The sequence below is a fragment of the Leiobunum rupestre genome, chromosome 4, assembly GCF_980474605.1.
Source record: "Leiobunum rupestre chromosome 4, qqLeiRupe1.1.hap1, whole genome shotgun sequence".
Lineage (NCBI taxonomy): Eukaryota > Metazoa > Arthropoda > Arachnida > Opiliones > Sclerosomatidae > Leiobunum > Leiobunum rupestre.
Genome location: NC_143387.1, coordinates 71,448,162 through 72,017,466, shown reverse-complemented (window position 1 = coordinate 72,017,466; position 569,305 = coordinate 71,448,162). Strand labels below are relative to the sequence as shown.

Below are 569,305 nucleotides of genomic sequence, written 5' to 3'. Positions count from 1 at the left end.
TATTGCTTTACATGGTATTGAAAAATGTGTACGCATATACTAAAATTTCTCCGGAATAATATTTTTCTCTGAAAAGTAAACTGAAATTTAATTTTTTCGAAACTTTTTGGTGCCCCTTGTATGCTTGGTGCCCCTTGTAGGCTTGGTGTCCCTTGTAGGCTTGGTGCCCCTTGTCGGCTTGATGCCCTAGGCCCAGGCCTAGTCGGCCTATTGGTTAATCCGGCCCTGTTGGTTCCCAACATCTGACCATTGAGTTGGGAATATTAATCTAGAGACGCAATCAAATCTGCTCCCCGCGAAACAAGTTTTTGAAAATTACGAATGTGCCGTCTCCTCTAAAATGACGAGAAAACTTTATCATATAACTCGTGGCGCCATCCATTATTTTTGAAAAAAAAAATTTTGGCGGAAAACGCGTCTTATTTGAACGAACCATTGAGAGATAGACGGCGCCACGGGTAGAATATTAAAGTTTTCTCGTCATTTGGGAGCAGACGGCAGTATTCTTATTTTTTAAAAACTTGTTCCGCGAAATACTGAAATCCGACGTTTTGATTGGACCTCTAGATTAATATTCCCAACTCAATGCATCTGACGTCTTCCGATGCTATTGAAGCACGAGCCAGTGACGTTTTTTTCGGGGGGAATAATCGATTGTGATGATATCAACAAAGACCACGCACCCACAATAAGCTTATATGCGCTCTGAAAATGGTTAGTTACAATTTTATAAAAGATAGATAAAAGTGAATATACAATGTAAAATGAGCTTATTAAAAATTGAATATAAATAATAATAACAATAAACTAAGAATTTTGAGAATGAAAGTCAAAGGGAACTAACACTCCTTAGCTTTGTTGGGTAGAATTTTGTTCAATAGGAAAAAGCATGGGTGACGTCGCGTGATGTAGAACTGTTATCTCCCTATTCTCCCGTAGTAGAAATAATTAAATTGGTGGTTTTTTCCCAGGTCCTAACATTAACAGTTTAGGGAGATGGATACTTATCTCTTAAAAAATATCTTATATACTTCTGATAATACTAAATAAATATATACGAAAGTGGAAGAAAATATATTTGGCCTACTGAGCCCCTGTAAAAGTATTTATCAGGTATTGCACCGACGTTCTATATGAAGTTTATTAACAGAGTATGGTCCACTAATGACATCTATGGGGAAAATGTTCTGTAAGTAATCCTAAAAACGGGTGGGTTTTTATTCAAGTTAATTAATTATTATTATAATTAATTATTATATATTGGCATAACTTGTCCCGGCGACCAGTTTATTTATTCGAAAACCTACGGAGGTCTGGGACCAGTTCATTTAAAAAACCTGGGATAACTATAAAAGAAACTAGAGTCTCTGATGCTGGTGATCAGTTTTTTTCTGAAAAAAATGAGATCACCGTTGTCTATGATACGTTTTTTCTGGAAAAAAAATGAGGTCACCGATGTTTATGATAAGTTTTTTCTGAAAAAAATGGGGTTACCGATGTCTATGAGCAGTTAATTTATTCAAAAACTGAGGTCACCGATGCCTGTGATCAGTGTATTTATTCGAAAACCTGTAAAGGTCACTGATGTCTGTGAAAAGTTTGTTTATAAAAAAACGGGTCACTGATGTTTGGGAACAGTTTTTGGATTCTTGATTTTTGGGACCAGTTAACGTTTTTAAAAACCTTGGTTCAGTATTCCTGGGACCGTTTCATTTATTCAAAAACCGAGGTCATCAATGTCTGTGATCTTTATTTATTCAAAAACCGTGGTCACCGATGTCTGTGATCTTTATTTATTCAAAAACCGTGGTCACCGATGTGTGTGATCTTTATTTATTCAAAAACCGTGGTCACCGATGTCTGTGATCTTTATTTATTCAAAAACCGTGGTCACCGATGTCTGTGATCTTTATTTATTCAAAAACCGTGGTCACCGATGTCTGTGATCTTTATTTATTCAAAAACCGAGGTCACCGATGTCTGTGATCTTTATTTATTCAAAAACCGTGGTCACCGATGTATGTGATCTTTATTTATTCAAAAACCGAGGTCACCGATGTCTGTGATCTTTATTTATTCAAAAACCGAGGTCACCGATGTCTATGATCTTTATTTATTCAAAAACCGAGGTCACCGATGTGTGTGATCTTTATTTATTCAAAAACCGAGGTCACCGATGTCTGTGATCTTTATTTATTCAAAAACCGAGGTCACCGATGTGTGTGATCTTTATTTATTCAAAAACCGAGGTCACCGATGTCTGTGATCTTTGTTTATTCAAAAACCGTGGTCACCGATGTGTGTGATCTTTATTTATTCAAAAACCGTGGTCACCGATGTATGTGATCTTTATTTATTCAAAAACCGAGGTCACCGATGTGTGTGATCTTTATTTATTCAAAAACCATGGTCACCGATGTGTGTGATCTTTATTTATTCAAAAACCGTGGTCACCGATGTCTGTGATCTTTATTTATTCAAAAACCGAGGTCACCGATGTGTGTGATCTTTATTTATTCAAAAACCATGGTCACCGATGTATGTGATCTTTATTTATTCAAAAACCGTGGTCACCGATGTATGTGATCTTTATTTATTCAAAAACCGAGGTCACCGATGTCTGTGATCTTTATTTATTCAAAAACCGAGGTCACCGATGTGTGTGATCTTTATTTATTCAAAAACCGTGGTCACCGATGTCTGTGATCTTTATTTATTCAAAAACCGTGGTCACCGATGTCTGTGATCTTTATTTATTCAAAAACCGTGGTCACCGATGTCTGTGATCTTTATTTATTCAAAAACCGAGGTCACCGATGTCTGTGATCTTTATTTATTCAAAAACCGTGGTCACCGATGTATGTGATCTTTATTTATTCAAAAACCGAGGTCACCGATGTCTGTGATCTTTATTTATTCAAAAACCGAGGTCACCGATGTCTATGATCTTTATTTATTCAAAAACCGAGGTCACCGATGTGTGTGATCTTTATTTATTCAAAAACCGAGGTCACCGATGTCTGTGATCTTTATTTATTCAAAAACCGAGGTCACCGATGTGTGTGATCTTTATTTATTCAAAAACCGAGGTCACCGATGTCTGTGATCTTTGTTTATTCAAAAACCGTGGTCACCGATGTGTGTGATCTTTATTTATTCAAAAACCGTGGTCACCGATGTATGTGATCTTTATTTATTCAAAAACCGAGGTCACCGATGTCTGTGATCTTTATTTATTCAAAAACCATGGTCACCGATGTCTGTGATCTTTATTTATTCAAAAAAATTATTTCCATTCCACCTTAGTGAATCATTGTTTTAGTTTTAGTAATTGTACAAGTCAGAGGACACTGGGACCAGTTGATAAAGAAAAGGCTCACTTCCGAGACTGTTCCTGCAAAAGTGTTACATACGCGATACACGCTTCGAAGAAACCTGCAACGCTGGATCCAAATTTTGTAATTAAAGTGCGAGTATATACGGCTTACACGCGGCACACTCTAGAGATTTAAAAAATTCACCCTCACATTTTTTCATACGATTTCGCCCTGCAGGGTTAAATGATAATGACGGCTACAAAAAAAGCGGGGCTTGGCTGGGACGGGGCGGGATCACTTTTGGCGCCATCTACTTTTTGTAATGAGTTTTTGGTGCGGAAAATTTCTCATCAGTCGCGTAAGGGGAGAAAAACCTTAGGCTCAGATCCCTGACGATTTTTTTCTCAAGAGTAATTTTTTTTTAGCTCGGCGCTTCATAGATGGCGCCGAATTATACTCCGATAAATTTCGTTTTCGTTGATACCATTGCCCCTGAATATTCGCAAATTTGCTCCCACGATATTGACAGCTTTTCGCTTCGCTTAGTCGCTGTCTGTGGGGCTGGAATAAAAATTAAAATATAATTAAATTAATATTAAATTTAAAAATAAATTATAAAATATATAACAAAATTAAAATATAATTAAATTAATATTAAATTTATAAATAAATTAAAAAATATATAACAAAATTAAAATATAATTAAATTAATATTAAATTTATAAATAAATTAAAAAATATATAACAAAATTAAAATAAAGAATTCAATTAATTTAAAATAAAATAAAATAATTAAATTAAATTAATATAATATAATATAATATAATATTAAAATAAAGAATTAAATTAATTTAAAATAAAATAAAATAATTAAATTAAATTAATATAATATAATATAATATAATATAATATTAAAATAAAGAATTAAATTAGTTTAAAATAAAATAAAATAAAATAATTAAATTAAATTAATATAATATAATATAATATAATATAATATAATATTAAAATAAAGAATTAAATTAATTTAAAATTAAAATGAAGAATTAAATTTATTTAAAATAAAAATGAAGAATTAAATTAATATAAAATTAAAATAATTTAAATTAATATAAAATTAAAACGAATTACATTAATATAAAATTGAATTGAAATAAATTAATAGAACATTAAATTGAATTAAATTAATATTAAGTCGATGCAATTAAATTAAAATTAAATCGATGCAATTAAATTAATATTAAATCAATACAAGTAAATTAATATTAAATCAATGCAATTAAATTAATATTAAATTAATGTTAAATTAATATTAAATCAATGCAATTAAATTAATATTAAATCAATGCAATTAAATTAATATTAAATCAATGCAATTAAATTAATATTAAATCAATGCAATTAAATTAATATTAAAACAATTCAATTCAATTAATATTAAATCAATGCAATTAAATCAATGCAATTAAATTAATATTAAATCAATGCAATTAAATCAATGCAATTAAATTAATATTAAATCAATGCAATTAAATTAATATTAAATCAATGCAATTAAATCAATGCAATTAAATCAATGCAATTAAATTAATATTAAATCAATGCAATTAAATCAATGCAATTAAATTAATATTAAATCAATGCAATTAAATTAATATTAAATCAATGCAATTAAATTAATATTAAATCAATGCAATTAAATTAATATTAAATCAATGCAATTAAATTAATATTAAATCAGTGCAATTAAATTAATATTAAATCAATGCGATTAAGTTAATATTAAATCAATACAATTAAATTAATATTAAATCAATGAATTAAATTAATCTAAAATTGAAATTTAGAATTATATTAATTTTATATGCAATGAAATTTTTTATAAAATATAATTACTCTGCTTTTCGCGACAGTAGTTCGGTTTCACGAATGTAGACGATGCCCTAAGCGCCGGACTCTATTTTGCCTTTTGACAAACTTGTTTTATATCAATAGTTTAACTGTAATATACAATAATATAGTATTGATATTTTTTACCCTAGAGGGAGTTTAATTACGTAATACGTTTGAGGGTCAAAGTTCGTTACGGGGGTTCTTAGTAATGACGCTTGACTTTTTAATAGTTATATTTTTTCAAAGCTTTTTTTAACCAGTTTCTCACCCGCAGCGTACATTCTCTTTTAATCAATTGCCTGTAAAATTATTTTAATTGCGTTTGATGCCAGATATAATTTGTCAACGCAGATTTATTTTACAGTTTCGTAGATTCTTTATTTTGAAGCTGTTCAACGAGAAATATGAAAAGGGGAATTTTGACTAAAAAATAAAAGGACGACTAGCACTCCAACTGACAAATGGAAGGTCACCTTGAAACTTCAACTGAAGGGTTGAGTGAAAGGCTGAGTTTGAAAAAAATAATGTCTTTAAGGCATGTTTAGTAATACAAAGTTTACAATTAAAATTAAATTAAATATGATATTAACATTTAGGCTGACTTGTAGATCAAATTTGTGTGTGGTATGTGAATACTTAGCGCTCAAGCTGATAGGTGAATCGTTGACATGGAGCTCGAACTGATAGGTGAGTAACTGCATGAAGTGGGGCTCAAACTGCTATTGAATAGTGGACTTGGGCTCGAACTGCTATAGGTGATTAGTTGAATTGGGGCTTGAGCTACTAGTGAATAGTTCACTTGGGGCTCAAACTGCTAGTGAATAGTTGACTTGGGGCTTGAACTACTAGTGAATAATTGACTTGGGGCTTGAACTACTAGTGAATAATTGACTTGGGGCTTGAACTACTAGTGAATAATTGACTTGGGGCTTGAACTACTAGTGAATAGTTGACTTGGGGCTTGAACTACTAGTGAATAATTGACTTCGGGCTTGAACTACTAGTGAATAATTTACTTGGGGCTCGAACTGATAAGAAAGTATAGCGGACGTGGGGCTCGAACCATAGAATAAGGAAGGTATCACAAGGACATCCCGCGCAATTTTTCCGTTCATGATAAGTCTCATCGCTAGATGGTGCCAGTGATTCAAAATAGTGGGGCGAACCAAAGACTAGTGAATAGCGAAGCATGCACCATATACACTTTAGGGACTTAAATCTAGTAGCACGTGCTTTTCATTTGTCCTTGTGAAACCTTCCTTAGTCTATACTCGAACTGATAGGTGAACAGTTGACCTGGATATCGAAAAACTAGGTGAATAAGAATTGCTTACTTGGGAGTCGTACTGATACAATTATAGCCTACTTGAGGTTCCACTGATAGGTGAGTAGCTGATTTGGGTGTCAAACTCCTCAGTGAATAGTTGATGCGGGGATCAAATTGAGGTTCGCTCATCTTTTTATTTTGATAGTTTAATATAAAATTAACAAAAGTGACGGCAAATGAAACTGACAAGGAGACTATACCGAGGTGGTTATCACAAATTTTGTTGAAACTCGGGGGTTAGGTAGACCATAAGGTATGAAAATTTCCAAAGGGAAAAGTTGCAATGGGCTTTAGTTTTCCCATGGCAACCGAAAATGATTTTGATCTCTCAAAACAAAAAAAACTCAATTTAAAAAAGCATGGAATTTTCTCGGTTTTACCTAGAACAACTCTAGGAGTAGTAAACACAACTACTACTACTCCTAGGTTTTCCAGACTACTTAACTTGAAAAAATTATATTTTCAAAACTTACCCAAAAAGATAAATTTTACCTATTTTGGGTAAAATTGATCAAGGATTTTGGGTAAAATTTATTAATTTTACTTAAATTTTTATAAAAATTGTGTAACCGAGAAAATCCCATGCTTTTTTAAATGGAGAGGTCAAAAATATTTTCGGAAAACTAAAGCCCATAAGGTCTGCCTAAAATTCGAGTTTCAACCAAATTGGTGATAACTACCTCGGGTAGTCTCCTTGTAAGTTGACGAGCCCATTGTCTATATTTGGGAGCCAACTAAATGGTTTCAAGCGTCACAGGTGGGGGGACAAATGTTCTTCTTATGAACAATGGTGGCAAAGTAGGAGTTCGATTTTTTTTGGTCCGTGTCTTAACTGAGCGAGAGAAGTCGCTGGTGGCGGGAAAGTTTGGAGACGAAGCGTGAAATCGCGCCATTTCTAACTCAGCGAGCTGCTGGAGCCCGATTCTTCCGAACCAACGAAGGCGCTCGAACACATCCGCTCGTAGCGCCCTCTCTCGCCAGAGTGCGGAAGGAGAGAAAAAATATCTTTTTGGCTGGCTACTTGACTCTCGCGAACTGTTGAAGAGGAAACATTGCTCTTCCGCCTGTTAGTTACCTCAAAACAACAGTGGACATCCCGCTCTCACATACTAGCCCAGTGTCCACTAAAACGAGCGTTATTTCAAATTTTAATTGAGGATAACGTGAAAAAGCAGTAATGTATTGCGACCCAGTTTTACACCCGCTGCTACTTTGTAACAAAATGCATTTGTTTCTACTTCGGGTGAATGACTATATGGTGAGACGATTTTTAACGCACTAACTGTAAGCTCGTTCCTACTAAGCCAATGATTACTTTTTTCTGCGAGTATCCCCGGAGTATTGCTCGTTTATTTAAACCCGGGACCATGCCCGGGCCACGGGAATTCGTACAGCCTTCCACCCTTCTGGTCAGGCCTGTATAGAGTCTGTATCGCGAAGGTAAGGAGGCGGAGTGTTTAGCACTTTCGTCTCGCAGTTGGAGGAGCCGGGTTCGATCCTAGCTTGTGGCACTGGGTGAAAGCTCCGAGATACTCCTTACACGTTGAGTTCTATGCCCACTTTATAAAGAGGTTTCCCTCGAGTTTTTAGGTTTTCATAAAAACTTGTTGAGGTGAACGGTAATATAGAATGTAGGGGGCTGTGGGCTCACGTGGCATGAAGTATTTGCCACCACCTTCCTAAGCACACCTAAATTACCGGCATTAAAAGTCGCTAGATGACTTGGGCCTAGGGTAGTGCCTTGCCTATTTGTGTCATACTTATAGTACGATATTATCGACTTACCCTTCCACGTAAAATATACAGTTTTAACGAGTATCCACCTCTTGGACTAATGAATATAGGGACGTTTCGATGCCACTGAATTTCTTTAGCAAGCGGGCAAACTCTACTGCCCATTCCTTTATCAGAAAAAATAGGCGTGACAGCGGCTGCCCAAGCGCGAAGGTATCACAAGCAACAGCCATGTTTAAATACAGTAAATGATCATTTCAATTTTTAAACGGGTTTCTAATAAGTCCTTAGAAGTTCGATAGCGAATTTGGTTGAACGGGTTTCGCTTAGGGTATTCGATTGAACGGGTTTCACTTCTGTAGGATATTCGGTTGAACGGGTTTCACTTCTATAGGGTGTTCGACCGATTGGGCTTTTGTTCAATAGAGTATTCGCTCGAATGGGATTCACTTCGATAGGGTATTCGGTGAGACGGGTTTTGCTTCTATAGGGTATTCGGCCGAATGGTTTTAATTCGATAGGGTATTCGGTGGGACGGGTTTTGCTTCTATAGGGTATTCGGCCGACTGGTTTTAATTCGATAGGGTATTCGGTGGGACGGGTTTTGCTTCTATAGGGTATTCGGCCGACTGGTTTTAATTCGATAGGGTATTCGGTGGGACGGGTTTTGCTTCTATAGGGTATTCGGCCGAATGGTTTTAATTCGATAGGGTATTCGGTGGGACGGGTTTTGCTTCTATAGGGTATTCGGCCGAATGGTTTTAATTCGATAGGGTATTCGGTGGGACGGGTTTTGCTTCTATAGGGTATTCGGCCGAATGGTTTTAATTCGATAGGGTATTCGGTGGGACGGGTTTTGCTTCTATAGGGTATTCGGCCGAATGGTTTTAATTCGATAGGGTATTCGGTGGGACGGGTTTTGCTTCTATAGGGTATTCGGCCGACTGGTTTTAATTCGATAGGGTATTCGGTGGGACGGGTTTTCCTTCTATAGGGTATTCGGCCGAATGGTTTTAATTCGATAGGGTATTCGGTGGGACGGGTTTTGCTTCTATAGGGTATTCGGCCGAATGGTTTTAATTCGATAGGGTATTCGGTGGGACGGGTTTTGCTTCTATAGGGTATTCGGCCGAATGGTTTTAATTCGATAGGGTATTCGGTGGGACGGGTTTTGCTTCTATAGGGTATTCGGCCGAATGGTTTTAATTCGATAGGGTATTCGGTGGGACGGGTTTTGCTTCTATAGGGTATTCGGCCGAATGGTTTTAATTCGATAGGGTATTCGGTGGGACGGGTTTTGCTTCTATAGGGTATTCGGCCGACTGGTTTTAATTCGATAGGGTATTCGGTGGGACGGGTTTTGCTTCTATAGGGTATTCGGCCGAATGGTTTTAATTCGATAGGGTATTCGGTGGGACGGGTTTTGCTTCTATAGGGTATTCGGCCGAATGGTTTTAATTCGATAGGGTATTCGGTGGGACGGGTTTTGCTTCTATAGGGTATTCGGCCGACTGGTTTTAATTCGATAGGGTATTCGGTGGGACGGGTTTTGCTTCTATAGGGTATTCGGCCGAATGGTTTTAATTCGATAGGGTATTCGGTGGGACGGGTTTTGCTTCTATAGGGTATTCGGCCGAATGGTTTTAATTCGATAGGGTATTCGGTGGGACGGGTTTTGCTTCTATAGGGTATTCGGCCGAATGCTTTTAATTCGATAGGGTATTCGGTGGGACGGGTTTTGCTTCTATAGGGTATTCGGCCGAATGGTTTTAATTCGATAGGGTATTCGGTGGGACGGGTTTTGCTTCTATAGGGTATTCGGCCGAATGGTTTTAATTCGATAGGGTATTCGGTGGGACGGGTTTTGCTTCTATAGGGTATTCGGCCGAATGGTTTTAATTCGATAGGGTATTCGGTGGGACGGGTTTTGCTTCTATAGGGTATTCGGCCGAATGGTTTTAATTCGATAGGGTATTCGGTGGGACGGGTTTTGCTTCTATAGGGTATTCGGCCGAATGGTTTTAATTCGATAGGGTATTCGGTGGGACGGGTTTTGCTTCTATAGGGTATTCGGCCGAATGGTTTTAATTCGATAGGGTATTCGGTGGGACGGGTTTTGCTTCTACAGGGTATTCGGCCGAATGGTTTTAATTCGATAGGGTATTCGGTGGGACGGGTTTTGCTTCTACAGGGTATTCGGCCGAATGGTTTTAATTCGATAGGGTATTCGGTGGGACGGGTTTTGCTTCTACAGGGTATTCGGCCGAATGGTTTTAATTCGATAGGGTATTCGGTGGGACGGGTTTTGCTTCTACAGGGTATTCGGCCGAATGGTTTTAATTCGATAGGGTATTCGGTGGGACGGGTTTTGCTTCTATAGGGTATTCGGCCGAATGGTTTTAATTCGATAGGGTATTCGGTGGGACGGGTTTTGCTTCTATAGGGTATTCGGCCGAATGGTTTTAATTCGATAGGGTATTCGGTGGGACGGGTTTTGCTTCTATAGGGTATTCGGCCGAATGGTTTTAATTCGATAGGGTATTCGGTGGGACGGGTTTTGCTTCTACAGGGTATTCGGCCGAATGGTTTTAATTCGATAGGGTATTCGGTGGGACGGGTTTTGCTTCTACAGGGTATTCGGCCGAATGGTTTTAATTCGATAGGGTATTCGGTGGGACGGGTTTTGCTTCTACAGGGTATTCGGCCGAATGGTTTTAATTCGATAGGGTATTCGGTGGGACGGGTTTTGCTTCTACAGGGTATTCGGCCGAATGGTTTTAATTCGATAGGGTATTCGGTGGGACGGGTTTTGCTTCTATAGGGTATTCGGCCGAATGGTTTTAATTCGATAGGGTATTCGGTGGGACGGGTTTTGCTTCTATAGGGTATTCGGCCGAATGGTTTTAATTCGATAGGGTATTCGGTGGGACGGGTTTTGCTTCTATAGGGTATTCGGCCGAATGCTTTTAATTCGATAGGGTATTCGGTGGGACGGGTTTTGCTTCTATAGGGTATTCGGCCGAATGGTTTTAATTCGATAGGGTATTCGGTGGGACGGGTTTTGCTTCTATAGGGTATTCGGCCGAATGGTTTTAATTCGATAGGGTATTCGGTGGGACGGGTTTTGCTTCTATAGGGTATTCGGCCGAATGGTTTTAATTCGATAGGGTATTCGGTGGGACGGGTTTTGCTTCTATAGGGTATTCGGCCGAATGGTTTTAATTCGATAGGGTATTCGGTGGGACGGGTTTTGCTTCTATAGGGTATTCGGCCGAATGGTTTTAATTCGATAGGGTATTCGGTGGGACGGGTTTTGCTTCTATAGGGTATTCGGCCGAATGGTTTTAATTCGATAGGGTATTCGGTGGGACGGGTTTTGCTTCTATAGGGTATTCGGCCGAATGGTTTTAATTCGATAGGGTATTCGGTGGGACGGGTTTTGCTTCTATAGGGTATTCGGCCGAATGGTTTTAATTCGATAGGGTATTCGGTGGGACGGGTTTTGCTTCTATAGGGTATTCGGCCGAATGGTTTTAATTCGATAGGGTATTCGGTGGGACGGGTTTTGCTTCTATAGGGTATTCGGCCGAATGGTTTTAATTCGATAGGGTATTCGGTGGGACGGGTTTTGCTTCTATAGGGTATTCGGCCGAATGGTTTTAATTCGATAGGGTATTCGGTGGGACGGGTTTTGCTTCTATAGGGTATTCGGCCGAATGGTTTTAATTCGATAGGGTATTCGGTGGGACGGGTTTTGCTTCTATAGGGTATTCGGCCGAATGGTTTTAATTCGATAGGGTATTCGGTGGGACGGGTTTTGCTTCTATAGGGTATTCGGCCGAATGGTTTTAATTCGATAGGGTATTCGGTGGGACGGGTTTTGCTTCTATAGGGTATTCGGCCGAATGGTTTTAATTCGATAGGGTATTCGGTGGGACGGGTTTTGCTTCTACAGGGTATTCGGCCGAATGGTTTTAATTCGATAGGGTATTCGGTGGGACGGGTTTTGCTTCTATAGGGTATTCGGCCGAATGGTTTTAATTCGATAGGGTATTCGGTGGGACGGGTTTTGCGCTTATAGGGTATTCGGCCGAATGGTTTTAATTCGATAGGGTATTCGGTGGGACGGGTTTTGCTTCTATAGGGTATTCGGCCGAATGGTTTTAATTCGATAGGGTATTCGGTGGGACGGGTTTTGCTTCTATAGGGTATTCGGCCGAATGGTTTTAATTCGATAGGGTATTCGGTGGGACGGGTTTTGCTTCTATAGGGTATTCGGCCGAATGGTTTTAATTCGATAGGGTATTCGGTGGGACGGGTTTTGCTTCTATAGGGTATTCGGCCGAATGGTTTTAATTCGATAGGGTATTCGGTGGGACGGGTTTTGCTTCTATAGGGTATTCGGCCGAATGGTTTTAATTCGATAGGGTATTCGGTGGGACGGGTTTTGCTTCTATAGGGTATTCGGCCGAATGGTTTTAATTCGATAGGGTATTCGGTGGGACGGGTTTTGCTTCTACAGGGTATTCGGCCGAATGGTTTTAATTCGATAGGGTATTCGGTGGGACGGGTTTTGCTTCTATAGGGTATTCGGCCGAATGGTTTTAATTCGATAGGGTATTCGGTGGGACGGGTTTTGCTTCTATAGGGTATTCGGCCGAATGGTTTTAATTCGATAGGGTATTCGGTGGGACGGGTTTTGCTTCTATAGGGTATTCGGCCGAATGGTTTTAATTCGATAGGGTATTCGGTGGGACGGGTTTTGCTTCTATAGGGTATTCGGCCGAATGGTTTTAATTCGATAGGGTATTCGGTGGGACGGGTTTTGCTTCTATAGGGTATTCGGCCGAATGGTTTTAATTCGATAGGGTATTCGGTGGGACGGGTTTTGCTTCTATAGGGTATTCGGCCGAATGGTTTTAATTCGATAGGGTATTCGGTGGGACGGGTTTTGCTTCTATAGGGTATTCGGCCGAATGGTTTTAATTCGATAGGGTATTCGGTGGGACGGGTTTTGCTTCTATAGGGTATTCGGCCGAATGGTTTTAATTCGATAGGGTATTCGGTGGGACGGGTTTTGCTTCTATAGGGTATTCGGCCGAATGGTTTTAATTCGATAGGGTATTCGGTGGGACGGGTTTTGCTTCTACAGGGTATTCGGCCGAATGGTTTTAATTCGATAGGGTATTCGGTGGGACGGGTTTTGCTTCTATAGGGTATTCGGCCGAATGTTTTTAATTCGATAGGGTATTCGGTGGGACGGGTTTTGCTTCTATAGGGTATTCGGCCGAATGGTTTTAATTCGATAGGGTATTCGGTGGGACGGGTTTTGCTTCTATAGGGTATTCGGCCGAATGGTTTTAATTCGATAGGGTATTCGGTGGGACGGGTTTTGCTTCTATAGGGTATTCGGCCGAATGGTTTTAATTCGATAGGGTATTCGGTGGGACGGGTTTTGCTTCTATAGGGTATTCGGCCGAATGGTTTTAATTCGATAGGGTATTCGGTGGGATGGGTTTAATTCGATAGGGTATTCGGTGGGATGGGTTTAATTTGATAGGGTATTCAGTTGAACGGGTTTCGCTTCGAAAGGGTATTCAGTTGAACGGGTTTCGCTTCGAAACGGTATTCAGTTGAACGGGTTTCGCTTCGAAAGGGTATTCAGTTGAACGGGTTTCGCTTCGAAAGGGTATTCAGTTGAACGGGTTTCGGTTCGAAAGGGTATTCGACTCGGTATTCGACCGATAGGGTTTTTGATCAATAGACTATTCGGTCGAGTGGAATTTGCTTATTCAGGCTATTCGGTCGAAAAGGAATTCGATCTAATCGGTCTGATTCTTACGCACTTGTATCACGCGTATTTTCGGAACTAGTTTTAATAAGCCGGCAAACCTGCCCAACTATTCCCCTGAATATTTGTTTTACCCGCTGTACAAATAATCTCAAAGGCCTATTATAAACGAAGTCCACTAATAAAGTGCCCCGTATCAAACAAAAGGAAGTGAAAAACTAATAATGACAATCAAGACAAAGACCGTATCACAAAGAAAAACTTAATAAACTCTTTCCTCGATAAAAATATAAAAGACAGGCTTTCATTTAATAAAGGCTGTCTCGTCAGTTTTCTGGCGACGCGGGAAGACGCTTTTTTCGGCACCAAAATTCTTAATACGCTTCCTTCGCGCCCAAAAAAGGAAAGAAAAGTTACGGAGAAATATATCGTCTACCTGAGTTTCAAAACGTCGTAACTTGAAAAACGATGTTTTGAGGTAAATCTACACTGAAGACCTTTCATACATCAGGAATAACCAAAGAAAAAGTAACGCAAATGTTTAAATTTATTTCCAAGAATTAATTAACATTTTCCCATTAATTTAAAATTAAATTTATAATATGGTCACTTTGAAACGTTTAATTATCGTAATTTGAAATTAATTTAAAAATAAATGTTTATTCTTCACAAATAATATCGTAGCTTCTAGTTTTTCCATATAACTAATATCGTAGTTTCAAATTACTATAAAATTAATTTACCTTTTCCAAATAACTCATATCGCAGTTTCAAATTACTATAAAATTAATCCAACTTTTCCAAATAACTCATATCGCAGTTTCAAATTACTATAAAATTAATCCAACTTTTCCAAATAACTCGTATCGCAGTTTCAAAATACTATAAAATTAATCTAACTTTTTCGAAACATAATTTCAAATTAATAAAAAATTAATCTAATTTAATTTAATTTTCCAAACAAATAATATCATAACTTTCGAGATTTTCAAACCAAAATATTTCTTAAAAACAAGTTCTAGGTCGTATTCACGATCAATTTAGACCAGCTAAGGACGATTGACGCTAGTTCCGTGAAAAACAAATCGTATTCCGTATTAGCATAAGTTAATGATACCTCATTAACTTATGGTATTAGCAATACGATAGAAAATATTGAAAACGAAGTTACGACGTATTTCCGCGAGAATATTTCGAGGTGAACAGCTCCGCTTTTACTTTTCTAATAGGCCGAGCCAAGAAGGGGGTAGTGGTAGTAGTGGCAGTAGAGACGTCACAGCCGGCACGCGCTCCCTTCCGCTTCTGGTACGAGTCTAGCGCCGCTCATCGTTGCGTGAAGGCGCCGATAACTCGGGCCTTGGCTAGATGATAAGACTCTTCAATTTTGGCGGTACATTTCGCGCCATCAGACGCACGTGCGACGCCATTACTCACGCTCAACGCTCGCTTTTGATTGGCCCAGAAGGTGCACCCAGAAGACGGGCGACAAGCTTAACGCGAGGGGGGAAGGAAGCGGACAGGGGGCTGGCAGGCGGCGGAGGGGAGTTAAAATTGACTTTTCCGCCAAAACTCAGGTGCGCCTTTACGCGCCGTTACCTGCGAGAGTTTGGGGCGGCCCTTAATTTGCCTAACTCACTCAGCCAACGGCTCCCCCCCACGGTAGTATCTAATAACTTTCTACCGCCTACCCTTCCTCCCACCCCCGCCTAACCGCCTCTAATAACCGCGCGTACCTCCTACAATTAGCTGCTATTTCATCGGAAGTCAGGTGGATGGGGTACGGTTTGTATTGTTCAATAGTGAGACGAAAACGCGTCGACCCGCCTCCTTGATAAACTAGCGTCTTGAGACCCGCCCAAAGTCACTCATTAAAGGCTGTAAAAGCGGGGGGGGGGAGGTAAGGCTCGTGCCTGAGTCTAAAGGAGAGGGGGAAGAGAATGCGCGGGGGGGTTGCCTGTTCGCAGCGCGCCCGGGCGGCTCAAGATGGATTGTAGTCTTGATTAATTGCCTGCGCGTCTTGCGCCTCGAAAGTTTATTATGACTGGGCGACGCGTTTTACAGGCGGGGGGGGGGGGGGATTTCTCATTATCTGGTCCCGTCTTTATCATACGTAGGTAATGGCGGATCGCGGGAGACGAAGACGCGCCGTTCCTATTCCACGGATAAGGTGTTTTCGGGAATCCCTTTGATTAACGAGCGTTTCTGAGCTGGGACGAATAAACTACGGGATCCGAATCTAGATTGCGGGCGTGGTTCTGTTATATATTTTTCGCGCAAATATTTTAACCACCGAAAATAAATCCATGGTTAAAACTTAAAACCTTTTTTTTATTAAAAAAACATTGAGAAATGAATTAGAAATTTTCAAAAAAACTAATACTTAACCTTCACTTTTTGTCATAAGTAATGGGAGCTAGATATAAGCAATTAGGGGATCTTAAAATTCATTTTGCGCGTGAAACTACGCCGCCATGTTAGGGTATAAAAGCGGGTAAATAAGTCTGCTATACCTCACCGCAAAAACGTAATTTTGAAATCGGACAATTTGAGCATTTTCGAAGTAATGAGGGCTAGATATAAGCAATTTGAGCATTTTTTTTATTATTGGATTTATCCGGCTTAAGCCACCGGTTACATCCGATTTTAACCATACTGGATTTTTAAAAAAGCCGGTTTTTTGCCAACCCTGGCGTCAAAATTTTAAGAATTCTTTCCTTGATAGTGATAATTCTCACTTCTCAAAATATTGAGGGTCCTTCTCACCAAAGACTATATAACGCTTCGCTTACTAGACAGGCGTGTTCCTAGGAAAAACCTGTTAACACCTCTGTAGCACTGTAAAAGCTGGGGTAATATTTGGACCCGCGGCTAGAGGCGCCACTAGTAACACAGCTCAAGCTAGGGGAAATTTTGGGCCAGCGTCGAGATGGAGCCACAATCGGTATGCAAGTTGAGCCATAGAACACGCCTGTCTAGTAAGCGGAGCGTTATATAGTCTTTGCTTCTCACAGGAGGTGACGTCATCTCTTCTCACGAATTATGTTCAGAAAAGTTAGAAAGCTCACTTGGTCAAAAAGGGTTGGTAATTATTAATAAAAATAGCAGCTAATATTCTATTTTATTCTTACTTGATGCTGAAGAAAATAAACATAATGATATTTTTGTGGACGAAATTGAATTTCATATATTGACGTCAGGAATCCATATCTTTACTTGGAATGCTTATCGCGGCAGATTTTCGTCTCGATGTGGCTGATGGTTTTTTTGCCGTCACTATGTGAACTTAACGTCAGAGTGATCTTACCATACGCGATACGGCACGAAAAGCATTCCATGTAGAAGTATGGATTCCTGTCGTCGTGAAATCGTGTAAAAGTAATATTTATTGTCAAAGGCTTAGTGGCATTCTCGTGAGCCGCCATCTTTAGGAGAATCTTTTTACATTTTACGCTTTTTAGCGAGCTCTCAAGGGGGGAGACAAATTCTCACGAAGAACTCTTCTTAAGAGAAGAATTCCTTCTTAGAAATTTGACGCGCCTTAGGCCTCGTAAACTAATGTTTTTACAGGCACGTGCTTTTAATATGAGTGGAAATGTTTCACGATTCTCTCGTTAGAAGCGCTAGTGAGCCATGCCATTTGAGGAATGGGTTTTTTTGCTTATGATTCGAATCCTTTAGTTTATATGTCCAAGGTGAAAAGAGAAAGTTTGAGGTTGCATACGAAGTGAAGCTAGCCTTAGATAAAGTTTAAAAACAATGGTTTAAATTAAATATTGGATTGAAAAAATAGAAGGCTTATTTTAAAAATAAATGACCATTGGAACTAAAATGAGTATTTCCAGTTTACAGAGAGACACGTAGCGGCGAACAGTATAAGCCCATATATTGCAGGATTTTCAGAAAAAAAATCAGGAATTTTTTTATTACGTTGATATTTAAATGGTAATTATTATGGATATCGAGGATATGTAAGGCATACTTATGGAGGCGGCTTGTATGGCATACGCCCAGAGACATGTATAGCATATACGTATGGCATAACTATATAGATATGAATGATATTAATCACACAAGTATTTGAGATACGCATGTACATATGTATGGCATACGCATACACATATGTATGGTATACCCATGTAGATATGTATGGTATAACCATGTAGATATGTATGGTATAACCATGTAGATATGTATGGTATACCCATGTAGATATGTATGGTATATGTATATGAATGATATGTATGGCATACTCATGTAGAAATGTATGGTATACGCATGTAGATATGTATGGTGTATGCATATGAATGATATGTATGGCATACGCATGTAGATATGTATGGCATACGCATGTAGATATGTATGGTGTATGTATATGAATGATATGTATGGTATATGCATATGAATGATATGTATGGTGTATGCATATGAATGATAGGTTTGGTGTATGCATATGAATGATATGTATGGTGTATGCATATGAATGATAGGTTTGGTGTATGCATATGAATGATATGTATGGTGTATGCATATGAATGATAGGTTTGGTGTATGCATATGAATGATATGTATGGAAATATGTACGGCATACGGAAGCTGGTATGACTGATATTTGTGGGAATATATGTGGCATTTACAATATGGCAATATTAAATATCATTTCATTGGGCCTAACGATTTTGTTTCGTGAACTCTTAGTTCGTTGGAGTATTCGGAGATTGTCGAATCATTCATCAACGTAAAATGTGTCGAACCAAATGAATGGGTGGCGACGTCATAGCGTGTTTGCGTCATTGTCCCGTGACGCGTCGCGTCCCCTAATGAATCCTGGGGTCAAGGGGATGCTGCTACCCAAATTAAGCTCGCTTCACTTAATAAGTTTAAAAAAGAATCCCCCCCCCCCACCACCCGGACGCGATAGCCCCCGCTCCCCCTGCTGACGGAAATATGAATTGGCGCGATATTCCCAACAATGGCGGACTGATCATGCGCACACCAATCGCTGACAACGAAATATTTGGAACAAGAAGTCGCGTGTACTTCTCGACGTTACAGAATCCTCCTTGTAATCGATTTTAATATTAATTGTGTTTCATTAATTTATTTATTATTATTGTTATAATTATTATTTATTTATTCAGTAAAATTTTTCTCTGTGTTTTCTGATTTCCCAGACCTGCAAAGGCTTAAAATGTATTATTTTATACAGTACTAAAAATTAATAAAGACGAAGAAGTAAGATTTAAGCCAAATAATCTGGTTATTTATAATAGATTTTAAATTAAAACATTATTTGAAACACAATTTTTTTACAATATTTTGTATAAAAAAACGGTATTTAAATAAAAACTATAATATATTTTTTTCGATGCTTTTTTATTTACTTTCATTCTATGTAGAAGACGGGTAGCGCCATAATGCGATAGTTCGTGTAATTAAAAATTAATTTTTCGAGACTTTACTTCTGAGATAGTTACTTGACGCACCCAGAATAATCATTAGACACATACGGACAGACATAAACAACGAACGTAAAACGTCAGAAACTAGCGCGCAAAATCAAACGTGTCAAAGTATGGAGCACAAAAAAAACTCGTCATTTTTTACAATTTGGTCCGCTAGGGGGAGTCAACGTAGTGGAATAAAGGCATCATTAGAGCCCGTTAAGTGAGACGCGTTTTGTCCCGCAGCGCCAAATGTTAGGACCCTTAATTCGTTACCCCCTTTTATGGGGTTGTACGCCCCACCTCCTCCTACAGAGAGCCCACTGCTAGCTCCCTCTACGGACAAAAAACGGAACAACAAACGGGACGCGCATGAGCATTAAGCACGCACGTGTAACTTCGAGAGAACCTTTTTTCGAATGATTTTTACGCCGCGCTTCTCGTTTTGTGTCTAATTTTTGGGGGGACCTTTTTCTTGGCAACTGGTTATCGGCAGATGCGCCCGTCCCGGAGACGGGGTTAGATAAGCCTCTTCACATCCAAATACCGTTCAGACTCATACACGCCAAAAGAAACACTCCAAAGAGTTCTTGTTAAAAAATGAATAGGTCAACTTGTCTGATACGATCTGTTTTACTACCAAAATAATTAAAATTTTGTTTATATAGTTTCGTTTATTTTTCATAAAACCTTTGAACTCTTCTCCTAGCTGTACTCTGTCTTTCACTGGAAGTAGGCTGACTGCATGGCACAAATGTATTGCAGTAAGCCTACTTCCAGTGAAAGACAGAGTAAACCGAAGATTTATGTAGTCGGCCTTTTACAGAGCGTCTAGACAAATATAAGAACTGCTGAAATTTGATTTTTATTCTGATATTTAAATGTAATTCCTTAAATTTGACCGTTTTTTCAAAAATTTAAAGACAGTACTTTCAAATTGGATTCTCTTAAATGTTTTTAATTTTATATTACTATCGGGTATATCGCGCAAGACACTGGGTCCAATACACTTTGAATTTCCTGATGTACAATAAACTCCTTTTATGATATGAATGAATTTTTTTTTGCAATTTGGGAGTTAATTAAAAGTTCACAGAATAGTTGGTAGCTCCGATGGCAGTTGCTTTATCAGAACGGAGAAAGCAATTGTGCAAAGGTATCAAATTATCTGAAGTTTACGTTCAGATCAATCATCAATACGGTTGATACTGGACAAAAAGCAAACTGAATAGTTTAAATCCGAAACTAATCTGAATTCATTGTAAGCCGAACGACCAGAAGGTGCACTCAGATCTTCGATTTTACACCGTATAAAAGTATAAGTCAGATAACTGAATCCGGTGAGACGAATTATAGAATAATGAATATCAGATAATGAATCAGACCGAATTTCAAATCAGATTACTGGGTGAGAAGAATATAGAAGATTAACGTGATTATTTTTTTTCAATTTTTCAATTTGATTTATTTCCATACCCTTTTTTACAATGGTGTTCGAGGGCCAAGTCATCATGCGACTTATAGCCCTCGTAATTTAGTATATACAAAGAATGGCAAACATTATAAAGTTCCAAAATTAATTTAAAAAAATATATTGGTAAGAACAATTTTCTTAATAAAAATTAACAAATATAAAAAAATTAAAAATAAATAAACATTAATAGCTAATAATCAATAATGTTCTACAACCCAATTTTTAATTACTTTTTAATGGTTTGGATGGAGGTGATATTTTTTAAATTTTTATAAATTTTATTATATAGCGTAACTCCGAAGTAAAAGATTGAGTTTATTTTTTTTGAAGTTTTACTTTGAGGAAGTTTCAATTGGTTTTGGGACCTGGAAACAGATTCTCTAACATCAAAAGTAAATAAATTATCTGAGTTTGTATTGATATTTTTATGTATAAATATGAGGCAAGCGTATTTGTAAATTTGATAGATATTCAATATTTTACTTTTCTTATACAGTGGTTCGGTGGCGGCCTTCCAGTCTACACAGAATATATTTCTTATCGTTCGTTTTTGTATAATTTTGATTCTATTCATGTTAATGTTTGTGGTGTTACCCCAAAGTGTGAAACATGGAATAATAAAGTTCCAACAGTACTCTGATGGGTAAGTACTCTTTACATTTGCGAATCATGTAAGCGGAGCTGGATAATTTGTGACAGATATAATTGATATGTTCATTCCATGTTAGATGAGTATCGAACCACACTCCAAGGTACTTAAATTTAGATACTCTCTTAATTTCAGAACCATTTAAATTTAATTTACATAAGTCGTCGTCTAAAATTTTGCCACGGTTTCTAAAAACTATGTATTCAGTTTTTGACTTATTATTAGAATATTTAAGTCGTGGGAAGCCGCCGAAATGAAAAACCTGCGAAAATGGAAAACCGCACCATTGAGAAACAGCGCAAATGAAAAACCTGCGAAAATGGAAAACCGCACCATTGAGAAACCGCGCAAATGAAAAACCCGCGAAAATGGAAAACCGCACCATTGAGAAACCGCGCAAATGAAAAACCTGCGAAAATGGAAAACCGCACCATTGAGAAACCGCACAAATGAAAAACCTGCGAAAATGGAAAACCGCACCATTGAGAAACCGCGCAAATGAAAAACCTGCGAAAATGGAAAACCGCACCATTGAGAAACCGCGCAAATGAAAAACCTGCGAAAATGGAAAACCGCACCATTGAGAAACCGCACAAATGAAAAACCTGCGAAAATGGAAAACCGCACCATTGAGAAACCGCGCAAATGAAAAACCTGCGAAAATGGAAAACCGCACCATTGAGAAACCGCGCAAATGAAAAACCTGCGAAAATGGAAAACCGCACCATTGAGAAACCGCGCAAATGAAAAACCTGTGAAAATGGAAAACCGCACCATTGAGAAACCGCGCAAATGAAAAACCTGCGCAAATAGAAAATCGCACCATTGAGAAACCGCGCAAATGAAAAACCTGCGAAAATGATAAACCGCGCAAATGATAAATATCTGCGCAAGTGGAAAACCGCACCATTGAGAAACCGCGCAAATGAAAAACCTGCGAAAATGGAAAACCGCACCATTAAGAAACCGCGCAAATGATAAATATCTGCGCAAGTGGAAAACCGCACCATTGAGAAACCGCGCAAATGAAAAACCTGCGAAAATGGAAAACCGCACCATTGAGAAACCGCGCAAATGAAAAACCTGCGAAAATGGAAAACCGCACCATTGAGAAACCGCGAAAATGAAAAACCTGCGCAAATGGAAAACCGCACCATTGAGAAAACGCGCAAATGAAAAACCTGCGAAAATGGAAAACCGCTCCATTGAGAAACCGCGCAAATGAAAAACCTGCGAAAATGGAAAACCGCACCATTGAGAAACCGCGCAAATGAAAAACCCGCGAAAATGGAAAACCGCACCATTGAGAAACCGCGCAAATGAAAAACCTGCGAAAATGGAAAACCGCACCATTGAGAAACCGCGCAAATGAAAAACCCGCGAAAATGGAAAACCGCACCATTGAGAAACCGCGCAAATGAAAAACCTGCGAAAATGGAAAACCGCACCATTGAGAAACCGCACAAATGAAAAACCTGCGAAAATGGAAAACCGCACCATTGAGAAACCGCGCAAATGAAAAACCTGCGCAAATAGAAAATCGCACCATTGAGAAACCGCGCAAATGAAAAACCTGCGAAAATGGAAAACCGCACCATTGAGAAACCGCGCAAATGAAAAACCTGCGAAAATGTAAAACCGCACCATTGAGAAACCGCGCAAATGAAAAACCTGCGCAAATGGAAAACCGCACCATTGAGAAACCGCGCAAATGATAAACCTGCGAAAATGATAAACCGCGCAAATGATAAATATCTGCGCAAGTGGAAAACTGCGCGGATGAAAAATGCGCGAATGAAAAACGCGTTAATGGGAAACTACGGTAATGGGAAATGCGCAAATGGGAACTACGCAGTTGGCCTATTACCTATATTTTGACGTATATTTCTCCATTCCCTTTCCCAGAAGTAAATTAGTTTTCAGAAGTTTTGTTTTCGAAACATTTTTCAGCATAAAACAAGGAAACATTCTTGTCAACTTGACGCGCGTAAAACAGAAAAAGTAGCAGTTTATTCTTTACCGGTAAGCTCCTTAAAAACGGCAATTTGGACACCCCCCAATTCGTCCGGAAACGTTTTCAAGGAAGGGACGGCGGAACAGGCCGAGACTCAATTATTGTTGACAGGTCGCGCGCCGGGTCGCGTGTCCCCAGAAACGAGAGCCCGCCAATTTCGACACCAGCAGATATAATAAGCGTCTAAATGTCTTTATTAAATGGCTTTGACAAAAAATGGAATGATTATCGCCACAGAGCGCACTCCGCGCATTCGACGGCCGGCCATTTTTTGATCGGCACAAAGGCTTAATCCGGGGGAGGGTTTCTATTGGCGTGGTGACGTTTTTTAAGAGGTCACGTGCCAACTGGCGCTCCCCCGTTCGAGCAAACGACGCTGCACCCATCTTTATCCGGGTATTTTTTTAATCCCTGTATTTAGGGATTAAGATACGCGATCGCCATGAGTAACTTCGCAGCTGAAAACTCTATTATTAACTCTTGAAATGTCACGAGCGGGTTTAATACTTTGGGGTGTATTTGTTTGGAGTTTTACGAAAAAAGAAGTTCATTTTTTGTTGGATTGAACAAGAATTTAACTATTTCTATTTAGAGAGATTGTTTACTTTTAGATTTGTTCCCAATGACTGCGGTTACATGGGGGGTTTGAAAAACGTTTTTAGTAGAAGCGTCGTTCACGAACAACGGCGTTGAAAAAGCGAAGGGGTTACATTACCGGTTTTGGGGAGAGACCGAAGTATTTTTCCACCTAAATTCCATCCTACAATTCATCCTAACTGACCCACACACCCGCGCAATGACCGGCCGGATTATTTAGATCTAGATTTCGCGAAGAAAAGGTTAAAAAAATGGAATTCAATTCAATTCAATTCTTTATTTATTTACTATTATATTTACAACAGTAAGGTCTTCTAATTGGTTATCTTAAACTGACGTCTTCGGAAGCGATTGAAGCCAGTGACGGCTTTTACGCACAGGCAGTCTCGACAAATGCCCAGGGCCTCGCAGGGCCGATCAACATGTCAAGTTGAAATTAACATTTATAGATATCTTAGTTTCCAGTATGGTTTATCAAAATTAGATCCAGATATGATCAAAATTGATCAGATTAAATGGGGATAAAATACCAATAGTTGATTTTATAAAATAAAAATAGGTCTTGCCCAACTTGTTAAAATGTTACTCTTACGTCTGAAGACCCAGCTTAATTAGTACATTCTTCGCACGAGCGATTGGCACGCGCGCTAGAAAAACCTATATTCCTCGTGACTGTAGCTCGCGCTCGTAGGCTTGTCAAAGTAAGAGACTGTGACGTAAGAGCAACATTTAAACAATAAGGCCACGTTTCTTTAAAAAAAATTACTATTAAATTAATTCTTACAATAAAATTGTGTTAAATCTTGCATAAAGTTTCATCAAATGTTATTGGACTACAATATTTTGGATAACAATTTTAACAAATCGCACTGGATCAAAATATTTTGATTCCAAAATTGCTAAATCTTTCTGGATTTTAGCTATTTAGGATCAAAGTTTGATCGACGAATGTTTGATCCTTTCCAGATTTGGTAGGATCCAATATTAATTCTACATCCAAAATTTATGAAGTCATTGTAGTGAAGGACTATATTATGAACTGTTTTTAGAACTTTCCACATTTGCCTAGGGCCTCGCAACCCTTGCCTAGGGCCTCGCAACCCTTGCCTAGGGCCTCGCAACCCTTGCTTAGGGCCTCGCAACCCATAACTAGGGCCTCGCAACCCTTGCCTAGGGCCTCGCAACCCTTGCCTAGGGCCTCGCAACCCTTGCCTAGGGCCTTGCAACCCTTGCTTAGGGCCTCGCAACCCATAACTAGGGCCTCGCAACCCTTGCCTAGGGCCTCGCAACCCATAACTAGGGCCTCGCAACCCTTGCCTAGGGCCTCGCAACCCATAACTAGGGCCTCGCAACCCATAACTAGGGCCTCGCAACCCTTGCCTAGGGCCTCGCAACCCTTGCCTAGGGCCTCGCAACCCATAACTAGGGCCTCGCAACCCATAAAGCCGCTACGAAACCCCTCTCGTCACGTGGGCAAGATCGTCTCAACAAACAGAATGATTTTGTAATTTTGACAGCTAAATTCTACGTTTTTAAAAATCACTGCGTAAAGTAGATCAACACTTTGGCTTACGGGATTTTGAAGCTCAAAGTTATTTTAGCACTCAAACTGATTTTGAGATTTCGGAGTACAATTTTCGTATTGAATTCTAGTTTTTTAGACTGATTTTGAGATTTTGGAACTGATTTTCGCCAGATTTTTGGATTTTCAAGTTGATTTTCAAAATTTATAAAATTATTTTTATTTGGAGTGTACGGGATTTCAACGTATGTCAGACCCATCGATAGTTTCATTTTGCACGAAACAAGGTAAAGGCTATAGATGGCATATTTTAATTTGCATGTAGCTAAAGTCTATTGATGGCATATTTTAATTTGCATGTAGCTAAAGTCTATTGATGGCATATTTTAATTTGCATGTAACTAAAGTCTATTGATGGCATATTTTAATTTGCATGTAGCTAAAATCTATTGATGGTATATTTTAATTTGCATGTAGCTAAAGTCTATAGATGGCATATTTTAATTTGCATGTAGCTAAAGTCTATTGATGGCATATTTTAATTTGCATGTAGCTAAAATCTATTGGTGGTATATTTTAATTTGCATGTAGCTAAAGTCTATTGATGGCATATTTTAATTTTCATGTAGCTAAAGTCTATTGATGGCATATTTTAATTTGCATGTAACTAAAGTCTATTGATGGCATATTTTAATTTGCATGTAGCTAAAGTCTATTGATGGCATATTTTAATTTGCATGTAACTAAAGTCTATTGATGGCATATTTTAATTTGCATGTAGCTAAAGTCTATAGATGACATATTTTAATTTGCATGTAGCTTAAGTCTATAGATGGCATATTTTAATTTGCATGTAGCTAAAGTCTATAGATGGCATATTTTAATTTGCATGTAGCTAAAGTCTATAGATGACATATTTTAATTTGCATGTAGCTTAAGTCTATAGATGGCATATTTTAATTTGCATGTAGCTAAAGTCTATAGATGGCATATTTTAATTTGCATGTAGTTAAAGTCTATTGATGGTATATTTTAATTTGCATGTAGCTAAAGTCTATAGATGACATATTTTAATTTGCATGTAGCTAAAGTCTATAGATGGCATATTTTAATTTGCATGTAGCTAAAGTCTATAGATGGCATATTTTAATTTGCATGTAGCTAAAGTCTATAGATGGCATATTTTAATTTGCATGTAGCTAAAGTCTATAGATGACATATTTTAATTTGCATGTAGCTTAAGTCTATAGATGGCATATTTTAATTTGCATGTAGCTAAAGTCTATAGATGACATATTTTAATTTGCATGTAGCTAAAGTCTATAGATGGCATATTTTAATTTGCATGTAGCTAAAGTCTATAGATGACATATTTTAATTTGCATGTAGCTTAAGTCTATAGATGGCATATTTTAATTTGCATGTAGCTAAAGTCTATAGATGGCATATTTTAATTTGCATGTAGCTAAAGTCTATAGATGGCATATTTTAATTTGCATGTAGCTAAAGTCTATAGATGGCATATTTTAATTTGCATGTAGTTAAAGTCTATTGATGGTATATTTTAATTTGCATGTAGCTAAAGTCTATAGATGGCATATTTTAATTTGCATGTAGCTAAAGTCTATAGATGGCATATTTTAATTTGCATGTAGCTAAAGTCTATAGATGACATATTTTAATTTGCATGTAGCTTAAGTCTATAGATGGCATATTTTAATTTGCATGTAGCTAAAGTCTATAGATGACATATTTTAATTTGCATGTAGCTAAAGTCTATAGATGGCATATTTTAATTTGCATGTAGCTAAAGTCTATAGATGACATATTTTAATTTGCATGTAGCTTAAGTCTATAGATGGCATATTTTAATTTGCATGTAGCTAAAGTCTATAGATGGCATATTTTAATTTGCATGTAGTTAAAGTCTATTGATGGTATATTTTAATTTGCATGTAGCTAAAGTCTATAGATGACATATTTTAATTTGCATGTAGCTAAAGTCTATAGATGGCATATTTTAATTTGCATGTAGCTAAAGTCTATAGATGGCATATTTTAATTTGCATGTAGCTAAAGTCTATAGATGACATATTTTAATTTGCATGTAGCTTAAGTCTATAGATGGCATATTTTAATTTGCATGCAGCTTAAGTCTATAGATGGCATATTTTAATTTGCATGTAGCTAAAGTCTATAGATGGCATATTTTAATTTGCATGTAGCTAAAGTCTATAGATGGCATATTTTAATTTGCATGTAGCTAAAGTCTATAGATGGCATATTTTAATTTGCATGTAGCTAAAGTCTATAGATGGCATATTTTAATTTGCATGTAGTTAAAGTCTATTGATGGTATATTTTAATTTGCATGTAGCTAAAGTCTATAGATGGCATATTTTAATTTGCATGTAGCTAAAGTCTATAGATGGCATATTTTAATTTGCATGTAGCTAAAGTCTATAGATGACATATTTTAATTTGCATGTAGCTTAAGTCTATAGATGGCATATTTTAATTTGCATGTAGCTAAAGTCTATAGATGACATATTTTAATTTGCATGTAGCTAAAGTCTATAGATGGCATATTTTAATTTGCATGTAGCTAAAGTCTATAGATGACATATTTTAATTTGCATGTAGCTTAAGTCTATAGATGGCATATTTTAATTTGCATGTAGCTAAAGTCTATAGATGGCATATTTTAATTTGCATGTAGTTAAAGTCTATTGATGGTATATTTTAATTTGCATGTAGCTAAAGTCTATAGATGACATATTTTAATTTGCATGTAGCTAAAGTCTATAGATGGCATATTTTAATTTGCATGTAGCTAAAGTCTATAGATGGCATATTTTAATTTGCATGTAGCTAAAGTCTATAGATGACATATTTTAATTTGCATGTAGCTTAAGTCTATAGATGGCATATTTTAATTTGCATGTAGCTTAAGTCTATAGATGGCATATTTTAATTTGCATGTAGCTAAAGTCTATAGATGGCATATTTTAATTTGCATGTAGCTAAAGTCTATAGATGGCATATTTTAATTTGCATGTAGCTAAAGTCTATAGATGGCATATTTTAATTTGCATGTAGCTAAAGTCTATAGATGGCATATTTTAATTTGCATGTAGTTAAAGTCTATTGATGGTATATTTTAATTTGCATGTAGCTAAAGTCTATAGATGGCATATTTTAATTTGCATGTAGCTAAAGTCTATAGATGGCATATTTTAATTTGCATGTAGCTAAAGTCTATAGATGACATATTTTAATTTGCATGTAGCTTAAGTCTATAGATGGCATATTTTAATTTGCATGTAGCTAAAGTCTATAGATGACATATTTTAATTTGCATGTAGCTAAAGTCTATAGATGACATATTTTAATTTGCATGTAGTTAAAGTCTATTGATGGTATATTTTAATTTGCATGTAGCTAAAGTCTATAGATGACATATTTTAATTTGCATGTAGCTAAAGTCTATAGATGGCATATTTTAATTTGCATGTAGCTAAAGTCTATAGATGGCATATTTTAATTTGCATGTAGCTAAAGTCTATAGATGACATATTTTAATTTGCATGTAGCTTAAGTCTATAGATGGCATATTTTAATTTGCATGTAGCTTAAGTCTATAGATGGCATATTTTAATTTGCATGTAGCTAAAGTCTATAGATGGCATATTTTAATTTGCATGTAGCTAAAGTCTATAGATGGCATATTTTAATTTGCATGTAGCTAAAGTCTATAGATGGCATATTTTAATTTGCATGTAGCTAAAGTCTATAGATGACATATTTTAATTTGCATGTAGCTTAAGTCTATAGATGGCATATTTTAATTTGCATGTAGCTAAAGTCTATAGATGACATATTTTAATTTGCATGTAGCTAAAGTCTATAGATGACATATTTTAATTTGCATGTAGCTTAAGTCTATAGATGGCATATTTTAATTTGCATGTAGCTAAAGTCTATAGATGACATATTTTAATTTGCATGTAGCTTAAGTCTATAGATGGCATATTTTAATTTGCATGTAGCTAAAGTCTATAGATGACATATTTTAATTTGCATGTAGCTAAAGTCTATAGATGGCATATTTTAATTTGCATGTAGCTAAAGTCTATAGATGACATATTTTAATTTGCATGTAGCTTAAGTCTATAGATGGCATATTTTAATTTGCATGTAGCTAAAGTCTATAGATGGCATATTTTAATTTGCATGTAGTTAAAGTCTATTGATGGTATATTTTAATTTGCATGTAGCTAAAGTCTATAGATGACATATTTTAATTTGCATGTAGCTAAAGTCTATAGATGGCATATTTTAATTTGCATGTAGCTAAAGTCTATAGATGGCATATTTTAATTTGCATGTAGCTAAAGTCTATAGATGACATATTTTAATTTGCATGTAGCTTAAGTCTATAGATGGCATATTTTAATTTGCATGTAGCTAAAGTCTATAGATGGCATATTTTAATTTGCATGTAGTTAAAGTCTATTGATGGTATATTTTAATTTGCATGTAGCTAAAGTCTATAGATGACATATTTTAATTTGCATGTAGCTAAAGTCTATAGATGGCATATTTTAATTTGCATGTAGCTAAAGTCTATAGATGGCATATTTTAATTTGCATGTAGCTAAAGTCTATAGATGACATATTTTAATTTGCATGTAGCTTAAGTCTATAGATGGCATATTTTAATTTGCATGTAGCTTAAGTCTATAGATGGCATATTTTAATTTGCATGTAGCTAAAGTCTATAGATGGCATATTTTAATTTGCATGTAGCTAAAGTCTATAGATGGCATATTTTAATTTGCATGTAGCTAAAGTCTATAGATGGCATATTTTAATTTGCATGTAGCTAAAGTCTATAGATGGCATATTTTAATTTGCATGTAGTTAAAGTCTATTGATGGTATATTTTAATTTGCATGTAGCTAAAGTCTATAGATGGCATATTTTAATTTGCATGTAGCTAAAGTCTATAGATGGCATATTTTAATTTGCATGTAGCTAAAGTCTATAGATGACATATTTTAATTTGCATGTAGCTTAAGTCTATAGATGGCATATTTTAATTTGCATGTAGCTAAAGTCTATAGATGACATATTTTAATTTGCATGTAGCTAAAGTCTATAGATGGCATATTTTAATTTGCATGTAGCTAAAGTCTATAGATGACATATTTTAATTTGCATGTAGCTTAAGTCTATAGATGGCATATTTTAATTTGCATGTAGCTAAAGTCTATAGATGGCATATTTTAATTTGCATGTAGTTAAAGTCTATTGATGGTATATTTTAATTTGCATGTAGCTAAAGTCTATAGATGACATATTTTAATTTGCATGTAGCTAAAGTCTATAGATGGCATATTTTAATTTGCATGTAGCTAAAGTCTATTTTTTTTTTAAATAGAGCTAATACCCAAGGCACCACCTTCGACCACATAAGCAATGTTGCTTGTGCGTGATCAAGTAACAGGTGGCCGGGCTACAATGCGTAGGAGGGTGGTGGCAAGCCCTTCATGCCACGCGAGCCAACAGCTCCCTACACTAACTATTACCGTTAACCTCAGCAAGTTTTTATGGGAAGGGGAAACCGAAGATCTCGGGGTAAAACCCCTTTAACCAGTGGGGAGAGAACTTACAAACTCTACGCAGAAGGAGTGGTTCCGGATTTTCACCCAGTGCCACTAGCTGGGATCGAACCCGGCTCCTCTTGCTGCGACGCTAAAGTGCTAGCCACTCAGCCACCCCATATTTTAATTTGCGTGTAGCTAAAGTCTATTGATGGCATATTTTCATCTTGCACCCATCAAGCTATAAGCTATCGATTGCATATTTTAATTTTGCGTGAAACAAGCTAAAGTCTATTAATTGATGGCATATTTTCATTTGCTCTAAACTAACTTTGTAGCATTTTCATTTTGCACGAAGCGAGCTATCGATGGTGAAAAGGGTGCTGAACAAAATCAAAAACCGCGCGAAAACTCTCTCGTGGCGAAGATTTAATTTTCCGGCCATGTGAACATGAATTGGCGCCCTCCTCCCCTGAATCCACGAGCGATGAGAAATGTTACAGCTTCGGGTAAAAGGAAGACGTGGGACGAGGACGCGGCATTCACCGGCGTCTTCTGATGAGCTCCAGGGACCATGGACGGGGACGCGAATCCGATGGGACATCCGAGCTCCGGAAAGCGCCGGAGATCTCAATCTGGTGGCGCAGCGGTGCGGTCGCGCTCAATTCTCAATCCTGCAGTGGAGAGAAAAAATCCCGCCCACACCGCGAAACACGGTCTATCCCCAAGAGAATGCATTGCCACCAGAGTATAACCCCATGCCAAAACGTCCTAACTCCGAGAAAAGTATCTATTTCGGATGCAAAAATGACACTACATAGCCTTTTGAAAAAGTTTCAAGTTAATATTTTAACAAATATGGATACTTCTATCGTGAGAAATTGTTGAGGTTAGCGGTAATAGTTGGTGTAGGGAGCTGTTGGCTCGCGTGGCATGAACAGTGGCGGCGCCAGGATTTTTCGCGAGGGTAGGCAAACCAAATAAATGAGCCCCCTTTTCTCAACGAAATGCTTCAATAAAATAAAGTAGTGATGTACATGACGAACAAAAAAGTTCTAACAACAGTAAAACGAGTTCAAATATAACAGAACTGGTTTTATTTACTAGGAGATACCTCAAAAATTTCTAAATACATTATCGACAATTGTTTCATTGTTATTTATAAATAATTTTATCTCTTGGGACAATTTTGAGATCCATTCTAGATCAATTTGTGGCCCCTTATAGGGTGATTTTGGGGCCCCTCAAAATTTTAAGGTAGGCAGTGGCCTACCTGGCCTACCCCCTAGCGCCGCCACTGGGCATGAAGGGCTGGCTTGCCACCCTCCTACGCATTGTAACCCGGCCACCTGAATAGTTGATTTTATAAAATGTCTTTACGCTTGCCCAACTTGTTGAAATGTTGCCCTGGAATAGTTCAGCCAATGCCTAAGAATGAGTTCATAAACTCTTTAGTGGGAGAGAAAACGGATTCACAGCTGAAGCGGGGAGGCAACATTTCAACAATATGGCCAAGGTTATTTTATAAAAAGAACTATTAATGGCTTTAAAAGTCGCATGATGAGTTAGACCGAGGGGTAAGACAGTCTCAGATAATCTGCACACCGAGTTCGTGCATTTAGCACTGTTAAAGGTACAGATTTTCAAGAGTTCGCGAGTTCCATTTAGCACTGTCAAAGGTACGGCAGTGTACACCGAGTTCGTAGAGTGTCTTACCCCTCGACTTAGACCTAAGGTGGTGTCAAGGATATTAGCCTATCTGATTAATAGATATATTTCTAATAAAAAAATTATTCTTCAAAGTTACTCATTTTTTATTAAAAAAATATATATAAAAGGACTGCTACTTCATGGATTTTAAAAGCATTTTAATATTAAAATTAAAATTTAAAAATGTTTTGGGAGTTTTATGACCGTGGTCCTTCGTCAGCCAGAAAATTCTGTTAAAATCCATGAAGTAGCAGTCATTTTATATATATTTTTAAATAAATTGTAAAATTATCATGGATCTAAAGATTAACATTTATAATTACTCATTTTTTAATGTAATTTTTAAAATATAAAAGAAATTACAAATTATATTTTTATAACTGACTTTTGTATTATTTTGTGTTGAGTGATGTGGAAATAGTGCTGGGTGTAAAACAGTTGTGTAGAAAGAAATTTGTCCAGGGGGTTCAGCCTATGTTCATTTCAGGGTAGTAAGGGGCTAAAATATCGTTATGACAAAGCTACGCCCAAGGAAAATATTCAATATCCTTATGTGAATCCAATTGAATTTAATTCAGTCTTTTTTATCAAATTAAACATAAGTTAAATATCATGCATTCTAATTCAATCGAATTTAACACATTATGGATTTTAATTATATTATTTTGATCCAAGTCTAATTTGGATCTTCCCAATTTTGGAGATAATATCAGATTCAAATTTGATCCACCATTTTCGTAAGGTTTATGAATTTGGGCAGTCTTTATCAATAAAATATAGTGAAAGAGTGAAATTAAATAAATTACTTTAGTTTAATTACCCTCTTCAGAAAAATCGGATCAATAGAGTTCACGGTAGAACTATCAAATAATACTAATTAATTAAATTTCAATATATACGAAATAATTTTCGAGTTACAATGTTTTTGCAATGAAGAAGATGCGCCAAACATCATCATATTCCAGCTGGCACCTCGATACGGCTGAGGACTCCTTAAACTTTACCAAATCCAGCAGCCTCGGTGGCGATACCCGTTAAAAGGCTTCGACCACTTCGCGTGGACGCGATATTTTCCGCTGGGCGGCGCTGAGAATCTCCTTTTCCAATCTATATGGAAATTCCCGATTAATTAACAGATGTACGCAATCAGCGGAAGGGATTTCTCCTTTACTCGCTGGGGGCGCTGCTTTCGTTACACTCGCGATAAACAGCGACGGCTTTCCCATAAGGATTAGTCGAGTCTATATGCCCTCGTCTGACGCGACGAGAGCCGCGATACGCGATTTGCTTCGGAGATATAGCCGCGTATTGCGGAGCCCAGTTATCTTTAATTCCCCCGATAGCAACCAGGGGGCGTTGCAGTTTTATCGGGGTCTCATCTTAATCCAGACACCCACTCTTTGCCACGTCCCCTGGCGATTATACGCGCCAAAGAGCTGGAGTGTTATTCGTTGAATTATTATTGTTCTTATTTATACGCAGCCATTTCGTCTTTTGTGTTATTCGTGAATTTCACAATTGACGTTAGAATACGGTCTTCCTGCGTATTAATGAGTTTAACACCAACTATTAACGTAAAAATCCCGTCTTTTGTGTTATTTATGAATTTAACGCCAATTATTGGCATTCAATTCCCGTCTTTTGTGTTATTTATGAATTTAACAAAAATGATTGGCATTCAAATCCCGTCTTTTTTGTTAATTATTAATTTAACGCCAATTATTGACATACAAATCCCGTCATTTTTGTCATATATGAATTTAACACCAATTATTGACATTCAAATCCCGTCATTTTTGTTATTTGTGAATTTAACACCTATTATTATCATTAAAATTCCGTCTTTTGTGTTATTTATGAATTTAACACCAATTATTGACATTCAAATCCCGTCATTTTTGTTATTTATGAATTTAACACCAATTATTGGTGTAAAAATCCCATCTTTAGTGTTATTTATTAATTTCACACCAATTTTTTGTGTAAAAATCCCGTCTTTGGTGTTATTTATTAATTTCACACCAATTATTGGTGTAATAATCCCGTCTTTGGTGTTATTTATTAATTTCACACCAATTTTTGGTGTAAAAATCCCGTCTTTGGTGTTATTTATGAATTTTACACCAATTTTTGGTGTAAAAATCCCGTCTTTGGTGTTATTTATGAATTTAACACCAATAGTACCCGATAACTACTTTATAAGATAATTGTCAATTGTTTTAAATAATTATCCTGTATTACTTAGCAATATTTTTTACATTTCATCATTAAATCGAAGGTACATGCAGCGCCAAGTTCGTTTGTGGCGTAAGTGTGAACTTGATAATATTTTTAAGTTTCATCGAAGTTTGTAGAATCTTGGTTCGTAAAACCCTCAAAAGTTCAAGAATCCAACTGTACACTAATAACTATATCACTATAATTATTGTAAAATTTAAATACAAATCCGAAATTTCGAACAACTCTCCGCGCCTTCAAAGACATTTTCAGGGGTCGAATGGCATTCATAGGGAGCAAAATCTATCTCCGGAAGAAGAGAGGACATGCCTATTGTTGTCGGGATCGGATGGGAAGTCCACAATGCACTCGCGAATCCTGTAACAGATTTCCGTCGCTCGAGGAGATAGCGTCCATGGTACAATGGGCCTTCCACGCGGACACGAAAAGTCGAAGAGGGCACCAGCGGAGGGGTTAGCGTCCCCGCAGTTCTCGGGGGTACCCTTCTGAGAGTCAGCGCTGTCCGTCTTGCATAATAGACACTCGTTCCAGCGAGTACAATTGCCAGAATAGCGCGTGTTTGGTTAGCAGCGCGCGAGTACTTTAGACAAGTACCTTCTCTGGTCGCTTTAAGTATCTCACTGGATTTCAAACGGTTTCCACGATTTCGAGTGTTTTGATAATCCTCCAAATCGGGCCGTTAGAGTCGTCCGCTACCGGCTTATTTAAAAAGATTCGAAACACACGGATTTGCATTTGTTTGAAGTTCGATGTCGCGTGGTAACGAAAGAAGCGATTTGGTCACCCGGCTACCTGAATTAATGACGTTAAAAGTATATAGCTCGGTGACTCGCTGGTTCCTTGGGTGTTAAGCCTATAGTTTATTATTATTATGATTAGTTTCTCTCGAGCGATCTCAACTAGCAGAGCTACTTAACTGTTATACAATTAAAATTGTGCACCAAATTTCTGATTGCCATAGATTTCCTTCTATTTCTGAAGAGTTTATTCAATTCCCAAGGATTTAATGATTTCAAAAATAGTCTTGGATTTTTCAGATATTCATTACAGATTTTCCCATATTTTAGTTGAAGCCATGGTTTCATGGATTATTTGCTGATTAAAAATATTTTATCGATTTTCATTGCTTTAATGATTTGAAAAATAAAGATTTCCCGTGTTTTTTCTTGAAACCATGAGTTTTGTTACTGATTGCCAAAGATTTCCTCGATTTCTAAAATTTATTTCGATTTACAGTGCTTTTATGATTTCAAAAATCTTGATAAGATTATTATTTTTTAATAGGATACCGATGTTTTTGTATGAGATATGATTTCTAGAATTTGTGTCGATTTCCTGAAATAATTAAGATTTTTTGATTTTTAAGATTAATTTCGATTGTTTTTTAATTTTACGGTTTTCTGAAGATTTAGATATATTTTCCGAAATTTCATTGATTTTATCAATTGATTATTTCTGACCATTTTTCGGTGAAACGAAAAAAACTGTACAGTAAACTCAATATATCAATTGATCCTATTTGGTTAAAATTTTAAAGTTCTAACGTACGTTATCACGCCTCCAAAATCATTTACACACAGACAACCGGACACCGACGCTGCCCATAAAATTAGTAATTAACGGGAGTTAAAAATTTTTTATCTATAAATTAAATTTATTTACTAATAACGTTAAACATATGAGTATTATTTGAATTGTGTTTTTAAATTGAAGATTAGCACTAAATTTAAATACAAAAGAGAGTTTTTATCATCACACGAGAATTTTCGACAGTTTCTTAAAATTATAATTTTGGTTAGATATTACCAACAAAATAAATTTGTAATATTATCAGAAGTATATAACACATATTTTATTAATCTCCCTAATTCAGTGCTTATGTTATTCGCTTGAAATATGTACCTTAGCAGGCTTCCAATGTGCAGGGTGATATACATCACATATTGAATTTCTAAAATTATTACATTGGAAAACAAAGTTTATAAATAAGTAACTAACCCTAGGCATAGGTAGTGTAATCCTGATCTTTCCCTGGCCATTCCTTGAATTTTAGACCCATACTCAAATTCCCAGATTTTCCTTAACTGTCAGACCCATATTGAAATTTCCTGATATTCCTTAACTTTTAGACCCATATTCGGATTCCCTGATTTTCCTTAAATTTTAGACCCATATCAAATTCCCTGATTTTTCCTTAACTTTTAGACCCATATTCAAATTCACTGATTTTCCGTAACTTTTAGACCCACATTCAAATTCACTGATTTTCATTAACTTTTAGACCCTTTTCCCTTATTCAAATTCACTGATTTTTATTATCTTTTAGACCCATATTAAAATTTCATGATTTTCCTTAACTTTTAGACCCATCTCCAAATTCCCTGATTTTTATTATCTTTTAGACCCATATTAAAATTCACTGATTTTCCTTAACTTTTAGACCCATATTCAAATTCCCTGATTTTCCTTAGCTGTTATAGACTCATATTAAAATCCCCTGATTTTCCTTAACTCTTAGACCCATATTCAAATTCGCTGACAATTGAAGGAATTTCCGGTTACTGAGGCGATCCTCCCGAATGTGACAAAGATCTAACCTAAAGTGATAACCCGTAATAATGAACCATTTCCATAGAAACGCGAACTCCCTCAGAAGTCCGTTACAGACCATCACGGCAAAGCGAACATACGCTTTTTCGCACAAGGCTGACACACGATAAATACTATCTTTCGGCCCATCCCGGGTGGAGTAGAAAAAATAACCCAGTCTTCAGTCTTCAGCGGCGGTAATGTAGTTTCGGAGGGGTGCCGCGAATAGGCTACTAAACCAAAAGAGACCCCGCCATTCCACTAATGGGGAGCTTAAGAGTCAGGGAGGACTGCTCTCCAAATTCCATCAAGATTTTTTTCTGTACCATTGGCCATACGAGAGTGCCTAGACCAGGCGGGTTACCCGGAGGACACCCGGCTAGTCCCGGTTTAAACTTAATCGGAGCAGCTCGGACCCGTTTCGTACGCGTCGGTGGAAGTGCCAGATGACGTGAGGTTCGAGCTTAACCGAAATCCCATTCCGGTATAGTATACGGTAGGCATTCGATTTGGGGTGGCATTTTTTCCTGGCAGTCGGTCTTCACTCCCAGAGAACCGCCAGTTTTTAAAGCCCGATGATGTCATCAAGAATAGCGCGAGCGCGCGTTTTTTTTTATATTTAATTGGTATTTTCCCCCTAATTAGAAGTTAATGGCTATGAGGTTGACGACGAATACCTTTCGAGCACTTTTTAGCTCGGGCTGCTAATGACTTTGTGTCTACAAGTTGTACGCTCCATTTAATCCAGTTTCATCGGACACCTTTACGGCCATTAGAGATCTCTGAAATCGCTACCGCGATATTTACGGATTCAAATGAGTTCAGCCAACTGCCTACGTTGGTTAAGAATATATTTGAGATTCCAGGTTTTGTAAAGTACTTACAAGGAGACATCCCGAAGTGTAACCCACCGATTTTGTTCAAACTCGGGGGATTGGTAGACCTTCGTGTATCATGAAAAATCCTAAAGGGAATTTATTCAATGGGCAACCGTTTTGCCATGGCAACGAAAAATGTTTTTGACAACACAAAATATTAAATTTTACTATTGAAAATAACATGGGATTTTGACCTCAAATTGATCAAAAGTTGATCAATTTTGATGTTTTTTTAAGCATGTGCGAGTACCCGATTTTAATTGAGTACCCGCGAGTTTACGGCGGGATATTCGAAAAAAAAAACCGTTTCGTTTTATGGATTTTTTCCCAAAAAAAAACATCTTTTTGGCTTGGCCTTAAGCCCTCTAATTGGTCGAAGAGTCAGAATAAATTCTTCGGTTCTTCCTGATTGGATATTGTTTTAAAAGCAAGTAAAGGTACAAAATGAAACTGAAATTAAAAGCCTAACCATAACTTAAAGTTCCCTCACCTCCCATTACTTTTTCGTAGCTTGTTAATCACTAGTCACGAACCTTTTGTAGGTGGTTTAATTTTAGTTTGGAAAGTTAGGCTCAGTTGTGTAGTATATTTAAAAGCTTTAAATATGACTCAGTGTTAATTCACCAGTTTTGAAAGTTAACTTTATTTTTCCTAATAAAATTTAGAACTGAATACTCGAACCATAATTTTTAGCTAAGCATAATTATTCGAGTACTCGAAGTTACTCAAGTACCCGAGGTTACTCGAGTACTTGAAACCCCTTTTTTAATCTAAGCCTAAATACTCGAAAACCCGATAAAATTTAGATACTCGACTCGATACTCGAAAAGCAAAATTTTTAATACCCGATACTCGACCCGAAAACCCAAAATAAATATTCGCACATCCTTATGTTTTTTTATTAATTTTTTTCTACTTATAAAATTTTTGGCATTTTCGAAATTTTAAATTTGTTAAAATTTTTCACAGGGGGGGGGGGGGGGTCCTAGGAATCGGTCAGAATCCCATGTTATTTTCAATATGAAAATTTCCATTTGTTGTTGTCAAAAACATTTTTCATTGCCATGGCAAAACGGTTGCCCATTGAATAAATTCCCTTTAGGATTTTTCAAGTTACACGAAAGTCTACCAATCCCCCGAGTTTGAACAAAATCGGTGGGTTACACTTCGGGATGTCTCCTTGCTAGTGCTTCCAGCAGTCGCGTTATCTGACCTGAGATAATAATTACCATTAATCGTATTATCCGTATTTATGTGCAGATATTATCAGAACTGTTAAAGAAAAACAGAGTTTATAAACCCAAAACTAATCGGAATTCATTGTAAATCGACAGATAGAATGTGAACAGAATTATCACTATTATCGCTTTTACAAACTCGATTAAATTGTTTTCGAAATTTTAATTTCTGTTTATTTCAAACGGTTATCTATAAATTAAACGTATATTTCTGATAACTGAATTTACTTAAAACAGGGCCGCATGAAGGCATGTGCCAAGTGTGCCATGGCCCTGCGGCCCACGAGGTTAGGGGTCCCCGTCTTCGAAATAAATGTTTTTCAATTTCTTTAATATTATTATTTAAAGTCAAAATGTAAGGTCTGAAATTTTTTAGGGGCCCCAAATTCCACTTTGCACAGGACCCCAATAGTGTTAGTCCGGCCCTGAGTTAAAAGAATTATACTTGGGATAATGAATCAGTTACAATTTGAAATCAGATTGATGGTTGAGGGGAATATAAAAGATTAACCTATTCAAGCTCACTCAATATTTTCAGATATCTGAAAATGACGACCAGAATAACCTGATCAGGTGTCCGCTGGAAGCATTAAAATTGCTGCCATCGTAAATTTCCATTGCTGGTATCTATTAACACCAAGACCTTTTCAGCATTATATCAGATAAACATATTTTTTAAACGATCTGCGGATAACAGTTATGCTGGCTCACCGTAATCTGAATAAACAGATAAAAATTCATGTTTTCTTTAACCGAATTTATGATGCGTTTCTTCTCGGAGAAATCAGACCAAAAAGTCAACGAGTTAAAAAGCTTTACGTGAGGTAATATACTTTCTACAAAAGTCGATTTAGCCTAAAAAACCTTTATCTAAATGTTTTCATTATTTATTAATAAAATTATCAATAGCAGATAGCAGGTTGATTATCGAATTTTTTACCTCAAAAAGCGAATCAGTTGAGAAATTCAGATAAGACGAACAGATCAGATAAAATAAAGGGGTTTTGAACGTTTTTTGTCTGGTATGTTATTAACCCGGCCACCTGTTAAAGGCATTATAAGTCGCTAGATGACTTGGGCCTAAGGTGGTGCCTTGGGTATTAGCCTAGCTGATTATTATTATTATTATTATTATCTGTATAAAACAAGGGTTTGAGTCTATTTGATCGATTCCCAAATGATCGAACGGGTCCCATTTGATCGAATTTACATTTGATCGAATTGCATTTGATCGAATGGCATTTGATCGAACGAAATTTGATCGAAAGCTACTGTAGGGTAAAACTACTAGTTTTTGGGAATAAATCGAAAAGGCAACGGTGCATACGCGCCTACGGCGCGCGTACATCAACCTAACCTAACCTGACCCTATTTATATATATCAAAAACAACGGGCCGTTATCGTTGATGTCATAAAAAATTCCATCATATAGTGTATAAAGTAAAAATCTCTTCATCTTTGTGGCTTAATACAGTTAAAGCAATGAATTATTCCATCATTATTCCTTCTGCATTTAAGCAATGAATTATTCCATCATTATTCCTTCTGCACTTCATATTGACATTCGGTAAAATAAAAACATACCAACTGGTACTATAAATACTTTTGAATTCGATCAAATAGTATTCGATCATTTGAAGGTTCGATCTTATGAAACAAATGACAAACGGGATTCGATCAAATGGAATTTCGATCAATTGCAACGTATAATGATCGACTGTCGATCACATATTTTTCGATCAAATGGACCAACACCAAAACAAGAGTATCATAAGCAAATAAACAGATATTGCTTAACAGATAGAGTTTTGAACTACTAGTCATATGCACGACATTTTGTAGATACCATAATCTGCAGACTTTGTTCCGAGCCGTCCGAGTGATTGAAGGTGGCGATTTCGGCAAACTTGACCCACGTTCCTACAATCTTTTTAAAAAAAAATTGAAACAGAATAGGATAAAGTTTGCCCAAAGTGATGATGTGAAAGGATACTACACTTTGATCATAGTCACACGACGAAGAAACTTAAATTTCTTAGAAAACTATTTTCTACGAAATCCGCTATTTAGTATCTACACATAAATACAAGTCATTAATGACTTAGTCCAAAACCTATTGATGTAAAACAAGCAAATGTCTAATAAATTTAATTAAAATTGAAATATTATTTTTCCGAAATTATACCAAAACTATACAAATGAAGAAGAGTTTTACCACGAGTATGCGGCAGATGGTGCTGCACAACTCTAGGGAGCTTTCCCGCTTCTAAAAAATAACGGCGCCCGACGCACGCTCTATGTCACGTGTTCATTGGAGCGTGCTTCGCGCCCCCAGTGTTGTGTAGCTCCATCTTCAGAAATTCTGTTTCCTAACAGTATTTTTCTAATTTTTTAAAAGAAATTCTGTTTCCTAACAGTATTTTTCTGATTTTTTAAAAGAAATTCTGTTTCCTAACAGTATTTTTCTGATTTTTTAAAAGAAATTCTGTTTCCTAACAGTAGTTTTCTGATTTTTTAAAAGAAATTCTGTTTCCTAACAGTATTTTTTTGTTTTCTAACAATATTTTTTTGTTATCTAGCAATATTTTTCTGTAAATTAAATCAGCAACTTTCTGCAAATTTAACATTGTGCCTGAAATTACAAAAGATTTTTGTTTAAAAAAGTTTTGTAACACTTAAAAAGTAACACTTAAAATAGTTATAGTCTACAATAGTCAATTCATCCATTTTGAAATTTAATTAAATTAAATTTTGATTTACACTACTTCTTATGGTAACGTAAGTGGTACTTATTATTGTTTGTGGCACTGATGGGTGAAAACTCGGAACTACTCCTTCCGCGTTGAGTTTGAAAGTTCTCTCCTCACTGGTTATAGGGTTTTCCCCCGAGTTCTTCGGTTTCCCCTTCCCATAAAAACTTGTTGAGGTTAACGGTAATAGTGAGCGTAGGGAGCTGTTGGCTCGCGTGGCATGAAGGGCTTGCCACCACCCTCCTACGCGTTGTAACCGGCCACCTGTTTATAGGCATTATAAGTCGCTAGATGACTTATAGGCCTAAGGTGGTGCCTTGGGTATTAGCCTAGCTGATTATTATTATATATCATTGTAGGGTAGGCATTTCTACAATTAGTGTACAATTCACATTTATAACTGAATTTACTACTAAACTCCACGTATCGCAAATTGCCGTTTACTAGGCTATGCCACAATGCAGCCGAATTATTGAGATTAAGTTCGTGCTCAATTTTTACCCAAAAAAAATAAAAAATAGCGAATTCGAAATAAATTTCCAACCTAAAAAATCATCATAAAGCAACCTTCCATTTCCTTTCGTAAATTGGCTGAGTGATAAACCCTCTTTTTAATAGGGCAAATGGGATGCTTTCCTTTCAGCTCGCCGCTGGGGGGAGCGCATTGAAATCACACGTAAAAAATGAAAGATGGGGAATGGGCCGTTCTTATAATTGGCTTTCCCCCAGTTCTTCTTTTTATTCTACGCGGCTCCCATCTTATTTCGACGCGCCCTCTGATGCCAAGAAAAGGAACTGAAAAGACGATTTTTTTGGATGTGTATAAATGTATTTTTCTTATATTTGTCCGTTACAAAGTCGGGTTTTTAACGTACAATCCTTCAGAGGGAAGTGAATCTATTACATTTGCGTGCAGTGTAGATATCGCCGCCGCCGTACACGAGACGCTATTGAAGTTTTTCGGAACATCTATCGGAATTTTTAAAATCTCAAAATCGTCTGAAGAATCTCAAAATGCTCTATAGAATCTCAAAATCGTCTGAAGAATCTCAAAATGCTCTATAGAATCTCAAAATTATCTATAGAATCTCAAAATTATCTATAGAATCTCAAAATTATCTATAGAATCTCAAAATTATCTATAGAATCTCAAAATTATCTATAGAATCTCAAAATTATCTATAGAATCTCAACATTATCTTTCGAATCTTAAAAAACCTCTATTGAATCTCAAAAACCTTTGTTGAATCTCAAAATACTCTATAGAATCTCTATAGCCTCTGTTGAATCTCAAAATCATCTGTAAAATAACAAAGTCTTCTGTAGGATAACAAAGTCATCTGTAGGATAACAAAGTCCTCTGTAGGATAACAAAGTCCTCTGTAGGATAACAAAGTCCTCTGTAGGATAACAAAATCCTCTGTAGGATAAAAAAGTCATCTGTTGGATAACAAAGTCCTCTGTAAGATAACAAAGTCCTCTGTAAGATAACAAAGTCATCTATAGAATCTCAAAATCTTCGGTAGAATCTCAAAATCTTTTATAGAATCTCGAAATTATTTCCATCGATTTTTAGTTTAAATTAAAATGCTTAGTCAGCTAAAAATATTATTTACAATCGCCTACTTTCTAAAAAAAAACGTTATTCAAATGGCCCTAAAAATATATGACTAGGGTGAGTGAGGGTAAGAATGGACACTTTTTGTAAAATTCCATTTAAAAACACAAATTTAGAGTAGACCATTTTAAAACGATTTGAAATACAAATAATGAATATTCATTTTTAATTTAATTTACTGTGGTTTTTTGGCATTTAAATTTGTGAATTTTTAAAACAATCATTATTTTAAGATATGAAGTGAGTAAGTCAAACATTGGACAAAATAGTTTTGAATTGGACTGGGGGGGTGCTAACTAAAGACAATAAGGCTTAAAATTAGACACCAATTCGCTAACTTTGGACACTATTAGGAAAACTATGGACAAGAAGGTATATTTTTGGACAATTTCGTTTATCATTGGACATTTTAAAAAACATATAACTTACAGTTAGTGGAAAATTTTGAAAAAAGATTTTATTAAGATAAAGCCTAATTATACGGTAAATTTGTTTTAAGAAGTAATTTAAGGCAAATAAATAATATGGAAACAAGTATTTTAATAGGGTAGATATTGTAATATTACAATATTAATATATAAAGATATTAATATATTACATATTATACTTCTGGTGAGCAGTTATCACAGAAATAGTTTACAGTATCTTTGGAAATTTCTCCTTCGGGGTTTTTTGTAAATTTGTAAATTTTTAAGATTTCTTAAATTTCCCGTAGAAATTTATTAATTTTCTCAAGATTTGCTAAAATTTCAATTCAAATTTACAAATTTTTGCAAGATTTCACAAAAAATTTGCGGAAAACCATCAAATTTCATAAAATTTATTAAATTTGAGAAATTTGCCAACACATTTGAGAAAGATTTTCTAAAATTTAATAAGTAATTTGAAATTTGGAAAATTTCAAATTACTGGCGTGTACGAAATTTGAAAGAGTGTCGGACCTCTCGACTCTCCTTCACTAACAATGTAAGCGAGGCAGCCTCATAGAGGGAACTAGCTACGTGTTTCGTTGAGCTCCAACCTCACAGCCGTACGCTTTCCCGGAAAATTTGAATATGAAAACTTGTTTTTAAAGTTTCCTTTCAAGCAAAGACCTTAAACTAAATCCTACCTCGTTTAAAATTGAATACAATCGACATGTGATTGATCACAAGGTAGGCTGTCCAATCTTAAACTTTGCACTAGTTAATTTAAATGCTTATAAAAAAGGCAAAACCTTCATTAAATTATAAATTTCGTGTACTAGAAAAACGCGAAATTGCTTAAAATAATACTTAAACAATTTATTTCTATCTCACCATTTCATGTTTGCATGTTATATCTTATTTCCTAAGCCACAAATCGAAATTTCCAATGAAATTTCAAGACATTTTTTTCGATAATTTTAGTTGTTTTATTTCAAGACTTGCTATATAATTTGTCGCGGTGTAAATATTTAGTAATAAATTGCATGTTTTAGGGTATGTTTAAGGCTTCAAAATGAGACCAATTTTGCGCTTTGGCATCAAAGAATATATTTTCAAATAAATATTTTTCAAAAGTGTCCAAACTTCGCCATGTCCATTCTTACCCTCACTCACCATATCTAGTTAATGATATTTTTCAATAGTATTTAATTTAAATTAATTTAAAAATAATATAACTTTTCACTCTCTCGATCAGTGGTCTTATTCCCCTGGACCCAAGTGACATACTTTAGAAACTCACAAAGATACAGTGGTCAAGCGGTCAAGCGGACGTTATTTGATATTTAAAAACGATTTACCAATTTATGGAGTGTGTAAATAAGTTCGTAAATAAATGATTTAATTTACGTAGGAAAATAACCTGTTTTTTCGTGCCAATGATATGTATTTGAAAATTGGTCTTAAGTAAGATATAACTATAGAAAACAGAATGGTCATACATTTTTTACGAACAAAAAGTAAATAGACCATTTTATAAAATATGAGCTAAAACAGCCAAACATGTACTTAGCAAAGACTTCAAAGCTATTGCTGTAGGACTGGCAACTCTCATTATTCTTTGGATTTAAGAATTTGGCTTATGTTCCGTCCTTATTTGGGGCTAGACATATTACATTAATTTAGTTATACTTTATATCGAACAGCCAACCAGTGCCGTATTGCATGTTTTCCAGATAAAATATAACCCGGCCACCTGAATTAATGGATTTAAAAGTCGCTTGATGACTTAGCCCTATCGTGGTGCTTTGGGTATTAGCCTAGTTGATTATTATTATTATTATTATTAATGAGCTGCCCTGGTTCGTGAAAAATCGGGCCAAGCCTTCAGCCTATACACAAAAGTAGATAACCACATCAGTAGTATTTTATTCATGAAAAATGCACAGAATTTGTTGCGATTAAAAAGAAAAAATTGTTTGAGAAAATTATATTTTTGGTAACCTTAATGCTTTAAACACGAATTGGGCGAACTCTCATGTCTTGGACAACTTGTTTGATACGTATTGAGGAACTTTTTCATTTTTATATATTCCCTCTGATTTAACAAGCTCATATTTTTGGGATGTTATCGGAGATAATTGGATTTAGATTTTTTTCTCAGACATGACGGTAACTTTCCGTTATATTTCTCAAATAGTGGAATATATTTTTCCATCGCGATCGACAAAAAATAACAAAGAAAATCGTTTATTGATAAGAAGAGTTCATGAAACTAGGAGTTCCAACGGATACCTTATCGGGTCATTCGGGTCCTACGTCTCAGATATCTCAAAATATTCAGTTAGCCAGTTCAAGTTAATATTTTATCTGATCCAGACCTGAATTACTTGGGTTAATGAATCTGACATAATTTGGGTCTGGCTCCGATGGCCCGAAGACCAACCGATCGAATGGGGGTCCAACGGACCGAAGTCTATCCAATCGAAGGAAAGCACTAACCGACCGAAAATTAAAAAATTCCCTTTTTATGAGTTAATTGCAGAAGGTTTCAACGGACCGAAATATATATTTTTAAAAAGCTGGGGAAAAAAACGTTACTATAATTGAAACCAGGTGGATTATGTTGGCATTATCTGTTAAAAATAAATATCAAAACAAGAACATGCAAAGCAGACCACCTTGAAAGGGCAAAAAATATGCACCCCACAAGAAATTGAACGCGCGCGCGTTTTTGTTTTCACTCGAAGGCCTTTCCTTTCGAATAGTAATTAAGAATAGTTATTTAATGCAATAATTTTGCTTTGGGCCCATTCGACCGAAATCCAATTCGTTGGAAAACGATTTAACATTGAGTTCCAATCGATCGAAAATACCCCAATTGTGCGGTTTACAGCCCAATTTTGCACCTTTATATTTTTTTTAGTACATCGAATTAAGGTTTTTTTTAGAGATATATATAAGTCACGGACGTATCCAACGGTGCCTACGCGCCTTCGGCGCGCGTATATATCCTAACCTAACCTAACCTAATCCGAACTAATCTAATCTAAAACGTTTTTCGCGTACCCTGCTATATCTCGGGGCAGAAGTAAAAAACAAAACAGTAAACTTGAACATTAAAAAAGTTATTTTAATTTTTATTTAACGATATACAACTTTTCGGTCCGTTGAAACCTTTTCCCTTTTGTTGCTATAAAAAACGTATGTTAAATTTCGGTCGGTTGGTCCTTTTTTTCGGGCCGTGAGTTTTCGATCCGTTGAACCCCTTCGATCGGTTAGTCTTCGGCCTATCGGACCTACCCCGTAATTCATCTGAACTCATTTGCTAAAGTTCATCAGATTCAGATATCTGAATTCAGTTAAATTTCGGGCTTACACTATCCGGTTTTGATTTTAACCCGTATCAACTGATCTGATAATATCCGAATGTAAGTACAGAAAATTTGATATCTGTTATATTTGATCAGCAGCTCAAGCAAGGTAACGCAACTGTTATTTAAGAATCAGTTGGTAGCGCTGAGAATGCAACTGCCTGATCGTTCTAGAAGTACCCATTACCATGCGTTACGTCACGTAAGTTGTAGCGTCTGAAGCGCCATCTAGCTGTTGAAATTTACTGTAAAATCCACCTTTTACCATGTAGCTACCTATATCGTGCAAAGACGAAACGTATGGCAGCCAATATTTTAATTAAAAAATTATAATAACAAAAAAAGTCGACCTCAAAAGTTAGTTGGTAAAAATTCCTTTCCCCATATCTTGTGACGACTCATTTCCCCTGCGTCATAACGTCGTCTGTTACAATATTGTCCACTATATCTCCTACCGCATTTGACAATTAGACTTCGCATATAGTGGTTTGTTAAATCGAAAGTGTTAGTCTTTTTGTTAAAAAAATGCGTTGGAGATTATATTAACCCTTTAAATTGATACTTCCTTCATAAGGTGAAACTTAGTTCATCCATATCCATTGTGAAAAGGTCTTTAGAATATTTATTGAATATTTCATGTATGATCTTTAGAATATTTATTGAATATTTCATGGATAATCTTTAGAATATTTATTGAATATTTCATGGATAATCTTTAGAATATTTATTGAATATTTCATGGATAATCTTTAGAATATTTATTGAATATTTCATAGATAATCTTTAGAATATTTATTGAATATTTCATGGATAATCTTTAGAATATTTAGTGAATATTTCATGGATAATCTTTAGAATATTTAGTGAATATTTCATGGATGATCTTTAGAATATTTATTGAATATTTCATGGATAATCTTTAGAATATTTATTGAATATTTCATGGATAATCTTTAGAATATTTATTGAATATTTCATGGATAATCTTTAGAATATTTATTGAATATTTCATAGATAATCTTTAGAATATTTATTGAATATTTCATGGATAATCTTTAGAATATTTAGTGAATATTTCATGGATAATCTTTAGAATATTTAGTGAATATTTCATGGATAATCTTTAGAATATTTAGTGAATACTTCATGGATAATCTTTAGAATATTTAGTGAATATTTCATGGATAATCTTTAGAATATTTAGTGAATATTTCATAGATAATCTTTAGAATATTTAGTGAATATTTCATGGATAATCTTTAGAATATTTAGTGAATATTTCATAGATAATCTTTAGAATATTTAGTGAATATTTCATGGATAATCTTTAGAATATTTATTGAATATTTCATAGATAATCTTTAGAATATTTATTGAATATTTCATGGATAATCTTTAGAATATTTAGTGAATATTTCATGGATAATCTTTAGAATATTTAGTGAATATTTCATGGATAATCTTTAGAATATTTAGTGAATACTTCATGGATAATCTTTAGAATATTTAGTGAATATTTCATGGATAATCTTTAGAATATTTAGTGAATATTTCATAGATAATCTTTAGAATATTTAGTGAATATTTCATGGATAATCTTTAGAATATTTAGTGAATATTTCATAGATAATCTTTAGAATATTTAGTGAATATTTCATGGATAATCTTTAGAATATTTAGTGAATATTTCATAGATAATCTTTAGAATATTTATGGAATATTTCATGGATAATCTTTAGAATATTTAGTGAATATTTCATGGATAATCTTTAGAATATTTAGTGAATATTTCATGGATAATCTTTAGAATATTTAGTGAATATTTCATGGATAATCTTTAGAATATTTAGTGAATATTTCATAGATAATCTTTAGAATATTTATTGAATATTTCATGGATAATCTTTAGAATATTTAGTGAATATTTCATAGATAATCTTTAGAATATTTATGAATATTTCATGGATAATCTTTAGAATATTTAGTGAATATTTCCTAGATAATCTTTAGAATATTTAGTGAATATTTCATAGATAATCTTTAGAAAATGGGTAATTTTTCTAAAATATGTGTTTAGAATATCTTTAGAAAATGGGTAATTTTTCTAAAATATGTGTTTAGAATATCTTTAGAAAATGGGTCATTTTTCTAAAATATGTGTTTAGAATATCTTTAGAAAATGGGTCATTTTTCTAAAATATGTGTTTAGAATATCTTTAGAAAATGGGTCATTTTTCTAAAATATGTGTTTAGAATATCTTTAGAAAATGGGTCATTTTTCTAAAATATGTGTTTAGAATATCTTTAGAAAATGGGTCATTTTTCTAAAATATGTGTTTAGAATATCTTTAGAAAATGGGTCATTTTTCTAAAATATGTGTTTAGAATATCTTTAGAAACGTCTAGGATGTTTCTATAGATTACATAGCATAGCTTCTATAAAAACCTTGAAAGTTTTCTTTAGATCGTAAAGAACAGTATCTATAAACATTTAGGGAATTAGGGTACATTCTTTTTCTTAATTTGTTAATTATTTTATTTCAACTTTAAACTAATGCTTAATAGAGTTGTAGGGGGTGAGTTGAGAAGTATGCCTGTTTTTTTCCCATTTTCCTTCGATGAGTTAAAAGAGCGCCAGAGAGCTTCAAAGTGTGGCTAACTAGCCCCTGGAAGTAGGCGGCAACAAGCGCAAATCCAAGCAGCAGGGACTGTTTAAGTTTACTTTTTTACGCTGGTTACCTCGATTTGTTTACAAAGTCCTTTTTTACCTATCACAAGAAACCCAAACCTTTTTGTTCGCATTTCCCCGCTGCTTGGTTAGGCGCTTGTTGCAGCTTACTTCCAGGGGCTAGTAGGCCACACCATGGGCCAAATAATGATAAATCCAGGACATGACTCTATGCGAAAAACCCGTCCAACAGCGCTAACACCCGATCACTATTGCCCCCTATTGGGAAAAACGCGCGATCGCGGACCTACGTCATTTTGGGGGCAAATGTTTTAGGGACAGTTTTCAAAAATAATACACGTGGTCGTCGTAGTAAATATCCTGGAATATTTATTCACAGTTATCATATATAGTGTGGTTATTAAAGTAAGTACTTATTTTTATACGTACTAAGTTCATAATTAGTATAATATATATAATTATACAATATTAAACATATACTTTCCTAGAATCGTTAAAATTTATCAAAAAATGAGGGGCGAAATATGGCAAGATTTTCGAATTACAACCGCCACTTATTTCCGAATTCCGACTCAGTCATCACTAGATGGCGTTCGGGAAACCGGAAACTTGCTTGATTTTGCCCCCAATTTTTTATTATTTTTCCTCCTTTTCCCCCCTACTAAAATAGCCGCCTGTGTCTTTTAGTAGACGGCCGATTTAGTACGCGTGAAGGTACCAGAGTCATGTCCTGGATTTATCATTATTTGGCCCATGGCCACACTTTGAGGCTCTCTGTAGCTCTTTTAACTCATGGTAGGAAAATGGGATAAAAACAGGCATACTACTCAACTCACCCCCAACAACCCCTTAAAATGTTTGCAAACCCTTTTGAAACACCCGGAATATTTTGGTTGACGATCGCATCCCAACGTCGTTCAAAAAGATAAGAACTTCATGGATTTTTAAAAAAGAAAGTTTATTTAAACATCTTTTAACTGTAGATTTCGGTCGGTGTACCTTCTTCAGCCAAGTAATACAATCACAAAGTAAACGTTCATAACTTAACCATGGAAAATAGTTTCTCAATCTACGATTAGAATAGAGATTGTATAGTCTTTAGACGGTAGTCGAGATGCTGGTGCTCGCATCGGTCAAGTTCGGGCGAGTCTTTGGAGCGCCGCGGCGTAGAGAGAAGGAGGGGGGGGGGTTTAGGATACGGGGGGAGGGGGAGGCGGAGTCAGTGACGCGAGCCAAGACAAACGAGAAGGAGTGATGCGAAGCGAGTCTGCGAGAAAACAGAGAGGGCTTTTAGAGGGAAAACATTTTTAGCAAATCGAGAAAAGGCCAACTGCGTCCTACGTGTCCCCTCCTTCGCGGCGAGCTAGCAGCGTCGGCGGCGCTCCCCCGAAACCAGCCAGATAGCCAGGGTGCCCGTTCTCCTTTATACTGACTGGAGCGAAACGTCGGAACATAGATGGCGCTGATGGCGGAGTACGCGCCCACCCTTCGGACATTAGCGCGAGCGTTCAATGGTTCGCTCAATCCGCCATGTCTGAAGATGGAAAGGATGACGGAATCCGAAAGGCACTGACGGGTCCTTGAGACCCGCGCTGCCACCTCGCGCTGCCGCTGAAGCGAGAATGGGTTGGTGTCGCTACGGGATGTACGATTTCAAGTGACGTTGAGGAAACGCGTCTTTTTTGGTTACGTGGCTGCTATAGTGGGCAGATTAAGCTTTTAGGCCAAAAATAAAACCCGTATGGTTATCCGCTTCCTGATAGGCGGGGAGGGACCCGAACCTCGTAAAGGGGGGTAGTCCTTACCCCCTCCCCGCGTGGCGCGAGATTGATCCCTGCCATGAACTGCTATTCCGTAACGCTGGGATTAAGTTTTTAATTAGAGAGGTTAAGCCGGACGCTCTAGAAGTTTGAACGACAACGTTGGGAGTATCTGGACGTTGAAATTAATTTATTTAAAATCTGTTAAGCGTGCTTACACTTTGACTGCTAAAGAAAACATTTCACAATATAATTTTGACACAAATATTTGCTAAACCCGGGTACACGACGAAAATAAAAAAGTGTTTAACCAATACTAAAACGCGTCTATAGCTGTAAGCATTGTCTAAAGACAAATATTGGTTTTCGTGTGCCCTGCTTTACTTTAAACGTGTCTCCGATTTCACCTAAAATATACGAGGCTTTAAATTTAAACCATTATTTACGAGTGCTAAATTGCACGTTGCTAGTAAAAGAAAATTGTAATATTCAGTATTTTAATTTAAGCGCTACAGAAATATGGCATCTACTTCAAGTTATACAAGGTTCCGACTTTGAAGTATAAACGTGAAAATAAAACCGTGGAGAATGATTAGGTGACTCTTGACGTTGGCGTTCGAGCTTCTAGAGCGCTCTGCTTAACCTCTCTATTGATATCAGAGTTGATTATTGAAGCCAACGCCAAAAACATTGCATCTCTAATTAATTTGCAAAAAAAATTATAAACTTTTTAAGGTTGTCTATATCCTATAGAGGTTTCTATAACCATTTCTATAGAGAAACGGTTAAATTTCTTGGGTTTTTTCAATGGCTATAGAAAATTTACCAAAACTCTATAGATTATATATAGAAATTGAAGGTTTTATCATAGGATTCCTATTAGAATTCTGTAGAATTATTATCTCAGATAGAAGTCTATAGAAGGTTTTCTAAATTCTACAAAGTTCTCTATAAATATATTTGCAGAAAAATCTATTTTTCTGTGTTTTTTCCAGAGGCTATAGAAAAATTAACAGAATTTCTATAGAATATATAGAAATTATAGTCTTTTTTAATTTTAAATTTCTTGGTTTTATAAATGGCTTTAGTAAATTTACAAAGGTTTGATAGATTATACAGACATTTTAGTTTTTTATATGATTCCAATTAAATTTCTTTAGAATTTCCATATTTTTTTAGGATTCCGAATACTATTCTATAGAATTCCCGTTTCTTATAAGAGTTTATAGAAAGTCTAAGGTTATCTATTTTCTATAGAGTGCTGTTTAAAAATGTCTATAGAAAAAATCTTTCGAGGTTTCTTCAATGCCTTTAGAAAATTTACCAAAATTGTTATAAATTCCACAGACATTTGGGTAATTTTTTGTAGGTTTCCAATTACAATTCTATACAAAATTTAAGTAAAACCTTTGAAAATATATAAGTAGGTAGATTTAACGTGATATCAAAATAGAGGAAGACTAAATGACAACTTGAACAAATTTGTCGCCTGTAGAAGTGTTCGACTCGCAACTCCCCGGTGTGCGCGGTGAAGACGACTACCAGGATTGAAAGTTGTAAACATCGAACTTTTTATTTTACATTTTACTATAAACAACATGTGAGGCCGAAAAATACTGAAATAAACGACATCGCTAACTACCATTAATGGCCAAGGCTTAAACAAATTTGAAAACGCTTACTTTAGGAAAGTCTGGCGTCTCTGCCATTTATCGAAATATCATTATATCAGCCGACATTATAGAGACAAGAAACGTACAAAACGAATCCTACTAATAATTTGTTGATGGCGAAGAAAGTGTCATACTGATTACTTATTACGTTACTAATGATTTTATTACCCTCACGAAAATGGTGGATCAAATTTTATCCAAATTGAGCATTTCCAAATTCGACTTCAAACCAATTTTTGATATAGAAATCGGTTATATTTGATCCAATTACAATCCACAAAATTCAACTCTAATAGAATTTCGTCCAAATTATTTGATCGAAGCAAAATTCGATGTTTCTTGATTCCATTTAGATTCAAATTTGGACGTTCCTTTAAGTAATTTTCATACGGGTAACCAAAATTATATTAAATATCAAAATCTTAAAATCTTAAAAATTACAAAATCTTAAAATATTTTTATATTGAAATATAAAATATAGGAATATAGGAATATAGAAATATAAATATAAAAAGTATAATAACCTTAAAATTTTTAAATCTTAAAATTTAAATAAAAGCTATTTAAATATAATTATTTGTGGCTACTTGTGCATAAAAAACGATTTTTTTAAATCAACGGTATTTATTGTGCACAGTAATAGTCGGGTTTTAAATTTTATTTACTGTGCAAAATAAATACCGTTGATTTAAAAAAGAATATTTAGTATTTAAAGATAATGAAATTTCTTCAGCGAACTATTACATCACAATTTCTTTTACTTTTATTGAGTCCTTATGTAGTATATTTGGTTTGAATGCCATAATATTACTCTAAACGTACACGTTAAATATGGTGGAATAAACGTAAGATTAAAATTTTCAAAACAAGAAGAGCGTTCAATATTTCAGGACCTTTTACAGGGAACTCAAAACCGCCGATGCAAAGCAAATAATATTTTCCCTGCGGAAGAAGAAAATGGAGTTCGCGCTAGAGATTTCGGAGAACCAACGTTAAAAGCCAAAGAGGGGGGGGGGGGTAATTATTCGTCTATATTAAAAGGACCTCCAACGAAAAGGGAAAAGGTGGGGTGAGGGAAACGGGGGTTGGCGCAAAATTTGGGGGAAATACTTCAAATTTGGGGCGAACGCTTTCTTAAAGTCAAGTTCTTTTTCTGGCAACAAGTTTTAAGGCCTATTCACACGAGTCAACATTTTGGAACATTTCTAAAGGTCTATTCACGGAAGATTTTGGAACATTTCTTAAAGGCCGACTACATAAATCTTCGGTTTACTCTGTCTTTCACTGGAAGTAGGCTGACTGCATGACACACGTGTATTGCAGTAAGCCTACTTCCAGTGAAAGACAGAGTAAACCGAAGATTTATGTAGTCGGCCTTTAAGGTCTGTTCGCGCGAGATTTCGGAACAATTCTTAAGGCCTATAATCACGGGAGATTTTGGAAAATTCTTAAGGCCTATTCTCGTGAGATTTTGGAACAATTCTTAAGGCCTATAATCACGGGAGATTTTGGAACAATTCTTAAGGCCTAATCACGGGAGATTTTGGAACAATTCTTAAGGCCTATTCACGTGAGATTTAGGAAAATTCTTAAGGGTATTCACGTGAGATTTCTAAACAATTCTTAAGGCCTATTCACGTGAGATTTAGGAAAATTCTTAAGGGTATTCACGTGAGATTTCTGAACAATTCTTAAGGCCTATTCACGCGAGATTTCAGAACAATTCTAAAGGCCTATTCACGGGATATTTTGGAACAATTCTTAAGGCCTAATCACGGGAGATTTTGGAACAAATCTTAAGGCCTATTCACGGGAGATTTTGGAACAATTCTTAAGGCCTATAATCACGGGATATTTTGGAGCAATTCTTAAGGTCTAATCACGGGAGATTTTGGAACAATTCTTAAGGCCTATTCACGGGATATTTTGGAACAATTCTTAAGGCCTAATCACGGGAGATTTTGGAACATTTCTTAAGGCCTATTCACGCGATATTTCGGAACATTTCTTAAGGCCTATTCACGCGAGATTTTAGAACAATACTTAAGGCCTATTCACGCGAATCAACTTTTTGCCCAATTAATAAGGCCTATTCACGCGAATCAACTTTTTGCCCAATTAATAAAGCCTATTCACACGAGCCAACATCCTGGAACAATTCTTAAGGCCTATTTACGCGAGCTAATATTTTGGAATGATTCTTAAGGCATATATACTGAGTTTTCAAGTCTAGTTCGTAAATCACATCGCGGGATTTCTAACTTTAACTGGTTTTAAGTAATACGTGACTCATTAGGTTACCGTGTATCTTTCGCATTTGCCATCTGGTGACCAAATGCAACATATGGCAATTATTGCAATATTTCGTTTAAATTTTATTTTTATTACCACAAAAATATTACATTGAAAAAGGTGGGAAAGAAAAATATCTATTATCATCATTAAAATCATTTCATATTTAATATTATTTTAATAATTATTAAAATTATTGTAGTATTTGAATATGAAAAATCTGCGGAAAACCCCGTATTTAATCCATTCACATGGTTTGCGACAAGTGTTGATCAACAATGTTTTGATCAAAATGTTGACTCACGTGAATAGGCCTTAATAAAGGCCGACTACATAAATCTTCGGTTTACTCTGTCTTTCACTTGAAGTAGGCTGACTGCATGGCACATGTGTATGGGCTTACTGCAATACACATGTGTCATGCAGTCAGCCTACTTCCAGTGAAAGACAGAGTAAACCGAAGATTTATGTAGTCGGCCTTTAAGTATTGTTCCAAATGTTGACTCGCGTGAATAGACCTTAAAAATTGTTCCAAAATGTTCACTCGTATGAATAGGCCTTAAAAATTGTTCCAAAATGTTCACTCGTATGAATAGGCCTTAAAAATTGTTCCAAATGTTGACTCACGCGAATAGGCCTTAAAAATTGTTCCAAAATGTTGATTCGCGTGAATAGGCCTTAATAATTGTGCCTTTAATGCGTCATAAAGTAGTCGGCTGCAGCCTTTGGCCATGACGCCTCAGATACCGCTTCTCTGCTCGGCAGAAAAGCTCCTTTCATTAACTAAAAATTCGCTGTTCCCCGGAGCGTGCGGACCTAACTTCTTAATTGGGGAGGCCCCCGACCACCCCGGCGGGGGAATTGACGTCACATCCGCTTACATCTTCCCTTTCTTTATATAGCCCCCACCCGCTGTTTCTCCAAACTTTTGGGGATTTATTAAGTCGCGGGGATGAAAAATGGAGCTCGCAGCTGGTGCCCCCGTAAAGGCTCGTCTCCGCGTAAATGCGAACGGGCTTCTTTTACAGCGCCACGCAGCGGCAACCGACAGATTTATTGGCGCTCGCCAGTTACAGTCTCGTGACGTCATCATCGCTGTATTGGAAGGCTAGTGTCATCCCCCTTTCCCCCATAACTATCTACCTTAGAGCAATGGCCGCCATCTTCTCGTGAATACCACCTATAATCGAATCTTCGCTTTTGGAGCAGATACGCCGTGTTCGCGCTACAAATAAAAAGATGGGTGGTGAATGGAAACTTTGCATTGAATAATAAAAATAATAATCAGCCAGGATAATACCCAAGGCACCACCACATATTTAAAGGCCGACTACATATTATTATTATTATTATTATTATTATAAATATTCGATTCACTCTTTCTTTCACTGGAAGTCGGCTGACTGCAATACACGTGTGCTACGCAGTCAGCCGACTTCCAGTGAAAGACAGAGTAAACCGAAGATTTATGTAGTCGGCCTTTAAGTCATTTAAAGCCATGATAGCATACTGGGAGTAAAAGTCGAGATACGTGACTTTTAAAAGAAATTCTAAATAAGAATCATCGAGTATTTTTATATTATTCTTCGTTATTTAATTTTAAATTTGCTTCAACTTTCCTTTAGTTTATTGAATATTATTATTCAATTATTGTAATTATTATATAGGTATAAAACGTTTTTCTCCTAATGCGGTTTTTCCGGAAAAGAGTAGAGCGAAAATTTTCCCGCTCAAAAGAGAGTGAAAAGAGAGCTAGAAGAGAGTAGCGAAAATTTTCCCGCTCAAAAGAGAGTCAAAAGACAGCGAAGAGAGAGGAGCGAAAATTTTCCCGCTCAAAAGAGAGTGAAAAGAGAGCTAGAAGAGAGGAGCGAAAATTTTCCCCGCTCAAAAGAGAGTGAAAAGAGAGCTAGAAGAGAGTAGCGAAAATTTTCCCGCTCAAAAGAGAGTGAAAAGAGAGCGAAGAGAGAGTAGCGAAAATTTTCCCGCTCAAAAGAGAGTGAAAAGAGAGCTAGAAGAGAGTAGCGAAAATTTTCCCGCTCAAAAGAGAGTGAAAAGAGAGCGAAGAGAGAGTAGCAAAAATTTTCCCGCTCAAAAGAGAGTGAAAAGAGAGCTAGAAGAGAGTAGCGAAAATTTACCCGCTCAAAAGAGAGTGAAAAGAGAGCTAGAAGAGAGGAGCGAAAATTTTCCCCGCTCAAAAGAGAGTGAAAAGAGAGCGAAGAGAGAGTAGCGAAAATTTTCCCGCTCAAAAGAGAGTGAAAAGAGAGCTAGAAGAGAGTAGCGAAAATTTTCCCGCTCAAAAGAGAGTGAAAAGAGAGCTAGAAGAGAGGAGCGAAAATTTTCCCACTCAAAAGAGTGAAAAGAGAGCTAGAAGAGAGGAGCGAAAATTTTCTAGCTCAAAAGAGAGTGAAAAGAGAGGAGCGAAAATTTTCCCGCGCAAAAGAGAGTGAAAAGAGAGCGAAGAGAGGGGAGCGAAAATTTTTCTTCTCAAAAAAGATCTAAAATTTCGCCGCTCAAAAAAGAGCGAAAAGAGAGGAGCGAAAATTTCGAAGCTAAAAAAGAGCGAAAATTTCGACGCTCAAAAGAGAGCGAAGAGAGAGTAGCGAAAATTTTCCCGCTCAAAAGAGAGTGAAAAGAGAGCTAGAAGAGAGTAGCGAAAATTTTCCCGCTCAAAAGAGAGTGAAAAGAGAGCGAAGAGAGAGTAGCGAAAATTTTCCCGCTCAAAAGAGAGTGAAAAGAGAGCGAAGAGAGAGTAGCGAAAATTTTCCCGCTCAAAAGAGAGTGAAAAGAGAGCTAGAAGAGAGTAGCGAAAATTTTCCCGCTCAAAAGAGAGTGAAAAGAGAGCGAAGAGAGAGTAGCGAAAATTTTCCCGCTCAAAAGAGAGTGAAAAGAGAGCTAGAAGAGAGTAGCGAAAATTTTCCCGCTCAAAAGAGAGTTAAAAGTGAGCGAAGAGAGAGTAGCGAAAATTTTCCCGCTCAAAAGAGAGTGAAAAGAGAGCTAGAAGAGAGGAGCGAAAATTTACCCGCTCAAAAGAGAGTGAAAAGAGAGCTAGAAGAGAGGAGCGAAAATTTTCCCCGCTCAAAAGAGAGTGAAAAGAGAGCTAGAAGAGAGTAGCGAAAATTTTCCCGCTCAAAAGAGAGTGAAAAGAGAGCGAAGAGAGAGTAGCGAAAATTTACCCGCTCAAAAGAGAGTGAAAAGAGAGCTAGAAGAGAGGAGCGAAAATTTTCCCGCTCAAAAGAGAGTGAAAAGAGAGCTAGAAGAGAGGAGCGAAAATTTTCCCACTCAAAAGAGAGTGAAAAGAGAGCTAGAAGAGAGGAGCGAAAATTTTCCCGCTCAAAAGAGAGTGAAAAGAGAGGAGCGAAAATTTTCCCGCGCAAAAGAGAGTGAAAAGAGAGCGAAGAGAGGGGAGCGAAAATTTTTCTTCTCAAAAAAGATCTAAAATTTCGCCGCTCAAAAAAGAGCGAAAAGAGAGGAGCGAAAATTTTACCGCTAAACAGAGAGCGAAAACAGAGGAGAAAAATTTCGAAGCTAAAAAAGAGCGAAAATTTCGACGCTCAAAAGAGAGTGAAAAGAGAGTAGCGAAAATTTTACTGCTCAAAAAAGAGGGAAAACGGAGGAGCGAAAATTTCGACGATAAAATAGAGTGAAAAGAGAGGAGCGAAAACTTTACTGCTCAAAAGAGAGTGAAAAGATAGTAGCGAAAATGTAACTGCTCAAAAAAGAGCGAAAACGGAGGAGCGAAATTTTCGCGAGCATGAGCGGATATCACACGAGCTGAGCGGTTCTTTAAAAAAAGTGCCCATCACTGATTTTACGTTGAGATTCAATAATGAACCATTATTTTGCCGAAGTAAGTGTTAGTTTTCATAATGAAAGCGTTTTAATTTGGTCGCCAGTAAAAATTAGCCAGTGAAGGAGATTCCTACGGCGTCGTTACCTAGCGCTAAGTTCTCTAGCGGCGCACGTATGAACTACGTAAGCAGGCCATAATATTAGTTTATACCTAAAATGCGCAGTGATTCTTCAAATCGCTCTCAGTAAAATATTTCAAGCGCAAAATAAAGTTAACTGACACACTGATAGTGATAGACTTACGTCCATCGCGGACAATTTCTAGAGAAAGCAAACAAGTTCGAAAGAGAGATTAACCCATTTCGGCATTTTGATCATAAATAATTGGTCGTTCCAACGAGGCAATATGTCGGGGCGAAACGAGCGATTTAGCGAGACAAGGCGACAATCTTTTTGGGCGAAACCGGAGGGCAACGCCGAGAAAGCGAGTTTAAAGGGGAAGCAAAATAGAGAGCGAGGCGCGGTGACCCTTTGAAAAGGGGCCGCCGTGAGGATATAGACGAGCACACTCCGACGCTTCCTCGAACCCCTTTAGACGAGAGCCCAGAGATCCGGAGAACCGAGACCAACAACAACCACCGCCCATCCGCAAACCAGTCCATCTTAGCGATATCAATAAGCCTAAATCCTCCAGAATGCTCCGTTTCCGACGCATTGTCACCTTAACTCGTCTAACGGTTTCGCGTCCTCAGTTGATAGCGCGGGCCGAGGCCTAACGCGGATGAATTGTACAAATCCACCTTACCCGGTACCGCGTGCCAACTCGGAAGGTACGATCGCGCGGACGAGGAAGAGGTGTCGGGTAAGGTCGGCGGCGGAGTGCGCGGTGAGGCGATGGGAAGCCGGGCGATCGCGGCCCCCTCTGCTGGAAAACCTAAGAACTAACCGAGGGAACCGGAACGTATGAAAAGGCACGAAGGTGGAAGAACGAGACGAACCAATCAGCGTCGAGCGAGACGGGCGAGGTTAGCGCGCGGGAAGCCACCGTGGCCCCGCCCACCTCCGACCCCTGCCGAACGCTCCATTGGTCAGGGCAATCGGGCGGTCAATGGTCGTCATGGCAACCAGGGTTTCCCCCTCTTTCGGGTTCCGGCGTTGGTTGGGCCCGCCGCTATAGACCGGCGTTATTCGAGTGAACTGAACCGACGGAGAGTGAACCGTAGTTTCGCCGTAGGCCTAAAATATTCCACGATTTAAGTGATTCCTTGACTACCAGCCTGGAAATAAGCCGTCGGCCCGTGAGCTTCCGAGCGCCGCGGCTTCGTCCTAACCCGACACAGCCCCAAAGAACTAAAAACTCGCCTCCATCTTTTCTTTTTTTTTTTACTTTTTATAGCGCGCCTTTAACTGGCGGGAAAAAACGCGTCAAAGTCACGGATTTTTCGCTAAAAATAAACTCGCTGTTTTTTGATGTTTTTTTGAACGAAAAAAAAAGGCGAAAGTCGGCAGTCGAGTTTTCCGGTTATTAATCATTTTTATCGTCCGTTTTCCGTATACTTTCGCTTTTAACGCCGCGCCCGCCGCTAGATAGCAGCATCGTCGTTCGAAAGGTAAGTTTTATTATCACTGTACGTCTCTCGCTCTCTTATTTAGCAGCCCGCGTCTCTAACGAACTTCGAGAGAGGCGGGTTTCTCGAGATAAGGTCGCTTCTACGCTTCGTTTCATTTTATATCGTCAGACGATATAAACTCGATTATTATATCGATAGAAGGAAGGACACGCGTTTTACATACGATTAAATTATTAGAGACATTTCTGGGACGTTTTGATGGATGGGGATTACGGCTTACGATATTAATATGGAAATGAGGGAAATTCAAATTTCTTTTAAAAATAAACACTGTGGGTTTGGAAAATATTAATTTATTTTGATTATGATTGGGCATAAACAACAGCTAAATTTTTATATTAAAATTATTGACGTGTATTTTAATAATCCACAATTATATGAAATTAAAATTTTACTTTTTCGAAGCCAAGTTAGTTAAGAAATTGTCTGAGCGAAGCGAGATGCGCTACTAGACCAGATATCTTTTTGTCCGTGTGTCTGTCTGTTTTTAAGTAATGCATTATGGAGGCGTAATAACTAACGCTAGATTAGTCCCAATCTTGATATTTTTACGGTAGATCATATGATGTGTAGAGCGCTTTCCTGTATAGCTTCTGATGTAACTTCAAAATGTAGTATGTATATATATTTGTAGCGTAAATCTTTTTGGAAACAGAAATCCGAATGGATCGAAATCTTCACAGCAGGCTTTAAGTGACCGATTGCAAAGTGATGTTTTGGCGCGACATTATATGAGTTCTAGTTGGTTTATTTACCTGCATTTATACCATATAAAGGCGTCGTATTTTCATTTTGATATCATTCTGACAAATTGACATTTCACCGAGAAATATAACTTGAATCTATAATGAAATATTTACGTTTAAAAACATCGGTCACATTTTAAGCTACAGTTTTTAAACTTTTTTAAACGAATTTAATTCGAGGTTAAGAATTTATATGTTATTGCAGCGCCGCGAGCGTTAACGAGAGGCGATTCTTTATTAGTTACCACCGTAGGAATAGTAAACGTAAACAAATTTGCATGAAACTTTGCTCAAAACTCGGCCTATCCAGTACCCGTGCCCTGGCGAAGTCCAAATTTTAAAATTATATCTGTAGGCCGAGATATTTGGGCTCAAATATATACATACTTTTCGCGATATTTTATGTAAACACTAAATAAATTCAAACTTTAAATATCCACTTGCTAAAATAAGCATCTTAAAGGCCTAGGATTTCTTCTGCCTGTTTTCCTTTAAGTTTACTTCTAGCCGCGCAAATATCCTGGTGGTAGGCCAATGTGTTCCGCGGTTGGCCTACCACCAGGATATTTGCGCGGCGGGAAGTAAACTTAAAGGAAAACAGGCAGAAGAAATCCTAGGCCTTTAAATGATAAATCCTGTGTTTGACAATTTTTATTTGCAATGCCACGACGTTAAGTAATTTCTAGACGCACCGTTGAAGCTCAGAGCTGTAATTCAAAGTAACCCTGAGCTTAGGCCTAAGGTGGTGCCTTGGGTATTAGCCTAGCTGATTATTATTATTATTATTATTATTACTTAGCTTCAGTATCAGTTAGCCAGATCATGTTAATCTTTTAAACTTCTCTCACCCAGCAATCTGTATCTGATTCTTTATCCCAAGTAACCGATCATCATTGATTCGGCTCAGCAGATTCAGTTAAAAGTCTGAGCGTAAATGCTTATAGCCTTATCTATATCGTAATTATTAACTCGCTTCGCATAACGCGACTGTTATCTGAGAATCGGTTAGAAGCCCTGAGCTAAAGACCACTTAAAGTATGGATTTTTGGTCTTTCGCTTCAGAAATTCAATAAATCCTAGAATAGGCAATATTTCTTTATCGAGTGTTATCATAAACGAGCTTTTTAATTTGTTCGTAAAAGACCAAGGTATACAAATTAATTGGCTCTTTAAAAGGCGTCGAAAAGGGCACCCCTTCAAAAGTCCGAACCTCTTCAGCGCGCCAGAACCAGAGAGAGAGAGAGAGAGAGAGAGAGAGAGAATCAGGAAAGCGTTAAACAAGATCAGATTAAGCGTAAAATGTCTTCCGCCCAACCGATCTGAGATAATACAAAAATGGCCGCGTTTGCAACTGACAACAATTTCTCTCTCTCGCGTTGAAGGAGTTTTTTTTGGGACAAAATGATCACTCGGTCCATCGACGACGAATTCGGACACGAACCACCCGCTGGACTCAAATTTCGGACACGCTGGCTACGTTTTTTAAAATCCCCAATCTCACCCTACATTGTCGTCGAAGGTAATTGATAGGGTAAAGTGTACTCTCCTGATCGAGGCCGAGGCGGTGTCCGGTGAGCGGTGAACGCGAGGGGGGAAACTCGGTAGCACTCGAAACAATGGGGAGATCAGGTGTGAAAGCGGCCCGTTTTTGCCACAAACACACGCGGATTTTCACTTGGGTATCGGGTGACCCCTCGCAGCCTCAGAGCTATCAAACCCGGACTGTTTCTGTCAGGAATATGCCGCTGCGGTTCGATAGTGTTTTCATGAGGATATCGGATATCGATAGAAGGGAAAATGCGGATATCAACCTAGAAATATATCATTAACAGTAACTATTAGCTACTATAGAATAACGCCTTCTTCATATTCTCATAAGTCACGTAATACTTTGTTTGATAATAAGTACGACAAGGTTGAGAATAAGTACGATAATTTTCAGAATAAGTATACGACACATTTGAGAATGAGTACGATAGTGTTGACAATAAGAACGACACTTTTGAGAATAAGTACGACACTTTTGAGAATAAGTACGGCACTTTTGATAATAAGTACGACATTTTTGAGAATAAGTACGGCACTTTTGATAATAAGTACGGCACTTTTGAGAATGAGTACGATAGTGTTGAGAATAAGAACGACATTTTTGAGAATAAGTACGGCACTTTTGATAATAAGTACGGCACTTTTGAGAATGAGTACGATAGTGTTGAGAATAAGAACGACATTTTTGAGAATAAGTACGGCACTTTTGATAATAAGTACGACATTTTTGAGAATGAGTACGATAGTGTTGAGAATAAGAACGACACTTTTGAGAATAAGTACGACACTTTTGAGAATAAGTACGACACTTTTGAGAATAAGTACGGCACTTTTGATAATAAGTACGACATTTTTTAGAATAAGTACGGCACTTTTGATAATAAGTACGACATTTTTGAGAATAAGTACGACACTTTTGAGAATAAGTACGACACTTTTGAGAATAAGCACGACACTTTTGAGAATAAGTATGACCGTGTTGAGAATAAGTACGACACTTTTGATAATCAGTATGATCGTTTTGAGATTAAGAAGTACGCCATTTTTGAGAATAAGCACGATAGTTTTGAGAATGAGAACGGCACTTTTTAGAACGAGAATGACAGTATTGAGAATAAAGTACGACAGTTTTGAGAAATACTACGACACTTTTGAGAATACGTACGGCAGTGTTGAGAATAAGATCGGTACTTTTGGGAATGAGTATGACAGTGTTAAGTACGACTCGTTTTTTTAAATAATTAGAAATTCTCAAATTTTTAATAATATTCGAAATATTGGAAATATTTTAGAAATATTGGAAATATTTTAGAAATATTGGAAATATTTTAGAAATATTGGAAATATTTTAGAAATATTGGAAATATTTTAGAAATATTGGAAATATTTTAGAAATATTGGAAATATTTTAGAAATATTGGAAATATTTTAGAAATATTGGAAATATTTTAGAAATATTGGAAATATTTTAGAAATATTGGAAATATTTTAGAAATATTGGAAATATTTTAGAAATATTGGAAATATTTTAGAAATATTGGAAATATTTTAGAAATATTGGAAATATTTTAGAAATATTGGAAATATTGGAAATGTTTTAGAAATATGGGAAATATTGGAAATATTTTAGAAATATTGGAAATATTTTGGAAATATTTTAGAAATATTGGAATTATTTTAGAAATATTGGAAATATTTTAGAAATATGGGAATTATTTTAGAAATATTGGAATTATTTTAGAAATATCGGAATTATTTTAGAGATATCGGAATTATTTTAGAAATATGAGAATTATTTTAGAAATATGAGAATTATTTTAGAAATATGAGAATTATTTTAGAAATATGAGAATTATTTTAGAAACATGGGAATTATTTTAGAAATATCGGAATTATTTTAGAAATATTGGAAGTGTTTTAGAAATATTGAAATTATTTTAGAAATATCGGAAATATTCGGAAACATTTTAGAAATTTAAATAACTATCGGGAATACCAGAAATACAATGAAAATATTACCATAAGTAACATAATACATATAAGTATGGCATTGTCCCAACGATTAATGATAGTATTTTTCGCCAATGACCAAATAAATCATTACTCGGCCAAGGACTTACAACGCAGCTCCGCGATCTGCTACTAGTCTATATAAGGGCCGGGTAACGGTGCCCGATAAATCGACAACCTATTTCAAAGATCAACAAAGCCTTTTTTTTAAATTGAAACGCTTTCAATAGTTAAAAGGTGTTATTTAAAAACATATTTATGTTCATTATATTATTTATGACATTACACGAACAAAATAATGTATTATAATATTTAATTTTTATTCTTATTGTTATTTATAATCAAGTTATTAGTTAATTAAATATATCTAGTGGCCAAGGAGAAGTCCACCAATGAAACGATTCGTCATAAAGAACAAATTAAAAAAAATCATAGATAGATTCAAAAACACTACGCTAGAAAAAGTTTTACTATTTTGAAGATCGCAATAAAAACCGAATTAAAGCCCCTGCAAATCCCCCCCCCCCCCCTTTGCCAAAAAAATTGCAGACGTAATGTTCTTCAGGAAACGATTTTGACAAAAGCTATTACTAGATGGAGACGTTGTCTAAAGACGCTAATGATAGATTAACCCGGCCCCTGTAACAGTCGCCTCTCAGCGTGGCCCGGAGTCGTGCTGGGAAACACGAGCACCCCCTGCGAAAAAGTCAAGCTGTTAACTGAGGATAACGACTAGCAACGGGGGTCCGCGAATGCAAAAAAGGCAGCTTCTTAATTTCAAGAGGCGATAAAAAATGTAGGAACCGTTTTTGCCCGTAATCAAATGTGATTTTGAGACTCGTCCTGATCCCAGGGATTAGAAAAAAGGGTCTCTCTCCATGTGGAAGTTATCGAGGAAAAACATTAGCCTGATTTTCCCTAACGGTACGAGCGCCATCTATACGGGCTTATTAGAAGAGCCCTAATATTTTAGAGATTACTAATGGCTTAGTCTCTTTTTTCACGTATTAGTAGCGAAAGTTTTACTTTACAAGTACCTCGATGGCTCGACAGATGTCGCTGTCGGCAGTGAGTACGAGATAGCGTCTTAGACGTGATTGGTTGAGCAGGCTTTTAAGGTTCCTATTTTATAAATTTGGAAATTAGGTGATCTACTAACTCATTCGGCACCTTAAAGGCCTACGTTTTCTTCCGCCTGTCACCCTTTAAATTTACTTTCCTTCCAAACAAATACCCTGGTAGAAGGCCAACAGCGGGGGCCCTCCAGTGCCCTAGGGCCCCAAGATTCTGGAGGGCCCCCGCTGTTGGCCTACCTCCAGGGTATTTGTTTGGAAGGAAAGTAAATTTAAAGGGTGACAGGTGGAAGAAAACCTATGAATTAAGGCCGATGCTGAAAATATAATAAACAAAACAAACAAAAAAATATGTTCAAAAATTAAATTTGGTTTATCAACGTATACTATTTTAAAAATAATTATCAATAATATTCTTCGCGGGTTCAACTGACAGTAACTACCGAAACTCTGACGTCACGTGAAACTCCCCAGCTATACCGAAATACCCCTAAAAACGGTCTCCAGGGGAAAAACATTCTATTGACTATGGAATTAAATGTCTACCTAGGCACGCGGGGTCTTCCCCCCATTACATTGTTGAGCGTGGCGGTGTCTTTTATGTCTCCCCTGTATGGCGGGGAACGCCACTGTCATCATGGGCGCCATCTAGGATAAAAAAAAACCCGCTCGTTCACGTGACTACAGAGAAAAAATGCGTGTTTGGAAACCGATAGGTGGCGGCGCCGACGTAAAGCGAGTCGGCGACGGCGGCCATGTTAGGCTTAACGAAATTCCCATTCACTATAAAGGCGAACCAACAAAAAAAAGAGAGTAGGGGGATTTTTTTGGCCTATTATAACGGGCAAAAAAAGAGAGTAGGGAATAGAAAGAGCCAGAGAGGGCGCTATGAAGTGGGAAAAACATTTTATATCAGAATGGTCTAATAACACGACTATATAGAGCGGTGACTGAGAGAAAAATATTCTTAAGATATTTTTTGTTCCATTTGGAAAAATACTCGGCCAGGGATTACGATTTAATGCCTCGGCCCCTCCCGCCAGCGCCCTCTAGCTGGACTATGTAGAAAGATTACACACTACTTCCGCGCGTAAAGAGGGCCATACTGCAAATGTTATTGTGCGCCGAAGGATTTCATTTATTCTCCGCCTTTATGATGGCGCTCCCGAAACGAAGAGGCGATATGATCCTCTTTTCACTCCTTTGTAGGCCGGCCACTTTGAAGCTACCCACTCTGCCGACGATGTTGCCACAATTTACTGAACAGCCTAACTATCGCTTATAACTAAGCATAGAAGACTAACTAATGTTTAGAACTAGGTAGGGAATCCTAACTATTGCTTATAACTAAGCATAGAAGACTAACTAATGTTTAGAACTAGGTAGGGAATCCTAACTATTGCTTATAACTAAGCATAGAAGACTAACTAATGTTTAGAACTAGGTAGGGAATCCTAACTATCGCTTATAACTAAGCATAGAAGACTAACTAATGTTTATAACTAAGTAGGGAATCCTAACTATCGCTTATAACTAAGCATAGAAGACTAACTAATGTTTATAACTAAGTAGGGAATCCTAACTATCGCTTATAACTAAGCATAGAAGACTAACTAATGTTTATAACTAAGTAGGGAAGCCTAACTATCGCTTATAACTAAGCATAGAAGACTAACTAATGTTTAGAACTAGGTAGGGAAGCCTAACTATCGCTTATAACTAAGCATAGAAGACTAACTAATGTTTAGAACTAGGTAGGGAAGCCTAACTATCGATTATCACTAAGCATAGAAGACTAACTAATGTTTAGAACTAGGTAGGGAATCCTAACTATCGCTTATAACTAAGCATAGAAGACTAACTAATGTTTAGAACTAGGTAGGGAATCCTAACTATCGCTTATAACTAAGCATAGAAGACTAACTAATGTTTAGAACTAGGTAGGGAAGCCTAACTATCGCTTATAACTAAGCATAGAAGACTAACTAATGTTTAGAACTAGGTAGGGAAGCCTAACTATCGCTTATAACTAAGCATAGAAGACTAACTAATGTTTAGAACTAGGTAGGGAAGCCTAACTATCGCTTATAACTAAGCATAGAAGACTAACTAATGTTTAGAACTAGGTAGGGAAGCCTAACTATCGCTTATAACTAAGCATAGAAGACTAACTAATGTTTAGAACTAGGTAGGGAAGCCTAACTATCGCTTATAACTAAGCATAGAAGACTAACTAATGTTTAGAACTAGGTAGGGAAGCCTAACTATCGCTTATAACTAAGCATAGAAGACTAACTAATGTTTAGAACTAGGTAGGGAAGCCTAACTATCGCTTATAACTAAGCATAGAAGACTAACTAATGTTTATAACTAGGTAGGGAAGCCTAACTATCGCTTATAACTAAGCATAGAAGACTAACTAATGTTTAGAACTAGGTAGGGAAGCCTAACTATCGCTTATAACTAAGCATAGAAGACTAACTAATGTTTAGAACTAGGTAGGGAAGCCTAACTATCGCTTATAACTAAGCATAGAAGACTAACTAATGTTTAGAACTAGGTAGGGAATCCTAACTATCGCTTATAACTAAGCATAGAAGACTAACTAATGTTTAGAACTAGGTAGGGAATCCTAACTATCGCTTATAACTAAGCATAGAAGACTAACTAATGTTTAGAACTAGGTAGGGAATCCTAACTATCGCTTATAACTAAGCATAGAAGACTAACTAATGTTTAGAACTAAGTAGGGAATCCTAACTATCGCTTATAACTAAGCATAGAAGACTAACTAATGTTTAGAACTAAGTAGGGAATCCTAACTATCGCTTATAACTAAGCATAGAAGACTAACTAATGTTTAGAACTAGGTAGGGAATCCTAACTATCGCTTATAACTAAGCATAGAAGACTAACTAATGTTTAGAACTAGGTAGGGAATCCTAATTATCGCTTATAACTAAGCATAGAAGACTAACTAATGTTTAGAACTAGGTAGGGAATCCTAACTATCGCTTATAACTAAGCATAGAAGACTAACTAATGTTTAGAACTAGGTAGGGAATCCTAACTATCGCTTATAACTAAGCATAGAAGACTAACTAATGTTTATAACTAGGTAGGGAAGCCTAACTATTGTTTATAACTAGGTAGGGAAGCCTAACTATTGTTTATAACTAGGTAGGGAAGCCTAACTATTGCTTATAACTAAGCATAGAAGACTAACTAATGTTTAGAACTAGGTAGGGAATCCTAACTATTGCTTATAACTAAGCATAGAAGACTAACTAATGTTTATAACTAAGTAGGGAAGCCTAACTATTGCTTATAACTAAGCATAGAAGACTAACTAATGTTTAGAACTAGGTAGGGAATCCTAACTATCGCTTATAACTAAGCATAGAAGACTAACTAATGTTTATAACTAGGTAGGGAAGCCTAACTATTGCTTATAACTAAGCATAGAAGACTAACTATTGTTTATAACTAGGTAGGGAAGCCTAACTATTGCTTATAACTAAGCATAGAAGACTAACTAATGTTTAGAACTAGGTAGGGAATCCTAACTATTGCTTATAACTAAGCATAGAAGACTAACTAATGTTTATAACTAAGTAGGGAAGCCTAACTATTGCTTATAACTAAGCATAGAAGGCTAACTAATGTTTAGAACTAGGTAGGGAATCCTAACTATCGCTTATAACTAAGCATAGAAGACTAACTAATGTTTATAACTAGGTAGGGAAGCCTAACTATTGCTTATAACTAAGCATAGAAGACTAACTAATGTTTAGAACTAGGTAGGGAATCCTAACTATCGCTTATAACTAAGCATAGAAGACTAACTAATGTTTATAACTAAGTAGGGAAGCCTAACTATTGCTTATAACTAAGCATAGAAGACTAACTAATGTTTAGAACTAGATAGGGAATCCTAACTATTGCTTATAACTAATAGAGAAGACAAACTAATATTTATAATAAATAAGGAACCCTAACTAATATTTATAATAAGTAAGGAACCCTAACTATTGCTTATAACTAAGTAGGGAACCCTTACTATTGCTGGCTTATAACTAAGTAGGGAACCCTAACAATTGCTTATAACTAACAAGGAGAGTACCCGAGGTGTTTATTGCCGATTTAGTTCAAAATCGGCCGTAATGTAGACCTATATGAGATGTGAAATTTCCCAAAAGGAGACGTTGCACTACCCATTTGATTTGCCATGGCAACCGAAAATGTTTTTGACCACTTACAACCAAAATAAGATTTTTTCCTTATTTTACCCAAAATTTGTTACAAATTTACCCTAAAAATGTTTCAATTTACCCAAACTTGATGAAATTTACCTAAATGTGGTCCAAATTACACATTTCGTGATTTTCAAAATTTTTCAAAATTTTCGTAGCTAGGACCCTGTGAAACCGAGAAAATCCCATGCTTTTTTAAATGTAGATTTTATTGTTTTAAATGATCAAAAACATTTTTGTTTGCCATGGCAAATCGAATGGGTAGTGCAACGTCTCCTTTTGGGAAATTTCATATTTCATATAGGTCTACATTACGCCCGACTTTGAACAAAATCGGCAATAAACACCTCGGGTACTCTCCTTGTAAGTAGGGAACCCTAACTATTGCTTATAACTAAGTATGAAACCCTAACTATTGCTTATAACTAAGTATGAAACCCTAACTATTGCTTATAACTAAGTATGAAACCCTAACTATTGCTTATAACTAAGTATGAAACCCTAACTATTGCTTATAACTAAGTATGAAACCCTAACTATTGCTTATAACTAAGTATGAAACCCTAACTATTGCTTATAACTAAGTATGAAACCCTAACTATTGCTTATAACTATAATAGAAAAGACTAACTATTGCTTATAACTAATAGAGAAGACTAACTATTGTTTATAACTAATAGAGAAGACTAACTATTGCTTATAACTAATAGAGAAGACTAACTAATATTTAAAACTAATAGTGAAGACTAAATAATGTTTATAACTATTAGTGAAGACTAAATAATGTTTATAACTAATAGAGAAGACTAACTATATATTGCTTATAACCAAAAGTAAATATTTACTTTTGTTATAACTAAGTAGGGAAGCTTAACTATTGGTTGTAACTAAGTATAGAACACTAACTTATGTTTATAACTAAGTAAAGAACACTAACTAATGTTTATAACTAAGTAAAGAACACTAACTAATGTTTATAACTAAGCATAGAACACTAACTAATGTTTATAACTAAGTAGGGAAGCTTAACTATTGGTTGTAACTAAGTAGGGAAGCTTAACTATTGGTTGTAACTAAGTATAGAACACTAACTAATGTTTATAACTAAGTAGAGAAGCCTAACTATCGCCTTTAACTATTTTAGGGCGGCGAAGCTTTCTGTTGGGAGAGACGCGAAGTAGAAATACATTCCGGATTTTAAACATATTTATTTTATTTACCTTTCTTAATTATAAAAGAACTCACAACAAAACCTGAATTGAAACTACTCATAAATTGCAAATTATATTCATATGACCACTGTACCTTTGCAAAAACCAAAATAATCGGTAAAATTCCACAAAAACAACTTAAAACGGAATAATAAAAAAAATAAACAAAAACAGGTTAAAAAAAAGAAGCCCAATTTTGGTGATAAAAATCTGCGAAACTGTCACCACGTTCGGTGTATCTCTTGACGGCGACGGTCGGCGTTTTCTCTTTCAAGCGGAGCCGAATATCTTGGTCGGCAACGGGCCTTTGCGCGTGAGAACTGAGGCTTACCTATCTAGCGGCGGCATCTAGCCACCGCCGAGGGGACCCGAGGGGGGTTCCCCAAAATATTACCATTCTCGCCACCCCGGGGGTACACTTTGTAGCGCTCGCTTCCCCCCGTCACCCCTTTAGGCGCGATAATGTAACCGCCCCCCCCGCGTACTACACCCACCGCAGGAGCCCCTCGAAAGCGGCGAATATCAAAGGAATCAGGTAGACTCCAGTATAGACCCCTTTTAAAGAAAAACTACAAAATTTGAAATATTTAGCCATTGAGGTCGCCCGCGATACGATGCGTACCGACTTACTTATTACCTGTGAACAGGGTTGCCATATAATTTTTGATTCAATTTCGGGATTTTTTTTTAAATTCCCGGCTTTTCCCAGATTGTTAGGCCTTTTTTTTAATTCCCGGCTTTTCCCAGATTGTTAGGCCTTTTTTTTTAATTCCCGGCTTTTCCCAGATTGTTAGGCCTTTTTTTTAATTCCCGGCTTTTCCCAGATTGTTAGGCCTTTTTTTTTAATTCCCGGCTTTTCCCAGATTGTTAGGCCTTTTTTTTAATTCCCGGCTTTTCCCAGATTGTTAGGCCTTTTTTTTAATTCCCGGCTTTTCCCAGATTGTTAGGCCTTTTTTTTAATTCCCGGCTTTTCCCAGATTGTTAGGCATTTTTTTTAATTCCCGGCTTTTACCAGATTGTTAGGCATTTTTTTTAATTCCCGGCTTTTCCCAGATTTTTAGGCCTTTTTTTTAATTCCCGGCTTTTCCCAGATTGTTAGGCCTTTTTTTTAATTCCCGGCTTTTCCCAGATTGTTAGGCATTTTTTTTAATTCCCGGCTTTTACCAGATTGTTAGGCATTTTTTTTAATTCCCGGCTTTTCCCAGATTGTTAGGCATTTTTTTTAATTCCCGGCTTTTACCAGATTGTTAGGCATTTTTTTTAATTCCCGGCTTTTCCCAGATTGTTAGGCATTTTTTTAATTCCCGGCTTTTCCCAGATTTTTAGGCCTTTTTTTTTTAATTCCCGGCTTTTCCCAGATTGTTAGGCATTTTTTTTAATTCCCGGCTTTTCCCAGATTTTTAGGCCTTTTTTTTTAATTCTGACTTTTCCCAGATTCTTTGGCCTTTTTTAAAAAAAATTCCGACTTTTCCCAGATTATTTGGCCTTTTTTCAAATTCCCCGCATTTCCCTAATTTTTAGGTATATTTTTGAACTCGCCAACTTTTACTACATTTATTTAGGCCTTTTTTCAAATATTTTTCAACTTTTAAATGATTTGTTTAAGCCTATTTTTATTTTGAAATTCTCTAACATGAACTGTTCTTAAAAGGAGTATTATCGAATTAACGAATATAATGTTTTTTTCCGCTAGGCGCGTTGTAGACCCACTATTCCTACTACTGAATGCACATTCAAATTCCCTCTCTTTGACTTAGTCGCTATAGTTAGCAGCGCGTGCAGGGAGCCACGTTCGTTATTGACGTCAATTCTACGTCACTCCACACAGCTGTAACTATTTCGGCCAAGTGACACACTTATGGAGTTTCGACGGACTTGGGGTAAATTCATTTTAATTTGGGTAGATGCGTGTAGATTTGGGAAAAAAATTAGCAAATTGTTTAAATACAGGTAATTTTGTGTTATATTATTTAAAATGGGTAAAAATGGGTACATTTCGCTAAATATTTGTATAAAATCTGTGATTTCTCCATGTTAATTTCCATAGGGAAAAGTAGATTTTAAGTAATCAAAACATTTTTCGTTGCCATGAAAAACTAAAGCCCGTCGAAACTTTTCAAGTAAGATAAAGGTCTACTTATTATTATTATTATTATTATTATTTAAACAAAATCGGTGAAAATCAGTATCACCTCGAAAAGTGTTAATATACTTATGATATGACGCACGAAGCGATTATAATCTCGGCTGATAACCATCCAACGATATCAACTGGATCAATTTCGCGTCCTACCTGGTACGGTGTCGCCATCAGGCGGTGGAAAAAAAGAGTAACGGCGACTGCAAGTAGCCTAAGCTTCGAGTATCATAGCCCGCACCCGTCACAAGGTTGCGTATGACACTTCACCCGGCGGTGGAGGGAAGAAACTTTATTCCGAGAGAAAAAATAGCAAATTGAACGCTTGGCGAAGGATTAACTGGAGGAGGCCTTGACCGATTTCCGAGCGAGACCACCGGCCACGAAATGACACCGGAGACGGACACCATCCAGTTGACATCCTGAATTTATTTATCAATGACTATCCGCTGCCATCAGGGTCTATTTTACCTCCGCCATGAGAATGGGGGAAGGCAATGTTAATAACGGATTCGAAATCAGAATTACCAAAGAACTAAGTTTAATACTCAAAAGAATAAATTGCCATACACTTCGTTTAGTAACTCGCGAGCAACTTCGTAGAGTTTTTCTCGAAAACAAAACAATAAAAACAAAGAAAAGGGGGGCCAAAGTTCCCGTGCAGGACTCACGATTTCGACACAGCTTATGGTACTTTCGTGTGCGTCTGTCCAACAGACAATACGTCACGGGCGGCCGCTTTTCAATCGCGTTAGAAGACGTCAGTTTTAGGCAACCAATGAGATAGCGGGATGACTTGATTTTTGATTAGGGGGAGGAGCTTACTGATGGAGCGTGGGGGGGGGATTATTTAAACATCGTCTCAAAAATAAATAACTTCTTGGTTGAGAGAAAGTTTGTCGTAGACTGGCCCTACCGGAAGTATCCGAAACCTAACCAGGGCGCGGCGCCGTGGGCAAACTGCTTTTTTTATTAGCTATATTATTCTTCTTGGAAATCGGCGTTTACACGGGTTTATGGTTACAACTTTTCCACATTTTTTATCACTTTTAGTTTTTTTCGGGGGAGGGTTTTTGGAAAAGTGGTTGGAGAAAGTGGTTTTGTAACTTCAATAATTACTTTTACGTAGACATTCCGGTTTTAAGGAGGTTCTGATATATCCGTAAAAAAAGTAGAATTTTGAACTATATTTAAATTGACAATGGTTAAATGTTTTTTTTGTTTTTTCTATTTTAAGGCCAAGAAATTATAAGTTAATAGTTACATATTCAGTGTAAAAGGGTTTTAAATTTTATGAACTCAAACGAAACCCTATGCTTGAGCTACTGAGGACAAGCTAGCAGCGTTGTTCAAAATGCATTTTTAAAATGCAAAATACAATTTTTTTTGGATTTATCATTTTGCATTTTGAATTTCTATAGGAAATTATTTTGCATTTTGTGGGTTTGATATGTGGAAAAAAATTTGAAAATGCTTTTTCAAAATGTTTTTACTTGGGTACCATCACCGCAGCTCTTGAAGAGAAAGTTCGTCTGCTATTTACTCGCAAGTAATCATAGATGGCGATACTCAGCTACTCATTTACTCAGAAGCAGACGAACATTCGTACAGTGCCACCGCTTTATTTCCCATGCTGGCTGCGAGGATGGTTTACATAATTATTATTACTTATTAATAATTAAAATATAAATAATTAAAATAAACAGAGTGCATTTGTAAAAACGTTTTGCATTTTGAAAAACCATATTCCAAATGGTTTTTGTATTTTTATTTTGAGCTGCAAAAACCATTTTACATTTTGCATTTAGAAAAACCAATTTTCAAAATACATTTTGCAGTTAGCATTTTGAGTTATGGAGAAAGTATTTTGCATTTTGCATTTTACATTTTGAGTTATGAAGAAAGTATTTTGCATTTTGCATTTTGAAAAAAAAAAAAGCATTTTGAACAACCCTGCAAGCCAGTAGTTGCACGCAGCGCCAAGTTCGCCAGCGGCGTAAATGCGAACTTCATAATCTTGTCGATCGCATTTTATAAGTCAAATTAGGTTTATTAAATTTAAATTAAGAAAAACTTATTAACTTTATTTACTACCAAGATCTATAGTTGAATATCGTAGCCACTGCTGTTCAAACTAAGCAACATATTATAGCGCAATTTGAGCGAGTATATCGCACCCTGGTGGTAACTTTATAAATCGTATATTTCCCGTCCCGATAAACTGACGGAAAATCAGAGTAATTTAATTGTATATCAGTTGGCGGTGTCTAAGACCTTCCCGAAATAAAGAAACCCGGGCGTTTTTGCCTTGGTAAGGATCAGGCGGGAACTGGGTGGGGGTTAGGAGGGGACGGGGTGGCGGCCGGAGGCGGTGTTCCGGGTGCCAAACACGTCCCGAGAGTCGATATTACGGGATGCGTGGAGGCACCCTCTCAGCGGGGAGCAGTCGCGCCAATCACACCAATGCGCCCGAGTGAGCGGAACCATTCTACGCTCGAGCTTCGATTTTTGGCGGTTCCGAGGGCCCACAATGACTGGGAGGGGTTTTAGGACACCCCATTCGACTTGTTTTTTTGATACTTTGATACATCAGAGTTAAATTTAAACGGTCGTTTTGCTAGAGAAACTCCGACCTGCCATATCTTTCACGGTTTTACGAAATCTGTTCGGAAATTTTTGACAAAATTAGGTTTTAATCTTTAAGGTGCTTTGTACACTGGGTAAGCGTTGCGCTCGGGCGGTGGAGATTCGAACTAAGTGCTTGCAACGGCAAACTGATCAGGTCAATATTTTGTATTCCCCTCACGCGGCAATCTGTTTTCAAATTGTATCTGATTAATTATCATCAGTATAAGCGATTTGAACTGATGTACAATATTTCTTCTGACCAGATTCAGAAATATGATTTATACCTTTAGTACGCAATCTGGTGTGAAACTGTAATTATAAAAAGGGAAATTTGTCAAATCGATAACTATGGGGCATCAAAGATTATTTTTGGATCTAAATTATCTGGTTTGGATTTTTACTGTTAACCATCTACATATAACAGTTTTCGGGTTGACGCTAATCTGACACGAAAGTAAAATTGCATTAATTATTAATTATTATTATTAATAATCGAAATTATAATTAACTATTGATTTTAAAGTAATATAAACTGGAGAAAATTTTTATCTTTACCTGATAGAAAATAATCAGATATAATTAGTTTTATAATATAATATCTTTAATTGTATAGAAGATTAGAATATGTAAACTTCGAGGGGTCTGCAATTTGCCAATATTGCGTACGGGAATTTGAATGTCAAAGTGATTTCAGAAATCCGAAACTGATTTTGTTATTTCTGAGCGGAATTTTCGCGTTAATTTCTGTTTTTTAGGCTGATTTCGAGATTTTTGAACTGATTTTCGCCCAGATTTTCCAGTTGATTTTCACATTTCTAAAATGATTTTTTCAATAGAGTGTACGGGATTTATACGAATTTTGAACCCCCCGATAAACGTTAAATTTAATCCAAATTTGATTTCAAACCAAACATACGGGTCCAACCACTTTATCTTCCAAATTAGGTCAAAAATGAGCCGACGGAGAAAAAGTGACCCATCCCCATCAACGGCGGGCCAAGTAAGCCCCTCAAAAATACGAACGTCCGTCCCAAGCGGCATCAGCTAGGATATCCCCCAATCTATAATAGTGACGTCGTCGATGACGTCACAGCCGGATCTAAAGGACCGGAAGTAACGAAAGGAGGGGGGATTTGGCGGCGAGTATGGAGTCGTCTTTCCCGCAGTACACCTTGGAGCGGGCACCTTCTAGCACAGCGAGCACGGCCAAATTCGACAAAACAATGCGTTAAACCCTCTCGCCGCGTGCCCCACTGCGCAACGCCTCGCGTCTAGCAAATATTTCACGCGTTCACCGAGAAAATAAATTCCTTGTTTGATCGGATGATCGGATTAACAACACTGGCACGCGTGTGAATTTCTTCCGAACTGCGTGATTACGATGTGATTTAGCCCACTAAACTAGTAATCTACTTAAATTAAATCGATATAAATAGGATCACTAATTGTGATATCTTGGAATATCTGTTTGTGGCGACGGAATGATATTATGAATTACACGTTTTGACGTAAGTTCATTTTTAATTCCATAAATTTATGACGATTTGGTGATTTTAGTTAAAATGATTTTATAAAGTTGAAGTTTAATTAATTATTTCGAAACAAGTTTGCGGAAGAATCTTTAGTGAATTAGTTAACTTTCTTAATTGAAAAATAAAATATTTAAAACAACAATTTTAAAAACGAAAGTTTTAGGCAGTTTATAAAATCTGCTTTTATTGTTGGATAATTATTATTATTATTTTAATTCAAATTCTTTAATTAATCATTTCTAAACAAGTTTCTGGAAGAATTTTTAGTGAATTATTTTACTTTCTTAATTGAAAAATTTAATGTTTAAAACAACTAGGCCTATTTTAAAAACGTTTTTATAAGTTAATTTTAATTCAAATTCAATTTTTACGTAAAGTAGGAAGGTTTTGAAAATCTTTGAAATTAGCTAATTTATCGTGTACTTAGTTTGATTTAAAACTCGTATTTTTAATAGAAAAAGGGGATAGTTTTTACAAAACCAAAATTACCAAATATAATTTAGAACGAGGAAAATATTTGGATATCTTGTAAAATTTAACCGTGTTTAAATAACGTTGATTACCTTGATAACATTAGGCCTAAATTGCCGTTTTTTCACGGACACACGTGTTATTATCCGCAGTAGCAAACTTAAGCTATAGCGAATACTGAAAACAACGTTCGTTGACAAAATGAAAACGTTCGATTATAAATTTGAATACGGTTTGAAAGCGCCGCTAAACGGGGAAAGAATTTCGCGCGTAAATCTCCGGTACCCTTATAAGTTCGAGACCTATGCTAGCGTTTGTTTAACTTTATTTGTGGTGGTATAATGAGTTAATTGTTTCTGGTTGAATTATTTTCTCTTTAGGCCGGGTTTTGAAGATCGTGGTTCCCGTGTGCTGAGTCCGTCGGCGGCCGCAGATCCCAGGCGCGTCGGCCGGGCTTCGGCGCAGAAGCGTCCAGCTGGCGTTCCAGGCCTTTGCCTCGCTGCAGTGCTCCCCGGCGGTCGCGGCAGCCGGCCTCCACCATTTCCCGTCCAGTTGCGCCAGCAACGTCAACAACGCCAGCGTCCTACAGGCTATGCCACACAAAGGCAAGGTCCCTCCTCTATAAACTACCGCGAAGACTCTGCTATTTTATTGGTGACGCTAATTAGTTGTTCATACTCCAGTCACCAATTAATTTTGTCACCCTACGCTCTTTACACTTTTCCACAAAACAATGTAGTGTTGTTAATTTTCCGGAAAATAAAACGCGGAAAAATTTCCACAATTCGGAAAAATAGAAAATAAAAATATAAATTTTTAAGGGTTTTTAATGTTACCGTTTTATCGATATAAAATATCTAATATCAGTAAACATACTACAAAACATTAATAGTGTTATATTGTTTATTAGTTTAAACTATACACAGTTAGAAAAAAGGGTTTCCATGGGTTTTATTAGGGTTTGCTTTGGGTTTAAAAAAGGTTTAGGAAAAAATTATAAACCCTTAAGATTTGCTTTGGCAACTTGCATGGTTTGAAAAGGATTCCCATTTAAGAACCTATAGAAAAAAATAATAATTTATCACTTTTTAAAACCATTTTCAAACCCTGCACGTTTTAAACTATCTCACGCCATCTACGCCGAAATGTGATATCAAGCCGTATAATAATTTCATAAAACGTAAAGGAAGACGGACTTTCCCCAAAATGGTTTCTCTAAACATCGTTGCAGCCATCCATCTTTCGGTGGTTCTGTGGTAAAACACCTGCCTGTCGTGCTAGAGGGCTTGGGTTCGAAACGCGCCCGTTACAAGCGCCGAAATTTGTTATAAAGTCGTAAATTAAATTAATTAATTATAATTTAATCTATAAATACAAACCCTAGGAAGTGTTTAAAGGGTTTGAAAAGAGTTTAAATATAAACCGTGTTGTGTCGATTGTCTGTATTTACGGGGTTTTGTTGCAAACCCTAGGAAGTTTTTAAAGGGTTTTCAAATGGTTCAATTTATAATCATAAAAGTGCTCATTTTTAAGCCTTGTGGGTTTTGGAAGGTTTGAATTTGTGGAATTTTTTTTAAGAACCTTGGGGGTTTATAATCAAACCCTTTTTTCTAACTGTGTAGTCTAGAGGTTTAGTTTTACTTTCAGATTCGAAAAAATGAAAATTACGCTTTATTTAAATTTGCAAACAATGTATTAGACTAATCATGGAATGAATTCTTTTTATTTTTTCGGAAAAATACGGAACATTTTCCAGAAAAAGGCCTCGGTCATTTTCCGACTTACAACACTAAAACAATGCGTTTATGCAGGGTGTTTCAATCAAAAGGTTATGCAAAAATTTGAAGGAGTTGTAGGGGGTGAGTTGGGAAGTATGCCTGTTTTCCTCCTTTTCCTACGATGAGTTAAAAGAGCGCCAGAGAGCTTCAAAGTGTGGCTAACTAGCCCCTGGAAGTAGGCGGCAACAAGCGCAAAACCAAGCTGCAGGGACTTTAAATACTGCTTAAGTTTACTTTTTTACGCTGGTTACCTCGATTTGTATACAAAGTCCTTTTTTACCTGTCACATGAACCCAAACCTTAATGTTCGCGTTTCCCTGCTGCTTGGTTAGGCGCTTGTCGCAGCCTACTTCCAGGGGCTAGTAGGCCACACTTTGAAGCTCTCTGGCTCTCTTTTAACTCATCGTAGGAAAATGCGAAAAAACAGGCAACTCACCCCTACAACTCCTTCAAATTTTTGCATAACCTTTTGAAACACCCTGTATTCAATTTTTGTGGGTCGCGATAGCTCGACAATTGTTCATACTGGGGTCGAACGATTTGGTTCAAAGTTCCCGCGTCAGTGACGTCACGGAATAGCTTAATTTCATTGATTGAATTTCCAAATAGTTATATCTCAAACAAATTGTACACCCAAAAATCAGTCACCTATCCGTAAAAAGTTGAGTGTTGTTTAACAAAAAGTGTTCCAACGTTAATTCCATTCACACTGTTTAATTGGTTTGAGTCTATTTGATCGATTCCAAAATGATCGAACGGGTATCATTTGATCGAATTGCATTTGATCGAATGGCATTTGATCGAAAGCTACTGTAGGGTAAAACTACTAGTTTTTGGGAGTAAATCGAAAAGGCAACGGTGCATACGCGCCTACGGCGCGCGTACATCAACCTAACCTAACCTAACCTAACCTAACCTAACCTAACCTGACCTGACCCTATTTATATATATCAAAAACAACGGGCCGTTATCGTCGATGTCATAAAAAATTCCATCATAAAAATCTCTTCATCTTTGTGGCTTAATACAGTTAAAGCAATGAATTATTCCATAATTATTCCTTCTGCACTTCATATTGACATTCGGTAAAATAAAAACATACCAACTGGTACTATAAATACTTTTGAATTCGTTCAAATAGTATTCGATCATTTGAAGGTTCGATCTTATGAAACAAATGACATATGGGATTCGATCAAATGGAATTTCGATCAATCGCAACGTATAATGATCGACTGTCGATCACATATTTTTCGATCAAATGGACCAACACCGTTTAATTAACTGCCAATTAATTGGTCAGTGATGCCAGATCGAGAAAATAAATTTCCCTTTCAGACCGTTAAAACTTTTTTGTACATATTTTTTATTTTAATATGTTCCTTAGTAACCCACGATTAATATTTATTTAAAAATATTTTAATTTATTACTATTAAATTATAGCAAGAATGTATTTATTTATATTTAGGAAGAATGATTATGTTGCGACAATCGCCGGGCACGTTGAACGCCTTTCCCCGTCTCGCGCGTGGGGAAAGACAAAACGTCACTGGCGTTTGATTACCATCGCGTTAGGTGACGTAAATTTTAAGCAGCCAATGAAATACCGGGACTATTCGTTTTATTTTAAGCGGAGGAGCGTACTGGGGGGACCAACGGGTGGATTGAGAGAAAGGCTAAAAACCGTCTCGACATTGACATTCTCCCTAGGTATAAATAAATACATTCTTGATTATAGTGTAAATTAAGGAAAGGGATGTCTATGAAATTTGAATATATTTCCTATAGCAAAATATTACAATTTCGAGGTAGACAATAAAAACAAAAAGTTGAGAAGGTTTAACATCTGACGCCACAAAAATACTACACTTTGATCTTAGTCAAACAACGATGTAGCTTATTATTAAACTTAAAATATTTTACAGATTCCTATCCAAACATTAACATTTAATTTTAGTTTTTTCAAAAAGTATGTTACAGAATTAACTCAAAAACTATAATAATTTTGAAGAAATATTATCGTTATTTATCGCGTAACACTAACACAATTGTACTATACTCGAAATGAATGTTACCTGAGTATCTTCCCATTGCGCCGAATCCCATTCGACCGAATTCCCATTAGACCGAATTCCGCCAATGTTTTTGATGAAATTAGCCCAAAGGCGGGTTTTGTATTTTTCTAATCGACCGACGCAATATTCACAATTGAGTGACCGCAAAAAAATAGTTTTTCTTTCTACTCCTTTTGATTTTTTATGGAAGCGTTTTAATATATTATTAGGTGAGGTTAGGTTAGGTAACACTGCATGCTGTTCTGACAGATGCTGAAACGGATAAAACCGAACCCTAAACCCGGAAAAGTGCGGGTTTTTCGGTCGAATGGGACAATCCCATTAGACCGAATCCTAAATTCGCCAAAGTGCGGCTTTTTCGGTCGAATGGGATTTTGTTCGGTCGAATGGGATTCCGCGCAATGGAACAGATTCAACTGAAGTGGTCGCTATTTAATATTATTAAACATCATAGTAATTAAATATCTGCTTAATAGATGGCCTTAGTCCTCTTCCGTTTTTCAAAACCGCAATTTTCAAATAAGAGCAAACATTATCTCACAACTTACGGACTTGGCACTCAAGCTCGCGTGAAAAAACCATCGTGTTAATTTACGTTGAAAAATTAGCAGTTTTCAGTCCAATCTTTAAAAATCTTTTAAAACAGGCTGTCATGATATTTTTAACGTATACAAGCGGATGTTATTATTTACTTTAAATTCAATTTTTAAGTGGGAATATATTTTTTTACAAGTCCTTTCAAGCCGTTACTTCGTATTAGTGTCAGACCATGAATTTCACCTAGCTCGGTAGCTTTGGGCTATGGCCGCCATTTTGAGGGCAGTTTTTTATCTATAGGAAAAAATATGGGTGACGTCGACATACGTCACGCCGATATTACTCTATAATATTAATCTCAGCTCACTTTATTTAGCGGACTATATTAGTGGAGTCCGAACAATCCCCGCCTTTGGTAGTGCTCGAAGGTAACGGTTATTTCGAGTATAGTATAGTTTACCGAACTTACACACTACATATTTTACACAAAAATGATAACGTGGGAAAAAATCCCGAAAAAAACGTGAAAATGTGAAATGAGCAAAATACGGTATATTATCCCCGTTTACCGGCGAAAAGGAATTGGGCGCTTCGTAACTCTTTCCGGTCAACACACGAACACAATATTTTCTTTCCCCTTTAAACCCGCCTCGCGTTGAGCCGAAAACGAGCGTCAAACACCCCCAAATTATTTTGGCAAAAGGGCCCCGTAAGCGGAGCCGGAAGAGACCCAGTTACGGGATTTGTAGTCTAGGATCCCCCACATACATAAATATATAAAAAATAATCTCGTCACGCGCATTAAATTAATCCTAAACGCCAGTATTTACTCCCAACGCGTCAGCGGCAGTTGATCAAATTTGGATTTAACCTTGCCGCGGATTTACATATGTTTTTCTTAAATATTCATTCGCCATACTGCGGGTGGAGGATTAAAAACGCGGTACATATATTTAATATTTCGCTAATCCCGGGAACATATGGACAAAGATGCGTCCCGTAATACCATACGTAATATAATCACCATAAGTGTACCTCTGTATAGAACCAAAATTTTACCAACCTTGTTTCACACCGAACATACCGGGGTAGGTACATTTGTTCGAATTTCAATCGTACGAACGGTGGAACAAATGTTCGAATTTCATTCGTCCGAACCGCCGAAATAAAAAAATGTTTCAATTGTTCAAATTGGACAACTTGTTTGTTTCATTCGTCCGAATCGGTAGCATCACTTGTGCGAATTCTGTCGCTAAATTAGTATTTCTAATTGCTGTTTTAGGTTAGGTTACGTTCACGTTAATGTTACTATTTTCTTATGTTAACGGAAAAACGATTCGAACAAATGAAATTCGCCAGTAAAGTTAACATAAATTGAACGACTAAATCACCAACAAAAGTTGTGATAAATTTTTCGGGAAAATGAAATACGTTTTCGGACATACGATCCTGTTTTCCGGCATTCGGACAAATGATCATTCGGACATTTGCACCACCGTTCGGACGAATGAAATTCGAACAAATGTACCCAAATCAACATACCCCATTAGTGGAACGTAAATTTTCAATTCTTATATTCCTGGCACTGTAGAAGCTTCAATAAAATATCAGTCAAAGTCCAATATATAGTTTATGTTATTGCGACTGGACATACAACCTGATTTGTCTATGGAGAGATTTGGTCTTCAAAGTTCTGGTAGCATGCTATACCGAAGGGATAAATTTCATATAGGTTTGTCACAGCCATTTTGTTGATATTCCGGGATATGGTTTTATTGAGGGAAAATCCGTTATGGCATACTTACGCGCGATTATGTTACGTATGGTAATACTAAGATTATATTTATTCGAAAGCCGGGAACTGTTATAATGCCGTTTAGCAATCACAAGATTGTTTCCAAATTTCAATTTAATTTCGAAAATTTTATTCCGTATTGTAAAAAATCTTTAAAAGTAAATTTAATATTGAAACAAATTTATGTATTTTATATTGCTAATATTTACATGGTTTAAAATATTTTTATTTTATTTTATATCAAACTTCATAATAATAATAATAATAATAATAATAAAATGCTTTTTATTGGAACACCTTTTAAGTTTTACACTTGTTTACAAAAGGTTTTATTTATATCCCATTTCTAATATTTACTTAATTAAATTTTTTTTATATTATATGGTAATTTTATTTGTTTAAATTTTTTTTATATTATATGGTAATTTTATTTGTTTAAATTTTTTTTTTTAAATTTAAGCGATATTGAAAAAGCCTTTAATAATAAATTTGATATTGAATGTAATTTATTTTATTTTTCTGATATTTAACATTGTTAAAAAATATTTCTTCTATTATAGTAATTTTATTTATTTCATTTGAAATTTAATTAAATTGAATGAAATTTATTTTCTATTTGTGATATTTTACATGATAATTTTTTCCTTTTATTATGGTAATTTTATTTATATCACAACGTGTAGAGATAATTGGATTTCCAATAGTGATTTAATTATAATTTTTGTTAATATTTGTTTTGTGTTTTCAGAACTTTTTTCGAGAATAAAATTTGTAATTTGGTATCTTTTTTCTGATTGTATTTTTAGAATCATCCTTATGCAGTGGCCTGACTTCTTTACAAAAACATTCACTGAGCGAGCCAGGTTAGCACATTTTCTGTACATTTTAACATTGCCAAATATTCCTTGTATACCAAAGAAGAACCCATCTACGTCACAGAGAACGTACGACGCGAGCTATTTGAGCTCAGCCGCGGCTGGAGTGATTAGACTCGGCTGGAGCAGTCCTACCTATGCTCCACCCACATCGCCTCATTCCAGCTCTGTTCAGCTCAATAGGTACCATTTCCTATACATATTCTGTTTATTCACTCTGTCATTCACGCCTCCAAATTGACCTCGGAGCCACCACGCGCCCATAACTAGAAACTCTGCCGAGGTAAACTGAAAATATGGCTTTCTAAAATGTTCATTTACTGTATTTAAAAATGGATTTATTTCTACTGTCAGGAGAATGACTATTTTGAGATTATTTTTAAGGTTGCTCACGTTCTAACGGTAAGCTCCGCCCCCTAAAACAAAACTAAATCAGCCGATATCTCATTGGTTCCCTAAAACGCACGCGACGTTTTCCTTCCCCCTTTCATGAGAGGAGGGCGGATTCGACCCGAATTAGAGGTATTAAAAGTTGCTAGATGACTTTGGTATTAGCCTAGCCAGGAATCCATACCTCTACTTGGAACGCTTATCGCGGCAGATTTTCGTCTCGATGTGGCTGACGGTTTTTGTTGACGTCACTATGTTAACATAACAAACAACAACGTGAGAGGGTAGCGCGCGCAAAGGGGATTTTTTCCTCTCGTAGACGGGGCCAAGCCGTCAGAGTGATCTTACCATACGCGATACGGCAGGATAAGCATTCCTAGTAGAGATATGGATTCCTGGCCTAGCTGATTATTATTATTATAGTCATTCTTTCTAAGTAGAATTAAATGCGTTCTTGCTGTTTTGTTAATTTTAATTTTTACTAGTCAATTAGCCTTTCCAGTTTACATTAAAGGGGAAGACTACAGTGGTCATTGTCTACTTTCGCGCTATTTCAAGCTGAACTCTTTTAATTTTGTATTTTAACTTATAAAATTAATATTTAAGTGTAGAACAGCCTCTTGTTTAGTGCCTAAAATAATTTTGACAAATTTAAATTTAAAAGTAATTAAGTTATTACGTTTTAATTCGGATCCCCGGAGCTAAACAAGTTGGGCAAGCGCCCAAACTACCCTTTAGTTAGGACCTTATATCTATTAATTAACTATTAATATTAGGATTATAAAAATTATTTTAAGCACTAGAGGAAGCCATGGTTCAGCCTAATAAGAAAAATATAATTCAATTATGTAATTGTTAAAACAGAAACGTTCAGCTTGAACGAAAAAGAGGCTTTTACTGTATTCTTCCCCCTTAACGCGAAAACTTCATAAACTAATGGATATTCGTCTGCTAAAGAAACTTTGCGTATTATAATAGAAAATCATCTGCTAAACAGACGAAAATCCAGTAGCTTATGAACTTTTCGTGTTGGCCACCACTTTGTACACTTAAAAGGTTAATTAATAGGTTCTACTGTTTCTATAATTTGGCGTTAAGTCAATACTGCTAATTTTAAATTTACGCGGGATAAAAATTTAAGCTTATTTGTTCTTTGTGACGTAGATGTGTTCTTACTAAGTGTCTATCTAATAAACGAGTTCAATATGGGCAACGCCATCCCTCGGTATTAAAGAGAACTATTTCGAAAGGAATTATGGGCTTGATGTTACGTTTGCAGGGAAATTCGGCTTTAATATTTTAAATGCCGGGTGGCCACAGCTCCTATATTTCCAATGTTTACGTCTTTCCTTTTACCTCCTATAATTTCATTAAATTTCCTATAATGCCCTATATTTTAACTCAAAAGTCTGAAGAAATTAAAATAGTTGATATTTTACCCTAAGAAGTCTTTAACACGTCCTAGTTTTTAAAGATGCTCATTTCCAACACTGTTCGCCGATAGTTTCGACTATTTCTATCGGTTATACACTTTATTTTGAAGTTTATACCCCCTTCAAACAAATTTTCTTTTTTCTCCTAATTTTCTATCTACATATTACTTTTTTCCCCCTGATTTTCTTCATATATTTTCCTATAATTCACTGATAAAATTTCCTATAATCCCTTTGAAGGATTTTAAAATATTCTGTGGTCACCCTGTAATTGGTGGGAAATAAAATATTCCAAGCCACGTAAAATCTTTCAGTTTAAAATATTTCAAACTATTAACGCCATCTATATTAACATTACCCCTCTACCTCCAATGGAGGTGGAATTAAAACGTCACCGTCGAATGACGTCAGTTTTAAGGAACCAATGAGATTTCATTTTCCCAAAAGTGGAAATTAATACCTTCCTCGATTTAGCTGTAAAAAATAAAAATTTAGGGGATAAAAAAACAGTAGTCATTTTAAAATTTCTGTAGCAAACTTTGTACACACAGTTTATATATAAATGAGAAGGGAACATTCACAATTTATGGTAGATAGGCTGATAATATTGACGGAATGGGAAAAGCAAAATCAACAAGCTTCAAATGAAAGTCAAACAAGATTCGGTCAATTTCATCGCGGCCATTGAAATCCTCCGCCGCAGTGCTGTGTCTTTCGGAAATGCCACGAACGATTTCTAAGAGGATCTGTCCCCCGTGAATAGATCGTCTATCTATGTCGTGCCGTTTGTGGATATACGTTAAATTGACAAGAAAAATAAGTGCTAAAAAATATCTGTATAGTAGAATATTAATTTGGTATTTGTACCAATATTTCCCCCGACTTTGACGGTGATACGTTTCTCTACAAATTACTCATAATTCTTACAAACATACCTGAACTAACTACAAAATATATCATAAGTTTTCGCTTGTTCCGGGATTTCGGAGTAGGGTAAGAAGTGTAAGGCTATGAGTAGGGTAAGAAGAGTAAGGCTATGAGTAGGGTAAGAAGAGTACGGCTATGAGTAGGGTAAGAGTAAGAAGAGTACGGCTATGAGTATTGTAAGAAGAGTACGGCTATGAGTAGGGTAAGAAGAGTAAGGCTTTGACGTAAGTTTACTCCAATTCTGTGGTGGCGAATAGTTTGAGTCGGAGTAAAAACGTTTTTCCAAAATGGCTGCCTGTGGCCTTTTTAGCAGATAAATTCTGGCTAGCAGACGACCAAATCCAATTTACTCCTTTTTACACTTCCTTTTCAGAAGGAGTAAAAAGAGTAGCCATTATACTCCGGAACAAGCGAATAGTTTATGGGCCGGAGTAATTATCATCCCCGGAACAGGCGAGTGAAACATTTTAGGGTAAAAAGAGTACACTGTTAGTCCGAGAACAGGCGAGTAAAACGTTTTACGGTAAAAAAAGTACACTTTTAGTCCGAGAACAGGCGAATAAAACGTTTTAGGGTAAAAAGAGTACACTTTTAGTCGGAGAACAGGCGAATAAAACGTTTTAGAGTAAAAAGAGTACACTTTTAGTCGGAGAACAGGCGAATAAAACGTTTTAGAGTAAAAAGAGTACACTTTTAGTCCGAGAACATTCGAAAAGAAACCATGCATCTATAATAAAAACCGCCTATGGACTACAATGCAGTTAAATTACGCGAAAAGGTAGAAAAGTCGGTGTTGGTCCATTTGATCGAAAAATATGTGATCGACAGTCGATCATTATACGTTGCAATTGATCTAAATTCCATTTGATCGAATCCCATATGTCATTTCTTTCATAAGATCGAACCTTCAAATGATCGAATACTATTTGATCGAATTCAAAAGTATTTATAGTACCAGTTGGTATGTTTTTATTTTACCGAATGTCAATATGAAGTGCAGAAGGAATAATGATGGAATAATTCATTGCTTTAACTGTATTAAGCCACAAAGATGAAGATATTTTTATGATGGAATTTTTTATGACATCGACGATAACGGCCCGTTGTTTTTGATATATATAAATAGGGTCAGGTTAGGTTAGGTTAGGTTGATGTAGGCGCGCCGTAGGCGCGTATGCACCGTTGCCTTTTCGATTTACTCCCAAAAACTAGTAGTTTTACCCTACAGTAGCTTTCGATCAAATTTCGTTCGATCAAATGCCATTCGATCAAATGCAATTCGATCAAATGGAAATTCGATCAAATGGAAATTCGATCAAATGGGACCCGTTCGATCATTTGAGAATCGATCAAATAGACTCAAACCGAAAAGTCCATAATAAAAAGGTGTCAAAAAAGGCTAATTTTTAAAAGCGTTTTAATTTTATTCTCGAATTGGTTCCAGTATTTCGTAAGTTTTATCATTACTTTAAATTTTTTAGGGTTTAGCTTTTTGGCCCACTTTTCCTTATGGAATTTTCAACCTTTTCGCGTCATTTAAGAAAATATTAAGGGTGTGCGAGTCCTGTTTTTTGAAATTCGAGTCGAGTCTCGAGTCTTAGAAACTTGGACTCGCGAGTCCTCGAGTCCAAATATTAAGGACTTGATCGAGTCCTCGAGTCCTAAAGAATTAGGTTTAAAGCTTTCGAGTCCAATACGAGTCCGGAATGTTTTTAACGAGTCCAATTCGAGTCCTAATTTTTATCGAGTTCAATTCGAGTCCTAAGTTATCGTGGCCAATTCGTCTGAAATTTATTTGCCGCTGTTTAAATAATCTTGCCCAATAATAATGGACTCGCCGAGTAATAATGGACTCGCCGAGTAATATTAGACTCGCCGGGTAATTTTCAAATTATCTATTTACTCGAGTCCGCTTCGAGTAATTATGTACCCTTTTCGTGGGAATCGAGTACCCGTGCGAGTAATCAAATTACGTATTCCGAGTCCGAGTCCGAGTACTCGGACTCGGACTCGATAACGAGTACTCGCAATTTTCGAGTACTCGCACACCACTAGAAAATATATCAACTTACTTAAATAGAGGTTTTCAATATTATTAGACGAGTTAAGCAACCCCTCGAAAACGTGAACGGGGAACTTGTAGGAGTGATAGATTGTACGGGAAAAAGCTATGCCTACACTCAGCTTAACCTCATTATTAATATTAGCATTTAGTTTTGAGGTTTGAAAAATAAAATAAAAATATGTTAATTTACATAAAGGTATTTAATATTAATATTACCATTTGGTTTTATTCAATCAAAAGAATGTGTACGAAAATTATTAGATTTCAATCAGTGGTGGCGTCATGGAGTTACGCTATGGACGTAATTAAAATTTTAAATTGGCCCCATTAAAAGTGTTTTGGGGCCCATTATAAGTGTTTTGGGGCCCATTATAAGGATTTTTGGGGCCAATTAAAAGTGTTTTGGGGCCAATTAAAAAGTGTTTTGGGGCCGATTAAAAAGTGTTTTGGGGCCGATTAAAAGGATTTTTGGGCCAAAAATCCTTTTAATCGGCCCCAAAACACTTTTAATTGGCCCCAAAAATCCTTATAATGGGCCCCAAAACACTTTTAATGGTAGCCACAAATCCTTATAATGAGCCCCAAAACACTTTTAATAGGCCCAAAAGTACACATTGCGTCCCCAAAATCCTTTTAATTGGCCCCAAAAACCCTTATAATGGGCCCCAAAACACTTTTAATGAGCCCCAAAACACTTTTAATGGGCCCAAAAATACACATTGGGGGCCCCAAAATCCTTTTAATGGGCCCTAATATAGAAATAGGGAACCCTTACTTATACTTAGCCCATAACCAAAAACGTCTTCCTCCGCCACTTATTTCAAAATTTGGAGCTATGACTCTATCATTAAAAACGGGCTTTTCTTCCAAACTTGTGTTTGTCTGCATTTACCCGGAGGAATGTTCAACTACATTTCTTTGCATAAACTTTATTACGTTTCAAAAGTGTTAGTGATTTGAAATAGTTACTGATAGCTATAATAGTGACGTAGAAAGAAACAAAACTTTAAGAAATGACTCTTATTGTAAAATTTTAATACACTTAAAGACCGACTACATAGTTATTCGGTTTACTCTGCCGACTACCGGTGAGAAACAGAATAAACCGAATAAATATGTAGTAGGCCTTAAGGGGAAAGAATACAGTAAAAGCTTCTTTTTCGTTGAAGCTGAACGTTTCTGTTTTAACAATTACATAATTGAATTATATTTTTCTTATTAGGCTGAACCTTCCTCTAGTGCTTAAAATAATTTTGATAATTCTAATATTAATAGTTAACGAGATATAAGGTTCTAACTAAAGGGTAGTTTGGGCGCTTGCCCAACTTGTTTAGCTCCGGGGGTTCGAATTAAAACGTAATAACTTAATTACTTTTAAATTTAAATTTGTCAAAATTAGTTTAGGCACTAAACAAGAGGCTGTTCTACACTTAAATATTCATTTTATAAGTTAAAATACAAAATTAAAAGAGTTCAGCTTGAAATAGCGCGAAAGTAGACAATGGCCACCGTATTCTTCCCCCTTAAAGAATAGAAAATTAAAGAAATAACAACAATAGATATATTATTTAATATATTAATTATTATTTATAATAGAGGAATATTTAAATATTAAAATTTTAATAGCTGCGTTCACATTATCGTTTAAAGCTATAGCTTCCCTCAATTTAATTTTGGTCAAAATGAATATCCAAAACGACTTAAATTGGGCTTTAAGCTTTAGATAGAGTAATGGTATCATAAATAAAAGGATATTGTAGATCAATATTGTCCTAATCGTCCAGTCATTAAAGGTAATTGCGAGGCTAACCTCAAATTGACCCCTCGCCGCGTAGATGCACCCCCAACCAATATAACCCAGGGATAGATTACAGAAACAGGGGCTTCACCGACCGACCAAAACGACCAAACGCTCGCGATGATATCGATGATAACTATATACGGCCGGGGGAGGTTTGAAAAGGGCCAGACCCCGGGTCCAAAGGGGGTCCAAAGGGGGGTCCTGCTGGGGGTCATTCTATTCAATATCATAATCTTTCATATTTCCGAACGCCCGGCCGATTTGGACGAGGCGCACAATGAGACCTTATTTCAATAGATATATTTATTTTTCGACCGGATTTGCTTTTGTGAATTTAAATCTGATGATATCAGGGGAAGGGAGATGTTAGCGGCTACGCTACTGTATGTGTTTGATAGCGGCATTCTCTGAAAATGCAATTGTGTGAATCATTCATTGAAATTATACACGATGAGTCTGTAGGTCAAATCAGTGACTCGCGCCCAAAAGTATGAGACCATCGACCATCAACCATGAGACGTTGAAATGGTTCGGTCCAGAATAATAAGTCGCTTGATGACTTAGTCCTAAGGTGGTGCCTTGGGTATTAGCCTAGCTGATTAAAAAAATAATATCATAAGTAACATAATAAGAATAAGTATTGTTCCGAACCTTTTTTCCACACTGACACTCTCTGTATTTAGCCTCTGTGTTGATAAATACACCATTATTGTAAAATAATTCTGGTAATCATTTCCGTGATATTTTTTTATCATTTTCATACTTGTGATTTTTATGATAATATTTATAATTTACAAATTTTACCAATAGGCGCTTAAATAAACCCCTCTCTGACTGTCTTGCCCCCTGTTGAAAAATGCTGTCAGATCTATGATAGAAAATTCTCAGCGTTGGCAGTATAAAGACAAACCATAGACAAACCAATTAAAGGTCCAGTCGCAGCAGCACAAACTCTATAATCGGCTAAGAATTATCTTTTATTTAAAGGACTATTCCGAAAGAAAGTTAAAAAAAGATTATTTTTTCACTGCTAGGTAAAAAGTATTAATACGTAACTAATAATAACGTAAGTCTATAATTATTTCCATAAAGTGTGACAGTTAGTCGAAATAATTATTAATAGCTATGCGTGACGTAGAATCGACGTCGTACCCAAAAAGAGAAGTGCTTATGACGAGAATAATATGTAACTTCAAAAACAAATTAATTAAAACCACCAAAAATTAACAGGCTGCAGATAAGGAACGAACACTTTAGTGAAATTTAACAGACTGTGGATATGTGAAACATAATTTCAATTGACATAAGATTAATATTTCTCGTACCGTAATGGCAATTCACTCAAAATAAAATGCGTGAGACTATTTTTATTGAGTAGAATATAGTGAAATAATAATATGTAGACGATTTATTTTGAACCGTGATGTGATATAGAATTGATCTCATATGCCGCGTTCACACTAGGCACGTTGGAAACGTTTTGAAACGCTTTCGAAAGATCAAATTGAACATTTTCTGTACAGTTGACACAGAAAATGTTCAATTTGATCTTTCGAAAGCGTTTCAAAACGTTTCCAACGTGTCTAGTGTGAACCCGTCTCTATTGAAACCTGTGTCTAACCCCGCTTAGGTACATATTTAACTCGTACACCTACGGGCCATATGGCTACTTCTTTCGTATAGATATATTTTATATACTTATGTTGTTATTTATACTTTATAGCGTACATTTCCCGCGTAAAGTAACCAAAGTTGACTATAGTCGGAAATAAGCCTTCTTTGGTTATAAGCTTAGTTACAAGTAGGCTTAGCAGCCAGTAATAGACGGTCTAACAGGAAGGGCGCGGAATTGCCGTTCCAAAAGGGGAAAATGTCCCCGGCGGCTATAACACGTGTAATGTCCGAGCGGTCAAGCGAGGCACCGTTCCCGTGTGACTATCGAATAATCGACCCCTTTCAACGGACGCCGCTGTTTATGACGGTCAGCACCCCATCGCTACCACGGGTCACCCCCGTTCACCCCGAATAAATAGAAAAGGGTGACTGGACGACGTCAATGGGTCAAAAGATACAATCGACCCCTCGTCGACCCCTCGCGCGCGCTGGACCGTGGATTCGAGAGAATTACAAATATTACGGCCGGATTAAGCTACGGACACTGGAGCTGTGTAGAGCTGCTAAAATTCACTATGGACGAAGGATTTGCTCGTGATAATTGAGTTGAACTAACACTAATCATGACCTAATAAAACAGAGTTTTTGAACCAAGCACCAGGTTGATGGACAAGTTTATCCGACAACCTTTTGCTTGATCATTTAATAAAGATATGTTCGGGTTAAATGTAATGGTGTAGGCCGTGGCGTAGCTAGGAAAATTCGGCCCCAATGCAAGATAAGAAAATGGGCCCCTGTGACAATTTTTGCGCGTTCCAATAAAGCCCCAGGAATGGAAGGTTTGATATTATTGGCCGCGTGTTTTGGTTGCGTTAGAAACTTCCGGCAGAGCAGATCAGAGTAACCGGAAACGGTTAACGCAACCCGATCTATCTTTAAAAACGAGAGGCGCAAAAGCTCCACTAGACGGAGTTACACCTTCCATTCCTGGGGCTTTATATTCTTTGGTTAGGCTATTTACGTCACTGGCTTCCAATATCGTGATAATAACATCACGGTAATACTCTCTATGAAAATATACATGTATACGGCGTCATTTCGACAGTCGACTAAGTAAAAGAGTATGGGCCCCATTACTGGGTACGTATTTACGCCACTTTGTGTAGGGCAGCGGTTCCCAAAAGGTGTTTTTTGGAAGGGTCACAGGGGTTCCGAGAATTCGCAGCGCGGCCATCTTTGTTTGTGTCAAGAGTCTTTTAAGATAAGTAAAAAAATTGAGTTGGGGTTCCACCAGAATTAGCTGGATGATTTAGGGTTCCGTAGCAAAAAAAATGGGAACCACTGGCGTAGGGAGCTGTTGGCTCGCGTGACACGAAGGGCTTGCAAACCAGCATCCCGCGCAGCGTAACCCGATCACCTAAAAATAAACGCGTTCAAAGTCGCTAGCTGATTAGACCCAATGGTGGTGCCAAGGGTATTAGCCTCGCTAATTCTTTTAATTATTATGTTTATTATTTTAGTGAGATCCTTACTAATTTCCCGATGACATTTTTAAGCGAACCATTGTGTACAGTGTAATAACGATACCTTATAACTACTGTAAATAAGCAATTTAAAATATCGCTATATTTTGGAATACCCTATCGTCATATTGCCTACCTTAACTATATACGAAAAATCGACCTAATGGCTGAACGTAAGCCGAAGTTTTCTCATTTTTAAAATCAAAAATTAGTCACAATTGCAATATAGAGTTAGTGTTACCAGGACGTAATAACAAATAATAAAAATAATAATCAGCTAGGCTAATACCCAGGGCACCACCTTAGGCCTAAGTCATCGAGCGACTTTTGGTGGCCAGGTTACAACGCGTACAACAGGTTAATCTTCGTACTGTCGAAACTATTGTCGAAGATCTGGCAGCCGTGTTCGGACGGGGGGATTAATGGATTAATTATTTCCTTACTAACATGTTAGCTTTGAATATCGACAATCTAAAGGTGTAAAGAAATTTAAAATCTTTCTTATCCATTAACAAAATACACTTTTATAAATCTTTTGAGTAGTGTATAGCGACTTATAAAGAACGACTAGAAGAAGTCAATTTGAAGCGGCACACGTCAATTGAATTTGGAAAAAGAGTAAAAAGGACCTGGTCACTATTTACCAAAGCCGGCTGGCTCGCGGGCCGCGTCGAATGAAGGCAGTTAGATCGTCGCGCCGAAATTGAAAAGAAAGGCAGAGTGACGGACGGACGGGAAAGGATTCCCAAACGGTTAATATAAAATCGTTTAAAAGTCGATTTTTCAGAAAAACACACCCGTCCTCCCGTGACGCCATTCTGTTCCGCAGCCAATCATTCCTGGTCATTGACTCGCGTCGTTGCCTTCCCCCCTTTCCCACCCCCTCCCCTCTCGCCGTTAACGGGCTCGGGCATGCCCAAACAAAAGTGTTTACTCAAGAAATTCGACAGATCCCAACTAGGCGAGGAAAAGATGGGGTGAAACGCATTTTCTCTATTTGAATTGGAATCTATGTACGAGCGAGCCGAGGCCCGCCTGTTAAGTCTCGGCCATGTCCTCGGGCGCTCCAACACGCGTACACAGATGAAACGGATCCCATGACGATCCCGAGTATTTTATCCCCTGTTTATTATGGGATATATACTATATACTATACTCTCTTCGGAGTAAGAGGCGTTTTGCGATGAGCGACACCTCGCGGGAATATGCGGAGTAATTTCCTCCAGCTATCTTTATACCGAAGAGAATATATAGAAATTCTACTACGGCAGCTATTCGCTCGTGGTTCTCTTTTTAGTACGGCGCGACATAGATGGCGCTGGAGTTATACTTTGATAAAGGGATGAATTTGGTTTTGGCGGACTCCGCTGTAAAAACTAGAGCGGTCCTTCGATGCGCGCAATTTAAATCCTAGATCGTGTAGAGCGCTGTCTGTTCTAGTAATATAGAGAACTCTATCTAGTAGGGCTGGTGGTTAAACTTCAAAACGTAATTAGAGAATGAAATTAAGACTTAGGGTGTAGAGTTTTCCAAAGTCCAATAGGCGAGTTATAAGTATGAAAATTAAAACAACTTTGTTAAATTTGCACATTTATTTTTATAAAATCAAAAATAGATGTGCAAATTTAACCAAGTTGTTTTAATTTTCATACTTAGAATTAAATTAGTATTAAATCAAAAACAAAATTATTATTAAACGAAGAATGAAATTATTATTAAATAAAGCATGACATTATTATTAAATAAATAATTAAATTAGTATTAAATCGAAAATAAAATTATTATTAAATGAAGAATGAAATTATTATTAAATGAAGAATGAAATTATTATTAAATAAAGAATGAAATTATTATTAAATGAAGAATTAAATTAGTATTAAATTATAAAATAAATTAGTATTAAATTATAAAATAAATTAGTATTAAATTATAAAATAAATTAGTATTAAATTATAAAATAAATTAGTATTAAATTATAAAATAAATTAGTATTAAATTATAAAATAAATTAGTATTAAATTATAAAATAAATTAGTATTAAATTATAAAATAAATTAGTATTAAATTATAAAATAAATTAGTATTAAATTATAAAATAAATTAGTATTAAATTATAAAATAAATTAGTATTAAATTATAAAATAAATTAGTATTAAATTATAAAATAAATTAGTATTAAATTATAAAATAAATTAGTATTAAATTATAAAATAAATTAGTATTAAATTATAAAATAACTTAGTATTAAATTATAAAATACATTAGTATTAAATTACAAAATAAATTAGTATTAAATTATAAAATAAATTAGTATTAAATTATAAAATAAATTAGTATTAAATTATAAAATAAATTAGTATTAAATTATAAAATAAATTAGTATTAAATTATAAAATAAATTAGTATTAAATTATAAAATAAATTAGTATTAAATTATAAAATAACTTAGTATTAAATTATAAAATAAATTAGTATTAAATTATAAAATAAATTATTATTAAATTAAAAATGAAATTATTATTAAATAAAGAATGAAATTATTATTAAATTAAGAATGAAATTATTATTAAATAAAGAATTAACTTAGTATTAAATTAAAAAAATATATTATTGTGCTTTCTCACCAAATGTTCGATTTGTGTAGAAAGCGACTTAAACGCCGGACTATATTTCGGCTTTTGGTGAACTTTTTTTTTCAATCTTTCTTATCTTGGGTTGACAGAAGAAATGCGGGTGTCCTTTCGCGTTATTAGCACGTGTCGAAACTGTTTTAATAATTTAAAATCTGCCATTCGAAAGAGGGTATCAGTCCATTTTAAAACTAGGAGCAAAAATCAAGCAAGTCTAAAAACATCTATTTGAAAAAACCAGGTTTGTTTTAAATCCGCAATTACGCCCACAGCAAACTTAAAATTAAATGTGCACTAAAATAAGATTAAAAATAATTATAAAATGAAGTATTGGGGTAGTGTCATGTAAAAATAGCCGATTATTTTGTTTTCGGATTTCTTTTAAAAGTCTAGTATCTCAACTTGCTTGACATTTGCTCTCAAACCAGTATTTTAAATACTTCATCTTATTACCTAATACAAGAAAAATATTCATCCTGAAAATTAAATGCTAAATTTAATATTAAATTCTTTATTTATGTAAATTGACATATTTTGTAGTTCAGGTATTTATTTTGTAAAAATTACTAGTAATTTTCGTCACGGGTTAGCTGATGCTACACTTTGAACATAGACCAACGTTGAAGCGGCTTATTATGAAATTTCGAAAAAGAGTGTTGTATACGCAGAAATGTTTTACTCAAGTTTTTCAATGAGTATACTTTACAGAATTACACCAAAAACTATACGGCAAAGATGCTTTATCCATTGATGTATTGCAAAAAAAAATTATCTTTTGGATAAATTTAGCGTTAGTTAGGTTAGGTAAGCCAATTTTACAAATGAGCCAATGAAGATTTTCAGTGTACATAGAGCCGCGTAGCGGCCAACACCAGAAGTTCATAAACTACTTGAAGAAGGGACTAGAAAGACTGGATTTATTTACTCTTCGGGAAAATGATTCTGTTGAGCAGATTTTGAAGCGTTGATCTCAATCTCTCTCACGCTCGAGCAGTAAGCTCCTTCCCCCTAAATTTCAATCAAATCAGCCCGGTATCTCATTGGTTCCCTACAACTGACGTCTCCTGACGCGATTGAAGCGCACGCCGATGACGTATTTCTCCCCCCCCCCGTCTCATGGCAAGAAGGAAACAGGACAATGATGTCCAATGAAGCGATGATCTTACGAACATAGTTATTATCCCTAACAGGAGTGCCAGATTATCAACCGAAAACCCGTCAACATAAAATTGAAAAAAAAAGCCCAAAAAACGGCCAATCCTTATTTTGGAAAGCAGACAAGCCAAACAATAAATATAGTTTGTCCCTTAAAATTAGTGAAACCACCATGAAATCAGTTAAATTACTATGAAATCAGTTAAATCACTATGAAATCACTAAAATCACTATGAAATAAGTTAAATCACTATGAAATCACTAAAATCACTATGAAATAAGTTAAATCACTATGAAATCACTAAAATCACTATGAAATCAGTTAAATCACTAAAATCACTATGAAATCAGTGAAATAACTAAAATCACAATGAAATCAGTGAAATAACTAAAATCACAATGAAATCAGTGAAATAACTAAAATCACAATGAAATCACTATGAAATCAGTTAAATCACTAAAATCACAATGAAATCACTATGAAATCAGTGAAATCACTAAAATCACAATGAAATCACTATGAAATCAGTTAAATCACTAAAATCACAATGAAATCACTATGAAATCAGTTAAATCACTAAAATCACAATGAAATCACTATGAAATCAGTTAACTCACTAAAATCACAATGAAATCACTATGAAATCAGTTAACTCACTAAAATCACAATGAAATCACTATGAAATCAGTTAAATCACTAAAATCACAATGAAATCACTATGAAATCAGTTAACTCACTAAAATCACAATGAAATCACTATGAAATCAGTTAAATCACTAAAATCACAATGAAATCACTATGAAATCAGTTAAATCACTAAAATCACAATGAAATCACTATGAAATCAGTTAAATCACTAAAATCACAATGAAATCACTATGAAATCAGTTAAATCACTAAAATCACAATGAAATCACTATGAAATCAGTTAAATAGCTAAAATCACAATGAAATCACTATGAAATCAGTTAAATAACTAAAATCACAATGAAATCACTATGAAATCAGTTAAATAACTAAAATCACAATGAAATCACTATGAAATCAGTTAAATAACTAAAATCACAATGAAATCACTATGAAATCAGTTAAATAACTAAAATCACAATGAAATCACTATGAAATCAGTTAAATCACTAAAATCACAATGAAATCACTATGAAATCAGTTAAATCACTAAAATCACAATGAAATCACTATGAAATCAGTTAAATAACTAAAATCACAATGAAATCACTATGAAATCAGTTAAATAGCTAAAATCACAATGAAATCACTATGAAATCAGTTAAATAACTAAAATCACAATGAAATCACTATGAAATCAGTTAACTCACTAAAATCACAATGAAATCACTATGAAATCAGTTAAATCACTAAAATCACAATGAAATCACTATGAAATCAGTTAACTCACTAAAATCACAATGAAATCACTATGAAATCAGTTAAATCACTAAAATCACAATGAAATCACTATGAAATCAGTTAAATCACTAAAATCACAATGAAATCACTATGAAATCAGTTAAATCACTAAAATCACAATGAAATCACTATGAAATCAGTTAAATAACTAAAATCACAATGAAATCACTATGAAATCAGTTAAATAACTAAAATCACAATGAAATCACTATGAAATCAGTTAAATAACTAAAATCACAATGAAATCACTATGAAATCAGTTAACTCACTAAAATCACAATGAAATCACTATGAAATCAGTTAAATCACTAAAATCACAATGAAATCACTATGAAATCAGTTAAATAACTAAAATCACAATGAAATCACTATGAAATCAGTTAAATAACTAAAATCACAATGAAATCACTATGAAATCAGTTAAATAACTAAAATCACAATGAAATCACTATGAAATCAGTTAAATAACTAAAATCACAATGAAATCACTATGAAATCAGTTAAATCACTAAAATCACAATGAAATCACTATGAAATCAGTTAAATCACTAAAATCACAATGAAATCACTATGAAATCAGTTAACTCACTAAAATCACAATGAAATCACTATGAAATCAGTTAAATCACTAAAATCACAATGAAATCACTATGAAATCAGTTAAATCACTAAAATCACAATGAAATCACTATGAAATCAGTTAAATCACTAAAATCACAATGAAATCACTATGAAATCAGTTAAATAACTAAAATCACAATGAAATCACTATGAAATCAGTTAAATAGCTAAAATCACAATGAAATCACTATGAAATCAGTTAAATAACTAAAATCACAATGAAATCACTATGAAATCAGTTAAATAACTAAAATCACAATGAAATCACTATGAAATCAGTTAAATAACTAAAATCACAATGAAATCACTATGAAATCAGTTAAATAACTAAAATCACAATGAAATCACTATGAAATCAGTTAAATCACTAAAATCACAATGAAATCACTATGAAATCAGTTAAATCACTAAAATCACAATGAAATCACTATGAAATCAGTTAAATCACTAAAATCACAATGAAATCACTATGAAATCAGTTAAATAACTAAAATCACAATGAAATCACTATGAAATCAGTTAAATCACTAAAATCACAATGAAATCACTATGAAATCAGTTAAATAACTAAAATCACAATGAAATCACTATGAAATCAGTTAAATCACTAAAATCACAATGAAATCACTATGAAATCAGTTAAATCACTAAAATCACAATGAAATCACTATGAAATCAGTTAAATAACTAAAATCACAATGAAATCACTATGAAATCAGTTAAATAGCTAAAATCACAATGAAATCACTATGAAATCAGTTAAATCACTAAAATCACAATGAAATCACTATGAAATCAGTTAAATCACTAAAATCACAATGAAATCACTATGAAATCAGTTAAATCACTAAAATCACAATGAAATCACTATGAAATCAGTTAAATAACTAAAATCACAATGAAATCACTATGAAATCAGTTAACTCACTAAAATCACAATGAAATCACTATGAAATCAGTTAAATCACTAAAATCACAATGAAATCACTATGAAATCAGTTAACTCACTAAAATCACAATGAAATCACTATGAAATCAGTTAAATCACTAAAATCACAATGAAATCACTATGAAATCAGTTAAATCACTAAAATCACAATGAAATCACTATGAAATCAGTTAAATCACTAAAATCACAATGAAATCACTATGAAATCAGTTAAATAACTAAAATCACAATGAAATCACTATGAAATCAGTTAAATAACTAAAATCACAATGAAATCACTATGAAATCAGTTAAATAACTAAAATCACAATGAAATCACTATGAAATCAGTTAACTCACTAAAATCACAATGAAATCACTATGAAATCAGTTAAATCACTAAAATCACAATGAAATCACTATGAAATCAGTTAAATAACTAAAATCACAATGAAATCACTATGAAATCAGTTAAATAACTAAAATCACAATGAAATCACTATGAAATCAGTTAAATAACTAAAATCACAATGAAATCACTATGAAATCAGTTAAATAACTAAAATCACAATGAAATCACTATGAAATCAGTTAAATCACTAAAATCACAATGAAATCACTATGAAATCAGTTAAATAACTAAAATCACAATGAAATCACTATGAAATCAGTTAAATCACTAAAATCACAATGAAATCACTATGAAATCAGTTAAATCACTAAAATCACAATGAAATCACTATGAAATCAGTTAAATAACTAAAATCACAATGAAATCACTATGAAATCAGTTAAATAACTAAAATCACAATGAAATCACTATGAAATCAGTTAAATCACTAAAATCACAATGAAATCACTATGAAATCAGTTAAATAACTAAAATCACAATGAAATCACTATGAAATCAGTTAAATAACTAAAATCACAATGAAATCACTATGAAATCAGTTAACTCACTAAAATCACAATGAAATCACTATGAAATCAGTTAAATAACTAAAATCACAATGAAATCACTATGAAATCAGTTAAATAACTAAAATCACAATGAAATCACTATGAAATCAGTTAAATAGCTAAAATCACAATGAAATCACTATGAAATCAGTTAAATAACTAAAATCACAATGAAATCACTATGAAATCAGTTAAATAACTAAAATCACAATGAAATCACTATGAAATCAGTTAAATAACTAAAATCACAATGAAATCACTATGAAATCAGTTAAATAACTAAAATCACAATGAAATCACTATGAAATCAGTTAAATCACTAAAATCACAATGAAATCACTATGAAATCAGTTAAATCACTAAAATCACAATGAAATCACTATGAAATCAGTTAAATCACTAAAATCACAATGAAATCACTATGAAATCAGTTAAATAACTAAAATCACAATGAAATCACTATGAAATCAGTTAAATAACTAAAATCACAATGAAATCACTATGAAATCAGTTAAATCACTAAAATCACAATGAAATCACTATGAAATCAGTTAAATCACTAAAATCACAATGAAATCACTATGAAATCAGTTAAATAACTAAAATCACAATGAAATCACTATGAAATCAGTTAAATAGCTAAAATCACAATGAAATCACTATGAAATCAGTTAAATAACTAAAATCACAATGAAATCACTATGAAATCAGTTAAATAACTAAAATCACAATGAAATCACTATGAAATCAGTTAAATCACTAAAATCACAATGAAATCACTATGAAATCAGTTAAATCACTAAAATCACAATGAAATCACTATGAAATCAGTTAAATAACTAAAATCACAATGAAATCACTATGAAATCAGTTAAATAGCTAAAATCACAATGAAATCACTATGAAATCAGTTAAATAACTAAAATCACAATGAAATCACTATGAAATCAGTTAAATAACTAAAATCACAATGAAATCACTATGAAATCAGTTAACTCACTAAAATCACAATGAAATCACTATGAAATCAGTTAAATCACTAAAATCACAATGAAATCACTATGAAATCAGTTAACTCACTAAAATCACAATGAAATCACTATGAAATCAGTTAAATCACTAAAATCACAATGAAATCACTATGAAATCAGTTAAATCACTAAAATCACAATGAAATCACTATGAAATCAGTTAAATCACTAAAATCACAATGAAATCACTATGAAATCAGTTAAATAACTAAAATCACAATGAAATCACTATGAAATCAGTTAAATAACTAAAATCACAATGAAATCACTATGAAATCAGTTAAATAACTAAAATCACAATGAAATCACTATGAAATCAGTTAAATCACTAAAATCACAATGAAATCACTATGAAATCAGTTAAATCACTAAAATCACAATGAAATCACTATGAAATCAGTTAAATAACTAAAATCACAATGAAATCACTATGAAATCAGTTAAATAGCTAAAATCACAATGAAATCACTATGAAATCAGTTAAATAACTAAAATCACAATGAAATCACTATGAAATCAGTTAACTCACTAAAATCACAATGAAATCACTATGAAATCAGTTAAATCACTAAAATCACAATGAAATCACTATGAAATCAGTTAACTCACTAAAATCACAATGAAATCACTATGAAATCAGTTAAATCACTAAAATCACAATGAAATCACTATGAAATCAGTTAAATCACTAAAATCACAATGAAATCACTATGAAATCAGTTAAATCACTAAAATCACAATGAAATCACAATGAAATCACTATGAAATCAGTTAAATAACTAAAATCACAATGAAATCACTATGAAATCAGTTAAATAACTAAAATCACAATGAAATCACTATGAAATCAGTTAAATCACTAAAATCACAATGAAATCACTATGAAATCAGTTAAATCACTAAAATCACAATGAAATCACTATGAAATCAGTTAAATAACTAAAATCACAATGAAATCACTATGAAATCAGTTAAATAGCTAAAATCACAATGAAATCACTATGAAATCAGTTAAATAACTAAAATCACAATGAAATCACTATGAAATCAGTTAAATAACTAAAATCACAATGAAATCACTATGAAATCAGTTAAATCACTAAAATCACAATGAAATCACTATGAAATCAGTTAAATCACTAAAATCACAATGAAATCACTATGAAATCAGTTAAATCACTAAAATCACAATGAAATCACTATGAAATCAGTTAAATAACTAAAATCACAATGAAATCACTATGAAATCAGTTAAATAACTAAAATCACAATGAAATCACTATGAAATCAGTTAAATCACTAAAATCACAATGAAATCACTATGAAATCAGTTAAATAACTAAAATCACAATGAAATCACTATGAAATCAGTTAAATAACTAAAATCACAATGAAATCACTATGAAATCAGTTAAATAGCTAAAATCACAATGAAATCACTATGAAATCAGTTAAATAACTAAAATCACAATGAAATCACTATGAAATCAGTTAAATAACTAAAATCACAATGAAATCACTATGAAATCAGTTAAATCACTAAAATCACAATGAAATCACTATGAAATCAGTTAAATCACTAAAATCACAATGAAATCACTATGAAATCAGTTAAATAACTAAAATCACAATGAAATCACTATGAAATCAGTTAAATAACTAAAATCACAATGAAATCACTATGAAATCAGTTAAATCACTAAAATCACAATGAAATCACTATGAAATCAGTTAAATAACTAAAATCACAATGAAATCACTATGAAATCAGTTAAATAACTAAAATCACAATGAAATCACTATGAAATCAGTTAAATAACTAAAATCACAATGAAATCACTATGAAATCAGTTAAATAACTAAAATCACAATGAAATCACTATGAAATCAGTTAAATCACTAAAATCACAATGAAATCACTATGAAATCAGTTAAATAACTAAAATCACAATGAAATCACTATGAAATCAGTTAAATAACTAAAATCACAATGAAATCACTATGAAATCAGTTAAATAACTAAAATCACAATGAAATCACTATGAAATCAGTTAAATCACTAAAATCACAATGAAATCACTATGAAATCAGTTAAATCACTAAAATCACAATGAAATCACTATGAAATCAGTTAAATAACTAAAATCACAATGAAATCACTATGAAATCAGTTAAATAACTAAAATCACAATGAAATCACTATGAAATCAGTTAAATCACTAAAATCACAATGAAATCACTATGAAATCAGTTAAATAACTAAAATCACAATGAAATCACTATGAAATCAGTTAAATAACTAAAATCACAATGAAATCACTATGAAATCAGTTAAATAGCTAAAATCACAATGAAATCACTATGAAATCAGTTAAATAACTAAAATCACAATGAAATCACTATGAAATCAGTTAAATAACTAAAATCACAATGAAATCACTATGAAATCAGTTAAATCACTAAAATCACAATGAAATCACTATGAAATCAGTTAAATCACTAAAATCACAATGAAATCACTATGAAATCAGTTAAATAACTAAAATCACAATGAAATCACTATGAAATCAGTTAAATAGCTAAAATCACAATGAAATCACTATGAAATCAGTTAAATAACTAAAATCACAATGAAATCACTATGAAATCAGTTAAATAACTAAAATCACAATGAAATCACTATGAAATCAGTTAAATAACTAAAATCACAATGAAATCACTATGAAATCACAAAAATCACAATGAAATCACTATGAAATCACAAAAATCACAATGAAATCACTGAAATAGCTATGAAATCAGTGAAATCGCCGAGAATCACTATGAAATCCCCAGGAATCCCTATGAATTCACTATTTAATCACTAATAATCTCGACGAAATAACTATAAAATCAATGAAATCCCTTGAAATCTGAAATCAGGTGTACAAATGTTTCCACAGTGGTTAGCCCCTCGGGCCAGATAGACTCGTACGTTCTCAGTAACTTAAATAGGTTCTCGACGACATCAACGAAATATCGGGAACAAGATGACGTCTTACCCCTTTCACACTATCACCGTCGTAAACAAATAAATAACAACAAACAAAACGAGTGGGAAGGAGCCACCCTCCGATAGCGTGCTATAATTGGCTAAATTTCCCCCCTGCCGCCCAAATCTTCGATCAAGCTAATCCGGCGAAATAACCCCCCCCCCCCTTCACTTTTATTTGTATTAAAGGACAGCGCATACATCGGGGGGGGGGTGGAAATCCCCCTTTTCCCTCCCCCTCTCAGTCTCTTCGCCGAGTCCTTATCTCTTCTCTAATGGCTTCCCGGCAAAACATTTCGACGTCTAATTATCCTCCTTCTCAAACCCTCGACGCCACCGACGTCTCAGTCACCGGACAACGACGTCCTCGCAAACCGTACCCGTTCCCCGCCTCGTCCACGAACGGCGAGGTGACCCGCGGCAAATCTAGGCCGTGGAATTCTTTCCCGGTAGGGCTTGGAACGTGCCTGGCATAACCGAAAGATACCGTCAAATGACATTTCGACTTTTTCGGTGGCGTCCCCCTCCCCCCAACCACCCTCTCGGTACAAACGCGCCATTCTACAAGTACCGAACTCGACCAAAAATTTCATCTTTTCTCGTTACAGTCATCACGTTTTATATTTTTATATTTTTTTGTATTTTTTGCGCGGCCGCTATCAGGACACAGCGGAATTAACCAACTGGGCGGGGTGTATGTCAATGGTCGGCCCCTGCCCGACTCGACAAGACAGAAGATTGTCGAGTTGGCACACAGCGGAGCCAGACCATGCGACATTTCCAGAATCCTTCAGGTAATTATCTCAACGGCCGGAGAGAACGGAGATTGTATTTGCCGCTAATGTCCGTCCCATTCGCAGGTGTCTAACGGGTGCGTCTCGAAGATCTTGGGACGCTACTACGAGACGGGTTCCATCCGGCCGAGGGCCATCGGAGGCAGCAAGCCCAGAGTGGCGACTCCCGATGTGGTCACCAAGATTGCCCAGTACAAGCGCGAGTGCCCATCCATCTTCGCCTGGGAGATCCGGGACAGGCTACTGTCGGACAACGTTTGCAACAACGATAACGTTCCCAGCGTAAGTTCACCTTTCCACTTTTCAACACTCGCTAAGATATTCTCCTTTTTGTTCAAACATACGGCTCAGATAAAACCGATGAAGCCACAAGATGGTGTAATTCGGTACTTAGGAACTTCAGAATTATGTAGTGGGTTATCATTACCTTCCTTATAAGAGTAGCAGTTCTTTATAGTTCTTAATAGTGAGTGTAGGGAGCTGTTGGCTCGCGTGGCATGAAGGGCTTGCCACCACCCTCCTACGCGTTGTAACCCGGCCACCTGAATTTATGGCTTTAAAAGTCACTCGATGACTTAGGCCTAAGGTGCCAAGGTGGTGCCAAGGGTATTAGCCTAGCTGATTATTATTAATATTATTATTATCGTAAATTGTTACCAAAAGCGCCAATCCATTTAGCAAATAACTTAAATTACAAACTTGTTGAGGTTAATGGTAATAGTGAGTGTATGGAGCTGTTGGTTCGCGTGGCACGAAGGGCTTTCCACCACCCTCCTACGTATTGTAACCCAGTCACCTGATTTATAGGCTTTAAAAGTAGCTCGATGACTTGGGCCTAAAGTGGTGCCTTGAGTATTAACTTAGCTGATAATTATTTATTATTATTATTATTATAAACACGTGCTTAGGGCATCAAAGAAATTTGTGATTAGAAAATTTAGGATCTGATAATGACCACAAATTTTCGGTAAACTTCAGATTGAAGTCGTTAGGCCTAATACGTTATAATTTGAAAAACAAAATTCCATAATTGATCAATGGGTTCCTAGTCATTTTCGATAATAATTCGAGTTAGAATCATTGTAAATATATTTTCAACAAGGCATGAGGATATTTAATGCTTCCAACGTATTCCAGTCGTAATTCTCAGATATTTGAAAATAATCAGTTAGCCTAAAGCAATCTCAAATTGTATCTGATTCATTATACCGATCTGAACTGATCTGTTTGACACTTTGACCCGTATCAACGGATGTGATAAAATCCTAACGTAAATGCTGATAATATGATATTTGATTGATCATAATTATGTGGACGGATCCGTATACGCAACTGTTATTTGGGAATCGGTCGGGCATCTTTTAGGAGGCATCAAGTCCATAACCATATCACGATCAACCGGTATAAAAAGGTGTCTAAATTCGGATTGGGGTGTGCGAAGATCATAATGGAGACCTACATTCTCGAGAGAATTGTATACAGCGTGTGTGTCTGTGAAAGTTGAACAAGCTTGTAAGCCGGCCGGCTTAAACTCGAGTTGCCTCGAACAGAGCCATTTTGAACTTTTTCTCCGCATTTACGGTTGTCCTTCGGCGGCGCTAGATTGAATGAAAGCGGGCGCGTAGACGCTTTTAACGTCTCCTTTATGGGCCCTTACCATTGACTCGATAGCCTGATTCCCTTCTCGCCGCCGTACAATGCCCCGCGGAGGGACATACAGCCACCGAAATATGTCCGCTTCGCGCGCCTCGCTGCCATCGGTGATTTGTTAGAGGAAATGGTCACCTATTTAGAACTTTATTTCATCCACGCACCCCCGGCCCCCGTCTCCCGGCTTTCGGACCATTTTCAAAGAGCGTTCTCTCTTTTTTATTCCCCTTTGCACCTTTCATCGGGGTCGAATCTGGCCCGGGACAACAAAAAACCGTTTTGGGGAAATCAAGTGATAAAAAGCTGGCTTCTTTCTCGAATGATGTTTTGCAACCTATCTTGACTTTTTGGAAGGGACTCGCTGAAGGGATCGGTGTGGGTCGTAATCGTGTTGTTGCTGCCGCCGCTGTTGGCAATGGCTAGGCGACTTGTTCAGCTCAGTTCCTCAATTTAATACGCAACTTCCTAAAAATCTTCGTTTCTAGTATTAACGCGACAAGTTCAATGTCTAAATAGGTGGTTTTTTTTCGCTTGTCCGGGGACAAAAAGTGTAAACTTTTTACCCTAAGATGTTTTATTCGCCTGTTATCGGGGTAAGATTTACCCTGTCCCGAATTTTGTTCGATTGTTCCAGAGCTCGAAGGTTACACTTTTTACTCCTCCTCGAAAGGAGGTGTAGAGGTAGTAATCTAGCTTTGTCGTCTGCTTAAATTTCGTTTCACGAAAACATGACGGGAAACTTTTTATAAATAACTTTTAACCTTTAACTACTCCCTTCTTACTCCAACTCGTTTCTTTCGTCAAGACAGAATTGAAGTAAAATGAAGTCATATGGCTACACTTTTTAACCTGCTCAAAAAAACCACCTACTATTAGCCTTTTCAGTGAACATAGAGCAGGGTTGGACATAAGGATATTTTTTAGTGGTCAGCCTGACTAGTGAGCCTCCTATTTTAATTTATTTTCGTAGTCACTGCCTAGTGGGGGTAAAAAGGGGGTATAAAAACAAGAAGGACAGCCAATATTTTGCTTTACCCGTCAGAATGAAAATTGGAGTTAATTATCACTCGAGTTAAATGGGATCGATGAATGCTGAATTTATATTATTCGCCATTATTTATGAATATTTACGTAAATTTTTCACTAGTCAAACTGACTGGTGAGCCCCAGATTTCGATTAGTTTTAGTAGTCAGAGCATTTATTATAATAATCAAATGCCGTGACTAGTGCCTTTTGTCCAACCCTGCTTGACGGCCAACGCGTCAAACCCAGAAATTGGGGGATTTTCATTGGCAAAGCAGACTCTTTCTGATTTCTTAGCCACGTAGCTCTATGTAAAGTGGAAAGGCTAACATTTGGAAACAGGTACACCCGCTATGACAACTAGTTTCAAGCGATAGTGAGAACCAGTGGCGATGTCCCCTCGCCCCTTGCTACGCCTCTAGTGTGAACGCGGCTTAAGTTGGCCGAGAGCGGTCCCAAGCCCCGGGAAACTATTTATTTCGGGCCCCAAGAGAACCGCAAGCACCAAAGTTAGCCTTGTTCCAACACGAGCCCCTTATAGCGCGGGTCAGAGTAATTTGTACCTTTCTCTCTTGCCGGGCTTGTAGGTAGATAAATCGAAACTAGAGCGTAATCTATAATGGTTCCCTTAAAACAAATAGCAATAGCCGCTTCAATAAATGCCACTCTCATTTTCTTTCCTTTCACTACGCGCATGCGCGAGTCACTGAATAAAATAGTCACGTGTTTGTGTTAGTTTTATTTGTTGATAGCGCGCGCTCATTTTTTATTTCAGGAGGCGCGTGGGAATTTGAACGAGCCCTTCTGTATTGAAAACTAAGCAGCGCGCTTTAAAATATCACGCTTTTACATGCCTGTCCTGGCTCTCTGTATTACTACTTCTAGGCAAATCGCTGAACAGGTTTTATTTAAGCGCCTATTCTAAAGAATTTTTATGTAAACCAGTTACGATCTATTCATAGAATATATTTTTAAATCATTCGAACAAATATAATTTAATCAGTGATAAGTTAATTAGAATACGTAGTACAATAATTTAAATTATTATTAGAATCTACCTTACAACCATTGTATCAAGGAAATATCGTACAGATCGATCTAATTTTAATTATGAACGTAGTGAAATATGTTTAACAGAGCTCTATTCTGTAGAAATCTAGCGTTTGCTAAAATATTCAACTTTTTTTAGAGAAATCTAGCGTTGGCTAAATTATTCAACCTTTTTAGATAAATCTAGCGTTTGCTTAAATTTTCAACCCTTTGGAGAAATCTAGCGTTTTCTAAAATCTCCAACCATTTTAGATAAATCTAGCGTTTGCTAAAATTTCCAACCGTTTAAGACAAATTTATGGTAAGTTATCGCGTCAGGACAAAACCCACAAACAAACAAAAAAATATTTGCAAGTCCATTAGTAGTCCTTGGTGAGTCAATAACCCATAAATCATCCACCTTTATTCGTACGCGTGTAATCTAAAGGCATTTCCAGGATAAACATCCAGCCACACGTGGAAGCTTCGGTGCTTACGAGAGCCGCTATTACCGACTCTCCACCCGCGTCCGTTCTCTCGCTCCGGGTCTCCTGGAGCCCGCCGGATCCCGGATCCACTCCGGGGCTCCAGCCAATTTGCCAGGGCATCAGGCCGAAGCGAGCGCCGGCCTTGCAATTTGGCCACGCCGCAAACGGACCTTCGCGAGGCTCACGATGGAAGGCTCCATTTTTATCATTGGCTCCATTGATTGAAGAAATCAAAAAACGTGAGGGGGAATTGCGCGGGGGGGAGGTAAAGGACAGATTCGATCTGTACCCCCCCCCCCCCCGTCCGTCCGTCCGTCGTCCTGGCATGGCGTCTTTTTCGACTCTCGGGAAAACAGGACGCTCCCCCCATTATTAAGAGCTTTTAACGCGACCGAAATCGACTGGCGCCGTTCTGTAACGAACTTATAACGCTCGTTCGCTCCCCGACTTGGCCTACAATCTAATTATAAAATGGAAATTAACTTTCCCCCTCGTATTCCCGCCCCCCGGGCGTCCTCAGTCGACGCTCGAAACAGCGGTGACGAAAGCCTGGGACTCTTAATTTGCTACAAGAGGGGGGCGCGTTTGTCAACAAACTGCCCTTTGATTCGACCCCTTTTGCGAGGTCTTTGATTTATGGACAATAACTCTTTCGTCGGTTTTGGGAACTATACCTAGCGCCATCTTTATTTTAACAAATAAACTATAAGTTTTTGTTTGAAGCTGCGATAAAAATAATGTTTGATGACGTTGATTTTAAAGGAAAATAACTGTTAAGTCGATTATAAGAACTATCAAAAATTCGTAACTTAGTGCCATCTGTACAAATAAACTATAGATTTTTAGTTCTATGATCGTGGTAATCAGTTCAATTTGGATGAAATCTTAAATTGTGATCTTGGTAATCAGTTCAATTTGGTTGAAAGCTTAAATTATGATCGTAGTAATCAGTTCAATTTGGTTGAAGGCTTAAATTATGATCTTCGTAATCAGTTCAATTTGATTGAAAGCTTAAATTATGATCGTGGTAATCAGTTCAATTTGGAAAGCTTAATTTATGATCGTGGTAATCAGTTCAATTTGGTTGAAAGCTTAAATTATGATCGTGGTATTCAGTTCAATTTGATGGAAAGCTTAAATTATGATCTTGGTAATCAGTTCAATTTGATTGAAAGCTTAAATTATGATCGTGGTAATCAGTTCAATTTGGAAAGCTTAATTTATGATCGTGGTAATCAGTTCAATTTGGTTGAAAGCTTAAATTATGATCGTGGTATTCAGTTCAATTTGATGGAAAGCTTAAATTATGATCTTGGTAATCAGTTCAATTTGGTTGAAAGCTTAAATTATGATCGTAGTAATCAGTTCAATTTGGTTGAAGGCTTAAATTATGATCTTGGTAATCAGTTCAATTTGATTGAAGGCTTAAATTATGATCTTCGTAATCAGTTCAATTTGATTGAAAGCTTAAATTATGATCGTGGTAATCAGTTCAATTTGGTTGAAAGCTTAAATTATGATTGTGGTATTCAGTTCAATTTGATGGAAAGCTTAAATTATGATCATGGTAATTAGTTTTCAATTTGGTTGAAAGCTTTACTTTTGATCGTAGTAATCAGTTTTTGGTAGAAAGCTCTATTTTTGATCGTGGTAATCAGTTCAATTTGTTTGAAAGTTCTACCTTTGATCGTTGGTAATCAGTTCAAATAGCTTCGGGCTGGTGTATTCTCGCGTGATTCTCAGGTCCGAACGAGACCGTTCCGTTACAAGCCACGTCTGCTCGGGTCCGCGTCGTTGTATCGAACAAATTGAGATGTGATGATGGAGAAACGCTTTTCTTACCTTTTCGGTGTCGTCGACTTTTGACCTTTGTTATTTGTGCGCGCCGCTGTCAATGAATCCGTTCCAGTCTCCCCGAGCAGCGCCGTCCGTTCAGAAGCTTTGTGTCCACCCGACAATGACACTTTCACAGCAGATTTCGCCAAAAGCGACAACGTCCTCCTACGATAGGGGGAAAACGTTCCACAAAAGTGTCAATTATATCGCGACGCCACAGCGACGCGAACCCTTACACGATAACTTCCAACCGATGAACGACCAAAAGCATAGGACCCTTTTTCCTCAATCAAACGCTTTCGAAATCTGTTCCCCTAAAAATCGGAAAGACATACTAAATCATAATAATAATAAATTATTATTAATATATAATATAATATAATATAATATAATATAATATAATATAATATAATATAATATAATATAATATAATATATATTTTAAATATTACAAATAATAGTAAGATATTTAATGAAAATTCACTTTAAAGTATTACAAATAATAATAAGATATTTCATGAAAATTCACTTTAAAGTATTATAAATAATGAAATGAAATGAAAATTCACTTTAAAGTATTATAAATAATGAAATGAAATGAAAAAGTGGTTTAATGTGCATTAAAACAATACAGGGTTGTATCAGCAAGTTACCACACAGTTTGTACTTAGTACACGATATTACAAAAAGTTTAACGATTTCCAAAAATATATAGTTTAAAAAATTGTACATGTCATTTGTGGAAGAAAAAAAACACACAGTAACAATGGAAAATTTCAAAACAATTTAAACAATTTTGAGTGTATTATGAGTATATAAATGAGAGGTTTAATATTCTATTTGTTTTAAATGGGCAATTCTGCAATTATAAATATCAATTTTGTTACTAAATTTATTTACAGTGTTTAGTACTCTATTAATTGGATTTAATTGGCTTTTTTCGGTTTTATACAAATTAAAATTTCTTGTTTTATAATTAGGCACACATAGATTGATATAGGGTAAAAGATTTGAGCATAGTGTAATGTTATTTGTTAGTTTAAACATAAATATTAGCTCGGTTTGCTCACGAACGGTGGAAAGGGTATTTAATCCAATGTCTTTAAGTATATTTTTGTAATTATATCTGCAGTGTTTTCGAAGAAAGAAATAATATAGTTGATCTACAAATTTACGTTGAATTTTTTCTATGTTTAGTAGAAAAAATTCAACCCAAATAATAATAGGATATTTAATGAAAATTCACTTTAAAGTATTATAAATAATAATAAAATATTTACTGAAAATTCCCTTTAAAGCATGCGGTATTACACCCTAAAATTCGATTAAAAATATTACATGATAATTGTTAAATGAAAACTAAAATTTTATAAAATTTATAAAAGTAAAATGTATAAAATAACGATATTGATACCATCTTCGTCTTAAGGGTTTCAAACGATAGAAAAAAATGAAATGGAATTGATTTGAAGCAAAAGCTAAAGCAGATTTGAAAAATGGGCCATGAGATATTTCTTCGCGAGGCTCCCAGTGAATTCTTCAAAAGGCCACAATTGAAAATACATCTCGGAAGGAGAAGGAAGTAGGAGCTATTGAAATAGCGGGACCCCGCTCAATGTCCGTCGCACTATATGGAGCGTGAAGTTCCACGCCTTCTTCATTAGACGAACCGTGGATGGTCTACATCACCACCGCCGCCGTAACAAGGGTGACATTATTTATTTCTCAGCTCGGTTTTGTAAACGCGCGGCTGGGGTGGCACCCATTCTGGTCGCAGCGCCTCCCCATTAGGAAGGGCACCCCGCCAGTTGAGGTGTCAGTGAGGACGTGATTAATGAGGACGCTTTTGGACGGGTACAATACGTTCACCATCATCGCCGATCTACCTTTGAATCGAAGGACCCCGAAAAGTCCTTTCTGGTCCGCCGAGGGGACCACATTTTTCGGCTAAAGACTGGCAACAAACCATTTTTTGGTTCTCATTCGATTATGGTTTTTCAATACAAACATCCCCGCAAAATCCGATTTTACAATAATGACCGTACAATATTATTTCGACTCTCTCTCTCTACGCGGCGGTGCCCATGTGCCCCTTATTTTTCACGGGACGTTTTCGAATAATATATTATCACCAGAAGTATATAATATTCTGTTTTCGAGAAAAGTATTCGTCTAATCTAAACTGATAATGTTATTATTATTATTTTTTAAATATATTATATTATATATTTGTTTGGGGTTTAGCTTTAGTATCCCTTTTCATAATGGACTAATCTACTTATTCGCTAATTTTATCACTCTTCCCAATGCAGTCCATAGCCGTGGTTCCTTTTAACTTGATAACGTTATTAGCTTGAAACATATGTATCGATTTTTTATAATACGATTCGGAAGTAAAATTAACATATTCCAATAAAACTCTATTTTTATTGGATGATAAAATACGCGAAAAAGTAGATTAGTCCATAATTAAAAGGGATAATATATCTAAATCCTAAACAAATTTGAAGAAATTAAAAAAAAAACTTACTAAAAACTCGTACCGATAGGTCTTCGAGCGAATCTCGGATCAAATAGATCTTCGAGTAATAAACTACAAAAAAACTAAATAAAATAGCCAGAAATTCCAACGGTAGACCGGTTTCGTTTTATTTGGAACTCATCAGTACCGTGCGGGAAATCTGGCTGGCGACTGTTATATCGAAAAGAGAAACTAAGCCTAAACATTAAAAATTTCAAAACGCGTTGCATAGCAACGGAAAGCCGAAAAGGGGGGAGTTTCTTCAAATTTGTTTAGGATTTAGATATATTATCCCTTTTAATTATGGACTAATCTACTTTTTCGCGTATTTTATCATCCTTCTCACTGTCCATAGGTGGTCTCTTCTAACTCTATTTTTATTGGGACATTTTAAAAGTATTACAAAGATATTGTATCGAAATTTCCATTTGAAATGGCATTCACATAATTTACGGTCATTGATGGTCATTTGCAATTGCAGTAAAACATTTTACGATCATCGATGACCCTTTGCATATGCAATAAAATAGTTTACTCTCATCGATCGCTTTTTGCATTTGCAATAAAACATTTTACGGTCATCGATAACCCTTTGCATTTGCATTCATATAATTTCCGGTTATCGATGGCCATTTGCATTCATATTAAATACGTAAAAAATCGAATAAATTCTAAATAATAAATAAATTAAAAAAATTCAAGATCAAGATATGCTGATTGATTGGGACCCTAATGGTACCTACACTAAATTTGTACGTATGCCAGCCAAACTCAAGCACGCGATAAAATGAAAGTCGAAAGTGAAGGGAAGACAATAGAGCCTGGGAAGTGGAGACAAAAACTGTGTCATCCGCGACATCTTCCGGGGGAAACGTCACTTTTTCCTCCTCGAGATGATGTATTCCGAGGGAAACCCTGACAGCGGCCAACTTCGGGTTACTTCACTTTCGGCGCCGCCGTGCGCCACCATTATGGTCCTCGGCGAGCCCTGAAAAGCCTTCTCCCGGGCGGAATCGGGGTGCAGCCGACGGAATGCGTTTTAGCGAGATGACGCGTGGCCCCTCCCTCTTCACGTCAATCTCGCGGAGGGACACGCGCACTGGCTCCGTGAGATTCGCACTTTTTGCTTCTTCGACGACGGAATCTCTCTAAAACCGGAACCACGTAACTGACTGAAGGCTCGCTGTTTCCAAAAATTTTGCTTTTTATTCTATAATTTAAATTATGGTAAATAACGACTATTATCGTAAATAATGGTTATTAATTGTATTTTGGTAAATAATGGCAAATAGCGGCGTGCAAATAGTTGCGTTTTGGGAAATAATGGCAAATAACTGGGTTTCGATAAATAATGGTAAATTTTGGGAAATTATGGCAAATAACTGGGTTTTAATAAATAATGGTAAATTTTGGGAAATTATGGCAAATAACTGGGTTTTAATAAATAATGGTAAATTTTGGGAAATTATGGCAAATAACTGGGTTTCGATAAATAATGGTAAATTTTGGGAAATTATGGCAAATAACTGGGTTTTAATAAATAATGGTAAATTTTGGGAAATTATGGCAAATAACTGGGTTTCGATAAATAATGGTAAATTTTGGGAAATAATGGCAAATAACTGGGTTTTGATAAATAATGGTACATTTTGGGAAATTATGGCAAATAACTGGGTTTTGGGAAATAATGGCAAATAGCTGCGTTTTGGGAAATAATGGCAAATAACTGGATTTTGCTAAATAATGGTAAATTTTGGGAAATTATGGCAAATAACTGGGTTTTGGGAAATAATGGCAAATAGCTGCGTTTTGGGAAATAATGGCAAATAACTGGATGTTGCTAAATAATGGTAAATTTTGGGAAATTATGGCAAATAACTGGGTTTTGGGAAATAATGGCAAATAGCTGCGTTTTGGGAAATAATGGCAAATAACTGGATTTTGCTAAATAATGGTAAATTTTGGGAAATTATGGCAAATAACTGGGTTTTGATAAATAATGGTAAATTTTGGTGAATAATGGCCAATAGCTGCGTTTTGGTAAATAATGGTAATTAATGGCATTTTGCTAAATATTGGTAAATTACTGTAAATATTAGTTAATAATGTTAATTAATGGCATTTTGCTAAATATTGGTAAATTACTTTAAATATTAGTTAATAATGGTAATTAATGGCATTTTGCTAAATATTGGTAAATTACTGTAAATAATGGTAAATTTCTATAAATATTAATAAATGATAAATAACGGTTTTTTGGTAAATAATTATAAAACATTGTAACGGGAGTTTGGCAAATAATGGTGAATAAGGCTACTTAGGTAAATAACGGTATATTCTTAATTAAGACTACTTTGGTACATTATGGTAAAAACAGTAATTGTAGGTAAATAGTGAACAATAGTAAATATTGGTAAATGAAAATAAATAATGGTACGTAATGGTTAATAATGTTAAATAACGATAAATAACGTATTGGTAACTAATTTTAAATCACCACTTGGGTAAATAGTTATTAATATTATGTTTGAAAATATTAAGAAATCAAAAACTAACAATTTAAAATTTGTATGTCACATACCAGTTTTTGGCCTTAACTCTAATTCAAACATACTTAATCTGGGTTTTATATCGGAAAAGACTGTAATACGTATAAAATATACTTCTGACAAAATCGGTAAAAAAATCCGATATAAATCGAATAAATCTGAAAATCTGAAACTTTTCGAAAAATACGGTAAATAGCAATTGAGAAATTTAATTATCGAGACTCGTGGATTCCCAAAACAATTAACTTCCGAGGAAGGGGTCCGGGTTGCCAGAACAGTATCGAAAATTGGAATTTCCCCAGCACGAGGAAAACTATTTCCCGAAAAACCAATAAAATTGTAAGGAAGAATTCGATTCGAAAGTCTGGGGCGCAACTAGGATTTGAAGCGCCATTCAAAAACAAAAGCGAAAAGCTTTCAATAATACGAAAGCGCGAAATCCCTGCTGGTCGCGAAAAAGGAGATAGGTTTCGCGCGCCTCCTATAATACGTATTGCGCCGCCATCTAGATTTATTCAAAATAGTCTTATATACGGTTGGCGGCGGTGGCGGCGGTCGGATCATCGAGGTATTTTGCAAACCAAATATATCGGCTGGGGAGATGGTTCGCGCGCCGAACGCCAGGGGTCTCAAAATCCAATTCGCTCCCGAAATTTGCATGACAAGCGGGGCTATTAAACGCCGAGGCGACCTTTCGTTTTATATCGCGTCCGGGAACGTGGACTTTTCAACCGCGCCGCCTACCGGGAAAAAAAAGACTGGTCGAAAATTAGATTAAGGGTTTTTGATACATTTTCTACTCCGACACCCGTTTAATTAGAACTAATTTTAATTGGAAGTGATTGACGAATGACGAATTTTTATGAATAATAAATAAAGTTTTTAAAATTAATACAAGTAATATAATACAAAATAAGAAGTTGGACACCAATTCAAGATTAACGTTACAACTTACCAGTGCCATACTTTCAGAGTACCCATTCGTAGTTCCAATAAAATGTTTCATAAAATTTAAGGTATCAACAATGATAATAAATTTGAGTACAAAGTTACAACCATTGAGTTGGGAATATTAATCTAGAGGTCCAATCGAAACGTCGGATTTCAGTATTTTGCGAAACAAGTTTTTAAAAATAAGAATACTGTCGTCTGCTCCCATCGGCGTCCCAAATGACGAGAAAACGTTATCATTCTACCCGTGGCGCCGTCTATCTCTCAATGATTCGTTCAAATAAGACGCGTTTTCAAGCAAAAAGATTTTTTTTCTTCAAAATAATGGATGGCGCCACGGGTCATATGATAACGTTTGCTCGTCATTTTAGAGCAGACGGCACATTCGTATTTTTCAAAAACTTGTTTCGCGGGGAGCAGATTTGATTGGATCTCTAGATTAATATTCCCAACTCAATGGTTACAACATTGCAAAATAAAACTAGACGCGTTCTTTCCGTTAAATCTAAGCAGACGGTGAAAATGAATGAAAGAAGGGTTAGAAATATGTAAATTGTTTACGATGGTGCGCTGATCCTCTTTAGTCCCATCAAAACGCGAGTCACAGCTGTATAAAATGGGATAGTTATGTTATATATAATTATTATATTATATTATTATTATATTATTGTATTACATTTTTACTGAGAGCCATGATTTCATGAGAGACTAAACATTTTTATTATTATTACTATTACTATTAAGTTATTTAGCCTAATACGCGCTCTTTGTCTCTTAGTCAGTGTGTTTGAAATTAATATAAAATGTTTAATACAAATTATGGTATTTACAAAGATAATACATTTGAGTACATAGTTACAGCACCGTAAAATAAAACTATATAGATGCAATCTTTCCGCTAAAGTTAAGCAGACGACGCAAATGAGAGAAATAACTGCTAGAAATATGGGAATTGTTTACGATGGTGCATTGATCCTCTTTAGTCCCATCAAAACGCGAGCCATTTCATTAGAAATCATACAGTTTTGTTGGTATTATTAGGTTATTAAGCCTAATACGCGCTCTTTGTCTCGTCGTCAGAGCTAGCACGTGCAGGAACCTTGCCGAGGCGTAGGACCGCGGGCAGTTAATTTGGATTTATAAGTTGCGCACTTTATCGCTAGAGGCACTTATTTTTTAGGGTATGGCGTCAATTCTACACCACCTACACATAGCTATAAGCAGGGCCATAAGAAACTATACTGAAACGCTTATAAAACCCAATTAATAGAGAAGTTAAGCCAGCAACAGAAAATGTCCAGAAAACGTGAAGATGAAACTTGTAGAAGGTGCACACAAATGTACGTCTACAATCCTACAAGTTCCCCCTACACGTTTTCTGGCGGTGGCTTAACCTGTCTACTATCAGTAGAATCCACAATTAATCCGCTAAATTTAAAACTCGGTTATGAAACTGTAGGAAAACGAACAGAGACAATGTGAGTAAAACGTGCAGTCTGAACTGCGTAAGAAATCGGTTAGACGTCGTAACAGATGATGGCCACCGAATGCAACATCACTTTTCATTTACCCCACGACAGTAACGCAGTCGCGTAACGAAGGGTTTGAGGGAGGAGACGGGCCTCGGGGTTGATTCTGGCGGTGCTAGTAACCGCGAGCACCCCCCGCGAAAGAATGTTGGTAACTAATTCCCCATTGTTTAGAGTCCCGCGCAGTCTTTTTGAAGGGCAACGCAATTTGGCTAAGTGAAGTGTGCCGCGACCTCGGCAGCCGCAAAATATGAATCTGTCTCGGCGTCGGAAGTTTTTCCGACTTAAGCCTCGGTCTCGGAGTCTGCCTCTGGGAGACAAACGATTCGTCCTTAGATGATGAATCACCGCCGAGATTTCGGGGTCTGGGTAGGGCGGTTGAGGCCTAGGGACTCAGCCATACAGGAGGGATCAAGAATGTTAAAAGAATGATAGTCAAAGGCCTATCCGCCTATATAAGCGAAGGCTCTTTGCGAGAATGAGTAGTGGCGTCTTCTCTCCGAGGAAAGAGAGCCCCGCATTTTTCATTCTCTCACTCTCGCTCTCTCCGGCTGCAGTCGGCGTAGCGCGCGCGGGAACACTCTTCCCGCCAAAACCCTCCCCACCACCGGCGACTCGCGCTCCCGAACTCGCCAGGGGGCGGTGCCGTCACACTCCCATCAAAACAAAAAAGCCTTTTGCCGATACATATTTTCCCTACGCGAATTTTCCCAACTACGAAATTGATGTTTTGTTTCTCTAGTGTACGATATTTTTTGTTTGGTTTGAGTTTCGACAGTAGTCAATCGAAGAATACGTATTTAAAATAATGGAGAGAAGAACCCGATACGAAACGACGGGAAAGTATCGCCATCTATCTTTGGAAGCGTCAATTATCGATCGCGTTCGTCGGTTGACCGAACGCGTGCGACCGACAAATCGATTTCGGGGAAAAACGTTTTTAAAAATGGCAAACCGATACAAACTCTTTAGAGGATCGAATAGTCGGTACGAAGCGCCCTTATTAATCTTTATAATAACCCTATCGATTACGTCAGTGTTTCAAGGGGGATGCGTAATAGCGTAAGTCTATAAAACTATGTTCGTAAGTATTTACTCATAAAAGAAAAGCGACTTCTAGCGCAAAATGACGAAGCTATAGAGTTAGCGCCAATAAACATTTATTAATTTAGGAAGTGGCATTCAAAATGCTATGGACTAAATAGGCGTAACAACCACGGCGCAAGTGCGAAGGTATCACAAGCAGCGGCCATGCTTAAAATGTGGAATCTTGAACGTAAGCTACGCCACCTCATAGCTATTAAAGATATTAGTTGAGAGAGACGCAAAAAAATTATCGTATAATAATTCCAACAGAGGACACTACCTAACAGGATCGCTCAGTGTGATACTTTCGCGCTTGCCTAGAGTGAGTCAGTGAGTAACGCATTTTTTTGCCAGTAGAGGGATGACCCTAAGTGTGGTTTACGTATTAGGGAAGCCTGTGTTAATTAGTACAACTTCTGCCAACTGATTTAAAAAGTCGCTAGATGACTTGGGCATAAGGTGGTGCCGTGGTTGATTATTAATACGATTACTAAAGCAGACGAAATCTACTACCGCATTTATTTATTATATAATAGAGGGTCTAATAAGGTTGTTAACTTGTTCATTTGTTTATTATAATTATCAAATTCACGCATTCAAATTTCCAACACCGAAAGAATAGTTAGGTTAACCTTATCAGAGATATATACAAGGGTGTAGGAAGTTAGGAACTCAATGCCCCCCCCCCCCCCCAAAATGTGTTGGATGGGAAACTAATGTAAGTAACCCCCCCCCCACACTGTACGCTCGGTTGAAAATTAAAATTAGTGAAGTAAAGGTAGAAGCGGCAAATATTAAACTACGGTCCTAAATTTCCTTAAGAAATATCAGTTTTGTATCAAAATAAACTTGAAACTTACTAAAAATCTCTTCTATTTTCCTGTTAATTATCAATTTAAATTCAGCTATAAAATTCCCAAATGCAAAAAATACTAAATCTGGTCCAATTTTTGGGTTTCATTTTTGTTATCGCCAGGGGACTCCCCCCAGACCGCCAGGCTTCAAATTTAATGTTATTAGCTTGAAATATTTACCTTCGCAGTCTTTCGCTGATTTTTCCAATATCGTTTGAAAACAAAAAATAGTGCGGAAAAAAGTACACCTAGATGAAAAATATTATTTGTAAATATAAGTAAATAGATTTAGGCAGTTTATTTTAAAACCATTTCGTCATTCCGCAAATCGGAAAAATAAGAAATTGTAACATAAATTACTTTTAAAACCATTTCGTCATTCCGCAAATCGGAAAAATAAGAAATTGTAACATAAATTACTTTTTAAATGTTTTTATCTTTTTATAATAACAGTAAACATACTACAAAACATTAATAGTATTACATTGTTAACCAGTATAAACTAGTCTAGAGGTTTAGTTTTACTTTTAGATTCGAAAAAATGATGCGAAAATGCCGCTTTATTCAAATTTGCAAACAATATATTAGACAAACCATGGAATGAAAACTTTTTTATTTTTTTCGGTGAAATACGGAAAATTTACCGGAAAACATTCCAACTGACAACACTATATAAGTGTATTAAAATGTCTATGGTCCAAAACCAGTAGAAAATCCAACTAAAATCGGGTTTTGGAACCAGAAAGTCACGCTGTACATTTAGAATTACAGTTCTATCTAGCGAAGTCCCAAAAATTCTGATCCCAAATAAATCAAAAGAGAAAGTGCAGAGGAAAACTTAAAATGATAGAGGGGTTGTGATGAACGATTGACCGAATCTGGGTCAAAGCTATTTTCACGGACTGCCAAAGAGAAAGGTCAAAATTACAGTGTCCACGCAACACCCGACCAAAGGAACCCGCTCGTTTCCCGCTATTAATTTCGTTTTTATGACGGAAGATTTTTTATATACTCGTGTCAATTTTTCTCTTTGTGTCCGCTAGGTGTCGTCCATCAACCGCGTCCTGCGCAACATAGCGGCCCAGAAAGAACAGGCTCAGGTCCAGGCGCAAGACGCAGCCGTGTACGACAAACTACGCCTCCTCAACGGACACCATCCTCACGCTCACCAAGGATGGGCTAGGCCCAACCCCTGGTATCCCGGAGCACCCACTTTCGGAGGTCTAGCGCCCACATGCGTACCCACAGTGCCCACGCCCACCATGCCCACGGAAAACGGACAATTACATAAAAAAGGTAAAAAACAGCGTTGCGCTTTAAAAAAAACCTAATCGGCATTTAGCTATGAAGTATTAATATAAAAAGCAAGGTACTCTTTATTTGGTCCTTGCCGTTTGGGCTTAAAGCGGTGCCAGAAAAAAGGGGAAAAAACAAAGCGAGAACGAAAGCTGACGCAAAAAATCGGGTTAGGCCTAACGGATATCTTTTGCGTCGACGTTCGACTTCGCTGCATTTTCGCCCTTTGGACTATTTAGGTAAGCAATAGCGTCCATAGTGCGTAAGAATAAGCCTACTTTGCTCAGTAATATTTCTCAGTTTGATGAGAAACGAAATGTACCGATCTTTCAAATTCATACTCATTTGGTATAGTAGAGTCTATATTTATATTTCGTTAGTCGCGAGTCCTACTTGAACTCAAAATTACTTTTATAAAATAACTAGCCAGAATCGTTTATTTTTGCGTCCGCTTCAGTTGTAATTGTAAAAATTGACTTTCTGGCCCGTTTTAGACTCTAAATTTTTAACAGTCGACCGCCATCTACGTTTACGTTTAATAATTAAAAACCAGACGAATTTTAGCAACAATGTTCGCGAGGGTGGTTACAAGAGGCAAATGATATTAGACAGGTTAAGTCTAAATCGAAAAATTGTCTGCTAATATACTAACTTAACTAGCGCCAGCTACCGGAAGCTTCTGATACATCTAGTGGTAGAAATGATAAAATAGGTGATCCACTATAAATAACCACAACTTTATACCGTGATAGCGAAAATGTAGCATTTTTAAACCCAGATTGAACCTATTTCCTACATTATTAAAGAAACGTTTCTAGCTCAAAAAATGATGTTGGCTTTTTCCTATACGACCGTCGTAAAAAGCGCCATCTATCAGGGAGTATTTCTCCCACTTTTTCTTTTTTGTGAATGCCGAAACACCTTATCAGTTGCGATTCGGTCAAGCAAAAATTTTGCATCGTCGGCTAGTGGATAAAAAGTCTCCCCTACATCGTAGCCCGGCGGGGAGGGGGAACGAAAAAATATCCCCCCAAAACTGGAACTTATTTTAAATATACGTGACCCCCTCATTTCCATACCCCCTCCCAGACCCCTGAAAAATATCGTATATACGGTGGGTGTTATTTCTCTTATCAGGGAACTATTTTGCTGGTCAAGCGATCTTTACATTTTCGCACTTTCGCGGGGGGGATGAGCAGAAAGTTGCCGAAGGCGCCACCTGCCGATGGAAAATCCAAACCATTTCGCTTCATTGCCCAATTTTCTATATTTCTTTCGCGTTAACTTCGGGACGGGAAAAAATTCTAATAGAGTAACATCAGTAGCGTTTGAATATTGCCGCCATTTTGAGCGGCCATTTTTTTCGGTCTATAGGAAACGTTGTGTCCAGTGTGACTGAAATTACTCTATAGGAGAACGATCTAAATGATGCGGGTTTTTGCGGAACGTTTTCCGAAGTTGTTTCATCCCTATTTATTTATGGTCTAAGTGGATACTTATCTTGTAAGAGCTATTTACGTATGATGATGTTAATTAGATTTTTAGCGTGTGTTACCCTTAATGACAGCCAATAAAGTCAATCCAATTGAAAATTTCAATCTAGGCGTAAGGATAGGCAACTCTAGGTTAAAGTTAGAAGAAGTGACTTCAGTATTTATTGTGGCGCCATCTACGGTGGTTTTTCCAAAGCATATACTGATTAAGTTTTGTAGAAAATTATGTAAAATAATCGGACTGTATTTTTCGCCGCGACGCTAGCGCCACCTGCTTCATGCATTCTGGTCTGGTACATTTATTTTTAAATTAGATAAGTTTTGGATTATAACTTTTAAACATACTATAATGATCAAAAGTGTCTATTTTAAGTTCGAACTATTTTACAAATTATGTTACAATACAATATGTAACGTTAATTAATTAATATATTTTTAGCCTTTGTAATATAACCATTTGTAACATGAAGGAATTCAAATTTCATTTTCGAATTTAATTTGTAGTAGCTCGCTTACGGGGGGCTGGTGGCGCTATTGTCGCAGCCGGAAATTACAGTCAGCCTATTTTTTTTTATAGCCTGACTACATATAGCTATTCGGTTTATTCTGTCTTTTACTGGAAGCTGGCTCGCTGCAAGACACATGTGCTATGAAAGCAGCCAGCTTCCAGTGGAATAAATATTAAAAATAAGTAAATATTTTAGGTTGTGAATATTAAAAGATTTAATTTCATAGATTATAAAAATTAAATTAAATTAAAAAAAACCATTTCCATTTTTGTCATTTATACATAGTAATTGTATCAAATATTACGCATTTTGGATTGTAATGTTCAATAAACTGATAGATTAGCAGACTAAAATCCAACAGTTTAGGAGCTTCTCGCGTTGGCCGTTACGTGGCTCTAGCGCTTCCAATGGCCAATTGTTCAGGTTATTCAGATATCTGAAGGTAAAAAAGCCAATTATTCGGGTTTTTCAAATCGTAATTTTCAGATAAGGTTTATATAATATAATATAACCTCAGGTATTTGGTGTGGAACACCCATTGAGTTGGGAATATTAATCTAGAGATCCAATCAAATCTGCTCCCCGCGAAACAAGTTTTTGAAAAATACGAATGTGCCGTCTGCTCTAAAATGACGAGCAAACGTTATCATATGACCCGTGGCGCCATCCATTATTTTGAAGAAAAAAATATTTTTGCTTGAAAACGCGTCTTATTTGAACGAATCATTGAGAGATAGACGGCGCCACGGGTAGAATGATAACGTTTTCTCGTCATTTGGGACGCCGATGGGAGCAGACGACAGTATTCTTATTTTTAAAAACTTGTTTCGCGAAATACTGAAATCCGACGTTTTGATTGGACCTCTAGATTAATATTCCAAACTCAATGGGAACACCAACGTTTGCAGCTCTAGCCACTCTTGCCTTTGACTTTAGAAATGTTTGGCGCCACTGTACAGGGAAATTTGAAAAATTGAAGGGGTCTTCCATAAAGATTGCTTTGCAGGTTATATTCCCTTTAATATTCCCCCTACCCTGCAATCTGATCTCAAATCTTATCTGATTCATTATCTCAATCAACAAATCTGAACTGATCTGAAATCTGGGGGCTTAGGATGAATTCAGATCAGTTTCGGGTTTAAACTATTTGGTTTGCATTTTGACCCGTATCAACTGTTCCGGATCTGAACGTAAACGTGGATAATCTGATATCTGATTTATCACAATTATTTCCTCGATTCAGATAACCGAATTTGTGTCTGAGAAACGGTTGGAAGTTGCTCTGTGTAAAAAAAATTTATGTATTTTTGCCATCAAATTTGATCCGCCGTAAGAAAATGGAATAAGAAGTTTGAACTTTAGGAAAGACCCCCGCGCGCGAAGTAGTGGAACATTAGGCGGGCGAAAAGCGCTTATATCGTCGGGAAGGTTATTAGAGCCGACCCAGGATCCATCAATAACTAATCAGAGAAAATCTCACTAAGTAATTTTCGTCAAAAAGGGGTTGACGCCACCGGAATCGATCAGAGCGCCGCGAGCGGGGAACGGAGGAACCAAATTATCCCCGTCTCTTTCGCTTTTTTTAGGGAGATATTTTTTTGCCGGAATCCGCGGCGCGATTTCGATCGATGAAAACGCTAACAGATGTCGCCACTATGCAGCGGCATTGACGTCTTCACTCTAAATTCGCGGAGAATGGGGAGCGCCAAAGAGTTTCTGAAAAAATCGTTAAAGAGACCCATTTATAACGATCCGGCAAATGGCTTTTTTTATTCCATCTCCCCGAATCGATCCGAATTCAATTCGCTTCATTTTCCGAATTCCAATTTTATTATTAGGTATTAATTAAATGCAACCAGAAGTTTATAACGTCCCCTTTGAGAAGTATGTAAAAACGAAACGCGTATCTTCGCAGGTTCGAAGCGGATTTCAACTGGCGGTAATTTACCTAGTGTATTATTTCCATCATAAGTAACATAATTACTCATAAGTAAGCCTCTTTATAACATTTCTGTAGAAATTTTTTCAATGAAACCTTGTTTCACACGGAACACGCAATAAGTGCACCCAAAAATGGAAAATTCTTATAATCCTTGCGCTATTGAAAAGGTTACCATGCAAACCAAGTCCCGTGATCGCGAGGCACGAGCTAAACTACAGATTGTCAAAGCCAGAAACGCGCGAAGAATTCACTAACTTTCGTTATAAAGTTGGTGACGCGTTTTTCGTCACGGAGTTGGCAGTGACGTAATCCCGTGAATAAGGTAAATAAAATGCTTTTTTGGGCATTCTTATAAGTGATTATGTTACTTATGCATTACACATTACATTGCATTGTATTGCATTATATTACATTACACATTATATTACTGCATTTTATTAAATTATATTACACATTACATTACATTACTGCATTTTATTATATTATATTACACATTACATTACATTACTGCATTTTATTATATTATATTACACATTACATTACATTACTGCATTTTATTATATTATATTACACATTACATTACATTACTGCATTTTATTATATTATATTACACATTACATTACATTACTGCATTTTATTATATTATATTACACATTACATTACATTACTGCATTTTATTATATTATATTACACATTACATTACATTACTGCATTTTATTATATTATATTACACATTACATTACATTACTGCATTTTATTATATTATATTACACATTACATTACATTACTGCATTTTATTATATTATATTACACATTACATTACATTACTGCATTTTATTATATTATATTACACATTACATTACATTACTGCATTTTATTATATTATATTACACATTACATTACATTACTGCATTTTATTATATTATATTACACATTACATTACATTACTGCATTTTATTATATTATATTACACATTACATTACATTAAATTATATTAAATTGCATAGCATTACATTGAATTGCATTATATTACATTACACATAACATTACATTACATTACACATCACATTACATTACATTACATTACACATCACATTACATTACATTACATTACACATCACATTACATTACATTAGACATTACATTACCTTACACATTACATTACATTACATTACACATTACATTACCTTACACATTACATTACATTACATTACATTATATTACATTATATTAGCCATATATATGTATGTATGTATGTATACATGACGGAGAAGACAATGGTGTAGTTCCCCCTTCTTTCGGCAATTGAGGTAAATAGGGAGGGAAAATATATTTCATAGCTGGTTCTTTCGAGCCCCCCGGGCGCCCAGCGCGTAATAGAAGAAGGGGCCTTTATCAAGCCCTATCACGGCCGAGTGCCCAAATCTATAATATGTCCTTACAAAATATATATTGAAGAGCGCCCTTTCTTATATACAGAACGGAGCCATTCTCAGATAAAACTATGGCCCTCCAACGCCAGCGCCTCACTCGCCACTGGCAGAGTACGGGCGTTACTCTCCCTTCGGGCTTCCACTTCGCCGTCAGCTAAGGGTATCTCTAAGTTGCTAGCTGAGGGAAAAAATAGTGCCTTGGAACGGAGATAAGGTTTTCGGGAGACGCGCCTGGAATTCGCGGAGCGTGAACATGTCCGCTTTTCACCTCCCCCCTTACCACCCCCCCTCTGCGCTGCTATATCTATTATATTGAATGTTTTTATATCAGAAAAACCTTCCGGCTAAATATAGAATAAGCTTCCCATCATACCCTGCAGTCGTACTTTCATACTTTTATTGTTTCGTATATTACGTTTATAATATATATTGCTATATTTATTATATCGGAAGTAACTTAATAACGATAAGTATGACCAGAATTTTTTAATATTTGGTCTATTATTTTCTCCCGGTATTTGGACTTGAAGGTGTTTGATGTAAACATAAGTAACATAATAACGATAAGCAGGAATCCATACCTCTACTTGGATTCTTGGAATGCTGATCGCGGCAGATTTTCGTCTCGATGTGGCTGACGGTTTTTTTGACGTCACAATGTTAACTTAACAAACAACAACGTGAGAGGGGAGCGCCCGCAAAGGCGATTTTTTTATCTCGTAGGCGGGGTTAAAGTCGTCAGAGTGATCTTACCATACGCGATACGGCAGGAAAAGAATTCCAAGTAGAGGTATGGATTCCTGCGATAAGTAAGAACAGAAAGTTATAATACTTGGTGTAAACATAAGTAACATTGTAACGAAAGTATGACCAGAAAGTTTTTTATCCAGGATTTTAGACTTGAAGGTATTTGATGTAAACATAAGTAACATAATAGCGATAAGTATGACCAGAAGGTTATAATATTTGGTCTATTATTTTATCCCGGAATTTGGTTTAATTGGTGTGATTTTGATCCGCCTGATCCTGCGAAGGTATACGTTTCTAGCGAATACCATTAAGGCAGTATACTTATCTCCTAAGAGTCGTATTATATACTTCTGGTACTACCTACAGCACCGAAAATTAATAAAGAACCAAAACTATCAACCGAAATAAAATGTTTTGTTTTGAGTAACATTTTTAGAATTTCAAAATATTCATAATTTTTCTTTGTATAAAATGGAAAAAATTTAAAGAATTAGGGACATTGAAAATATTTAAAAAAGTGCAATTAGTATGTTTTTACATATTTAGCAATTCCACCAATTAATTATAAATGAATAAATGACATATTTAACATATTTAAAAACCCATTAATTAAAAATAAATCAATATAAAATAAAAGTGACATTCGTAGTATTTAAAAAAAATGCAATTTGTATATTTTTACATATTTAACGTACCTACAAATTAATTGAAAATTAAAAATAATATATTTAACATATCTATGAAATTAATAAAAAAAATTAAAAATTACATAATTAAAATGAAATTTGTTTGTTTTGACATGTTTAACATACCTACAAATTAATTAAAAATTAAAAAATAAATATTTCCCACATCTAACAAATTAATAAAAAATTACCTATTTAATATTCAATTTGTTTATTTTTAAATATTTAAAATACCTACAAATTAATTAAAAATTAAAAAAATAAATATTTGACACATCTAACAAATTAACTATTCAACATTCAATTTGTTTATTTTTAAATATTTAACATTCAATTTGTTTATTTTTAAATATTTAACATTCAATTTGTTTATTTTTAAATATTTAACATTCAATTTGTTTATTTTTAAATATTTAACATTAAATTTGTTTATTTTTAAATATTTAACATTTAATTTGGTTATTTTCACATATTTACGTTCAATTTGTCCATTTTTACATATTTAACATTTAATTTGTTTATTTTTACATATTTAACTTGTAATTTGTTCATTTTTACATATTTACATTCCATTGGTTTATTTTTACATATTTAACATACAATTGTTCATTTTTACATATTTAACACGCAATATGTTGATTTTTACATATTTAACATTTAATTTGTTTATTTTTACATATTTAACACGCAATATGTTGATTTTTACTATTTAACATTCAATTTGTTTATTTTTACATATTTAACATACAATTGTTCATTTTTACATATTTAACACGCAATATGTTGATTTTTACTATTTAACATTCAATTTGTTTATTTTTACATATTTAACACGCAATTTGCTCATTTTTACATATTTAACACGCAATTTGATCATTTTTACATATTTAACATACCTACAAAAATTAATAAATATGTAAAATAACATATTTAACATTTTAAAGTCATTAAATAAAAACAAATCAATAAAAAATAAGGTTTATCTTTGTGTCAAATTTGAACGTGAAATGAATGAATGACTGTCCTTGCGCAGGTAGCGGAGGAGGCGGCAGCGTGGGCGGCGGAGCGGACAGCGAGACGGAGGGCGGCTCCAGCCGGAGCGAGCACTCGGTGAGCGGCGACGACGACGCGGCGGCCGCCCGCCTGAGGCTCAAGAGGAAGCTGCAGAGGAACCGCACGTCCTTCACGCCGGAGCAGATCGAATCCCTCGAAAAAGGTAATCCCACCCAACCCAATAGACCGAATTCTTCCACGGGGGATTGACACTTTTACCCTTGACGAGCTTTTAAATCGGGGATGCCCAAATTTCTCATTTCAAAGTTCTCTATTTCTAGATCTTCAGATCGCCATACCTATGCTAGTTATTTTTCATTATAGAATTTTAATTTTTAATTCGTTATTTTTAGTTATAGGATTTTAATTCGTTAATTTTAATTTTAGGACTTTAATTTGTTTTTTTTTATTATAGGATTTTAATTCGTTATTTTTAATTATAGGATTTTAATTCGTTATTTTTAATTATAGGATTTTAATTCGTTAATTTTAATTTTAGGACTTCAATTTGTTTTTTTTTACTATAGGATTCTAATTCGTTAATTTTAATTATAGGATTTTAATTCGTTATTTTTAATTATAGGATTTTATTTCGTTAATTTTAATTTTAGGACTTTAATTCGTTAATTTTAATTTTAGGACTTTAATTTGTTTTTTAATTATAGGATTCTAATTCGTTATTTTTAATTATAGGATTTTAATTCGTTATTTTTAATTATAGGATTTTAATTCGTTATTTTTATTTATAGGATTTATATAATTATGTTACTTATGATATTAAGTATTTTACGTAATAAGATTTTAGTATATTTTCGAAATCACCATTTATTAAAAATATCCCACTTGGACATCCTTGCTTTAAATGTATCACGAGATTCTAAAACTAGGGTCTTAAATCGCCCAAGTTGCTCTTGTATATTTTCTATGGGGAAAGATTTTTAAAATACCGATGGCGCCAGTAGTCAGAAATGTAGACTTCAACAGCGCGAAAAATATAAATTTTTACACTTAATCAGTTTTAAAAATAGTGTTAAAGGAGAATTTCCAACCAAAATTGTCTACAACAGTGCAGTTTTACAACAACTGAAATCAAAGCAGACGACACGAAATTTTCACTGGGAAATACTCACATTATTTTAACTCTAGGGGGATACTTTTCGCTTGTTTTCGTACAAAAGGAGTACACTTTTTACCCTAAATTAAACTATTCGATTGTTCTGGTGGAGAGACTTACTCTAAACCGTGAACAATTTGTTGATAAGGCGAGACTGTCGCCATCTACCGTAAATAGAAATCTTTAAAATCGAACCTGTAATGGCCTGGCTTTACGTATTTGCTGGCTAAATGCATTTTGCGAATGAACCTATTTCGTAGACAGCTATTTGCGGTAACTAATTGGAATTTGTTTTCAGAGTTCGAGAGGACCCACTACCCGGATGTGTTCGCCAGGGAGAGACTAGCGGCCAAGATTGACCTACCCGAGGCACGAATTCAGGTTTGCATATTAGACAGAGAAATGCCACCCAGAGAAACCCAATTTCAAAAGATACATTTCAAGATTAAATGATACAGTCAAACATTTTTACTCATAGAGGAAATATTTAAGACATTTATAAATAGCGTAACGACGCGATAACGGTTTTAGGTTATAAGTGAATATTTTAAGTGGCGCCAGATATAAATTCTGGAAAAGGATATTTCTTAGACTCAAATGAACCGATTTTTTGTACTTAAATAACTTATGTATAGGAGTTTTATAAGACTTAAATAACCGTTTTATAGGCTATTTATAGAACTGAAGTTACCGATACTGTAGAATATTTTTTGTACACAAATTTCCGATTAATAGGATATTTTTAGGACTTAAATAACCGATTTATTGGATATTTATAAGTTATAAAATAACCGGTTTGTAGGAGACTAATAGGAAAACAATCACCGTTTTATAGGATGTTTATAAGACAGAAATTGCCGGTTTATAGGATATTTTTAGGTGATAAAATACCCGGTTTTGAAGAATATTTATATGTTATAAAATTTCTGGTTTTGAAAATTATTTATAGAACTGAAATTACCGATTTATAGGTTATAAAATAACAGGTATTGTAGGATATTTATAGGACTGAAATTACCGGTATTGTGGTAGAGTTAGAGGTATAAAATTACCAATACATATAGGAGATTCACAGTAGTTTTATATGGACGCATTTTTTTACTCTTAACAGAAATACACTCTAGAGATAAATTTCACTATTTAAAAATATCCAAAAAAAAAGTTAAAAAATGAAATAAATATAATTATAGAAGTTTTTAGAACCATTTAAAAGGATGATATTGGAATTTACATAATTTAACCCTGTAACAATTTAATTTATAAACTTATAACGAGTGTAATTTCGATATATAACTAATAAGTGATTCCAAATAGGTGTGGTTTTCGAATCGTCGCGCGAAATGGCGGAGAGAAGAGAAGCTGCGTAACCAGCGGCGGGCGGCGGAACAGGCCAACTTGCACCCGGGCGGCGCGGGCGGCGCGGCGGGCGGCGGCTCGTCGGTCGGCTCGAGCAACAACATGAGCCCGACCAGCTCGTCGTCGGTCGGCGGAGGGATGCACGCCTCGCACGCCGCCGCCTCCGCCGCCGCCGCTGCCGCCGCCCGCCTCTCCTTCAACTCGGCCATCCCGAACCATCTCTATCCCGGCATCGGACAGCCCATGGCCACCATGTCCGACTCGTACAGGTAGGCGCGCTTTCGCTATTTACACTATTATTCCATTATTTCCATTTTGAAATCCCGGGGTTACCATATTACAGTTAATAGTGGGAAAGGAATTAGTTCGCTTTCAAATTGATTTAGCTTGGGAATTATCATATTTTAGGTTTGAAATTATCACTTTTTAGCTTTGAGATTAATCAGATTATAGTTTAAGCTTTTGAAAAGATTATCACTTTTTAGCTTTGAAATTATCACTTTTTAGCTTTGAAATTATCACTTTTTAGCTTTGAAATTATCACTTTTTAGTTTTGTAATTATCACTTTTTAGCTTTGTAATTATCATTTTTATGCTTTGAAATTATCATTTTAAGATTTTGAAATTATCATTTTAAGATTTTGAAATTATTATTTTAAGATTTTGAAATTATCATTTTAAGATTTTGAAATTATAATTCAAGCTTTTGAAGTTATAATTTAAGCTTTTGAAGCTAGCATTCAAACCGATTTAAACTGTGCTTGAGCTCTATTGGATTCGCTTGAAGCCTATTTCCATGGTGACAAATCTTGCAATCAAACTGATTTAAAATGTGTTTAAGGTCTCTTGTAACTGTGCCTTTAAACTTCTAATCCAATATACGTAGATCCTATAGGATTGAAAAGGTTGGATCAAACTTGGTTAAAAATAACATCGAAAATTTGGGCAAATACAAATTGGAATTTGATCGAAAATTTTATCAAAAAAATATGTTATATTCGATCCAATTACAATTCGTAAAAACCAAAACTTTAGCCCGATTTGATCAATAATTATTTGAAGCAAACGTTATCGTATCTTCATTCCAGTTACGTCCAAATTAGGGAATTTAATCAAATTAATTTTCGTTAGGGTAGCGCTAGTTACGTTATAATAAATAGGGTATATTAGCGGACGATATTTCGAGTCAGAATAGACTCCCTTTAAACCATATCATATTCGCGTAGAGGAAAGTAATTGAGCGTGAAGCTATACGGGCACAACAGACCTTGACACGATACCACCAACCGAGCCAAAAAGGGGAACAGGCCCAAATCGGCGATTAGTACGTGGGAGGTCCGAGTAAACTAGCAGGGGGGGGGGGGGTATAGAGATAGGTCAAAAAGGAGTCCTAATTCAATGGCTATCAAGCGAATGGCCGCGATGGGCTTCAATTAATAACGTCGATTTCTTTCCTCTACCCCTGCCCTCTTCCCCCCCTGTGATTCCTGCCCCCTTTTGCCTCTGTCCCGTCCATTATTACGACCATCCGCGTGGCCCCCGCCCGACGCAGCGCAATGGCGTCGATGCCCAGCTACTCGATGTCTCCCAGCATGTCGCCCAGCTCGTGCCTGCAGCAGCAAGCGTCGACGTACTCCTGTATGCTGCCGCCGCCCCCCTCGGCCGCCTCCCGCACCTCGTACGACCACTCGCTGGCCCTGCACGCGGCCGCCGCCGCCAACTACGGCCGCCCGGGGCCCGGGCCCGTCAGCCACCCGTCCGTGGTCGCCGCGGCCGCCGCCGCCGCCCACCACCACTCGCAAGTCATGCAGGGACACCACCCCGCCGCCTCCAACTCCGCCGTCAACGGGCAGTTCTCCGGCGTCGCTAACGGGGGATCGGCTTCCACTGGTAAGTACCGCTCCTTTTTCCCTTCCGTCCCGAGCCCCGTTCGCATTGCCGCTACCCCTGATCGACTCATTCGCCTCGAAATTCACGGAAAATATTGAGTAAGCCAGATCAGCTTAATCTTTAATATTCCCTTCATCCAGCAATCACATCCGAGGGAGTATAGTCACTCGTAAATATTTTGCGCACCTGATTTTTGATTTTCGTAAAATATTCGGTGATTTCCGGTGATTACCTATGATTTGTACCCCTGATTACTTAAGTGACTCGATCTGATCTCAAATTGTACCTGATTCCCCGCTATAATTATTGTCATCAGGCTCAGTTATCCGAATAGTTATTTGATTTATACGAGGATTTATACGTTTAGTATATATATATTATCTTCGGGAAAGCAAATCAGAATAAACATAAATTAAAATTTAAAACTTGGGTGTTTAATTAATCTGGGGTTATGTAAAATCGGTAACTATAGAGCGTGAGTGTATAATGGTCGCTTGATGACTTAGGCCTAAGGTGGTGCCTTGGGTATTAGCCTAGCTGATTATTATTATTATTATCATTATTAATATGGTTATATAAGTGTGACACTTCCTATTCTTCACATGCAAAAGTTTTACTGAGAGCTATTAACAGACTGCAATACGGGCTTCGTCCCCGTTTTGCGTCCGCTCGCTAACGCGTCACACGTAGCCTTTGACAGCGCCTCGCTAGGGGGAGATTTTCTTCTGGCGATGACCTCACTCCGTTACTAGCCCTCAATAAAATATTGCTCTCAGTAAAATATTCCCCAAAGTGACAAACTTATGGAACAATATTATAGACTTATGCTACGAGGCCTTCCGAAATCTGCCCACCTTTCTGTCTGTTGGTTTACGATGAATTCAGATTAATTTCGTAATTATTAGATCTAGTCAGATAACGCGACGGTTATCTGAGAATTGGTTGGAATTACTAGTGGCTCCACCTCGAAACTAAAATATATTTCCATTATAATTGTTACTTTATTAGTTATTTAGGAAAAAAATATTAAATATAGTTTTGACAACTCTTAAAGGCCTAGGATATCTTCTGCCAGTTTTCCTTTAAGTTTTCTTCTCACCGTGCAAATATCCTGGTGGTAGGCCAACGTGTTCTGCGGTTGGCCTACCACCAGGATATTTGCGCGGCCGGAAGAAAACTTAAAGGAAAACTGGCAGAAGATATCCTAGGCCTTTAAGAGATTACCTATAACTGATAACAGATTTAGCTATACTAGTTTCGATATAATGATTATTAAAAAGTGGTTAGTCCCTCATATATATCTTACAGTTAATTATATCAGAACTTGATAATATCTCTTTATGAGATATGTATCCACGTAAGCCATGAAACATGTATCTTCGCCGGTTCGAGGCAAAGGCACCGACAAATCGCGTATGTAGGTAAAATGTAGAAATTTCACCAGATGATGTATTTCGCCTGCACTATACTTTCGTAAAAGCAATATTATTTACTTCTGATACTACTTATCGATTTTACCGGATAATTTATAAAAAATTTGTTTTTCTTAATTTGAGCCAACTCAACTTGAAACCACTAGTTGGGTAACGTAATAAACATTACTATGACATATCCTATATGGTCCCAACTCCTTTACTTCTGATAGTCTGTTACTCTGGCCAAAAGTTTAAAATTGACATAGGCCTCGTTTCTGTATGTAGTTATTTACAAATTCAACCCTTATACGAATTTATACTCGTAGAGTTCGCAAGTTCCCTCCTCACTGGTTAGAAGGAGTTTCCCCCTAGTTCTTCGGTTTCCCCTACGCGACAAATCCTCATTAACCGATATTATTTTATGTCATACTTATGACTATTATATTACTTCGGTCGACCAATTGTGAATTTTCCTTTTCCAAAAAACTACGCGACAAATCGTCATAACCGATATTATTTCGTGTCATACTTATGAATTTTACGTTACTTCTGTCGACAAAATGTTAATTAACTGAATGTCAAATCCGGAGAAAAAAATTTCCATCGTAGTGTGAACGGGCTATTTGGTGGCGGCCCGAACAAATCGCTTTATAAATCGTGTTAAGAGGGACCCGGGCCAATCAATTTTTAGACCTATCTAACCTAAAATTCTAAATAAACTCCGAGCCACGCCGACTTTACCCGCGTCCCGCGGCTCCAGCCTCGCGTCCTTATTAACGCGACGGCGGGACTATATTGAATCGGCCGGTTCGGTTTTATTTTTATTTAATTTCGTGATTTAGGATCCGATTTCGGTTCCTCTCGGGAGTCATTTTTATTTGTAAGGCACGCTTTTGGGAGTCGTTTATCCGTGTTTGATTTCCTCTCTCCCTTTAGTCAATGGCCCATTTCGGGTACGGCCTTTTTTTGGAAACGACTCAATAGGAAATATTGGAAACTAAATTAAAGGTTATGTTTTCTATTAGATTATAAAAGAGGTCCTTCCCGAAACGCCGCGGGATATTTTGAAGACGACGGTTTTCGTCGACACGAAATGACTCAGTTTTATATAACGATTAAAAATGACGACTAGGACGTAATTCAATTGAGTTTTCTATCGATTTTTATCGTGGGGAAAAATAGTAGACGAAAAATAGACTTTGCGCCTGTAGAAGTGTTCCGCACGCGATACTTTTGTGTACAGGGAGAAGTTATTTTACAGGCGTTTTAAGATTTTCAAAAGCGCAGAATAAATTACTTAAAGGCCTAGGTTTTCTTCTGCCTGTCACCCTTGAAATTTACTTTCCTTCCAAACCAATACCCTGGTGGTAGGCCAACGTGTTCCGCTGTTGGCCTACCACCAGGGTAGGATTTGGAAGGATTTATGTTTGGAAGGAAAGTTAATTTAAAGGGTGACAGGCAGAAGAAAAACTAGGCCTTTACATTTTATTTAATAATTTTTTGCATACGTAAGAGAGGTTAAGTAAAGTACTTTAGAAGTATGAACGGCATCCTCTGCGTTATCTAGAAGAAATAAAACTATTTAAAGTCGGGAAAGGGTTTAGTTAAATCGAATACAGTTGCAATATGTAATTTTAATACATTTAAGTCATTTTCGCTAAAGCAGGGTACACGACGGCAAAAATGAACGTTTGAGCAATACTAAATTAAAAGTACCTCATATATTTCACAATGTATACATGTATTTAAATAAATTTAACAAATGAATACGCCACATTTAATTAGTGATTAGCAACGCGAAGAAAGGAAAGACGATCAAACCATACCAAGAACTTATTTAGGTTATTGAGAACGTACAGCTCTAAAATTCCACGCTGGTTTGCAATAAATACTATTTCAACTTTCCTCTCGAACAGAAACTAAATTTTCCCAGTTGTAAATCGCCATCTAATATCGGTCGTAAGAACTTTTTTCGATTTTTTCTTTGTAGAAACATTTTATAATTTTTAACGGAAAAGTTCGATTTAACTTAACTTATAATGTACTTCGTAGAACTTAAATAAAACTTCATTTAATAATTTAGTTAATTTAATTCATCATAAATAACAAAATAGCTGGTATATTCCCAATTAGTGCACGAAGAAAATTATTTTTAAACAAGTTACCGTCAGATGCCGTTACTATTTCAATTTAAATTTGTGATTTTCAATCTGACTTTCGTTGCACTTCTTGCTTCTGTATTTTCTCTGTAACCTAAGTACGTTCTTGCACAATATTAAAAATAAAAAGTAAGATGAAAATTTAATATTTAAAATTTACCAAAATTGAAATAGACAATTTCTGGGAACGAAAATTTCCATAAATTAATTCGCCTTTTCCATCCCAGAAACCCCCCAACCCAAAAAATGAAGTTCAAAGTGTACCCAGTCCAGCGCAGTCCGCCGCATTCCTGATCAAACGAGAATAGACCGACAGGATTTTTTTATTGGGTAAAATAAAATATGCAAGTGGGGGAAAACGCCCGCAACCCAGATTGAATTTCGTTTTTTTGGGGGCTTCGTACGAAAATCGATATTTTTTTAGGCTTAGCGTTGCCCCCGTAAAAATGCTTTCACGGCAACGGTGCCACGCGGCCAAGCGGAACCTCCCACGCGTTTCATGCAAAACGACCCGGATTTGTTTAAAAACGGTCGGCTTTGTTGACATTGCCGAAGATAGAGAGAAGCGGGATTCGTCCGCGTGCGCCACGGTATTGCGGGGAAGGCGGGACTACGGGCGTACGCTGGATGCGTATACACCGACATTTTTAGAATACCTCCGCTGTTAGCCCCCTCCCCCCCCCCGACACTTCAGCCAAGGTAAACGTTGTAGCAAAAGTAAATAGAATAATCCTTAAAAGGGAAGTATCCATTCTCGTAAACTGCTTATAAACGACTCAAATGTAGGGCTGTGCGAGTAGTGGTTTTAAGCAATCGGGTATCGAGTACTAATTTTTTTCATCGAGTATTCGAGTCGAGTAATATTGAAGTCAAGTAATTCAGAAAAACCTCGAGTAAAATTTTTAACGAGTCGTGTTATCGAGTACTTGATTAGGAGCTGGTTTTATTCAAGTACTTAAAATAAGTATAAACTAACTTTCAATGCTGAAAAATATTATTTTAATTTACTAGTAGGATATAAAAGACTACTATACTAGGCTACTAGCCAAATTATAGTAATTAATAATAAAATAACCATACAATATACATTTTTAAATTATGAATGTACCATCTGTGCGTATATTGGTTAGGAAGTTAAAGGCCAACTACATAAATATTCGGTTTACTCTGTCTTTCACTGGAAGTCGGCTGACTGCAATTCACGTGTGTCATGCAGTCAGCCGACTTCCAGTGAAAAACAGAGTAAACCGAAGATTTATGTAGTCGGCCTTTAAGACACCTGAGTCCTAACGCCAGCCGACCAAAGAATATAAAGCCCCAGGAATGGAAGGTGTAGCTCCGTCTAGTGGAACTTTTGCGCCTCTCGTTTTTAAAGAGAGACCGGGTTGCGTTAACCGTTTCCGGTTACTCTAATTCGCTTTGCCGGAAGTTTCTAGAGCAACCAAAACACGTGGCCAATAATATCAATCCTTCCATTCCTGGGGCTTTATATTCTTTGGGCCGACATCCGAGCTCGTGAAGAGACTTCAAAGTGACACCAAAACCAAAACTAAATAATATTATTAGAGAAAAACCGCGCAGGCGCACTACGTATTAAAAACCGCGATCCATCCCCAAGGTAATTCGAAGCATTTGTTGTTTGTACGACTTGTAGGTACCGTTTATAATTGCCACCCCAAAAAGTTGTAAAAACCCCTCTTTGAACTTAGAGCAGCTTATTCGAGTATTTGGACACCCGACAATACAATTTTTTGGTACTCGGTAATCGACGAGTATTCTCCAATTATTAATTCGAGTACCCCCGACCTCGAAAAATGCCGAGTAATCGATAATGTTCGAGAAATGTTTATTTCTAAAATATATTAAAATAGTAAAAATTATTGATATAACAACTATTAAATTAATAAACAAGGTGGTTTCGACCTTGAAAATTTTATTTCTAAAATAAATAGAAATTTTATGATAAAAGTTATTGATATAAAGAGCGCTATTTCGACCTTCAAAATGGTCACCTTGGAAATTGTAAATTTGAACACTCCTGTCTTAGAGACATATTATTTACTTCTGTTAGTAGTAGACTATATTACGTCATTCAAATTGAGTCTACGCCCCTTTGTTTAGTTTTGATCCGCTTCCCGACTTTCGGCATAACCTCCATTATTACTACAAGCTTTTAATGCGCTTTTTCAAGAATGTAATTTGACGATAATTTTTGATTATTTATTGCAGGTTTGATATCACCCGGCGTGTCGGTTCCCGTGCAGGTGCCGGGTCAAGGTAACGACCTCAACATGGCTGCCAATTACTGGCCCAGAATCCAATGAAACGGACATTTGTGGCTATGAAAGATGTGCTAATTCGTTTCAAACCACAAAAAATAAAACAATTTTTTAAATAAGAGAAGAAAAATATATAAATATATATATAAACTCGTCCGTGGCTCCGCCCTCTGGTTTACGAATTTTTAACTACATTTTATTAATATGTTTTTTAATTAATTAAGTAATTAATTAATTGATTAATTAACTATCCAACCTCGCCAGTTTATGTATAAGCAAAATTAAAACGTGATGTAATCGAATTCAAACTTGATTATTTAAAAAACAAACAAACTGGCTTTAAGATACACTCCGCTAGGTGGCGGCCTTCAAAAGGGAGGACTCGCCGTTTTTAAAAGTTGGACAACTCCACCCGATTGGGTCATTTTAATCGTTGATTTGATCTGATTAGTTGACGGGTTGCAGAAAGCCAAATAATAATGTCGCAATCCATCGATTTTTCTCATTGGATGGCGCTGTTATCAGTAAGCTTTTCTCGAGCTAACGCTTAGATAATGTTTTTTAAAAGTAAGACTGTTCGTAGTGTGTTCGAAAATAACATACGAAGCGGCAGCTTATTAAACTTAAATAATAATAATTTTTAATTTTAATTAAATTCTTTCGCTATCCCAAAATAAATTTATATGAACTCAAATGTAAATAATGTCAATAAAACGTTTAAATGTGAATTTTTCTTTAGAAAAAAGAACAACTAAAAAATTTAAAAAAACCCAAACTTTTGATTGACTAAAAATAATGAATAAAAGGGGTTAATAAAATTTTTGGACCCATATAGTAACGCGTTATATTCGCTATTTTGCGATATCTGACCCAATTTTTGCTATATTTAAAAAAAATCGGGCGAAAATTGAAAAAAAAAACCTAAATAAATAAAATATTTCCATATTAAACCCGCCAAATTCCGAAAGCCAATAAATAAAAAATAAAAGCAAAACAGGGTATGTCGGACTTCATGTAATACTTAAAATATCAGAAGATTTTTTTGTTTGTAATGACGCCTGACCACGATTCGTTCCGCCGTCAAACGAAACAGCCAGCCAGCCAGCCAGCCACGAGAAACCAAACGATATCGTTTTGTTCAAAAAGTAAAAATTTAAATACGAATTATTGAGAGCGGATTTTTGAGGCGCAGGAAGAGGTTTGCGTGATGAAAATACAAGTAATAAAAATCAGCCAGCTATTTTTCTGTATTGCCTGTGCAATAAAAATAACGAGCCAAATTATGCAAACTTGCCAAAAAATTAACAGAAAATATTAAATAAACAATTTAAAGAAAATTGAAAATGAATAAATAAAAATCTTCGATTTGTCGTAGTGAATTTGTCAACACATAATTTGTAATAAAGTTTGTATAATAAAAATATATTATCTATAGAGGTGTTGCATTCGATTTACAATGGACGCGGCCATATTGTTATAATTCTTGGTAAAGCCATAGATGCGATATCAGTGGTTCATTAGTGACGCATTTTCCAAAGTTGGTCGTGACGAATTTCGACGCTTTATTTCCATGACGCACATTGAACTCTTTATTTCCATGACGCACATTGAACTCTTTATTTCCATGACGCACATTGATCCCTTTATTTCCATGACGCACATTGAACACTTTATTTCCATGACGTACATTGGATGCTTTATTTCCATGACACACTTTGAACACTTTATTTCCATGACACACTTCGAACACTTTATTTCCATGACGCGCATTGGATGCTTCATTTCCATGACGCACATTGAACCCTTTATTTCCATGACACACATTGAACTCTTTATTTCCATGACGCACATTGAACCCTTTATTTCCATGACACATATTGTACGCTTTATTTACATAACACACATTGTATGCTTTATTTCCATGACGCACATTGATCCCTTTATTTCCATGATGCACATTGAACCCTTTATTTCCATGATGCACATTGAACCCTTTATTTCCACGACGCACATTGATCCCTTTATTTCCACGACGCACATTGATCCCTTTATTTCCACGACGCACATTGATCCCTTTATTTCCATGACGCACATTGAACTCTTTGTTTCCATGACGCACATTGATCCCTTTATTTCCATGATGCACATTGAACCCTTTATTTCCATGACGCACATTGAACCCTTTATTTCCACGACGCACATTGATCCCTTTATTTCCACGACGCACATTGAACCCTTTATTTCCATGACGCACATTGAACCCTTTATTTCCATGACGCACATTGAACCCTTTATTTCCATGACGCACATTGAACCCTTTATTTCCATGACGCATATTGTACGCTTTATTTACATAACACACATTGTATGCTTTATTTTCATGACACACATTGGACGCTTTATTTTCATAACACACAATGCACGCTTTATTTCCATGACGCACACTGAACTCTTTGTTTCCATGACGCACATTGAACACTTTATTTCCATGACGCACATTGAACTCTTTGTTTCCACGACGCACATTGATCCCTTTATTTCCATGATGCATATTGAACCCTTTATTTCCATGACGCACATTGAACCCTTTATTTCCACGACGCACATTGATCCCTTTATTTCCACGACGCACATTGATCCCTTTATTTCCATGACGCACATTGAACCCTTTATTTCCGACGCACATTGATCCCTTTATTTCCACGACGCACATTGATGCCTTTATTTCCACGACGCACATTGATCCCTTTATTTCCACGACGCACATTGATCCCTTTATTTCCATGTCGCACATTGATCCCTTTATTTCCATATCGCACATTGATCCCTTTATTTCCATGACGCACATTGATCCCTTTATTTCCATGTCGCACATTGATCCCTTTATTTCCACGACGCACATTGAACCCTTTATTTCCACGACGCACATTGATCCCTTTATTTCCACGACGCACATTGATCCCTTTATTTCCACGGCGCACATTGATCCCTTTATTTCCACGACGCACATTGATCACTTTATTTCCACGACGCACATTCATCCCTTTATTTCCACGACGCACATTGAACCCTTTATTTCCATGTCGCACATTGATCCCTTTATTTCCACGACGCACATTGATCCCTTTATTTCCACGGCGCACATTGATCCCTTTATTTCCACGACGCACATTGATCCCTTTATTTCCACGACGCACATTCATCCCTTTATTTCCACGACGCACATTGAACCCTTTATTTCCACGACGCACATTCATCCCTTTATTTCCACGACGCACATTGATCCCTTTATTTCCATGACGCACATTGATCCATTTATTTCCATGTCGCACATTGATCCGTTTATTTCCACGACGCACATTGATCCCTTTATTTCCACGACGCACATTGATCCCTTTATTTCCATGTCGCACATTGATCCCTTTATTTCCATGACGCACATTGATCCCTTTATTTCCATGTCGCACATTGATCCCTTTATTTCCATGTCGCACATTGATCCCTTTATTTCCACGACGCACATTGAACCCTTTATTTCCATGACGCACATTGAACCCTTTATTTCCATGACGCACATTGAACCCTTTATTTCCATGACGCACATTGAACCCTTTATTTCCATGACGCATATTGTACGCTTTATTTACATAACACACATTGTATGCTTTATTTTCATGACACACATTGGACGCTTTATTTTCATAACACACAATGCACGCTTTATTTCCATGACGCACACTGAACTCTTTGTTTCCATGACGCACATTGAACACTTTATTTCCATGACGCACATTGAACTCTTTGTTTCCACGACGCACATTGATCCCTTTATTTCCATGATGCATATTGAACCCTTTATTTCCATGACGCACATTGAACCCTTTATTTCCACGACGCACATTGATCCCTTTATTTCCACGACGCACATTGATCCCTTTATTTCCATGACGCACATTGAACCCTTTATTTCCGACGCACATTGATCCCTTTATTTCCACGACGCACATTGATGCCTTTATTTCCACGACGCACATTGATCCCTTTATTTCCACGACGCACATTGATCCCTTTATTTCCATGTCGCACATTGATCCCTTTATTTCCATATCGCACATTGATCCCTTTATTTCCATGACGCACATTGATCCCTTTATTTCCATGTCGCACATTGATCCCTTTATTTCCACGACGCACATTGAACCCTTTATTTCCACGACGCACATTGATCCCTTTATTTCCACGACGCACATTGATCCCTTTATTTCCACGGCGCACATTGATCCCTTTATTTCCACGACGCACATTGATCACTTTATTTCCACGACGCACATTCATCCCTTTATTTCCACGACGCACATTGAACCCTTTATTTCCATGTCGCACATTGATCCCTTTATTTCCACGACGCACATTGATCCCTTTATTTCCACGGCGCACATTGATCCCTTTATTTCCACGACGCACATTGATCCCTTTATTTCCACGACGCACATTCATCCCTTTATTTCCACGACGCACATTGAACCCTTTATTTCCACGACGCACATTCATCCCTTTATTTCCACGACGCACATTGATCCCTTTATTTCCATGACGCACATTGATCCCTTTATTTCCATGTCGCACATTGATCCCTTTATTTCCACGACGCACATTGATCCCTTTATTTCCACGACGCACATTGATCCCTTTATTTCCATGTCGCACATTGATCCCTTTATTTCCATGACGCACATTGATCCCTTTATTTCCATGTCGCACATTGATCCCTTTATTTCCACGACGCACATTGATCCCTTTATTTCCACGACGCACATTGATCCCTTTATTTCCACGACGCACATTGATCCCTTTATTTCCACGACGCACATTGATCCCTTTATTTCCACGACGCACATTGATCCCTTTATTTCCACGACGCACATTGATCCCTTTATTTCCATGACGCACATTGATCCCTTTATTTCCATGACGCACATTGATCCCTTTATTTCCATTACGCATTTTTGATTTTTTTAATCACAAATCATTTTTGTTGCATTTATTATTTTCATGACACATTTCAATTTTGTCAATAACTCAGTGTGACGCACAAATTACGTTTTTATACGTGATTTTTTAACTTAAACCTTTAGTCTTCGATTGTCAAAACAATTTTATTATATTGTGTTTTAACTATTAAATGTATAGCAATGTAAATTCTAAACATTTAACAGTAAATATAATACCAAGAGAGTATTTATTTCTGCTTCAGCATAGTTTCTTTGTTTGAGACCATTTTTAGTGTTTATTCCAATCCCGTCATGCCCTAACAGTAAGCTCCTCCCTCTTAAACAAAATGAAATCAGTCCGGTATCTCAGTGGTTCCCTAAAACTTTCGTCTACCTAGTACCGACGCGATTGAAGCGATTGTAGACCATTGGACCGAAATCCCATTCGTCCGAATGTACCATTCAACCGAATTCCAATCGACCGAAAACCGCGTTTTGCGCGATTTTCATTCAATATACCGTTAGTGATACATATTTATATATCGTAGGTTACGTGACGATAGTATATCTAATTTGGACTAAACTATGTCTTAAATATTTATTATTTCGTACCGACGTGTATTTTTAGACCTTTTTCCCTTGAAATTTGATATTTTCCGGGTTTAATTTTGGAAAATAACCTTGATAAGACCCGACGTGAAATAGTTGCCTACCATATCTAACCTAACCCAACCTAACCTAACCTAACCTAACCTAACCTAACCCAACCCAACCCAACCCAACGTGAACTAACCTAACCTAACCTAACCCAACCTTAACTAACCTAACCCAACCCAACCTGAACTAACCTACCCGAAGTTAAAACGAACCAGATTTAAATTTCAAATTCAACTGAATCTCGCCATGTTGGGCTATAAACGAAAATACTTTTCGGTTCAATGGGATTCGGTCAAACGGGATTCGGTCCAATAGTATACAACCGATTGAAGCTGGTGCTGTTTTTCCTTCCCCTCTCGTGCCAAAGGGAAAACTAGACCATGATGACCGTGGATCGTTTAAATAATTATATTTGCCTGACAGATTTGAAAGTAAGTCATTACATTAAATAGGCAGGTTAATCACGCACCAGAAAACGTAAAGGAGGTGCAGGCTGTACACGCAAAGGGACACTCCTACCGGTTATTCCTAAAGGTGGCGCTGCGTATGGAATATCGCACATGGCCTTTGGAAAACGTACAAGAACATGATAGACAATATTACCGTTCCAGGTTCTTAGGTACCTAAATACGTTCTTGATATGGTTTTAGCAATAGGGGGCTTAACGGTTAAAAAAGTAACGTTATTTCTTCATCCGACCTCCAGGGAACGCTCAATACGTATGCAAATCACGGGAGAGGACGATGATACAGCGAGAAGAAAGAGTTTCTGAATAACCCCCAAAAATCGACTCTTTTGATTATTTTTTCTTGGGGGAACCTTCCGAATTTTGAAAGGGGGCATAACGCGAATTCCCTATCATCAGGGGGCAAATAAGAAGCGGGTAAAGCTTTCCTCTTGACTGAACATCCGAAAAACATCTATAGGCCTTCTCCGTGAGTAAAATTGCTTCCGCGGAAAAAGGGGTAATCCGAAAGGAGGCTTGGGTGTCTATTATTTCTGCCGGATCTACATGAATGGAGCCACCGTGCACGGGCGTCGGAAACGAACATTTTTGGGAGGACAAATTTGACATAATGACACACGGAGAAAAAGAAAATGCAGAAAGGATGGTTTTTTCGGGGAAAATCAGATCATAAATTGGGGATATGGCGACAAGAACCTATTTAGATTATTGAGAACGGTGGAGTTTATCAAAAGGGTTTTTTCGTAAAAAATCATATGTAAAAGTGGAATTGCTGGTTGAAGAACGTATTTAGATTATTGAGAACGTAGGAGTTTTTCAAAAGGGTTTTTCGTAAAAAATCATATGACAAGTGGGAATGCTGGGAGAAGAAGGTATTTAGTTTATTGAGAAAGGGTTTTTGTAAAAAGTAATATGTTAAATTGAGAATACTGCGACAAGAGCGTATTTAGGTTTCTGAGAACGTAGGGGTAGATTGCTTTCCAGGATTCCATTTTCCTAATTGTATAGCGCCATCTGGTATCTTTTGTAAGAACGTTGTCAGGTTAGTGAAAAGTTCGATTATTAATTTTATATTATTTATAAGCGATTTCTCTGTTTTCCTTTCAATAGTTCTACTGTCTCTTTTTTAAAAGGGAAACCCAGCATTTTCTCATTAGTATCTTAGTTATAAAAAGTACAATAATTTAGCTTCGTGTAACTTTAATTAATATAATGTGAATGGAACGATTTAATTCATAAATTTATCAAAATAGTTGGTAGATTCTTAATTCAGGCCTAGGTTCGACTCGAATGTGCTCAGTTACCTACGTACGTTCTTGGTCGGATTAATGGCTATGCCTTTGATCATAAGTATATTTTATAGATATTTTTTACGATAATTTACAATTGATGTTTCATTTAAGCTGAAATATAACTACGAAAATTATTTTAACGTCGTAATTTTTTTCTGAAATTCATTGGTACCAAATGAACATTCTTATTCTTCAGTATATGAAGTGATTTAAGTGAACGTTTTTCTACAGTATAAGAAAACAAAATGAAAAGGAATGAATTGCAGTTTACTGCAATAACCAATCGATAGTAGTACTTAGATGGGAATAAATATTACAATTATTAAAAGTGATATAATTCATAAAAGTTACTTTTGTCATTACAGTGAGTTTCACCAAAGGTCTATAATCATACTTAACATAAGCGTGTCGGTTATCTGTCTTCCACGTGTTAAATTTATTCGACCTTGAAAATGGTCAACTCGACCTTCAAAATGTTTATGTCGAAAAAATACTAAAATCTTAGAATAAAAATAACTACTATTAACAACATGATTTCCACCTCCAAAATGGTCATCTCGACGTTCAAAATGGCGATTTCGACCTTCAAAATGGCGATCTGGACCGTCAAAATGTTTAGCACGAAAGTATACTAAAATCTAATAATAAAAAATAACTACTATTAACAAGGTGATTTCTACATTCGGAAAGGTCATATCGACGTTCAAAATGGCAATTTCGACCTTCCAAATGGTCATCTCGACCTTCAAAATGGCGATTTGGACCGTCAAAATATTTAGCACTAAAATATAACAAAATCATCTAATAAAAAATAATTATTATAACCACAGCGATTTCGACCTTGAAAATGTTTAATCTCGACCTTCAAGAGACATATTACGTACTTCAGATCTCATATACTTCCGAAACAACTCATCCTAATCTATTGAATAACGCAAATATTGACGTACAAAGACTAAACTTATACGAATTATAAGCTAGAACGTCAATAAAAGTGGAAAAAAGAAATCGATTTCTCGGATGTCGCGGTGTCATCCCTGGCTACATCCCTCGCGTTGAAAGGGACGAGGGCTGACTACGGATTAGGGACGCTCTCGACTCCCCCCTATTTGGGGACTAAGGGAAGAAGCCCCTTAATCCGGACATGCGACCAGTGTCATCTGGCGGGGACCCTGCCTCCTCATCGCGGGTCAAGTGCCCCTTCGCGTCCCTAAATTAGAATCGTCACTCGCCACTTCACGGTATTATCCCCGCGCCACATCCCCGGATTAACTAGACGATGCCTTCAAAGCCGACTTGCGAGGGTAAAGTTTACGTCGCTTTAACCCGAATCGTTAGATCTGGTTAAAGCGACGGATATTGCTTTTTTTTATCGACTCGTTTTCAATGGTATATTTTGAGGTTAGATTCGTTCCAGTTTTTTTATAAGTCTCCGTAAAACCCAAAAACGCACCTGTTTAGTTTCCAGCATTAGCTTAAATTACGCTTCATTATTTTCCTATTTGCTTTATTGTCATCGAGGCGAAAAAAATATTTACCGCAACCGAGAACGTATTGAGGTTACTGAGAACGGACGACTCCGCCATAACCGCTTCCATTTTCACATTCGCATTTTTTTATCTTTCGAGAGTTAAGTTTCCGGAAAAATAAAATGCGGAAAATTTTCGGCAAATCGGAAAAATAAAAAATTGAAACGTAAATTACTTTTTAAGGGTTTTTAATTTTTTAAATTTTTTGTCGATATAACATGTCTAATAACAGTAAACATACTACAAAACATTAATGGTGTTACATTGTTAACCAGTTTAAACTAGTCTAGAGGTTTAGTTTTACTTTTAGATTCGAAAAAATGAAGCGAAAATGCAGCTTTATTTAAATTTGCAAATAATATATTAGACTAATCATGGAATGAAAACTTTTTTTAATTTCTTCGGAAAATATGGAAAATAATCCGGAAAAAAGGCCGCGGTCATTTTCCGGAAAATTTTCCAACTAACAAAACTAGAGAAAACCTTTTCGCTAAACCAGGGTACACGACGACCAAAATAAAAGTTCGGACAATACTAAATTGAACGCATTCTTTAGTATATTTCACCGAAAATTAACCATTTAAACAACTTTAAAAATGTGGCACATCACATTTTATTAGTTATTCACCAACGTGAAGAAAGCAAAATGGATCAGGCAATACGAAGAACATATTTAGGTTATGGAGAACATTCGTGTTTAACCCTCAAACGGAAATCCTCATCAAGATAATACGTTTTAAGATGATTATCTTTGAAGAAAATAGTTCGATTTCATTCTTAATTTAGATCGTGCTTCTGTAATTAATCTGAGTTTAACGATTTAATTAATTAATTAATTAATGCGTCGGACGGTGGTGGCAACCCCTTCATGCCATGATAGTCTACAGCTCCCTACACTAACTAGTAAACCGAAGAACTCGCGGGAAATCTCCTGTGACCAGTGCCGCAAGCTATAGGATCGAACCCGGCTCCTCTCGCTGCGAGGTGAGAGAGCTAACCACTCCGCCACCCCACTTAAAATTAGTTTAGGAAAAGTTCTATTCAACTTTCAATTTATTTCGTGTAATTTTAATTTAAACTGAATTTAACGATTTAATTCAGTTTAAATTAAAGTTACACGATTTAATTAATTTAACCCATCATAAATAGCAAAATAGTTGGTAGATGCTTGCTTCGGTAAACGGGTCTCGGTAACCTAAATACGTTCTTGTACAAAACTAAAGATAACACGTAAAATGCAAACTTAATATTTCAAATTTACCAAAATTTAAGTTGACAATTTCGTAGACCAAATTCAATTATTTCGCGTTGTCGCTAAGATAGAAGGCGACACTTTACAGGGTCTTAATGGAGCGATACAGGAAAGCTTCCCAGGGAATTTCTTTGGGGCCACCACCACTTTCAAACGATGCAAAATTAATTTAAATTAAAAAGATCGTTGAAGAGATGTTAACAAAGCATTGATTAGTAGAGGGTAGTTATTACTTAAAGTTAAATAAAAATTAGGGAAATACCAGAAATGTATAATACATATCTTACCTATATTATTAATGATATTCGCTTGAAACATGAACCTACGTGGGATCCCGTTGGTTTTTCAAAAAACCATTTGGGAAGAAATACTATTTTCTCGAGAAAATATGCTTTAAAAATATGTAAATATCCCTGCGCAGAAAATATAAAAGATTAAATATTTAATAATATATTATTTAAAAAAGTGTGCTTTCTAATACCTCATCCGTCGATGAGTTCATTGATAACAAAATGTATAATACTATTTCATCGAGAAAATATGCTTTAAAAATATGTAAATATTCTAGCGCAGAAAATGTAAAAGATTAAATATTTAATATATTATGTAAAAAAGTGTGCTTTCTAATACCTCATCCGTCGATGAGTTCATTGATAACAAAATGTATAATACTATTTTCTCGAGAAAATATGCTTTAAAATATGTAAATATCCCTGCGCAGAAAATGTAAAAGATTAAATATTTAATAATATATTATTTAAAAAAGTGTGCTTTCTAATACCTCATCCGTCGATGAGTTCATTGATAACAAAATGTATAATACTATTTCATCGGGAAAAATATGCTTTAAAAATATGTAAATATCCCTGCGCAGAAAATATAAAAGATTAAATATTTAATAATATATTATTTAAAAAAGTGTGCTTTCTAATACCTCATCCGTCGATGAGTTCATTGATAACAAAATTTATTATACTATTTCATCGATAAAATATGCTTTAAAAATATTTAAATATCCCTGCGCAGAAAATGTAAAAGATTAAATACTATATTAATTAAAAAAGTGAATTCATTGACAATAAAATTTCCGAAAAATCTTTGCTAACATGGATCGAAGATAGATATTAAGCCTTTCTGGGCCACACGCATTACGGAGGTATTTTAGGCTGTCTAGATAATGTTACCCGCATCTTCAATAATAAAATAATTCTGTAAAAAGACTGAATTCGAACAGAAGCTATAGCAACAGCTACATGTTCTCTGGTTACTTGTATACGTTCTTGGCTATACGCAGCCCTAAAATATGCAACAAAAATCACGTAAATATTATAAACACTCTAAAACTTGAAGAGATAATTGAATTTATCTCATTAAAATTTGACTGAAAGTATCCCTTTTTTCCAAGTAAAAACTAACAACCAAAAATTGATTAAAATAAATATTCTTGGGGAAAAAACTTCTTTAGAAATTAAATTAACAAAAAAAGGGGGTTTCCTTTTCCGTTCTTAGAGAAGACGGAAAAAATCTATAAATTATATCGAAAATGAAACGCGCAAAAAAAGAGATTAAAAAAATATAGGAGAAAAAAAAACTTTACCAAAGAATTTTCAGTCGATAAAATCTGATTGGATACTTGGGCGCGCTGGAAAAAATTCTTTCCAGGATTGGGCGCAAAACCCCAGCGTCCCCCGGCCCCTAAGCACCCCCCTTTGCCCCATAAGGGGTATCGCGGAGACGGGGTTTCTTATCCTTTCCTGACCGGCGAAGTGGAAGCTTTCTCGAAGCTGCGCTGTAACTCTTTTTTTTCCATACTTTTTAGTTTTCTTATTCGCCGACAGGCGGCGTTTCCTTTGTAGATGATAGGGCACGATGCCTATATACATTCACTATATATACATTGTATTCTTCTATTTTTTTTTTACTGGCCAAGAAAATAGCTAGTGAAAAAAACCTGAAAGAAAGTGGTTTTATCTCCAAAAATCGGTTTTCTGTCGAAATTTCTTTATTTTAAAAAGAATTCCTTTTTTATTCTTTGGCTGCTGTTATTTGCCTTTAAACTACACCGTTTTTTATTTTAGACATTTAAGTTTCTCCATTTGATCGTCCACTATTAAACTAAAATGTTTCGGTGTGTGTTTTGCGCCGATGCGAGAGCTAACGGTTGACATTTTATCCACTTTCTTCGCTGTTTTGCTTTCATATACTTTTCTAAAAACTTGAATACAACATTTATTCGTTGTAGGAAATATTTTGTTTTCTTATACGTATAAAAATTTATATTTTGAAATTTAAAAGGAGTAGAAACTAAATCGAAACCTAATCTGTTAACACTAGCTATAACTTATTTATTACGTAACTAGCGCCAATTCTGTTGAACCTGGTGGTAGAAATGATAAATTCCTTGATTCACTATAAATATGGAAGTTCATGGTTTCTTTAATAATAAGGTTCTTTGTCATACGGATATGATCAAAGTGTAGTATACTTTCGTATCAACAAAATAGATGAGTTTTTTTTTAAATTAATAGTAAGATTTTTGGTCGTTTGGCTAAGATCAAAGTGTAGTATCTCTTCGTATCGATGAAAAAGATAATTTCGTTCTGAATATTTTTATTGAAATTCAATAATCTTCTTCGTCTTTTGACTAAGATCAAAGTGTAGTATATTTTCGCATTAACAAAACGGATGACTTGGTATAAAATATTGTTTTTGTCATTTAAAAGTAAGATTCTCCGTCATTTGGCTAAGATCAAAGTGTAGTATATTTTCGAATCCGCTCCTAAAATTGTATCAGTTCAATAGTTGGATCATAGACTCAACTATAAATCCTAGTTTTAGGTTTATTATTTGAGTTGAGCAGGATAAAACCACAAGTAACATATGTTCATAAATGGTAGTATGTCAAAATTACAGCCAGGCCTTTGTGATGGCGATAAATACGAAACCAAAACGCGTTTAGATCTGAAATTCGAAATGAAATACCTTCTGCAACATACAGAATACTTATAATAATCAATTTTACGTTTGGATTTAATAATGTATCATTATGAACTTGGATTTTACCATTGAAAGCATTTCAATTTTCAATAGGACTTGGCTGCTCTGTAAAACAGTTGCGTAATAGACTAATAAATAATTCGAGTAGATCTAGATCACCGTTCTTAGCCTCGTAATCATTTATATGGTCATTGATAACAGAAAGTAAAATACTTTTATAATTATATTAGGTATATAAAATAAAATTAATATAACCATAACCTTGTAAGTCAATTTCACGATCCGATTCATTAAAACATCATTATATATGTACTGTTAAAAGCGTTTCAATTTCAATAAGACTTGGCTGCTCTGTAAAACAAGACTCTAGGGCACTGATCTAAAGTTCTAAGTCCCTAGTCACATATTCAGCCATTTAAAGAAATTAGCATCGAAAGAATAGTTAGTGTCATTCTTCTACTTATTATATTACTTAATATAATAAGTATTGTGGCACTGGATTAAAACTCTTAACTAATCCTTCCGCGTTGAGTTTGCAAGTTATCTACCATTGGTTAGATGGGTTTTTCCCCCGATTTCTTAAGGTTTTTTTCCACAAAAACTTGTAGAGGTGAACGGTTATAGTGAATGTATAGGGAGCTATAAATTCTCATGGCATGAATCTTAAGCATTGTAACCCGGCCATTTGAATTAATGGCATTAAAAGTCGTTATATGACTTGGGCCTAAGGTGTTGCCTTGGGTATTAGCCTTGATTGAAATTTTCCGACTTACAACTCTAAAAAAATAATAGCGATAAAAAAATATAGTCATAAACTTAATAGCGAGGAAAAAAATACGTAAATAACAAAATAGACTGTTTATAAGAATTGTATTTGGCGTTTCTTGGGTGCGGGTAAAAAATAGTAAATAAATTTACCGCGCGTCGCTACAGTAGCGCTAAAATACACATACACAGATGCCGGAATTGTCGTAAGCAGGGGGTTTGTTCGGCGCCTAAAATAGAACCATCAGAGCGTAACTTCGTGAAACGCGTATCCGAGTTCGATACTATTACTTTGTAAGCTACCTGCGGAAAAACAGCGTGAAAAACCCACATCGAGAAATAGAAGTGATTACTGGAGCGTGGCCTAAGTGGCGAGGCGGCCCCGCTCATCCGAGGGTCCCTAATATGGCCCCCAAAAGCCCCAGACATCGGACAACCCCGCGGACCCCGCCAAAATGCAGATCGCCCGAAGAAAGGTAAATTTGAAAAGAAGCCGATCTTCTCACCGCGGTCTGCGGTTTAAAGGCGCAAAATCTAAAATCTATAGAGGCTACGAGAACCACCCAACTGTTAAGGTTAAAGGGGTCGTTGGGGGTAAAGTTAACGTGGTGATATAGTCGAAGAAACGAAGAGGTTACTGGTGGTGGCCGTCTATAAAGGAGATATATTCTCTAAGTAACAAACTCGGGTCGATTCTTCGCGTACATTTTCTGTTTCGCACGCTCTAATGAATTCTTGTTTCCTTTTGTTCCGGGGGTGGCTGGGAATGCACCAAAAAGACGTCCCGAATCCCCCAAAATACCCCCACCCCTTTTCTTTACGGTTTAATGTATCTTTGGATACGACCTTTGATGCCAGTCTTCAAAAGGAAAAACCGACGATTTTACAAAACGATTAAATTTATTTCGGTTATTTAGGAAGCAAAACACGTGACGGTATATTAATATTATATTATTATTATATTATTATATTATTTTTATATTATTATTATATTATTATTATTATATTATTATATTATTATTATTATTATTATATTATTATATTATAAACATATTCTAGTAAGGGTTGATTTTATAGCCTGTAATAATGTGGAATTTTGAAGTTGCACCTTTGAAACAAACTCAGTCGATTCACTTTAATTTTTATTACAACATTTTGAAATAAACTTTTGACGTCGTAGACGTAAATTAAGCGTAATTTACGAACATAGGTGGATTTTTTAGATGGGCTATGGTCTTTTAAAGAAATTTGGAGTACAAGTGGACATAAATCAAAATAATTGTTTCTGTAAACCTGATAAAGTCCACAAGAAGTATAGGAAATCTGGAAAATCCGGATAAATATTAGAAATTTTTAAAAATTCGAAGAAATATCTGAAATGTTGAGGAATATCTGAAATGTTGAGAAATATATGAAATGTTGAGAAATATCTGAAATATTGAGAAATATATAAAATATTGAGAAATATATGAAATATTGAGAAATATATGCAATATTGAGAAATATCTGAAATATAGAGAAATATATGAAATGTTGAGAAATATCTGAAATATAGAGAAATATCTGAAACGTTGAGGAATATATGAAATATTGAGAAATATCTGAAATATAGAGAAATATATGAAATATTGAGAAATATATGAAATGTTGAGAAATATCTGAAATATAGAGAAATATCTGAAATGTTGAGAAATATCTGAAATATAGAGAAATATCTGAAATGTTGAGAAATATCTGAAATATTGAGAAATATCTGAAATATAGAGAAATATATGAAATGTTGAGAAATATCTGAAATATAGAGAAATATTTGAAATGTTGAGAAATATCTGAAATATAGAGAAATATCTGAAATGTTGAGAAATATCTGAAATATAGAGAAATATCTGAAATGTTGAGAAATATCTGAAATATTGAGAAATATCTGAAATATAGAGAAATATATGAAATGTTGAGAAATATCTGAAATGTTGAGAAATATCTGAAATATTGAGAAATATCTGAAACGTTGAGGAATGTATGAAATATTGAGAAATATCTGAAATATAGAGAAATATATGAAATATTGAGAAATATATGAAATATTGAGAAATATCTGAAATATAGAGAAATATATGAAATGTTGAGAAATATCTGAAATATAGAGAAATATCTGAAATGTTGAGAAATATCTGAAATATAGAGAAATATCTGAAATGTTGAGAAATATCTGAAATATAGAGAAATATATGAAATGTTGAGAAATATCTGAAATATAGAGAAATATATGAAATGTTGAGAAATATCTGAAATATAGAGAAATATCTGAAATGTTGAGAAATATCTGAAATATAGAGAAATATCTGAAATGTTGAGAAATATCTGAAATATAGAGAAATATCTGAAATGTTGAGAAATATCTGAAATATAGAGAAATATATGAAATGTTGAGAAATATCTGAAATATAGAGAAATATCTGAAATGTTGAGAAATATCTGAAATATAGAGAAATATCTGAAATATTGAGAAATATTTGAAATGTTGAGAAATATCTGAAATGTTGAGAAATATCTGAAATGTTGAGAAATATCTGAAATGTTGAGAAATATCTGAAATGTTGAGAAATATCTGAAATGTTGAGAAATATCTGAAATATAGAGCAATATCCGAAATATTGAGAAATATCTGAAACGTTGAGATATATCTGAAACGTTGAGATATATCTGAAATGTTGAGAAATATCTGAAATATTGAGAAATATCTGAAATGTTGAGAAATATCTGAAATGTTGAGAAATATCTGAAATGTTGAGAAATATCTGAAATGTTGAGAAATATCTGAAATATTGAGAAATATTTGAAATGTTGAGAAATATCTGAAATGTTGAGAAATATCTGAAATGTTGAGAAATATCTGAAATGTTGAGAAATATCTGAAATGTTGAGAAATATCTGAAATGTTGAGAAATATCTGAAATGTTGAGAAATATCTGAAATGTTGAGAAATATCTGAAATGTTGAGAAATATCTGAAATGTTGAGAAATATCTGAAATATTGAGAAATATTTGAAATGTTGAGAAATATCTGAAATGTTGAGAAATATCTGAAATGTTGAGAAATATCTGAAATGTTGAGAAATATCTGAAATGTTGAGAAATATCTGAAATGTTGAGAAATATCTGAAATGTTGAGAAATATCTGAAATGTTGAGAAATATCTGAAATGTTGAGAAATATCTGAAATGTTGAGAAATATCTGAAATGTTGAGAAATATCTGAAATATTGAGAAATATTTGAAATGTTGAGAAATATCTGAAATGTTGAGAAATATCTGAAATGTTGAGAAATATCTGAAATGTTGAGAAATATCTGAAATGTTGAGAAATATCTGAAATGTTGAGAAATATCTGAAATGTTGAGAAATATCTGAAATGTTGAGAAATATCTGAAATGTTGAGAAATATCTGAAATGTTGAGAAATATCTGAAATGTTGAGAAATATTCGAAAAGTGGCAACTTTTTAGAAGCGTACCCCAGATTAATAAGGTGAAAAATAGGTAGTGACTATGATTAGATTTTTCAACCACATTTGGCGGAAAAATTAATCGTTTTTCAAGTGAAATACGGCTAGACTTGGAGACATTTGGAGCCGTACAACCCAGCGAACCCAAATCGGTCGAACCCATAAGACTCCTCTATAACCTTTACTCTCGAAATATTAAAAGGTGAGCTAACACACGTGAAAACGTTTAAACGGCCCTCTGAAAATGGGATGGAGAAAAAGCGAAACATCTATTTCGTCCCGCGAAAGAGTGTCGAATACGGTCCAACGCTCCGCGCACCCATAGCGCAGCTGTTTTGGATACAAGTATCTGTTTGGCCCTATCCGCCGAAAGAAGGGGCAGCCCAGGGTGCACAAAGCGCCTCCCCGAAACTGGGAACGATATTTTTTAAAGCCCAAAACGAAAAATTTTGTAACATTGGCCGGACGACAAAGAACTCAACCGACTGAGAGAACATTCCAGTCCCAGACGATTAGGTTCAGTCGAGGCCACCGACATTATGATTCTCATTTGAATTAGCCACTTTCAAAATGGCGCAACAAGTTCGCGAGACCGACAAATATTCGCTCGATTGGAAGGACGTAAAAGTAGACTTAAAATTCGGGGAAAAGATTGGTCTTTTAAAAAGGTTCATTTGATCGAACTGGATGATCCTACTAATAATAATTCTTCACTCGAAGCATCCATTATAATTTGCTCTATTAGATTTGACGGGGGAATTGGGCCGGTTTGCAACGGGGTATAACTTTTACGAGCCCATTTTCAATACCGCGTTTACAATGGCGCCCATTTCACGGCCGTATGACCTCCCAATGGTTTCTCACTGTATCATACGAAATACACGCTTTTGGTTCGAGTGCGAAATATTTTGCGCTCGCTTGTAAAATGTACAAAATTGTTTCGATTCGAGATTCATTTCGCTACTTTTAAGCCTGCTTGGATCAAATTTATTTCAATTTCTTTCTTAACCGTTTAGAATTTTTATGATGTCGTACGTTGCTTGGTTCGAGACCTTGGATACGACCTTTAAGTAATTGTACGTTGTATTTGCTTTACTGTTGCTAGTGCTTCCTAAGGCCACCTACCGGTTATTCGTGGCATGCAGGGCTTGCCACCACCCTCCTACGCAGTGTAACCCGGCCACCTGAATTAAGGGCTTCAAAAGTCGCATGATGACTTAGGCCTAAGGTGGTGCCTTGGGTATTAGCCTAGCTGATTATTATTATTATTATCGTATTTATTAGATATCTGTTAAATAATACGTTAACCAGATAAGGTTAAGAAATCTGATCTCAAATTGTATCTGATTCGTTATCCAAATTAACCCATATGAACTGAGTTGCTATAATGCTTCTGATCAGATTCAGTTATCTGATTAATAGTTTATTTCAGGGTTCGAAAAAACCCGGTTTTTTTTCAAAAATCCCAACCCAGTGGGTTTTTAGTGGGTTTTTTTATTCGGGGGGTTTTTTTATTTGAGTATACTATTTCCATATTTGTATTACATGATTTGTCAATAAAACCCCCAAATCAAGAGAAATTAGAAATGTCTTATGTCGAGCCCTGCTAAAAAGATTGTAGGGACCAGATATCGTCTGCTAGGTAGACTGCTTCACTTTTTTTTTGTCAGAAAAAGCTGAAAAGCTTGTAAAAGTGTACAGATACTGCAAAGGCAGCAAAGCTGAACCAAAGGACTGGTTGAAATCTGAAGTCATAAGTCTCAAGTCTCAAATATTAAGTTAACAAGACGGTTAACTTTGTAAATTACTAAATATATATATATATTAAAGTGGTCATTGCACCTTGAAAAAATGCCTTTTCATTAAAATATGACATTTCAAAGTGGGTTTTTCTCAGGTGGGTTTTTAAAGTGGGTTTTTTGGGTCGGGTTTTTTGTTTTCGAACCCTGGTTTATTTGTATAATCTTGCGGAAAGCTAATCAAAATAAACAGTAATTTAAATTTCGAAAGTAATTTAATCGGAGGGTAAGTCCAATCGGTAACTATTAGGCATCTGAAATTGGTATGTCGGCTTAATTTCAGATTATTACCCCTATCAACTGATCTGATAATATCTTAACGTAAATACCGATAATCTGATATCTGATTTATCATAGTTATTTGATCAGGTCAGTTACTGGAAACGTGATCTGATAATCGGCGAATCACCTTTTACCCTAAATTGAGTCATTTTCCCGTGGTTAGACTTACTATAATACCGTAAACTATTTGCCAAGTGTAGCTAAAAATTTAAGGGTTCTAAGTTATTGAATTTGATCATCCGCAAAGTCATAGTCATCTGCTTAAAAGCCGAATTTTTAACTGCTCTATTGGTGTGGCAAAAAAGGCGACAATAGCTGGTATCCGGCATCCGCTTAATATCTTATGGAAATCTTTGTTACCCTGGTTACGTTACACCAACCACCACTATTCGCCAGGACAGGGTTGGAGTAAAATGACATTGAAATTGCGGAACATGCGAAACGGATTTTGCAACACATTACATTCAGTAGATTGCAATGAATTTTGTTGGAAGTGGAAAGTTATCCTGAGCATGAACCAATTATGGAGGTAACTTTGGTACCTTTTAAGAGATTTTTTGCTTTAAAAAAATTATAAAATAACGAAAAATACGGGATTCACACTTACCAAAACTACCACTAACTAACTAATACTGAAAAAGAAAAATGATATCTTAAAATTAAAAATCGTAATTTTATTAATTAATTTTTAATAAAATGTGGCGCAGTAATTTACAAAATAGATAATACCTTTAATTTTTAATATTAATAATAAACTTATACGTCGTTTGTCTAAGATCAAAGTGTAGTATCTTGCTCTGCAAAAGATATATCACCACGTTCACCACTAAAATTGGATTGATCAACTAAATTCCTATATGTTTTCAATAGGTGCTTCTATAAAATACGGGAGGTCATGTGACAATGTTTTGTCTACGTCACTTAGCCGTAGCTCTTGAAGGTAGAGAGCACGCGCTGCCGTCGCGAGACCCTTCGGAATCTGAAACCCGCGTGCGAAACTCGCGTGCAAGTAAAGCACTTAAATAACTGGCGCTCGTGACGCCGATAAAAACATTTTATACTCATAATTTTTATTGTTTTATTTTACAGAAATTTGGCCACTAGGTTCTCTCGTATATTATCCCCGTTGTTAGGCAACGAAAAGGTCTCAACGTCCTTAAACGTTTTATTCGCCTGTTCCGGGGATGAGAATTACTCCGGCCCAGAAACTATTCGCTTGTTCCGGAGTATTCGGGCTACTCTTTTTACTCCTTCTGAAAAGGAGGTGTAAAGGAGTAAATCGGATTTGGTCGTCTGCTAGCCAGAATTTATCTGCTAAAAAGGCCACAGGCCACCATTTTGGATTTTTTTTACTCTGACTCAAACTATATTCTCCACCACAGAATCGGAGTAAACTTACCTCAAAGCCTTACTCTTCTTACCTTACTCCTAAATCCCGGAACAAGCGAAAATAAACCACATTGTATAAAGTTAGGGTGTAAATTATATTTTTTAGCTTCTTTAAAAATTTTAAGAAAAACAGTGTGGACACACATTTCATTAATTTAAATGGTTTTAAAATAAATTGTTAATTTGTCTCAATGGAAAAGGTTAAATCCAGAATAATGAAGTCTAAATAATAACGTAGAAAACGAGTATCCATACAATTACGTCTCTGGCACTATCGAAAAAACGCTAAAACCTGACGTTAACATCAAAAGAAATCAACGCGAAAACGGATTAAAATAAAAGCATTTTAGCCAGGATGGGGATTGGGGAGGCAGGGGTAATGTTCATCCAATTACAATTCCGAGGGGTTAATGAAAGAAACTTCATTAAGGAGTCTTAATTGTTAATAAGTTCCGGGAGGATAGCGCGCCAAGGCTTAAAAACCGGGAGAAGGACACTTTGATCATCGCAGAAAAATCCCCAGTAATTGCTTTTTTGTCGGCGGACGAGTGAAGATGAAACGTATTCTGGTTCTTCTTTGGACCCCCAACGAAATCTACCAAGAGAGATAGAGGGGAGGGGAATAAATTTGCTCCCCTTGATCTCACTGTTATACGGGCTGCGGATGAGATGAGATCCCGGAGACGATTTGAAGAGCGTTCGCTCAAAGGACAGTGTAGCATCTTTTACTTTCTTTCCAAAGAATAGGGTCCCTCTCTTCATCTCCAACGATTTCTTCTCCTTTCTATCGTCCGCGTCTCCCGCCTTTGATCGCGCTATATTTGGATCGCTTTCTCGCTTGGCAGGGAAACTGTAACAATTAAATAGATGGCCCATGATATTGGCCAAAATATTATTACATTTTGATCTGTTTTGACAGACGATTGGGTGGTCGAATTATGACTACCCTAATCCGCGATTCTGTTCGAGAAATTGTTGTAAAATTATAGAACTCGGATTTTACTTGAATTTGCTATACAGCTGTTACCGACATTTTTCAAGATGGCGTCGGATTATATTCTAAATATAATAGATATAGTTTAATGGATGTGGTTATAGCCTACCCTGCCTAAGGTGGTGCCTTGGGTATTAGCCTAGCCTAGCTGATTACACTTTCAACCAAACCAGCTAGCAATTTAGGGAATTATATACTATATATTCCGCCATTTTCCAAGATGGCGTCGGATCTCAACTAAAAATAATAGGTATTGTTTACCGGTTGTGAATGATCAATCAACGCTGCAGAAAATTCCGGATGAATCAGCTGAGAATAACGAGAACTATATACTAGGAAATCCGCCATTTTCCAAGATGGCGTCGGATCTCAACTAAAAATAATAGGTATTGTTTACCGGTTGCGAAAGATCAATCAACGCTGCAGAAAATTCCGGATGAATCAGCTGACAATAACGAGATCTATAAACTAGGAAATCCAGCATTTTCCAAGATGGCGTCGCATTAAAATTAATGGCCCGATGCAAATATATTGGCTAAAATACGTGTTTGGCAGTTAGTCGAAATAATCAACGATAGCTATGGAGTGATGTAGAATTGACGTCATACCAAAGACAATAACCATCTCTAACTTTAAAACAAATTAATTCTGAACATTGAACACAGGGCAAATAGGAACCGACACACTTACGTGAAAACAGTCCAAATATACTTATGATATAAGGGTAAAATGTTGCCAAAAAAATCTTTAACATCTATTTTGTTTATAAATAATATTTTCTTAAAGAGAGTATGAACCACCATTGGTAACAGTAGCTAGTAATTAGTAACGTTAAAAAAAAGTAGAAGCCCGTTATCAACAGATGATTTTTCACCTTTAAGTACTAGAATTTTATCTATTTTAAACTGGCGCCGTTCAGATTCAGTCTCAGCTTTCGTGCGCGGCGGTCCTTTGATCTCAATCTTCATTCAAGATGGAGAAGTATTTTCTTTTTCCTTTGGCAAGGGCATTTTCTCTAAACCCCTTTTGGAGATACTGAGAGTAAAGAACAGATAAAGATCTACAAAGTAGCTGGTCAAACGGTCACTTTCTTCGCCGCCAATGCCCCCCCCCCCCTCGGGATATATTTTGGTCCTTTTTCAAAGGACGGATCAAGAACGGGCGACTTTGATTTCCGGCTCAGACACTCTGGCGACGAACGGCGCAATTACCAGAACCCTCTGCCACCGAAGACGCCTGGACAGTTCCACAAAAGGACGGACTTCTCATTCAGCAAACATATGTTTCCTATACAGCTACTGACCACATCCTCAATACACACACAAAAAAAAAATTTTATTTTTAAGTAATTTCATGTACAATTACTTGAAAAAGACCAAAACGTATTTAGGTTCTTGAGAACGTATTAGTAAGCTCCTCTCTCAAACAGAAACTGTCCATTTTCCAAATCTTTTAACTCCATCTATTAAGAAGTGTTGTAAGTCGGAAAATGACCGAGGCCTTTTCATTCCATGAATAGTCTAATATATTGTTTGCAAATTTAAATAAAGCGTCATTTTCGCCTCAATTTTTCGAATCTATAAGTAAAACAAAACCTCTAGACTAGTTTAAACTGATTAACAATGTAACACTATTAATGTTTTGTTGTATGTTTACTGTTATTAGACATAAAAAGTTTAAAACATTAAAAATCCTTAAAAAGTAGTTTATATTTCAATTTTTTATTTTTCCGATTTGCCGCGCGCACTTCGGAAAATTTTCCGCATTTTTTTTCCCGGAAAATTAACAACACTAATTAAGAATGTGTTTTTCTATCTTTAAAGAAAATGTTTTAGAAATAGTTGAGGAAAATTTAAATTTCATTCTCAACTTAGTTAATTGAGCACAGACCATCTCGCCGGACTCGCATCAACCTCGAAAAAAGGTGTCTCAAACCAAAGAGTGTGCTCAAACATTATGCGAATTTTTTGCAGCAAACAGAAAATAGCGCGTGAAAATTCTTTATTTTACGATACATTTTTGATTGTCGCGCGTTATTGTCTTTGCGCCTTTAAAATTGCCACTATTTGCCGTGAGATGGCGCGCGCTTAAAAAAGCCGCATCACATTCGAGACATAAAAAAATTAAATTACTACCAGCGATAGTAGGTCTGTGGTTTGACCTAGGAGCAACAAACACAACACCCCACACAAGGAGAACGCAACCGGTCAAAAGTCGTGGATTTTCGTGTGTACGTTTTTCATTGGCTAGACGCTTTAGCGCCTGCTGCCGTCGGAAGGGGAAAATTCGGAAATTGTCTTCCCCCCGCCCGTAAAACGTTCATCGTAAAGGCTCGTGACGCTCGTCCAATGAAATTCGTACACAACCCTTCGTTAGCGTGTTTAAAGGCTAGCTGCGTTCTTCTTGTGTTTGTTGCGCCTAGGTTTGACCAACTTTAATTAAACCAAAATTAACTATTTCTTTTTTTTTCATTCACGTATATTTCCGAAAGTGTGTATGTCTTGTCTGTCTGTCTGTCGGTCTGTTTCGTAAAAACCCTTTGCCTTAGAGCACTATTTGTTCTCAACATGTAAAGTGAATAAGTACTATATACAGGATGTAAACAAAATAACGATCCAGTGGTAATTAGTCAAAATTTAATTTGAGTAAGGATTTTAAATTTTTAGGTCACGGTTTAGAGAAAGGGTTCCAATTTAAAAAGGGTGTAAATTAAAAGTTTACGTCTAAATGTCTTTAACCCGATGCAAACTACCACGATGAAAACTTTCCAAATTGGAACCATTTCTCTAAATCCATGACCTTGAACCATGAGTTAATAGAAATAAATAACACACCAGTGAAATAGTCTTTTTATGGAGGAAAAAATACCTCGTCGAAATAAAGAAATAATTTCTGTAAGTACTTATTTTAGAATCTGGAACTTTAAGCCGCTTAACTTATACGCAGTCATTCTGACAACAAAGAAAGTAATTAGAAATTTTTTCAAGCGCTAATTTCCGGAAACAGGGCTAAATAAATGGCAGCGCTAATTGGCAATTCAGGTAGATTAAATTTTAAATGAATCTGCAACTCTTTTATCCTATAGGGTGTTCAAATAACCGATCTTTTACATTGTAAATTTTTGGCACTCCAGCTTTAGCCGATATCAATTTGTGTCGTATCAAAAAGGCATTTATTTCCACTTCGGGATGATCTCTTTTTAGCTTTTTTGCTCCTCAACATAAGAATCAATCCAATCGGCTAGACCAACTAAATACATTCTTACTCGTACCATAAGTAACATAATAACATAAAGTATGTTATTATGTTTCGACACTGACACACTAGCACTTTCCCAGCTCCAACTGGGACTCGCAACCGAATAGATTATCGGCCTTGGTACTAGCATATTTCGTCTTGGCCATATTTAGTCACCAGGGGGCTCTGGGATATTGTTCTTGATTGCGCAATTTTTGCTAATTGTCATACTTATTATTATAAGGTTACTTATGATAATACTTATATTGCTACCGTCCAAAGTCCAACGTCCGGAGTTACTTTTGAAAGGTAACCGGTGACACGAAAAGTGACTACTGGTCGAATTTACGCACAGTTGTGTCATCCTTTTTGTTATTACGTTACTTATGGTCATACAGGGTGTTTCAAACGGTTCTGCAGAAATGTTAAGGATTTGTAGGGGGTGAGTTGAGAAGTATGCCAGTTTTTTCCCAATTTTCCTACGATGAGTTAAAAGAGCTCCAGAGAGCTTCAAAGTACGGTCTACTAGCCCCTGGAAGTAGGCTGCAACAAGCGCCAAACCAAGCTGAAGGAACTTTAAATACGGTTTAAGTTTACTTTTTTACGCTGGTTACCTCGATTTGTTTACAAAGTCCTTTTACACCTATCACACGAACCCAAACCCTAATGTTCGCATTTCCCCGCTGCTTGGTTTTGCGCCCGATGATGCCTACTTCCAGGGGCTAGTAGGCCACACTTTGAAGCTCTCTGGCGCTCTTTTCACTCATCGTAGGAAAATGGGAAAAAACAGGCATACTTCGCAACTCAGCCCCTACAACTCCTTACAATTTTTGCATAACCTTTTAAAACGCCCTGTAGATTAATGTACCCCTATATTCTTATCATTTCATTTAAAATTATGCTCCAAATATTTCGTAGATTATTTATGAAAATCTGTCATTGATACGTAACGTATGGTTCTCTATTACGAATAGAGATGGCAGCACCGTGATTCAATTCATTACTGGACAAAGATGACAATCCCGGATTTTCCCCTCGCTCATCATATTAAGATCCGGTTCCGGTGCCGCCGTTTCGCAGTTTCCGGTTCTTCTTTCCTACACCCTCCTCGGTACCCCCCCCCCCCCCCCCGGGTTTCCGGATCAAAAATGTCACCCTCGTTCAGAGTGACGACACGGAAGATAAAAGGGAACGCGAGGCCCGTTTACGCGCCGAAAATCAACTCGTTTTTGTCAATTTCGCGAAGCCACGTGCCACGACGAAAATTAGTCTCGCTTTTCCATCAGTAACGGGGGTGGACCCTTCCCGTGTCCCGTAATTAACACGTCAAAATGGAGACAGATCCAATATATTGATATATTTTTATTATATATTCTCTTGTTCTAAATGAAAAACTCCCTATTTCAAAACGAAACGTCGAAAATTTAAAATCTTCCAAACGAAATTTGCGGAAAACCTCGATTATTCGGCTTTTCGTGGAGACGGTGGCGCCATCTGGATACCGAAATTGGAACTAATAAAGTTCGTTTCTCGTTTAAAGTATAAAAAGTTGGTTGTTGTTGTTGTCAGTGACGTAGTCGGGGGGGGGGCATAGGGGCACAGGCCCCCGAAAAATATGGTCCTACGTACAAATATTCTTCTTTTTTAACTTTTTCATAATGGTGTGCCCCCCCCACTCCCGAAACAAAATCCTGGGTACGCCACTGGTTGTTGTAGTTTCAGTAGCGTCTAAGTTAAAAACCGATTTAGGCTTAAGTTTAGCTTTAAAATTTAAATAGAAAACTCTCTTGGGCGCTCACGGTAGGGTAAGTTTGATATTATCCAATTTGTTTTTAAACTCCGGCAATTAATTTTGCATTTTCGGTTACCATAGCGACACCTAGTGACTAATCGCGATTTTATTAATTAATACATGGCTTACAATACTGGATTTAGACTCCAATCTCTAATACCGTATCATACGTGGCTTATAAAACTGGATTTAGACTCGAATTTCTAATACTCATTTCACACGTGGTTTATAAAATTGGATTTAGACTTCAATCTCAAAAAACTCTAATACACTTTTCATACGTGACTTATAAAACTGGATTTAGACTCCAACCCCTAATAGCCCTTTCATGCGTGGCTTATAAACCTGGACTTCGACTTCAATCTCTAATACGCTTTTCATACGTGGCTTATAAAACCGGGCTTTAACTCCAATTAATAAAACGAACTTGACTTTTTTTATACTAATCCGAGGTTCTATTTGTCTACACCACAAATATAAAACCTAAAGGCTAATTGTAGGGTTTTCTTCAACGCAGTGACATAATTAGGAGGGTTCCTCTTTTGATTAGATTCCGGAGAATCATTATATTCACAACGCGCAAAAAGACGCGTTTTTTCCCGCGTTCACGTTTGTGCGCGTTTCAATGCGAGAAAATGTGACTCCCGAATTGCGGCGCGTGGCGAGGCTTAAAAACTCCCTTCGCGTGGACCCTAGAAATCACGTGACCCTCGGAAAACAGAGCGATAGCGCCCCCTGCCACCCTGATGCGTCACCAATTTCGGTTACAGCGAGCGCGCGCCTGCGAAATTGGCGCGTGAAAAAAAAAATGTATCCAGTTCCACGCGACACGCGCTCTCGCACGTGATACAAAATAAAAGAAAAAGGGGGAGGGAGAGGGGGGTGGTGTCTCGCGGAAGGGAAAGGGGGGAGGGGGGTTGATAGGCCGCAACGCGTGGCGCGCGCTAAAAAATCTCGCGCTTTATTTCCTCTCCGTCGCGATTAATACGATCCTCCAGTGCGCGTGCGTGATTTTCTCTTCCCCCTCCCTAACTTCCCGCCCCCACTTTATCTTTTTTTTATACTTTATTCTATAGTTCAAACAGAGGCTTAGCGAACAACGTGGCTCGGGGTAGAGACATTGGAAACGTTATTCCCCGGTTGCCTCAGCGCTTTGTCGCGAAACGTAACGGCGACTATAAAATAAGTTTTGAGGACAGTCCCAATTCTTTTGATAAAAGGCAGTTCCAACTAATGAGCGCGCTTTACCGGGAGGGAAGCGGGAGGGATTTGTGGGAGGCCTTTTCATATAGTTTCATTTCTTACGCTGCACTTGGCCCAGTCCGGAAAATTGGATTTTTTTTTGCGTGATAGAGCCCCCCCAAAATATCACGAAGGCCCGTGCCTAAGTGTTGGACGCCAAATGTTACAGCTTTGTGCAGCCGTTGTATGAGAACCTTCGTGGGCAGACTCCTGCATGGGAACCGAAAATCGAAAGAGGCTGGACATTCGTTAAAAAACCCTTATCCTTTATAGAAGAAATCTCGAAAATCGCTTGGAAAATACCGCGAAATATCCTAGAAAATGAGTTCTAAAATATCTGAAATCTACGATAAACTAAGTTCTAAAATATCTTAAATCTATGAGAAAATAAGTTCAAGAATCTCTAAAATCTATGAGAAAATCAGTTCAAGAATTTCTAAAATCTACTAGAAAATAAGTTAAAATATCTCTGAAATCTACGTTAAAATAAGTTTAAGTATCTCTAAAATCTACGATAAAATAAGTTATAAAATCTATAAAATCTATGATAAAATAAGTTCTAAAATCTATGAAATCTATGATAAAATACTTTCTAAAAATCTACAAAATCTATGATAAAATGAATTATAAAAAGCTTCAAACTCTACGTGAATATAAGTACTAAAAATCTCCAAAATCTACGATAAAATAAGTTTTAAAAATCTACGCGAAAATAAGTTATAAAATCTATGAAATCTATGACAAAATAAGTTCTAAAAATCTCCAAAATCTACGAGAAAATAAGTTTTAAAAATCTACGCGAAAATAAGTTCTAAAAATCTCCAAAATCTACGATAAAATAATTTGCATAATCCCTAAAATCAACATAGAAACCACTGGAAACAATCACACTTTAAAATCTCAAAATCAGAATCAGATTTCCGGTATCACCTTCGAATTCAAAATTCGACCCTTAATTTGTAAAAAATCAATCTTAGAAAATATACGAATGGTTAATTTGTACACCTGATTACTTATTTTAGAAACAAAATTACCATCACTTATTTGAATTTGTTTATAAAACCGCGAGTAAGCTAGTATCATAAGTATATACTACATCTCTTACAAGAAAAGTAAGTTAGTGTCCAAATCCGTTTGATTTTCTCGAGGGGCTAACCACTCTTAGAAAGTCTGTACACCGGATTACGCTTAGATTAGCACTGCCAAAGGTAGGGACTTCAAAGATTACGTGTAATCCCATTAGTACAGTCAAAGGTACACCGATTACGCGGAGTGATCAGCCCCTCGGATTTTCTAGTACTATTTTCATCGATAAAATATGGTTTATTGATTGGTAAATTCTGAACACATCCGCAGTTTGGGTGGAAAATTCGCGTCTAACGGAATTCACGTCGAGCTCGCAAAGATACATGTTACATTTTTATACAGCCTAATTGGATATTTCACTCATAATATACTTCTGATATTCCTTACAAATATAATAAAATTTTGGCCACTAATATAGTCGAAACACATATTTCGTTCCAATAGAAAACTTTCCCCAACCAGTTAAGATATATTTTAACCTCCGAAATGGATACTTATATATATTATACTTCTGGGATTTCGGAGTAGGTTAAGAAGAGTAAGGCTGTGACGTCATTTTACTCCGATTCTGTGGTGGCGAATAGTTTGAGTCGGAGTAAAAACGTTTTTCCAAAATGGCTGCCTGTGGCCTTTTAGGGTAAAAACGTAAACTTTTAGTTCAAGACGTTGCGAATAAAACGTTTTAGGGAAAAAGAGTACACTTTTAGTCCGAGAACAGGCGAATAAAACGTTTTAGAGTAAAAAGAGTACACTTTTAGTCCGAGAACAATTGAATAAAACGTTTTAGAGTAAAAAGAGTACACCTTTAGTCGGAGAACAGGCGAAAATAAACCACCTATTATCAATTATCTTTAAAATAAAACATGAAAATGAAACTAGAAATGTTTTTTTGAAGGATCTTTCGCTAATGAATTCGGAGGCAAACACGTCCCAAAAGATCGGTAAAAACGCGTATTTTTATATTGGCTGTTTTAAATCATCGAGACAGAGAGAGTCGCCATATGCCTGTGACATTCACACGGGGTAAAAACGTTGTCACCCTCTGATAGCGCCCACCCCAGAAGGGAGAAGGGAGGGGGGGGCAGGATAGGACCCCCCTCTTCGGGTTCCTATAATAGAAGGGTGTGTGGGGGGGGGGGATGAAGTCTTCCGCTCCGTCGGCCCGCCCCCCTCTCTTCCGCTCCGCGGAGCATCTCGGCGGAGGAGGATGCTCGGGATGAGAAGCCGGGGATCAGCTGCAGCCTCGAAACGGGGCTCTGGCAAGGGAAGCCCGCTCATTGGTTGATTTCTGCTCCATACAAAACCATCCAGACGGAAAGACGTCCTATTACACACAACTCTACTCTCTCTCTTCGCTCTGCACCCTTAATTCCGTGGCGCCCCCTACCACGTATATATATTTTTTTTTTTAACTTTCTCTATTTCTATAAAAAATAAAGACTTTTTCTCGTCGCTCCTGCTTCGTCTCCCCTCAGGTTTTCTGTTCTTCAGGTTTCGATTTTAGGGGATTTTCTATATCACGGTATAATTTTTAAAGGTTTTTTGTGTGCTGATTTTTATTCCTTTTCCTTTGTCGTATCCGACTTCTTCTCGAGATATTTTGGATGCTTGTTTTCCTCATTTTGGCCCAAATTGGATGCGCTAGCCGTAAACACTTAATTGGGATTTCTAATTTTAACTTTATTTGGAAATTAGAAAAAAATATTAACATTTTAAACTCCCCCCCCCCCCCCAATTCATAACATTAATTATTATCTTGGTTTTCAGGATTATGTTTTATGTTTTAAATTCCTGCATTTTCCCCTTTGTTTTTAGTTAATTCTAACTATTTCCCGACTTTTCCCTAATTGTTTAGGGTCATACTAACTATTTACTGACTTATCTCTAGCCTTTTAGGTTAATACTAACTATTTTACGACTTTTCTCTAATCTTTTAGGTTAATACTAACTATTGACTTTTCTTGTAATTTCTTCTCGAATTTTACCTTTTCCACTGCCCTTGAAGATAAATCGTACTTAAAATTTCCCACTTTCGCCTGCCCTTGAAGATAAATCGTTCTCAAAATTTCCCACTTTCACCTGCCCTTGAAGATAAATCGTTCTCAAAATTTCCCACTTTCGCCTGCCCTTGAAGATAAATCGTTCTCAAAATTTCCCACTTTCGCCTGCCCTTGAAGATAAATCGTTCTCAAAATTTCCCACTTTCGCCTGCCCTTGAAGATAAATCGTTCTCAAAATTTCCCACTTTCGCCTGCCCTTGAAGATAAATCGTTCTCAAAATTTCCCACTTTCGCCTGCCCTTGAAGATAAACCCTTCTCAAAATTTCCCATTTCCACCTGGTCTTGTAGATAATTCTTTTGACCTTTTCGGTAATCCCTTCTCAAATTTTCCCTATTCCCCCCTGACCTTTTAGGTAATTCCTTCGCCAAAAACATCGGTAATTTCTGCCCACAAATTCCCCTATTTCGCCCCAAGACCCTGTAACTTAATTTTAAAAATGACCTGACTTTGTCCTTGTCCTTATAACTAGAGAGATATCAAAAGCGAAACCGGGTTGATCGTTCGGCCAAAACTCAAGGTGCGATAACCTCCGAGGCCAAGTACATTAACAAGTTGGATATCGGACAGTAATTGACCGTGTAATCATATAGTTAAGTCCGCGAGAAACAATGGTCATTAACGGTGGAGAGAAAAGATTGGAAAAAGGCCGGGGGGGGGGGGCGTATATATGGGGGGTGGTCGAGTGAAAGGACCTCTTGATGAGCAAATCGCTCGCTAGATGGCACACTTTTAAAGACGCATTCTGGCCGCTTAAAAAGGCGTGAACAATCCCCTTCGATTCCGCATTGCTCTCTCACGCACCGAAAAACACGCTAATCAGCTTCGAAGACCGACCGACCGCCTCTCTCGGTTTCGCCTCAGAGACGCTGGCGCCATCTCACGGAAAAACCCCCCCTCTGACCTCCTTTCCTCTTTGTTGAGTTTTACTTCATTAAACTGGCATTCTTTTATTTTTAATTGGTCCTTAATTATTAAACCGTTATTACCAATCGGAAATTTCTTAATTTTTCCCGCCCATTTCACGTCACCGAACCGGTTAGGCCTAGTGGATCGTCGGATAAATTACTCCCCGCGGTTTTTCAGGGTTGGGCTTTTCCGCGGTACGCCGGAGTGCCGCGGTTCAAACACTTCTACAGGCGCTTGTAGGTCAAAAATAGGTCTGATTTCTACTATGGTTTGTTTTATTTTTTAAATTGGTGGTGCGAAAGATAATCGAAAATTTATTTTAATAAAATTTATTATGGGTTTCAATTAATTATATTTAATAAATAAATCAAGTTAAAACAAAGATTTTTACTTTATAACTTTATCGAAATATCTCAATATTTAGTTTATTTTTATATATAGTTCCATGTTCGATATTTAAATGATACGTCGACAACTTTACGTGAATTTTCTTTGTTCCATGGAAAATAAATTCAACGTGAGATTTTAAAAGTAAAGAAAACTTTAATTACAATTAACTTCAGAACAATAACCAAGCCCGTCGCAACTTCGCAACAAACCGTAATAAATTATTAAAAAATATTCAACTTCAAAAACCACAGCTCCCCTGCCGTTAAATAAATTAGAAAAAACCCCAATTTATCAGATAAGAAAAACGTTAAAAATACGCGTGCACATATATCCGAAATAGCCTATTAAGGGTTATCTAAGCATTGCCACGAGAAGGTAGGCTAGCGTAGACCCCGACAGATAGCGACCACGGAAATATTCCAAATACGGCCGCTAGAGGGCACGATTAAACCTCTCTTTCTGTTTCGTCCGTTCCCGTCGTGGCGCGTTGTCAAGAATTGCGCGGGGTCGGCGGGGGCTGCCATTGTTTAGCGGCCATGAAAGGCTAAAAGGTTGTCTTTTCTCTCTCCGCTAGATGGCTCCAGTATCGTTGACAAGCAGGCGCAAGTTCGGAAATTAACTTTTAGGAGAAATATACCCCGTTTTCATAATAGAAGAGGATAGAGAATGATGCGAGACGAACAAAGGGGGCTGCGAAGGCGGGGGGGGGGGCAATAGCGGGGAGGCGGCAGCGCGTAGCGCGCTCTAGCGGCCAACATCCGCGTGACTGATACGCGGGAAACTGGCACGCGGCTATAGCGGCGCCGAGAAGCGTGAATAATTTGCGCGAGCGCGGCCGTTCTCAGCGCCCCCTTGTTACGGAGATAGAAGCAACACTGCACGCAAACAATGGCCTCCTTTAATAATAGTTTCAAAGAGCGCTAGTTCGAGGGAGGAGAAGTCGACGATGGAATGTCCGTCTCCGCGAGAAAACCAACCCCCGCCAGAGGGCTTTCCATAAAGATACTCACCCAAAGTCTTGGTTATTTTCACCTTTTTCTCATAAAACATTAATTGGTTTAAAAATTATTTCGTGTTGGTATTAAAGGTCCTATAAACCAATATGACACCTTCTAAATATTATCGAGCTGACTATGAAGTTATAAAAAATTATTATTTATGCCTAAGAATTAAAATTAAAATTTTAAAAACAATGGTATTTATTGCGTAATGTTTTGGAAAATCATAGTCGATGATTATAATTGTTTTCAATATATTTAAATAACTAAATCATTATTTAAATAACTAAATAATTATTTTAATTTAATTGTACTGTAAATACCGTGGTTTTTAAAATTTCAATTTGGTTTATTAAGTTCGCATATAAGCCGCAATGGGATTTGGCGCTGTGTGTAGCTGCAGGTAACGGAAGCGAGGAAACTCCTTCGAAAAGTAATTTGTTATTGAGACCAAGGCTTATTGAAAATCTGATACTTACTTCAGCGAAATAATGATAAATTATTGAATATAAATATATAATTGACTATTATATAAACTCTCTTCATTTTTTTAAGGTACTTATTTTTAAATTTAAGTGAACTGGTATTTAACGCCATCTGGAAAATAAGGAGAAATAAACTACTATTTTGTCCTCAATAGTTAAACTAGAATGTATCATCTATATGCACGAGGTTTATACAGGGTGTTTAAAAGGTTATGCAAAAATTTGAAGGAGTTGTAGGGGGTGAGTTGGGAAGTATGCCTGTTTTTGTCCCATTTTCCTACGATGAGTTAAAAGAGCGCCAGAGAGCTTCAAAGTTAATAATAATAAAAAATAATAGAGCTTCAAAGTTCGGCCTACTAGCCCCTGGAAGTAGGCTGCAACAAGCGAAAAACCAAGCAGCGGGGACTTTAAATACGGTTTAAGTTTACTTTTCTACGCTGGTTACCTCGATTTGTTTTCAAAGTCCTTTTTTTCCTATCACACGAACCCAAACCTTAATGTTCGCGTTTCCCTGCTGCTTGGTTTTGCGCTTGTTGCCTACATTTATCATAGTTAGGTACTTTAAAAAACACATGGATTGTGATATTAATACTTAAGAAACTTGGCTAACTTATACATTAAATAAATATGAATTTATTTCTTTTACGGTATTTAGATTTCAAAATTAATTTGAAGTGTGAAAATATTCCGACATTTTAGGGTATAAAAGTCGGTAAATAAACCTGATAAACCTCAAAATAATAATAATAATCAGCTAGGTTAATACCCTTGGCACCACCTTAGGCCTAAGTCATCAAGCGACTTTTAAAGCCATAATTCAGGTGGCCGGGTTACGATGCGTATAGTGGTAGTGTCGATCACGAAAATGCAATTTTGAAATTGGTAAATTTTCCTATCAGAAACCTAGGGCGTATCCAGGATTTCATTTCGGGTGAGGTTTCAACCGTGCACCCCTTTTCAGGGCCGTTTTGTCCAATGGGCGCAATGGGCACTATGCCCAAGGCCTACGAAAGTCAATGAGTATGAAAAAATTCAATTTAGTAAATTTCATCTTAGAAATAGGTCCTACAAAGCTCTTAAAACAGCCCTGCCCCTTTTGACCTAAAAGAAACGTTTTGAACTCCCCTTTTGATCAAATTCCGGGGGGGGGGGGGGGTTTGAGCCCCCAAAACCCACCTTAAATACGCCCTTGTTAGAAAATATTATCTATTATTATATTATTATCCATTAATTGAGAAACTAGTCTGAAATGAACGCGCTTAGAAAACATTGGTTTCAAGCGCCATCTTTTGCAATATTTTGAAACTAAATAGGGGAATAGCGGAATATTTGGATTATCAAGTTTCGGGTTGATATAATACACTGGGGAACTTAACAGACGACTTTTCGGTTATTTTAATGAGAATCTCGACCACTACGTGGCCACCGTGACGCGGCGACACTGTTGATTGGCCACGAAGTATTTCTACCGAGAATTTCAACATTCGTACAAATCCCGTACACTCTAAAGAAAAATGATTTTAGAAATATGGAAATCAACTACAAGATCATGAAGTCTGGGTGAAAATCAGTTGGAACATTTCAAAATCAGCCTAAGAAATCAGAAATCAACACGAAAATCAGCCTAAGAAATCAGAAATCAACACGAAAATCAGCATAAGAAATCAGAAATCAACACGAAAATCAGCCTAAGAAATCAGAAATCAACACGAAAATCAGCCTAAGAATTCAGAAATCAACACGAAAATCGCAACCTGAAAATTAAAAATCAATTTATGATTTCTGAAATCACTTTGAAATTCCAAATTTCCAAATGTCAGACGCGCAAGGTCTATTAATACCAAAATACTCCCTAAAAAGGCTTTAAAAAAGGCAAGATTAAAGAAACATCAATTATAAAAGAAATTGAAACAATAACCGAACTCAATAAACAAATCAAAGACTGCCCAGCCCCCGAAAGTAATATAATTTACAATGAAATTGACTGAATAGGCTTATCTCCTGAGAATATAAGCTCTTTGAAATTAGCCTTATATGCTCAAAGGACACGCTTAGAAGATTGGAATCTGTGGGGACTCTTCCCTTCAATGCACGCTCCCCTTTCAAAGCTGGAAGGTATAAGTCACTGATTCCTTGGTATTCACGCCCCCCCCCCCCCATCCCACCTCTGCTTGATGAGAAAATCCAGTCTAGACCAATCAAATTCTTCAAACCTCTCCCCCCGCCCAGGTTAAACAGCTTCTACAAAAGGCTTAATGTTGGGACCTCGAAACAACGGATAGTTTGTGTCCGATATTCATCAATTCCGCTCTATAGTTGGAGACACGTACGTCTATAAACCTGGTTGACACCTATCACAAAAATATTATTGACCTGATTACGTAGTTCTCACGTTAGCCGCAATGCGAATTTGGCGCTGCGCGTTACATTCAGGTAAAGATGACCTAGGAATTTACTTCGCCGGTAATTTTCGCTATAGACCAAAACCTAATTATCAATTAAAACGCTTTCATAATTAAAATTGACGATTGCTTCATCGAAATAAAGACAATTTATTGAATACAGTGGCGCCCCCAGTGGGGATATCACCCCCCCCCCCCCAAAATAAACAAAATTTTAAATAAAGTTTAAAATGCTTGATTCTAGTTACAATTTACAACGTTTACAATTTACAGCGTTTTTAGAGATATTTTCCAACTCTCTAAGGCAGCGGCTATATTTCACTGTAATGCGGCGAAGTAGTAAATCTTCAATAAGGACTCCAAAGCGACACTACCGACATCTATAGTCATCACCGAATTTATTAAATTCAGGGGCGTAGGAATTTTTCTGTTATTGCCCCCTCCAACTTTTTGGTCAGTTGAAATCTTCAAAAGTCTCAAATTGTCGTTTTAAAAGCTTATAGAACATCAACTAACTTGTAAGTTTAAATTTCAGTCTTTTACCCGACAATTTACATAGTAGTTAAAAGGACACACGCATTCGGAGAAGCTACACTCCATTAATAATTCCAAACCATTCTCCAGACCACTTTTCGTTTCACTTTTAGTATTTAACTTTAGTAGTTTTTTCACCCCTTACTGATTGAATAAGAATATAAAATTGACCATAATAAACACTCTGTCAACAAAAAAGGTTGTTTTCGGTAGCTGAAATATTGTATTTCGTCTATGTAGACCAGGTTTATAAGATTCATTGGAAAATGGGGGAGCAAAAAAAACACGAAATTTGGACGGCGGGTTGTCTAATGGGTTTGTGGAGAAATCCGGAGATATTTGATGGTGTTTCGGGAAAAGTCAAGAGTAGAAAGATAGATTTTTCTATTGGGAATGTTTTTTGACATCGCGGGAAGATTATAGACTATTACGGGAGATGCTATAAAAAATGATTCAAAAAAATATTTCTCTACCATTTTTCTCGCCCCTCTCCAATCTTTGCGGATCAATATTTTTCAGCTTCTTTTAAACAAGACGTCCGTTTAAGAACGTAAAATTGACCCTCGTATCTTGGACTTGAGTTTTTATAGGACCTCAGAAATATTAAAAATAAATTGGGCCCAATCCGTACCACTTGATAACAAATATGACCAATCAAATTTTGGTATTTTTCAAAGCTCGATTCAAAAGGTTCTGTGGTCTTTTAAAGGTGAAAGTATTCGTTTCTATCATCATAAGTAACTTAGTAAAATCAAGTATGACAAGTTTCGTATTGTTTTACCGCTAATTTTCTGACCGAACCTTATTCGACAATAACATTCTCGCCAAGTTAAAAAAAAGTCAGCTAGGCTAGGCTAATACCCAAGGCACCACCTTAGGCCTAAGTCGTCAAGCGACTTTTGAAGTCATTAATTCAGGTGGCTGGGTTAGTTTTGACTTGGACTCGCAGCTGAGCAGGGGCGTAGGAACCGGGAGGGGCAGGGGGGGCAATGCCCCTCCCTACAATTTTGCTAGGAGGGGCAACTAAATGTTATTGCCCCCTCCAACTTTTTGGTCAGTTGAAATCTTCAAAAGACTCAAATTCTCATTCTAAAAGCTTATAGAACCTCAATTGTGTTTAACTTTCAGTCTTTTCCCGAAAATTTACATAGTGGTAAAAAGTACACATGCATTCGGAGAAGCAACACTCCATAAAAATTCAAAACCATTCTCCAGACCCGTTTCCGTTTCTCTTTGCCCCCTCCAACTTCTAGAACGTTCCTATACGCCCCTGCAACTGAGCCGTGTATTATCATCCTTGAGCATATTATTTAGACACCAGGGGTCTCTGTGCTTAATTAAACCTTGATTGAGCTATATCAGTTCAATGATAATCATTCAAATTGTTATTAAGTTACTTATTATCTCGTTATCATCTGGGTCAACGATTGTTGTGGACATTCTGCGTTTTAAGCAATTCAGCCTTTCCCTTAGGAATATAAAATTTGGATCCAACTGCAATTAAGACACATCCGGTTGGAATCCAATATTGTTTGGATAAAATAATTTTTATAAAATCGGCATAAAGTTGAAATTCATTAATTGCAATTGGATTAAACGATTAGATATATATTGGTATCTAATTTGAGCCAAGGTCTTCGTAAAGGTTGTCCAAAGAAAATATTGAAAAATCACTTAGCAACATATAAGCCAAAAATCTTAGTATTCATGTAGTAGTAGCGAGCTTTAACCTAAACCTAACCTGACCCAAATTAATAAAAAACGCACGAAAAACTATGCCTAGTCGTCCATTCGTGATTTTTCTTGGCGTTTGAAAGCGGGATAAACTTTGAGTTACTTACGTTGAAATAGACGAGACTTTCGCCATAACTTTACCGGAAGTAAGTAGTTTGCCGATGAAATGTTTCCTGAATTTCGTATTTAAATTGGAATAAGACATTATTTCGAAAAATACCCGAGATAAAATCGGTACAAAATCTTTTAATAATGAGTAAATAAAAGTATTTAATTTATATTTTTACTTGTTTTTCATCAGACTCAAATATTTTACGAAATAAAATTGGTCAAAAAGAAAAGTTTCAAAACGTTGCCAATCAAAAGCCATTCTTATCCGTGGAGCGTGTTACGGCACTAAAACTAAGCCCCTCCCATCTCTGTGATTGACGGGAGACTGTCTAACGCAGTGCGATCGATATTCATGAAATCACGGCAGAAATTAATACATTCATGCCATAAGCCAAGACGAGCTAAATTGCTAAACATAGTTTCCCCGCCTGTAATTAGTTTAACTATATCGGCTATAGGCGGAAATCATTCGCTTAAGAGAGGCATTGAGCGCAAACTGAGCTGGGAGATTTTCGAAACGATGTTTAGGGTATCTTCCGATCCACCATCTGTTCTGGTCTGCCAAAATGCTCCTCCCTTTAACTGTCAATCGAAGAAAACTGGTATCTCATTTGTTGTCTAAATATTTCAACATTGTCCGTCTCATCACAGACCACCTACCCCAAAAAGGGGCATGTATCGCTGTTAGTATTTTCAAGTTTTGTTTGTCTCGAATGTGATACGGTTTTTTTAAAAGCGCGCCAACGGCAAGTAGAGTAAGTTTTGAAGGTATAAAAAATCGAAATATAAATTAAAAATTTGTAAATCACAATATTACCCCAATTAGTTACTTCCTGACATCCTTTATCTAAATTTAAATTATCTAGTTTACGAATATACAATCCTTCGTAGAATTTTCTTTTGTACCAATTGGTTTCACGTTTTAAATTTTTGTAATCATCCCATTTAATAGAGTGATTTAACGTAGACCAAATATGTTTTGAAATTCCGTTATTCATATCGCCCTTAGCCACACAGGATTTATGTTCACGAATCCTGTCCAAAATGGAAAGTTTTGTTTCACCAATATACGTTTTATCTTTTAATACCATGCCGTTTTCTCTGAATTAAACATAATTTCTACTAATAAAGAAATAAATTGTATACCTTTTTATTTAATTCGTGGTATAAAAATGAATTTTCACGTGCTATTTTCTGTTTGCTGTAAAAAAAGCCGCGTCACTTTTGAGACACCTTTTTTCGAGGTTGATGCGAGTCCTGCGAGATGGTCTGTATTACAAAAAAGAAAGAAATAAAATTATTACTTATGTTACGAATACTCAAATGGTTAATATTTGAATTTTAATATTATACTGTTTCGTTAATTTATGATTCTTTACTTTTAATCTTGTAGAGACGTATAATTTAATAATTGCATTTATTCTCGAGCTATCGCAGCCTACCAAAAATGATATTACACTCCAGAAATAAATACCCCCGTTAGAAAGATAGAATAATAGATGGAGCCACAGTGGACGAAAGCATACGCTACAGTTTTCATTTTTCAAGAGGGGGAAGAGATAATCGGCGTCGTTAAAAAAAATAATGGTAGCTTAGAGAGAGCGAAAGAGAGAGAGAGAGAGAGAGAGAGAGAGAGAGAGAGAGAGAGAGAGAGAGAGAGAGAGAGAGAGAGAGAGAGAGAGAGAGAGAGAGAGAGAGAGAGAGTGGAGGTGGAAGTAAGCCCGCTTTTAAACCCGCCTTCGGTGTAGGAGGGGGGCCTGCAAAAATCAATTCCCCTCCTCGAACACACCCCTAATCATTCAATTTCCCCTTAAGGACCTTTACAAGTTAATTTGCTACGAAATCGAATGGAGAGACATTATCGATTTTACGCCCCAATCAAACCCAAAAAATACATCAATAAATATCTCAAGTTCACGACGAAGTAGCTCAGTTCGAAAGCTTACGAATGTTAAGGCCTTTTCACACGAGCCAACTTTTCAAATCAAAATGCTGAGTCTGCAAAAATGGATCAGTGATCCATTTTTTTCTCGCGTACTTTTTTGGTGGATCAACTCATCGAACTTTTCGAACTTTTATTCACACGAACCAACTAGTTGACTCAACTCAAGCTGACTCATCTAGTTGGGTCAAAAAGTTGGCTCGTGTGAAAGGGCCTTTAGTCTAGGCATGGACAGTTGCTTTATTTGATCTGAGAAAATAACTATGATAAATCAGATATCAGATTATCTGTTTTTACGGCAGATCTGTTGATACGGATCAAAATGCAAACCAGATAGTTTAAATCCTAAACTAATCTGAATTCCTTGTAAACCGACCGACAGAAGGGAACAGATTTCAGATGCCTCGCAGTTACTCAATTTTTTAATTAGATTCATTTCGAAATTTTAATTACTGTTAATTTTGATTTTCTTTCCACCAGAGTATATATCTACTAAACGTAAAAGTCAGATACTATTCAGATTTTTGAATCTGGTCAGAAAATTATAACAGATCACTTCAGACCGGTTACTTAATTGGGATAATGAATCATATACAATTTAAGATCAGATTGCTTGGTGAGGGAAGTATAAAAAATTAATCTGATCTGGTTAATGGAATAGCTTCAGAGATTTGATAATACCTAGTATCAAAATCAGATTAATCCAATTTATTTATTATTTTTTAACAAATAACTAGTTTACAGGAATCTGAAACACAAAAATAAAAATTTACGGGTTTTGTTTAACAGAATATACAATCTGTTATTTATCTGAGATATCATATCAGATTGTAAACGTTCAATTTCTTCGAGTGAGAAAATGCTTTTCAAAAAAGTCGCTTTAGCCTAAAATATAAATTTAACCTTTCTCTAAATGTTTTTATTATTTACTAATAAGACAACGTTATATTGTTCTAAAATCTGTATCAGATAGCTGTTTCATTAATCTAAAAATCAAATGAGTTAACATATTCAGATAAGTCTAACAGGATTGATCTGCTTTAATATGATCTCAAGGTGTTAGATAATTCTGCATAAGACATCGGTGTCTTGACTCTGGTTTAATGGCGTCGAATTGTTTTTATCACTAAAATAAAGATTTAAATAACAATTAAAAAACTCGACAAAAATCTTCGCTACGAACAGATATTCGCGCCAGATTACCAAGCGTAAAACAATCAGTATTCGTCAGCCACAGCTATGTAGTTATGTGGTTGCTGAATTAAGGGCTTCAAAAGTCGCATGATGACTTAGGCCTAAGGTGGTGCCTTGGGTATTAGCCTAGCTGATTATTATTTTATTATTAAGTGGTGATCTTGACCTTCAAACTGTTTATCTCGAAAATTGTTAGTCTCGTAATAAAATATAATTAACATTGAAAATGATGAGCTCGAAAAATATTAAAATCTCATAATAAAATGTAATTAACCTTGAAAATGGTGATCTCGAAAATATATTAAAATCTTATAATAAAATATAATTAACCCTGAAAATGGTGAACTCGAAAATATATTAAAATCTTATAATAAAATATAATTAACCCTAAAAATTGTGATCTCGAAAATATATTAAAATCTTATAATAAAATATAATTAACTTTGAAAATGGTGATCTCGAAAATATATTAAAATCTAACAATAAGAAATATGTGATATAAACAGGGCGATCTTGACCTTCAAAATGAGAATCTCGAAAATTTTCTACAATCTTATAATAAAAAATTACTCGTATAAACAACACGATCTCGAAAAAATAATCAATATAAACATGATGATCTGGACCTTTAAAATGGCGATCTCGAAAATGTACTACAATCTTATAATAAAATATCACCAATAAAAATAATAAATATGAACATGGCAATGTCGACCTTGAAAATGATTAACCGAAAATATAATATAATCTAATTGTACAAAATAACTAATATAGAAAAGTTCGATCTTTCGTTTAAAATCGTAAATTTGCCCAACCCCAGGACTAACATTTGTCAGCTTTCATACTTCCCTTTGGAAGAAGTTTACTATATACTTCTGAGCATATATATTTTGGTACCGAAACACGAGTATAAAATAGACAGCTTTAGTTTTTGGCAAAGTTAGTCTCTTTAATCTGGAGAGAGGGAGACAGTGAGAGTGAGGCTGGGGAGGATGGGATCTGGCTCGCGAAGGATCCGTCCATGCGGAAGTTGCGACGCAAGGATGCGAGAGTTCATCTCGAGCTTCCCTTCTCCGTCGGCGCGGCAGAGGGATGAGACGTCCAGCGTATAGCGGGGAAGCGAATTCGCTACCGCGGGGGGTTTCCGGCGGATCGAAAATTCTCGAATAAGCAGCTGGTCTTTTCTCACCAAATATTATACGGCGAGGTGTGGTTCAAGTCGCGGGACTGGCTACTTCGTTATGACGCACCTGATGAGTTTACTAACACTCTATCGATGGTAATCAGCTCATTTACGAGTAGCTTCGAGACGGGCTGTTAATTTAAGTCTGAAATATTTAATTGCAATTGAGTGATTGCCAAATATGTTATTTCTTTCATCGCGTTTTAAAGAAAGATATCTTTGAATAGTTGTTTTTACTAAATGATATGAATATAAAGTAAAATATGTAATACGTTACTCTTACGTCACGAGGTACATTTTTATTAGTTTACTCTTTGCACGCCTGCTAGAAAAAGCTATATGTCCCCGACGACTGTCGCGTGCGCTCGTAGACTTGTAAAAGGAAGAGACTGTGACGTAAGAGCCAATATCGTTAAGTTGACGTAAAAATATATTTATTCGAATATCGTTAAGTTGACGTAAAAATATATTTATTCGAATATCGTTAAGTTGACGTAAAAATATATTTATTCGAATATCGTGGACGTAAAAATATATTTATTCAAATATCGTGGACGTAAAAATATATTTATTCAAATATCGTGGACGTAAAAATATATTTATTCAAATATCGTGGACGTAAAAATATATTTATTTGAATATCGTTAACGTAAAAATATATTTATTCAAATATCGTGGACGTAAAAATATATTTATTTAAATATCGTTGACGTAAAAATATATTTATTTAAATATCGTGGACGTAAAAATATATTTATTTAAATATCGTGGACGTAAAAATATATTTATTCGAATATCGTTGACGTAAAAATATATTTATTTGAATATCGTTAACGTAAAAATATATTTATTCGAATATCGTTGACGTAAAAATATATTTATTCAAATATCGTGGACGTAAAAATATATTTATTCAAATATCGTGGACGTAAAAATATATTTATTTAAATATCGTTAACGTAAAAATATATTTATTTAAATATCGTTAACGTAAAAATATATTTATTCAAATATCGTGGACGTAAAAATATATTTATTTGAATATCGTTAACGTAAAAATATATTTATTCAAATATCGTGGACGTAAAAATATATTTATTTAAATATCGTTGATGTAAAAATATATTTATTCGAATATCGTGGACGTAAAAATATATTTATTCAACTATCGTTGAATCATCGTCGAATTTACGTCCTGGCCATGAGAGGGGGATGGGAAAACGTCACTGGAGTACACTTGAATCGCGTAGGACGTCTTAAGTTTTAGGGAACCCAGGCTGATTTCATAAGCTTCCTGTTCGAGCGTGAGGGGAATCGGGAGCGTCGCTGAAAATCGCCATTCTGCCGGAATTATTCGTCAGAACAGAATTGGAGCAAAATGACGTCGAAGACCTACACTATCTACACTCAAAACACTGGAATGATGGGAAAGAATCCACCTACAATAGCGTACACTGTTGGTTTTAAGGCTTACGTCTCCCTTCTGATTTTGAAAGTCGAGATTTAAGCGACCTCTAGCGTCGCTATACGTAAGCCTATTCGTCAACAGTGACTACAGAAAGAGACTGGCATCATCCCTGGAAATATTTACATAGGGATTAAACCAATCTACCCCTGTCCACAAGTAGCTCCCAATTACGCACCACTGAAGACCGTTTTTGTCCGCTGTTTGAAGAGTGCTATTTGGTCTTTTATATTTGAATAAACGCGCCGCTAAAAGGGGTATTCAAAGTATCCTCCATTTCATCTCGGAGCTAATGCTTTGCAATATTTCGGAGAATATAATTTGCTCTAAACCAAATCAACACGTATTCTAATTTTAGATCTGCTAATTCTTTAGATCAGGAGTAATGAACGATCTTTATAATAATAATTCGGATAATAGTAATAATAAGCACCAATTAAGGCTGCAATCAGCTAGGGGTTTTTAAAGTAATTAATTCAGGTGGCCATGTTACAACGCGTAGGAGGGTGGTGGCAAGCCCTTCATGTCACTCACTATTACCGTTAACCTTCGCAAGAAACGGAGAAATTGAGGAGAAAACCCCTCTAACCAGTGTGGAGATAGCTCGCAAACTCAACGCGGAAGGAATGGTTTCGAGTTTTCACCCAGTGCCACAAGCTGGCTTCAAACCCGACTCCTCTTGCTACTGACAACTCAGCCACCCCACAAATTAAATGGTTATTTCAACCTTGACAAAGGCAATCTTGACCCCAGTGACAAATTAACAACAACCCTAACCTCGTCCCGGGGCCCCAACCTTTAGGAAAATGTTCCGGGCCCTTATGCTTAAGCCTACTCAGCTAATTGGTTAATTCGCTACTGCTTGACCTTCAAAATGGTGATCGACTTTTAAATTTTTTTTATCAAAAACGCACTAAAATTTAAAAAACAAATTTGGTTATCAGCAAAATAGTGATCTTGACCTTTCAAATTACCATAACGTTTAGCTAAACCATGAACTAACGCGATATATTTCCTAAATAGGTTACAACTAATAGATATTTATTTACTTACTGTATAATTATTTAACATCGGAAATAAACAATTTATGTGTAGATAGGCACCTTTAAAATATATATTCTGTTTTGAACAAAATGACATAGTACATAATTATTTTTCAAAATTTTATAATGAGGTTCTTCATTGTTTGACTAAGATCAAAATGTAGTATCCTTATAGTCACGTCATTTGACTAAGATCAAAGTGAAGTGTATTTTTCCATAGTCACGTCGTTGGGTTAACATCAAAGTGTAGTATTTTTCTCATGGTCACGTCATTTCACTAAGATCAAAGTGTATTATCTTTTCCCATGGTCACGTCGTTGGGGTAAGATCAAAGTGTAGTATCTTTTCGCGTCAACCAAATAGACGATTACGCAAATTTTATTTTTTTATTTTTTTTATAAACTTTCTCGTAGTTGGACTAAGATCAAAGTGTAGTATATTTTCTGATAGTCACGTCGTTTGACTAATTTCAAAGTGTTTTACCTTTTCCCATGGTCACGTCGTTATACTAAGATCAAAGTGTAGCATCTTTTCACGTCAAATTAGGGATAATTGACAATGTGGGACGATTTTTAGCGTTACTTCCAAATCCCTCTAACGGTCGAAGTGTAAGCACCACCCCTCCAAAAAATGACGTATTCCGACACGAATGAAGCGCACGCCAGTGATGTTTTTCCTTCCCCCCTTTTTCGTGCCGGGGGGGGGGATTCGTCCATGATGGCCGCCGATTGCCTTAACACAGTCATTCTCCCTAAGCATAGATAAATAAATTCTCGGTAAAATTGAAGGTTGAAATGGTCTTTGGAAAAACGTCCCAAAAAAGCGCATACGCGTAAGTCGAATTACTTGGTATCGGATCCAGCTTATAAGTCACATATGGTGAACGTTTCTTAGAAACTGACCGTAAGATGAACATAACGGAATAAAGAAACGTGAGGCAGAAAAAATATTTGAAATTGAAATTCTGTCAAATTGAAGGGCTATTTGAAAGGAAACGTCGTAGAGGTACGTATACGTACGAGCGACGGTACTTGGCTCCCCCTGGCGCCGTATCGGAATAGAATCGGATTTAGAAAACGACCAAACAAGTTGACAAATGGCCAAATATAGTTCGGCCCTTAAGTCGCCATCTACATTAATCAAATATTACTTTAATTTTAATACTAATTTTATTAATTATATACTAATTTTATTAATTTTATACTAATTTTATTAATTTTATACCAATTTTATTAATTTTATACCAATTTTATTAATTTTATACTAATTTTATTAATTTTATACTAATTTTATTAATTTTATACTAATTTTATTAATTTTATACTAATTTTATTAATTTTATACTAATTTTATTAATTTTATACTAATTTTATTAATTTTATACTAATTTTATTAATTTTATACTAATTTTATTAATTTTATACTAATTTTATTAATTTTATACTAATTTTATTAATTTTATACTAATTTTATTAATTTTATACTAATTTTATTAATTTTATACTAATTTTATTAATTTTATACAAATTTTATTAATTTTATACTAATTTTATAAGTTTTATACTAATTTTATTAATTTTATACTAATTTTATTAATTTTATACTAATTTTATTAATTTTATACTAATTTTATTAATTTTATACTAATTTTATTAATTTTATACTAATTTTATTAATTTTATTCTAATTTTATTAATTTTATACTAATTTTATTAATTTTATACTAATTTTATTAATTTTATACTAATTTTATTAATTTTATACTAATTTTATTAATTTTATACTAATTTTATTAATTTTATACTAATTTTATACTCATTTTATTAATTTAATTAATTGTATACTAATTTTATTAATTTTATACTAATTTTATTAATTTTATACTAATTTTATTAATTTTATACTAATTTTATTAATTTTATTAATTGTATACTAATTTTATTAATTTTATACTAATTTTATTAATTTTATTAATTGTATACTAATTTTATTAATTTTATACTAATTTTATTAATTTTATTAATTGTATACTAATTTTATTAATTTTATACTAATTTTATTAATTTTATACTAATTTTAATAATATTATATTAATTTTTTAATATTATATTACATTATATTAATTTTATTTTTAATTTATCAATTTTATATAAATTTTATTAATTTTATAATTTTTTATTAATGTTATTAATTATATCAATCTACATAAATTTTATTAATTTTCTATTAATTTGATATTAATTTTCTATTAATTTGATATTAATTTTCTATTAATTTGATATTAATTTTCTATTAATTTGATATTAATTTTATATTAATTTTATTTTAATTTTATATTAATTTTATTTTAATTTTATATTAATTTTATATTAATTATACATTAATATTAATTTAATACTTAATTTGAATCTAATATTAATTTAATACTTAATTTGAATCTAATATTAATTTAATACTTAATTTGAATCTAATATCAATTTAATACTTAATTTTAATATCAATTTAATACTTAAATTTAATATCAATGTAATACTTAATTTTAATATCAATTTAATACTTAAATTTAATATCAATGTAATACTTAATTTTAATATCAATTTAATATCAATTTAATACTTAAATTTAATATCAATGTAATACTTAATTTTAATATCAATTTAATATCAATGTAATACTTAATTTTAATATCAATTTAATATCAATGTAATATTTAATTTTAATATTAAGTTAATGTGAAGTTTAAGTCTAAAATCGCGCTTTTAGGGTTAACTTCCAGCCCCATTAGATAGAAGTGTGCATATTCCTAGAACAGACAGCGACGAAACCCTCTAAATACTCTCTCTGTATCCTTCAAGCCATTTTGGGGATATCCACCCTACCTTTGACGACGTCACGACGGTGTCAACCAAAACGAAATTGATGTAATTGGTCCCTTTATCGGAGTATAGTTCCGGCAGCAGTAACGGCGCTCCGGCGTAAAAAATAAAATTCAGCTGGGGATACTTTGAATGGGCGATTGTGAGGGGCTTTTATCGAAGAGTCAAGAAATGAGAATGCGAGCCACTTTATTCAGTCGCTCTCCATATGCGACTGAAAATCTATTGAAGAATCGACTTGTATCTCTTCGGTCGCTCTTGCCGTCCAAGAATGACATTTTCAGATCCTCGCCGAAATGTCATTTTTATCGACACTTTAATATATACAGCGGGTCCTCTCGGACCCCCCAAACGCGAAGAAATATATTATTATTCTCCAACGGTGTTAGCGCTGTGTAGTGGGTTACCAAGTACCAAGTTACATCAGTCAATTTCTTTTACCAGAAGTAAATGAGTGACAGATATCAGAACGATATATTTCCCATAATGCAAAACAACACTAACAAGGGGAATACCCGAAGTGTTTATGGCCAATTTTGTTCAAAGTCGGGAGTAATGGAGTCCTATTTGAGATATGAAATTTCCCAAAAGAATACGTTGAACTACCCATTTGATTTGCCATGGCAACCGAAAATGTTTTTCACCACTTACAACAAAAATAAAATTATTTCCTTATTTTACCCAAACATTGTTACAATTTTACCCCAAAAATGTTCCAATTCACCCAAACTTGATGTAATTTACCTAAATGGGGTCCAAATTACCCATTTCGTGATTTTCAAATTTAAAAAAAAATATTTCGTAGAAAATTCCATGCTTTTTTAAAAGGAGATTTTTTGTTTTAAGTGGTGAAAAACATTTTTGGTTTCCATGGCAAATCGAATGGGTAGTGCAACGTCTCCTTTTGGGAAATTTCATATCTCATATAGGTCTACATTACGCCCGACTTTGAACCAAATCGGGTACACTCCTTTTTAAGTTTTCGTATCATTAAATAAGCTTGGGTGCCCAAATGGGCAATCTCTAGTAATTGGCGACTTTGAAAAATGGCGATTTCGATCTACAAAATGGTGATCTCGACCTTTAAAATGTTAACCTCGAAAATTAATTCAGATCTTTTAATAAAAAAATAATAAAAAAACAGGGTGATATCACACTGAAAGTGGTGATCTTCAGAATTGGAAATTTGGACACCCCTGCATTAAACATTTATTTACCTTAACAGTGACATTCTAGTGGTTTTAAAAACATTTTTAAAGCATTTTATAATTGTCACTCTCGAGTTCATTTTAAATGATAATTTCTCACTATTATAATCTGTATTTGTCATAAGCAGTTGATTAAAACTGCTCATGTAGCTCACTTAGCTTCAGTGTCACGAAAACCTAGTGGTTCTGGTACATTCTATGGTCTTAGAACGCTCTCAGGTCAGTCTTCGAGCACTTAAGCTAAGTGAAATTTCATAGGTGATTTCCTTTCACCTGTTCTCGGACTAAAAGTGTACTCTTTTTACCCCAAAACGTTTTATTCGCCTGCTCCGGGGATGAGAGTTACTCCGGCCCATAAACTATTCGCTTGTTCCGGAGTATTAGGGCTACTCTTTTTACCTCTTCTGAAAAGGAGGTGTAAAGGAGTAAATCGGATTTGGTCGTCTGCTAGCCAGAATTTATTCGCTGAAAAGGGCCAGAGTCAGCCATTTTGGAAAAACGTTTTTACTCCGACTCAAACTATTCGCCACCACAGAAAATGACAGAATCTGAGTAAAATGACGTCATAGCCTTTCTCTTCTTACCCTACTCCAAAATCCCGGAACAAGCGAAAAGAAACCATTTATTATTAACCTTGTGTATTTGACTTTTTTAAATATAAATATACAAATATTTCCACCAACCTCCGAAATTACACATGGCCACAAAATAATGTACCAAACACCAATGAATGATACATATTAGAATGAATGATACCGGTCAGGTTTAGACGATAATGAAGGAACAATAGTTAGGCAAAATCTATTTCATATTTTACAACATTGCCAATCAAAATCACAAAAAATATTAACATGTTAATTTATGAAAAATTATAGATCTTTTAAAGACAAAAAATAATTGACTTATGAATAAAGTTTCGCAATAATTGATTAGCAACATTTATTTATCGGTAAATCATTGTGTTCTACGTCACACGACGTCACTCATGCTTTTTCCTATTGAAACAAATTCTACCCAACATGGCTGCCACAACTAATATAATACCAACAAAAAGGTCGTATCGTAAAAATTTATGATTTAAACTGTATTATGTAAATAAAATTGTGTTAGTTTTAAATTTTAATATAAGTTTATACAAAAGTCGCTTTACAAATATTTACACCAACAAAACCATACGGTTATATTTTGAAATTCACTCTATCCACGTAAGCTACTTAAAGAGTATAGTTTGCACCTAATTATAGTGAGAATAGTAACTTCCTTTTGTCACTTTCGATATTTACAGCCATAAAGTATTTTTCGCATATAACTAAGATGCCCTACATTAACAGAATATTTTTCAAAATATAGAAATATTATAAATGGAATTGTAACACAAAATTAAAATATCGTTATTTAGATGTTTACAAAAGTTTCGTTCGCAAAATTGAACCGATAAATGAGTAGGATTTCACACTCATATTTAGTTAAAGATAAACCTTCGAGTACTAAACAAGATGTCACGGACATTTAAGTACACACAATCCCCCGATGTATTTAAAATTTTATATTTGAAACTTTTTTCAATCATCTTGAACATTAACTTAATAAAGCCAAGAGGATTTTATCGAAAATGAATTTTTCGAGTTAGGCCAAGCGCTCACTGCTATTCGTAACCTCTACGTACTACCTTCCACAAGCCTTTGCTTCGTAACGGAGTCAATGCCTTGTGGAAGGCAGGACGAATACGAAACGGAGAGCCAGTGGGCGCCTAGCCTTACGCGAACACGTTAATTTAAATAATTTTTCGAAAAAAAACCCGAATATTTCGAGTTACCTGGTTTTGGAAATAAAGTAGCGAAACGCAAATGCTTTTGGAGTTAGATGGTCGCTGTGTTAATTGGAACGAAATTCGAATATCATAATTGTGCGTACGCGGAATAAGGGGTCCCGCGAATTGGCCAAAAATCTCACTTAAAATTAAAATTTCTTAAAGCAACCGAAAACTTATTTCAGAAATGATCAGTACTACCTAAAAATATAATTTTCAGCCAAGTTGGTCTTAATTTAAAAAGAATGTAGATTTAAAGTCGAATATCTACTAAAAATATTAAATGGGCAAATGAGCATATTGCGGGCCCCCGATCTCCAAAATTCATAACGGGCTACCGAGGGCTTGATATTTCCTTTCAATTGATATATCCCTGGCCCTTCTAAACCTAATTCTTGGAGAGTTATTGGGAAAACGGCGGCATCGGCTACACTGTACGTGGGCTCAGCACACTAAAACATGTATTAGGACTGTAGGAGCATCAAAGGACTATTTCAAAATCAGCAGCTACACACTCAGCAGGTGAGCGGCACCTTGGACTAATTGATACCGGGACAAACATATTTTCTGATACCTCTCCCCACAAAAGAGTGCATTTCTAAAAAACCAAAGTTTGGTATTTTTGCTTCCACAGATTTTAAACATGTCTGCTTCTCGTGATACCTTCTCGCACTTGCGCATTCGCTTTACGACAATTTTTCCCGATAGAGGGATATGAAAAAGAGTTTTCTCGCTTTTAGAAATTCAATAGCACCTTGTATTCGTCGCGAGTCTAGTTCTTGAATTCTCATTTGGTACAAGAAACGCCATCTTTCGGGGAGGAAAGACCGTGAAACAAAAAACCGGAATCGTCAGCTGGGAATTATGGGAAAATGGGGGTTGGTGGGTGGGCCTTTAAACTATATATCGATGGCCATTGTCGTCGGCCGGGGAGATTACAAGATAAGCCCCTTGTTGTCGGCTCCCCCTCTCGCTGTTCATCAACAAAGCTGAAGCTAGAGCTGATAAATTCTCATTTCGCTGCAAAGTCTTTTGGAAATGTATTTGTCAGTCGGCGGGTGAGGGCGCCACTGCGGATGACAGACCCTCGCTCGGACGGGGGATTAACCCTGTCCAGGGGCGCATTTTGAGGACCCTTTTCGATCAGGGCGGACTCCCCCTTCTTACAATGTAATGTTACATTTATAAGCGACGTTATTGTAATGAAAACTCTGATTTATCCGCGCGCGAACTGGAGGGGTTGCGTTAACGCCCCATTCTCCGGAACTCAGATTTATCGGATAGATATTTAAAAACCATACTGTCTATTGTTACTTTGTCAGAAGAACATGACAGGAAATATCTTTATTACCATAATGTTCAGTTACGTTATAGCAAAAGCAACATTTAAAGTTTATCAAAAACAATAACAATACTTACACAGCAAGTTGATACACTCACAAAGGAGACGACCCGAGGTGTTACACACCGATTTTGTTCAAACTCGGGGCATTGGTAGACCTTCATGTAACTTGAAAAATCCTAAAGTAATTTTATTCAATGGGCAACGGTTTTGCCATGGCAACGAAAAATGTTTTTGACAACTTAAAATGGAAATTTTCCCATTGAAAATAACATGGGATTTTGACCGATTTTTCAAAATTGAAAACAAATTAAAATACCAAAATTATAAAAAAAAATTGATAAAAATTGACGAAAAAAATCAAAATTGTTCACATTTTTATCATTTTTTAAATTTTTTTCACAGGGAAATCGGTCAAAATCCCATGTTGTTTTATGTTGTCAAAAACATTTTTCGTTGCCATGACAAAACCGTTGTCCATTGAATAAAATCCCTTTAGGATTTTTCAAGTTACATGAAGGTCTACCAATGCCCCGAGTTTGAACAAAATCGGTGTGTAACACCTCGGGTCGTCTCCTTTGTCAGTACACAAATATATCTTTACAATTTCACAAATTTAATAACAAAAACAATAAATTCATGATATACTAATAGTTAGTGTATATTATAGCTAGGAGCAACAAACACAAGGAGAACGCAGCTAGCCTTTAAACACGATAACGCAGTGTTGCGTACAAATTTCATTGGACGAGCCTTTACGCTGATCTTTTTAGGGAAAGGGGGAAGACAATTTCCGAATTTTCCCCTTCCGACGGTAGCCGGTGCTAGAGCGTCGAACCAATGAAAACTGTATGCAAGAAAATGCACGACTTTCAACGGGTGGCGTTCTACTTGTGTGGGGTGCTGTGTTTGTTGCTCTTAGGTGTACATAGCTGTTGGCTCTTGTAGATTAGTCCATAATTAAAAGGGATAAAATAGCTAAACCCTAAACAAATTGGAAGAAATTAAAAAACATGAAAAATTTTCAAAACGCGTTGCATAGCAACGGAAAGCCGAAAAGGGGGAGCGTTTTGAAAATTTTTAATGTTTAGGCTTAGTCTCTCTTTTCGATTTAACAGTCGCCAGTCTGATTTCCCGCACGGTACTGATGAGTTCCAAATAGAACGAAACCGGTCTACCGTTGGAATTTCTGGCTATTTTATTTAGTTTTTATGTAGTTTATTACTCGAAGATCTATTTGATCCGAGATTCGCTCGAAGACCTATCGGTACGAGTTATTAGTAAGTTTTTTAATTTCTTCAAATTTGTTTAGGATTTAGATATATTATCCCTTTTAATTATGGACTAATCTACTTTTTCGCGTATTTTATCATCCTTCTCACAGTCCATAGGTGGTCTCTTCTAACTTAACTTATCGTATATACTATTATCCACCACACTCCCCCCTTTTCGGCTTTCCGTTGCTATGCAACGCGTTTTGAAATTTTTAATGTTTAGGCTTAGTTTCTCTTTTCGATATAACAGTCGCCAGCCAGATTTCCCGCACGGTACTGATGAGTTCCAAATAGAACGAAACCGGTCTACCGTTGGAATTTCTGGCTATTTTATTTTATTTCGTTTATATGTAGTTTTTACTCAAAGATCTATTTGATCCGAGATTCACGTCTTTTTGTATTGGTACGAGTTATTTGTAAGTTTTTTAATTTCTTCAAATTTGTTTAGGGTTTAGCTATTTTATCCCTTTTAATTATGGACTAATCTACTTATTCGCGTATTTTATCATCCTTCGCACAGTCCATAGGGGGTTTCTTCTAACTTAACATTTATTTTAAAGAAAGATTTAATTATCGTTTTGAAATTAACCCAGTCAGCGCATTCTCATAACTAGCGTTAAGCAGCGTTCAGACTAGGTGAAAATATTACGATCGTGTCGGTTCTTTCGATTTCTTACACCGTTCAGATTTCTCAACAGAGACTTTAAATTTTCGCGCGTGTCGTTTACATTTTTGCATTTCGTTGCGCTCAAAAAGTTCGTAGCAGACAATTAGCCTTATGCCTCATCAGCGCTGACTCTAGCCTCTAGGTAGTGGTGACCTTTAGAACCATCGAAATACTATAACCAATCAGAGGTGGATAAAAATTATTTAAATATTTCCGCTGTTATTACTGAGCTCTGATTGGATGAACAATCAATTTTTATGTTAATCTCCGTGCAAGGTTGGTTCCTTTCTGAACAGTGAAACGAACGAACCGACGCGACCAACATAACCGAAACGACACGACCGATGCTAACGTAATATTTTCACATAGTCTGAACGCTGCTTTAAAGCAAAATTAGGAGCATTCTTTTGAAAAATACAAAAAGAAATTATAATTGTCACTGAATCCACTGACAAGGAGACGACCCGAGGTGTAACGCACCGATTTTGTTCAAACTCACCTTCATGTATCTTGAAAAACCCTAAAGGGAAATGTCTCCATAGACAACCGTTTTGCCATGGCAACCAAAAATGTTTTTGACAACACAAAACTGAAATTTTCCCATTGAAAGTAACATGGGAATCTGACCAATTTTAAGGGACGATTTCGCGTTTTTACGCGTCGCAGATTTATCTCCTTTGAGTAAATAGTACGGTTATTCTTTGACAAACAACAATCAATGAAGTCATATTAGCAGTAAATATGGAGAAGAAAAGTATTAAAACATTGACCTCAGCCGAGCATTCTCAAAGATATTTAAAAATTATCTGCGAAACAAAATGTCCAAAGAACGGCTTTCGTAACTGGCTTTACTTAGCATTCAAGCAGAAAGATATGAATATATCAAATTTAATAGACGACTTTGCTTCAAAAAAAGCTAGAATAAACTCATGTTAATTAACGTTAACGTAGTTTTTTTTTTCTAAACGATCGAACAAAATGGAGTCTACTTTTGCTGGTGGGCCCAAAATCTGAAGCTACGACACTGCATAATCTTAAGTATGATTCTTCGATATACATTTTATTACAACTTTTATTTCTCAGCGATAATAAATTAAATTGAAATAGCGCCACCAAGTAGCGACTTCGGGAAGTATAATACCGGGAATGTAACCGCCTTAACATTTGAGGCCAAGGCTTAGATAAAATTAAAATGCTTTCATAACGGAAAGTTACGATTAATTCAAAAAATAAAGACGATTTATTGAATCAGAACGTAAAAATGATTATTACAAACCAATTTGAGACAAAGATTACGGATTTTCCAATTTTCATTTCCCAGAAAAGGAGCTTATGATAATAGTTGAAATGGTGCTGAGGCCGATATCAAATACGTGCGATCGTACAAAAACATCATTTATGACGTAGCAATAGTAATCAGTATCATATAAGACAGTAAAAATCTTTTATTTATTTAAATTCATATCTTGAAATCAGCATATGAATTGTGAATTTAAGAGTTAAGCTAGACACTCTTTTACGAAGTCGGCCATTTCATGACAGGCCTAATTTCAAATAGTACAGGCAAGGGCGCCTGCACGTGCTCATCAGCTCGAGACGTCGCGTGCAGTTGACCGCGTGAAGCGGCCTTGCATGCGCTATTTTAAATCAGACCTGTAATAAAATGGCAGCTCTCACAAATAAGGATATAAAAGAGTGTATAGAAAGCTTTACTGTATAAACCATTTAATTTTAAGTGGCGAAAATTGTTTGCGCAGTTAATACTAGTGTAAACATATTTTAGATATCGCAATCAATTTGGTCGTTAATAAATAAAATTTTTATCTGGAATTTTACGAAATAAATTTTCCATGCCATATTCAAGGGCTCGAACACGACTATAAATGACGGCACGTTAATTAGTATATTCCGATAGTGACTTTTGTACGTCGTTCTCTCTCGCGTTTTCTATGTTTCGAGGCGCTACCTTTCGGAATATTTTCACAATCTTTTATTCAAATAAATATTATAATTTTTCGTTTCAAAATGTTTCTGTTTTTGTATAATATTTGGTTTACAAATCGGGAATTTTTAAATGCATACAATAGGAAAGTCTAAGGGAACAAAACGGCGTATTTTTATTGTTGTTTTTATTTTATTTCGATGTTTCAAAAAGTAATATTATAAATTTTCCGTTTCACAATGAAATAATATTTTGTTTTCCAATAATTTCGTACGATAAATTATTTATTTTTACACCTTTTTTACTTTTTTCCAAAATGACAGACTGCAGTGATTTGTAAATAATTAGATATTGTATTTTTTAGTTTCAGAATGTTTATGATATTGCATAGTATTTTATTTTATAATAACGTCGTAGAGGAATTTATATATGAGTACACTTGGAATGTCTAAGGCTACATTGATAGTTAAGATACGCACTTGGAGCTCCAACTTAAATGTAAGACGCAGGGGCGTAGGAACGTTCTAGAAGTTGGAGGGGGCAAAGATAAACGAAAATGGGTCTGGAGAATGGTTTTTAATTTTTAATGGAGTGTAGCTTCTCCGAATGCATGTGTACTTGTTACCACTATGTAAATGGGCGGGAAAAGACTGAAATTTAAACATAGTTGAGGTTCTATAAACTGTATATGCTTTTAAAATGATAATTTTAGACTTTTGAAGATTTCAACTGACTTAAAGGTTGGAGGGGGCAATAACATTAGTTTCCCCTCCCAGCAAAATTCTAGGGAGGGGCATTGTCCCCCCTGCCCCTCCCGGTTCCTACGCCCCTGGTAAGACGTAACACGTATTTTGAAATTCATTGGTTAGCCGCTGCCGCCGAGGTAAAATTGGATGACGTTCACTTGCAAAATAAACCTCCACTTCAACTGTTATATAAAACTATGATTTTTATTTTAGAATTTAATCAATTAAATTTTTTTTATTAAAATCTTTAGTTAATTAAAAAAAATAAACTCGACTAACTAACTCAAAACCATACATTTTGATAATTATTAAAGAATTTTTTATGAGAATGCCGTTATATATTTTGTTCAAAGTTAATAATTTAAAATCTGTTCAGAGCTAATTTCCAATTTAAACCCTTAATTATTTTGTACAAATTATTTTAATTGTTCGTTTTAAGTCACACTTTAGCTTTTGTTATGGATAATAATAGAGCGTATATTTTTTTATATTATTTATTACAGTTCCAAAACGGACAAATGGTTATTTTTAATTTGCTTATATTAATTAAATGAATGCTGCTGTTTCTAAGCGTGTTTGCTCTTACTCGACACAATTTGAGCTTTACTCTAACGATACAAAGCGATGCTGTGGGAGTTCTTACTCCATCTGGTGGCTGAAAACTAAACATTCACGGCAAATATCCGATAAAAATTTAAATTCTTTAAATTAAAATAAATATTTTCGCTAATATAATTCTTAATGGTTGACTTTGTAAAATTACTTTGTTTTATATTTGAAGTCAATATTTACCGCAATGACACCCCCCGTGATTGCGCAGATACCCCTTATCAAATTTCACGCTCCAATATTTTTAGAAAATAAAGCAAACGTTCCTGCGTTTATTGGAACCTTTGAACATTCACGATAAAATAGAAATCAACTGATAACATCGTAGGCCATCGATTGGTCTATTCTAGAAATAAAAAGAGTTTAAAATGAGCAATTTTTTGCAAACTAGCGAATGCCCGATTAAAGAAGTCAAAATAATGGGGAAATTTCATTCACTATAAAACCAGCGGCCATGAGGAAATCAGTCACATTCGTAGATCGTACAAGCTGCTATACGTCTTCATTCTCAGGGTTAGATTCGGGTCCTCCAGACCTTCAGCGGGCCGCCGCTTACAGTCGAGTTTGGTTTTTAATTGGAGTGAAATACTTGTTAATTAAGTTATACCTCGCTAGCGTTTCGTTGCTCTCTTATATATCGCAAATATTCGTTAGTATAAAATTAATGATGGAACTTTTGAAAGATCTCCCCAAAATTGCCCGAACCGTCGTTGTCAACTTGGAATTTTTGGCTCTGGTGAGTTATTTTTCTTCTCATTTTTGTATGTACTTAACTTGCTAAATGTCTCTTAATGCGTCTTTAATATTACATTCTTATTCGCCGTAATTATTCTCGTGATTTTTGTATGTACTTAGCCTGTTAAATGTCTCATAATGCGTCGTAAATATTACATTCTTATTCGCCATAATTATTCTCGTGATTTTTGTAAGTACTTAGCCTGTTAAATGTCTCATAATGCGTCGTAAATATTACATTCTTATTCGCCATAATTATTCTCGTGATTTTTGTATGTACTTAGCCTGTTAAATGTCTCATAATGCGTCGTAAATATTACATTCTTATTCGCCATAATTATTCTCGTGATTTTTGTAAGTACTTAGCCTGTTAAATGTCTCATAATGCGTCGTAAATATTACATTCTTATTCGCCGTAATTATTCTCGTGATTTTTGTATGTACTTAGCCTGTTAAATGTCTCATAATGCGTCGTAAATATTACATTCTTATTCGCCATAATTATTCTCGTGATTTTTGTAAGTACTTAGCCTGTTAAATGTCTCTTAATGCGTCGTAAATATTACATTCTTATTCGCCATAATTATTCTCGTGATTTTTGTAAGTACTTAGCCTGTTAAATGTCTCTTAATGCGTCGTAAATATTACATTCTTATTCGCAAAAACTAATTGTTATTCGAGACAATTGTCCTCAAATAGACGCGCAAGCTACTCTTTTATATGGTCGTTGTAAAACAGCAAATACTTCGGCGATGGTAAGCGTAGACGGGGTGGAATGGTATTAGCCCTAACGGATAAGTTTTGGCTTGGCGGTAATTTTTGCGTCGAATTAGTTTAGTAAAATAACAAGCCACATTGACTTTATGTCAATTAGAAAAAAATATCTCTGAAAATCGTTTCGGTGATATTGCGCAATTTGTTCTAGTTCAGAGCCCCCTAGTGTCTAAATATGCTCAAATAAATTACTACAAAGGACGATAACACGCTACTCAATTCCGAGTTGGAAAATTCAGTATCGGAAATAAGCATTAAATCAATAGAAAGTGTCATACTTACTTCAATTATGTTACTTATGGTAAATACAAATTTGAGGAAAAATTTCGTTTTTGTGAATGTCAGCCCTAGTTAACTTACTTTGCCATCCTAATATTTACCAAAGATTTTAAAATTTAATTTTAACTGTGATCCATTTCAGGGCGTTTTGCAAGCGACACCTGGTCCGACGCTACTGGACCTCCAAGCTCGGGTTCAAAGCAGTTCCCAAGAAATCGCTCTCATCCTGGTGGCCTGTCTGGCTGGAGGACTCGTTGGATCCATGTTTGGTAAATGTCTTAAAAATGATACCAATTTATGGCCTAAAGGAGGGTTTATCATTTAAATGTTATTCCAACGCAGATATGTTCCTGAACAAGAAAATCCACCGTGAGATTCTCATGATCATCTACACTTTGTTAATATCTGTCGCTCACTTTGTCTGTCCCTGGTGGAAACACTTGACCCCTTTAATCATCTCCATGACCTTCAGCGGTCTCTTCAATGGCGCGTTGAACGGAGGTAAGGACTCTAATTAGAATTAGTACATTTCCGGTAATGAAGCTGGTACTAATAGTCGATTAAATAACTTAGGTAGCAATATTTACCTTCTGAATCTGTGGGGAAAACGCAGTCGTCCATTCCTGCAAGGTCTGCACTCGTCCTTCGCCTTGGGTACTTTCATCGCCCCCTTGATGACCGAACCATTCCTGGTCGAAGAAGAGAAGTTTGCCGAAATAATTAGCAACTCCACCGTGCTTGATGAGGACGTGGCAGAAATCCCCTATTTAATCTACTACCCATTCGCGATTGGCAGCGTCATCATGTTGGTGTCTTGCGTCGGCTTCGTGGCCTTGTACGGCTACCGGCCAGCGGAGTTCGTCAAGGTGTCCAAGTCCATAAATGGAGGAGCCATCGTCCGGCTGGCTTTCGTCTTCAAATGCGTCGTGGTGGCCATCGGCATGATCCAATCCGCCTTGGCGTCCGCCTTGGACTTGACCACCGGAACCTACATCACGACCTTCTCGGTCAAGTGCGGTTTGCGGCTCAGTAAGTCGACGGGGTCCTTGATCACCTCCGCTTACTGGGGTTCCTTCACCGTGGGCCGCTTGGTCTCGATCCCGTTGGCTTCCAAATTGTCCCCCTTAAGCATGCTACTCCTCAACGTCGTCCTGTGCAACGTTTCCGGCGTCATTTTGGGCGGATGGGGTGACGTCAGCGAAAGCGCCTTGTGGGCCGGATCGGCCATCATGGGCCTCGGAGTGTCGTCCATGTCTCCCAACGTCCTGCTGTGGATGGAAAGTCTGGGATGCGGTTCCGGAATCGGCACCTCTCTGTTCGTGGTGTCCGCCTTCACGGGAGCTCTGATCTTGCCCTTAATTATCGGCTTCTTCATCGACGAGATCCCGATGATCTTCATGTACGCCCTGTTGTCTTGCACCATCATCTCTGCCGTGGCTCTGGTCGGCTGTTACATCATGTCGTGGTTGCACGGAAAGCGAGAGAAAATCGCTCCGGTGACCATTTTGCCGGGGAAAATTCAATACGACATAAACGAAGTCTTGGAACCTCTGGAATTGGAGCAAAACGTCAAAAGGAATGAAGTAGCGGTCGATAGCAGAGGCTGCAACTAAATCTTTTAATACTTAATATTAAAAGTAAATAGTAGTTACCATTTTAAAGTATTCACCTACAATGTTTTTAAAAATGTAAAAAGTTAAAATTTTTACGTGCCGAAATAAAATGTTAGAAATTTTATGTGAGTCTCTTTTTGATTTTCTTATGGAATAACAATATTTTAACAGTTCTATAATTATTTTGATTTATCGAAATTGCTACTGAAATAGTTATTGGCAGCAGTGTATTGTGACTTAAAAGTCATATTGAGAATTTATTTCTGTTCCGACAGAATGAGTATGTTGAAATGTAACCATGATGTTGAAGTCCTTAGGGTTTCAGCTATCCCTCTTCTAGGCGTTTACGCGAACGTCTGCATTGGGAGGCATTCGCGTAAACGCCTAAAAATAGGTTTGCTGAAACTCTCTATTATCCCAACTGTACAATGAATTATAAATAGTGGAATATATAAATCAATGGTTGTAAATTTGGATTTAAAGGTTTTCAATTAAGCTAAATCTTGGTTTCAAAATATTCAATTGCTGAATCGTTTAGTCAATTTCTGTTTCGATAATCGGAAATTCTATAATTTTTATTATGTGGTTCTTGCATGGTTTATATCTGTATCAATTCCACAACATTTAATAAAGACTTAATATTATATTTTTAGTAAAGATTAGTAATCATTTTAAATATTTATAGTAACGTGAATTTTTCAAAAAAGTTACTTATCCTCCAAGAACCGGTTATATACTTCTGTGCTCGTGTATTTTTCAATGAGAGCTACTTCTCTTCTAAGCATGTATTATTTTCTTCTGGTCTCGTGTATTTTTCAACTAAAGCTACTTATCTCCTAAGAATATTTTGTATACTTATGGTTACGGGTATTTTTCAACGTAGGCTACATATCTCCTAAGAATATTTTATATACCTCTGGTAGAGTATATTTTTCAACAAAGACTACTTATCTCCTAAGAATATTTTCTATACCTCTGGTATAGTGTATTTTTCAACAAAGACTACTTATCTCCTAAGAATATTTTATATACCTCTGGTATAGTGTATTTTTCAACAAAGACTACTTATCTCCTAAGAATATTTTATATACCTCTGGTAGAGTATATTTTTCAACAAAGACTACTTATCTCCTAAGAATATTTTATATACCTCTGGTAGAGTATATTTTTCAACAAAGACTACTTATCTCCTAAGAATATTTTATATACCTCTGGTAGAGTATATTTTTCAACAAAGACTACTTATCTCCTAAGAATATTTTATATACCTCTGGTAGAGTATATTTTTCAACAAAGACTACTTATCTCCTAAGAATATTTTATATACCTCTGGTATAGTGTATTTTTCAACAAAGACTACTTATCTCCTAAGAATATTTTATATACCTCTGGTAGAGTATATTTTTCAACAAAGACTACTTATCTCCTAAGAATATTTTATATACCTCTGGTATAGTGTATTTTTCAACGAAGGCTACATATCTCCTAAGAATATTTTATATACCACTAGTAGAGTCTATTTTTCAAGGAAGGGCCTACTTATCTCCTAAGAATATCTTAAATACCTCTAGTAGAGTGTATTTTTCAACGAAGGCTACTTATCTCCTAACAATATATTATATAACTCTGGTAGAGTGTAATTTTCAATGGTGTATTTTCCTAGAATATATTGAATGCGTGTATTTTTCACGTAAAACATAAAAGTCTCTATCTATTTCCCCACACAGATATGAACACATTAGGCAATAGGCCCTATTAATATATCACGAGAATTGGGAACCGATGAAACTGTCATACATTTAAAACATCCCAAGATAAATCATTCACAGTGCGATTTCTGTTGCAGTTGGGGCTTAGCGGCGCGTCGTGCTGAAATGGTAAATATTTATTATTTCGAGTTTCGTCGGGGACAGATGTCTTTGTCAAGAGCCAAATTACCTTTCCATATTATGTATAAATTGAGAGAGGGTGCCAACAAGCGCGCCGTTTCGCGGTGGGGGCGGGGCGGACCGAGGTTATAAATTGAAAAGGAAATTTTCGCTTTCGCGTCATCAAAACTACCATTCATCACGAGTCTTATCCTAACCCCACCCCGGTCTACCTCAACACCCTCGGTAGCATACGCGCTGGGTTACTTAGATATTTTTGGGTTAAATGATTGTACCTCTACCGATTTCGGCGACACCGTTTCCGTGAATTATGACCCTGACGATTCGTTATGATTTAGTAATTGAATTATTATCATACCAGGCGTTTGGGGGAAATTCGACCAAAAATTTGGCAATATTTTAGTTTGTTATGTCGCCCATTCAATTTATATTTAAAAAGAATTGTAGGTCTAAAGTACAACTGAAATTTAAAAATGTCTAAAATGATCATAATTGTAAATGAAATAAAAAGATAAACGGGCGATCTTTAGTAAATGGCGATCTCAACCTTGAAAATGGGCAACTTGAACTTAAAAATGGCCATCTCGACCTTGAAAATGGCCATCTCGACCTTGAAAATGGTCATCTCGACCTTCAAAATGTCCAACCCTACCTTGAAAACGGCGAAATCGACCTTCAAAATGTCCCACTTAACCTGGAAAACGGCGAACTCGACCTTCAAAATGGCCATCTCGACCTTCAAAATGTCCAACTCGACCTTGAAAACGGCGAACTATATCTTCAAAATGATCATCTTTAACCTTGAAAATGATCATCTTTAACCTTGAAAAAGGCCATCTTGACCTTGAAAATTGTCAACTCGACCTTGAAAAAAGGCCATCTCAACTTTTAAAAAGACCATCTCCACCTTCAAAAAGACCATCTTCACCTTCAAAATGGCCATCTCAACCTTCAAAAAGGCCAACTCGACCCTCAAAATGGTCATCTTTATCTTGCAAATGGCCAACTCGACCTTCAAAAAGGCGATCTTTAGAATCGAAAATTTGGTCACCTGATTTCTACTCAAGGAGCCAGAAATTCGTCCAGGGGGGGAGGGGAGTCGAACTATGTGAATGTTAAGAGGGTGTTAAGAGGGGGTCGAGAAGGGGGTGGAAATTTAGTACAGTCAACGGTAGACCCGGAAACCCTCCCCCTTGTCTACGCCACTGACTACATTTAGTCATCATGGGCAAAATTTCACACCAGCACGATAGCATACGCTAAAAGCAGAAATAATTAAATGTTAGATGAAAAATGCTAACTGCAGCGTGAAATAACAGCTCCGTAATAATAATAAAAATAATTTGGAACATGTGGATTATGCTAATCCTTGCACCAATTTGTCAGTAAGAGAAAAAATGTGGTCCAATTGTCATACTTAATTACGCTAATTATGTCACGTATGACGTTACTATACTCCTCAGTAAACATTGACAGAAATAATATTTTTCATAATTTTTATATCAAATTTTCAAAGGTTTCAGTATCCCTCTCTACAATAGTGTATTTTCGCGGCTAGTAAGTAGTAGTTCGTGCTTAAATCCGCAAGAGGGAGTCCCTGATACGGCTATGAGAGGTACGTAACAAAATGAGGGAACCCCGCAGCGCGGAGGAGCGGGAGCAAAGGGGAGCGCATCCCCGAAAGAGGCTCCAAATTGAATTAGTTCCATTTCCCCTCGTTAGGGAGCGCTACAGTCTAGTCTATGATCGTTAAAAACGCGCTCTCCCGCAGTTCCACGTAATCACTGTAACCGTATTACCCTTACACCCCGCGTACTCGTAGGCCATTATTGGCACAATCGAGACGCCACCCCCCCCTCGGAGAACTTTTATCACGCGATAAAGGACTTTGAATCCCAAATATTAAAATATTTGAAATCATTAAATTTTAGTCTATTTTATGATTTGATTTGTTCAAATAAATCAATTTTATTTAAACACTAGTAAAATACGACCATGATGACCCTAGGGCTAGCAATTCGGGTCAAAATTCCCAGAAAATAATCAGTTGACTAGATCAGTGGGGTGGCGGAGTGGTTAGCACTTTCGGAACCACTCCTTCCGCGTTGAGTTTGCAAGTTCTCTCCCCACTGGTTTCAGGGGTTTTCCGCCGAGTTCTACGGTTTCCCCTTCCCATAAAAACTTTTTTGTTAATAATAATCAGCTAGCTAATACCCAAGGCACCACCTTAGGCCCAAGTCATCTAGCGACTTATTATGCCTTTAAACAGGTGGTCAGGTTACGATGCTTGTAGTGGTTAAAGGTAATAGTAAGTGTAGGGAGCTGTTGGCTCGCGTGGCACGAAGGGCTTGTCACCACCCTCCTACGCGTTGTAACCCGGCCACCCGAATTAATGTCTTCAAAAGTCGCTTGATGACTTAGGCCAAGGGTATTAGCCTAGCTTATTATTATTAATCTTAGGTTTATTTTTCCCTCACTAAGCAATCTGATCTGAGATTGTATCTGATTCATTCTCCCAAGTAACCGATCTGAACTGTTATAATTCTTTGGACCACATTCAGTTAGCTGAACCGTTATATAATCTTGTTTTAAAGCAAATCAAAATAAACGTAAATTAAATTGAGATCTGTGAGGCACCTGAAATCTAATCACCTTCTGTCTGCCGGCTTACATTAAATTCAGATTAGTTTCGGGTTTAGTCTATCTACTTTCCATTTTTATCCGTATCAACTGATCTGATAAAGGTTATCTATTATCTGATTTATCATAATATTTTGATCAGGTCAGAATCGGTTGGAAGAGCTAATCTGAATTAAATCAATTTGATTTTAATACAAATGAATTTATTTGTACTTGAATGACGATGTTTAGACAATTTTTAGCATTATCCGACTAAATATAAATACATAGTCTTGATTCTTAACTATAAAAGAGACTACAGAAGTAACAGAAAGTTATTAAGATATTAGAGACGTTAATCTTAGATTACTGAAAGCTTTATTAACGCGAAGGGTTTTCAATAAATTCAAGCTAATCCTATTTAGTCTTTTCCAGAGACGATGACATATATACCAGCCTGATACGGAAGAGAGTCAAAGTTTATATCAGGCATTTTGTAAAAGTCTCGGGGCAAAGGGTGGCCAGTGAATAGTTTGGTGGGGTGGGTGGCGGAGAATGTCCCAACCCGCTGTTTCATGGACAGTCTGCTACTTCCGGGCCATTAACTTCGCCGGCAATGCCCAAAACTTACGCGAGCTTGAAAACGACAGGCATTTAGGAGGCTGCTTGCTGCGAAAGAGCCACCCTCGCCGGAAAGGAAATTTCGGACTCGATCGCATCCGAAATACGCCGACAGTCGAACATTCGCCAAAATACAGTGTACTCGACGAGGAAGACTCTCAGAATCTTAAACTCGAATCGAAAAATCTCGAAATCTAGACGTGAATCAGTTACCAAATCTCGAAATCTAGGCGTCAATCAGTTCCATAATCTTGAAATCAACAGCAAGAAATGCGATATCAAATGGAAAATCTTATTTCTAAAATCTAGAAATTAGCAGGAAAATTGGAAATATCATTCTAAAATCTAGAAATTAGCAGGAAAAATTGGAAATCTTATTCTAAAATCTAGAAATTAGCAGGACAATGAGAAAGCTTATTCTAAAACCTATAAATTAGCAGGAGAAGGAGAAATCTTATTCTAAAGTCTAGAAATTAGCAGGACAATGAGAAATCTTATTCTAAAACCTAGAAATTAGCAGGACAATGAGAAATCTTATTATGAAGTCTAGAAATTTGCAGGAAAATGGGAAATCTCATTCTAAAATCTAGAAATTAGCAGGAAAATGGTAAATCTTATCCTAAAATATAGAAATTAGCAGGAAAAATGGTAAATCTTATTCTAAAATTTAGAAATTCATAGGAAAATGGGAAATCGTATTCTATAATTGCGAAACCAACATAAAAAATTGGAAATCAACTCAATAATCGTTTTATATAATCTCTAAATCAGCAGATAAAATATTATGAAATAAACTGGAAAATCTTACACTAAAATCTCGAAATCAGTTTCAGATTTCTCAAATTACTTTGAGATTCAAGATTCCCTACACAAACTCATGTAACTGAAATTAGTACAAAATATATGGAAAACCGATTTCTCACATATATCGGTTTTAATTATCTGATTTATTCTAAGTTATACTAACAATTGTAAGTATTTCAAGTGTCCCTGACTTATTTGGTTACAATCAAATCACTTTGCTTTTTTATGATTTTTCCCTTGGTTCCTTAACTGGGACATTTTCGCTAACTCACCTTTGTAGTAAGTGGCACCATCTAAGCGGCGGTTGCTCTTAAAACTTTCCCCCATTAAATTATTAATTTATACCCATCACTAAAATTTATTACTTTTAATGTTTCGCAAACTTAAATTTTCGGCGGCAATATTTATACTAATTAGTGTATATAAATTATGGACTTGATAATCCTTTTGCTAATTTGTCAGTGGTAAATGAAGGGGGTAGTAGTAAAAAAAATACAAGCGTCATACTTATGGCTATTACGTTATTTATGCTGATACGTTATAGCATAAGTTTATAATTCTCTTTCACAATAAGTGTGCCTGTTCTCTATCTTCCGCGTGTTAAGTTTTTACTGAGAACTATTTTTAGAATGACGACCTGTTTTTGATGCGTCGTTGTCATGGTGATCGCGTGCAAGGAGTCATGTTCCAAGGATAATTTATTCATTTTACTTTAAAAATTGCTCCAAATTCAACAGAGTTCCACAGAGATTTGAGACGTAGGACTAACGAGAGATAATTCGTGTATCAATACGTCACACCAGACATACCCATCACCATAAGTAACATAATAACTTAAGTATGACACTGAACGATTTCGGTTAATGCTAGTCTGTCGTAAAGTGATTGCGTAATCGGAAGTTGCGTAACCGGAAACTTCTGTCTTTGCTGGTGAAATTATTCCAGATTAGTCAATTTGCAAGTTAAAAATAACTAACTAATATAATCGTAAATTCAAGAGTCAATTGCTTTGTCAGTCCTTATCCATATAATGATTTATAAGGTCATTGGCGAAATAGACTAGTTATAATTAAAGGGAATATAACCTCAGGTAATTGCAGCTCTGGCCGCTCTTGCATTTGGTTTTATAAATGTTTGGCGCCACTGTACAGGGAAATTTAAAAAATTTAAGGGGTCTTCCATAATGATTGCTTTGCGGGTTATATTTCCTTTAAAGAACTTAGCGTTGTGATAATAGTAAATTGTTACTTATGCCATCTCTAATTATATCAACTTTTATTTTGAGAACGACCAGACAACATATGGAATTATATTAGTGTTGTAAAATGACAGAGGCCTTTTTTTCCAAATATTCCGAAATTTTTCGAAAAAAACAAAAAGTTTTCACTCCATGATTAGTCTAATATATTGTTTGCAAATTAAAATAAAGCGGCATTTTTCCTAATTTTTTCGAATCTGAAAGTGAAATTAAACCTCTAGACTAGTTTAATCTGATTAAAAACTATTAATGTTTTGTAGTATGTTTACTGATATTGGACATTTTATATCGATTAAAAGTTAAAAACATTAAAAACCTTTAAAAAGTAATTTATGTTTAAATTTTAAATTTTTCCGATTTGCGGAAAATTTTCCGCAATTTATTTATCCGGAAAATTAACAACATTAAATTATATCAACTAACTGGCATTGGAAAACATAACTATAGACTAACGATAATGGGAACTCGACCCTTATAGTTTCCGTAACAACCAGCGGGTATAAAGCCAGCAGCGTACAACGTACAAGGGGGGGGGTGGTATGACACGCGTATAACATATATGACGGCCCCCCGCCGCGTAACCCGGTCGCCTTTCCACGGGCTCCGCACCTGACCTTTGACAACGCTACATGCATGAATGGCAAATTCTCGGATGCTCGCTGGCCGACTGATAAAAGCGAAACAAAGGCTTAGCCTCAAAGGCCTAACGTCGGACGCTCCGCGGAGAGTGAGAATCCGGCGAATTCGTGGCTTGGTTTCGCGTTCCTCCGCGTCTATTTATCATCAGCGGCCATCATTAGCGGGCCGGGTTTGGGACGCAACCCTTTCACGGGGACACAATGGCCCCCTCCCAAATTCTTATGACGCTGCTGCCCCAAATGACCCGAACGGAGGGAGGGTCGAAAGTCAAATATTTCGGACGCTAACCGAGTTCCGCTAAACGATATTATTGCGTATAAACGAGGGCTGATTATTTAATGGTTTATAAATCCATTTCTATTGTTTCAGTTAATGGAAAATTAATATTCGCGAAACTTAAAGGTTCGCCTTGAAATGACAGTTCGTTCGAGTTTACCTTCAAAAGTCTATTTTCAGGAAATACATTCATATTTTTCAATTGTGTAAATATTAATTTTACCATATATATATATATATATATATATATATATATATATATATATATATATATATATATATATATATATATATATATATATATATATATATATATATATATATTAATATATTAATATATTAATTTAATACTTAGTTAATTTAACTTAACGCCAATATCAATAAAGAACTTATGCTAATATATTAGCATAAGTTCTTTATTGATATTGGCGTTAAGTTAAATTAACTAAGTATTAAATTAATATTGTCATTAAGTATTAAATTAATATTGTCATTAAGTATTAAATTAATTTTGTCATTAATTATTAAATTAATATGGTCATTAAGTATTAAATTAATATTGCCATTCAGTTTTAATTAATATTGCCATTAAGTTTTAATTACTATTGTCATTAATCATTAAATTAATACTGCCATTAATCATTAAATTAATATTGCCATTAATCATTAAATTAATGTTACCATTAAGAATGAAATTATTATTGCCATGAAATAATTAATATGGCCATTATATAATTAACAAATGGTAATAAATATTGCCATTAAATAATTATCAAATGGTAATAAATTAATATGGCCAGTAAGTAGTTAATTCATATCAAAATCAAGTCGTAAATAAATTAATATTGCCCTTAAATAATAAATAGTAATAAATTAATATTGCCATTAAATAATAAATAATAATAAATTAATATTGCCCTTAAATAATAAATAGTAATAAATTAATATTGCCATTAAATAATAAATAATAATAAATTAATATTGCCCTTAAATAATAAATAGTAATAAATTAATATTGCCATTAAATAATAAATAATAATAAATTAATATTGCCATTAAATAATAAATAGTAATAAATTAATATTCTCCTTAAATAATAAATAGTAATAAATTAATATTCTCCTTAAATAATAAATAGTAATAAATTAATATTCTCCTTAAATAATAAATAGTAATAAATTAATATTCTCCTTAAATAATAAATAGTAATAAATTAATATTCTCCTTAAATAATAAATAGTAATAAATTAATATTCTCCTTAAATAATAAATAGTAATAAATTAATATTCTCCTTAAATAATAAATAGTAATAAATTAATATTCTCCTTAAATAATAAATAGTAATAAATTAATATTCTCCTTAAATAATAAATAGTAATAAATTAATATTCTCCTTAAATAATAAATAGTAATAAATTAATATTCTCCTTAAATAATAAATAGTAATAAATTAATATTGCCATTAAATAATAAATAATAATAAATTAATATTGCCATTAAATAATAAATTTTAATAAATTAATATTGCCATTAAATAATAAATTTTAATAAATTAATATTGCCATTAACTAATAAATTTAAATATATTAATATTGCCATTAAATAATAAATAGTAATAAATTAATATGGCCATTAAATAATTAATAATTAATAAATATAAATAAATTAATATTGCCATTAAATAATTAATAATTAATAAATATAAATAAATTAATATTGCCATTAAATAATTAATAATTGATAAATATAAATTTATTAATATTACCATCAAGTAGTTAATCAATATTACCATCAAGTCTTAAATTAATATTGCCATTAAGTCAGGAATTAATATTGCCATTAAGTACTAAATTAATATTGTCATTAAATATTATTTTAATATTACCATAATTACATTATATATTATACATAATTATACTATAATTATTTGTAATAATTGGCCCATACAAAATATAGCAGTAATATTTTTAATTAAAAATAGCAAACAATTTTATTTTCATGTTTCAGGCTGACATTTCAGTATAGATTAGTTGTCATTCAGAAGTCCGAAGGTATCATATTGGAAGTAAAAGGTAGTGACTGAATTTGGTAGCGTATTAAAACTTTTATTGGGAGGAATTTAGACTACTATGTTTAGAGAAATACTTTGTATACAATAATTAAACCTAATCAAGCATAAACCGCATCACGGCTGAAAATTACTCCGCGTGGGAAAAATTACTTATGTATAAATCATATTTTCCCCATGTAACAATTTCCGAAAGTGAAGTACTTCGCCCTGCACTATTTTTATTCCGAAACGTATTTAAAAGTTCAAGTTTATTGTTCTTTCTTATTAAATATACAAGATGAGGTAAAAGGGCCAAGTCATGAGTGACTTATAGCCGGGAGCCTACTAAGGTACATGTTTCAATCGAATAATATTAGCAGAATACCTCTCCTTTAAAGGATATATTATTTACTTCTGATTATATATGTTATCGACAGATTCCAGATGAAATAGCAATCGTTGTAGGCAAAAAATTTACCAAAACGCCTGTAGAAGTGTTCAACCCGCCACACACGGGTGTCCTGGGAGAAGCCGGCATCCGAATATAGAAGCGATATAAAATAATAATTGAAGCGAAGTGAGCGAAGCTTTCTTATGCGGCTTTATAAAATCGCGCCGTCTCACGGCAAGTAGAGGCAGTTTTGAAGGTACACAGACGAGCACGTGACACCTTTTTAGTTTTATTTTGTAAAAAAATTATAATTTGCAAACGTTATTTTCTTTTTGTTGTTACGAAAATCCGCATCACTTTTGAGACAACTTTCGAGGTTAGTGCAAGTCCTTCTCAGGGTAGGTGGTTTGTGGTCGTAGGCACCAAGGGCGTATTTAAGGGGGGGGGTTGGGGGTTCAAACCCCCCCCCCCCCACTTAATGCTGATGACTGGGGGGGGGGTGCCTAATAAAAATCAGTGAAACTTCCGTCAGCACCCCCCCCTTGAAATTTTCCCTCAAAACCTCCCCTGAAATAAAACCCTGGATACGCCCTTGGTAGGCACAGCAAAAGTTAACCGATTTGGATAAAATTTTCAACGTAACTAGTATAATGGAGGAATTGTGTCGTAACACGGTTCATATTTTTAACTCAAACGTGTGGTCTAAGATATTTAAGATTAAAGTTATAGTGAAGAAATTAAGTAATAGGTATGAAATTCTAAATAAGTAACAAATCTCATGAGTACTCCATAAATTATTAATCTTTTTAAATTATGTTACTTATGTTGACATCAAATACAATCAAGTCCAAAATCCGTGGGAAAATAATAGACCAAATATTATAAACTTCTGGTCATACTGATTTTTATTATATTACTTATGTTTGCACCAAATACCGGAGGAAAATAATAGACCAAATATGATAAACATCTGGTCATACTTATTAATATTATGTTGCTTATGTTGACACCAAATACCTTCAAATCCAAAATCCGCGGGAACGTAACAGACTAATTATTACAAAATACTGTTCACACTTATTAATATTATGTTACTTATGTTTACACCAAACACCGGAGGAAAATAATAGACCAAATATTATAAACATCTGGTCATACTTATTAATATTATGTTGCTTATGTTGACACCAAATACCTTCAAATCCAAAATCCGCGGGAACGTAACAGACTAATTATTACCAAATACTGTTCACACTTATTAATATTATGTTACTTATGTTTACACCAAACACCGGAGGAAAATAATAGACCAAATATTATAAACATCTGGTCATACTTATTAATATTATGTTGCTTATGTTGACACCAAATACCTTCAAATCCAAAATCCGCGGGAACGTAATAGACCAAATATTACCAAATACTGTTCACACTTATAAATATTATGTTACTTATGTTTACACTAAATACCGTCAAGTCCAAAATGAGGGGAAAATAATAGAGCAAATCCATGGTAGCAGGGATAAGAGAGATAGAGATTGAACGAGTATTTCCGAACCCTTGGGGGCCAATCACGGCAAATTCGTCGGTAACAAGATTGGAGGGTTTCCGGCGCGCGGTAAAACCCTGGCTGCGGCCGGCCCTAATAAGATTAAAGGCCGTCCCTGAGCCGAGGACGTCGCGTTGCACGGCCGCCGTCGCCGCTAACAGTTTCAGCCGCGCGGGGAAATCTCGGAGCCCCGATAAAGCCAAATCGTAACTAGGGACCTTTCGTGCGTTAAAGAAAGTGTACACATTACAGTTCACCATCCATAAGACTGTGCCCAAATCCAATAGATCAAATCTGTTCAAATCAAATAAAGACTTTTTGCTCTATACAATTCCCCGCGATAATCGTCAGTCCCCGCCGAATATAACGTATCCTTCATTCGATCTCTGTAATTTAAATAATAATTGTATCGAATTTAAGATAAATGTAAAAAGATTATTTTAATTTTATTTCGGTTGTTCAGTGTACATAAACTTTTTAGCTAACAGAGTCGAAAGTGTAGAACGTCACTATAAAGTTCCAGTCTCCATCACTTACATTTCGTTTTAACACTGAAACTAGTATATTATATATAACTTACGTTACTAGCGCCTTCTTGTTGCGTGAATTTTTAAAAAAATCTGGTTTTGACGCGCGTAACGGTGCGTCACACAACCGGCGCTAAAAATATTGTATAATGCTTGTTTTCCACTGGCGCGCGCAACGACGAGTTTCTCAGCTTTGAAACGTTCAAACGTTTTTACGCGCGTAAAGAAAATATCATTATGACACGCGCTAGTGGAAAACAAGCTTAAGCCTTGGTTTCCACTATCGCGCGTAACGGTGCGTCACGCAACTTTGTTACCTACAATAATTTTCACGCGTATAAAGAAAAACATTATTACGCGCGCTAGTCGAAACCGAGGCTTAGGCCTAACGTGATTTTGTTAAATTGACGGCTTTTAAAATTCATTTTGCGCGTGAAAATACCTCTACATGTTATGGTCAAAAAAGCACGCAAAGAAGGCTGTGTGCCCAAGACATGTACCTGTAGTGTCGCGCGCTAAAACGTCATTTCAAAATCAGTCAATTGTTTTGAGTCGACGGTCACCGGCGTGACGTTTTTTTCCCTAGCTCCAGTTTTAAAATTGGTAAAAAAAAGCACGCTAAAAATGTCACACAACATGGCGACATAAATGTTTATGAACTATATAACTAATGATTGTCTATGTAAACCAAAAAACGATAATTTCAATTGTGACACCAAGATAATTGGACCGGTTAAACTACCTTTCAAAACCTTGTCGGGGAAACGTTTATCAAGAGGGTGGCTTAACCTGTTCAATAAATTGCAATAATTTAAATAATTTTTTAAATTTTATACGACCAAAAACGTTTTTTCGTAGATCTCTTAACATTATTTTATACAAACACACCAGAAATACTACTTACAAATTACTTAAAGAAAAAATTAATATGATAAAAATAGTGAGCGAATAACGTTTTAACTATAGACCGAAAAGAATGTCCTAAAATTTAGGCGAGATGAGAAAATAATGCGAAAATACGGAGCCGACCGCGTCCGACGGAGATGGTGTCGCCATCTGGAGCGCGAAACGAGAACTGAGCGGAATCAAATCCAAGTTACAAAATGAGCGATTACGGTTTAGGAAACAACACTTTCCAAAATCCATTTGTTTAGGAACGAAAAGGCGCGAAGAAGATTCACAGAGAACAGATTCGAAGGTTTGGTAGAAGGCGGGAACACTTAGAAATTTATCGAATTAGAGAAGATTGAAGAGAAGACAGATAAATAATAGAGACGAACACTGTATACAGATATATCTCTCGTAACCAGAAATGACGTCACTAGTGACTTCCGGGGAATAGACAGAGGAAAGGGTCAAAGGTCGCGAATTAACACTGATAATAGATAGAGACGTATTAATTTTATAATAATAAATTTAACGCGAAAGAGAGAGAGAGAGAGAGAGAGAGAGGTATAGCCGAACGAAAAGAATTGTCCGAATGACTAAAACCGGACAGCGGTCGCCGGTGAAAAATAAGGTCGTCGTCGGCGGCGGCGGGCGGGGGAGGGCGAAATAGCGCGTCCTGCCTTGATGAGTCAAAAAGTCCTCAATGAATCTGGTAGCGATCCAATAGTGGTATTTATAAAGGTTGGCAGCCAGTCGAAAGGGGGAGGGCAGGGCTTGGGTGGGTGGGCGTGCGCTCCAGCCAGGGAAGAAGCCTAGCAGCTCCCGAAAAGTCTTAAAGGTTAGGGACGCGAAAAAGGGGGTCACTTTCTAGGCCAGGAGAGAGTAACTACGGAACCGTAAAACGGAAAGAACCGGTGATGCAAAAGTTGCGGCCTTTTCCTCATCGGCGATTTAGCCGCTCGCTCCTCTCCGCTTTTCAAACCACTCCGCAGAAATGATGACTTCGCCCGTCCATTCCTTATTTATGAGCTCGGAGAGGATCGCATCCGACCAGCTCAGCCCTCATTTCTATTATTGATAAGGGGGTAACTCGCGAAAGGGGTTCGGTCGGTCAGAGTCTTTTTATACGCGAGGTTTAAGCACTCACGGTTTATTGGGCCACTCGGTCGTCAGCCGGGAAGAAATTGTAACATTGCGTTTTGTGCCATCTATCGGCTTCGTGTGTAGTTTAAATTTTATTCAGAAGTATCGCCGCCGAATGACCGAGTTTTAAATCGAATGTATAAATGCTTTCTACTAATACAAAATCATCTAGTTACAACCTTTAAACTTTTATATCCAAAAGTGGTCTGCTATTTCTACACATATTTCGTTTACAGGTATTAAGACAGATGTAATAGCTCAGACGAATCAAAAAAATAAAATAAAATGCTAAGCCTTCTAATTCACCCATCATAGCCCTCTAATACACGTAAATACTTACTGGCTGCCAACCAAAAGAGGTCGTGACCGTAGTTTTCATTCGCGAATAATAAAATCAAACTGGTGTTAAAAATTCCAACATGCCTCCACACAAAGCCCGTTTAGGTAAAAACATTTACCTTTAGCGAACGTTTCTATTCCACTACCAAAACGACTTTAGGTGGCGCTGCGGCGCCGACGTTTTCTCGACACTCTTGCTTGGAGTATTGTCTGCTATAGCAGAAACATATTTTTTTCTAAATAAGAATTATTGGTGTATGTGGCCACAAAGCCTTCACACCTAGTTACATGCAATGTCACAGAGAAAATGTTAAAAACAGTTTAATTATGTGAAAACATAAAAATGTTAATCGGAACACATGTCAGATAAAATAAATATAAAAAACTAAAAGAGAAAAAACCATGCACACACAAAAAAATTAGAAAATAGCTGCTCTGAAATTATCACACACACCCGAAATGGTTGCCAGGTCGCCTTTATGAATAGTCCTTTAAATAAAAGATCATTCATAGCCGATTATAGAGTTTGTGCTGCTGCGACTGGACCTTTAACTGGTTCGTATATGGTGTCTCTTTATACTGCTGAGAATTTACTATGCATAGATCTGGCAGCATTTTTCAACAGGGGGGAAAGACAGTCAGAAAGGGGTTTATTTAACCGCCTATTGCCGTCTGGAATGGTTTCTGACGAAACCGCCCATACGTAAAGCACAGAATAGCTTCGGTCTTCTGATATGACTAGACGCACATGCTAACTAGAATAATTTAGGATAAGCAGAACCCGTGCCGCCTGGGGCCGTATCTAAGCAAATGTATATCTTAAAGGCCCAATAAACCTCGTTGACACTTAAAAATACATGCACCTGCTTAAGAAGTTCACAAATATACGGCAAACGAACGTGGCGCTTTGTTACTTCCAAGTAGCAACAGCGAGGAATCTACTAGCTTCAACGGCAAATTTTTGCGGCAGACCTATTGAAATAAAAATGCTTACTCAGCTTTCATAATAAAAACTGACATGTGAAATGTTATGAAACCACATAAATTATATTTAATTTAAATAAAAGGAAATATGTCAAAACATTAGTTTATGATATTTTAACTATATAAATTAACGTTTCTTTCAAGCTCGAGTAACGCACCGAAGATCAACAATCTATCAAAAAATACTAAATACGCGACGGTCTTTCAATTGGATAAATACTAAACCTGCCAATCAAAAGTGTTTTGACGTATTTTGGGGCTACGGCAGGATACACCCAAAAGAGAAAAGTGATTGGATGATACTATAACAATGGTAAAACGTCCATAGGACTGTAGTTCATGCTTACTATTTCGGTGGTGTATTCTACTATATTAAAAAACTAATAGTAGATCGTCTTCAAGGTTACTAGCATTGAGTTGGGAATATTAATCTAGAGGTCCAATCAAAACGTCGGATTTCAGTATTTCGAGAAACAAGTTTTTAAAAATAAGAATACTGTCGTCTGCTCCCATCGGCGTCCCAAATGACGAGAAAACGTTATCATTCTACCCGTGGCGCCGTCTATCTCTCAATGGTTCGTTCAAATAAGACGCGTTTTCAAGCAAAAAGATTTTTTTCTTCAAAATAATGGATGGCGCCACGGGTCATATGATAACGTTTGCTCGTCATTTTAGAGCAGACGGCACATTCGTATTTTTCAAAAACTTGTTTCGCGGAGAGCAGATTTGATTGGATCTCTAGATTAATATTCCCAACTCAATGGTTACTAGTTGTTTCAAAGGCTAGTGTGATCTACTTTAAATAAACTAGCATTGCAACCGTTTTCAATTTAATATTCTGTATTTATAATTTCAAAAATAATAAAATAAAGCAAATTCTGGTATATTTACTTATTTTATTAAAGCAAGTTAAAAAATGATGATTTTTAGTATCAAGGCATTGGTGGTCCCTAAAATAATTTGAGCGCCCTACAGGCCTGAATGTAAAATCGGCTATTATAAACACTCGCTTCTGAAGTGAAGTGTTTCATTTATAATAGGGTCTTTTAAGTAATATTGGCCTGGAATACGTATCGATTTACCGAGGCCCAGCTACCCTCTCGTTAACCGTGTGTAGATCATTACGTGGCTTAGAATGGCTACTCTCACCGTGATTTATTACTAGTCTTTGGAACTGATCAGGTTACGATGCCAGAGTAATCTGGGTCGCCGGCCTTTTATAATGAGCTTATTGAAAATTGAAACGCTAAATCAAAAATTAACTGGAGAAGTAGATTCCTCACCGTCGTTACCTGGAAGTCACACACAACGCGTAGAGTTGATACTTTTTGACCGGCCGCAAAATCATTCAAATTTCACTAGTTTCCCGCGCTTGTTTCCGGAAATAAGGCAGGAAGAATGCCAAATTTTGATTGGTCGAATCTGCTATTATGAGGTATGGATTGGAAGAAGCTACCTGATTTCGAACCAATAACCAAACTTATTATTAAATCATGAGATCTACTACGCGAAAGAGTGAAATTAGTAAAGGTCACTGGTTTCACTCTTATTCTAGGCGGAAAACTTCAAATTTGAGGCGGGAAATATTTGTTATATCCCAAAAAAAAGGGGGAAGAATACTCTGTTCTTTACTTTCTTTAGTTATCAATGGAGTATTAAAAGATGTGGCGGTTAGCACCTTCCCCACCAGAAATTATTTTTCTATTTTCCCATGTCAAAGTAATTTTCACGTACAGAAAACATTTTCCTCTCTCGCTTAAAAATGACGAAGACGGTGAATCCAACGTGTTTGGCAACCACGGCATTAAACATCTTATTCGTGAATTTGGGATATATAATTTAGGTTGAAGTCCTCTTAGTGGAGTTTAAGTTGACAAATTATAATACATCTCTAGAGTCTACAATGGTTCTCTGACGACGTTATCATTTAACTATTTTAAATTTTAGCTTCCTTTGCCGTTTATAGATGGCACCACGCTCTCCTTTACGATATATACATATGTATTTTTGCGAAATAAATATTATTATTATTAAAGCCATTAAATTCAAACCTTGACTCTTACAAGTGGAGTGAGAAAATTGAGGGGAAATAACTACTCGCGCTATTTAACTCAGATTTTAGCCCAACTCTGATGCCAACCACCGAAAAGTGGACTGGTGAGAAAGTTTTGGTGAAATGGGACTCGCGATGAACGAAATAAGACTACTTGGTTTATTATTATTTTCAAAATATCTACACTATAAAACCCTGAAATTTATTATGAACTGCCGGGAATCCCAGGCGTCCGGGAGGCAGAGTTTGTGGATGGCCGTGTGAGGACGACCACCAATCCCCCAACGGGTGGTCGGAATACTTCCGCCACGGGTGTCCCCACGTATCCCCCCGTTGGCGTGGGTGTCTTCGCCGGGCTCGCGGTCTTCTCAGACTCAATCAGCCCTTTCTTCTTTGAATAATAAAAAAAATATTATGAACTGCGGGGTGAATAAAGAAAACTGAAATTAAAATGAAAATGAATTTATTATACATTGGTTAAAACTATTTGCTTATACACTCATTCCTCCATTCAATTTTCGAGGGTTTCTTTTTAATTTAATCCTAAATTTTTTCATTAGTTTGTTTTTAAGTACATTATGTCAAAAACTTTCTCAAAGAAATATTGTTCACTTAGCTAAGTTGCTAAAATTTGATGATTTAACAATTCTGGTGGGGGAGGATATATATAGAGATAAATAAAATGACTATTAATTACAATTAGTTTTTGTTCAAACACCCCTATCTGGAACTAAAAACAGTAAAATCCCACCAGAATTGCTGAACAACCAAATTTATCAATCTGGGCAAAGTGTTTTTTTTCCTAAAGCCGCATTATCCATTCTTTTTTTCCATCTTTTTTTCATATATATTTCAAAAATTGAAATAAATCATAAAGGGTTCAATTTCGTAACTGCCCAACATTAAAAAATTAAAACATGACTTTCCTTATGGGGAAAAACAAATATTTTTTTCAATAGGCCGCCTTTAAAACAGACACTCATATGCAATATATATATATATAATTTGTTTCATTTTTTTAATTATTATAACATGTATAAACAAGATTTCAAGTTATCGCACAATTTACAATTCTTTTCGTAAAAATTAAAGGAGATCACATGCAACTTATGCTTGAGGAACAATTATTTATAAACAACAGGTATTTTTTTAAAAAAGCCATTTACAATCCTAAAATATACATTTTTTTTTAATACAGCTACAAGGGCAGAGAGAAAAATCCATGGCGCCATCGTCGAAGAAATAACCAATCAAATTTAAAACAACCAGCGACGTAAAGGTTCGCCTCATAGGAGCACAAATTTCATTAGCCAATTTCAAGTATTTTTTTAACTTTCAGTGGCGCCATCTAAGTGTACTTTTTATCGTAAATCCCCCCATTTCCAGCGCAAAATCGATATATATTTATAAAAAGTTAAAGGTTGTATAGAAGAAACTTATTAAAAAAAAGAGTATACGAAGCACCACTGTTGTTTGTTTTTTCCACTGATAAAATGTAAAATTAAAACATTGCACAGGCGTAAGTCAAAGTCACCGCTTAATATTACTAAGCCTTGTCTTAAAATAAAGGGCTGCATTTGGCAGTGAGCGAAAGATGAAAGAATATTTAAATAGTCATAAAAATTTATGAAATAGCGAAAAAGCTATTTAACTTACCAACAAGCCTAGTCCGCACACACATTATTTTAAAGACTTATTTTAGTGATTTAAGAAACTTTTGGCAAGAAATATATTTTCATCGTCAACGGCCAGTTTTACCCAAAAATTCGGCCTATTTCTGCTTGTTATTTATTGGTAATCCTTTCTCAGTTTAAGGTGTATAAAATTTGATTTCATTTTAAATATTTTTCGTTACTAACACTTATTTTGGCATTTATTTAATGAGCTCAGCCTTTAATTATTATTAAATTTATGGCATTTTCAAAGCCTTTCGAAGATTTAGGGGATTATTTCAAATACGGTATGAATGATATTGAAAAAAATTTACATTTTTTCAGCTGGATTATTAAAAACACGGAAAAGTTCCTTTCAGAAGGAGCTAAGGGGTATAAATTGTATAATATATCTTTAAATTTAATTATTCGTAGTTCAGGCCAGTGGTTTCCCAGATAAAGGTATATTTATATATGATAAAAACTTATATTACAATAATAATTAATTGTATAAAAAGAATTATATATAAAACTTATCACCGACAAAATATTAAAAAAAAGGTTTTGGTTGACATTCACTGTCATTTACCGAAAAATAATTATAATTTGGGGGAAGAAAAACATTAGGAATTGAAAAGGGTTCAATTTAAATAGAACTCTCGTCATTCCAGTTAAAGGTAACTCTTTTGTACTTGTTAGGGATGATTTATAAATCAACGATTGTATTCTAACGTTATCGGACATTTTTCAAATGTCTATTTTAAATATCAATAAATGGAAAAAAATTATTACTAAGTAGATAAATAAAAATATTGCTAATGAAATTAAATTAAAAAAAGGTAGCTTTAAATTTATCTTTCGAAGGGTTTTTATTTCAGTTCACTTCGTGGTTCTCATTAAGATGGAGGGGATGGGATTTAGTTTTAATAAGGTAGTCTTTTGTTTTATTTACTATATATCTTTTGTTTAAAGGGTTTTTATATTACTAAAAAGCGGCGAAAAACGCTAGAAATTTCGTCGTAGCCATAGTTTTTGTCGTTTTATAAAAACCTATTGTTCTCGATATCACGTAGCACAATCGCCGTTTTGGTGAGTTTTGGGGACTAGCTGGACATTGAGCTGAGAGACAAATTGCCGGTTGGCAGCGCTGGTGGCTTGAGCCGAACTAGGCGTTGCTCCGGAAGAGCTAGGAGGAACTGGAGACGGAGCCGCCGACGTGTCTTTCGAAGATGGGACATCATTTTTCGATTTGTCGCGCAGTGCCAGTTGATAGGCTACTTCGAATGCTTGCCCCAGTGTTAGAATTATTTCTGTGGCTAAGTCCTGCATTATTAAAGAGTGTAGTCAGCAAGAGTATCCATTGTTTGAACCATAATTATCCGTACATTATTTGTACTAATACAAGAAACATTTCCCTTACCCAACGTCTGTGTTATTCTGGCTTTTGAAATTTCGCGCCCAATTCCCTAGTGCCATTTTTCAGCATCGATTTTAATATCTTCCCATAGGAAAATTAATAATAGTCCTTGCCATTTGCGCTTACAGTGGTACCAGAAATAAGACTGGATTGTAAAAGGAAATTTGTCGAGTCAACGCAAAAATATATATTAGGCCTAACAGATTTTTACATTGACACTCAACGTGTCATTCAATTTTTTTTTTAAATGAAAACCAGCATTAAGGAAAAAATAAGTTCTATTAAATGTTAACTTGAATAGGGATTGTAGTTGGCTAGCCAGGGTAATATGGTCATTTCACCACTTCAAAAGTAGATTTGCGTTTTTTACTAGCAGTTTTAACCACCCATGAAAATTGACAAACAAGTTCTATTAGATGTTTCTAGAAGTTAGCTTCTAAATATCCTTTAGCAAGAACGGTTTTACTGTTTGTTTAAGTCTACGCTCCAAATTTCAGTCTCCAGAAAAAATGTGCAAGTGTTCATGGGTTCCTCAAACTGTCTAATATCTATTGTTCATTTACTTCTGGTCTGGCATAAGTCTACCGAATCACATCACACCTTATTTTTGACATAAGAAACTTTCACTAGACAGCCTACGTGGCAAGCTTCATTACTGTTTAGCATCTGAACATTCTCGCGGTGTCACGGACCTTTTCCAGTGCCTATTGATTTCACTCTATAAATATTTCTTAAACTGATATACTAAATTACAGACATTATACCCATCAAGTAATACTGAATCTGTCAACTAGAGATATAAAATTTATGATTGCCCCTCTTAAGGAACTCGTCAATTTATGTATTCAACTGCCAATTCGTTACACACAAACGCACTACACCATGTAAATTGGAGTGCCCAAGACCAAAATCCCTTCTTAAATACAGAATTGATAGAGCAAGTAGCAACTGCCCTTGGAAAATAATTCAACTCACAGTATTCTGAGCGCTGAAAACATGACAATAGTGGTTATTCGTCTGATGCTCTTTAGTTATGTAAGCGAAATGGTCCAAATCTTCGGAATCTTGACAGGCGCAGTGAATATTCCTAATTTCGTGTTCGCAAACCACTTGCTATTAAGGAAAATAAATTACATTATCGTAAAAAAAAAAACATAAAATTTGGTTTCCGAATTGTGTACCTGAGATTGAGCATCGATAAATTTGACCCCTTGATGGGATATAGATAAAATAACGTACGGTATTTTACCGATATCGCGAGTCGACGTTTTCAGCTTTTGAATACTCTTGCGGGAAGACTCCATCCCTTTTAATTCTTTCACTAATGTAGAACCCAAATACTGTAAACAAAGAAAATATATATCAAATCTATCTTTGCAAAATATTCTACTTATCTTTCTATCATCCACAAACCTGGGCTGTATAGTTACAACAATTTTGCACAAGGGTGTCAGAGTCATGCCGCCATTGGGCAGTCAAGAAGGATGGCATGGCGCCAATGACTTGCTGCGGGGAAGTGAGAGAGACTGTGGTGCCCGGTTCACTCATTAACTGGGTTGGCGGACGAATCCGGAGTGTGTCGGAAATGGAAGAAGCCCCCGAATCCAGAGAATCAGCTGAATTTGGTGTCGAACGAGGCGTCACATTGCTGTAATCCTTGAACAAAAACGAATCAGTGCTGACATCATCCGAACTATCATCCAATCCCAATTCACAAAGAGTTAAGTTCTGGGTGAAGAGAAAAATATTATGAGTCATTAAAATGGACTAGGACTAGACTGGCATATGAACTAAAGAAAATACTGACGAGCTTGGTCAAATCTAGATCTCCTAAATCTGTAAAATTTCTATCGGAAGAGCGATCACCCAGTGATACTAGAATTCTCTTCTGATGACCAATTTTAGTGATTTCGAGAACCTAATAATGGGAACATACGTTTAGTTACTAATTTAATTAGTAAAAATTTTGGCTGCCAATGTACCGTATTGAGTTCGACCTCCCACAGTTTCATAACTCTTTCCATGTCTGTGAACCCATTCCGATGGAAGACATCTTGGTATTGGCCGAGGTGAAGAGACCTGAGCCATTCATTGACCGATATATTAGTGTTTTGACTGGATATGTGCTCCTGACTAGATCTGTCCATTGGTTTAGTTGGGACTGGTAATTTACGGGCAGAATTAACCAATATCCTTCGATGTTCGGCACTCGAGACACCTATATCGAGCAGATCTTGCTCTTCAAGTATGTTATTTCCCTGGGAAGGGAAATAAAAAAAATTCATATATACACTTCCAAAAAGTTATTAAGAGAGTATAAAAACTAACCAAGAAATTAACATCGTCAAAACCATTGATGATGAGTATATTTTCATACTCTGACAAGCCTATTATTCTAAGCCATTCCTCAATTGTTGTGAAATGAGAACGGCTGTCAGAATTCAGCTCCGATTCTTTAAAAAAAAAAATAACCACTTAGAAAACAACCTCCACAGACCAACATTTAAAAACAAAATTGAATCGAAAATTCACTCTAGCTCCCTTTGTACTAATCCGAGAACAATGTACGTTAACTTCAGCCCACAGTACAACGGTCATACGTAAATTTCGTTATATCACCCGTAGAAAAACACTTAACCCTAGAAGAGCGTTCAAACCACAAAACCACAGAAGAACACCATTTTTCACCTTTTCTTAAAACATTGGCAAAGTGTTCTTCGATTTCCTGAGCAAAAACTGATTCTCGGGCTATCCCGCTTCCGAACGAAGCCATAATATCGGCTATCTCAGCCCATTCGGCATTCTCGTCAAAGGGGCTCATAACCGCCAGCGACGAAGAGCCCCTTTTGCTGTCTCCGGTAATGCTAACGCCACTTTTATCCAACACGCCGTGTCCACCACCAGCACTCGAGTCTTTCCCACTCACTAGGGACACCATTTTCAACCCTCGACCGTCTTGGGTCACAGTCACGTTCTGGTACACGTTCTTCGGTCTCTTGGAATGTTGACTTTTCACCACTTTCACACCATCGCGATATTTGTGAGGAATTATTGAACCTCGGCACAAACCTGGATACCACACGATTAAACATTAAATCACGCTTTTTAAGGCAAGAAAACGAGGGGTAGGACATTATCATTTTAGGCTACAGGATTTGGGATTTTAAAGAAAATACAGGATTTTCTTTGAAGATTTTCCATAAATCTATGGGAAGGAAATTCTTTAATATGAGATTTGAGAATTTTTACCCAAATTTTCTACAGAATTTTGGTCAATGTCCGACCCCACGCAAGAAAACCACTACTGTTTGTGTACAAAAACTCACCAGCAAATGGATTATCATCCTGAACTTCTTCGATATTGTCAGTTGCTACAGATTTGCTTTCTTTTCTCAGAGTTAGTCGAATTTGTCCGTTGCCTTCGATGGTAGCGCAAATTTCTTCGTCAGTCAGAGTTTCAATGTCCCGCGAAAACCGCTTGCTGTTTCGATATTCCTTCACACCAAAATAAAGTGAAACCAAAAAATATTAGTCATCTAAAAGACTAAATTTTACCATTACAGTTTTTACAGCAACATAATTAAAGATAAAACCAGTTTGACTACTATTTTAACTGGTTCCAGCTAAATGGGCTAATTAAAAAACACATTATCGCCCAGTTAAAATCGCCATAACAAGTCCCTAGGGCTACAGATAGTTGATACCAAAGTGTTAATTGGATAAAGAACACATCTGAAGGAATGGCGTTTTCAACCAACTTGGGTGTCAAAATTAATGTACATTTCACGCTGGCCAGGCAACAAAATAGAGATTAGAGGAAGAGATAAATTTGTAATTCTATAAGGCAGCTTACAACTGAGGCCTCTTTACTATCTTGACATCTAAAACCATAACTCTCCACACCTAGCAAAATAATACAACAGTCAAAATGGTAATTATATTCCAAGAATACGTTGAATATTTAACTCTCGGGTAAAAGGAAACGTGTCTTCTGATATGTCACATATTTCAAAAGCACAATTTCAATGACATAGTACCACCACGATAAGATTAGAAGAAAAAAACATGTCAAAAGCTGATTAACGGAATATTTAAGGATTGCGTAACAACAGTTTCCAGAGTGACGTTTTTCCTCGAACTAAATTGCGTGAAAATTAAATATTTTGTCGACATCATCACCGGAAATTGGTTTACAGAACCAGCTAACGTTTCAAATGTCAAAACATAATTTATTAATTAATCTAATACAAAATTCTATTGAACAATTAACGTGCATTTGGATAACATCGCGGAACACATGACAACTAAAAAACCTTATAATTCTACAAGCGGTCTCAATTTTTGAACACCCCCCCCCCGAAACGTCCCAAACAGGGAAATACGGCCCAGTCATCTAATAGTTCGTGTAAGTACTGGGAAACGGGTACAGTCACGCTATTTAAAGCGTCAAATAACTTGAAATCATTTTTCTAAACAAACAAGGGTTTTGGTAATTAACATTGCTAAGATTCTTGCTAGATTCCTACATACATTTATTTAACAACGTTAATTTTATAGTCCATTTAATTTCCTAGACATAATTTCCAAACATTTAACAGGCGCACTAAAAGACATCGCTCCCCCAAGCAGAGACATTTTATTTTTGGCTCAGGTAAAACGGTAAAAAACACAACCAGCGTTCCGATCCTTTGCGTAATATTTTCCAAGAAAAAATGAATCTGATAGTAGGCTTAAGGCTTAAAAATATCACCTAAAACGTTCATTATATAGAGTAATAAGAAAAATAATTAATGGTAATTATATTTTGCAAGGTAAAAAGACCGGTACATATCTTGGGATAGATAGTGTTTTTAACAACACGGGAGAATAAAGAGAATTAACATTAGAAAAAGCCCAAAATAATAATGGCTAAAAGGTTTCTTCTTACCGGGGTTTTGTACTCAACAGCGAAAACGTTTTTTCTATTTTTTTTTGCTGCGAAAACTACTTAACTTCTAGCCACGAGGAAACACACAATGCGTCTGAAAAACTTCACCTTCAAAGTGAGCGTCGTGAGTCCCACCTCATCTTTTTCTACCCCCCGCCAACGTACAAGTTAGAAGCCACGCTACTTTTACACGTATCTGCTGTTTACCGAAAAATACCCCCCACAACCGCAGCCACATGATAGCTGCCCCCTTTCTTATTTGCACCGCTTGAAACACAGACGCTCTTCCCCCCTTCCGACCCCTTCTCTTCAATTTTCTTCATACTCATAGCCTTCCGTTTCTGATACACTAAATTTTAAGCTGTAACGCGTCTTCGGCATGTGAATAGTACTGATATCGTGTCCCCCGTTTGTGTGTCGGTTCACAATAAACTAAAAAGCTAGCAGCAGGGCTATTCAACTTTTAGGATTACAACGCTACCTGAAATAGAAACAATGAGTCAGACTTTCTTCCCCCACCTGACAACAGCTCCCTCTATTGCAGACAAACAGAACCACGTTAAAAAACTATAGTGGGGTATATCAATTATGAAAATAATTGAATTAAATCAAAATATTTTCAGTAAATATTGATAGCTTTACTGAATGTAATTAATAAAGTTAATGAATAGGCAATAACGAAAAAAGAGAGGAAAGTGAGTCTGACTTATCAGGGACATCTCGCTCAAAGCACACCCAACCATGGACTAATTAATGTATACATTAAGTAGTCCATGGTCCCTGTGTTTCTTGGTCTCAGCGTTACCTAACCTCTTTAAGTTGAATTAAGTATTTAAAAAATATTTAAATACTAAAAAGGGAAAGCAGACTTTCTTTTTAATTTAGCGAGAAATTTAATTGAAATTTAATATAATAATTCAATTCAGAGTGCTTCTCGCGGAATGCCCTATCCAGGATTAAAAAGTGGGGCTTTTAGGTTATGTTTTAATGCGCTATTAAATAGATGGCTCTGACCTCTATAACAATGAAAATATTTGAATTAAACGCTGGGAAATTTCTGTTTGGCCCCGGCTGAACTTTTATTACTAATATTTTTGGTAAAACGGCGGGGGGATTTTACAACTAAGGTTACGATAACAGGGTTGCCACAAAATTTTCAGATTTAAATTCCCTGACTATTTCCCGACCATTTTAAGAGAGTTTCCCTGGCCAAAATTTTTATTTTATATTTTACTTTTATAAAATATAAGTCCATTTAAATGAATAAATTTAAATGGACTTATATTTCAGTAAAAAGGTTATGGCAATGTTGAAAAAGTTGGACAAACTTTCAAGGATATAAATGATAATCATAGAATTTTTCATAGTTCTAGAGTAAAATTATCTTCAAAAAATGTCAAGATAAAATTGAATTTCCCCGACTTTTTACAAATTCAAAAAATTTCCTGACCCTTCCCTGAGGTTTAAGGCCCATTTTTTAATTCCCCGACTTTTCCCGTTTTCCCTGACGTGTGGCAGCCCTGGATAAAATTTTAATTTTTGGCGTTTACAATGTTTGTCCATGAGACAACCGCAATCTCCTGAAGTGGGTTGTCGCACCCGGTCTCGCACCAGGTGAATGTACGCGCGTTGTCTTAATCTTGTAAAGTCGAGTGCCCAGTATTTAAAAGCGATAACTTATCAATTAATCCATCTAAATATTCCAAAAACACCGTTATAACTCATTTTTAGTAGTACCAGAAGTTAATAAACCAAAGGTATGAGAAATATGACTGTGTTTTGATAGGTGAAGGAGCTTTCTCTTAAAAGGAGACTTCCCGAGGTGATTATCACGGATTTTGTTGAAACTCGAGGGTTCGGTAGACCCCTTATGGTTGTATGAAAATTACCCAAGTGAAAAGTTGCAAAGGGCTTTAGTTTTCCTATGGCAACCGAAAATGTTTTTGACCTCTCCATTTAAAAAGCATGATATTTTCTCGGTTACCCAAATTTTGTTAAAATTTAACCAAAATTGATCAATTTTACCCAAAATTCTTGATCAATTTTACCCAAAATAAGTCAAATTCATCTTTTGGGGTAAGTTTTGAAAATTTAATTTTTTTAAATTTTTTTAAGTAAGTACCCTGTGAAACCGAGAAAATCCCATGCTTTTTTAAATGGAGATTTTTCGTTTTGAGAGATCAAAAACATTTTCGATTGCCATGGGAAAACTAAAGCCCATTGCCACTTTTCCCTTTCGTAATTTTCATACTACTATAAGGTCTACCTAACCCCCGAGTTTCAACAAAATCCGTGATAACCACCTCGGGTAGTCTCCTTGTTAGAGCATTAGGGGGATTGGAAACAACAAGTCATTCACTCGGACACGTGCTCGTCATTTGAGAGGTAGCCATTTCGTCGTTTTTGAAGCAAGCTGCAATAGGCATTTCTATAAAGCTAGGAGCAACAAACACAGCACCCCACACAAGGAGAACGCAGTGTGCAGTTTTCATTGGTTAGACGCTTTAGCGCCTGCTGCCGTCGGAAGTGTAAAATTCGAAAATTGTCTTCCCCCCACCCGTAAAACGTTCGTCCAATGAAATTAGTACACAACACTGCGTTAGCGTGATTAAAGGCTAGCTGCGTTCTCCGCGTGTTTATTGCTCCTAGCTATAAAGTCACATTGGCTTTCTTGTTTTGATGATGTTGCACGGGTGACGCATCGATGACGTTTTACTACACAAAGCCCTGGACATAAGAGTAAATTTGACTGTTTTTAAGCCTAAACTGAACTGAACTGAACTTCTACGTATTTCGTGACGAATGTGTCATATTTGCACGCTTATTCGTTTTGACAGAGAAATCCCCTGTTCTATACCTACCCTACCCTATTTTAGCTTATGAGTTTAGATACAGGAATTAAAATAACACAAGCTCTGAGCAGATACACCATGGGCTCATGAATACACTAACAGCATTTTCCTTTTGACTTTTAGATATTCGCTCCAAAAATATCATTTTTTGTCATTATTGAGCAGAGTAAATAATGGTATTTTTCTCTAAATATTTTGTTAAAAAGAATCACTCATAAGTAGCGAAAAAACAATAAAACTGTCAGCTCAATTGGTAGATTTTGAAGACTCGAAAGCCATAAATGGAAAATGTTATTCTAAACACAACAAGGTTGCCACAATATTCAAATTGCCGACTTTCCATTTTTAGATATTTTTCCTCTTCTTAATATTTAACTTTTACCAAAACTTAATAAGGAAGTTTAGTATAAAGGTCATGTTTTAACTAAAAAAAAAAACATTTTATTGCAAGGTTTAAAAATGACCAAAGCGTTTAAAGGGTCACAGAATTTTTTGAAAAATTCGGACCGAATTTCAGTTGCTCCTCCCCTTCTGTACCCCTTTATAGCAAAAACCAACAATAAAATTTTGGCCCATTTCCCAAATTAAAACGATTCTGTAGCTCTTTAAGGAACTAAATAATAATCTCAGAATGTATCACAGAGCTTTAGTAAAATGCCTTTAAAAATTTTCAATATAAAATTAAATTTCTTGATTTTACCCTGTTTTTAAAAAATAAAATAAAATTCCTATATCTTGCCCTGACCTTATAGGCTTATTTTTTAAATTGCATGACTTTTTAAAAAAATATTATTCCCGTATCTTTAACCTGACATTTTAAGCCTATTTTCCAACTCCCGGATCTTAGTTCGGCGGATCTTCCAATGAATTTTGAAGTCTAATATCAAATTCCCGGATCTTCGCCTAAATTTTGAAGTCTAATTTCAAATTCCCTGATCTTCGTCTAAACTTTGAAGTCTAATTTCAATTTCCCGGATCTTCCGTGGACGTTTTAAGCATATTCTATTTTCAAATTCCCGAACCTTCCCCTGACCTTTTAAGCCTATTTTCAAATTCCCGAACCTTCGCCTGACTTTTAAAGGCTATTTTCAAATTCCCGAACCTTCGCCTGACTTTTAAAGCCTATTTTCAAATTCCCGTGTCTTCCCCGAACGTTATAAGCATTTTTCCAAATTCTTGGATATTCCCCCGACTTTTTAAGCCCTTTTTCAAATTCCTGAACCTTCCCCTCAATTATTAAGACTATTTTCAAATTCCCGGATATTCCCCCTCAATTTGTAACCCTATTTTCAAATTCCTAGACTTTTGCCTGGTCTGGCAAGCTAAAGGCGAGATTACTACCGTAGGTTAACCGAAAAAGATCTGAAAATCCTTACAGTGTCCTTTTCCTTAACCGTCGAAACGAACATTTTGCACAAACTACACATTTTGAGATCTAAGCGTATACTTATCACGAAAACTAGACTTAAAGGCGCGATCAAGACTGGGCAGAGGCACTCCTAAAATAATAATAACGAACAAACTGAGCTGTTTATGTAAGCCCTAACAATTATCAAATTAATTTTGCTCTTGTTCGAACTTGTTTGGAAGTAGCGACGGCGCCTTTTTGTCAATTGATTAATAGCAGTCGGGGAATTAATAAATTCTGCTCGCAATTTGCATATCGCCGGCTCTTCCTGCGCGACTTAATTATTCTAGACTATTGAAGTCATCAAACCAGGAAATTAGGGGGAGGTTACAAAAAATTAGCCCACCTCGTCTCTGTAACAAGAACGTCAAAACAAGTTGACAAAAGGCCAAATATAATCCAGCGCTTAAGTCTACATTCGTGAAATCGAACACTTGGCGAGACAAGCGCGGTAATATTTCCATTTTAATATTAATTTAATTCTTAACTTTTTTAATTTTATACTAATTTAATTCTTAACTTTTTTAATTTTATACTAATTTAATTCTTAACTTTTTTAATTTTATACTAATTTAATTCTTAACTTTTTTAATTTTATACTAATTTAATTCTTAACTTTTTTAATTTTATATTAATTTAATTCTTAACTTTTTTAATTTTATATTAATTTAATTCTTAACTTTTTTAATTTTATATTAATTTAATTCTTAACTTTTTTAATTTTATATTAATTTAATTCTTAACTTTTTTAATTTTATATTAATTTAATTCTTAACTTTAATTTAATAATTTAATTCTTAACTTTAATTTAATAATTTAATTCTTAACTTTAATTTAATTTAATTCTTAACTTTAATTTAATAATTTAATTCTTAACTTTAATTTAATAATTTAATTCTTAACTTTAATTTAATAATTTAATTCTTAACTTTAATTTAATAATTTAATTCTTAACTTTAATTTAATAATTTAATTCTTAACTTTAATTTAATAATTTAATTCTTAACTTTAATTTAATAATTTAATTCTTAACTTTAATTTAATAATTTAATTCTTAACTTTAATTTAATAATTTAATTCTTAACTTTAATTTAATAATTTAATTCTTAACTTTAATTTAATAATTTAATTCTTAACTTTAATTTAATAATTTAATTCTTAACTTTAATTTAATAATTTAATTCTTAACTTTAATTTAATAATTTAATTCTTAACTTTAATTTAATAATTTAATTCTTAACTTTAATTTAATAATTTAATTCTTAACTTTAATTTAATAATTTAATTCTTAACTTTAATTTAATAATTTAATTCTTAACTTTAATTTAATAATTTTATTCTTCATTTAATGTAATATTAATTTCATTCTTCATTTTAATGTAATATTAATTTCATTCTTCATTTTAATGTAATATTAATTTCATTCTTCATTTAATGTAATATTAATTTCATTCATTTTAATGTAATATTAATTTCATTCTTCATTTTAATGTAATATTAATTTCATTCATTTTAATGTAATATTAATTTCATTCTTCATTTTAATGTAATATTAATTTCATTCTTCATTTTAATGTAATATTAATTTCATTCTTCATTTTAATGTAATATTAATTTCATTCTTCATTTTAATGTAATATTAATTTCATTCTTCATTTTAATGTAATATTAATTTCATTCATCATTTTAATGTATTATAAATATAAAATTCATAAACATTATTTTATTTTCTTACTTTTAAATTTAATACTAAAACTACGCTTTTATGTTTTAACTCCAGCCTTACTAGATAGAGGGCAACGAAGCCCTGTATATTATCTCCTTTAGTCTCTCTATAGCTTTGGTAATGGCGTCAACCAAAACGAAATTTATCCTATTATCAGAGTATAATTCTGGCGCCATAGAAGATGCGCCGGACTAAAAAAAAGAATCACGCTGGGTTTAATTAATCGATTATAAAGGCGAGCCGACATACTGATTAATTTGGGGAGGTGACATTTCCTTTTCCTGAAGAAGTTAAAAGGGGGAAGTTCCATTAACTTTTAAATTAACACAGTAGTAGTAACAGGGATAATTTAGTTTAGTGAAACGCACATAGTTCTTACCCTACTTTGATGTGTTGAAAAACATTTTTTATGAAAAAATAAGTCGGTTACGAGCAATTAAGTCAGTTATTCACGTGCCTTATCATAAGCTCAAGAACGTATGAGTTCACTTTCAATGTAGGGTTGTAAGATTTATTACCCAAGATCCTCCATTTTTCGTAATCGTATAACGCCATCTTTTATCGGTCGTAAGAACGTTTATCACATAGTTAAGTGTAATTAAAACTAAATTTAATTATTTAAACACAAACTTTATGATTTTCATGTTTAAGTCTGCAACTCATAGCTAATATTTTGGCTAATACACAGCAATAAATTTAATAGAGCAGATAAATTTCCTAAATTCAATTAAAACTCAGTCAATTACCTGGATGCGGAATAGTTCTGGTGAAACTTTGGATTTTTTCAGTACATTAAATTCCAATGTTAAATTTATGCTTGGTTAAAAGAGATAAACTAATATTTTGGTTCCGCGCGATTCACTTGTTTTCTTTAAAGGGTGAATTATGTCCAATTTTTTTACATTACAAGTTTTGAGCCAATCAAAAAAACTTAACACAAAATACATAAATTATCTAAAAACAAAAAATAACTCACCACCGCATCTACATCCTCCTCTAAACCTTCATCTGAAGAATCCTAACATATTTTGTTTGTTTACAACAACAAAACATGCAAATAAAATAAAAAATTCATGCTATAACGCAAAACGTTTATGCAAAATATAATAAAAAGCGCTGAATATTATAACAAACAAGCTTTAAAATAGTTAATCTTATGATAAACTAAGAACTAAAAAACAAAATAATCTGAATAAATGTAACAGTTCTGTACCTGACTAAGGGGTCGAATTTTTTCCAAGATACCCGTTACAGCAGTTCCTGGAGATGGAGGTGGGAAATCGGGCGTTGGAGGTTGATTATAATGTGTTGGGCTCAGAGGAATTTGCACTGTGGCTCGTTTGGCTCTCAGATCCAGCGTACTTGGCTTGGAAGGAATTTGCGGGTGATAATTAGCTTGACGATTACTTTGATTTCTTTGAGCTCCCATAACAGCTGTAGTATCACTCGCTGATCGCCCGTGTGTGAGCAATGTAGGCGTACTTTTAGTCAGGAGGTAGTTTGTAAACGAATTTGGCTGTAAAAATTCATTTTCAAAGTTTAAGTTTGTAAATAAATTATATTTATATTAATAAAATGGTACTTCAAGCCCTGAGGATAGCTTTCCACTCGCTATGTCATCGTACAAAGCGCTAAAAGGTGAAGAACTATTGTTGGAACCACCAGCACCATTGGTCATAACTCCGCTTTCGTCGCCATCCAAATCAGACTGTCCTTCGTAACTCGTTCTTCGTTTCATGTCAACATAGTCATCACGAGACATTTTATTTCCTTGAGGTCTGCCAGTTGAAGTAGCTAGGCACAAATATTCGTAACCGGGACGAGGAGGATATTTCCCAACTGGAGAAACTGGGGCAATCGATCTCCGGGGAGGTTTAGCGGGTGGTTGGGGTTTGTTTCCATGACCACCTTGGAATGTTGACATAGGTAAATAACCTCCGGTCCAGGAGGTTGAGGTTGAGCCGGGTTCTGGAATTAAAGAGTCATTTTGAAGCTAGAACGCTATCGACACCTATTGAAGATTGGACGAGTACCTTGATTTTGATACGGGTCGGATAAGCGTTTCCCAGGTGGGACTCCGCTAGCTTGTAAGTGAGTGCTGGGTGGAGGAATTTCATACAAAATTGCATCAGATTCAAGTGACCTAGGGTTGATTGATATGGGTTAAGGAAAAAAGGTTTTAAGTATGAAACTAAACAATTACCTCGACGTCCTATACATCCCAGAAGATCTTATACCCTGATGGTGGTAATTGCCATCGATTGGTAGTGGTGAAACCCTCTGCAATGACGCTGCGGAAGAATGAGCAGAATCTGGAACATTTCCACTATGACTCAAGGAGGCCGAACCATATCCAGCACTTGGCATCATAGCTGGAGATGGAGTTTCATAAAGAGACGGACTTCTACTTCGAGATTCAAAACTGGAATCGTGGGATTTAGCCAGTGGAGGAGTTTGGTACAACTGGTCACTAGCCCTAAAAATTACACAAGTTATAATTTTTTTAAGGATAGCTAATGTCAGGGTCTTACCCGGAAGATCTTTTACTCGCAGAACCGGAATTAGAACTAGTATTAGCCAATCTGGGAGGTGGTGGAACTTCGTAATAACCAAAAAGCTCTGAACCAGGTGAGCTGGTTGATCTCGGAGGAGAACGACCAGCAGCCGAAGCGGGGTGCAAGAAGGGGGGTAAAGGAACCCCGCCACCAAGAGCCCCTGTCATGTGACTGTGCAAAGGTGGTCTTTCGGGTACCAGAACATTAGCATAGGAGCCTGAGTCTGAAAGAAAACCAGGAGGTGGAGAAATGGACGGAGGAGATTCAATCTCATCATCCGTCATGACTAGAGTCGTGTGCTCTGAAATAATATTAAAAAAAATACTTGGAGTGTAAACTATTTAGTTATAGATTAACCAAACTACATTCATACCTTTAATAAGGCGTCTCATCTGCTTTGAAATTGCCGTATTAAGGTCATCAAGTAGATCAAAAACAGTACGTTTCTTACAATCTTCAATAGTAACATCTACCCCTATAATAATAAATAATTGAATAATTAACCATAGTTGTTGAAAACATTGAAATCTACAAAAAAATACTTACTGTAATCAAGAAGAAGTTTAACCACTTCAATCTTCCCAAAGAGAGCCGCTTCATGCAATGCACTACCAGTCTCAGTCTATTAAAAGCAAAACAAAAAAAGTGAGGATGTTTAAAGGCGGGTGACGTCCCATATAAAAGGAAATGATAAATTAAAAAATGACAACTCCATACAAGGAACAGGCATCACTAAAAAGTGTCAAGTTGCAATTGGAAGAGGGAATTACTTGCTGAGCCGCAAAACAACTTAATCAAACATGTCTCACCACCAAATTGACATCGAAGCCGGCTTCCAAGAGGACCTTCACAACCAGTTTGTGTCCGTTTCTTGACGCCAAATGCAGTGGAGAGTGTTTTTGCGTATTGTTACGCAACAGTTCCGGTCTATGTTTGACCAGCAACTCAACCGTCTCGAGTCGACCATATTGAGCGGCCAAATCCAAAGGAGATTCTTCTTTGAGGTTACGAACTGACGCATCACTACCATGCTAGAAAAAACCATAATTAAATGCTTAACTTTAATTCCAAAAAGTAGTATATTACTTGAAGTAGTAACGAGACAACTTCGGTATGGCCGTATTGAGCTGCCGAATGAAGGGCTGTTTCGTGGTCATGGTTCTACAAAACACCATAAATGTATTAAACTATCTTTCATTTTTTAATTGAGATGAGTATTAGTCATTGCTAACATATGATTTTTTTAAATAATTTCATAACACATTGAAATATATGAACTTTGTAAAATCGTAACGGACCAAAATATATAAAACGGTTTAAAGTCATTTGCAAAAACCTTTTTCAGTTTCTTTAATAAAAGAGCTGAAGTCTAAGGGGGGTGGTCTTTACCTATCTGATAGATAAATAATTCAACATATTGCGCGTGTGTATTATCAATGACAAATAAAGGAAGTAGAGAGGTCAATGGAACTGTTACTAACTGATAAATTAACATTAGGAGTTGAAGGTCCTTGAACCAGGAGCAATTTAACAATTTCCGTGTTTCCTGTCCATGCTGCTAAGTGTAGTGGCGTTGAACCCTTATTGTCAACAACATTCGTGGAAGCTTCGTGAGCCAGAAGAACCGACACAATATCCCTATTTTTCAGGGACAGTTTTTTTGGTTAAATACGCTTTTCTATGGAATTAAATTAGGAATGTATTACTTGTGTCCATTTAAAGCAGAATGATGCAGCGACGTGTAACCACTCTGATCTTGCGTATTAGCCCCTGGACCTCTTCTTAAACTAAAAATTACAAAAGGTTATATACATGTTATAGTAATTTGACAATTTATTAATAGAATTGAGAGTTTAATATCAATGTAAAGGACCACCAATACAGAAGTCGTAGATGATTATCACCCAGATATTAAAATAAAAATTAATTTGAAAAATTTCAGTGAATTTAATATTCATTTTATATTTTTAGAAAAACGCTTTATTAAAATATTTGTAAAAAATAATGAAAAATTTTTACAATAGTTCTCAGTAAAAAGGAACCGAAATAGGTTATCTGGTCTTTTTATAGCTTTACCTTTACCCTGTGTTTTAATAACAAAGTTGAATAGCTTACACAAAAACCCATACTTCCTCCTGGAAGGCCAACAACCAGAGATTAAACAGTTGTTTACATCATAGAAGTAAACTATCCTCCCCATGCAATTTTGACACTTCTATAACCAAACCATATGCATCATTTCGCCAAAACGGAAAAGCAGTAAATAAAAATTATATTTTTATATATTAAACTTATTATTTACCATGGTGAATATTAGTAGAAATTATGTTTAATTCAGAGAAAACGGCATGGTATTAGAAGATAAAACTTATTTTATACAAGACGTTTCGAGCCGAGGCTCTTCTTCAGTCGTTCGTTAGTTTTAATTAAAACTAACGAACGACTGAAGAAGAGCCTCGGCTCGAAACGTCTTGTATAAAATAAGTTTTATCTTCTAATACCATGCCGTTTTCTCTGAATTAAACATAATTTCTACTAATTATATTTTTGCTTTACTCCCTAAAATCGAATACGTTTTATTTAAAATTAAAATAAAGTTTATTTCACTTATATCGCAATGTAAGATTTCTTAAATTCAATTTAATTGGGAATAAATTATTAGCTTTTCAAGATGATTGATTATTCATTGTTCCTCATCTAATTTCACAATTCTACCACCTGGTTTAAAAAGGCGGTAATTACGTTAAAACCAAGTTGTTGCGCGTTTTAATGTGCCATTTCAATAAAATATACTGTCTTTTAAGAGGCATATAATTATGATTATTTCGGAGTGTTCATCATGGTACAATTTTATAGTAATTTTAGATAATTCAGCGTTGCCCGACGATGATAATAATTTCGAGTTAATTTATTATAATTTCAACGGCGTACTGTATAGTACGCTATTTTCGATAATACTACCTGAACGAGCATTTAAAGAGACACACCGGCGTTGGAATTTAACCACTTTCACGCGGTTGTTTCCAGAATATGCGTATTTGGTACCAATTTTTTTCAAACGCCTGGTTGGCCCTTTAATATAATTTTTGTTTTAATAAAGATTTTTCAAAGACCAAACTCGATTTAAGCTTTATAATTTTTTGGATTTGTTATAAATATAACTTCAGTCAAAATTAAAATTTACCGTTAATTTTCAGAAGTACGATAATGTTTTAATGAAATTGAGGTTATCTCCGCATTGGAACTTTAAATAATGTGTTATTTGTGACGTTTTTTAGCGTTTCTCCCGTATAAATAAATATATACTTGGTACTATAATTAGCCTTTTTAGTTTATATAGGGTCACGTAGCGGCTAACGCGAGAAGTTAAAAAGTTAATGGATTTTTTTCTGTTATAATAAAACACAAATCTTCCGTTAAACAAGAAAATCACGCAGTTTATGAACTTCTCACGTTGGCCGCTTCGTGGCGCTACATAAACTGAAAAAGCTAATTTGATTTAACAACGCTGAAGAAATTTGACGCTAAAAACTAATTACATAAAATTACACATCCTCTACGCGTTGCGCTTAGTCCCGCTAATTAACAACGAAAATAACAAGTTCCTTTACCGCTCTAAAAAAAGAAAACCAAACCAGAAGTAGAGAGTTTTTATGGCGGAAATAAGGAAAATGAAGACTCGTTTATCGAGAGAATCCCGCTGAGTTGTCAAACAAGACAAACCGTCACTTTATTAAGCCATTACGAAAACGATTGGAGCATTATAGGCTCCTATTCGGTGGCATTACTTTTTGTTAAAAAAAAAGGGCTCAAGATATCGCAGAAAAGGAAGTGTGTCACTTTAGCGTGACAAAAAAAAAGGATAATAAAAACGAGAATCTTGTGATCTTTCAGGCAATAATTTTCTGACTAAGTCAATGACGAATTATTTTAGTCGCATCCGGCATTCAAAAAAATATCCAATGAATGACACTAGTTCAAAAATAAAAAGAGCCGAGGACACTTCATAAACTGCCTATCTGATTTCTTTATCCTAAGGAGGTTAATTGTTTATAAGCGATTTCTTATCAGTCACTGGAGAGACATGGTACCGTGGGAAATAAATACCCTGATAATAAAATTTAATTTTCATAAGACCCTAATTTTATTTCCCGATTTACCACTTTTCGTTATGTTAGCGTTAAAAAAAATCGTGGGGATTTTTAAGGACGCGGGACGCATTATTACATCCTAGAGGTCGTTTCCAGAGCAACCATTAAAAGTCCCCCTCTCCTACTCCTAAATGACTCCCGGCGGCTCCTAACGTAAAAAACCTGGTTTCCTATTACCAAATAAAAATATTTAAATGCGCCGTGTTTATTCTTTCACAACCACGGTTATTTAGACTGGTTTAAAGTACATCCCTTACAAAACACATGCATTTCCAAAAATTATCAAACATTTAGACAGTACTAGTATGCAACATGTTTTTTTTTCTCATTCCTAATGCGTATTCTCTAGAATTTAAAAAATTATTATAGAAGTAATTATCTCAATAAACGCGCACAACTCTATAATAATTACACCCACTCTTAACCAATGAATATAATTTAAGTAATCGATCTTCCTCTAAGCATATGTAACATTGTTGTGAAAGAATTTAAGCGTAATGAATGGTTTACACCTGTTAATTATTTACGTAATAATGTCGCAAACTAAGCGCGGTTGTAATTAAAAATGCTTTTGGCATTTTGCCCTTGGCCTAGCCATTGACCCTAAACTCGGGCTACTCCAATACTCATCAATAAAAAGAGGTTTCCACTCACCTAGCCAAAGGCCCTGTTTTTTTCGCGCGTTGACTTAAAATCTTCTCAACAACGGCGAAGTTTCCACTTCTAGCTGCTTCTAATAGTTCTTGCTCTTTACCCATGACGGTAAACGAGCAAGAAATCACACAATTTTCATTAATATCTCCATTTTCGGGACAACGTTAACGCGCAACTTCCCAAGCAGTTGCGAATTTGGCAGCCATATTGAAACTAAATAAAAATTCACATACATTGAAAACTACATATTTTGCGCCATCCAGGCGGAATAAAATCAATTTTTCGTTAATAATCAACACGCTAAAATATAATTAATACTTTAAATTTAAGTATTCAAAATTTTAAAACAATCTGTTTTTTTTTAAATTTACCTTAAATTTAAATTTTTGTTTTATGTGTAAATATTTTGCCGCTAGACGTCGTCTTGAACCGAGCTATCGTCGAAAATTCCGCAAGCTTTTAATCGTGGTGTTCTTTGTTTCCTTAATTTTTCGATCGTTTTGATCAACACGTTTTCGTTTTTATTACGTTTCACTGTCGCTAAAAAAATAGAAAATTGTTAATTAAGTAAACCGGGTTACTTTTTCGTTATTTAAAGTGCAATAATTTTTATAAAAACAGTAATGATCGAAATAAAACCAAGGCTTAGTTGACCTAAAGAAATTGAGTGAAAATGAGTTCTTTTGAAGACGTGTTATTGATGGTTAATCACGTTAGACATAAGAAAAGCGATGGAACACTTTATTTAATGGGTGCCCGTCTAGCATGGATGCTTGAAGGGAAAGACACTTTTTCAATAAGTCTAAAATATGCTGACATTAAAAGTAATAGACGTTTTTAGGCATATTGATGTAAAAAAATTAATTAGCACTCATGACTATCATTTGGGATCTTTAGCTCAAAAAATATCCCCTGAAGGAAAATCGAAGATACAATTGCAAGTTGTCCTAAATTCAGGCGAAGCAACCACGTTTCATTTTATAAACCCAGATGGTTCAGAAGCTCAACTTAAAGACCGAAATGATGTCAAAGAATTACTTCAGCAACTTCTTCCAAAATTTAAGCCCAAAGTCAATAAAGAATTAGAAGAAAAAAATAGGTGCTATATTCCATTCTGATCATTCTTAATAAAAACTTACACAAAGCTATTTAAATAATAGGATTTTACAAGAAAATCCACATCTCTATCAACTTTACTGCGACTTAGTCACTAGCCAAGTTATATCAGCAGAAGAATTCTGGGCCAATTACGCAACTGTACAGTTAATTACTTAAAAAGTGTACAACAAAATAATGATAATCATATATTCCCCAGAAAGTTACGCAGAAAACTCAAAAAACGCAGCAGGAAGTTGGCGTATCAGCTGCATTTCTGGCAGATATAAAGCCACAAACTGATGGCTGTAATGGCCTTAAATACAATATCACAGCGGATATCATTGAATCCATATTTCGAACATATCCAGCTGGTTAGCTAGCCTTTTTAAAATATTTCCAAACCAAAAAAATATAAATTTATCGAATCAAATATAAATCCAATTTCAGTGAAAAGAAAGCACATGGAAAATGTCCCACACAAACTATCTGAAAGTGAATTCTGGACACGTTTCTTTCAGTCTCATTACTTCCACCGTGATAGACTCAATTTGGGTTCAAAAGATTTGTTTTCTGAATGTGGAAAGAGTGACGAACAAGGTAAACGCGATACCATAAGTTTATAAATTTTTTGATAAGGACGATGCATGAAGTTTAAAATTTTTTACAAGAAAAATTTATATTGAAAGCATATCACGACACTATACCAAGGGCAATGTCGCTCTACAAATAGCTCAGTAAAATATTTGTTAAAGAGACTTATTTATGGATCAATTTTATAGACTTATGGTGACATTTTTAAGGGTTTTTGAAAAGCTAACGTAACAAACACTATTTTGTCTTATCTTAAAGATATTAAAAATGCGTTGAAAGCAAGCTTAACAGAACCTCTAGTTAATATCAATTCATTTGAGGAAAACACTCCGGATGAGGATGCGATTGAAGGGACCAATAAAAACCAAAATGTGAGGGACGCAAATCAGTCGATGATTCGGAGGTTCAATCATCATTCCATGATGGTTTTACAAGCCTGTCAAAGCCAAAAAACAAACCTAGTACAATCGCTTAATGTACCAGAGAAGGTTCCCATTTCTAAACCAGTTGAACAAACAGAAACAGTGATAACCGAAGTTAACAAAACAGTAAATGGGAAAATTGAAAAAGAAAAGAAGTCTAAAAAGGAACCAATCGCGAATGGTCTGGAAGAATTACCTGGCCCTTCGGAGGAAGAAATAAGAGCAGCGAAGAAAGTAATTTTGCTCAATGTGACTCTAATAAGTTGTAACAAATTTTAAATAAAAATTAAATTTTTTTCAGATTAGACTTATGGAGAAAATGGAGTACGAAGATTTGGAGACGGAACACACCAAAACTGGGCCTCCGCTTGTATTAACCAAAATGGAACGGTACCTTCACGGGCCTATTCCCATTGAAGAAACTGAGTCTTTAAGCCGAGATGATTTTTTAATAGCGACTTCTCAGTTAAAAGAAGAAATTCAGGTTTGGGATAGTCAACTTCCTCGGGTATTACCATCAACAGCGGCAATAAGCGCTCTTGGGGAGCTATCCAGAGGTGGAGCTCTGATGACAAGTTCTCACACAGTCTCTTTTAAAGGTATACAATTAATTACCCGTCTTGTTGCGCATTTATAACTTAGTTATTTTTGTTTTCTTTAGAAACTATTCCTCCCGACATACAAAAAAATCTCAGAGCTTTGTACAGTGCCCTTTGCGAACTGTTAAGGCATTTTTGGTTATGTTTTCCTACCACTACGCCACAATTAGAGGAAAAGGTAATCATTGGAAGTTAAAAGTAATTTCTATATTTTACATTAAAACCTTCCTTCTTAAAGGTTGTGCGAATGCGAAGCGCATTAGAAAGATTTCAATATGCCAAATTAAAACCATTTCATGATCAACTTTTGAGAGATCATTATTCACCCGAGGTATAAAATTCACTTGAAACTAGTACCTTCGCAGGTTCATAACAATTTTATAAAACTACTACAGCGAGGAAATATGAGTCATAATTAAAGATTCATAAGCAGTTACGTCTGTTGTATATTTTTGAGCCTGCGAAAGTGCTACGTCAATTTTTGTAGCCTATGCTTTTGATATTACACAGTTAATTTGGATTAAATATATAATTTTTCTTTGCAGTTAACTAATCACATGACTCAAATGTTGGAAGCTGCCTACAATAAATTTAACATCTGGCAATCAAAGCAAGGAAACATATCTAGAAAATAATGTTGTTATTTTTTGTCCTTTTGTAAATAAAAACGCCGCCTTAATTATTCAAAATTGTTTATAAATTTATTTTAACTGAATGAGATTAGGTGGCAACAGGTGGAACAATCTGATCAAATTGTGTACTTAAAATAGATTCCATGCTACGTTCCACTTGACCAATGTTTTGACGCCAACGAGTCATTATATCTCTCAGTTGTTGCCACTGAGGTTTGCCAAAAGTGCGGTGCATGGTGGAGCTCACAATCACCTTTTTATTCAGTTGATCGATACGAGCTCGAATGATTTTGGTTCTCAAAGCTATATCACCAAAATAATGACATTTATTCTTAATGATATAGTTTTGTTTAAAAGGTAGCCCAATGGCAAGCTAGTTAATAGTGATAAAAAGGTGTTCTTACCCTCAATCACAAATCCTTCGACTTCTTCAGCAGGAAGCATCAAATCAGTTTGTAAGACTTCAAAAGACAGCTCTTTTTTATATTCAGCCAGTTGCATCAATGTTAGAAGCCTCATTTTATGTGTGTTTTGTTCGTGAGAAAGTCCTAAAAATTTAATTTTTTAATATTTCATTCGTTATTAAGTAGTGGTGTGTAAGCACTCGTTTTAATCAAGTTCGAGTTAGAGTACTCGGCTCCAAACTCGGTGAGCCTTGCACCAAAACTCGTTAGGTAATTTTTAAGAGTTTTAATGTTATCGAGTATGACATCACATTTCTCAACTAGCTCCTTTGAAAATATGACGTAATTTTTTTCTGCCCACGCTATTGGTCCTTGTGACATATGTTTCACGTGTAGCTTTTAAACAGCTAAAAGATTTGGTTTTAGTTTCAGCAAACTACAAAGATTTTTTAGACATTAACAGTCATTCATTGAATGACAATGTCTAATCCTACTAAACAATGAAAATTTATAAAAATAAAATCCCCAAGAAAGTTAAGGTTCTGAAATTAAGAGAACTAATAATTTTTTTTATTTTTAAATTCATTTAATTAGAAAATGTTTAACACTCGTTAAGAAATTTAAGACTCGTTAATATTTCAAAATACGTTAAGCACTCCAAGCTTTGAAAAAGAGTAATTTTAAAACTTGTTAACTCGCTAGGTTTTTTGAGCTCAGACTCAAACTGGGTAAGGAAATTTTTTGAAACTAACTCGTCTCAGTTAAAAAAAAACGAGACTCGCACACCCCTATTATTAAGTACAAAAAAAAGCTTTATCTACCAATGGAAACAATGAAATCCTTATGGTTGTTGTAGAATTGAATGTAAGCTGTGAGTTTATCAGAAACAAAGATGGTTAGCAAATCGTGGATCAGTTCTCCTTCCAAAAATCTCACGGGTTTTAAAGCCAGAAGATGATCCATGAGGAACGTGGTTGGATCTGCCAAACAGGCAACAATACACCTGCAAAACGCATTATTAGTATCTTTCAATATACTCATTTAATGTCTCATTTACCTGTGGGCATCATCTCTAGCTTGCGAGGCGTTGTCTTCCGTGTAAGTGCCAAGAAGTTCAATCATTACTTTAGATGCTAATTCACTGCTGAAAAATTAAATATTTGCCAATTTAATATTTGCCATCTATGGTCAACACTTGAATTTCTTTACTTTTTACTCTCGGCTAAAACTTCATGCAAAAGGCGTAAGAGTTTCTGAGCTTTTTCCACTGATATTTTGCTGTCAACTATCCATTTCTTTAATTTGTTTAAATCTGTGAATATGGTGTTAATGCTATCAGTTTGACCAGCTAATTTGATAAGATTGTAATAGACGTCGAAACGATAGGGTGAAAGATCGGTCAATCCTTCAAATAAATTATTCAGCCTAAATTGATAATATGAATTAATCACAATGATTATCTGAAACATAAGATTTTATATTTATAACTTACACCCTTAAACAAATTAGACCTAATTTTGTTGACTGAACTTTAACTAATTTCTCACATAAAGAGAATATTAAATTAGAGCTGGCATCATGTGGGACCATGATGATCAGAGAAACCAAACTGTTTAAAGCCAACTCTATATCTAGTACATAAAAAAATAAGTAGCATGAAATGCAAACTCCAAATGATGCTATAGCATTTACAAAAATACCATTTTCAATCGCATCCTTAAAGCACACGTGACATACATCAATAATTTGTTGTAAATCAGTCACAAAGTTGTCATTACTTGTGCTATTTTCTTCAGATATATCAGCTCCTAGACCTTTAAAATATGCTCGAAGTTCTTCACACTGCACAGGAAAAAATTAGTGGGGGATAGAATCATAAGAGTACACTACATATGGAAAGGACAAAGGCTTAAAGTTAGTCTAAACTTTTAAGTTACCATTAAAATTTTGAAAATTTACTAAATTTCGAAATTAAATTATCAATAAAACATTACCTGCTCTTTTTCAGACACATCAATGAAAGTAAACACATTCATTTCCTCCTCAAAATTAAGTTATATTATATTTTCGGAGAACAGAATGTCTGACTTGAGTCACTTGACAGGATTGCCGGCTTTGCACGTGTAACGTGTTCACATTTACGTCAACCCCCGCCAGTGTGAGAAATAAGGCACTATCAAAGGCCAATCTCAAGTTTAAAAATTAGCTGGAGCCTGGGCCAGTTTAAAAATTAAATGCCTGGGGTGTTAGTGCCCCTGGTGACCACTTAATTAATTCAAAGACTTTTCCCTTCAAGATTTTAGTTCATAAAAAATATTATATTAATCCCTAAAATTGTTTGGTCTTTGCTTCTCAACGGGTTGTCATTAGAGGTGCTAAGTCCTCTTCTCGTCCTGTTACCAGTGGGGTGCCGCGGGGCTCGGTATTGGCCCCCCTGCTCTTCGCCATTTACGTCAATAGTCTACCAGCTTCTGTCCCCCATGCCCTAGTCAGTTTATTCGCAGACGACACAAAACTCATTCACGTGCTCTCGACCAGCACATCCCACGTTGAACTCCAGTCTGACCTATCCAAGGTAGAAGCCTGGGCAGCTGGGGCTGGCCTCTCGTTCAATGCAGCCAAATCAAACGTTCTTCATCTTGGAAAAAACAACTCTCGTCACATTTATTATCTGGGTGGCCAAGTCATACCACCAACAAGCTGCATCCGAGATCTTGGGGTTCACATTGATAAGAAGCTGTCCTTCTCCGATCACTGCCGCACTGTGGCCAAAAAGATAAACATGTATACTGGCATGACCATTGAGTTGGGAATATTAATCTAGAGATCCAATCAAATCTGCTCCCCACGAACAAGTTTTTGAAAATTACGAATGTGCCGTCTGCTCTGAAATGACGAGAAAACGTTATCATATGACCCGTGGCGCCATCCATTATTTTTGAAAAAAAATCTTTTTGCCGGGGTCGGAACATTGAGTTGGGAATAAATAGAGGTACAACTAAATCTGGCTGGCCAATTTCGTTTCATAAGGAGACTTTATAAACTTTATCGTTCTACCGTGGCGGCATCTGTCTCTAAAGGTGCCAACTATATGGCAATTGAATTTTTTCGCGAATCTGATGCGAAATTGAAATGTATGATTTCTCGTAACAAACAAACCTTTGAAGTTGTTTAAAAATAATTTTATTCTTTCAACACGATCCTTTTTAACTCAAGTTATGGTGAGTTAGCTAATAATTATTTATTTTTAGCCATATAATTTTACAAAATATAGATGGCGCTACCACCTAATTATAAAGATGAATTTCGTACAGTCTTATCAGAACAGGTCGCGTAATCATGGCAACCGAAATCGTAATTGTAATTCTAGCAGTATTATTCCCAATTCAATGGGTCGGAATAAAGTTTTACAAGTTTTTGGTGTATATAGCGGGGGCCTTCACACCAGGCGCGCAATTTAAAAACAAACAAAACAAAAAATAAAAACAATAAAAAGCCCGAAGAACACTGTACAAATGGTAGAATTACACCAAAAACAAAGGAAAACCAAATAAGGAAACCAATCAGAATGTCAATGCACCGCACGTTGCAGAATAGCACAGGTGGCAGTAATAATGTCCATATGACCTCCATGTACTGCTCTAAGAACCCCCACGAGAGTGTTCGGAAGATTGCGCTTCTGGAGCAGGGGCAGGTGAATAAGATGTGGTAATGGTACGCATCGTCGATAGCTCCGCAGTGAGTGCAAGCGGCCGTCACACTGAGGTTGAACCGGTGTAGGGTCACGTTTGTGGGAAGGCGACCACAACCTAGTCGCGAGGGAAGGGTTAAGTATAGCACTAGAGCCGGGAAAGGGTTTAGCCTCACGAAGACGCCGCACTACCCTACTGGTCTGACAGTCCGTACTCCACTCAGCTGAGAGAGCCCGACGACACGCACTCTTTATTTCTACAAGAGTAGACGGGAGGAGGAAGTCCACTCTAGAAGGGCGCTGAAGCCCAGTGACCGAGGCGAGACGATCGGCCGTCTCATTTCCGGGAACTCCCACGTGTGCTGGACACCAGATTAGAGAAACCGGATACGGGTATTTATCGCAAAGCTCCTGGATAGAGATGGCCACCGGATCCATAGACCGACTTAACAGTTGGGTGAGTGCGCTTTTAGAGTCGTAACAGACAACTACAGGCGCACGCAGATGTGTGGACGCGTAGGAGAGAGCCATCAGGATGGCAAATAGCTCGACCCAATTAATAGGATGAGCGGAGTCCACTAAATTAACCGCACCAACGTTGAGGGAGGCAATTGCGAAGGCAGCACCCGCGACCCCTGAATCGGGGGAAGCCGAACCGTCCGTATAGAAAACCATCACGTCCTTCACGTGAGGTTCGAGAGTTGCGAAAAACAGTTGCCGTAACTGCTCAGAGTTATTATCATCCTTAGGACTGGTGAGCCAACGCGAGATGATGGTCGCCGACGGAGGGGTCCATGGTGGGGTCGCCGCAGTGACGAGGTGTCGACTAGTAACGTGGAAAATCCAATCAAGATTACAGGCCAAAATCTCTAAGGAAGTAAGGTCCCGGCGCCGGAGAGTGCGGTAGAAGTCCGGAGTGTCCGCCGCCCCACATGGAGCAAGGGTGATTAGATCCATATAGTATCTCCTGTTGCTTAAGGGCGGAATGGCCGCTTCGGCCTCCATTAAACTGATAGGAGAAGACGGTGGAGTCCCGAGGATGACTCGAAGGGCTGCATTTTGAATTTTATCTAGTTTCTTGACGGCACAAGCGGGCGCCGACGCGTAATGCTTGTTTTCCACTGGCGCGCGCAACGACGCGTTTCTCAGCTTTGAAACGTTCAAACGTTTTTACGCGCGTAAAGAAAATAACATTATGACGCGCGCCAGTGGAAAACAAGCTTCAAGGGGATTTGAGTAATCCAGTCTGGAGCGTACCCGGTGTGTATACAGAAGCCGCAAAACCTTACGCCTGCATCCCACTGGGTACCCGAAACCGCTCGCAGGAGGTTTAGTCTCTTCATCGAAGAGGAGGAAAGGTCCTCGATATGGGGAATCCAAGAGAGACGGTCATCGAAAAGACCACCTAGGTACCTGTAGGTGGATACCCTAGTGAGCGGCTGATGGCCCAGTTTGAGAGTGAGGGCCGCCGGAAAGTCGGTGTCGCGAGAGAAGGTCATAAAATTGCACTTGAGAGGTTGAAAGTTTAGTCCCCAGTTTGCGCCATGATCCTGTCAAGAGCGACTTGCATAGTCCTGAAAAGATTCCCCCAGTCAAAGCCGCTGATCCAGACGGCGATGTCATCCGCGTGCTCCCCGTGATCGACCAAATCTTTTTGCCGGAAAACGAGTCTTATTTGAACGAACCATTGAGAGATAGACGGCGCCACTTGTAGAATGATAAAATTTTCTCGCCATTTGGGAGCATACGGCAGTATTCTTATTTTTTAAAAACTTGTTCCGTGAAACACTGAAATCCGACGTTTTGATTGGACCTCTAGATTAATATTCCCAACTCAATGGGCATGACCCGGAGGACTTTTCACTTCAAGTCCCCGAAACTGATCAAGACTCTCTTCAAAACCTTTATCGTCCCACTACTGGACTTCGCGTCACCAATTAGGTCCCCACATTTCAAGAAGGACATTACCCTCATAAACAAATCGTTAAATAGGCTAACTAAGCTTGTCCCTCAGCTGCGCGATGTCTCGGCTGACGATCGCCGACAGTTCCTTTTCATTCCCACGCTACAAGAAAGACATCAAGCCAATGACCGAACCAGCGGCGTAACTAGGAACTCCAACCCCCCCCCCCCCCGCAGTGTGCTTCAAAACCAGTTTTTTGTGACCCCTATGCCATCCCCTGTTGTGAGTGAGGGATCCCTTTAAATAGCACTGATTTTAATCATAGACGTTTGGGGGCCCCTAGTTATCGGGGTCTGCGGGGGGGCTATTTACGCAGTGGCGTAGCTGAGAACTCAGAGGCCCCCCCGCAAAAATCTCTATGAGGCCCCCTTTTTTATTTTTTTTATGGTTAGCGGGGCCCCCCTCCGAAGCGCGAGGCCCCCCTGAAGCTCGAGGCCCCCCCGCACCGCGGGCCCTGCGAACCATCAGCTACGCCACTGTATTTACGCCACTGGACCTAACCGAACTATTCTCGATTGTGTCAGGCTCCAGTTTCCTTCATGAAGGAGAATTTCAGTTCCACCCGCGGACACAACAAGAAACTATTCCTACCTCGTGTTAACACTTCATACCGCCAGCGCCATTTTACACACCGCACCCTCTCCATTTGGAATTCCCTCCCTATTAGTGTCTCTACCCTCAAAACATTCCTTCGCCCGTACCCTACGCTCCCCCTCCTGTACTTAAAGGGAATATAACCTCAGGTATTTGGTGTGGAACACCAACGTTTACAGCTCTGTCCGCTCTTGCCTTTGGCGTTAGAAATGTTTGGTGCCACTGTACAGGAAAAATTTGAAAATTGAAGGGGTCTTTCATAAAGGTTGCTTTGCAGGTTACATTCCCTTTAACGCTCGGCTTAACGTTTTACTGTATTCATATTGTTTTGTGTTTTTTTTATATATCTCAAACGTTTGTATTCTCTGTAACCAAAAATTTTTGAGTGCCTATAAGCAGCCAGTGGCAGCTTTGGTGCGTAAAATAAAGAAAGAATAAAAATAAAGAATAAATATATGTCAATTGTCTGTATGGGTGGGTGACTGGGTGTCGTGAGTCTGTCTACTCTACACTATATTTTGGCCATAAATTATGAAAGCCGGATTTTTAAGGTTAAAAATGGCAAACATGGGCAAAAAGTAAGCCAAAAAAAGTTCGTGTCCGTCTGCTTAATAAAAAAGCAAGCTAAGAAACAAAATTTTTGTTATTTGTTTGCTGAGCGTATTACACATCGATTTCTTAAAATATCACAATATCAACTAAGGAGGGTTTATCAGCGAGCGAACTAAATCTATGCTACACAAATCCCGCTCTCTCCTCGTTCGTTCTCGAGCGAGCTTTCTCTAAACGTGGAGATGCCGTGATCACTGGTAGCCGCTTACGGCGCGACGAACGAGTCTGTCGCGAACGAAGAGGGCTTTCGCTCCCTTTTATCGCTCTCGGCGCAGAGAGAGAACGCGCCCGAAAACCTCACCGTCGCGTTCGCATTGAGCTGATTTTTTATTGAACGATGGGGCCTTCTCTTTCGCTTCCATCTTTCCAATGAAATTCAGTTTTCAAAATAAAGCGTTTTATGTGACCTCGGCCTTGACACGGTGCACGAAAACCATTTCGAGGTTTGACGGTTAATGGGCCATCTAATTGGGGTTTTCGGAATTAAATTTTTGTTCTTTTTAAAATTTCTTAGAAAAACATTTCATATAGTTTTGAAATCGACCTTGAAAAGGTGCACGAATAAAAATTAGGTTTGGTGGTTAAAGCGCCATCTACTGGGATTTTTAGAGAAAAATGGCTTTTGGGATGCTGTTATGTCAACCCCCTGGGATGAGAACGGTACTGCAACTTCTACCTCCAATACCGGTCCTTCTTGCGAGTTCTTTTATTTAATTTGGAAACCGATTGTTCAATTAAGTTGTGGTTAAAAAGTCTTAACCTATCTCAATTGGGCAGGCAGTTTTAAAAAAATAGGTTAGGATAATTTTAAACACCCTATATTTAAATAAATTGTTGACTAAGATTATTGGAAATATGATGAAGGTACTTATTTGTTGTCTAACATTAAATACACATTTAGCTTCAACATTTATAAATGAAACTTAAATTTGATATTCAATTGCTTGTTTCACCGGAAGTAAAAATTCAAAAATACAGATCATTAAGTAAGAAACATAGTGTGATTATACTGCACTATTTTAACAATAATATATGAATTGAGTTAAAATAATATGAACTTTGTTAGATTAAGTTATTTTCAATAGGAAACGTAGAATAGTAATAGCATATGTATTTCTTCACTAACGGTTTGTTTCACAGATATTGCGTCATCCGTACCCTACGTAATATTTGACGTCATATTTGATGTCATTTCTCTACTAACCTTGATATTTGACGTCATCGAATCGCAAATGCCGATAATGCCGTCGTATAATTAGCCCTACGTCTGATCACGGCCAACTTCGATCACGCGTACCGCTCCATGGCGGCTCCGTCAATCGCCTCGCATCTAATGTTAATTTGCGTGTATGAATAATCCCGATAGGGGGGCTACATACGACCAAAAACCTACTATCGCCAAAGGCGGGAAATACAAGCGAAATCACGGAAAAATGTTTTTTCTTCGGTTTTCCACCTTCCTAAAAAACAAGGTATAGTAACTATCTTTTCGCAATATATTTATGTATAATTCGTAATTTAAAAAAAAATTACCTTATAAATATTAATGAAGAAAAAGAGACGCGTTTTTTACGCGAAAGCGCCATATTAGAATAAATAGTTTTGAAGGCTGTAGAGGTGTTTAGAGCGTTTTGACGCGTAAATAATGTCTCTCTTAAATCTTTAATAATAACAAATCTTTATTAATAGTATATATATAGCAAATTCACGAGTTTATAACCGTTCTTAGGTAGTATTTACTGTAAATCTAATAATTTTAAGAGTGAGAATCTTAAAACTAATATAATTGAAGATAAAAGATGCTTAGGTACATCTTTGGAACTAAATAGGTAAAAGATAGATGGTCTTCAGCCTGCATTTCAAGGAGGATGATTTCTGTTCAGGTTTGTACCTTTATTATGGAAGAATTTTTCAGTCAGATAAAACACGGCCAACTTTGATCACGCGCTGTTCGCGCTACTACGGCCAACACATTCGTCGAAATTCCGCGAGCAAGGATTTTCCCCTATAAACTGTACTATAATGTGTAGGAGTTCAGCGCCACGCTCGGTGGTTATATTGTCCCCAATGTAAAAACTATACTAAAAATAATAATCCGCTAGGGGCGCTGACGTCATACACATCTTTTGCTCATAGGTTAACACAGAAACGTCAACGAATGAGATGGCCGCTGTAGCGCGAGAGATACGCGAGAAATCAAAGTTGGCCGTGGATAAAATTACAAACCGGCCCTTATTAAATATACAATATTATTCTAGGTTTAAAAAGACGAAAGCTTAAAACTTGTTGAAACCTAAAATTATAATTTATTGCGCTTATAATATATTTTAACTTAATATTATTTAATAAAAAATTTTAAAATAATATATTTACCCTGAAGTTACAGTGAATCTTCTTTTCACTTTGGTTTTATTTATTTATTTATTTACATGTGTTTCAAGTATTAAACAATAATACTATGTTGCTGGCAGCATCTAGAGGATGTTCTTGGTTTTGTTTAACTCTTTTATAATTTATAAACACCGTTAAAAAATTAGAATCATTAAAAAAATATTATACTATTAGTTAAATATTAACCTACATTCGGTTTAATTCAATGTTTTTTTTTAATTTATTTAAAAATAATTGATTTTTGTGGATTTGACTAACTGACTAACGTTAAATTTTGGTCGTAGCGAAACCCTGGTGGGAAAATATATACACCGTAAATTCAGGCGATTGACGGGGTCGCTAAAGCGCGGTACGCGTAATCGAAGTTGGCCGTGGTCTGATAAACCGACGGCCATTATTTTCGTAAAAAAACGGGTTGAGCAACCAAGGCTTAGGAGCTAAAATGAACTACAATATAGTGTCAAGTTCTGTTAATGTAATTAATTTGCAAATTAGTGAAATTCTCGGAGACTTACGTTCTAAAATAAATTTGGAAAAAATAGTTGAAATTCAGGTTGAGGATGAGCTTTTCTGGCGCATCTACAAGGTTGGAGCAAAGATAATTTAAACTCGTACCCTAGATTCGAAATCACTCTCTCGCGCGTTGCCGATAGCGTTTACCCACTTCCCGCCGGAACTCAGAAAAAATTCAATCTATGGTTTGCGACTTACCGCAATCGATGGAGCCCGATTTTTCTGAGGTCACGTGCCAGAAAAGGGTAAACGCTTCGTAACAAAACCGTCAATGGGAAAGCTCTCAGTATTCGAATCTAGGGTACGAGTTTAAATTACCTTTGGTTGGAGCATAGACTAATTAATGTATACGTTAATTAGTCCATGGTTGGAGTCTTTGCAGATTCTTTTGAGCCTAGGCCTAACTCTTCTAGGCTTGATATGGGTTTTAATAACGCCAAAAGTCTGATAACGCTGGTGGAATATTCCACTTCGACGACTTGTTCCATTTTCGGAAAGCGACCACTTATTGGTCATTTTCCCCAACCTTTTATTTTTCTAAATTACTCATTATTTAAAGGGATCCCTCACTCACAACAGGGGAAGGCAGAGGGGTCACAAAAAAACTGATTTTGAAGCACACTGCAAGTCTGGATTTTATGTTACCCCTATGCGTCCCCCTGTTGTGAGTGATGGATCCCTTTAACTTTATCCGCACAAACCGAGTGAGATTATAAATTTCAATGAAGCTACATTGGGCTGACTAAAATTCCGACGCAAAAAATTCCTTCTCAATTTCGAGGTTTTCCATTGGCTTAAATAAATATGTTACTAGCCAATAGTGTGACTCCCAAAATTACTGGATGAATAAAAAGGTTAAAATCTAACGTAGTCCACCTTTTTACTGGTTCGTGGTGAAACAAACCGTTAGTGAAGATTTTTGAATGGAATAAAGGTACAGTGGCATACTTATGAGTAATTATGTTACATATGGTAATGGACTTGGTGATAAAAATATTTTGAGTATGGTTAATTTGATTAAACAAACTTTTTGTTTTAAAATCTGAATTTCATTGGAAAGATGAAAGCGAAAGACTCCATCGTTCAATAAAAAATCAGCTGCATGCGAACGCGACGGTGAGGTTTTCGGGCGCGTTCTCTCTCTCTTCGCCGAGAGTGATTACAGCGAGCGAATTGCGAAAGCCCTCTTCGTTCGCGACAGACTCGTTCGTCGCGCCGTAAGCGCCTACCCGTCATCGCGGCCTCTTCATGTTTAGAGAAAGCTCGCTCACTGAAGAGAGGGCGAAAGAGGAGAGAGCGGGATTCGTTCGGCTTAGATTGCTCACATAGAGATCCGTGGGTTCAACTCACCGTCTTTAATATAACTCTATTTAAAAGTAAAAAAAAGTTTCGACACTTGAATTCTCACTGTTTATTTAGTACTCACAATTTTGCTCACGTCTTCCAGAGCGATTACAGCGAGCGAAAATCCTCTTCGTTCGCGACAAACTCGTTCATCGCGCCGTAAGCGGCTACCGTTGAACGTGGCATCTCCACGTTTAGCGAAAGCTCGCTCGCTGAAGAGAGAGCGAACGAGGAGAGAGCGTGATTCGTTTAGCTTAGATTGAGATTGCTCACATAGAGATCCGTCGATTCAACTCACGGTCTTTAGAGTGTTGTCGTCTGATACGATTTTGAAAATTTGTAACGTCACAGCTGTAGTGTTAATAGTGGCCGCCATGACAGTTACCGTTTTTTATCAATAGGCAAATTACAATGGTGACGTCGCAGGGTTTCAGACGACAACACTCTATAACTCTACTCTAAGTAATTGAAGTTTCGACAGTTGATTTCTCACTGTTTATTTAGTACTCAGAATTTTGCCCACGTCTGAAAAATGGTATGTGGCCAGTGGCCAGTTTTTTAATTAAACTATCCTACGCTCTACTGGCCACAGGTCCAGTTTAAAAAAAATCCTTTTTTATCAGCCTGACCCCCGCCCCCTCTCACAAGGAGAGTACCCGAGGTGTTTATTGCCGATTTAGTTCAAAGTCGGCCGTAATGTAGACCTATATGAGATATGAAATTTCCCAAAAGGAGACGTTGCATTACCCATTCGATTTGCCATGGCAACCGAAAATGTTTTTGACCACTTACAACCAAAATAAGATTTTTTCCTTATTTTACCCAAAATTTGTTACAAATTTACCCCAAAAATGTTTCAATTTACCCAAACTTGATGAAATTTACCTAAATGTGGTCCAAATTAAACATTTCGTGATTTTCAAAATTTTTCAAAATTTTCATCCCATGCTTTTTTAAATGGAGATTTTATTGTTTTAAGTGATCAAAAACATTATCGGTTGCCATAGCAAATCGAATGGGTAGTGCAACGTCTCCTTTTGGGAAATTTCATATTTCATATAGGTCTACATTACGCCCGACTTTGAACAAAATCGGTAATAAACACCTCGGGTACTCTCCTTGTCAGTTCAGATTCCAAAATCCTATTCTAGCTCTTCGGGACAGTGTAGCCCATTTTTGTTAGAGCACCGCGGGTTAAATTATGCAAATAAAGTTTATTTTAAGTAAAATGAAAATGAACTAAAAAAAATAATTTCATATTTTCTTTAATTACATGCTAATACCTAAATATGATATTTAATGTCAATATTTTATTTTGAGTGACGACATAATATCATAGCTCCTTTCATTTCAGTTGTAATTTCAATGTCAAGAGTCCCCAAAATTTCTTTAGACCTAATTAAAATAATCATAATAAATATTTGGTACAGTAGAAAAATATTTTAGTAATTAACCTCTCTTTCATGTGATTAATTTCTCTCTTAGCTAATTCAGGCTTGTCTTCCTTCATTTTTTGATAAGGGGACCAACTATAAAACCATTCAATCTGACTGCTCATTAAATTCTTTTTAAAATGCATGTAATTTTCATTCCTTAAATAAAATGATTAAATTCAATATCATTTTTATAATTATAGTAATCTTCATTCTTAGTTTACCTAAGGACTTCTTTGAATGGAAAATCAATACCACTATAAGCTTGGTTTGCGTAAAAGTTACCAGTGTCCCAGTATGGTACAGCAGTCTCAAACCGAAACTTAAGTACATTAAAATTAGTAGTTAAATTAATTTTTACAAAAGTCTACGTACTTTCAAATATAAATTCGTTAGCTCTTCCGATTTATTAGGGTCATTCACAATTATTTTTGTGAGGTGGTCTCTCCACGCTAAGAGCACACCATTTGGAACCAGTACTCTTTTGACTTCCGTGAAAAATCGGTTTAAATCGAACCAATGCAAGGCGTGTGAAACCGTAATAAGCTGCACACTGCTATCCTCCAAGAACGGTAATTCTTCAGCCGGACTTTTCATAAATTTTACATTGGGTGGATTATCAGGATCGGCTCGGGCATGTTCCAGTTGTGCGTCGCTAAGATCTGTTCCCAAAACTTCGTCAAAATAAGGGGCGCAAATACGGGTGCTGCAACCCGTGCCACAACCAACGTCAACAACTTTTTTCAAATCTCCATTATACTGTAAAAAAATATTTCTAACACTAAGGATAAACATTAGCTGATGAGGAGGAATAAAGATTTTACTTTTTCCTTTAAGAATTTTATTGCTTCAAGAATAACTTCTTCGGGACATGGGGTACGGTACTTTGCATAAGCAGCGGCTTGGTCCTTATCTGAGAAACGAACTGCCATGATTCTGAGACTGCTACGGCGTGTAAATAGGAGTAATTGTTAAGTCAGCCCGCAACTGCTACTCTTAAAATCACACGAGGAATAATTTCCCTTTTATCGTGCGAAGGTCGTTTTATCCTCCCCGCAAAACCCTTATCCGAATGATCGCCTACTCATAAACACGCCTCCGTCGTGGATTGAGTACGAAGCAGGGGGTAAAGCATTTTTCCTTCCCTAAAAGAAACTTTCCCGAATCTTCATCATGTGGTTCTGCATACAGTGTCGTTCTAAGAGTTTGATCTTTTAGGGAAACTCTCCATCTTAAGCCAATAATTTGATGGTCCCCCCAATTATTATGTCCGCTACAGCCCGGCCTGACCCGGGGCATTTGGGGATCGTCCGCATGGTGCTAATTAAGTCATCCTTTGAAAATGGCTTCCCATGTCAAAGAAAAACTTGAGTCTTATTTTGAAAATGCCAACTCAACCTCCAGGAGAATGATGGTAGACATTACCGATCACAAAAAGAAAGTTAATTGGAATTATATGAACGAAAACCAACAAGCCGATTTCCTTTGGGAAAACTTAATAAGCAAGAAGGCGCCTAGTCAAAACGGGGTACCAAGGCCTATTAAAAACGTCAAAGATATATTTACCACTTTAAACGTCAACCCCGGTGAAAAAATAGTTATCGACGAAGATACTAGCAATGGGAGGCCTTTTGTAGGTTCTTAGCGGTAACTTTCAGGCGCTAATGAATAGATTTAGTTTATTTTCGTATTTCTATTTAGGGTTGTTCTTGGCGAGATGAACATTCTGCGCCATTTTCATGGCATACTAAAGTATGCCGCTTTAATTAGGGCATCATTCATGGTGTGCTGTCGCAATAATTTAACAAACTCGTTTTGAATTATTTCAGAGTCAGTTAGACCTGAGGTTAATTGATGAATTAGATGAAACACTAGACAAAACAGCATCATCAAACCCCCAGCTTTGTTCAAATGGAACCCCAACTGACAGAAATGTGTCAGCAGCACCAGCTAGACCAAAGAAGGGTCTAAAGCCAATAGAAACGCCCAAAAGACGTCCACCACCACCTCCTCCACCAATCCAAGCTCAAAAACCACCTCAACCACCTGAAAGCACTATTCCTAAGAAACCACCTGCTACTCCCAATCGTTCAAGCATTCCCAAATTAGTTTTAGCTGGTGGTGCTCTGGTTATGATTCAAGAAAATGTGGATATGCCCCCTGAATCTGAGATAAAAGAACCCAAAGAAAAGGCGCCCACTGAGCCAACTCAAGCAGCTATTGCTCCCAGAGAGGAAGTCAGAGAATCAGTATTATCAGTGGATGTTGAGCTTGACAAGGTAATTTGATTTCTACTCATAGCTATTAAATTAGCAGCACTAAAGCCAGATATAAACTAAAATTATTCCAATTGTCTGTTACTTTTGTATTACAGAACATACCAAAAACTGGTTTTGACTTCCTTGATGATTGGTAAAGCAAACAATCAGCTGACCCCCCACTTGAAAGCCACTATGAGATATGGATTAACATACCATGTGTTTTGTAATTTTGCACTGTATTTGCATCTAGTCACAGCAATAAAATGTGATATGCTTACTCAATGTGTTTTCTTAAATTTTTATATTAGGGTCCGAAAATTGCATAAACCAAATTATGGATGTTAGATCATATATCTTCACTTGGTGAATTTAGTAAATGAGTGTCAGCCCAACTATCTTAATTTGTTGGGCTTTTTAAAGTCAGTAATCCCCTATATGTACTTAGAAATAAAATGGTTAGTAAGTTGCCACTAAATTGGAAATAGTAACAATTGCTCAATTTGATACTTATTCTGAATGTATTGTTCTTTTGGATGTAATAACACCTATAATAGGCTTCAAAAATTGCATCAGCCTATTAAGGCGATGCGGGTAATTTAGTAAATGGGTGTTAGCACAACTACCTTCACTAGTCGATCCTTAGATAGTCGGTAATCCCTCTAGACAAAGACGGTATTAAGATATAATGTCCTCCTGTACCTTACTCTTTTAAACGTAAGCCTAATACACCTACATAGACGCCGAATTTCGATAAATATTTTGAAATTATAAATGAAATATGCATTATGACGTTTTATATTAGTGAAGTAATACTAAATGAAGTGATTGTTTGAAATATTTGATCACAGTAGGTTTCGAATACTTGTAAAAATTAATAATTGTCGTTTCAACCGGCACCTCTAATTATACATTTACATTGAAAAGTCAGAAATTTATATTAAAACGAAAAAAACTTTATTTAGGAAAAAAACAGTGAAAAAATTCAGAGTGCAGACATGTTTTTCACAGATTTAAATAGTCCTCGATCGCTTCTATGATATCTGCTTTCTTACCCAAGCATACAATCTTGTGGCTTTTACAAAACTGTTTCAGTACAGAGACAGTTAAGCTACCCAACTATTGTGAAAGTTTAATATTAGCTTGTAAAATTAAGTAATGCGTCTATTATCTTATACCTTTCCATCTTCAGCAGCCTTTTTAACGTCGGAATTATCTACACTGGAATCGGTTTTACCTTTCTTTGTAGGTTTATCAGAAGACGTGGCTTTCTTTCTTTTAGCAGTGGTCGATGTATCGGAACTGAATGCCATTTTTTGAAACTCTCCCAGGAGTTTCCCCAGTCGCTTATTTATAAGTTCCGTATCTGGCACTGAAAAGTAAATTAGAAGTTATGCTAATTAAAGCAATTATGTGAAAATTAACCTAAATAAAAACAAACATGTAAAGTCAATAGTTTCTTCAGGTTCGTCTTTATTAAGAGCCAAAGCTTCAATATTCTTGACGTGAGTTTGTATAACTGGTAAACATACCAAATGAATAATTAATAAAAACAAATTAAAAGTTTTGAATTTAAAATTATTAATATTACCAGGATTTTCAAAGGATTCTGGGCTGTAATTAAATTGCAGTTTCTTTATAATCTCTTTAAATTTTTCTGTAAGCTCGTTGGAGGGTTCTTCGCATTTTTGTAGTTCTAATTTCCTAATATCCTCGGAAAAAGGTTGAAATATTAAATGGAATCCCGCAGGAATAACTTGAACTCCTTGTTCTTTTTCTTCTTCCTAAAATTTTTAAAAATTACAAAATTAATTCAATTTCCAACTTTGAAGCACATCCGTACACAACATACCTGCGGTAGTAAAACGACGACTTTAGGAGGAGTATTCTTTCTCGGAACGTAGCTACAAACTGGAGTTTTCTTTCTTTCCAAACACTCTTTCAACAAGGTGGCAAATAAGCAAGTGCTGCCGGATACACTGAATTCATCTGGATATATGAATTTGCAGCTACGATTTTGCAAGTGAGATTTCAGACTCGATATTCTTTTGAATCCTATTAGCGATAAACTGGGTTCTCGCAAAGCTTTCACTTGGTTGATTTCATCGACGTCCATGAATATTTTTTTTTGGGAATATGTAAGGTACTTTTTCATGTCTGTAGGTAGCAAAAGTTCTCCGCTATCCTGAGAACGTACAATTGTTTATTTTTGTCAGAGAAGTATTAAAATTAAAAACCTTTGTTGCTATTACTTGTAGGAAATATTTAGTCATGGTTTTCAATGTTTCATTGTTCTTCTTGTCCAAACGAACCGCACTTGGTTTTTTACCGGGTGAGATTAGACTGTAAACTCCAACTCCCATTTCTAAATTTTCACCCAATGAGAAGCGTAATCTGCACAGCGCTCGCTTCTTGTGATCTTTCGAACGAACTCTGTGGACAATTTAAATATAACAACGGCATGCATTTTTATTTTTAAGACTATCATATTACCTGGACATTAGGTGATCAAATTTTTCAGATGCATCTGGAAGATTTTTTATTTCATCCTCGTCATTTAAGAAAATGATATCTCTGTAGAATTTTCGAATGTCAAAGTCTTTGCCACCTTTTTTCAAATGAAGTAGCTCCACGGTGACTTTGTTATCGTGGAGATCCTTGGCTTTCTCTTTAGCTTGTCTTTGAAGTTGGGTATTGTCTACGTGAGGGTTGTCACTGTTGGTAAAGAGCCAAATTTTCTTCTGTCCCATATTGAGCTTGCATTCAGCAAACACCGAAGAACAAGTCCACAAAGCATCAGAAAGAGAAAAAGCAGGGTTCTGACCAAATTCTTTGCGTAATTTATCATCACTCACTGAGAAAAAATAAACACGTTACTTTAAATGAATAAATTAAATGATGTAGCTAAATAATTTACAATTGACTAGACGTTCTAGCTCCAAAATTCTCTCCGCTCCAGTTTGACCAAGCTCTTGAAATATGTAAATGTGTTTAAAATCATCTTTGTTCTTAGTTTTGTCCTGAAAAAAAAAAGAAATTCATTTATATATGTGTCTCAATCTCATTTTTGTACTTGCTCTTACAGTTCCAAAAAAGATGATTGAAATCATGTCTCTGTCATTACTGATAACTTTATTCATCAGTGTGGTCAAAGCTGCCTATGCATCAATTGTTTAATAGTTTTTAACACTATTAATAAAGCACTGTTAACTTTTAAAGAAATATTACTTTCAAGCAAAGTCTGAAAACAAGTTGACTTTCTGGCTGTGTTTTATCATCAATTTTTTGAAACATATCTTCGGTGGCATCAATCAAAAAGATAAGACCATCACGAAATACATCACTAAACTGCAATTACAAAAAAATAAACAAAATTAAACTTACGATACATTATATTTTGAGGTGATTCAGGTTTATATACAAATGGAAAAAGAATGACTGAAATCATTCGTCCATAAAGCTAAGGCCTATGAGATGTTACATTTCCAACAAATTAATGTTATTAATTTTTATATACCGGGGATCCAAATCCTTCATCCTCGCCTTCTTCATCGTTTTCATCATTGTCATTCCAACTTGGATCCATGATTAAATTAATCACAAATTTTGCCCCGAAATATTTAAAGTACTGAAATTTAAGTTTACGCGCAAAAAATCGGCTGCAACAAAATTACCAAGTTATTTGCAAAGACCATTTAAAAGACTCTAGCGTCTGGACTAGAATAATATCACGAAATCAGAGGGGCGAAACCTTTGAAATTATTTCTTAGCTGGTAACCATGTGGCACGATGGTTACATGGTAACTTTAGTTCTTTAGTTCAAAGTAGCCCAACAAAAGGTCGAAGACCCATCACGTCGAGACGAAAGCCTGGAATCAGGCTTGCAGTTCAAGGTAGGTAGTAAGTGCTTTCCTGAAGCACTTGGGGTTGGGAGTGCTCTTCAAGAAATCAGGGAGAGCGTTCCAATCCTTCACTGATGACGGGAGGAAAGAGTGTCGCCGGAGTGCAAGGCGGAAGCCAGGTAGAATAAAGGAGGCTTGCTTGATGCCGCTAGGGGTTCGCCGCCAGCTGGAGACTGCTGAGGTGAGCGGGGCCAAGGTGCCGTTGGACCGGTGGATGACACTGTTGACGAGGGTGAGGCGACGAAGTTTGCGCCGGTCCGCAAGGGTATCCCAGCGGAAGTTCTTCAGTACCCTCGTCATGCTTATGCTCCATGAGAAAACCACGCTGGCGGCAAAGCGTAGGGCACGCCTCTGGATCATTTCAACCGCGTGGATACCGCTAGTTGAAGTGGATATATCGAAATACCTTTGCGGAAGACTCTTTGCGACTAAAAACTATCGCTACGCCTCCTTTGGTTCGCCACTGAAACTTAGATAGGTAGCGGCTAAAGCAGATGCTATTAATTTTTCCTCATCGTTATTAGTAAATTTGAAATATGAATATTTGTATTTTTATATACTTAAATTACAATTTAACATTTCTTCTACAAAAGAAACAAAGAAATCCCAGGAAAAAGCGCCAGTGGCATAACTCCGACACATTCAACACGAAAATAGAACGCTGCCATAACTGTCTCCACGCATGGCACCGTACCCCTATAACCAACTGGATAATGACAATTTTAACCAATTAAATGTTGATTACATAATAATTTGCCTTTTATCATATGGCCTAGAAGGCTTTTAAAAAATATGCAATAACTTAAGCTTTTTTCGTGTGTATGCCTAAAGAATTAAGAAACTCGGTCTTTTGGCTAAGATCAAAATGAAGTATCTTGCACTCAGTATTTTGGCTAAGATCAAAATGAAGTACCTTGCACTCGGTCTTTTGGCTAAGATCAAAATGAAGTATCTTGCATATAGCGGATCTACCTAATTATTAAATTAATTCAATTAATGAAAGTTGTTTTGCCGACCGTAACCGTCGAAAACCTCAGTCAGGGTACCATGTGATAGTATACCAAATGTGGTCGACCTAAGTTGAAAACTGTAGATTCCTATAGCGGACCAACATATATTCAAACAACACTCATCTTTTTATATTAGATTATACTTGCATTTTAATATAATTTTTTGCATTGTTGGCTTATATTTTGATAAGCGTTTTTGTGACTTTTTAATATGGCTGTAGCACAAGCTAGATCATAGGCGCTACCTCAGAGAAGCTAACACCGTTACGCCACCTAGACTCGTTTTGGTTGCCAATAACAATATTCGATATGCGTTGCAAATGCCAAAATAATTTTGTTCCGTTGTCAAAAAGAAATCAAATAAATCATGGTTAAAAACGAAATGATAAAATATATTTATACTCCAAACAATTTGTTTACAATGATATGCCTCGTACTTTTCAAAATGCTAATCTATTTTTTACATAATTTTCTTATGGCAAAAATGATTGAGCTTATCGCAGCCTCTTATATATCACAAAGGTATTATAAATTATCTTAATCTCGAACATAAATAATTAAGAAAAATGTATTTCTTCAAATAGTATAGCTTTTCTTATCATAAACTTGGTGACCAGTTTGTGTTTTTTATGTTGCACTCCTATCAAAACCAAACATACCAGCTTTGACGTGTCTGTCTGGCTGGATGAATACTAGTTCTATGCAAACTTTTACTATTTTCAATGGAACAGTTTGTATATAAATCAGAATTTATTCATTCACGACTCGATTTTAGAACTTTCAGGAGCATTCGATTTTTATATTTTTGTTAAAAAAACTTTACTATTGGCTTAAATTTTTCAGTTAAATAAACACTTGTCACAATTTCAACAAAGAAGATGTATGGAATTTGAAGCACAAAGCTTATCATTTATGTTTTGAAAGCCTGTGGATATTTCGAAGTGAACAATTTGTAACAGCGATTTTCCAAAAGAAACTTAAATAAACAATTTATAAACTCAACAAAATAAAAACGCTCATTTATGAAATCTTTAATTACACTTTTCTTTTTAGAAAATTAAATTATCGTGAAGCTCGTTGAATATGGGCAGTTTTTGTTTGGTCAGATATGCCTTTTCCTTCTCTATTTTATGGATACGAACTTACCTCTAATGACGCACCCTAGCAGCCCTATGGATTCAAAAGGTCAAATAAGACCTACTTTTGACTTTCAAATATGGAAAATTATGACTAGATATTATATCGGAGGCAAAAATATTTTGTACCGTACAAAAAAAATTTACATTAATTTAAGACCGTTGTCAAGGTAGGGGCCAGGGTAAGCCACTGAAATCAACCGGACCACCGAGGCCGGCGTCAGCCTCCAAGAGGCTCATTATGACTGCCATAGCTGCCTCGTCGTTGCCTTCATTGCTGTTGTTTTGATAGGACGCCTGGATCAATTCCCTTCCCATTAAGCTGTCCATTAAATCCGAGTCTGTAAAAGAAATAAATTTAATGGGTGAAACTAAATTACTATTGCAGACGCGAAATGGTCGATAGTCGTTGACAAGGGCTTACCGGAATCGTTGTGGGACGATATGAACTGGTTGCTTTGGTTTGAATGAGGCGATTGCGAATTGTTTGGATGGTTTCCGCCTAAACAGGGACGGCCATTCAACATTGGCGTCGCGTCGAGACCATTCATCATGGCGCCACCTCGCGTCAAATTCGAACGACGGATTTCCTATTCAATTTCAAGCGAATTTTTTCAAATTGGTATTTAATTCGCAAAAATAAAAATGAATAATAATTACTTGGATGCTTCCCACCAAAGATTCCAAGGAATTATTGGTTACAGAGGTTTCTCGACCAGGATTTCTGTAGAAAGAAATCGTTAACAATATTTGCGAAACGGGATTGAGTGAAATAGGACGGGCTTACTTGTTATTTTCCAATACGTCTTCGGCGATTAATTGTCCGATTTTTCCAGCCCTCATTCGAGATCCCAGAAGCCGGGTGACGTTGTCCGCGTTCTGTTGGGAGCCGCTTCCGCCCGCGCCGCCGGAACAAGAACTGGACATGTAGATGGCACTGTTGTTGGCGACGGTGACGGTGGAGCTGCTGCAACTGGCGTTGCTACAGTTGACCGAATTACTGTTGTTATGGTTGTTCAAGTTGGACGGCAGCGAAGACAGGACGGCGTCGAGGCTGTTCGAGTTACTGCTCAGTCCTTCATCCAAAGGCGTGCTGGAGCTTTCCACCAGACCATGGTCGGGTGCTCTAGCGGGAAAGAAGGTTGAAAGAGTCGAGCACGGGTATTATATGGACACACGTAAGACGAGGGAGAAGATAATTTCACAGGGAAACGACATTAGAGGTCGATTGCTTAAAGGGAGTTTGAACGAGAGCACGTGTTAGCCGACGATTTTTGATTTAAAGGCCGACTACATAGTTATACGGTTGTCTCTGTCTTTCACTGGAAGCTGGCTCGCTGCAAGACACATGTGCTATGCAAGCAGCCAACTTCCAGTGAAATACAGAGTAAACCGAATAACTATGTAGTCGGCCTTTAATTCATACTCCCTTTAATTATTATAAGATCAGACTGAATTATCTAAATACCAAATTATTACGGAGTTTAACTTTTGTTTATAGTTTTTACATTAAACATCGGTTAAAACAGTGTAAGGTGTATTTTTTGGTCAAAACAAGAATGTATTTATTTTTTTATACTTAGGAGAATGTTGACATGATTTTTAAAGCTTCTTCAAATCCACCTCATTGTCTGTCAATTTGCTCATCCCCTTAATAATCAATTAAATCTTTCCTTAAATCTTACACGTTGAAGCACGCGCCAGTGAAAAACTAGACTGTTTTTTGTTCTTTGAAATAACACAAATTGTGTCAACACGAAGCCTTAGACACCACCAAAACTAAACTGCTTTTTGTTTTTTGAAAGAACACAAATGGTGTCAAAACAAAGCCTTAAACACCACCAAAAACTAGACTGCAGATCGTCTCAATACCTGAACTCCTAATAAATTAAAACATTCTTAGTATAAATAAAAGGATCTATCTCAAAGTCTCAAAATCGCTTAATAACTATAATTTTCTTTGCTTCTTTTTATGACAAAATTAGTTTATACACAAAACATCTCTTAAAATGACGCGAGCAGTTGTTTATTTTTGTAAATAAAAATAAGCATATATTCCCTTCTAAAGACTATATATACGCTTCGCTTACTAGACAGGCGTGTTCTATGGCTCAACTTGCATACCGTTTGTGGCTCCATCTTGACGCTGGTCAAAATTTTCCCCTAGCTTGAGCTGTGTTACTAGTGGCGCCTCTAGCCGCGGGTCCATAAAATTAACCCAGCTTTTACAGTGCTACAGAGGTGTTAACAGGTTTTTCCTAGGAACACGCCTGTCTAGTAAGCGAAGCGCATGTATAGTCTTTGATTCCCTTCCCACCAAATAGATTAAATTGGCGCCATCTGGTATAAATATCACGCACTAAAATCGAACCTCTAATGGCTTCGCTTAAATGTTTCTTTCCCAGTAAACATTTTTGTTTCCTCGGTGATTTCGGGATGTACTCACGGTACTAGAGTATTAACAGCGATTAAATATTCGAATTCTTTGGTCCACGGGTTGCGAAAGTTCTTCCACTTGGTCTGCATGTAGACGTAGGAACCTTCTTTCGTCCTGAACCGGTACACTTGCGACGAGACGCGATCTCCCGATCGCAGAACCTGTTTGTGCGCCTCCGCCATGTGCAGAATGTCGTCTTGGTGGTAATACTCGTAGACGGACGTCTGAAGCAGCTCTTGCGGGAGGTAGCCCAGGAACAATGTCGCCCTGATAGTAATATACACGATTATAATATCAGCTAAATCTTATAATTACGTTTCGCGTATGTATGACAGTTCCCTAACTTCCACTTGCCGAATTTTTATTGAGATATATTTATACAATGACCACACATTTGTGGTGGACTTCATGACTAAGTCATTAAGCCTAATATACGCTCTTTGCCTCGTCGTCATAGAGAGCGCGTACAGTAAGTTGTGCCGAGGCGTAGGACCGGCGCCTGATAAGTTAGTTTTCAAGTTGCGTATTTATTACGATAGAGGTGCTTATCTTTAAGAGTATGACGTCAACTCCACGTCACTCCACCCATAGTGACCAGTACTTATATCGACAAACTGACACTTATGGAATATAATAAAAGTCATTATTATTTTACTAGTTTAACCATAAGTACCATAATAACCAAAAGTAATACACTGAGATATTTTTTTACTTCAACCTTTCTTCACAGTGGCGTTAAAAATATTGTAATAACGTCACCTGGTAGCGACTTCGTGAACTATATTTCCAGGAATGTTATCACTTGTGCTCGCTTATTTAATATTTGACAGCCAAGGCCTAGTCAACTTTAAGAAATTAAGACTTTTGCAATAGGAAAACTAACGTTTATTTGGGAAAAAATAATGATCACTGGATGTAAAATTAATTATTAAAATATTTTAATATTAATGAATTTGAGATCTAAACGCGTTTGGGGCGGAGTTTATCAACATAAAAGTACATTTGAATTGACTGACCGACTGACCAAGAGGAACGAAAAAAAAACCAAAATTTCCGTTAAAATAATTAGTTGATCTTTCTACTACCTTGTCAGTTGCGAAAACATATAGTAATGACAAAGCTACATGTGTCATACTTATATTGAGTATGTTACTTATGGTGTAAATTAACTAAAAGAAAGCAAACCTTTGATCCACGAAGAGAAACTTCCCATCCATCGTGTGCCTGGAGACGAAGTCCATGGGTCGAAGTTTGCAATTAGCTCTGTGAGGACCGGGTCTCAGCAGCCCCGGATGGACCCTGCCCACGGAGACCAGACAGCTCAAGTTGCAACCTTCGCTCTCGCCTTCCGTCTCTTCGCTCAGGTTCAATTTGGCCGGCGCCCACGACTTCAAATACCCCGTACAGTGGATGACGCAAAACTTACGATCTACGCGAAATAAACGACGGACCGGTGCTGTTTAACCACACTCGCTCCAGGATCTTATAACGGAGAGGTCAGCGCACTCAAGAATGTTTTTACTCAACTCGTTCGTCAGTTTTAGGCAAGGAAAAAAATATCAGTAGGATGCTCGTGAGTGTGGCCGTTTTTCGTGGCGGTGGTAACAAGTTTATATCGGCCATGAGGCCCATGGCATTAAAAAAGCCCCATGGCTGTCTTAATGTCATGGGTTTTTGTCACGAGATTATGTGCCTCGTGATTTGTGATGTAGAATAATGTTAACAACGTAAGCCTACGACGCTACTAGCAAGCACCGAATATAAAAAAAGTTACTTTACGGCTAATTATTTTTTTCTTAATTATTTGTTTTAAGACCCTGATATTTAAGCAGAAATTGTATAATAGACTAAAATATTAAGATTCAATAGATGGCGCAATGGTGCATCGTAGTTTATACTCGTCATTCAGTCTACCATTTTTTACGAACTAAAAATCATATCCGTCCAGTAGAGGTCGTTAGATGGCGCCTCTATCCCCTCTATGTGACGAACGGCTTATGGCAGTAGACACCAGCCTTGGAAATAAGGTTTTTTTTTAAACTGGTCCTTATGACCAGTGACCCCCTAGCATATGAATTATTAAACTGGTCCTTATGACCAGTGACCCCCTTGCTTATGAATTATTAAACTGGTCTTATATAAAATGTTCTGATGTCATTTATATGCCTAAAAAAACATATACTACATGTTTAGAAGTTAGATTATGTTGGTAACATTAACACGTATTTAAAATAGTTAACTTTATTTTACTAGTACGACCAGAATAGTACAATATAGTACTATCTCACCTAAGACTACTACCAGAGCCTAGAAGACCCTCGTAATTTACCGTATTACCTCTCTTTCTCTAGGGCCCGTAACTCCAGAGTCCCCGGTCCGTTACCGCGTAGCCAGGTATGAATGAATGAATTTTATTTACCCAGAAGATCCCTTTTAAATCAGGGAGGAGCAGCCTACCGTACTCGGGGGAAAGCGAGACTAGAGGATTGAGGGTTTGAGGCCAGAGGGGTGTTAGACAGTTCGACTCGTTCGAGGGATGCCAGCGAAGGGACTCTACATAAAACCTCGACGGGCGGCCCCGGCGGTAGTAAGAGGAGTCGCTGTACATAGAAATCCAGTGAATAGGGAAATCCAAATTGATATAAACCTTGAATTAATAGGTCATCTCCTATTATTTGGAATTATTAAACTGGTCAACTTCTGTTTTTTGTTATTATTTCGAACTAATAAACTGGACACGGTGACCAGTGACCCCCCAAATTTTGAATAAATAAACTGGTCTGATCAATTAATTTACTGGTCTTTGACCACCTGACCACCGTTATTTCCAAGGCTGGTAGACACCGGAGCGCCACCGCGGTTTTATAATATTTGTTAACAGGGCTACCAGATTTTCCGTTGATTTTAGTCTCTTTGCAGCTTTAACAAAAATCTAGTTTTTTCTTTCAATTATTACTTCGATAAAAGAGAGTTTACTTTCTAGGTGGTTACGCGAACGTCTTGAACTCCTAGAAAAGGGATTGCTAAAACGTCCTACAATGAAAACGAAATTTCATATTAACGTCCCGCAACGCCGCCGCCGCCGATACATTTTGGTTCAACGCCGCCGCCGACAAAAAGTCATTGCACGCCGATCGCGCTGCCGTCGTTAATCGGAAATCCCCGGATGGCCCCCGAGGTTCAAAATTTCGCGGCGTCGGGGACTCGGGGTCTATATGGCAGGGATGGACAAGCAAGTACGCTGACCTTTGCCGCAAAGCACTCACCGTAGTTTTGCGACTTCCTGCGTCGGTGGCAGCCCGTGGTCGTGTCGGCTTCTTCTTTGACGGTGGCCGTCGCTTTGCACTTCATCCTGCAAAAGAAAGAGCGACGTGCACCGGGAGAGAGGCGAGTTTGGCTTTGTGGAATATCCGTTTTCACCGGAAGCATGGCTTTAAAGAACAAATATTCGAGGTTAGAAATAGGCACGCTGCGATCGTGTTAGAACTAAATTAATCAAGTTATCATAAAGCTAGACTTTCCATATTGGAGTACTTCTTCCTTGAACCATGCTTGAAGGGAGTAGAAACTAAATCAAATATCATCTGCTAACACGAGCTACGACTTGATTTTAACGTAACTAGCGCCCATCAGCTAATCTGTTAAGCCTGGCGGCATTCATATAAAATTCGTTGATCCATCACCAAACATGGTGCATACTCAATTTTCCAGTTTCAATAACATTACCGCCATCTATCGGTTTCGAAAATTTGGCACTGAATAAGGCAGCGCGTTCTTAAAATTAGTCTCGCGCAAAATATCATCCTGGCCAATTGCGATAAAATAAAAGAGCGTGTCAAAACAATTGAAGTTGGCTGTACTTGTGGTATTTGAAAACGCCTTTATATTATTGAAAATGGCGATTTGAAATGCAGTGTAATGTAGGGCGTTAGAATGTAATTAATTAATTAATTAATATAATGTTTTTACAGCTAGGGCCGTGTTGATTAACATTTAGGGCGTACCTGTTAGATCAGTGGAAGATTATTTGTTCAAAGAAGATTCTACTAAGCTACTCACTCCGTAAAACCAAAAGCGACATAAGACCCAATGGGAGCTGGTCGCGGAGTAAAAAGAGGGGGTGGGAGAGGGGGGTTGAAAATACGTCATCAAAATTTGAAATTTCCTCCACTTCAGCGCCGCCGAGTGAGGCGTTTTAGAAAGTATGTCAATGGGAGAATAAATCGAAGAGATAAATTCGCGGCAGACCATAGACTAAATATAACGTTGCTAGTACTATTCCAAATAGTAGGTTATGTAGTCTATCCTTTTTTCCCCTCTGTCTTTCCTTTTTGTTTGTGTAATTTTTATATAAATTCAATGTAATTAATTTATGTATGTTAAAACACCGTGGCATAAAAGCCAGTTGTAAAAAAGTGTTGAAATGCTTTTTCTTATGGAATAAATTATTATTATTATTATTATTATTATTATCGTGAGACTAGCTCTCCGTAAATATTTCAATGGGCGCGAAGGTAGATATGACACACTTTTTGGTCTTGTGTCACTTTTGGTAAAACTAATAGAGTTTTCCATTTGACTGTTCTCGAGCGCTCTAAATCGCTCTGATCAACATTTTATGTTCCATTTGCGTGCTCGGATCTGCTCCGATCAAGTTTCGCGAGTTCCATTTCCCGCTCTCGGGTGCTCAAAACCGATCTGCCGATTTTGACAGATCAACGGATCGAGATCGAGATCGGGGGCAAATTTTTGCGTGTTCGTTTTAGATTTTTGGCCAAATGGCAGACCAAGACGCGAAAATTAAAATTACTAGCAGACGAAAAACAACAAAACGCGGGAATATGTTCATGGAATGTTCCATTTGCGGTTTTACTCTCGTCGATTGGTGCGAGATCTACGACGTCAGAGACAGATTCGGAGCGAATCCCGAGCAATCAAATGGAAAACGCTTTAATATTTAAGGATAATGACTGCTGTGAATTTCGGGGCCCGGGCAAATTATGTCGTCCCATGCCCTTCGCGTGACCGTGCTATAGGTCCTCTGAGCAAACGACGGGTAGTTTTCAAAACTATAAACGTAATCAATACTTGTTGTCAATGCTACCAATGGAATAAGAAAGCGCCGTCTGCTTAGAGTACCTATCGCACGGTCACGCTACTAGCGGTGGAAGTTTCTTCTCGGATTCCCATTGGAACTAAGTCCATGTCCCCATAATTATTAACTACAATTCATAAAGTTTACAAAATAAACAATAAATACATTTTCTCTATCGATAAGATATTTAGATAAAGCTATGAGATTTGATCTGATCTGATCAGATCAGATCTGCTAGATTAACTGTATAAAACAAGATGATGAGAAGTACGTACAGATATCGAGGGGCAGGTCACTTCCATTTTGGGTGCGTCTTAATCATAGTAAAATGATTAAAACAGGGTAATCATGATTAAATCAGGGTAATCAAGATAATAATAATAATAATAATAATCAGCTAGGCTAATACCCAAGGCACCACCTTAGGCCTAAGTCATCAAGCGACTTTTGAAGCCTTTAATTCAGGTGGCCGGGTTAGAAAATCTAATCAAGATTAGAAAATCTAATCAAGATTAGAAAATCTAATCAAGATTAGAAAATCTAATCAAGATTAGAAAATCTAATCAAGATTAGAAAATCTAATCAAGATTAGAAAATCTAATCAAGATTAGAAAATCTAATCAAGATTAGAAAATCTAATCAAGATTAGAAAATCTAATCAAGATTAGAAAATCTAATCAAGATTAGAAAATCTAATCAAGATTAGAAAATCTAATCAAGATTAGAAAATCTAATCAAGATTAGAAAATCTAATCAAGATTAGAAAATCTAATCAAGATTAGAAAATCTAATCAAGATTAGAAAATCTAATCAAGATTAGAAAATCTAATCAAGATTAGAAAATCTATTCAAGATTAGAAAATCTATTCAAGATTAGAAAATCTAATCAAGATTAGAAAATCTATTCAAGATTAGAAAATCTATTCAAGATTAGAAAATCTAATCAAGATTAGAAAATCTAATCAAGCTTAGAAAATCTAATCAAGATTAGAAAATCTAATCAAGCTTAGAAAATCTAATCAAGCTTAGAAAATCTAATCAAGCTTAGAAAATCTAATCAAGCTTAGAAAATCTAATCAAGCTTAGAAAATCTAATCAAGCTTAGAAAATCTAATCAAGCTTAGAAAATCTAATCAAGCTTAGAAAATCTAATCAAGCTTAGAAAATCTAATCAAGCTTAGAAAATCTAATCAAGCTTAGAAAATCTAATCAAGCTTAGAAAATCTAATCAAGCTTAGAAAATCTAATCAAGCTTAGAAAATCTAATCAAGCTTAGAAAATCTAATCAAGCTTAGAAAATCTAATCAAGCTTAGAAAATCTAATCAAGCTTAGAAAATCTAATCAAGCTTAGAAAATCTAATCAAGCTTAGAAAATCTAATCAAGCTTAGAAAATCTAATCAAGCTTAGAAAATCTAATCAAGCTTAGAAAATCTAATCAAGCTTAGAAAATCTAATCAAGCTTAGAAAATCTAATCAAGCTTAGAAAATCTAATCAAGCTTAGAAAATCTAATCAAGCTTAGAAAATCTAATCAAGCTTAGAAAATCTAATCAAGCTTAGAAAATCTAATCAAGCTTAGAAAATCTAATCAAGCTTAGAAAATCTAATCAAGCTTAGAAAATCTAATCAAGCTTAGAAAATCTAATCAAGCTTAGAAAATCTAATCAAGCTTAGAAAATCTAATCAAGCTTAGAAAATCTAATCAAGCTTAGAAAATCTAATCAAGCTTAGAAAATCTAATCAAGCTTAGAAAATCTAATCAAGCTTAGAAAATCTAATCAAGCTTAGAAAATCTAATCAAGCTTAGAAAATCTAATCAAGCTTAGAAAATCTAATCAAGCTTAGAAAATCTAATCAAGCTTAGAAAATCTAATCAAGCTTAGAAAATCTAATCAAGCTTAGAAAATCTAATCAAGCTTAGAAAATCTAATCAAGCTTAGAAAATCTAATCAAGCTTAGAAAATCTAATCAAGCTTAGAAAATCTAATCAAGCTTAGAAAATCTAATCAAGCTTAGAAAATCTAATCAAGCTTAGAAAATCTAATCAAGCTTAGAAAATCTAATCAAGCTTAGAAAATCTAATCAAGCTTAGAAAATCTAATCAAGATTAGAAAATCTAATCAAGCTTAGAAAATCTAATCAAGCTTAGAAAATCTAATCAAGCTTAGAAAATCTAATCAAGCTTAGAAAATCTAATCAAGCTTAGAAAATCTAATCAAGCTTAGAAAATCTAATCAAGCTTAGAAAATCTAATCAAGCTTAGAAAATCTAATCAAGCTTAGAAAATCTAATCAAGCTTAGAAAATCTAATCAAGCTTAGAAAATCTAATCAAGCTTAGAAAATCTAATCAAGCTTAGAAAATCTAATCAAGCTTAGAAAATCTAATCAAGCTTAGAAAATCTAATCAAGCTTAGAAAATCTAATCAAGCTTAGAAAATCTAATCAAGCTTAGAAAATCTAATCAAGCTTAGAAAATCTAATCAAGCTTAGAAAATCTAATCAAGCTTAGAAAATCTAATCAAGCTTAGAAAATCTAATCAAGCTTAGAAAATCTAATCAAGCTTAGAAAATCTAATCAAGCTTAGAAAATCTAATCAAGCTTAGAAAATCTAATCAAGCTTAGAAAATCTAATCAAGCTTAGAAAATCTAATCAAGCTTAGAAAATCTAATCAAGCTTAGAAAATCTAATCAAGCTTAGAAAATCTAATCAAGCTTAGAAAATCTAATCAAGCTTAGAAAATCTAATCAAGCTTAGAAAATCTAATCAAGCTTAGAAAATCTAATCAAGCTTAGAAAATCTAATCAAGCTTAGAAAATCTAATCAAGCTTAGAAAATCTAATCAAGCTTAGAAAATCTAATCAAGCTTAGAAAATCTAATCAAGCTTAGAAAATCTAATCAAGCTTAGAAAATCTAATCAAGCTTAGAAAATCTAATCAAGCTTAGAAAATCTAATCAAGCTTAGAAAATCTAATCAAGCTTAGAAAATCTAATCAAGCTTAGAAAATCTAATCAAGCTTAGAAAATCTAATCAAGCTTAGAAAATCTAATCAAGCTTAGAAAATCTAATCAAGCTTAGAAAATCTAATCAAGCTTAGAAAATCTAATCAAGCTTAGAAAATCTAATCAAGCTTAGAAAATCTAATCAAGCTTAGAAAATCTAATCAAGCTTAGAAAATCTAATCAAGCTTAGAAAATCTAATCAAGCTTAGAAAATCTAATCAAGCTTAGAAAATCTAATCAAGCTTAGAAAATCTAATCAAGCTTAGAAAATCTAATCAAGCTTAGAAAATCTAATCAAGCTTAGAAAATCTAATCAAGCTTAGAAAATCTAATCAAGCTTAGAAAATCTAATCAAGCTTAGAAAATCTAATCAAGCTTAGAAAATCTAATCAAGCTTAGAAAATCTAATCAAGATTAGAAAATCTAATCAAGATTAGAAAATCTAATCAAGATTAGAAAATCTAATCAAGCTTAGAAAATCTAATCAAGCTTAGAAAATCTAATCAAGCTTAGAAAATCTAATCAAGATTAGAAAATCTAATCAAGCTTAGAAAATCTAATCAAGCTTAGAAAATCTAATCAAGCTTAGAAAATCTAATCAAGCTTAGAAAATCTAATCAAGCTTAGAAAATCTAATCAAGCTTAGAAAATCTAATCAAGCTTAGAAAATCTAATCAAGCTTAGAAAATCTAATCAAGCTTAGAAAATCTAATCAAGCTTAGAAAATCTAATCAAGCTTAGAAAATCTAATCAAGCTTAGAAAATCTAATCAAGCTTAGAAAATCTAATCAAGCTTAGAAAATCTAATCAAGCTTAGAAAATCTAATCAAGCTTAGAAAATCTAATCAAGCTTAGAAAATCTAATCAAGCTTAGAAAATCTAATCAAGCTTAGAAAATCTAATCAAGCTTAGAAAATCTAATCAAGCTTAGAAAATCTAATCAAGCTTAGAAAATCTAATCAAGCTTAGAAAATCTAATCAAGCTTAGAAAATCTAATCAAGCTTAGAAAATCTAATCAAGCTTAGAAAATCTAATCAAGCTTAGAAAATCTAATCAAGCTTAGAAAATCTAATCAAGCTTAGAAAATCTAATCAAGCTTAGAAAATCTAATCAAGCTTAGAAAATCTAATCAAGCTTAGAAAATCTAATCAAGCTTAGAAAATCTAATCAAGCTTAGAAAATCTAATCAAGCTTAGAAAATCTAATCAAGCTTAGAAAATCTAATCAAGCTTAGAAAATCTAATCAAGCTTAGAAAATCTAATCAAGCTTAGAAAATCTAATCAAGCTTAGAAAATCTAATCAAGCTTAGAAAATCTAATCAAGCTTAGAAAATCTAATCAAGCTTAGAAAATCTAATCAAGCTTAGAAAATCTAATCAAGCTTAGAAAATCTAATCAAGCTTAGAAAATCTAATCAAGCTTAGAAAATCTAATCAAGCTTAGAAAATCTAATCAAGCTTAGAAAATCTAATCAAGCTTAGAAAATCTAATCAAGCTTAGAAAATCTAATCAAGCTTAGAAAATCTAATCAAGCTTAGAAAATCTAATCAAGCTTAGAAAATCTAATCAAGCTTAGAAAATCTAATCAAGCTTAGAAAATCTAATCAAGCTTAGAAAATCTAATCAAGCTTAGAAAATCTAATCAAGCTTAGAAAATCTAATCAAGCTTAGAAAATCTAATCAAGCTTAGAAAATCTAATCAAGCTTAGAAAATCTAATCAAGCTTAGAAAATCTAATCAAGCTTAGAAAATCTAATCAAGCTTAGAAAATCTAATCAAGCTTAGAAAATCTAATCAAGCTTAGAAAATCTAATCAAGCTTAGAAAATCTAATCAAGATTAGAAAATCTAATCAAGATTAGAAAATCTAATCAAGATTAGAAAATCTAATCAAGCTTAGAAAATCTAATCAAGCTTAGAAAATCTAATCAAGCTTAGAAAATCTAATCAAGCTTAGAAAATCTAATCAAGCTTAGAAAATCTAATCAAGCTTAGAAAATCTAATCAAGCTTAGAAAATCTAATCAAGCTTAGAAAATCTAATCAAGCTTAGAAAATCTAATCAAGCTTAGAAAATCTAATCAAGCTTAGAAAATCTAATCAAGCTTAGAAAATCTAATCAAGCTTAGAAAATCTAATCAAGCTTAGAAAATCTAATCAAGATTAGAAAATCTAATCAAGATTAGAAAATCTAATCAAGCTTAGAAAATCTAATCAAGCTTAGAAAATCTAATCAAGCTTAGAAAATCTAATCAAGCTTAGAAAATCTAATCAAGCTTAGAAAATCTAATCAAGATTAGAAAATCTAATCAAGATTAGAAAATCTAATCAAGATTAGAAAATCTAATCAAGCTTAGAAAATCTAATCAAGCTTAGAAAATCTAATCAAGCTTAGAAAATCTAATCAAGCTTAGAAAATCTAATCAAGCTTAGAAAATCTAATCAAGCTTAGAAAATCTAATCAAGCTTAGAAAATCTAATCAAGCTTAGAAAATCTAATCAAGCTTAGAAAATCTAATCAAGCTTAGAAAATCTAATCAAGCTTAGAAAATCTAATCAAGCTTAGAAAATCTAATCAAGCTTAGAAAATCTAATCAAGCTTAGAAAATCTAATCAAGCTTAGAAAATCTAATCAAGCTTAGAAAATCTAATCAAGCTTAGAAAATCTAATCAAGCTTAGAAAATCTAATCAAGATTAGAAAATCTAATCAAGATTAGAAAATCTAATCAAGCTTAGAAAATCTAATCAAGCTTAGAAAATCTAATCAAGCTTAGAAAATCTAATCAAGCTTAGAAAATCTAATCAAGCTTAGAAAATCTAATCAAGCTTAGAAAATCTAATCAAGCTTAGAAAATCTAATCAAGCTTAGAAAATCTAATCAAGCTTAGAAAATCTAATCAAGCTTAGAAAATCTAATCAAGCTTAGAAAATCTAATCAAGCTTAGAAAATCTAATCAAGCTTAGAAAATCTAATCAAGCTTAGAAAATCTAATCAAGCTTAGAAAATCTAATCAAGCTTAGAAAATCTAATCAAGCTTAGAAAATCTAATCAAGCTTAGAAAATCTAATCAAGCTTAGAAAATCTAATCAAGCTTAGAAAATCTAATCAAGCTTAGAAAATCTAATCAAGCTTAGAAAATCTAATCAAGCTTAGAAAATCTAATCAAGCTTAGAAAATCTAATCAAGCTTAGAAAATCTAATCAAGCTTAGAAAATCTAATCAAGCTTAGAAAATCTAATCAAGCTTAGAAAATCTAATCAAGCTTAGAAAATCTAATCAAGCTTAGAAAATCTAATCAAGCTTAGAAAATCTAATCAAGCTTAGAAAATCTAATCAAGCTTAGAAAATCTAATCAAGCTTAGAAAATCTAATCAAGCTTAGAAAATCTAATCAAGCTTAGAAAATCTAATCAAGCTTAGAAAATCTAATCAAGCTTAGAAAATCTAATCAAGCTTAGAAAATCTAATCAAGCTTAGAAAATCTAATCAAGCTTAGAAAATCTAATCAAGCTTAGAAAATCTAATCAAGCTTAGAAAATCTAATCAAGCTTAGAAAATCTAATCAAGCTTAGAAAATCTAATCAAGCTTAGAAAATCTAATCAAGCTTAGAAAATCTAATCAAGCTTAGAAAATCTAATCAAGCTTAGAAAATCTAATCAAGCTTAGAAAATCTAATCAAGCTTAGAAAATCTAATCAAGCTTAGAAAATCTAATCAAGCTTAGAAAATCTAATCAAGCTTAGAAAATCTAATCAAGCTTAGAAAATCTAATCAAGCTTAGAAAATCTAATCAAGCTTAGAAAATCTAATCAAGCTTAGAAAATCTAATCAAGCTTAGAAAATCTAATCAAGCTTAGAAAATCTAATCAAGCTTAGAAAATCTAATCAAGCTTAGAAAATCTAATCAAGCTTAGAAAATCTAATCAAGCTTAGAAAATCTAATCAAGATTAGAAAATCTAATCAAGATTAGAAAATCTAATCAAGATTAGAAAATCTAATCAAGATTAGAAAATCTAATCAAGATTAGAAAATCTAATCAAGATTAGAAAATCTAATCAAGATTAGAAAATCTAATCAAGATTAGAAAATCTAATCAAGATTAGAAAATCTAATCAAGATTAGAAAATCTAATCAAGATGATACACGTGGGGAAATGTCATTGTCACTCGTCTAGCCAGTACTTTAAATATGCGTTATTGCTAACGAAAAATTTCGCGCTCGCGATTTCATCTGGTTGTGTTATAACCGTCCCCCCTTTAGACTTTCTATATCTACGTGCTTGGTCACAGCTGTAGTGTTAATAGTGGCCGCCATGACAGTTACCGTTTTTTATCAATAGGTAAATTACAATGGTGACGTCGCACGGTTTCAGACGACAACACTCTATAGCTTCAGTGCCAAGCCTTAGCCCGAAATTTAATTTATAAAATTTTAATACACATCTTTTTGATTGAACGGAAAATAGGTAAGAATATTATTAATAAATTCCTTTATTTATGATTATTAAATAATTTGGTTAAAGTACAGGTATTTTCTAAGAATCACGAGTCATTTTCTTCGCCGGTTAAATCGTGCAATTCCTGAAACGTTTTGTGGATCGAGTCAACGACAAACGCCTGCCTCCTGATTGGCTGAAGTGATGACGTAAAGCGCAGAAAGGCCCCACCCATGTGATCCCCAGATGGTAGAAAGGGTGATGATATAGTTAGATATTCATGGTTGAAATGAATACATTTCTGTTTAAACTGTATAATTAAGGCGGTGTATATTTTTGGTAAACCTAGGCATACGAAAATAAACTTTTGTGTGTAGACAGTGCTCAAAGCAATACCAATAGCGGGTTGAAGTATTGTTCAAACATGTTTTTCTCATCATTGTGTACTTTAGTTTAGCAAAATATTCTAAAATGTGCTAAAATTCTATTGGAACCGTATTGGGTTTTCGTTAGGCGTCGAACTGAAAGCGAATGGCTAGGTACTCCAGATGTTGTTGTTCGTTTAAACATATAGAGCTCTCAAATAACAAACAAGTTGACAAAAGGCATAATATAGTTCGGTGCTAAAGTTGCCATCTACATTCGCTATTAATAATAATTTAATTCTTAATTCTAATTTTATAATAATTTAATCTTTAATTATAATTTAATGATAAATTAATTCTTTGTTAGTAATAACGTATTTATTAATAATTTAATCTTAATTTAATTTTTAATTCTACGTTTGTAATAACGTATTTAGTAATAACGTATTTATTAATAATTTAATCTTAATTTAATTTTTAATTCTACGTTTGTAATAACGTATTTAGTAATAACTTAATTATAATTTAATCCTAATTTAATTTTCAACTCTACGGTAGTAATAACGTATTTAGTAATAACTTAATTCTTAATTCTAAGTTAGTAATAACGTATTTAATAATAACTTAATTCTTAATTCTAAGTTAGTAATAACGTATTTAGTAATAACTTAATTCTTAATTCTAAGTTAGTAATAACGTATTTAGTAATAACTTAATTCTTAATTCTAAGTTAGTAATAACGTATTTAGTAATAACTTAATTCTTAATTCTAAGTTAGTAATAACGTATTTAGTAATAACTTAAATCTTAATTCTAAGATAGTAATAACGTATTTAGTAATGCCTTAATTCTAATTAATTATAATTTAATTCTTAATTCTAAGTTAGTAATAACGTATTTAGTAATGCCCTAATTCTAATTAAATCTGAATTTAATTCTTAATTCTAAGTTAGTAATAACGTATTTAGTAATGCCTTAATTCTAATCAAATCTGAATTTAATTCTTAATTCCAAGTTAGTAATAACTTAATTCTAATTTAATTCTTAATTCCAAGTTAGTAATAACTTAATTCTAGTTTAATTCTTAATTCCAAGTTAGTAAAAACTTAATTCTAATTTAATTCTTAATTCCAAGTTAGTAAAAACTTAATTCTAATTTAATTCTTAATTCCAAGTTAGTAATAACTTAATTCTAATTTAATTCTTAATTCCAAGTTAGTAATAACTTAATTCTAATTTAATTCTTAATTCCAAGTTAGTAATAACTTAATTCTAGTTTAATTCTTAATTCCAAGTTAGTAAAAACTTAATTCTAATTTAATTCTTAATTCCAAGTTAGTAAAAACTTAATTCTAATTTAATTCTTAATTCCAAGTTAGTAATAACTTAATTCTAATTTAATTCTTAATTCCAAGTTAGTTATAACTTAATTCTAATTTAATTCTTAATTCCAAGTTAGTAAAAACTTAATTCTAATTTAATTCTTAATTCCAAGTTAGTAATAACTTAATTCTAATTTAATTCTTAATTCCAATTTAGTAATAACTTAATTCTAATTTAACCTAAATTTAAATCTTAATTCTTAGTTAGTAATAACGTATTTAGTAATGCCTTAATTATAATTTAATCTTAATTTAAATCCTAATTCTAATTTAGTATAACGTATTTAGTAATGCCTTAATTTTAATTAAATCTGAATTTAATTCTTAATTCTAAGTTAGTAATAACTTAATTCTAAGTTAATCTTAATTTATATCTTAATTCTAATTTAGTGATAGCTTAATTCTAATTTAGTGATAGCTTAATTCTAATTTAGTGATAGCTTAATTCTAATTTAGTGATAACTTAATTGTGATCTAGTGATAACTTAATTGTGATCTAGTGATAACTTAATTTTAATTTAGTGATAGCTTAATTCTAATTTAGTGATAGCTTAATTCTAATTTAGTAATAACTTAATCCTAATTTAGTAATAATCTTAATTTTATTTTAATCTTAATTTTATTTTAATCTTAATTTTATTTTAATCTTAATTTTATTTTAATCTTAATTTTATTTTAATCTTAATTTTATTTTAATCTTAATTTTATTTTAATCTTAATTTTATTTTAATCTTAATTTTATTTTAATTTTAATTTTATTTTAATCTTAATTTTATTTTAATCTTAATTTTATTTTAATCTTAATTTTATTTTAATCTTAATTTTATTTTAATCTTAATTTTATTTTAATCTTAATTTTATTTTAATCTTAATTTTATTTTAATCTTCATTTTATTTTAATCTTCATTTTATTTTAATCTTCATTTTATTTTAATCTTCATTTTATTTTAATCTTCATTTTATTTTAATCTTCATTTTATTTTAATCTTCATTTTATTTTAATCTTCATTTTATTTTAATCTTCATTTTATTTTAATCTTCATTTTATTTTAATCTTCATTTTATTTTAATCTTCATTTTATTTTAATCTTCATTTTATTTTAATCTTCATTTTATTTTAATCTTCATTTTATTTTAATCTTCATTTTATATTCATCTTCATCTTTATCAGAGTATAATTCTTGCGCTATCGAGGATCCGTCGGACTAAAAATGTGTGACTTAGGGGCTAAGCGCCTACGCTGTAGTATGGCACGCCAAACCGGACAAAATTCGGCTTCCACTCACTCGCGCTCAGAATACGAACACACCGTAAAGTCGTTGCAAACATAAGTTACATTTCACCGAAAGAGCGTACATTACCTCAGTCCGCTGTCGCTTGGTCCCCGAGCTCGCAGCTTGGCTATTCCAAGACAAACCCTAGTAGCTACCATTTATTTGAATTTGAGATAATTTAAGTTTTTGAAATTGGCGTTTACTATATTTTGGCTTGGAACAGCCAAACTGCTTTCCCGATAAGCTTGCCGCGTAGGCGACTTACTCAATTTTTCGCACGCATAAATGATTAGAACTTTTTCTTATCACAGATAGATACGAAATTCCATTTGTAACTATTTTCTATTTTTGTACGATTTTTCTTACGTAACATTTTCCCAGGCTGTTCTGTTCTTTTAAAGGCCGACTACATAAATCTGCGGTTTACTCTGTCTTTCACTGGAAGTAGGCTGACTGCATGGCACACGTGTATTGCAATAAGCCTACTTCCAGTGAAAGACAGAGTAAACCGAAGATTTATGTAGTCGGCCTTTAAAGGAAATATCCTTTCTAGTATTTTTGTCGCTTCACAAGGTTTCCAATAATAGCCACTCCCAGCTATAACTTTTGTCTTTTGACATTTTGGGGGCTGCTAAGTGATATTTGCGGAGTTAAAGCAAGTGGCGGCTCTATCATTGCCACCTGTATTATGAAAAGACCCCTGTTATTAGAGATTGCCAGGAATCTATCCTATTCTTCGAAAAACGCGACTTTACTGGAAAGCGTGGTGCCATCTATTTATGACAAAGGGAGCTAAAATTAAAACTAGCCAAATGATAACGTTGTCAGAGTATTATAGTCTATTTACTCTATACTCTATTAACTGGACTTTAACCTAAATTATATATCATATGTAAAAATATTGTTTATAATTTCTGTAATTTATGTAATTTGCCAATTTACAAACGATCCAATCAACGCGAGGGGTACCTATAAGTACCGCCTTTTGGATTACGACGCTAGCGACATCTATTGAAAAAAGGGCTACTTCACGTCGATCCGCAACTTGTTTTGATCCCTCAAATTGTTGGAAGTTAATTTCCCTACCGTTTACAATGTAGTATGTACTCGATTTAAGCACTTTCCTTTAATATGCGTTTTCAAAATTCCCGCGCTACAAGATAGCTTACGCCAAACCTTTACTATCGCCCCCTCGCGACCTTTTTACGAAATAAGGGAGGGTCAAAAACAACTTTACTTGCTTGGACCCGTTTATTTGTGGAAAAATTTTAGGGTGGTATCGGCAAACAGTGAAAAAGTTGGGGCAAGCCAACGACTCAACGAGGGGGTAGAAACGGCAGCAAGAGCTAATGTTGAGGCAAGATAAAGAGGGGATGGCAACTTGGAGTCCGCCAGGGTGAGATAGAGATCCAAATAAACTAGCCTGTAAATCTTTCGGTACAGCGAAGACCACTGTCTTACACTATTTATACCACAGAAATTCATTTTCGTTCTTGTTTATTACAAAACTCACCATGATTCTATTAGACATGTTTGATTGTTGGAAATGTGAGGCATTGTTGGTCGCGAGGAAAATGTTGCAAAGTATATCATAAGTAACAGAATAAACCTAAGTATGACACGAGTATTTTTTTTCTACATCTTCCCTCCATTGTGACGCCACTAACAAATAAAATCAAAATAGCGCCACTCGATAGCGACATCCTGCTATGTATAATGTAATTATCCTTACTCGTTTAAGGCCAAGGCTTCGCGCCATTTCATACTCATTTAAAATGAAAACTAAGGCTTCTTTTGGCAAAATAATAGTGAACGAATTAAGATCTAAACGCGTATTATGTAAGTACATATAAACAATCTTACTAAATTACCAGATTGTCGATTTTTTAATGATAATAATAAGGTAGGCTAATACACAAGGCACCACCCAAGTCATCGAGCGACTTTTTAATGGCTATAAACATGTGGCCGGGTTACAATGCGTAGGAGGGTGGTGGCCAGCCCTTCATGCCACGCGAGCCAACAGCTCTCTACACTCACTATTACCGTTAACCTCGACAAGATTTTATGGAAAGGGGAAACCGAAGAACTCGAGGGAAAACCCCTTAAACGAGTGGGGAGAAAACTTGTAAACTCAACGCAGAAGGAGTGGTTTCGAGTTTTCACCCAGTGCCACAAGCTGGGATCGAACCCGGCTCCTCCTTTAACTAAGTAGGTATTGAAGAAACAGAGTCTCCCTCCGTGTGCCATGAAAATTTCCAACTTCTCCTTTATGTTGTTTTCCCCCCTTGCGCATGATTACATTTGACGGGCGTAGCACTTTCGTGAGTTCACCCGAATTCCTACTAGGGTCGCTAGTGTAGTGGGTACTATTTAAAAAAAAAACTATTTTAATTTGAACAATATAAAATAAAAATATAACAATATGATTGGCTCGCTGGTATAGGGGGTAAGAGCGAGGTGGGCGAAGTTCGAAGTTTCAGGAAACCTATGGTATAAGCATAAGTCTATAATATTATTCTTTAAGTTTGTCACTTTGGGGAATATTTTACTGGGATCTAGTAACCCGACCTGCTGAATTAGTGGCTTTAAAAGTCGCTTAATGACTTAGGCCTAAGGTGGTGCCTTGGGTATTAGCCTAGCTGATTATTATTAACGGAGTGTCGTCATCACAAGAAGAAAATCTCCCCCTAGCGAGGCGCTGTCAAAGGCTTCGTGTGACGCGTTAGCGAGCGGACGCAAAACCGCAGTCTGTCTCGTGAATAGCTCAGTAAAACTTTAGCATGTGAAGAATAGGAAGTGTCACACTTATGTAACAATATTATACACTTATGGTAGAAGCTAAGCAGACTCTTTTCCTTCTATTTCTCTTATGTAAAACCCAGTTCACACTATACAATTAATTGGGCCACTTAATTGAAACCAACTAATTGTAAGCAAGAAAATTGTACAGTGTGAACAGAAAAAGTTGGAACAATGGTTACAATTTTTCTGTTCACACTATTCAATTTTCTTGCTTACAATTAGTTGGTTTCAATTAAGTGGCCCAATTAATTGTATAGTGTGAACTGGGCTTTACTGATGATAGTATCCAAGCAACAAATGACTTACTTTTGGCATCGATTAATTTCTCCTTAGGAGAGAGGTCTGAGGACGACAATTGTTCCTTGACTTTGGCAATGTCCTTCGGATGAAGGATATCGAACCAACTTTGACCCAGAAGGTCACCCTGATAATAGCGGAGATTAATTGAGGTCACCAAGTATTCGGGTTTAACCCGAACACATTCTTGATTGAAGGAGATTTATTTCATTCGGAAAGACAATTTACCTGAGAATAATTGAGCACTTGCGAGACCGATTCCGAGACGTAGAGGATACGACCCCGATCGCAACTGACTATAAATAAAAATCCTTCCGCCGCCTAGCGGGCATTCGCCGAAACACAACGATTAATCAGTGTTTAATATCAATTTAACCATGATAAATAGGAGCTTCAATACAACCGTTTCAGCAATCTTGGATAACATATTCTGAATCCAAGCGGCAATTGACATTATTTCTGATACACACAACAAGGCTTAATGGGCTTAAAATAGGGGAAACACTTCTATGGAAAAATGCCGTGTGTTCTGCAACATAATCTGTAAATGTAAAAGAGTTTTCCATTTGATTGCTCGAGATTCGCTCCGAATCTGTCTCTGACGTCATAGATCTCACCCCAATCGACTAGAGTAAAACTGCCAATGAAACATCCCATTAACACATTACCGTGCTTTGTTGTTTTTCGTCCGCTAGTAATTTGAATTTTCGCGTCTTGGTCTGCCATTTTGCCACAAAATCTAAAAGGAACACGCAAAAATTTGCTCCGATCTCGATCTCGATCCGTTGATCTGTCGAAATCGGCAGATCGGTTTTGAGCACCCGAGAGCGGGAAATGGAACTCGCGAAACTTGATCGGAGCAGATTCGAGCACGCAAAAGGAACATAAAACGTTGATCAGCGCGATCTAGAGCGCTCGAGAGCTGTCAAATGGAAAGCGCTATTATAGTTTTGCAATAGAAATAATAGGACAATTTATAACGGAATTGGTCCGTATATTTTAACACGTTAAGCCTTGCCGAGTGTATAAGGAATAAGGTGGATTTGGTAAGAAGTATTTATTTACAGAGGCTGGCCTTTTCAGCTACTCTTTATAGATTTTCTCTAGATTAGATGGTTCGATCACTTAGATTTTTTACTTGGCGAAATATTTCTTTAGCACGGATGGCGCTAGTGACGCTTAGTAGCCCCTACAGATATTTTGGGGGCTTTACCTCATTACACTGGAGTACCTACGGAAAGGGAACACTACCAAGTTTTCGTGTCGATCGAACTCGGTTCGTTATTATCTCTAAATTAGTTAATTTTCGCTTTGTTATAAATTTATTAACAATTTAATTTTTGAAAATTGCGAACAATCTTAGCAAACCTAAACTAATTAAGAGCCAAAAGGTTAGTACAAAATTTGTATTTCAGTTTAAATAAATATCTGAGAAACTGAAATTTAATGTTCGCTAATTATAAATATAAAAAAAATAAATTTCCTTAAAATTCACATGTAAAAACGAAACCGAAAATTAAAGCGATCCCAGTTAGCTTGTAAAATTTAAATTTCCCGCTGTTTCCTATAAATTATTCTGCACCTCAGTACTTCTATGCATTGGGGAAACGCCTATATTTATCTGAAGGGGCTACACAGTGTCGGGCACGCCATCTATTTGCCACTTTTTCTTTAGGTAAACTCTCCTATGGTAGAATTGCTAAGTGATCGAACCATCTCTCTACAACCCTGATATGGTCCTGGCCACTTAGGCTTAAAGGGGTGCCAGAAATAAGGGGTGAGTTTCAAACGACAAAACCGAGGGTCTAACGGAGCCTTTTTGATCTTTTGAAAAATGAAAATCCGCCTTACAAAGCGAATGTCGAACCTAGTTGTCTCAAGTACGGATTAGTTGTTCCTTTTGGATAACTAGGCTAATATTTTATCCAGATCGAGGGAAATTTTTACCCAGAAAAATAGAAAGGGAAATCGGACCAGAAATTGACGAAATTCGAGATGGGGATGGTTTTAAAGTGAAGCTATTAATAAAAAAACTAAACTAAAATTTAAAAATCAAACAACATTAGAGGTGCAGATAAGGGTATATAGTCCGATATTGAAAATACAGGTGGCGCTATAGGCTTCGAGCTTAGGAAATATAGCGCCATCTGCCTTAATATCCATCAAGTAAATATGTGAAGAAATAGTAGACGGTTGAACTTTCAGCTGTTGCGCAATGATAATTTTGGACGAGCAGACAGCTTTCATATATTCAATCAGGAATCCATACCGCTACTTGGAATGCTTATCCTGCCGTATCGCGTATGGTAAAATCACTCTGACGCTCCCCTCTCACGTTGTTGTTGGTTAAGTTAACATAGTGACGTCAAAAAAACCGTCAGCCACATCGAGACGAAAATCTGCCGCGATAAGCATTCCAAGTAGAGGTATCAGGCGCGTAGGAACGGGGGGGGGGGGCAAAGCCCTTCCCTAGAATTTTGCTGGGAGGGGCAACTAATGTTATAGCCTCCTCCAACCTTTTGGTCAGTTGAAATCTTCAATAGGCTCAAATTCTCATATAAAGCTTACAGAACCCGAGATAGAACCTCAACTGTTACTGTGATTAAATTTCAGTCTTTTCCCGCCAATTTACATAATCGTAAAAAGTACAAATGCATTCGGAGAAGCTACACCCCATTAAAAATGCAAAACCATTCTCCAGACCTCTTTTCGTTTCTCTTTGCCCCCTCCAACTTCTAGAACGTTCCTAAAGCATTCCAAGTAGAGATATGAATTCCTGATTCAATTTAAAACTCGGTCGGTAGGCGGCGATACCAAAATTTAAACTACGCACGAAGCCTTATTTTTAAGAGGGATAATTAATTCGGAAACAATGAATAACCACTTTTCCGGGTTTACTTACGTAATTTTTACGTAAATATGACAATTTCTAGAGTTTGAGAAAACTAGCGAACACTTGGGTCGGAAAAAGGGAAATTTTAACAACCCGGAAAGGGAAATTTCATTTTCTCGATCTGGCATCCATTGAAGTAAAGAGGAGGGAGGGGCTAACAGGCAAAAGCGGGTTTTATCGAAGCGCCTACTCAGAAACGTAAATACCTCTAAAATGAGGTGCTTCAACTCTTCGTCGGACAAGAAGGAGGGTTTGTAGTGTCCTTCCGTGTAGGAATTGATGGAACCGACGCGAAGAGACTTGATATGTTGGACGGCCATCCTGAGAACGGTCAGTTTGTCCAGTTTCCGGGACATGGCGTTGCACATTGGTACCATGGACGACAGTTCCGTGATGTACGTGTTCATCTTATCCCTCCTCCTCTTCTCGATTTCGCTGTGGTTTTGCCTTCAACGACACCAACCTCAATTAGACACCTCCCAATGTTCCTAACGGCGGAGTCCTATAGTTCAGACTATGACAGTTAATGCAGTGCCGCCAGAGCAGGGGCCAAACAAGCGCGTGTATTGTTTTTGAAGATCTTACGTTAAGAATCCGTTCTGAGATCCTTGTTCAAATTACTATTTTAAAGAGTAAGTTGCAAATTATTCGTTAGCGCCTCAATTTTGTTAATAAACGAATCGCGTACTTTTAAAATAACCAAATATCAAGTTTCGATGCTTTCCGTTTTGTAAATAATTAGAAATAATTAATAGAACGCCCAAAAACAATTTGAATTTTAGCGTGGTGATTGTCGTCAATGACTATACGTTATTTCTCAATGGCCACTATCCCGAGGGGCAGGTCACTTCGTTGATTAACGACGCACCCCTCAAAAGATTAAATCCGATTTAATCGTGATTATTTTGATTACATTCAATTTAATCACGATTAAGTTGATTAAATCACGTTTAATCATGATTAGAATATTTAAATCTGATTTAATCATGATTAAATGATTAAATCACGTTTAATCATGATTAGAATATTTAAATCTTATTTAATCATGATTAAATGATTAAATCTGATTAAAATGATTAAATCCTGATTAAAAAAATTATATCGTGATTAGTATGGTTAAATCGTACTTTTGTTTCGATTTTAATGATAAATTATCGATTCAACAGATTATATTGATTAAATCGTGATTAAAATGATTAAATCTAATTAAAATAATTAAATATAATTTAAAAGATTAGATCATGATTAGAATGATTAAATCTCGTTTAAATGATTAAATCCTGATTAAAAAGATTAGATCATGATTAGAATGATTAAATCTCGTTTAAATCGTGATTAGATTTTTTAATCTTGATTACCCTGATTTAATCACGATTACCCTGATTTAATCATTTTACTATGATTAAGTAGCACCCAAAATGGAAGTGCATGACCTGCCCCTCGCACCATCCCCAACATAGAGTTTAGGCTTGGATACAAAATGAAGATGCTACTGATTCCGTGACCGAATCCAAAAACCTCCTATAGAACCATGAGATTCTATTACTGAATTTTGTACGTGGGTACATACATGGTTTTAAAAACACGCGCTCACGCTTATTCTTTAGAGCGCGCGCTAAATTGGCATATCTACCAAGGATATTACAAATTACAAGAATGATCTTGGTAGGATAGTGGGAACTATGTAATCGACCAGATGCAGTGGGAAAAATTCCGAAAATACCGTACTCAATGACATCACAAACTAGGCGCGGTAGAATTATCGTTCAAAATAAAATCCTCAGCGAGGCGCTGCACGTAAATTTAATTTTAATATTAAATAAACTTAACTAGGGTGTTTCATCAACTGAGTTACATTTTCGGAAAACCCATGATCAAAAGAAAAATATAAAGTAGTAGTTGTAGTTTCTATTCCGAAAATCATTTTGCAACATACTCTTTATTATTTAATAATTTGATAGTCATCCAGTCTACTTCAAATATCGGCCAATCTTCTTTGTTTCGCCTTACAAAAAAAAAACCATAAGACTGCACTAAGAAATATAACGTGAAAAATTGGAATTTGTCAGAATAACTGGACGTTTGTGGAATTTTGAATCGTTCGATTCTTCGGTCTTAAATCAAAATTATTTTCTAAATTACCAACAGTGGCGGCGCCAGGAATTTTCGCGACGGTAGGCAAACCAAATAAATGGGCCCCCGACCCGGGACCCCCCTTTTCTCAACGAAATACTTCAATAAAATAAAGTAGTGATGTACATGACGAACAAAAAAGTTCTAACAACAGTAAAACGAGTCCAAATATAACAGAACTGGTTTTATTTACTAGGAGATACCTCAAAAATTTCTAAATACATTATCGACATTTGTGTCATTGTTATTTATAAATAATTTTATCTCTTGGGACAATTTTGAGACCCTTTCTAGATCAATTTGGGGCCCCTTATAGGGTGATTTTGGGGCCCCTCAAAATTTTAAGGTAGGCAGTGGCCTACCTGGCCTACCCCCTAGCGCCGCCACTGATTACCAATGGCTTCATTTATGTATTGAGCATTACATAAAATTAATGTCAGTTAATTTAAGCGGCGGCTTTTAAAATTAAAAAAAAACAACATTGTGCTAAATGAGCGCTGTAATGACGAACTGATTAGCACGCTAAAAATTCCCACACAGCGCGGTAGCAGCCCGCAATCCATTGTGGCAACTGGACTAGTGCTCGGAATTGTTTTTTCATTATCCACAAATTTTCCGATTTATTTAAAAAACGTTGGTAAAAAGAATATCATTTTAACTTATTTAATTAAGTTTTTTTACGCAACCAAGCATTTATTTGAATAAAAGTGACATTTATTTAAATAATTGTTTGTTTTATTTAAATAATAGGCTTATTCACTTTCGATTATTTAAACATTTTTCAATTTTTATTCAACTATTGGTTATTTAAATAAATATTATTTAAATATCGCCGAGCTTATTTTATTCATGGATAAAAATTAATCGACTGCCGAGCACTAAACTGGACTAATACTAATAAGAATAATGTACTTATTTATGTTTATAAATATAACTAGCTGGGGTACCCGGTATGTCTATAGAAGAAGGCTTTTAAAAAAATTGCAATAATTTCACCTTTTTTCGTGTGTATGCCTAAAGAATTAAAAAACTCGGTCTTTTGGCTAAGATCAAAGTGTAGTATCTTGTATATAGCGGATCTACCTAATTATTAAACTAATTCAGTTAATTAAAGTTGATTTGCCGACCGTAACCGTCGAAAACCACAGTCAGGGTACCATGTGATAGTATACCAAATGTGGTCGACCTAAGTTGAAAACTGTAGATTTCTATACCGGACAAACATATATATATGTGACGTTAGTCTCAACCTAGTCATTCTACCCTAAGTATATACAGGGTGTTAACTAAAAAACGATACAGAGCCAATTACTCAAAATGTGTTTTATGTAAGAATTTGAAATTTGCAGGTTACATAGAGGGTGCAGGGGGACCAATGACAATGAAAATTTCAATGACCTTGAACCCGGTCTTCAAGGTCATTCAAATTTTATCTCGAGAACCATTAGGATTAGAAGAATAGTTCCAATTAGAAATGTGTTTTACGTTTAATTTTAAGTCAAACAGTTTTGACCCGATCTAATTTGACCAATGGGAAGCCGAGAAATGTTAGATCAAAAACCATAAGGTTGTGTGTGGTATTCTAATCAAGACACGACATTTAACAGCTTATAAATCGAAAACTACCAGATCTAATGGATGAAAATTGTCGTGACACTCTAAACTGAGTGGGGGAGTTCGAAATTTGTAACTTATGATGACCTTGAAACATTAACGTTTATTTTGGAGTTTTATTGGTTTATTTACCTCAGGTGCAAGGTAAATTGACTTAAAAAACTTTGGCGGGCATTTTTCTAATTGGAACCATTCTCCTAATCCTAATGGTTCTCGAGATAAATTTTGAATGACCTTGAACTAATGTTTCAAGGTCATCATAAGTTACAAATTACTAACTCTTAAATGTCGTGTCTTGATTAGAATACCACACACGACCTTATTGTTTTTATCTAACATTTATCGGCTTCCCATTGGTCAAATTAGGTCGGGTCAAAGCTGTTTATACTTAAAATTAAACGTAGAACACATTTCTAATTGGAATCATTCTTCTAATCCTAATGGTTCTCGAGATAACATTTGAATGACCTTGAAGACCGGGTTCAAGGTCATTGAAATTTTCATTGTCATTTGTCCCCCTGTACCCTCTATGTAACCTGCAAATTTCAAATTCTTACATAAAACATATTTTGAGTAATTGGCTCTGTATCGTTTTTTAGTTAACACCCTGTATATTCTTACTAAGAAGAAAAGGCTCAGCATTTCATTAACGCGCCAAAAGATGGCTCTGACGTATCGCCTTCTCTCTCGCCAGAACGAAAACACTCACTTTTTCATTCCGTCGGTGTCAACTCGCTGATGTTTCAGAGATTCTTCGTCGTCGCTGAGGTCGCTGCGGAAGATCAACAATACAAATATATTTAGAGAGAAACAAGAATGAACAGACAAGGGAAATTTTATTTTATCGTCTTAGGTAATAATCCACGCTAATAGAGTGAAAGTAATAAAATATATTGCCTTTTTGCATCGTATTAATTTCGTATATTCAAGGTTACATTTTAACGCTATCTCGACGAGTTTCGTCGTAATAAACAATATAACATAAGTAACATAACAAGAAATAAGTTAAACACTTCTTATTTTTATTTTTTTTAATGATAGTCTTTTTCGCCAGTGACAATATGAATCATAACGTGGCTAAGGACTGATAACTCTCCGTTAGTAGTCTTTGGTCTGGTTACGGAGCAGGGAAAACGGGGTAGGTACATTTGTTCAAATTTCAATCGTCCGAACGGTGGAACAAATGTTCGCCGACGAAATAAAAAATGTTTCATTCGTCCGAATCGGTAGCATCACTTGTCCGAATTCTGTCGGTAAATTAGTATTTCTTATTGCTGTTTTTTTTGGTCTGGATTTTTGTGTTGTGGATATTTTAAATTAAATTAGGTTAGGTTCACGTTAATGTTACTATTTTCTTATATTAACAATATTAAAAAAAAACAACCAATTCCTAATGTTCGAAAAAACGGACAAACGATTATTCGAACAAATGAAATTCGCCAGTAAAGTTAACTTAAATTGAACGACTAAATCACCACCAAAGTTGTGATAAATTTTTCGGGCAAATGAAATACGTTTTCGGACATACGATCCTGTTTTCCGGCATTGGGACAAATGATCATTCGGACATTTGTACCACCGTTCGGACGAATGAAATTCGAACAAATGTACCCATATCGGGAAAATAACCACTGCCAGTCTTTTTGACGAATCAACCAAGGCCTATTGAAAATTGAAACGATTTCAACCGTAAAATTTATCTTACTTTGCAAATATAATATAATTGTTGAATCGGAGCTGATCAAACAGTTTGTTTAGGCGATCGCTCTGTTACAAACTGAAACGTTTTTTTTTTAAATTTTAATGGTAACCATGAAAATACCGCGAGAATCAGATTTATATCTTATAAGGGAATGGATGAAAGAGGTAATTCTAATTAGGATTTTCAGTTTTCAAAGAGCCACGTTGCGGGGAACGCCAGAAGCTCATAAACTGCCGGATTTTCATCTGATAAGTGTGTCTTTGTTCCTTGATTCCTATTGGACAGTCAAATTCAGATTTAGCGTAGAGTGTTGTTTAGATATCAAATTAGAAAAATATTTCAAGTTCAACAATTATTTTATTTATTTTAATTTTTCTTTCGTTTTTTATTTTAAAAAATAAACTGTTCTTCCTGTTCAATAAGTTTTGGTACAAGTTAATTTTTAAATTGTTAAATAACTAAAATAATTATTTATTATTTGAGATATCGTTTTGACCAAATAAGGAGATTCCAAAGTCACTATCAAGTGGTGTTATTTCGATATTTTTTAGCCTGACTGAGAAGAAAGGGCATAGTAAAAATACAGGCTAGTGTCATACTTATACCGTAGTTATACGCTATTATGTTTCTTATATTATGATTTCGTAGATATTTAGATTTGAAAAGGAGCTTATTATATATTACGTTTGTTATGTTACTTATGGTCTTATAAATATATAAAGTAAAATGTATTTAGTATAGAAGTACAAAACTCGACGTATTTTGATTCATCAACTATTTAAGAATTCAAGTGTTGAATGTTTTACGACTTTTCCGTCATAATTTAATAGACTGTACAAAAAACAAGTGTATCTCTGCAAACCAATATCATTTTAACGACATTTTTCCTACAAAAGTTTTCCAAGGGATTTACTTTAGAATATCTAAAGGTATTATCTTTAGAAACCCTTAAGAATGACTTTCTCTAAAGGTATTTGTTTTTATTTAGGAATACATTTAAATATCTGTAGACGAATTACACTCTTTAGAATAACTTAAAGGCCCCACCGGTGTTTGAAAAATTCACCCAGAAAATCACGTAGCAGACGACGTGTCGTAGCTTTACCTATGTCCGTGATTCGTGCGGGAAACTGACGAATTTCAAACGCCGGTGGGGCCCTTCAGACAGATTTCTATAGAATACTTTAAACTCTATAGAGACACATAAAGTGTAAATAAAGCTCTTAACGAATTCTTTAGAATTCCTGTAATATACTTTAAGTCCATCAAGTATCTATAGAATTACAAAAGAATAACTTAGAATTTCAATAGAACATTCTAAAGTTTATAAAGACCCATAAAGTATCTATAGATCTTTAAATAATTACTTACAATTTTAATACAAACCAATAATGTAACTTGAATTTGAAAAATTACTTAGAATTTCCATTTAACTTTCTCAAGTCAATAAAGACCCATAAAGTCTCTAAGAAGCTCTAAAGAATCTTTTTGAATTGTTGGAAGACAAGTTTTGAATTGTGATATTTTTTTCAATGTTTGTATTTTTTTCTCACATTTTTTCCAATTTTAGCCATATCGGTTCATTTTCACCCATTTGGTTCAAATTGATGAAAATGTGATAAATTTTGATTTTTTTCGTCAATTTTTATCAATTTTTTATAATTTTGGTATTTTAAAATGTTTTCAATTTTTTAAAAAATTTTCACTTGGAATGGGTCAAAATACCATGTTATTGTCAATGGGAAAATTTCAATTTTATGTTGTCAAAAACATTTTTGGTTGCCATGGCAAAACCGTTGCCTATTGAATAAAATCCCTTTAGGACTTTTCAAGTTACACGAAGGTCTACCAATCCCCCAAGTTTCAACAAAATCGGTGTGTAACACCTCGGGTAGTCTCCTTGTAAGCGAAGAGTCAATGACAGCGTCCATCACTTACTTGATATCGGCGAGTTTCCGTTTGTGGCTATCCATGGTAGAATCGACAACCAAGTTCATGGTGGGATTCCAATTGGACTGCTGCTAGAAAAAGGCAAAATAAAAACCAAGAACTATAGTAGCACATCTCACATCGCGAATTCAGACGACTGGGAAAATTATTCTAACGACCGGAGTGCTAACGCGACGGCCTAAAATAAAACGAATATTTCTTTCCATTCTCAAATTTTCATTCTTTCCTCTTGTACCCCTACTAATCGTAATTCAGCGACCTTGGTGAGATTTTTCAACCGGCAGCCAAAACCGCTACAGTCGAAAAAATACCCCCGAGGCGCTTTAAATTATATTATTAATATTATTATTATTATTATTATTACTACTATTATATTGTAATTGTATATCGCTTACTTGACTATAGATCCGTCCTAAATTTCCCATACTATAGCTACAACTGTGATTGTTGTTTTTACTTGCTCCTCTAGTTTTGTATCGCGGTACTAGCATCGACTTACGTAAGTCACCGAGGTAGCCTGGGTAATTTTCATTACCGCTACATTTTGTACCGCTCTCGCACGCGCTCAAGGGCGCGAATTACTGCACGAGTTGCTTCATTTTTGTATAAGCAAGAACCAAGAACCGATTTACGCCAGGAAGAAATGGGACTGTAGCTTGTAGCTTCGGTAATATGTTGTTATACCGACGCTCCGCCCTATTTCAGGCTCCATCTTGATTTTAGGTGTAGAGCGCAACACGAGACATTTTTCGTAAGTATTAATAATTTAATAATTATAATCATATTATTATTTATAAATACGTTATATTTTATAATATTTATATAATTAAATTTATAACTGAATAATTTATATTTATGAAATATTTCGTAGTTTTGTTTGGTATAATGTATTTTTACTAATTAATTAATATTATAAAAAGAACTGGTTATAAAAAATTATGGTTTCAGCATTTTTCAAAAGTATATTTAGAAGAAGCTATAAATTTCGAAAATTTTGCATTTGTGAAAGTTGCCATTATTAATACTTTCTATTCTATTGACGACATTTTATAGCGTTGGTCCCAATCCTCATCATGCTCTAACCTAGGAGCAACAAACACAGCACCCCACACAAGGAAAACGCAACCCGTCGAAAGTCGTGCATTTTCTTGCGTACAGTTTTCATTGGTTAGACGTTTTAGCGCCTGCTGCCGTCGGAATGGGAAAATTCGGAAATTGTCTTTCCCGCCACCCGCGCGCCCGTAAAACGTTCAGCGTAAAGGTTCGTCCAATGAAATTTGTACACAACCCTGCGTTAGCGTGTTTAAAGGCTAGCTGCGTTCTCCTCGTGTTTGTTGCTCCTAGCTCTAACAATATTTATGGTGGATCCAGCAATTTCAACAGAAGCGAGGGGTGATTGGCGCTAGTTACGTAAATACTGTTTATGAAACGTACCAAAAATCGGTTTATATGAAACGTACAAAAAATCTGTTTATGAAACGTACAAATAATCTGTTTATGAAACGTACAAAAAATCTGTTTCTGTAACGTACAAAACAAACTGTTTGTGAAACGTACCAAAAATCTGTTTATGAAAAGTACAAAACAAACAATTTATGAAACGTACCAAAAATCTGTTTATGAAACGTACAAAAAATCTGTTTATGTAACGTACCAAAAATCTGTTTATGAAAAGTACAAAACAAACTGTTTGTGAAACGTACCAAAAATCTGTTTATGAAAAGTACAAAACAAACAATTTATGAAACGTACCAAAAATCTGTTTATGAAACGTACAAAAAATCTGTTTCTGTAGTGTACAAAACAAACTGTTTGTGAAACGTACCAAAAATCTGTTTATGAAAAGTACAAAACAAACTGTTTATGAAACGTACCAAAAATCTGTTTATGAAACGTACAAAAAATCTGTTTATGTAACGTACCAAAAATCTGTTTATGAAACGTACCAAAAATCTGTTTATGAAAAGTACAAAACAAACTGTTTATGAAACGTACCAAAAATCTGTTTATGAAACGTACAAAAAATCTGTTTATGTAACGTATCAAAAATCTGTTTATGAAACGTACCAAAAATCTGTTTATCAAAAGTACAAAACAAACTGTTTATGAAACGTACAAAAAATCTGTTTTAGAAACGTACAAAATATCTGTTTATGTAACGTACAAAAAAACTGTTTATAAAACGTACCAAAAACTTTGACAGTTTTTAAAGGTTTTAAATAGAACAGTTTGGCACAATTTAAAAAAAAAAGTTTTAATTTATTTTAAATTAGGTCTTTTGGTTGAAAAAATACCAGCGGATTTTGGAGCAATGAAAATTGGCAACCGTTGCTACGCGTAGTCACCCGTGTTATATCGAGACGTAGGACCGACTCGTATTAATTAGTTTTTAAGTTACGTATTTTTATCGCTAGAGGAGCTCATCTATACGGGAATGACGTCAAGTCTACGTCACTTCTCACATAACTATTTTTAGTAAAAGACGATTTCGATCTTGAAAATGGTGATCTTGATCTTCAAAATGTTATCTCGAAAATAAATTAAAATATTGTAATAAGAAATAACTAATATAAACAAGGCAAACTTGACCTTGAAAATAATTATCTTGACCTTTAAAATAATTATCTTGACCTTCAAAATAATTATCTTGACCTTCAAAATAATTATCTCAACCTTCAAAATGATTACCTCGAAAATATACTTAAATCTTATAGTAAAAATAACTAATTTAAACAAGGCGATCTCGACCTTCAAAATGGAGAGGGCACCCCCCAACTTACACACTTATGAAACGTAATTATTGACTTATGCAAATATTTTAGGTTACAATAAAAACTTCGTTATATTTGCATATATTTAAAACTTTTATTAAGGCTTAACTATTAATTAATGTTATGCAAATATGAAAAGACTTTATGACAAATCCACGTATTTATTTCCTTTATCAGGATAAGGAAACAAACTATAATAACGGAAATTGAATATCTTCTTCAGCATCAAATTTAAGAAGAAAAGAATCTTGGATAGTAATTACAGAAATTCATTTGTAATTAAATTTAACCCATACGACATCTACAATCGCTGTAGCGCAGCCAGCAAAAAAAAAACGTAATTAGGATTTTCATTAAATTACATTTGTAAGATATTATAAAATATAACTGAAAGAGGAGAAGAAATTAATACATGTAAGAAAATAATTAACTAAACAAGTGGGTCACGGTGCGGATAATAAAATTTCTCACCAAAGAAAAAATAGGTGATTTTAATTTAAAAAAAACCTAAATTTCCTTATTCATAGGTTAACCTATGAATGTCTGGGCAGCACTTTATTCATCTCGTGTTCTCCGGAAGAAAAACCACGCCCTTCCTCAAGTAATTTCTCACCTCTTTCTCCGGGAGAGGGCGCTAGACTTCGAGCTTGTTTGGGCCCCTCAACATCCCCCTCCTCGTTGTGACGCATACACAACTGCTCTTGGTTAGCCCCAAGGATTCACCCTAGTCACAATTATGGATAATGCAGCACTGACTGAATTCATATGTAAATTATTATACTATAGCTGATTATTATTATTAAAGTTCCAAAATTATAATTGGCAAATTACAAGTACACATTAGTAGCAAACTATTAATGCTTATTTCTGGTAATGGGTGTCACTATAAGTTAGCGCAGATAGGAGAAAATCCATTAAAATATTTCTTATTTTTTTAAATGAAAATAGGAATCAAAGCTATCTCCGTTCGAAAAGCTGGATGAATAAATTTGGGGAAAAAACCTTTCTCCAAAAAGAAAACTGTCGACCGAATTAATTCGATATCCTTTCGTTAATTTCATCCGAAACGCGTTCCAAATATTTCAAAGTCCTCTACAGACGAATTTAAATGAGCAAAATAAGATAAGGTCGGCCGTCTGCACTCTTCAAATTTATTATATAACGTTAGATCAAGAAATGGATTTATTTATACTCGGGGATAGTGACTATGTTGAAATGTTTTTGGAGTCGTTTCCAATCCCTCTTACGCTCTAAAAGTAAGCTTCATCCCCCTAAAAAAAGTTTCCCCCTTTGCGCATCCGGGGAAAATTCGACCATGATCCCTAAGTAGAAATTCATAAAGTTTTGGTCAGATATTAAAATTTTTCAAATAAAATAAGCCACGGGTAAAAAGTAAGGAGCCGTTATGAAAAAATGATAGGGGGTCAATTATATTCCAGGTGGAAGGGGGTTGGGTCGACGGGGAATGAAAGATGAAGAAATAGTGTCCTCTAGCGCCAAAAATATCAGGAGCTTACTCCATTTTTCTGAGGAGCGGCAATTTCTTATTTCAATAATGAACGAAAAGAGAGGAGCGGCAATTTCTTATTTCAAAAATGAACGAAAAGATAGGAGCGGCATTTTCTTATTTAAAAAATGAACGAAAAGAGAGGAGCGGCATTTTCTTATTTCAAAAATGAACGAAAAGAGAGGAGCGGCATTTTCTTATTTCAAAAATGAACGAAAAGAGAGGAGCGGCAATTTCTTATTTCAAAAATGAACGAAAATAGAGGAGCAGCATTTTCTTATTTCAAAAATGAACGAAAAGATAGGAGCGGCATTTTCTTATTTCAAAAATGAACGAAAAGAGAGGAGCGGCAATTTCTTATTTCAAAAATGAACGAAAAGAGAGAAGCGGAAATTTCCGGAAATTTATCATCAAAAATTCGCGAACGTGAGCTGATATGACGCGAAATGAGCGCAACTTGAACAACAGTGCCCATCGCAGCAGCTACAATGAATGAGCTAGGTATTGAGAGGACGATAATTATTGAATATGTCTCCGTATAGGTATCATAGCGGGTCTCAATACAAAGGTGGACTCGACCATATTTTGATTATAGCGACGACAAAGGGTAGACGCGCCGGGGTTCCCAATCAGGGCTGCACGGAATTCATACGTCGCCAACATCTGGACATCCCCCATGGCGCGAGACGCTAGGCCTTTTGCCGACATTTCGCGGAACGGTAGAACGCTACCCACAGCGACATCTATTGCTGAAAACTATCAGTCGACAATGGAAGCGATCGGGTAAAGTTAGCGTCTTCTTTCGTGACCGTCTCAAAATGTCCACAATGGGCTAATGTTCAAATAACCTGAAAGGTGGGCGCCTGTTTCCGAACGATCGTTTGTTCACTTTGACGACATTTTTATTGTCCGAGTAAACGGACGGGCATTTAATTACGCCGATGTAATGGATGTGTTCCTTCGATCGCTCCACTTCTTAGTTCTTAAATAGAACATTAAAACTGTAGTTACATACACTCTTGTCCCCCCCCCCCCCGCGGAAGAAATGGAGAAGGCGCTTAAGGGGGGGGGAACTAAACATGGATGCGCCCTTGTATTATTTTCGAACTCGTTTATCAACGCAGAATTTCCCGAAGGATCGGACATTCACCAAAAATGTGTACGGGGTTTAAAAACCCGGATTTCACGCTGGATTTCAAGATTTCTTGTTGGATTTCAAGATTTCTTGTTGGATTTCAAGATTTCTTGTTGGATTTCAAGATATCTTGTTGGATTTCAAAATATCTTGTTGGATTTCAAGATTTATTGTTGGATTTCAAGATTTCTTGTTGGATTTCAAGATATCTTGTTGGATTTCAAGATTTCTTGTTGGATTTCAAGATTTCTTGTTGGATTTCAAAATTTCTCGTTGGATTTCAAGATTTCTCGTTAGATTTCAAGATATCTCGTTGGATTTCAAGATTTCTTGTTGGATTTCAAGATTTTTTGTTGGATTTCAAGATATCTCGTTGGATTTCAAGATATCTCGTTGGATTTCAAGATTTCTCGTTGGATTTCAAGATTTCTCGTTGGATTTCAAAATTTCTCGTTGGATTTCAAGATTTCTCGTTGGATTTCAAGATTTCTCGTTAGATTTCAAGATTTCTTGTTGGATTTCAAGATTTCCAGTGGCGTAGCGTGGGAGGGGAAAAGGGGGCCATAGCTCCGGGTGGCTCAGATGTAGGGGGCGCGGCCAGAGGCCTGGAAAATTTAAACGAAGGCGGCTGGCCGAGATCGTGGATCGGAAAAGTGATGAGAAATTATTTAAGGTCTACGATGTGCACGTTGAGATTAGCAAATCTGGGTTTCTTGGGAATCGAACAAGAGGTACAAATTATTATTGACCATTGCATTAAAGAGTTCGCGTTGCCAAAAACACGTTTAATTTTTAAACGACTTGAATCCTTTTGCAATCAACAGAGCAACAGAGTATCACAGAATTTTCACCGATTTTTTTCTAAGTTGCGAAAATAGGGGGGCGGCAAATTTAGGGTTTGCCCCGGGTGGAAGAAATACACGCTACGCCACTGAAGATTTCTTGTAGGATTTCGGATTTCTTAACGGTAATAGTGAGTGTAGATAGCTTTTGGCTCGCGGGGCTTGCCACCACCCTCCTACGCGTTGTAACCCGGCCACCTGAATTAATGGCTTTAAGAGTCGCATGATGACTTGGGCCTAAGGTGGTGCCAAGGGTGTTAGCCTAGCTGATTATCTCGTCGGATTTACGGATTTCTCGATGGATTTCACGGTTTCGTAATTTTTCGATTTCCCCTCGGATTTCTGGATTTCTTGCCGGGTTTCTAGATTTTGAAGAAATCCGCAGGCTAGATTTTGGATTTTTTGTAAAGTGTACGGGATTTCTTTGAATGTCCGACCCCTCGGGATTTCCTAAATACAAAAAATCGATTTATTTAACCGGGAAATTACACTTGGAATGTCTAAAGCTCCATTGCTAAATAGCCGCAAAAGGGAGGGGCTCAAATAACTTCGAACTAGACGCGTATTTTTAAATGTATTGGTCGGTCTAGTTGGCCATAATTTCGTGTATTTAGATAGATAGGTAAAAAATTTAGTTAAGTGTCCTTTTATTCGAGCCAAAGCTTAAATGGAAGCCGAGTCTAGCGTGGAAACGATATCTGTTTATTTTCTTCCGTTTTGTTTTTTTGACAATACAATGTCGCCATCTGTGGGAAACCTTGGTAATAAAAGTAGCGGACGCCCGAGTCACAGCTAGGAAATAAAGTAATATATTGTGTTTTTATGGACAGAAATATATACAAAGAACTGTACCACAAGGAAATTGATATTTTCCATCCACCGGTGTCCGTGAGTTCTATATGAAGTCATTCGAAACGTTGAAATACGTGCAGTCCAATTTAAGCCTTCCTTTTAAACCTTTACCGGCAGGGGCCTGTATATGAGGTACAGGATTAATGGGGTACGCGCACAAATGAATATATTATGAACAGTAAACAAAGAGTGGGATAATTGGATATCACGAGGGGTCGGACACTTGCCATTATTTTGTACGGGATTTCGGGATTTCGTAGAGATTTTGGAGATTTTATCATTACTTTTTGAAGTGATTTTGGGATTTCAATGTTAATTTACCATAGAGAGAGATTTTGGACAAAGTTTACGGGATTTTGGTAAATGTCCGACCCCTCGGGATATCAAGTTCGTTTGCCGAAATGTTTCTATACATTTGAACGATATATAGGGGTTAAATGTGATTTACAGTGGGCGCCGCCATCTTGTCTAAAAGCCTTGTCCAGCCTACGGACTTTCGGACTTGTCAGCGCCTCGCGTCAAAAACCTTCCCTGTCCTAAGCTATAACCAGGGTTATTCAACTTTAAGAGGTTAATTGACCCCATCCGTCCACCCGCGTGCAGGAGGGGGATTTTACGATGATTTGTTAACAGCGCCCTCGGGGGCAGATAAACAGATGCTAATATTTTCTTAATACTTTTTTTATTGAGTTTGAAACGCATACGGTTTGAAAAAATAATTATTACGCGAGGAAGAAAGCAAGCTGTAAGGTTCTAAAAACCAGAATCATAAATATCTTATTATCTGCCCTGTTTTATTTGTAGCAGACGTCTCTTAGTTTTGGAAAAAAGTTTTAGTTTTAGCGTAAGTTTGTCACTTGGGGGAATATTTTACTGAGAGCTAGTAACGGAGTGACGTCATCACAATAATAAAATCTCCCCCTAGCGAGGCGCTGTCAAAGGCTACGTGTGACGCGTGAGCAAGCGGACGCAAAACGGCGACAAAGCCCGTAATGCAGTCTGATGTCTTATGAATAACTCTTAGTACAACTTTTGCAAGTGAAGAATTGGAAGTGTCACACTTATTTATCAGTATTATACACTTATGGTTTCAGTTATAATAGGTTGTCGAGGCCGCTGCCATGTAATCATTGACCATTAAATATATCTTTAAGTTTTATAATTATTTGTACTTAATCAATTGATATATCATACAAGCTACTTAAATACCAATAATAAAGGGCGTTAAAATCGTAACTGACCACCGAATTACGTCACGTAGAAGCCCTATAGCGGTCAAGATTTAGTCCAGCACCCAAGGATAGACAGAGCGCTTAAAAAACTGGAGGCGAAGATGAAACCTTGGGGACAGCGCGCGTCTACCGGTTTTGTTTTTCGCCTTTACCGCGCCGGGAAACCTTCAAAGTGCTCCTGATTTCGCTTCAAGGTTGAAACCCGGGCCCAAAACTTATTACGTAGACGTGCCCTATCTCTATTATATTCCAGATCTCCTAAGTTGAAAAAAACGCGGTCAACAGTTTTCCCCCGAAAGAAGATTTTGCCGTCTGTCAAATTAAATTTAAGTATTTATTGATACTTCGGCCAAGAATATATTTATTTCTACTTCGAGAGAATGACTAACAAGGAGACATCCCGAGGTGTTTCTCCGCGATTTTGTTCAAACTCTGGGGTTCAGTAGCGGCGCTAAGGTTTTTTCACAGGTGGGCTAATTATTTTGTGGCCCCTAAGAATTTTGTGGCCCTAACAACCATGGAGTGTAGCTACACTCCATTTTACAAATTTAGTGACCCCTTATAATTTTTCCAGGAAGCGAGAAGAGCAAGGTCGTTTTCTTGGTGCGGCTCTCGTCGCGTTTACTGGACCCCCTAGGACCTTGTATCCGACCTGAAGGGGACATGTGCATCTAGAGATACAGAAAATTCATAAATTCAATATGTGGCCTCTTAATTATAAATATGTGGCCCTTTTAATATAAATATGTGGCCCTTCTCAGAAATGCAGGGGGGCTAAAGCCCACTTCAGCCCACCCTTAGCGCCGCTACTGCGGGGGTTGCGTAGACCTTCGTGTACTTTGGAAGCTCCTAAAGGGAGAAGTTTACAATGGACATTCGTTTTGCCATGGCAACCAAAAATGTTTTTCACAAATCAAATTTAAACTTTCTCTACTTAAAAACGCGTGGGAAAATCACGGTTTACCATTTTCAAAAAATAAAAAAATTAAAATTTTGGCCAAACAATTGGTAAAATTGATAAAATTTCGGTAAATTAGTGAGGGTTTACAAACCGTGATTTTTCCCATGCTATTTTACGTAGAAAAAGTTTAAAAATTGTTGTGAAAAATATTTTTGTCCGCCATGGCAAAACGAATGGCCGTTGAAAACCACGCCTCCTCACGTAATCTTTCCTCATTTCAGTCAGTAAGGCTACATATTCTCTGTCCACTTGGTTGCATTCTTGGCCAAAATAAACACATTCTTGGTACGGACAAATAAAATAAAATATTAAGTTTTTTCGAACAGCAAATAAAAATGGAAGACGCAGATAAGGCACATTTTTCCAAATCAAAAATAAATTTATAACGAAAGTGGGAGCAGTCATTAGCGCTACGTTCTCTTCAGATTCGATAAGAAATAACGGTAATGGCCGCCCCCATTTAAAGACGACTGAAAAAGGCGCATTGTTCGCGTACTTTGCCATTTTCTTTAAATTTACAGAATAAATAAAATTGTTTACTTTAGCGCACAAAAGGAAAAATGGGATGCGGGCTCTTGTTAATACTATCTCGACTCTACAGTCAAGTGGCGCCATCTCACCATGACATCTCGATAAAGAGGTTAAGCCCGCGCTCGGGAATGTGTTCAGACTCAGATTGTATGCAAAAGCATAGGTATATAATTACCTTCCACAAGTGCGGCAGCTAGTCGAAATAATTATCCTTTTTTAGTTTACATAGAGACACGTAGCGGCCAACGCCAGAAGCTAACAAACTGATAGATTTTCGTCTTCTACGTGGACGCTTTCGTGATTTTCGTCAGCTAAGTAGACGCTTTCGTGATTTTCGTCAGCTAAGCAGACGCTTTCGTGATTTTCGTCAGCTAAGTAGACGCTTTCGTGATTTTCGTCAGCTAAGCAGACGCTTTCGTGATTTTCGTCAGCTAAGTAGACGCTTTCGTGATTTTCATCAGCTAAGCAGACGCTTTCGTGATTTTCGTCAGCTAAGTAGACGCTTTCGTGATTTTCGTCAGCTAAGCAGACGCTTTCGTGATTTTCCTCAGCTAAGCAGACGCTTTCGTGATTTTCGTCAGCTAAGTAGACGCTTTCGTGATTTTCGTCAGCTAAGTAGACGCTTTCGTGATTTTCGTCAGCTAAGCAGACGCTTTCGTGATTTTCGTCAGCTAAGTAGACGCTTTCGTGATTTTCGTCAGCTAAGCAGACGCTTTCGTGATTTTCGTCAGCTAAGCAGACGCTTTCGTGATTTTCGTCAGCTAAGCAGACGCTTTCGTGATTTTCGTCAGCTAAGTAGACGCTTTCGTGATTTTCGTCAGCTAAGCAGACGCTTTCGTGATTTTCGTCAGCTAAGTAGACGCTTTCGTGATTTTCGTCAGCTAAGCAGACGCTTTCGTGATTTTCGTCAGCTAAGCAGACGCTTTCGTGATTTTCGTCAGCTAAGCAGACGCTTTCGTGATTTTCGTCAGCTAAGCAGACGCTTTCGTGATTTTCGTCAGCTAAGTAGACGCTTTCGTGATTTTCGTCAGCTAAGCAGACGCTTTCGTGATTTTCGTCAGCTAAGTAGACGCTTTCGTGATTTTCGTCAGCTAAGCAGACGCTTTCGTGATTTTCGTCAGCTAAGTAGACGCTTTCGTGATTTTCGTCAGCTAAGCAGACGCTTTCGTGATTTTCGTCAGCTAAGTAGACGCTTTCGTGATTTTCGTCAGCTAAGCAGACGCTTTCGTGATTTTCGTCAGCTAAGTAGACGCTTTCGTGATTTTCGTCAGCTAAGCAGACGCTTTCGTGATTTTCGTCAGCTAAGTAGACGCTTTCGTGATTTTCGTCAGCTAAGCAGACGCTTTCGTGATTTTCGTCAGCTAAGTAGACGCTTTCGTGATTTTCGTCAGCTAAGCAGACGCTTTCGTGATTTTCGTCAGCTAAGCAGACGCTTTCGTGATTTTCGTCAGCTAAGCAGACGCTTTCGTGATTTTCGTCAGCTAAGTAGACGCTTTCGTGATTTTCGTCAGCTAAGCAGACGCTTTCGTGATTTTCGTCAGCTAAGTAGACGCTTTCGTGATTTTCGTCAGCTAAGCAGACGCTTTCGTGATTTTCGTCAGCTAAGCAGACGCTTTCGTGATTTTCGTCAGCTAAGCAGACGCTTTCGTGATTTTCGTCAGCTAAGTAGACGCTTTCGTGATTTTCGTCAGCTAAGCAGACGCTTTCGTGATTTTCGTCAGCTAAGTAGACGCTTTCGTGATTTTCGTCAGCTAAGCAGACGCTTTCGTGATTTTCGTCAGCTAAGCAGACGCTTTCGTGATTTTCGTCAGCTAAGCAGACGCTTTCGTGATTTTCGTCAGCTAAGTAGACGCTTTCGTGATTTTCGTCAGCTAAGCAGACGCTTTCGTGATTTTCGTCAGCTAAGTAGACGCTTTCGTGATTTTCGTCAGCTAAGCAGACGCTTTCGTGATTTTCGTCAGCTAAGCAGACGCTTTCGTGATTTTCGTCAGCTAAGCAGACGCTTTCGTGATTTTCGTCAGCTAAGCAGACGCTTTCGTGATTTTCGTCAGCTAAGTAGACGCTTTCGTGATTTTCGTCAGCTAAGCAGACGCTTTCGTGATTTTCGTCAGCTAAGTAGACGCTTTCGTGATTTTCGTCAGCTAAGCAGACGCTTTCGTGATTTTCGTCAGCTAAGCAGACGCTTTCGTGATTTTCGTCAGCTAAGCAGACGCTTTCGTGATTTTCGTCAGCTAAGCAGACGCTTTCGTGATTTTCGTCAGCTAAGCAGACGCTTTCGTGATTTTCGTCAGCTAAGCAGAAGCTTTCGTGATTTTCGTCAGCTAAGTAGACGCTTTCGTGATTTTCGTCAGCTAAGCAGACGCTTTCGTGATTTTCCTCAGCTAAGCAGACGCTTTCGTGATTTTCGTCAGCTAAGCAGACGCTTTCGTGATTTTCGTCAGCTAAGTAGACGCTTTCGTGATTTTCGTCAGCTAAGCAGACGCTTTCGTGATTTTCGTCAGCTAAGTAGACGCTTTCGTGATTTTCGTCAGCTAAGCAGACGCTTTCGTGATTTTCGTCAGCTAAGCAGACGCTTTCGTGATTTTCGTCAGCTAAGCAGACGCTTTCGTGATTTTCGTCAGCTAAGCAGACGCTTTCGTGATTTTCGTCAGCTAAGCAGACGCTTTCGTGATTTTCGTCAGCTAAGTAGACGCTTTCGTGATTTTCGTCAGCTAAGCAGACGCTTTCGTGATTTTCCTCAGCTAAGCAGACGCTTTCGTGATTTTCGTCAGCTAAGCAGACGCTTTCGTGATTTTCGTCAGCTAAGTAGACGCTTTCGTGATTTTCGTCAGCTAAGCAGACGCTTTCGTGATTTTCGTCAGCTAAGCAGACGCTTTCGTGATTTTCGTCAGCTAAGCAGACGCTTTCGTGATTTATAATAGCAAAACCTTCGATTAGGAGCCGAAAACCCAGCAGTTTATGAACTTCTGGTGTTGACCGCTACGTGGCTCTATATGAACTGAAGAAGCTAGTAATTGTTAGGAGTTGCCTACGTTATTACAAAGACCCGTGCACGCAAAATTTCTACAATTTATTTATGGAATTTTAGTTTGACAATCCTGACCATTAGACTATATATCGTGTCTGGATCCCGTTTCCTTAGCAACGACAAATTTTCAATAGTCAAGATCCACAAACATATAGCGTTGGAAACTGTTGCTTTATAACCAAATTCGGGATGTAATAGATCTTAAAAGAAGTTAAGTTAAAAGGAGCCACGGCTATGGACTGCATTGTAAAGGATGATAAAATTAGCGAATAAGTAGATTATTCCATTATGAAAAGGGATAATAAAGCTAAACCCTAAACAAATTTGAAGAAAATTTAAAAACTTACATAGCTCGTACCGATTTGTTTAGGGTTTAGCTTTATTATCCCTTTTCATAATGGACTAATCTACTTATTCGCTAATTTTATCATCCTTTACAATGCAGTCTATAGCCGTGGTTCCTTTTATCTTAACATTACGTATTTAATAATCTCCACCACTCTCCCCCTATTCGGCTTTCCGTTGCTACGCAACTCGTTTTGAAATTTTTAATATTTAGGCTTAGTTTCTCTATTCGGTGCTATAGTCGCGAGCCAGATTTCCCGCACGGTACTGACGAGTCCCAAATAGGACGAAACCGGTCTACCGTTGGAATTTCTGGCTATTTTATTTAATTTAATTTAGTTTTTCACTCGAAGATCTATTTGGTCCGAGTTTCGCGTCTTTTTGTTTGCTCGAAGACCTACCGGTACGAGCTATTAGTAAGTTTTGAATTTTCTTTAAGTTTGTTTAGGGTTTAGCTTTATTATCCCTTTTCTAATGGACTAATCTACTTATTCGCTAATTTTATGGATCTTAAAAGAACATTATTTGAAAAATTTCAACGCTTACATTGTATAAATAGGCGTGCGTTGGTTCGGAAGGGATAGCCTTATTGTCTAAGCTAGGAGCAACAAACACAAGGAGAACGCAGCTAGCCTTTAAACACGCTAACGAAGGGTTGTGTACGAATTTCATTGGACGAGCGTCACGAGCCTTTACGCTGAACGTTTTACGGGTGGGGGGGGGGGGGAAGACAATTTCCGAAGTTTCACCTTCCGACGGCAGCAGGCGCTAAAGCGTCTAGCCAATGAAAAACGTACACAAGAAAATCCACGACTTTTGACGGGTTGCGTTCTCCTTGTGTGGGGTGTTGTGTTTGTTGCTCCTAGGTCTAAAGCTTGTTTTCCACTAGCGCGCGTCATAATGTTATTTTCTTTACGCGCGTAAAAACGTTTGAACGTTTCAAAGCTGAGAAACGCGTCGTTGCGCGCGCCAGTGGAAAACAAGCATTAGGCAAATGCAGATAAATATTGCTAAGCCCGCGTTATTTGATTTTATTATCAGGATGAATAATTTCACGTGCGACGAAAAAATATTATCGAGATTCACGCGTTTTGAATTTTAAAATCCTTCCTATTGATGGATTACATTTTCACGCGAATAATTTCTTTAAACGTCTATTTACGATATTTTGGGTTCTAAGGGTGACCAGGGAACGGAAAATTTTATAGGAAAAATAGGAATTTTAGAGGAGAATTATAGGAAAATATAGGAAATAAAATAGGCGGATTATAGGAAAATATAGGAAATAAAAAAGGCGGATTATAGGAAAATATAGGAAATAAAAAAGGCGAATTATTGGAAAATATAGAAAATAAAATAGGCGGATTATAGGAAAATATAGGAAATAAAAAAGGCGGATTATAGGAAAATATAGGAAATAAAAAAGGCGGATTATTGGAAAATATAAAAAATAAAATATAGGCGAATTATAGGAAAATATAGGAAATAAAATAGGCGAATTATTGGAAAATATAGAAAATAAAAAAGGCGGATTATAGGAAAATATAGGAAATAAAATAGGCGAATTATTGGAAAATATAAAAAATAAAATATAGGCGAATTATATGAAAATATAGGAAATAAAATTGGCGAATTATAGGAACATATAGAAAATAAAATAGGCGAATTATAGGAAAATATAGGAAAGAAAATAGGCGGATTATTGGAAAATATACGAAACTATATAAATAGGCCAATTTTAGGAAATATAGGACACTAAATAGGAAAATATAGGAAAAATAATACGGTAATTATTGCATATCGGCATACTTTGACTCGAATCACCTAGAATATTGATAATATTTTGTACACTGCCTTCTTGCATTATTGGATCACTTAGCGGATTTACGAAGCCCGTACCTTCCAAGATTTTGTTCGAAAGTGGCAGTGTTAGAACTAGATGTCCTATGACACGTACAAAAAACTTATTTCGTTTTCAAAAGACCGTGAAATTATAAGAAAATAGGTGAAAATATATGAATTTATAGGAAGGCATTAAAAATATAGGAAAATATAGGAAATATAGAAAGTCTGGTCACGATGGGTTCTTTTAAATAGTATAAATTCCAGAATTGAAGATAAGAAAGGTGAGATGAGGACGCAATAATTTACACACTCACTTCGTAAAACTCATAACATGAAAACTAGGAGCAACAAACACACCACCCCACACCTCTAATTAGGTTCAGATCAGAAGCCAAATACAAAGTCGAGCGCGTCGTTACAATGTACCCACATGGTCTGGAGTCTTGCAAGAACCTTCATAATCACGTAGGCAATGTCAATCAAATTGGCCTGATCTGAGTGGTCTCTCACTGGCTCTCTAAGACTGACGCCTTCCTACGGCATTGAAAAACACGCGGGTGACGTTCATGATGGTCTATCTACCCCCCCCCCCCCCCTGTGACGAAGGGGGGGGGAGGAAAAACGTCACCGGCGTGCGCTTCAATCTAGTAGGAAGACGTCAGTTTTAGGGAACCAATGAGGTACCGGCTCGTTTTGATTGACTTTAAAAAGGAGGAGCATACTGGCAGACCATAAAGGTGGAGAATCGATGAAAATAGTTATTCTGCCTAAAGTATGTATTTTTTTTCTACTTCGGGAGAATGAACATTTGTAGAGTCGCTGCCAATCTCCCCGCGCTCGAAAACTTAGCGCCTTAATATAAAATTAATTGGCGTTTAGGCAGATATTACACTATCCAATATTATCCGTTTACAGTGGCGTCATCAGGATTTCAAACCTAGTGGCGCTTAAGCCATAAGCACTGGTCAGGGGCGTCTCGTTGAGTGATATGGGGGAGGGGAGGGCGCCCAAAGAGGTTTGTAAAGTTGGAACATTGAGGCCGACTAGGAAAAATCAAATTTTTGATGCCCATTTTTAAGTTTGAAGAAACTTTTCGCCAAGTAATATGGACAAATTCTGAATTTTAGGAGGCGCTAATCAGAAATTTTAGGTGGCGCTATTCAGAAATTTTAGGTGCCGCTTAAGAATTCTTTCAGGTGGCACCGCCTAAAACACCCTAGCGACGCTACTGCAGGGCCGGACTGGCTAGTAGTTTCCCCCACCGGCTATGCAATCGTATTGGCCCCATTTCCCATTAATGCCAAATTGTTCCACTTTGGCCCCCAATTTGAGTTGGCCCCGATCTGACCGGCGAACGCCGGTTAGCCGCCCGGGCCAATCCGGGCCTGCGCTACTGTCCGTTTATCAGAATACATTCTTGGTGCAATTAAATAACAAAATATGGCAAAAAGGCACCGGAAAAGTCATTAATTATTTAAACAAAACGTTTTTGATAGATTTATATTCTTAAGGATTATAAAGGCAAAGACGAAACAAAGGAGAGTCCGAAAATTAGCCGCAAAAATCTAATAAAAATCAAACTTGGAGATTTTGACGAGCGCCCTCGCTTAGTCTCGCAGGATAAACAGAACGATAATTAAAAAAAGGGGGACACCGCTAATGAGTGCGCGGATTAAACGCGAAAGGGTTCAAAAGGTCCTCGAGAGCGGGCTGGAAGAGTAGAATTACCGTTAAAGAAACTTCCCGAATATAAAGCTTTATCCTAAGTCTAACGGTTGATATTTCTATATTTTTCTATTGTAGGAAAATCAGAATGGCCCAATTAGTGGTAAATGAAAAGATCCATTAATTACATTTCTCAGCAGAGCGCCGTACACATTATTTTCGAGGATATAGTGAGATATTAAGTAAAGCGCTTCTAAAGTTTAAACGTAGGGAGTAGGACTCGTCGATTACCGAGTACCAAAAAATTGCATATTCGGGTACCCGATTACTCGAATGAGCTGTTCGTCGAATATTGGTTTTTACACACAATCCTAAGGATTTGAGTGTATTAGTCTCACGTACAGTGTAGCCGATGCCGATGCCGCCGTGTCGCGCATATCTCTTCAACGGTTAGGGCTAGAAGAGTCAATGATGTTTCCTTCGAATGTACATGCATCGCCATTGATAACCTTTCATAAAGTTTTGAAATCGGAGCCCTAGAAGTTGGGCATTTGCCCAATTTACTATTTTCGGTGGTTTCGCTTTATGTGGTAGATATTTTATTTAAAATTAAGTCCGATAACGTTAAAAAAATTATATTTATATAGGTTAGGATTCAGCGGACCTACAACTTCGGTTATATCAGTAAATATTAAATTTAAGTATAGTTTTCAGTGTAATTTACGGGACCCCAATTTTCGTGGTTTTATATTTTCACCTAAAAATCTACATACAGTTCCTTAATTTAAGTCAGATTTTCATGAAAGTTATATTTTTGAATAGCCACAGTTTTCATATAACCTAGAGTTGCAAATACGTTCCTTAATTTTAATTCTAAGTAAGGTTTTTTGGGTAGCGTATACGGACCCCCGCAATTCCCAACATTGTAAATCCGCGTGTTTATAGAGGCCTACGCGCCCGTTTCCCTCTAGCGTTTTTCAAGGCCGTTCAGAGTGCGCCGCGCTTTCAACGTATGACCAGAAGTAACAATTAAGTATGACACTGATCAACCTAGTCTTCGGCGTATGGCCAGAGGTAATAAGTCTGACACTCAACGTAACAAACAAATGTGATCAGAAGTAACAAATAAGTATGAAACTGATCGAACTAGTCCTTGTCTTATAACCAGAAAAAATAACGGCTGACTAGTAGTAACAAATAAGTGTGATCATCTGAAGGAATCTTCGATGCTTTTAAAGTATGACTAGAAGTAACAAATAAGTGTAAATACAATTATGTGTGACAATGGATATATATTGGTTGTGATACCGGCGTTGCAGGTTGCTGTGAATAGCTCAAACAAACTTAACACATTAGAAGGATTGTGTGTATTCTGACCGTCCTACGTCTTGTTTCTATCCTCGTTGCTTCAAAGTTCAAACAGGGGTTTTTACAACTTTTTGGGGGGCAATAAACGGTACCTACAAAGTCGTGGAAACTGTGGTTCATTTAAAGTAGAGGAATATTTTTCAGCATTGAAAGCTACTTTATACTCTTTTTAAATTTAATTTCCTAATTACTTGAATAAAACCAGCTCCTAATCAAGTACCGGATAACCCGACTCGTTAAAAATATTACTCGGGGTTTTTTTTAGTTACTCTATTCGAATAAGATAAAGTTTCCCTTCAATCAAGTACTCGATTACTCGACTCGACTTCAATATTACTCGACTCGAATACTCGATGAAAAAATTTGATACTCGATTGCCTAAAACCACTAATCACACAGTCCTAGTAGACCAAAAATGCATTTATGTGAACAAATAATGTATAGATATTAACCTGTTCGCCTTTCCTGGCGTAATCTTTCGGGGTAAGACAATCCGGTACGATCGCACTTAAGAACTTCGCTTTTAAAGAACCAATGAGATACCGGGTCGATTTGATTGACTTTAAAGGGGAGGAGCTTACTGGCAGACCATGAGAAACGCTCAAAATTGTCATCTCTGGATATAAATAAATACTTCTAATAAAATTTTTACATATTTTTCAAATTGTTGTTAAAACATGATACACGAAATCGATAATTTTCTGTCCTTGGTAAGTTGGTACGATAATTGTTTTTCTGAAATCGATAATTTTCTGTCCTTGGTAAGTTGGTACGATAATGTTTTTTCTGAAATCGATAATTTTCTTGCCTTGGTAAGTTGGTACGATAATTGTTTTTCTGAAATCGATAATTTTCTGACCTTGGTAAGTTGGTACGATAATGGTTTTTCTGAAATCGATAATTTTCTGACCTTCGTAAGTTGGTACGATAATGGTTTTTCTGAAATCGATAATTTTCTGTCCTTGGTAAGTTGGAACGATAATGTTTTTTCTGAAATCGATAATTTTCTTGCCTTGGTAAGTTGATACGATAATGGTTTTTCTGAAATCGATAATTTTCTGACCTTCGTAAGTTGGTACGATAATTTTATTTTAGTGACCTGGCAACGCTGGTTCAGTATTTAAACACTAAAAGTTATTACACGATGTGTAATAAAAAGCATTTATTCAATCGAAGTAAACGAACGTTTACAATTTGATCTGATACCTCAGATAAATAACATTGCAAATTCTGTTTAAAAAAACGTATACATTTTAATTTTGGTGTTTCAGATTCTTGTAAACTACGAGGTAAACTAGCTGTTTGTTAAAAAAATCTAGGCGTTATCAGATATCTGAAGATAATCAATTAGCCAGATAAGGTAAATTGTATCTAATTTATCCTCCCAATTAAGTAACCAATCTGAACTGATCTGTTATAATTATTCTGACCAATTTCAGATATCTGAATAGAGTGCTTTCAATTCGAAACTCACGACGTCACCAATGTAATTCGCCTATTGATAAAAAACGGTAACTGTTATGGCGGCCACTATTAACACTATAGCTGTGACGTTACAAGTTTTCAAAATGTTATCAGACAAAAGCTCTCTATAGTTGAAGCACTAGACCCGAATATCGTCGTCTTCAAGTTCTAAAATATTCCAAAGTATAAACGCGAGAGCCAAACCCTGTAGAATGATCACTTGACTCTCGACGTTGACGTTCGAACTTCTAGAATGCTACGCTTAGCCTCCCTAACGCGGGGACCATTGTCCAGTTCCACCAGAAGGTAAGGGGACACCGCTGAGCAAACCTAATTTATATCGAGAAAAGCCAATAAACGGCTCCGGCGAAAGCTAATTAGCGAGTTAATTATAAAGCAATAATAGAGATTCATTAAACTGATACTATACGCCTATATTAAAAGGTGGGTTAAAATGCCAACCCACCCAGCAAAATTTCAATTTATATGAAAGACCAGTAAGAAACTGCTATTCCGTTACACCTAGGAGCAACAAACACAACACCCCACACAAGGAGAACGCAACCCGTCAAAAGTCGTGCATTTTCTCGCGTACATTTTTCATTGGTTAGACGCTTTAGCGCCTGCTGCCGTCGGAAGGGGAAAATTCGGAAATTGTCTTCCCCCTTTCCCTAAAACGTTCAGCGTAAAGGTTCGTTCAATGAAATTTGTACACAAAACTGCGTTAGCGTGTCTAAAGGCTGGCTGCGTTCTCCTTGTGTTTGTTGCTCCTATATAGTTACTCGTCCTCTGAAGTCTGAAACTCAGACGATTTCAAACCGAAAACACGAAACTACGCGAGTTCATCTCCATATAAATTCTAATTTCTCAGGTTGGTAGACATTTTTACCCACCTTTTAAAATAGGCGTATATGAAGTTTATTCGACGAAACCAATGTTATCCGATAACATTACGGTTCATTTCATACTGTGGAGACAAAAATGTAAATATGGGGAACTAACACTCCGTAGCTTTGGCTGTGGCCACCTTGTTGGGTAGATTTTTTTTCAATAGGTAAAAGCATTGAAAATCTTATTTTAAAGCAAAAGTATGTAAACTATTCACTTGATGATACCAGAAGTTAATGACGTATCTCTTACAAGATAAGTATCCATCGAAACTATTAAAATGCAGTGTTGGGTAAAAAACTTCATTCGCGGTATTTAAAATAAAATACTGAATACTTGCTAGAATAAGTATTTAAAATAAAACACTAAATACTTTCTAGAATAAGTATTTAAAATAAAACACTAAATACTTTCTAGAATAAGTATTTAAAATAAAATACTAAATACTTGCTAGAATAAGAATTAAAAATAAAATACTAAATACTTGCTAAAATAACTTAAGTACTTAATATAAAATACTAAATACTTGCTAAAATAACTTAAGTACTTAATATAAAATACTAAATACTCTTTGGAAAAGTATTTAAAATAAAATACTTCATTTTAGTATTTTAAAATACAAAATACTTTATTTAGGAACATTTGCGGTAGACAATCACCGCAATTACGCGCTTAGAGAGGTTAAGCAGAGCGCTCTAGAAGTTTGAACGTCAAGAGTCGCCTGATCATTCTCCACGGTTTTCTTTCCGCGTTATACTTCAGAATCGGAACCTTTTATAACTTGAAGACGACGCCATATTTCTGTAGAGCTATTGTGACACGTCATATAATATCTAAAGCGTTTAAATAAAAATACTGAAAATTACATTTTTCCTGGTCAACAATTCGAGAGATAATTATGTCAGATTGTTCCTTTTCTAGCAACGCGCGTTTTAGCAATCGCATAGACTAGTTTAAATTGAAATGCCCCTAAGCCTCGCATATTATTTGCGAAATCTGACTACGGAGAAACATTTAAAGCAAAGCAGGGTACGCGAAAACAAATGTGGGTTTTTAAGCAACGCTCACAGCCATACATAAGGCACGTTTTAGTATATTGTGTAAACAATTTTATTTTCGTCGTGTACCCGGGTTTAGCAAATATTTCTAAAATGTGTTAAAATTCTAAATTGTAACTCTAAATGTTTTCTTTAGCAGTCAAAGTGAAAGCACGCTTAACTGATTTAAAGAAATTAAATTCACGAACGTCTAGATACTGCCGACGTTAAAAGTATTTTTTTTTGCCACAAAATACTACAAAATAGTATTTAAAATAAAATACTAAATACTTTTTCAACAAATATTTGAAATAAAATACTAATTACTTTTTCAAAAAACATTTGAAATAAAATACTAATTACTTTTTCAAAAAACATTTGAAATAAAATACTAATTACTTTTCCAAAAAAGTATTTAAAATAAAATACTAATTACTTTTTTAAAAAATATTTGAAATAAAATACTAAATACTTTTTCAAAAAATATTTGAAATAAAATACTAATTACCTTTTCAAAAAAGTATTTGAAATAAAATACTAATTACTTTTTCAAAAATATTTGAAATAAAATACTAAATACTTTTTCAAAAAAGTATTTGAAATAAAATACTAATTTCTTTTTCAAAAAGTATTTGAAATAAAATACTAATTACTTTTTCAAAAAATATTTGAAATAAAATACTAAATCCTGAATAGTATTTAAAATAGTACTTAAAATACTAGCGATTTTCGCACCGCATCAACGCTCAAAGTTTGCCGACAAATAAAAGATTCTCCAGGACAGCTATTCCATTCTAAGCTTTTCGCTTCCTAACGTAACCTTCTACTTGCGGGTGACAAGGGGGATGAATCGGATTTGGGTGCAATATCCGCTTTATTTTCCGGTCGGTTCTGAGCGCACTCTGTCGGAGAAAATATTCAACAGTCAAATTGGCCGTAACCAGTGGCGGCTTAAGAAGGCTGGGTCCCCGGGGCGGCGGCAGTGTTTTGTGACACCCCCAGGACCGTGCAGAAGTTTTCACGGGTCCGTCTTCTTCAAGTTTAATCAGCTTCTCTGATGGCACCCCCTGCTGCCCTGGTACCCGGGGCGGACCGTCCCCCCCCTTAGGCCGCCACTGGCCGTAACCCGCGTAGTGATGGATTCTTTTAACATTTAAGTTAAAATTGCTCAGTGAGATGGGCGAAACTAAACATTGAGTATTTCCTGGCTGTAATTTAGTGATTTTAGGTATTATCACGCGCCTCATATGGAAAACACAACATTTGCTTCTTTCCCAAAACTAAAAACAAACCAATTTATTGCCGTCAATGGGTTAATAGATGTTTAAATAAATCATCTTCCCAGGAAATCACCAAGAAGTAATATTTCCGAGAGCCAGGACCCGCGAGGTATTGTTTATATAGTGCTTGTGGAAATAATGGAAACTTTTCCCCTGTAAACAGAACGTCGTGTTTTTGCCAAGCCTTAATATGTCAAAAAAGCTACCTGGTTAAAAGGGAACGTCACGGGGAACGCTTGTTGCTGCCGTTAAGGTGAAACATTTTCATTATTTTAACAAGCACTATATAAACAGTGACTTGCAGGTCTTGTTTCTCGGAAGTATTCCTTCTTGGCGATTTCTTGCGAGGATTATTTATTGAAGCGTCTATTAAATATTCGACGTATTTATGTTCAAAGTATTTAGGGGATGAGTCTTTTAAAACTCACAATGTCTGTCAGTCATGGTTGCGTGTTGTAGAAAAACCACACGGTAAGACGTAATTTAAATTTACACCGAAAGTGTTAACGGATAATCGTTTTAGTAGTCTATCACGTAACCTGTACCCAAAGCTGTGAAGTAGTTCCGCAACATTATTTTTGAAAGGGGGCGCTAGTAGTTGAGAAGACGGTTTATAGCAGCTGCTATCCTGGAGAATCTTTTGTCTATGCTTCGCTTAAAGGTGTAGAATATTAAAATTACACGGCATAGCGATTGACAAACCATATTTTCCGCTGACGATATATGTTTCAATTAAATCAAAACATAATTAAAATCAACCATCAACTAAATCAAAACTCAATTAAAATCAACCATCAACTAAATCAAAACTCAATTAAAATCAACCATCAACTAAACAAAACTCAATTAAAATTAACAATCAACTAAATCAAAACTCAATTAAAATCAACCATCAACTAAATCAACTCAATTAAAATCAACCATCAACTAAACAAAACTCAATTAAAATTAACCATCAACTAAATCAAAACTCAATTAAAATTAACCATCAACTAAATCAAAACTCAATTAAAATTAACCATCAACTAAATCAACTCAATTAAAATCAACCATCAACTAAACAAAACTCAATTAAAATTAACCATCAACTAAATCAACGCTCAATTAAAATCAACCGTCAACTAAATCAACGCTTAATTAAAATCAAAAATTGTATGAGTTTTTTAAATAAAATCAAAAAATGAAGAACATTGATTAAGAAGCAGACAAATTTTTGCTACCCAGTATGCCAGGGTGGTACCAGAGCCTAAGGGCATTCTTGTCCGGATTGTTTTCCAGTCAGGCAACTAATGACGTCACGATTAAAGGTTTATTTAAAAATGTCATGCTTTTAACACGTCCGAAATGGCACTTTTTAGCAGTTGTTAAATTAAGAAAATTTATCTTGACATGAGCACTGGGCGGCGCCAGCAGTAGGCATTGCTAGGCTACTCCATTGACAGGCTGACAGCAGGTGCCTACAAAATTTAAATTAAGAAGTTTCCAATTCAAACCAAACTCTGAAAATATTAGATTAGTAATAACATTTTTAGATTAAAGGATAATATTTTCTATCTTTTGCTACTCTCTGCTAATGGCGAAACTCTCGTCAGCACTTTAGTTGGCTTGTTTCATTTTTGAGTGAAGTAGAGCTACACTTGAGCTTACTATTTCGATTTTCAAATTGCAACGATAATATTATAACAGAGATGAACTGCAAATCGTAACCGGAATTATACGTTAGGGTTAGCTTATTTAGGTTATGTAGAACAGGAAATGAAGGTTTGATCAATATAAAAGTAATCGAATACCCAATCTTTGCACATTCATTTAAAATGTCAACTGTACCTTGTTCCACGCGCGCAACTGCCCGCCATGTTGTAAAATGGCGTCCGACAATTTTAATTTTAGCCGTTATTTGGAAGATGGCGAGAGATAGATAGTAAATAGGAAATAGAAAGTAAATTGTAGAGTTAAAATTACTTATTGGAAAATAGTGGCATAATAAATTTACCATTATCTGCAATTAGTTGATTTTATAAAATAAAAAGTGGTTTTGCCCAACTTGTTAAAATGTTGCTCTTACGTCACAATACACAGTTTTATTAGTATATTCTTGGCACGCGCGATTTGCACGAGCTCTAGAAAAACCTATATTCCTCTGGCGGCTGTAGCGCGCGCTCGTAGACTTGTAAAAGTAAGAGACTGTGACGTAAGAGCCACATTAAAACAAGAAGGCCACGTTACTTTATAAATGGAACTATTCAACTTCTACAAAAATCTACACAATCTAGCGCTTGGTGTGTTTAAAAATTACATTCAAATCGATTGATTATTTTTGACACATCATCAGAATGCCATCATCGTAAATATCATTAGTTTCTGTTGCATACACAGTCATTAAATGTGCGCGTGAAAAACACCCTTTGCATTAATCGATTTGTATTTATTTTTAAGCATAAAATGAATAAACCAAACGATCGAGGTCACATTGAATGATATATAAACCAAAGTATTTATTTTTTGGTTAGGGTGGACGACTATGTTGAGACGATGCCTACCGGGGCCGCCGAGAGCCGGTCCGGGCCCCGGGAAAATATAAGTTCCTGGGCCAAAGAGAGCTGTTACTACTGGAGATAGCTATATAATTTTTCGGAGTAAAGACCTTTTCTTATAAAAAAAAAACAATTAATAAATTTTTAAACAATCATTTTATTTTTTATATTTGATTGTCTAGGATTAAATGGATACTTAGAAACTAGGACTGGCACTTTTTATAAAAAAAAAACACACAAATTAATCAGTTTAAAAAACAGTTGATCTAAATCATGTTTAAAAAAGCAGTTGATCTAAATCGTGTTTAAAAAAGCCGTTGATCTAAATCATGTTTAAAAAAGCAGTTGATCTAAATCATGTTTACAATATGGCTTGTTTTATGTTATGATTTAAAAAGCATGTTTATACCACGATTAAAAAAATAACTTGATTTAAATCATGGTTTAAATTAATTTTATTTAAATCAGTCGAGTCAGAAATCGAAAAATCGACTTGTTTTTAACGTAACCAGCTTAAACTTGCTATTTTCTATGATTTCAACTGTTTTAGAAAGAGGATAAAAAACCTCATTGATTTCTGTCTCCCGAGGGGACCGAAAAACCGAAGATCTGAGATATTTGACAAAGTCCTTCAATTAGATATTTGGGGGATCAGCCGAAGTTACAATTTGTAAGTCGAGTACGCCGTCCAGCCGCAAGGGTAAGCGCTGCTAAAATAATGATATCCCGACCTCCAAAAAAAGTTAAGAAATAATTGAGATATCCGGTTTCCCCTGACAACAGTATGTACTACTAGCCCCAAGAATGTATTTAAGTGAACAGAGAACGTAGCTATAGCCTGTGTTTTCATGATTCTGGGGAAATATTCTCCGCCTACACGGAGAGAGAGCCCGCGATCGTACCGGAGTGTCTTCCCCCCTTACCGACAGAAAGGGGGAAAGATTACGCGAGGAAAGGCTGAGGGGGCGTGGTTTATCTGGCGGGGATCACGGAGGCCCACCCGAATGCAGTCTGGCTAGTCCCTGCTCAGTCGCTTCAGCAAGTACGGCCAGCGGAAATACGATATTGCCCAGCGTAGTTATCTGATATTTTATATATATTTTTTCAACTGTATCCAAATCAAATTAACCCAATTTTTTTAACCATTTACAAATAACAGATAGCTGATTCGCAGAAATTAGAATGATATCATAGAAATAAAAATTCATTCGATATCTTCAACCAAATTTATTCTAATCCGATATATCAAATGCTTTTAAAACAGTCGCTCTAGCCTTAAATAAAAACCTTTTACTTAATGTTTTTATTATTTACTAATAATACAACGTAACTTATCAGTTAAAATATTTACTTTATTTAGATAAAGCTAAGAGATTTGATCTGATTAGATCTGCTAGATTATCTGTATAAAAGATGATGAGAAGTACAAACAGATATTTCTTAATGTTCAGTTACCCTAAGTCTATAATATTGTTCCATCAGTTTGTCACTTTGGGGAATATTTTACTGAGAGCCAGGGGCGTAGGAACCGGGAGGGGCAGGGGAGGCAATGCCACTCCCTAGAATTTTGCTGGGAGGGGCAACTAATGTTATTGCCCCCTCCAACATTTGGGTCAGTTGAAATTTTCAAAAGGCTCAAATTATCATTTTAAAAGCATATACAGTTTATAGAACCTCAACTGTGTTTAAATTTCAGTTTTTTCCCGCCAATTTACAAAGTAGTAAAAAGTACACACGCATTCGGAGAAGCTACACTCCATTAAAAATTAAAAACCATTCTCCAGACCTATTTTCGTTTCTCTTTGCCCCCTCCAACTTCTAGAACGTTCCTACGTCCCTGCTGAGAGCTAGTAACGGAGTGACGTCATCACAAGAAGAAAATCTCCCCTTAGCGAGGCGCTATCAAAGGCTACGTGTGACGCGTTAGCAAACGGACGCAATACGGTGACGAAGCCCGTAATGCAGTCTGATGTCTCATGAATAACTCTTAGTAAAACTTTTGCATGTGGGGAATAGGAAGTGTCACACTTATGTAATAATATCATACACTTATGTAATAATATCATACACTTATGTAATAATATCATACACTTATGTAATAATATCATACACTTATGTAATAATATCATACACTTATGTAATAATATCATACACTTATGTAATAATATCATACACTTCTGTAATAATATCATACACTTCTGTAATAATATCATACACTTCTGTAATAATATCATACACTTATGTAATAATATCATACACTTATGTAATAATATCATACACTTATGTAATAATATCATTCACTTATGTAATAATATCATTCACTTATGTAATAATATCATTCACTTCTGTAATAATATCATACACTTCTGTAATAATATCATACACTTATGTAATAATATCATACACTTATGTAATAATATCATACACTTATGTAATAATATCATACACTTCTGTAATAATATCATACACTTCTGTAATAATATCATTCACTTATGTAATAATATCATTCACTTATGTAATAATATCATTCACTTATGTAATAATATCATTCACTTATGTAATAATATCATTCACTTATGTAATAATATCATTCACTTATGTAATAATATCATTCACTTATGTAATAATATCATTCACTTATGTAATAATATCATACACTTATGTAATAATATCATTCACTTATGTAATAATATCATTCACTTGATTTGAGTTAATATTCTAAAGCACTATATTCAGTGGCGTAGCTGAGAACTCAGAGCCCCCCCCCCGCAAAAATCTCTATGAGGCCCCCCTTTTTAATTTTTTATGGTTAGCGGGGCCCCTTGAAGCTGGAGGCCCCCCGCACCGCGGGCCCTGCGGACCATCAGCTACGCCACTGACTATATTTTAAGCTCAAGAGAAGAGTCTACCATTTTCCAAAAATTAAAATGTTTTACTTGGACTAGAGCTATGTAAGGCAGTGGTCGTAGAAATTGCCCCCCTCTATTAATAAATTGATTAATGATAAATGCTTACTAGAATGAAATTAAGTATAAAAGTGTTATTTTAATAGGGCTTAGGCTCCGATCTGTTGAGAGCGGCTCCACGGAAGTTAACTAGATCTCACAAAGTATCGAACATTACTATGAAACGATCAACTTTGATTTCACCGCTTTCTAAGTGGTCAGTGGTCAGTGATATACGCCTTTTACCGTGCCGTAATTTCTTTCTCTCAAAACAAACTACCACAAAAGTCTATTTTAATTTGTTAGCTACTGTAGCTACAATGCTAACTTCACTAACTTCTCAGATCACCAGTGGCGGCGCCAGGAATTTTCGCGACGGTAGGCAAACCAAATAAATGGGCCCCCGACCCGGGACCCCCCTTTTCTCAACGAAATCCTTCAATAAAATAAAGTAGTGGTGTACATGACGAACAAAAAGGTTCTAACAACAGTAAAACAAGTCCCAATATAGCAGAACTGGTTTTATTTACTAGGAGATACCTAAAAAATTTCTAAAAACATTATCGACAATTGTTTCATTGTTATTTATAAATAATTTTATCTCTTGGGACAATTTTGGGCCCCTTATAGGGTGATTTTGGGGCCCCTCAAAATTTTAAGGTAGGCAGTGGCCTACCTGGCCTACCCCCTAGCGCCGCCACTGCAGATCACTCGTCTTGGTTCACTGGATCTACCATAAGTCTATAATTACGTTATATAAGTGTGTCAGTTAATCGAAATAATTACTGATATCTATGCGTGGAGTGACAAAGAATTGACGACAAACATAAAAATACAAACGCCTGTGTCGAGAAAAATTATCAACTTAAAAACTAATGATCTAGCGCCAATCCTACGTCTCCTAGCTCTCTCGACCTCGAAGAAGTAATTGGAGAATACTCGTCGATTGCCGAGTACTAAAAAATTGCATATTCGGGTACCCGATTACTCGAATAAGCTGCTCTCTAAACTCGTCGAATATTAGTTTTTTCTATCCTCGTTGCTTCAAAGTTCAAAGAGGGGTTTTTACAACTTTTTGGGGGGCAATAAACGGTACCCACAAAGTTGTGGAAACTGTGGTTCATTAAAAATGAAAGGAATGTTTTTCAGCATTGAAAGTTACTTTATACTCTTTTTAAATTTAATTTCATAATTACTTGAATAAAACCACGGGGGCGATTCTGTAAGAAATCGAATGGGAATTCGATCTCGATACCCTATACCATGTCGATATCGACTTCGACAATTTACATTGATTTATGCTTATTCGAAATCTTTACCGAATACCATTCGTCGAGATCTCGAAGTTCGAAATATAGTTTTCGATCGAAAATTGGATTTCGAATATTTACAGAATAGGCCCCCAGCTCCTAATCAAGTACTCGATAACCCAACTCGTTATAAATATTGCTCGACTCGGATACTCGATGTAAAAAATTTGATACTCGATGTAAAAAATTTGATACTCGATGTAAAAAATTTGATACTCGATGTAAAAAATTTGATACTCGATGTAAAAAATTTGATACTCGATGTAAAAAATTTGATACTCGATGTAAAAAATTTGATACTCGATGTAAAAAATTTGATACTCGATGTAAAAAATTTGATACTCGATGTAAAAAATTTGATACTCGATGTAAAAAAATTGATACTCGATAACCGACTGGATTGCCTTAAACCACTACTCGCACAGCCCTGCCCTTAGACCAAGAAATAAGAGATGGCACACTCAATAACAACGTAAGCTTAGAACATTGGCTAACGCATTCGGAAATTTGATTATTCAAACAAAACTACGAGATAAATCTTCAAGAGCTCAGAGTTGATCACGTGTCGCAAGAGTAGATATATTTCAAACGTCTGTCACCAGAGGCACGCGCTGAGCGTTGGCATTTGGATACGTTAGTTTAAAATTGAGTGTGCTGTCCCTTATTTATTGGTCTAATTAGTTGTAAATGACAAAGAGGCCAAGAGCGCTTAATTAAGGCCTTATCTCTAAATTTAACTCACAAGGATACTACCCGAGGTGGTTATCTCCGATTTGGTTCCAACTCGGGTGGTAAGTAGACCTTCATGTAACTTGAAAATCCCTAAAAGGGTGGACAAGAATGGGCTTTCGTTTTGAAATGGCAACCAAAAATGTTTTTCACAACTTAAAAACTGATTTTCTCTATGAAAATTAACATGGGAAAATCGAAGATTTTAAGGGTCCCCCCTAACAATATTTTTCAAAAAAATAAAAAAGGTTCATCAATTAGATACATAATTCAGATCATGGCTAAATCTGGTACATTTGGACCAATATACGTCAATTTTGGTAAATATGAGAAAATATACATATATTGGGTAAATACGAGTAATCAGTTTTTAAGTTGTGAAAAACATTTTTGGTTGCCATGGCAAAACGAAAGCCCATTCTTGTCCACCCTTTTAGAGATTTTCAAGTTACACGAAGGTCTACTTACCACCCGAGTTTGAACAAAATTGGAGATAAACACCTCGGGTAGTCTCCTTGTCAGTTAAAATGTAACATAATAATATTGTCTAAATATAATTATACACTTTTAACACTGATGTTTTTAATTTAAGCCCACCCAGCTAATTTCTAGGGTTCTTATAACCTCAGAACGGACATTTTTAGAAAAAATAAAATATAAAGAGTATTTGGACAATTAAGAATTCCAAATGTTAACAATCGTTTTTATTCTAATCCGGGAAATATAAGGTCAACTGCATATTATTTAAAAAGGATAAATATATTAAAATTTATGCGCTTATAAGGTCGCACTTGGTATAATCAAGAGAAAATAGGGGAGAGTGTAGCTCTTAAAACAAAAATGACCTTTCCCTTCGCTCGCTACCTTGTTTGAGGGGCTCAATCTTTTCAATCTCCCCCCCGCGAACGAGAACCAATAAAGACGCGCGTAAGTCATGGAACCCCAACGTCATTCTTCTCGGGAATTTAGTGCTGACCATGGGCCAAATAATGATAAATCCAGGACATGACTCTATGCGAAAAACCCGTCCAACAGCGCTAACACCCGATCACTATTGTCCCCTATTGGGAAAAACGCGCGATCGCGGAACTACGTCATTTTGGGGGCAAATTTTTTAGGGACAGTTTTCAAAAATAATACACGTGGTCGTCGTAGTAAATATCCTGGAATATTTATTCACAGTTATCATATATAGTGTGGTTATTAAAGTAAGTACTTATTTTTATACGTACTAAGTTCATAATTAGTAAAATATACATGTATATAATTATTTAATATTAAACATATACTTTCCTAGAATCGTTAAAATTTATCAAAAAATGAGGGGCCAAATATGGCAGGATTTTCGAATTACAACCGCCACTTATTTTCGAATTCCGACTCAGTCATCACTAGATGGCGTTCGGGAAACCGGAAACTTGCTTGATTTTGCCCCCAATTTTTTTTATTTTTCCTCCTTTTCCCCCCTACTAAAATGGCCGCCTGTGTCTTTTAGTGGACGGCCGATTTAGTACGCGTGAAGGTACCAGAGTCATGTCCTGGATTTATCATTATTTGGCCCATGTGCTGACCGAGGTAGTCTGGACGTTTCTCTCTCGTTTTCTACGAAAAGCGCGCTAAAATGTCAGAAATGTAACCCTTGGTTTCGTGGCTTTTAATATTTACGTATGTAATAAATAATGCGCAAAGTGTTACAAAGTTCTTTTAACGCACCACTGTTTTGTAGTTTTTCTATTACGCTCCTGTAACTTCCACTTTCGTCTCACTCAAAAGTATACATCAAAATGACTGGGTTTAATATGATTCCTCGCGTTGCCATTTTGACTTGACATAAACCGTAAAACTACAGGCAGGCAGACTACTACAAAGATTAGCAGACACGTGACGAAATATCCCTTTTGATCTAAATTTCGCAATTGAATAAATAAATTTACTTTTAACACGCCTTTTGTTTATAAATGTAATAAAACATAAATATATCATATAAAACAATCATTAGCTCGGTTTTAAATTAAAATTAAAAACGAACTATGTTTTGAGCGCATGGTAACAAAACTCGTGAAAATCTGAAGAGGCTTCTGTGGGAGGGGGGGCCGACAGCTATTCTCGAGGATTTTTTTGCCCCTCAAACAAGGCGACGCGCGCGTACGGCGAAGAGCTACACTCTCCCCTATTTTCTCTTGGTATAATTTAGTATATTTAAAGATGCAGGCCTTCTACTTCAAAATGTCATCCGTCCCCTTTGAAAAGTCCCTTTTCAGACGACACTTATAAAACCGGGTTTAACTCCATTCCGTATGCCAAACTTTTAGTACACTAAATCCGCTTTTATAAGACTCGTCTGAACACAGTATAAACAAATGAGGTATTAGCCTAGCTGATTATTTATTTATTTATTTTTAATTAAATAATCAAAGTACGAGAACTGCGACTTTAAGCCGTACCTTCGAAAGCGCGGTGTATTAATACCATAAGTAAATGAACCGAAGTTATCAGACTGCTATACTCCCCATGTTGGAGGCGTTTTACTTATGAAGTTACATTTTGACCTCGAATTTGAAATTTTGCGCGTTCCTAGGCCGAAAAAAAAGTTTTTGTTTTTATAAAACCATTTTTTATAAATAGAAATAGCTATACCCACATTTCCCAAGCGCCATTTATCGCGTCAAAAGACGGGGATGGAAATTAGCTTTTATTTGACTCGATTTTCATGAGGAAAACGCCCTCCGATTCTGAGCGCTATTTCGATAACTTCGGTTCATTTACTTCTGTTAATACACCATGAAAAATAGTGCACTAACTTATTTTCGTTTGGTTTTAGCGCATTTATATTATTCATATTTGCTTCCGAAATAATCTTACGGGTGTTGGTGGTTTCTTTGAGTTCTTTAAAGCGGCTTTATATAGATCGATTCACAAATTATTTACAGGGAAACAAACATTAGAGCGAAGCGATGACAGGTTCGATTTTAATGCTTTTATTTATACTAGATGGCGTCAATTTAAAATTGTTGGTCGCGAGGGAATAAATACTTACCTACTTACTACCAAACAACTAGACGATGTTTTATGTAAAAACTACAAACTTTTCAGACTGCTGGCGCCATCTGGGAAGGCTCGGAGTATTTAGTGTTACCCCTCTGAAGCGATCTGCTCCCTTGTCAAATGTCTTAATTTATGACGTTTAGGCAAAATAATAAATTATAATTATCTTTCAAAAGATAAAAGTGAATTTACCGGTTTGAGTGTATTTGATCGATTCCCAAATGATCGAACGGGTCCCATTTGATCGAATTTCCATTTGATCGAATTGCATTTGATCGAATGGCAGTTGATCGAAAGCAGTAGTAGTGTAAAACTACTAGTTTTTGGGAGTAAATCGAAAAGGCAACATCTAGTCAGAATGAGATACAGTAGACTCTATGAATAATAATTATTTCTTTAAACTGTACTAAAGAAAAATAACCATAGTACTTCTCCATAATAAGAAACTAAAACAAACAACAGAAATATGCATATTCAAATTTAATAAATTAATTAATTTGTTTACAATTTAATTTTTAGCAATAGAAGGGCCGTGAACGTGGTCAGACCCCTCGTATACAACGGTGCATACGCGGCTACGGCGCGCGTACATCAACCTAACCTAACCTAACCTGACCCTATTTATATATATCAAAAACAACGGTCCGTTATCGTCGATGTCATAAAAAATTCCATTATATAGTGTCAGAAGAAAATAGGGGAAGTACGTATCTGTAGCTTTGAGCCGTAGAAGTCGTCGTGTGACCCACGAAAACGCCTTTTTACGCATAATAAACCAAACTGAAAAAGTAGTCCTACTTTTGTTTTGATTCAACACGGCTATAATCGACGAAAGCAAATACGCCTTAGCTCAAATAGCAGAGAATGAGAAGGGCAATATGTTACAATTGTTCAATTTAAGAAAAATGACTTTTTAAACGATGTATTCATCCGCGATTTCCCACCAAACCGTTTTGGCGCGAAAATTCGTGAAAAGTGACGCCTTTCCAAAGCTGACTAGAAGCGTACTTCCCCCTATTTTCTTCTGATAGTGTATAAAGTAAAAATCTCTTCATCTTTGTGGCTTAATACAGTTAAAGCAATGAATTATTCCATCATTATTCCTTCTGCATTTAAGCAATGAATTATTCCATCATTATTCCTTCTGCACTTCATATTGACATTCGGTAAAATAAAAACATACCAACTGGTACTATAAATACTTTTGAATTCGATCATATAGTATTCGATCATTTGAAGGTTCGATCTTATGAAACAAATGACAAATGGGATTCGATCAAATGGGATTTCGATCAATTGCAACGTATAATGATCGACTGTCGATCACAAATTTTTCGATCAAATGGACCAACACCAATTTACCATATCAAAAGTCAAAGCACTCTGAATGTTTATGAATTTACCATATTCAATTTTATGTTCCTATTCAAAAATACGTTATTGTTTTTCCAAAGAAAGAGTGGTTTTCGAAAGCGATTTAATATTCCTTCAGCTTTACAGAAATTCAAACATTTGACAATTCATTGATGATTAAGGAGTTAAACTCAGGCCTTCTATCGTTGGAAAGGCAATCACAAACATCATTTAAACATCTTAATTTTATTCTTTAAGATAAACAGAGGAGAAAATTAATTTTGTTGGTTTGAATAGTATAGCGGCCCGGCTATTCTGAGTTTTACAAGCGGACCTAGAAATTGTCTGCTCTCTTTATAATTTAGTGATTACAATTTAGAGATGAATACTTCTCTCTAAGAACAATATTATATACTTCTGATAATATTTTTCATTTAGTTTAATTCCGTCGAACGATTGTGTATGAAAAATTTTATCAATAAATTAAATTAATTGAATTACTTATCTTTTTTTACAGATAATATGAAGTACTTAATATTATAATTTTAATTAATTTTATTAATATTAGTATACATTATTACATTAATATTAGTATACATTATTACATTAATATTAGTATACATTATTACATTAATATTAGTATACATTATTACATTAATATTAGTATACATTATTACATTAATATTAGTATAATATTTTATTAATATTAGTATAATATTTTATTAATATTAGTATAATATTTTATTAATATTAGTATAATATTTGATTAATATTAGTATAATATTTGATTAATATTAGTATAATATTTGATTAATATTAGTATAATATTTGATTAATATTAGTATAATATTTGATTAATATTAGTATAATATTTGATTAATATTAGTATAATATTTCATTAATATTAGTATAATATTTGATTAATATTAGTATAATATTTCATTAATATTAGTATAATATTTGATTAATATTAGTATAATATTTGATTAATATTAGTATAATATTTCATTAATATTAGTATAATATTTCATTAATATTAGTATACATTATTTCATTAATATTAGTATAATATTTTATTAATATTAGTATAATATTTTATTAATATTAGTATAATATTTCATTAATATTAGTATAATATTTCATTAATATTAGTATAATATTTTATTAATATTAGTATAATACTTTATTAATATTAGTATAATATTTGATTAATATTAGTATAATATTTGATTAATATTAGTATAATATTTGATTAATATTAGTATAATATTTGATTAATATTAGTATAATATTTGATTAATATTAGTATAATATTTTATTAATATTAGTATAATATTTCATTAATATTAGTATAATATTTCATTAATATTAGTATACATTATTTCATTAATATTAGTATAATATTTTATTAATATTAGTATAATATTTCATTAATATTAGTATACATTATTTCATTAATATTAGTATAATATTTTATTAATATTAGTATAATATTTTATTAATATTAGTATAATATTTCATTAATATTAGTATAATATTTTATTAATATTAGTATAATACTTTATTAATATTAGTATAATATTTGATTAATATTAGTATAATATTTGATTAATATTAGTATAATATTTGATTAATATTAGTATAATATTTGATTAATATTAGTATAATATTTGATTAATATTAGTATAATATTTTATTAATATTAGTATAATATTTTATTAATATTAGTATAATATTTATAACATTTTATTAATATTAGTATAATATTTTATAACATTTTATTAATATTAGTATAATATTTCATTAACATTAGTATAATATTTGATTAAATTATTTAATATATTTTTTCAATAATATTAAATATTTATTTTGAATTATGTCTACCAATATACTATTTAATTTACTTAAATGTCGCTGGAGTCAAATAAAGATAAATAACGAAGAAGGTAAATCTGACTAATCGGCGGTAACCAAAAGCTTGCGCCAATCATCCTCCCCAAAAAGTTCCACGAAGGAATTAGAGTTACTAGACTAGGAAAACCTATTTACATCGTTGAAGAGGAAACCCGACAGCACGCGACACGATAAAGGAAATCTTCTCTGATTTTTGCACATTCGACATAAAAAGGTATAATATTTATTACGATATTACGATATTAAGTGGTAAGCTTGGTAGCAAAAGTATATAGTATAGATTTTATGAGATAAGTATACATCTATAACGTAAAATAGAAAACATTTCCGCATATATTACACCGTCTGTAGAAATGAAACCTATTTACTTAAAATACTTATTTTCAAAACGATATTATTATCAGAAATATATTTCCTACGCATTGTAACCCGGCCACCTGAATTAATGGCTTCAAAAGTCGCTTGATAACTTAGGCCTAAGGTGGTGCCTTGGGTATTAGCCTAGCTGATTATTATTATTACTATTATTTATTTATAATTTGTAAGAATGGATATATTGAGACCATTGAGTTGGGAATATTAATCTAGAGGTCCAATCAAAACGTCGGATTTCAGTATTTCGCGAAACAAGTTTTTAAAAAATAAGAATACTGTCGTCTGCTCCCAAATGACGAGAAAACTTTATCATTCTACCCGTGGCGCCGTCTATCTCTCAATGATTCAAAAATAATGGATGGCGCCACGGGTCATATGAAACCGTTTTCTCCTCATTTTAGAGGAGACGGCACATTCGTAATTTTCAAAAACTTGTTTCGCGGGGGAAATAGTTTACTCTTCGACCGCGAGAGGCATTGGCGGCAACGCTAAAAACCATTTCTCCGTAAATAGAAACATATTCTTGTTATTATTTAATGTATTTCTCAAACGAATAACATTAACAGTATAGGGAGGCAAAAACTTTTCTAGTAAAATATACGAGTTGAAAGAGCGCCAGAGAGCTTCAAAGTGTGGCCTACTAGCCCCTGGAAGTAGGCTGCAACAAGCGCCAAACCAAGCAGCGGGGAAACGCGAACATTAGGGTTTGGGTTCGTGTGATAGGTAAAAAAGGACTTTGTAAACAAATCGAGGTAACCAGCGTAAAAAAGTAAACTTAAACCGTATTTAAAGTCCCTGCTGCTTGGTTTTGCGCTTGTTGCAGCCTACTTCCAGGGGCCACACTTTGAAGCTCTCTAGCGCTCTTTTCACTCGTCGTAGGAAAATGGGAAAAAAAACAGGCATACTTCTCAACTCCTTAAAATTTTTGCATAACCTTTTGAAACACCCTGTATATATACTTTTGGTCATATCGAATAATGCAGCTTTTACGGGTTAGCATTTTTTTATTGTCTACGAGATAATCCGGTGTCATTCTACGCAAGCAAAACGAGCTCTCAACTTCTTGGGGAAAGAACGCCTATTCGACTACAAACCCCAATAAAAGAGTTGCGTATAATCAAAAGTCGTTTCTAATTTCACATAAGTGTGCCAGTTAGTCAAATCAATTTTTGATTTCAAAAAAAGAAAATTTGAAAAAATTTTTTATTAGTGTATATTTGTTATTTTCATAAAATAAAACAATAAAAAAGTTAGAAGTATAAATCTTTTTCCCCCGCCTCCTGAGCGTAAGCTTTTTAGTACTTTATTGGCACGCGCGTTTCGCGGGTGGACTTAACTTTCCAAAAAACATTACAAACTCGAGCGCCTGCTCTCTGTCTTCAATAACTAATAACATAAGTCTATCACTTTAGGGAATATTTTACCGAAAGCTTGTCATCACAAGATGAAAATCTCCCCCTAGCGAGGCGCTATCTAAGGCTACGTGTGACGCGTTAGCGAGCGGACGCAAAACGGCGACGAAGCCCGTAATGCAGTCTGTCTCGCGAATCCAACTCCTTCCGCGTTGAGTTTGCAAGTTCTCTGCCCACTGGTTTAAGGGGTTTTTCCCCGAGTTCTTCGGTTTCCCCTTCCATAAAAACTTGTCGGGGTTAACGGTAATAGTTAGTGTAGGGAGCTGTTGGCTCGATCTCGTGGCATGCAGGGCTTGCCACCACCCTCCTACGCGTTGTAACCCGGCCACCTGAATTAATGGCTTCAAAAGTCGCTTGATGACTTAGGCCTAAGGTGGTGCTTTGGGTATTAGCCTAGCTGATTATTATTATTATTATTATTATTATTATTATTAATCCCTCTCAGTAAAATCTTTGCATGGAAGAGTAGGAAGTGTCACACTTATTGTAAAAATATTATTTACTTATGCTAATAACTATAGCTAGTGACGTAGAAAAAACACTTACACATTTTATAGAAACACCTACTCCACAAGCGTCCATTAGTCGAAGTAATAGTTATTTTCCTAAAGTAACGTGGCCTTCTTGTTTAAATGCGGCTCTTACGTCACAGTCTCTTACTTTGACAAGGCTACGAGCGCGCGCTACACTCGCCAGGCGAATATAGGTTTTTCTAGCGCGCGTGCAAATCGTGCGTGCGAACAATATTTCCTTTTTTCTTTTAACTAATTTTATTTTACAGAAACACCTATTACTGAGAGCTGTGCGAGTGTGAAGTGACGTAGAATTAACATCATGCCCTAATACATAAGCACCACAAATCTAAATTTAGTAAAATCAATTGGCGCTTAAATAAAACATCTTTAAGGAAATCACAAAGAAATAATATTTCCGAGAGCCAGGACCCGCAAGTTACTGTTTATATAGTGCTTGTGGAAATATTGGAAACTTTTCACCTGTAAACAGAACGTCGTGTTTTTGCTAAGCCTTAATATGTCAAAAAGCTACCTGGTTTAAAGGAAACACTTGTTGCATACCAAACAGGTGAAAAGTTTCCAATATTTCCATAAGCACAATATAAACAGTAACTTGCAGGTCCTGGCTCTCGGAAACATAACTTTTTGGCGATTTTCTTGAAGATGTTCTATTGAAGCACCTATTGAATGTCCAAGGACTAAGGTCCCGGGTTGGAAAAAGCCCGTTATTTTTTTAAAAAGCCCGACCGGTGATTTTAATTGACTTTCGGTTAAAGCTGGATAAAATGTAAACAGCCACTTTTACTTGTGTCACTAATTTTCTAAGTAGGAAATTGTCCGCTGTTATGGTTGTAAATTAGAAACTAAACAAAGTAATCAAAATAACTACATTAAATAATTAAATTCTTTTGATTTCCTCCTAGTTTTTGTTTATGACGCGCCGACCGAGTCACCGAATCGAGGCACCGAACTTTTGAACTTTAAACTGTCCCCCCTGAATTAGAGGATAATTTGAACTCACCCCAATTTGTTTAAATATTAAACAAAATCTTAACTAAATAAAAGCTATTATTTTAGTAAAATTATGTAAACAATTATATTTTTAAAAAAAGCCAAAATAATCTGAATATTTTCAAGTGGATATAGCCGGTGTGTCTGGTACCATGCCAGCCCTGCCAAGGTTTGAAGTTCCCCAAATTTGTAGGATCTCTATCTGTGACGGGAATAAATTGTCAGCATTACCTCGCATTAAGATAACCGTTTAAAACCGACGCATGTGCCTACTGATCGAAATAATTTCACCCGATTTACGGCTTTTGAAACTACCTCAATATATTTATGCCAGTGGCGTAGCCAGGATTTTGGTTCGGGGGGCACACCATTGGAAAAAATATTTGCAAATGTTTCCAATTATGTTTAATTAAAGCGTTATTAGCAACATATTTTATCAATTGAATACAGTGATAGTTTTTTTAAATACCCGACAATTATTTACATTTTCACGCCCATGACGTTTAGCGCCGACTAACGGCAATGTTCGGTACTGCTAATCTCCGCCTTAAATCAGAGTCTGACGTCATGCCGCCTGTAAGTAGTTTTGACTCTGATATTTCGTGGGTTAGTACTGTAGATTTCTTACTTATTTTTTTTTGTGAATGGATTGATCTGAATAATAGGGTTGTTTTTTCAAAATGCAAAATACTTTCTCCATTTCTCAAAAAGCAAAATGCTAAATTCTTTCTCCACATAACTCAAAATGCAATTCATTTTGAAAATTGCTTTTTCTAAATGCAACATGTAAAATGGTTTTTGCAGCTCAAAATAAAAATACAAAATGTTTTTACAAATGCACTGTGTACTTTTACCACTAACTGTGGTAACTCACAGTTTATAATAATTAATAATGTAATAATTAATAATTAATTAAGTAATTAATTATAATAATTAATTAATACATAAATAATTAATTAATTAATAAATAAATAAATAAATAATTATTTAATTAATCAATAAATAAATAAATAAATAATTAATAAATAAATAATTTATATTAGTAATTAATTAATAATTAAATAATATAATTATCGCAGCCAGTGTGGGAAATAAATCGGTGGCACTGTACGAATCTGCTTCTGAGTGAGTGAGTAATTTAGTATCGCCATCTATGATTACTTGGGAGTAAATAGCAGACGAACTTTCTCTACAAGAGCATTTAGGAAATGTTTTTCCACATACCAAACCCACAAAATGTCAAATAGTTTCCTAGAAACTCAAAATGCAACATGTAAACATGATGTAAAACGCAAAATACTTTTTCTAATGAAAAATAAATTTAGAACAATCCTGTTGAATAACACTTTTCAGTTTACGTAGTGCCACATAGCGAGAAGCTCATAAACTGCTGGATATTCGTCTGCCACTTTTGATTTACCATTTATAAATAAAAAATAAAAATAATTCAAAATCAACAATAAATAAAATTAAAATCATTTACAATCAACTGTAAATTAAATAAAAAAATAACAACAAATATAAAATAAAAATAAAAATAAAAATAAAAATAAAAATAAAAAAATTAAAAATAAAATTAAAAATAAAATTAAAAATAAAATTAAAAATAAATTAAATTAAATTAAAATCAAAACTCAATTAAATCAAAACTCAATTAAAATCAACGCTCAATTAAAAATAAAAAAATTATTAGTTTTTTTAAATAAAATTGAAAAATGAAGAACCCTGATCAGTGTTAGGTTTCCCCCTTTAGCCCCCCTTCTCCGTGTCCTACAGGTAAGGGCGGACGAGCGGGGGGCAAACACCAGGGGTAAATCCTAAAAGGTTCGCGTATAACCTTACATCAGAGTATCGTTTATATCATCTTTGTGAGTCAGTGTGGCAGGAATAAATTATCAACAAAAAAGGCTTGTTTTCACTTAGGCGACGCAAAAATCTCCGTTAGGCCTAACGCAATATTTTTGCGTCGACGCGGGCGTTTTTTCCCTAGTGAAAAGCAGCCTTTAATCGGATTAAGATAGCTAGCGTTGGAAACCGCCTTATTTGTAACACATTGTTAAAAAAAAAGATTAAAATCCAAGGGCCATCGGATCAAATTATTATTCTGGAAATATAGTACGAAAGACAACGTCATCGTTCTTAAAGTTAAAGCAAAACTATAGAATATTCATTTACGATACCATTAACGTTATTCGCTTGAAACATGCACCTTCACATGCTCCCGCTAAATATTTCAAAAAATATATCACAAACTGACTTTCTAAAACGATAAAGGAGTTTCAATAATATTTGACACATGCGAGTTAGACGAAAAAGCAGAAGCGGATCGTACTTCATTACATAAGTGTACAATATTGTTACATAAGTGTGACACTTCATATTCTTCACACGGAAAAGTTTTACCGAGAGCTATTCGCGAGACAGACTGCATTACGGGCTTCGTCGCCTTTTTGCATCCGCTCGCTAACGCGTCACACACAGCGCCTCGTAGGGGGGAGATTTTCTTCTTGTGATGACGTCACTCCGTTACTAGCTCTCTGTAAAATATTCCTCAAAAGTTACAAACTCATGGAACAATATTATAAACTTATAGTAATACTTATCGGCGTGGAATTTCTCAGTTTAACTGGCGATTTTTTTTTAATTATTAGTAATCTACCAAATCTACTACGATCTATGTTGATAAACATGAGAAATGTGTGGAAACTTTCATAATTTTAATTTTCTACTTTTGTTCTATCGAAAAGTTTTGTATTATAATTTACGAAACGTTTGGCGCTAAGCCTCGGTAATAATATAATAAAATTTTATTACGATTTAAAATGAAACGTTTTACTAAATCGTATCTACTTTATCGTGCGAATATAATTCTGTCGCGTGTAAGAATGTTTATAACGACAAGCCGAAACATTTTTTCCAAATATAAGCCGCCCATCCCATTAAATTGACCAATTAGTCGCTACGAAACCACCTTACAACTTTTATCGCTCGCAAACATTCAAGGCCAACCATTTCACAGCTGTACTTGTAGTGAATAATGTATCTCTTACGAGAAAAGTATTCAGCTTCCTATACTGCTGACCGTTATTGGCTTGAAACATGTACCTTCGCAATACTGCCAACGACCTCAGATTATTCGAGTCGCAACTTTCGGATATCTGAAGATAATCAGGAAGTCAGATCACGTTGATCTGTTATATTCCAAATTTCCACCTCACTCAGCAGTCCGATCTCAAATTGTATCTGATTCATTATATATGTAACATATACATCTCTGTATTAAAAATTTAAATGATACCTTGTTTCATAGCCACCAAAGAAAATACGGACTAACGTCGCGTAAAACTGGTTTTAACTTCCTTCCCTCCACGCCAGAACTAGTTTTTATGACGATAAAACCGTTATCGACTGGGAAGTGACGTCAATTACGTCATATCCTTGCAACAAGGTCTCATTGAGAAAAAGTTATTTCTGGCACACTTATGAGTAATTATGTTACATATGATTATACCGAGTAACCGATCTGAAATGGAGTTGTTCATTTTTCCGCAAATCGGAAAAATAAAATAAAACGATCAAATATTAAAAGTATAAAATGTTTTTCTTTGTGTCACGAGCTTAAGCTTTTTAGTACTTTATTTGCACTCGCGTTTCGCACGTGGACTTCAAAATTTCCAAATCTTATCGACTTCAGCGCGTGCTCTCCATCTTCAATAACGGAAACTTTTCCTGAAAAAAAGGCATCGGCAATTTTACGGAAACTTTCCGACTTACAACTTTAATCTGAACTTATCTGCTATAATTAATCAGATTCAGTTATCTGAACAGTAATCAAAATAAACAGAAATTAAAATTTCGAAGGAATTTAATGCTCATTAGAAATTTAATACTTGTCTCGGTTTTAATAATAATATTCTTAGTTTTCTAGAGGTAACAGGTAACGCAGTAAACAAATTGGTTTAATTTTCAAATAAAGGACATCGCACTTCTTCTATGGGATTTGGCTTTCGACAGATTTTTTTGAAATTGAAACATGTTGTTTAGCTTGATCAAAGGAGCAAAATTGTCCCTTGCTATTTTTCCCTAGCTCCTATAGTTTGGCCAGTATCAGCGCTCTAAAGTGGACAAAACTTACAATGTTAGTGTAGTCTATTTCTAAAAAGAAGTCATGGCCCATCGGTTAGCCTTCTACGTTCGCCTGTCGCTAGTCCTGGCTCACTATCAATAGAGTTTTCTTGCCAAGATTCGCGGCGCTTCCCAAAACAGAGCGTCGGATTTGGTTACTTTCTGATCGCACGATGAACGAACTCAGTAAATAAATAATTAAATATTGAGTTTTAACTGTCGTTTGACCGTGACTTTAGACGACTGTGTGATAAATAAGTGTTTGATCTGTTGTGGTGTGACTGTTTCTTTCCTATCAGCGAGTGTTGATTGTTGAATGTGGGATTTAACGAAACGGTTAATCATATATATTCTGATTTCTTAAGTATTTATTTTATGTTATGTTATTTATTATTGCTCATAAAATATTGAACAATAAATAATTCCACGTACGAAAATTCATCGAATAATAAGTTGCGGGAAAATAAATAATGAATGTAAAAATCTTGGCAAGAAAACCTTACTGATATTGAGCCCGGACTAGCGACGCGCGAAAGAACGCTAACCGATGGGCGCTGACTTCTTTTAAAAAATAGACTATACTAATTTTTGTCCACTTTTGATACTGGACAAACTATAGACGCTAAAATAAATTATTCGCTCCAAAATAAAAACCGTCAAAAGGAAGGGTTTTTAAATTAAAAACGCGTGAATCTCGATGATATCGCCCATTTTTTCGTCGCACGTGTAATTATTTATTCTGATAATAAAATAGAATCACGTGGGCTTAGCAATATTTATCTGCATTTGTCTTAGCCAATAAGATTATCCCTTCCGAGCAAGCACGCGCCAATTTACACAATGAACCGATGAAGATTTTCAAATCAATTTCTTTTAAGATCTATTGGAGCTAGGGAAAAATGACAATGGACAATTTTGCTTCTTTGATCAAGTTTAACAACATGTTTCAATTTCAAAAAAATATGTCGAAAGCCAAATCCCATAGAAGAAGTGAGATGTCCTTTGATAATTTTAAGATTTGTCCGTGTCGTGCTATTGTAATTGATGAGGTTTGAATATTTGTGATGTAATAATTATTATAAAAAACTCTTACGAAGTTGGAACCTTTAATAACGCCATATTTATGTAGAGCTATTGTTGAACGTACTATAATATCCATAGCGTTTACATAAAAATACTGAAAATTACAACTTTCCTGGTCAACAATTCGAGAGATAATTATGTCAGATTGTTCCTTTTCTAGCAACGCGCGTTTTAGCAATCGCAAATACTAGTTTAAATTGAAATGCCCCTAAGCCTCGCATATTATTTGCGAAATCTGACTACGGAGAAACATTTAAAGCAAAGCAGGGTACGCGAAAACAAATGTGGGTTTTTAAGCAACGCTCACAGCCATACATAAGGCACGTTTTAGTATATTGTGTAAACAATTTTATTTTCGTCGTGTACCCGGGTTTAGCAAATATTTCTAAAATGTGTTAAAATTCTAAATTGTAACTCTAAATGTTTATCGAAGTGCCCGTTATAGTATAACGGTACGATTCAGAAAACAAGTTTTTTAGGGTAATTAGAGATTACGGTAAAATTTAGCGTCTGCTACAGACAAATTAAAAAGGCATAACAACGTTTTGCCTGAAATAAACTTATCAAAATATAAGCAACGGTGCAAAAATTATATTAAAATGCAAGTTTCATTATTTATAAATTCAAATTTACGAATGACGATGAGGAAAAACTTATAGCTCGGCTACTTATTTAGGTTTCAATGGCGAACTAAAGGGGGCGTAGCGATAGTTTTCGGTCGCGAATAGACTTTGTTTCGCGCCAATATGTACAAACCATGACTGGCAACACTGCTATCATGTTTGTTTAAAAGAAGGCAGTATAAACGTAACACAATCACTTATAAGAATAATAATTTATTAATGTTTCACACGCGGGACGTACAATAAGTGGACCCATAAATGGAAAATGGAAAATTCTTTTAATCCTTGCGCTATTGAAAAGGTTACCATGGAAACGAAATCTTGTGGTCGCGAAGATCGCGCTAAAATATAAATTATCAAAGCCAGGAACGCGCGAGGAATTCTGCACGTTTGCGAGATCCGCTTCACTATTACTTTCTTCAAAATTGATGACGCGTTTTTCGACACCAGGGCTGCGTTCAACAACTCTAAAAAAGCTCAGCGCTGAGCTCAACGGTCAGCGGTTTTTTGCTGAACGGGTTTTTTAACTTCCGGTTTCTACGTCATGTTGTTCAACGAAGTCAGCGGTCAGAGGAGCAGGTTTTTCCGTTGCTCATCGGTGTCGTGACGTCATTCGACAAAGTTAAAGGCGGAGTAGCAGACGATATTTTGTTCGTTAAGTCAGCGAACTATAAAATCGTACAACAACTTTTAGATTTTTGTGACGTAGCGTTGATTAAAAGAATTCAACGATAACTCAACGGTTTTTCTCCGTTGATAGTTGTTGAACGCAGCCAATGTTAGAAGTGACCTAATTTACAACATATCCCGTGAACAATGATTAATTTAAGAAAATGCTTTTTTGGCATACTTATAAGAGATTATGTTACATATGATGATAAAATAAAAACGTACCATTTAATTTTCTAACTCACTATCCTAAAGGTCGATATTTTGAGTATAGCTCAGGTGACCTACGATTAGAATATTTTGCAAAATATTGCAATATTATAAATTAACATAACATTGAGATATCGTTATTTCGCTGTATATAATGGTTTGTTTTAGAAAATTTCACTTTTAAAAGAGTGTCGTACTGTCGTTTCGCATTTTTATCTACATATTTAAAAACTCGAAAATATACCTTCGTCCCTTCATACTCATTAAGAGAATTCAAAAATACTCAATTTTCTTAGTGGCTCATTTTCCACATAATACTTTGGTACGTTAATCTTGTCAGAAATTTAAATTATGTATTATGGTATAAATACCAATATATATAGTATATTTATATATAATTATTTGGTATAAAACCCAAACCAAATAAACTTGCACAATGGAAAAAAATACACAAAACGTGAGAAATAAATTATATCATTGATTTTTGGGTAAGGTAGGACACACGAAACGAAATTATTTGTTTGAATAATAATATTATAGCCTTAAAAGTCCGAATATTATAGCTTTAAAAAGAGAACATTACAACCTTAAGAAACGCAAAACGTGCGGCATAAAGATAGTAATTATCACCATAAATTTATGGTACAGTATTAGAGACATCATTTGTTTGATTAATATAGTAGCCTTTCAAAACACATAGCATGTGAAATAAAAATATAAGACGGCAAAATATTAACTTAGGATCTTTGATACCGTAGAATACACGAAAACGAAAGTTATTTATTTGGATAATATTATAACCATAAGAAACCCAATATTATAGCCTTAAAAAACCGAATATAATAGCCTTAAAAAACTCAAAATGTGTGGAATATATCGGTAATATATTACCTCAGGTGTTTTGGTACAGTAGGATACACGAAGACGAAAAATATTTTTTTGGATAAAAAACACCATATTATAGCCTTAAAAAACCCAATATTAGAGCCTTAAAAAACAATATTATAGCCTTAAAAAACTCAAAACGTGTGGAATAAAACGGTTATATATTACATCCGGTTTTTTGGTACAGTAGGATACACGAAGACGAAATTTTTTTTTTATAATATTATAAGTTTATAACCTTAAAAAAACGAATATTACAGCCTTAAAAAACCCAATATTAGAGCCTTAAAAAACCCAATATTAGAGCCTTAAAAAACCCAATATTAGAGCCTTAAAAAGCCCAATATTAGAGCCTTAAAAAAACCCAATATTAGAGCCTTAAAAAACTCAAAACGTGTGTAATAAAACGGTAATATATTACCCTGGGTATTTTGGTACAGTATGGTAAACGAAAACGAAAGATATTTGTTTGGATAATATTATAACCTTAAAAATCATAAAACGTGTTGAACAAAAACGGTAATATATTACCTTAATTGTTTTGGTACAGTAGGATACACGAAGACGAAAATTATTTGTTTGGATAATAAAAAGAAGCACGTTTGGAATAAAGATATTACCATGCAACTGTTCTGACACGTGTCTCCATTGATGTCATTCCTTCCGTAAGACGTCGTTGAAGAGGCCGCGGACACGGGCACAGTGAATTCGGAAGCGTGCTGTTGATGTCCGCAGGAGGAAGTGGAGGGCAAAGTGGCCACGTCCGGGGTTTGCCAGCACTGTGGGGAGGAGAGCTGGGGCAACGTGGGACAGAAGAAGACCCGTTCGTCCATTTGGCTTCTCAACGGGCGACTAATCCAGCCTGGCTGTCAACCCGGCTCGAGCACGCGACCGACTCAAATCGGAGACGTCTCGAAGATGATTCGCGCCAATCTCGGATAAAGCCCATCGAATCTTCGATGAATGATCAGGCCGGGGATACCAACACGAGGACAACGAATCGTCCCGGAGGGGGCGGAAGTGGACGGGGGCGGAACCAAACGCGGCGACGATCAAAAGCCTCTCAAGAAGATCTCCGAAATCGTCCGTACCTTTTCTAGCGTGGAAGTCCGCCAAGGTATACTTTCGCCGCGAGCCGAGACTTCCAAACAGACGGAAAATATACTCGTTGATTCCAAAAGTGAACCGTTGGGGGGCGTTACAAATGGGGGCTGGAAACGAATGGATAGGGGAGGGAGAGAGGGGGGGACACTAGCTCGCGCGACCGGAGAGCGGCGAGAGGGGAAAGGCAACCGCACAGGGGTATGCACGAGAGACGCAGAGTGACAGAGAGAGAGAGAGAGAGAAATGCAGTGAGACAGTTTTGAAAAATAACTATAAATCCATACTACCTGATGTATCAAGAAGTTATTTAGGTTACGGAGACAGTGCGAATCTACCTTTCAAGTACGATATTGTGATATATTACAAAAAGGGCCGTTATTAGATAATATTTTTGTTATATTATATTACTATATTATGTTGTATTATATTATTATATTGTTATATTATATATGTTATATTATTATATTATGTTATATTATGTTATGTTTTATTATTATATGTAATATTTTTAATATTTAATATTTTTTAAGGAGAGAAACTTGGAAGAACCTCTAAGAATATGGCGCCCCTCTTGCTTACCCCTAATATAAAAATATTTTTTCGATTTAGCACTGAGGCGCCGACTGAGGCTTTGTGCCTAGTGCGGCCGCTCCGGGGGCAGGGGAATACCCTTACTTGGTCTATGATGGTAGGGCCGGCAATGCCCCAGGCTTCAAGGGTCCGGGTAATTTGAAATAGTTTCCCAACTTTATCGACGGTCTAATCTACTACCATAAGTTTATAAATATAAATTTCAAAAGTTAATTAGTTTGTTGCGTTATTTTTAATGAGATCCATTTGTAGAATGACCCCGCCTTTTTGATGGACTCAAGACTAACTTATTAGGTCTCATACGCGCTCTTTGCGTCACAGCGATCGCGTGCATGATGACGTAGTAGCGGCACGAGATAATTATTTTATAGACGCGCATTTTTTTCGCTAGAGGCGCTTATCGTTTTCCGTATGACGTCAATTCTATGTCACACACGGGGTAGGAAGAAGGGGAGCATTTTGTGATAGCGTAGCTGCCACCTAGGAGCAACAAACACAAGGAGAACGCGGCTAGCCTTTAAACACGCTAACCCAGTGTTGTGTACAAATTTCATTGGATGAGCCTTTACGCTGCACGTTTTACGGGCGGGGGGTAGACAATTTCCGAATATTCCCCTTCCGACGGCAGCAGGCGCTAAAGCGTTTAACCAATGAAAACTGTACGCGAGAAAATGCACGACTTTTGACGGGTTGCGTTCTCCTTGTGAGGGGTGTTGTGTTTGTTGCTCCTAGCTGCCACCCTCAACCACTTCGTCACATCAATAGTCACTGGTGTAATTTCTACCGTTTTCTACGTCTATAATGAATCATTTCATAATACGGACTTGGAAGCATGACGTCACGCCGTACCTTGTCTATGGCACCTTGTCTATGACCGCCATGCTAGTATGTTTTTTTTCAATAGTCCTTTAAATAAAATATCTTTCATAGCCGATTATAGAGTTTGCGCTGTTGCGACTGGAGCTTTAACTGGTTTGTCTATGGTTTCTCTTTATACTGACAAAGCTGAGAATTTTCTATGGACAGATCTGGCAGCATTTTCCAATAGGGGGGCAAGACAGTCAGAGATGGGTTTATTTAACCGCCAATTGGAAAAGCATGGGTTACGTGTTATCTCATGGCGCCATCTAGTATCAGTCGTAAAGAATGTTTTCTTATATCTTTAATTACTTAGGATAAAAGTTGGATTGAAAACTAAATTTTAATGAAGTTTGAGAAAGCCGATTTAATTAATTAATAGCAAAAACATTGGTAGATTCTCAGTGATTGTATATAAAAAGAATATTTAATAGCTAGTCCCTGACCTTTCAGTAACCCCAAGGACGCGTGGAAGTATGACCAGAATGGAAACGCTAAAGAAATGTCTGTAGCACCATCTTTTTTAATTTTCATTCGTTTACTGAGTCATTTTTAATTAACAATTACAATAATTAATATAGAGAGCTGTGCGAGTACCATTTTTTGGGTATCGAATAGAGTATCAAATATTTATTTTATAGCCACGTCATATACCGAAACGAATATTTTAAAAGTCGAATAAACTATTTTAATATTTTCCAATGAAAAAAAAAACTATTTGAAATACCAAATATTTTCTACCCCATTTTCGGATTTTAATGCCTTTAATTCTGGTGGCTGGGTTACAACGCGTAGGAGGGTGGTGGCAAGCCCTTCATGACACGCGAACCAACAGATCCCTACACTCACTATTACCGTTAACCTCGACAAGTTTTTATGGGAAGGGGAAACGGAAAAGCCAGTGGGAAAACCCCTTAAACCAGTGGGGAGAGATCTTGCAAACTCAACGCGGAAGGAGTTGTTCCGAGTTTTCACCCAGTGCAAAAGCTGGGATCGAGCCCGGCTCATCTTGTTGCGAGGCGAAATTGCTAGACACTTTGCCAACCCACCATTGTGACAAATCATTGGACATCACAGAGTAATTGTGACAAATTATTGGACATCACAGAGTAATTGTGACAAATTATTGGACATCACAGAGTAATTGTGACAAATTATTGGACATCACAGAGTAATTGTGACAAATTATTGGACATCACAGAGTAATTGTGACAAATTATTGGACATCACAGAGTAATTGTGACAAATTATTGGACATCACAGAGTAATTGTGACAAATTATTGGACATCACAAAATAATTGTGACAAATCATTGGACATCACAAAATAATTGTGACAAATCATTGGACATCACAAAATAATTGTGACAAATCATTGGACATCACAAAATAATTGTGACAAATTATTGGACATCACAGAGTAATTGTAAAGGGGACACGAAGAGCTCGGGGAAAATTCCCTTTATCCAGAGGGGAGATCACTTTAATATTCGATTCGGTATTCGATTGAATTATTTGGTGTAACTAAATAATCGAATTTGGTGTAACTTAATAGGCGAAAACTATTCGCTATAGTTTTGGAGTCATTTTTTAGGAAATAGCGAGCAACTTCAAAATACAGTTTGGCTGTTATTGTATGGAAAAAGTTGGTAGTTTGGGGTAAAAGGTGTACTCTTTTCGTCCCAAAGCGAACGAATAGTTTTGACCTAGTAATAAATTTTCTATAGTGTTGTCAATATAATGAAAATTAAAATGCGGAAATTTTTCCAGAATATTTTACGAATTGCGGAAAATTTATACAATTTTTCTTTTTTTTTACCAAGGAATACTTCCGCGCATGTTTCGGTTCCAGGGTGACTGACAAAAAATCACATCACCTCGGGCAGGAATCGCACCTACAACCTTTGGTTTACCGTCGCAACGCCAAGTCAACCATTGGAGTACCGAGGCCACGAGTGAACGTGACTCGGACATCCAATTTATGAATGACTCAATCAAGTTTATATATATAAATATACATTAATATATATATACATGTATATAGATCTCATTTTCTAAATTACCTCTAAGAGTACTCAGTATCCTAAATACGTTCGTGATGTTACTTGTACCGCGACGACGCCTTTCGTCCCCAGTTTTGAAAGGCAGTATTTTCCGAGATAAAAGTATGGTTTTAAAATAGTTCCTGTTTGCTCTGCAGGTATTTTCTCTCCAGGTTTGATTGGTCGATGTAGAGGAATCAGGCTTCGACGCGGCACCGAAATCCGTCGCGGGCCCAAGAGGCCTCCCATCGCGCTCCATACTTTGTCAATCTTCTCACACCGATTTCTCTCTCTCTCTCTATAAAGTTAGTCCGATAAGTCAAAGCAGAAGTATATAATATAAAAAGTATCGAATGGCGTCCACAAATTGGAAATCGTACAAGCGTTACTAAATTTTACAGGAGGGAGGGGTTACGAAATGTTACAGATGGGTGAGGTTACGAAATGTTACAGATGGGTGAGGTTACGAAATGTTACAGGTGGGAGGGGTTCCTGAAATGTTACAGGTGGGAGGGGTTACTAAAATGTTACAGATGGGTGAGGTTACGAAATGTTACAGATGGGTGAGGTTACGAAATGTTACAGGTGGGAGGGGTTCCTGAAATGTTACAGGTGGGAGGGGTTCCTGAAATGTTACAGGTGGGAGGGGTTACTAAAATGTTACAGGTGGGAGGGGTTCCTAAAATGTTACAGGTGGGAGGGGTTCCTGAAATGTTACAGGTGGGAGGGGTTCCTGAAATGTTACAGGTGGGAGGGGTTACTAAAATGTTACAGGTGGGAGGGGTTCCTGAAATGTTACAGGTGGGAGGGGTTACTGAAATGTTACAGGTGGGAGGGGTTCCTGAAATGTTACAGGTGGGAGGGGTTACTGAAATGTTACAGGTGGGAGGGGTTACTGAAATGTTACAGGTGGAAGGGGTTACTGAAATGTTACAGGTGGGAGGGGTTACTGAAATGTTACAGGTGGGAGGGGTTACTGAAATGTTACAAGTGGAAGGGGTTACTGAAATGTTACAAGTGGAAGGGGTTACTGAAATGTTACAAGTGGAAGGGGTTACTGAAATGTTACCAGTGGAAGGGGTTCCTGAAATGTTACAGGTGGGAGGGGTTACTGAAATGTTACAGGTGGGAGGGGTTACTGAAATGTTACAAGTGGAAGGGGTTACTGAAATGTTACAAGTGGAAGGGGTTACTGAAATGTTACAAGTGGAAGGGGTTACTGAAATGTTACCAGTGGAAGGGGTTACTGAAATGTTACAGGTGGGAGGGGTTACTGAAATGTTACAAGTGGAAGGGGTTACTGAAATGTTACAAGTGGAAGGGGTTACTGAAATGTTACAAGTGGAAGGGGTTACTGAAATGTTACAAGTGGAAGGGGTTCCTGAAATGTTACAGGTGGGAGGGGTTACTGAAATGTTACAGGTGGAAGGGGTTACTGAAATGTTACAAGTGGAAGGGGTTACTGAAATGTTACAGGTGGGAGGGGTTACTGAAATGTTACAAGTGGAAGGGGTTACTGAAATGTTACAGGTGGGAGGGGTTACTGAAATGTTACAAGTGGGAGGGGTTACTGAAATGTTACAAGTGGAAGGGGTTACTGAAATGTTACAAGTGGAAGGGGTTACTGAAATGTTACAAGTGGAAGGGGTTACTGAAATGTTACAAGTGGAAGGGGTTACTGAAATGTTACAAGTGGAAGGGGTTACTGAAATGTTACAAGTGGAAGGGGTTACTGAAATGTTACAAGTGGAAGGGGTTACTGAAATGTTACAAGTGGAAGGGGTTACTGAAATGTTACAAGTGGAAGGGGTTACTGAAATGTTACAGGTGGAAGGGGTTACTGAAATGTTACAGGTGGAAGGGGTTACTGAAATGTTACAGGTGGGAGGGGTTACTGAAATGTTACAAGTGGAAGGGGTTACTGAAATGTTACAAGTGGAAGGGGTTACTGAAATGTTACAAGTGGAAGGGGTTACTGAAATGTTACAAGTGGAAGGGGTTACTGAAATGTTACAGGTGGAAGGGGTTACTGAAATGTTACAGGTGGGAGGGGTTACTGAAATGTTACAAGTGGAAGGGGTTACTGAAATGTTACAAGTGGAAGGGGTTACTGAAATGTTACAGGTGGGAGGGGTTACTGAAATGTTACAAGTGGAAGGGGTTACTGAAATGTTACAAGTGGAAGGGGTTACTGAAATGTTACAGGTGGAAGGGGTTACTGAAATGTTACAAGTGGAAGGGGTTACTGAAATGTTACAGGTGGAAGGGGTTACTGAAATGTTACAGGTGGGAGGGGTTCCTGAAATGTTACAGGCGGGAGGGGTTACTGAATTGTTACAGATGGGAGAGGTTCCTGAAATGTTACGTCACTTATCATTATTCTAAACCAGAATTGAATTACCTAATTTTTACGGTACACTAACAATAATTTTAATTATAATAATAACCCAAGGCACCACCTTAGGCCTAAGTCATCGAGCGACTTTTAATACCTTTAATTCAAGTGGCCGGGTTACAAAACGTCGGAACAGCCAACAGCTCCCTACACTCACTATTACCGTTTACCTCTACAAGTGTTTATGAAAAGGGAAACAATTTAACCTTTTTTTAATAGGAAGAATTTATTTTATTTCTACTTAGTTGAGACGATCCACGATTCCACGGGCATCATGGTCGAATTTTCTCCCGGAATGAGAGGGGGGGGGGGGATTTGAATTTTTACGGCAAAGGAACTTAAATCCTGGGGTACGTTCAGCAGCTCTCGTCGCTGACATCTGTTTCCTACTGTACGCTTTTTTCGCGTTTCCGGTTTTGACGTCACGATAGTCATCGGTTACTCACCGAAGTCATCGGCTTCAAGAGCCGGTTTTTTCAATGACTGACGTCATTACTGACGTAAATCTACTATAAATTCAACGCCATTTTAAAACCAGGCGTACGACGGTCAGAATACACACAATCCTCCTGATGTGTTAAGTTTGTTTAAGCTATTCACAGCAACTTGCAACGCCGGTGACATAACCAATATATATCCACGGCCATACTAATTTGCACTTATACTTATTTGTTACTTCTGTGGTCACACTTATTTGTTAATTCTGGTCAGACGTTGAGTATCACATTTTTTGTTACTTATGGACAGACGTTGAGTATCACATTTATTTGTTACTTCTGGCTTCACGTGGAGTGTCACTCTTATTGGATACTTCTGGTCACACGTTGAGTGTCACTCTTATTTGTTACTTCTGGCCATACGTTGAAAGCACGGCGCGAACGGCCTTGAAAAATGCGAGAGGGAAACTCGCGGGTAGACCTGTATAAGCACGCCGATTTACAATGTCGGAAGTTGCGGTGGTCCGTATACGCTGTCCAAAAAACCTTATTTACAATTAAAATTAAGAAACTTAATTGCAACTCTAGGTTATATGGAAACCACAGCTATTCAAAAATATAACTCATGAAAATCGGACTTAAATAAGGAACGGTATGTAGACTTCTAGGCGAAAATATAAAACCACGAAAATTGGGGTCCCGTAAATTACCCTGAAAACTATACTAAGGTGTAGATCCGCTGAATACTAACCTAACCAAAAATATTTTTTTAACGTTATCGGACTTAAATTTAAATAAAATATCTACCACACAAAGCGAAACCACCGAAAATAGTAAATTCTAGGGCTCCGATTAAAAAAAAAATTATGAAAGGCTATAGATGCCGAAGTATGTACATTCGAACGAGATATCATTGACTTTTCTAGACCTAACTGTTGAAGAGATACGCTCGACACGGCGGCATCGGCTACACTGTACGTGAAACTAATACATACAAATCCCCCAGAGGATTGTGTGTAAAAACAGGGATGACTGAATAAAAGCGTTCAACAACTTTACGTTATTATGACGAAAAAGCTCATCGGTTGAAAATATAAAACCATCGGGTTTTTTTTCGTTGACTGTTACTGAACGTACCCTTGGAGAACGTGGGGGATTGGGACCTACTTAGTCATTATCCGGAAGTGGAAATAAATAGCATTCTAGTTATGATGAGTTTTCAAAAGGTAAGACCTTACACAGGTTAAGTCTGCCCTCGAAAACGTGAAAACATGTAGATTGGGCCGAATAAAGTTACGTCTGCACTAGTACAAGTTTCTATTACACGGTTTCAAGAGGTTGCTTAACCTGTCTAATAAATAACAAGACTTAATTTTTGAATTTATTTTAACAGCCTTAAGGTTTTAAGGCCACAAAAACGAAAAGTGAATCTTAAGCAGATTTCAACGACCGGATAGGGAGATGGGTACTCCTTTCGTAAGAAATATCTTATATACTTCTGATCATGCATTCATGCTTACATAATCTACTAGCTGAGAAGACAGGCCTGAGGCCGGGCTTTCAGCTAGTTGAGTAAATCGGGGTTTAGAAAACGGAAACAACATGCACTATACTTTAAATATGCAAATTAAATCTATATATATAAAATCCAGTGTTACCTAAATGTCACATTTTTAGAATAAAGTCCATGTCAGTGGCATAAAGTGGCAAATATGGCCAAAAGTGGCAAATATGGCAAAAAGTGACAAATAGTGCATTTAAATGATGTAAATAATATCTTTCAGAGATGTAGCATCACTTACATGTGAGATAATGTTTCAGTTTTTCACAAAAGAACCATTAAAAACACCTTAAAGATATATAGCAGACGAATTCAAACTCAGGAAAAATCGTTGAAAAATAGCCAAAAGAAATTATTAGATTGGGCTATAATTGAGTATCTAGCCCAAAACCTGACAACTAATACAGTATATTTGTCTAAAATGGCACAAATATATTTTTCCTTTCGTATGTTTTTTTATTTTTATTAAAAATTATTATTTCCCACTTTTTGGCATATTAGCCAGTAAAAGTATTATTCGCCATGTCGGTATTTACCACTTTTTGCCACATTATTTGACACCTGACATTTACCACTTCGGAACACTGATAAAATCTGTCTATATATATATAAAATCTGTCAATATATATATAAAATCTGTCAATATATATAAATTTTGTCAATATATATAAAATATTTCTATATATATAAAATATTTCTATATATATAAAATCTGATGTTTGTATGTTTGATCTTCGGTTTCCCCTTCCATAAAAACTTGTCTAGGTTAACGGTAATAGTTAATGTAGGGAGCTGTTGGCTCGCGTGGATTTCAGGGCTTGCCACCACCCTCCTACGCGTTGTAACCCGGCCACCTGAATTAAAGGCTTTAAATGTCGCTCGATGACTTAGGCCTAAGGTGGTGCCAAGGGTATTAGCCTAGCTGATTATTATTATTATTATTATTATTATTACCTTCTATGCACGGTGCTGCGTGGCACGACCTTCGACCCTGCCAGAGAGAGATAAACTCCCGTGTCTCCTTCTTGACACCGCCTGAATGCCAGCGTCTCTTGACAGCGCGAGGTCAGGGGTTTCGGTCTTGCGGTCACCGGTTATTGGTCCCGTGGTCAAAAACTACGAAGGTTATCAATCTCAAGACGCCCCTAAAACCTGACGGCAGGGGCCACAATGCCACAGGCCAAATTTCGTGCGAATCGGACGATTATCTTGGTCGTGCATAGAAGGTAACAAACATACAAACATCAGATTTTATATATATATATATATATATATATATAGATTTATTTATTATATACTTTTGATCATACATACTTATATTATCTATTTATATACTTTTGATCATACATACTTATATTATCTATTTATATACTTCTGATCATGCATACTTATATCACCTATTTTTAACTTCTGATCATGCATACTTATATCACCTATTTTATACTTCTGATCATGCATACTTATATCACCTATTTTATACTTCTGATCATGCATACTTATATCACCTATTTTTAACTTCTGATCATGCATACTTACATCACCTATTTTTAACTTCTGATCATGCATACTTATATCACCTATTTTATACTTCTGATCATGCACACTTATATCGCATATTTTATACTTCTGATCATGCACACTTATATCGCATATTTTATACTTCTGATCATGCACACTTATATCGCATATTTTATACTTCTGATCATGCACACTTATATCGCATATTTTATACTTCTGATCATGCACACTTATATCATTTTCATTCATATATTTCTGATCCCGCATACGTAACTATTTCGTACGACCAAAAGTATATAAGGCACCTCTAAGAGGAAAGAATCCATTTAGGACATAAAAAAACCAAACAAGCACCTTAACAGGCAGTTTAGATTTGAGTGAAATTGCCGTCACAGCTTAAAACTTACCGCAGGAAAAATGTAAAAATTAAATTGCCTCCGAATATTTAGTAAGTTATAAATCATCCTTTAGATAATATTAATAATTTAGCATGCAAAAATTAAATGAAGAATTTAAAAGTTCATTGCTTTTACCCGTCATGACTGACGATTTTTACCCGAAATGGAACCGGTCTTTCAATTAATTTTAAATATACGATCAAGAATGTATTTATTTATACTCAGGGAGAATTAATATGTTGAGATAATTTTTAGCGTTTCTCCAATTCCACCCGTTGGGGCCCCCGGTATGCTCCTCCGCTTTAATAAAATCAAATAATACTGCAATCTCCTTGGTTCTTAAAAATTACGTTTTTCGACGCGATTAACGCTGCAGCGAGGACGCAAAAAATAAGACCGCCTCCTTTTTTCATCCCCCCCCCCCCTTAACGTGACGGGGTTAGGGGCTCAACGTGTCCGTCGATAGTCTCGACATATTCATTCTCCCTGAGTATAAATAAATACATTCTTGATACGATATTTGATTTGCGTGTCTAGGACATAAATGTGAAACGTGTATCTTCGAAGGATCCAGACGGTTTTAAATGAGACTGAGTTTCCCGCCAAACTGCGGAAGCGTGCCAAAATGTACCACGTGATCGTGTATTGCTCCGCCTGAGGATTTAAAATGTACTTAGGCTATTTGTTTATTAATCTCCCTAGGCTGCCCCACGTTTCAGAAACGCGTTATCGACCATTTTAGACTTTTTGAGTTTGAAGGCTCCTCATACTAATTTTAGGGTGCTGATTTTAAATTTGAAGTCCGTTTTTTTCGAGCTGTAAAAGTGCAAAAACGCATTAAAATCAAATCGGGGAATTTTCAGAAACGCATTATGTCGTTATTAACCAATAAGAGTCTTCATTTTGTATAATTTCGTCTGCTTAAATTTCTTCAGCCGCATTCCCAAGGTAACAGTCTCAATGGCCATAACTCGGTATTATTATACCACATAATGCGTTTCTGCCAAAAGTTTTAGTTAAATATAAACGTACAAAACGCTTTATGTCCAATTATTCTGAGAGTTACTTAATTTTGGCGATAGTCGTGGTCATATTTAGATTGCGAACTAAAAGAAACCGCTAACAACTAGTATTCAGTTACCTAAATACTGTAATATCGTTATTTTTCATAAGAATGAAAAAAATCGATTTATCTCGAAATGCCATTTTTGGAGATATTGCGTTTCTGAAACGTAGGGCAGTAGGCCATGAAAATGAAACATGTACCTTTGCAGGCTCGACGCGGATAATCGCGGATTCCTTTGGGCGCAAATGTGGACACCGCTCAACATTTACCGCCTCTATTACTTACAGGAGACTACCCGAGGTGGTTGTCACCGATTTTGTTGAAACTCGGGGGTTAAGTAGACCTTATGGTAGTATGAAAATGGCCAAAGGGAAAAGTTGCAATGGGCTTTAGTTTTCCCATGGCAACCGAAAATGTTTTGACCTCTCCATTTAAAAAAGCATGGGATTTTCTCGGTTACACAAATTTTGTTAAAATTTAACCAAAATTGATAAATTTTACCGAAAATCCTTGATCAATTTTACCCAAAATAGGTCAAATTTATCTTTTTGGGTAAATTTTGAAAATATAATTTTTTAAGTAAGTAAGTACCCTGTGAAACCGAGAAAATCCCATGCTTTTTTAAATGGAGATTTTTTGTTTTGAGAGATCAAAAACATTTTCGGTTGCCATGGGAAAACTAAAGCCCATTGCAACTTTTCCCTTTGGCAATTTTCATACTACCATAAGGTCTACCAAACCCCCGAGTTTCAACAAAATCGGTGATTACCACCTCTGTTTGGGCGATTAAATTAAAATATTTCGTATACTGCAGTCGAATTGTTACAAAATTAGGCTTGTAAATTTGTCGTATTTGAAAGAATCACAATGTAGTTAGAATTTAACTAAAACAACTGGTTTATTTACATTAATTACAAAATGCAAGTCAAAATTTCTAAGCGAACGATCTCGACGCGCGATAACAACTGATTTTTCTTAATCGTATTTTCCCTCCTTCCGTTTACATATGTTTTTTAGAGGTTTGACCTTTATGATAAGATTAAAATAGATTACTTATTTTGACATGATTAGGTTTTTTAACTATATACTACGTAATTTTATATTTTAACTTATTTTAAGAAACGGAGGATTTTACAAGTTTCTTTTTTATAGCGATTCTAACTTTGTAACTTTTTTATAGTTTGTTACAAAATTCGTAACAAGGCTTAACTTGGTCACTTAAATGTTTCCGTGTTAAAACATCCTCCATCTATATATTAAATTCCGATTACTCTCACTCGGGGGTGCTAAATCTCTGAAAAAAGTCGTAAGGTGCGTGTTACGTTACTTTTGAAATAAATGAAATAAATGTGATGGAAAATTGGGTTTGGAAGAATATTTAAACGGTGGTGATTTCTTTGGGAAACTCGCTCTATTTGTACTTAATCGAATATGAAAAGGGAAAAGACCCTTTCACAAAGGGGAACGCCATTAAAGGTCCGATTTATAAATACGCGAAACTTTACTAGATGGCGCCAACAAGATAAAACGTCGCTTTATTTAAAGTATCTAAAAACAGTGAAATATTTCAATTTGTCGCGAATAATGGCATCAAAAGTCACGATCTGAGTAATAATTTATCTATTTCAAGCTAAAAAATTGAAATTGGTGCCATGTACCATAAATAAACGCACTCAAAGGACACCCCTCTTAACATTTGCTTTTCCTGTAAATTAATTTATAATCGTTTTTTTCAAATAAAAATACAATCTTAATTAAAATAAATAAACCGCTTTAAAGATTAAAAAATACGACGAAATTAATTTAAATAGAAAACCTTGAAACGCGCGCAAATCCAGAGTGACCCGTTTTGTTGTTGTATAAGCCACTCGCGCGATCACAAATATTTTTTGGGTCAGGCGTAACTGGGTGTCAAAGGCTCACAAACAAAAATAAGAGGATAAACTCGAAATGCCGGCCACCCACCCACACCGAAGATAGAAGGCATCCGCATCCGTCAATGAAGGACAAACAGATTTTTTAAAGTAGACAGCCTCGGAAACCGCGATTGACTGAATTCATCTGTGAAAGCAATATTTACTTCGTGTGAACACTACCTACGTAACTAATCAAGGCCCATGCATGCTCGGAAAATAATATAAATAAAATTGTCTTTCAAATTCGCTGCCAATTCCCGCTACTGCTCCGGCCTTGTCTTTATCAAAGGCCATGGTGGTTAACCCAGAGCCGTACCTAGCCCAAATGGCGCCCTGACAAAAAAAAAAAATGGCGCCCCCAGAACCTTAGGTAGAATTTTTTAAATTTTTCAATATCCAATTTAAATGAAAATCTTTGATTTTGCGCCACTAAAACTTTGTCGCCCTGGGCCACTGCCCCGATCGCCCCTACTCAAGGGCCGGTTCTGGGTAAACCACGTAGGCTACGACCGGTAGTGGCTGCATCGCAGCTTCGTAGGACAGGGTTAAGTATTTTTTTTATAAATCTCAAAATTCATATTACCATATTTTAAAATCAAAATATTAGTTAACCTATATCTATTGTTTAAAGTTGTATATTTGGGCAATTTTTACGTGTAAAGCTTTTCGAAATTTTTAGCCAAATCAAGGCTTAAGAAAATCTTTATTTTTCATTTAATTTTATACGTGTACAGGATGGAAGCCTCAGCCGTGGTCCAGCCTCGGTACTTCTCCTAGTACACCAGAGTGCTGCGGGTGGAACACTTCTACAGGCGCTGCCTCGGCTATTTAATCCGTTACTAGATGTTACTAGGTCTTTATTTTCATTTTCAGATTTAAATCGTCATTTGCTATCGCGGAAACCAAGCGCGTAACTTTGTTCTTACCCAAAATTAGTTAACCGATAATTAAATAACGAATTAAATGGCCGAAGCAGCGCCTGTAGAAGTGTTCCACCCGCAGCACTCTGGTGTACTAGGAGAAGTACCCAGGCTGGACCACGGCTGAGAGTTCCACCCTGTATAGTTAATAGTTTTATTTGTGAAAATTGCCAAGTCGATAAAGGTTAAATAGTATTTATACTTTAAAAATAATGTAATATAAATATTGAGATTTATAAAGAAAATACTTAAACATCAGTTTTATTCTTTAAACGCTGTCCTACGAAGCACTGCTGTCCGTAGCCTACGTGATTTAACCACCATGGCCTATGCTATAGACAAGGCCGGAGCAGTAGATTCAACGTATATGCGCCCCTAGCGGGAATTTACGACAAATTCGAAAGACCAGTAAATTGATTTTTTTCCGAACATGCACGGGCCTTGATTAGTTACGTAGGTAGTGGTGAGAATGACTCTGTGGAAAAGATGTTTCGCTTCGCTCCCATTCCCCCTCGCGCGCTAACAGTAAGCTCCTCCCCCTGAATGTCAATCAAATCAGTCAGTTATCTCATTGGTTTTCTAAGAACCCCCCCGCTCGTGACGACGATCAAATCTGCCATGATGCCCGCCGATCGACTCAACAGTCTCCCAAAAGCGTAAATAAATACATTTTTGGTCTCGTTCATCGCTTTTGCTAAAATCTATTCCTTTACGGCGTAGCGTTACTTTAATCGAAACGAGAAATTTTAAGCAGCCCATTCCTACATCGTAGCTTCGGGCGTATAGTCAACTACGACTGAAATGAGCCGCTAGAGTGTTTGTATAAACGAGACATAAAAGCAAATATTTGTTTTTAAACTCATCTTCAATGGTTACGCGTTTCCAAAATAGCTAAAATTCTCTCAATATTGGAAAAATCTACAAGAGTCAAGAATAAAATTAAATATCTTACCAACTACCCTTAGGCCTTTAATATTAAAAAAAAATAAAGTTTTTTGAATTTTTTTCGACGCGTTTAGCAGATGAAATTTTCAATTTCAGCGTAAACAGGAAGCGAATCCATATAAGCCATAGCATTTATTATTTAAAAATGTCAATAGTTTAGATTTAAATAAGAATGTATTCCAGTGAACGGAGAATACGTAGCCGCCAACTATAGTTATCTGTTTTCATGATTCCCGGAAGATGGTCTCCGACTAAACAGAGCCCGCGATCATATCGAAGCATCCCCCTCCTTACCGGCAGAAAGGGAGCAAATATTACACCGTGAAAGGGAAAGGGGCGTGGTTTTTCTTCGAGGAATCATATTCTCCGATCCCCCGAATACGTAAGTGATGACACATTTATCATTACCAAAGACTGTACTCACAAGGAGAGTACCCGAGGTGTTTATTACCGATTTTGTTTGTTAAATAAAATAAAAATATTTTGTAAGAACTCATCTCTATTGTAGATTCGAAACGATACTACACTTCAATCTTAGCAAAAAACGAAGAAGCTTATTAATTTTCAAAAAAATATTAATACAAAGTTATCCTATTTAGTACAAATGTACAGAGGTGCCTTTTAACACAAATGTTAAAAGTACACCAAATATTGAGTCAACCAGTTCGGCACTCTCATGGAAATACATAGTAAACGCCAATATTGAATCGAATTGTACACCAACTGGCAAAATTTTCAACACGCTAAAACAATCCCTGGATGAGTTACACCTGCAAATGTAAAAATCTCAAATTTAATACAATGGCGTTTACTAGGTTTTGCCGAGTATTTCACGCAGGGTTGGCTCTTTTATTTAAATCGCTTTTATTATTTTATTGATTTTTATACCATTAATGGCTCTTTTCCTGTATAATTTTAATTTTACTAATCTAGAATTAAATAAATCCTGTATAATTAACAGATATTTTACTTTAACCAGTTAACTCATCTTGAATTAAAGGAATTATTAATGAAATTGAATTGAAAAAAAAACCTATTTTTTTTGCCATTTTTTATTCCTCCATTGAAATACATTGTGTGATTGAAAATAATGATTTTTTTTAAAACTTGATTTAAATCATGATTTAAATCAGCCAACCCTGATTTCACGTGCGCTTCGCTCGGCCAATCTGATTACTACCGAAAATTTTAAACTTTGAATTTGGGCTCTATATAATATTCGTAAATAATAAACTGTGGAAAGATTATCGGGCAAGATTGTGGAAGCGCGGAAAGGTCACGGATTAAAACCATTAAAAATGAGAAATGATTGATTTAAAATAATATCGGGCAACACCGTAAGCGGATTAAGCGGAAAGCGAATCAAATATGAAACGCGGCAGCCCGGGCTGACGTCGGACGGACCAAATAAACGGATTGAAAACACTACTTAGTCCGAAAATGGGCGAAGCGCCGAGAGTTGAGAATAATAAAGCTCATTAATGAGCGCCAATGCCTCACCAATCAAATACTCGCCCGGAAGAGAACCAATTAGCTGGGCGGGCTCGTCTCAAATTTGAGACCAAACGAGAGTTTGAGACCGAGTAATAATTTCCATATTTATCTCAGCCACCAGGTTTAACGCAAACCTAGGCCAGATTGGCGCTATTTACGTTAAAAATACGTCGTAGGCTACGACTCGTAGCTCGCGTTAGCAGACGCACTCTCAATTTAATTTCTACTCCATTTAAAGGGGCTTTAAACCAATTGTTAGCGTACATAGACGAAATACTATACTTCACCTTGTTGATATTTTTTTATCTAAAAGTAAATAAGCCGCGCGTACAATTGAAAGGAATCTAAAAATATATATTTTCTAAAAAATATTAAAATCGAATTTATAAATAAAAATTGTAAAAGATAAAAATCGGTATCGCAAAAAACATTATAATTTGTGTATATAAATCGTAGTCCGGTTATGAATATGTATCTTTTTCTTGAGTTCCGCCATGTAACGTTTTATAATTGTAAATAAATATTTGTTGATTTTATACTCCTGCTGTCGTCCCTTCAAGTGACTAGAATAGTGTATTAATTAAGTGAGTTAGTTAGCCCACAGTGACCTGTCCTTACGGAGGTGTTTCAGTCCGCCTCTACTACGTTAAACCCTTGCAAGCTCTCCCATCCTACGAGTTTTTTATTCGACACACCTACTGAAGACAAGCTACTAGTTTATGGCTGTAGGATTTTGCGAACAGTTTTTAGGTGTCGCGACTCTGATGAACTTTTGTTCCCGCAGTATGCGCTTGAGACATTAAACTAATCAGACGATAATATGAATTGAAAAATAAACAGTTTAATTACGCGATTAAATATTGGTTAAAATAATATGGTTACAACTATAAATACTGAATAGTTTAACAAAAAGGGAATATATAGTTTAAAGTTTTTCACGCGAAATATTTATTCAACATTGTACGCTCGCTCGCTCTTCTTCGCTTCAACTTCAAAACGCTAACTGAAACCAAAACTTTCTTTCGGCGAGAGGAGCCTCCTGCGCTTCCGCAGTACAGACTTTGGGACACCCCCAATTCCTCACCGACGAGGAGACTACCCGAGGTGATAATCACCGATTTTGTTGAAACTAGGTGGGTATGTAGACCTTATGGTAACATGAAATTTCACCAAGGAAAAAGTTGCAATGGGCATTATTTTTGGCATGGCAACCGAAAATGTTTTTGACAACACAGTATATGTATATTTTCCCATTGAAAATAACATGGAAATCTGAGCACTTCTAAAAAAGAATAATAATAATTCTAATTAAAATTATTAAATTTGATCAAATTCAAACAGCTAAATTCTATTTTACTAATTTTGAAAAAAATCATTTATTACCGTCGATTTGGCGATTAGTTGGTAAATACAACTTTTTATTTTTATATTTTGCTTTTCTCCATTTTTACCGATTCTGATCAATTTTACATATTTTGATCAAATTGACCCAAATTCATCAAAATATCATAAAATTAATTTCATTTGTCAATTTTGATCTATTTTTTTAGGTTTTGAAAATTTTAGAAGCGCTCAGATTCTCATGTTATTTTCAATGGAAAAATATACATACTGTGTTGTGAAAAACATTTTCGGTTGCCAGGGCAAAACTAATGCCCATTGCAACTTTTCCCTTGGTGAAATTTCATGTTACCAAGGTTACAAAAAATAAAACTTATACAAATTTAAACGAATCCAAAAACAATTTCTACAATCGCTTTGAAGGCAGAATAACTCGGGAGTTACGTTCATGGCGATAAATCAGGCCGTATATGCAGGGTCCCGAATGAATACTTGAGCATCCCCAACCCAACCTACCCAAAAAAACGATTTCTCAACTACCAACTAATATCATATAACATCGGTTACCTGTATTTTTAAAATATTATATTTCCAACGAAGTCGAAATTCATAATTTAAAAAATAACAAAGTAAAGCCAATATCGGTATATTTCCTAATTTCACGAGTGGGAGTTAAAAATTACGATTTTTAGTATCAAGGCATTGACCACCCCTAAACAATTTGAGCGCCCCCGAGTTTTGTCAAAATAAGTATACCTTCAGAATCCGTAAATTTTAGCTGCGATTAAATAATTTATTAATTTGTAGCTACTTTGCCGAAGTAAGTCAGAAAATCCCACAAAACGTTATATTAAATAATTAAAGTGAGAGGCGACTCCGAAAAAATCCTCAAAGATTTACTTAAAGACCCTGGTGGTAGGCCAACAGCGGAACACGTTGGCCTACCACCAGGGTATTTGTTTGGAAGGAAAGCAAATTTAAAGGGTGACAGGCGGAAGAAAACCTGGGCCTTAAAAGGGAGAGTCGAGCGTAAAAAACGTTCACCGAAAAGAGAGAAGTGAGCCCGAGCCCGACTGAGGATGTACATCTACGGTTGAAAGCCGGCATTAAGGGTAAAATCTGCGAAGGAGAGAATGGAAGGTGGTTAATAGACGCGTCGATGCCGAAAAGGCATTTTCATTTAATTATTCATTTTCCCAGCGGTGTACAAGTCCCTCTGATGGGCTCTCCATCTCGGCAACAAACCAGCCTTTAAATTCCTAACGTACGCGAATATCGAGGTTTCCAGCTAGGACTTTTTCAGGCCTTGGCAAGAATACATTATTTTAAAACACTTAACAACGTAATATCTTATATAACTACCGATGTATCAAGAACTTATTTAGGTTACTGAGAACGTAGGAGTCTATCTTGCCAGGCTCTCTAGCATGATCTACTACCTACAACGAAATATCAAGAACGCATTGGTTTATACTTAGGGTAGAATGACTATGTTGAAACGATAGTTGTCGAATTTTCCAACTGTACGAATGGGGGGATTTTTTTTTTTATTTGTTACGACAGTGGTTAAATATTTTGATTTCGTCATTTAAGAATTTCGTGTTTATGAACTTAAATTAAATTTACGAAATAAATTCAAAGTGTTTATGCCCATTTGGAATAACCGGTTAAGTATTATGAGTAAGTTAATTCTCTTATTGTAATTTTTTTAATTTATAAGTTAATTGAATTGAAGAATTAACTGTATAAAATTGGTAACGTAATTTATTTTAAACATAAATAATTGAAAAGTAATTAATTACTAATAAACTTCTGACGTTAGTTAATATATAACGCGTAAATGACTATATGTAATTTATGGTTAATTTAATATCGGTAAAAAAACCTAGTTTAATTAATTACTGATTGAATGTGGTGGATTGTAGCTAGCTTGGTTATGCCTTTGAAACTAACTTGTAAGTACCCGTATAATTACAATTAATTTTAAGTTATGGATTAAAAATTTCGTTATTAAAGTAATTATTAACAATGATATAAAACGTAATCATCAACGTTTGGAGTTATTCCACAATTACCTTAAACTTGCAAGTTTAAAAATACATTTAATTAATTTAATACCAGTTTTGTGTTTTAACACTCGTTGTGAACTAAATACGGTAAATTTACTTTTCACATTAAGCCCTACCATAGAAAAGCTGGTAGTCAGTTACTAATTCCTTGATATTTTATAAATTTAATATCTAAAAAAATCCAATTATTCATTTCCTAATGCAAATTAATAATTTGTAGATGAGCTAAAACAACCGCAGTCGTGTTTTTCAATAATTGCGGCGGTTACGCGATCGAAAAACAAGTTTTCTAATCGAAAGATCGACATTGAGAGCTCTCTCGAAAATCGAGGTTAAAATTCGAACAAAAAAGTGAAAGAATACCATTTTTGTTATTTTCGACATCCCCGATCGATAATGAAGTTACTCGGATGTATTTCGAGTATAATAACTAGAATCCAGGCCAATCAAAAGTGCGGGCCCTAGCCTATATTGCCTAGTCAGAAACGCGGACCAAGCTACGAGTTTGAGTAAACGGCTCAGTAAAATACAAGATTTTTGCTATAGAACTTAAAAAAAATACTGCTTTAAAATTTACACATTGAGGAAATATACTAATTCTTATAAATGTGTAAATTTTAACGAATATGATAAAATTAAAAATACAAACACTTTCATTGTTGGCATGAATATTTATGAAAGTGTTTGTACTACTAATTTTATCATAACTGATTGTTTCAAGCCTGAGGTCTTAGTTAAAGCAACGCAAGTCGTTATTTTAAAGTTCTGGTGTCGGTCTGTCTCGCTATTGACGTCCACAGCACCCTTTGCTTTAAAGCGCCCAAACTTAGCGCGATTGTTTTCGAGGTACTATCTGTGTACAATCTGAGGTACTGTGGCCTCTAAGGCTTACATTGATTTTCACGATTTTCTTGAACAGAGAATATAAAATAAATTAAGCGCGTGAAATTGGTAAGCACAGAGATCTATGTTGGCCATCGTCAAAAGAGGATATAAGACTCTTTTCGATTTTAAAATTGAACCACGTTGATTGAAATATTTTTGTTTGCGCGTTCGTAACTCTTGAAACGTTATTCTTCAAACCTTTCTTAGTGGTTTTAAATTACAGAACCTTTCTTAGTGGTTTTAAATTGCAGAACCTTTCTTAATGTCTTAAATTGCAGAACATCTCTTAATGGTTTTAAATTGCAGAACATTTCCTAGTATCTTAAATTGCAGAACATTTCCTAGTATCTTAAATTGCAGAATATTTCCTAGTATCTTAAATTGCAGAACATTTCCTAGTATCTTAAATTGCAGAACATTTCCTAGTATCTTAAATTGCAGAACATTTCCTAGTATCCTAAATTGCAGAATATTTCCTAGTATCTTAAATTGCAGAATATTTCCTAGTATCTTAAATTGCAGAACATTTCCTAGTATCTTAAATTGCAGAACATTTCCTAGTATCCTAAATTGCAGAACATTTCCTAGTATCTTAAGTTGCAGAACATTTCCTGGTATCTTAAATTGCAGAACATTTCCTAGTATCTTAAATTGCAGAATATTTCCTAGTATCTTAAATTGCAGAACATTTCCTAGTATCTTAAATTGCAGAACATTTCCTAGTATCCTAAATTGCAGAACATTTCCTAGTATCTTAAATTGCAGAACATTTCCTAGTATCTTAAATTGCAGAACATTTCCTAATATCTAAAATTGCAGAACATTTCCTAGTATCTTAAATTGCAGAATATTTCCTAGTATCTTAAATTGCAGAACATTTCCTAGTATCTTAAATTGCAGAACATTTCCTAGTATCCTAAATTGCAGAACATTTCCTAGTATCTTAAATTGCAGAACATTTCCTGGTATCTTAAATTGCAGAACATTTCCTAGTATCTTAAATTGCAGAATATTTCCTAGTATCTTAAATTGCAGAACATTTCCTAGTATCCTAAATTGCAGAACATTTCCTAGTATCCTAAATTGCAGAACATTTCCTAGTATCTTAAATTGCAGAACATTTCCTAGAATCTTAAATTGCAGAACATTTCTTAGTGTCTTAAACTTGCATAACCTTCCTTGGTGTCTTAGTTAATTAAATTTTACTTTCACTGACTGAGAATTGGAATTGTGTAATAGAATTATATCTTAAACTTGCGGATAGCGTTGTACGGTGAAATAATTATACAATCAGCTCAACTAGACGAGAGCCCTGGACGAAAGACGACCAAATCAAACTAATAAGTATAAAAACTAAGAAACACTAATACATTTCTAATTAAAATATCGTTTGCCCAAAATGAAACTTTCAGTGTTGACGTTTCGTTCGTAATATTCTATTAGGTTCCTAGAAAATAGCCAAATAATATAAAATTTCGAGATATTATTCCGCATCGGGCCGTTCCCGCTTCGACTCAATTAAGGACTCGTAATTTCGTCATCCGGTAACACTGCACGTATACCCGCGAAAGGTAACCGAAAAAAAGATTCTCCGGTAGCCCCGCATTCTCGAGCAACCTCTTCACTATCGCTCGGAATTCCGCGCGTGTGTGCCCGATTGAACCCCCGATAAGTAAAAGTTTATGAAATTCCAAACGTTGGGGATATTTTGTTGATATCTTCCAGTTTGCTGATATTGAGTCTGTATATAAATAAAATGTGGCGAAACATGGCCCTTTCTTTTCGCATTCGGCTGAATTTAATATTTTCCGACAAAGAGGTTAAACAAAGTCCAGTCCAACGTTTTACCGGGAACTTCGGGAAGGTTTCGACAACGCCGCCTAGTTAGCTCGAGAGAATGCGCGTCACGTTAGCCGCTTAAACTCTCTCATAAAGGTTGTGTTTGCCCCCGAAATACTACCTACAGCGGCTCAAATAAATGAAACAATCTAAAATCGAGTTTTGTAGTAAATAAAGACATATTACACCTATTTTCTTATAGCAGACGAAATATAGTTAATTTCTATTAACGTCATCCATCGTAGCCTATACTTAGCAAACGACATAAGTAAAATCACAGACTATTGGTGACAAATTATTGGACGTCACTTAATAATTGTGACAAATTATTGGACGTCACTTAATAATTGTGACAAATTATTGGACGTCACTTAATAATTGTGACAAATTATTGGACGTCACTTAATAATTGTGACAAATTATTGGACGTCACCTAATAATTGTGACAAATTATTGGACGTCACTTAATAATTGTGACAAATTATTGGACGTCACCTAATAATTGTGACAAATTATTGGACGTCATATAAAAATTAATACAAATTAATGGACGTCATATAAAAATTGTGACAAATTATTGGACGTCACTTAATAATTGTGACAAATTATTGGACGTCACTTAATAATTGTGACAAATTATTGGACGTCACCTAATAATTGTGACAAATTATTGGACGTCACCTAATAATTGTGACAAATTATTGGACGTCACCTAATAATTGTGACAAATTATTCGACGTCACTTAATAATTGTGACAAATTATTGGACGTCACTTAATAATTGTGACAAATTATTGGACGTCACCTAATAATTGTGACAAATTATTGGACGTCACCTAATAATTGTGAAAAATTATTGGACGTCACCTAATAATTGTGATAAATTATTGGACGTCACTTAATAATTGTGAAAAATTATTGGACGTCACTTAATAATTGTGACAAATTATTGGACGTCACTTAATAATTGTGACAAATTATTGGACGTCACTTAATAATTGTGACAAATTATTGGACGTCACTTAATAATTGTGACAAATTATTGGACGTCACAGAATAATTGTGATAAATCGTTGGACATCACTTAATAATTGTGACAGAACGTTAATTATAAGGGGCAAAGGATATTCATGGAGGCAAAGGATATTCGGAAGAGGCAAGTCTGACTACTGGGCGCCATCCGAAAGCCAACCCGTAATCCAACATCGTAAAATGGAATAACCGTGTCTTTAGTTTGTACATGGTACGATTGCACGTGATGTCATCAAATAAGGCCAATAGGCTTACTTAAGCCGAAGGCCAACCAAATATTGATGTGTTCTAGAGAAAAGTAATATCAAGGTAATATTATTCGCTGAATATATGTACCTTCGCGGAGTTCAGCGGCTTTTGCAAAAGATGTTTCGGAAACGAAGAAATATACATCGCGTAAGGATTTCATAAAACTATAGATCGATTGACAAATTGCTTACAGCGACACAAACATTTATATCGAAGCCCTTGGAGGTCCGATTCGATTGCTTTTATTTAAACTAGACAATTTCATTCTTTTGGCAAGAAGGAAATATACACTTAACTGATATAAATTGATAACGATTACATTTGGAAAGTTTATTAATAAATAAATATCCTTAAGCAGTGAAATATTTACATTCGGCGGAGAAATAGCGGTGGTTAATGCGATTGCCGTCTGTTAGAAACTAGCTCACTCCCGCGTGTTTTAAGTCCCAGTTGGATACTTCACTCGAAACGCTATCTTATCTACTTTTGGTCGAACGAATAGCCCGAGGAAATAATAGCCGTTCTATGTCGCCGATAGTTTTATTGCGCCGCCGCAGACAGTTTATAATATGTTTTAACAGGGCTACCCGTTTTTCCATTGATATCAGTCTCTTTGCGGTTTAACAAAAATTTAGTTCTTTCTTAATCACGTCTGTTGGTATTTAGTGTGTACTCTTATAGGGGAACGGCCAAGCTTTTCCAAATATAGCCTTATTTCCGTATCAAAAGATTAACAAGACGTTCAATATACTAGCACTTACCTTTTTTTTGTCTTGAAAAAATAGCTTTTGGCCCAAAAGCTTGAAACGAAAAATAACGCCAGGTGTTTGGGTTTGAATTTTCGCCGTCATCTTAGGGGCTGCCGCCAGCGCCCCTAACCCCGTATGAGCGATTTGCGAACTATCCTAAAGGCTGGTTTACACTAAGGCAAAACCGCCGTGACGGCGGGCGCTAACTTTTGAAATCCTCGTTAGGCCTAATAGAAAATTTTTGCGTTCACGCCCGCCGTCACGACGGTTTTGCGCTAGTGAAAACCAACCCTAACTTTTAAAATCGCGCAATTTAGGCTTAGGTCTCTTATAACTGGAACGCGCCGCGCGTGCAAAACATACTTTTTGCGTCTTCGGCAGCGCGCGCTTTTACGTTGTTTTTCTGTCTCACCGACTTCTCACCAGGTGTCGCGGCGGACGCGCGCTTTTCAATTTCCCGAAATTTCTTTATTTTATTAAATTAACCACTCAATATTTTTTGATGCGGTTTTCGCCATAAATTTTAGTTTTTAATGGGCTATAGGGCTATCTAACTGGTTATTTGAAGCTTGACCGTTCCCCTTTAACGTCTTAAACTCCTAGAAAAGGGATTGCTTAAACGTCCTACAATAAAAACGAAATTTCATATAGAGCGCGACGCCGCCGCCGATAAATTTTGGTTCAACGCCGCCGCTGACAAAAAAAAAGTCGGTCCACGCCGATCGCGCCGCCGATACAAAAACAACGGATCGCCGCCGCCGGTCATAATTACGCGGTGTCGAGGTCTAGTTCTATGTATGTATGTATGTATGAGCAGAAGTATATCTAAGTTACGAGATAAGTATCCAGCTCCTTGTCGTGTTAAGCTGGTTTCACACTCGACGGAAAATATGCCGGAAAGCCGATAATAAACGCCGAGCTGAAAATTGGTTCCCATTCGAAATACCGCTAACGTTCAACTTTACGCTGCTAATTTTCCGTCGAGTGTGAAACCAGCTTTAATGTTCTTCCTCTCGCTGATATTTCGAAAAACGTTTCGAGAGAAAATATAGCGTGGAGCGAAATATATCATACACTATTATTATTAATAATATTATTATTACGGGGAGGCTGCACCGAGTATTTATTAAAATCGAAAACCAGCCAAATTAATTGCTTGAACTCGTCCACACTTATTTTCTAAAAAACCTGCCTAATCACCACGACTATCTACTCGATGACTTATGCTTGGAATCGATATGAAATTATTTACTAAAAACCGAGATGAAATGTTATTTTTTGAAAATGTTATCTTTTGCCTCCTTTTTATAGAAAGTACGTTAAATTTTAGAGATTGTGCTAAGTGGCAATTGTTGAACTTTTCTGGCTCCATTAACTTAATTTTAAAACATTCGTACGGGATCGCAATGGGAAAAGCAAGTAACTACTACGTCAGAATAGTTAAAACAAAGGGGGGAGGGGCTAACTTAAAGAGTAAGTTGCATATAGATTTTGGGAATAGAAACTTAACTACTTTATATTTTATCGTTCATTTGATCATGGGCTTTCCGAAGATGTAACTCACTTGATGAAATAACGTCGTTAAGTTTATTTAATATTAAAATGAAATTTACGTCTAGCGCCCCTCTACGTCTTTATTTTGAACGATAATTTTACCGCGCCTAGTTTGTGACGTCATTGACTACGGTTTTTTTTTTTTCAGAATTTTTCGCACTGAATCTTGTAGATTGCATAGTTTTCCCTATCCTACCAAGATCATTCTTGCAATATCCTTGCTTGATATGGCTATGCCAATTTAGCGCGCGCTCTAAAGGATACACGTGAGCGCGTGTTTTGAAAACCATGTATGTACCCACGTTCAAAATTCAGTAGTAGAATCTCATGGTTCTATAGGAGGTTTTTGGATTCGGTCACGGAATCAGTAGCATCTACATTTTGTATCCAAGCCTAAACTCAATGTTGGGGATGGTGCGAGGGGCAGGTCATGCACTTCCATTTTGGGTGCGACTTAATCATAGTAAAATGATTAAATCAGGGTAATCAAGATTAAAAAATCTAATCACGATTTAAACCAGATTTAATCATTCTAATCATGATCTAATCTTTTTAATCAGGATTTAATCATTTAAACGAGATTTAATCATTCTAATCATGATCTAATCTTTTAAATTATATTTAATTATTTTAATTAGATTTAATCATTTTAATCACGATTTAATCAATATAATCTGTTGAATCGATAATTTATCATTAAAATCAAAACTAAAGTACGATTTAACCATACTAATCACGATATAATTTTTTTAATCAGGATTTAATCATTTTAATCAGATTTAATCATTTAATCATGATTAAATCAGATTTAAATATTCTAATCATGATTAAACGTGATTTAATCAACTTAATCGTGATTAAATTGAATGTAATCAAAATAATCTCGATTAAATCGGATTTAATCTTTTGAGGGGTGCGTCGTTAATCAAGGAAGTGACCTGCCCCTCGAGATAGTGGCCAATGAGAAATAACGTGTAGTCAATGACGTCAATCACCACGCTAAAATTCAAATTGTTTTGGCCGTTCTACTAATTACTTCTAATTAACTTCGAAAGCAACGAAACTTGATATTTGGGCATTTTAAACGTACGCGCTTCATTGAATAACAAAATTGAGGCGGTAACGAATAATTTGCAACTTACTCTTCAACGATAGCAACCCCCTAGCGGTCTTAATTCCAATATTAACCTAGCACTCCCACGAGGGGTCGGACATTCAAAGAAATCCCGTACACTTTCCAAGAAATTCGACAAGAAATATAAAATCCAGCCTGGATTTCTTCAAAATCCGGAGACTTTTTTTTTAAATCACGAAATCTGGAAAAAAAATCGGAAAATGTGACGCGAAATCTGACTAATCCGGCAAGAAATCCAGGCTTTAAATAGCTGTTAGGTCGGGGAAATATGGTATTTAAATCAGTAAATATCCCTACGCAATACGGGATTTACGAGAGCATTTCTGTGGGCGCCGTCATAAGATGTCGGCACGCCTTTTTCATTGGCTGACATTCCTTGTCGGTGCATCGAAGCCGGTAGCTTCCACAGCACTAGCCTCCAAAAAGGGGGCGGTTACCTCGTAAATCGCGTATATAATTATTATATTCGTCCATGTATTTGGGCTAACAAACGCTTAACCAAGTCCCCATCAGTGGTTTGGCCGGAAATCTCGCCAACAGGCGATACTATAAAGTAAATTTGGTCTTAACCAACTTGTTAAAATGGGAAAACAAAATCACGTGACTACCTTTTCACAGCCAACTTCGATTCGGTAACTCGTGTTCATAGTTGGCCGGGCGACGTTAAAGAAAAAATTATTCCTTCCAAATACTGCAGACAGCTAATTAACTTACACTTTTCTATTACAAAATGTTTTAAATAATAATAATAAATAGATAATTTAAACGAATAGATCAAAATTTAAACCACCATTAGCAAAATAAAATGAATAATAGTTCGTATTTCATAGGATAGATGGCGCTGCAGATCTCCACAAAGTCACGTGACTACCATCTTTTCAGCCCCCTTGGACTTTATAGTTTCGCCAACTGGAAACGGAATCAACCCTCCGAAAGTACATGTTTCATTTTTATGGATACTTCTATATGTTATACACTTCTGGTTCAACGTTTTACTTCGGGTGTAAGACGCATTTCTAAAGTTATTTATACTATTGGTTATAGAGCTAACACTTACTTTAGAACTCCAGCGATACTAGTCTATAGATAATGCCTTGATTTTCCGCGTTTAAGTGAACTGAGCAGTGAGCTCTTTTTTGCGAATACCCAGTCCATTATCGGAATAGTGGTCCCAGAGTGACTCATTTCTACCATGAAGTAATACAATCTATAATCGTATAACTATTTTTGCACAAAGAATATTTTTTTCGCGGTTATTTATTTGCAAAGTTATATTTTTTTTCGCAAAGTGATTTATTTCAGCAATTTTTTTTTTTGGTTTTCTTAATTTTGTCCCGGATGGCGTGCCATAGTAGCTTTTGCATTTGAGGGACGAAAATACCCATTTTAATTAATAGCAACGGCGCTGCTTTAACATGGTTAGATAGAAGGAACAAATACCAATCGAACGACGTATAAATTAAATTTTTATCGAGTGCCGTTTATAAGCAATCGACATTTCGCGGAGTCCCTTTCGGAACTAGCGCCGCGGGGTAGGTAGATTTGTTTGAATTTCAATCGTCCGAACGGTCGAACAAATGTTCGAATTTCAATCGTCCGAACGGTGGAACAAATGTTCGAATTTCAATCGTCCGAACGGTGGAACAAATGTTCGAATTTCATTCGTCCGAACGGTGGAACAAATGTTCGAATTTCAATCGTCCGAACGGTGGAACAAATGTTCGAATTTCAATCGTCCGAACGGTGGAACAAATGTTCGAATTTCATTCGTCCGAACGGTGGAACAAATGTTCGAATTTCATTCGTCCGAACGTGGAACAAATGTTCGAATTTCAATCGTCCGAACGGTGGAACAAATGTTCGAATTTCAATCGTCCGAACGGTGGAACAAATGTTCGAATTTCAATCGTCCGAACGGTGGAACAAATGTTCGAATTTCAATCGTCCGAACGGTGGAACAAATGTTCGAATTTCAATCGTCCGAACGGTGGAACAAATGTTCGAATTTCAATCGTCCGAACGGTGGAACAAATGTTCGAATTTCAATCGTCCGAACGGTGGAACAAATGTTCGAATTTCAATCGTCCGAACGGTGGAACAAATGTTCGAATTTCAATCGTCCGAACGGTGGAACAAATGTTCGAATTTCAATCATCCGAACTTGTTTGTTTCATTCGTCCGAATCGGTAGCATCACTTGTCCGAATTCTGTCGCTAAATTAGTATTTATCGATATAGTAAGTGGGAATTGCGTTGAATGTTGTGGATATTTTAGGTTAGGTTAGGTTAGGTTCACGTTAATGTTACTATTTTCTTATATTAACAATATTTAAAAAAAAAACAAATCCTAATGTTCGAAAAAACGGACAAAACGATTATTCGAACAAATGAAATTCGCCAGTAAAGTTAACATAAATTGAACGACTAAATCACCAACAAAAGTTGTGATAAATTTTTCGGGCAAATGAAATACGTTTTCGGACATACGATCCTGTTTTCCGGCATTCGGACAAATGATCATTCGGACATTTGCACCACCGTTCGGCCGAATGAAATTCGAACAAATGTACCCAAATCAGCGCCGCGGTGTATTCACCAGCACCAGCACCGATAACGTCAGCCTCAATCCGTCTATAACTAGAGGGACGAGGCTAAAAAACGCCGAGTGGAAACCGTGGCGGTAAATATTGACAAAACTGCAGCGCGTGTGGCGATCTCGTGACAAAGGACCGTTAACATGACGTTGTTATTTGCGCAGTCTGGCCACAGAGCCGTTTCATAAAATTATCATGGCCGAGTTGTATCATTGGCAGTACTTCAATCAATAGAATATTCTCTAAATTCCACGGTGGGTGCTCTCACCCTTTTAGCATTGCAGCTCCTTCAGATACGCTGAGCTAGGCTGTAGCAAGGGACGTCTTTTCAAGATTTTTCAGGAGGGGGCAGAACTTTAATGTCCGGGGGGCTGTGAAAACCCTTTTTTTAAGGACAATAACGGGTCAAATTTAATCTTTTTTGGATTTATAATCGATATAGTTATTGCATAATTGCAATAATAACATTCAAGCCAAAACAATGAATACATGAAATTATACACGACGTTTCTAATGTGGTTATATGCAAATTAATTTGTGAGCTTTTTTAGCTCTTAAAAGTATGACAACCCAAAATATTCCTTAAGGGGGCCTGAAAATATCTTAAAACTGCCTCAAATTATATACTAAAGTACATCAAATTACTCCAGAAAGGAGCCCCAAGATATCTTAAAGATTACATCAAGTTATATACTAAATATTACCTCAAAATATTCCTCAAATATTATAAACAATTGTCTCAAATTATATACTAAATATTACCTCAAAATATTCCTCAAATATCATAAACAATTGTCTCAAATTTTATACTAATAAGTACATCAAATTACTCCTTAAATGAGCCCCAAAATATCTTAAAGATTACCTCAAAATACTCCTTACAATGGCCTCAAATATCACAAACAATTGCCTCGAATTATATACTAAAATTACGTCAAAACATTACTTAAATATCATAAATATGTGAAATTTTCAGTATGTACACTCGAGGGGATGGTCACTCCGCGAACTCGGTGTACACGGTCGTACCTCTGATTGTGCTAATAAGAGTTCGTGAACTCTTAAAAATCCGTACCTTTAACTCGAACTCAGTGTACAAGTCATCCGATAGTGTCTTACCCCTCGTGTACACTATCGGGGGAGGTCGTTGTTATTTGTAAATTTCAGCAAAATCGCGACATTTTTCACGGTTTTGGAATTTTTGATTTATTAACGCTAGGTGGTAGACGAAAAATATCAATGAACAAGTTGTTTAGAGCATTCTCGAAAACCTTAAATGAAATTGGTTTGGTCGGAATGGGTCAATTTGTCACTGAGATATTAGGTCATGAAAAATAACAAGTTGGTAGTAAGTGGCCTAAGCATTTTCACAACTAATTTAAAAAGAAACCTATTTAAATTGTAATGTTTGTATGACTGCTATAAATGAACGTTTCTGAAACTAATTTGTTTTATTGTTTATTAATTTGGAGAAAAAAAAACGATTTCCGAAAGTGTTACAAAATGTCTTGCTGGATTTCGTGATTTCTTGACAGATTTCGGAATTTGGAAAAAATCTCCGGATTTTGAAGAAATCCAGGCTGGATTTCGGATTTCTTGTAAAGTGTACGGGATTTCTTTGAACGTTGTCGTTAGACCCCTCGAACGGGAGGCTACACAGATTTTTTTTCGAACCAGGGAGGCTCCGAATAAAATATAACAGTTATCACACATGTGTTTATGTATACACTCATACTGAAAACTATTAAATCGTGAATTTCCTATATTTATCAAAATTGTATCTACTCGCAACATATTTTGCTTGATAGCCAAAATAAATAACATTACATACAAAAAGTTCGGGACTGCGGCTCTGGGGGTTACGTGATATTGACACAGTGGTATAATTTCCGCGTAGAAAAATAACTATTTAAATTCCAACTAACCGGATCACAGGCGAATAATGTGCCTGAAATATAGTTATATTTTAAGTGACTCGATAAATATCATGTAAACCACGATCCAATATTATTACATTTTGGTACTACTATACTTGCTAAGACTGAATTAGCTTTTTCGACGCCATGTATTTCCCATCGATTGATGCATCATTTACCATTAAAATCTAATGGCTTTACGTGAAACTAATACTATTTATAATTATAATAACACCGTGGTATAGAGAATGATTGTGTGCAAAAAGAAAGGAAATTAATTTTGGTTGTACGAATAACGACCGGTCGAACATTTATGATACACTCACCAAAACAATATCCAAAATCCAGAAAAAAATTCGGAAATTATTTTTATTTACAAATCCAATACATTATCTACAAACCCGCCGAAATAAATTCTACAAATCCATTAAATTATTGACTAAATCCACCGGAAACATCTACAAATCTATTAAATTATCGACGAAATCTGCCTAAAAATCTACAAATCCACTAAATCTGCCGGAAAAATCTACAAATCCTCAAAATTATCGACAAAATCCGCCGAAAAAATCTACAAATGCATTACTTTAAAATACTGTTTAAGTTTACTTTTTTACGCTGGTTACCTCGATTTGTTGGCAAAGTCCTTTTTGACCTATCGCACGAACCCAAACCTTAATGTTCGCGTTTCCCCGCTGCTTGGTTTTGCGCTTGTTGCAGCCTACTTCCCGGGGCTAGTTGGCCAAACTTGGAAGCTCTCTGGCGCTCGTTTAACTCATCGTAGGAAAATGGGAAAAAAAGGCATACTTCTCAACTCACCACCTACAACTCCTTCAAAGTTTTGCATCACCTTTAGAAACACCCTCTCGTAAGAGATAAATGAACTTCTGGTAAAATAAACTTGACATTTAAACAATTTGCATTAATTTAATTGTGTAAATATTTCTTTTAATTAAAATCAAATTTAAATTCAGATATACTCGTCTATTTTGGCCAGGAAAGACTATTTTAAACGAAATAAGCCCTCTAGCGGGTAAACAACCATGACATTGTAATTAAAATTATTCGGTTCTACAGAAGAGTGCCGTTGAATCTCATCAAAAATGTAGTGGACTATATTATGGTTAAAAATAGTAGTGTTGTAAGTTGGAAAATGACCGAGTCTTTTTTCGCGGAAAATTTTCCGTATTTTTCCGAAAAAAATAAAAAAAAGTTTTCATTCAATGATTAGTCTAATATTGTTTGCAAATTTAATTTTTTTCGAATCTAAAAGTAAAACTAAACCTCTAGACTAGTGTAAACTGATTAAAAACTATTATTGTTTTGTAGTATGTTTACTGATATTGGACATTTTATATCGATAACAAGTTTTTTATTTTTCCGATTTGCGGAAAATTTACTGGAAAATTAAAATGTTCTGGAAAATTTTCTGCATTTTATTTTTCCGGAAAATTAACAACACTAAAAAATGGCGTTAATTATTTTGCAAAAGCCTGATTGTAGGGTTGGTCCTGGGCCCTTGGGGCCCAAATTTCAGTTAACACGGCCGTGAATAAATATACTAGGATGTAGTTGAGTCCGCGATGCAAATATGAGGCCGAGACAGGTCATTCCGGGGTCATTTATATGAAAACTACGGAAGTTATTGCCACCAACAATATGTTTATTTATACTTAGGTAGGGTGTAAGGGGAACTTATAGGAGTGTAGACGTACCTTTCTGTGTACAGACTGTACCTCCTACAAGTTCTCCCGTTCACGTTTTCAGGGCCCCACTCAAATCTTCAATTTTTTTATAGGAAAAATAGGATCATATTTCTAAAAATATAGGACTTTATAGGACTATTTTTTTCCAAATAATATTATTTTAAAGGACTATTTTTTCCAAATTATAAGATTTTATAGGACTATATATGCTATTTCATTTTCTAACATTAAAAACAATCTATATTTAGTTAAATAAATCTGATTTTCACTTCAAAAATAGAAACTATTTAACCATTTTATCACAAAAATATACTAGTAGCTAGCCGTGTTAACAATAAAAAAAAGTATAGACTAGAATGACTTTGTATAGCAATTTATCCTAAATCTAGGAATTTCACTGAATGGCAGTTTTTGAAATGGGCAAAACATCAAAATTATAGGATTTTATAGGATGTTATAGGACATTTTTGAAAATATAGGATTATATAGGAATTATATGACCTCTGGGGCCCCTGTGTTTTCGGACGCTGGCTTAAAACGCCTCTTCTTACTGCTACTAAAGCCAATAATTAGCATTTACCCCAAAACTTAATGCCAAATTTCAAAAGCATCTCGTTTACGTCTTGTTGAGAATGAGTAAATGCTTCCGTGAAAGGATGAAAAATGTTATTGTCTAAACCAGAGATTTAAAATAATATTTTATAAATTAATCCCGTAATATGTTAAACTGAAATGTTTTCGTAAAAATAAACCCATTAAATTTCAACATCAGGATGTAAAGATGTTTTCGATAGTATAACTTATTGATAACAGTAAAGAAAAAATCGGCATCCAAAAATGTACTGCAAAAAAAAATAAATTATATTCAATTTAAAATGATGTCCCTTTTTCGCTTTGTTGAAAGCAATAATTTAAAAATAAATTGAAACTCGGGGTAAAATAAAACGTGAAAGCAATATATGTCTCAACCCATCCCGATTTTAAATGTATTTCATCCCCCCCCCCCCATTCTCCTGGCCTTTCACAAAATATTTTATCAGATTTCAAATCGAAAGATTGCAAAGGAGATTGGGAAATGTTTTCAGAAAAATTCATCTTTACCAAAAAAAAATTAACGTTAGACATACATATTGGTTTCGAATGATTCTAGATGTTGAAATATCGTTTCCCATAGAACAAAGCGGATGTACCGCGCTCACTAATATCATAAGTAACGTACTAAACGTAAGTATCACACTGAACGGTTTCGATTATTGGAGAGACTGACATCGGGGGTTTACGTACGAGGAGACACGTCACATCCTACTTATCTCTTCATTGGTTGAATTACTGCCAGGATGTGAGGCTGACAACCTACTATGGCTACTGTCAGAAACAAATTTGATGCTTAAAGAGTAAGTTGCATATAGATTTTCGGAATAGAAACTTAACTACTTTATAATTTTCTCGTTCATTTGATAATGAGCTTTCCGAAAATGTAACTAACTTAATGAAATTCCGTCGTTAAGTTAATTTAATATTATAACGAAATTTACGTACAGCGCCCCGCTGCGGCTTTTATTCTGAACGATAATTTTACAGCGCCTAGTTTGTGACGTCATTGATTACGGTATTTTCCCCACTGCATCTGGTAGATTACATAGTTCCCACTATCCTACCAAGATCATTCTTGTAATATCCATGCTAGATATGGCGATGCCAATTTAAAACCATGTAAGCAGTAGTAAGCGTTGGCCAAGAGCCAATTTAATTTTTTTTTGTCAGAGTCTGATGTTTTCATCTAGTGAGCGGAATCCCAAGTATTAATAATAAAAACCTTCACAAATTCAACATTTTAAAATTTATAACTCCTTCTAAATATACTTTGGGGAAATGCTGTAACTATATTTTTTTTTTAAATATTATTATTATATTATTATATAATGAGTAATATTACATTATAACTAAAAAACTACGAAATAAATCATAAATAAATATAAATTAAATTATTAAATAATAAAATTAATTTATACGCGATATGCAAATATAAAATATAATGTATATATAAAAAATAATATAATTATAATAATTAAAATAATAATACTTATGAACAGATGGCGCTCTAGACTTAAAAAATCAGAATGGAACCTGAAATTGGGCGGGGCGTCGGTATAACAGCTTATCAACGAAGCTATAAGCTACAGTCCCAGGTTATAGGGAGCTAACAGTTCTACTTCATACGACGTTACTCATGCTTTTTCCTATTGAAAAAAAATTCTACCCAACATGGCGGCCACAGCCAAAGCTACGGAGTGTTAGTTCCCTATTAAATAAAAAATTAGCATTAGGAGAATAGAAGGCGTCATACTTATTTTTATTATGTTACTTTAGGCTTCGTCATGATCCGTTTAAATAGAGTATATTCTGTATCTAAATTCGTACGCTTATACGCAGTACGATTTATTTTAAGTTAGTGTTATACTTATTATATTATGTTACTTATGACTTCGTCATACTACATTTAAATAGAGTATGTACTGAATCTAAAAATCGTTTGCTAAAACACAGTATGACCTATTTTAAGGAAGTGTTATACTTATGTTATTATTATACTTATGGCTTCATCTAGATCTTCCGCATCTAAAAATCATCTGCTAAAACGCAGTATCACCTATTTTAAGGAGGTGTCCTACTTATTTTATTATTATACTTATGGCTTCATTATGATCTAATTAAATAGACTATATTCCGCAGCTAAGAATCGTCTACTAAAACGCAGTATTAACTATTTTAAGGAAGTGTCATACTTATTTTATTATAATACTTATGGATTCATTTTGATCTAATTAAATATACTCTACTCCACATCGAAAAATCGTCTGCTGAAACGCAGTATTTTTTTAAGGAAGTGTCATACTTATCTTGATTATGTTACTTATGCTAATAATAATAAATTCCCTTTTTAACAAAATATAGATCGAAATTTAGATATAAATATAACGATATATCTTCTAGACTATCGCGGTGTCGCTTTTGAACCTAAATCGATCCATCTGTATTTTGCCAAGAATAATTAATCAATTTTTTCCGACATTGGTACAATTAAAATGAAATTAGCGTCTAATTATTATTTAATACCCGAGGATTGATATAATTGGAAGATTGGCGAGTAAACTGGAATGATATCTAATCTAGGTTTATCGCGTATGTACATATTGTAATCTATTTATAAAAAAATATGATGTATTAATTCAAGGATTTTAAAATCAAGTGTCGATTCCATTCAAGGCACTTTACAATAACCTTGGAAAAAAGTGGCCACTCTTGCCTCTTTGTAATAGTCGTGCTCAAATCGATAACGTTTGAGCATATTTTTTTAGATTGGAAATATAATATACGTCCAAGTAATATAATAATAATAAGTACGGCACTTTATTTGGTTTTAATGTTAATTTTCTTACCGAACCTTTTTTTCTGAACTCAAAAGTGTGTCAGCCCTACCTTTCGTTTTTTGAAATATTTATTGACAAGGAGACTACCCGAGGTGTAACACACCGATTTTGATCAAATTCGGGGTTTAAATAGGCCTTAATGAATCATGAAAATTCCCAAAAGGAAAGGTTTCAATGGGCATTAGTTTTGCCATGGCAACCGAAAATGTTTTTGACAACACAAAATGGAAAATTCCTTACCGAAAATAACATGGGATTTTGAAAAAATTAAAATTTTGTAAAATGCAAAAAACCTGAAAAAAATTGATCAAAATTGACGAAAGAAAATAAAATTGATCAAAATTTAATAAATTTTTTCAATTTGTTGAATATGGGTAAAATGCAAATGATTTGATAGAAAATTAATGAAAATGGATGTTATTGATAAAAAAAATCTTAAATGTGATAAAAATCAATTGTGTTTCTCAAATTGATAGAATGAGATAAATTTGACCAAATTTGGAAATAGTGATTAATTTTGATAAAATTTAATAAAATTAATAAAAATATTGATTAACTTTGATAAAATTTATTAAAATTAATAAAAATTGATATTTTTAATATAGTATGGTATAAATTTTGATAAAATCGATATATTAGAACACTTTTTGATCAATTTTTGTCAATTTGATCAAAATGTGTAAAAATTGATAAAAATAGATATAATAATAAATAGAATTCCATTGCAAAAATAAAGTGCAAATAACATTAGATAGTTGAGTCAAATGGTATATTTATTCACTTTGTTCTATAAATCTATTATAATGTAAGCTCCGCTCCACTTACAATATCGGTTGTTTCGGTACCGAAGTCACTGACTTTCGAATTTCGCAAATGCGAAGATGGATCCAGTAAATGTTGTGCAGTGTTTAAAAGAGTTAGATGAATTAGAATTCCCTTCGTACGTTGCAAGTTCATATTTGTCTAACGAAAAGGAAAAACATTTTGCAAAAGACATATTGAAAAGCATGTGTGAAATATTAACTGAATACGTTTTGCTAGAAGAGGAAGAACTAGTTGGTAAGAAATAGCTCTTTACACGAGAGGTCACGTGATTACGTTAGATTCATCGTGCAGTTAAAGTTAGAGAGCGCGCGCATATTTTGGTTTTTGTTGTGCTCGCGCGAAAACGCGCGAGACCCTTTACACGGAAATATTAGGAAGCGCGCGCTCCAAAAAATAACACTCTTTATAAATTTATTCGTATATATTATTTTATAGAGCTATTAAACTCTTAAAATATTTTTTAATAGTTGATTTTATAAAAAAAATGGTCTTGCCCAACTTGTTAAAATGTTGCTCTTACGTCACAAGACGCAGCTTTATTAGTATATTTTGCGCACGAGCGATTTTCACGCGCGCTAGAAAAACCTATATTCCTCGCGACTGTAGCGCGCTAGTAGGCTTGTGAAAGTAAGAGACTGTGACGTAAGAGCAACATTTAAACAAGAAGGCCACGTTAGTTTATAAAAAGAACTATTGAAATTAGTTTGTAAGAATGAAACTTTTGATAACTTATAGCGAATGTTTTCAATATTAATGGACAATTACTCTTTCGTGTTTATAATTTCAATACTTAAATTACACAACTTAACAGATATCATATTAGTGTTATCTTCGGAAATGTAGAACTCCGGATAAAACTTTTTAAAGGTTTAGACTGCACTACAGTAAAACCCAAAATTAATTATTAGGGCGTGAATCACCAGATATTCTCTATCACACAGATAACACTTCTATTTTTTCGAGTCAAATCTATAAGAAATAAAAGGTAATTGTCATGTTACAGTCCCGATCAAAAGTTTCTGGCCGTTTTCTCTTGGCAGCCATTTTGTTTCTATTTTAGGTAGAGAGCCGAATGAGGGCTTCTATGAGAGAATACCCCCACGAAAATAATATGCAGTGAAATTTAATGCCCTACCCCAATTAGGGCGCGAGCAAAGCCGGAAATAGCCAAACCCCTCCAAAATGACGTCATGAAAAATAACCCTAATTTAATTTTGAAACAAAGCACTTACAAATTAAATTAGGGTTAATTTTCATGATTTCCGTCATCACTATTTCTTCAATAACTTTACAAGTTCCACAAATCCGATTTGGAAAATGAAACCAGATTTGGTTTCCGAATATTATTGATTTTTATCCCATTTAAGATTTTTTTTATCAATAAAATCCATTTTTATAAATTTTGATCAATTTTATCAAAATACTGATTTTTCAAAAATACTCGGCGGCGTCTTTTTTCTTTCGGCGGCGCGGAGAGGTAAAAGTTTCTCCCCCCTTCAAAATATTTAAAAAAAATTGAAGGAAAATACGTTACGTAGAAAATCTCAAAAACAATTCGGCGGCGGGATCTAAATTTATCGTAAATGACTCGGAATTGGCGGCGGCGGCGGCGTTCGACTATTAATTTTACTATTATTTTTTACTATTTGGTCTTTGAAAAGGTACATTCCAAGATTAAATTTTTGTTTTACAAATTTTTGTTTTTTTTTGGAAAAATAATTTTAAAACAGCGCCTCGTATCGTATACAAACCTAAAATTTACAACAACAATACCTTCTTCAAGATTACATATTTTGGCCCTAAGTAACTCGTCAAAATTTTATTTTCTCGAGTGTTTTTTTGTAAAATTCATGTTCAGGTAAAAAGAATAACAATTTTTTTTGTAAAAATAATCTTTTAGCATTTCTATTGCATCTGCATTTTTTACATTCATTCTTGATTATTATTATTATTTTTAAAGTGCTTTATCCGTCGTAACTTCCTCCACCATCTTCCTGATACCAAGATGACTTTGTATTTAAATTCAAACTAAAAACCCCAATCATCAAATTGGTGATAATAAAAAGGTTTAAAACTATAATCAAGAACGTAATGAGGTGAACCGAAAATGAATGAATGAATGGTTTTATTTGGTTTTCGTATCAAACCGAACCCTTTTACAACAGGGCGACTCCGCTAGGGGGAGCTCAACCAGAATTTTGAAAATCAAATATATATTGAAATTACAGATATTAAGATTTTAAAATATTAAATAGCTACATTCAAATTTAGAAAATTATTTCTCTTTTAATATTCGTTGTTTCTGCCAGTATAGTACCACTTACAAGGAGACGACCTGAGGTGATAATCACCGATTTTGTTCAAACTCGGGTATAGTGTACACCTCCATGTACCTTAAAAAACCTGCGAGGGAAAAGTTGCGATGGGCTTTCGTTTTGCCATGGCAACCGAAAACGTTTTTGACAACATGATTTGGGATTTTTCCATTGAAAATAACATGGGAATCTGAAGGATTTTAATCCCCCCTGTGAAACCTTTTAAAAAACGAAATATTTTTAAAATTAAAATTTTTTTTATTGATTTTAAAAGTTAAATTTAATCAAGGTTAAATGCAATTTGGTCAATTGGGGGACCCTTAAAATCCTTCAGATTCCCATGTTATTTTCAATGGAAATAATTCCAAATCATGTTGTCAAAAACGTTTTCGGTTGCCATGGCAAAACGAAAGCCCGTCGCAAATGTTCCCTCGCAGGTTTTTGATTGTACATGGAGGTGTACACTATACCCGAATTTGAACCAAATCGGTGATTATCACCTCGGGTAGTCTCCTTGTTAGTCAACATGTGCTTCAGAAAAGGTGGGTGCCATGTAGGGGGGGGGGGGGGGTGGGACATGAAAATAATGGCCACAATCTCTGATTCATATTCTTTGTAAACCTAAATAAATTATTGTTCAAATAGATAGCCTATAGTCAAAAGTTAAAACATGTACTGGCTTAATTCAGATATATTTCCAAACACGTATAGCTTAATGTAGACGCGCTTTGCATAGCAATATTCACCGCTTCGATCGTGTGGGTAAAATCCTTTATATTGTTCCTAGTATAACACTGACACTGTAAATTATACCATCACAATAACCCCTTCATATTCGATAAAGTGAATTGTCTTGTTTATCAATAAGCTACTTGAGAACCAAAATCAAGCAAGTCGAAAAATACTAGTTTTTAGTTTTACAACTATAATACAGGGTTGATCTTTTTATTTAAAAAAACTAATAGATCTTTCTATTCTAAAAAACCATAAAAAATTTATTTGATTTAATTTAATTAATTATTTCATTTCATTTATTTTTTACTTTATTGATTTCTTGAAGATTTATGCATGTTTTTCTATATTTTGAGTGTAGCGGTAATGTACACTAAAATTTAAATTACACTTCATAAAATTTAATTAATTCAAAATTAAATTTCATCAATTTTTTTCTAAATTGACATTGCTAGAGGAATCTACGTTGGAACATTTTCATAAATATATTTAAACATATATTTTTTTTAAAGTCATAGATTTAAATTATAACTTGATTTGTCATAGATTTAAATTATAACTTGATTTGTCATAGATTTAAATTATAACTTGATTTGTCATAGATTTAAATTATAACTTGATTTGTCATAGATTTAAATTATAACTTGATTTGTCATAGATTTAAATTATAACTTGATTTGTCATAGATTTAAATTATAACTTGATTTGTCATAGATTTAAATTATAACTTGATTTGTCATAGATTTAAATTATAACTTGATTTGTCATAGATTTAAATTATAACTTGATTTGTCATAGATTTAAATCGGACAATAATAATAATAATTGCAATAATGGTCGAATACTTGAAATATGCTAAAAATATTGTTAAGCAACATTAAAAATTAAGTAATAAATCAATATATTGTCAAAACATTTTTAAAATATTATTTTTTATTGATTTTAAAAGTCACGTATCTCGACTTGCTTGGATCTTGCTGTCGGGTCCCTTTTTACAGCACTGTCAAGTCAGCTTGAAGAAACGTTGCCTATTTAACCTGTCTCTCAACTGAAGAGTGGGTTAAATTGGTTATCGCCTCAACAGTGATAATAATTATGTGGGAAATGTTTATCGGGTGAAACAAAACTTATATCATAAGCCTATTATTATTTTTAAAATATAAGGGTGCCAGTTAGTCAAAATAATAGACGAGTAAAGAAATTGTTTGCCAGTTTTTCTTTAATTTTCACGTGGAAGGTATTTTGAAAAGGGGGGACAGTGTGTCAGAATTTAAGGCCCGATGCACCTAGCAACAGGGGCCATACCACCGGAGGCCCTACGCCAGCGTCCCCAAGCCCGGACAGGTGACAAATCCAGCATGGGCAGTAGTACCCTACTACTGATGGTCACACCTTAGACGCAAGCCACTCAACCCAGCAGAAGGTGCAGCAACGGGTTGACCATTTCCCACTTCGCACTCAGCAGGGAGTAAGAGTGGATGCTATAGCAACTCCAGCCGACACCCTAACTACGAAGGTAAAGAGTCAAACCCTTTGGAGAGAGCTCCTAAAGGGGAACGACGGGCACACAGCGGTCCACATAACCCGGCACAGCTGGCACCGGAGATCCCGGTGTGCTCCAAAAGACCGGGAAACAATACCACCGTGCCCTCATACGGAGGCCCGCCACCCCTTCAGCAGGCTACCCAATCCTCCGAGGCGGCCAGTTTGCCTGGACCCTCTCAGTTAGCCTGAGACGAAGCCGTTTCCAGCCCAAACCTGACCGAAGTCGGAGGTGGAGATAGGACCATTTGATCAGAGCACCACCCTTATGGGTTACAAGCAGTGGCGGACTGGCCATAGAGTGAACCTGCCCGATGGCAGGTGGGCCCCACGGACCGTTCATGAAGTGGGCCCCTCAAACATGATAGCGTTATAGTTGTTAAAGCTGGGGCCCTTTGTCTTCTGGCAGCCCGAAATATTAGACTCAGTTCGCCACTGGTTACAAGAGCCGGACCCCGACTCCCCGGTAAAGCCACCAGTTATTGCACACTCTAACCCATTTAGGGTCTGAAAAGGGGGGAAGAAAATAGGGGTTATCTAACCTAGTCACGTGATATTTGTAATTTTTACAACTATCAACCTTTTTTCATTGGTCTATGAACGTCGGCTGCTTATCTTAATAATTAAATAAACTGAACCGCCACTTCGCCGGAGCATTTTGTAAAAGGGCACGAGTAGGATAATATCTGATCTGCGCAGACTCCCGTAACAGCCAATCAGGTTCCTACCGGAAGTTCGTTACAAATATTTGAAATGGAACGCGGTTTTCTTTACTCGTCTATTATTGAAAGCGTCGCGCAAAGTGACTTAGACTTGAGGTCGTATCCAAAAAGATAAGCGCCTCTAGCGAGAAACATACGCGACCAATGGTGTCGGAAGACGTCAGTTTTAGGGCTTATTTTTTAAGTTGGCGGAAAAAGCTTACTGTTAGAGTGTGAGGTGCATTCCAGGAACAACGCTCTATGTCGTCTCAACATATTCATTATCCTTAAGTAGAAACAAACCCATTCTTGGTAACAGCCAAAAGAACGAAATAGAAATAGCACCACTGGAACTATAATTGCGGGAATGTAATCTCCCCCATTCGCTTTCTTTTAACATTAGAGGCCGAGGCTTACCGAAATTAAAAACGCTTTTAAAACTAGTACTAAATCTCTTTCTTTGTCCACAAACAAATGAAAGATGAAGGTACAATTATTTGTTCATACTTTGCCAAAATAAAGATAAATTGTCGAATCGAAAAATAAAAGTGATAATTAAAACCAATGTTTACGTCTCTTGAGTCTAGAGTGTAGGTGGAATTTGTAGGAGTGTAGATTGTATCTAAATAAAGCAACGTCTACACTCCGCTAGAAATGCGCAGGGTTCGTACAAAATTTAAGAAATTAAATTCCCTGACATTTCCAGGTTTTCACTGACCAAATTGTCAAATTTTCCCGGACCATTTTTGTAGAATAAATGAATGGTTTGAAGTAAAAATCTTGAAAAATATTTTCTTTCAAAAATTTATTTGCCTGATTTTTTGGGGTTCATTTTAAAATTGCCATACTTTTTGGGACAATTATCAAATTCCTTGACTTTTCCCTGACCTTTTGGAAACATTTTCAAATTCCTTGACTTTTCCAGGTTTTCCAGGTCGTATTAGAACCCTGATGCGAAATTGAGATTTAAACGCGTTTTATGGGGAGCTTATCAAAATTTTAGGAGTATAATCGGATTGGCTCGATTTGGATGACTACTAAGGGGAAAAAACCATAAAATTTCCGGATTGTGGATTTGCTGATTAGTCGTAACTCTAGCTTCAATGACAAGCCATTTATGACGTTGGTAGTCTTGGCGACAGGCCCTAACTGGGTTAGAATGTGCAATAACTGGTGGCTTTACCGGGGAGTCGGGGTCCGGCTCTTGTAACCCATAAGGGTGGTGGCGCACTTGGAGATGTTAGCTCTGATCAAATGGTCCTATCTCCACCTCCTACTTCAGTCAGGTTTGGGCTGGAAACCAAGCTTCGGCTCAGGCTAACGGAGAGGGTCCGTGCAAACTGGCCACCTCGGCGGATTGGGTAGCCTGCTGAAGGGGTGGCGGGCCTCCGTATGAGGGCACGGTGGTATTGTTTCCCGGTCTTTTGGAGCACACCGGGATCTCCGGTGCCAGCTGTGCCGGGTTATGTGGACCGCTGTGTGCCCGTCGTTCCCCTTTGGGAGCTCTCTCCAAAGGGTTTGACTCTTTACCTTCGTAGGTAGGGTGTCGGCTGGAGTTGCTACAGCCTCCACTCTTAATCCCCCTGCTGTGTGCGAAGTGGGGATTGGTCCACCCATTGCTGCACCTTCTGCTGGGTTGAGTGGCTTGCGTCAAAGGTGCGACCTTCAGTAGTAGGGTGCTACTACCCATGCTGGATTTGTCACCTGTCCGGGCTTGTGGACGCTGGCGTAGGGCACTATGATGATAGACCTCCGGTGGTGTGGTTTTGATCTTACTAGGTACACCGGGCTATAAATTCTGACACAGTCTTGGCGACAAGCAATTTGTTACGTTGATAGTCTTGGCGACCAGCAATTTGTTACGTTGATAGTCTTGGCGACAAGCAATTTGTTACGTTGATAGTCTTGGCGATAAGCATTCATTTCGAGGTAGCACTTAAGATTTAGCGTTTGTTACAGACAAATTAAAAAGTCATAAGAACGTTTTTTCTTAAATAATCTAATTAAAACACAAGCAAACGACGCCAAAATTCTATTAAAATGCACGTATTATTATTTCTGAAGTCAAATTTACGAATAACGATTAGGAAAAACTATTAGAGTTTACTTAAGCCGCTACCTATCTAGGTTAATTTTCAAAAGGGGGGAGATTATATTCCCCTTCACGCCGCCGCCGAAAACAATCAATGACAACGAGGATTTTTGAAAAATCGGCAGGCCAGCCGCCGCCGGGTGGTTTTTGCCTATCGCCCCCGCAAATTAAATCGGCGCTATGCTCTACAACTACTACCTTTAAGTGCCCCAATTTTGTCTCTTTAGAAGCTGTCATGGTCATTAGTTTCACCCTAGCTCCAAAAATATTCAGGATAAATAATTTACAAAAATATTTATGTTCGTAAAAGAAATTTACACATTGTTTCATTTCAATCTGATAATAATGGAAATTTAATGATTTCTTTGAACTGCCATCCCACTTAAGCTTCTCATTTCTACTTTTATTCGTTTTGAAAAGCTAATATCGTAGCTAATTGCCTTGGGTGGCACCCACTCCCCATTTCGGAGGAAAACCAGTTATTTTCCATCATGCCTGGTATCATACCATGGTGCCCAGAAAGTTTTATCTTTGACAATCATCTTAATGTAGATCTTTGCGTCCAAAAATACAGTTCCTCTTTTCAAAATCAATACACTCAAATAGCTCATACACCTGACTTGCTACGGAACCCGTAGAAGAGACTCTTTACACCCTTGGGAAGACATTTTGTCAGTAGTCCCGCGGCTATTTACAAGTATGACAAATAATAATAATAATAATCAGCTAGGTAACCCTGTTAAAATAGCGTCTGATTCAATATTATAGCTTTACGGAGCTTGGTTTCGACAGCAACATTTTTGACGCTAAATAAATTAGAACGAAAATTGCATGGAAACACTATTAAAATAGCGCCTGATTCAATATTGTAGCTTAATTGAGCTTGGTTTCAACAGCAAAATTTTTGACGCGAAATAAATTAGAACGAAAAATGCATGGCAACCCTGTTAAAATAGCGTCTGCTTCAATATTGTAGCTTTACAGAGCTTGGTTTCGACAGCAACATTTTTTACGCGAAATAAATTAGAACGAAAATTGCATGGAAACACTATTAAAATAGCGCCTGATTCAATATTGTAGCTTAATTGAGCTTGGTTTCAACAGCAAAATTTTTGACGCGAAATAAATTAGAACGAAAAATGCATGGCAATCCTGTTAAAATAGCGTCTGCTTCAATATTGTAGCTTTACAGAGCTTGGTTTCGACAGCAACATTTTTGACGCGAAATAAATTAGAACGAAAATTGCATGGAAACACTATTAAAATAGCGCCTGATTCAATATTGTAGCTTAATTGAGCTTGGTTTCAACAGCAACATTTTTGACGCGAAATAAATTAGAACGAAAAATGCATGGCAACCCTGTTAAAATAGCGTCTGCTTCAATATTGTAGCTTTACAGAGCTTGGTTTCGACAGCAACATTTTTTACGCGAAATAAATTAGAACGAAAATTGCATGGAAACACTATTAAAATAGCGCCTGATTCAATATTGTAGCTTAATTGAGCTTGGTTTCAACAGCAACATTTTTGACGCAAAATGAATTAGAACGAAAAATGCATGGCAACCCTGTTAAAATAGCGTCTGCTTCAATATTGTAGCTTAATTGAGCTTGGTTTCAACAGCAACATTTTTGACGCAAAATAAATTAGAACGAAAAATGCATGGCAACCCTGTTAAAATAGCGTCTGCTTCAATATTGTAGCTTTACAGAGCTTGGTTTCGACAGCAACATTTTTTACGCGAAATAAATTAGAACGAAAATTGCATGGAAACACTATTAAAATAGCGCCTGATTCAATATTGTAGCTTAATTGAGCTTGGTTTCAACAGCAAAATTTTTGACGCGAAATAAATTAGAACGAAAAATGCATGGCAATCCTGTTAAAATAGCGTCTGCTTCAATATTGTAGCTTTACAGAGCTTGGTTTCGACAGCAACATTTTTGACGCGAAATAAATTAGAACGAAAATTGCATGGAAACACTATTAAAATAGCGCCTGATTCAATATTGTAGCTTAATTGAGCTTGGTTTCAACAGCAACATTTTTGACGCGAAATAAATTAGAACGAAAAATGCATGGCAACCCTGTTAAAATAGCGTCTGCTTCAATATTGTAGCTTTACAGAGCTTGGTTTCGACAGCAACATTTTTTACGCGAAATAAATTAGAACGAAAATTGCATGGAAACACTATTAAAATAGCGCCTGATTCAATATTGTAGCTTAATTGAGCTTGGTTTCAACAGCAACATTTTTGACGCAAAATGAATTAGAACGAAAAATGCATGGCAACCCTGTTAAAATAGCGTCTGCTTCAATATTGTAGCTTAATTGAGCTTGGTTTCAACAGCAACATTTTTGACGCAAAATAAATTAGAACGAAAAATGCATGGCAACCCTGTTAAAATAGCGTCTGCTTCAATATTGTAGCTTAATTGAGCTTGGTTTCAACAGCCAACATTTTGGAAGTGAAATAAATAAATTAGAACGAAAAATGCATGGCAACCCTGTTAAAATAGCGTCTGATTCAATATTGTAGCTTAACTGAGCTTGGTTTCAACAGTCAACATTTTGGAAGCGAAATAAATAAATTAGAACGAAAAATGCATGGCAACCCTGTTAAAATAGCGTCTGATTCAATACTGTAGCTTAACTGAGCTTGGTTTCAACAGCCAACATTTTGGAAGTGAAATAAATAAATTAGAACGAAAATTGCATGGAAACACTATTAAAATAGCGCCTGATTCAATATTGTAGCTTAATTGAGCTTGGTTTCATCAGCAACATTTTTGACGCAAAATAAATTAGAACGAAAAATGCATGGCAACCCTGTTAAAATAGCGTCTGCTTCAATATTGTAGCTTAACTGAGCTTGGTTTCAACAGCAACATTTTTGACGCAAAATAAATTAGAACGAAAAATGCATGGCAACCCTGTTAAAATAGCGTCTGCTTCAATATTGTAGCTTAATTGAGCTTGGTTTCAACAGCCAACATTTTGGAAGTGAAATAAATAAATTAGAACGAAAAATGCATGGCAACCCTGTTAAAATAGCGTCTGATTCAATATTGTAGCTTAACTGAGCTTGGTTTCAACAGCAACATTTTTGACGCAAAATGAATTAGAACGAAAAATGCATGGCAACCCTGTGAAAATAGCGTCTGCTTCAATATTGTAGCTTAATTGAGCTTGGTTTCAACAGCAACATTTTTGACGCAAAATAAATTAGAACGAAAAATGCATGGCAACCCTGTTAAAATAGCGTCTGCTTCAATATTGTAGCTTAATTGAGCTTGGTTTCAACAGCCAACATTTTGGAAGTGAAATAAATAAATTAGAACGAAAAATGCATGGCAACCCTGTTAAAATAGCGTCTGATTCAATATTGTAGCTTAACTGAGCTTGGTTTCAACAGTCAACATTTTGGAAGCGAAATAAATAAATTAGAACGAAAAATGCATGGCAACCCTGTTAAAATAGCGTCTGATTCAATACTGTAGCTTAACTGAGCTTGGTTTCAACAGCCAACATTTTGGAAGTGAAATAAATAAATTAGAACGAAAATTGCATGGAAACACTATTAAAATAGCGCCTGATTCAATATTGTAGCTTAATTGAGCTTGGTTTCATCAGCAACATTTTTGACGCAAAATAAATTAGAACGAAAAATGCATGGCAACCCTGTTAAAATAGCGTCTGCTTCAATATTGTAGCTTAATTGAGCTTGGTTTCAACAGCCAACATTTTGGAAGTGAAATAAATAAATTAGAACGAAAAATGCATGGCAACCCTGTTAAAATAGCGTCTGATTCAATATTGTAGCTTAACTGAGCTTGGTTTCAACAGTCAACATTTTGGAAGCGAAATAAATAAATTAGAACGAAAAATGCATGGCAACCCTGTTAAAATAGCGTCTGATTCAATACTGTAGCTTAACTGAGCTTGGTTTCAACAGCCAACATTTTGGAAGTGAAATAAATAAATTAGAACGAAAATTGCATGGAAACACTATTAAAATAGCGCCTGATTCAATATTGTAGCTTAATTGAGCTTGGTTTCAACAGCCAACATTTTGGAAGTGAAATAAATAAATTAGAACGAAAAATGCATGGCAACCCTGTTAAAATAGCGTCTGATTCAATACTGTAGCTTAACTGAGCTTGGTTTCAACAGCCAACAATTTGGAAGTGAAATAAATAAATTAGAACGAAAAATGTATGGCAACCCTGTTAAAATAGCGTCTGATTCAATATTGTAGCTTAACTGAGCTTGGTTTCAACAGCCAACATTTTGGAAGTGAAATAAATAAATTAGAACGAAAAATGCATGGCAACCCTGTTAAAATAGCGTCTGATTCAATATTGTAGCTTAACTGAGCTTGGTTTCAACAGCCAACATTTTGGAAGTGAAATAAATAAATTAGAACGAAAAATGCATGGCAACCCTGTTAAAATAGCGTCTGATTCAATATTGTAGCTTAACTGAGCTTGGTTTCAACAGTCAACATTTTGGAAGCGAAATAAATAAATTAGAACGAAAAATGCATGGCAACCCTGTTAAAATAGCGTCTGATTCAATACTGTAGCTTAACTGAGCTTGGTTTCAACAGCCAACATTTTGGAAGTGAAATAAATAAATTAGAACGAAAAATGCATGGCAACCCTGTTAAAATAGCGTCTGCTTCAATATTGTAGCTTAATTGAGCTTGGTTTCAACAGCCAACATTTTGGAAGTGAAATAAATAAATTAGAACGAAAAATGCATGGCAACCCTGTTAAAATAGCGTCTGATTCAATATTGTAGCTTAACTGAGCTTGGTTTCAACAGTCAACATTTTGGAAGCGAAATAAATAAATTAGAACGAAAAATGCATGGCAACCCTGTTAAAATAGCGTCTGATTCAATACTGTAGCTTAACTGAGCTTGGTTTCAACAGCCAACATTTTGGAAGTGAAATAAATAAATTAGAACGAAAATTGCATGGAAACACTATTAAAATAGCGCCTGATTCAATATTGTAGCTTAATTGAGCTTGGTTTCATCAGCAACATTTTTGACGCAAAATAAATTAGAACGAAAAATGCATGGCAACCCTGTTAAAATAGCCTCTGCTTCAATATTGTAGCTTAATTGAGCTTGGTTTCAACAGCCAACATTTTGGAAGTGAAATAAATAAATTAGAACGAAAAATGCATGGCAACCCTGTTAAAATAGCGTCTGATTCAATATTGTAGCTTAACTGAGCTTGGTTTCAACAGTCAACATTTTGGAAGCGAAATAAATAAATTAGAACGAAAAATGCATGGCAACCCTGTTAAAATAGCGTCTGATTCAATACTGTAGCTTAACTGAGCTTGGTTTCAACAGCCAACATTTTGGAAGTGAAATAAATAAATTAGAACGAAAATTGCATGGAAACACTATTAAAATAGCGCCTGATTCAATATTGTAGCTTAATTGAGCTTGGTTTCATCAGCAACATTTTTGACGCAAAATAAATTAGAACGAAAAATGCATGGCAACCCTGTTAAAATAGCGTCTGCTTCAATATTGTAGCTTTACAGAGCTTGGTTTCGACAGCAACATTTTTTACGCGAAATAAATTAGAACGAAAATTGCATGGAAACACTATTAAAATAGCGCCTGATTCAATATTGTAGCTTAATTGAGCTTGGTTTCAACAGCAAAATTTTTGACGCGAAATAAATTAGAACGAAAAATGCATGGCAATCCTGTTAAAATAGCGTCTGCTTCAATATTGTAGCTTTACAGAGCTTGGTTTCGACAGCAACATTTTTGACGCGAAATAAATTAGAACGAAAATTGCATGGAAACACTATTAAAATAGCGCCTGATTCAATATTGTAGCTTAATTGAGCTTGGTTTCAACAGCAACATTTTTGACGCGAAATAAATTAGAACGAAAAATGCATGGCAACCCTGTTAAAATAGCGTCTGCTTCAATATTGTAGCTTTACAGAGCTTGGTTTCGACAGCAACATTTTTTACGCGAAATAAATTAGAACGAAAATTGCATGGAAACACTATTAAAATAGCGCCTGATTCAATATTGTAGCTTAATTGAGCTTGGTTTCAACAGCAACATTTTTGACGCAAAATGAATTAGAACGAAAAATGCATGGCAACCCTGTTAAAATAGCGTCTGCTTCAATATTGTAGCTTAATTGAGCTTGGTTTCAACAGCAACATTTTTGACGCAAAATAAATTAGAACGAAAAATGCATGGCAACCCTGTTAAAATAGCGTCTGCTTCAATATTGTAGCTTAATTGAGCTTGGTTTCAACAGCCAACATTTTGGAAGTGAAATAAATAAATTAGAACGAAAAATGCATGGCAACCCTGTTAAAATAGCGTCTGATTCAATATTGTAGCTTAACTGAGCTTGGTTTCAACAGTCAACATTTTGGAAGCGAAATAAATAAATTAGAACGAAAAATGCATGGCAACCCTGTTAAAATAGCGTCTGATTCAATACTGTAGCTTAACTGAGCTTGGTTTCAACAGCCAACATTTTGGAAGTGAAATAAATAAATTAGAACGAAAATTGCATGGAAACACTATTAAAATAGCGCCTGATTCAATATTGTAGCTTAATTGAGCTTGGTTTCATCAGCAACATTTTTGACGCAAAATAAATTAGAACGAAAAATGCATGGCAACCCTGTTAAAATAGCGTCTGCTTCAATATTGTAGCTTAACTGAGCTTGGTTTCAACAGCAACATTTTTGACGCAAAATAAATTAGAACGAAAAATGCATGGCAACCCTGTTAAAATAGCGTCTGCTTCAATATTGTAGCTTAATTGAGCTTGGTTTCAACAGCCAACATTTTGGAAGTGAAATAAATAAATTAGAACGAAAAATGCATGGCAACCCTGTTAAAATAGCGTCTGATTCAATATTGTAGCTTAACTGAGCTTGGTTTCAACAGCAACATTTTTGACGCAAAATGAATTAGAACGAAAAATGCATGGCAACCCTGTGAAAATAGCGTCTGCTTCAATATTGTAGCTTAATTGAGCTTGGTTTCAACAGCAACATTTTTGACGCAAAATAAATTAGAACGAAAAATGCATGGCAACCCTGTTAAAATAGCGTCTGCTTCAATATTGTAGCTTAATTGAGCTTGGTTTCAACAGCCAACATTTTGGAAGTGAAATAAATAAATTAGAACGAAAAATGCATGGCAACCCTGTTAAAATAGCGTCTGATTCAATATTGTAGCTTAACTGAGCTTGGTTTCAACAGTCAACATTTTGGAAGCGAAATAAATAAATTAGAACGAAAAATGCATGGCAACCCTGTTAAAATAGCGTCTGATTCAATACTGTAGCTTAACTGAGCTTGGTTTCAACAGCCAACATTTTGGAAGTGAAATAAATAAATTAGAACGAAAATTGCATGGAAACACTATTAAAATAGCGCCTGATTCAATATTGTAGCTTAATTGAGCTTGGTTTCATCAGCAACATTTTTGACGCAAAATAAATTAGAACGAAAAATGCATGGCAACCCTGTTAAAATAGCGTCTGCTTCAATATTGTAGCTTAATTGAGCTTGGTTTCAACAGCCAACATTTTGGAAGTGAAATAAATAAATTAGAACGAAAAATGCATGGCAACCCTGTTAAAATAGCGTCTGATTCAATATTGTAGCTTAACTGAGCTTGGTTTCAACAGTCAACATTTTGGAAGCGAAATAAATAAATTAGAACGAAAAATGCATGGCAACCCTGTTAAAATAGCGTCTGATTCAATACTGTAGCTTAACTGAGCTTGGTTTCAACAGCCAACATTTTGGAAGTGAAATAAATAAATTAGAACGAAAATTGCATGGAAACACTATTAAAATAGCGCCTGATTCAATATTGTAGCTTAATTGAGCTTGGTTTCAACAGCCAACATTTTGGAAGTGAAATAAATAAATTAGAACGAAAAATGCATGGCAACCCTGTTAAAATAGCGTCTGATTCAATACTGTAGCTTAACTGAGCTTGGTTTCAACAGCCAACAATTTGGAAGTGAAATAAATAAATTAGAACGAAAAATGTATGGCAACCCTGTTAAAATAGCGTCTGATTCAATATTGTAGCTTAACTGAGCTTGGTTTCAACAGCCAACATTTTGGAAGTGAAATAAATAAATTAGAACGAAAAATGCATGGCAACCCTGTTAAAATAGCGTCTGATTCAATATTGTAGCTTAACTGAGCTTGGTTTCAACAGCCAACATTTTGGAAGTGAAATAAATAAATTAGAACGAAAAATGCATGGCAACCCTGTTAAAATAGCGTCTGATTCAATATTGTAGCTTAACTGAGCTTGGTTTCAACAGTCAACATTTTGGAAGCGAAATAAATAAATTAGAACGAAAAATGCATGGCAACCCTGTTAAAATAGCGTCTGATTCAATACTGTAGCTTAACTGAGCTTGGTTTCAACAGCCAACATTTTGGAAGTGAAATAAATAAATTAGAACGAAAAATGCATGGCAACCCTGTTAAAATAGCGTCTGCTTCAATATTGTAGCTTAATTGAGCTTGGTTTCAACAGCCAACATTTTGGAAGTGAAATAAATAAATTAGAACGAAAAATGCATGGCAACCCTGTTAAAATAGCGTCTGATTCAATATTGTAGCTTAACTGAGCTTGGTTTCAACAGTCAACATTTTGGAAGCGAAATAAATAAATTAGAACGAAAAATGCATGGCAACCCTGTTAAAATAGCGTCTGATTCAATACTGAAGCTTAACTGAGCTTGGTTTCAACAGCCAACATTTTGGAAGTGAAATAAATAAATTAGAACGAAAATTGCATGGAAACACTATTAAAATAGCGCCTGATTCAATATTGTAGCTTAATTGAGCTTGGTTTCATCAGCAACATTTTTGACGCAAAATAAATTAGAACGAAAAATGCATGGCAACCCTGTTAAAATAGCCTCTGCTTCAATATTGTAGCTTAATTGAGCTTGGTTTCAACAGCCAACATTTTGGAAGTGAAATAAATAAATTAGAACGAAAAATGCATGGCAACCCTGTTAAAATAGCGTCTGATTCAATATTGTAGCTTAACTGAGCTTGGTTTCAACAGTCAACATTTTGGAAGCGAAATAAATAAATTAGAACGAAAAATGCATGGCAACCCTGTTAAAATAGCGTCTGATTCAATACTGTAGCTTAACTGAGCTTGGTTTCAACAGCCAACATTTTGGAAGTGAAATAAATAAATTAGAACGAAAATTGCATGGAAACACTATTAAAATAGCGCCTGATTCAATATTGTAGCTTAATTGAGCTTGGTTTCATCAGCAACATTTTTGACGCAAAATAAATTAGAACGAAAAATGCATGGCAACCCTGTTAAAATAGCGTCTGATTCAATACTGTAGCTTAACTGAGCTTGGTTTCAACAGCCAACAATTTGGAAGTGAAATAAATAAATTAGAACGAAAAATGTATGGCAACCCTGTTAAAATAGCGTCTGATTCAATATTGTAGCTTAACTGAGCTTGGTTTCAACAGCCAACATTTTGGAAGTGAAATAAATAAATTAGAACGAAAAATGCATGGCAACCCTGTTAAAATAGCGTCTGATTCAATATTGTAGCTTAACTGAGCTTGGTTTCAACAGCCAACATTTTGGAAGTGAAATAAATAAATTAGAACGAAAAATGCATGGCAACCCTGTTAAAATAGCGTCTGATTCAATATTGTAGCTTAACTGAGCTTGGTTTCAACAGTCAACATTTTGGAAGCGAAATAAATAAATTAGAACGAAAAATGCATGGCAACCCTGTTAAAATAGCGTCTGATTCAATACTGTAGCTTAACTGAGCTTGGTTTCAACAGCCAACATTTTGGAAGTGAAATAAATAAATTAGAACGAAAAATGCATGGCAACCCTGTTAAAATAGCGTCTGCTTCAATATTGTAGCTTAATTGAGCTTGTTTTCAACAGCCAACATTTTGGAAGTGAAATAAATAAATTAGAACGAAAAATGCATGGCAACCCTGTTAAAATAGCGTCTGATTCAATATTGTAGCTTAACTGAGCTTGGTTTCAACAGTCAACATTTTGGAAGCGAAATAAATAAATTAGAACGAAAAATGCATGGCAACCCTGTTAAAATAGTGTCTGATTCAATACTGTAGCTTAACTGAGCTTGGTTTCAACAGCCAACATTTTGGAAGTGAAATAAATAAATTAGAACGAAAATTGCATGGAAACACTATTAAAATAGCGCCTGATTCAATATTGTAGCTTAATTGAGCTTGGTTTCATCAGCAACATTTTTGACGCAAAATAAATTAGAACGAAAAATGCATGGCAACCCTGTTAAAATAGCGTCTGCTTCAATATTGTAGCTTAATTGAGCTTGGTTTCAACAGCCAACATTTTGGAAGTGAAATAAATAAATTAGAACGAAAAATGCATGGCAACCCTGTTAAAATAGCGTCTGATTCAATATTGTAGCTTAACTGAGCTTGGTTTCAACAGTCAACATTTTGGAAGCGAATTAAATAAATTAGAACGAAAAATGCATGGCAACCCTGTTAAAATAGCGTCTGATTCAATACTGTAGCTTAACTGAGCTTGGTTTCAACAGCCAACATTTTGGAAGTGAAATAAATAAATTAGAACGAAAATTGCATGGAAACACTATTAAAATAGCGCCTGATTCAATATTGTAGCTTAATTGAGCTTGGTTTCATCAGCAACATTTTTGACGCAAAATAAATTAGAACGAAAAATGCATGGCAACCCTGTTAAAATAGCGTCTGATTCAATACTGTAGCTTAACTGAGCTTGGTTTCAACAGCCAACAATTTGGAAGTGAAATAAATAAATTAGAACGAAAAATGTATGGCAACCCTGTTAAAATAGCGTCTGATTCAATATTGTAGCTTAACTGAGCTTGGTTTCAACAGCCAACATTTTGGAAGTGAAATAAATAAATTAGAACGAAAAATGCATGGCAACCCTGTTAAAATAGCGTCTGATTCAATATTGTAGCTTAACTGAGCTTGGTTTCAACAGCCAACATTTTGGAAGTGAAATAAATAAATTAGAACGAAAAATGCATGGCAACCCTGTTAAAATAGCGTCTGATTCAATATTGTAGCTTAACTGAGCTTGGTTTCAACAGTCAACATTTTGGAAGCGAAATAAATAAATTAGAACGAAAAATGCATGGCAACCCTGTTAAAATAGCGTCTGATTCAATACTGTAGCTTAACTGAGCTTGGTTTCAACAGCCAACATTTTTGACGCTAAATAAATTAGAACGAAAATTGCATGGAAACACTATTAAAATAGCGCCTGATTCAATATTGTAGCTTAATTGAGCTTGGTTTCAACAGCAAAATTTTTGACGCGAAATAAATTAGAACGAAAAATGCATGGCAACCCTGTTAAAATAGCGTCTGCTTCAATATTGTAGCTTTACAGAGCTTGGTTTCGACAGCAACATTTTTTACGCGAAATAAATTAGAACGAAAATTGCATGGAAACACTATTAAAATAGCGCCTGATTCAATATTGTAGCTTAATTGAGCTTGGTTTCAACAGCAAAATTTTTGACGCGAAATAAATTAGAACGAAAAATGCATGGCAATCCTGTTAAAATAGCGTCTGCTTCAATATTGTAGCTTTACAGAGCTTGGTTTCGACAGCAACATTTTTGACGCGAAATAAATTAGAACGAAAATTGCATGGAAACACTATTAAAATAGCGCCTGATTCAATATTGTAGCTTAATTGAGCTTGGTTTCAACAGCAACATTTTTGACGCGAAATAAATTAGAACGAAAAATGCATGGCAACCCTGTTAAAATAGCGTCTGCTTCAATATTGTAGCTTTACAGAGCTTGGTTTCGACAGCAACATTTTTTACGCGAAATAAATTAGAACGAAAATTGCATGGAAACACTATTAAAATAGCGCCTGATTCAATATTGTAGCTTAATTGAGCTTGGTTTCAACAGCAACATTTTTGACGCAAAATAAATTAGAACGAAAAATGCATGGCAACCCTGTTAAAATAGCGTCTGCTTCAATATTGTAGCTTAATTGAGCTTGGTTTCAACAGCAACATTTTTGACGCAAAATAAATTAGAACGAAAAATGCATGGCAACCCTGTTAAAATAGCGTCTGCTTCAATATTGTAGCTTAATTGAGCTTGGTTTCAACAGCCAACATTTTGGAAGTGAAATAAATAAATTAGAACGAAAAATGCATGGCAACCCTGTTAAAATAGCGTCTGATTCAATATTGTAGCTTAACTGAGCTTGGTTTCAACAGTCAACATTTTGGAAGCGAAATAAATAAATTAGAACGAAAAATGCATGGCAACCCTGTTAAAATAGCGTCTGATTCAATACTGTAGCTTAACTGAGCTTGGTTTCAACAGCCAACATTTTGGAAGTGAAATAAATAAATTAGAACGAAAATTGCATGGAAACACTATTAAAATAGCGCCTGATTCAATATTGTAGCTTAATTGAGCTTGGTTTCATCAGCAACATTTTTGACGCAAAATAAATTAGAACGAAAAATGCATGGCAACCCTGTTAAAATAGCGTCTGCTTCAATATTGTAGCTTAATTGAGCTTGGTTTCAACAGCCAACATTTTGGAAGTGAAATAAATAAATTAGAACGAAAAATGCATGGCAACCCTGTTAAAATAGCGTCTGATTCAATATTGTAGCTTAACTGAGCTTGGTTTCAACAGTCAACATTTTGGAAGCGAAATAAATAAATTAGAACGAAAAATGCATGGCAACCCTGTTAAAATAGCGTCTGATTCAATACTGTAGCTTAACTGAGCTTGGTTTCAACAGCCAACATTTTGGAAGTGAAATAAATAAATTAGAACGAAAATTGCATGGAAACACTATTAAAATAGCGCCTGATTCAATATTGTAGCTTAATTGAGCTTGGTTTCATCAGCAACATTTTTGACGCAAAATAAATTAGAACGAAAAATGCATGGCAACCCTGTTAAAATAGCGTCTGATTCAATACTGTAGCTTAACTGAGCTTGGTTTCAACAGCCAACAATTTGGAAGTGAAATAAATAAATTAGAACGAAAAATGTATGGCAACCCTGTTAAAATAGCGTCTGATTCAATATTGTAGCTTAACTGAGCTTGGTTTCAACAGCCAACATTTTGGAAGTGAAATAAATAAATTAGAACGAAAAATGCATGGCAACCCTGTTAAAATAGCGTCTGATTCAATATTGTAGCTTAACTGAGCTTGGTTTCAACAGTCAACATTTTGGAAGCGAAATAAATAAATTAGAACGAAAAATGCATGGCAACTCTGTTAAAATAGCGTCTGATTCAATATTGTAGCTTAACTGAGCTTGGTTTCAACAGTCAACATTTTGGAAGCGAAATAATTAAATTAGAACGAAAAATGCATGTCAACACTATTAAAATAGCGTCTGCTTCAATATTGTAGCTTTACTGAGCTTGGTTTCAACAGACAAAATTTTATTGTTAAATAAAGCTTCTAAACCCCACCGCTTGGAGTAAATAAGAAATAAGAGTTATTGAATATTTCAGTTTCCCGGAAAGAAAAATTGCCGGGTTAAGTTAATCGCGTGGGACGCGGGTAGATGGCGGTAATAATATTGAGGCGGAGTTACTTCGGAAACGGCTTTGCCAAAGGCGTTATTTTTATTACATCATTTGCTAAAAGATTTCTTTTACCGGTAGATATAAGAAATTGATATGTATTATTGGGGTAACCTTCACATACCACGGGAGGTTTTTTTTTTTGAAAGGCAGTATAGGGTGCGTTCTCTTATACATTATTATAATTACAGACATTCGTGGAAGTCGAAAACGCGTTCTGCACGGATACTAAAGAAAGAAAAATTACCAAAGAAAAGATATTTAAACTTAATATAATAGAATTTGTCTTCGTTTATTAGCCGTAACGCGTAAACTAGGTCTAGTCAATCAGGAAATAAAAGTGGAATTCCTAAAACCATTTGTCCTTCAAAGGAGCTGGTCAAACGGCATTTTCGCGATTAACTATAAATTTATTCAATCTTTTATTCTTTGTTAATTTTTGAAAAGTTCCCGGCCTTAAACTTTACGTTTAGTACTTTTTATTTTTAAAGGTTGTGTCTTATTTCTGATAACTAGGTGTTTCGTTGCTCGTATATTGCTCGCGTACGAGTTCCAAATAACCATAGACGTTTTTACTACAAAATAAAACGTCGCATTTTATCACGTGAAGATTCAAAAAGTGGGAGATAATTTAGTGTAAAAATTAATTAAAGAACGTAAAAGATCGCCGTTTTACCCTAAAATGACTGAGATTATAATCACTAAGGGGAACCATTATTTTAATACACGATTTATTATTAACGTATCAGCAGAATTATATAAGATATTTCTTTTGAGATAAATATGCATCTGGGCCATAAAATACAATATTTTTAGAATTGCTCCTAAACTCCTTCATGCTCGAAAAATCAGCTTGCCTAAAAATGTGAAATGTAAATATAATAATCAGCTAGGCTAATACCCAAGGCACCACCTTTGGCCCAAGTCATCTAGCGAATTTTAATGCTTTAACAGGTGGCCGGGTTACAATGCGTAGGAGGATGGTGGCAAGCCCTTCATGCCACGCGAACCATCTACATTAAATATTACTGTTAACTCTCCGAAGAGATATTAACAGATTTATATACGATATTTTATCGTTTTGGAAAATCACAATAATAACAATTTTTTCATGCACACTTTTTCTTCCAAAAAGCGCATGTTTGAGATATTAGGTAAATGAATACTTATCTCTATATACTTCTGAGATAACGTTTCGTAGTCTTAGTTTTCAAAGCTTAATTTTCCACCCCATCTACTACGTTCCCCACAAATCGCTACACTTATTTTAAACGCGTCAAGTTATTATTGGCCTTGATTCGGAGCTTCCGTCTCCTAACTGATTAAATAAGCATAATAATAATAAATTAAGGGAATAGCAAAACAGTGGTTTTCTTTCCCGTGAAATGCAATTTATGTGTTATTAATGATACGCATGAACGAAGCGTATAGGCTGACCACGGTAAAAACGCGTAGAAAAATAAATTATCCTTACCTTGCTCTTGGATTTCATATCCTCCGTTTTCAGCAAGTCCATTACTTACGTTTCCAGGATAATCCGTGATTATATTTGCTGTACTTTTCAGCAGCCCACGGTGCAAAAACAAATTATCTAACGTAGTCGAAGATTTCGGTTACTTTTCCTCATCAATTTCCCGCTGATGAAAAGGCTTCTTGTACTTAACATACAGAATAAGGCGTTAGGCCTAATCTAAACGCGACTAGAGTTATTTGCGATTAAAACGGTCCATATCTATTTTATTACTAGAAAAACACGACACTCTTTCGTATATTTATCCCTATTATTCAACATTTACCATCGAGAGGACCCCCCTATAGGTTAGATTTTTCAAGGGCGAAGCGACGAAGTTTCGGTAGCGGTGCAACGCGCGAAAAAGCAGCGTCTGCTACGCGATTGTCATTTCAATCTTGAATAATAGATGGCGGCATGAGTTGGGAAAAAAATCGAAAGTTCCGAAACCGTGGCGCTATCTTCCACTCAACGAAATAAACAATCTCGTTTAATTTCAATAATTTTTATTAACATTTTTTAAATAAAGCGAAGCTATAATTTACAGACAAAAAGGTGGTGGTTTAATTTCTATTTAAATATTGGAAGTGTTACTCTTTTCCTTCGAGTTTCTTCTCAAGCTTTTCAAATTCTTTCTCCGCTATTTCATCAGCTGCATCTTGAACTTGAATGACACCCATGACCTCAGGGATATAAAATTGCAACATATTTTGAACACCATTTTTTAGAGTGACAATCGAACTAGGGCAACTGGTGCAAGAACCTTGCATTTTTAGTTTGACAACTCCACCTTCAAAGCCCATAAATATAACATCACCGCCATCCTCCTGTACTACTGGTCTTATACGAGTGTCAAGCAACTCTATAATCATAGAAATGGTTTCATCATTCTCTGGATTAAGATTTTCTGTCTTCCCTGACTCCTCTTGTTCGTTTAGTATAGGAGAGTTGGATGCAAAAAAATCCATAATAGTTGCAAATATATCGGGTTTCAGAACTCTCCATTCAACTTCATCATCCATTTTAGTTACGGTGATGAAATCTTTCCCAAAGAAAACTGATTTCACTCCCTCAATTCTGAATAATAGTTTTGCTAAGGGCGATCTACGAGATGCGTTAATGTTTGGAAAATCTACAGTTCCTTCTTCAAGAACTGTACAACCTGGTAAAAACTTCATACTGTTCGGATTGGGTGTATCTTGAGTTTGAATAAACATATTTCTTTTGAAAATAAGCGATTGGCATACGACAGCACCACGGCATTTCGAATACTTCAGCAACTTCCCACCGTAGTTATTTTTCATGCATCCGGCAACTGCGGAGTTTGACAAACTGGCCACTGTAAGCCTTGGCGCAATTTTACTCATTGAAAACAATTCTTTCATCCCCCTCTGAGCGATATTTCGCGCGATTTTTAATGGAAAAGTTTTAGAAATGTACGCCATTGCGGCAAATTTACTTTTTTTCCTTAAAAATATTAAATTTGAAGAAAATTTGGGAAAATGTACCACACCTGAAAATTAGTTGAGAGAAACCATTTAAACACAAGCAGACGAATCATAGAAGATCAAAATTTATATCGAAAAGCGACATCTATGATGAACACACAAAAAAGACGGGGGAAATTAGAAATTTTACATGTTGGCTTTCATCTGCCATTTTTGTTTCGTTTCAAACCTAAAAATAAAAAAGCAAATTAAAAAAATATAAAACAAAACAATTATTTGATTATAATTACCCCCAATATAACTTCTTTTTCTTCTTTGCCTTCTTAGCAGCTTCAGTTTCAGTCTTTTTTTCTAAATAGTGTTTAGCATCAAATGCATTCGCTATTTTAACTGCAAACTTTCTGTCCGCTAAATGATCGCTAAGTTGTTCCGCTTTAGCTAAATCACCTTCATCAATGGCTTGATCTATCATAAGCTCAAGCTCAGTCTAAAATACAATAATACTTTGAGACAAATTCAAAAGGATTATTTAAAATTATAATAAAATACGAAAGATTGTACTTTTGGGCCATATTTTCCATGATCTATTGGTCCATCCATATGATCATTTACAGTTAAAAATGGCTTCACTTCTCTCCACCCTTTTTCATTCTTATCTTTCTCTACGGAGTTCGAATCCTTTTTTCGCGAAAGCCTTATTTCTTTCCGTTTCTCATTCTTTTCCTTCCAAATTCTGCGTTTGGTTTCTCGAGCTTCATTTTGTATCTTTAATTCTTCATCCCTTTCCTTCAAAACTAAAAATTTCTAAAATAAAATGTGAGAATTATGATTATTTTTTTAAAGAAATTAGAAAAGTTTTTACTTCTTTATCAACTTTTGAAGAGTCAACTTTGTTTACTGTTTTTGAAGAACAAACCGCTTCTTCGGGCTCATTTATATCCACTTTAAATTTCTTTCTAAGATGGTTGACTACCCAAATATCACCCTCATCATACGACTCTTCCGAACTCGACATGTTTCAAATAGTTGATTTGATAAAAAATTGCATAAATAACATAATATCTGGAATACAGGTAATATTGATATCCGTAAAAAAAAAATAAAAAATTAATTACTAAAGAGAGGGGACTCACCATTTACAGGTACCAAATACCGAGAATTTTTCCAAGTTTTCTCAAAATTCTCAGACTCTTCTGAATTATAGAAGTCAGTTGTTTCCGTAATAAATTTTCTTAAACCGTACCTTTAAAATAAAATTACATCAATTTTCTAGTATAAACTAAATATTGAATGTGATGATACTTACGCTGTCTCAATCTCTTTGTCAATATCGGAAAGCCATTCTATCATTTGAGCCAAAGATGGATAAAATTCAGTTTTGGTCATTAAAATGTCTGTTGTAAGCAGCTTATCCTCTACTAATTTGGTATACAAACTGTACACTGCTTTGTTTTCATTCGATATCTTATTACTGAGAACATTCAATTGTGATCTATAATTTTTTTGTAATGATTAACAAGAAAGAAATTTTATTCATGGTATTCTACTTACACAATTTTGCTCAAATTTTCTCTTTCAATCACAATCTCAACTTGTAACTTTAAAATAAGTTTTTCCTTTATATTGGGATGTGCCTTCACAACTTTTGTATGTTCAACTTTGGCTTCAGTGCAAGCTCGTAATGTTTCTCCTAGCACATTTAACTCTTTAACATGATGCAAGGCACTTTCATTAATTTTTTCAAATTCCAATAGGACCTTTTTCACCGTATTAAACGATTTGTGAGAGGCTAACTGTAAACGACGTTCATTTTCATTGTACACTTCAGTTTCGGCCATAAATAGGGTTAAACTTTGGTAATAACAAACTTCAATAGACTGTATTTTAATAAATATTTATATAATTTTTACAATAGGATAACATAGTATTAAATTACAGCTATAATTACCATTCAAAATTAGTCAATGTTCGCATCTGTTTGGAGCGAAAAGTTCAAAGAAGCACCCGTATATCCTTTATCCTCTCACCATGTTTTGTCGTCTGCTGTGGGTCACCACGTGGGAATTTGTCACCAAATTTAAAAATCAAAATGGAGAGGAAGTTGCTGATCCTAGTATTTATCATTTTTATTTTCACCAAACAAACATTTTCCATCTGCGATGACGACCCTTTAAAAGGATGGACAATAAAGAACCCGCTATTTCATGGAACTATTTCATATTACGTTGTAAAATTGGACGAAGAAATAACCCTTCCTTGTCAGTTTTGGTAAGGGACAAAGGCTTAAGAACCTACCCGGTACTAATACTTCAAAATATACATAGCGAACCAATAGATAAATTATGGTTCAAACAATGGATTAAAGTTGAATTCGGTGGAAGAATCGGAGGCGTTTTCAACATCACTTCATATGGACAAGTAAACCAGAGAATACGAGCTTTTGAAAACGGAGCTCTTCGCATTTCTAAAATAACTGGGCAAGATGCGGCATTTTACTTATGCAGGGTCATACGACCCGATCGAAAGATACTCGATTCCGAAACGATACATCTCATTGACAGTAAGTTGAAACATGGATTAAATAACCTTATAGGGATGGTTCTGGTGTTAAATGTTTGTTCCCATCGCAACTTGGTGACCAAACTCGTCAGAGGTGACTTGGGCCTACCTTTTTTAAAACCCACCCGACCCAGGCCCGAAGTTCTTTAAAAAAAGCCTGCTCACTTCAGGCCCGAAAATTTCAAAGCCCACCCGAAAGGGCGATGTTCGTTGCGTCGTGTGCATTTCGATTTCCGGATAGGTATTAAAATTTTGATAAATTTTGGTAACCTTGTCTGAAAAAAACGTCTTCAAATTAGTCTCGGTAAAATGTATGAGAAAACCATCCTGTATGGTTTATTAATCCATGGTTGCAACGAGCTTTTTAAAAATTAGAAATTCACTAGTGCAAAGTGTCTATTTTAGATCTACTCATTAATTAAAATTATACTTTCTCTTTTACAGTTGTGTTACCGCTAGGTAACAATACCAAAGAAATGGGTTAGTTGCTGTCGCTAATTACAATTTAAACGAGTAAATAAACTGATTAAAGGTTTGTTACGTTTTCACAAGCTTACGAAGTGATGGAAGAAGTTACGAAAGTTACTCAAAATGATCGATGCAATTTTGGTATTTCTTCGTCGACGTGTTTGCACACAGAACCATAAGTAACACATAACCATACGATATCGACACTTGTAGAGTTGCACATGCTTTTTAATACTACCACCAGAGATCCAGCGCTTATAGAGATATGAAACTCCTAATATCCTCAGCGATCCTCTATTTTTTTCCGACGGTGGCGCCCCTCGACGTCCGGGAGAAAGCTATTGCGATGCCATAAGCGAAAAATGGGTTTTCTCCCGGCCGAGCGGCGGCGCTGATGCTTGAATTTATCTTGACGCGTTTTCGTGAGAGTTTGGTATCTCTATAAGCGCAGCGACTAGCAGGATCTCTGCTACCACCTTTCAAATTAGTTGAAGTATTAGCAAATCCATAACCCGGAAATTTGTAGTCTTTGTGGGTTACTTTCTATTGGTCAGCCAAAATCAGCTAATGAGGATCTAGGAAGAAAGTTTAGGCGCTAATGACGGACTCGAGGTCTTCTAAGCAGAAGACGCCAGGTTATTCCATAGGTAGCCTTGGCCACAAGCCAGTAGCCCCGCCAGTGATTTTATGCACGTAGGCCCAGCCTGAATTAGAGGCCCCATCTATAATGTTTATTTAAAAAATTCCCGAGTTTCAAGGATTTTTTTATTTAAATGTTTTAAATTTTGACATGATTTCTATTTTCCCATTGAATTTTTTAAAGGCATTTTAATCAAGGAATGACACTCTTCGATTAGTTTATTTTTTTTTTCAAATTCGTCGACTACTAACTTTGGGTTTTCTTTTAAACAATTCGACAAATCACGATTTATCGACAGTGTAGCCAGATTTGAAAGCCTAAATTCTCCCATAGTTGTCCGTAGACGTGTTTCAATTCTTTTGAGTGAACTGAAACTTCTTTCTGAGATATTTGCCACAGGAATGCAAGAAACAATTTTGTAGTATTTCACTAGGTCGGGGAACCCATCTGCCATTTTAATTAAATAGTGGAAGCAGTCGATTACGCTGGTAAATTTCTTGGGGATAATTAAATTTCTGGCTATTTTATTTTGGCTTTTTAACGAATTCAGGTCGAATTGAAACCGATTATAAGTGTTACAATGGGTTACGATATCGTTTTCGTTAAGCAAGTTTTCCGAGTTAGGGTCAGACGCCATTATACCTTTGAATAAGCCAGAGTTTTCCAATAGTCGAATTTTCATTTCTGAAATAAATTTATCAACTAATTCGAAATAGGTGGACCTCAACTGGTCAATCAAGGTTTTTGCTTCCGTTTCCCTGCTACCCGTTGTACTCGTTACCACACTATGTTTTAATCTCTTGTTAGGGATTATTTTACGTTTCCGTAAAGCTATCGGTTCGCTGTTACGATCAGGTATTGCAATAAAAGCAGATTCTGCGATTTTAGTAGCTTCTACCCAAATTAAATCAAAACGTTCCGAGTTCCTACATTCTTCTAAGGTCTTAACAGTAGCTTGGCAAATGGCAACGGCTTCCGTTAAAATAACTTTCGAACTTTGCAAGTATTCCGACAGGGAATTCGTTACGCCTAATACTTCGTCTAGTGCGACAATTAATATTAAGTTGTTAAAGTTATGTAATTGGGATATATACCCACGACACTCAGCAGCTTCCTCTGGTTTTCCGTTTTCAATTAGATTCTCTAACGTTAAAACTACGGAATCGAGTCTATTTCTAAAATAACTAACACCTTTTTCTTTACTCCACCACCGAGTGTCGCAGCTTTGTGGCATTTTAAGTATCTCATAGCCCAGATCTTTTTGGGAGTTTTCAAAATATTCGCTTCTAATAACCGAATTGCTTTGAAAATTGTATATGGCCTGAACCAAACCAAGTAGTTCCCTAACTGCCAATATTTTGGAGCAACAGTCAACTAAAACTAAATTTAAGCGGTGCGCGTAGCAATGCACGTACGGACAACGTCCGCCTACTGCCTCTTCTACTTTCACCCTCACTCCTTTTACGTGTCCGCTCATTACACTAGCCCCGTCATATGTCTGTCCAACGCAATTCTCCAGTTTTAAACCACCCTCTGTCAAAAGATTTATAATTGCCAAGCTGATATTATCAGAATCGAACTTATGTAAATCAGTGAAACCTAGAAATCTTTCTACGACACCTATTTATATTCTAGTATATCGAATACAAACGCTTAGCTGCTCCACCCCTGCATTGTCTCGGGTTTCATCGGCAATTACAGAGTAAAACCCACCGGATTCGATGACTTCTTCGACAATCATTTTCCTTACTAAATTTGCACTAATGTCAATTATTTCATTTTGTACAGTGCTGTGAATATATTTTGCATTATTGGGCATACTCTCGCATTTGGCTTTCAAATCAGGACATTTTCTTTTCAGAAGTTCTAAAATTTCCATAAAATTTCCTGTTTCCAATTTTATCGGCAGATGTATTCCCTTGAAGTGCTAAATCTTGTTGAGAACATTAAATTATGACTTCCACGTGTGCAGATAATACCTCTCTATTTCTAATTACGTCAAGTCTATGGTGGCCATTAACCTGACACGCTATTGATCTACGAGATTTTAATTCAGTGTAGTCTAAATACATTCTATAGGGTAGTTGGTGGGAAGATTTATTCGAAGTGAAATGTTCTTCGAATTTTTTCGCCATATTTTTCCAATCCGAAAATCCGTTCACAAATCCAGTATTTCTACTGCCTAGAAAATGACGGCAACAAAAGCGGTAAACTGCATTTTTTTGCAACTGAATACTCAAGCATTCGATATTTGTCGTACCAAGAAGAAATGAAACCACGATTTTTACCACCCATTAAAGTTTTAGGAAAAGGATTGAGTTTAGGCTGAACTGGAAGGCAATCTTTATCTAAACTAATATCCAATTCGTGTAAGCGCACTTCTGTTAAATTAGTTAAATCTTGAACATCAGCAGATATAGTAGGGTTTCTAATAATTTCGGCTTCATTACTTAGTGCAATGTCTAAAGCAGAACTGACGTTTGGAAGAACCTCAGAAATATTACCACCTTCGAATTCTAAACCCTCTTTATTTCCCAAGCTTTCCCCGGGACTATCATTATGACTCTTGCCTGACGATTTCAAAAAACGTTCCATCGCGCCTTTCTGACTACTAACAACACCATCTTGCGCTTCTGGCGTTTTTGGGCCCCAGATAAAAACTTTCGGGTGCTCATATTTTAAAACTTAATTTAAAACCTATTCTAATCGAAGCTTGTAATAGCTTAGTAGTCTCGAAAAGACTGTTTGGATAAAGCAGAGCTATAGTATATGTAAATATAATAGCTAATTAGGTTTCAAAAAGGCAGTGGGAAAATCAGCTATAAATAGCAAATTAGTCTTGAAAAAGGCTATTTGGAAAATTAAGCTACAATAGCTTATTAGCCTTGAAAAAGGCTGTTTGGAAAATTAAGCTACAATAGCTTATTAGCCTTGAAAAAGGCTGTTTGGAAAATTAAGCTACAATATCTTATTAACCTTCAAAAAGGCTGTTTGGAAAATTAAGCTACAAATAGTTTATTAGCCTTGAAAAGGCTGTTTGGAAAATTAAGCTACAAATAGCTTATTAGCCTTGAAAAAGACTGTTTGCAAAATTAAGCTACAATAGCTTATTAGCCTTGAAAAAGGCTGTTGAAAAATCAACTATTAAATCTAGTTAAATTCTGGCCAAAAGAGACTCGAAATTGAGAACTATCTTGCTCAGGAGACGAAAACGAAATGACGATTGACGAAACGCGAGGCCCTAATCACTGACGGACCCCGTTCGATGGTCACTGAAATCACGTGACTTCGCAAAAGAGGGAAAAAGAGGAAACCCAAATTCCTCAATATTTGAAAGAATTACCCCTTCCTATCAAAGCAAGGATAGTTCCTCTATGGGTTAACACAGAAACGCCAACGAATGAGATGGCCGCTGTAGCGCGAGATATGCGCGAGAAATCAAAGTTGGCCGTGGCCTAACCTAACTTTTTCGCACGTAAGCCCCGACTAAGATTCCCGTAGCGATAGTTGAACAGAATTCTTGAGGCGCTTCAAAGCGGCTGATGTTCCTCAGTAAGCCTTTTGATTTAGGCCACGCCTACCGTGTCACTCAAAATATCGGGTACAGTGAGTCTCCAAAGATTCTTCGTCCATGGTTCCAAATAGTTTCATCGGCGCTTGTTTTTAAAATTAAAATAGGCGGCGTCTGCTTTGTAGACCTCTAGCTCGGTCACGCCACTAGCGGCGAAAGTTTCTTCTTAGGTTCCCATTAAATAACATCGGGAAAATGTTAATTGATATTAATAAAACTTGGCACAAATTCTTGGTGATATTTATTGACGTCACTGTGAAAAATAACAGAAGTAAAACGTTCAGCAAAGTGTCTAAATTATGGTTATTATGTTACTTATGATAGAATTGAATACTTAAAATGCATAAATGCTAGACGTTAGGTTGGGCTTACGATATTTCGGCTGCACTTTCGAGTGGTCGATATGGTCTCCGTGTAGCGTGTGCGGAAAACAAGGAGTTCAACGCAGGACTTCCGAATGTCGCCTCACGTACGCTTTACAACTTGACGGAAAGGTAAACAACTAGGATAATTTTGTCTAAGGTTCATAGACATATGGGCCAATGAAAGATATCATCTAGGCCACGAAAACTAACGTCTCCCAAGAAAAACGACCATTAATAGCGCCATCTATCGGTTGAAATCGTTAGATCAAAACAAATTTTTCATTGGTCTACGCTAAAGGTTACCGATAGATGTCCCAACACTCAACAGCGAAAAACAGACGAAAGCCTGTCTAAATTCCCGCTCAGCCCCCTGTGAAAACATTATGTCTTATAGAGTTTTCCTTTGGATTGCTCTCGTGCGCTTGACCCAAAATTCCATGTTCCGTTTGCGTGACCGAATCTGTTCGGATAAATTTTCGCGTGTTCCATTTACTGCTCCCGAACGCACCGATTTTGACAGATCAACGGATTGAGATCGCTATTGGAGCAATGTTTGGATCGGTGTACCAAACCTGCTCGATCCACTCGGAGCAATTTTTCTCCTGTTCGAGCAGTCAAATGGAAAACGCTATTTGAGACGCGTTTTTTTAGAGAAACGAAATCGCAACCACATGTGAATTCTCGACAGAAAACCATCACTACACCCTCTTTTAGTGGACGTCGAAAACTATATACGTAGCTTAAAAGCAGACGATGTTAGCGTTTGATAGCAGTAACGAAAGGACGCAATTACGTGTATTATGATGGATGAAATAGAATCTATAAAAGGTTAATCTTTCGCGTTTTATAATAATTTTACCCAGTTTTGTGTAACACGTAGCAACAATGACGCCCAGATTTAAGCATTTTTCTCTATCGCAAGAGCGTGGTACCGCAGCGTAAATAGTGTTGCAGATGTGCTAGATGAAATCTTTTATTGGTCCGTGGTAGAAATGAGCAAAACTATACGAAATGAAACATTTTAAACAGGATGAAAAAGGCCGGCCAGTGACCGCTATCATGCCTCAGTACCTGATGTCTTGCTTCTCAGCCATGATTCACGACAACATGAAGATGCGGTTCGATATTAGACGTTACTTTTCGACCCTTCCAGTATTCGTTGCTTATCAGACTTGTCTCGAAGACTGTGGTAATTTTAAGCATCCCAACAGTGGGTTAATTAATACTGGGACATTGCGGTTTCCCTCTCTATCGGCGAGAAAATACGTCACCTACTCTGCCCATGAGCAAAGGTATCAGCCAAGTGTCAACTTTACTTTGGCGCCCTTTAAAATATTTACTGAGAGCTACTCTCACAATCGACTACATAGTCTACTAGTTGGAATAGTACTGGCAACGGTATATTTAGTCATTGGTCTGGTGCGATTTTACGTTCTAAAACGCCTCACTCGGCGGCGCTGAAGTGGAGAAAATTTCGAATTTTGATGACGTATTTTCAACCCCCTCTCCCACTCCCTCTTTTTACTTCGCGACAAGCTCTCATTAAATATTACATGGTTTCTGGCACACGTCTTCCGACCCCGTTGAAGCAGGTGAAAGCTTTCTATCCCCCCACCCGTGCCTTGGAAAAGCTCAACCATGATGGCTACGTATCGTCTCAACATACTCATTATCGCTAAATATAAATAAATAAATTCTTGGTAATACCGTTAAGAGAAGTAAGGTGGCGTAGCTTACGTCAACTTCAAACATGGTCGCTTCTTGTGATGTCTATTTTTCCGATGGAGGGATGATAATAAGCGTTTGCGCGCTTGCTGAGGGAATTCAGTAGCACCGGAAACGTCCCTGTATTAATTAGTAACAGCTTCAACTATGAAATCATTGAGGAACTAGTCCTCTATGATGAAATTCAGGGCCGGACTGACTAGTAGGTGGGCCCACCGGCTATACAATCGCACTGGCCCCATTTTCCATTATTGCCAAATTTTTCCTCTTCGGCCCCCAATTTGAGTTGGCCCCGATCTGACCGGCGATCGCCGGTTAGCCACCCGGGCCAGTCCGGGCCTGATGAAATTGAATATGGAGAAAAATTCCGGATTTGTAGCGTAAAATTATGTTAACGCGTCACCGTGTGACCAGCGGGAGAATGAGGGCTGGCAAAAAAGGGGTAAATACCGGTAAATAGTGACGTCATAGCTCTGGAAAACGACATGTTAACCCCTTTTTGTCTGCCCCATTCTATTTCTGGCACCACGGTAAGTCGGTAACGGTTTGAAATAGGCCTTTCTATAAAGTAGCATTGGCCTTATTGTTTTGATGTTGCTTCTTCGTCACGGGTGACGTATCGATGATGTTTTACTACGAAAAGCCCTCGACATAAGAGTGAATTCAACGAGGCACCCTATTTTTAAGTCTAAACTGAACTGAACTTCTTCGTATTTCGTGACGAATGAGCTACATAAAAACAAGTTCCGCAAGCGGAAAAGAGAAGTTGTTTCTCGAGGTGAAAAATTCTGAACCCCAGCTCGGCGTCTAGTGCTGCCATCACTTAGAGGAATTTGAAACTAGCAATTTTATTTTTATCTTATTTAACGTTGACCACTAGATACCATTAAAATCGTACATCAGACCAAGGACAGTATCTACTGTCCTTGATCAGACTAAAAAGACTTTTAACGCGTGGCACCGAAAACTGAACTTCGTGTAGCCATCTAGCGGACGCGATAGAAAACAGTAAAATGAGAGAAAAAGCACAAAGAAAAAGGGGGCTAGGCTTGTGCATACGAAAATGAAATTTCGCTATTTGTAAATGTTTTAACGCCTCAGCAAATTGCATTTTATTAAGCGGCGAATAAGCCTTTTCAGTTTACGTAGGTTTTTTGGTTGCTCAACGGTCACGTGACGTCTCATCACGGAGGAAAGTTAACTGCAGTCGTCGCGACAGACGCTATTTTACAAAATTTACAACAAGCGTAAAAAGTGTTCAACAATATCCCGCGTCACTTTTATCAACGGTCTCAACAAAAAATAATTTTTCAGATATTTCGTTGAGTGTTACTGAACGCAGCCTCTGTTTAACAGAAAATCCAGCAGTTAGGGTTAGCCACTATGTGGCTCTATATAAACTGTATTGTAACAACAGTGTTGGATTTAATACTGCCTATGATGATCCCCCTCCGTAGTGTTGCCATAATTGCTACAATTTCAAATTCTAAATGCAAAATTACATATTTGGCGCTTTTAAAGGCATTTTGGTTCGTTTTAAGATTTGGGAAATTTTCCTATTTGTGGTAGTTCTATCAAAACTTTTGAGAAGTTCCTAACAAGCTTAGATTTCCATAAAATAAATAAATACATTTTTGCTTTTGAGACTCGCATGGTCAATGTTACCAAAATATGGTTGTTCTCTATTTCAATTTAAAAGTGAAAATAAACTTAAGCGCCATCTATAGATATATCAAAATCCGTCAACGTGTGCTAATAGTGTTTCCCATTTGATTGCTCTAGATTCGCTCCGAATCTGTCTCTGACGTCATAGATCACGCCCCGATCGACTAGAGTAAAACCAAGAATGTATTTATTTATACTAGGGAGAATGAATATGTCGAGATTATTTTTAGCATTTCTCCAATTCCACCCGTTGGGCCCCCCGGTATGCTCCTCCACTTTGATAAAATCAAATAATACTGCAATCTCCTTGGTTCTTAAAAATTACGTTTTTCGACGCGATTAACGCTGCTGCGAGGACGCAAAAAATAAGACCGCCTCCTTTTTCCCTCCCCCCCCCTCTTAGCGTGACGGGTTAGGGGCTCAACGTGTCCGTATATAGTCTCGACATATTCATTCTCCCTGAGTATAAATAAATACATTCTTGGTAAAACCGCAAATGGAACATTACGTAAACATATTCCAGAGCATTTTTGTTTTTAGTCTGCTATTAATTTGAATTTTCATGTCGTTCTAAGGCTTTGTCTGCCATTTTCGCAAAAATCAAAAAATTTGCCGCGATCTCGATATAGATCATTCTGTTAATCAGTCGAAATCGGCAGATGGGTTTTGGGCATATAGTGCGGCGAGCAGCGAGCATTTTTACGAACCTTGGGTTTTGGGCAATCTCGCCATCTCGGAGAACCAAAGAGCGGGAAATGTAACATAAAATGTTGATCAGAGCGATCTAGAGCAGTCAAATGGAAAACGCTATATTTCAATATAAAAGTGAAACAATTCTGCAAAAAAATAAACTTAAGCGCCATCTATTGACTTTTGTTGGTATTAAAAATATAAAAAATAGGTAGCACCCTGTTTTTTTTATTGCAAAAGGACAAAAAATACCTTTCCGTATTTTCCAAAGGTACATCCAGAAAATATATAGCGGCAACACAGATTTGTACTATTCCTTCACGATCGTACCTTGAAAAATAAAAAACGTCAACGCTTGCTAATTGTGATTGTATAGATGTAAAACCAAAGCTATATTTTGTAGAAAATTGGTCACCAGAAAAGGCGAAACCAGTGAAAAAGCACAAAGGGTCATTCTTTCGGAGATACAAAGAAAGACTGAAACAAATTAAGGAAAGATTTAAACAGAGAATTTATGACATTAAAATCAAACCCAAAACGGACAACGGAACGGAAGTGACGCGAGACAACGTTACGGAGATAGAAGAAATAGGTCAGTTGGCCGCTACGTGGCTCTATGGAATCTGTTCCATTGCGCCGAATCCCATTCGACCGAACCCAATCCCATTCGACCGAAAAAGCCGCACTTTGGTGGATTTAGGATTCGGTCTAATGGGATTGTCCCATTCGACCGAAAAAACGGCACTTCTCCGGGTTTAGGATTCGGTTTTATCCGTTTCATCATCTGTCAGAACAGCATGCAGTGTTACCTAACCTAACCTAACCTAACCTAACCTAACCTAACCTAACCTAACCTAACCTAACCTAACCTAACCTAACCTAACCTAACAGACTTAATAATATATTAAAAGCTTCCATAAAAAATCAAAAGGAGTAGAAAGAAAAACTATTTTTTTGCGGTCACTCAATTGTGAATATTGCGTCGGTCAATTAGAAAAATACAAAACCCGCCTTTGGGCTAATTTCATCAAAAACATTGGCGGAATTCGGTCTAATGGGAATTCGGTCGAATGGGATTCGGCGCAATGGGAAGATACCGCTTTATGTACACTGAAAATGTTCATTATAAAGATTTACAAAAAATTATCCTTTAATTACTTTAGAATTTTGGCGCAAGATTAACAGCCTGAAAGTGGTAAAAATGGTGGCTTACGAAGGCGGAACAATTACTTTGAAATGCGAAAAGTACGTTTATAACCGTTCAGTGTAATTGTAATAGTGATGATAAAATACGCGAAAAAGTAGATAAGTCCATAATTAAAAGGGATAATATAGCTAAATCCTAAACAAATTTGAAGAAATTAAAAAAACTCACTAATAACTCGTACCAATAGGTCTTCGAGCAAAAAACGCGAATCTCGGATCAAATAGATCTTCGAGTAATAAACTAAATTAAAATTAAATAAAATAGACAGAAATTCCAACGGTAGACTGGTTTCGTTCTATTTGGAACTCATCAGTACCGTGCGGGAAATCTTCAAATTTGTTTAGGATTTAGCTATATTATCAATTTTAATTATGGACTAATCTACTTTTTCGCGTATTTTATCATCCTTCTCACAGTCCATAGGTGGTTTCTACTAACTTAACGTAATTTTAATAGTGATTACCATAAGTAAAATAAGAACGACACTGAACGAACGATAGTCGCTTAGTTATTGCGTAATCGGAAGAGGAAACACGTCACAGCCTACTTATCTCTTTGTTAGTCAAATTTAATGTCAGGTTACTGTGACGGCGATAAATACCAGTAAAAACACGTTTAGGTCTCAAATAGGCGAAACTATAAAGTCGAGGGGGGCTGAAAAGATGGTAGTCACGTGACTTTGTGGAGGACTGCAGCGCCATCTATCCTAAGAAATAAGAACTAATATTTATTTTATTTTGCTAATGGCGCTTTAAATTTTGATCGATTCATATAAATTATCTAATTATTATTATTCATTGAAACATTTTTTAATAGAAAGGTGTAAGTTAATTAGCTGTTTGCAGTATCTGGAAGGAATATTTTTTTCTTTATCATCGCACAGCCAACCAACTATGAACACGAGTTACCGAATCGAAGTTGGCTGTGAAATGGTAGTCACGTGATTTTGTTTTCCCATTTTAACAAGTTGGTTAAGACCAAATTTACTTTATAGTTTCGCCTATTCAAAAATAGCTACCTTCAAAAATGAAGCGAGGGTTTATAAATAACAGTCCCCTTAAACGCTCAGATTCAATAATTTATCATTATTTTTATCCAAAGTAAACGTTACATTTCTGTTCAAAGCGTTGCAATTTTCAAAAAAGCCTTAGCTGTCAGCGACCTTTTCTCGAAAGTGAGGTGACGGAGTGGTTAGCAGTGAGAGGCGCTGGGTTCGATCCCATGAAGAGCTTTCCACCACCCTCCTACGCAATTTAAAGGGACTTTCAAGGGAGAGCTGTGGGGGGTGGAAGTCCATTTAAAATACGTCATTCGCTCGCCGTTCGTCACATTTACAAAGTTCCACTCTGATGACGTTCCAGTGCCGTTTTTTGAATCGACTTCCCCTCCCTTGACAGTCCCTTTAACCCGACCACCTGAATTTAAAGGCATTGAAAGTCGCTAGATGACTTGGGTCTAGGGCGGTGCCTTATTATTATTATTATTATTAATACATTTAACTGACACTTCCAAAAACTAGTAATTGCCATCTTGTATGATCGTTGGCGAAACAGACTACAAATAAAAACATTTGCGTCAGAAATAGTAGGTACTACGGCGCAAAATATTAATTTAATACTTGCACGTTTGTCGGGGAAAAGACAGTTGGCCATTTTCGGTGTATTTCAAACAAAGTATACAGCAATATTTTTGGCCGTCTGATAATATATTTGCCTGGCAACGCTCACGCTGTGTCTCCACACCGAAAATGGCGGACCGTCGCACCGCCGGAATATTTTCCTGAACTGATCGGCGCGTTTTTCCAACCGATTATCAGATATCAGTTATCTCACCTGAGCAAATAATTATTATAAATGAGATATAAGATTATCCGTATTTACGTTCAGATATTATCAGATCAGTTGATGTGGGTCGAAATACAAACCATATAGTTTAACCCGAGACTCATCTGAATTCTTTGTAGATCTCAATTAAATTTCTTCCAAAATTGTAATCACTACTTATTTTGATTTGCTTTCCACAAGACTATACAGGGTGTTTCAAAAAGTTATGCAAACATGTTAAGGAGTTGTAGGGGGTGAGTTGAGAAGTATGCCGGTTTTTTCCCCAATTTTCTACGATGAGTTGAGAGCTTCAAAGTGTGGCCTACTAGCCCCTGGAAGTAGGCTTCAACAAGCGCAAAACCAAGCAGCAGGACTTTAAATACTGTTTAAGTTTACCTTTTTACGCTGGTTACCTATCACACGAACCTTAATGTTCGCGTTTCCCTGTTGCTTGGTTTTGCGCTTGTTACAGCATACTTCCAGGATCTAGTAGGCCACACTTTGAAGCTCTCTGGCGCTCTTTTCACTCATCGTAGGAAAATTGGAAAAAAGAGGCATACTTCTCAACTCACCCCCTACAAATCCTTCAAATTTTTGCGTAAACTTTTGAAACACCCTGTATAGATACTAAAATAAGTCAGATAACTGAATCTGGTCAAAATAATTATATTATATCAGTTCACATCAGTTACTGAATCAGATTACCTTGATCTGGCTAACTGCTTTCCTTCAGATATCTGAAAATATCTGAAAAATAGACACTGAATAACCTGATCAGTTGACCTTTGGAAGCACTAATTGGAAGTGTCGTATTTATTCTTATCACGTTACTTATTTAAATAGACGCTTCAATAAAATATCTTCAAGGAAATTGCCAAGAAGTAATATTTCCGAGAGCCAGGACCTGCAAAATACGATTTATATAGTGCTTGTTGAAATAATGGAAACGTTTCACCCGTACGGTATGCAACAAGTGTTTCCTTTTAACCAGGTTGCTTTTTCTGACATATTAAGGCTTAGCAAAAACACGACGTTCTATTTACAGGTGAAAAGTTTCCATTATTTTAACAAGCACGATATAAACAGTGACTTGCAGGTCGTGGCTCTTGGAAAGATTAGTTCTTGGAGATTTCCTTGAAGATGTTTTATTGAAGCGCCTATTACCTAATTTGTTTTTAAAAATCCTAAGAAATTCAAGCCTGGAACTGACAAATTGGGTGTTTAAAAATGCACCACTTAATAATTTGAACGACAGCAGAGGCAGATTGAAATTAAATCAGTGGAATGATTTGGAAATTAACGGCATTGAAGATAGAGACGCCGGCCTTTACTCTTGCTCCCTTTACCAAATTGTTATCAACGATTTTAAACTGAAAGGTAAACTAGAAAAGTATAATAATATCTTCCCATTAAAGAACCAAGAACGTATTTATTTATACTATTGGAAGAATGACTCAGCGTTATCGAATCCCCCCCCCCCCCTCCCACCCGGGCACAAGAGTGGGCAAGGTTAGAAGAAAAACGCCACCAGCGTGTGCTTCAATCGCGTCGTAGGACGCCAGTTTTAGGGAACCAATGAGATTGGATTTTTAGGGGTAAGTAGTTGAGTTGCCGACTCCGCGGTCTCCCCGCGGTATAGCATTTCATTTCGCGGCAAAAATCCTTACTAACAACATAAGTCTATAATATTGTTCCATAGGCTTGTCACTTTGGGGAATATTTTACTGAGAGCTAGTAACGAAGTGACGTCATCACAAGAAGAAAATCTCCCCCTAGCGAGGCGCTGTCAAAGGTTACGTGTGACGCGGGAGCAAGCGGATGCAAAACGGCGACGAAGCCCGTAATGCAGTCTGTCTTGTTAATAGCTCTCAGTAAAACTTTTGCGTGTGAAGAAAAGGAAGTGTCACACTTATGTAAGAATATTATACACTTATGCTAACCATAATTAAAAACCAAAAACTGACTAACGATTTTCCTTGTTAGCTTGTAGAATCAGCAGAAAAACAAAAGATGCGGTCTAGCTTTAGTTTCCGCGGGTTTTTCACATTTTGTTCGCGGGAAACGAAGTTCGTATGTTGGCAACCCAGTTTTCGTGCATGATGGGGATTAGGAAAAACGCTAAAAATCGTCTCCCCATAATAGTCATTGAACTAAATAGTAAATATATAAAGAAATAGCAGACGACTTTGGAATTTCAATGTTTTTCGGTTGAAACTTTCAGCTGTTGTGAAGATAATTTTGAACGAGCAGACAGCTTTCTTATATTCAATAGACCCATAACGAGGCTTAAATGAGAGCTCTGGACGGAACATCCTGTTTGTGACGTTTTCAACCACGTGACCACCATTGAAATATACAGGCGGAAGTAAGGAAACGGATGTTCCGTCCAAATGCTGAGTTGCCAGGTAAAAATTTTAATTTTCGGCCCCCCAACTTTCAACATGGGTCTATTTAAAACTCGGTCGGTAGGCGGCGATACTTGTGACCAAAATTTAATCTACGCACGAAGCTGCTAAAAAGCATCTCAGCATAATAGAGTAGTAGCACTCCGTAGCTTTGGCCATGGCCGCCATTTTGGTCGCAAATTTTTTATCTATAGGAAAGAGCATTGATGACGTACTAGGACGTCACAGTGCCATTACTCTATAGTCATTTTCCCGAAGTATAAATAAATACATTCTAGATAGAATTAATCTAAATTTTCTTTTAATTGTCGATCTAGTTAATCCGAGGTTGTCATTTTTTGGTAAGTATATTTATTACCCATGAATATGTTTTCAATTAGAAGCGAGGGGCTGATCACTCCCCGTAATCGGTGTACAAGCCTGTAGCTTTGACTGCACTAAAATGATTACGTAAGTGAGTACAGATTTAGCACTACCAAAGGCTGTACTCATTTTTGTACTCCCGTAATCGGTGTACAGGTTTTCAGAGAGTGGTTAGCCCCTTGATTAGAAGAGGAATACATAACGGTACTGAGAAATTAATTTGTAGTTGGGCCCTATAACCAAAAGGCAATATGACTTCGTACAAGTCATATTGACTTTTGCTATAACCTAGTCTACATAGACGAAACACAAACTTAAGCTACTATCAGAAGCATATAATAAGAGAAGACTCTAAAGGCGGGTTTATAAAGGAGCGAGAAAATCCAAAGAAGATTGTGCATGAAGCCGAAAGCTGATCGACGCTATCGGAAAAAGCTTTCGGAATCTGCCTCTGCGCAGAAAGCTACTGTTTACTATGGCACGCCAAACCGGACAAAATTCGTTTCATTGGTTGCTGCCGTACGTTTTTAGACTCTTCCGTACTTTTATTTTGGTTCTCCCCTACTTTTTTCGACTCTTCCGTATATTTTTTGGTTCTCCCGTGCGGTTTTCGTCTCTTCCGTACTTTTTTTGGTTATCCCGTGCGGTTTTCGTCTCTTCCGTACTTAGAAAGCGTTTGCTATCCTACTTTGAAATCGGTTGTTACGGTACTTTAAAAAACGACTGTTACGGTACTATAAAATCGGTTGTTACGTTACTTTCAAAATCGGTTGTTACGTTACTTTCAAAATGGGTTGTTACGGTACTTTAAAAAACGACTGTTACGGTACTTTAAAAAACGACTGTTACGGTACTTTAAAATCGGATGTTACGGTACTTTAAAATCGGATGTTACGGTACTTTAAAATCGGATGTTACGGTACTTTAAAATCGGATGTTACGGTACTTTCAAAATGGGTTGTTACGGTACTTTAAAAAACGACTGTTACGGTACTTTAAAATCGGATGTTACGGTACTTTAAAATCGGATGTTACGGTACTTTAAAATCGGATGTTATGGTACTTTAAATCGGATGTTACGGTACTTTAAAATCGGATGTTACGGTACTTTAAAAAACGACTGTTACGGTACTATAAAATCGGTTGTTACGTTACTTTCAAAATGGGTTGTTACGGTACTTTAAAATCGGATGTTACGGTACTTTAAAAAACGACTGTTACGGTACTATAAAATGGGTTGTTACGTTACTTTCAAAATGGGTTGTTATGGTACTTTGATTTATTCGCAACCGAACGCATTTTCGACTTTTTAAACTAAAGTACCTGGAATGTTAACGCCTCGGCTATTGGCGTGGCGGAAATATTTGATTATGTTCAATTGAACGCACCAGTGGCTTCGGGGCTGTTCATAAATTACGTAACCCAGAAAAGGTACTTTTTCGAACCTCCCTCACCCTCTCCCTTGGTCAGTTTTGAGCCCCCTATACCACCTAACAAATAAATACCCCCCCCTCCAATATAATAAAACCATTATCCTTCGAAGTATTGAATTTATTTCAAAATTATGTAAAATTATGATGTGTGATGTAACATTTCGGTGAACCATCCCCCACGTCACATTTAGTGGCATTCAAACACCCCCCCCCCCATACCAGTGGCGTAATTAAGGACTCGCAGACCCCACGACCGCGGGGGGGGGGTCCAAGGCATTTTCACAAAATATGGGGCCCTTTCGAAGTATTGATTTTTTAATTTATTGAAATTTTTAAATAATTAAAAAGATTATGCTTCGACTATTGGTTATAATATAGAAATCTGGCTCATATATCCCCAATATTTTCACATAACTTGAAAAAATGTAGTAAATAAAAAGTGTTTTTTATAGAGTTGGATTCACAAATGACTTGCAGGGAAACAAACATTTAAAAGATGCCATGTTTGGCTCTGCTTGAAAGCTATTCCTTTGTAGTAGATGTCGCCAATGTTAACTTTTTATGTTTAAAAATATTATAGAATACTATATTAAGTCACAAATTCGTTAAATAAAAACTCTATAAAGTTAAAATCTGAACAATCTCAACATTCAAACAAACAACCGAATGATTTGCGTGATTTCTAGCTAATAAAAAAAATTGTGTTTCTGACTGGTATCGCCATCTAGTAACACTTGGCGTTTTTATGAAATCGGCCAAATATGGCCGGTAGCCCTGTTTTATCATTACAGAAAATGTGAAAAACAAAAGTTTTTAAGATTTACGATATTTTCAGCATTACAAAAATTGAAAGTGGGGACTTTCAGAATCTTGGAGCCCTAGGGCAGTGCCCTTTTGGGAAAGACGGCACTGAGCTCTAACGTATGAGGCATTTTCCCTCTGTCCCGTCTTTCTCGGCGTCCGCCCATTTGCGAATTCTGGAAAAATACCACTATGCACTGATAGGGGGGAAGAAGGGGTTGACAGCTACCGCAGCAGCGGTCAAAGCGTCTGTTGAGAGAAAGCGGGGGGATGAAAGCGGCTTTGGTGCGAATTCTGCACCCTCCCGGTCCACGGTACGGAAAATGGCTCTTGAAAATTTTAAACATATTCGGTAACTTAATCTAGTACCTTGAAACATCTGAAACACACATCTTTACATTCATTTCAGATATAATGTATATATATTATTGAAAACCTTTGATACGAATAACTTAAATAACACAATATTTAGGAACTTGTGAAATGGTGTTGGGGGGGGGGGTAAAAATAGACATAAGTAAGCAGCGTGACAGAATCGTGCATTAGCTCCGCAGCCTCCGCTCAGTGGGAATTTGTCACTTTGTTTCAGACGGTTATAGCAGGAGGCTGCATACGCGCCTTTGTCTTCAGATTTACTTCATTTACGCTGTGTCCGGCATTAGTTTTGTTAAATATTGGATTTATAACACTGAGTATGTCGGAACATCAGCCTAATAGTGCTCGTTTAACCGAAGTTCTAAACGCTCTAGTTAATCCGCGTGTAATAAATGCTTTAAGTAACATCGCAGCTAATCCTGTCACAACCACGAATAATTCATCGGCCCAAATTAGGGAACCCGGTAACTTGGGAGCTGTGGAGGAAGAAATGCGCCAAAGGTTTCGACCTAGGGCACAAAACTTTCGATCGAGTCAGAATCACCAACAAAACCAAGAAAGTAATGCAAACCTGTATACCCCAACATATTCTAAGAAAAGGAAAAGAACCAAAGAGTAGGTTAATTATAAGTATGATATCATAAGTAACATAATAACATTAAGGACGACACTGAAAAAAATATCGGTGAGCAGGGCCAGATTCGGTGGCAGGGGTAGGCAACCGCCTACTTTGAAATTTGAAAAGGGGCCCCAAAATCCTACCAAGGACAAAAATTATTTTTAGTGAAACATTCGAAAGTTAACTTTTAAATTATTAACATTTAACTAAAATTTTTAGAGGGAGCATAGAAATAGAAATCTGGGAGGTATATCATGATGTATTATATAGTTTTACAAACTTTTAAAAGCGGCTCCAAAATCTTTCTAAGGGGTCAAAAATTACAGAAAAGGGGCCCATCAACTTACTTTGCCTTCCATGATAATAATTCCTTGGGCCGCCATTGGCCAGATTAAACCAAAGGTCACCCGGGGCTATATTTATTAAAGCGCCCATTCGATTGCACGCTGGGCCCCCAAAGAGGTCATAAATGTTTTGACAAGTTTATTAATTTGCACCTCCCCTTGATGCTCTCTTCCGCACCCATAATTGTGATAGCGCCCGGGGTCAATTGCCCCTCCTTAGTCGGAGAATGATAGTCTGTCGTAGAGCTTCCGTGGGCCTAGTAAAAACTCTCAGAAAGTTGTAAGTAGTTATAGGTACGTTTCCATTGGGGGATTGTTTCTAACGAGTGTTTTCGGTGGGCGGGTTAGATCTCAAGGGTGTTCTTTTTTCTGGGGGATTATGGTCTGGGAGAATAGGTATAACTGTATAGAATATCTTATGTAATCCTACCATGACCTTTAATACAGTTAAAGTCAGAGAGTTAGTATAGTGTTCTTATGTTACTTATGGTGTGATATAAATGTATTATTGTTTATTGGGATATTTTATTTCCTGTAGAATCGTTGATGCCTATCCCACATTCGAAATGACAGTGGTTTTGTTAGAAAAGTCTAGTGAGAAAATTAAGAAAGTTCCAAGAGGTATTATGAGGAAACGATTGAGTACTAATGGATTTGTCATATCTTCTGTGACATTTCGTAAAGATTGGTGTGAAGCAGCTGTTAGGAAAGAAATCTTGAAACTTTTTCCAACGAAACTTCCTGGACTACTAGAGTGAGATTTAGATTTTTAACAAGAAAGATAATTCATTATTAAATTTATTATAATTTATTGAAATTGCAGATTTGATTTCGTTAAGGCGTGTGATTCGTATCTCACTTCCGTTACACTACCGGCTGGGGATGAATTCTGTGGGGAAAAAATTCATACAATTTGGAAAAAAAATCTACTTTATATCAGTCCACATCAAGATATAGAAATACCTAAAAAATCCAAGATAAGTTTCTCAAGCTCAGATGAATCAAATAATGAGTCAGCCCTTGAAGATTTGAAAGAGTTGGCGTGGAGGGAAGTTTCAGAAGGTATATAATAAATGAAATATTTGAAGCCATAACCAGAAACTCAACTTTAACCATTAAAAATTTTAGATGACAATACTAAAGGAATTGGGGATAATTATGCTTCCTGTTCATATGATCCGGATGTATATAGAGATTATATTAGATTATTCCCAGAGGAGATAGGATACAGTTTTAATGAGAATAAAGAAACCACTTCCGTCAACGCTGAAACCACCTCCGTCAACGCTGAAACCATTCACGAACTCCCCATCGACGATGAAGCCATTGCCTTCAACGCTGAAGCCATTCCCGTCAACGCTGAAGCCATTCCCGTCAACGCTGAAAGCGGTTTGACCTCGTCAAATTTAGCTGATGCCATTCGTAATTTGAAGGGTAACATAAACCCTGAAGGCGTTTCATTTTTTTACATCCCGCGCACAAAAGTATTTGATGGCGCCAAACTGGCATTTAACAGAAAAAACTTTGACCCGACGGCTATGGTGAACGTAACGTTCATGTATGAGTACAATAATTCGGAGGGTGCAGCTGACTTGGGGGGACCCACCCGCGAATTTTTTCGGTTGCTATTAAGTGAAGTTATGGCCAGCCAGGCCTTTGAAGGCCCTGAAAATTCGAGATCTATATCAATGAATGACACGGCAAAAGACGAGAACATGTATTTTTTATCTGGCCTAAGCATTGCAATTGGGGGTCCCGGGCCGCAGTGTCTAAGTAAAGTTTTATATCAGTGTTTATTGAAAGACCCTACCCAAGTACCCGTAACAACTGCTGATATCCCCGACACCGATATCAGAGAAAGGGTTCAGGCGGTGGAAAATTCGCAAAATATGGAGGAACTAATTGACAACGCTGATAAAATTAGCGATATCACATTCCTATGTGGCCTTAATAAGCCAATTCGCAACGTCTCGTACAAGAACGAACTGTGTAAAAAAGTTTCACATTTTCTCGTGATTGATCGTTGCTTGCAAAATATAGTAGAATTCAAAAGGGGTTTAAGTACCATGAATGTATTGGGTTCAATAGGATCAAACTCTGAATTGTTCAAAGATATTTTCCTAGGTGGGAAAAGTGTTTTAACTCGACTTGAAATAATAAACGTTTTTAAGTGCATTGACTATGCGCCCAAAGGAAGCAACAGGTTCCAAGTAGAACAAGTAACATTTAGTTACTTTTTAAATTTTCTCCTAGACATAGAAGCGGGAGAGAGTCCAGTGACGTTCGAACAGTTAATGGTTTTTGCCACGGGCGCAGATCAAGAACCTCCTCTAGGTTTTTCCCCACCTCCTAGAATACAATTTCTACACGACATTTCCTCCCATAGTTTGACCCTTAGTAGATTCCCTACGGCAAACACGTGCGCCCTAATTTTGAATCTTCCAGTCGTGCATGCCAATTACGATAGTTTCAAATTGGCAATGGAATTTGGGATTATTTCAAGCCCAGATTTTGGGCAAGCGTAAAGCCCAACTTTATTTTTATTTGTATTATGGTTTATAAATGTGTAAACTTTGAACTAAAATTAAACTTGTATATTTTAAAATGTTTCAATAATTGTTTTAAAAATAATGAAATAATGCTAACTGAGAATATGTTGGCCATACCATGTTCACCTTAATCTCGTACGGAATAAAAAACCAGGGCCGGCGTTATGGAGGGGGTAATTGGGGCCAAAGTACAACGGGCCCGGGACTCCGAAAGGGGCCCTCCGGCTCGGTGCCGAAAAAAATTTCTGACTATTTCCTAAAAACAATTGGGAGTTGCCCGGGGCTGTGAATGCTTACCTGGGGCCCGAAATTCCTAGCGCCAGCCCTGTCAAAAACCACAACTCTTGTCTTTCCACAGTGGCGTCAGAACCGAGGGGGCAGGCATTCATAACTTCCCATTTTACATATAGTAGACAATTATTCTGTGTCCGTGAAACTGTTGGAAATAGAAAACAAAAACGAATGTAGAAATCATCGCGGATAAGTTCCTTAGATTATATTTTAGTATTCTTAATATATCAATATCACACTGTTCGTACATTTTACATTATCTAAAAGGTTTTGACTAACTTAACGCTTAAATAATTTATATTCATTGTATCTGCACTTTAGACGGCTCCGATAGTCGAAGGCTTTGCTTTGTCCCACTTTTATAACTGTCTTATAAGGTATTCTGAAGGATGTTGTCGCATTTTAAGCTAGATTTCAGCATAATTCTACATTATTAAATATTTGGATAACGCAGGATACGCAACAAGAGAAAAATAGTTTGGACAAAAGTAGACAAATAATATTTTTACATTAAAGCTTTTCGACCACAGATACACGTGGTAGGCCAATAATTCTTGCCTTCACCTGGGCCCCAAACTGATCGGGGGCCTTCGCCTGCTAGCCCATGCCCTAAGAAGACCTTGACTGCCAGATAGAAGCAGGCGAATAATTTATATTTATTGCAATTTTAGATCAGTCTATATAATATATGTTGTTGGATATTTGTAATATATTTTACGTAACATAACGTAAATTTTACTTGTGTTACAAGTATATTTGGTAATATTGTATTACTCGGTTTGCACCCCTACTTTTAAATAAGCGTTTGAAAATGAGATTGACCCAGGAAAGTTCAAAGTTCACGGTTTTATCCAGAACTTTCGAAGGCTCTATTTATACGGCGGTTAACAACAGTGAGATATTTGTTTGTATTGTAGATAAGTATTACTCTAACAAGGAGAGTACCCGAGGTGTTTATTGCCGATTTTGTTCAAAGTCGGGCGTAATGTAGACGTTGCACTACCCATTTGTTTGCCATGGCAACCGAAAATGTTTTTGATAACTTCAAAAAAAAATAAATCTCCATTCAAAAAAAGCATGGGATTTTCTCGGTCTTTAAAAAATTTGAAAATCACGAAATGGGTAATTTGGACCACATTTATATAAAATTCATCACGTTTGGGTAAACTGGAACATTTTTTACGTAAAATTGTAACCATTTTTGGGTAAAATAAGAAACAAAATATTTTCGGTTACCATGGCAAATCGAATGGGTAGAGCAACGTCTTCTTTTGGGAAATTTCATATCTCATATAGGTCTACATTACGCCCGACTTTGAACAAAATCGACTATCAACACGTCGGGTCCTTGTAAATAAAGTAAAAGGTTTAAAAAAACGCCATAAAGTTATGTTTGTATGTTTTTCGCATTTTTTTGCACCCCCTCAGCTTCGAGATACTTCTGACGCCACTGTGGACCGAGTTGAAATTCAATGGAGGGGTGCTGATGGTGCTCTTTCGAGTTTTCGGAAAATATTGTAGAATTTTTGATTTCGACATCTCTGCTAAGTTTCATGATCTTTTAAAAAAGTTGGGGCTACTCCTCCTCCCGTCCCCCATGGCTACATCCCTGTACATACACCATTTGGTACATATTTCCACGTCCCCAGCTCCAAAAATGTTCCGACGCCACTGTCTTTCCACAGCTAAAGTGGGCAGACAGTCAGTGGTAGGCTTTCTCTCTCCGTGCAGGCGGATAATACCTTCAGAAGGAGACGAGTTCAGATCCGCGTTTTTCATTTAACGGTGCTCGGCCCCAGATTCGCTTGTCGTCGATCTGACTAGAATTAATTTTCTCTGATCTGACTTTTTCCACAATGGTGCGTTTAATTTATTTTCGCTCTGCCGCTCGCCCCGAGATTTTTTACGTCATAGGGCAAATATCAAGTAATCTCAGACCTGTCAAATGAAAAATGCCTATACCCGCGCTTCCGTATTCTCAGTAAACGACTGCATTAATTATCGATTTTATTTATAACACCACAATTTTTGCATCTCGGCTATTTCAAGTTTTTTCAACTTTTCTGTCGGCCAAATGAGCAGAACATATGGCCAACTACTCTTTTAGTCGAAATTCTGGTCGGCCAAACAAGCAATCGGCCGAATGAACAGTCGGCAAAATGCACTGTCCATTTGCCCGACAGCCCAATTCGACAACTATGAAGTCGGCCAAATGAGCAGTCCATCTGACCAAATTGGCAGTCGGAAAAACTAAACTCTCCCTCCTTAATGCCCTCTACCTTATTATATTAGCTTCGAAGCAGTGGTGGTAATATAATTGGGAGTCCCCCCCCCCCCGCTTGCAAATATGGCGCCGGGGTCCAGCGAAATTTCCCTCAGCTTTGAGATATAACTTTGAAACTTGATATAGTTATCCCGAGTTATCCGGATGCATGGGCATTGCATATATTTTATTAGACTTAATTTTAATTTAATCAACGCCTAGAATGTTTTGGCCTACTTTGAACGCTATTTGCGATACAATGACATTTAAAAGATCTACAAATAAAGTATATCATAATTTAAATATAACTTGACAAACTTTAATTGAAATGAACAGCATTTTAAGTTTTATGCACAATGTATTATTCTGAGAATCTTGAAACTTTAATTACGTTTGACAACGTTGTCTATCCATTGTTTTTAGAATTTTCTTCATATCTTAATTAGTTTTAAAGATATTAAGTATAATGTTAATTTAAATGAATTTTTGACAAGTGAACTTTAAATATTTCAAAATTAATACATTGAAACGTTCAATAGCATTTTTTTTTAGATCTTTACATAGTGATTTCGTTATGTAGTTTTCCCATAAAACTTAAAATAGGGTAGATAGTATAATTTCGGTCGTTTTTAAATTTGAATAGTTCATCGACACTAAAATATTTTCATTTTTTTTTTCAAATTGCATTATTAATTAGATCACACAGTATCATTTATTTTAGTGTCGATTAAATATTCAAATTTAAAAACGACCGAAATTATACCATCTCTACTCATAGACGTGCCCTGGGCGGAGATTTTCTGGAAATTCTGGTGCTTATATTGTTACAGGGTTGATATTTTATATCGGACTGTGATTATTTACTTTCTGGGGCGAATTTTGATACGGCGAACGTTTTATGTCGGACTGTATTCTTAGCACATCAGCGGGACTGTGTACACCTAAATGTTCGTGACATGTTGTTAGCCTTTTTTGACATTTTTGAGTAAAGTAGGAATACGACGATCTAATTTGTTTAGATAACACTAAGGCAGACAATTTTAAATGGATAGTTTCAGAAGAGTCTTACGGTTACTGGTTACTGCGTCTATCGTTACATTTTCGCTGCGGAGATGTAACGATAGACAGAGTAATCAGCATGGCGCCAGAAAACCTGAACCTAAATTACCGCTAAAGGGCCCCAATACTTTTCACTTTTAAAAATTTAGCTGTATTCTACATATATCTTCAACAGATACGGCTAAACGAATGAATGATACAGCAATCGGTAGGCAAAGGCAAATTATCGTGGTCCAGGGAGTTTTTCAATCAGGGGTCCAATATTTTTTAATCATATACCTCACTCTATTTCACTATTATTGCGGCTAACTGCGTAGTGACTAGTGAACTTCTTCGATGTTTTCCCATAGGCGGTCAAAGTATGTACAGGTAGAATAAAATGTGCTTCGTAATTAATTTACACGGTGATTTTAGCAAATGTTGTAATGAATTCGTTTTTGCATTTGTAATGTGTGATTGGAAATTTTGCGAAAATTCAATTTCATATGCAAGATATGTTTTACACATCAGGGCGCCTAATGTACATGGTAGTTAATGTTTAACACATCCAATTGAAAGGATTGTGTATACCCAAATATCCTTGACACCTTGTTTTTCCTTGCAATTGGACAGTTTGATATGATGCTAATTTTTGTACAGGGTGAATGTTATTTATCCGCCTGTGATTACATATATTTACTATGTTGGGGACTTCTGGTACTAATTTTGGTACAGGGTGAATATTTTATGTCTGACTACACAGTCAGACATAAAATATTCACCTTATAAACAAAGTTTCAGCGAAAACTAACAGGGTAGGGTAGAAATATTTTAATCAATCTATTGCACAATAAGTGACAATATACGATTAAATATTTATTTTTGAAATAAATTAAAACCAGGGTCAAATCAGCTTGGGGTCAAAATAACGTTCATAAATAGATACGAATATTGCTACAAATGTCATTTGTAATAAAAATATTTTTCAGACGAAAAATTATATTTCATAAAATATTTATATTTTATTTAATCTTGAAATAGTTGGTTTAAAATTCTCCGATTTTTATTATTACCTCGCTTATCTATTTCACAATCAGAAGTTAGTATTTACAATCTAGATAAAATATCTAAATAGTGATTAATTCCATAATTCCCGTCATCGGATAGCGGGTCAATATCTCTATGTATTGCTAAAAGAATTGCTTGTGGTGGCTGAAACGGATTTTCTGGAACTACAACGTTATTGTCGGTCTCTACCGCGCCGGGTAGATTGTCGTCCACGCCATACAATTCTGGATTTAAATAGTATTGTTCGTCTTCTTCTTGCCGGCGAATTTCGTTTAATCTATTCAGTGACCATAGTTGCAGAGGGGAGAAATTTCGTTCCGTTCTTAAAGAGTGGTAATTCCATTGATCTCGGAAAGTTTCGCAAGACCGTCGGATTCTTGGAAGGAAAACGTAGTGCAACGAAAACAAGTGACTTTCGTTGGTGCTATCGAGTATCTGCTGTTCTTGCATAAAAGTGAAAACGCTTCGGTAATGCGCAGAAACACCTCGATTTAATTCGGCCCAAAGTCTCTCTATCCGAGTGTTGTGGACACTCAGTCCAGTAATGAAACTGCCTCTGCTTAAGCCTTGATTGGCTATCATATATCTAGCTACCATGGTGTTTTCAACGCCCATATCACCTCGAATTCTCGACGGTGTTCCGTATTGCCTTAGATCATCTTGAAAATGTCTGAAGACGGTATTAGCACGGTTATTATCATCACAATGAAGGTGAATTAATAATCGACTGTAGCCGTCAATTAAGCCGTGAAATACAAAACACCACGAGATAAGTTTGTGGTTGCTGTCAATGTGCCTAAATAAAAAATAGCATGTTAAATATTGTTCAAATTATATTTTGTTTATGACTACATTCCACAATCTTTTGAAATCGACTTTTTGGTAACAAAATTCAAAATCAATCAGGTGTAATATATGATCTTATCCAGATTTTAGTTGATAATTTAAAAAAATGCATAATAATTATCTAACTGACAGCTATGTGCGGGGGGGATTGTTTGCCACGCTCCCCGCACATAGAAAACAACCCTCCACGTAGTCGACATCTCGTTTCAAAGTACACATCTACAGTTCCAATAGTTTTGACCGAAATGGTGTTAAATAGAACACTTCGCCGCTTCTCAGACCGTCCACGCCGCCAGTGCGTCATAATTTATAGCCCGGTGTACCTAGTAACAGAGACCATACCACCGGAGGCCTATTATCATAGTTCCCTACGCCAGCGTCCACCTAGCCCGGACAGGTGACAAATCCAGCATGGGCAGTGGTGTAGTCGGGCCAGGGCGGGGCAGGGCGTCGCCCCGGTGCTTTTTTCAAAGGCAGGGCCCCGCCCCGCCTTGGTTTTTCCATTTTGCCAGGACGCGCCCTGCCTCTTTTTTTCCACTTACCTTCTATTTCGTAAATAATTTTTCTCGAATAAAGGGTGTGTGAATTTATGCTAATTTTGCCCGCAGAAAAATACCATAACAAATTCAAATCGTTACCTAGGTACGGCCAACTTCGATCACGCTAAAAAATCGAATTTGGACCTAAATTTATAGAAGCCGGTACAGCCAACTTCGGTTACGCGCGAAATCGAAGTTGGCCGTACCCAGGTAGCGACCTGGTTCTTTTTATTTTAGGACTACACCACTGAGCATGGGTAGTAGTACTCTACTACTGATGGTCGCACCTTTGAGGCAAGCCACTCAACCCAGCAGAAGGTGCAGCAATGGGTGGGCCAATTCCCACTTCGCACACAGCAGTGGGATTATGAGTGGATGCTGTAGCAACTCCAGCCGACACCCTACCTACGTAGGTAAAGAGTCAAACCCTTTGGAGGGAGCTCCTATAGGGGAACGACGAGCACACAGAAGCCCAACTTCCCAAGTAACCCGGCACAGCTGACACCGGAGATCCCGGTGTCGCTCCAAAAGGCCGGGAAACAGGACCGCCGTGCCCTCATACGGAGGCCCGCTGCCCCACAGCAGGCTACCCAATCCGCCGAGGCGGCCAGTTTGCACGGACCCTCTCCGTTAGCCTGAGCCGAAGCCTAAACCTTACCGAAGTCGTAGGTGGAGATAGGACCATTTGATCAGATCTAACATCTCCCAGTGCGCCACCGCCCTTATGGGTTACAAAAGCCGGACCCCGACTCCCCGGTAAAGCCACCAGTTATTGCACACTCTAACCCATTTAGGGCCGGTCCACGCCGCCAGTCCCAGATAATACTGCAACCGTCCACGGTACCCATTCGGGAGAATACTCAGACCGTCCACGTAACCAATGCCAGATAATACTCCGCCACCGCTCCGACCGTCCACACTGCGCTACCAGCCCAGAAAACTACTCCGCGACCTGTTAGCCCTGAAATATCAGTCGAAATACTTCTTTTGGATCTTTCGGTATTTCTTCAATTGATCATCGCCCAAATTAACCATCTTACCCAAATTAAGCCTAAATACCAATCTCCTCGGCGAAATATTTATCTTGTTGAATTATTATTTGAAAGATAGCTACCAAAATATCGGTTAACTATGTAACATAACATTTCGATGAGCCATTCCTCTCTCCCTTGACATATTACGTAACGCATGAGCAAACCCCTCCCCTTACCGTGGTACGTAATTGGCGAACGGCCCCTCACCAAAATACCAATTTCAAAACACTGCGCGTTGGATTTAATTTCTTAAAAAATATCAGCTATTAGCTATATAGCTAGGCTTATACCCAAGTCACCAGAAGAGGCCTAAGTCATCTTGCGACTTGTAAGGCCTTAAACCAGTGGCCGGGTTTTACAGCGTAGGACAGGGCCGGCAGGTGGTGTTCGGCTCGTGTGGGTAGTTGGCCGGTAGGGGGTAGAGCCTCTCCAGAAAATATAACCACTTTTAATCGGCTTAACAACTATTTTCAGTCGGATCAGTCCATTAACCGAAAGTTCAGAAACCGTTCACCGTTCTTATACACATTAAAATTATAATAGTATGAAAAATTAAAATTATAATAGTATGAAAATTAAAATTATAATTGTATGAAAAATTAAAATTATTATAGTATGAAAAATTAAAATTATAATTGTATGAAAAATTAAAATTATAATAGTATGAAAAATTAAAATTATAATAGTATGAAAAATTATAACACAAATCATTACCTGAATCTCTGAAGTTTTAAAATTTGTTAAACAAACTAACCGTTAAATTGTAAAACACGGTCCCGCAGTTCAGTATTTTTACCAACCTTGCCCTGAGATACAAACGCGAGGGGCTAACCACTCTTAGAAAGTCTGTACACCAGATTACACTTAGATTACCACTGCCAAAGGCAGGGACTTCAAAGATTACGGCTCTGTACACCGATTACGCGGAGTGATCATCCCCTCGTACAAACGGTAGTACGACGCGAGATGTATAGCTATGTTTTTAAACAGACATTACTCGTAAAAATAATACAATAAATCTAGGAGGTAGACGAAACAGTTTCTTAGAAACTATGAAGATATGCGTAGTGGATATTCGAGAAGTCAGTTTCTAAACAAAATTTGACATCTAGACTACTAGACATAGTGTTCAAGACTTCAAGTGTAGAAAAATATGAAATCATTTTCAATTTGAGCACTATTTTTCCAAATGCTGGAATAGAATATCAAAATTTTAATTTCGCTAAGTGGGCATTGCTTTGCCAAACTCTTAGAATTTTAGAGGGGGGAGGATATTTGCGCGGCGGGAAGTAAACATAAGGGAAAACAGGCAGAAGAAATCCTAGGCCTTTAAAGGCCTAGGTTTTTTTCTGCGTGCCTGTCCCCCTTTAGATTAACTAAGTGGAGCACAAATACCCTGCTGGTAGGCCAACCGCTGAACATGTTGGCCTTAAAGGGGGACAGGCAAAAGAAAACCTAGGCCTTTAGGAGGGAAGTTGAGAAGTGGGTGCCATTTTAGTACAGTCAAAGGTAGGCCCAAGTGGTTGACACGGAATTCCCCCCCCCCCTTGTCTAGGCCACTGGGAGACCCTAACAAATTTTCCAACAACTCCCTAACTAGTATAACTGAGGTATAGTCCCTTTAAAACAGTGTTAGGAAACTTTCTTCCAAGACTGTGCGTTGTAAAATGGAATGTCATAATTACCACAAGGCATTAGCACCTCGAACACTGTATTGACGTCTTATTATCGGAAATTGCAACCTTAGAGCGCGTCCTACGGGATCCAATACGTTGAGGCGTTCTCTAATTCGCCATCGTGGTACGTGTCTAGCTATTCCAAGTCTTCTAAGTCCGCCTATCACGTAGGTCTCTCCAACGTTGTGCGTAGAATTGAGAAGAATACGTATATTTCTGTCTAGTTCCTCGTCTGTTATTTCAATTTCTTCTAACATTCCAAAATCGAGCCGACGTCTATATAAGGTCCTCACATTCACTCCAACTACAGCTGCGGTCCTGGTCCAAGAGAGTCCCAAATTATTTCGACACCACGAAATCTGATTCCTCGTTATATTATACGTTGGTCTACCTACTGAACCTGAGCGGACAACTGGACATACGTATGGGTCAGAAACCACATCAAATTGGTTATTTAGTTTATTTTCCATTTCTAACAAATGAGCGTTCAAGCCGTTCATTAATATTTCCATCAATTCTCTTAAAAGATTTGTGGTGTCGTCTGGAATTGGGTACTGATTCAAGGCCAATAAAAATCTTCCAATTATGAAACCGTGTGATTGCAGTCTTCTGTGAAGCATTTCTATGATATTTAAGTCATCGCTCAGGCGGTATCTCAAAAAGGATTGGTAAAAATCTCTTAGACTTATAATGTAGTCCTCCACTTCCATTTGGCGCGCATTTCCCGCCATTTTACACGACAAATGCAAAATTAAGGGAAGGGCTAGGAAATTAACCAGTAAAATCAGACCTCCTTAATTGAAGTAGTTGAAGAACTCTAATTTATTCAAAAATATGAGGCAGTTCATGGGCCATTCACTCCGGATACCTATTCTCTTAAAGGCAATCTCTGTATGGAAAAATGCGCTTGATTAGTTTCAATCATAGATATAGGAAATATATATAAAGGTCTAGATAAAATATTTCAAAGGGAGTGAATACGGAGGTGACAGCTAGCAGAAACTCGTAATTTCTGCAGGCTATCCGTATAAGGCGCTATCTATCGGTAAGAAAGCTCGTGCTATCGTAGCGAGAGCCATTGTCTCCGGCTTAAAAACTATACTAAAAGTCACCAACAGATGGTGTCTAAAGACTACGGCCTGCGGAAAGGTCAAGCACTTAGTACTAAAATGCTAAGAGAGCTCGCGCTCTTGGTCACGTGCCTTCCTCGGTGTCTGCTAGGTGTAAATTCCGTATTTTATGTTAGGCTTAGACGCCCCGAAATTTATCTAGACCTATATATACATTTCTTATATCTATGGTTTCAATTTATTCCCGCCAGTGAGGGGACGGGAACATCGTTTTTCGGGGAGGGCGCACATACGGCGACTGTAGTATCAAATGTACAATAATAAGTATGCCGCTGTCTAATATCATTATAATAAGTGTCGGACTGTCGGAGCCGGAAGTAGGGGTGTTTCTTCAAGTTTCGCTGCCGGAGTTCGCTTATATTTGGTCCCACCCCCCACTCTTAGGAAAAAACTGACAGGGGACCCCAAGACGATAATTGCAATGATGATTAGGCTATGCAAAGTTCATATCAACCCAATATCAGAGATTTGTATTAACAATCGATATTACATTTATTTACACTCATAGTTATAAATAAATACATTATGTATTATATTGTATAAAGGGTAAAGTGAATAAGGGGCGTAAAAATTTACGACTTTTCTGTCACGCTGCTTACTTATGTCTATTTTTCGCCCCCCCCCCCAGCATTTAATAAGTTCCTAAATATTGTGTTATTTAAGTTATTCGTATCAAAGGTTTTCAATAATATATATACATTATATCTGAAATGAATGTAAAGATGTGTGTTTCAGATGTTTCAAGGTACTAGATTAAGTTACCGAATATGTTTAAAATTTTCAAGAGCCATTTTCCGTACCGTGGACCGGGAGGGTGCAGAATTCGCACCAAAGCCGCTTTCATCCCCCCGCTTTCTCTCAACAGACGCTTTGACCGCTGCTGCGGTAGCTGTCAACCCCTTCTTCCCCCCTATCAGTGCATAGTGGTATTTTTCCAGAATTCGCAAATGGGCGGACGCCGAGAAAGACGGGACAGAGGGAAAATGCCTCATACGTTAGAGCTCAGTGCCGTCTTTCCCAAAAGGGCACTGCCCTAGGGCTCCAAGATTCTGAAAGTCCCCACTTTCAATTTTTGTAATGCTGAAAATATCGTAAATCTTAAAAACTTTTGTTTTTCACATTTTCTGTAATGATAAAACAGGGCTACCGGCCATATTTGGCCGATTTCATAAAAACGCCAAGTGTTACTAGATGGCGATACCAGTCAGAAACACAATTTTTTTTATTAGCTAGAAATCACGCAAATCATTCGGTTGTTTGTTTGAATGTTGAGATTGTTCAGATTTTAACTTTATAGAGTTTTTATTTAACGAATTTGTGACTTAATATAGTATTCTATAATATTTTTAAACATAAAAAGTTAACATTGGCGACATCTACTACAAAGGAATAGCTTTCAAGCAGAGCCAAACATGGCATCTTTTAAATGTTTGTTTCCCTGCAAGTCATTTGTGAATCCAACTCTATAAAAAACACTTTTTATTTACTACATTTTTTCAAGTTATGTGAAAATATTGGGGATATGAGCCAGATTTCTATATTATAACCAATAGTCGAAGCATAATCTTTTTAATTATTTAAAAATTTCAATAAATTAAAAAATCAATACTTCGAAAGGGCCCCATATTTTGTGAAAATGCCTTGGACCCCCCCCCCCCGCGGTCGTGGGGTCTGCGAGTCCTTAATTACGCCACTGGTATGGGGGGGGGGGTGTTTGAATGCCACTAAATGTGACGTGGGGGATGGTTCACCGAAATGTTACATCACACATCATAATTTTACATAGGAATTTAAATTATCAATGAATTTAGTCGCAATTTAGTATTTGTTTTATCATTTATAATAGTGTAATTACCTTTCTAGAGGCCAAATAATACATTTAATTTTGAGATAAATTCAATACTTCGAAGGATAATGGTTTTATTATATTGGAGGGGGGGGGGGTATTTATTTGTTAGGTGGTATAGGGGGCTCAAAACTGACCAAGGGAGAGGGTGAGGGAGGTTCGAAAAAGTACCTTTTCTGGGTTACGTAATTTATGAACAGCCCCGAAGCCACTGGTGCGTTCAATTGAACATAATCAAATATTTCCGCCACGCCAATAGCCGAGGCGTTAACATTCCAGGTACTTTAGTTTAAAAAGTCGAAAATGCGTTCGGTTGCGAATAAATCAAAGTACCATAACAACCCATTTTGAAAGTACCGTAACAGTCGTTTTTTAAAGTACCGTAACATCCGATTTTAAAGTACCGTAACATCCGATTTTAAAGTACCGTAACAACCCGTTTTGAAAGTAACGTAACAACCGATTTTATAGTACCGTAACAGTCGTTTTTTAAAGTACCGTAACATCCGATTTTAAAGTACCGTAACATCCGATTTTAAAGTACCGTAACATCCGATTTAAAGTACCATAACATCCGATTTTAAAGTACCGTAACATCCGATTTTAAAGTACCGTAACATCCGATTTTAAAGTACCGTAACATCCGATTTTAAAGTACCGTAACAGTCGTTTTTTAAAGTACCGTAACCTCCGATTTTAAAATACCGTAACAACCCATTTTGAAAGTACCGTAACATCCGATTTTAAAGTACCGTAACATCCGATTTTAAAGTACCGTAACATCCGATTTTAAAGTACCGTAACAGTCGTTTTTTAAAGTACCGTAACAGTCGTTTTTTAAAGTACCGTAACAACCCATTTTGAAAGTAACGTAACAACCGATTTTGAAAGTAACGTAACAACCGATTTTATAGTACCGTAACAGTCGTTTTTTAAAGTACCGTAACAACCGATTTCAAAGTAGGATAGCAAACGCTTTCTAAGTACGGAAGAGACGAAAACCGTACGGGAGAACCAAAAAATATACGGAAGAGTCGAAAAAAGTAGGGGAGAACCAAAATAAAAGTACGGAAGAGTCTAAAAACGTACGGCAGCAACTAATGAAACGAATTTTGTCCGGTTTGGCGTGCCATAGTTTACAAAAGCGCTTGTCGTACTGAGCCCGTTCCTGAACTTTACGTGATCACGTGGTTTGTTTAGAATAAATGGCAGCTACGAAAGAAAGTCGAAATATTGCTGTGCTGAATTATTTTTTTTTATTATTGCTTCAAAAACGGAAATTGCTAATTTTTAAAAAAATTAATTAATTAAATTAAAAAATTCAAGAAATCCACGAAGGTCATAAAAATGCTTGCATTATTATTGGTTAAATACGACCACGTGATTTCAAGCGAGAGCCGAGACCCCAGAAAAACACGCGAGAATATCAAACGGAGTTTGATGCCGCCAGCGTCGGAATTCGGCGTAAGCTGTTTGCTACAGCAAGTAGGAAATTGGCTCTCGCTTCTTTGTAAACGCTTACGCGAGAGCCGACGCCGACGAAAACGTTTCAGTTTCTACAAAAAGCTTCGGCTTTTCGCTCGCTTATAAACCCGCCTTCCTATACCGCCAACCTAAAACTTTTGAAACGTTGCTTTCGACCCGGAGAAAAGAAGAAATGAACGCGGCCTAGGACTAGCGGATCTAGTGAGCGCTATATTTAGTCTTTGTAGCGAAAAAGTAGTTTGCTCTCCAAAACGTCGGTTCAAAGAATATAAAGCCCCAGGAATGGAAGGATTGATATTATTGGCCGCGTGTTTTGGTTGCGCTAGAAACTTCCGGCCAAGCAAATCAGAGTAACCGGAAACGGTTACATCAACCCGGTCTCTCCTTAAAAACGAGAGGCGCAAAAGTTCCACTAGACGGAGCTACACCTTCCATTCCTGCTGGGGCTTTATATTCTTTGGTCGATTGGCAAACCTGAAACGTAGCGCGGGCAAGGCTTAAGGTTATTCAAAGCGTATTGAGGAAATTAATAAATATACGGAGATATCGCCTTCAGAATCACGTTTATTGTTCATTATTATATATATTTATGATAGTAAATAATAGTTTTAACATTTATTACCTTTATAATGTAGATATTACCAAGTTCAATCAAATTTCTTCAAATTTGTTTAGGGTTTAGCTTTATTATCCCTGTTCATAATGCGCTAATCTACTTATTCGCTAATTTTTTCAATCAAAACGATGCGAGTCTCCTAAAATTTTAAATCCCCAGCAAAATCCTAAGGGAATTCTACCTTGGAGTTCCTAAGGGAATTCTACCTTGGAGTTTATCTACTCCAAGATTCTACGATCTAAAATGTAAAGAGTCGTCTGCATTTTTCAAATGTTTTCTCCGCTACTGCTATGAATCGAGGGGCTATCCAATCATTCCAATGTTAGCAATTTTGAACGGACCATTTTGGGCTTCTCTTATAAGAGGCTTCTGCTACTATGTATATGCAAGAATGTATTTATTTCTACTCAGGGAGAATGAATATGTCGAGACTATCGACGGACACGTTGAGGTCCTAACCCCGTCACGCTAAGGGGGGGGGGGGAGAGAAAAAGGAGGTGGTCTTATTTTTTGCGTCCTCGCTGCAGCGTTAATCGCGTCGAAAAACGTAATTTTTAAGAACCAATGAGATTGCAGTATTATTTGATTTTATTAAAGCGGAGGAGCATACCGGGGGGCCCAACGGGTGGAATTGGAGAAACTCTAAAAATAATCTTGACATATTCATTCTCCCTGAGTATAAATAAATACATTCTTGGTATATGCTAGTAATTTATCTCTCTGTTACTCTTTGTTGGCAGAATGACTACAGCTTGTTTTCCACTGGCGTGCGCAACGACGCGTTTCTCAGCTTTGAAACGTTCAAACGTTTTTACGCGCGTAAAGAAAATAACATTATGACGCGCGCTAGTGGAAAACAAGCTTACCAGGTTACGTCGATGGCGATAAATCTCAGTGAAAACGCGTTTTCGGTTTCCAAATTCAAAATAAGCTCCTCCAGCAACAAACGAGGGGCTAACCACTCTTAGAAAGTCTGTACACCGGATTACGCTTAGATTAGCACTGCCAAAGGCAGGGACTTCAAAGATTACGCGTAATCCCATTAGTACAGTCAAAGGTACGGCTCTGTACACCGATTACGCGGAGTGATCAGCCCCTCGGCAACAAAGCGAGTGTTTATAATAATCAATTTCATTTTCCGATTCAATGACTTGTCATTATTTCGCCAAAGTAAGAGTCACTATTCGGTAAATCCGGTTAAATGGAAGCATGGTGGAAGCAACATTTTGTGTTTTGACAATACTCACAGCAATACAAAGGGCGCATTTTAAGTATTGTTCAAAGTCATATTTTTGCGCGTCTTGTTTCCGGGTTTTTAGCATTAATTTATAAAATGTATGACACTTTCTTGAAATCACGTACGAACCGAAACAGATATCATTAGTCGGTGGCGTCACCTATCTTTCAAAGAAAATATTATTTTTTTAAAGGTCGTCTGCTTATACTTATTTCATGCTAGTGGTAGATAGCGCCACTGGCTTAAATTATAGATAACGCCACCGACGAACTGTTTTGGTTCTTACGTGACTTCAAGAAAGTGCTCCCAGCCATCAAATACAAATTTTGGCTCTAGAAACAAGGATCCTATATTTTAGAAGGATATGAGGCGAGGGACAAAAATGGCGCGGCCGTCGGTGGGTCATGTGCGATAGAGAATCCGTCTTTAGATTCCGTCAAGGACAAAACATGTAGGAAGCACCGCCAACATTTGTCCTTGAGGGAGTAGAAACAAGACGTCCCACGTTTGGAGGCTCTCTTAATATCGACGGCGCTGCCGGCGTTTTGAAAACACGGGCTGGCCGGAGGCCTACCTATCCTTCTAACATATAGGATCCTTGCTAGAACTACCCACTACTTCCTGCCGGATCTCCGAAAAAAATAGCTCCATAGTTACCATGGTACCCACGGCCAACTTTGATTACGACCTAATGTTGGCCGTGATAGGAAAATACAGCGACCGATGGAGCCCGATTTTTCTGAGGTAACGTGCCCGAAGTGGGTAAACGATTCGTTACTAAACCGTCAATCAGAAAGCTCTCAGAATTCTGAATCTAGGGAACGGAGTTCTATATTATTTTTGGTTAGGCCTAATAATTTATTGAGTCACGCCGTTTTTGTCCTAGTGAAAACCATACTTGGTATCGCAACTATCGCTATAAAATACCAGAAGGAACAACGGCATTCGATGTACCGTTATGATTTTCTAATTACATTTAAATAGCGTGTACATTTTCATAGATCCTACATCGTCGTTTGGTAGAATCACTTTGCTGTATTTGGTCGCCTTTGCTATATTCTTAATCGTATTACTGGTGAAGTACGTTCCGGCTTTCGGAAGAAGACATCGAAGTGCTTTCGTTTACAGATACAACGCGAAAGGAGAGAAAATTTATCGTTCAGATGCCTAAAAACAAGAATACATTTAAGTACCCAAGAATATGGTAAAATCCTCGCATACCTTATAGCGTAAATTTGTCTGCTTTCTAATTACCAAACTTAACCATAGATGGCGAAAAAGTCCCTCGAAAAAACGGAAGTAGACAAACTTTCGCTGTAAAGTACGCGAGGATGGAGGTTAGAATCATGCCTTCCCATATTCTTAAAACATTAATTCATTCTTGATAAAAATAACACGAAATGACTGTATTAAAAGAATTTTATTTGAATAAATTTCCAATTATTTGTGCGAAACGTTTTTTAGTTAAGTAAAAGCTATTTCAAAAAGTTCGGGGAACTCCTTCTTCAACGTCTTGTAGAATGGCACTCGCCGGATGTCTTTTCGCGCCACTTGTTCCGGGCTGGCCTGATCCCAAATGAGCCAATGGACTTTAACGGCCAGTTGGGCCCTCATGGTCAGAAAATGAGACAGTTCCGAATGCAAATGAACTGCTTTGTGCAGGAGTCTGGTCACGGAAATCATCTTTTGGCCAAATTTGCGACTCTCCGATAACAATTTCTCTGCTTTGTCCCTTTATCCAAATAAATTTATCCTCGGTAAGTCTCTAGGAAACCTTTATTGTACCAGCAAAAGCGACATGAGACCCAAATGTGTGTCAGCCCTACCTTTGCGCCTATTGAAATATCTACCGAGAGCTAGTCTCACCAAGGATGGAATCTAGCAGCAACAAACACAGCACCCCACACAAGGAGAACGCAACCCGTCAAAAGTCCTGGATTTTCTTGTATACAATTTTCATTGGTCAGCCGCTTTAGCGCCTGATGCCGTCGGAATGGGGAAAATTTCGTAAATTATCTTCCTCCCCGCCCGTAAGACTAACATGTACTACAAGTCCAACTATGGCTATGTATTGGAAGCGTTCTCTTTGGTCTATGGGCATTCCTTTGTTTCTTATGTCAGTTTTGGTACCAGGAATGGAGAGGTTAAGACAGCGCCTGAAAACATGTAGGGGAACTTGTAGCTGAGTGCAGACGTACCTTTCTGCACCTCCTAAAGTTCTCCCTACACGTTTTATTGTGCTGTATTAACCTGTTTAATGAATTCACGCACACCACCGCCATCTATGTTTGCGTTTTGGGATTAATAAGTGAAGTATGTGAGGATAGTACAAGAGGCTAATACCAATAATGAAATTATTTCAACTTTGAGAGAATGATTAAGTGTGAAGAATCATAGTCCAATTTTCCTCCATTGCGAAAGGGGGAGGAATGCAAAACATCACACTAGCCTTCTTCAACCATAATGAGATACCCAGTTGATTTGATTTTTTGGGGGAAGGATCAGATTTAGTAAATACGCTGCGCGTAGGAGATGTGAAACTCGTTTCCAATACCCGAACAGCGAAAAAGGGGAAAAGAAGTAAAATATAGCAGCAGTACCGCGTGCTTTTTATTTCCATAGGTTAATTATTTTCCCAAATTTAAATTGCCATTGACAATAAACGCCGGAAGCTCCTAGGAAACCCAGCCAACCTTCTGGTCCTTCTGTTCATTGTCTATGGTACCGCGCGTTATCTACTCTGTGGAATACCGAAGTTGCCGCCTTAGCCACCAGGATCGCTACGAGCTCGCTGGGGGGAAACAAGAGGTAAAACTGTTCGGAATTCTAACGTTAGAGGTATAGCGAGCTTCACATCTCCTACTCGCAAACGCATTTACTATCTCTGGAAGGAGCTTACTCTTCGAGCATGAGGGGGATTAGGAGTCACACTAAAAATCGTCTCAACACAATCACTCTCCCTAATCATAAATAAATACATATATAGTTGCTAATGCTATAGCCCTATATTCTTAGGTACCTGAACAAAAGTGACATAATTACAAAAAGTGTGTCAATCGGACCCATTTCTTAATGAATGTTACGAGCGAAATACAAGTTGGGAGGGGAGAAGGGAAAGTATGCCTTGGGGATTGAAGGAAGTTAAAACCAACAAATAACGCCTCGTAGTGAGGAACGGAGGAACTAAGTAGCAATGGTCAAAGTTAGTGCATTTTTGGATTTTTCGTCGTTCTGTGGAGATGCTATCGCCATCTACCTACGATATAATACCATAGACTAAAAAAAGATCCAGAAAGGCGACAATAAATAGTCTTTTATGTGGTCGATCTCGAGTCGAGCATTCACTAAACCTTTAGCATACGAAAGTACAGGGATTGTCACACTTTTGGTAATTATGTCACTTTTGCCTGAATGTATTCTTGATTATAAAACATAAACTTGTTGAGGATACGGGAAGTGTAGGGAGCTGTTGGCGCCAAAATATCATTTATCTATAAGCGATTTAAGCTTATTTGAGAGAGCCAAATTATCACTCATTCCGGGGGCAATTTTTGATAGCTACGGAACTGGGCTTACCACCACCCTCCTATGCATTGTAAACTCGCCACCTGAATTAATGGCATTAAAAGTCGCTAGACGACTTGAGCGGCTAAGGTAGTGCCTTAGATCAGCGGTTCCAAATTTTTTTGTGCGTTCTGGTGGTATAGTTAAGAACTAAAGGAAACTACTGTCAAACGGGGATGAGAAAAGGGCAGAATGAACATAAAGCCAGTCCATGTGGCTACCAAGTTTCGTTTTTCGGATTTAAATTAGCTAAAATTATCCTTCTTAATTTGAAGTAGATAAAAATTGAATTTTTCTTCATTAAATTATGAAACGGTGTTCATTTCTCCACTTCCAAATTGGGGGTCAAAAGAATTAGATGTCAATTTTGTTTCTGGTAAGTGTTTACCAAGGCTTAATAAACAGCCTTTTTATCGCTATAAGATTCAGAATTTCTCTATTGTAATATTGATTTTATTTTCATGGTGCAATAAGTTAGGTAATTTATATCCGATTAACTTAAGATCTTACGTTACATTATCTGCCCGAATGAATTTGTACTATAGATTTTTATAGAAATCCGACACCATTTTGGAAAATGGCGGATATCAATAAAACTCATCGTGCGATAAGTTCCGTAAATATTCGTCGATTAATCAGAAATTTTCTACGTTTCATTATCTGCCCGAGTTAATTAGACCTATGGGTTTTCCAATAATAATCCAACGCCATTTTGAAATATGGTGGATATAAATATACCTTATGATGCGATAACTGCCGAAATTATTTGTCGATTTACGTGAAATTTTCTACATTACATTATCTGACCGAATAAATAAGCCCCTTACATTGTGATAGAAATCTGACGCCATTTTACAAAATGGCAGATATCAATATCTCATAATGCGATAACTGCCGAAATTATTTGTCCAATTACTTGAAATTTTCTACTTTACATTACCTATTAAAGATAATAAATCCTATTAATTTTAATAAAATTTGAGGCTATTTTGGAAAATGGCGGATGTCATATAAGTTCCATAATTATTCGACGATAAATCAGAATTTTTCTGTTTCATTAAATGATCGAATAAAAAAGTCCTTTCTATTTTGAAAGAATTCCGAAGCCATTTTGCAAAATGGCGCATGTCTGAGAAGATCCGTAATTATTCGTCAACTATTCTGAAATTTTCTATTTCTGACCGAGTAAATTAGTCCTATTTCTTTTGAGAGAAATAGTCCGTTTTTCAAAATAACGCACATCAATGTAACCCTTGGTGCGATAAATTCTGTATTGTTATTGTTAAAAAAATTATAGGAAACTTCATATAAAATGGGTAAATTTTAATACATTTCGGCAAAATCCAATAATATTGGGTAAGTTCTTATATCATTGGATTAATAGAAAATAATTATGGTTAAATATATCATTGAGGCATAATTTGGGTAAATTGAAATATTATTAAATTAGTTCAATTGGCATTGTAGAATTATTGGTAATTCGGGAAATTATTGGTAAAGCAGAAAGTGGTTGTAATTCCGGAAATTTTGGGTAATTTGGAAAATTATTAATAATTTGGGAAATAATTGGTAATTTGGGAAATATTTTGTTATTCTGGAAATTATTGGTAATTCTTGAAACTAATAGTAATTCTTGAAACTAATGGTAATTTTGGAAATTATTGGTAATTCTTGAAACTAATAGTAATTCTGGAAATTATTGGTAACTCGGGAAATTATTATCGCATTATGAGATATTGATATCTGCCATTTTGTAAAATGGCGTCATATTTCTATCACAGTGTAAGGGGCTTATTTATTCGATCAGATAATGTAATGTAGAAAATTTCACGTAAATCGACAAATAATTTCGGCAGTTATCGCATCATAAGGTATATTTATATCCACCATATTTCAAAATGGCGTCGGATTATTATTGGAAAACCCATAGGTCTAATTCATTCGGGCAGATAATGTAACGTAAAATCTTAAGTTAATCGGATATAAATTACCTAACTTATTGCACCATGATTTATATTTGTATCCGCCATTTTATAAAATGGCGTCGTTTTCCTATCGAAATCTAAAAATCTGTATACATCGTTCAGATAATGTAATGTAGCAATTTTAAGATTTATCGGCGAAAATATATGGCAGTTATCACGGCATAAGTTTTACAAATATTTTGTATTATACCTAAAATTTCGACCTATTTATTCATATTAGCTCGAGGTCACCCAAAATGGTTTTATTCCCCCCTATTTGTCCAAAGTAATCCAAAAATGTTAAATTTACTATTTTTTTTATTTTTTTTAAATAATTTTTTTTTTCGATTTATTGAAGTTTTGCACAGAATTTGTCATTTTCGCATGTTATTTTAGATAGACTTTTTCTTATTTTATGTTGTCAAAAACATTTTTGGTTGCCATGGCAAAACGGAAGCCCAGCGTAACTTTTCCCTTTAACGGGTTTCATGTTACATCTAGGTCTAACAATCCCCCAACTTTGAACCAAATCGGTGAGAACCACCTCGGGTCGTCTCCTCGTGAGTCTAAGCGGACGAATTTTTGTGAAAATTGTTTTTTCTCCGTAATGCTTTTCCTACGGGTATTTGTTTTCCTAACTGTGTTGCAATTCGGAGACTTTTTAATAATTTTAGTGTTTGTACTCAACTTTGAATTTTTCATATGATTTTTAGTAAGTTTCCAGGTTTTATTTAAGACTACTTTCATAATTTTCCCTTAATTATTTCGCTCGTAATCTACTTTTAAAATCGACGAAAATTTTAAGGCAAGGAAATGAATTCCCCGCCTTTGGGACCTAAATTTGTGCTAGGCCTCGGTTTTAATGTTTGGAATTTAAAAATCATTGCGCAATACCGAGGCCTAGCACAAATACAGGTCCCAAAGGCGGGGAATTCATTTCCTCGCCTTAAAATTTTCGTCGATTTTAAAAGTAGATTACGAGCGAAATAATTAAGGGAAAATTATGAAAGTAGTCTTAAATAAAACCTGAAAACTTACTAAAAATCATATGAAAAATTCAAAGTTGAGTACAAACACTAAAATTATTAACAAGTCTCCGAATTGCAACACAGTTAGGAAAACAAATTACCGTAGGAAAAGCATTGGGGAGAAAAACCAATTTTCACGAAAATTTGTCCGCTGAGACTCAGTTCGTGTCTCCGCCGTTCGGCAGAGCCACTTGATTTTTGAACCCCTCCTCTTCTATGGAGATGTCCCATGTCCGCTCCTATTGACTGAACGCAGTATCAGTCACGTGCTTCCTCCATGCCCTCGGGGGTTCCGTGGAACATCTTTTGGGAACCGCTGCCTTAAATAATAAACTAGCTGATTAGTATTATGATTATACCTATAAACATGATCTTCCCGCTTGAGTAAGGCCCGTTTCTTGAAATAAACGCAAGAATTTTGATTGGAAGAGTAAATCGATGTAGCGCCTTTGGCGAGCTTTAGTGACGAAATGGCTTCCAAATCTTGCCGGGAGAGTTCTTCCGATAGCGTGTGATGCACCTTTTTGCAATACGCGTTCTTGCGTTTCTACGGTAGAGTATGCAAATTAGAATTACCGGAAAGTGACCCCTAACCTAATTTCAAATACTTCGGCGATATTCCTCGCGTCGTTGGGAGTCAATTTAGGATCATCCTTTAAAATTTTATGTCGAATGTTTTCCATTGTTGATAGAATGAAATCGAAATGAATTGTTTTCTTGGCTTATAAAAACGATCTTCCTTCGTCAGATTTTAAACCCTAAATATTATTTTAAAAACACCATTTGAAATCATCGCGTGAATTTAAAATACGGAAAAACGTCATTCTTTCGAAAAGCCATTAAACGTTGCAACGTTTCCCAATTTCATTGGCTGCGTATTACGTCATGGATCGTGATTGGATTTTGTACCAATAAAATTTGGTTTTCTTTGCTAGCTTTAGTCACGTGTATTTTTTTAAGCGCGCGCCGTTTCTTTCGATATTTTTAAACGCGTAATTTAAGCCTAACGAGATCGATTTACCTAAACAAAATTTTGAAGATGTCTCGGTAAAGTAAAACCCTAATTAATATTCTTATTTTAAATATTACATAAAATATTACTAATATAATATGTAATATGTAATATATAACTTATTAATTTATTTTCTTTGGTAATGTAGTGTCCGTACGGAAATTTCTCCATCTTACGATTTACCAGGTAGACAACCGCTGATTCTGTTACCATACGCGGGTTTCACTAGAGGTAAAACAGCGGTAAGTTTAAAACCTCCCAACTATCCATTTCACTGCAAATTAAGGCAACATTTTTGCAAAACATTGGTTGGCCAACTCGGGTCGCAAAAAAATTTATGTGTGAATAGTGTAGAACAACATTTCCACAGTTGACGTGTTGACCACATAAATGCTTTTGTTGGCCAAGTGTTAAAGAACGAACGGTTTTCTGGCCGAGGCTTATATTTTTAAATTTAATACTTTTCTTACACATTTCGATTACACAAAACTAAATGATAACATTTATATAAAATACGTAAATGGACATATTTTGTAGTAGATAAGGTGTTTTTTTAAAATGAGGGAAATTTTTAAGATCAGCCACCGATTTGAAGTTCACGGTTTCACTCGCTTTCCCATTGGTGGAAGTCTAACATTTAGTAGTCTAACATTTTTGTCCCTTGGGCTGTATGGTCTTCTGACCCAGGACTCCTCCAGCCTCCTGACTCTTGAAAAAAAAAGTTTAAGACCCTTAGTACTTACATTGTTAGTGGCGCCATCTAAGCGGTGGCTGCTCCTAATGGCCATCACACTTTATGGGGATGCAGAACTTCAAACAGTCATGGTAATCTCTTGAATACTGAGGAAGGGGTGTTGAATAACACGGAGGATTATGCCAAAGAATTGGGTTTGACATTCCAGCCAGCCAAATGGTACTCCATAACCAGAGGAATACCGATTTTTATGCCGACATTTTCTTAACTCTGGGAAAGTCACACCCAATGAGGTAGAAGAAATAGAGATCCAAATCCGCCTTCTGGGACCTACCGTTTTGTTGAGTTGGAGAGTTAGACCTAGTAAATAAACTTAATCAAATCGTGATGACGTCACTCCGTTACTAGCTCAGTAAAATATTCCCCAAAGTGACAAATTTATAGAATAATATTATAGACTTATGGTAATATGTATTGACTGAGCTCCCTTTCTAAAAGGTGAGACGCCCTGCTACTAAAGGGCTGTTTTGTAAAAGTCTAAGAATAAATCTTTAATCTTTATTCTTTACCATTGTAACATGGAGTGTATGGTGTGAAGACCCCGTTTGTCATAGGCACCCATAATAAATTCCCTCATTCCGAGTTAGCTTTTGTTTTGCAAAACTCGAGTCGAAAACTTTCCTCAACAGCAAAGTGGGGCAAAAATGTTGGCTTACGTGAATAAGGTCACAAATAAATCGAATTTTTTTTATGTGTTCATAGGATCAGACATTCGATGACGCGGTTTATCCATTTATTAATCACGAACTGACACTTTTCCAGCGCAAAAGTGAGGTAGGTTCAAGATCGTACCATAAGCCTATCATAAGGTCCCCATAAGCAAAGGTCTACCACAGGGGCCCATATTAACGGCGTTGTCCTGGAGATAAGCAAATTAACGTACGATGATCGGGCCGTAGCGCCATCTTCGTTTTCCAAATTTCTACGTCTAAAATATTCTCTTACTTGGTAGAGCAGCCACGCTCGGGTTGATAAATACCACACAAAACGCGTCTAAATCTCACATTTGAAAAATAAATACCTTCAGAAACAAGTTATCTTATTTCAAAGAGCAAGTTTTAGGTTCTGATCAATCATTTTGCAACGATAAGTGTTAATTTTAAGTTTGAAAGAGCAGTGGTGGACTGGCCATAGAGTGAACCTGGGTGGGCCCCACGGACTGTTCATGAAATGGGCCCCTCAAACATGATAGCGTTATAGTTGTTAAAGCTGGGGCCCTTTGTCTTCTGGCAGCCCAAAATATTAGACCCAGTCCGCCACTGTGAAAGAGAATAAAATGTTGAATAAGCCTTGGCTACGATGCTAAGGGCTCGCGGCGGAGATTTATCCCGCGTGGTTCTAAGTTTAAAAACGTTCGCGTACGCCTTCCGCGCATTCATCATGCAACGCGCGAAATTCATTTGGGGAAATGCCTAGTTGAGGATGTGGCCACTAGGAGGTGCAGATTTTGAATACCTACCTCTTAATAACGGGTATGTGATCGTCAAAAATTGGGCCTAGACCTTTGCTTATGGGGACTTTACATTCATCGTAACACCCGAAATATTAATTTCAAAAAAGTATAAAAAATCTTTAGTGCTACTCAAAAATCAGAGAAGCGATTTGGAACATTGAACAAGGCTGCGAGAAATTGGTCGGCAGAGAGTTTTCAGACAACGTTCAAAAGAAAGTTGACCTGATCGTCGGTCTTATGAAAAAGTACGGACGTAAAAACCTTACCAAAGAATACCCGTTTTTAATACCATAAGTGTATAATAACAATTCGAGTAACTGTCAGTTCCCTATCTTCCACTTGAGAGCAATTTCTAGAACGACCACATATTTCTGGTGGACTTTAGGCAGAAGCGACTAGACGTAGCAACGTTTCCCAATTTTATTGGCTGCGGATTATGTCATTTTAATTGTTTCATTTCCTGGGTCTATGAAAATCGCGAATTGATGGCTAGCTCTAATTTTTTTACGCTGTTTCGATTAATTTAATTTCGGTTGGGTTTGGTTAGGCAAGTCGCCCCCGCTGCCCCCGTGGTTGGCACGCCCCTGTCAGTTAGTCGAAATTTTTACTGATAACTATGTGTAACGTAATACCTATAAAGATAAGTGCCTCCAGCGACAAAAACACGTAACCTTAAATCAAATTACCAGGCGTTCGCTATAACGGCGAGGAAAAAGCATTCAGTTGGGAATATTAATCTAGAGGTCCAATCAAAACGTCGGATTTCAGTATTTCGCGAAAAAAGTTTTTAAAAAATAAGAATACTGTCGTCTGCTCCCAAATGACGAGAAAACTTTATCATTCTACCCGTGGCGCCGTCTATCTCTCAATGGTTCGTTCAAATAAGACGCGTTTTCCGGCAAAAAGATTTTTTTCCAAAAATAATGGATGGCGCCAAGGGTCATATGATAACGTTTTCTCGTTATTTTAGAGGAGACGGCTCATTCGTAATTTCAAAAACTTGTTTCGCGGGGAGCAGATTTGATTGGATCTCTAGATTAATATTCCCAACTCAATGGGCAAAAGGGATCATTCTAGAAATGGCTCTCTGTAAAAGACGGAAGATAAAAAATCGGCACACTTATGTGAAACATCACTATGAACTTATGTTAAAGGACCACGGGATCGTTTGAAAAATTCGGGTGCAATTTTACCAAAAATAATATAAACCTCGTACCCTAGATTCGAATTCTGATTGACGTTTTTATAACGAAACGTTTACCTACTTCGCTGCCATTTAGGAGCAACAAACACAGTGCTCACCCCACACAAGGAGAACGCAACCCGTCAAAAGTCGTGCATTTTCTTGTATACAGTTAACATTGGTTAGACGCTTTAGCACCCGCTGCCGTCGGAAGGGGAAAATTCGGAAATTGTCTTCCCCCTTTCCCTAAAACGATCAGCGTAAATGCTCGTCCAATTAAATTTGTACGCAACACTGCGTTACTGTGTTTAAAGGCTAGCTGCGTTCTCCTCGCGTTTGTTGCTCCTAGCTGCCGTAGTCCTAAAACGGCCAACTTTGATGACGCGCTGCTGTTCGCGCAATAGCGCGTCATCAAAGCTGTCTGTCATAGGACAATACAGCGACCGATAGAGGCGAACATTTTGGAGATCATGCGTTGGAAGTGGGTAAACGCTTCGTTACAGAACCGTCACTCAGAATTCGAATCTAGTGTACGAGGTTTATATTATCTTTGATGTCACGTAGATTCCATCATGGGCCTCGGGTATTATGCCGTGCAAAGCGCAAAAGCATTAACGACCAAATTTTCGATTTACAGATTTTGGTTTTATTTCACCTTATTTTATACGTTAAATTCAATTTTGAACTAATTTTCGAATTTTTGTTCTTAGAAAAATGACTTGTTGCATTATTTTAGGTTTTTGCATTATTTTCAAACCAAAAACGCATTAATTTTGTTATTTTCTTTTAAAGTCAAATCAAGACGCGTTATTTTCGCGTTTTAAGACATAAATAGTCCAACATATACGTGGTAAAAAGCATTTTTAATGATATTTCTGAAATATCGTTTGGCCTGTAAATTGTTTAGTACCAGAATATAATTTGAGTTGAAAAATCCAAGTCTATACTATATAAACTTGAAAGAAGTAAGTTGGGGTATCTTAAGGCAAAGAATTTTTGAATTTCGCGGGTTTTCTCGATATTTTGGTTTTGGTCGTTAATGCTTTTATAATAATACCTCCCCGCTTCCCAAAACACGTGACTCTGTAGCCCCGTCCACAAAATTCAATAATACACGCATCATTTCGGTTGACAGGAAGCATCAGCTGCTCGAAAACGAAGCGTTGGGAAACGATTTTAAACGCAAATTGTCCAGCAAGCGGGAAAATATCAGAAAAGAGCTGGAAAGAAACCGAAACCAGTTGAATCTGTGGAGGTCCATGCGCCACTCTTACCGGAAGGAGATCGACGAACAAATCCAGCTGTACGAATTCGACAACCGCGTTATCGGAGCCTTCGAGATGATGGAACAGCATTTACCCACACTCGCTTTACTCTTATCGTGAAAAATTTATTATTCAAATAGGATCGGCGTCATTCCATGTTTCGTATTTGACAAAATTTGCCATTAAACGCTTAAGATACAAAAAATATATTTCCGAATTTTATGATATTTTCTGGGCACTACTAGAAGTTTATAATATATGTCTAAGTAGGCATCTAGACCAATAAAATGTAATTTGTACCTTCGCTAATTTCTCGCCAAATCGCGGATGTGTACACCGCAACACGGTTCTAAATTTTCCCAGTCTATTAGTTCGCTTAATGGTGTAAAATCAAAAAATACACCGCGTAGGGACATTTGATTTATTTGATAAACTATATTTTCCGGAAGAAATAGTATTAGAAAAAGTAAAATATGTCGGTCTTCGGCCCCGCACTACTTTTTCTTCCGAAACGTTTTCCGAAGAATTAACGGGAGCCTGTGAAGTTTTCAAGCGAATAACATTAGCAGTATAGGGATATGGTTACTTATCCCGTAAGATATATGTTATATACTTCTGGCGGCACCTACCTCAAAAGTTAAATTCATGGAAAAAGTAGTTGCAAAGATTAACGGTAATTGTTTGGAACATATGTAACACAATCACATACAGGGATTTTCTATTATGGGATTAGACGTAAATTATGTCGCCTCCAACTCCGTGACATCCCATTAGCATTTTTCCGCGTTTTTTTGGTTTTTCCTCTGCTAGTAATTTGAATTTTCGCGTCTTGGTCTGCCATTTTGCTGAAAAATCTAAAAGGAACACGCAAAAATTTGCTTTGATTTGATCTCGATCCGTTGATCTGTCGAAATCTACAAATCGATTTTTGGCGATCTCGGAGCACCCTAGACTTGATCGGAGCAGATCCGAGCAGGCAAAAGACCATAAAATGTTGATCAGAGCGATCTAGAGCGCTCGAGAGCAGTCTAATGGAAAACGCTATTTGACATCGTACGGTTTAGCTCGAGCCTCGCACTTTTCAATAGTACATGAAATTTTTTATATTTCAATGATAAAAAAAGCATACTTTTTGGCGATTATGTTACATGTGATGCTAGCATACAGGAAACATAGCAATGGTTCCCAATCCCAATTTTCATTGCTCAAACCTGATCTCCTATGGCAGCGGTTCCCAAAAGGTGTTCCGCGGAAGGGTCACAGGGGTTCCGAGAAATTGCAGCGCGGCCATCTTTGTGTGTGTCAAGAGTCTTTTAAGATAAGTAAATTAGATAAATAAGATAATTTAGGTTTCCATAGCAAAATAAAATTGGGAACCGCTCCTATGGGACAGTTGTGGAAAACATGACGCCATCTACCTATCGTTAAAGGTGGAAAATTTTATATCGTGCAGAAGGGGAAAGCAGCCTGTATCTGGCAATTTCCCCGCCATCCTGCGCCTGGAAACTTACGTTGCCTTTAAGTCCAAGTATGAATGTATTCATTTCACCATATCGAACTGCATTCGGTAAACTAGCGGCTCTAGCCTCAGTCGCTAGGATGGGAGTTTTGAAACTTGACTAGCTTTCAGTGCAACAGCTTAATGCGAAATTTAATTTATAAAATTTTAATACACAACATTTTGATTGAACGTAAATTGGTAAGAATATTAATAATAAATTCATTTATTTATGATAAGTAATTTCGTAAAAGTACAGGTATTTTTCTAAGAATGACGAGTAATTTTCTTCGCCGGTTAAATCGCGCTATTCCAGAAACGGTTTGTGGATCCAGTGATGACAGATTGCGAAAATGAACCTTTCACAGCGGTTAAATTTCCCTTTCAGACAAAAAATTCCCTACGTTTCCAAAGTCCAAGAAACATTCATATTTACGTAGGAAAATTAATTAAGTAACCCTGGAAACAGTGGTTTTCATGGTTTTCAAAATAATTATTCGTATAGGCTCCTAGTATAGAAAATTAAGCGCCATCTATATTCTCTATCAAATATATACCCATAATTCATCTCTAATATTGTTTGATTTCTCAGTTTAGTTATTTAACTAAGGCTTTAAATATCAAAACAAGATTGCAGGGGTGCCCACTCAACTGAATTTGACCAAATACTAAATTACTATCAGTTACTAATTTTATTGAATTAACTTTTTAAATTTTAGAAATTTTGTCAGTTCTTGTTAAAATTTAATAGCTTCGTTTTAAAATCACCAACACCACGAATTTCCCTCGATTTCGCGAATTTTTGGGCTCCAAATTTCCCTCACTATGGTATCACCAGAAATACATGAACCGAAATTATCAGCGACCTATCCCGCTTATACTAAAGGCGTTTTCCCCGTCTCCCTCTCTCTTTACTCGGTTGTAGTCCCCCCCTCCGCGGAATGCAATCCTCTACGGGTCCGTGGTACAGATTTGAATACTCACCCTGGTGGCCGCCGTGAGAAACTTTAAAAAAACACGGACTAAAAAAATACTTAAAAAGTACCTTTTTCAGTCAGTGTAAAAAAAAACCTGCTTTCTTGACGCAACAAACGGGCGGTTAAGGTTTTTTAAATATCCTATCAATTTATCACGTATTCTTAAGTTTTCTTCCATTATTTAAAAAGTTAAACTACTTTCCGACTGCATACTAAATGATACTACAACTTCACAATCTATCAACTAGTAAGCCTAGGTTCGCAGACTATAATACGTTCGATAATTTGACCTTCGTTCAACTGGAACTATTTCATTTTTCACTCACTAGATGGCATAATACTCTACCCGGCATGCACTCAAAAATATACCTTGGCCGCGGGTGGGTTGAAATATTTGAATGCTTCCTTGTCACCCTCCCCTAGCGCTGTGGGAAAACGCCTCAGAATAAAAAAGCAGTCGCTGATAATTTCGGTTCATGTATTTCTTGTATCACTGATGGTAGAATTAAGGGTAATGCTATAGTTCATTATTCATGAATCATTGTCCTAGTTTTTAGAGGGGTTTACCCGACTTTGACTTCAATTTTCATTTAAAAAAGCCTCATACGTTACGCGTTTTTAATTACTTCAACTTTATTAAAATCCACAAAATAATTGCGGGTACATTTTAAATATAACCAGGGACTTGTGATATTCAAAATAATGACAATACACGATTGAATGACGATAAAACTTAAAGTAAGTGGCGGCTCTAGTGCAGTACCTTAACAGATGTCGTTATCGGCGGGTGGGTCCGACCGAGGCTTAGTGTTGAATTTTATTTGGTAAATAAATAAATATCTTTATATAACAAAATGAAAATGCCATATGAAAATGTACACAACTTTTCTGAAGATAACCTATTACAATCTTTAAGTTGATAAACATTTTGTTAAAGATTTACGATAAATTTTCTTCGCCGGTTAACCTGAGAAATCGCGGGAACTTCTCGCTGGGTAAAATATTTCGCGCTACTACAACTATAGGGGGCAATACACTGTAAGAACAGTAAGACGCAAAAGCAAATAAGCTGTTTTCTTTCGGAGCCGCCACTCGCTTTAAGGGACAAGGAGTTGGAAAAAATAATATATCTTTCTTTTTGAAAATGTCAATGCGGTTGTCCCCAATTACCCATAATTTGCGGCGTGTACACGTCAGGATTGTGATGATGCAAGCCGGTAACTGGAACCGTGATGCCCGAATGATGAGGCATTTCGTAGACCCAGTGGTGTTGCTGGTCGCTCACTTGCGGGTGATGAGCGGCCACCGTCAGCTGGGGTAGGGGGTGGCCGACTGCCATGGGCGGGGGCGGAGCCACGCTGATGTGGTGATGGCCCTGGGGCGCGGTCGCTTCCCGCCGGATCGAGGATGAGCCGCCTTCATCCGCCGCCGATGCCGCTTTGCGGGACTTGGTGTTGCGTATTCCGGGCCGCCCTCTGATTCCGGGTTCCCGATTTTGGGAAGAGCCCGAATGGGTCTTTTCGTGCGAGGCCCAAGTTGAATGTTGGGCGAAGGTCTTCTCGCAGAATTTGCATTTGTACGGCTTCTCACCTGTAACAAAAATTCATTCGAGTTATTTTAATCATTGAATGCTAACATTGTACAAGCCTTGGCCCTTCATAATACGTTAAAACCAAAAACTGACAAAATTATTCTAGAGGGTGCTTCTAGAATCATTTTGTCAGTTTTCGAAAGATGGCCGAAGAGCTGTAGCGTAGCGGACGCAATCTTGCCGCCATTATTCCGAAATTTTCCCGCCGAGCGCGCGCTAAGCTTCTTACAAGGATGCTGGCGCGTTCATCCCTCTTACTTCGCCTCCCTTCCTATCCTCCTTGGTGAAACAACGGGGTTGCCACAGTTTTTTCACAATCAAATTCCCTGACTTTTCCATGGTTTCCCTGACGGTTGACCATCTCCGGAGATTTTCCCTGACTTATTTTGGGCCAGGATTTAGAATTTTTTCACCTATATTTTAGTTAAAGGGAATATAGAGTGTTGTTTTCTGAAACCCTGCGACGTCACAATTGTAATTTGCCTATTGATAAAAAACGGTAACTGTCATGGCGGCCACTATTAACACTACAGCTGTGACGTTACAAGTTTTCAAAATCGTATCAGACGACAACACTCTATAACCTCGGGTATTTGGTGTGGAACACCAACGTTTGCAGCTTTAGCCGCTCTTGCCTTTGGCTTTTAAAATGTTTGGCGCCACTGTACAGGGAAATTTGAAAAATTTAAGATTGCTTTGAAGGTTATATTCCCTTTAAAGTTTCCTATTTGCAACCGAAATTAAATTCCCTGACTTTCCAGGAATTCCAGGTATCGTGGCAACCCTGAACAAAAGCTAAACTAATTAAAAGCTATTATTTTAGTAAAATATAGTAAACATTTTTATTTCTAAAAAAGGCAAAAAAATCTGGATTGTTTAAACCGGTATGGCTGGTTCCATGCCAACTACTGACTTTTGGAATCGACCTTACGAATGAAGATAGAGAATGACATAATTACCAGTGTGAAGACGAACGTGATTTTGCCACGTCCCGAAGCGAGTGAATCTTTTCTGGCAAAAGGTACATTCGTAGGGTTTTTCACCCGTGTGGCTCCTTTCGTGGGGCAGAATGGCCGTCGGGTGGGCGAACTTCTTGCCGCAAAACTTGCAAGAGTAAGGCTTCTCGTTGGTATCTACCGGAGTAAAAGCAGATTCAGACAAAAATATTCAGTTCTGATCAAGCTACAGACCGATATGCGTTTGTCGAGGGAGAAGATCCTTTCACAGAGGTAACGCCATAAGAGGGTGTTTTTTAAATATCCGTAATCTTACTAGATGGCGCCTATAGTCTGGAAGGTGGAAATTTAATTTTAATTTTTAAATTATTTTGTTTCTCTATACGTCGAATTTCTCCGAAGTTTATAGTGTTTACATGAGACATCATTTAGAAGTGTTTTTGTAGTTAATCAGTATTTAAAATCACATCCATCAAAAAGTATTAAACTGGGTTCTAGCATAAATAAACTCTAGGGGATTTCACTCTAAATAGTAGGTTGCGCCTGGTAACGATTTTATGTCGACCATGACATTAAGACGCCCATGGTGATCACGTGATTATTTGCCAAATAGGATCCCTGGGGTATTTTGCCTCGTGATCTGTGACGTCATAGCGGCTGTTTAAAAGCTTGGCTATGACGTATACCTACCGCGCTACGAGTAAACACCGAATACGTGGGTTTCCCTTTAAGCAATCAGCGAAACCGGTCTATTAAGGAGTTAAAACCGAAACCAGGACTTACGAGTTCTGATGTGTGATCTCAATTGTTGACGATGCGTGAACTTTTTCTCGCAAAAAGTGCACTTGTGGTTCTTGCGACCGGCGTGGATCAGATTGTGCAAATAGCGGGAATTCTTGGAGCGCAGGACCTTCCCGCAAATGGCACACGGGTAGGAACTGTCGGCGTTGGGGTGCGTCTTGCGGTGGGCGTTCATCTCGGCGCGGTTGGGGAACTTCTCCTCGCAAATGTCGCACGCGCACGGCTGGTTGTTGCCGCCGGAATGTCCTCCCTTCTTCTTCTGGTCGGGCCGCTTGTAATAGGACGACGTCCGGAATTTGATGTTGGGGTTGTACACGCCGTTCTTGTCCAAGTGCTTCTTCTCGTGCAGACGTTTGGCCGAAAAGTAGGCGAAGTTCTTCCCGCAATACTGGCACGCGTGTTCCCTGTTCCTCGCCGCCCGTTTGTGCCTCTTGGTCTGATGGTCGATGTAGGCGTCGCGCGTCACCAAGTCCTTGCCGCAACAAATGAACTTCTGCTTGCTGCACTGGGCCGTGTCTCGGTGTTCCGAGAACTCTTTCTGGTCGTCGAAGTAGATCCCGCAACCCTCGCACTGAAACGTCTTGGCGCCCTCGTGGATCAGTTCGTGGCGTCGCCAGTGGGACCATTGCACGAACGCCTTCATGCAGTACATGCATTTGTAGTGCTTCTCGCCAGTGTGGCTACGCTCGTGTTTCAACAGACCCTGAGGTCGGGCGAAAGTCTTCCCGCATATTTTGCATTCGCAGGCCGGGTGCAAATGGGACAGTTCCACGTGGTCTCCTACTTCTTGCGGGTACTGGAACCTTTTGCCGCAAATGACGCAAGGAAACGGATATTTGCTAGGGTCGCTGTTTTCCGAAGACGCCTTGGTCTTATTGTTGGCTGCGGACATGATTACGCGATTCCTAGTTTAAAAATAAAATGGAAAAATCAAAACATTGATGCTTTTGGATAAACTAGGTTTTTTATGCTCCGTCCACTTTTATCTAAAACTACACTAAAGGTATTATATGGCATACCATTTAAATATAATTTTTTTATAATAATTCTTTAAATATTTTAAGTAAGTATTAATTTAATAAGAGCACTTAAAGCTCTTATTCGTAATAATTCCTAAAACATTTAATGTTATAGGTATATAGCGAGCACCTTCAAAGCTTATAATAACTGACGACAGATGTCACATCGCTACCAGTTTCTATCTACGGCAGTATATGTATAATAACATTACGAGTCCCTTTGGGTATGAATGATCTGAAGTTTATGATATTAAAAATAAATAAAATTCATATAATTAAGCCAGGGGTGCATACGTGTAAAAACCAATAAATATAGCAAGAAGCCGATATCGTATTGCCGAAAACGTGGCGCCATACCTAGTTTCATTACTGAACTTTTAATTGACAAACCTTTCAGTCGATTGCTAAATGGTGATTCAGCAACGAATCTAGAGATGACGGTTGTGTAGTTACAAAATTTCTTCTGCTAATAGGCTGAATCTCTACAATATTTATGAAAAACCCAATGACGTAGAAAAAATAGAGATAAAAATCCGCCTTCCAGGACCTACCGTTGCGCGGGACAGTATTTATTGAGTTGGAGAGTTAGGCCTATATAGTAAATGAACTTAATCAAATCGTGTTGGCGCCATCTATCGTGTTATTGGAAAACTAAACCTTAATATATTTTGCAAAAGTGTCTGCTTATAGAAACAGATGGCGCCAACACGATTGGATAAAGTTGAAACTTAAGCCTAATTCTCCAACTCATATAAAACGTGTCCCGCGAATCCCAGATTGGTTTGGATCTCTATTTATTCTACCGCATTGGAAAAACCTAGGTAGTGGGATCCTATTATTTGTTTGGTTTTTCAATTTGAGCAAGAAGTAGAATTTTATCGGGATTTAGGCTCGGATATAGGACTACGTTAGGCCCTGGGGAATTGGTGGTCGTCCTCACAAGGCCTCGCTTTCAGAAGGTTGGCAGACGATGTATTTCAGTAGGTGGTTTCTTTTCCCCCGATCTGCGATTTCGGAGTAGAGTAAGAAGAGTAACCCTATGACGTCAGATTATGGTAAATAGTTCGAGTCGTGTTAAAAACCTTGTCCCATAATAGGTGGATACTTTTACCTTGTTACGTTAAATCAAACTATTCGTTTGTTCTGGTAGAAATATGTCCGATTCGTCAGAGTATTGGGGCTACACTAATAATAAAAATAATCAGTTAAGGTACCCAAGGAACCGCACAGACTTAAGTCAACTAATGTGAAGCCAATTACCGGTGGCCGGGTTAGATTGCGTAGGAGGGTGGTGGAAAACCCTTTAAGCCACGCGAGCCAACGGCTTCCTACTTTTATTATTATAGTTAACCTCTGCAAGTTTTTACTGAGCAAAGAGAGTTAACTGATGAAATAGTCTTATTCAGAATTTATGTACTAAAATGGACACAGGCAGCCATTTTGGGAAAACGTTTTCACTCTGACTCGAACTATTCGCCACCGCAGAATCGGAGTAAAATGACGTCATAGGGTTACTCTTCTTACTCTACTCCGAAATCGCAGAAGGGGGAAAAGAAACCACCTAATGAAATACATCGTCTGCCAACCTTCTGAAAGCGAGGCATTGTGAGGACGACCACCAATTCCCCAACGGGTATCCCCCCATTAGCGTGGCGATTTTATCCCTTTTTAGGGATTTTCCGACCTAAAAGGGAAAATTAAGGATTTTGGGAATTTTCCTAATTTTCCCTAGAAATATTTTGGTCTAGTACGTCAAATACCACGCCTCTACCTTTATTGGAATCCAAGAATGAAATTAATTCGGATTCGGAAGTGTGTCATAGATTTTAAAATATTTTTAAGAAAAATTTAATTCTTTATATAAGGCCTAAACATTATAAATCTTATTGTTTTTGTTAAAAAAAATTGAAAGGGATAAAAAGGGATTTATTAGAATCGACAAAGGGATAAATTAGATTGTCCAAGTGGAAGCACTGATTCCGAGCGCTCGGAAAATGTCGATGCATCCTTCTAAGAGCAGCTGCTCAGAGCGATCCGTGAGCGACAGTATACGCCGATGAAAGACGCTAACCTGCCCCCAGGCAGTTTATTTATTCTTATTTCCAGTGTTTGATTACTTTGCTAAAATTTGTGGTTATATTTTTAAATGGTTGCCTCCCGTTAAGGTTTCCTGCCATATTCACCAGCGGATTTCTAAACGTTACGCCATGAACATTTATGCTAATTTTTGCAATTCGTTAGCAATTTGAAAATCAAATTAAGTTTTAAAATTTGTAAAGAAATATAGGAAACAGCATTTACGTAATTTATATTTTATTCTTATCGCAAAACCATTTGCCCGTCATCATCAAACGAAGTATATCATAGGAAAGATCAACACATCAGAAAATGCGAACTTAGGTTTTGATTTATAAGATAAATAGTTCATAAAATAAATTATTGAGGCTTAAAAGGTTCGATTGTATTTTAATTGTTTTACTGGTATTTTTATTCTATCCCCAGAATTAATAATCATTTACTACTATAAACGTTAAATGTTTCTCCGTTAAAAGTATAAAACTCCCGGAACTCCCTCTCTATAGGACTCGCTCGATAGGTCTGGCCTAAAGATACATCAAGACCTTGAGATTGAGTTTGAATAACGCCTTCGCGAAAATGCCCGTCTTTAGTAGTAAATTACATTGACACTATCAAAGGCTTAGCATTCTTTGGGCTCCGTTATCTTCAGAACATTTTTACAAAATGATAATAAATATTTCCCGGTTTAATTAAGAAAATCAAAGAAGTTACACGTTTGGACTACTATGTAATAAAATGAGAAATGAAAATTAATCTCACCCTTTTGCACAATTCCAGTCTCGAATTTACTGATTTTTAACAACGCGAAATTTACTGGAATAAGAATTTCTTGAAGAGACCTCGAAGGAGCAACGGAATTAACCAATCAGAACGAAAGGACGCGATATCACCGTCCAATAGCGTAAAAGAACTCATTAGTTCTCATATCAAAAAGAAAATGTTTTCGCGGCATCTATCGAGGAACTACTAAACTAAATCATCTCTAAACACTTTTTTTTTAAAATTTTCTTGTATTTACAAATAAATTACACATACAATAAATTCACTAGCGAGGTAATTAAATAACCCAAGTATTATTTATTTGATGAGTATAAACAACATGCTGTTGTGGAAATTCCCTCTTAACATTCCATTGAGCTTCAATTTCTCTGTAATTGGCTACATTATTGTTTATGACAACTGTTTCCACTGATTCTTCACATTTGACAGGGTTTTTCCCGTTATTGGCATCTGATTTTTTCCTTCTCCTGGATGTATTAGTGTGAGTTTTTTCATGAGAGGACCAAGTTGACTGTTGGGCAAATGTCTTACCACAATGATTACACGTATAAGGTTTTTCACCTGGATAAAGTGTTAAAAGTATACTCTGATGGTCTAAATTTATGGTTTAAAATACATACCAGTATGCAATCTAATGTGATTTTGCATCGAGCCATATCTCCCGAAACTCATTTCGCAATAAGAACATTTGTAAGGTTTTTCACCTTTAAGTAATTTATAACCATTTTGAAATATATAAAATTTTAGGGTAGAAATAAGCTTGTATAAATACCGGTATGACTTCTCTCATGGGAACGAAAAGGAGTTGGATGGGAAAATTTTTTCCCACAAAATTTGCACTCCAAAGGCTAAAATAAAGGAAAATTATTTAAATGAACTATCACAGTTAACACATCTTTAAGACTAAATGAAACCTTTTCTTTAGTATGCGTTCTAGTATGCAAGATCAAATTTTGACGACCTGTGAATTTTCTATCGCAATATAGACACTTGTGTTTTTGTTTTCCTTGGTGAACTATGGTGTGCAAATATCTGGAGGTTTTAGACTTTAAAACTTTGCCGCAAATGGCACATGGAAAGGCTATATTTGCATTTGGATGAGTTCTTCGATGAATGTGCATTTTATATTTGTTACAAAATTCGAGGTCGCACAAGTCACATTTGGTAACAACATCCTCAGTTTTCCTTTTCTTCTTTGTTGTAGTTGATTCGTCAATGCTGATACGGTCTTTATTAGTAGTTCCATTTGTGCCCATGTGCTTCTTTTCGTGCTCTACCTTGTACGCAGCATAGGCAAATGATCTACCACAATATTCACAGCTATGTGCCTTTTTAAGAGGTGCTTCCTTATTACTACCATTTACATTGTTTTTACAAGTATTTTGAGAATGATCATCAAGTTCCTCTGGACTTTCAAAGTAAACCTGACAAACACTACGTTGAAATTGTTCATTGGATTTTTCATCTTTGTGGATCTGCTTATGCTTGATTAGAGAGCCTTTACTAGCCATTTTCTTTCCACAAATTTCACAAATAAAAGAATTTTCATTGTCCAAATGAGCAGCTTCAACGTGTTTTCCCACTTCACTGGGATATTTAAATCTTTCTTTACATATAATACATGGGTATGGAAACTTTTTCTTGTTAGTTTTTTCCATTGCCATTCTATAATATGCAAAGGCTTAGGTACAGATATTAGACATATTAAAGTTGCAAGCGCAATACGACTGAAAATATTACCTAACAAGGTAGCATAAATTAAGAAATTCGTTTGAAATTTATAATACGCCAGTTAAATAACACTTTAATGGGAAAGACCAGTGAAATTCCTTGGTACTGGACTACTGGTACTATAGAGTAGTATCGCTCCATGGACTAATTAATTAGTCCATGATCGCTCCGTACTCTGTAGCTTTGAACTATGGCCGCCATTTTTCGGGCCGTTTTTTTATAGGTTGACGTCATAGAGATTCTATCTCTATGGTTGACGTCGTCATTGTGTAATGTGTTGCCACTATGTTTGAAAGTTGAAATTCCCTTTGCTGGGTAGTAAATTTCCCACAAAATCCCACACCCCTATTTAGCCCCGCCCCCAACGAAAACTCAACGGAAAACATGCCATAATTTTCAAATTTTTTTAAAAATTAACTTTTTAAAATTAAATTTTATTGAAATTAAAATGTTTAAACATTTTGGTTGTTAGGCCTATGCATTGATTGATTGTAGTATTAGGAGGCACCTCCTTAATATTATTTATACAAACAAAGATTCACGAAAATACACTGCTCTAGATAATTTCGGGCTTTCTATTGATAGCCAAATTAAAAAACATAGGATAAATACCCGCAGACATGAAAATTCCCACAAAATCAACGTTTTTGAAAAAAATTTCCTTTTTCCCACAGAGCCAAAATGGACCCCAAAAATTCCCACAATATGGCAACACTACGTCGACATACGTCACACCGATATTACTATTTTCATTTTAGTTCCTAGGAACATTCTGCCGCGAGCAGAGATGTTTCAAAATTATCTCAGGCGCCCTGACACAGTCCGTGCATGAAGGAATACATTCTTTTTCGCGCCTTTCACCCCTCTCTTATATGCCCCCGCGAGTTCGCCATTACCTACACCCTCGGTGGGGAGTCCAGGCTTGGGAATGGGGGCTAAAATGGGAAAACTCGACGCACCCAGCAAAATACTGCAAAAAAAAGAGTATATAGATTGAAATAAAACTGAACTGTTAAATCTTTTGATGTTTATTTCAAAACTCAATTTATTTTTAAGAAAGATTTTTATATTTACAAAGCCAACTTAAGGAATTATTACATAATCTAGTTGTTGATGACTACTTGTAACATCAACAGCAATTTGCTCACACACCCAGTTTTCTTCCCCAGACTGAACTAAAATTTCTTTACATTCGTTAGTTTGGTACTTATTTTTCCCTTTTCGAACCTTCATTGTTGGATTGAAATGTCTTTTAACATGAGCATTCAGAGTAGCATGCACAGCGAAACACCTCCCACAGACTTTGCATTGTAAGGGCTTTTCCCCTGAAAAAAAAATGATTAATATACAAATTCTCTTCACAAATTCTTATTAAGGGTACCAGTATGAGTTCTTTCATGAGATTGAAACCCACTGTAACGAAAAAATGCTTTCGGGCAATATCCACATTTGTAAGGACGTTCTCCACTATGAAATATGACATGTTCACGAAAGGATGAAGGATGAGCGTACGTCTTACCACATTCCTCACATTTGTATGGTCTAAAAAATATTTCAATTTAAACTCTCTGTTTTATAGGCAAAAAAATACAGTAATGAATTACAACCTTTCTTTTGTATGCGTTCTTGAATGTATGGTTAAATTTTGTTTTTGGTAAAATGACTTATCACAAACATTGCACTTAAATTTCTTTTCTCCAATGTGTTTCAAATAATGAACAGTTTGTGAGCCTCTATTACAGCAGTTTCCACATATTTTGCAGACAAAAGTTTTGCATTTTGGAGGATGAGATTTACGATGTTCCAACAATTCTTCTTGATTTACAAATTCTTCATTACAAATGCGACAGAAACTCTTGAAAATTGCAGGATCAGGCTGATAATTGTTGGTTATTTTTGATCCTACAAAACTTCCACCTCCTTGGTTGAATCGACGTCCAGTACATTTCTTTACATGAAAAGCATACCTAACATCACCAACATCCCTACTGCATTTTGGGCACTTTTTCAAACATAAATCTTTGTGAACGCTTTTCTTATGATCTTGCAAGTCCTCAAGAGTCCCGAAAGATTTAGTACAATAATCACATGAGTGCTCAACAAAGCGTTTTCTTCTCGTGTGTCTATGATTATTAAGCTGATGTTTGGCATAATCAAGTCTTTTCTCAAATTTTTGTTTACAACAAAATAAATTAATTTGTAAACAATTTGCCTGAAGGTTATGGTCTTCTAACATTTCTAATCTGGGAAAAAAAACTTCGCATTCATTACATTGGAAAACATTTGCCTTGATGTGAGCTTTTTCATGTCTTTGACGCTGCGCCCATTGAACAAATGATTCAGGGCAAAAAGCGCATTTGTAAGTTTTTTCTCCACGATGCGTTTTTTGGTGTTTAATTAGACCTGAAGACGTTTTTAAAACTTGCCCACATACATCACAAACACATTTTTTGCGATTTTCCAAGTGAAATTCTTCAACATGCTTTCCTACATGGGCCGGAACTTTGAATCTTTCTCCACAAATGAAACAAGGATATGGTAGTTGCTGATTCATGACTTATATGGTAAATAAGAAAATTCAAACTTAATTATGAAAACAAATCCAAACCTGGCCTTATAAACGATTTGCACAGTTTTGACAGCAGACTAATCTCTCTGCTACTGTCGCCTCCGTTATTTGCTACTCCATTTTCAAGTTTCAACCAAGGTTTCAACATAAAATCGCATAAAACACTTGACCTCTGAATTGCGAAGATCATCCGCCAGTAGGCGCTCATAACACAAACAATTTGCGGAGTGATACTTTCCCGCTGAAATTCCGCAGTGCTTTAGTAAATATAAGAATTGTCTTTAAAGCGGTTGTCCAGAGCTACTCAACTATCAATATAAAAAGGCAAAGAAATAAAAAAGAGCAACGTTTTGGGGGGAAACTAATCTTTAAAAAAAAATCGTCTAGTTATCCATGGCCTAATTAATTTAATTAATGGTGGTTCTAACATAGATATACACTCTTTTATATCCTTATTTGTGAGAGCTGCCATTTTATTACAGGTCTGATTTCAAATAGTGCATGCAAGGCCGCTTCACGCGGTCAAGTGCACGCGACGTCTCGAGCTGATGAGCACGTGCAGGCGCCCTTGCCTGTACTATTTTAATTTAGGCTTGTAATGAAATGGCCGACTTCGTAAAAGAGTGTATAGGAAACATATATAAAGGTCTAGATAAAATATTTCAAAGGGAGTGAATACGGAGGTGACAGCTAGCAGAAACGCGTAATTTCTGCAGGCTATCCTTATAAGGCGCTATCTATCGGTAAGAAAGCTAGTGCTATCGTCGCGAGAGCCATTGTCTCCTGCTTAAAAATATACTAAAACTCACCAACAGATGGTGTCTAAAGACTACGGCCTGCGGAAAGGTCCAGCCATGGAAATCTCATAGGTAACTAGAATGCTGCCGTGTAACTGGCAAATGGGCCAAACACCGTGGCAGACGATAGCCAGATCTCAGCCAAGAATTTAATGTCACCAGAGAGAATGACGTCACCTATCTCCCGCTATAGTAGCAGATCCAAGGAGGATTATTATCCTCCTTGGCGGAACCACTCTACGGCCTCTCATTGGCTGAAGGTTCAAGGCGAACTGGCGTCAAGCTCGGCCGTAGGCGGCAGCATTCTAGTTACCTATGAGATTTCTATGGGTCCAGCACTTAGTACTAAAATGCTAAGAGAGCTCGCGCTCTTGGTCACGTGCCTTCCTCGGTGTCTGCTAGGTGTCATCTCCGTATTTTATGTTAGGCTTAGACGCCCCGAAATTTGTCTAGACCTTTATATACATTTCTTATATCTATGGGTTCTAAGTTTAAAAACGTTGGCGCACACCTTCTGCGCATTCATCATGCAACGCGTGAAATTCATTTGGGGAAATGCCTAGTTGAGAACATAACCACTAGGAGGTGCAGATTTAGAATACCTACCTCAGTCTTAATAACGGGTATGTGATCAACGATACTGTATAAGAGGTTAGGTAGCCTGCCTTACCTCCTGTATTTAGGGGTGTGCAAAATATTTGGTACAACCACATTATTTGGACGAAATACCAAATCAAATAACCGGTTTGCCAAATCAAATAGTGTTTAAAACTATTTGTCAAATATTTTATTTCTTGACCAAATAATTTGATATTTGAAAATAGCTATAAAAAGTATTTGGTAATTTCAAATAGTTTGGTATTTGGCTAGATTGTAGTAGCGATCTTGGAGTATACATTTAAAGATGACGAAAACCAGGTTACAGAAGCAATGATTACCAGGGGTGCTTACCAGATAAAACGCTTCAACGCGAGTGTGCGTGTGACCGTTATGACACTGAATCCAGTCCAAGAGACTGGCGAGGACTAGAGAGACAATGGGGCAATCAAAGTACATGTGAATAAAACTGCCGATGGCAGGGCAAAAAGGACAGTGCGGCGTGAGGACTTCCGAGACGAAATGAAACAGGCGAGAAGGGTTGGCGAGTGCACCGTGAAGCGCACGCCACTGCACACCGTTCTCTAGTTTTGTCGTGAAAGGCGATAGTTTTGAGACACGCCACGAAGCCCCCACTTCCGGAGTAGGTAAGGGGCCGACTGTGACGGGACGTAAAACTGAGTAGGTTTTCGACACCAGACCTTGGTAGATTGCCCTCGTAGTGACGTCGTCGTCGAGGGAAAAACGAGAGATACCCCGACACGAGGAGCTTTCAAGAAAGAATTTGTGAGTCGGGGATGTACCGAACTGGAAAGTACGAGTCAAGCCGGTTGAGTCGAACACACCCGGAAACGAACGAGTGGTGGCAGCGTGGATGCCCCGAAAGGCTAACAGCGTTCCGCGAGAGGGCCACAAAGTCAGAGTTACAATAAGGGTTATTGAATATTTACAATAAAACATTTTTTTGGCAATAACATTCACAATTCATTGCACAGATGAACAATATATAAATACGGCTTAGGATTGACCAATATTTAAAATGAAGTTGAAAAAGTTACATTCGAGTAAGAAATGGAATCTTCGATTCTGGATGAGAAGACTTGCTTCTATGTTCGGGTCGGGTAGGGAAATGTTGAGTTACAGTTGTAAAAAGTTGAGTCGGAGTTGTCCATAGTCCAGTTTGTTGTGATTTCAGCAATAGAAGGCTTTTAATCTAATTCGGTTGTTGAAGACGCCAGTCTCAAAAATAGAAGAGACGGCCATCCCGGCGTTAGGCTTACGAGCCGTCGGCGCGAGCTTTGAAAGTTATTAAGAGAGAGAGAGAGACAGGGTTCACTAAAATGTTACGTAACACATCTTATTTTTAATATCGTAGAATAAAATTTTCATCACTTTCAGGAACAGTCGCAATTATTAAAAACATAAGCATTTTCATTGGTTTACAAAAAAATACAGTTGTAATTTCAAATGTAAATTACAAACAACAAAATTTTGTACCTGATCTTATAGTACTTTATTACCAGCATATTAGTTGTTACGTACTATAATAATTTACGTAATTTGTGAACAGCCCCTATGAATACAGTAAAACGTTAAGCACAGGAGGGGGGTAAGATAGGAGCGTAGGGTACGGGCGAAGGAATGTTTTGAGGGTAGAGACCCTAAGTCGTGAGGGAGGGAATTCCAAATGGAGAGGGTGCGGTGTGTAAAATGGCGCTGGCGGTATGAAGTGTTAACGCGAGGAAGGTGGCAGCATTCTAGTTACCTATGAGATTTCTATGGTGTTAACTTAAATATAATCGTAAAAGTATTAAATTTAATATTTGTTTTCTTAAACATATTTGTAATAAGGAATCTGTAAACCTATTTGGAAGAAGATAGCTCCGTTTCATTTGCAGGTGCGCTTCATAAACATTAAGCCTAAACATCTAAATCTCCCGCCATTTATTAGCCGAGGCCTAATGTTTATTACCTGAAAATTACATATTTTCGCGACCGGAATATCGACGCTTTTTACTAAAACACCGCGAAGGCATTTTTGTAAATAAAATATTAAAAATAATTAAAAAAGTTATGTCTGCAGAAAACTTGTCGTTCGCCGAGAGCGCCGTATTTGAAGAATTATGACCAAATTCGGTTTTGGTAACGTAATGAAAAAAATGAGCTAGGTGACGTCATTATCTCTGGTGACGTTAAACTCTTGGCAGAACCACTCTTTGAGCTCTGATTGGCTGATATCTGGCTATCGTCTGCCACGGCGTTTGGTCCATTTGCCAGTTACACGACAGCATTCTAGTTACCTATGAGATTTCTATGGATCACCCGCTCTTTTTAAATTCTTTAAGAGAATATACCTTACCTGGTACCACTACGAAAGGCTAAAGTGCCGTTGTAGCTCTAGTTCCATTACTTTAGGTATCAAATAAAATACCGTTTTTTTGGCTGTATCGAGAAGAGAAAGATTTTTATTTGGGCAAGACTTTGGGATCGTTTCCCAATGGTAGTGCGGGATCCTTAAAATTAATCTGGGCTGCGTTCAGTAAGAGTAATCTGATCAGGGGGCCTATTCTGTAAATATTCGAAATCTAGTTTTCGATCGAAAATTGGATATCGAACTTCGAGATCTCGATGAATGGTATTCGGTAAAGATTTCGAATAAGCAAAAATCAATGCAAATTGTCGAAGTCGATCTCGACATGGGGGGCGATTCTGTAAAAAATCGAATGGGAATTCGATCTCGATACCCTATACCATGTCGAGATCGACTTCGACAATTTGCATTGCTTTATGCTTATTCGAAATCTTTACCGAATACCATTCGTCGAGATCTCGAAGTTCAAAATGTAGTTTTCGATCGAAAATTGGATTTCGAATATTTACAGAACAGGCCCCCTGGTATAGGGTATCGAGATCGAATTCCCATTCGATTTTTTACAGAATCGCCCCCTGCAGCGGTTCTGAACCGTTGCATATCGTTTGCAGCGTTACGTCAAGAGCTACTGAACGCTTTCTGTACTCACGCAATCGGTTAAACGCCATTACTTTCCTTAACGTTGTGATGACTCACCCAGACGATTGAAATGGGCTACGTTCAGTGAAGCTTAACGGTCTTATACCGTTTAACGTTTGCGTTGATTCCGTTGAGAATTTTTATCCTGGCTACGTTCAGCAGCAGTCAACGAAAAAAAAAACGCGATGTATTTGATATTTTCCACCGATGAGCTTTTTCGTCATAATGATGTCGTAAGTTGCTGAACGCTTTTATACAGTCATCGGTGTTTTTTAAAATGCCGTAGCTTTTATAATAGTTTTACGTCAGTAATGAGGTCAGTCATCGGAAAAACCGACTCTTCCAGCCGATGACTTCGGTGAGTAACCGATGACTATCGTGACGTCAAAACCGGAAACGCGAAAAAGCGTACAGTAGGAAACCGATGTCACCGATTAGTAGTCGGCGAGTCCGATGAGCTCTGCTGAACGTACTCCGTCTCGCTGAACGCTTTTTTACGATTGTTGTAATTTTTATAAAATATCGTCTGCTGTGTCTTCCGCAGCTAGCCTTCCCGTGTGCTGTGACGTCACGATTCCGTCGAGGGGCTGATCACTCCGCGTAATCGGTGTACAGAGCCGTACCTTTGACTGTACTAATGGGATTACGCGTAATCTTTGAAGTCCCGGCCTTTGGCAGTGCTAATCTAAGCGTAATCCGGTGTACAGACTTTCTAAGAGTGGTTAGCCCCTCGGATTCCGTTTAACAATGAGTTGGTTGAGCTAACATTGCCAACGTGACGTCGAAACCGGATATCACAAAAACCGTTCAGCGGAAAAAAGTTGTCAACGTTGAGGCCGTTGAGCTTCACTGAACGTAGCCATGGTTTCAATCGGTTGAGCAGCGTAACGTCATACCGGAAGTTTCAAAAATCGTACAGTAAAAAACCAGTTTCTAAATCTTGAACCATTGAATTTGTTGCAAGTTACTGAACGTACCCCTGGAAAGCGGCAACTGTTTAAAAATTCGAGCAAAAACGCATTTTGTTCTCAAACTTCAATATAAGTACCTAATGAAACAAAGAGTCTTTATGTTGCCAATAATTGATAATTATTTCATTTAGCAAAAATACGTCAGTTAAGTATACTGGCAGCTAAACCGTTAAATTCACTTATATAGTTATATTTGGGGTGTGATTATATTGCTACAATCCGCAGACAGCATGGTCTAGTTTTCCCAGGCTTCATTCAGATTAGATATCACATTAGCACTGCATTGATTAAATTTCATTTAGACAGGAAGGAGCGTCTTACTCTTTGAGTATTTGAGGCATCGGGAGAAACAATAAAAATCATCTCAACATGTCTAGTCCCTTGTAAAACAGATTTACCTGCTTGGTAATTTTTCATGCGTAAACGAGGTTTATAGCCTCTTTAATAAAATTCAATATCACTACTACAATTTAATGTTTCGTTTTAGCTACATTAAAAAAAGTATAAGATGTTATTTAGTTTATCAAATAATTAAATATATGAAAAAATGTTTTACGTAAGATTTTTTACAGAACAAAAAACAAAAGAAATTTTCCATGTCCCTGTAATTAATTTTACAAATCCCAATTTGTAAAATAAACAGTATTCGCGGCATGATTATCCTGACTTTGTTGCAAATGTTCAGTAATAGCATTACGATTTCCCTTTCTCCTCTTTTCCCCAGTTCTATTTTCGTGAGTTTTTATGTGGGATGTTAAAGTAGATCTTTGGGCAAAACATTTTCCACAAACTTCGCAAGGATATGGTTTTTCACCTAAAATAGAAAATATATATAAAAAAAGGGAGAAAATGTAGGAAGCACACAAGATGGCACATACCAGTATGGGTACGAGTATGAGATTGCCATGTCCCATAACGCGTGAATTTTAGCTCACAATATTTGCAAGAGAACGGTTTAACTCCTAAATATGTATAAAAAAAATGTGAGTTGAGAGCTTAAGGTACGTTTGAAGGAAAAAAGAATTATAACCTGTGTGCCCGCGAAGATGAGCATAAAGGGTAGATGGATGAGCAAAGCCCTTATTGCAGAACTTGCAAATAAGAGGTTTCTCTCCCGAATGCGTTCTTATATGCTGGATTAACAAATTCTTCCATTTGAATGATTTCGGACAATATTCACAAGCGAATCTGCTTCCTAAATGTTCCAGCTTATGTTTGTCGTACAAGCGTTTATCTTCAAAAACTATATTACAGCGTCTACACCTAAAAGTTTTTCCTCCATCAGTAGCTGCGCAACTCTTTACATGATTAGCCAGTCCTGCTTTCACCATTTTCCTATTACAATGGGGACACTCTACCAAATGTTTTTCGGTAGTTGTTCCACTGGGCAGACTTCTCGTAATGTTATGTTGCTGTTTCTCATGGGCAATAGAGTCTTTGACTGTTTCAAAAACAGCCTCACATAGGGTACAAGGAATTAATCTTTTTTTCTGAACCCTTCTGTGTTTTTTCTTCTGATGTTCTATGAACTCTCCCCGGCTGAAGGATTTTCCACAACATTCAATAGCTGGATCTTTGGTGCATATCCCACTTTGGCAATGTTCTTCAAGATCAGCTTGAAACTTGAAAAACACATTACAGACACCGCATTGAAATGTATTTGAAGTTGAGTGAGTTTCTTCATGACTTTTCCATTGAGACCATTGGGCAAAAGTTTTGAAGCAAAATGCGCATTTATAAGGCTTTTGACCAGTATGGGTCCTTTCATGCTGTAAAAATTATTAATACAATCAGATAAGAAGATTTAAATATAATGCTTATTTATGGGATTAAATTACCTTACGTAATCCATGTTTTGTTTGGAACATTTTACCACATGACTGGCACATTGAAGGACTGTCTCTTAAATGAGCAGCTTCAACATGCCGTCCAACTTGCCAGGGATATTGGAACCGTTGCCAACAAATGGCACATGGGAATATAAAAGAATCACTGTTGCTGTTTATGATCCTTAAATTATTCTCTTGAGGCAGATCTGGCGTAATTTCCTCGACTATGTCATCGGATATATCCATAACGTTTCTTTTTCTTATTTCTTCTTAGCTTCTTACTCAATTAGTTTTAGGCCTTGGTCCAATCATTTTTTAAATTCACTTCATTCATATCCAATCGAAATGAAATCTTCAAAATTATTAGGCCTCAAATTAAAACTAATTTAATGATAATCAATGTAAATATAGTGCAGAAAACTTAATGAAGCTTCTTCTAAACAAAACTTATTGAAAATTTTGAATTACCTTCTCTTTCCTCTTGTTAGGAAGTGACTCGTCTCGCAACAAAATTTGAAAACTAGATGGCGTATTGCTAGTTGGCAGTGATATTGCGATGTTAAAGACGTTTTTTACCAAAACAATGTTCTGTCAATGCTTTTGACGCCTTAAGAAAGAAAGCTATTTGTTTGATCTTGGAACACCGTATATAATTTATGCACTGGTTATATAATTTAAATTATTAAATGGCGAACGCCCAGGACAATGAGGAAAATCCAAAATCCATGCCTGAAGAACCAAATGGTACATAATTCAAAGGCCCTATCTTACTTCTTAAAAACCTGCTGGCCACTTATGCCCAGAACCAGGGACCTTTAATCATATTTGCATTAATTCCTTTATATAGGTAATGACTCTAATGATTCATTGCGTAAATCTGGCCTTGAATGTGCAATATGCTTGCAAATTTGTATTCATCCAGTTCGCCTTCCTTGTAATTGTTTATATATTATTATTTTAGTTAATACCAAAAATTTGTAATGTTTTTATAACGTAGGTCGACATATCTTCTGTTATTTGTGTGTAAAAGGCACAGCTAATCAGAGTAAAAAATGTGCTATGTGCAGACAGGTAATTTTTAAGGGTTCTGTCCCAAACATGCGTTTGATTTAAAACATTTTCTTTCTAGGAAATTCCACATGATTATCTCGATAAACCTGAACTTGTAGAGGAGGATGAAATTGAGAGTTTCACGGTTTTTGAAAATGGTTATCAATGGTTCTATGAAGGAAGAAATGGTTGGTGGCAATACGATGATCGTACCAGTACTGAACTTGAAAATGCCTTTAAGAAAGGAGATCAAAGGTTTGTATAATATAAAAAACTAGAAAAGATGACAGTTTATATGAAATTTATATCTGTTATAGATGCGAAGTCCTTGTAGCTGGTTTTTTATACATAATTGATTTCCAACATCTCGTGCAAATGAGGAGAAATGACCCATCAAGACGCAGACGCATTAAACGGGATTTGGCTTCAATAAATAAGAAAGGTTTGTTTAGCAATATGACCAGCGAACTCACCATCCCAGTAACATTACATTACAGGTGTAGCAGGAATCAGACTTCCCGGATCGGATGAAATTGAAAATTCCCCTGCTGAAAATGCTGCAGAACCTGAAAATGAAATTTCGGTGACCACTTTATGTAATTTAACTGAGAGTGCTAGAAGCGTTGGAACCCAAAACGAACAATTGAAAACTTCCAACACGACGCCGGCTACTCCTACAAACACTCCCCAAACACCAAATTTTGGAGGAGACATGGACACTAGCGTTCCATCTTCTCCGGGGCGAAACTCTGTTTTAGTTGATGTTGATCGTTCTCTCGTGCAAGCTTTGCGTACCCTTCGTTTGTATGATCCCCAAAATGAAAGTGGAAATAATTTAGATGCGCAAACCCGTAATTCCAGGCATCAAACCAGAATTGAACCGTGGGACGTGAATCTGACTTATTCAGATGAAGAGGAATTGTGAAAAGTTGTAAATTGGATAGCAAAATTTGTAAATGGTCCATAACAATGTTGGTTTTATTTTCGTTATAATTTTAACTTCAATTGTAAGTGTTAAAAATATACAAGGTTATCTAATAATATAAAATATGGGTTGGACCATTTGAACAACTTGCTTAAGCCAGTATGTTGTGAACTTACTGTAAATCTCAATTAAATTTTCTTTGTAGTCGCATTTATACTAAAGGTTAATTTAGACTAGAATTTTGCAATAAAAATTCTTATGAAGGATATGGAAAAAAAACTCATTATTTAACAAAAAAATGTATAATTTCATCAAAAAAATGTATACATTTGGTTTCAAGATAAATCAACGCACATTGTTTGAGATACAGAACAATAGCAAAAAACTTAGTTGCCATTATTGTGAATTGGAGAGGTCTTCCATTCCTTTAAACCACAAAATTGAAACATTATGCAAATAACAGATCAGCAATTCGCCCGTTTATAAAATTGGTTAAAGAGCTGGAAGTCTAATTTTATAATGCACGCAACATGGGGTAAAACACAATAAACCACTATGATTATCACAGACCTTTCTATTTCATATACGTAAATTCTAACAGATCACAACATTAATGCGCGTTAAAATAATCTTGGGTATATAAAGCAAAAAGTAAAATATTTACATAGTCAAAAAAAGCGTAAAAATTCAATTATACAGAAAAAAATATTTTTTTAACATTTAATTTTTTTTATATCCACACTTAACAATTTTGAATTATCTATCACGCTTAGCACTAACATTTAAATTTAGCTTAGAAAAAAACTACATATATAACTTCCTTTCTATATATTTTCATATATTAAATTATTAATCATCCGATTTCTTTTGACTACTTTCTCTACCAAAGTCAACACTATCCAAAGGAAAATATCATCCACGCATCAGTAATATTCGAGAATCTTAGATGCTTTGGTGATATATTTGATAAAATTGTAATTACGCCATATCTTTGTAAGACATTGAGTAGTAATATTCCCTTTTACTATCAAATATAATTGCCTTAAAATGGACCTTAAAGTTTTCAGTTTGTAACAAATGGCAGTGTGGATATCGTTTCGTCAACGTAAATACCTTGTTTAGCTTGTAAAAACAAAAAAAAATGCACAGAGCTACTGTTCCTACGAAAAAAAAAACCTAAGACTATCTAAAAATGCACTTTGTCTTTTCCAGACACAAATTAACCCTTAAAACTACAAAAAAAATTACAGCTACCAAATACCATTCAAATCGAAGATAAAAAACAAATACTGATAAATTCTCATTGTTAGTTTCTGAATTTACATTATTTATATATATTCAGTGCCAAACCAGCAGGCATTGCTTTTGTGTTTTGTTTCTTTGAAAATATATAGAAGCATCACCGTCATTAAATTTAACTTTTTTTTGAGACGGGTCAAAGAATAAAGCGACGGGAAAAGGGTCCCCATTGATAAAAGATAGGATTTCTTACTTTCTACGCGTTTATTCAGGAACTTGGGGTAATTCATAATATACATCGGTCACAGGGAAAAGAATTTTAGGAAGGCCTGAGGAGGGATTGGGATGTAAATGGGAACAGTGATTGTTTCAGCTTGAATCTCTTCTTCCTCCTCTTCTTCAGTCACGCTTTGGATGCTTTCGATGCACGGGTGACCAAAAGACTGTAAAAAATAGTTATTAGTAGCTTGTAAAACTACTAAAAATAAAGAAAGACTTACTTTCCAAAATAAACAGCGACAATGTCGGCATAGAAATAAGCAATCAGCATATTCCTCTTTGAGACCAAATTTTCTGAAAATTTACAAGGTTTACTGAGTACAATATCTTAATTTATTTATACGATGATTTGTACCTTCTAAGCTGATGAAACATTTCCTGCCAATCGGGTTTTTTAAGGCCCCGATTTTTGCCTTCCTCAATAGCATTGCGGATTTGTTGCCTAGTATAATGAAATTTACAAAGTTGCCTCCATATATGCTGCTCGTCGAGTAGTCCTTGCATCACATCGTAAGCTTGCCCAGCGTGCGCTAAATCTTTATAATCACTGAGCCGTAGTAATATTTCTCGAATCATTTCACCGGGTAAGTCGTTCATCATTGGTCGGCCATCATCAATAGGTTTTTTAATTTCAATGGAAGACGCCATGCAACAGATGCGTTCAATAGTTCTCAAATGCTGGTCCCAAAGTATAGTACTTCCCAGCGGGCGGCCCCAACAGTAATATTTTCTCATTGTTTTCTTGAGATCATGGAGCAATAGGTGTAATATGTGAATATTTTGTTGGTTGCTGGCAACTATTTCAAATGATAAAATAATCAGCTGTAATTTTTGTTAGGTAGGATTAATGGGTAGAAAGCCAACCTTGCCAAGCGACTTCTTCCAACATAGTAAACAAAACTTTGGTAGCGCAACCACTTAACGTAGTAAGATTTTGGGTTATGAGCAAGTGAAGTAACTGTTTTTTTTCAAAAATTGTAAACTATTAGTTTTTCAAAGACATTAAATTTGTAATTCTTTGTAAATTTATTATCAAAATCCTATTTACTTTAGAAATGTAGTTAAATCTTCTAATATCTCTAACAGCATTTCTAAAATCTAATCTGCGGAAAGCCTCGCTGATTGTATTATACCCTGCAACCTAAAAAGAGGGAATTAAATGTCAATTTTGTTTTGGGGCTATCGATCCAAGAGTTAATAATAAGTCTCACTTCTTTGGTACTTTTTAAAGTGATATGACAATAGGGTTGCCATTGTTCCATGTCTGTTTATAAAAATCAAAACCAGTTTCTTAACAATATTACCGTTGTAATTTGTTTATACCGATTTAAATTTTAACAAGATGGGAGTAGCTTAGTTACCTTGTCCCGTGTCTTTTGTATTTTCACTATCACTATCGCTATTTCCTTCATCACTGCTGTATAAGTTAGCCAGTCTAGGAAACAAAAATAACAATAAAGTTGGTTAACTATATTTTGAATTAGTAATAATAGGTCTGTTTAAAATTCAAATTAATTACAAATGATTTGTGGTATTATTATCCGGTTATTACTCTAATAAATAAAAAGTTTAACAAGCTATTTTGTAATTGCCACTATATGCAATTAGAAGCGATAAATTTTTTATGCTTTTATTTTAATTCCAAGAAACCCCTTTAACAAGTAACCATACAGCACAGAAGTAATATATATATTTCAAGGATAAATGAATGTTTCAATCAAAGTAAAAAAAAATTATCTCAAAATGTCAAATTACCAACCCCTCAAATATAAATGAAGGTTAAAAGACCAATTATTTTGTAGAATGATAAAACAAAACCTTCAAGGCAAATATATTAAGTAACTTTTTATTTCTTATTTTGAGCTTTCCAAAATTAGAAACTATAACACTTATATTTCAGAAATAATATAAAAACAGGTTTGCTTATAAATTTTATATTATTTTTAAAATATTCCGGAAATACCAGCTAAAATTTTAAGAAGTAAAGATTTAAGATTTTTGAAACGATTAAGAAATTATTACTTGAATTACAGACCATATTAAAAAAAATATCAGATAAATATCAGGGTAGCCACAGAAAAAAAAAAAAAATCTTTTAGTCAAATTTACATAAGAGGAAAAAATAGGATAAATTAGGTTGAAATTATAGAAACAATTTGGATTAAAATATTTATTTTAATGGGAATTTGGTTTATAAATTGGCTAAACCAGCGATGATTTTTAATAGGGTGGAAACAAATGTGACTGAGTGAAGTGATAATTGACATAATTTTGTTCGAAATACTTCAAACTTTAAAGTTTTAGATTGCCAAGTATAATTTTTTTTAAACATAGAAGGCGTTGTCACCCTGAAATATATATCTTTATAAGCTGTTTATGAAATTTTTGACAAATTTTATTTACAACAAAAATGGTATAATTTCAAATATATTAAAATATAATACCTAAATACTAAACTGATAAAAGAATATAAACCAGCTATTAGAGGAAATTTTCAAGTGTATGTTATATAACACTATTATAAAATTTCAAAAAAACTATTTTTACCACCTACACGATAGATCTATCTAACAAGTAAGGTAGGTGTTTCAAGTTAAAATAACCTACGTTTCATTGGCTAATTTTTTTATTTCCTGTAGGTGGTGGTGCGCATAGGGTGGGCAAAGAAATCACCTGAGTGGTGCCATGCCAAAAAAAAGCTCTTATTTAGACAGAAAGGGAAAAAAAATCAAACTAAAATGTCTCTAGTTGTGTTTTCAAGGGTGAATGACCCTAAGCATAACCCTCTTAAACAGATGTTTAAACTAAGAGTTATTTAATCATTAATTACTACAAATTAAATTATTTAATGCTAGTTCCGTTAATTGAAATGGCAAAAACTATGTCAATAAGACAAGAATTTCATTTCTACGTTATCCAAATCTAATGAATCGTGAAAAAAAGGGTTGATAAGTCTTATATTTCCGTCATTTTTTTTTCCAAATTCCTGTTTTCTAAAATAAATTTAAGTCTTGGCACCAGCATCTTACTTTCACTGCTGTTACAGTTACGGTCTTATTGGCACAAAAGGTACTTTCATGGTGAAATTACAAAAATATTCCCCCAGACTGGCTTCAAAGTTTGGTAATAGCGTTCAAAAGTATAATAACACACGTGAAACCCCTACCAAACTCTTATCTAAGAAAGTTTTTTATTTTTTCAAACTTTTTTCCTTGTTACGGTACATATAGCCAGAGGCTTTTTTACCGTAACTTTTTCTTACTATGGAAGGTATCAATGCGTATGATATATAAAGTTATTGCGCCTGGCACAAAGGAACAGATACGCTCTATTTCCTACAAGAACAAGTCGAGAGATTATTACACTGATATGGTACAGTGAACTTTAAAATAATCGAAAGTAAAGGAAGTTAACATTACTTATTTCTATATATTTATATTTTGGGATTATAGGTTTAGCTATAGATTTGTTTTTTCATGAAAAATTATAAACTTAAAAGGAAATCAAGCAATGCTAAAACTAAAAACCGTGGGTGGGTGTATTGTAGTGAAAAAAATTATATTTACTGAGATGCACTCTACGCATATTTAAGGTAAAGCCTTATGTATGTGTATGAAGCATAACAGCTTTTGTCTGACAAAATTTTTCAGACGGAACACTAAATAGAAAAATGAATATTTAAATAAGCAAGGACTGGCTTAGAGAGAATATCCTTTGCAAGGTCATGCTTTACTTTATAAGCAAGCTCAAAAACCTGATTTCAAATCCCACCCTGATAAACCATGCGTGGGTTGAAAAGACTATTCATAAATAATCAACCATACCATTATGGTTCAACTTTTAAGTCAAAACCTAGAGGAGTGCATTGTAATCCAAAATGGGTGAAGGATAAATGTTAATAATTAAAGAAATAATTTCAAATATATAGATATATTTTTTTTAAACTATTTTAACATTGAAATAGGGTTAAAAATCAATATTTAGTATACAAAACGATTTTAGGTCGCGTGACGTTTATGTTCATTTCAAAATAAATATACTAATCAAGATGAAAATATATTTAACAAAACTTCTCACGAAATGCCAAAATACCCCAACAACAATATCCACTATTGAAAAACCATTCCAAAGTCTAAACAAAAACAAAGTATGTTTACCTCTCCTCCATTTTTCTTGTGAGTCTCTCGACTTCCAAAATCTTTTTCTTTTCCCATCCTTCTTGAGTTTTCACCCAAGCTTCTCCAGGAGATCTCCAATCCTTCCCGATAAAAGGCATATTTGAAAACAATCGGTGTTTACATGTATATTTAAATTTAAAGTTAGATCACTCGCGAAACGCGAAGCGCAACTCAGTCCTGTCAAATCCCAACTACGCACTCTGATCACTCCGTTTCCATCATTTTTCTGGCAACAAAAACAGCTGGTTTCTCTTAAAGGAAGTGACGTCGGTCATCTGACACGAAATTGCCAATGGCGAAGCGCCTCAAAAATAAAAAGAACTCTAGCGATTCAGAATGCACTGGTGCATGGAAATTACATCCGGTTGTTCAAATCTCGTTTTAAAAATAACTTCTTTTCCCATCGCCTGCACTTTTTAAACCTTCTTATTAACTATATGATAACTTTATGTGGTTCAAATGTTTATACACACTAGGTTGGAAAGGGGAAAAAACTTATTTGTTGCATGTTTTAAATTACATGCAATTTTATATTGCAAAATTATAGGGTGGTCTTGCTTCGAAATTTGCAAAGACTAAAATTACAATTATAATATACTATGTAGAAAAAAATAGGGCACTAAATTTACCACCTTTTCTAAAGGTACATTCAACCTGATTCATGCACAATTATGCATCCAAAAAAACTAACAGTTGTTAAACAATTTTCCCTTCTTCCAATTGTTTCAACATGATGGGTAACAGAATGGTATCCAATTAACTTGTTAAAAAAGCCAACTTTTCTGATACGTTTAAATGTCCATGTAGAGGATTTAGGTTAGCCATTTAGATTATTTAATTTTAAGTAGCTATTTTATGTTTTGGTATTCAACAACCAAGTCAGAATAAATGGCAACCAAAAGCAAATGTCTGTATTTGCTTTTGATGGTAACGCAAGCCGAAGCATCTGGTTATTTTATGCATGCAGTGTAAGATTCTGATTCAACTACCGTTGGAAGCACACCAAAAAAAAAGGCTTCCAAGATATATTAACTTGTAAAAACAATCAGTTTTAAAAACCAATTTAAGCATATTTAATGACAATATTTACAGATATTTTCTTAGTCTTCGGGTTTTTCGGGAGGTGGCCCACATGGTTGTAACATTTTCTCCATAAGATTAAAACGCACTCGAGCCTTAGCTTCATTTTCAGCTATACTGAAAAAGTTTTGCATATCAAAATGTCCCATGTATGAAGCAAAGCTGTCGCGATGTTGGTTGACCAACCACTCAAATCTACTTGTGTCAGCATGGCCAGTACCCTGTACAGATCAATTTTTTTTTATTTTTAACGTAGCTTTGCAGCATTGAACTACAAAATTATATACTTACAATATACTTAGACTGCAAATGTTCTAGTTGACTGTGAATGTTGTATCGATCTCCCATTTCTATATTCAGAAAAAGTTTAAAATATCCGGAATAACTTGCAAATGGAGAACACGTCCTCGAGTGGGCCTTTGTCAAAAATGATTTTGTTTTAACCAGGGTATAGACAGACACCAAAATAGATTAACTTACCAAACTTTTAAAAAAGTAGCTAATTCGTATCGTTATATTAATCAAACTATACTTGCACGTATTTCAAGGCAAAACATTTACTACAACAAAATATTTTATCTTAGTTCTTAACGAGAAATACCACGAGCCGATAATTTCTCGACGACACCGGACTCTTTTCGTCCTATGGGAAAGCGCGTTTCAAAGGGAGGCGTGATTTTATATTCTCTTTCACCCGTTGTTTCAGCATGCTCAAGCCTACGCTCTCCTTACGTCTAAGTATACAAGTCATACTGATATTGGAAGCTTAGCTTCGTATGTGTTGAAAACAAGGGTGGAATAGATGTTGCACGTGTTTTGGCGGGGAAACATTGCTGTTTGAATTAAGCAAAATATTAAAATGGTACATCTCTTCGCTTTTTTGCGGTGTTATATGCGCCATATATTAAAAGTTCTAAATTTCGAATTATATAATTTTGATAGTATATTTATTTTAAATTATTTGATTGTATATTTATTTTAATTATTTGATTGTATATTTATTTTAATTATTTGATAGAACATTAATTTTAATTATTTGATTGTATATTTATTTTAATTATTTGATGGAACATTAATTTTAATTATTTGATAGTACATTTATTTTAATTATGTGATAGTATATTTATTTTAATTATTTGATTGTATATTTATTTTAATTATTTGATAGAACATTAATTTTAATTATTTGATTGTATATTTATTTTAATTATTTGATGGAACATTAATTTTAATTATTTGATAGTACATTTATTTTAATTATGTGATAGTATATTTATTTTAATTATTTGATTGTATATTTATTTTAATTATTTGATAGAACATTAATTTTAATTATTTGATTGTATATTTATTTTAATTATTTGATGGAACATTAATTTTAATTATTTGATAGTACATTTATTTTAATTATGTGATAGTATATTTATTTTAATTATTTGATAGTATATTTATTTTAATTATTTTATAGTATATTTATTTTAATTATTGATAGTATATTTATTTTAATTTTTTGATAGTACATATATTTTAATTATTTGATAGTATATTTATTTGAATTATTTTATAGAATATTTATTATAATTATTTGATAGTATATTTATTTTAATTAATTAAATATCTTTTTCACCTGTGTTTTCAACACGTATGACTTGTATACTTAGACGCAGGCCCGTACACAGCCGCCAAAACTCGGGGGCGCTCAAATTCCTTTTGGGGATGCCAATGCCTTGAGACATTTTCATCTCCCCACCTATGAAATTAGTAAATTGGGGATGCTCAAGTACTGATTTGGGGGCGCTGAGCATCCCCTGGCGCCCCCCCCCATGTACGGGCCTGCTTAGACGTAAGGAGATACAATAATAATAATATCATATGTAACATAATCACATAATTATGTTACATATGATAATATCAAATAATTAAAATAAATATACAATCAAATAATTAAAATTAATATACAATCAAATAATTAAAATAAATATACAATCAAATAATTAAAATTAATATACAATCAAATAATTAAAATAAATATACTATCAAAATTATATAATTAAAATAAATATACTATCAAAATTATATAATTAAAATAAATATACTATCAAAATTATATAATTAAAATAAATATACTATCAAAATTATATAATTAAAATAAATATACTATCAAAATTATATAATTAAAATAAATATACTATCAAAATTATATAATTAAAATAAATATACTATCAAAATTATATAATTAAAATAAATATACTATCAAAATTATAATTAAAATAAATATACTATCAAAATTATATAATTAAAATAAATATACTATCAAAATTATATAATGAAAATAAATATACTATCAAAATTATATAATTAAAATAAATACACTATCAAAATTATATAATTAAAATAAATATATTATCAAAATTATATAATTAAAATAAATATACTATCAAAATTATATAATTAAAATAAATATATTATCAAAATTATATAATTAAAATAAATATACTATCAAAATTATATAATTAAAATAAATATACTATCAAAATTATATAATTCAAATAAATATACTATCAAAATTATATAATTAAAATAAATATACTATCAAAATTATATAATTAAAATAAATATACTATAAAAATTATATAATTAAAATAAATATAATATCAAAATTATATAATTAAAATAAATATACTATCAAAATTATATAATTAAAATAAATATAATATCAAAATTATATAATTAAAATAAATATACTATCAAAATTATATAATTAAAATAAATATACTATCAAAATTATATAATTAAAATAAATATACTATCAAAATTATATAATTAAAATAAATATAATATCAAAATTATATAATTAAAATAAATATAATATCAAAATTATATAATTCGAAAGACCAGGACTATATATTTTTATCAAAATTTAGAACTTTTAATATATTGCGAAGAGATATACCATTTTAATATTTTGCTTAATTCAAAGAGCAATGTTTCCCCGCTAAAACACGTACAACATCTATTCCACCCTTGTTTTCAACACATACGAACCTAAGCTTCCAATATCAGTATGACTTGTATACTTAGACGTAACGAGAGCGTAGGCTTCAGCATGCTGAAACAAGGGGTGAAAGATAATATAAAAACACGCCTCCCTTAGAAACGCGCTTTCCCATAGGACGAAAAGAGTCCGGTGTCGTCGAGGAATTATCGGCTCGTGAAATACCCATTTAAGTTAATTTTTCTAGCGGAACTCCTGGCGCCATCTAGATAGAGAAGCTTAATAAAACGATGTTTCTATTTAAAAAAAAATTATTTGCAGAGAAAAATATATTTTTTTGAAAAAAAAATAAAAAAATAAAATAAATTCAAACAACTTTTATTGCCAGATTTTAATATCGTTAAAAGCTAAACATTGTAAAAAATTTTAAATAAAACATTTAAAATCACTGTTCTAATTTTTTGTTCTGATTTAGACTTGGAACCTTTGAATCTGTATTGAACTTTTTTTATTACAATCTCAAAAATAATCTGTGTGAAATTAATGTTTCATAATTGAACCTAAAAAAGGGTCTGTTACTCTCCATTTTGTTTCCCATCATCTCCTTCCTTATCAGAAGCGATAAATAAAGCATGTTGTCCTCCACCTGATGCTTTTAAACAATTTCTCGTTCGCATTTGTTTTGAAACAATTTGTCGGGGCTCGAATTCATCTTCCTCCGTATTATGGCCTAATTGACTATTTGTGCAACATCCCCAAGAATATGCTAAACCTAAATTAAAAATTAAATGATGCATTAATCAAAATACACCACAAATTTAAAAAAAATTATCCATAACAGGGGCTAGAATAAGGATATTTTAGAACTGCCAAAAAAATAACGGCAAGCATAACATAATTTCAATAAGCTATAAAAGCAATTGGAACCTCGAGTCACATTCGCGGAATTAACGAATTGAGAATTTGTAGCAGACTAATATTTTAACAAAAATTAGATAAAAAAGGGCTTTAAATAATAAGTTTATAATATATCTCTTATGAAACATCTACACCATAAAAATTAAAATAGAAGACAGTTTTATAAGGGCCAAATTGTGGAAACATTTTACTGAAGAATAATTAATAATGAAAAATTAAAAAATTACACTGTCTAGGGATATTTGTAAATCCTATTTTCTTGATGTTCAGAGTTTTAAAAAATAACTAATATATTTGGCATGGCAAGATTTTTCTTCTGAAATGTATTTTGAATCGATGGAATTTACTAATGTACATATTTCGAGAGAAACATTAACAGTATTGGGATATATATTTTATACTTCCGATAATACGTACCATTTTTATCAACAGCGAAAGACACTGTCGATCCGCAGCTAATATCGACGCATTCCACATCTTGTAACTTTGATATTAGAGTTGGCTCGGATGTATCTTTAGCATCAGGACCAAGCCCAAGTCTACCATATTCAAATCGTCCTAAAGAGTACACTCGTCCTTGCACATCCAAGGCTAACGTGTGATGTTCACCACCAGAAAACGACAACCATGTCTTTCCCGAAAATGATTTTATAAGTTGAGGTTTTGTTAAAATATTCTTGTTTTCAACAGCTAGAAAAATCACACATCCATTTATTTGAGATTGTATTTGTTAACGGATGGCAAATTTTGTGCATTACAAAGTTAATTTAAAACCACTCTTACCCAATTGTGAAAAATTATTCAACCCAAAGGCGTATATTTCTCCCGTGTGTCTTGCTCTGGCATAGGATGTGTATGTTCCTCCCCAAATACGATCAAACCGTACATTTCGATTTATTTTTACCAAATCAGGTTTCAAACACATTGCTGAATAGTAAATAGTTTTTGTAAAAATAAAACATTAATTATTAATAAAGGGGAAGTTTTTACCGATTCCTTTCCGACCCCCTCGGTCTAAACTGTACGAATTAATCCTTCCAAGTTGCCCATGCTCGCAATTTCCGCAACTATACATATGGCCTTCTTCGTCTAGACATAAGAAATGATTTCCTCCCGAGCTGATCTGTACTATAACTTTATCGCTTAAAATTTGCATTGGAGTGGGAACAGGCTTTTCAGTTTCACTTGTTAGTCCCATTTGTCCTTTAAAATCCTGAAATTGTACAAGTTAACGTTAAAATAGAATTACATAATTAAAATAAGATTAAACTTGCCCTAAAATTCCCCCATATAAAAACGTTTCCCGATTCGGTTAAGGCAGCGCTGTGAGAGTCTCCCGCTGATATTTGTACAACTTTTTCTTTAATTTCTACTGATGCTGGAACAAACATGTCCTCCTCATTAGGTGTCAGCCTTCCTAATGCCCCTTCGTCGTTGCATCCGAAGCTATAAACCACGCCAGTTTTTAAAAGGCATAGAGAGTGCATTCCTCCTGCTACGATGGAACAGACTGGTTCTGGCAAAGGCACAACACCTGGAACTGATTTCTCCAAATGATCTTCTCCCAAACCCAGCTGACCAGTGTCACCCGTACCTACGGCTAAGACTGTACCGAATGAATCTGATATAGCTGGTAAAGGCAATAAATCTGTTATAAAAACAGGGAGAAAATCAAAATATAGCAACAATACACTTTGAAATATTAATATAAACCTACCTTTAAGAGCAGAATGATCTTTAGCTATTCTAGCTTTCTTATGGACACGTTTATTATCTTTATTTGAACTGGAGCTATCTGATGCCTGAGATTCGACACTGGACGAAGGTGCCTTTGCATTTTCATCTTGATCTTCACTAACCTCGCTTGATTCTGGAACATCAGGAGGCGGTGGTTCTATTCGGGTCATTTTTCTCTTCTTTGGAACAATGGCTGCTGCTTTTGTCGGTTTGGCTTCCTGAATAGGCGCATTACTAGCAGTATTTCCCCGTGTAACTCTTTTGGCTGCTGTTGGGCCATCATTACTCGGATTATTCAATGCAGACACTTGCCTCTGTGAGAGACAAAGTGTGAGGATAATCTAATATTTTGATGAGAATAAAACTTGAACTAGTACCTTTGTTGGTTTCACCATGATCGTATGAAATTTTTAAATCTAAATTTAAGCCGGTAACGTAAATGAAAGTGGCTACTCTTTAATGGGATTGTTGTAATCCAAATATCCACATGGAATTTACCAAGGCTTAATTCAAATTAGAAATTAGCTATCACCTATACCTAAGGTAACTTTTAATTTCAATGCAAAATATATTATTTAATAAAAATAGAAGGTAATTAATTATTATTAAACTTCGTAAGTTATAAATTTTACGAATTACAATTATCTTTACCCTTCTCAAGATTCCAATGTGACTTTTTAAAACCGGCGAAATTTACTAAGCATGGAACACCTACCGCCATCTACATTACTCATTCATTACTAAACTATAATCCCTATGGCGGTTTTAAAAAGTCCCCGTTTAAACAAATTTATCATTATTTAAAAACAAATCCCTTTCAAATAAGAAAAAGTTTTTTTTCCCATTTTAATTTTTCTTAACCTAAGTAACATTTATAATTTTTAGGCCTTATATAAATATAGCAAAAGGAATAATCGTTTTTTTATTGTTATTGGAATCTAAATTACAAATCTTTAGGAACCACTTACTTTTGTTGCATCAAAATATCGTATTTTATTGTTTAAAAATATATTTTATTGTTTAAAAATATATTTTTTTCCCTTTAAATATACTTTATTAGTGGTGCATATGAGAACAACACTTTTCTTACTTTTATTGGCATCAGATGGCAGCACAGTTTCCAAGTAAATTACCAATAAAGTAACAAAATAAAAAAAAGAAAATACATACAATTGTAAAAAAAATGAAATAATTAAAAAAAAAAAATTACAGGGGGCTTATTCTATCTTTTTCGTAAAATCGAGACTCGTAAAATATAACGAGTTTCTTTTAACGAGCGCTTAACGAATTTTCGTTAAAAACGTATTCTATCTCGAGTTTCGTTAAGCTCTCGTTAAATTTTTCTCGTTATTTCCGAATTCGTTTTGGTAACGAGTGATGACGTAGTTCCGATTGATAAGCCAATGAAATATGGTGTTACAAAGGTGCCTTTTTTCACATTATTTAAAATTTATCAAATTTATCATTTGTTTCATAACCCATTCTTTTTAAGTTATCCTGCCAATAATATGAACCTGATAGCAACCCACAGCGTAAAAGCGTAATGCAATCAATATCTAGTTAGGTAATAATAATATATTAATAAATTCTTTAAAATATTAAACATGTTTTCGTATACTTTGCTATCAACTGGAACAGCAGTACTCAGAGAGCCAGAAAGGCGATTTTCCAAAGTTTGACAAAGTTCTAAAACCAAAATTCTTGGAAGTCTGAACAGCTTTTTGAGCGTATATTCACTTAAGTCCCATCAGGAATTCATACATCGAACTTGGAATGGTTATCTCGCCCGATTTCCGTCTCTATCTAGGGGACCTTTTTTTTCATCATTTTGACGTCAGAGCATACGTGTTTTCTCATACGATTTTCAATGGTATTAAATCAAGGATTCTTTATAAAGAATCCTTGATTAAATCCTAGTTTCAAATAATTTCATCCCCCTGTGTCGAAAAAGGGTTCAAACATCTTTTTGCTTTTCCCTTCGCTATCGCTCTATTGATAGCGACGGTCACCTCGTCATTCGGACTTCGCGGTTCTCAAGGGCATTGTCACTGCTGCCAATTTGACAGCGCTAACAATGCCGGACTTAATCCTTCCACATGGAGAGGTCGGGAGAGCGAGCTGACCCGTCGCTATCAATGGTGGGGTTTCAAACCCTAAATTTCGAAATGGCCGGGGAGTCGAACAACAAAAAACTACAGTTGTAAAAACGGGAGGTTGCGCGGGGTAAAAACTCCTAAAGAGGGGAGACGCGTGCGGGGGGCGATTTTTTTTTCTCATACACGTCACTGAAAACGGTCCCCGAGATCTTACCATAGGGGATACGGCCGGATAACTATTCCAAGTTCGTGGTATGAATTCCTGGCCCCATGCATTGTTATTTTCATTTTCAAATAATTGCCTTAAAAACTCCATCCTAAAGACACCACGTACCGCCATTATAATCTATATTTTCACACAAAAATGATGTAAAATTAAAAAAAACCTAGTGAACTTCAACCTTTAAAAAACCACCAAATACTTTCGTCCAATGGGAGCACAGTCGTAACTGTTTACGAGCCAAAATAGCTCTCGTTATCTTTAACGAATAAGCCTAACGGATTTTCGTTACCGTTAAGAGATAGAATTGCTAAAAATCAGATTTCGATAAACTTAACGATTTTTGTAAAATTTAACGAGTAACGAGCCATTTTTAACGATAACGAGAGAGATAGAATAAGGCCCCATACGTAATAGCGATTTCCACTGGGGGATTTCGGGCGCTCCGGGAGCGCTCGTGATGAGATTTCGTCCTCCACTGGGAAATCGAGAGCAGCTCGGGACGAGATCCGTGTCTTCCACTGGCAATCTCGCTCTCACAGCGAGCGCTCTGAGAGCGAAAATTTTGATCCGAGAAATTCGACGGATCGACAGATTTCGAGCGGTTTTCGTGATTTTTAAAAATGGCGGAACTAGATAGGACAATAAATATTCGGGCTGCTTATTTGTTTATAGAATCGTCTTTGGATAGTTCCGACGAAGAAATAGAGGCAATTCTTTTAAGGCAAACGCCGGAAATAGTATAAAGGCCTAAAATAATAAGATATATAGAGGATGTGGTATATTCCTACTCCGAAAATTAAGTAAGTTCTTCTTTACGCCTAGGCCTAACCATGGATGATTAATAAAGTTTATGGAATACAATATTAAAGTCCGCCATGACTTTCCGCGTATTTCGCTGGAAAATACTCGCCCCGAGAGTTGCTCTTAAAACGAGGTTGTATTTCACTGGGAGACTCGCTCGACCACGATCCTTGGAAATCTCGACACGAGCTGTGACGTCGAAATCGATTTCGGGGCGCTCTCGGAGCTTCCCAGTGGAAATCGCTATTAGACATACAGACTAGGGATGGGATGCGAGGTGGTCTGTTACAGCAGTTCTAAATTTATGACAGTCGTTTATTGCAACAATATCCTGCGGGAGCTTATTCCAATCGTTAATTACTGAGTGGGCAAAACAATTAAGGCGTAAAGCCGTGTTGGCACGAGGTTTCTTAAGTTTAAGGGAATGACCTCTAGTGCGGTTATCTGTGTCTAGCGAAAAATAATCAGAGAAACCTAGATCTAATTTGTTGTTAAAAAATTTATGGAGCAGACACAGATTATTAAGTTTGTGACGCGCTGAAACAGGTTGTAATTTAAGGGCTTTTAATCGGGCAGAAGCAGGTCGCGATGAAAATTTGGTAGCTAATTTAGTGAATTTATTTTGAGCCTTTTCCAGTGCCAACTGGTCGGTGGTCAGATGCGGGGTCCAAATTGGGGAGCAATAGTCAAAAATTGGAAGGATCAAAGAGTTATAAAGCGATTTAACGAGAAGGGGCGACCGAAAATATAGATACCGCCGCACTAAACCAGAGACCGCCCGGACACGTTTGGCAGCTTTGGTAGCATGACTGGAGAATTTTAGGGTAGGGTCGACCTGCACACCCAGATCCCGCTCCGAAAGAGTAGTATTAAGTGGGGTACCATTTAAGGTGTAAACAAAATTAAGGTTCTTGTGGCCCAGGTGGAGGACAGAGCACTTTGCCTCATTAAAGGAAAGGCCGCGCGAACTAGCCAAGAGGGCAACCCTATCAAGGTCCGACTGAAGGTCATGACAATCAGAAATAGTCCGAAGGCGATGAGAGAGCTTTGAGTCGTCAGCAAAGAGGAGAATGATCGCAATGAGCAAGGCTTGCGGTAAAGAATTGATAAGGACATTGAAGAGGAGAGGTCCGAGGATAGAACCCTGCGGAACACCCCTACCAATGTCCCCCCAGCCCGACGTCACACCACCCAGAACAACCCTCTGCCTGCGACCACTCAAATAGTTTTCAATCCAGGCCAGAGCATCGCCAACAATACCCGCTGCTTTTAGGGATTCAAGGAGACAAGAGTGAGAAATGGAATCAAATGCCTTAGCAAAGTCCAGATAAATCACATCCACTGAGTAACCATCATCAAGCCATTGGGACCACAAGTTAGTAGCTTCAAGTAGGTTTGTGAGACAGGATCTCTTAGAGAGGAAACCGTGTTGGTATGGAGAGAAAAAGTTAGTAACTGTTAGGTGATCGGTAATCTGACTGTGAACAATTAGCTCACTCAATTTGGGGACTTGGTTGAGATTACTTATAGGGCCGTATTTGCTACGATCAGTTCTGGATCCAGATTTGTGAATGGGAGTTATATTAGCTTCCTTCCAGGCTGAAGGTAATTGACATTGGGAAAAGGAGCGATCAATTAGTAAATATAAAGGGAGAGAGAGAGCTGCTGATAGGGATTTTAACAAATACGGGTGGATACCATCTGGGCCTGGGGACTTAGAAACATTGATCCTAGTGAGAAGTCGCGATATGGTTGCTGGATCACATGTATAGCCTGTTAAACTGGGGCGAGACGCCGGCCTAGAGGAAGTAACGGGAGTTGTTAGGGATGAACTAGGGGACGAGAAAGTAACGGGAGTTATTAGGGAGGAACTAGGGGACGAGGAAGTAACGGGAGTTGATAGGGATGAACTAGGGGACGAGGAAATATCCGACACAGGTGGAGTGACTGTGCTAGTGAAGTAATTGTTCATTAGGAAAGCGGCTTCAGTAATAGTGACAGTATAAGTACCGTCGTCTTTCTTTAACTCAGTAATACCTACTCTAGTGGAGCGGAATCTGTTAACGTGCGACCAAAAGGCTTTAGGATTGTCTTTGATACAACCTGCCAGGCTATTTTCAGATTTACTCCTTAAGTTACGACAATGGGTAGTTGGGGCATTACGAGCTATACGATATCTTTCATGCGCCGCCGCTAATGTGGTCGGAGAAACTGACTGCTTTTTAATCTTAAGGAAATTAGACCAAGCCTTATTTTTAAAAGCCCGACTACGAATCGTGCGTTCGTTTGGCTTTAGCGGCTTCGGTGGTTTACGCATGGGGACAAACATATCTATACCGGTTTGTAAAATTTGCAGAAAGAGCGACCAAGAACAAGCACTATATAAACAATACCTTGCGGGTCCTGGCTCTAGGAAATATTACTTCTTAAGTTCTTGGTGATTACCTTGAAGGATGATTTATTTAAGCGCCTATTCCGCGGACGCCGTACATTAGCACGTGCGATTAGCATATATTGGTCACTATTAACTTGGCCCTCAACTCCTTGTATTGAGGTATTGAAAAAAAACTAAATAAATGAATTTAATTGAATTTAGTTGAAAGGGGGAGGACCTTTTCGAGGAAAAGTCGGCTTTTGAAACATTAAAGGTATGATTTTCATCGGTAAAACATTTTTGGGAACTAGGTCTAATACCATTCAGAAAATGGAAAATAATATATTTTTCTCAGAAATGTAGGTGTGGGGGATTACTGGCTAACATATGTTAAATTCCCATTCGCAGAAGATATGTAACATCCAGGTTTTGAAAATAAGCTAGCGGTTTATAAGAACAAGATCCGCTGTCATAGGGATAAAGCCAAAGAGGATAGGGGAAGAAGGAGTATCGGGCTCGTTACAAAAATCAATCGGTAGAGGGGTCTGTCTGTAGCGCCATCTGAAAATGCAAAATGGAATATCCCCCCCCCTCGTTGATTGCGGATTTAGAAATGATCAGATATTTTTTTAATTTCCATTCGCGGACTTCTTTATTATAATTTATTAATATTATTATAAAGACCTCATTTTCCACAACTATATGAAAATTTAGACACAAGAGGGCGCCAGTAAATTCCCAGAGTTTGGCGAAGTATAACTTCATTGTGCCAATAATTAATATTTTCGTAGTTCTTAGTTACTTCTACAGTTCTTGACTATAAATACACACACGACCCAATACTTTAAATAATTTCGATTTTATCTAAGCTTCTTCAGGGTTTGACTAAGATCAAAGTGTAGTAATTATTCACATCAGCTGTTAAACCATAGTGCGAAATTTCTTCAATTTATATTTAGCATTTTAGTTTGCTAGTTCTGGCTACTAGGTTCTCTCGAGACTCTCGTTATATATTATGGAACTTCGTTGCCTACGCAACGGCTAAGTTTAAAAAGTCAAGGCCTACCAAAAATATGGCGTTGGAACCTGTGGCATTATAGGTTTCTCAAGGTCGATGGAGATAAGTGTAGGTTTCTCGGGTAGTTTAAATTTTGGTCACAAGTATCGGCCCCTACCTATCGAGTTTTAAATTGAATATATAAAAGCTGTCTGCTCGTTCAAAATTATCTCTGCACACCAGCCGAAAGCTTCAACCGAAAAACATTGAAATTCAAAATTCGGCTGTTATTTCTTCACATATTTAGTTGACGGATATTAAACTAGATGGCGCGCCGCGCTATACTTCCTATAACAAATTTGGGTTTCACAGAAAACACGTATTTCATTTATTAAAAGCCCTCATTCGAAGTTCATGAAAACTTCTTATTAGGTCCAGATCAGAGAGCCACCTATCGTGAATAAGAAGCAAAAAAAGAGATCGTCGCGTCTTTAAAATGAAGCCCTCTTGTCGGGAGGCGTGCGCGGGCCTTTATAATAACGTAGGCAACGGTTAAGCACACCTCACCACATCCACCATTAAAATTGGATCTATAAATACTCACTCGTAGATTCACCTAAATTCTAGTGAAAAAATTGCTCTAAAAACCAAGCGAAACATTATCCGCATCGAGATGTTTCCACCCACAACGCGGTACCGAGAAACCAAACCCCGCCCCCGAAATTTTCCTTTCATCCAATCGAGGCCATCCGAGAGAGAGAGAGGAGAGTCGGGATGAGAGATGCTGCTCTGATCCGGAAGCTCAAGAGCACCATCCAAAAGCGAGAGAGAGTGAGAGGTAGCAGAAGGGGGAGTAAAAGTTTGTTCCTCGTCCGCGTCACCCTCTTCCCCGTTGGAAAGTTTTGGCGAAAGGTCCCGGTTGGAGTTTCGGGCCCGCAGTGGGAGCGTGGTGTTTTCCGCAGTACCTCGACTGGTTGCTAGGCCTTCGCGAAAATGGAGAACGCCATGTCGTTCAGGCCGATCGGCGGGCCTCCGTTCGGGTTCGGTCTCGGAGCGCCCATCTTCGGGCCCATTCCGATCGGGGATCCTCATCACAGAGTGTTGGATCCGTCGCGGATGGTTCACGCGTTGCGGGCCGAGTTCGAGAGTCCGCATTCCAGCCCGCCCGGAGCGCCCCCTCTCATCGACTTGCACAACTTCGCGGTCAGGTCCAATTCCAACGCCGTCGTGGTCGCCGAAGACAACAAACTGCACAGGTCCCCCAAGGACAACCCCAACAACCTGGAAAGTCCTGACACGGGAGACGAAGTACCCACCGGAAGCACTGACGAAGAAACTCGAGACGGATTCCATAAAATCGGTGAGCTATAGACCGAGTGTTTTCGTAATTCTTATGGCGTTGCCCGCGTGAAAGGATCTTCTCTTTTGTAAAATAGTTTACGCCTATTTATTTACGGTGCGGGGGTATATAAATCTTTAGTGCGTGTGAAAGGATCTTCTCTTTTGTAAAGTAGTTTACCCCGGTGAAAGGATCTTCTCTTTTGTAAAGTAGTTTACCCCGGTGAAAGGATCTTCTCTTTTGTAAAGTAGTTTACCCCGGTGAAAGGATCTTCTCTTTTGTAAAGTAGTTTACCCCGGTGAAAGGATCTTCTCTTTTGTAAAGTAGTTTACCCCGGTGAAAGGATCTTCTCTTTTGTAAAGTAGTTTACCCGGTGAAAGGATCTTCTCTTTTGTAAAGTAGTTTACCCCGGTGAAAGGATCTTCTCTTTTGTAAAGTAGTTTACCCGGTGAAAGGATCTTCTCTTTTGTAAAGTAGTTTACCCCGGTGAAAGGATCTTCTCTTTTGTAAAGTAGTTTACCCGGTGAAAGGATCTTCTCTTTTGTAAAGTAGTTTACCCGGTGAAAGGATCTTCTCTTTTGTAAAGTAGTTTACCCCGGTGAAAGGATCTTCTCTTTTGTAAAGTAGTTTACCCGGTGAAAGGATCTTCTCTTTTGTAAAGTAGTTTACCCGGTGAAAGGATCTTCTCTTTTGTAAAGTAGTTTACCCCGCTGAAAGGATCTTCTCTTTTGTAAAGTAGTTTACCCCGGTGAAAGGATCTTCTCTTTTGTAAAGTAGTTTACCCCGGTGAAAGGATCTTCTCTTTTGTAAAGTAGTTTACCCGGTGAAAGGATCTTCTCTTTTGTAAAGTAGTTTACCCCGGTGAAAGGATCTTCTCTTTTGTAAAGTAGTTTACCCCGGTGAAAGGATCTTCTCTTTTGTAAAGTAGTTTACCCCGGTGAAAGGATCTTCTCTTTTGTAAAGTAGTTTACCCCGGTGAAAGGATCTTCTCTTTTGTAAAGTAGTTTACCCCGGTGAAAGGATCTTCTCTTTTGTAAAGTAGTTTACCCCGGTGAAAGGATCTTCTCTTTTGTAAAGTAGTTTACCCCGGTGAAAGGATCTTCTCTTTTGTAAAGTAGTTTACCCCGGTGAAAGGATCTTCTCTTTTGTAAAGTAGTTTACCCCGGTGAAAGGATCTTCTCTTTTGTAAAGTAGTTTACCCGGTGAAAGGATCTTCTCTTTTGTAAAGTAGTTTACCCCGGTGAAAGGATCTTCTCTTTTGTAAAGTAGTTTACCCGGTGAAAGGATCTTCTCTTTTGTAAAGTAGTTGACCCCGGTGAAAGGATCTTCTCTTTTGTAAAGTAGTTTACCCCGGTGAAAGGATCTTCTCTTTTGTAAAGTAGTTTACCCCGGTGAAAGGATCTTCTCTTTTGTAAAGTAGTTTACCCGGTGAAAGGATCTTCTCTTTTGTAAAGTAGTTTACCCCGGTGAAAGGATCTTCTCTTTTGTAAAGTAGTTTACCCCGGTGAAAGGATCTTCTCTTTTGTAAAGTAGTTTACCCCGGTGAAAGGATCTTCTCTTTTGTAAAGTAGTTTACCCGGTGAAAGGATCTTCTCTTTTGTAAAGTAGTTTACCCCGGTGAAAGGATCTTCTCTTTTGTAAAGTAGTTTACCCCGGTGAAAGGATCTTCTCTTTTGTAAAGTAGTTTACCCGGTGAAAGGATCTTCTCTTTTGTAAAGTAGTTTACCCCGGTGAAAGGATCTTCTCTTTTGTAAAGTAGTTTACCCCGGTGAAAGGATCTTCTCTTTTGTAAAGTAGTTTACCCCGGTGAAAGGATCTTCTCTTTTGTAAAGTAGTTTACCCGGTGAAAGGATCTTCTCTTTTATAAAGTAGTTTACCCCGGTGAAAGGATCTTCTCTTTTGTAAAGTAGTTTACCCGGTGAAAGGATCTTCTCTTTTGTAAAGTAGTTTACCCGGTGAAAGGATCTTCTCTTTTGTAAAGTAGTTTACCCGGTGAAAGGATCTTCTCTTTTGTAAAGTAGTTTACCCCTGTGAAAGAATCTTCACATTTGTAAAATAGTTTACCGCTGTGAAAGGATCTTCACTTTTGTAAAGTAGTTTACCCTGTGAAAGGATCTTCTCTTTTGTAAAGTAGCTTACCCCTGTGAAGGGATCTTCTCTTTTGTAAAATAGTTTACCGCTGTGAAAGGATCTTCACTTTTGTAAAGTAGTTTACCGCTGTGAAAAAACACTCTTTGTCAAATATTTTACCTCCGTGAAAGGATTTTCTCTTCGGTCAAATAATTTACAGAAGAGAAGATCCTTTGACAGGGGTGATATTTAAATACCCAAAGTCTTAACAGATGGCGCCAATAGTCTGATAATAGAAATTTTAAATTATCTACCTAAAAAATATTAATATTATAAGTTTATTTTCCTGTAGATTTTTTTAGGAGTTGAACTTTCAATTTTATAGTTTTTACATAAAACTTGCCTAAAATAGTTTTAGAAGTTGGTTTTTTCATATATTAGTAAGTTATTTATTCCCATCCCGTCTAAAAGTTAAAATTGGGTCAACTAGTTTAAATAAATGCATTGATCTATTATATATTGGTAGTATCTATTATATCGTAACAGCAGAAGTATTTAATATACTCTAATGAGATAAGTATCAGTACCTTCGCAGGCACTAGAGAAATGTTTTACTTTGGCCAATTTTGTATTACCCTGAAAGAAATTGTTTATGTTAGGTCGAGAACATAGCTAGGTACTTAAGTACATTGAACGATAAAGTAGACTCGTATTGTTATACCTTTCAGAATGACAGGGTACTAAAATCCAATTAAATTCAATTGCCATATTATCGTTGTAATAATTTATTTAATTAAAATAATGAAATTTTTTAACAATCGAAATCATTAATTTAACGCTTCTAAAAATATTTCATCGAGCGTATGTCATCTAAAGAAATGTAATTATAGACATTTTGATACTAAATATGATACGCTTAAATTGAGTATAAATTAAAACAACTTTATTTGGTTATTTTAAGGTAGTTAGCGCGTAGTTTTTGGTGGCAGAAATTATAAATTCGTGGATCCACCACAAATATGGAAATTCATACTTCCGGGTTTCATGGAAGCTTTCAGCTTGTAAAAATTTGGCGTGAGCTAGAAATAGTTCAAAATACACGCTAGCTTTTCAGTTTTCATCCACGCTAGTTGTAAATTGTGATTTGTTGCGCATCACGAGGTCGGCGTGTTACCGGACAAGGGTTATTTGTAATATTTACCAGTATTACCAGTAGCCCACAATGGAAACCACTGTGAAATTGACAAAGAAACAAAATAAAGAAAATAAAAAGAAGAAAAAAGAAATCGACTGGATTTATAAGAGATAAGCCAAAAGACCTTTCTGTAAATTCCTAGCTAAACAGGACAAACACTTGAACCAAGACAACATAGCGCTACTTCAGTAAGACTTTAAAAATTCTGCTTATGCTCATTCCTATTTGATGGGTATTTTCCGAAGCGTCACCCACAAACTCGATTTTCAAAATGTAGCTAAGGTAGCCTACGTGAAGATAGTATATTTCAAAATATAGTCCATAACTGAACTATTTACAAAATCAATGAGATATACTTAAAATTGTTAGTTAACTATTTATATGGGTTTGTATAAAATTATAACCGTGAAATGAGTAGGATTTGATCAAAAATCCACTATTTATCCGAGGGGCTGGTCACTTCCATTTTGGGTGCGTCTTAATCATAGTAAAATTATTAAATCAGGGTAATCGTGATTAAATCAGGGTAATCAAGATTAAAAAATCTAATCAAGATTAGAAAATCTAATCACGATTTAAACGAGATTTAATCATTCTAATCATGATCTCATCTTTTTAATCAGGATTTAATCATTTAAACGATATTTAATAATTCTAATCATGATCTAATCTTTTTAATTATATTTAATCATTTTAATCACGATTTAATCGATATAATCGGTTGAATCGAGAATTTATCATTAAAATCAAAACTAAAGTACGATTTAATCATACTAATCACGATATAATTTTTTAATCAGGATTTAATCATTTTAAACAGATTTAATCATTTTAATAAGATTTAATCATTTAATTATGATTAAATCGGATTTAATCTTTTGAGGGGTGCGTCGTTAATCAAGGAAGTGACCTGCCCCTCGTATTTATCCAGACAGCTAGGTTGGCAGGTTTCCCAGCGAATCCTTTTTTGAGCATGCCTGGTTCATGAAAAATGGGGCCAAACCTTCTGCCTCTCTATAAACAAAAGTAAATAACCACTAAAGTAGCATTTCATAGAATGGTCTATCGCGACCTTATTTGCTCACATTTTTATGCTAACACGGTCAAATGTAGAGGTCACTGTGAACGCCACACGCTACAAATCCACGGCTATGAAAACGGAAAGCGAGTGGGTGGTGACTTCAGCGCAAAAAAAAATAATAAGACATCACCCCAAATCTCAATCTTTTCGTTTACACGCTACAAGCTAGGAGCAACGAACACAAGGAGAACGCAGCTAGCCTATAAACTCGTTAACGCAGTGTTGTGTACAAATTTGATTGGACTAACATTTAAGCTGAACGTTTTACGGGCGGGGGGTGGGGGAGACAATTTCCGAATTTTCCCCCTCCGAAGACAGCAGGCGCTAAAGCGTCTAACCAAGGAAAATGTACGCATGAAAATGCACGACTTTTGACGGGTTGCGTTCTCCTTGTTTGGGATGCTGGGTTGCAACATTTTTAAATTAACTAAATAAATTTTTTTAAAATGTCAGATATATTTTATTAAAGGCTAAATCAATTTCTACCATTAGCTAATAGCAAAAGTGACATAAGACCCAAAAGTGTGTCAACTCTTCCTTCGCGCCCTTTAACATATTTTCTGAGAGCTAGTCTCACAATAGACTTCATAGCCTACTAGTTGGAATAGTACTAGCAACGTTATATTTAGTCTATGGTCTGCCGCGAATTTATCTCTTCGATTTACTCGCCCGTAGACATACGTTCTAAAACGCCTCACTCGGCGGCGCTGGGGTGGAAAAAATTTAAAATTTTGATGACGTATTTTCCACCCCCTCTCCCACTCCCTCTTTTTACTTCGAGACAAGCTCCCATTAAACATTTTACCGCACTGACACACTTTTGGGTCTTATGTCGCTTTTTCTAATAGAGAGGTTAAGTTCGCGATACAGCACCAACGAGTTCGAAGAACAGTCTGTGCACGTGTTATAATCAAAGTTTGTGACTGACTTGAACGACAAACGAAAAATAAGTCAGTAAAATCAGAATTAGATATCTTGTGAGAGAATTGTCTCTCTAGGCCATGAAAATGAAACACTCGCCTTTGCAAGGGATATGACGTAAATTACGTCACTTAGAACTCCGTGACGAAAAACGCGTCATTAACTTTCTAGGTGGAATTTTTAAAACGATGTAAAATGTAAAAATAAATTACCTTATTTTCCTGATGGAATAGTTTTAGTTAGGAGCAACAAACACAAGGAGAACGCGGCTAGCCTTTAAACTCGCTAACGCAGTGTTATGTACAAATGTCATTGGATGAGCCTTTACGCTGAAGGTTTTACGGGCGGTTGGGAAGACAATTTCCTAATTTTCCCCTTCCGACGGCAGCAGGCGCTAAAGCGTCTAACCAATGAAAAATGTACGCGAGAAAATGCACGACTTTTGACGGGTTGCGTTCTCCCTGTGTGGGGTGCTGTGTTTGTTGCTCCTAATTTTAACGAAGTATTTATATAGTTAGTCTTTTCAGATTATACAGCGCCACGTAGCGGCCAACGTGAGAAGTTTTGCGAAGAATGTGGCTGCTTAGCAGACGATAAATCCGGGAGTTTATTTGCTTCTCGCGTTGGCCGCTACGTGAATCTATCTAAACCGAAAGGGCTAATTGTATTGCAATTACATCAAGTAATGTTTTAAAATATCATCGGAAGCCTGCGAAGATACATGATTCACACATTAATACTTGATATATACTGCTCTCTTAAGAGATAATATTAATAATAATAATCAGTTAGGCTAATAGCCAATTAAGGCATCACCTTAAGCCCAAGACATCTAGCGACTTTTAAAGCCATTAATTCGGGTGGCTGTGCAAGTAAAACCACAAGTAACATATAGCATAAAGATGACCAATTGTACTCTAAACGATAGTTTGTTTCGCCAATGACAACATAAATCTTGTGACTAGACTTTGGAAATTGTCAGGTACAGGGCCGTATTAAGGCATGTGCCAAGTGCGCCATGGCTCAGAGGCCCCCGTCTTTTTTAATATTATTATTTCAATATATGATTAAAACCACATTGTCGTTAATAGAGTCAAAAAGTAAGGTCTGCATTTTTCTAGGGGCCCCGCATTCTGTTAATCCTGCCCTGGTCAGGAAAATATTCCCGAGAAATCTTCCCCACCAGAGCAATCAATTCTTAGTGAAAATTGAAACGTTTTCAACAGTGAAATTAACGCTTACTTTTCGTAATCTAATGTTGAATTCTCAAATCGGAACTGGAAATCGACTCTTTTAAAGGTCGCTGTTGACCTAGCCAGGGGCGTAGGAGCGTTCTAGAAGTTGGTGGGGGCAAAGAGAAACGAAAAGGGGTCTAAAGAATGCTTTTGAATTTTTAATGGAGTGTAGCTTCTCCGATTGCATCTGTACTTTTTACTACTATGTAAATTGGTGGGAAAAGACTGAAATTTAAACACAGTTGAGGTTCTATAAGCTTAATATGAGCTTAAAATGAACATTTGAGCCTTTTGAAGATTTCAACAGACTCAAAGGTTGGTGAGGTAATAATTACATTAGTTGCCCCTCCCAGCAAAATTCTAGGGAGGGACATTGCCCGCCCCTGGTTCCTACGCCCCTGGACCTAGCCCTTTAAATTAAATTGTAAAAATTATTATCGAACTCAAATAATTTGAAATTGAAATTAATTTTAAAATTTCATATCTGACAATCAAGCTAATAAATTTAACCAGTAATACTATAAGTAACATAATAAAAATAAGTGTGGAGACTGACATTCTTGCTTAGCTACGACTTGGTAGTTGAATATTTATTTGCGCAAAACTTTTAAAAATTAATTCGATGATAATTTTAGATAATTGTCATATTTGTTGCTAAAGTTGCTCAAACCATTTCCTTTTCATGTACAAATTTGTGACACAATATTTATACTTGTCACAGTTCCTCTCTATCGTATTATTCGCATATTTGGGTGTATTTTAGACACTAGGGGGCTCTGTGCTGAACTAAACCTTGATTGGAAAATAGCTATCAAAATTAGTTCGGTGATATTTTTTTGGCAAATTGTCATACTTCACGCGAGGGGCAGGTCACTTCCTTGATTAACGACGCACCCCTCAACAGATTAAATCCGATTTAATAGTGATTATTTTGATTAAATTCAATTTAATCACGATTATGTTGATTAAATCACGTTTAATCATGATTAGAATGTTTAAATCTGATTAAATCATGATTAAATGATTAAATCTGTTTAATTTGATTAAATCCTGATTAAAAAAATTATATCGTGATTAGTATGATTAAATCGTACTTTAGTTTTGATTTTAATGATAAATTCTCGATTCGACCGATTATATTGATTAAATCGTGATTAAAATGATTAAATCTAATTAAAAATATTAAATATAATTAAAAAGATTAGATTATGATTAGAATGATTAAATCTCGTTTAAATGATTAAATCTTGATTAAAAAGATAAGATAATGATTAGAATTATTAAATCTCGTTTAAACCATGATTAGATTTTCTAATCTTGATTAGATTTTTTAATCTTGATTACCCTGATTTAATCACGATTACCCTGATTTAATGATTTTACTATGATTAAGACGCACCCAAAATGGAAGTGACCTGCCCCTCGACTTCACGTTATTACGTTACTTACGGTATGAAGACAAGAGACCACTCAATTAAGAAGATAATTTTCGTTAAAAGAGACGCGTTAATTACGTACTTAATCAAAAAAAAAACCCTCCGAAACTGTCATAAATCGAAAGGCGTCCTCGTCCGCAAAACTGACATATTCATTTGTAAAAGAGGCTCCCCGAATTTCAAGTCTCGAAAGCAAACGAAACATTAATTTCGCGCCGAACTCCTTCTGGCAGCTTAAGATAAAAACCTCCCAAATACTTTAAACTGGCTACTTTTTGGGCCTCCCGCGAATGAGAAATGGGCAGAGAGACGACCCTTTGACAAGGTGGTTAGCAGATAAGCGCACCTCCCTTCGCCATGACCCCGCCGAAGGAATTGACTTCGCCGAGAAAACATTTATAAAGATTAAAAGCAAAAAGTGCCCCGTTTCGGGTAAAGGCAAATAGGGGGAGGGAATTGTCTAAAGCTTCATAAATTATATCAGCCAAAGCGGCTCGGCTGTTGGTGCGCCCGCGTGTTGAGAATATTCGAGGATTCTAAATTCGAACGCACCCCCTTCGTCAGGGGGATGATGATGTGGGATAATCGGGCGAAGATGGTTTTATGACAAATTGAAAGGGATATGTCGGTGAAGCTGCTATTTCGAACAAAATATAATTAGTCAGCAATAACTGGATATTAAGCAAACAAAGTTATTTCATAATAATAATCAGCTAGGCTAATACCCAAGGCACCACCATAGGCCTAGTAGTCATCAAGCGACTTTTGAAGCCATTAATTCAGGTGGCCGGGTTACAATGCGTAGGGGGGGTGGTGGCCAGCCCTTTATGCCACGCGAGCCAACAGCTCGCTACACTAACTATTACCGTGGTTTAATAAAACACACGTAGGAGCCTTTAAGAATTCAACATAAAATAGCCGAAATTCGAAATTCCCGCCGACAATTTACGGGAAATTGGTGCTAGTATCTTTCCGCCAAATGTACTAGATTTTTTGCCATTCTTAACCTGCAACTGAGTTTAATAGACCTTTAGTGCTTCCCAGATCTTTCGTCATAAAATAGTGCTTCAGGTCTTAATTCTCAGATACCTGAAGATAAACAGTTAGTTAGATGCGATTACTTTAGTATTTTACAGTGGCGTCGCTAGGGGTGGGGGTGGGGCGGTCCGCCCCGGGTGCCACCCGGTTTGGCGTTATTTGGGGGTGACAACCGACCTCGAAAACACACACTATAGAGATAATTAAGTAGCCCACCATGATATCCGCCCCGGGTGTCACCCATGCTAGCTACGCCACTGGTATTTTATATTCCCCTCACCCAGCAATCAGATATAGTATGGTATCTGATTCATTATCTCAAGTAACCCATTTGAACTGATCTGCTATAACTCATTTCATCAGATTAAGTTATCTGAACAGTTATCTGACTAATATGTTTAATATGTATATAATTTAATGTAAAGTAAATAAAAATAAACAGTAATAAAAATTTTGAGGGGATTTTAATCGGGGGATATGTCAAATCAATAACTGTGGCATAAGTCTATAATAGTGTTCCATAAGTTTGCCACTTTGGGGAATATTTTACTGAGAGCTAGTAACGGAGTGATGTCATCACAAAATGAAAATCTCCCCCTAGCGAGGCGCTGTCAAAGGCTACGTGTGACGCGTTAGCAAGCGGACGCAAAACGACGACGAAGCCCGTAATGCAGTCTGTCTTGTGAATAGCTCTCGGTAAAACGTTTGTAAGTGAAAAATAGGAAGTGTCACACTTATGTATCAATCTTATAAACTTATGCTGTGAGACATCTGAAATCTGCTCATCAACAATCTATATCAGTTTACAAGGAATTCAGCTTTTTATTGGACCTGTATCAACTGATCTGATGATATCTGAACGTAATCGCGGATAAACAGGCATCTGATTTATAACAATTATTTTATCATATTAGAGAACGCAAAATTCCGGTTGGAAGCACTATGATACAAATCAACGGTCGAATGGGCAGATTAAGAAACTCGAATTTGAACCAGAATATATAAGTTCTCGTCCGAGTTTGCTCGAATGAGTATGAAAGCCCAGTAGAAACATTTACGTGCACGTTCAGATGGGTGACAAAGGTTGAGGGGATCTACGGGGTAGTTTAGGCATAGGCTCACAGCCTACCACCAATTTTGGAGGGGAGCCCCAAATTGATTGGGTTGGGGGTTTACTGCGTAAGGTTTTTGTCTTTTTGATATTACCAGAAGTATATAGCGTAAGTCTGAAGAGAGAAGTGGGGTGGTGAAGTAGTTAGCAAAAGGATCCCAGCTTATGGAACTGCGCTAAAATAATCAGCTAGGCTAATACTCAAGGCACCACCTTAGGCCCAAGTCATCGAGCGACTTTTAATGGCTTTAAATAGGTGACCGGGTTACAATGCGTAGGAGGGTGGTGGCAAGCCCTTCATGTCACGCGAGCCAACAGCTCCCTACACTCACTATTACCGTAATTTGGGGCCTATAAGTCGCAAGATGACTTGGCCCCTCAAAACCATTGTATTTCTCAATTTTAATCTCTCATTTTTTAATAAAATTGAATTGAATTGAATTGAACCTCAACAAGTTGGGAATTTTGGGATGGAACCTAGGAGCAACAAACACAAGGAGAACGCAGCTAGCCTTTAAACCCGCTAACGCAGTGTTGTGTACAAATTTCATTGGACGAACCTTTACGCTGAACGTTTTACGGGCGGGGGGAAGACAATTTCCGAATTTTCCCCTTCTAACCAATGAAATCTGTGACGTTATCCTTATGTGAGGTGCTGCGTTGAGTTCGTAAATTGTCTTCCCGCTGGCTAGAGGGTTTTCCTTGAGTTCTTCAGTTTCCATAAAAACTTGCTGAGGTAGGTTAACGGTAATAGTAAGTGCAGGGAGCTGTTGGCTCGAGTGGCAGGAAGAGGTTTCCACCACCCTCCTACACAATTTAACCCGGCCACCGGTAATTGACGTCACTAGTTTTCAATTGGCTATAATTTCCGAGGAACGGTGCACCGCATATGTGCTTAAACATTACCACGTGTAAATATTACGGGGCGTTGGGATATTTACTGATTTATAAATATCTCAGCAGGAGAAGCCGGGTTTGATCCCAGCTCGCAGCAACTCCCCGCTGGTTAAATGAGTTCCCTCCGTCCCCCCCCCCCTAGTTCTTCGGTGACATTTAAAACTTGTTGAGCTTATTGTCGGGGCTGAATTGGGCCTATGGTTGTGCCTTGGCTATTAGCCTAGATGATTATTATAAAGCAGGAATACATACCTCTACTTGGAATGCTTATCGCGGCAGATTTTCTTCTCGATGTGGCTGGTGGTTTTTTGACGTCACTATGTTGCCTACGTGAGAGGGGAGCGCGCGCAGAGGGGTTTTTTTTTCTCGTAGGCGGGGCCAAAGCCGTCAGAGTGATCTTACCATACGCGATACGCCAGGATAAGCATTCCTAGTAAAGGTATGGATTCCTGTATTAAGTCATTATTTAGCTCCAATTATTTTTTGTTCTAAAAAGTTATACTTGTTTGAAGCGAATAATATTTGCAGTAGACTTCTCTCGTAAAAGATATTGTATACTTCTGATATCTCATAATACCATAAGTATATAATTACGTTCCGTAAGTGCATCAGTTACTGATAGCTACGCGTGATGAGACGTAGAATCGGTCGATCTCCAAATTCGAAAACACGTTGCCATCTTAGGATTTAAAAGCGGGTAACTTTGCCCACTAGACTTCGTAAAATGCCGTAACAAAATATAATATTAAGATCCGTCAATTATAACTCTCCGGTCTTACGCTTAGTCACCATGACGACGAGCCAAAGAGCGTTTATTCGATATCTCTGATGTCTACCGAAAATGTAAGGTCACTGATACACTTATAAAATTATACTGAAATGCTTCAAAAGTTTAGCTTCTTTTAAAAATAGCCTAGTTGGGTAAAATCACGTTCATTCCGACCAATTATATTTCATCGTTTTAAAATAAATAGCAGATTCATCGATATATCCTTTTTAATCTTTTATAAAACCATCCATCTTCTCGTGATTGATATTTTTCTTATTATTTCACTTTGTATTTTTCTATTTACAGTCTCGATACTTATTTCCTCGTAAAGAGTTTATTAATTATAACGTTTTTGGATATAAAATCCCAATAAAACTTAAGTTATAGCTTAACTAATCAATTGAAAATCACCAAATTTATTTTAAACATTAAAGGACTGTTTGATCTATGCCTGGAAATATAAGTTTTGGGTGTATATATTAAATGGAATATTTTTTGAGTATTTTTCTCATTTGAATGGCCTATAATTCGGTTTGTTTCCCGGTTACGTTAATGGGGATAAATACCAGGGCCGCCTTATCCATAAGGCAGACTAAGCAAAGTGCCTAGGGCCTACGAATTTTGGGAGACATAGGGTCTACGATTCCATAAAATAGGGCCTACGAAGGTCCGAAAAGACGATAAATGAGATATTTTTGCCTAAGGCCTACGGAAAGGTTAAAACGGCCCTGATAAATACGAATAAAACGCGTTTCTGATCTTAAATTTCAAAATATGTACTTTCACCAACGAAGCTATAGCGTTTACAACAGTCAATTTGACGTTCCAATTCAATAATTTGTCATTATTTCGTCGAAGTAAGCAATATAAATAATTAATAATTAGCAAGGCTAATACCGTTAGGCCTAGCCTTGGTCCCACGCAAAAATTAGAAGTCACACTTAACACTAAGTTTCGTTTGTGGTGTTTGTGTGAACTACGTAATCAGGTCGATAATGGTTTCAGGTGTCACCGACGATTAAAGGATGTTAATCCATAAGTTACGTAACAGCAATAAGTATGACATTTCGTATAGTTTTAGGGCTAGTAAATGTACTTGGAAATTGTATATTTTCCTTTGATATATTTAGACACTAGGGGTCTCTGTGCCGAACTAAACCTTGATTGGGCAAAAACTCTGAAGATCAGTTCGTTGATCATTTTTGCTAACTGTCATATTTCTTGTTACTTTTGATAAATCTAATTAAAAGTATGAAAATTAAAACAACTTTGTAAAATTTTCACATTAATTTTTATAAAATCAAAAATTTATATTTACAATGTAATAATAATAATAATAATCAGCTGGACTAATACCCTTGGCCCCACCTTAGGCTTAAGTCATCAAGGGACGTTTAAAGCCATTAATCCAGGTGGCCGGTTTCGTGGTGCATCATCAGAGACAAAGTTGTTTTAATTTTCATACTTATTACTCGCGCATTGGACTTGGAAAAACCCCACACCCTAAGCCAAATCTAATTACCCCAAGCAAAATCTAATTAAGTCTAACAACAAAATCTATCTAACGCAAAAACGAATTTGTCCAAAAAAATAAGATTTTTTCCCCTCGTTTGCAGGTTCCACGAACTACGCGCAAGACGAACTATCGGAGCGCACGTCCGAAGTCAGCTTGAACGAATCCTCGTCGCATCAGTTGTTGAATCCGGGCGGCGGCAGCAAGAGGAACCGGCACGCCAAAGCAGTCCGTCTGAGCATCAACGCCCGCGAGCGGCGCAGGATGCACGACTTGAACGACGCCCTGGACGAGTTGCGCTCCGTTATCCCCTACGCGCACTCGCCGTCGGTCAGGAAACTCTCCAAGATCGCCACTCTCCTCTTGGCCAAAAACTTTATCCTGATGCAGGCCAACGCTCTGGAGGAGATGCGCCGGATCATCGCCTACATGAACCATTCCGGGGTCCCGATGCCCCCGGCCGCCGCCGCCGCTGCCGCCGCCGCCATCTCCATGGCGCCCATGTCAGCCAGCCCCGGCAGCGAGGCGCCCGCGACGCCCGGACCTTACCGGCCAGCCAAGGACCCGGACAGGCGCGCCTTTAACGCCGCTCACCCCGGGACCACCCCGCCGAATTGCGTACAATGTCACGATAGTTGAGATCAAAACCAAACAAATTGAGATTGTGACCAAAAAAAACTTTATCTGGTTCGAAATGTTTCATTTATAATCCACGATTACGACGATATCGCAGCCTGGGTAAAAAGAATTTAGAGAAAATTATGAAACGCTGAACAGAGTGCCGAAGAGACTAAATTTCAAATCGTGCTACGGTAATCGTATTAGCGGGAAAAATAATATATAAAATAATTTATTTAGTGTTTAATGTATAAAAATATAATTAAGAGTCATTAAAATTTCAATCAACCAATTTTAATTTGTGATCATTTTATAACGAGGAGACAAATGTATTATCGGTTGGTTTTTTATTAACCCCGAGGGGTCGGACACTTGCCATTATTTTGTACGGGATTTCGTAGAGGTCGGGGACGGTTAATCATTATCCATGATTAAATTGATTTTTTCGGGAAAAAAAGTAAACAAAGAAATTTACCGGTTAATATTTCGGAAAATGATTAAAAAACATGTATTATTCGTAAAATTTGAGCTTTTTATCGAAAAAACGTCGTTTTTCTGATTAATTTTACAAATTTATCAAAAAATTAATCGTATAATACAGAAATATAAATTACTTGATCAAAATGTTTTACGAATAATTTTGAGAGCTTTATCTATTGAATAAAAGTTAACCATCCCCGACCTGTAGGATTTCGGGATTTCGTAGAGATTTTGGCGATTTTATCAGTACTTTTTGAAGTGATTTCGGGATTTCAATGTTAATTTACATAGAAAGAGTTAAAAGATTTTGCGATTTTAGACAAAGTGTACGGGATTTTGGTAAATGTCCGACCTCTCGATTAACCCTGTATTGTGTAAAATTTAAAGAGACTTTTGCGAAGTTAATATAAAAGTATTTTATTTAAAATTACAAGACAAGACTAGTTTCTGGAACTTTCATATTCACTAAAGTGGTCTTTTTAAATTTTACTAGTAGTTTTAACGCGTAGGGCTAGTCATTTACAAAATGATGGTGTTTGTTTTATTTTGTTAAACAGGTAATAATTTAAAATCGGTTCAGAGCACATTTCCAATTTAGACCCTTAATTATTTTATTAAATTATTTGAAATTGGCGTTTTAAGTCACACTTAACCATCGTACTCTATAACGCCTCTTAGATTCTGATTTTATATTATTTATTACAATCTCAACACTTCTAAACATGAAGCCATTGTTATTTTTCAATTTGGTTATAAATATACACTTACTCGCCTCTGATTAGATACAATTTATTTGAACGTGACTTATTCAATACTTATAGTTATTACGATAATTATAATAAATTTAAAATTTGAATTTGGATGCGGAAAAGAATATTTAATGGTTTAAGTGAACATACACTTAATTTAATTTAAATTTAATTTAAATTTTTATAATAATTAAATGATAAACTAAATTTAATTAAGGTTAATACGAAACATTTAATGATGAAAAGATCAACTAAATTTAATTAAGGTTAATACGAAACATTTAATGATGAAAAGATCAACTAAATTTAATTAAGGTTAATACGAAACATTTAATGATAAAAAGGTAAACTAAATTAAATTAAGGTTAATACGAAACATTTAATGATAAAAAGATAATCTAAATTAAATTAAGGTTAATACGAAACATTTAATGATAGAAATATAAACTAAATTTCATTAAGGTTAATACGAAACATTTAATGATAAAAAGATAAACTAAATTTAATTAAGGTTCATATGAAACATTTAATGATAAAAAGATAAATTTAATTTAATTAAGGTTAATACGAAACATTTATTGATAAAAAGATAAATTTAATTTAATTAAGGTTCATACGAAACATTTATTGATAAAAAGATAAATTTAATTTAATTAAGGTTCATACGAAACATTTAATGATAAAAAGATAAAATAAATTTAATTAAGGTTAATACGAAACATTTAATGATAAAAAGATAAACTAAATTTCATTAAGGTTAATACGAAACATTTAATGATAAAAAGATAAACTAAATTGAATTTGAGCCTTAAAACATTTATCGATAATAAAAAGATCAACCTAAATTCAATTTAAGCTGAATACGAAAAATAGCTCTGATGGCGAAAAACACGGATGTGTCAGAAGGGATTACTGGAATGGGTGGACGGGTAACGGGACACCGATTGGATTCGGACTTGACACTTGAAAAGGGTCAAAAGGTTGGACACGACAGCTCGACTGTCCCCTCGTCCTTCTCCGCGGTGGACAAGCACTCGATGGACAAAAGGGATCAAGTGACGCGTGACAAAAGAAAGCGTCTCTGCCCTCTCGGTGACTCCGCAGTCTCCATCCGTTGATTCCTTCCGCGCGCGCAAAACGGGGTAGAAATACAATCAACTTCTTGGGAGTCGAATGCGCCCTGCTTCTTAATCAAATATCTCGTATAAGTCCGACTAAAAGGCTCCATTTGATTGGAATAAATACCGCTCGCTCTTTGTATCGCAACGGCGCCATCATGATTTCATTAAGCCGGTAGTATTTAATTGGCCCAAAGAGTGAGCCTTACTTTATATGGGGCCACGATAACTGTAGTTGTTTTACACTGAATTCTTTAATAATTTCAACGTAATTTCCGAAGAAGATTTAGCCGAAACGTTTGAAATTTGGTAAGTCATCAAGCGACTTTTAATTCAGGTGGTCGGGTTACAACGCGTAAGAGGGTGGCGGCAAGCCCTTCATGCCACGCGAGCCAACAGCTCTCTACTCTAACTATTACCGTTAACCTCGACAAGTTTTTATGGAAGGAGAAACCGAAGAACTCGGGGGAAAACCCCTTAAACCAGGGTACTTTAGGTGAAGTTTTGCTGTAAGAGATATTGTAGCAAAAAATTCATTATTTTTCATCTGAATGACCACTTCGGCCTCGGCTTTATAGTTCCATCACCGGTTCAGTTACATCCTTGTCTTGTTTGTTGGAAATAGTGCTTTCAACGACCAATTGATTCGGGTCGTAATATTCAGATATCTGAGGGTAATCAGATAATCAGGTCAATTTAATCTTTTACATTCCTCTCACTCAGCAATCTGATTTCAAATTATATCTGATTCATTATCTCGAGTAATCGATGAACTGATCTGATATTATGTGGTTTCTTTTCGAATGTTCTCGGACTAAAAGTGTACTTTTTTAACCCTAAAACGTTAAATTCGCCTGTTACGTGGACGATAATTACTCCGGCCCATATTCGCTTGTTCCGGAATATTAGGGCTACTCTTTTTACACCTTCTGGAAAGGAGGTGTAAAGAGAGTAAATCGGATTTTGTCATCTGCTAGCCAGAATTTATTCGCAAAAAAGGCCACAGGCCGCCATTTTGGAAAAACGTTTTTACTCCGACTCGAACTATTCGCCACCACAGAAAATGACAGAATCTGAGTAAAATGACGTCATAGCCGTACTCTTCTTACCCTACTCCGGAATCCCGGAACAAGCGAAAAGGAACCACCTATAATTAATCCAAAGAGTATAAAAACTACGTAACCTAGAGATATAATGACGGTCGAAAGCAGTAAAGGAAGTTGTAACAACCGGGGGGGAAGGCACTCAGTGAATTTGCACTTCAAAATTTCGGTACCGCAGCGCCACTACGGCAGTTTTAAGTGGCAATCATTTTGATTTAGTTCAACATTCTTGAAAATTCCTTAAGGACTTGGCTACCTTTAGGACTTGGCAAGGTTAGAAAACAAACGCCTTATTCTTCAATTTTTGAAAATAAACACCGAAACAACGAATCCACAAGTTCTAACAAAAAAAATCACGAAACAGTAACCAATTACTGTCACTTTTTTTAATTGACAGATATTAGACAATTAAATATCCAAAATGCCAAATTTAGCACCTCCGCAACACCGTAACTGCCATTTTTCTCCGGTATTATTATTTATTGTACTAAAAACTGCCGTAGTGGCACTGCGGTACCGAAATTTGAAGTGCAAATTCACTGAGTGCCTTCCCCTCCGGTTGCTACAACTTCCTTTACTGCTTTCGACTTGTTGAGGTTAACGGTAATAGTTAGTGTAGGGAGCTGTTGGCTCGAACGCGTGGCATGCAGGGCTTGCCACCACCCTCCTACGCATTGTAACCCGGCCACCTGAATTAATGGCTTCAAAAGTCGCTTGACGACTTAGGCCTAAGGTGGTGCCTTGGGTATTAGCCTAGCTGATTATTATTATTATTATTATTATTATATCTCTAGGTTACGTAGTTTTTATACTCTTTGATTAATCTATTCAGTTATCTGAACAGTTACCTGACTTCTAGGTTGAGTATATACATAATCTTGTCGAAGCAAATCAAAATAAACAGAAATTAAAATTTTGAAATGAATTTAGTCGAACAATATGTGAAGCATCTGCATAAGTGTATAATATTTTTACATAAGTGTGACACTTCCTATTCTTCCCAAGACAGACTGCATTACCGTTTCGCGTCCGCTAGTTAACGCGTCACACGTAGTCTTTCACATCGCCTCGCTAGGGGGATATTTTATTCTTGTGATGACGTCACTCCGTTACTAGCTCTCAGTAAAATATCCCCCAAAGTGACAAACGTATAGAATAATATTATAGACTTATGGCATCTGTTATCTACTCACCTTCTGTCTGTCGGCTTAAGATGAATTATAATTAATTTCCGGATTAAACTATCTGGTTTGCATTTGGACCCGTATCAACTGATTTGATAATATCTGAGAGTAATTGCGGATAATCTAGCTTATATCTGATCTATCGTAATTTATTAACCAGCCCGAAATATCGCCGATCAATAAATCCGCTTAAAATAATTTACATTATTATCAAAATATTAGAATTTGAAATCATTTGGAAAAATACTATTATGTAGAGAAAATGGTTTACTATTTTACCACATTTGAAAAATATATACAGTGTGGAAGCCTCAGCCGTGGTCCAGCCTCGGTACTTCTCCTAGTACACCAGAGTGCTGCGGGTCGAACACTTCTACAGGCGCTGGTATTACCAAAATAGACCAATGGGATAATTAGAAGCGCATCTTTATCCAATCGCCCGAAAAAGCATTTGGAAAATTCTCCGATTGGTCTATTTTTGGCCTACCAGCGCCTGTAGAAGTGTTCCACCCGCAGCACTCTGGTGTACTAGGAGAAGTACCGAGGCTGGACCACGGCTGAGGCTTCCACCCTGTATTTTTAAAAAATAATCGATGTGAAAGTGGTTTTTAGTATCCTACACTACACTAGTATTTCGAGTGTTCGAGGTCTCCATCGAACCCAGAAACATCTATTATCATAAGTAACGTAATTAAAATAAGTATGACACTTCTTCTTGATTTAATGCTGATTTTCTGATCGAATCGTTTTGGAACACTAACACTCTCGCCTAGCGGCGACTAGGACTTGAAACCGAACTGGGTAATATATTATCGTAATTGTAAGTAGTATATTTCGCCTGGGTAATCTTTAGACTCTATGGCGTTCTCCGCTGAATTAAATCTTGATTTCGCAAGAACCCTGAAAATCAGTTTGTTGATAACTTTTTCTAATCGTCATACCTTTTTGGGTTATATTTCTTAAAGGGGAACGGTCAAGCTTTTCCAAATATCGCCTTATTTGCATATCAAAAGATCAACAAGACGTTCAATAGGCTGACACGTACCTTATTTTGTCTTGAAAAAATAGTTTTTGGCCTAAACAAGTTGAAACGCAAAATAACGCCAAGTATTTGGGTTTGAATTTTCGCCGCCATCTTAAGGTGTATCGCCAGCGCCAGCAGCACCTTAGTGAGCGATTTGCGAACTATCCTAACTTTTAAAATCGCGCAATTTAGGCTTAGGTGTCGTATAACTGGAACGCGCCGCGCGTGCCAAACAAATCTTTCGCGTCTTCAGCAGCGCGCGTTTTTATGTTGTTTTTCTGTCTCACCGATTTCTCACCAGGTGTCGCGGCGGACGCGCGCTTTTCAATTTCCCGAAATTTCTTTATTTTATTAAACATTAACCACTTATTAATTTTTGATGCGGTTTTCGCCATAAATTTTAGTTTTTAACAGGTTACAGGGCTATCTAACTGGTTAAAGCTTGACCGTTCCCCTTTAAGCTATTACTTATCAACTAGGAGTTATTTAGTAATCAAAACATTTTGAAAAATCTTGTTTTCTTGAGATGTTGCTGTGTCGAATGCTCTCTCCAGGTACATATGGCGCCATCTTTGCAAATGGCCGATCCCTTGTGCAGTACAATTTACCTTTTATAGTCATCTATTATTCAACGGTGCGCCGATCTTTCACTTGTTAAAAGTGTTTGTTAACGTTCGCCAACATTGTTTAGAAAACATTGTTGGTCAACCAAGTAGCTCCGTAGGAATGAAAAAACTTTATACGAGTGACAAACATTTGTTTGCCCCAGTTTTCATGATATATGAAACTCATCAGCAAATATTTTCAGATAATGATTTTCGTACACATCCTTTTTTATTGAACAAAACTAATTGTCTTATATAACTAATTACATCAAGAGCTTATTTAGGTTATTGAGAACGTGAAAATTGCGCTCCTCACATTTTTGCTACTTTTGAGCTGTGATTATTGTGCTCCTCACATTTTTGCTACTTTTCAGCTGTGATAATTGCGCTCCTCTCATTTTTTCTACTTTTCAGCTATGAAAATGGCGCTCCTCACATTTTCGCTACTTGTCAGCTATGAAAATTGCGCTCCTCACATTTTTGCTACTTTTGAGCGGTCAAAATAGCGCTCCTCACATTTTGGTTATTTTTGAGCTGTGAAAATTGCGCTCCTCTCATTTTTGCTACTTTTAAGCTGTGAAAATTGTGCTCCTCTCATTTTTGCTACTTGTCACCTGTGAAAATTGCGCTCCTCACATTTTAGTTTCGCACTCTTTTCACACGATATTTTAAGGCTCAATTTAACTGAAGAACCGTGGTAATTGCTCTTATCTTCTAGAATCATTAAAGACGTTAAGAGGAAGCAACCTTTCTTTGTCGCAAACTGTTTACCCTACACATTCCCAGTAAGCGTTTCCTGGCGTATGCTTAACCTCTCTATTTGTTTATTTGAGCCAAAGAGTAACCCACTCGCATAGAGTGGAAGGCCCTATGGAAGCGCGTGAAACATTTTGCCTAACTGGTCAACCTGTTTTCGAGGCGTGAATAAATATGGTCCGAAGAGAGATGATGTTGTTTTTACATTTTTTAGAGTATTAACTTACTTTTTTATCCAGATATTGTACCTGACCTTTAGGCCAACTTGTTAATTTCACGCCTCGAAAACAAGACGTTGCGTACAAAAATGTCCACAAGTTTCGCCGATATAAAAACAAGACGATGAGTACGAAAAGCTGATAGCCTTCCACTCTATGTGGGCACTGGATTTACTATATGATTTGAACGATATATTATGATCAGACTTTGGGTTTTATTTAGCAATCAATGGCCGATAGGTGGCTACCTGAAAAACGTCTATAGATACCCTGATGTTCTCATTGAAATTATTCTTTAGACCAAAAATAAGAAGATTAATTCTTTTGTAAAATTTTGTTCGATACGGTAATTTTCTTTGGAGTAAAATGCATCGATACGATGCGGTCTAAACATTCCATGAATAGCAAATGAGGTTCTTTTTTATTATTATTCAAAAAAATAAAGAGAAAATCTGAGGAGGGGGATTCCACAAAAATGAAAGATACATTTTTCCGTGTTTTATCTATATTTTCTTTTCAAATGGAGATCTAAATAGACGTGGCTTTTTTTTTCAATGCGTAAAAATTGAATAAAAAATATCAATTTAAAAAAAAATATGTACCGTAAAGTGGGGTGGGTGGGTCCTATAGCAATGCGAGGGTCATTTCGGTAAAAAATGCCAAGTCAAAACGGGCGACGATAACGCGGGGTCCTACCTAACATCGATTTTATTTCCGTTTTGAGGTTTGTTTTCACTGGGGCAAAAACGCCGCGAAATAAAATGTATTAGGCTTAGAGGGGATTTTTTTGCGTCGACGCTCACGATCAAGGCGTTTTTTTGTCCTAGTGGGAAGAAGACCTTTTCGCCGTTCTAGGTTTAAATTGAGAGGTTTCAGTGTAAAAAATCAATGCGTCCTGCAGGGTGACTTCTTCCCTCGAACTGAGCTATCTGCGTTTTCACGGTACGATTGATTCGAGAGACCTCCGCTAGCGGCGCTATTGTACTTCCGTTAAATTAAGTTCGACGAGGTAACGACAAATATACATCCTCTTGAGATATTTCGTCAGAGGTTTTGTCTACTTTTCGAATTTATTGGTGCCACTAGGCTTTGGCAAGGGTCGGACATTCGTCTGACTACTGAAAAAATTAATATTTTGAAAATCTTGAAACCCATTGGGAAATCTTGAAATCAGCGGGGAAATTTTGAAACCCACTTTGAAATTTGGAAATTTACCGGGAATTCTGGAAGTAATCTGGGAAATCTTGAAATCAACGGGGAAATTTGGAAATCCACTGGGAAATCTTGAAATCAACGGGGAAATTTTGAAACCCACTGGGAATTCTGGAAGTCGTCTGGGAAATCTTGAAATCAACGGGAAACTTTTGAAACCCACTAGGAAACTTGTAAATCCACTGGGAAATCTAAAAATCGTCTGGGGAATTTTGAAATCAACGGGGAAATTTTGAAACCCACTGGGAAATTCAGAAATCCACTGGGAAATCTTGAAATCAACAGGGAAATTTGGAAATCGTCTGGGAAATCTTGAAATCAACGGGAAAATTTTGAAACCCACTGGGGAATTTGGAAATCGTCTGGGGAATATTGAAATCAACGGGAAAATTTTGAAACTCACTAGGAAATTTGTAAATCCACTGGGAAATCTAGAAATCGTCTGGGGAATTTTGAAATCAACGGGGAAATTTTGAAACCCACTGGGAAATTTGGAAATCATCTGGGAAATATTGAAATCAACGGGAAAATTTTGAAACCCAATAGGAAATTTGTAAATCCACTGGGAAATCTAGAAATCGTCTGAGGAATTTTGAAATCAACGGGGAAATTTTGAAACCCACTGGGAAATTTGGAAATCATCTGGGAAATATTGAAATCAACGGGAAAATTTTGAAACCCAATAGGAAATTTGTAAATCCACTGGGAAATCTAGAAATCGTCTGAGGAATTTTGAAATCAACGGGGAAATTTTGAAACCCACTGGGAAATTCAGAAATCCACCGGGAAATCTTGAAATTTACAGGGAAATCTTGAAATCAATATGGGAATCTTGATATTAACATGGCAATATCGATATTAAAATTGAAATATCGATATTAACATCGAAATATTGATATTAACATGGCAATATCGATATTAATATGGAAATCTTGAAATCCACATGGATATCTTGATATCAAATTAGAAATTTTAGAATCAACTTGGAAATCAAGAAATCTAACCCACAATGAGTCTTAAATTCGATCCCGGCTTGTGGCACTGGATGAAAACCTGCGAACAACTCCTTCCGCGTTTACTTTACATTTTATCTCCCCGGCTGTTAAAAAGGTTTTCCTACGAATATTTCGGTTTCCCCTTTCCGATTACTCAATCACTCTGTGACCAATCAAATAAATAAGACTTACAAGGAGAGTACCCGAGGTGTTTATTGCTGATTTTGTTCAAAGTCGGGCGTAATGTAGACCTATATGAAATATGAAATTTCCCAAAAGGAGACGTTGCACTACCCATTCGATTTGCTATGGCAACCGAAAATGTTTTTGATCACTTAAAACAATAAAATCTCCATTTAAAAAAGCATGGGATTTTCTCGGTTTCACAGGGTCCTAGCTACGAAAATTTTGAAAAATTTTGAAAATCACGAAATGTGTAATTTGGACCACATTTAGGTAAATTTCATCAAGTTTGGGTAAATTGAAACACTTTTAGGGTAAATTTGTAACAAATTTTGGGTAAAATAAGGAAAAAATATTATTTTGGTTGTAAGTGGGCAAAAACATTTTCGGTTGCCATGGCAAATCGAATGGGTAGTGCAACGTCTCCTTTTGGGAAATTTCATATCTCAAATAGGTCTACATTACGGCCGACTTTGAACTAAATCGGCAATAAACACCTCGGGTACTCTCCTTGTTAGCTAGGCTAATACCCAAAGCGCGAGTCAGCTAGGTACTTTTAATGCCTTTAAATCAGGTAGCCGGGTTAAATTGCGTAGGAGGGTGGTGACAAGCCCTTCATGCCCCGCGAGCCAACAGCTCCCTACGCTTACAATAGATCTTAAAAGAAATTGATTTGAAAAATTTCAACGCTTACATTGTATAAATTGGCGCGCGCTGGTTCGGAATGGATTGGCTAAGACAAATGCAGATAAAAATTTATAAGCGTGGTTCGACGAAATAAAAATAAAAATCCGAATTTTGTCGGTATGTATTTTCCTAGGAGCAACAAACACAGCACCCCACACAAGGAGAACGCAGCCCGTCGAAAGTCGTGCATTTTCTTGCGTACAATTTTCATTGGTTAGACGCTTTAGCGCCTGCTGCCCTCGGAAGGGGAAAACTCGGAAATTGTCTTCCCCCTTTCCCTAAAACGTTCAGCGTAAAGGTTCGTCCAATGATATTTGTACACAACACTGCGTTAGCGTGTTTAAAGGCTAGCTGCGTTCTCCTCGTGTTTGTTGCTCCAATATTTTCAAGGGAATAATTTATTTTAGCTTCAATAAATGCCGCTCTCTTGTTCTCTCCCCCACTACGCGCATGCGCGAGTCACTGAATAAAGTAGTTAGGTATTTATTTTAGTTTTATTTGTAAGGTTAAAGTTGATGGCGCTCGCTATCTGAGGACACGTAAAATAAAACAGATCCGATACGTGACGAGTTTGGAGTACTAGACTCGAGGATGAGACATTTCAGTTTGGGAGAGGTTTGTCGCGGGGCTCTAAGCGGATTATTCGGCAGACTTATTTTGAACTCGCGCCCCTTTTATAGCTGCGGGATCAAACGCTTCTCAAGCGTGAAGAAACGGCACTCGCGGAGAGTGAGAGAGAACGTTTCACGCTGTTTTGGGCTCATCCTGGTGCGAACAAATATCCGCTTTGACGGAGCGTGTGAGAACGACAAGCTCGGAGCGATTTACAAATAACCGTTTGCTCGACGAACTCAAAACTTGGAAATTTGAATAATGAGATTTAGCCGAGGCGGCCTGATGCGGAGAAACTGCGACAAATATGACGCGTGATTCTTTGAAACATTGTGATTTTGAAATTGAAATAAAATGGATTGAGCATAAATAAAAACTTTAACAATAATTTTGACAATCAACGAAATTAATCACCGAATTGATCTTCAGAGTTATTTACCATCATGGGTTAGTTTTCAGCGCAGGGCCATCTACTGCCAAAATAGGGCCAAGACGAAATGTACCAAGGACTATAATGTTCGAGATAATATTCTTCTAGGTTCGTTACGAGTTGAAGTTGGACCTGGGTTAGAACGAGGGGTCGAACCAGGGGCGGCGATCAAAAACAAATCCTGTGGGGGCCCGGACCATTATTTTTTATTAAAAAATTTATATACTTCAAACTTAAACAAAAAATGAGTTCTGTCTAATATCTCACGCGTCAATGAATTCATTGATAACAAAAATCAAGGCTACATTATTAACCCTTTCATGGCCACATGCATTACGAAGGTATTTTAGGCTATCTAGCATATCTTAAAACAGTTAACCATACCTCTACTTGGAATGCTTATCGCGGCAGATTTTCGTCTCGATGTGGCTGACGGTTTTTTGACCTCACTATGGTAACTGAACAAACAACAACGTGAGAGGGGAGTGCGCGCAGATATGATTGTTTATCTCGTAGGCGGGGCCAAAGCCGTCAGAGTTATCTGACCATACGCGATACGGCAGGATAAGCATTACAAGTAAAGGTATGGATTCATGCTTAAGATAATTGGGTAAAACGGGGTTTTCCACAGCGCGATCAATTTTACGCTTATTTCATCTCAATGTTATCTGCATCTCTTTAAAAAGACTGAACTTGAACCAAAATAAAGGCACTGATAATTGAAATTTTTCCTCAATTTTATTTCTGTGGGGGGTCGCCACCATTGGGTCCGACATTTGAAAATTTAGCGTATGGCATTATCAATCTCAAAATGATTTCACAAATCGGAAACCATTTTTAAGATTTCTGGGCTCAATTTTCGTGTTGAGTTTGGTGTTTTAGGCTGATTTAGAGATTTTGGAACATATTTTGACCAGATTTCGGGAATTTAAAGTTGATTTCCAGCTTTCTGAAATCATTTTTTTCTAGAGTGTAGGGAATGTCGAGCCCCTCGGGTAGTGTGACAGTGACTCAGGGTCGAAAAAAGAACAATTATCAATGTTAGTTATGCTATATGACCTTTAACTTCTATTTATCTAGCGCTTAAAGGGGAACCCGTATGGATTTGACGATATTGGTCGTGGTTTGGATAAGGTTTTCGGTAAAATAGTCATTTTTTTTAAAGATATTTCTATGACAGGCCCCCGAAAGTGTCGTATTATGCGAAAATTATTAGTTTATTTCTGGGCATACAGCATAGGACAAAAGGTGTAAATTGAATTTCGAAGATGACGTCAGAGTGTACCCTAAAATGTTCGATCGAATAATTCGTAAAAGTACAATTTCGGGGATCAGTTTTATAACGTTAATGAAATTTTTAAGTTCATCTTCATCATCTGAGTAAGAAAATGATGAATTGAAACAATTTTTATAATTTCCCGTAACTTTAGAATGAGTATTTTAAATTACGAAGCAAATGTAGTTAAAACTATACCTCTTAAACGGTTCCACGAGAGCCGTGAGGGGAGAAAGCGCTGCCGCCGCAATTGCCAATTTGTGAATTAGACTTAGTTACACTTACAATTGTTAGTTACGATGTTTTATGTGGCTACCCATGGCTACTTGCGTAAGAAAATATCATCCGCCTACTTTTTGAAATAAGAAATTTGACGGACGGTGAAGATTTGGGTACATGCGTTACGCGCAATATTTTAGGAGTAGACGCAGCGGCATCACAGTTCTAATTCAGTTGAGCTCGTGCATGGGTATTTGTTTGTGTTTTTTCACTAAGTCTTGACTTTCATTATATGATTTTGTTATGGGGAACACGGATATTTCTCTAAGAATAAATACCCATGGTCTTACATATAGCAATTGCTCGTCGTACCACTCTAACATAAATATCCAAAGTATTGATGTTAAACTGTTTGCACACTCTAAAGGCCTTTTCACACGAGCCAACTTTTCAAATCAAAATGCTGAGTCAGCAAAAATGAATCAGTGATCCATTTTTTACTCGCGTACTTTTTTGGTGGATCAACTCATCGAACTTTTATTCACACGAACCAACTAGTTGACTCAACTCAAGTTGACTCATCTAGTTGGGTCAAAAAGTTGGCTCGTGTGAAAAGGCCTTTATTCTTTTACAATAAGATAATACCAGGAAACTATACAGTCAAAGCTACAGCCTTTAACACCGATTACGGATAGTGATCAGCCCCTCGTGATAGTCCGGTCACGGCCGTCTCGAGATCTGCTTCGCGCTCATAGCGGCCCAGGCGATCGTACGAAAATCGCGTATGGGAAATTAGTTCAAAAACTTCTCACATCGTTTTCTGGCGCTAGTCTAGCCCCCCCCTTGAGAAAATTCGCAGCCATGTTATCGAATGGGAGGAACTGCGCGGAACTTTGGAATTTCAATTATTATCGCGTAATGTGTAATTTTGTGTAAAATATTTTTTTAGTAATATTTAAGTTAATTAATAATAAAAAAGTTAAACACCTCTTGAGATTTTTTAACGCAAAGCAAAGTTTTGAAAAACGTTATTAAAATTTAGTCATTCTGGAGCCAGAAGTCGCCGTCGACGTTTTCTGTATATAAATGTAAACATAAACACGTTGTTCTCCTTACAGCTGTAATTTTGCTATGTAGTAACTTCCAGAGGCCTTTTATTTAATTTATTTTAATTAAAGTAGTGAAATAAATGAATTTTAATTAACTAACTGACACTTGGAAGATCATGTAACCCTTCAGGTTCATTTTCCCCCGTATACTTATTTTTTTTTTACTTTTTCTGTGTTTTATTTACTTTTGTTATTACGTTTTCCCCGCACTCTTGACCCTCTAAATTTACAGTTTTTGTTAAGTATTCGTAAAGCCCCATACGTCAAATATCTTAGAATTCCGAGCTCTATTTAATGAAACTAATCCCCGTGTTAAATATAAATTTAATTTAATGATAAACTAAAAACTTAAATAACTTTTGAACCATACATACAAATTAATTATTGTTTATAAGCCTTATAGAACTCGATCAAACCCCACGATAAAATATAAAATTAAGATAATTAATTAAACCATTCTCTCAATATAAATTATAAACTAAATCCCTGCCTTCGGCAACGCTAAAATTAATCCCTCGCTAATTAAAGTGTTTTTATCTCGGTCACAAGACCATGGTGCAATACATTCAGCAAACTTTCCCAGCCCAGATTTCCCTAAAACTTTCCGAACTAAACCAGTAAAGCTCCCTCAGCTTACAGCGATCCCATGAAGTCATTTCAAGTCCACAAGCTTCATATTAACTATCAGGTAGCAAGATCCCAAGAAAAGCGGACGTTTTCCAAGGTTGCCGCCATAGGGTCAAGAGGGCGCCCGGACGTTTCCGCTTGGAGACAGAAAATCGGGAACCTCGAGACTCTCTGGCATTTCCCCCCCCCCCCCCCGCAATCCCAAGCGAACTTTCGTAAATCGGACAACGTCACCACCGCATGACTAGACACGAGTCTTAAATACACCAATGACCTAGGTAAAATGGGAGGTCACCAGTTGCTTTTTGTTTCAACCCCGCCCCCCAATAATCCGAACAAAACCAAGAGACAGAGCCCCAAAAAGGGAGAAGTTGAGAATTCTGGACAGAAGTTTAGAAAGCTTGACAGGACGGTAGAGAACTGGAGAGAACTCTGCTTTTGGCAGAACTCGACAGAACTCAACTTTTACCAGGAAGGAAGTCCACCTGCATTATCCGGAGAAACCATGTCGAAATAAATATAAAATAATGTGCGATGAAGTCGCGCTTAAATATTAATTAACCCTCAACGCAAACCACATGATCGGAACAACCCTCCATGATTGCCTAGATGACCCACAGCCAGGACATTCCGACCGGAAGAGTATAAGCCGATCAGTAATGAATCCGGGAAGCGTTATGCCCTCAGCATCCTCGAATCACCTGTTGATCACCCAAAATCTAGACGTACCGAGGGAAGAAAACCAGATGACCGAGACCGATTCCCTAGCCTAGCCGGACATTTCAGACCGAAACCCGAAGTACCTACGCCCCCGTCAGCTTGTGAAGTAAAATAATATAGGAAGAAACCCGCAATCCGGCCGCCAAACCGTAGACGAGTAAATAAAGAGAATTAAAGAAAAGTGTGAATAAAGAAACGCGTAAACAAGCAATCCCCAAAGACGTCCCGTTCTGTGAAGTGCGTGTGTCGGGCATCTTACGTAAACCGAGGAAAGAGAAAACCCGTAAACGGAGAGACGACAACGTAGCGGAGGACACCGAAATAGAATGATGAGTAGAATTTCCATCATAACCCCCCTACCCCCCATTGTAGAGTACCCAGGGTCGAAATACGAAGTAGCCAGTGAAAGTAGAGAAAAAGTTTTAGAAAGAAAGTTTAACCCCACGCTATTGTTCGAGAAAAAGGTTTAAAGCAAGCCCCCTCGAGGTTGAGAGTTTATTTCGCTTCGTGTATCTATACAGTTTGGACTATATATTTCCGTTCGCATTGTACCCTCGTTGTAGCCATTTTTGTTTTGTTTTATTTTGAGTTAATATTGCCATTGCTTAATTGTCGAATCTCTAATTTTAGTAATTTAATTGTAGTGTTTATTATTTAGTATAAGTGTATATTTGTTTCTGCCCCCTCCATCCTTTGAAACCAAGATGCCTGAGAGTAGGGATACCGGAACTGATCCCATAGAAAATAGTAAGAGATAGTTTCATTAACAAATTTAAGGTCAAAGAGTGTATTTTTAATGTTTAAATTCCCCTCGTATATTGGAAAAAGCTAAAAGAACCATAGTAGAGATGGCCTAACCATCACTAGAAGCGAAGTTAGATTATCCCCTCAGTTCCCCCCGCAATTTTGTTCATTTGTTTTTGTATTTTAGTGTTATTTATAAATTTGAGTGTTAAATAAAGATTTTGTGATTGATTAACGACAAAGGGTTTCCATTCTGAATTCGAATCTCCCCCTCTTTTTTATTTTTTTCTTTCCCCTGTATGTAACCCCCTCTCTCAGATTTAATTCACTCCACGATAAGGCCACGACTCGCATTTTGTCGCCATCTTCCCCCCGCCTTGGTGAATTAAAATCTATGAGCAAGGGTTAGGAATATTTACGTCCATCAATTGTATGACGAATTCCTTAAAACCTTACATAATGGCGCAGTCGGCAGGATTCAGAATAAAGGGACATTTGTCAGTCGGTTGATCACGATATCTCCTTTTTTTTCACTGTTTTTCCCCCAAGAGTGTATTTATAAGTATTAGCATCCGTAGTGTGTTGCCAGAAGCGTATAATACCCTCCTCGATAAAATCTCTTTAAAGAACGCGATATGGAGTCTCTCAGATTTATCGATATTGTCATGGGATATCCCGCGAGAGACCTTTTAATGCTAGGAGCGCTTTTGTTTTTTTTCCTTACCTTCGTATACCAAAATAAGGCTAGGATAATTAGACCATTTATATATGCAGGAAGAGGGGTAATAATCCTGAGTAGAAAATTGATGTATAGATCTCCTCCCACGCCTCAGATTAACCCGGAGAACAATTTGATCATGCAGATGATTCAGGCGCAAGGTCAGATGATGCAAGAGATGACCCGTGCCCTACTTGATAGGTCCCCACCTTCCCCTCCACCAGATAATCCAGCGACTACCTTGCTCCTCCAAGCGGTCCAAGTCCAAAGTAACCTAGTTGGTGAGCAAGTGGCCGCAATACAAAATCTAGCCCGCACGATGCTCGATAGATCACCCCCGCCCCCAGCCGATAATCCGGCGACTGATTTAATAGTAAGAGCTATCCAGGTACAGGGTGAATTGATAAGAGACCAGGTAGACGCCGCTAGAGGCCAAGCCGATGCAATGAGGGCCTTGTCGGAAAGGATAGGGACCGTCGATGCAGTTATATCAGGCGCGATAACCAGAAATTTAGCGCCGCAAAACACCTCGACCCCCATTAGTGGAATTCAAGGGCCACCCCAAAATTCTGTTACAGTAAACGAGAACGATCCCTCTCTTTCGCGCCTCTATCAAAATCCCGTTAAGGTACCGCCCCAAAATCCGGGGACAAGTCAAGAGACCCCTCATAACCCTGGTCATTTCCGGTCACAGAATATGTCTTTTCGCCGTGGACCTAAGATTCCCCCCATAAAAGCCCGATTTAGAGGCGATGACAAAGTGAACCCCCTCAATTTCATTTTCCAATTAAAGGAATATGCCCGCGCCTCCGAAATTGATTTAAACGAGATGTTGCCCCTTATACCATTGACCCTCGAAGACCAAGCTAGTGATTGGTTTCGCGATAATTCAGGAACAATTCAAGATTGGGATAGCTTCGTTAACCAATTTAAATTAGCATATCTTGGGGTTGATTATGAGGACCGGATATGGGATCAAATTCAAACATGTAAACAGGAACTTAATGAGGAGCCCGAGGCCTATATTCGCCGATTAAAAGTGTTTTATGCCCGCCTGCTATGTAGACCTAGCGAAACCACCGTCTTACGCCAAATGAAAGCCGGCATGTTACCAGAGTTTGCCGCCCTGCTCCATCTTAAGAAATTTTCCTCGGTCGACGAATTGTTGCATGTTGTCACTCAATTAAAGCCGGTAATAGGTGTTTTCCAGAAGAACAATAGTCCTCCGGTACAAGCTCCCGCTCACCCCTGGTCTAGCTATTGCCACCTTTGTAAAAGGTCTGGCCATACCGCGAGCGTTTGCCGGACCCAAAGATCCTATCAGCCCAATAATTATAGACAGGAAATCATTCCTACCCCCATAGCACCCCCGCCCCCGCAACCTCCTTACGAAAACCGTTGTTTCCATTGTTCTCAGACGGGACATTTTGCCCGCGAATGCCCCAATCGTCCGCCTTCGCCCCCGCAATTACATGGATATTTTGACTCCACCACTACCATCCCTAAACAAGTAGTGGAATTACCCCCAAATAATGTTAATTTGATTTAACATTTTACGCCGGGTACCCACAAACTATGGTAACGACCATCAGATTATTTTTTTTCTATGCAGTATTTTCTTTATATATATATTATTGAGTTATAGTGTTTGGTTTTTTTTGCGGTCATCCAACAATCGAGTGTTTTTTTTTTATATCTCAAGTGTTTTTTTTTCATCTAACAATTCAAGTGTCGTGCTTCTTTCATCTGACAATTGGTGTCGTGTATATATACATATTTTTAATGTCGTACCCCTAAAAGGTTTTAAGATACTAGCGACACCTTACTTACTGTATAATTGAACTTTTGCATTGTCCGAGACGGACACTAACGAAGGGGAGGGATATGTAACCCTTCAGGTTCATTTTCCCCCGTATACTTATTTTTTTTTTACTTTTTCTGTGTTTTATTTACTTTTGTTATTACGTTTTCCCCGCACTCTTGACCCTCTAAATTTACAGTTTTTGTTAAGTATTCGTAAAGCCCCATACGTCAAATATCTTAGAATTCCGAGCTCTATTTAATGAAACTAATCCCCGTGTTAAATATAAATTTAATTTAATGATAAACTAAAAACTTAAATAACTTTTGAACCATACATACAAATTAATTATTGTTTATAAGCCTTATAGAACTCGATCAAACCCCACGATAAAATATAAAATTAAGATAATTAATTAAACCATTCTCTCAATATAAATTATAAACTAAATCCCTGCCTTCGGCAACGCTAAAATTAATCCCTCGCTAATTAAAGTGTTTTTATCTCGGTCACAAGACCATGGTGCAATACATTCAGCAAACTTTCCCAGCCCAGATTTCCCTAAAACTTTCCGAACTAAACCAGTAAAGCTCCCTCAGCTTACAGCGATCCCATGAAGTCATTTCAAGTCCACAAGCTTCATATTAACTATCAGGTAGCAAGATCCCAAGAAAAGCGGACGTTTTCCAAGGTTGCCGCCATAGGGTCAAGAGGGCGCCCGGACGTTTCCGCTTGGAGACAGAAAATCGGGAACCTCGAGACTCTCTGGCATTTCCCCCCCCCCCCCCGCAATCCCAAGCGAACTTTCGTAAATCGGACAACGTCACCACCGCATGACTAGACACGAGTCTTAAATACACCAATGACCTAGGTAAAATGGGAGGTCACCAGTTGCTTTTTGTTTCAACCCCGCCCCCCAATAATCCGAACAAAACCAAGAGACAGAGCCCCAAAAAGGGAGAAGTTGAGAATTCTGGACAGAAGTTTAGAAAGCTTGACAGGACGGTAGAGAACTGGAGAGAACTCTGCTTTTGGCAGAACTCGACAGAACTCAACTTTTACCAGGAAGGAAGTCCACCTGCATTATCCGGAGAAACCATGTCGAAATAAATATAAAATAATGTGCGATGAAGTCGCGCTTAAATATTAATTAACCCTCAACGCAAACCACATGATCGGAACAACCCTCCATGATTGCCTAGATGACCCACAGCCAGGACATTCCGACCGGAAGAGTATAAGCCGATCAGTAATGAATCCGGGAAGCGTTATGCCCTCAGCATCCTCGAATCACCTGTTGATCACCCAAAATCTAGACGTACCGAGGGAAGAAAACCAGATGACCGAGACCGATTCCCTAGCCTAGCCGGACATTTCAGACCGAAACCCGAAGTACCTACGCCCCCGTCAGCTTGTGAAGTAAAATAATATAGGAAGAAACCCGCAATCCGGCCGCCAAACCGTAGACGAGTAAATAAAGAGAATTAAAGAAAAGTGTGAATAAAGAAACGCGTAAACAAGCAATCCCCAAAGACGTCCCGTTCTGTGAAGTGCGTGTGTCGGGCATCTTACGTAAACCGAGGAAAGAGAAAACCCGTAAACGGAGAGACGACAACGTAGCGGAGGACACCGAAATAGAATGATGAGTAGAATTTCCATCATAACCCCCCTACCCCCCATTGTAGAGTACCCAGGGTCGAAATACGAAGTAGCCAGTGAAAGTAGAGAAAAAGTTTTAGAAAGAAAGTTTAACCCCACGCTATTGTTCGAGAAAAAGGTTTAAAGCAAGCCCCCTCGAGGTTGAGAGTTTATTTCGCTTCGTGTATCTATACAGTTTGGACTATATATTTCCGTTCGCATTGTACCCTCGTTGTAGCCATTTTTGTTTTGTTTTATTTTGAGTTAATATTGCCATTGCTTAATTGTCGAATCTCTAATTTTAGTAATTTAATTGTAGTGTTTATTATTTAGTATAAGTGTATATTTGTTTCTGCCCCCTCCATCCTTTGAAACCAAGATGCCTGAGAGTAGGGATACCGGAACTGATCCCATAGAAAATAGTAAGAGATAGTTTCATTAACAAATTTAAGGTCAAAGAGTGTATTTTTAATGTTTAAATTCCCCTCGTATATTGGAAAAAGCTAAAAGAACCATAGTAGAGATGGCCTAACCATCACTAGAAGCGAAGTTAGATTATCCCCTCAGTTCCCCCCGCAATTTTGTTCATTTGTTTTTGTATTTTAGTGTTATTTATAAATTTGAGTGTTAAATAAAGATTTTGTGATTGATTAACGACAAAGGGTTTCCATTCTGAATTCGAATCTCCCCCTCTTTTTTATTTTTTTCTTTCCCCTGTATGTAACCCCCTCTCTCAGATTTAATTCACTCCACGATAAGGCCACGACTCGCATTTTGTCGCCATCTTCCCCCCGCCTTGGTGAATTAAAATCTATGAGCAAGGGTTAGGAATATTTACGTCCATCAATTGTATGACGAATTCCTTAAAACCTTACAATCACTATGAATGAAAATAGTGATGGAAACTTGGAAGGTATTTAAATCTGATAAATATAATAAACCAATGTGAATTTCCCACTGAATGCTACACGACTAAAAATTTAGAAAACTAAAATTTACAACTTGAGTACTTTTCAAGAAAGAGGCTTATGCACAAGTTCTTTCACTTTCTCAAATTTTGCGGACAGAGTTTTGGTAATATTTGTGATAATTGGAAGTACGACCTTTCAACAAATTAAATCAGCAATTTCATTCGGTGATTATTATTCAAATCACATTGGATGTAAGGGCATAGAGCAATTTTTGGCCACAAGTGGATTTCAATGTTTTTTTAAAGTGGCAGGTGAATCCCGGAGATAGGGTACAGCTCTCTCTATGAATGTTGTTACTATAGCCATTAACATGATAAAGCTTTGCTGCGGATACCTAAGGTTTCCTCTGTCGGACAATTTTATCAATCCAACTAATGGTGAGTCAGAATTAGACTGTGATACATTTTCAAGGCACAATTCGCAAAAATGTTTTTCCTCTAGGATTTGTACTAGATAACCAGCCAAGTATGCGATACTTGCTAGCCGTAAGGTGCATCTCTGTGTATCTGGGTACTCATAACTTCAGATGGTAACGTAACTTAATTGCCGTTAAAAATAGTTGAAAATCCATCGAGTCTAGTATCAATCATGGCTGATAGATCTGTGAAGCTGTCTTGGGGAACGTTAGATGTTTTAGGTTTTGTTAATGATATAGTGCCTCTCTTAAGGTAGGATTCTAAACTGAATATAGTTTCTCTTGCATCAAGCATGTCATTCCCTCCAGCCATTTTCCTGAGAATGCTGAAAAACATTTCAATAGCATCGCTCGTTAAATTTCTTGTCAAGACAAACTGGAAACCAGATTTAAGGAGGTATGACACGCAAGATATTGTAGACAATGAAGTTATTCTAATAGATATTATAGATTCATATGTTTCCTTTGTCAATATTTTCTTTAATTTGCGGATCTTTAGACCTTGATAGTAATCACTTTCCTTAAAATGTCCCACTACAAACAAATCTTGCGTGATGCGTAAGCTTGATTGACCCCAAAATCTTTTCTAGATATGTTCTTAGTCCATAATTTGCATAAACTTTCATCAACTGGAAACTGATGAAATTATACATTGATATTCTTCTTAGATTCACAAAATGGAACATAACAAATTTTTGTGGTGGGCATTTTTGCAAATTAAAAATAGGCAATATTTTAAAACTTAAGTTTGAGAAATGTGAACTTAATTTAAAGAATAATAAAGGTATTTATTAAATAATATGAATAATATTATATTCAATGGGAATATTTCCATTTTGTGTTGTCAAAAACATTTTTGATTGCCATGGCAAAACGGTTGCCTATGGAGACATTTCCCTTTAGGGTTTTTCAAGTTACATGAAAGTCTACCAAACCCCCGAGTTTGAACAAAATCGGTGTGTTACACCTCGGGTTGTCTCCTTGTAATACCAGCTAAAATCCGGGAGAGTACCATGTACCCCTGTACCCCATATTCCGCCGCCATTGCCTAACCCGCTTTCTTGTCGATGTCCAATTCAACTAACTGGTCATAAACAACGCCTTATTTCCAAGAATACTTGGAAAAGCGTAAATTTTCGATTTTTTCACCGACGACAAAAATGTCGATAGGAAATCAATTACGAAACCCCGTTTCAACGGAAGACGATTTGCCACATTCAATTATTTTTAGTGCGGTGCATCATAGATGGCGCCGGAATTATACTCTGATAAAGGAACACATTTCGTGAATTTCATCTCGGTTGACACCCTTGCCAAAGGTAAAGCGGCCATTGGGTATCCTCACACTGTTCCCAAGTGTATAAAGTGAGAGTAGAGAGAGAGCTTTTTTGGGAATGAAGGTTAAACGTAAAAGCGTAATTTAAGAATTAAACTAATATTGAATTATTTAAATTAATATTAAAATGTTATGGTTATTAATTTATCGCTAAATATTCGGTTTCACGAACATAAATGGTGGTAGGACTGAATGTCTAAGAGTTCTAAACGTCATTTGAAATAGAAAATGTTCTATGACATGTTCCCCTACGGGGCGCCGTTTCAGAGATACGAAACAATTGATGTACGAATGCCCCTTAATTATTTAACGTAATTTATCTCATCATTGGAGATAGTGTTTTATTCCAAGCGAACATCACGATTAAATAAATTTATTTTTAATAAAAATATTTAAAGTGCTTCCTTTTAAAACTGAATTTTACTGAAGTCCGATTTAATTTGATTAGGCTTAATAACGTTGGGAATATAATACCTCTAGAGCCACAATTGTTTTTCTGCCGTGGCTGGAGTCTCGAGAAAGACTTGGCCGTATCGACGCTCACATCTATCATTACTTCATTTGTCGGTGTCGTCACCTATCTTTCAACGCAATTTTTTTTTTAATATCGTCTCTTATACTCTGTTCACCCTAGTAGTAGTCTGGTTGATAGCCCCACACGCTAAAATTATTCTCACCGCTGGCTCGCGGTAGATGACGCCACCGACTAACGATAGCAGGGTTGCCAGACGTCAGGGAAAACTGGAAAATCAGGGAAAAGTCCGGAAATTTAAAACGGGTCTAAAAGTCAGCGAAAGATTTCAAAAAAGTGCCCCCAGACATCAAATACAAATTTTGGCTCTAGAAGTACTATATTCCCCACAACTCAATCAGTATTTCCAGGATTCGCGTACATCGTATGATGTGAATTTTATTGAGTTAACTGAGAGTAAACGTTAATAAGTCCATAATGAAAAAGGGGCCAAAAAAGGTAAACACTAATTAAACAAATTTAAAGTAATTACAAAACTTACGAATTACTCGTACCAATAGGTCTTCGGGAATGAAATAAAGACGCAAAACTCGGAAAAAATAAATCTTTGACTCAAAAACAAATTAAAAATTAATTTAAATAGGCAGAATTTCCGGTTTCGCCATATTTGGGGCTCATCAGTACCGTGCAGGCAACCTGGAAAAATCATAGTTGTATTTTAATCACTCCTTAAAGCAAAAACCACGTAATTCAAGTTACACATTTCTGGTAGTGCTCAGAGTTGAAACGAGGAGGAAGAACGTCACGACTAGAGTTCTTAAATTACCGTAATTTAGGAAATCAGTAAATTACGCGGTAATTTACCGCGTAATTATAGTGTTGCGGTAAATTACCATAATTTTCTTTTTTTTTTAAGTTTTTTTTGCGATTAAAACAAGGAATACGAAGAAGAAACACTTCTATTGGGTATTATACATTTTATAAATTACCACAATAGGTTATAAATGCCCAAAAATGTTCAATTATCTTCATTTTGAGATGCATGATCAGTATCATCATATTCCTCAGGGTACTCACTATTGTTTTCATCCTCTAAAATTAATGTAGGGGCTCGGGCCGTCCGGCCAAAACCTTTATGGGATTCAGTGGCGTAGCAAAGTGGGGAGAACAAGGCGTACGTATCCCCCCACCGAAACGTATAGTTGTAAAGGTAAAATGTCTTTTTACTTTTGTGTTAAGGATTTTAATTTAATTTATTTTAAATAAAAATACCATGCACTGTATTAAATATTTATTTTAAAAGTATTACACAGAACCATGGTAAAATATTTTAAGTTATATTATCGTATGAACTACATTGAATAGGCATACATCGCTTAAAATAGGTCGATTTAACCTCAACATTATACTTTATACCGGTATAAATCATATAAGTCGAAGAATGCATAATTCACGAATTTACGTAAAATCAACGGGTTTTTTTTAAAAAATAGTTACTTTTGTTTTTCTGTGTGATTTTTGTTTGTTTTTTTTTGGTTTGTTATTTGTCAAGGATTACAGTAATGCAAAAAGTTTTAACCGCAATTTATTATTTAAAAAGATATGATCAATGTAAAATTGTTACTTGTCAACAATTTTTACAACGTAAAATACGAAATATTTCGAGATTTGTGTACGTGTTGGTTGAGGTAGGACTGATGACGAGGACGATTTTTTAAATTCCTAGATTTTAGTACTTTTAGGATAACATAGGACTGATGACGAAAAAGAAAAAGGCTTAAATGCAAAACAGTACTAACTTTTAAGGGTTGGGAATTTATCCCGTATTAAAATTTAGGTTTTTTTTAACCATACTATGTCATATTATATATCTTCTGTGTGATGTTGACTTTTACAACGTCGAATGTATTGGCTCCTGATGGCGCCGCGCACTCACCTCGCCAACCGCATACTAAAAAAAGCTATGGGCCATCTATAACGCAACCTAGAGGACAGCACCAAGAATGACGCATCAAGTATCGTCAACCCGATATTAATCCAACTAACCTAATAATATAAATAACGTAACCTAACCTAACCTATTTTCCCCGCCAAAACCCCTAAAATGCGTTGACATACGGCGAAAATACCTAAAGTAAAAAAGTAAGTTAGTAATATTTTGCATTTCCACATTTTTCTTTTTCGTCATCAGTCCCACAATATCCAAAACGCATTAAAATCTAGAAATTAAAGAACCGTCCTCGGGAAAATTCACTGCAAAAGCTCCAAGCTACAACGATAGTTGCCTGCGACTATTTGGATAATACTACATATTTAGGAGTAAATTTGTTAGCAAACAATGCTTACAATTATTGGGAGGGCTCGGCCCAGCCCTTAAAATTATTGAGGGGGGGGGGGGGGGGCTCGGGCCCAACGGGCCTTGAGAACTCTACACCTATGCTCGTCAGATTCATCGATAGTTAATTGAACCGGTATAAACAGGGCTAGACATAAGTATTCTTCCTATTAAACGTATCAAACTATTCTAACACGGCCTTCGACTCCTTGGAAATTCGCAACCAAAACGAATCTAGGTGGCGCAGCGGTGCCTAGCTCTTCGACTTAGTGCGTTACGTGGCTTACGCCTATGATCTAGTGTTTGCTGGAGTGAAATTACATTATTAAACGATGCAAAAATACACTAAAACGTGAATAACGTTATGTTTTAAGTTTTGTAATCTTGTGCGACGTATTTTAGGTACATTTTAGCCCGAAAGATCAAAGAAAATTGAGAAACAGTGAAACACGAATACGATGGTACATGGTAATTTACCACAGAAAATTACCGTGGTAATTACCAGGATAATTACAATTTTCGTAATTTACCTGAGAAAATTGTAAATTACTGTTACCAGGGTAATTTACCGCGTAAATTACCACGGTAAATTACCGATTCGTATCTCTAGTCACGACCAAGAAGAGTGTTGCCTAACATGTCTGCCCAAACATTTATTTTAAATTTCTCTTGAAAACGTCCGTTGCGAATAACGTACGGGTTTTCTTGTAAGTTGAGGACGCCCTGCATAGTAAACTGCGCCTCATTAGACCAAAGAATGAGTCGATGGAAAGAATCGAACACCTCGACGTGTTGCTCTTGAAGCCATTGACAAAAGATACGCGCCGTGGAAAATCTTGGGGTTGTCTTTGGTAGTGGAATGGGTGCTGTAAATCTTCGTTCAATAATCTACCAAAACGTCCTGTGGTGAGAGTGGTATCATAAGCCACAAATCTTTTACTCCACTTCCACTGGTCGTCTTCGGGTCCGTCCACGATCCAACCCCATAACGGTGAAGCTTCCCGTTGTAAAACTTCGATATATTTTTGGATCTTTTTAGATCGAAAGAAACTTAAAACCACGTATTAAAACTAAAAAAATTTATTTTGCACCAAATGAACAGTAAAAATTCAAGAAAAATGAAATTAATATAAAATTAAAATTACGAATGAAATTAATATAAAATTAAAATTAAGAATGAAATTAATATAAAATTAAAATTTCGAATGAAATTAATATAAAATTAAAATTAAGAATAAAATTAATATAGCATTAAAATTAAAAATTAAATTAATATAGCATTTAAATTAAGAATGAACTTAATTTTAAATTAAATTAAAATTAAATTAATATTAAATTAAAATTAAGATAGAAATTAATATTAAATTAAAATTAAGACTGAAATTAATATTAAATTAAAATTAAGACTGAAATTAATATTAAATTAAAATTAAGAATTAAATTACTATGAAATTAAAATTAAGAATTAAATTACTATGACATTAAAATTAAGAATTAAATTACTATGAAATTAAAATTAAGAATGAAATTACTTGAAATTAAAATTAAGAATGAAATTAATAGAAAATTAAAATTAAGAATGAAATTAATAGAAAATTAAAATTAAGAATGAAATTAATAGAAAATTAAAATTAAGAATGAAATCAATATTACATTAAAATGAATAATGGAATTAATTACATTAAAGTGAAGAATGAAATTATTACTACATTAAAGTGAAGAATGAAATTAATACTACATTAAAGTGAAGCATGAAATTAAATATTACATTAAAGTGAAGAATGAAATTAATATTAAACTAAAATATGAATACTGTGCTTTTCTCGCGGAATGTACCGTACATTGGTACTTAAGCGCCGGACTATATTTATCCTTTTGACAGCTTGTTTCCTATAAATCCCAGTGCTTACAGAGGGCGCTTCCGAACCACCCCGCAACCAGCGCGTTAATTATCCCATGAGAAAAAGGATGACACTGTTTCCAGGTTTCGAGAATCCTCTGGCTATAAGCCTATAGAGAGACGCCCCATTTTTATTCAATAGCGTCGCGAGGGTCCTAATGTTCCTGAAAAACAGCCCTGGAAACATTATCGTGGGGGGAGAGAAGGGGATTTTTAGGGGAACATTTCGTCGCCTGCCCTCCTGCCCTGATAAAAATTTCACCCTTTTTTATAGCGCTCAGCTTAGTACTAATCGAACTATGAACTCTGGAAGTTTTTGAAAGCGTTTTGTCCCTCCAAGTATCTCTACTAAACGCCGGTGCCGTGATAGCCTAATGAGCCTTCATTGTACCTCGAGTTTGATGACAGATAAGCTTTTGGGTCATCATCCTAAAGCGCTATAAATGATCACCTTTTTAGGCTGCTACCGGGATTTTTTATACACGCGCTATCAAAGACTGAGATTTTCCCCGTTAGATGGCGTTGGAAAGTTTTATAAAAGTAAAAGTGTTCTTTCCACATGGTCCTAATCACTCTTTTAGCGGCCTCCCTCTTCGCAAAACGGAAATCGAACTCGTAACTAATTATGCGCATTTCAACCGGAAGAAAAGTATGAATGAGCTTAAACCAGTTGTGACGGCATGGCCTGTCTTGACATTTTTAAAGTGACTCTCATAATCCTACGGAAGTCGAAAAGAAATTGCGAAAATTTTAAATTCCTTAGAATTGTAGTAAATTATATTACATTGAGCATAGAAATTGAAATTTTGAGCATGAAACAACATATTTTGCTAGCTTTAAAAAATTGCAATATAATTAATTCCAATAAAATAAAAAAAATACAAATTGAAAGTTAATAGATTTGAGGGCTGGCTTACCCTGTCTATTAACAAGTTCAATTAGGTTTGTACGTGTAGAAATCTCCAGGAGTATACCACTAAAATAGCTTTATTACACAGTTTTACCAACCCACCCCCTTGAACTTCGGAATCTGGCCGTTTAAATTTTAAAATAGAAATATACCATTATATAAAATACTACTTAAGTAGTTATTTACTTTTGTGTATAGAGAGGCTGAAGGTGTAGTCCGATTTTTCATGAACCAGGGCGGCTCATAATTATCTTTCATCTGGCAAACATGATACACTGGTTGGTTATTTAAAATATAACTAAATAAATGTAATATGTCTAGCCCGAATAAGGACGGAACATAAGCCAACTTTGTAAAACCAAAGAATAATGAGAGTTGGCAGTCCTACTCCTACAGCAATAGCCTTAAGGTCTTTGTCAAGGGTTTAGCCGGTTTAGCTCGGATTTTATAGAATGTTCTATTGCAGAAGATCCTCTTATTAAAGATTTTGAAGACAGATATTTATCGTGGTAAAGAAGGACACACGAGGAGGGAAAGACCACGATTTTAGTTTAGACTTTGCTACCTTTCACCATTAGTTTAATATCGTCGTTGGTACGGTCTTACTTCAAAATTTATATAACCTAACGATAGTGATAAATCTTTTAAAAACTAAAAATTCTATTGAACGAATAATCAGAATTATCACTGGTTGAAGGAACAATTGGACATTAAAGAGAGGAGTGTTTTGGCACCCCCCTACGTGATAGGCAGCGTGGCACCCGGTTAAATATTAACCCCCTTAACCCGGGTCGGTATGCCTCTGGTGTGGATTATCCCCCTTTATTGAGTAGGTTGAGCGCTAGTGTTACTCTTTTGAAAGTGTAGGATATAACTTCGAACCAATGAGTTGGTTTTTGCGGTTTTTATTTACAGCAAACAGAGAAATGCGTGAAAATCCTTTATTTTACGAAATTAAAATAAAAAGGTCATGTCTACATTTTTTTAGTCGCACGTGCTCGTCTTTGTACCTTTAAATCTGCCTCTACTCGCCGTGAGATGGCCGCGTCACATTCGAGACATACAAACATGTTCCTCTTAGGGTAGGTGGTCTGTGCCGAAAGTATGGTACTTTTTATGATATATTTATAAACAATTTTAAATGCTTTTCTCCTTCATCTTTGAATAGTCGAACCATAGGTCGATTTTGCTTTTAGGAATCGCTACTGGTGCAGCAATGAGAGAAGGGTTAATTCCAATTGCATTAAATGAAGTGGATTCATCGCCGGATGCAGACAACGGGGTAGGCCTGTTACGGAGTGCGGGAACCAAATCAGCCCGAACAAAAGAAATTGGTCGCGTTTCGACACCACAGCTAGAGGGACTTGCGCCTTCGTTGGAGACTGGCCTTTTTGTTGTAAGCTGGCAGTCGCGGGCCTAGATGAGCCTATTTTATCGGGTGTCCCGCACCCCCGGACTATCAATTCAGTCTCTTATCCATTTCGCGTTTTTTTTTGTCTAATGAGGTATCGTTTATGGCCCCCCTCCAAACGGGGCATTTCTTATCTGGAATTTTAATTACGCGACAGGGTTTTAAGACTTAAATGATACGCGCTTACCGCTCTGTTTTTTTACTTCCTTCTGCAGTTTCTTTTGTGACAAAGACATTTAAGAAGACAAAGCGGACAAAGTCACGCGCCATTTGTAGACACGATATCCAATAATGTTCGAAAGGTACCCCGCGGATGAGGAGCTTTCGTTTAAGGGGGGTATTTAAAACCTCTAAAGGTTTCGCTACTTATCAGAGATATTACCAAAAGTAAATATTGAGATCAAGTCTAATTAAATAGCGCCTTCAGATTTGACCTTCCACCAAAGAGTATAAAAACTATGTAACCTAGAGATATAATGACGGTCGAAAGCAGTAAATGAAGTTGTAGCAACCGGGGGGAAGGCACTCAGTGAATTTGCACTTCAAATTTCGGTACCGCAGCGCCACTACGGCAGTTTTTAGTACAATAAATAATAATACCGGAGAAAAATGGCAGTTACGGTGTTGCGGAGGTGCTAAATTTGGCATTTTGGATATTTAATTGTCTAATATCTGTCAATTCAAAAAAGTGACAGTAATTGGTTACTGTTTCGTGATTTTTTTAGTAAGAATTTGTGGATTCGTTGTTTCGGTGTTTATTTTCAAAAAGTGAAGAATAAGGCGTTTGTTCTCTACCGTTGCCAAGTCCTAAAGGTAGCCAAGTCCTTAAGGAATTTTCAAGAATGTTGAACTAAATCAAAATGATTGCCACTTAAAACTGCCGTAGTGGCGCTGCGGTACCGAAATTTGAAGTACAAATTCACTGAGTGCCTTCCCCCCCCCGGTTGCTACAACTTCCTTTACTGCTTTCGACCGTCATTATATCTCTAGGTTACGTAGTTTTTATACTCTTTGCTTCCACCATGCTTGACATCCTTTTTAAAGAGCTATCGATCACGTGTTTTTTTTCACCAATAGAAAAGCACTTTATTCGACATATTTTCCCGCCAAAAGTAGTGCATTCCGGGGAATTTTGGGATACATTGTTTCGGTCTTCGCTTTCGACGTCTCGAATCGTCCGCTTCTGTTACAGAAACGCTATCCTAGTATTTTACTTCGCGCTCGGTTTTGTTTAGACCTCGTTTAAAGATTTTAATTAGGTGATTAGTTTAATACAGTGAATAAAAATGCCACTTAATTAAGCAACCTTTGCCGCCGATTGCAGTTTTAAACGCCCCGAAAGTTCAATAGTCATAGTGTAATTTTTATTTGAGGGATGAATTTGAAATGAGAGCAAAGGCTTCAGTCAGTAAACAAACCCAAACCGAAATTTTAGATGTTATGTTTCCATCCTCTGTTGTATTTTATCACGTCATATTAGGCTTACTAAAAGCACTGATTTAAGTTACATGTGTATCTATTTTAAGAAGTCGTATTATTGTTTTTAAAATGTCGTATTTTAGGTTCAATCATATATCTACTTTATTTTGGAAAATAAATTATCAAATTATCGCGAGTGAAAGTTTAATATCCGCGTATTTTAAAGCGAACTATTTTTACCGTGGCGGAATACATCGATACACTTAATGTTCCTGAAAAGTGTATCGTGCAGAACGAATATTTTTCAAGTTTTTAATTTTACGGAAAAATTAAATGTGGAAACATTTCCGGAAAATTGTCCAGAAAATTTTCCCCGAATCGGAAAAATGAGAAATTGAAACATAAATTACTTTTTAAGGGTTTTGACTCTAGACTAGTCTAGAGGTTTAGTTTTACTTTTGGATTCGACAAAGTGAGGCGAAAATGCCGATAAATTTAAATTTGCGAACAATATTAGGCAAATCATTGTTATAAAAACCTTTATTTTTCGGAAAATTACATAAAATTTCCCCAGTAAATTTTCCGACTTACAATTCTAAAAAATTTCATGATTAATGTGGTAAGATATATTTTAACAGATGACGTGAAAAGGCACCACACTTTGATCCAAGCCAAACGGCGAAGAAGCTTATCATCAAATTGGAAAAAATGTTTGATATGAAGTCAGTAGAGAGGGACTAAATATGAACACTTTTTTCCAAGATGGCCGCCAAGATGGCCGCCAAAACAACCCCCCCAAAATATTTTCCAAAAATTTTTGTCCTTGGAAAAATCAAAAAACATATTTTTGTTTTCAATCTCAAATTTCACCTTGAAGATGATCTTTGACCTCGACGCCTGACACCTGTCCACAACCACTAAGCCTCGGTCTATCACCCCAACAAGTTTGGTCACGATCGGACAAGGTCGAACCGAGATATCGGCGGTAATATGTGACCCCACCAAATACTTATGTTAATTTACTTTTGGTGTCATTTTTTTCGTTTTTTTCGTTTTTTAGAGGTTTAAAATGCTAATTAGTTATTTGCGAGATGGGGAAACGAATTCGCGACCTTCGCTTTATAGCCTTGGCAACTTTTGGCCACACCTAGGAAACTAAAACTTAACACTTTTTTCCAAGATGGCCGCCAAGATGGCCGACAAAACAACCCCCCACCCCCCCCCCCAAAATATTTTCAAAAACAAAAATTTTTGTCCTTGGAAAAATCGAAAAAAATATTTTAATTTTTAACTTTAAATTTCACCTTGAAGATGATCTTTGACCTCGACGCCTGACACCTGTCCACAACCACTAAGCCTCGGTCTATCAAATCAACAAGTTTGGTCACGATCGGACAAGGTCGAACCGAGATATCGGCGGTAATATGTGACCCCACCAAATACTTATGTTAATTTACTTTTGATATCGTTTTTTCGTTTTTTCGTTTTTTCGCCGTTTAAAATGCTAATTAGTTATTTGCGAGATGGGGAAACCTTCGCTTTATATCCTTGGCAACGTTTGGCCACACCCAATCACGTAATATCCAACTTACCCCTGTTGAAAATTAAACTTTATTTACTTTTTGGAAATAAATAAATAAACAATCAATACATAGTTTGCATCCCTACGTCATCAATGACGCAGTTCCAAGTATAGATTTAAGAACCAAGAATAAATATTTAATTTGAGCTAGAATGAACTATGCCGCCATTTTTGCCGGTGTAGATTTCTTAGTAAAACGGGAGGGTTAACAGTTTCAATCGTCTGTTTGCGGATTTTAATTATTTTCAAATGATTAAGAAATTAGTTTCACGTTAAAATGGTTATCTGCCTGGTTAAAAATTGTTCGAGTAGTTCAATTACCAAGGGAGAGCGAAAATTGTTTATTTTATTCGATAGCGAAGGTAATTGTAAAAAGGATGACCGCAAAGGCCTAACTTTGATAAGCTTTGTCAACTTCTTTTCGTAGATATTTCTGTCGTAATTTGATATTTTATTTAAATAACCCGGCCTTAGAATCTTATCTGACTTTGTTTAGGGCCCATTTAAAATTTTAAAGCATAAATCTAATTAGTTTTGTCGCTTTGACGAGATTACCAACAAAATGGCTACCTATTTAGTAGCTACGCGCGAAATGGTTTGAATTTTTGATCACCCTCCCAGTTTCCTTGGAGACCATAGGCCCCTCCCTTCGGTGCAAACTATGTATACACATTTTAAAACAAATTACAATGGGGCTGGTCAATATCCGCCCGAGATATAGCCCCTTATGTATAACCCCGGTCGAAATAAAATACAATTTAACTTACCCCTGTCGAAATAAAATACATATTTTAAAACACAACAAATTGCAATAGGTCTGATTGGTCAATATCCGCCCAATAACTTATGTTTTACCCCTGTTGAAATGAAACTTTATTTACTTTTGGAGATAAATAAATAATACAATAACGACATAATAAACAATCAATACATATTTTAAAAACACAACAAATTACAATGAATAAAAGCGGTATTTTTTTAAGTAATTGTTTGTTTTTATTTAAATAATAGGCTTATTCACTTTCAATTATTTAAACATTTGGCAATTTTTATTAAACTATTAGTTATTTAAATAAATATTGAAATATAGCCGAGCTTATTTTATTCATGGATTAATCTACAGCCGAGCACTAACTTTTGCAACTCGAAAGGCTATAATTTTACCCAAATAGATGTCTGATTAATTTTTAATAGTAAAATAATATATTCTAAAGTTGGAAAAACATTTTTAAGTTACATAATCAATAAAAATTCCAAGAACCATTTATTGAAAATAAATAAAAAATAATAATAATTAAATTAAAAATAGCGACATTGTAAATAGAATTTTCTCTGACTATACACAGTAAACGAACGGGTGTTTAACGGTGGCTAAATTAAAACAACATTAAGTTTATTAATTTGAATTATTTTCAAAATTAAACATTACTTACTTTGATTTATAAGTTTATTTTTCTGATGAACAAAGTTACCAGAAACACGCAAAGCCATCGTACAAGACACGGTATATGAAATTCTGCCGGATTGCGAGCTATAACTGGTTCAACATTCTAAAACTGATTTTATAACCACACCCTAATTATCGTCATGCGTAGAATTTATCAACTCATTACAACCTTGTAAAACTAGTTTGGATTTTTCAACAATTTTCTAACAAACGATAAAATTATAAACGCAGATCACGTTTCACAAGGAAACATTCAACAGAGCCAGTGAGAAGAAAAAACTGGTTTTTACAAACAACCGCTAGATATTAATAAAATATCAATTAATAAATCCTCTAATTTGAAAAAAATTGTAAATAAAAATGAATGTTTTTAAAAACAAAGCTTATTGACAATTTACTTTTTGAAGATAATTGTTTATATTACTTAACAACTATTAATAATAATAGTAATAATAATAATAATACTTCTTTCGCAAAAGACTAAATGTATTGGCTACCAGGATATTGCAATAAATAAGATAAAAAAATTTACACCAATAAAATTATTTTTTAAACAATTGCAAATTAAATTATAAAATTAATAAGTATTTTAAAAATAAGACAATCTCAAAATATGTACAAACTAGCCTATTTAATTAAGAGATAATTAGTAATATGAAAAAAATTAAAGGTTGTAAAAATAGAACATTAAAAAAATTATAAATATTATAAGGATACAATTAAATATATTTATATTTACCTTAATCCGTAGAAGATATTTCTTTACTACGAAATTAGGTATCAGGTTTGAAATTCGGGCTAAAACTTGTAATTGTTAACTAGTATAATTAAATAAATATAATGATAAATATTAACTAACAAATTATTTGATATTATGCTGTTGTAATGTGTTTACGTTGTTAAAAGAGCGGTTTTTATGCTGAATTTCCCTACACATTTGAACAACAGCATCATTGCTAATAATGGAATGGATTTGGTTTTGAATATAAAAATGTTTTTTAAATTTAATTGTTTTCTTAATTTTACATTAACTGTGGAATTCAAAATAGAAATATTAATTGCAGAAGCATGTTCCTTAAAAAAGAGGATATTTAAATCTATTTTTTTAATTTTAAACCTTAATTAACGTGTCATTATTAATTCTGTTTAATTCACAATGCGCTTCTGATTTGATCTGTCTGTTTTAAAATTTAAATATTCAGTTTTTCATGTTTGCAGATTGAATTTCGTCAAATAAAATTAAAAAAATACTGGTAGAGATAAAAATATTAAATTAAAATTGATAAAAAGTAAATTAAATCTTATAAAGAATCTGGAGACTTTAGTTGATTGAAGAGTAGGTAGCTTTCTTCGTATTACACCTCTGACAGGTGGCTCAAAAGTTCTTCCTCTTCTAGCAAAACGTATTCAATTAATATTTCACACATGCTTTTCAATATTGATATAAAATTACTCTTTCGTGTTAATAATTTCAATTCTTAAATTACACAACTTAACAATAAAGAACCGATATCATATTAGTGTTCTCTTCGGAAATGTGGTACTGTAGAACTCAGGATTAAACTTTTTACAGTAAAACCCAAAATTTATTAATAGGGTGTGAATCACCAGATATTATCTATCACACAGATAACACTTTTATTTTTTCGAGTTAAAAGTATAAGAAATGAAAGGTAATTGTCATGGTACATACATACGTCTTATTTTATTTATTATTTATTTATTTATGTTTATTTACTGTTTATTGCTTTGAAAAGCAAGTTTTCTAAAAACACCTCAATTTGTCAACCATTGGATAAAATATTTGTTTGAACCGATTTAAAGTAGAGTTAAGACGTTTTTGTAATATTTTCTATGTATTTGCGTATTGGAAAAGTATTTTAACGTATTAAACGCCAAATTTAAGTGTTTTTGTACTATTGTTCCACCTATATTTGCGCATTGAAATATATTCTAACGTAATGAACGTAGAGTATTTTCCGACCTTTAATTACACATTGGAAAGTTAATTTATCGTATTAAAGTTGATTAAAGAGTTTTTATAGCATCTTTCTGACTATATTTGTGTATAAAAATTGAATTTTACCGTATTTAAAATATAGATAAGTGGTTTTTGTCTTATTTTTATAACTATATTTACATATTAAACATTGTTTTTAATTTTAATTTTCCTATTTACAACACTATCTTTAATATATAAGTTTATTCCTAAATTTATAAGCTTGTTACAATTGACATATCATTTTCGACTAATCTTACAAAAATTCTTTAAGAAATAATATTTGTAATAGGAAAATCGTGGATGTTAAATTACTTGAAATACCGTAAGCCTATGTAGTATTTTTCTACCTATATTGGCATTTCGGAAATATATTTTAACGTATTGAATGTAGAGTATAGAGATTGTTGCAGTATTTTTCTTCCTACGTGACTACACCAGAAACGTCAATGTTATTCTCCTTATTAATCAAACCGACACTGAACATATGTTTTACACTTTGTTCTACGACGTTTTAACATACACCATTTCAATACATTCTTAACTTATTCCATACGCTATTTAAAACACATGAGATAAAGATAACGAGGAAACAAGTTGACTCTGAACAAATATGTTTTACTCTACGGGAAGGATGTTGTAAGATTAAATTCATAATGGTTAATGTGAAGTATTTTTCTACCTTTTTTGGTATTTCTTTATCTATATATGTGTATCGGAAATGTATTTTAAAGAATCGAACGTAGAGTAAAGAGTTTTTTTTAGTATTTTCTGTCTATATTTGCGTATCGGAGTTGTGTTATGTAGAAGAAGAAGGAATTTTTATATTATTATTCTACCTATTAACATATCGGAAATTTATTTTATCAAATTTAAAAAGGGATTTTAGTAGTATTTTTCTATTTATATTTTAATATTTGAAATGTATTTTAAAGTATTAAAAGCAGAATAAAGTTCCATAAGAATTAATCTTTCTCACAAGTCTTACCCATCATACATACATCATCTAATCTGGAATTTATTTTTAACAAATGGATGAATTCGTGTTTACAAAAGGTTCTTTAAAACGTAACTTAGTGCATTAATTAAGTATTTTTTTAAATTTGAATATCAGAGTTTTTTTTATTTTAAAGTGTAATACCTAGAAGGATGTAAGACAATTTTTCCGAAAAAATAATAACAATTTTACAAGTATATTTAATTTCAGGTTCCGAGTTGAAAATTATCTTATAACTGTATTATTCATTTTGAATTTTTGTTAAAAACTAAATTTGGAAAAAAGTTATGTTACATTTTAAGCAAAAAAATAAAATATTGTATCTATCTTCGGGGCAAACGTTTCTAATATTACGCAAACATTTAAAAAATTTCTTGTGGTTTCGGGCTACTATTTTTTGCATTGTAACACATTTTTCGTATACAGTACCTGTTTATTTATTTGATCTGCTTTAAAATACTAATTGTCTGATTATTATAGGACAAGAAAATTAACACTTATACGAAAATATTAGTATATTTTCTACTAAATCATGTTTAGATGGATTATGAATTAACCGTTTGAATAATACGTATAAGAATTAATCGTTATCGAGATGATTAGGGTTATTTCAAAAACTTTAAATGCTTTAATTCGTAAAATATTTTAAACGTAACAAGGAAAGACTAAGTAACATTTACCCCGGAGAAAACAAAGCGCATTCTAGCCAAGGGCTGTACTATTAAGGAAACGTAATTGACTTATTGTCGTTTTTACCTGAGAGTAAGAGTGAAGGAAATGGAGCCAATCAAGCCTATGGTAATACTGTGAGGTTAGTTCGATTCTTTAAAATACATTTCCGATACACATATATAGATAAAGAAATACCAAAAAAGGTAGAAAAATACTTCACATTAACCATTATGAATTTAATCTTACAACATCCTTCCCGTAGAGTAAAACATATTTGTTCAGAGTCAACTTGTTTCCTCGTTATCTTTATCTCATGTGTTTTAAATAGCGTATGGAATAAGTTAAGAATGTATTGAAATGGTGTATGTTAAAACGTCGTAGAACAAAGTGTAAAACATATGTTCAGTGTCGGTTTGATTAATAAGGAGAATAACATTGACGTTTCTGGTGTAGTCACGTAGGAAGAAAAATACTGCAACAATCTCTATACTCTACATTCAATACGTTAAAATATATTTCCGAAATGCCAATATAGGTAGAAAAATACTACATAGGCTTACGGTATTTCAAGTAATTTAACATCCACGATTTTCCTATTACAAATATTATTTCTTAAAGAATTTTTGTAAGATTAGTCGAAAATGATATGTCAATTGTAACAAGCTTATAAATTTAGGAATAAACTTATATATTAAAGATAGTGTTGTAAATAGGAAAATTAAAATTAAAAACAATGTTTAATATGTAAATATAGTTATAAAAATAAGACAAAAACCACTTATCTATATTTTAAATACGGTAAAATTCAATTTTTATACACAAATATAGTCAGAAAGATGCTATAAAAACTCTTTAATCAACTTTAATACGATAAATTAACTTTCCAATGTGTAATTAAAGGTCGGAAAATACTCTACGTTCATTACGTTAGAATATATTTCAATGCGCAAATATAGGTGGAACAATAGTACAAAAACACTTAAATTTGGCGTTTAATACGTTAAAATACTTTTCCAATACGCAAATACATAGAAAATATTACAAAAACGTCTTAACTCTACTTTAAATCGGTTCAAACAAATATTTTATCCAATGGTTGACAAATTGAGGTGTTTTTAGAAAACTTGCTTTTCAAAGCAATAAACAGTAAATAAACATAAATAAATAAATAATAAATAAAATAAGACGTATGTATGTACCATGACAATTACCTTTCATTTCTTATACTTTTAACTCGAAAAAATAAAAGTGTTATCTGTGTGATAGATAATATCTGGTGATTCACACCCTATTAATAAATTTTGGGTTTTACTGTAAAAAGTTTAATCCTGAGTTCTACAGTACCACATTTCCGAAGAGAACACTAATATGATATCGGTTCTTTATTGTTAAGTTGTGTAATTTAAGAATTGAAATTATTAACACGAAAGAGTAATTTTATATCAATATTGAAAAGCATGTGTGAAATATTAATTGAATACGTTTTGCTAGAAGAGGAAGAACTTTTGAGCCACCTGTCAGAGGTGTAATACGAAGAAAGCTACCTACTCTTCAATCAACTAAAGTCTCCAGATTCTTTATAAGATTTAATTTACTTTTTATCAATTTTAATTTAATATTTTTATCTCTACCAGTATTTTTTTAATTTTATTTGACGAAATTCAATCTGCAAACATGAAAAACTGAATATTTAAATTTTAAAACAGACAGATCAAATCAGAAGCGCATTGTGAATTAAACAGAATTAATAATGACACGTTAATTAAGGTTTAAAATTAAAAAAATAGATTTAAATATCCTCTTTTTTAAGGAACATGCTTCTGCAATTAATATTTCTATTTTGAATTCCACAGTTAATGTAAAATTAAGAAAACAATTAAATTTAAAAAACATTTTTATATTCAAAACCAAATCCATTCCATTATTAGCAATGATGCTGTTGTTCAAATGTGTAGGGAAATTCAGCATAAAAACCGCTCTTTTAACAACGTAAACACATTACAACAGCATAATATCAAATAATTTGTTAGTTAATATTTATCATTATATTTATTTAATTATACTAGTTAACAATTACAAGTTTTAGCCCGAATTTCAAACCTGATACCTAATTTCGTAGTAAAGAAATATCTTCTACGGATTAAGGTAAATATAAATATATTTAATTGTATCCTTATAATATTTATAATTTTTTTAATGTTCTATTTTTACAACCTTTAATTTTTTTCATATTACTAATTATCTCTTAATTAAATAGGCTAGTTTGTACATATTTTGAGATTGTCTTATTTTTAAAATACTTATTAATTTTATAATTTAATTTGCAATTGTTTAAAAAATAATTTTATTGGTGTAAATTTTTTTATCTTATTTATTGCAATATCCTGGTAGCCAATACATTTAGTCTTTTGCGAAAGAAGTATTATTATTATTATTACTATTATTATTAATAGTTGTTAAGTAATATAAACAATTATCTTCAAAAAGTAAATTGTCAATAAGCTTTGTTTTTAAAAACATTCATTTTTATTTACAATTTTTTTCAAATTAGAGGATTTATTAATTGATATTTTATTAATATCTAGCGGTTGTTTGTAAAAACCAGTTTTTTCTTCTCACTGGCTCTGTTGAATGTTTCCTTGTGAAACGTGATCTGCGTTTATAATTTTATCGTTTGTTAGAAAATTGTTGAAAAATCCAAACTAGTTTTACAAGGTTGTAATGAGTTGATAAATTCTACGCATGACGATAATTAGGGTGTGGTTATAAAATCAGTTTTAGAATGTTGAACCAGTTATAGCTCGCAATCCGGCAGAATTTCATATACCGTGTCTTGTACGATGGCTTTGCGTGTTTCTGGTAACGTTGTTCAACAGAAAGTTAAAAAATTATCAATCAAAGTAAGTAATGTTTAATTTTGAAAATAATTCAAATTATTAAACTTAATGTTGTTTTAATTTAGCCACCGTTAAACACCCGTTCGTTCACTGTGTATAGTCAGAGAAAATTCTATCTACAATGTTGCTATTTTGTTTTAAAAAGTTAATTATTTTTTATTTATTTTAAATAAATGGTTTTTGGAATTTTTATTGATTATGTAACTTAAAAATGATTTTCCAACTTTAGAATATATTATTTTACTATTAAAAATTAACCAGCCATCCATTTGGGTAAAATTATAGCCTTTCGAGTTGCAAAAGTTAGTGCTCGGCAGTAGATTAATCCATGAATAAAATAAGCTCGGCTATATTTCAATATTTATTTAAATAACCAATAGTTTAATAAAGATTGCAAAATGTTTAAATAATTGAAAGTGAATAAGCCTATTATTTAAATAAAAACAAACAATTACTTAAAAAAATACCGCTTTTATTCATTGTAATTTGCTGTGTTTTTAAAATATGTATTGATTGTTTATTATGTCGTTATTGTATTATTTATTTATCTCCAAAAGTAAATAAAGTTTCATTTCAACAGGGGTAAAACATAAGTTATTGGTCGGATATTGACCAATCAGGCCTATTGCAATTTGTTGTGTTTTAAAATATGTATTTTATTTCGACAGGGTAAGTTAAATTGTATTTTATTTCGACCGGGGTTATACATAAGGGGCTATATCTCGGGCGGATATTGACCAGCCCCATTGTAATTTGTTTTAAAATGTGTATACATAGTTTGCACCGAAGGGAGGGTCCTATGGTCTCCAAGGAAACTGGGAGGGCGATCAAAAATTCAAACCATTTCGCGCGTAGCTACTAAATAGGTAGCCATTTTGTTGGTAATCTCGTCAAAGCGACAAAACTAATTAGATTTATGCTTTAAAATTTTAAATGGGCCCTAAACAAAGTCAGATAAGATTCTAAGGCCGGGTTATTTAAATAAAATATCAAATTACGACAGAAATATCTACGAAAAGAAGTTGACAAAGCTTATCAAAGTTAGGCCTTTGCGGTCATCCTTTTTACAATTACCTTCGCTATCGAATAAACAATTTTCGCTCTCCCTTGGTAATTGAACTACTCGAACAATTTTTAACCAGGCAGATAACCATTTTTAACGTGAAACTAATTTCTTAATCATTTGAAAATAATTAAAATCCGCAAACAGACGATTGAAACTGTTAACCCTCCCGTTTTACTAAGAAATCTACACCGGCAAAATGGCGGCATAGTTCATTCTAGCTCAAATTAAATATTTATTCTTCGTTCTTATATCTATACTTGGAACTGCGTCATTGATGACGTAGGGATGCAAACTATGTATTGATTGTTTATTTATTTATTTCCAAAAAGTAAATAAAGTTTAATTTTCAACAGGGGTAAGTTGGATATCACGTGATTGGGTGTGGCCAAAACCGCCAAGGGTATAAAGCGAAGGTCGCGAATTCGTTTCCCCATCTCGCAAATAACTAATTAGCATTTTAAACGGCGAAAAAACGAAAAAACGAAAAAAAACGATATCAAAAGTAAATTAACATAAGTATTTGGTGGGGTCACATATTACCGCCGATATCTCGGTTCGACCTTGTCCGATCGTGACCAAACTTGTTGATTTGATAGACCGAGGCTTAGTGGTTGTGTACAGGTGTCAGGCGTCGAGGTCAAAGATTATCTTCAAGGTGAAATTTGAGATTTAAATTAAATTTTTTTTTTTTACTTTTTCCAAGGACAAAAATTTTTGTTTTTTAAAATATTTTGGGGGGGGGGGTGGGGGGTTGTTTTGTCGGCCATCTTGGCGGCCATCTTGGAAAAAAGCGTTCATATTTAGTTTCCTAGGTGTGGCCAAAAGTTGCCAAGGCTATAAAGCGAAGGTTTCCCCATCTCGCAAATAACTAATTAGCATTTTAAACTTTATTTATATTAGTTTAGTTGATTAAAGTATTTTGGGTGGGGCCAAAACCGCCAAGGATATAAAGCGAAGGTCGCGAATTCGTTTCCCCATCTCGCAAATAACTAATTAGCATTTTAAACCTCTAAAAAACGAAAAAAACGAAAAAAATGACACCAAAAGTAAATTAACATAAGTATTTGGTGGGGTCACATATTACCGCCGATATCTCGGTTCGACCTTGTCCGATCGTGACCAAACTTGTTGGGGTGATAGACCGAGGCTTAGTGGTTGTGGACAGGTGTCAGGCGTCGAGGTCAAAGATCATCTTCAAGGTGAAATTTGAGATTGAAAACAAAAATATGTTTTTCGATTTTTCCAAGGACAAAAATTTTTGGAAAATATTTTGGGGGGGTTGTTTTGGCGGCCATCTTGGCGGCCATCTTGGAAAAAAGTGTTCATATTTAGTCCCTCTCTACTGAAGTCATCATTTTGTTGGTGCGAAGAGACAATACACTTTGATCTAAAAAATGGTTTTACAAAGTCATCCATTTTGTTGTTGCCAAACAACGAGGAAGCTTATTGTTAAATTTAAAAAATGTGTTATACGAAGTTAAATATTTTGTACAAAAAAAGAATATTTTAGAGGAGCCTAAATGCACATGTTTTATTTAAGTTTTCAAAAATAATGTTACAGAATAGACGCTATCATAAGTTGCACGCGCGTCTTGATATTTTAGCGTAAACGGGCTCGAGCGATTTCGCGCGTGCTCCCTGAAATATAAAAAAACGCGCGAGCCTTTTACGCTAAAATATTAAAAGAGCGCGTGGAACATTTTAACAAGTTGAACAAGACATGAATAATTTATGCTAGCGCCTATTACACGAAACATTCTACATGAAATAAATGGATGTAATAGTTAAATTCCAACCGAATTTTAATATTTTAATTACAAAATATTGCACAACCTATATTTATTTTTTAAACGTAAGAATTATTTAGTGGCCGTTAATTTTAGTTATATAAAATACCCATTTAAATTATAATACTATAAATTCGACAGATGTTAATTTTTGATGTATATTTTCATAGAGAGTATTACCGTGATGTTATTATCACGATATTGGAAGCCAGTGACGGAAATAGGCCAATTGCGTACATTGGAACGCGCAAAAATTGACATGTCACATTGTCACAGGGGCCCATTTTCTTATCTTGCATTGGGGCCGAATTTTCCTAGCTACGCCGCGAGTCCCAGATTTTACTTCCGGTATTAATTAAACGTGGTATTAGTAGGGGTGTGCAAAATATTTGGTTAGACCAAATAATTCGATCGAATACCAAATCGAATATTCGATTCGTCGAATCGAATAGCACTTGGGAAAGTTCTCGAATATTCGTTTTTCTTGATCAAATAGTCGAATATTCGAAAAGATAGGAAAAAAGTATTTAAAACCGGTCGAATAACCGCGGATCTTTTTCTAAATCTTAAAAATGTGTATTTTAAATATTGTTTGTAAAAAATTTATTTGAAAAAGTTTAGTTTTATAGTTTAAATTTATTAAATAAAATAAAATATATATTATACATTTGGTTTAGTATTTTACTATTGCAAGTAAAATGAACAGTGATTTCAATTACTTTTTTATTTTTTGACAAATATGCAAACTATTTGGTTATTTCAAAACCAAATACGTCGATTTATTTGGTATTCGAAATACTATTTGGTATATGATTAGTTAACTGGCTCTAAAAATATTCGACCAAATTATTTGACGTTATAAATATTCGATTTGGTATTTGACGTGCCTTGAAAAAAATATTTGATATTCGATTCGATCCCCAAAAAATGGTATTTAGTATTATTAATATGCGTGAAATTTTCTAAAAGCCTACAGTTCAGTACTTTTTATCTTAAAAAATGGTTAAAATTTTGGTTTTTAAAATAATTCATATAGGTTTTCTACGAATTTTTTCAAACGCTCGTAATCTGTGTACAGAGTTTCGGGCAGTGGTTAACCCTTCGCACTAAACCGTTACTAAGAGACTACCCGAAAGAAAAAATTAATTTGATTAATTTTTTCATGGAATAGTCGTTTTTTTGCGAGCGTTCTATTGGCGGCTGGCCATTGAGGGACATGACGCCGGTGTCTTACGAGAAGATGAAATTGAATCGTCCGCTTTGGCGTATAATCCGAACAGTGGATCGGACGAGGTACGGAACATCGAATTCATCCTTTCGGGGCCGTGTACGAGCAGATTCGAACGCGGACGCCGTACAAAAACCATCCGAGAAGACATACGTACCGGCCACCGCCCTAATGACGACACTCTTCTTTGCTAACCCTTGAGAAAACCCCTTCGGAATTGAAACGGAAAGAACGAGCGCAGACTTCACCCCGATTTTATGTTCGGAACGAACTGCCAAGATATACGTCGCCGTATAATATCCAAAAAGTTCATTTGCATTGCAAAACGGGCTTCGCTTCGCTAGACCATCGAACGATTCCGCGAATTTAGGTCTCCGAAGAGACCGACAAGCCAACTTGACAACGCGACCGAGGGATTGAGAATGGAGGGATGGCGATTGGACGCTCGTAACGGGATAAATTGTCCTTTCACGGACGCGGGAGAAACTGAATCTAGAGTACTCAAAATTCGTCGCGCCAGGCGATTTTTCTCCTCCACTTTCTCCCGTCTCCTCTTTTTTGATGCGCCGCTCCTCCCTCCCGCGCGTTATGGTTTCGTACTTTTATATCACTCGTCCATGGAAGCTCTTCGAATAGGCGGCCTTCTGTCACTTCCGTAGTTACGACTCTATCAGTTTGGTTCAAGGGGCCGTGATTCCAACCATCTCGACCGTAGCAACTCGGAATTGTATTCGAAACAAATAAATTTTTTGTTGCTTATTAGCGGGAAAATATAATAATCAGTTAGGCCATAAGCAACATAATAAACATAAGTATGGCGCAGAACGAATTCGGTTAATGATAGTCTGTCGTAAAGTGATTACGAAATAGAAAGGAATTGCGTCCCTTCCTATTCTTTCCGTTGGCAAAATAGTTGGTTAGTTTGATGGTGAGAGATACGCGCGTTCACGCGTTTATAGGTTTGAAGTTCGGAAAAATCGAACTTCTGAAATGGAGTCAGTGTTTATAATAATTTTCCAAAAGTAAGCGTTATTTACACATTTGAAAGTATTTTCAATAGGCCTTAGGTGGTGCGTCGAAAAGGCTGCCGGCGGACCATCGGCGATTTTTCGGGCATCCTCCAATTACTAGTAGCAGTTCGCGGAAAATTGTCAGTCCGTCGATACGTAATGGTTAACGTTGTCATTGGCGAAACAGACTATCATTAAAAAATTTGCATTATGTTTATTGTGTTACTTACGGTTAGGTTAATACCCAAGGCACCACCTTAGGCCCAAGTCGGCTAGCGAATTTTAATGCCATTCAATATGGTGGCCATCTTACAACGCGTAGGAGGGTGGTTGCAAGCCCTTCGTGCCTAAATAGCCAACAGCTCCCTCCGTTCAATATTACCGTTAGTCGCAACGAGTTTTTATGGAAAGGGGAAACCGAAGAACGCGGGAAAAACCTCTTTCACTAGTAGGGAGAGAATTTGCAAACTCAACGCCAAAGGAGTTATTTAAAGTTTTCAATTATATACGTATACGTTAGGAATAAAAAATATATCAAAAATTGGACAGATCCTAATTGAAAATGACCATCCAAAATGTGTGATATGATATGATATCTAAATCCAATTACAATGTATGAAACTAAACTTTATTCCGATTTGATCCAAATTATTTGACCCGAACCCAGGGGCGTAACTAGGGTATGGCAGACATGGCACGTGCCATGGGCGCCACTTGAAAAGGGGCTCAAAATGGTCAAAAATCAAAAATAGTAGTATGAAAAAATTCAGAAACATTTCTAAACCAATTGATATCTTCCGTAAAAACTTGTCTTTGAGCCTATTTAAGATATATCACGTGGTCTGACAACAATAAAATTATCTATTATTTTGCTTATATTATTCATTAATCACCTTTCTCCTAAGTTGACAAAAATGTATTTGTTTCAAACAAACATTCGGAAATTTTCTTTTTTTAGGATTATACGCTTACAGTAAATGAACGGTTCATATTGAGACTAGCAAGGGCGTACCAAGGATTTCATTTCCGGGAGGGGGCTGAATTAGAAGCCCTAGTGCGTATGGTAAAACGTCATTTTTAACCCCCCCCCCCGTACCAATACCCCCTTAAATACAACCTTGCAGACATGGCGCGATGTGCTTGCCATAGGCGCCTTTAACCCTACTTACGCCACTGCCCAAACCGAATTGGATTGAAACTGCGCGTGTCTTAATGTCAGTTAGATCCAAATTTGGACATTTTAGCGAGTCATTTTCAAAGTTTTAAATTCATGCCACCATTTCTAGGAAGCCGCAGCTGCGGGTAAATAAGTAAACCAGAAAATGTCAGATTTAAGAAACCAATAGTGGTTCTCACAGTGCAGATATAATCTGAGAGATATAAAGCCCTTGCGTGAAATTGGTCTATAGTTCCGTATTAATTGGCGTATTAAGATGGTTAAAAAAACAAATGACAAAAGTTAACATCAAGGCTTAGCCCGGCTAATGTCTGATCTCCACGTGGCTGACCTTAGCGTGCCACAGCGCGAGTGAAAATCTGGAATTTAAACCCCACCCAAGAGAATTTGTTATACCCTATTCGGACGAGGCTAATAAAACTGGGTTCAGTAAACCAAAGTTAAATTTTTATAGCACATTTCAGTATAGTTAAATAAGCTCTGGTTTCAAAAACGGGATCTAAACCCGGGTTTATAAGCCTCGTCTGTAAAGAGTATTAGGGCTATCTACACTGCAAAAAAAAGGTTCACTAGTAAATCACTAAAAGCACGCTAAAAGTGCGCAACAAAATCGGATCACTATACACCATGAGATCACATTAGAACATAGTACTTCGTGTGTGTGTAACTAGTGTACTATAGTGATCTACAAGCGTGAATAAAACGTTCTTTAAGCAATTCAAAAGTGTGTACAGGTGGATCACTAAAAGATCACCAGCGCAACAAAATTGGCTCACTTGCTCACTTAAAGCACACTTAGGAAACACATAAGAGAACACTACTGTTTAAGTGTTTTTTTGGTGTGTTTTTAGTGTTCCTGAGTTGTCTTGTAGTGTTTTTTTGGCATTCTGAAAGTGTTTCAAAAACAGTTCAAAATAGAGCACTAAAAGATCACCTGCGCAACAAAATTGGCTCACTTGATCAATTAAAGAACACACCGGAAACACAGTAGAACACTTAAACAGTAGTGTTCCCTTATTTCTTTAAGTGAACAGGTGAGCCAATTTTGTTGCGCAGGTGATCAATTAGTGCTCTAATATTGAACGGCATTATTTTTGTTTGCAATTTATTAACGTGAATGATATAAGTATCTTTTTCTGCTACTACAGATATATCTAAAAAAATAGTTTAGACCCCGTGCGTTAAAAATCTTGGTTTTACCGATATGGGTAGGAAATAAATATGTAAGGCAATAGGCCCATGGCGTAGATTAGATATCTGGCAGCATTAAAGCTATCCGCAATGAGGAAAAATACCACATGTGGCTCTCATTTTCGTCTGCTATAGTCCTTGGATAAATTAAAAGTTAAGCAGACGATTTTGAATTTACTTGTATCTTCTCTTTTCATGCACGGGGCCTATAGACGCCGTGTGTAGAAAAACAGGAATAAGAGACGGCGCCTACTGTCCGTGTTTGAAAACAAGTGTGTTAGCCATACTGAAACGAATCTAGGTGGCCCCAGCGACGCAGAAGCTTTTGCTTAGCTTCTGCTAAGTGGGATCACCGTGTATCAAACGTCTGTTAAGCCCCCTGTTCTCGTAGCTTTGACTTCATTACGTATTTGTATCCTCTACATGTCGTGGATGGCCGCCGAAAGGGGGCATAACGAAAGTTTTCAGTAGCTAATGGGGATAAAACAAAAGTATGAAATTTCAATTCGCAACCGAAATTAGACTAGGTGGCGCAGCGACGCTCAAGCTTTAGCGTCTGCTAAGAGGATATATATAAACAATTAGATGTTACGCTTAGTGTACCAATTGGCACTATAAATTTAAAGTGTTCGAAAAGAGATTATGTGGTGTACCAAATTTTACAACGTGATGTCCTCAAAGTGATAATTTAGTGTACCAAACCATTGCTACTAGTGTTCTAAATGTGTTATGCGTTCTTTAAGGGCACCCTGATCACTTTAAGATCACTGATAGGTGAAACGAGATCACTTATAAGCGATATTTTCAAAAGAATGAACACTCAGAGATCGTAAAAGCACACATGGGATCACTTTGTAGAACATATACAGATCACATGTATGTGCTACCAATGTGTACAATAGTGATCTTAAGGTGAACGATTTATTTGCAGTGTAGATGGTTTGCTTTATAGACTGAAGGCTAAGATTTTTATCAATTTTGTTGATAAGAACAGATTTCGACCCGATTTCGCAAAACACGATGTATTGGCGATCACGATTTCAACAAAAGATTGCTGAGATTTATCTTATACTTAAGGTCAGAAAAAAGCTATCCATGCATGATATCATAAAATCAAACGTTTTTGGCCCAATTTAGAGTTGCACTTTAAATTCCCTTATATCTTTCTGACGGTTTAAGTTTATTTTCAAATTCCTCGATTTTACCCTGAAATTTGAAGTCTATTTACCAATTCCCTCAATTTTCCCTGACATTTTAGCCATATTTCCTAATTGCCCGACTTTTAACTAACGTTTTAGGTATATTTTCAAATTTCAGGAATTTTCCTGTAATTTTAACCATATTTCTAAATTCCATGACTTTCCCGGACGTCTTAGGTATATTTTGAAATTCCCTTAATTTTCCGTGACATTTTAACCATATTTCCAAATTCCCCGACTTTTCAATGACGTTTTAGGTCTATTTTCCTATTCCCTTAATTTTCCCTGATACTTTAGATCTAATTTCCAATTCCCTTAATTTTCCTGACATTTTAGGTCAATTTTTCAAATCCCTTAATTATCCCTGACATTCTAGCCATATTTCCAAATTACACGACGTTTCCCTGACATTTTACGTATATTTTCAATTCCCTTAATTTTCCCTAACACTTTAGGTCTATTTTCCAATTCCCATAATTTTCCCTGACATTTTAGGTCAATTTTTCAAATCCCTTAATTATCCCTGACATTCTAGCCATATTTCCAAATTACACGA

The 569,305-nt window shown here is 35.8% G+C and overlaps 23 protein-coding genes and 1 non-coding gene across 35 annotated transcripts; 8 read left to right on the top strand and 16 right to left on the bottom strand.

Moving 5' to 3' along the window:
• The first annotated feature begins 80,034 nt into the window (after positions 1 to 80,034).
• Positions 80,035 to 144,034, top strand: LOC149948961 (paired box protein Pax-6-like). The gene is made up of 10 exons (XM_090172859.1): positions 80,035 to 80,213; positions 86,601 to 86,657; positions 108,871 to 109,001; positions 109,068 to 109,283; positions 125,561 to 125,813; positions 133,660 to 133,842; positions 135,092 to 135,174; positions 136,108 to 136,418; positions 137,702 to 138,039; positions 143,843 to 144,034. The coding sequence occupies exons 1-10, from the start codon at positions 80,201 to 80,203 to the stop codon at positions 143,935 to 143,937; spliced, it is 1,680 nt and encodes a 559-aa protein (XP_090028985.1). The 5' UTR covers positions 80,035 to 80,200; the 3' UTR covers positions 143,938 to 144,034.
• Positions 144,035 to 202,522: 58,488 nt separating this feature from the next.
• On the top strand, positions 202,523 to 205,613 carry LOC149948960 (sodium-dependent glucose transporter 1C-like). Its single transcript, XM_090174189.1, has 4 exons — positions 202,523 to 202,824; positions 204,019 to 204,145; positions 204,219 to 204,377; positions 204,450 to 205,613. Exons 1-4 carry the CDS (start codon positions 202,543 to 202,545, stop codon positions 205,487 to 205,489), a joined length of 1,608 nt encoding a protein of 535 aa, XP_090030315.1. The 5' UTR covers positions 202,523 to 202,542; the 3' UTR covers positions 205,490 to 205,613.
• An 18,353-nt stretch (positions 205,614 to 223,966) lies between these two features.
• LOC149948959 (ankyrin repeat and sterile alpha motif domain-containing protein 1B) lies at positions 223,967 to 245,079 on the bottom strand. Of its 3 annotated transcripts, none has more exons than XM_090174158.1 (22): positions 244,863 to 245,079; positions 241,764 to 241,844; positions 241,539 to 241,695; positions 241,144 to 241,218; positions 240,867 to 241,088; positions 240,604 to 240,679; positions 240,431 to 240,532; positions 240,034 to 240,358; positions 239,706 to 239,978; positions 239,536 to 239,645; positions 239,085 to 239,470; positions 238,716 to 239,018; positions 238,479 to 238,520; positions 229,916 to 230,084; positions 229,278 to 229,658; positions 228,918 to 229,042; positions 228,572 to 228,847; positions 228,397 to 228,507; positions 228,003 to 228,317; positions 227,771 to 227,929; positions 227,565 to 227,702; positions 223,967 to 226,495 (listed from the first exon to the last, which is right to left on the bottom strand). In XM_090174158.1, exons 1-22 carry the CDS (start codon positions 244,964 to 244,966, stop codon positions 226,238 to 226,240), a joined length of 4,188 nt encoding a protein of 1,395 aa, XP_090030284.1. In that variant the 5' UTR covers positions 244,967 to 245,079; the 3' UTR covers positions 223,967 to 226,237. The 3 variants fall into 3 exon arrangements, with proteins under 3 accessions (XP_090030284.1, XP_090030286.1, XP_090030285.1); XM_090174160.1 differs by having other exon boundaries at positions 240,034 to 240,280; XM_090174159.1 differs by lacking the exon at positions 238,479 to 238,520.
• A 257-nt stretch (positions 245,080 to 245,336) lies between these two features.
• On the top strand, positions 245,337 to 248,255 carry Tfb1 (transcription factor B1). The gene is made up of 10 exons (XM_090174154.1): positions 245,337 to 245,686; positions 245,760 to 245,961; positions 246,023 to 246,119; positions 246,178 to 246,331; positions 246,408 to 246,557; positions 246,810 to 247,207; positions 247,275 to 247,572; positions 247,635 to 247,750; positions 247,811 to 247,903; positions 248,118 to 248,255. The coding sequence occupies exons 1-10, from the start codon at positions 245,536 to 245,538 to the stop codon at positions 248,205 to 248,207; spliced, it is 1,749 nt and encodes a 582-aa protein (XP_090030280.1). The 5' UTR covers positions 245,337 to 245,535; the 3' UTR covers positions 248,208 to 248,255.
• eIF3m (eukaryotic translation initiation factor 3 subunit m) lies at positions 248,248 to 250,733 on the bottom strand. Of its 2 annotated transcripts, none has more exons than XM_090174156.1 (8): positions 250,603 to 250,733; positions 250,309 to 250,450; positions 250,101 to 250,239; positions 249,818 to 250,033; positions 249,666 to 249,752; positions 249,430 to 249,611; positions 248,609 to 248,752; positions 248,248 to 248,507 (listed from the first exon to the last, which is right to left on the bottom strand). In XM_090174156.1, the coding sequence occupies exons 1-8, from the start codon at positions 250,642 to 250,644 to the stop codon at positions 248,293 to 248,295; spliced, it is 1,167 nt and encodes a 388-aa protein (XP_090030282.1). In that variant the 5' UTR covers positions 250,645 to 250,733; the 3' UTR covers positions 248,248 to 248,292. The 2 variants fall into 2 exon arrangements, with proteins under 2 accessions (XP_090030282.1, XP_090030283.1); XM_090174157.1 differs by having other exon boundaries at positions 249,666 to 249,749.
• A 10,232-nt stretch (positions 250,734 to 260,965) lies between these two features.
• Positions 260,966 to 262,165, bottom strand: LOC149948956 (putative methyltransferase DDB_G0268948). Its single transcript, XM_090172841.1, has 5 exons — positions 261,974 to 262,165; positions 261,525 to 261,908; positions 261,374 to 261,471; positions 261,171 to 261,308; positions 260,966 to 261,111 (listed from the first exon to the last, which is right to left on the bottom strand). The coding sequence occupies exons 1-5, from the start codon at positions 262,079 to 262,081 to the stop codon at positions 261,027 to 261,029; spliced, it is 813 nt and encodes a 270-aa protein (XP_090028967.1). The 5' UTR covers positions 262,082 to 262,165; the 3' UTR covers positions 260,966 to 261,026.
• Positions 262,166 to 262,322: 157 nt separating this feature from the next.
• LOC149948955 (uncharacterized) lies at positions 262,323 to 263,687 on the top strand. The gene is made up of 4 exons (XM_090172840.1): positions 262,323 to 262,782; positions 262,851 to 262,901; positions 262,979 to 263,428; positions 263,524 to 263,687. Exons 1-4 carry the CDS (start codon positions 262,492 to 262,494, stop codon positions 263,563 to 263,565), a joined length of 834 nt encoding a protein of 277 aa, XP_090028966.1. The 5' UTR covers positions 262,323 to 262,491; the 3' UTR covers positions 263,566 to 263,687.
• Positions 263,688 to 263,963: 276 nt separating this feature from the next.
• On the bottom strand, positions 263,964 to 264,084 carry LOC149948954 (U4atac minor spliceosomal RNA). The gene has a single exon (XR_016480738.1). It is a non-coding gene; the product is annotated as a U4atac minor spliceosomal RNA (small nuclear RNA).
• A 257-nt stretch (positions 264,085 to 264,341) lies between these two features.
• On the bottom strand, positions 264,342 to 267,122 carry Irbp (Inverted repeat-binding protein). Its single transcript, XM_090174153.1, has 11 exons — positions 266,925 to 267,122; positions 266,636 to 266,755; positions 266,491 to 266,565; positions 266,325 to 266,427; positions 265,901 to 266,261; positions 265,660 to 265,840; positions 265,260 to 265,592; positions 264,999 to 265,191; positions 264,849 to 264,926; positions 264,586 to 264,779; positions 264,342 to 264,526 (listed from the first exon to the last, which is right to left on the bottom strand). The coding sequence occupies exons 1-11, from the start codon at positions 266,991 to 266,993 to the stop codon at positions 264,413 to 264,415; spliced, it is 1,821 nt and encodes a 606-aa protein (XP_090030279.1). The 5' UTR covers positions 266,994 to 267,122; the 3' UTR covers positions 264,342 to 264,412.
• A 1,604-nt stretch (positions 267,123 to 268,726) lies between these two features.
• On the bottom strand, positions 268,727 to 409,795 carry cyc (basic helix-loop-helix ARNT-like protein cyc). Of its 5 annotated transcripts, XM_090174148.1 has the most exons (14): positions 409,423 to 409,795; positions 386,901 to 387,038; positions 300,832 to 300,914; positions 297,901 to 297,963; positions 293,651 to 293,891; positions 290,780 to 290,872; positions 290,561 to 290,678; positions 275,159 to 275,323; positions 273,078 to 273,321; positions 271,902 to 272,159; positions 270,243 to 270,581; positions 270,116 to 270,179; positions 269,880 to 270,045; positions 268,727 to 269,796 (listed from the first exon to the last, which is right to left on the bottom strand). In XM_090174148.1, exons 1-14 carry the CDS (start codon positions 409,462 to 409,464, stop codon positions 269,621 to 269,623), a joined length of 2,190 nt encoding a protein of 729 aa, XP_090030274.1. In that variant the 5' UTR covers positions 409,465 to 409,795; the 3' UTR covers positions 268,727 to 269,620. The 5 variants fall into 5 exon arrangements, with proteins under 5 accessions (XP_090030274.1, XP_090030275.1, XP_090030276.1 ...); XM_090174149.1 differs by lacking the exon at positions 386,901 to 387,038 and having other exon boundaries at positions 409,423 to 409,794; XM_090174150.1 differs by lacking the exon at positions 386,901 to 387,038 and having other exon boundaries at positions 300,832 to 300,911; positions 409,423 to 409,794.
• Positions 409,796 to 409,947: 152 nt separating this feature from the next.
• On the bottom strand, positions 409,948 to 410,934 carry LOC149948951 (NFU1 iron-sulfur cluster scaffold homolog, mitochondrial-like). The gene has a single exon (XM_090174143.1). The coding sequence runs from the start codon at positions 410,901 to 410,903 to the stop codon at positions 410,049 to 410,051; it is 855 nt and encodes a 284-aa protein (XP_090030269.1). The 5' UTR covers positions 410,904 to 410,934; the 3' UTR covers positions 409,948 to 410,048.
• Positions 410,935 to 410,971: 37 nt separating this feature from the next.
• On the bottom strand, positions 410,972 to 413,069 carry LOC149948950 (protein FAM204A-like). 3 transcript variants are annotated; one of them, XM_090174145.1, is made up of 5 exons: positions 412,040 to 412,149; positions 411,769 to 411,968; positions 411,468 to 411,710; positions 411,197 to 411,393; positions 410,972 to 411,135 (listed from the first exon to the last, which is right to left on the bottom strand). In XM_090174145.1, exons 2-5 carry the CDS (start codon positions 411,919 to 411,921, stop codon positions 411,093 to 411,095), a joined length of 636 nt encoding a protein of 211 aa, XP_090030271.1. In that variant the 5' UTR covers positions 411,922 to 411,968; positions 412,040 to 412,149; the 3' UTR covers positions 410,972 to 411,092. The 3 variants fall into 3 exon arrangements, with proteins under 3 accessions (XP_090030271.1, XP_090030270.1, XP_090030272.1); XM_090174144.1 differs by lacking the exons at positions 410,972 to 411,135; positions 411,197 to 411,393; positions 411,468 to 411,710 and adding exons at positions 412,213 to 412,398; positions 412,458 to 412,783; positions 412,855 to 413,069 and having other exon boundaries at positions 411,791 to 411,968; XM_090174146.1 differs by lacking the exons at positions 410,972 to 411,135; positions 411,197 to 411,393; positions 411,468 to 411,710 and adding exons at positions 412,213 to 412,398; positions 412,458 to 412,915 and having other exon boundaries at positions 411,791 to 411,968.
• LOC149948949 (uncharacterized) lies at positions 412,878 to 450,978 on the top strand. 2 transcript variants are annotated; one of them, XM_090174141.1, is made up of 12 exons: positions 412,878 to 413,174; positions 413,231 to 413,466; positions 413,910 to 413,945; positions 414,018 to 414,074; positions 418,499 to 418,638; positions 419,539 to 419,698; positions 422,993 to 423,181; positions 423,753 to 423,834; positions 426,809 to 426,996; positions 428,342 to 428,365; positions 450,579 to 450,781; positions 450,847 to 450,978. In XM_090174141.1, exons 1-11 carry the CDS (start codon positions 412,996 to 412,998, stop codon positions 450,746 to 450,748), a joined length of 1,461 nt encoding a protein of 486 aa, XP_090030267.1. In that variant the 5' UTR covers positions 412,878 to 412,995; the 3' UTR covers positions 450,749 to 450,781; positions 450,847 to 450,978. The 2 variants fall into 2 exon arrangements, with proteins under 2 accessions (XP_090030267.1, XP_090030266.1); XM_090174140.1 differs by having other exon boundaries at positions 450,579 to 450,978.
• Positions 450,979 to 456,920, bottom strand: LOC149948948 (uncharacterized). The gene is made up of 3 exons (XM_090174147.1): positions 456,742 to 456,920; positions 456,493 to 456,680; positions 450,979 to 451,309 (listed from the first exon to the last, which is right to left on the bottom strand). Exons 1-3 carry the CDS (start codon positions 456,814 to 456,816, stop codon positions 451,042 to 451,044), a joined length of 531 nt encoding a protein of 176 aa, XP_090030273.1. The 5' UTR covers positions 456,817 to 456,920; the 3' UTR covers positions 450,979 to 451,041.
• Positions 456,921 to 457,083: 163 nt separating this feature from the next.
• LOC149948947 (uncharacterized) lies at positions 457,084 to 462,009 on the top strand. The gene is made up of 5 exons (XM_090172963.1): positions 457,084 to 457,180; positions 457,294 to 457,387; positions 458,602 to 458,673; positions 459,476 to 459,597; positions 461,671 to 462,009. The coding sequence occupies exons 1-5, from the start codon at positions 457,173 to 457,175 to the stop codon at positions 461,918 to 461,920; spliced, it is 546 nt and encodes a 181-aa protein (XP_090029089.1). The 5' UTR covers positions 457,084 to 457,172; the 3' UTR covers positions 461,921 to 462,009.
• A 2,874-nt stretch (positions 462,010 to 464,883) lies between these two features.
• LOC149948946 (uncharacterized) lies at positions 464,884 to 471,592 on the bottom strand. The gene is made up of 4 exons (XM_090174139.1): positions 471,481 to 471,592; positions 467,606 to 468,528; positions 466,826 to 466,999; positions 464,884 to 465,865 (listed from the first exon to the last, which is right to left on the bottom strand). The coding sequence occupies exons 2-4, from the start codon at positions 468,513 to 468,515 to the stop codon at positions 465,423 to 465,425; spliced, it is 1,527 nt and encodes a 508-aa protein (XP_090030265.1). The 5' UTR covers positions 468,516 to 468,528; positions 471,481 to 471,592; the 3' UTR covers positions 464,884 to 465,422.
• Positions 471,593 to 471,706: 114 nt separating this feature from the next.
• On the bottom strand, positions 471,707 to 473,432 carry LOC149948945 (uncharacterized). Its single transcript, XM_090172832.1, has 5 exons — positions 473,242 to 473,432; positions 472,416 to 473,166; positions 472,274 to 472,349; positions 472,122 to 472,205; positions 471,707 to 472,062 (listed from the first exon to the last, which is right to left on the bottom strand). Exons 2-5 carry the CDS (start codon positions 473,163 to 473,165, stop codon positions 471,779 to 471,781), a joined length of 1,194 nt encoding a protein of 397 aa, XP_090028958.1. The 5' UTR covers position 473,166; positions 473,242 to 473,432; the 3' UTR covers positions 471,707 to 471,778.
• An 824-nt stretch (positions 473,433 to 474,256) lies between these two features.
• Positions 474,257 to 476,032, bottom strand: LOC149948944 (zinc finger Y-chromosomal protein 1-like). Its single transcript, XM_090172831.1, has 3 exons — positions 474,840 to 476,032; positions 474,614 to 474,774; positions 474,257 to 474,557 (listed from the first exon to the last, which is right to left on the bottom strand). The coding sequence occupies exons 1-3, from the start codon at positions 475,784 to 475,786 to the stop codon at positions 474,316 to 474,318; spliced, it is 1,350 nt and encodes a 449-aa protein (XP_090028957.1). The 5' UTR covers positions 475,787 to 476,032; the 3' UTR covers positions 474,257 to 474,315.
• Positions 476,033 to 481,633: 5,601 nt separating this feature from the next.
• On the bottom strand, positions 481,634 to 483,592 carry LOC149948943 (uncharacterized). The gene is made up of 5 exons (XM_090174136.1): positions 483,474 to 483,592; positions 483,015 to 483,357; positions 482,207 to 482,945; positions 482,055 to 482,138; positions 481,634 to 481,990 (listed from the first exon to the last, which is right to left on the bottom strand). Exons 2-5 carry the CDS (start codon positions 483,249 to 483,251, stop codon positions 481,791 to 481,793), a joined length of 1,260 nt encoding a protein of 419 aa, XP_090030262.1. The 5' UTR covers positions 483,252 to 483,357; positions 483,474 to 483,592; the 3' UTR covers positions 481,634 to 481,790.
• Rnf146 (Ring finger protein 146) lies at positions 483,563 to 485,259 on the top strand. The gene is made up of 6 exons (XM_090174138.1): positions 483,563 to 483,749; positions 483,853 to 483,939; positions 484,003 to 484,076; positions 484,135 to 484,310; positions 484,373 to 484,497; positions 484,553 to 485,259. Exons 1-6 carry the CDS (start codon positions 483,692 to 483,694, stop codon positions 484,978 to 484,980), a joined length of 948 nt encoding a protein of 315 aa, XP_090030264.1. The 5' UTR covers positions 483,563 to 483,691; the 3' UTR covers positions 484,981 to 485,259.
• LOC149948941 (F-box only protein 32) lies at positions 485,064 to 490,960 on the bottom strand. Its single transcript, XM_090174137.1, has 8 exons — positions 490,656 to 490,960; positions 487,860 to 487,933; positions 487,710 to 487,762; positions 487,547 to 487,639; positions 487,363 to 487,456; positions 486,854 to 487,295; positions 486,720 to 486,792; positions 485,064 to 486,662 (listed from the first exon to the last, which is right to left on the bottom strand). The coding sequence occupies exons 1-8, from the start codon at positions 490,772 to 490,774 to the stop codon at positions 486,522 to 486,524; spliced, it is 1,089 nt and encodes a 362-aa protein (XP_090030263.1). The 5' UTR covers positions 490,775 to 490,960; the 3' UTR covers positions 485,064 to 486,521.
• A 765-nt stretch (positions 490,961 to 491,725) lies between these two features.
• Positions 491,726 to 492,369, bottom strand: Sf3b5 (splicing factor 3b subunit 5). Its single transcript, XM_090172830.1, has 3 exons — positions 492,237 to 492,369; positions 492,048 to 492,173; positions 491,726 to 491,977 (listed from the first exon to the last, which is right to left on the bottom strand). The coding sequence occupies exons 2-3, from the start codon at positions 492,102 to 492,104 to the stop codon at positions 491,777 to 491,779; spliced, it is 258 nt and encodes an 85-aa protein (XP_090028956.1). The 5' UTR covers positions 492,105 to 492,173; positions 492,237 to 492,369; the 3' UTR covers positions 491,726 to 491,776.
• Positions 492,370 to 495,113: 2,744 nt separating this feature from the next.
• LOC149948939 (regulator of chromosome condensation-like) lies at positions 495,114 to 497,907 on the bottom strand. 2 transcript variants are annotated; one of them, XM_090174133.1, is made up of 7 exons: positions 497,784 to 497,907; positions 497,387 to 497,720; positions 496,944 to 497,317; positions 496,660 to 496,882; positions 496,453 to 496,596; positions 496,087 to 496,359; positions 495,114 to 495,523 (listed from the first exon to the last, which is right to left on the bottom strand). In XM_090174133.1, exons 1-7 carry the CDS (start codon positions 497,799 to 497,801, stop codon positions 495,327 to 495,329), a joined length of 1,563 nt encoding a protein of 520 aa, XP_090030259.1. In that variant the 5' UTR covers positions 497,802 to 497,907; the 3' UTR covers positions 495,114 to 495,326. The 2 variants fall into 2 exon arrangements, with proteins under 2 accessions (XP_090030259.1, XP_090030261.1); XM_090174135.1 differs by having other exon boundaries at positions 496,944 to 497,299.
• Positions 497,908 to 504,746: 6,839 nt separating this feature from the next.
• Positions 504,747 to 519,275, top strand: LOC149948938 (uncharacterized). Its single transcript, XM_090172828.1, has 2 exons — positions 504,747 to 505,257; positions 518,606 to 519,275. The coding sequence occupies exons 1-2, from the start codon at positions 504,891 to 504,893 to the stop codon at positions 519,139 to 519,141; spliced, it is 903 nt and encodes a 300-aa protein (XP_090028954.1). The 5' UTR covers positions 504,747 to 504,890; the 3' UTR covers positions 519,142 to 519,275.
• Positions 519,276 to 569,305: the final 50,030 nt, after the last annotated feature.

Coding starts and splice junctions, on each gene's coding strand:
- LOC149948951 (XM_090174143.1), bottom strand. CDS start 410,903: ATGGCGTACATTTCTAAAACTTTTCCATTAAAAATCGCGCGAAATATC.
- LOC149948939 (XM_090174133.1), bottom strand. Junction 496,883..496,943: donor TTATATGGGGGAATTTTAGG/GCAAGTTTAATC, acceptor GTACAATTTCAG/GATTTTAAAGGACAAATGGG. Junction 495,524..496,086: donor TTTCGCTGTTGATAAAAATG/GTACGTATTATC, acceptor TTTTTAATTTAG/GTTTAGCATATTCTTGGGGA.
- LOC149948941 (XM_090174137.1), bottom strand. CDS start 490,774: ATGCCTTTTATCGGGAAGGATTGGAGATCTCCTGGAGAAGCTTGGGTG. Junction 487,640..487,709: donor CTTTAAAAAGTACCAAAGAA/GTGAGACTTATT, acceptor CCCTCTTTTTAG/GTTGCAGGGTATAATACAAT. Junction 486,663..486,719: donor GTCGCTGTTTATTTTGGAAA/GTAAGTCTTTCT, acceptor TATTTTTTACAG/TCTTTTGGTCACCCGTGCAT.
- LOC149948943 (XM_090174136.1), bottom strand. CDS start 483,251: ATGGATATATCCGATGACATAGTCGAGGAAATTACGCCAGATCTGCCT. Junction 482,139..482,206: donor TCATCTTCGCGGGCACACAG/GTTATAATTCTT, acceptor ATACATATTTAG/GAGTTAAACCGTTCTCTTGC. Junction 481,991..482,054: donor TCATACTCGTACCCATACTG/GTATGTGCCATC, acceptor TTTCTATTTTAG/GTGAAAAACCATATCCTTGC.
- LOC149948959 (XM_090174158.1), bottom strand. CDS start 244,966: ATGGGTAAAGAGCAAGAACTATTAGAAGCAGCTAGAAGTGGAAACTTC. Junction 240,680..240,866: donor GCTTCGATGTCAATTTGGTG/GTGAGACATGTT, acceptor TGCTTTTAATAG/ACTGAGACTGGTAGTGCATT. Junction 239,471..239,535: donor CGACCCGTATCAAAATCAAG/GTACTCGTCCAA, acceptor CTTTAATTCCAG/AACCCGGCTCAACCTCAACC.
- Tfb1 (XM_090174154.1), top strand. CDS start 245,536: ATGAGTTCTTTTGAAGACGTGTTATTGATGGTTAATCACGTTAGACAT. Junction 245,687..245,759: donor AAAATATGCTGACATTAAAA/GTAATAGACGTT, acceptor TGGGATCTTTAG/CTCAAAAAATATCCCCTGAA. Junction 247,904..248,117: donor GAGATCATTATTCACCCGAG/GTATAAAATTCA, acceptor TTTTCTTTGCAG/TTAACTAATCACATGACTCA.
- LOC149948938 (XM_090172828.1), top strand. CDS start 504,891: ATGGAGAACGCCATGTCGTTCAGGCCGATCGGCGGGCCTCCGTTCGGG. Junction 505,258..518,605: donor AGACGGATTCCATAAAATCG/GTGAGCTATAGA, acceptor CCTCGTTTGCAG/GTTCCACGAACTACGCGCAA.
- Rnf146 (XM_090174138.1), top strand. CDS start 483,692: ATGGCGAACGCCCAGGACAATGAGGAAAATCCAAAATCCATGCCTGAA. Junction 484,077..484,134: donor AATGTGCTATGTGCAGACAG/GTAATTTTTAAG, acceptor TTTTCTTTCTAG/GAAATTCCACATGATTATCT. Junction 484,498..484,552: donor GGCTTCAATAAATAAGAAAG/GTTTGTTTAGCA, acceptor ATTACATTACAG/GTGTAGCAGGAATCAGACTT.
- Sf3b5 (XM_090172830.1), bottom strand. CDS start 492,104: ATGGGAGATCGATACAACATTCACAGTCAACTAGAACATTTGCAGTCT. Junction 491,978..492,047: donor ATTTGCAGTCTAAGTATATT/GTAAGTATATAA, acceptor TGATCTGTACAG/GGTACTGGCCATGCTGACAC.
- LOC149948948 (XM_090174147.1), bottom strand. CDS start 456,816: ATGGAAAACATTCGACATAAAATTTTAAAGGATGATCCTAAATTGACT. Junction 456,681..456,741: donor ACGCGAGGAATATCGCCGAA/GTATTTGAAATT, acceptor ACTCTACCGTAG/AAACGCAAGAACGCGTATTG. Junction 451,310..456,492: donor CGGGAAGATCATGTTTATAG/GTATAATCATAA, acceptor ATTTGGATAAAG/GGACAAAGCAGAGAAATTGT.
- LOC149948949 (XM_090174141.1), top strand. CDS start 412,996: ATGGAGAGGAAGTTGCTGATCCTAGTATTTATCATTTTTATTTTCACC. Junction 413,467..413,909: donor AACGATACATCTCATTGACA/GTAAGTTGAAAC, acceptor TCTCTTTTACAG/TTGTGTTACCGCTAGGTAAC. Junction 418,639..419,538: donor CTTTACAACTTGACGGAAAG/GTAAACAACTAG, acceptor CATTTTAAACAG/GATGAAAAAGGCCGGCCAGT.
- LOC149948956 (XM_090172841.1), bottom strand. CDS start 262,081: ATGGCAGTTCGTTTCTCAGATAAGGACCAAGCCGCTGCTTATGCAAAG. Junction 261,909..261,973: donor TAAAATTCTTAAAGGAAAAA/GTAAAATCTTTA, acceptor ATTTTTTTACAG/TATAATGGAGATTTGAAAAA. Junction 261,309..261,373: donor CCATTCAAAGAAGTCCTTAG/GTAAACTAAGAA, acceptor ATTTTATTTAAG/GAATGAAAATTACATGCATT.
- LOC149948960 (XM_090174189.1), top strand. CDS start 202,543: ATGAGGAAATCAGTCACATTCGTAGATCGTACAAGCTGCTATACGTCT. Junction 202,825..204,018: donor ACTTGGAATTTTTGGCTCTG/GTGAGTTATTTT, acceptor GATCCATTTCAG/GGCGTTTTGCAAGCGACACC. Junction 204,146..204,218: donor ACTCGTTGGATCCATGTTTG/GTAAATGTCTTA, acceptor ATTCCAACGCAG/ATATGTTCCTGAACAAGAAA.
- LOC149948950 (XM_090174144.1), bottom strand. Junction 412,150..412,212: donor GACAAAGAGATTGAGACAGC/GTAAGTATCATC, acceptor TTTATTTTAAAG/GTACGGTTTAAGAAAATTTA. Junction 411,969..412,039: donor GTATTTGGTACCTGTAAATG/GTGAGTCCCCTC, acceptor CCTGTATTCCAG/ATATTATGTTATTTATGCAA.
- LOC149948946 (XM_090174139.1), bottom strand. CDS start 468,515: ATGTCCGCAGCCAACAATAAGACCAAGGCGTCTTCGGAAAACAGCGAC. Junction 467,000..467,605: donor GAGATCACACATCAGAACTC/GTAAGTCCTGGT, acceptor TTACTCCGGTAG/ATACCAACGAGAAGCCTTAC. Junction 465,866..466,825: donor TCACGTTCGTCTTCACACTG/GTAATTATGTCA, acceptor TTTTTGTTACAG/GTGAGAAGCCGTACAAATGC.
- LOC149948945 (XM_090172832.1), bottom strand. CDS start 473,165: ATGGCAATGGAAAAAACTAACAAGAAAAAGTTTCCATACCCATGTATT. Junction 472,206..472,273: donor CCATGAGAGAAGTCATACCG/GTATTTATACAA, acceptor AATTACTTAAAG/GTGAAAAACCTTACAAATGT. Junction 472,063..472,121: donor TCACATTAGATTGCATACTG/GTATGTATTTTA, acceptor CACTTTATCCAG/GTGAAAAACCTTATACGTGT.
- LOC149948961 (XM_090172859.1), top strand. Junction 86,658..108,870: donor ACATTCACTGAGCGAGCCAG/GTTAGCACATTT, acceptor GGCCGCTATCAG/GACACAGCGGAATTAACCAA. Junction 136,419..137,701: donor ACCATGTCCGACTCGTACAG/GTAGGCGCGCTT, acceptor CGCCCGACGCAG/CGCAATGGCGTCGATGCCCA.
- LOC149948944 (XM_090172831.1), bottom strand. CDS start 475,786: ATGAATCAGCAACTACCATATCCTTGTTTCATTTGTGGAGAAAGATTC. Junction 474,775..474,839: donor AGAACGCATACAAAAGAAAG/GTTGTAATTCAT, acceptor AATATTTTTTAG/ACCATACAAATGTGAGGAAT. Junction 474,558..474,613: donor TCATGAAAGAACTCATACTG/GTACCCTTAATA, acceptor TTTTTTTTTCAG/GGGAAAAGCCCTTACAATGC.
- LOC149948955 (XM_090172840.1), top strand. CDS start 262,492: ATGGCTTCCCATGTCAAAGAAAAACTTGAGTCTTATTTTGAAAATGCC. Junction 262,783..262,850: donor CTAGCAATGGGAGGCCTTTT/GTAGGTTCTTAG, acceptor ATTTCTATTTAG/GGTTGTTCTTGGCGAGATGA. Junction 262,902..262,978: donor CATTTTCATGGCATACTAAA/GTATGCCGCTTT, acceptor GAATTATTTCAG/AGTCAGTTAGACCTGAGGTT.
- Irbp (XM_090174153.1), bottom strand. CDS start 266,993: ATGGATCCAAGTTGGAATGACAATGATGAAAACGATGAAGAAGGCGAG. Junction 266,428..266,490: donor CAATCATCTTTTTTGGAACT/GTAAGAGCAAGT, acceptor TTTTTTTTTCAG/GACAAAACTAAGAACAAAGA. Junction 264,780..264,848: donor AGAAACTATTGACTTTACAT/GTTTGTTTTTAT, acceptor TTTACTTTTCAG/TGCCAGATACGGAACTTATA.
- cyc (XM_090174148.1), bottom strand. CDS start 409,464: ATGGACTTGCTGAAAACGGAGGATATGAAATCCAAGAGCAAG. Junction 290,873..293,650: donor TGAAGCACCTCATTTTAGAG/GTATTTACGTTT, acceptor AATGCCCGCTAG/GCGGCGGAAGGATTTTTATT. Junction 273,322..275,158: donor CAGGAAGTCGCAAAACTACG/GTGAGTGCTTTG, acceptor TATTTCGCGTAG/ATCGTAAGTTTTGCGTCATC.
- LOC149948947 (XM_090172963.1), top strand. Junction 457,388..458,601: donor TCACTAGAGGTAAAACAGCG/GTAAGTTTAAAA, acceptor ATGTGTTCATAG/GATCAGACATTCGATGACGC. Junction 458,674..459,475: donor TTTTCCAGCGCAAAAGTGAG/GTAGGTTCAAGA, acceptor AAAAATCTTTAG/TGCTACTCAAAAATCAGAGA.
- eIF3m (XM_090174156.1), bottom strand. CDS start 250,644: ATGAATGTGTTTACTTTCATTGATGTGTCTGAAAAAGAGCAG. Junction 250,451..250,602: donor ATGTGTCTGAAAAAGAGCAG/GTAATGTTTTAT, acceptor TTTCCTGTGCAG/TGTGAAGAACTTCGAGCATA. Junction 249,753..249,817: donor GTTTTAGCCGAGAGTAAAAA/GTAAAGAAATTC, acceptor TTAATTTTTCAG/CAGTGAATTAGCATCTAAAG.